This window comes from Tauraco erythrolophus, chromosome 12, assembly GCF_009769465.1.
Source record: "Tauraco erythrolophus isolate bTauEry1 chromosome 12, bTauEry1.pri, whole genome shotgun sequence".
In the NCBI taxonomy this organism is placed as follows: Eukaryota; Metazoa; Chordata; class Aves; order Musophagiformes; family Musophagidae; genus Tauraco; species Tauraco erythrolophus.
In genome coordinates this window covers 21,972,690-22,549,405 of record NC_141476.1, presented here as the reverse complement: position 1 = coordinate 22,549,405, position 576,716 = coordinate 21,972,690, and the positions used below count along the sequence as shown (strand labels likewise).

General features: G+C 41.2%; 5 protein-coding genes across 8 annotated transcripts; 3 read left to right on the top strand and 2 right to left on the bottom strand.

Moving 5' to 3' along the window:
* Window positions 1-6,740: 6,740 nt before the first annotated feature.
* HDAC11 (histone deacetylase 11) lies at window positions 6,741-37,956 on the bottom strand. 2 transcript variants are annotated; one of them, XM_086618947.1, is made up of 10 exons: window positions 37,903-37,956; window positions 35,507-35,655; window positions 32,342-32,442; window positions 25,903-26,019; window positions 20,710-20,752; window positions 19,143-19,219; window positions 17,339-17,401; window positions 15,162-15,258; window positions 11,912-12,090; window positions 6,741-8,693 (listed from the first exon to the last, which is right to left on the bottom strand). In XM_086618947.1, exons 2-10 carry the CDS (start codon window positions 35,571-35,573, stop codon window positions 8,451-8,453), a joined length of 987 nt encoding a protein of 328 aa, XP_086475073.1. In that variant the 5' UTR covers window positions 35,574-35,655; window positions 37,903-37,956; the 3' UTR covers window positions 6,741-8,450. The 2 variants fall into 2 exon arrangements, with proteins under 2 accessions (XP_086475073.1, XP_086475072.1); XM_086618946.1 differs by lacking the exon at window positions 37,903-37,956 and adding an exon at window positions 37,399-37,430.
* A 22,226-nt stretch (window positions 37,957-60,182) lies between these two features.
* On the top strand, window positions 60,183-124,438 carry LOC104379893 (nuclear pore membrane glycoprotein 210). Its single transcript, XM_086618819.1, is given in 41 exon segments — window positions 60,183-60,352; window positions 70,044-70,180; window positions 71,171-71,302; window positions 75,242-75,338; window positions 77,599-77,749; window positions 79,584-79,716; window positions 80,566-80,724; window positions 81,195-81,263; window positions 81,576-81,682; window positions 82,801-82,941; window positions 84,202-84,339; window positions 88,229-88,384; window positions 91,420-91,618; window positions 92,903-93,048; window positions 93,765-93,986; window positions 95,241-95,414; window positions 96,581-96,773; window positions 97,076-97,182; window positions 99,473-99,577; window positions 99,712-99,742; window positions 99,745-99,812; window positions 102,559-102,687; window positions 103,393-103,520; window positions 104,425-104,560; window positions 104,887-104,949; window positions 105,543-105,722; window positions 107,089-107,169; window positions 108,036-108,167; window positions 108,369-108,527; window positions 109,221-109,312; window positions 110,793-110,967; window positions 114,341-114,516; window positions 115,852-116,069; window positions 116,593-116,729; window positions 117,509-117,632; window positions 118,381-118,527; window positions 120,393-120,643; window positions 121,206-121,425; window positions 122,011-122,106; window positions 122,361-122,444; window positions 123,531-124,438. Coding segments are annotated over 41 exon segments (5,664 nt in total). The 3' UTR covers window positions 123,632-124,438.
* A 64,032-nt stretch (window positions 124,439-188,470) lies between these two features.
* IQSEC1 (IQ motif and Sec7 domain ArfGEF 1) lies at window positions 188,471-534,874 on the top strand. 3 transcript variants are annotated; one of them, XM_086618777.1, is made up of 18 exons: window positions 188,471-188,736; window positions 262,548-262,577; window positions 353,169-353,255; window positions 378,285-378,329; window positions 484,473-484,755; window positions 488,416-489,680; window positions 506,023-506,184; window positions 510,375-510,497; window positions 511,316-511,482; window positions 514,699-514,838; window positions 516,468-516,497; window positions 518,827-518,952; window positions 520,623-520,722; window positions 523,988-524,161; window positions 524,826-525,002; window positions 532,460-532,509; window positions 533,851-534,039; window positions 534,103-534,874. In XM_086618777.1, exons 1-18 carry the CDS (start codon window positions 188,471-188,473, stop codon window positions 534,454-534,456), a joined length of 3,768 nt encoding a protein of 1,255 aa, XP_086474903.1. In that variant the 3' UTR covers window positions 534,457-534,874. The 3 variants fall into 3 exon arrangements, with proteins under 3 accessions (XP_086474903.1, XP_086474902.1, XP_086474904.1); XM_086618776.1 differs by having other exon boundaries at window positions 533,851-534,874; XM_086618778.1 differs by lacking the exons at window positions 188,471-188,736; window positions 262,548-262,577; window positions 353,169-353,255; window positions 378,285-378,329 and adding an exon at window positions 386,277-386,353 and having other exon boundaries at window positions 533,851-534,874.
* On the bottom strand, window positions 294,618-296,435 carry LOC147528016 (uncharacterized). The gene is made up of 2 exons (XM_086619237.1): window positions 295,914-296,435; window positions 294,618-295,127 (listed from the first exon to the last, which is right to left on the bottom strand). The coding sequence occupies exons 1-2, from the start codon at window positions 296,433-296,435 to the stop codon at window positions 294,618-294,620; spliced, it is 1,032 nt and encodes a 343-aa protein (XP_086475363.1).
* An 11,552-nt stretch (window positions 534,875-546,426) lies between the features above and the next one.
* Window positions 546,427-570,336, top strand: ACAD9 (acyl-CoA dehydrogenase family member 9). The gene is made up of 18 exons (XM_086618831.1): window positions 546,427-546,476; window positions 547,974-548,067; window positions 550,464-550,565; window positions 553,907-554,013; window positions 555,400-555,500; window positions 557,340-557,418; window positions 558,372-558,546; window positions 559,167-559,240; window positions 560,682-560,757; window positions 561,196-561,266; window positions 561,605-561,724; window positions 562,382-562,510; window positions 565,127-565,206; window positions 565,791-565,917; window positions 567,803-567,880; window positions 568,626-568,754; window positions 569,591-569,663; window positions 570,129-570,336. Exons 3-18 carry the CDS (start codon window positions 550,544-550,546, stop codon window positions 570,227-570,229), a joined length of 1,542 nt encoding a protein of 513 aa, XP_086474957.1. The 5' UTR covers window positions 546,427-546,476; window positions 547,974-548,067; window positions 550,464-550,543; the 3' UTR covers window positions 570,230-570,336.
* The last annotated feature ends 6,380 nt before the right edge of the window (window positions 570,337-576,716 follow it).

The window sequence follows — 576,716 nt, the reverse complement described above, 5'->3', positions numbered from 1 at the left end:
GCTGGCGTGGAAGGCTACACATTTATATGCAACTCTCACCTTTCACATTCCTGCTTTGCATATGCTGTTGGTCTGTGCAAACAACATTTTCATGAGCAGCCAGAACAAACAATTTGCACATATTAAACAAGCAGCACTGAAATGAAAAGGCTAACGATGATTATTTGTGGTACCTCTTCCTCTATAAATGAAGAATTTCTACAAAATGAGACTATCTAGCCTTTCTTTTTGCAAAGCCAATAAAACGTCTTAATTGCCAGTTCAGACAGTTCACTGTTTCTGAAAGTACTGCTACTGTTTGAACAGTTGTTAATAACCAGCATTATTTTCATACTGCAGTGTACTCAATTTTCAATTTACACTGACACGTGAGATTACAACCTTCAAGCACATTCACTACACTCAGCATTATTCAACGAGCTGTAGCACTCCGAGCGACTGCTACACCGCAGCAGCATGTACACTGTGCAAAACCAGATTAATTCACAAAATAACTGGTGAGGTGGTTGCTGTATCAGTACAGTAAAAGACTCATCTTTACGGCTGCTGTTCCATTCTGACCATTATTTAAGAAATGGCAGAAATCCAATGCCACAGGTGGCATAACACGTGCACAACAGATACAGGAAAAACAGATCTATACAAAACAGCCTGGTTTTGTGACTAAGTCACACAGATTCTTTGCATGCAGAGCGGAGAAGTGGCCTTACACTCTGCTCGCCATGTAAAATTTAGCAGAAGTTCTCCCGCTGTAGCACTTTAGGAAATTTACTGTAACTTCATTAATAATCAAGTCCTTTTTGTATAGCCACGCACAGATCCTCAACACCTACATCCAGCATGCTATAATTGCTACTGACACACAGCTTCTCTGGGAAAGCAAGAATTCTGGAAGGAGTTTTTAAATAGCAGTAAATCACGCTTCGCTTTTCATCCATGTCTTATGGCTTAGCAAACGATGCATTCAGAAAAATGCCATCTTTCTTTAGACTGCTTTTTTTCCCCACAGCACATCTTTCTTTGAACTAGTTTTACTAGTTAAACAGCATAGAAATGCAGTTCTTATTTTTATTAACTAAATGAAACCAGACTATAGAGCATTTAGTAACTTTCTGGATTTTTATGACAATATAGGGAAAACTATCCCTAGCAGCAGATATAGCTGATGAAGCATTAGGAGTTATATGGAGCTATGTTCATAGCCACAGTTAGACACAGTTTTCAGATTAATTTATCAGCATATGGTCTTACACCTCATCACAACAAACAGTATGAAATCTACAGCTCTATCACTCACTGGTTTTGTTTCAATATCCTACTCCCTAAAGAGGAAACGAATGCAGGCTAGAGAAAACACAGAAGACTTCTCTTGCCTTTTAATGTAGTCACGGCACACCGTATTTATTTTTCTGTCTTCATACAGTTTTTACTGTGTTATTTGTAAAACTTGTGCTTAATTAAGGATTGAGTAAAACATGCATCTATTCTACAGATCAGTGAAAGAGCCAAGTCTGAAACACTCCAGGTGTTTCCAACCTGATAACAGCATTAAAAACGCAACTAGGAACTCTTAAAACTTTCTAACACTATCAGTGGTAAATAGAAGAAATTACAAGGGAAGTGGGCTTGATATACATTGGTTGGTTTGTCTATTATTTATTTGAGTTACAGTGAAAAGTGTACGACAGAGTGAAGAGTTCCTTCACTGTCATACAACTTGATGTGTTTGTAAGTCAGTATACGTAAGGCAAGGATGAATTAGAGGGAATCACCTGGGAAGCAAATCTGCGGTGAATTTCCCTTCAGAAATCAAAACACGGCTCTTTTACTATGGTTTCCACTCCAAAACTGCATCTTTGTGACACCATGTTCACACCTAAAAATAGTAACAGAAGAGACAAAGGATTAGCATCATTTACTGAGCTGATGATACCACATACTAGAAAGAATGAAAGCCCAAGTTTCTCCTCCTCAGACTTCTTTGTTTTTATACAGTCTTATCTATTTCTACCATCTAAAAATTATTCTTTGATTTTCAGTACTTACTGGTTGCCCATTCTGTTCAATAGTATGGTATCAAGCTCTAGTCTGGCTTTATAATCTCATCACAGGATTATTTCTTTGAGCTGTTGAGTACATCTAATTTCTGTTTGTAGAGATTTGTTCTCTGATCTTAACATGGTATCAATAGCTGTGAGTGTATTATTTAATCGCACGTCTAAGTAAAAATCCTTAAAGCATTTTCTCACAGTTCCTGTGATGCACTCAGCACCGCTAATGCAAAGTTGCCCGGAAGTGTGGGGTTTGGGTTTTTTTTAATTAACAAAAGGCAACTTTGAGAAACAATGGCCAAGATAAAGACAGTTAACCTCACAATCCATTTCGGAGACGGCACATCATGAAGTTGAAACAATTCATCCAGAAAAGGCTAATTTCATCAATGTTTCTGTTTGCAACTTCCAATAGTCCAGAGGTGTTACCAAGCAGTCTTTCAGACAGAGTGCACCCGGAGCTGCCTCTGGCAGCCAGGCACAGTTCGCAATACCCCTTGGCACACCTGAGCTACAGCCCGTTCTCAAGCTCTCCCTTGGACTGCAGCTGAGCTGTGGCCATTGCTTCTGATGCCTTTTGAAAAACTCTTCTTGCAGAATCTGTATGAATCAACACTTTTTTCTTTTTTTTACAGAGCACTTGAATCTCACAATGCTCAAATAATTACGTTTTAACTGTTCTGCAGAAAGTAAATAAATAGGAAATAGAATACTTAGAACCACTGACCTACCTCAGAACTTCACTCTCTTGCTTACATCCACAGAGCAACAAGCAGGGCTGCATCTTACTACACCATTACTTCCTCCGCTAAGCCAAAGCAATGCTATCATGAAACCGATTACAGCAGTTGCATCACATCCCCTGCAGCTATGCCTTCTCCCCTCTGCTTTCCATTAATCTGCACTTCTATGATTATCACGGCATGTAGACTTGGCAAAGACTAACTCATCTAATTTACAATAATACTCAAGACAATCTAGTATCTCAGAATTAAGAACCATCAGCAACACTAGTTTTTGGACATCCCACAAAAAAGCAAACTACCATCTACTTCTGGTATTTGTAAACTTGCTTTGATTTGTGAAGGAACCAAATTAAAATCTGATTCTGTGAACAAGCTGTTATGAATTACTTCTACTCAGGCAGCAATCAAACATCTCTTTCTGATCTGGGACCCTATTGAGCTGCTTATCCTAAAACACAAACAACTGTCAATAGAAGTTGCTCTGTATACCTGCCACTTACTCAGATCCTCAGGTGCGCACGCAGAGCCTGCCTTGATACATCCTTTCCCGAAAATCTCATACGCTAAACAAGTTCCAAACTCTACTGTAGCCACGGAGTAAAACAAGTAAGCCCAAATGCCACGAAGCCCTTATGCTGAGGATTTCTAAGCAGCTGGAGGCCTCTACAAAGTGAAAAATTGGTCAGCGGGAAGCTGTACCGCAGCTGGAGAACAGTGTCCACGCAGAGAAAGTCCTGGTCACCTGCACGAAAAAGCAGAACGTTCCTTGGTGACACTTTTGGTGGACGGTTGTCACAGGAAAGATTAGCAAAGAATGAAGAGAGAGAGAAGCTAGCATACAATTAGAGTCTTTTTGATTCACACAGAAAGCAAAGAGGCTCTTGCTGGCTGCAGCTGCAACGTCACAGGCAAGGAAAGCAGAGAGCAGGCTGCAGCTTTTTGTTTATTTTTATGTTTCCTTCTCTCATCTCTGCTACAGACCTAAACAGACCTTGAGTCTATTTTGCCCTCTCCTGTACCTGTAGCAAATACACAGGCAAAAAAAACCAACCACAGAACAAATGACAAGCTTTTGGCTAATAGGATTAATTACAATCTTTCTTAGGTATCAAAAGCGAAAGAAAGGAGACACCTCTGCTCTTGCAAAGCATTGCAATCTGTTGTAACTCTACTAAGGGCTAAATTTAAGATGCTATAAAGACAAGATGAGTTATTTTAGGCTGGCCTTGAATACATTTTTTTTCTTCTCTCTTTTTTTTTTTTTATTAAATGCAAATCGAACATGCATTTCCAGAATAAAGATAATCAGTTCCAGTCAAACTCAAAGGATGTCTACTCTCAAGTGCAAAATAAAACAAGAGTTTGGATCATATTAGTGAAATACATAACTACCCTTACATCTGACAACAAATAGTTGAACTAATTACCCGTAATGTTACTTTTGAAGGAAGAAATGATTTATGGAAGTGTGCCATGGCTCCACAGATCACTGCACTGGCAAAAATGTAATACTGCAGGACTGGTAACACAAGATGTGCCTAACACTACTGGCAGTCTTTTCATAATTAGGTACTAACTAATTCATCTCCAACGAGAAGTGTAATCTCAGGTAAGCTGTAGGGACAGAGGTCAGAACCACAGCCCCACCACAATAGTTTCCTGTGCATATTCAATCTTTTCAACCAAAACAGCAGTTTTGTCTTACCACAATATTCTGAATTCAATTTCAGGAAGTCAGTCAGTGCTACGTGCAGCACATCGCATTCTTGCGCATCTAAAAGGCAGTAGGAGAGCAGGGCTGGAGTTACTTGCTTTGTCCTAAGGATCATCTGCTACAGGTTGGTACTGGACTTGCCTTGAGTCAGGCACTGAGCAAAACAAACCTCCTGTTCTCACTGCGATGGTACGCCCAGGAGAGAATCAGGCCTAGTAACAGGAACTAGTTCTTCATTCAGCTTACCAAAACACGATCTCTTCTTAGAAGAAATTAATTCTACTGACCTGTGGTAAAAAGTGACTGGCTGCAGCAAAACGGCCTGCACAAAGGGTAAGACAAAGAAGGGAATATTAAACAAGCACTGAATGGGAAATCTAAGAGATTACCGAAAGCATTAGGATTAAGACAAGGCTAAATACCTGAAATTCACACCTATGTAAAGTCTAAGCTAGAGGCTGGCACATACTGAAAAATTTGCAAGCTTTCCTCTGGAATGGGTGGGGAATACACAATCCATGCTAAATTCAAGGCAAGTTCAGGACACAGCATCTCTTGGGATTAGGCCCTTTATTATTGCCTCTCATATGCTCTGCATTTTCAGGGAGTATAAGGAAGATCATCCTCCACTGGGCAAAGACAGCAGGTGAATTTTCTTCTTCATCAAGGGATTGCAGTTTTCTTGGAAGAATGTTTTCAATTATTCAAAAACTGGCATAGCACACAGCACCAGGATCCTAGACCCTGCAGCTTTCTGAACTCAGCAAGCTCCTTCAACTCCTGGCAGCACAGAGTGAGCAAAGTCTAGATCCAAGATTACTAACTTCATAACTTCTGGATTTGTCAGCGTGTCCTCCCCAAAGCGCCTATGCTGCATGTAGGACACAATCGTCTAGTACAATTTGTAAAGTACAAGAAATTCCTAATTGTCACTTCACAGACCACAAAAAACATACGCAGCCAGCCCAGAAAAGAACTGCGTGCCTTGTCGTATGTGCAAGGGGAGGCAGAAACACTGCTGAACAACTGACTCTGGTAGCAGGACCAGAAGGTTTCAGGGTCATCAGGTTCCTCAAGCTGTGAAAAGCAGCAAGGAGTAGGGAATCTAAGAGCATGGACACTTACTACCCACCAAACATAAGCACTACCTGTCCTGCACACAACAGGCTGTCTACCAATTAATATTTGTAGTGTCTTCCCCCCATTCCCAATCACAGCTGTGTGACTACAGCACTTCTTCGATTTTATTCTAATTTTTCTTAAATCCAAGTCTGGGAATTCACAACACAGGGTGTTTAAAAAAGAAAAAAAGTCAAACAAACAAGTCATACCTTCAGTGTGAAGGAGGACGGCATTACCATCTAAAGCTAAAATTTAGTCAGTGCAAGACTACGACCACAACATCCAGTGCTTTTAATGCCAAGTTCTACACTGCGTGCCGGCTGTCAGATCGACACAGCTCCCAGCTTGGTGTCATCCGCAAACTTACTGAGGGTACATTCAATCCCCTCATCCAGGTCATTGATAAAGATGTTAAACAGAACTGGACCCAGCACTGAGCCCTGGGGAACCCCCTGGTGACCGGCCTCCAGCCGGATTTAGCCCCATTTACCACCACTCATATTACACTAAGTTAAGATTTTTGGAAAATACGAAGGACTCATCTGTTTCACATTTCTAACTTTCTAATGAGCACTGAAAATGCAGTCAACAGGACTATTGCTTAACAATCATAAACTTTACAGATGAGTCTGAGAGCTAGATGGCTTTTCTGCAAACATTTAGTTCTCTCTGAAAAGATACTGATTTATAAATGACCTCTACCAAACTACTGCAGCCTTAGCAGAAGCTTAGTTTCCAGTTTAATACCTGTAAAAATAAAATACTTAAAAAAGGAGTTACAATACAGGTAATGGAACATAACTTGGAATCAGAAAGTGATTTTAACCTCTTATAACGACATCTTAAAAAGTACATGGATTCAAAACTTCCAAGCTCACTTTAAGAGCTCAACACATTAACTCTCGGGGAAGTCATCTGCTGTTGACAAACCTTGTACTATTCACCCTTAAGACTCGCTGCAGTTTCAGTTACATTTTAAATGTAAAAAACCATCTTCTTGTCTTTCAATAAATTGTTCCATTCGAAGTTTTTGACAGCCAAGATACATGTGAAGTGAAAAGAAAAAGTCAGTCAGTATTGTTCAACATCATTTTAATCTCCACCAAGGGAAAATAATATAAACATGTTAACACAAACAGAAAATGTTTTGGAAAAGACTATATGGTACTATGACAGTTTTAGTTTATAGAAATGTATTTTATAATTTTATAAAAATCATAGGAAAGAATAACATCTTTCAGTAACATCAGACAGTATAGAAAAAATAAATCTCAACATTAGTCGTACTCTGATGGTCCTTCTAGTAAGAAATTTAAAAGTGCTTTTAACAACAGTGTTGCAACTCAAGATTAGTGCAATATGTCAAATCTCTTAAAGCAGATATTTATAGCAATTGTGCAAGTTCTTACAATTAACGAACCCCATCAATCTAAAAATTAACACTAGGTGAGGTAAGTATTCTAATTAGAATTAAACATCCCTTAAATAGCTTACACACCAATTCTACTACAAGGAAAACGTTGGTGTTCCTTCATAGAAAGGCTCAAACCTAAACATGACAGGAAACTTCACTACAAACCAGTGAGTATTTGGAAGTTAAAAAACTCTTGCAAAACATACAGTTGAGTATGTTTACAACCCAATGCTACAAACTGTACCTAATGCAAACTACACCAACTTCAATAAAGCCAAACTTCATAGTTAGTGTACTGAGTTGCTTCTGAATACACTCTTTTGTTCCCAAGTCCTCCTAGAAGCTCCCATATAAAGTCAGCACATTAACTTAATGTAGAAATTTCACTGTATTTTTATCTGTAAATATGAGCAACCTGGTTACCAACTACGACTGCAACTCTAAGTACCGCTACTCTTTCAGCAAGTGAAAGACACAGCACTAGCTGGGGATGGGGGGAATCGAACCCAAAACTTCCTCTTCACTGTTTTACACACGACAAGCTGGCAATAATAAAAGACACCCTATATTTCTATATATTTTCTGCAAGAATTCTCAGAACTCTACAATTAATTTTCGTTTTATCGTAGTTTCTTTACTCTGTGATTTACAACGCATAGTAACTACTGCCTTTTATATGCAGGCCTCATTTTACGAGAGGCAAAAACCAGACTGTTAATTCTGAGCCCTTATGGCTCATTTGCATATGGTGTCAAAGGCATTTCATAATTTATTTCTCAACGTGTTTTTGAGTACGATTTACATCACTATGAACAACAGGAATAAAACATAAATTACTGAACTGTTGTTCTAATAGGATATGGCTTAAAAGCCTACCAACTGAACTGGTTTTTATAGTATTGCACTTAGCTTTAGTATTAAACTGACAGTTGAAGCCTGCACAGAACTCTTTTTATAACAATATTTCAATAAAAAAGCAATAAATAAAATGCAGTATCTAAAAAAAACGCCAATAGGTTTAGTCCATATTTCTCGCACCGCAGTCCAAACCACATCACCTGAAATAGGTCTGGGACAGTCTTTGGGTAACAACTGCATAGTTGCTTCAACACAGAAGACTACCCATAACAATAAGAGCAGCAATTAAAGCTTTCTACAGTAATATTATAAACTGAAAGACAGTACCCTGGAGTATATGTCTCAATTAGCTTAAAAGGATTTGTTGCCTCTGCTCAAGATAGCTTCAGAAGTTAGACACAGTTACTCTGTGACTGCAGATTCTCTCTACTGTGTTATTTTACTGGCAAGTTGAGTCTTTTTTAAATATGCTGTATTAACCCTGACAATGATGAAGGCTTCCGGCTCCTAAACCAGGAAGCAGTTTCCTAAAATTTAGTAACTTGTCATTGCAGTGACAAGTTGGTTAAGTCTTTAGCAGAGTCTCTAATCATCTGTTCTACCTTGGGATTTCCAGCTCCACTGGTTGCTAGCTCCTTGTCAATAAGCCCCAGGTTGTGCAAATTGAGGATGGAATCGGCAATAATCCGCGCTGTCCTCTTCTGGTAGCCTCCAGATGTCACCATCAGGATTGGGATTCTGCGGCTTCTGGCAGCCTTGAACACGACTTCATCTCTCTTCACAATTCCCTGAAAGTTTATAAGTTACAAAAAAAAAGGTGATATATTAGTTCTAGCCTATGGTTTATGGATTTATAGTAGTGGATGCTTGGTAAGTGATTAAGCCCTACATTTTACAATGAGAATAAAAGATTCATTTAGAAGCCCTGTTAGCAGGTTTACCTGCATAATCATTAAAAAAAAAAGGAAGACTTCAGAGATGTTCACCCTATTTTACAGGTGAGCAATCAAGACTAAGAAAGATTGCCTGAATTCAAAGTGCTTTAGTTTGTGCTCGACTTGCACAGCACCCTCTGACAAAAGTTCGGCAACTTGATCAAGATTACGCAAACCTACAGAAGAATCAAAAATTCAAATCAGATTTTACACATTCGCAAGCACTAGCTGAATCATAAGCCTCCAATTTCTTTAATAAAAACTAATACTCAAAGAGTCTATGGCTGAAGGGGGAGCTGCAGAATGCAAGTAATGGTAAATCCATAGAAAGGGAAATAAATTCTAAATAACATTTGCTAATAGAGAAGGGTATGGAACTGAAAAATAACAAAGACTGCTGACCAAGAACCTGTACAACACAAGACTTCAAGTCTCCTGGGTTTCAAATAAGTACATGTTGGGAAAAAGAATTCAGAAACAGGCAAGAACAGAATTAAAATCTACTTTTGTGGAAAAACTATACGTAGCGAGTTCCACAGATATATAGGAGGCATAAATAACCCATTACAACTCCTCAAAAAAAGATGACTAACAACATAATAGACAACAGCTTACAACAGACAGCTCAAAACTTAAATACCTGCAAAAGCTGGAGAAGGGGAAAGGGATTAAAATGCAGTCAAATACAAAAAATTATGGAAGCAGCAGAAGAGTTACAACAAAATGAATATGCACCACTCAGACTGGTTAGAGGAAGATTGTAAATACATCAAGAAATATTATCCTGCCATTAAAAAAAAAAATCAAACCACAAACAAATGGTAAAGGGAATGAAAAAATTTAAATGTAGCTGAAAACATATTTTGTAAAACCATACAACAGTAATGGATTTTGTATAGTTTGACACAGCCCTGTAAAAGAACAATGGGAGTAAGGAATAACAACTGAAAAACAAGACAAAGGAAACTGAAAAACTATATTAGGAACAGATCCTTAAAGGAAGCAACAGAATTACAGAACGAGCTGTGCGTTCCTTGGGAATCATCCCTGGACGCACCAAACATCACACCACACAAGAACTGGAAGCAGTCACACTATTCCCAGGAGCCTGACCGCCTCATCCCTGCTCCAGCATCTCTAGTGGCTGAGCCTGGAAGAACTGAGGGGCAAACACATGGGCTTATTCCAGCCTTTGTGTTACCAAGGAAGAAAATACAGCAAATGAAAGGGACAGCCTGATACAGTTCCCGCTTCCAAAGAGGAACTTACCTGCTACACCTCAAGCTTGCTGGCTATAGCCTCAAGCACCACGAAACTATGACTCACAGCACTCTGAGGAGGCATCATTTAGAGCTGAATTAACACTGCAGCAAGATTTTAAAACATGAATGACATCTACAACTGCAGGACTGAAAACTGGACTAGGGAACCCTGAAGAGATGAATTATCCAGGTTCAACGCCTTCCGTTTCGGCATTTCGAGCCTGGTGGAATATGCTATTCACATCTAAGTCAGTAAGATCAGACAGACAAGAAACTCTGCCCTCAATTCGGAAAACAAAGGCTTGAGCTACAGAAACCTTTTCTCCATCAGGCACCTGAGCCACTGCCTGAGCACAGAAACAGCACTCTGCCTCTCATCTCTACTTGTGACCAGAAGGATAATTTCACTTTTTTTTTCCCCCCCATCTCTACATTTTGTCTCTTTCCCTACACAGCACCCTACAAGCTCCAGCAACTCTTTCTTCTTGGCAATTAACACTGCTCCTTCTCAAATGGCAGAAAAAATTTTGAAAAGGCAACTCTTCAAGTATTCTCCATCTAACACTAGCTTCCACTTCTCTTGGTGGCCGCTGCTTTCCAAAATGCTGTGCTCCACCAAATGAGATCTTACACCTCTGCAAGGCCAAAACCCAACAAGTCCAAGCCCCTCAGCTCCTCCTTTCTCCTTAGAGACTTTTACAGAGCTGTGGAAACAAAACCTGGAGATTCAGAGTGGCTCCCAACTCATTCCACCTTGAGTGCATCGAGGACTTTGCAGGCAGTCAGAAAGCAATGAAGTGGCTGCTCAGTGACAGAAACACTAAGAATGAGGAAAAGCATATGGAAGCCAGGAAAACCCAGCAAGGAATCAGAGCTCTGTGCAAAAGGAAGTGTTTGAGAACTAAAGTACTGCAAAACAGAATGAAAACTGAACAGACCGAGTCATGGCTCAATTAGAAGGGAATCTGAGAGCTCACAAATCAAGAAAGCACTTTTCTATATTAAACTGGTAGACATTAAAAAAGAAACAGATGTGAAAACAGGAGACAGACAGAACCAAGGAGCTGTCAGAGAAGGATTCATAAATAAAAAAGGAGGAACTATGAGATCTATAGATTTTTGTTAATTTTGAGTAAAGCAGACTTGTTATATCTGGAAGGTGAAGGCTTCTACGAAACTATACAGAGTAAATCAAAATTTAAATTTGGTGCCAAACTGAGGAGAGAGAAGGTAAACTGAACTGAAACAGGGTAATGATAGAAAAGAATGAGGAAGAGGAAAAAAAAAAATCCGTTCGTTCGCTAAGAATACATAGACAGGCTGCACAAAATTGCTGGAACTGGAAGATACCAGCAGAGCAGTTTAAAACAGCTGGGAGTGCCACAGAGGAAATTAAGCGTAAGATACATACTGGGGGCAGGAGATAAAGGAAATACATTGCAAAATGGGTTATGTGAGGGTAGAAGAAACAAAGAAAGAAAGAACCAAACAGGAAAAATTGGAGTCAGGTGAAGTGTGAAAATATATGCCTTTCTGGATACTGCCTGGATGTTCACAATCAGTGCATTTTAGAAAGAAGACAAATGATACTGGAACAGGAGCCTGAAGAACAATGGTATTTAGTCAGGAAGAGACAACAAAAAACATACAGTGAAAGAGCAATTTACGTACCTGTAACAAGAAAATGGTTTGGTTTAGTGTAAAGTATGCACCTTCCCTTCACCTGAGTGACAAGTTACCCACTCTCAGGACTGCCTCCGGTATCTAGTGAGGAGTGAAAGTCTGTTGGGGTTTTAATATTATACAAACCTGAGGTGAAATAGCCAGTCCTCCCAACGGATCGCCATCCAGAATATCAGTCCCAGCATTATAAACAATGATGTCAGGTTTTAATTCATTTAATGCTCCTTCCACGTGAGTGTGTACCTTCTGAAGATATTCTGCGTCCTCTGTACCCCACTCTAATTCCACCTTGCGTTTTATGGCACCTAAAAAAAAAAAAATGTCTCTGTTACTCAATGAGCAAAGCAGGGTTTGAAAGAAAACACAAGATTTAGGTAAGCAAGAGAAAAAGATAACATTTCTGGAAATATTGTAAATACGTTGCATTTTCACAGAACCTTGAATTAAAGAAATTCATTCAACTACTTGTTTTCCTAGCAAATGTAAGCACAATGACCTTGAAAAAATTCCATTGAAGAGAGAAAATTAGATGCAGGGGGAAAAAAAAAAATACTCTGAGACACAAGTGGAAAATGTTATTGAAAAGTAGCTTATCTCCATGTCCATTTAACAATCAGCAAAGAAATCATAGAGAAAATTATTAACTTAAAAGCAACCTAAATAAAGCATAAGGGAAAGAAAACACTGAACTGATATTGCAGAGGAAACAGTTGGGGGAAAACACAAGATAAATATCACTGAGAAATTATGAAGATGTTTTATTTTTATCACAACACTCAAAACTTAGCAGCAAGGGATCATGAATTTCTGTGAACTGCTTTATGAATGTATAACAAGCTTCAGCTTTGCCCCAAGCATTTTCAATTTAGTGTTCTTACTCTGTAATCCCACCAGAAGAGCAAATATCTAGTCTTAATTTAAATCAAATTATTTCTAATGCTTCTAATAAAGCATTACAAGTAGAAGAGGAGGGTTGAGAAGCTAGAGGAAAGATACCCAAGGTTACACAGCCTAACTTTGGGTGCTTTTATGGAGTTATGTGCAACTCTAAACCTGAATTAATCAAACCTATGTCAGAGGTGTTTCAAGGTATGACTTCCATCTCATCCTACCCTATGCTTTCCATTAAATGACTTGAAGTCTTAAATCTTAAGCGTGGATTCAGCACCCAAGTATGCATGAATGCATTCAACACAAAAATACTTATTTATTCTCATGATTGCTGTTTTTTTTTTTCTGCTTTCCATCTTTGTTCAACATCAATGAAGTATTCTTTTTCTTTCCTTTAGTTTATTGCATCAACATTAGTTTCCAAGATTTTTGTTTCTTTACGATATTTTTCCTGAATTCTTTTCTTATTGTAATATAAATGTTCAGATAAGTCTGCACAGCTGTGCTTTTCTGAACAGCACTTAGAGCCTCTTCAGGGTGAAGAATCTGCTAGCTGGATAGAGGTTTAGAGGAGGAGGGAAACACATTAGCATAAGGAACAAGTAATTATTGTTCTGATGAATCCATTAAGAAGTTGAGAGGATTGTGCATAAGATTCCATGCCTCTGCAGGGCTCTTGTCCTTATCTCCACCACAAAATACAGAATTACAGTGACTAGTTATTTCCCAGCTCAGGGACTACTGACGGACGCAGTGATGGATCTGTAGGTTAGAACGAACACACCTTTTGTCCATCTCTTGCTAGTTAGTGAATCTACTTCTGCAGCTTTGAAAACTGTAAAATAACACTCAATCCAACAGCAGCAACACTTTTTTTAAAGCCCGAACTCTGAGTTTCAGCTGTCAACTTTTTATGATCGCCCTTCAGTGAACTAGTCCTTTGCCCCATCTATCTTCTCCTTTCTCTTCCTAAACTTCTCTAATTCCAAACTACTTCCTCTTAGGGACTCAATACGCTTATGCTGAGCGTTAGGCAATGCTAGCTAGTCCTTTTTTTTTTTCCTAATGAAGTGCCTGAGGAAAAAAAGAAACACAAACACAAATAGACAGAAGAGACTCCTGTAATAAAATATGGAGAAAATGAGGAAGTCCAGGGAGACAGTGATCAGTTTACCCTGAGGATTCAAACTCTCAGGTTCAAGCCTCTACCTCCTTTCAAAAAGATGCCCTCTCTGATCTCATCTTCGACTGGTCATCTAGCAGGAGAGAGTTTAAAGGATTGAGCTACCCAACTCCTATCTGGACACCCTTTTGCAAACGACAAGGAACTACATATTCGTGTGCCTTTGGCCACAGCCTTCTGCGCCTCGTGCTTCGTCTGTAGAAAGGGAATGCCAGTATTCCCAGCTTCACAGGAGAGGGGTGAGGTCAGGATTTCAGATCTGCTAACAAGGGCTCACTCTGTTCTGGTCTTAATCCATCTGTTCGAAATGTTGCCATTTGATACAGGAATAAAAGGATGCTTTTCTCAGGGGAAAAAATACTCATCTTCATTTGCTTGCAGTTTGTCTGCTTACAGACAAGATGTGCTTTAAACGGTCTTTTTTTAGTTTAATGCTTTGAAATACATACACCACAATTCTCAAAATCTTTACTAGTTAAAAGCCAGAAGTACAATGCACTGCAGCTAATCCTTGCCAAGAATCCAAATTAAGCAGGCTTTTCCGAATGACAGCGTCACTGAAGAAAAGAAACAGCAGAAGAACATCTCCCCCAGTAAGCTATGATTCACTTAACAAATTAGGCCTGTAATAAATGACAGCGTAACAGAATCAAAGTTCAGACAAACTTTGGGCTTTTGCATTCTGATTTAACCATTATGAAACCCCTGTTAATTAACTGTGACAGGTCACCAGACACAACAGGCACACCACAGTAAGGATAAACAAACAACAAACTTCCTTTTGCTTCCCAACTTGTTTCACATTCAGATGCATCTTGTTTTCTAGATGCTTAAAAACAAGTTCTCCTGGAAAGATGACACCTAAATATGTTGTAATTTATAGCTTGCAAAAGAACATGAAACCTTTTACATTAGTATTAACTAATCCTTAGTGAATTCTTTTATAGGTTTAGTGTGAGGGAAAGACTAAGTTTGAACAGTTATCTTCAAATCAAAAGGATTGCTTAACTCGCTGTTCTAAGCGTACCATGAGCTTTTGAATGGGCTGCCAATAAAGTCCACGTAATACTCACACCTTGCATTCCAGAAATTCATTCCAGAAGTTAGGGAAAACACTACAGTGTTAACACTATTGGGATATATCACAGTGATCACTGAAAATCGTATGTTCAATGTGAAATTAAGAAAAATCCCAAAAACTAGTTAACGCTGTTGCAAGGAAGCTTATTAATAAATGAAAAAAGTTATTTAACAACTCAGTACGTCATCTGCATTTTGGAACATGAATTCCAATATACTTACGCTTAGCAAATCCATCCCCTGGATAAATATATCTATTGTAGGCATCCATGATATATACTCGATGATCATCCATGAAGTCCCTCTCATGGCCATTTCCCTGAAGGAAATTCACAGTTAGCTATTCCTAGCACACTAACACAGAACTAAATAATCTGCAAATTCTAGAGTAATTAAGCCTACAAAGATCTAACACTCAAAACTCCTGTGTCATTCTCTTACTTATAGTCTTGAAGGTTATTTTGAGGTGCAGAGTTTTGGAGACTTTGATAGGATCAATCTGAAGACTGCAGGTTATCAAAATCAACATCCTTATATCTCTGTGAAGGTAATTATCATACATCTCATTGCATGTATAATGAAAAATAAAAGAAAATTAGAAGCTAACTGTCTTCATCAGCATCACAAAAGCAACTGTGACCACCAAATAGATCTCTCATTCTCCAATTGTGCAAAAAAATAAAAAGTCACTTTCAACTGCTACAGGGATACTCATATTCTTATATAAAGATTAATAAATAAATAAAGCAGGCTACAGCTCTTCCGGTAATTCAAGCCTTGGCGAGATAAGTAATCCCTGGAAAAATTACAAACATTAGAGACCCAACAGTTCAACATATTAACACCAAGAATTCCCTACAAAAAGATTGTATTGGGTGTAAAGACAGACGGCTGCTCAAGAGAAAACTCAGATTCTGAGTATTTCCCCCTCCCATTTCTGAATTTAAACAGTATTCTTTTGGCTCTCATTTAGACGTTTTTCCACTAGTATAAAAATCATCTTTTCACAGCAATCACTAAGATAATTCTGTTGAAATTAGCGTATCACACAGGACTCCAGCCCCTACCCGCAACAGAATTTCATTTAAACTATAGAAACAGACATTTTCAGAGATGTATCTTCTGTAATTCAGTTATATAATTTATGTCCTTGGACAGTTAAGCTATATCTCTGCTACAACTTCCCCTCCTGGAAACAAACAAAGCAAGCAAACAAAAAAGAACCCACCCTAGAGCTAAAGCTAGTAAATGTGTGTGAAAAAGAGGGAATGGGAAGCATGAGAATTGCATTTCTTCATGCTAAAAAAATGGCAACTCCTACTTATTTCTTCCACACCCACCTTTGGTCCACAAATAAACAGCTCATGAACAGAAATCCAGGCATATGAGAGCCTCGAGGTGAACCATTTTCTTACGAAAGGTGAAGCTTGCCAATGCACCAAGAATTGGAACACTTGCAAGATGAGAATATCTGCATATTTAAAAAGGATCTGCTGAGCTACTACTTCACACATCTCTCATTCCCCACAGAAAGGAAACAAAGGGGTGATTTACTGTGCACGCTGAGATTACCAGCATGACACCTGAAAATCAAAATACATTCCAAGAAGTTCTTAAAAAAAAATAAAACACATCTCAAAAAAGCACAAAAAAATCCACACCCTGACACAGAAGAGAATCATGAATGAATCACCCTGACATGGCTGAAGAGAATCATGAACACAAAACATCTTTCCATTGCACAATCTACGTCCTTATTTCATAGTAATTTTAGGATGCCTTAACTTGCAGATAAGAGAAACGACAGAAGATGGAAAACTTGCAGCCATCAGGCTACCTCACTGCCATGGAGCTACTTAAAAATAGTTTATTTACACATAATAATTATCTTCAATGCTTCAGACTGGACACAGTTTCGGTGCATTAACTGCTTTTCTAAAAATACTATTTCCCTCCTTTCAGGATTGATTTTGAAAATCCTATTCTTTACTTCATTAGCCTGAAGCCAGACTTTCCATTAAAACACTGAAGGTCAAATTCATCCCCCGCACTGATCACGCGTGCTGAACTAACTGTCATTCTGGTTTCAGAGATTCTTGTTTTTTCTGGAACACTGAGCTACTCTGGACACTGTCATGCCTCAGATCAGGACTGCAACTCAAAAATATTTTTACATCTAGCCACATGATGGAGCTACAACTCAGTTCAATTTCATTAACTAGCTTAACAGCCTTTGGACCATAAAATAATTAAACAAGTTCACACCTTGCACCATCTATGATTCACGTTGTATTCTGTGAGTGGACAGTTTACACCATTAATAGGAAAAAATGGGTTTTATCACACACTTGTATTTCGAGCAAAACATCTGCAGCACTGAATACAGGTAAGCTACTCACCTGATGAGCATCCAGGTCAATAATTGTGGCTTTAGACACTCCTTGTACTCTTTCAAATAAGAACTGGATACATAAGCAAAGAAAAAGATAAAGTTATGAAGTCAGGTGACAGATTAAATTGGAGGCTTGAAGCTTGCACTGTACATTACTGTTCTGATTTGAGTGTAGTACGTGTCTATTCATTTCATTCACCAAATAAACGGCTAAATGAATCTAATACTCTTAATTACAAAAGCTCCAGTTATTTCACATAAAAAGATAATTCTTGTGGTTATACAATTAAAAACCCTATATATTTCCACCGGATGAAATGCATGAAATAGGCATTTCCCAGTCATCTGTGTGGGCATCTGCCAACCTGTAGAGAAAGCGGCGAAGGGAAGGAAGAAATATTTCCACTCCTCTCCTCTTTCTCCCACAAAGCAGCAGACACACCACAGGATCAAGGACACGTCCTTCTACACGAACTTGTAAAGCGGACTGTGCCAAGGAGGAACATGCCCCATGGCACCGCATAACGGCACAGACCCCAGAGGAACAAAGCCTGCTGCAGTAATACTGGCTCTACGCAGGTGCAGCTGGTGCATCTCTGCATCCCACCCCAGCCAGACAGAAAAGGATGGGTCCAACGAGGGATTATAAAGCTGGTGGTGGCACTGGTGCTGTCAGAGGCTGGACTGGAACCAGCAACAGCAACAACTGTGGGTTGGGACAGGGTGCAGCAAGAGCTGCACGGGCCCCAAAACATCGAGGAGTTAACTTCATGAGACACAAACGATGGCACGAGTGAGGCTTATCAGCAGGAAGGGAGAAGCAGCACACTGGGATGGCATCCGACTGTGTAAGCATAAAATTCAGCACTTAGAAAAACCTGCTGTAGGGACTGTAAGCATTAAAGGCATTAAAGTCACTTTTAGTAACAGAATTAATTTCTTATTCTATGTCTGTGAAGAAAAAGAGTATTTCTTAATTATTTGAGTCTGAACTTCGAGAAGTTACTGTCTTTAATACAGACATGGTAAAACCCGAAGATTTTGTACAAATTGTCCCCGCTATAATTTCTCAATCTGTATTTTAATGACAGGAAAAACAGAACACTGTGGATTACTTTTCTGCAAATTACCACATACAGAAATTAGGATGTTATGTCACACAGTGTTCTGCAATCATTAGAGCTTTTTTATGTTTGGTTATTACTGATACTTTATAAATATTCTAGTATACAAATATACCATAGTACATTTGATAAAAATAAGCCCTAATTGCGGAAGGCTCTTGCTTCAGCCTTTCAACAGCTGAATACCAAATGTATTCATTCACACTCAGTGATTATTTTAGAGATATTCACATTTTTATTCATGAATTTGAACCACTGTAGAGTGCAGCTTGATTCACAGAGAGGACTTCTGTCTCTGCATTCGTCTTGATTGTAACCACTGAAACTAAGGAGGAGTTTTCAGGTTCAACTGCAAGGCCAGGATAATTATCACTGAGGATATTAACAGTCAATTTGGTTTGATTTTGAGTGGGTTTTTTTTTCAAGAAGACATTATTAATGCACTTGTAGTGGCTCATATTTACATTCATAATTCTGATCCCTGCAAACCTTTCCTTCTACTTCATAATACTGCATATGTGATATGTTCTGCAGCATCAAGTACCACACCATTTTCCTATTCCTACCCATCTCTAGATGGGTTCATTTTCTCCTATTACAATGTAAATTAGTTCTTACGAATCTGTGTGGATTTTTTGTCCCATTTGCACAAACAGTAGAAAATACTGGTTTAAGAGTACTGCTTACCCTTACAGCCAGCGTGATATCAGCGTATGCACAAAATCCTCCTCCTTTGTCACTTGAACAGTGATGAAAACCACCCCCTAAACGTAAAAACATTGAAGAGGTAAAAAGGCAGATACTGAGGAACACAGATGGTCTTTGCAAAGAGACAGAGATCATGTACATGTCCGGCACTTGTCTCTCTTTAGCACATACCGTGCCTAGAGCTGTTACACCCTTACCTAGCCACACAAAACATCTCACGGGGTTTCTGTCCATATCTTACGTGTGGCCTACCAGACAGTCAGACAAAGGATCTGCAGATGCCCAGGTGAAGGGGAACTGTCCCTTTCATCTAGCAACCAGCCTAAGAACTGAGAAGTGCACCCACGTACCACACGGTGCCTCCGTGGCAAAGCACACTCCTTTGGAAGCTCAGCTCCCCCAGGCATCTTGCAGTTGCATAACTAACATTATGGGGCCAGTGGAAAGGACATGTGGGAAGTTCTTTTCTATGCTGAAGACTGGGTCAAAACAAAATACCAGAACAAAGAACTCTGGTGTTACCATTATTTGCAGATGCCATCGTTTTTTGCAAACACTCAGACCGGAAGAAACAAATAACTCCTCTCTAAAACACACACACACACTCTTCACATGAGAAAAGTACTTAGATCTCCCCTGCCCAAAACATATTTTTTTTATATAATAAACTAGAACTTTATACTGAGAAACCCACCACAAATACCTGAGCAAGATACTTAATAAGCTTATATAATATGACATAAATTGTATGTCGTAACATAACAAGTTAAGTTATTACAAGCATATGTAATACTACAGTAAATATGACAGGCTTTTGGGTTTGTTTTTAATGTCCATTTAATTTTTAATATTGGATATTCACTTTGTAAAAGAAGTGTATAAGGAAATAATGGAAAAATCCCAGAATGGATGAAGTGTATGAAAACGACAAGCTGTCTTACATGACACAAAATACTGACTCAATAGTTTGCACTGCTATTTGCTATGAGCAGGAGAGCAGATTTATATTCACTATATTCTTCACAATTCGTTCATTCAAGTCTTTCAGGAAAAACTGTGCAGCCAAAAATAGACATTAACTAGTACAGTCCTGCTCTCCAGCAGATCAACCAATCCCTTGATCTGGTATAATCTATAAATTAGCTGATGATAACACCTGTGAAAATTATTTTATGATTTAATGAAAACAAAGATTTTTTTGAAATAGTTACATTTACATTTACATTTTTCCTTAATGTTTTTCATACTACTTCAATCCAAACACTTTTCCTCATATATGATATCATATCTTTATCCAGTTATCTTTATTTTCCTTCCCCAAAAATATTTTATTTAATTATAAAATGGCAATACAGGTGGATAGTGGATGAGAAAACAAAACCAGTACTTTTTCTGGTTTTTTTTTTCCTTTAGAGTTGATTTTAGTTAAACCCAATCCAGTCACTTTCTGTTACTATAAACAGAATACACATCATGCTAAATGAAAATACTATGATTTTAAACACACTATTTCGAGTACCATTTAATGCACTACATTTGTACTTACCCACATTGATCGCCCAGCCTCTATCCAGAGCAAGTTTTCCTGCCTTAAAAAAAAAAATCACATGAGAAAGTCAGGAATGAACAAAGCAACCATTTAACACTGTCTGCTTCCACCCCAAATGCAACTCTTGGCATTCGGACATGCCCACTGAATTTTAGGATGACTGCAGGTCATTCTCAATCAGATCTCTGAATATGAACCATACAGAACTATCCTCAGCATAATTAGTTGATGAAATATTTGGTATCTCATCTGTATTTCATTCTCTGGCAGTTGAACAGATCTAAAACTGACTGCGCTTTGCAGAGAGCAACACCAACCCCCAGCAGACAAGTGAAAAAAGGAAAGTACAAGGGTTGGCAAGAGTGAAAATGAGCAAGAATCTTCCTGTTCATGTAAAAATAGGAGGAATGTAAGCTCAAAATCCTGAAAATACAGATGAACATAGTTTCATCTGGGGGTAGGGACAGGAAAACGTGACAGTATTAATTGTCCTGTGCCTTCTTTCTGAAGTTATAGAATATTACCAATCTTTTTCCCTCCAGTACAGAAAAACTGTGCCTGTATTTCCCCTTTGAACTCAAATGACATTCAGGGAAGCAAAACTATTGATTGAGAAGAGATACAAAAGGATTAAACGATGAAATTTTAATCAAAAAACCTGACTTATTTTGGCCAGGAAGAGACAAGTAAGTGTTTAACTGCAGTACTGCTTAAGTGTCATGTTAAAAAAAAAAAAACAGTTATTACTAGCTATAATGAAAAAAAAAGAACAAGAGAAAAAGGTAAAAACAGATTGTTCTTTTCCATAATCATGGAAAGAACATAATACACGTGGTATTTGAACAGTTCTAATTTAGTATTAAGAAAACTACTGAGAGGGTAAACATCATCCTGTTACGAACGTGCGAACTTACACAAATTAGATCTTGAGAAAAGATTGCAGTTTCTGAACCATAAACCCCATTAAGTCCCAGAGAAAGCACGTTATCTGTGATTTAGCATACTTCCTAGGGATTCCTCATCAAAAACCAATCTTCCCATATTGCTAAAAAAAAAAAATAATCACTAGAAAGTACAGAAACTCAATAGGAATTTTCATGATAAACAGGACTAGCAGAATACTGTACTTCTGACTTGTACCGTACCTATTTTATTATCTGATGAATCAAAACTGCTTTTAAAGTACAGACCTATTTCCCCATAATGAAACATAAAAAAGGTAAAAATAACAGCATAGGGCATCAAGATCAATCTAAAAGTGACCAGTGATGTCATCTGTATTTCAGGAGGCATGAACTACTGGCTATCTTTTCTACATGACCACATTTATAACCAGCGAGCACACATTTAGGAATTAAAGATAACACAAGCACAATGAAAAACATCACAAAACTACGTAAGGTATTGACTAGTTAGGACCAAGTTGAAATAGATTTCACACACATGTACAGTCAAGACCCTCCAGAAATATCAAAGGTAGAATATTAGGAAACTCTAGACTCTGCCCAATTATTTTTCTCTTCTACCACTTCCTTCACTCCTTTTAACTACTGTACAGAAGGAGAGTGTGACTGTAGTAAGAGAAGTTTCTGCATGTTCCTACTCAGCCAGGGCTGTGCAGACTGGAAACCCTCATCTCGATAACCACTGCTGACTGCAGCCAGAAACACAGCACAGAAGAGAACTGACCAGGAGTCTGAAGTGATGCTGAAGGCCTAAACGGAGACAGAACACAACCAAAAATTTTTAAGCACCTTGAACTACATGAATGACATGAAACCAGAATTCTTCCTCTCTACTACTACCCAGTCTAGAACATCATTTTTAAAAAAAAAAAAAAAAAGAAAAAGTCAAGCTACCCCCAAACTTCCTAGCAGCCCACTGAAAGCAAGATGGCTACACAGCACCAAAGTGGTTTTGCTGGTATCTATCTCCAGCTCCTGCTGGTAAACTTCCAGGAGAAAACGTTCCAGGTGTTTATGCAGGTTTGCATTAGGCAGATGCACTGTGTTCCACTTCTACCAGCTCCGCTTTTGCCAGTTAACACCCACTACAGGACGTGATGGTTTTTGTTGTCTAGCCTATTACCATAATCCAGTAAGTCTATAGATTTATCCAGAACCCATCATATACTTCAATTGTCTTTAGAGGCTGGTTTAACATTTTCAGTAGTTTATCTGGTTTTCTCCTGCTTATGCAGACTTTTAGGCTTCAAAAACAAAGCCTCAGCCATCGCTACACCGTAAAAACTCTTTCACATATTTCCTTACCTCACTCACTACTCTTTGAGTTGAAACAACACGTACATCCAAGAAGACAGAGCAACACAAGAGAATTAAAGTAAAATTAGGAAATAGGATTTAAGAGGTGAGAACAATAGTTGGAGAAACAGAGTCCAAGGTGGGTGAGATACACACAACTTTTCTAAAACAACAAAAGAAAGCCAGTTCCACTCACAAGCCTGAGTGGAAACCAGACTCAGCAACCTGCAAGGACACTTGAACATGGTAAATGGCACAGGACTCACTATTGTCCTAATGATTTAGGAAGAAACCACTGGTCATTTCTATTTAACAGCTCAGAGCAATAAGCAGCAGTTAACTCACTTCACACTGACAATTCCAGCACCAAGAAGGGGACTTTTTGATCTTTCTCTCTACTATTCCCATGTTCAAAAGCTTACTGGAAATCTTCATAAAATCACAGAATGGTTTGGGTTGGAAGGGACCTCAAAGATCGTCCAGTTCCAACCCCCCCTGCCATGGGCAGGGACACCCTCCACTACACCAGGTTGCCCAAAGCCCCATCCCAACCTGGCCTTGAACACTGCCAGGGATGGGGCAGCCACAGCTTCTCTGGGCAGCCTGTTCCAGTGCCTCACCATCCTCAATGTAAAAAATTTCTTCCATATATCTAATCTAAATCTCCCCTCTTTCAGTTTAAAGCCGTTGCCCCTTGTCCTACACCACATGCCCTTGTAAAAAGGGCATCTTCTAATATCCCTTCGCTACTTCTCTGCTATGATTACAACTCCCAACTTTTCCTCCAATCATAAACAAGATTCTTCTGAACGCATGCATACATACGTCGATATACTTCCCAGCTACTCTGAGTACTTCACAGTATCATGAAAAGCTATGTTATGCAAACACTACAGTCCCCATTATAAACAATAAAATGCACCAGTTGGCAACACAGCTCAAACATGATGATATACTCAAACTTTCTGAAGAGCTCGAGACTGTTAAATATCTGTGACCAGTGCTCTGAAGCAAAAAGGGAGTTCATGACATACTTAAGAAAATTAAATTGCACTGTTAGAAGATGTTTCTGAATATTAACAGTAGATATTTAAGCCCAGTCACAAGCTGTCCAGTCCATTCTATTTCTTTCTCTACCACCTTTTGGTAACAAAAAAAACCCTCACAGTTACTTTTACATACACACTTGCAAATCCAGCAGCTGGATGGGACACAGTTTTAATGTCAGAGTACTAAAATACTGAAAAATTGCCTTTTTTTTTTTTTCCAGTAAGTAATTGGGCATTGGGTAGTTCTATCATTAAAAAAGTAAATACAACAGAAAAGCAGGATACTTCATCTTGCCTTAAAATCTGGTAACAACTGTCTCTCTGCATTGTAAAATCCAAGAGGGCAGAAACTTAAAGAGTGCCCAGATCCACTTGTACACACAAATGATAGTAGCAACAGTCAATTTCACGTCGGCCCCACAAAATTACTCCAAAAACCTTGGAGAACTGCTTCAGCAAACCTTTGGGCTCACTCACATCATTCTCATAGGTCAGACTCTCAAACAGATTTGACCTTTTTCATTGTTTCTGAAAATCGTGCTGCACTGCCTTTTATGCACTTGTCATAGAAGAGCTCTTTGTGTTACATCTTCAATGAATTCTTGATACACTTGCGAAGGTGAGCGTTTAAAAGTAAGAAACTTTGACGCCAATGCAGATTACTAAGTACCTACATTTCTGTTGACAGAAATGGGAAGCTACTATTAGCTATTTCTGAAAACAATGCCACTATTTTATCATTCATTCACGGCTTCCCAGTCTCTCTCACCTTTAATATCTAGTAGTTGCAATAAATCGTATTCTCCTGTCTGGCACAGACATACCCTGAAATGTTTGCCAACCCACAGAACAGTGTGCTTCAGTAACTGGCTTCAAACAGACATAGAGAAATCAGTATGGGATTCTATCGTTTTCCATGTACCCACTGTAACAGCTATCTTCAGGAAGAGCAGCTAAAATGCAGCAAAGATCTATTTGTACCATAATATTAATGAGGTCAGATAGGATTATTTATCTTCCATTTACCTAACTGTTGGAGCTCAATGCCTGTGAAGAGAGACCAGGACTGTCACTCTTCTCCCAGCACCACGCTGTACAGCTTCTGAACTCTGGCTCTCATATGACATGGAATGACGAAAAAGGGCAGAAAAGACTCCACCAGTTACAGGTTTACAATTTTGAAGGCATCTTTCCCTCAATACATGGTTTAAATAACTCATTCTTGGCTCCAGCTATTAACTACTCTCTTTCCTCTGACCTCCTCAACATCTCTAATTGTAATTCTCAGGAAAAATTAGATGTCTCACAACACTTACACAGCTCTTCTGACCCGAGCACTCATTTAACTAGAAAACAATTCTGCTAAGGTGAAACAGGCTACATCTCACTTGAGTTCAGTTGAGCAGCATACACAGTATTTACAACAGAAAAAGTAGAAAAACTAACTTTAATCATTAAAATGAGGAAAGTGACATGATTTTTAAATTTAAACACTTACCTAGTCTCAAGAGCAATCAAACCATGCATCTCTTCCCATACAGTAACGAAGGCCATTTGGTAATTATGTGCTTTAAAAATAGCTTCTCTATTATCAATTTTGAAACCTCTCACTCCTAGAATTTGTCTGTATTTGAACACTGTTTGAAGCCAGTTCAGTTTCTGTATTTGCCACAAGTCCTGCCACATCTATCATAGCTTGCCCAGGCTGCCCGTTCGCTTCTGCAAATTACGGACCATGAAATCAGGGATGTCCTTCACCTTGGTAGTTGCTAACAAGCAGCAAACATTGCTTATGTTTCGGACTGTACACTAACTCACAGGTTTATAGTGTTTTGATCAGCAAGGTTAAATACAATAAAAGTGAATCAAGAGCACCTTACCATTATTGTTCCTCCTGTCTGGGTTCGTAGAGGTTTCAAAACTTTTCTCTGAACAACGAAATTCGGAAGAAAGGCAACTGGTGGAATTTCTGTGATTGTAGCCACAACAAACGACCACTACAAAGGGGGAAAAAAAGAGTTCCAATTAATGTAGCCTGTCTTAATTATGACATTTAGATCTCTCAGCAGTTGTTATTTACTGAAAAGGAAGTCACAGGTCCTTAGCAAGATTTTTAATATTTTTGATAGGGGTGATCACAACAGCCCTTATTAGTAACCTCCAACTAGGTTCACCCTCACGTTGTTAACTATGAGAATCATCACTTTCAATCACCATCACTAGATTTTTCAGATTTTAGTATCAAATTATAATAAATCAGCAACTTTTCAGCAAGCTAGTATTTCAGAAAATCTAATATCCCTGGGAGTAGGAGAAAGAATTGTAAAACATTCTTCTGTAATATTAATAGCAAGCTCTGCTTGGTATATTGTTCAAACCTAAAATATCTTTTCCTGGGTAAAGTCAAAAGGATATACCAAGGAGAAAGGAAAAACAAACAAACAACTCAACTGAGAACTTCAAATACTTAAGTGAACACACAGTGCAAATTTTCGCATGGCGAACTGATTAAAATTTATTTAGCATATTAAACACTTCTGGAAAACGTTTCAAGGAAACATTTTGTTAAGAAGTCATATCATTGAGAATGTGACGTGAAGGTTTAGAACCTAAAATATTTGCAATACGTAAATGCTTTTTTTGCAAACACATACAGATAAGTTACTTCAAAGAAATTCTGCTAACATGGCTACCAGCGGTAACACTGCTAAACATGTTTCAAAGCCCAAGTCACAAGCAGGAGTATACCTCTTCATCCCAAACTGAAACACTCAGGTACCGAGAATTACGAATTTGACACCCTGTACAAAGATTCTGGATAGATTCTATTTCCTTCAACATTAGCAAATGTAACTAGATGCAGTACATCTGTCACCTGATCACCGTTAGCTGTCTATGTACAAATGACAGGATGTACAAGTGGTTGATTTTAACCAAAGACGATCACATGCCAATTTCAGGGTCCTCTGGTACTCAAAAAACCTGAAGCTACTTTGGCTTCCCAGTTATGAACGTTTCAACTACAAAGTACTACTGGGTGGGGTGGAGGGGTAGCATTATTCATAAAGTTCTTAAGTACTATCTTCTGTCAAAAGTTCATTTTAAGCTCTCACTACTTTTATATTTGTAAGACATTATTCTGTTACCATACTATCAGCTCTCCATCATCAACAAAGTGCTTTGGTTATCTTGTGATATAGCCAATCCTGAAAAAGTCTCTTTGAAAGATATTTTAGCATAATGTAAAAAACTAGATTCAATCCTGTTCTAAAACGCAATTGCAAAGGTCACATTTGGATAAAACAAATTTTGATCTCAAACGTGAACGGTGATCACAAAATTTCAGAAAGTTTTAACACAGATTAAAAAAAAATTAACCTCAACAGAAAGAAGTGGGAGCAATAAAGACTCAAATCAATAGGTGCACTGCTGCAGGTGTTTAAGTGAATGCAAGAAACCCATATGTGGTACGAGTAAAGAGTAAGCAAAACTTTATTTGCAGCTGAGGACATCCAGAGGACAGTGCCAAGCCCAAAGACATGCACTGCTTCAGACTTAGTCCTCTACTGTGTTTATGTGAGTCCTAACATAAGGGGGAAAAGTCATTTTGCTGTGAGGAAAGTCTTGGGGCTCAAGAATGCAGCTGTAGACTAATGAAAATGCTTCTCAAAATCAAAAGTAATTGGTTTTATACAGCTGTATACTTTTCATGTTGTAAAATAAAAAATTATTTTGAATAGATGAGGACTACACTAATTAAGTTTTCCAGGCTATCAGCTGGCTTCCATAACACAAGTCTTCACACATCTTAGTTTTTCTTTGATAGAGAACAAAGCGTTCAAATTTTTGATTTTTTAAAACATTTTTTAATTTTATTCAAATCAGAATATCGATTACTATTTCTTTTGGTAGATACTTGCTCTCAACTCAGACATCAAAGTGCTGATTCTCTAGTAGTTTTGTAAACATGCAATTATGTAACTTAACAGAAGTTAAAACTTGGTCTGGATTCAAGGAAGAGTAAGAACCATATAAAAAACACTATTCAATAACATGCTTTCACTTATTCTTTTTAGCTATCAACTCCATTGGACTCTTTATTTCTATTGCTTATATAAAAAAATTTAAGAAAAATATTTACTTTCCTGTGTTTTGGATGAATAATTCACGTATGATTTAAGCTTCCATTTTTAAACAATTTCACTCCATTTTCTTAAAAGGAGTTATGAAGTGAGGTTAACCCTTAACCAGGTATATTCTCCTTTAACACACATCTCCTATCAAAATGACTAGACAGTATCATTAAATGCGGCAAAGTGTAACGCTATACCAAGACGTTACACCTAAAAAATCCCCCCCAAAAAACCGAAACAAAACCAACCAACAGATCCTTCAAGAGTTCTTGGTTTTCCTTACTTAAGCCCAAACTCTACAAAAACATATACATTTAATGAGGATATTCTTGCAGGACTTTACTTATGGAGTATTATTACTATTAACTTTAATTCCTTAACTATAAAAACTCTTCTTAGTGAGGTTAAATGACCTTACAAATGATTTCAAATTATTAGTGTTCAAGGACTAAAAGTTAAACTGAAAAACTAATATTAGGAAGACAAAGCTAAAGGAGTTGCTTTTATGCTGATACATCCTGGACTAATCAAACACCACATTAACGATCAAAACCAACCTCTGATGTACTGCGCCTTTTATGTTATGCATTCATTGCATTCCAAGATTTTAAATAGCCAACAACACGTAAGGGTTTTTTAAAAGTATGCATTTTTGTTCTTTAATATCTAAATTTAAACTGTATTTAAATCTTTTGTAAGTTCCTGGAGCTAGTCCCAGCTTCAAGGGAATATTCATGGACCTAAAAATCCAACACCAAGCAACCGACGTGATTTTATATTTAGAAGCTTGCCTGGGACAAAACTACTTGGGTCCATCTTCAATAGATAAAGGATGTTTTTAGCTTGAATTAACATAAGATAAAATCATAAAGGAGAGCAGGAAGCTTGTAATTCTCACAAAAGTTTCCAGGTCAAGGTATGAATGCACTATTACCATTAGGACTAAGATACTGCACTGGTAGAAACCAATGAGGGGTGACACACCCAAGAGAACCAACCAGCCAAAAAACAATTGTGGTGTCTCCCAGCCCCTGAGTTGTAAATATTAAAAGGAAATAAAGATAACCAAACGCTAGCCTATCCTTAAGAGGTTTACTAGTTGCTTTAGCCGCAAAGAATGCCCTACAGCCTTTACACAGTGGTGTAAATACTGAAATCTGTCAGACCTAGTTCCCTGTGACTACGCAATCTTCTTCAGTGTTTTCTTCAAACATACTCAAACACCAATACCTTCCAAATAACATTTTTAGTATATTCCTACAGACTTTTACCTGACACTTTAACATTTACATGAAAATCTGCGTAAAAGGGATCAGATTCATTTATCTGCTCTCATGACCATTCAAGTTAACATTTTACAGCAAACCACCACACGCCTTTATACGTTTTTCACCAATGAAGTCTCAAAAAAGTGAGCAAGGCAAAGGCAGGATGTAGAGAGCAAACAGAGACAACAGATGCCAGCACAAGAACTGCACGACCTGAGGAACCAGACAGGGGAATTTTAAGCACTTCTGAAGGTGCCCATTTGAGCCAAACCAGAATCACACGTTCTCAGCTACCAAGTCACCTATGGTCACCAACGCAACGCGCACAGCCCACGAGACATTCTGTGCTGGTTTATCTGAACCCCTACACCAGCCTGAAGCATCACAGGCTGAACAAATTATCTGACGAGCCTGCTCCTACTGCCTTCCTTCCCAGAGTCCTACCACCCTCCCTGGGCACGCTGCCAGTACCACCATGCGACAACAGGAGGCACCTCTGGTCTCTTGGCAGATGAACCCACATGACCAGGCAAGAGTCAAAGCACAGAAGCACTTGAACACCAGGCAACACTCCCTGTAATGACATCAATCCATTTTTCACTAAGCAGAGAAACTTACATTTCTAATAAAGTCATGAAATTTTTATTTTTAAACCTACATAATTTGCAAATATATAAAACCAATTAAAATTTCTAAGTTCAATTGACTGATCACCTGTTTCAGATCACTTTCAGAATAGCACATCTTGCATTCCACTGATGCACAAGCATTATCCTCCTCATTTGCATTTCAGTATTCAGTCATACATGTTATCATTGAGCTTCTCGTATATCAAAACAGTTCAAGTGAAAGACTTCTATTTTCTAAAACTAGCTTTAACCTCACTGCCTATCTCCTTCCAAAATTTCAGAATGCTGATACGCAGGAAATTCATTATTTTACATAACACTAGAAAAAGGCAGTAAGTGGAAAAGTACTGCAAGCAAATGATCAAAGTCCAGTCATTAGCTTAGAGAACTAAATTCTTCAAAGGAGTAACTGAGGGGGAATCATCTCAATTCAAAAGGCCAAATTTTGTGTTAAGGACTAGTTATGTTACCTAAAGTAAGGAAACAGGGAGACCCTTCCTTCCAACGCAGAACTAGTTCCTACTACTGTCTGATCTACTTTGTGCATACCATTTTGTTTCTCTTCAACCAACCCTCGGCCAGCTCCTTCAGCTGCTGCTAAGATACCAACCACCATCTCTTCTGGCAAGTGTATGGAATTCCCTAACAAATTCATGCTCAAATTTTAAATGAAGAACACTCCAGCGATCCACTATTTTAAGAGACCTAGGCATTCCCAGAAATGCAAGCACCTTCGTAGATCTAACATAAAACTATGCCATTTATTGGTAGATCTGTACTTATCTGGATTAAAAAAAATAGCACAGCGGACTTTGGATAAAGCAATACAGAGGATATTCCGGGCCTTCTCATGTCTAACCATGTTGTTTTTCACTTGCAACTAGTCACTTTTATCTTCATTGCTTGGCAGGAATTTGCTGGCATGACCAATACAACATCTTTCAGTTTTTACAGTCGCAGGAAATATTCTCTCAAAAAAAGGGGAATGACTGATACACAGTTTAGCACATCTGAATGCACACGACAGTACTGGTTTTGAACACCGAGACACAAGTTATGCAGACGATTCCCTGTGAAGCCATCCTGTAGGTACTAAAAACATTATTATGGTATTCCAAACTGAGCTATGCACATTAAACCCTGCTTTAAAGAAGTGATTCAGTAAAAAGAGGTGGGTGGTTCTATAGAATTAAAAGCTCAATATCAAGAATAGCTGCAATAAGATCAAATCTAATGATGTATGAAATTGCATGTAACTTTGTAGCACAGAATGAAGAAGCATAAGACAACTCAGAAAAGGAGTAAGAGTGAGCAAAGTTCACACAAATAAGAGATCCCTTACACAGAAAAACAAAGCATTCCAGAAATAGCAATACAAGGACTCTCTCACTGTAGAAGGGCAAAGATGACTCAAAGTAACTTCTTTTGAATTACGAAATGGAAGATTATTTCTCATACAAATCCCTCTCTGCCCTCCAAGTAAAGAGTTGCAAAATAAGGGCAATGTCACCTGTGCTTATCTACTATCCAATTCCACCTACGGATGACTGAATATATTCAGAACCAGAGATCTGTTTCAAAGTTACGCTGAAGTTCAACAAATGGATGTTCATTTAGAAATACCCCAAGAATGTTCTTTATCCCCCAGGAACATGTAATCCTGTATGAGTTGGTACAGGACACCTTCACACACAGGTAACACGCAAGGTTATGCCCCTACATTGATCTTTCAGCTCTCTCCACATTCTACCGAAACAGGCAGTGTCTGAGCATGAAGCCAGTGCTTCCCCCCAACAACAGACTGACACGGATGCTCTTTTGAGATTCCATAAACCTCAAACCCAGAAAGCAATGCTTACACTAAAAAACATTCAATAAAAGTGCTTCATTTCAGTGCTCTCCAGTGTATTTTCAGTTTCAGAACAGTATTTTATTAGAGTAAATGAAAATTTACACTTCTGAAGACTAAAACCCTAGTACTAAGGAGAATATTATTTACATCTCAAACATTAAATTTTTCCTTAGGTTTAACTTTCCTGAAAAATCATTTCGGGTCACCTGTATCATATGCTAAACCCTCTTCCCCCTCCGCCCCTCTATAGTGCGAATTGCTTACTGTTTCTACCTTTTTCTTTCAGTATTCTCAATGACAATGTTACCCATGCTATCAAAATATACCATTCTACAATCTGTTAAAGCTGATTTTGTAACAAATCTAGTCGGACATCTGTGGCCTTCGACACTAATTGTAGACAGTTTGCTTGAAAAACACATTAATAAGTACAGCACCTTTAATTTATTAAGGTAGCGCCTTGTGTGAACAACCAAGAGATCTTCATCAGTAGCTTCCCGTGCCTGTACAATCAAGTCATCTGCAATTAGTTTTTCTTCTGAAACAGAAGAGAAGTAACAATTGGCATTGTTTACCATCGCTTAACTTCCATATTCCACCCTGCCAAAGCAGCTACTTTAGGCTTGATGTAATAACTTCATCGGTACCGTCAATCACTGAAACCACTTTTGTTTACTCGGTGCTCACAAGTTTTCCAAATACAGACCACCCTCTATATATGTAAGTCATTAAGGTAGTGTGTATATGATAAATATTGTTCACAGAAAGTTTTCAGAGTGTAATCATGGCAACTTCTTGTTTAAACCAAAAGAAAAGACAGGCAATGACAGGATGGACACAAAATAATCACAGGACTCCTTACAGTCTAGTCCCCCTACAGACTGGGGAAGTCTTAGTGCTCGTACCATCAAACATTTACCATTTTTTAACATGCTTTAAGAAATTCCACTGTTGATACTAGTATTTAATTACCTAAATTAGAGGAAAATTTAAAAAAAAAATTAAAATTCAAAACAAAAGAATTGCTTGGATGTTCATGGAAAGATTGTCTATGCTTAATTGGGATAGTTCTGTCACATCCTTACCTCCATTTAATTTCAACAAAAAACAATGACCAGCTATTAATTCCTCCTCTGAGAGACCATTGCATAGCTTACTGAAAAACCTAGCTTTATAAGAGTAAGTTACAAAATACCACTCCAGGATTTCAGAATGTGACCAAAGATAACACGTTTGAATGCATACATCTGGATATACTTGCCAGAAAGTTAAAGTTAGGGTCAACCAAAAAAGCCAAGCCGTGCAGAAAAAAAACGCTGCTTTGCATATGATCACTACAAATGACAAATATAAGGCATCATGCCCATCTTCCCAGAAAAACTATTATATTTAATTGCTGCATGGCTGCAGCCTTCTAAGACTGTACCTCTTCTCCAATTTTATACTTGGAGGAGGAAGAAAACAACTCACAAATGTGAGAGATTTTGTTCTGAAGTGTTATACAAGAGCAGCACCTGCAACAACATTTGTTTTGGCAAGCGTACATTTCTCCTGACCGAGGCTTGAGAAGCATTTCATTCATTCACTGGTGTCAGACAGAAAGCCAAACTGTCAACGGTTTCATTCTGAGGAAGGAGAGGTAAGTGTAGAAAGATTTTCACTGGTGATTTTCTAGAAGATGACAGGGAACAGAGCAGGTCAGCTGTTGCCAGGAGTTACTTCAGAGCCAGAGAAAACCAAAAGCACCCTGGGGTATCCTGTGGCTTCTTTTTCCTTTACAAAGCAAGGAGAGTAAAATGATTGGGAAAACTAATTTTCTGTGAAAGACTAAGAGCACAGAGTGGACACTTCACACAGAAAAGAGCTAGAGGAAAGGAGTTTACACAAGCAGCAGAAAGGCAAATGTTTTGATTAATTAAGAAAACGGTCATGGAATCCAAGACTTAATTATTTAAGGTTGTTAGAGGAAAGATCCAAAACTCAGCTACTAAATGGAGTGTTAGAATTCGTTTAATCTCAGTTAAATGAATACCAGGCAGCTCAAAGTCAGAAGGGCAATACTTGACTGCAAAAGTTCACCAGTTGAAGGAGTCATTAGGACCACATAAATGGAAGAGGCCTGGCTCCCAGACAACTTTTGTCTCGGCAAGAGAAAAAGTCTTTTTTTTTTTTTTTAAAACTTGATGAGCAATCTTAAACTTTAGATGAAGAGATGCCAAGATTTTACAGCCCCTGATCCTAACTTTGGTTCTTACATTTGTATTTCCTTAATGTATTTCTGCCTGTATCTTCCAATTTGTTTAAACAGCAATAGCGAGCACCATCACAAAAGGTTCTTTATAAGAACAGATTTATAGAAGCTGCACTTATCTTTCAGCCTGAAAAGCACCATTTCCAAGTAGATTCTCTGCAGTCTATGTTGAATAACTAAGTTACACCCCGCAGCAGGCCGGTCATTAACACCTGTAGTTTCACAAGCCCCAAGGAATGCCCCAGTTCTTGCTACACCAGGTGTAAAGCAATAGAAGTACAAGGCTATAGGAAGCTATCCACAGTACTCCCAAACTGCAATTCAGGTCCTGCAAGCCAAACCATTTGTAAGCTTGCAGCTAATATAGGAAGGATTTTCCATTCGTTGCTATGAAACTGAAGTCTTTGTTCTGTTTTACATCCAGGCTTGGTCCTCAAAGGAAAGGGCAAACCGGAACTGCGAGGAAACTTAAAGGAAATATTGTTCTTGTACACTCATCCAGAACTGGAAGTGTTTGAATCATTAAAAATCTATTGAGTATCAAAACACAGCATGTTGAGCTACGTCCACGAGGCTCTAGCATTCTGCATCTAACTCTGGCTACGCTGAGAGTCGAGATTCTGGTGCTCACTTCAGAGATGGAAAGAGTTCTCAAATAGCCGAGACGAACATTTCTCATAAAGGCCAAGCAATGGTATCCTGCTCACTTCATGCTTTCACAAAAATCAGAAATATTGTAAGATGGTCTAAGACATTGCTATGCTCATATTTCTCCTTCCTCCTTCTTACTCAGAGTCTTGTAAAGCTCTGGGCCAGATTGAAACGAGCCAAACTAGTTACTCTGACCAGTACTATTCACACCTCTGGGGAGAGCAAATCATTTAATAAGCTTCAATTTTCAATCACATTTCATGAGTTTCACTCTGCACAGACACCTTGATTGAGCTGAAACCAAAGCTGTGGGTTTATTTAGTGGAGCAGGCTAGAAAATACATTTTTAAAGGACTACGAAACAAACCTCTATTAAAAAGGCTGGGTGTAGGATGTTTGCTCTAACCTTACAATTTTCATCTTTTAAATGCTTCATAGATAACATCTTCAACAATGTGACATCCAACCCTCAGAAATCCTACAACCAATTTAACTCACTAAGATTTAAGTCTGCAAATATATAAGAATACTAAAACATTCCAAATACGATTAAAGAGCGTAGCTTAAATCTACACAATGAGCAATGAAGATGTACAGTCACTATTATACTGCCATTTTTAACATAAGTCTGCACTAACTACATGATTTCTACCAGTTTTTGTGCAAATGTTGGTCTACGAGGTACCTTCTGTTATTTTACCTTTCAAGAAATTGATTACTTTTCCCCATTTCCCTGCATCGAATGGATGCAGCTTCTCAAGTCCCATGAACGTAATGTTGTAGTCTGGAGAATATACGATAGGCCAACATGCTGATGGAGGATCTTCGTACAACTCAGTTCTGTGAGGCCTTGAAAAGCAAAAAACAAACTAGTCACCATTTTCAGCAACGATTTACACAGTCAAATGCTTTTCACTAAAATCCCAGATTAGAGTCCTTATTAATACTAACTTTACCCTGGGAATGATTCCTGAAGATGCTATTTGCAACGGCTACTAAAGGAAACACTTGGTTGTTTAGCTGTTCTTCAGCAGCAGAGTCAGGGAGAGAAACACTCTCACTTCAACTAGTACAGTTACACTCCTGAACTAAGCAGAAGTGGTGAAAAAAAGAATAACTGAAGGCTGAAGAAAGTACATTAATGAACCATGCATAAGGAGTTCATTTCAGACATTAATTAACGAAAACGTTTGCTTCTCTCCCCTCATCCTTCCAAGTTCATCAAGCAGCAGCACCTCTACCTTAGAAGGTCCATGCAGCTTTACGGACAACGTGACCTTCAACAAATACATTACCAGACTCACATTTTAAAGACTGTATCAAAATACAACTGAAAAGAGCAAACCACACTGCTCTTACACACGATGCTTCTAACAACACAGGACTGGAAAACCTTACAGGATCCTTTCCTAAGAGTAACAGATGGTTTTGTGACCAGCTCAGCAGAAGTAAAGAGGCTTGGTTTTGTATCTGCGTGGCATACGACCCCAGGACATACCCTCAACTCTGCATCTCATGCCCGTAACCCTTAACCACTACTTCCCTTTACCTATTCCCCCTCCAAACTCTTATGTTCTCCAAATATGAGGAGCGACAGCAGAGCGAGCTCAGAGCCTCCTTCACAACCCTTTCTCAGAAGTGGCAAGCAATGCCGTGCTCTGCATTTACAAACACACACACTGAGTATTCGGTGGCCGCCGGTGTGCACACACGGGTCAACAGGCAGGCCAAAGCCCAGAGGTGTTCTGTGGTCACACTCAGCTATCCCACCAGCTGTGCCCTCCCTTCTCTGCCCCAAGCCCCACGTTACCAAGTTATGCTGAGACCTCTCTTGCTCCCCAAAATTTAGCCAAAGTTTACAAAAGGCCTGGCAAATTACTGAGCAAGACAGAGCAGTCTTTTGTCAGGTGAACAACACAAACAGCATGTCCAGCCTAAGTATGCTCAAAAATGCCCTTTTAAAATCCAGCTAAAAGCAAAACAAAAAAAAACACACAGGAAAACAATGGAGGTTTTTCACCAGGGACTGCAGTCCTGCTCCCCACACACGACCCACGAACAGAGCCAGGGCTCCCTGGAGCCTCCCCGCGCCCCACCCCACGACAAAAGGCAGCTTCTGCAAAACGGGATGTGCCGCCCCCGCTCCCGTTCCCCTCCCTGCCTGCCAGCAGGGCCTCGGTACCGCGGGGGCCGACGGCAGGGAACGTTTCCCCGGCGCCCCCCCGTGCCCTGCTGGCAGCCGGGCAGCTCACGCCGCAGGCCGGACGGGGAGGCGGCGGACCCCGCCGGGAGCGGAGCAGGGGCCACCAGCGCCCACCTGGCACTGGCTCTGACCCCGAAACCGGGCACCTGCGGCGGGCGGGGCCGGGGCGGGCAGGGGGCGGCCGGGCCCGGGCAGGCTGAGCGGCGCCGCCGCAGCCGCAGCCCGCCCGCCCCGCGCGGCTCCCCGGGCGCACCGTGCGGCCCTGCCCCCGAAGCCGGGCAGGCCTCCGCCGGGCCCGGGCGCCGGCAGCGCCCTCCCGCCGCCCCGAGAGCCGCCTGCCGCCGGCAGAGCCGCCGCCCGTCCCCGTGCCGGCGCGGCGCGGTACTCACATCCCCCCGCGCTCCGCGGGCGCGCTGGCCAGGCCGCGCAGGCTCCGCGGCGCCCCACGGCCCCGCACCGACAGCCCCAGCGGCGCCGCCCCGCCGCGGGGCGGAGACACGGAGCGGCCGCCCCCGGGAGCGCCGGCCGGGGCGGGCGGAGGTGAAGCGGTGCCCCCGCGGGCGCGGGGCGCTCGGGCGATGCGGCGGGCGGGCCGTGGTGCTCCGGGGCAGGGCACACGGAGGGGCCGCTTGCAGAGAGGCGGTGGGAGGACGTGGAAGAATCGGGGCAGCACACAGAAGATCAAATGGAGAAGGCATGGGATAAAGGGAACTGAGGACAAACAGCTGGTCTAATGTTGGGGGAGCTGGAAAAACTCAACCCCAATATTCAGATTTTTACATCAGCTGCTGCTGTGATTTTATATCTTTGAGGGCCTCAAAGCAATTCCAGACAAACAGTTTCTTTTGATAGGAAAATATTATCCTCGTTATAAAATAAAATTAACAAGGTACCAGTAGGTGAAGAGGCATAGCAGGTCAGCAGCAGAATGAAGGCAGCAAAGGTGAAATGGTATTATCTATGTGAGCTGCAGAACTCCACTGATTTTGTCAGGCCAGGATTCATCCCAGGAACATCATCCCTATGTTCAGGCACACAAGAAAAATAACCTAGTTTCAAGTCAAAAGCCAATTTCTAAGTGTACTTTACTAATCCTGCTTGAATATAGACAAAAAGCATTTCTTATGGAGTTGTACAGCTAAATCAATAACACCGTCATGAAAAATGGTCCCCCAATATCAGCAATATCTATCAAACCAAGGATAAATGTACAGAAGCACTCTTTTCTCATGAGGAGTCATGTCTCTTTATGAGAGTTCCAGATAAATGTCTGTCTTCTTAAAATACGCTGGCTTTGGCTTGGCATTCAGTTCTGATGGATGCCTGGACTTCACCTTGGTGTTTATTTAGCAGCAGGAGACTGTTATCCCAATAAAACGTTCATTCCCTTTGACATTATCTTTTAATTAACATTTCTTTTTGTTCTGGCCCTTTGTGCACTTGCCTCAGTATTAGTTCAGCGTATCTACCTTTTATTCCTTGTTTCTGTCTACTTAATGCTTGGTGCTTAATTAGAGTTTGAGTCTTGTTCAGTTAACTAGATGCAAATGGAATGTGTTGTTATTTCATTTCCATTTAAATGTTAAAAGTTTTAATGTTAAGTTAAAAATAAACTTGCAGACTAGTTTCCATATTTGTTGGATGTCGTTTTTCATATGTGCTTTCCCATTAATCATCCAGATCTAAACTATGACACCCACACTTCTCCAAATGGAACGTTTGCTTAGTGGTTCATTTATTTACCACCAAAAATCAAATGAAATATCTACTCCTCTGTTCTGTCTAGCTGTGATGTTTGTTGGTCTCGTTTTCCTCCTCTCATGCCACAGTAAGTTGGCTTCCTCCCTGCAGGCTGATTGCCACCAGGCCCCAACGATACTGTTTCCTTGCTGCACCAGCAGCAGAAACGTGCTCTCTGGAGGCACCCCAAGGAAGCACTGCGCATCTTCAGACTAATGCCTGTTTGCGCGTGCTGGGGTACAATCCTTTCTGTCTCCAGCAGAAAAAGGAATATGACCAAAACATGTACCTGTTTCAGTGCAGGACACACTAAGAAACTACAGATTAGAAAATGTTGTTTAGAGTATGTATTTACCATTTGGGCATTCTGTGATTGTTATTCTTCATGTTCCAAGGAACTGCAGTTGCGGAGGCCGAACACTCGACGAGCCGTCTGCACGTGGGCAGTCCTCACCGCGGAGGAGGCTGCAGTGGAGACATTTACAGTTAGTTTCATCACTGACACAAGTTTCTAGTGGTTTTAAACAAACTGTATAGGGCATAACATTGTTCATTCTGATCTTTTTGTATAGGGAAGTAATTACTTCCTCATGAATTAGGCCCAAGATACACAAGAGAACGACCCCTGCTGGATTTTGGACATTTCTCTGACCTTCAGTTTTCTGCCAGCAGACTTTTCAGGGTGAATGGATTAGAAAACCTTACAGCGTGCTAGAAGAAACAGAGCTGAGCAGTTTTTGGTTTAACAACAAAATTTGGGTCACTAGTCACTCCTTTTCAGGAAAATTTGGGCTTCACACTATATTTTACAACATTGCAATATTTCAAGAAAAGTGACGTTTAAAAAAATCGGTCTGTCCTGAAACTGTATTTTGAATACATATAAGTGAAATATTTTGATTTAAAAAAATAAAAATCTGGCTCAAATACTACACTTTTAAATTCATACACATTATAAAATATACTGGAATAGCTGAATCCCTACTTTTAGCTGAAACATATTTCCTTTAAAAGTTCTGGCGAGTTCTAATCTTTACAAATTTGAAATGCAGAGCAACAAGCATAAGTCAGCAGCAAATATGAGAAGATGACCTGAGTCTCTTAGAATAAAAGCACATACTCATAACAAGCAGAAAATTGTTATAGACCATACAGAACCCAGCCTTCTCTAGATTTCTTGGAATCTTCCAAAATTACCCCCAAATGCACCACAAAAGTGAGAAAATAGATGAAGCACAACTCAGCTCGTGCAGGGTACTGATGTTATTTCTCAACTGATAGCTCTATTTTCCCAAGACAAAGGAAATGTTTTCTCCTTATACTGTTTTGCTTCTGTTGAGACAAAGTGCAACTTGAATGGTTTTGACAATATTATGGATAATGCTGAGGTCTTGTGGTAAGGGAGTTTAATTAATTGCTACATACTTGAAAGCACAGGCACATCATTGTTATAATAAATAACAGCAACCTATTAACTCTCAAGGTTTGGTCTGTTTAACGTGCTCTTTGTCATCCAGAAGATCACTCATCTCATGTTGAAAATCGTAAAAAGCACCTCTGGGAGGACAGCCTGCCTTCCAAAGAGAAATACTTTTTTATGATGGGGCTCCGGTTTGAAATCGATTCAGAAAATGGCCCCGTCCTTCCAGGGAACTCTTTTCCGGCTGTTCGTGTGATTGATCTCTCTGAAGTTCAGGGATCCACTTGAGTGGATCCGCTTGAAGCCGGGTCCCACAGCCTGAGTTGCTAGCAAAAGCAACTTTCAGAAAACACAAACCCAAGTTTGACTAATGTCCCATTTGAAAGAGACTGGCTGGTCAGGCCTGCCAGTAATTGTGCCAGATTATTAAATCTATTCAGGTAATTTGTTGCACATTCATTCTTTAGTAGAATGAGGGAATTTGGCAAAAGCCCTTCATCAGCTTCTCAACCTCCCATACAATAGAAAATGACTTCTTAGTTCTGATGTTCTTATGATGGTGAAATTACTTAAACATGATGAATGGTAAAACATGATGAAGGTTTTTCCATATCAAGAAACAGTGAAGTTAGAGACAAGTCAGTGGTAGGAAATTCAAGATCCTGTGAAAATTGAGAGTATGGATCCATACTCTCAGTAGTCATCCATAATCTGTATCAGTGATGTAACCTTCGGGTCACGTGTCTCACAGGTGAAGCAGTATGATGCCAAAATTAAGAGTTGATGCAACTTACAGTATTATTTTAACTTCCTAGAAGCTTTCCAGTTACTGCCTGGAGCTGGAATAATGCAAGGGTTGGAATAATCCCAGTAGGTTTGCTCAGGCCTGACATGCAGCTATCCTCCTGCTCTATAGGGGCTCGACTGCCTCCGAAGTCTCACTCCATCTCTTGTGACAACAGCCTGTCCTCTGCAGGAAAAACGAGCAGTATGCAAATCAGCTCATTTTGCTTCAGTTGTGAGATGCAAAATATCCTTCCTTAAGGGGTGAGGCACCGTCAGGACTTAAATAAGAGCCACGTCACAAAAAAGCTTGCTTTCAAACTACTTTGAGTTGAGGCTTTTGAAACAGGTACCATGAAGAAATGTGCTACAGATGAAATCAGGGGTGAAACACTTTTAAAGGAACACATAGAAAATGGCTTTTTTATTTACATTGGGAGTGACTTTTCCTGTGAAAAATTTTAGTAGTAACTCATTACATGCATTTCTACAGAAATTTTAGTGTTTTTCAATCAGAAAATAATATTTTGAGAGCCTGTGCTACTTTAATCTCTTTGATCCTGAGGGCTTTGATCTGCCATGCAGTGACATGACTGAGATCAGGCATTTACTTCCACGGTGAGCAGAAAACATGAAATTATTTATTCCTGTAATCCAGCAGAGCAGAAAAAGGTCTGCGCTTTTTATAGCTCAGAAACTGAAACAGTTTTCTTTCCTTGCTGCTGCTCAGAGCAGCTGGAAATGCAAGGCCTGAGTATTCCTTAAAGATATCATTATTCTCGTCACAGTCTTATCTTCACTCTGATTAGCCTGAGTCTTCCTCCCTCGCTGAATTACATCTGACTGAAATCCTCCGGTTTTAAAACAATAGAGCACAATAGCACTAACCACCACTCTGTGCCTTCAGTGTCATGGGATTTTTGAAATGAGAGATACAGGCTGTTGCAAAAGAATTCAGATTGTACAAATCCCAGGAAGAGTTTATCCAAAATATCGACTTCAAATAGCCTTTTCAGATTCACTAGAGGGACTCGGCTTAGCACCTTGCGCCGACAACCAGTGAGGGAAGCCATAAGCTTGATTTACTCTCGTACACTCTAAACATCTGCAAGTCAATATTAAAATGGAGAGTATTGTATTGAGTACAATGAGGTGCTTTCTGAAGCAAGAAAAGTTTTCAAACAAGTGATTCATTTGCAGGTCCCTTCAGAGATGCAGCTAGCTACTTAACTGGGTGAACATGAGCAGAGGAGAGAAACACGAATTAATTAATAACACATTCTCTATTACCTCAGATTTGTCTCCAAATTGATTTGTATCTGTTCTCCCAGAGCATATTTATAAATGTATGTATAGTATATAATTTTGTAATTTCATTACCAATTACAGAGACAACCTGAAGTCTAGCACTCTGTTATTTATCAAAATAGACGGGGTTCTGTGTAACATGTACAGTTGTCATAATATCCAGTCCTAAGAATAATCAGGAGAACTATTCACAAGAACTATTTTCATCTAAGAATTAGCATGTTCAGCCGAGCACATTTAGCTGGTACTTGCTCTGTTCTGATTTTTCGGTGCTTTGATAAAATGAGTGATTTTAATCTGTTTATAATACGCAAGAAAGCGGTGAAGTAAACCACCGATTTCGGTCCTGCATTTTCCAAGTATGTTCGATAGAAATGCATTGGAACATCCGGTTCTCAGCTGGTGGTGAAAGTGTAATGAACCCTGGCAAAATGTTTAAAAGGATACTATTCCGTATGCTACCAAGAAAAGATTACATCTCAGATTTCACGACAACTTTTTGTTTCTGATGGCCTCATGCACCTTTCCCATTAACAAGGTAACAATTGCTACAATTTTCAGTGTAATAATTGTAACGATTTCCTAGTGATTACTATTGGTACTTAATCAAATTGAGGGCGGAGGGACGGGGAAGGAAATGCAGTTTCACAGAATATTTCTGAAGTTATCAATAAGTAGAAAGGAGAATTCCCACTGGAATAAAGTCTAGGGAGGGATTAAAACATCCAGTCCAACAGTCCCACGAGAAAAGATTACTCAGAATCACTGATACGTCCTTTATATACACATTAGACATTTCTTGGCTTTATAACATTGTTCAGAAAAGGTACTGTACAGTAAGTAAGGACAATCAAGCTTATACTGGAAAACAAATACATGTGAAAGTTCAAGTTCCCTTGAAAGAATCTTCTCTAAAAAGATCAGTTAGTATAGACATCTGGTTTAAATATACAGGAGAATTCCGTTTGACTATGACTTTGTTACATGTTGAAGCCAAGCACATAAAGCACAACCAGGAGCATGAATTTTCTGCTACCAGCAGCACAATTAGCATTTGCAACGACTGGGAGCACTTCTGCTGTCTCAAGCGAAGTCAGGGGTTCAGTGAAGGAAGTGAGGTGCGGCTTGGGGGAAACATCATCACGACGCAAAACGTACTTGAAACATTTCCAGAGCCATTATCCATTTTCGATACTTTCATATTTAAATACTAGTTTTAGATTCATAAATTGCAAGGTAACAATGCCTCCAGAGATATCCTGAAGGAATTTCAATATCAATATTGCCTGGGCACAGTCAAGAAAAGCAAAGGAACTACCACAATATGAACCATTAATAAACGACGAGGCTTTATGCCAGGCTTTGTAAGTTTGATAAGCTGAAAACTATTCAGAAACTCTCCTTCAGCGTCAAAGGCCTTCAGATTAAATTCCTCACTGGCACCATGAGATGTTTACACGTTTAGATAGGGATGTGGTATGACAACTAGATTGGACATTTTCTTTGTTCTCAAATCTCACAGCACAACTTAGAGGTGAGTTATCAGGTGTTTGGCACTGAAACTAGATCATCATGAATGAATACCAACTTTTTGCATCACAAACAGGCAGCTAGTGCAATCCAGCTCCTATGTGTGGTGTTACTGAACAGCTGTCTCAGTTGCTGAATGCCTATGATGTCATGATCACAAGAAGACAGACATGGTAAAATATAGCTGAATAATGCCCTGCAGCTTCCGAGATGATCACCCTACATCACTGCATCCAGCCAAACTGTAGCTACTGAAGGAAAGAACTAAACTATTACATGAAGCATTTCAAAAGAAAAGTGGCATACACGGGGGATGCTAGGGACATTCAGTGGTTTTTTTTTTAAAGGGTGAAGAACACTCTTTTGGCTTTAAACTGAAAGAGGGGAGATTTAGATTAGATATATGGAATAAATTTTTCTCTCTGAGGGTGGTGATGCACTGAAACAGGTTGCCCAGAGAAGCTGTGGCTGCCCCATCCCTGGAAGTGTTCAAGGCCAGGCTGGATGGGGCTTTGGGCAACCAGGTGTAGTGGAAGGTGTCCCTGCCCATGGCAGGGGGGTTGGAACTGGATGATCTTTGAGGTCCCTTCCAACCCAAACCATTCTGTGATTCTATGATTCCATGGTGATCAAATTCCGTAAGGAACTTCCCAATGGTATATTTAAATCCATTTTTCAGTCTCTTTAAGCAACATTACTTAAAAATGGACTTAATTACTATTGATAGAGAATTGAATATACTGCTCACAGAAATTAGAAGGAGTTGACAGGACTCTGCAACAGTGCTTGCTCTGCTCTGTACCCAGGAACTCTTAAGGAAGCCAGAAATCTATGAAGCGAAGATAAACCCTACCAGCAAGAAAATAAAGTGCCAAAGGAACCTGCATTGGCTCTGTGTAGCTACTGCATGACTCTGGGGTGCTCTGGTGGGTGGCCAGAGGAGCCGTCAGCCAGAATCTACCCAAAATCTAGTTGTGACAAATATTGCTTTGTCACACTGCCACGTCTGGGATGTGATCTGTGTTTATTTTTACTTAGAACAAAATAACATTTCTTAGTTGTATTGCAATAAAAATTCCTACTGGTAAAGAACCATGATGGATATATATGCATATATTTAGATATAAAAAGATAGTAGAAGTAATATGGGAACAAAGATACACTCAGTGCACCATGATGCAATCCCATTTTAAGGAATACTTGCTTTCTAGAAAGTATCAAAGCCAGAGATTGTTCCTCACGTCCACACAGAAGAAGAGAATTTCAGAAAAAGATGACCCCTTCTGTTTTCCTCACTGCCTTCCATAGAACTAAGACTTGCAATAAGAGCAAAACCAAACCATGGTTTTCAGCCATCTCAGCAAAACTTCTCTTCATATGTAAGGAGCAGCTCATTTCTTATTTTTATTCCACAGGAAGTTATTTTGACAAAGACGTGCTGATCACACAACATGGTAATAATAAACCTTCCTCATTTCTAAGACTAATGGGCTGCTCATCAGTTGAAGTATGTCAATGACCAGCAATTAGCATCCTTCTCATTTAGCTACTGTGATTACACCAATTCTTGTATTAGTGCTGCATTAATTGCAGCTTATATCATCTTGATTCAGGGTGTGTGGTGATTTAAAGCAGCAGCATGGGGTCAAAACTTTTCCTCCTTCCCTCGGTGCCAGAAAAACTGGAAAAAGTCACCAAAGCAATGGGTAAGGCAATTCATCTCCCTGCCCGCTGACCTGCTGCACGTCACAGGCTTCCATTTCTGCTTCCCACTCAGTCCTTCTCTGTAATTGGTGAAACTCATGAGAGTATTTGCTGCTCTCTCAAATTTAGCTATTCTTTTTTTCTTATGAAATAAGGGATTAACTTCAAGGTGAGTAAGTTCCACTGAGTCAGCCTGTTTTTTTCTAGTGCTTCAGTTAAAATTATTTACCTTTGTAAAATCCATACATACTTGGGTTATATGGCTACTATAAGGGAGACTAAAATCTCCTATTTGGGACGTGGCAGAGCCCCCAGGAGTTTGCAACTTCACATCTATGTAAAAACCTGTTATGGCTGAGTATGGTGAACCAAAATACGTAATGGAGTTTATTCTTTCTGGGCTCTCCCTATTTGAGAGCAGTATAAACCTTGCCTCTGAAAATGAGTTCTTAATAATTAGGACCAAAGCTTTTCATCAAATGCTCACTCTTTAGGGGTGCTTGTGGTTGGCATTATAGAATTGTTTCTACATTAAATTAATGAAAGTCAAATCTAAATGTATCAGTGTCAGAAATCCTTGAGTATTCCTCTAAACTAGGGCATTTTGAATGAGTAGTTGTGAACTGTGCATCTGTGGCTCAGTTGCCCACCAGTGTATTCAGTATGATTAATACCACTACTCCTGTAATTGTGACTAACACGACTTCTCTGGCTTGCAGAGATGTTGAGGAGATCTGTTCACTAGTGATGGCTCTTGGATGGGTGGATATGTCAGAAAAAGAAAGTACTTATTCTTCTCCAGAGCCTGGTTTGAATCATGTGCAGTAGATCAGGCTTCAGGGCACATGCTTGAATAATGAGGAGAAAACAAAATAGCAAAATATCATCCTTTCTGTGCCCTTGAGCAGAGCAGTGATTCTTCCAAAAGGTCTCTGTCCATATACCAGCACTGTTTGAACAGGTAATTAAAGATTACAGAATCTTACATGTGAAAAAGAGGCATATTAAGCTTGCCCAAGTAATCTTCTTCCGATATTTCCTAACTTTTCAGTGTTCTTTTTCTTTCAAAAAACATAATTTTTAGCATATTTTTATCTGAACTTGTCTGTATGTTTTGTAACAGCCTGTCTTCTGGCAAGCTATTATCGGTTTATTTGAATATTTGCATGACTAAACAGTGGCATTTGGTGAAAAAGAAAACAAACTCAATAGTGCATTTTTCTCCCTGACAGGATTACCCTCCTTATAAATCCAATAGTCCCCTCTCCATAGTGCAAAACTACCCCAAATTGGAAGCCACCTTCCATACAAGCCCAGCTGAACAGTTCCAGTACATTTCATTCATTTAAATTGTTGAGACATCTAAGCCTTGGGGAGGCACTTTCTTCATACTTCCAAATGTGTTTAAGCTGAAGGCCAGAGGCAGGAGATCAATCATCACAAATTACTTTTATTCCACTCTAAATTCTCCATTCATTTGGTATGGTGGCCGCGTCCTACTGAGAAGACCGCAAAACCTCATAGCATATTTGGACTCGAGGTGAGCTGACAGATAATGTTGAATTACAGATCTTAGAATCACAGAACGGTTTGGGTTGGAAGCGACCTCAAAAATCATCTAGTTCCAACCCCCCTGCCATGGGCAGGGACACCCTCCACTACACCAGGTTGCCCAAGGCCTCATCCAACCTGAATAATTTATAAACAAACTCCCTAGTAAATATCTAGCTCCAGAAACAGAAGAGTGTGAGTTATTCTGGATGAGTTTGAAATAAGCTACACACAGTGTTTACACAGATGGGTGCTGTCTCCTGGCAATGCAGTATGCTTTGGGTTTCACTAGGCTTCAGCTTTCCCTCTTCCTGGAGTCCTTGTTCAGAGCTGATTGACTAGCAGTGATGTCGTCGAGGATAGGTACTGTCTAGAACTGTCTAGTTTTAGCAACGTACACACTAATTTGACCTCTCTAGAGAATGTTCCTCCTTCCTGGAGTCTGCCTTGGAACACTGAGCAGTTTACCCATTTTGTTAATTATTAGACAATCACATTTGTTTGCGCTTTCTGTAAATCAGGACACAAGGAATACCTGGGAGAAAGGGAAGGAAGAAAAGGAGTGAAAGACAGTTCCATGTAAACACGAAACCTTGGGCACTTTCTGTTTTTCAGTATCAGATAAATAAGCTGTTGGTTTAGTAATCAAAAAGCAAATCCTTATACTTTACAAAAAGCTCTATTTCAGCAGTTTGCAAAGTGTATCTGTTTATTTCACGTGCATTACTAAGCCAAGTATGTAATACCTGTTTGTAATTAACGTTATTTGTTCATTACCAATGTAGCCCAGCCTGCTGGGGATTTGCTCTATTGTCAGGCAAAAAGGCAACGCAGATGAAGAATACATGATGAACTGCAGCAAAACGCAAAACCATAATGTATGTAAGTACATAATTAGATATAATCAATAGCCAGCTGTAAATTCAGGCCACCAGCCTGAACTAGAAGTCCTGGCTTGCAGGGCAGATAGGCTCTGTTTTCGGAATCATGTGTTGTCTCTGATTGTCTCTAATATGTTAAAACACAGACTTTTTTTTTTATTTTTCATTTAAGTAAATGTTAAAAAACATCTATTTCCTGCTTGGCAATTCATTACAGTCGCCTCTGAAAGAAAAGTAGATTTATCAGGTTCAAAAGATATCTTGCTCAGTCTTCTAAGGCATGGAAGTTTAACTTTGGTCTCTACCCACACCAACCCAGTGCCACTGGAAAGGAACGTCGAGCCTATAGCAGGATTCAGGACAATATTTCCCAAATGCCAACATTTTGCTGTTGCAAAATGCAAGCAAATGAACTCCAGGCCATAAATCCACTTCAGATACACTCATCTCACAAATCTGGATCAATTTATAGCAAAAGATGCGATTTAGATATAACAATTCAAAGGGCATGCAGTGTATAAGGATAAGCACATGCATAAATCTGCTAAGGGGCAGAGCATTTGTAATTGTAATGACACATTTTTAAAAGAATTTAGAAACTCAGTAAAATATTTAGATCCTTTACAAATAATTTTTGCACTGAAGGAGTATCCTGTGCTCTGCTAAATTGTTTGTAATTAAATTATGTCCTTTACAAAAAGCTTTAGGATTAAGAAAAGACCAAAGTGAAGTGACTGAGATATGGCTTAATATTTGAATTCTGGAGCGAATATTGGTTTTTGCAAACACAGTACTTGCACACACATGTAGTCCTGCAATGTTATTCATCTGTTTAGTTCACTGCAAGACAAAAATCAAGTTGGAAGGAAAAAATCTTTATGGAGCTTTCAGTATCTTTTTTTTTTAGTGGAACAGAATTACAGTCCCTAAAGCTAAGCAAATGTAAGATCAGATCTGAAAAAAAACCTCCATGAAAGACAAACAGAATGTGTTCCAAACTCACAAAAACTAAGTACATCTTATTACAAAGCTACAGAATAGATAGTGTAGGGTATCTTTTTTTTAAAAAAAAAAAAAAAAGTGTTTTAAAGTTAAAAATTAGGGCTATTCATTATTTATACAGAAAAATCTCATTTGTCTTCTGCTTTTCACCAAGTGCTTTTCAATTTGCAAGGGTCATTTGATTGTAATTAAGCCAAATGTGTGTGAATAATTCCCTACCTTTTTCCTTCATCCTATCCTATTAATTAGTTAGAGCCAAAAGGCTCAAACTTTCAAATAATAGCAAATCTTTATTCAAATAATTGGTAATAATCAAAGACTCAAAGCTGTTCCAGCAGTCAGTTACGAACAAAGAAGATTCTGTTTGTGATATCAGAACTAATAAGTGAAAAATTAATTTTTCATCAACGTAAACATTTCCAAAAATGTAGGCCTTCACACAACGTACTACTGGGAATCTCTGTGTAACTTCATTTGATAAACACAGAGCTAAAATTGGCATCCTGGTAACTAATTTACACTATTGCATAAAAATATGGGGAGAAGAATTCACAAAGAGAAACTACATGCTGCAGAGTCGCTTTACATCTTTTTTCCTCTTTCCATGAATTATGTCAGTTACCTAGTTATATAAAAGTGTGGCACTTTTGAGGGCTCTTATAATCTGAAACGCTTAAAGAATTTTACAAATTGTAAGTAGAACTCTATGACTGTAAAATACGCCAATATTGGGCTATATGGAGTGTCTTCTAAATCTATTCATGTGTTTCACACAACTTGTTGCAAACCTCTTACATAAGAAAAGGAATAAAAAATAGTGGTCAGCTGTAACTAAACTAAGAGAAAATTTAAAAATTGCAGGAAAATCTGTTGACAAACACCCTTCTGTGGTTTCAGTTCTGGGTTACCACGACTACAAAGGACTGTTTGGCAATTCCACTGGAGAAAAAGTTAAAAATTGCCATTTCGCACTGGATCAGAGTTTATCTGAGAAAGATATTTAGTCTTGTAGGATTACTGTTGCTTACAATGTAACTAAGCTTGGCTCTAACCTCAGCATGTGTAATGCTAATGAACTTATAAGCTGATCTTCCTGTCTCTTCATCCTGCCATTAGTATGCTTGTTGTGCAGAGAGCTGATCTGAGACAGTGAGAACTTACTCAAAAGGAACCAAAACCAATAAGAAAAGCAAATGAGAAAAAAGGAGAATACAAATTTGCCTCCGGGATCCCAAGAGGAAACATTCATAAAGTACATAAAAAATGGTGTCACCAAGATGCCAGCTAGTTAGGAGAAATAAAACGGAAGATTGATGTTGATGTGCTCAGGGCGATCATAAAAGAATAAAAGTAGACTGATGACATCTTGTAGAGAGCAGATCTTCTCTTGATAAATCGACAGAAGTACATTCAGAAGAGTATCACCAACTGGCACGGAGCTTGGCAATGAAAGGCAAAGGGAGGGAAACTATCTCCGCAGATTCCTAAACAACCCAGCATGTGTTATAACAACAGACTTCCAGCTTCTTGCATCAGAAACAAAACAGATTTGAAATAGATTCAGGAATTATTAGAGACATGGCCCTCTCCTATTGTATCTCGTGGGAGATGGAATGACTTATTGTAAAGTTTAAAGTTTCAAATAAAACCGGAACTAATATTTTTCCACTGTCTTGTGGTCTTTTCTGTGCTGTTTTTTGAATTACACCATCTTATTTAGATTTGGACTGCTGCTGGGCGTTGAGAAGTTTTTAACTGTGCTGAGTGCTCTTTTTCCCTTAGCAGTCAGTGATGAGTTAGAACAGGGCCATGCAGCTCAGGTTTTTCATTCTAACGTGCTCTACCCTGCGTTTGTCAATGTCGGAATTTCATCAACCGTTACGCTGCCAATTTGTCTGGTTCTGTTTCCATGAAGTTCATCACAGCCTTCTCTTACAAAGACTTACACTAAATAATTTTGTCATCTGCAAATCCTGCTGACCTCATTTTTTTGTTCTACCCCTCATTTCTGCCTTTCTGGATAATTAATGAATGTATTAAACACTGACTACAGGACAGATCCTTGGGACATACTAATATTAACCTCCTACTGAATTGAAAAGTGACAGCCTAATGAATTCAATTCTCTACACGCAGAACAACAGTGTTGACAGTGAAAATCAGGATGACTTGGGATTCATCCTTAGTCTGAAGAAAAAAACCCACAACTAACCACTCAAAACTCTGCCAGTACAAGCACCTGCAATTTCCACTGACTTTTATGGGACTTGTGAAAAAACAAGGTACTTAAGGAAAAATGAAAATCAATTAAAAAAAAGAGGAAATACCACCTCTCTGTACCTGTTTCACTTGCTGTTCACAGAATCATTGAGCTATGAAACGGTACGTAAAGTATTTTTTCCCCTATGAAACCATTAAAAGTGCCTTGGCTAGAATATCCTTGGAATGTCAAAACTTGTTTAGGTATTTGATCCAGAGAGGACAAGATACAGAATTTATAACTAATCAAGCCTGAAGTAAAAGATGAACAAAATGAATTAAACTGATGACTATTATAGTTAAACCATGTTGGCAGGACATGCTTCCTTGTCAAGGTCATTTACTTTTTTCTAGATATCAGAAAATTTCTCACATTTCTCTGACATTTTGATACAATATCTGTAGCAGATATTTCTGTAAGCAAAAAATATATTTGGAACAAACATCACTAAGCGACAGGAAAAAGGGCAGTTTGTTAGTGTTCTGCCACTGTTACAAAAAGTAATGTATTAAAACTCAGATGTGTTATAAACATCAGCAGAACGTCTAGAGTTATTTCAGAAACTATTATACTTCAGCATGTAAAAAAGTGTGTAATTTACACAGCAGCTTTAAAATACTCTAATTAGTGTCTTCCAAGTACAAATCCTGTTGTTGGAACTTTGTACCAAAGAAGAGCTAGAAGAACAATACAAAAATGCTAATGAATATTCACATGCTCTTGAAATGAACTTCCTTCATTTATGAACATTTTGAGACATCAAATTTTATTAGCACAAATGCTCACAAAAAGTATACAAGTGTAACAATGCATTTAAATTATCAACATTTTAATAACCTGTATTACTGAGCTAATAGGTCTTTTCATAGGAGGCCATAAAGTTCTTTGGGAAATGTGCCTTGTCTTACTAAAGTTTCAAATGTAGGTTCTAGTCAAAGCAGATTCCTTTCCTGAGGTTAGAAGAAGACTTTACAAAATGCCTGAAGGCAGATACAGGTTCTTAATGTGTGATGCTGAGAAAATTATGCTGAAGTTTTAAAAAAAATAGAGCATTTTGCCTTTTAAGCCTTATTAGATGCTATCTGCATCATGAGGTACACATATTTAATCACCTGGGCTGCTGACCTTAGAAAGTAAGACCCAGACCAAAGATAAATTAGGGGCCTAAACCTAAATGAAGGTCATTGTAACAGGACTAGACCATACTTTCAGTGGTCATGCCAGAGTAGGGCAGCATTCAGTGTGTCCTAATTATTCTCCATATAGCCACCATGGCAATCTAGACGTTTGTTGTTCAGTGGGACTTTGGGCCAGAAGGTACAGTCAGATTTACTGTACTCAGATCTCTACAGGAGATTTTAGCACGCCCAGTGTCTGTGTGCAAGACTTTCAGGTGCCCAGCAAGAGCTCATGCTACTGTCCTGTCTGAGGAAAGTCCTAGTCAGCCTCCAAATTACACCCAAATCACATTTCCAGCCATGATACAGGCCACCTGGGAAACCCATCGAGTAGACTGGAAAGGTGCTTCGTATGTTAGACAGAGATACTGAATGTGTAGAATGGAAATTCCAGCATAATCTCAGATTTCTTTCATGGCTGGCACAATGGGGATGATGGGCAGCTGTGAAAGCACATGCATTAAGTACCTGTGGAGCACTCTGTACCAGCAGCAAAGTGGCAGTGTAAGATGCAGGACGGAAAGGGTAAAAGTGAAAAGGTAAAACTGAAAATGAGGCTTGCGTGTAAATAGGATGAGTCAGAGTCAACATAGAAACAAAAATCAAAAAAGGAAAAAGATGCATGCATGTTGAGATGGCCACAAGCAGCAAAATTCAGACCTCAGTTTTGAAGGCCATGGAGTTTAGCTTACTGTGCCGTGCTTTGCTAGCCTGGGTACCGTTTTACTTATGCAAGCTGTGTCTGTGTTGCTGGGACTAGACCTTGATTTGCCAAGATTCTAAAAATATTTTTAAAAAACAAGAGACCTTTAAAATCTCTGTCCAGTGCCTCAGTATCTGCAATGAATTTGTCTCAGTGACACTGTATTTAACTTGTTTTGTTATATTTTGCAGGTTTGTTACAAATTTGCAGTTGCAAATGCATATTGACGATAACTTTTTTGCTTCATGAATGATCTCTTTTTTCAGTGTTGAATATTCCATTGCTCGAGGTAACTTGATTGGTAGGTGGCCCACCTGGAAAAGTGACCCTGAAAGGAATTACGGAGTCAAAACGGAAATCAGTTCACTTCAGTGCCATATGTACATGATACGTTATACTCTGTTGTATAGTGCAGCACCTCCTGCTTTTCTCCTATCTGCAGTGAAGTGAAATCTCCTTTGGAAGGACTCATCATACACATACCAGAATTTGTGGTGTTAGGGCTCTTCAAGGCCAGCAGGAGGTGCTGAATTTGGTGTACTTATGTATATGTTAAAATGGAAAAAGTAGAATTCATTTTGAATAAAAATTTGTGATTTTACAGTTGAAATGCACACTATACACTGCCAGTATATATGGAGAAAGACAGAGGAAGTCTGGCAGTCTAGCTGCGTAGATAGGGAAGGTCTCTAGATCATTGTCAGTGCTGAGATAAGTGAGGTCAAAAGAGTACTGCAGGAAGAGAATATGAAAAATAGAAAAGATGATGGAATTTTATAAATTGTCCCATGTTGGTGTTTCAAGTATAGAAAATAAACCAATTCATAACAGTGTTAACATCTAAAAAGACTCAGAATTATAGTACTTGATTGCCCACTTAAAATTTCTGAGGTGTACATACCACAATTTGAAACCAAGTAACCTTGAAAAGATCATAATTCACTTTCCTTAGTACTATTAACTGAGTCATTAAACACATTCACATGCCTATTTATAAATCGTGTTAATTATTTTCAAGATTTAAAACTCCTGTGTGTTCCTAAATATCCCTGATGTATTTAAAGCAGAAACAAACGTTGGGATTTTTGTTTGTTACTTGTCTCCTCCTTGTGAATTCTCATCACTCCTGCATTCATTCAGTTGTTCAGTGAATAGCTCGTTAATACGATTTCTATCTGTGGATTGGGGCACACGGCAAGAGCACTATTATGTAACAGTTTGAAAAGACAGCTATAAATAACCTACTTTAATAACCATACATTTACATTAGAAAGGTAGATAAACTCTGAAGTGAAAAACATTTATTTTTATCTGATGTTACTGTTTCATAATCTCAGTGTTATCAGACTCATCCTGAATAATTTAGAAAGGTCTTGGGGTTTTATACCATCCGGGAAAGCCTTGCGTATCGAATGGATTTATATGATAGGAACGGAGATTTGCAAAGAGCTACGTTTATCTTTTGAGACTCAGCCTTACTCACCTGGCACACATTCAAAAACTGCCAGCGACATCCCTGGCAGATCAGACTAGGCAAAGAATGGTGGATTTGGCCCTTACGTGACTGATTTTCTGAACACAAGTGCTCCTTTCTGAATAATTTGAAGGAAATCAACCTTGATGGACTTTCATATTTTTCTTCTTTATTACCATTAACTGGCTGCCTTAATTTTAGAAATTTAGTGAATTTATGCCTGCCTTCGGCCAAACATCTTCTCTTGGAAGGAAAATACTGGCAGGCATAACCAAAGCGTTCAGTTTTATGGATGCTATCAATCTATCATTATCTCTGTAGAGGACGGCTGTAAGGCTGAGAGGATGTTCTCATAAAACCTTCAATAGGCGTATGAAAATACAGAAAGTCTAATACAGTAAATGGAACATGGTAACTCCACTAGTAGAGAAAGCAATAAAGAAATAATTGAAAAAGGAAAGTTGTTTTATGTACTCTGTGAGTCTATGATGTCTATTTGAAGTAATGAAGTGTAACACCCACACTCACAATCCGATCTCTGCAGGTAGACGGGGCAGCCGAACGGATATAATGCAGAGGCAGGAACCCATCCCACGTCCTTCTGGCGGCAGGATCAACGGCTAATTAATGAGTTTTGACAGTAAAGCTGAACAGTTGTGTCCACTGGTATGTACGCAAGATCTTCCATTTGTTTTTTAAATAATGGATAAATAACCACATGCTTGAATACAATGATCTGTGAACTAGTAATTCCCATGAGCCTTTTGCTCATACTAAGGGATACCAGTTGTAATCTTGTTCCTCTGTTGACTCTTTTTAAGTATCTTTTCATATCTTGGACTACTTTAAATACTTCTTTGACTGCTGTTGCCTTGGTGGAGATATTTTGCAAGACTCTGCAGCTAAGAGGACGGAACCAGACAGCAAACTAAGCAGGAAAAAAAGCACAAAAATGAAAGCCATAGAGCTGGTTCAGCCAGAAAATACAGGTACTTTGAGATCAGCGACGGGTCAGACAGACAGAAAGTGGGCAGCTGAAGTGTTGTAAGATGCAGGCTGATGAGAAGGACAAAAACTGACCATCCTTCCCAGTGATTTTTGCAGGATACTGTTTCATTCTTCAGCTTAAACATAGTCACTATCAGACAAAAAAAGGCTCATCACTGTTATTCCCACTTTAAGTTAGTATTCCCAGAGCACTTTCTTTCTCTATTAACCTGCCCTTTTCAACCCCTACTCAGCCTGGTGTAGGCAACTCCCCATCTCTTCTCAACCAGACCTTCATCCCTAGAGGAAGAGTCTTTTCATTAAATATGTTATACTCTTATTTGCCAGTCACTCTTTAGCCTTTAAATCAAATATTATTTTATTTGAGAGGTTCACGAGTGTGATAGTGCAGAATATTATTCATCTTTCTACTGTGTGAGCCCTGATTCTTCCAGTTTAATGAAACTGTTCTTACAATTAAATTGCACACAATGCATTTAGCTGCTGACACTACACAGAGCCGGCCCTATACTGTTGACACATGAGTACGGACACACCTGCAAGGGTTATGGTTGGAACTGTGTGGAGTTAGCTTGACCCAGTACACCTTAAAATAATTTCCACACCTCATTGCCTTATCATTTTGCTGGAATTTCACCTTCTGAGTTACAATTATTCAGAGTTGGGTATTTTGGGAGGTTTAGTTTGGTTTGTGGTTTGTTGCTGAGTTTGTGGGTTTTTCTGGAGGAGGGTTTTTAAACATTTTAAAATATGAAATGCCTGAAAATAAAGTCAGGTGTTCCTTGGTCAGATGGCAACCTTTTTTCTCCTGAATGAACTCTAGAACCTGAGGTTTTCTTCATTCAAAATGCGTCAGAGACTCAGGCCTCAGTCCAGGAAAGCACATGTGCGTAACCCTAACAGTAGCTACATGCTTAGTGCTGGTATCAAGTTGGTTTAGCCTTCCTGAACACAACGAGCCCCGCAAGTCCTGTACTGCCGAAAGACGAGACACACATATTGTGTACCCTTGAGATCTGAGCACTGGGGAAGCACTGAGGCAATTCAAAGGAAGGCAGGCAAACAGGCACCATCACCATTATGCCATTCAAATACTTTCCTTTTCTGAATGTGGAATTAAAATTCTTTCATTGTGAACAGAAGATCACCTCATGATATGCTGATATAGGTGTTTTCTAGCTTTATGAAAAAGTAGTTTCCACCAGAAATGGATTCATTTAAAAGATTTAATCCAACTATACATCTCCTTGCTTCCTTGGGAGTGTTTTCAGATCTTCAGACCAACCAAGTGAGTTTGTAAAATCTTTCGATACTTCTCCCCCTTTTCTATTCGTATTTCATCAGCACCTGGTGTTTTGTTATTTACTGTGTGTATTTTGATTGCCTCTTAAATCTCTTTAAAACATAATTCTTCCACAAACTGCTCAGCTGCTTGGAGAATAACCATTTGTTGTTTGCCTTTATCCCTCTCACAATTAAGTAGCTCATTAAAGTACTCACTCTATGGTTCTATAATTGCATTCTTTGTGACTAAGAAATTTCCATTTTTGTTCTTTATCAGACTTACTCAGGTGTACATTGATATGCATGTAAAATTATCTTGTATTCGTAATACATCCCTCCTGTTCCAGTTCTCTACCATGCCAGTTAACCACCCCACCACGTTCCTTTCAATGTCATTTTAGTCTGAGAGGGATGCACTGACTCCGTACTGGTCCCATCACTGCAATATGGAAAAAGAAAGTAGAGCACTGCAGCAACTATGCTAAGTCAACTCATGATTTTATGAACTTCTCACAGAGCATGCAGCTACGCTATCTGCCTCCTAGGCTACTGTTCTCGATCCAAAATAGTCTCTAGTGCTAACGCAGTGCTGCAATGCATGATTTTCAATTTAATTAAGCAGAAAATTCGCTTCATCATTTTACTGTGTAACAGAAACTGCAGAGCTGCTCATCAATGTTTCCTGCCTTATTCTACTCTTACAATTCCTTAGCATGCTTTTGAGCATGCACTGAAAGATATGTCAGACATTTAATTGCTGTACTTAACTGTCATGTTTCATCAAAAAGCTTTAAGGTCCTAAGTGCGCTTTGCTGTTCCTTATGAACATCGCTCAAGTCCAAGAAGAATTTGAGAACAGTAATTTTCCAGTAACACATTGAACACTCACTGCTGATGAAAGAAAGTAAGGACATACTGTGAGAGCAAAACCTACTTTTAAAAGCTAGGAAGTACTGAGATACAGGCGTTTTCTTGCCTCATTCGCAGCAAGGTACTCACTATCTACGTCTTATCTACTCAGTTGTTCTAATTATATGAACTGTAAACACATTGTATTTATTTAAACATGGGCTATTTTATCACATCGCTCCCTAATATCTGAGACTTTACTGAACTTATCTTCATAACATGCCTATGAAGGAAGGTTATAGATTGACTGACAGAAAGAGTAAAGAAAAAAAACACCACCTTTTGTATTTTGAGGAGCAATTTAAGGTGTAGTGGCTTGATTTGTCAGAGATTTTAATACTATACATCTTTCTGGGCCCAACTCCCAGTGACTTAAATTGCAGCTGAAAAGTTCAGCTCTTTGCTGAATCAGACCACATGATTTCAAGATGTGCATTCAGAAAATGAGTAATACACAAACAGAAGCTGCAGTGAGACGTGAACTGTCCAGCAGCATGCAGTCCTCTGGGATAGAAAATGGAATAGCCTTGCTGAGATACTGGTAAATAAAACACTAGGTGAATAAATATTGAAAAAAAATACTCCTAGGTAAATAAGTCCTGTATAAGTTTACTTACTTAGAATAGATGAGGATCTGTTAACTTCTGTACTACCTAAATTAGAACTCGTTAAACTCCCAGGTGGTGTCTCTGGACAGCATTTGAGCTTCCTGGGCAGAATTCAAATAGCTTAATTCAAAGACGATTCTCCCCTTCTTAAAATCCCTTCTCTCACTGAGTCTGTATCATCCTTCTGTTATAGGTAATGACAGACAGCTCCTCCACACAACTTCATTCCCTAAACAGCTTTGATAATTCCAGGAGCATGACCTTCCCCATGCACCACGAATGGTGAAGAGATCCTGCCATTAAATGTATGTTGAAATGATGATACATATGAATGCATACTGACAACAAGGACAAATTAAGATTTCAATACCAGCCTGACTTTTGACTTACAAATTATAATGGTCTTTCAGCGTACTTTCAGGTGTGTTCAAAGTTTCTAAAAAAGCAATTATTAAATTATTAAATACACAGAAATTCCATCATACAGAATCATGTTTATCCTCACATAAATCACCAGTTCATTTAAGTCTTCAGCAAAAACATCTGTAAGAAAGTGAACTGAGTAGTATAATGTCATCCACTACAAAGTCCAGTCACCACCAGGAGGTAAAATATACATTTTGCAATATGTTTACAAAATATAAAGTAAAAAAAAAAAAAGAAATTGAGACTTGTGATTCCTGAAGTCCATTCCAGGCTTTGAACACACTTGAATGATTACAGATCTGTCAGTGTGCTGTTTAAAACTTCCCTCGTTTTTCTTCTTCCTCCTACATTGTCTTACTTCCCATGCTGTTCCACCACACTTTTGAGTGATACGCAGGAAAAGGTCAAGCTCGTGTCAGGCTGCCTGATGAAATCTAGCTACTTACTGTACTCCCTGGAGGAGCTCCAAGCGGCTCAGACCACGACTGCTTGTGGTATTCACCTGGTTTGCAGAGTTCACGTGCCTCCAAGTTCCTTATCGCGACTTCTTCCCCTTTTCCTGCACTTTGGTCTGCGAACCATTTTTTTTTGCCTAGGACACAAAGAGTATGGGAAAATAAGTCTGTTTACTAGAAGGATATATAGAGAATTGGTATTTTTATAACAAGAGAACTGTTGTTTAGCTGTTAGCATCACTAGAAGTACTGTAACACACACACTGAAAGAGTATAGTGTGCAATGTAATACCCATATCCTCCATGGATTTTTTTTTTTTTTTAGGGTTTTCTAATCCATAGTATTTAGCATTTAATCCATTTAGGTTTGAGGGTTTTTTTTTTAGCCCATGGGTCCTATTTTTAAAAAACATGGCCTCACCCCACTCTGCCTTCAGCAGGGCTGGCGGAAGGTGCTGTCCGGGGCACGCCAAAGTTCCCAGCGGGGTGAAACCACCACATGCCCCTCTTGTAAATGCCTCGAGGTGCCATTTTCTGAGGTGAAACGCCTCTGGTCTGTGACAACCACCATCGAGGCCGCCACCATCGAGTTTATTATCCCTTCAGCGGGCGCCAGCCTGAGGAAAACCCACCTCCCTCCGCAGCTGCTCACGCCTTTTCAGCCGCCAAAACCTGAGGGAGTTTCACTTGGCGGGCGACCCGCTGCGATCGCTCCGCGCTCTTGGCGCCATTAGAAATCACCTCAGGGAAGTCGGCGCCGTGTCGCGGGCCCGGGGGGCGGAGGGGGCGAGGAGAGGGGCCGGGCCTGCCCCGTTCGGGGCAGGCCCGGCCCCTCTCCTCGCCCCCTCCGCCCCCCGGGGCTGCCCTGCCCCGCCGCTGACGTCCCTCCGCCCGCGGCGCACGGCCGCCCTTTCCCGCCCCCACCGGCGGCGGTTGCCCGGCGCGGAGCATGGCTCCCCCCGCGCCTCAGGCGCTGTCTCTCCTCCTCCTCCTCTTCTCCCCCCTCTCCCTCCACCTCGCCGCCTCCTCCAAGCTCAACATCCCCAAGGTGCTGCTCCCCTTCACCCGCGCCACCCGCGTCAACTTCACGCTGGAGGCCAGCGAGGGTTGCTACCGATGGTGAGTGCAGGTGCCGCCGCCCTTTGTCCGCCGCTTCTTCTCTTCCCCTCCCCACCCCCCCCACTCCACCATCTCCTTCCCGCCCTTCGCTGCCAGGATGCACCTGCGGCGTTTCCTCAGCCCCGCGGCGGGAAAAGGCGGCCCGGCGGGGCCTGATGGCTCCCCCTGGGCGCCGTTCCCCCTCAGCGCCAGGCCTCCCCTCGCCGGTTTCACGGTGCTTCGCGTGGTTTTTTGGGGTGGCTCAGCAGCGCGGCGGCTGAAGCGGAGATAATCCCTCAGGGGAAAGTTTGGGCTTTACAAACCGCCGCCCCACGCACCCTCAGGGTCGCCCCACGCGTGTGGGGACAGCGTCTAGGGCTCACGCTTGTGCTGCTGGTGTAAAAATGCCCCTTCCCTGGCTGCGATCAGTAATGAAGGACTGACGGCTTTGAGTTTGGGGTATGGGCGTCGAGAAGGAGTTGAATCACAGCACCTTCTGAGGTGAGAGCCTTCGGTGCTGCTGTAAGCATAGGGAACACGCTGAGCGTGTCGCCCGGGGAAGACAAAAGTCAAGTTTTAAAAGATTAGATCTTTCCTGGGTTTCTTTTAGAGGCCTTGGGCTGAGCACGTGGGATGCGCTTCCATCTGAGATCCCCCGTCGTGCCTGGCACAGAGGGAGGCCCGTGGGCCCGGCTTGGAGCAGGCAGGTTGGGGTTGTGTTGAGCACCGGGGGCTAAAATCAACACAACAGTGTGTGCAGATTCAGAAACTGTGTCACAGTCTTCGTGTTCCCAAATCCTCATCCTTCCTTTAGCATGCCAGAATGGTAATCTGGATCACTAATGAGCAGGAGGTACCCACCTGAAAAAAATATATTTAGGGTGGTAGCTCCATGTGCCACATGGATGTGTTCAGTTGTTATGTTGTGTGTTATATATTCAGTTACTGAAATACATCTTGTAGGGCTGTGTTTTCGCACTATATTGGTTTAGTTACCTGGTGGTCCTACACTTCTCATCCCTGGACTGGTGACAAGCCTTTGATCTGCGACAGCTTACGCATTTGAGGGTGTTGGCCCACAAGAGCAGTAATCAGAGTTTCTCTAAAAGTTGACTGAAAGAAAGTTACTAGATGAGCTGCGTGTGGTTGTGTAATTTAATTTTTATATGGACCTTTTTAATGAAAATCTCTCAAGTATGGTTTTTTCTTTTTCCTTACTCTAATCTCTAAAGGCAGCGTAGTCTTCAAAAGGGTTTGGTTTATGTCACAGAGTACATTATATGAAGGTAAAAAACCAAACTCATCAAAGCACTAGTAAAATCTAGGAGGTGTAGACTGTCTTTCCTGTTTTGCCAGTGAACTGCTAGGTGATGCTGGGCTGGCTACAGCCATTGCTGCATGTGCCAGGTGCTATCCAACTGTCAGAAGTACTTCGACCTTTGTAAATCTCCCTCAGATCAACAGATTAAAATATGTAAGATTGTACTCTAAGGAAATACCAAATATGGTTCACATATGTATCTCTGATGGGGGTTGTTTGTTGGCACTTCAGAGCATGTTATATTGGTGCCAGTTGCCAGCGATGGGCCGTATCCCTCGTGCGGATAGGCTTCAACATGCTTTTCCATCCTCTCTCTCTGTCAATTGACCTCTTCAGAGGTCAATTTTAGTTGAGAATTAAGGAAACTATACCAACTTCATACAGAGTGTGTCGTCATTTTCTGTATTGGGGTTGTAAATATGTATTTATTCACTTCTGCTTTGCAGGGACTGGCAGGATGTGGGTGGTGAAACTCAACGTGTGTTCACGAAGCCATCAGAAGGAAGCAGTAGCTGTGTGTGTGTGTGTGACTGAGCAGAAGTAGTAACGTTTACTGGATTGCATCTGCGTCTCTCTTTCCATCGACATCCTTGCCCCTGTAGGCCTTGAGCTGCAGGGGATTAGAAAGAAGTGTACTTTGGAGGGGCAGGCAGCTCCACAGCAGTTTGCTGACAAGTTTCCTCTACTTTTCTGCTAAAGCTGTCAGTAACAGCTGTTACTGGAAGGAGGCCGTTACACTGAAGAAGTTAGGAAGTACCAGATGTAATGACTTCAGAGGTAATGACTATTCCTCACCCAGGATTTGTGAAGTGATGGGTGGGTTTGCATGCACGAAAGCAGGGGTTTGGAATGGAAATGATAAGATTCAGGCCCTTGTGTCAGGAAAGGGGACTGAGGTTGTGTGATATGGGCAGTTGCGAGGTTAGAGGTAGCATATGAAAGCTGTTCTTGTCCTTTGAGTATTTGAAGGACTGCCTTACTCTTCTCAGACATTCAGAATTCATACTTGAGTGTCCAATTTTGTGCAAAATCAGTCTATGGCACATTATGCCCTTCTTTCTTTCCAGTTTCCCTTTGGAGCTTCAAGTTTACCTCTGAAAGCAGGGGGTTTTCCAAGTGATTGTTGTGGTGTTTGAGAATTCCAGTGATTCAAAAGGAAAAGGTCAAATTTTATCGTCATCCCAACAGATCAGGAGCAATGCTAGTTACAAGCATGGCTTTAAAGTATTTTCTGATTTTTCAAGATGCTCTGGAGTTTGGGTTGCCTTTCTGTTAAAATTATTTTTTGGTGAAAGCTTTGTTTCCAAAGCATACGATGTTCCCATCTGTAAGTATTGTACATCGTGCTGTCTTCAGGGATAAAACACAGTTGTGCGGATATATTTAGCATATAAATTACATCTGTATTTACCTTTTAATTACCTTAATCCGGAAATTACACCTGGAAGAAATAAAGCATTCAGAAGCAGAATTCTCTCCTTGAAATCTGCCTTACCGTAAAACGTTTTGTGGGATGGGAGGGAACATACAAACGAAAAAACATTTTCCCCCACAATATACGGCATGATGCAGTGTATTTACAGCAGAAATTATCTGTAGTGCATAAATATGCTTACATGTCTTTAACATTATTTCCTGTCTTGTAGAATTGAGATACATGGTGAGAACGGGCGGAAAGCTTTAAGCTTCAAGAGTTAGCTTTGAGAAATACAACTGGTTTAATTCAAACCATTCACCAGTGAAGTCAGAGGTTTTCCTATGGAGAGGTTACAGCTACAGGAAACTGTTCAAAGGTGATAATGGCTCTGGACAACGTTGTTTGTTGCAAATATCATGAAGTTTATTGCCAGCTTAAATAAAAGGGTTTGTGTGGGCTACTGAAGCCCTCTCTGACGAGGTTGCATGAAGCTAATTGGCATTGTGAGAGGAGCAGGAGGCAGTGCTGGAGTGAGAGATCCAGTGGCGGAGTGGTGTTTGAGCTGTGTACTGCATAGGTGCTTGCAGAGAACCCAGAACTGATAGCAGCACTGCTGTTGCAGTAATTGACTGGCAAAACTCATTTTCTGGCTTCTTATGTCACGTTTCTGATACTGGGTTGTAAATTGGTCTTAGCACTTCACGGTATGTATGTGGTAGCTTATGTGGTTTAAAAATGTATGTTAAATAGGGTGTTGCTGATTGAGATCTGTTACTTTGCTGTAAGACTGATAATATCATCTCTGATAATCATAGAATCACTGAATCACAGAATGGTTTGGGTTGGAAGGGACCTCAAAGATCATCCAGTTCCAACTCACCTGCCGTGGGCAGGGACACCCTCCACTACACCAGGTTGCCCAAAGCCTCATGCAACCTGGCCTTGAACGCTTCCAGGTATGGGGCAGCCACAACTTCTCTGGGCAACCTGTTCTGGTGCCTCACCACCCTCAGAGGGAAGAATTTCTTCCTTATATCTAATCTAAATCTCCCCTCTTTCAGTTTAAATCCATTGCCCCTTGTCCTATCACTACATGCCCTTATAAAAAGTCCCTCTCCAGATTTCCTGTAGGCCCCCTTTAGGTACTGGAAAGCTGCAATAAGATCACCCTGGAGCCTTCTCTTCTCCAGGCTGAACAGCCCCAACTCTTTCAGCCTGTCTTCATAGCAGAGGTGCTCCAGCCCTAGGATCATCAATCTGGGGGGTTTGTTGTTTCGTGGCTTACCTGTTTTACCATGGGTCTTAAAAAAACCGCCTTTGATTCTCACTGAGAAATGTTTTGTGTGAGATGCTGTTGCTGTGAAATGACATCTTAAATAACCATTGTTATCTGCTGCTGTCCTTACTCCTTTTTTGGTTCTCAGCTGCTCCGCGTTTCCCCCTCACAAGGCCATTATAGCAGCAGCAGAATGTTCTCCCTCTCTCTGGGAGGTGCCTGTGCTGCTGGTGGCAGGTGGGCTGGGTGTGCTGCAGCGTGTGCTTTCCCAGCGTGGCTTCAAGCTCTTATAGATACGGGAATCAGCTTGACTTGATATATCCTTGTTGGTGAAGTGAGATGGGCTGTGCTGCTGTGGCTCAGGTCTGTGTTACTCGAGTACGTTGGCTCAAAACCAGAGCAGTAGCCTGAGTCTGCAGAACAGATGTTCTGCCAGAGTTGAAGATGCAGAAGAAATAATCGTGTTTTTTCTCTTAGCCGATGTGTTGACCTTCAGTGCAGTTTACTGTTGAAAAAACTTTTTCGAAATCTGAGCGCAGCTTACCTGGGAAGGAAGTCAGAAAGAGCAGGGACTGTTGTTGATTTTGGACAGCTTTCATTTCTGAAGACCCATGGAATGTTCTAAGACTTTTGCTCTCTTTGAGTGTGGGTCTTGCCTTAGTAATTGAGGCTTTAAGGGTGTCTACATGTGAGAAGATTTAACGGAGTGGATAATTTGAAAAAATGCAAAATATGACATTTGTGTTTTGGAAATAAACAGCCATTTTTAAGTTTTATTTTCTAATTTGAAATCTGGCGGAGCTAGGTTTCAGAACAAATTTCAGAACAACCTTTATTTATTGCGTTCTCTTAGCTGGAAGATGCTATCACTAGTGTGACATGCCATTTTCCTTCATGCAGCTAGAAAAGGTGCAAAGATAAGCACTGATGCTGTTGCCATCAGTTGATTTGACAAAATATCCAAGTTACAGTTGGACATCTGGGTTGAATTTTGAGAACAATCATCACTGGCTTAACTCTGCTTTCTTTGAAGTTAACGGCCATGCCAGCTGATCGCTACTATAAAACCCCACGAGCAAAAGCTTCATCCCTGGCTCTTTCTGTGGTGTGGGATGTGTCCATTTGCTTTTAAAGCAGAACTGAATGGAGGAGTTTTTTGTTGCTTTTTGTTTTCCCAGTACAACAAGAAACATCCTAGGAGAAGATTGAGTGAACAATAGAAAGATAATCTGCCACTGTGTTAAAAATCCTTAAGAGTTGAGGGAACTCTGCCAGGCTCCCTCTGTGTTTTCTTTGGCATGGGTTCAGTTCGCATATCCTTGGTTCTCCGGGAATCTACTTTTTATCATACAACTACAGTCGCCTGGATGCTGTTCTGGCTCTTGTGTCTCTTTTCATTTTTGTGTGTCAACAGTGTTAGTCCCAAGAGCGACTGGAAATAAGGTACCTAATGTATTGGTCAATCCAATCTTGCTAAACTCTTCAAGACCTTTACTATCCAGTTTCCCTCTGGCAATGTATGTGCCCATGTGCCTCATACAAATTCCAAAAGCTTAGGCCAGCTGACAGTCATGGTGCATCTCAGCAAAGGTGGAGTTTTGTTAATTTAGTCAGTTGAGTTTAGTCTGAAGAGCTGACAAAATATTAAATGCTAAAGCAAAAAAAATCCGCAGAGTATTGCTGCTGTGAGGGAAAGAGTAATATTTACCTGATCTTTAAACCAGCTGATAAATAAATTCAGTATAATCCTTGAAGTATTCACATGTGATATTACAGAAGAATTGATGGAAAGAAATGCAGGTGTAGGTTTGGGTGGATCTGTAGATACAACCTTGGTGCATGGTTCTGTGTACGAGGCGGGAAGCAGGGCAAAAATCACGACTGACATGGAAATCAGCAAGAGAGTTAGTGGTCTTTATTGGGAAGTGTCATCAATTCCTCAGCAAGTAGGATTTTGTTCTGAAGGAAACAACTATTGGGACTTTTGTTAGCTGCTTTTTTTTTCTCCTCACCTCCTGACTCTTCTTTCTAGTGCTTGCTCTTCCAGGCACTGGTGTGGGATTGGGAGGTAGTGCCAGAAATGCTTCCCGTCGCCTCTTGTCAGGATCTAATTTTGCCCTCTGACAAGCCTGGCTGAGTAGCGCACACTGACGTGCTGCCCAAGACCTGCTGCAATTGGCAGATGATATCAATTGCAGTCTTGGGTGTCATTTTAAAGCAAAAGTTTCTTGTCCATCTAGGATGCAGCAGTGATCCCTGTGTGTGCTACGGCAATATGCAGCCTGTTTGATTATTAGTGCCTTATCCTTTCTGTACTTGACTCTGGATGGGCTGTAGCTGTAAACAGAACGTGCTTTTGATATTGCTGAATGAGATTGAGGGGTCATCAAATATTTCATTTGTGGTGGTCTAAAAAACAATAGCCATGCAGGTTGTTTTTCAATGTAAATTGACAGTGAACCAAGCCTCAGAAAGGCCCTGCTCCACCTGCCCGGTTCAGGTAATCGCCTAAAATAGCAGGTATCGTATTGGTAATAAAACTAAAAATGTATTTGTATTAAAAAAAGTAAGAAATTCAGCTGACAGTCTACCTCTTAAATTAAACTGCTGTTAGAGGCCAAATAGTATCTAATCTCAGGTTCTCTACTCCAGTGACAAGTAAGAATTAACTGACATTCAGCTGGAAAAGCTTAAAAGTTCCTTTGTAATTGCAGCGTGTATGTAAGTTTACAGCTGAAATTTAATGCAAACTTTTAGTTTACCTTTGTTCCTTCCTTTTTCTAGTCTGAGAAATAGCCTGTAATTAGATTTAGTTTTACAACACTGCTATTTAGTGCAAACTGTAGTGGTTATGTATTAGGATACACAGCGATATATATTGAAAGAACAAATACAAACCACAGTCAAACCCCTGTTGTGTTGTAAACACAATCAATTTCAGGCTGTAAGAAAGCAAAACCTTCAAATTAATTAAAAAACCCACCTAATGGCAGAGGATATTAAGCAATGTAAAGAACTAAATAATAAAGGTGAAAGTCAATTCTGTACGTATAATGCTGATGTAAAAATGCCTGCATGCATATTAAGTCAGATGCACATGCTCAGCTCAAAAAGCCTGCAAGCCAAGGACTGAAAAAGCCTCACTGGTTGTGAATGCTAATGTTGTCTAAAGAAACTTGCTAAATGTTGGAAAACTGTTTCATGGTTGCCTAAGAAGCTACAGAATAACAAGAAAATAACTAATTGTTCACTCTTAAATTAATCACTGTATAGTGAAATTAAATGTACTACTAATATAGAAAATAAATCATATTATTTTCGAAACAGTGTAAACCCTAGTATAAAAAATATGCTCACATTTGTGTACATTGCTTAGGCATCTGGAATATAACGAACAATTTTCAGGTTTAAGCTTTGAATTGGTGTTTAAATTGTCCATTGCATACTGCCATGGGTTTCCTTAATCAGATAAAATACTTTGAAATTTCTGGGTTAGCAGTTGCAACTATTCTTTCAAGATCCTTTAGAACTAGTCTTTGTGTAAGCAAAATATTGCTGAGAGCACACCAATATTATCAATTAATAATTCCTTGAATTAATGAATTTCACCCAAGACAAAAATATCATACTGCTAATGCAGTGCCTAATGAACCTGCACACCATTAGCTTGCACCATTAAAAACGTTCTGACTGGGGTTTTGTTCCCAGGGACTGTGAGCTTCTGGGGCCATGTCGTGTAGACAGTACAGTACGATAAAATCCAGACCCCTGTGCAGGGAACCAGAGAGCTGACACAAATAGATTTTATTTTTTTCTTTAATGTGAAGTTTCTGTGAGAAATGCAGTGTTTGCTGTCTTACCGACTGCTTTGAACCACGAGGATCTTGGTGTCCTGATTGTATTTGTCTTCAGAATTGTGCTTTTCATTGCTTAAGGTTGAAAACGGTTTGGAATTTTATTCCAGTGACTACAGCCATATTGGTCCATGTTCGCCTGGGCTGCAACTATCAACTATAGTTAAGATGACTGAACGTATTGTGATATGTTATTTTTGGAAATGGATAGAATTTTAGTTCACATAAAGTTTTGTTCCTCACTGTTTTGGATTGGCCGTTTCTGCCAGTAATAAAAGTAGGTACAACTTGAGTCTGGAGAGAAGGGCATGTACGATATTGCTGTTTCTTTGAAACTCCCCTCCAGCTCCTTGCTGAGCGAGCAGATTTTTCCCGTAGATCACAGGTAGGCATTTCTGATCATTCTCCAGAAGAAAAGTCTGAATCAATCCAGCTTCCCCATCCTTACCAGGTGGGGATGTAGTGCCTGCTTTAGAATGCATTTACCAGATAATGCAAGGCTTTCATCAGAACTGCTGTCGTCATCTGAGAGAAGCAATTCCTGAGCAGCTTTGTCGTCAGTGCTTCCTTTCGTGGTTGTAATCGCTCCAAGGACCCTTGTGAAGGAGCTTTGCCTCAGGATCCCTGAGCAAAGAGTGGTGGCTGTTTCAGTCGCTGAATTCCTGAGTGGCTTAGGCAGGGTGCTGGGCGCTGGGCTGGCCCAGGCAGAGTGCCTGTCTGCTTCCTCTGCCATACCTGCTGCAGGGGTGGCAGGAGTGAGGAGCTGTGCAGAGCAGCTGCAGCCCAGTTCTCCAAAACGGTTAGTGAGCAGCTCACCCTAGTTCGGAGGGGTGACATTCGTCAATTATTTGCAAGAGGTATGGCCTGCTTGAATGCTTTGAGCACTCTACATTCAGGCCTCAGACAAGGCCTTGTTACTATCTTGTGGACTTGATGGTCTTCAAGGTATCTTCCAACCTAAATAATTCTATGATTCTATCTCAAATTTAATTTCAAGAGGCTTATTTTTTAATAACTTTTAAACTTTTTTCTCACCTTGATGTTTTTGGCACACAGGAAGTGACAACTGGGCTCCATGTCCATGGTGGGCATCCCACAAGCTCACTTCTGGAAATGTTGTCTTTAGGAAAGCCATACAGGTCGCAGCAGGAAGTAACAGATGCATCAATTTTAGGTTAAAACTCCATGTCAACTTACATTTCACCAAAGATCATTATACAACTGTGCATGTTTTACATAGTGGTACTTACTTCAGCTAAATAGACTAATTATTTTTTTTTTTTTAATTTCTTGATTAAAAAGGTGTTGTTTCTTACTTGTTCAAAGCCTCTGCCGTAGCAAACATAAATAATTATGTTCTATCATCAGGGAAAACTTCCGATTTTTTCAGAAATTTGTTTCAAACTTGTTTTGAAAATGCAATTACAGGTGGCAAATGGAGCTTTGGCTAAAATTATTTTACCTCCTACTTCAGCATTCTGTACACATTTTTTGCTTGTTCCATGCCTCTAAGCTATTAAATAGTCAGGCCAAAGACTTTGTAGCTTTGTTAAGTAGCTGGGTATAGCTCTGAACTGACTGAACTGCGTTCAGCAGGGAACATGCCGTGGTAGGGAGAGTGCTGCGTGTCTGCCTGGGCTCTGGAGGGTTTCTGGGCTCTGCTGTCCCCCTTCTTGCTTTGGCTGAAGTCCTTGAGTAGCTGTCGCAATCCAACTCTTAGGAAAGTTGGGTCCTGACCGTGTAGCATGTCCCATGTAAATTGTTTTGGTAGCTTTTAAACCAGACCTTTGATTTCTGTCTAGCAGTAACTTAAATCCTGCTAACACAACCAAATCAACTTGCAGGTCCTCCAGCAGGCCGGAGGTTGCAAGCATAGAGCCGGCAGATCAGGATGAGCGGCAGTGCTCGCAGAAGGCTGTTGTCCAGGCACGGTCCTCGCAGCCCACACGTCTAACAAGTATCATCTTTGCCGAAGATATAAGTAAGTTTTAACTTTCGTAAACACACTACTTGTTTATGGACATCCTGACATCCTCCAGGAACGAAGTAGAGATTTAAAAATGTACAAAAAAAGAAATTTCCATTCACATGCATAGTCGTTTTAGAGTTTCCGTGGGCATGTTTTTTAAGTTCTATTTGTTAAAGGCCTCAAATAGCGTTAATGGTATTAATGATACATCCAGGAAAACAGGTAATTCTTTAAAAAAAGAAAAGGAGGGGGATGTGGCTGAAAATAATTTTCAGTACATAGAATGGTTAGGGTTGGAAGAGACCTTAAAGATCCTCTAGTTCCAACCCCCCTGCCATGGGCAGGGACACCCTCCACTACACCAGGTTGCCCAAAGCCTCATGCAGCCTGGCCTTGAACACTTCCAGGGATGGGCAGACACAACTTCTCTAGGCAACCTGTTCTGGTGCCTCACCACCTTCAGAGGGAAGAATTTCTTCCTTATTTTACATAATGCAAATTCAGATGTTTTCCATTGCTGGAAATTGCCTTTGTCTGTCATAAAATTTACCTGGTTAGTTTTTATAACAACAAATAGACAAAAACAGATGGTCAATTAAATGTCTTGCGGTCACTAAACGAAGAAGTATGTAGGGGTTTATCGTCTGTGAGTAAAAGTCATTAAATTTTTGAGGACATGAGCCTTGTCTGACAGTTGCGCTGTAGAAACTCTTAATATATACTCAAGCATCTGTAACTGTTAGTGTAGATGGAAATCACTTTTTTTTTATTGTTATTTATTCTAAAGTTTGGTGAGGAAGGGAACTGCTTTTCTTGCTTGCTTAGCCACAATCACCATTTGACCAAGATATCATAGTCAAGGTCAAGACCTAGTTTCAGCTCCCTCAGTGTCAGTGTCTTGTGTCATTGTCTAAATTTGAAGTGCATTTTGTCTTATTGGTGCTCTTGATGAGCACATCCAGTGTTGCTGATGTCATGTGCTCTGTTTGATGTTTCTTCAAGTGACTGGACAAGTGCTTCGTTGTGATGCTATAGTTGATATAATTCATGACATCCAAATCGTGTCTACAACAAGAGAACTTTATCTTGAAGATTCACCACTGGAGCTAAAAATTCAGGCTTTGGATTCTGAAGGTAAGAGATTTACTAGTAGGAGGTAAAATACGTGTTTAAACTCTTAATTGTCTGATACTTGCACTGGTTTTGGTTTTGACACAATGTTAGAAGCCAAGGTCAGTAATTTAAAGGGAGTTCTCTGGATAATGCATTCAGAAACCTATTGGTTTTGTTTAAGTGTAAAATCTACACACTGCCTGAATAGGAAAATCAAACACTGCTTGATTTCCAGCAGCTTTTGCTTGCTTTTTTGCCTTGTTTTCTCAGGAAACTTAACTCTAGCACTAAGCGTATTTTTAAAAATTAGAATTTAAAACAATTAAAATAAAGATGTCAGCTCTTAGCAATTCTACCTTCAGGTAGGAGTACCAATGTAATGGAAAAAATCCCAACACTTGCCCTGTTGAAGTGTCCCATCAGGATTTAATGAGACTGAGGAAGGCTGCACAGGAATGTGAAGGGGTCTGTTCTTACTCTTTTTTTTTTTCCTTTCTCTTTATCTTTTGAGCTGATGTAGTCTAAAGAATTTTGCAAAAGGACGTTTTATCTGAGTCCAGTCAGCATACAAAAGGATGTTGAGAGATGCTGTCGAGGACCACCCACTTATTGCTTGGATTAATCTCCCTTAATTATTAAAGAAACACTTACTTGTGGGAGGTACTGTTTAGGCTCATAAAAGTCAGTGGATTTGGACCCAATGCATGATTATTTAATAGTAGCAGAAATCTGCTTTTCATACTGGCTATAGCATCGGAAAAAGAACCATGATGCTGGTAAGAATTTCATGCTTTGGTTTCAACAGTCGATTTTTATGCACACATCAACACTCACACCAATCAAATGACTTGTAGGACAACTGCTGCGCGGGAAGGAAATGATTTGTGCAGCAGCTCTAAAAGGTTGAGTTGTTTGTTTTGGATAGTTAGTGAGGCCATCCCATGTTTGTTTGTTTGTTTGTACACCATGAATGCCAGTTAGGTATGGCAATATGTTAATAATGAAAAGCAATTTCATTTTCTTATACTATGCCTAATACCAGATTCTTGGCTTGGTGTTTCCGCAAACTCTCAAGCGTGCTCAATGGACAAATTTGCCTTGGAAGCCACCCAAGTTAGAGTCTAAACAGGAGCAGTGGTTCAAAACCCACAAAGAATGTTTAATCATGACTGAAACAAGATGTTGCTTAGATGCCGTAGGACTGTAGTTCCCAATTTAAGTTTAGGGCATTGGAACGCACTCAAAAGCATTGAAAATCAGTTCTTTTGACCCAAATAACCTTGGAATCCATCCTTGGGAGACCTTTGGACATACTGGACTCTCAGTGGTCTTTTTAAAAAAAAAAAGAAAGGAAATTAAAGACCAGCATCAAATTTAAAAGTCAGAAAATTGAGTAAGGGACTTCTGAATGCTTTGGGTTTTTTTCTTAATATTCAGAAGTTGAAAAATCAATATAAAATAATTATCCAGTTCAATCAATATTGGGAAAAATCTGCTTAGGTTTGCTGAAAACGTGAAATTTGTGCCAAAAATGGGTGTCAAGCCTGTCGCAGCAGCCAGCATGAGAGGGAGAAAGAGTAGATGCTTTGTATCAGCCGTTGAATGTATACAATGTTGCAGTGACGTAGCTTTTTCCCCCTATGTAATGATGTTAGTTAGGCCCTAGGGATGTACCCAGTGTGATTTGGTTTGGGGGATTATTGCATTTTATGTTGCCAGATTATTGCATCTTCTATGGGTCAGCTCATTCATTAGTGTTGATATATCTGTAGGAATAGTTTATTTCCTTATTCTCTTCCATATATATTGTCCAGTTATTTTTTTCTAAGCTGTATTTCTTAATTGGTTGTGCTAACGCAGATTCCGTTTTGTACGTGTTTTTAATAAGCCACGCCAAATCTAAACTTGATCCCCAAATACTACTTTTCAAAGATTACTAGTGCAAGAGAGGAAGATGGTCATGGAGGTCTTTGGCCAAATTAAGTACAGAATGTAGTGGGGAAAAAAGTTGTACTATAAATTGTTTTCTTTTATCTGCTGAACTTTGCTGAAGTTATTTTATTATCATTTTATCATAATAAAATGATAAAATAACTTAACTAGACACAAGTTAAATAAGAGAAAGTCTTTAAGATGTGAGTTCACATTTCTTTGGCTATGAGTGTGCAAGGAACACTGGCTTCCTGCTCCAGTGATGAAGCAGAGCACATCGAGATGGCTGTCCTTACTTACTGGGGTTTGCTCCAGCCTTGCCAGTGAGAGCCACTTCTCTGCTGAAGCATCGCAGAGGAGCAGATCCGGGCTGGGTTACGGCTGTGGAGCAGGAGCACAAGTCACTGCTGACAGCGACATCCGAGGAGCCTGGGAGGGTAATGTTACAGCTGGGCAGGGCTCTGCAGCTCCTGTGACAGCTGTGTGATCCGGCAGGGCAGGACAGAGACATAATATAGTGCATGAGAAGCGCTGTGGTACCTGTCTGCCTCCCTGGGTGCTGCTTCTGGGAGCCTTAACACGGAGACAGCTGCTGTCCTCTGCTCTGGAGACAGCTGGTCATGTCTGCAATGAGTGAGACCCTGCATCATCTGGGGAATGCTCGTCATAGTTTGTCTGTGATAACCTGCCTTTGCCGTCGTAGTGAGGGGCTCCAGTGGGAGCCCGGCCATCCGGGTCCGATGGTGGTTCGGAGGCTGGAAGGATGGTTTCGTGCTTTTCTGCCCGTTTGCTGCAGCACTGGCTATGTCCAGGCTTGGCCTCTCCATAGTGCCATGATGGGCGTTTCTTCACTGGCCCTGTTACTTTCAGTCGGAGCAAGACAAGAGTATAATACAGCTTTGCAAAGCTAAAGCATGCATTGTTAAAGAAAGTTAAACTTGCATGCATGTTAAATAACCCAGTCTCGATCAATTTTAATTATATTGCCTTGTGTGTTTAGAGTTTTGTGCTTCAAATCCTATTTATTTGGGATTTTAGAGCTAACTGCAGTGAGTTATATAGAAATGGGAGAAACAATGTAGACTGAGTTGCATTATCTTGTCTTAAAATATTTTTGTGGCTAAAAGTGTCATAAACCTTTAAGGTTAAGAATTTGAGAATAAATTTGCTTTGATTCTTACTGTATTAATATAGATATGAATGTCAAAGGGAAAAAACAAAATGTATTTTAAAGTATAGTAAATACTGGGATTTCAGTTCCATATTTATTTGCCCCAGTGGACACTGCAATTCAGAGTAAAACTCATCTTGAAGGTTATAAAATATTTCAGATTAGCAGACCACTACACTTAAATTTAATAATGATAAATCTTGGCTTTCTGTATGTTTATTCCATTTTGCTCCTCTTTAACATTTACAGTTTCTTCTGTTTTAGTGGTTCACAGTTTTGTACAAAAAAGGTGCTCAGTTTGAGTTCCTTGAGTGAAAACTTATTCCTGTTATGGGTAAATGATGGTTATATGTCACAATATATGTGACACGTGCAGTTCATCAGTGCTGTGAAATCAAGTTACCCAAAGGGTATCTCAGATCCACATGTTTCAAAGTGAAAGATTGGTTAGCAGGGTTTTTTTCGGTGTCCTACTAATATCCAAGAAATAATGAGGTTTTTGTGGTCAAAGGGGGCAGAAGGTGGTCGGTGCCAAGGATCTCTAGGCGCTGACAAGTGGAGGATATGTGATGGCACCTGCACCTATCAGTGGACTTTGTTAAAAACATAAAGTGACGTATGGTGTTGCAAAATGTCAACAGAAAAGCCAGTTAGCAAAGATGTCTTGAATTTGCTGAAGTCAGTAAGGCAAGATAGGTTGTGATTTTAAACTGAATTCTGATAGGTATTTAGTTAAAACTCCCTCTTTTAGGAATAAAATAGATACATTTCCTAGGGAAAAAAGTCACAGTTTGTGTTCCAGGCAGACTCTATGCTTGTTATTTATTTTCATTTTCATCTGATTGTCTGGTTTACAGGAAATACTTTCAGCACATTGGCAGGGTTAGTCTTTGACTGGACGGTAGTAAAAGACACAGAGGCTGATGGCATCTCAGATTCCCACAACGCGTTACGGTAGGTTCGTTTACTTTGTTCTCAATAGTCTCACGTCCATTATGTTTGATGTGTTTAAATATTTTCCCAATCTAGGCAATTTACCGAGCTGATGCCTGAAATAGTGCTTATGGGTCAATTGTTTCAGGGATTTTTGTTTTTAAATCCCCATAGCCTGGGCACTCTCATCCCTGTTTAAATAGCCCCACCTCGCTAGCCCCACCTCACACTTGCTCAATAAATAAGCCCTAGTGCTTGTTTCATCATCTGTACTGACTCAAAAAATAAGTTAACTGGAATGTAGAAGTGCCGTATTTTGTGGAAACTTCTATCCAAAGGTCTTGAAAGTGATTTTGAGTCACTAATGAGAAGTGGTTTTCAGTGTTCCTGTATGATAGGGAAATACTCCCTGCGTTTAATGGAGGTGGAGTTCTTGCCCAAAAGTCAGAAAGTTCATCTGTGGCAGGGATAGGAATAGAATCCAGGCTGTGCAATTATGGTTTTTATTTTTTTTTCTCCTGTATCTGTCACCAGACCATCTTTGGCCTCTGTTTTGGTGTTACTGGTTTTGTATTTTATTAAGCACGTGCACCGTGTAGTTTTACAGTGGTGGCTTCATTTTTTGGTTCTTTAGTGGCTTCAAACAGAAATTTGAGTTTCCATCCTGATCAAACTCACCAGAATTGAAGAGTGCTTAGCAGTTCCTTGTGTGGGATATTTTTCAAGTTGAACTCCAAGAGTTTTATCTTTGCTCTGACACTGAACAGTGTCCACATACCAGGATGCAGTTCTCCAGCAGTATTATGCTGGTGTTCATCGCATTAAATGCCACAGTCAGTCTTGACTTTGCTCAGTGTGAATGTTGGTAGTAAAAATGCCTCCCTGGTGTACTTGAATTTGACCAGACTGCAAACACGTGAGTTTCTTTCACAAAGCAGTTTACAGTCACTTCTCGAGTACAGCTTTAGTCAAAACTTTTCTAACATATACATATATTCTAACATATACATATGACATATATATCTTACATAGCTTGTAAGATCAAATAGGTTCAAACTCATACACCAGAGGCTTCAGTTACAGAAAACATTTTCCAGAAAGATGTAGGTAGATCTTGGGACATAAACTAATGTAGGAAACTATCTGCCTTTAAAGAACCTGGCTTTACTCATATGAGGATTCTGTAACTGGAATGTGGGAAAACAAGTTCTCTTGGAGAGCAGAACGGTTAAGAGTTAACTTCCATCCTCAAACCTATGTTCCAAATACATTGGAAATGGCGTAGGAGTAGCAAAAGAGCCTCTCTGCTACGGGGTAAACACAGCCCTTGGTGAAAAAAACATGCAGGGTTGCCTGAGGAAAGCCTGTCAAGCCCATAATATGTTGGAAGCTGCAGGTGTGAGTGTGTGGCCTCGGCCAAGTGAGAGCCAGACAGCATGCTAATTTTTCAGTGGGACTTAGGATACAAGTCCTAGTCCATACGGAGCTTTTCGTTTCAGTGTAAGTATTTGCTGGAATGGGATTTCAACCAAACTGATATTGATATATCCTCTACTGTTAGCACATACTGTAAAAATGTTCTAATGGTGTTACAGCTTTGCAAAACAAATGATAAACTGTCAGAAATACGTTAATATTCATAACTCTTCTCAATATGGCTTTACTGATACTGTGGTGAAAGTGCACACAAAGCCGAACAGATCACGTGCGTGCAGAAGCTGGCAACCTTTAAAACGTGGGCCTCTTTCAATTTCTGTCCCGTTTACCCATTCATGGCAAATTCCTTTCCTCTCTGCTGTCACATCTCATTGAAACTTCCAACAGTTACTGCAAGTGTTCTGCTTGTGGGTTTTTTTTCGTAGTCGTCTATTAAATGAACCCCAGATTCTTCATATAGGTCAAAGTTATGTTCTGGTTTATTAAGCTGATGCTTTTATAAACATAAGCTTTGAGTCTTTCACATCAGTTGTTCCACAGTAATCTAGAGTTTTTGCAGTCTACACCTACTGTAAAAACTGGAGGGATCATTATAGACAACATGTGCAGTCTTCTGATATCTCTTTAAAGCCCACAAACAAGCTTCAAACAAACTTCTCTCAGACACAGACATTAGCTGCAGATATCTTGAAGAATGAGTAAAATTTGGCCATCTGGTCCCAGGCAGACATGTTAAATTTGCTTAAAAATGGAAATAGCTGGGAATAGATGGTGGTAGTGTTTCTCTGTGGGTTTACAAAGATGGGTTAACGATTTTCTATTCACTTTTCGGTTCACCTTTCAGTATACTTAAGTTCTTAGAATCCACTTACATTCCACCTTCCTATATATCGGAGATGGAAAAAGTTGCCAAGCAAGGAGATACCATTTTGGTATCTGGAATGAAAACAGGGAGTTCTAAATTAAAAGCAAGAATACAGGAAAGCGTCTATAAGGTAAGAAACTTGCATTTTTTAATTTATTTTTTTATTATTTAGTCTTACAGCCCAATGTTACGGGAGTACTGTAACTGTAACCTGCCTTATTGTTCCCATTGTGGATATCAGTGCTGCATCTCTCTCTTACTGGCTTGACAAAAGATGTTTGTGTCACAAAAGATGACAGTGCTGCTCCTGATCACCTCAAAAGGGTTGGAGCGGTTCCCTCACCCAGCACGGCGCACGTGAGGGAACCAGAGATCGCTTCAGAACCTCACACTCTGACAAAGGCCCTGCGGTGGGAGAATACCCTTCAAATACTTCTGTACAATTTCATTATTCCTGATAGTCATTTATATTTTTTATTTATATATAGAACTAGAATCATGCTGGATAGGGCATTGGCCCTTGAGGTCTTTTTAAAAATAACCAACTCGAACACTTTAGCTTTTTTTTTTTTGCAATAAATAAATAGCTAGAACAAGGATTGCTGTATTGGTTATCCCTTTATTTCCTGTTGTGCTTGAAATAGGCGTCATACGAATACTTTGTTAGTATCTGATTCTACCTCACTAGATTCTGGTCTCCAAGGAAGGGCTTTGGGATCAGCATGTCAGTGCCACAAGGGTGTTAAACAGTAGTGCTGGCGCTCTTCCCAGCTGTGATGTCAATCCATGTTGTTTCCTTCTTTGTCACTTGCAGTGACTGAGTTTTTCATTTAACCTATGTTCCAAATACATTGGAAATGGCGTAGGAGTAGCAAAAGAGACTCTCTGCTAGACAACTCTAGTAAGAGTTGTTTTTCTCTTAATAGAATTTACAAACACCTGAGAGAGTTTTTGTGGGTTATCACTTAGAGGAATACTTGGCATTGTGCTAGTTTCAACTTGATAGTGCACCTTAAAAAACCCCTTGTATAAAATGGTGGGCTGTGCTGAAGTTCATCTCATATCTTCAGTCTGGTTTTGCAGATTTATGTTACTACATGTTGTACTTCATGTTTTTGCATAAAGCAGAATTGCCCTGGACTATCTAACCCATACCTGTAAAAATGCTCTATGAAAATATTATCTAAATATATTTAGTACTGGTAACGTAGCACAAACAATAGTGCATGTGAAGAGTTGTATTTTTCTTACCATTCTGCCTTGGATAATTGTGCTGAATGTAGTTACTCTACACGATATCAGTCTGACTTTTTTTTTCTTGAATGCTTGTAGCTTGATTCGTTTTATGGTTTAATATTTATTTTTCTGAATTAGTTTTGAGCTGATACTGTAAGTGAAATTGGAATCTCATTGTTCCATTTGCAATTTTTTATGGCTTGCTGGTTAGTAGTTCCTTTAAATCTTTCTCTGCTGCCAGACTGCACGTTTTCAGTTAACATCCCTCAAACAACTGTAATAGAATTTATACAATTATCTATTGTATTCCTAATTTAATAGACCAATGAGTTTGATACAGATTCCTCAGTCAAGTTCTAATGGGTGAGTTATATGGAGGCACCATGTTTTACAGTAGGGAAAATAAATTTCTAAATGTCTGAATAGTCACTGTGCATCTATCTCGAGTTTTTCTGTATACTTCAGAGAACTGAACTGAAACAATGTCCATACAGATTTGATTTTTCTTTCTTCTGCCTTGCACAGTATGCACAGAGCAGATCTCTGTACCATTCGTTGTCCCTTGCATTTCCCTGTTGTGACAAAATGTCAGATGATAATAAAGAGCCAATTACAGCAAGTAATATTTTTCACTTGCAGATTGTAAGGTATTGCTTCATGGTCTATTTCAAACAAATGAACTGCTTTAAATGTGGCTGCTTTTTCTTTCTTCCCCCCTCAATCAACAGCATGTACATCCTGCAGAAGTCAGATTGCTTATTTTGGAAAACATCCTTTTAAATCCAGCATATGACGTTTATCTTCTGGTAGGAACATCAGTTCAGTACAAAGTTCAGAAAATAAGGCAAGGGAAGATTACAGGTTTGTCCTTTTTTCTTTTTTTTTTTTTTGTTTCGTTTTTAATGTCTTGTATGAATTTTTAACTGCTGAGAAATTTTTAATTGTGTTTAAACTACTTTGTTAATATTTAATACTGTTTTCCTAAACCACATGATGATGCAGCTGTATAGTTTTTCCGTAAAAAAAAATATTTTGTCTGTAAAGGATATAGTCTAGCAGGTTTGTCAAGGACATGAAGGTAAGCAGTTAACACTCATTTTACACGTTGACTAAGAAACTGTGTCTGACTTAGTTAAGTCAAATTTAGACTAGTAACTTTTCTAACAGAAAAAGTTTTCTTGACAAATGGATTTGCTCTGCTCCTACAAGGGTGGGTTGGCTGGCTTTAGGTCCGTTTAAAAGTGTGGAAGGTTGTAACTCCATCTGTTGCTTATAAGGAGCTGGTGCTAGTAATGACTTTTTTTTTTTTCTCTTTACTTTAAGAAACTAGATAAGAACTGTTTTACTAGGCTAGTAAACGAGGTTCACTACATCAGCTAGTAGTGCAGAATGCAGTGGCAGAAATCGTCAGTAACTCGTAGAAAGTAGTTTGACCAATCTTGAAGCTGGGAATGAATTGGATGTTAGATCTAAACAGTGGGATTACATTAGTTGGAAACTGCAGCTTCAAAGAAATCAAAGTTAGGTGAGAAGTTTGTTTGGTGTGTGTGTTGATATAATCACAGAAAGACTGTTTCTACAAGACATTAAAAATACTGATTTAATGTGTGCACTAGGCATCAATAAAAATTAATCAGCAATAATTAGCAGCATCCAAACACTGCCACACTTGCGTTTATTGTTTCCTATGTTGCCTTGTTTTCTGTGCAGAATTAACGATGCCGTCTGATCAGTATGAACTGCAGCTGCAGAACAACGTACTCAGTCCCGAGGGAGATCCAGCTTGGCAGGTTGCCAAGCTGGACCAGGCAACCTCGGTTGTAACTGCATTGCAGCAGGGACAGACTAACCTCGTACTTGGGCACAAGAGTATCCTTCCTAGCTGGTGCTTTTCCATCCAGATCTTCGTGGCAGGAGACACTTTCCACCCCGTGCAGCACAAAAAGATAAAATTACCCACGTTTGTACCAGTAGTCTTGAAAATTGGGAGCACCTGGTGGAGGCATAGAAAGCAGCACGGCTGTGAATTCTGTCTTAACAGAGTCTCCTGATGCCTTGAAATGTTCTAGAAATTAGGTTGGCAAAAGATCAGTTAAATCATGTCTGTGCCCTTCAGTCGGTGTGGAAATGTGGTGGGGTTTTATTTAATTTGTACGTTTAGAGCATTATATTCTCTAGTAGAATCTCTCCAAAATGCTCACTGTCTTTCAGAGTAGCGGGATAACATTTATTTTCAGTGTACAATCAGCTTTAAATATCCAAAGAGGCACAAGGAGCCCCAGGAACAAGCTGATCTTTACTTTTGCCAAAACTTTTCTGTTCCTTTACTGAGACTTCAGGTATTCGAATGCAAGGGGTTTCCAGACTGCCAAACAGCACTATCTACGTTGTGAATCCTGGGTATTTAGGTTGGTTCTGGCTGCAATTTTCCTAATTGCTTAATTTCTTGTCTTGTTTTTGTGTTGGTGTTTTACCGTGTGTATATACACAATTCCATTTCTCATGTTACTTTTCATAGAAAAGTAATTTTATTCATAAAAGTAGCTCAATGCAAAATAAGTTTAGTAGTAATTATTTGTTTCTTTTCTTTCATCTCTATATTCAGCAGCTTAAAACAATGCACGTGTATCTTCAAAGTGTGGGATTCAGAAGCAAAATGCTTATATCCAGTTGGTAAAGAGGCTGTTGGTTTGTGCTCTTCAACATTTCCTGTTTTGTAGGATTTACAGTTCATCCAGGTGACAGATGGGTCCTAGAAACAGGCAGACTTTATGAAATTACCATTGAAGTGTATGATAAATCAAGCAATAAAGTATATTTATCTGATGTAAGTTGAAATGTTGATATACTTCTGAATGTCTGTCTCCTAAATCCTGGCTTGCTTTGAAATTAGTTGAGCAGTTTATTTACATTGCGTTAGGCCATTTCAAAGTGTGTTGTTTTCTTTCCTTTTTTCCCTTTGTTTTGTTGTTGTTGTTGGTTTCTGGGGTTTGTTGTTTTTGTTTTTTTGTTGTGTTTTTTTTTTTTAAATAAGGCACTCTGAGTTCATTCATGTGGAAGTGCCCATTGGACTCTAAGTGCTGTAGAAAAAACTGGAAGAAGTTGGACAATGTACTTCAAACGTACCATAGGCATTGCACTGGGAATTGCAAACCAGTGTAACTACTGGAGAGCAGTACTCATACGGCGCTTCATCTCATCAGTGCCCCCTAAATAGAACGTTATCATGGCTAAAGGCAACCTTTCTTGGTAAAGAATGAGATGGAAGGTGGGCGAAACACTCCTGAGGAGCTACCTGCTCCCTTTCAGTTGATTATAGGAAAAGCTGAGATGATTAGCCAGCATTAAAACACTTTGCTGTTTGGTAGTTAAATAAGAGAAATTCTAGGTACTAGGTACCAAATATACATTGCTTTTAAAAAAAGTAAAGTAAAAAAAAATAAATAGTTCATTTGCAAGCAGAAAAATGTCATTAAATTATTGCTTTTCAGAATATTGAGTTTATGTGAATGGTATTTTATTCACACTTATCCGCTTCCTGAGGTGTAGATCTGAGTTTGAGCTAGATCTCAGAACTGTGCTGTTGGGGCAGTATATTTGCATGTTCTTCCTCTTTTGTGTTTAAGAGTAACAAAATCGAGAAATTATTGTAAAATATGAATTATTTAGTGGTGTAAATATTGGTACTTTTCATGTTAAATGACATGTTGCTGATAATTTAAAAAAGCAAATATTTTCTGTGGAGTTAATGCTGTGTCTAAAAGATACAATGTTGTTGAAAGGCTGAAAGTTTCATAGAGAAAAATTCTTGTTCAGTTTCAGATAAGTTTCTTTGAACTATGTTATTAAACAATTATTTTCTTATTGATTTGTTGCTAATATGTTCATGACTGTCTGTACAGTATTAACGTCAGTTACCTGTGGCAATATATATTCTGGTTTTAGAATATCAGAATTAATACAAAGCTGTCAAAAGAATATTTTGAGGTGCTGAAGTCATCTCTGAATGGATCATATCATCATGTGAAAGCAATAAAGAAGGGTCAGACCGTTATTGATGCTGCACTGACATCAGTAGTAGATCAGGTATGTTTTTATAAAAACCTTTCTGCTTTACTGGTAGACCTAAAAGTAATTTACTTGTGCAGTAGTGACTTAGTAGTGGTATAGTAAAAGGAAACCTAAGAATTATATGAATCTAAGCTGTCTTTGTTTAAACAGATTAAGAACCAAATTCTAAAATCCTTACTTCAGGAAAACTGTCAATTAAGTCAACAGAGGATTTGCTTAAATAAAGACACTGGGGTTTTGCTACCGAGCATGTGGCAAACACCTGTTGAACTGGTGGTGCACAGCACTGATGATTTTTTTTCATGGCAGATACTTAGTGGGCACACATTGTTTCCTTGTGCTGGTGCAAAGGTCCCCTCATGTTCTCTGAGTGGATTTTACAATTTATTGTGGTAGGATCATCAGTGTCATACCCTGGCCTGGTTCTGCATTCAGTTACATTTGGAAAGTTTTCTGTTCTTTGGTAAGTGATGTTAAATGCTGGAATGAAAATCTGCCAAATGTATCAGCCTGCAAATTTCTTCAAATTAATATTCATTAACTTTCTGCTAGTTGGGCAGGCTGCTGAATGTACGGCTAACTAGGGCACATGGTGTGAAAGTGATTTGCTTTTGCTTGAAACTTGGAAAAATTCAACACTTCAACCCATATGCTGTGAAATCGTTTTAGTGATTCCTTGAGTAGGATTGAGCAGATCCTTGTATATGATAAGCTGTGCTGATTCTCTGTGTTAGAGAAGTGTTCTTGAGTAAAATGAGGTCTACCGAAAGCTGTTCCAGTGTTCCTGCAGAACCCCAGTAAGAAACAGTATGTTGTGCCAGAGGGTTCTGGCGTTGCAGTTACAGCAAAGCTGTAAAGGCTGGTATTTTGGGATGGGTTTAGGAATGAGTCTTTTAGGCTGGGTTTCATCTTCAGCTGCTGCAGAGTTGAATGAGCAAAGAGTAAATGCAGGTGTGGAGTTGCCAAATAAGTTCTCCAGACCAAGTCTTAAAAACTAGGAGTGTTGAAAGAGAGTATTTCTCGTTGCTGTTTGCCTTTTAAATTAACATGAGCACCTGTATCTCCGTAGTAATGCTACTCATTTAATAGTAGCACACTTTGCTGCGATGAGCTGACTATTTGCTCACAAGTAACGCTGTCCTTAAGTGATCCTAAATACTTGCTTTCCTTTCTCTGGGATGTTTTCTACAACTTGTCATATATATAAGGACTAAATATTAATTCTAGGAAGCACTGTGATCCCACTTATAATACTGTGCTGTTGCTTTTTTGTAGGACGGAGGTGTTCATACACTACCAGTTGCAGTGCGAAACCAGCAAGATGTTGAAATATATGTTCCCATAGTTCTTTCACCCAGCATTTTGACGTTTCCTTGGCAGCCAAAAGCAGGAGTCTACCAGTACACCATACAGGTATGCCAAAGAAGTATCTAAATGCAGGAAGTAGTGCTCAAGCAGGCACATTGAAGCCTGTAACCACTTATATAGAGTTGACTTCGGGTACTTCAGGCACAGCGATATCCAAAACTTTATTTGAAGGAGTTTCGTTAGCTGAGAGAGTTGGGGCTGTTCAGCCTGGAGAAGAGAAGGCTCCGGGGAGATCTTATAGCAGCTTTCCAGTACCTAAAGGGGGCCTACAGGAAAGCTGGAGAGGGACATTTTACAAGGGCATGTAGTGATAGGACAAGGGGCAATGGATTTAAACTGAAAGAGGGGAGATTTCGATTAGATAGAAGGAAGACATTTTTTACATTGAGGGTGGTGAGGCAGTGGAACAGGTTGCCTGGAGAAGTTGTGTCTGCCCCATCCCTGGAAGTGTTCAAGGCCAGGTTGGATGAGGCTTTGGGCAACCTGGTGTAGTGGAGGATTTCTCTGCCCATGGCAGGGGGGTTGGAACTAGATGATCTTTAAGGTCCCTTCCAACTCTAACCATTCTGTGATTCTATGTTAGTTGCACTAATTAATGTGTAGTTCAAAAAAATGACACAGGAAACCAACAAACATAAAAACTCCACTGACTTTCACCTCTTGTCTTTCATTCACTTCCTCTCTCCCTCACACCGCGCCACACAAGTACGCACGGAGTGGTTTGAAATTACAGAAAAGATCCTGGGTCCAAACCTTCATAGTAATGGTTAGAGACTGCCCCTTACTGTAAAGGGCTGGAAGTGTGGGAGCGTGAATGGGAGTGTGACGTGACTGCGGGAAGGGCATGGCGAGATCAGTGAGCAGCACCCTCTCAGACCTGGACACCAGCATCCTTCGCTTGCCACACATCTCATGCTCCTGACAAAGACTTATAGGGAGGGACGAAGGCCTCAGTCTCATGTACAGAGTGTCCTTTTAAAGGGACTTTTTTCTTAATATTTCTAATGTGTGTCTTTGCACCCATCCTGCCAATCCTTCCATACATTTCATGAAGCAAACGGCTCGTCTTCCAGTGTCCAAAGTATAGTCTGACTGGAGAAAACGTTGTGCTTTCTGACCCCAGACTCTTCTCCCAGTGCAATGATACCCAGATCTTGCACTCAAGTGTTTCATGCACAGTTCCTACATGTCTCTTTTAGCATGAAGGAGTACTGAGTTTTGGGTCTGTCTTTGAGTTAAACAGTACAGAAAAGAGGCAGCAGGACACATGGTGCCTGAAGTAAACAAATCAATCTGCTAGGGATGGAATGGCATTCTCTTGTCTAGAAGTTAACACCATTGAGTTTAGTGGTGCCATCTGTACTTTTAATTTCTGTGGGATTAGAGTTTGGTTAAGGTCATGCCATACCACAGTTGCATGTATCATCAAATATCTCACTAGAGAACATTCTTTCGTGTTACTCCAATAACATCATCAGTATTCTTACTTTTCTGTGATTTTTTTTTTTCATTAACAACATAAAAAGTTTTTTTCTTTCAACATTTAAATTCGTGTGCATTTACCGAAACTGAGAAGGTTTTTGCAATCTGCCCATTCACCAGTCCTAGTGGTTGTTTACAATAGCCAGCACACAGCTTGACTGTTGTTCCTGTCTGTAGATTAGTGTTTGCCTCCTACTCGGTTTTGGAGTCAGGCTATTTTAAATAGTGAATAGACTTTTTCTGAAAATAAGTTGAAAGGGATTTTTGGATCTAGCTAAATTTTGTTTATAGCTAAAATAACTCCTTCCAGATGGTATCAGAATGACTTTTAGGTTTTACTTTGTCAGCTGTCTGTGTTTTTGTTGATTGCTTTGTTCATATTTGTGCTAATAAGATGACTTCTATGGCAAGTGAAAAAGGAAAAAAAAAAAAGATATTTCCTTCCTTCCTTCCATGCATTAGAGAAGTGAAGTGCCATCTTTGTGAAGTTAAGTACATGGAGGTTATTTTTTTTTTTTCTAGTGGGGGCATTGCTGTCACTGGTAACAGTTTGTGGAGTGGAGTTCAGCTAACAGGCTGTGGATAATGATGAGACTGAAATAGAAACTGGTTTATCCTTTCTCTGCTCAGTGCAAACTGATTGCTAGAGAGAAAAAACGTAGTAATGCCTCTGGTTTGTATGGCAGGGAGATGTGACTCTATAGGGTATTTCTGGTTTATATTTTCTGCTCATTTCCCTGTTTTAATTGAACATATCTTCAGAAAGCGTTCTGAGCTTTTACATTTTTTATATGTTTCTCGCCACATCCCATGTGTCTCATTCTGTCACACAGTTACCTGTTATCCATTTGTCTTTGTCCAGTGCTCTTTCTGTTACCAGGTTATGTACCTCCTTATGGGAAGGAAAAAGGGAAATGACTGTCCTTTTGGGTTTGGGGTGGGTTTTTTTTGTTTAGTTTTTTTGGTAAAAGTTATTAGCTAAGCTCCTGCATAATTTAGATTTGTTTATTTTTCCACACTGTCCTTCTAGACAAGATTTATCATCTTGTCCATTTTTAGTTTAATTATGAAATGGGTTAGAGCAAATGCTGTTCACCCTTGGTTTACTGTGATGGAACTTTGAAATTTATTTTGGAGTGTGCAAGTCTTTTTTTTTTATAGCTCGCTTTAAAAATGCAGAATTCTCAGCATACCTTTCTGCACAGTATTTGTCTCAACAGACGCTTCCTATAGCTCACAATAATGATGTTTAAAACCTATACATTTGACAGTATTGTAAGTGTTACGTTTCTTCAGAAACTAGTATTACATATCCAGGAGGTCAGTGTTCTACTTGTGCTGGCAAAATGCTTTTTGGCCCTTCACTTGACAAAATATGAACCTGCAGCAGATACAACTCTGTCCTGGCTGCCAGGTGTTCATACTGTGGGTGTAATAGTTGGTCTCTTGATGTGGACAATAATACCAAGTAACTAGTTCCCACCCTTCTGTAGAATATAGAAATAGAATTCCACTCAAGTTCTAATCATGAACTATGCCTTCAAGAAGTGGCAGCTCTAGGAAAAGGGTGGCAGTTTTGTGGGGTTTTTTTGTTTTTTGTTGGTTTGGGTTTTTTTTTAATGGGAATCTGCATGATAAACCTGAGCTTATAGGTTTGGCAGCTACTGACTCCTTCCTTGGAAAGCCATTTTGGGAGCGTAGCCCGTATGGTTTGCAGACCCTCGCAGTACTTGTGGCAAGAGTGCACACGTTCCATACGTGCCTACCGCTCGTTTCTTGACTGCTGAGTTGCTGAAGCAGCATATTTGTTGAATGGCTGCAGGTAGACTTGCTGATTTTCAGCATAAAAATTAAGTAGTAATGCCAAGAAGTAAGTGACTTTTTTTGCTTTTTTCCCCTCTTGCCTCGTTCCCTCCCTGTCTCCCACTTTCTTTTTTCTTCCCTTTAGATCCCTTAACAATTCCCATTGAAAGAAGCTAGTCGGTTCAGAGTGTCAGGTTAGCAGCTCTGAGACCCAAAATCAGCACTTGGGCTGTCAGCAACAGAGAAACAGTAGGAGTTTTCGAAAGTACAGTAATCCCACGTGCCAGGGCTCTGGTGTGCCCGTTTGTGAAACGCTCTGCTGACTGTAAGCACTATCAGTCGCTGGGAGTTGTGAGCAGCTGAGAGAGAGATATTTGGGTTAGCAGCACTGGTGAGCACATAGGATATGTGTGTGAAGAAAGCTGAAATTAAAATGAATTAAGGGTGATAATCTTCTCGTCTCTTACTTGGCCTTGCCTATTTGAAAGTTATGAGGAGTTATTTTATTTGTATTTCCTGAATAATAGCATTGTTGTTGCTCAGTGTGTCCCTGGTTTTCATGCAAGATATTCAAAGACTTGACAGCTAGGAAATGTCAGAACCATATACTTCATAAAACATTTGAAAGATTTTTCTCTCTGTATTCTAGGCTCATGGAGGAAGTGGAAATTTCAGCTGGTCCTATTCTAACCAGGCAGTTGCTACAGTGACAGTCAAAGGGGTGATGACAACTGGAAGTGATATTGGCGTCTGTGTTATTCAGGCCATTGATGTTCAGAATCCATTGCATTATGGAGAAATGAAGGTAAAACTCTTATTTTCCCTGATCGCTCTTGAATATAGCTTCTGGAAACAGTGAAGAAGCTGAGAAGGCCGTAGACATTCCCCTTTCCAAAATGTTCCCAAGAGATTTCCCTGCCTGCCCTGTGGCAGGTTAAGTGATCAGTTTCAGAATTTTTGCTTTTGAGGATTCAAGCTCTGCCACTGCACTAACTGTAGTCCCATTTTGCCCCTTGCTTGTTTCCTTGGCAAGTCTGTTTCCTTGTTGAAAGCTTTGAGTGCAAGAAGGAACTTGCCATTTGCTACTGGCCTAGCCATCTAAGCAGACCAGCCAAACTAAAAATGCCTTCTGCAGGGTAAGAGGTGGGTCTTGTCCCTCGATATAAAATGATGACAGATATCATCTGGATATGTAAGGAAATTCCTGCCTGGAGAAGTGGCTGAAATGCTGTACAGTGCTGCATAAGGATACCAAAACTGGCCAAGAAGAATTATCGTTTAGGAAAACTAGGAGATAATGGGAATGAAAAATGCACCTCTCAAAAGGGATTTTGTGGTCCCCCACGTAAATCATATACATAGGATTTGCTCAGGGTGATGTGTGTGTGACATGGAGTGAAGAAAATACAGGAACAGTGTGTGTAACGGCCCCGCAGGAAAGAGCGTGTCAAGACAGGTGAAGAAGCTGCTCTGATTAACACTGTAAATCTACAGTTTTTATTATTTTTCTCTAAAATGTTACTGGTTTGGAACTATCTCCTTCTGCCCTTCAGACACAAATGATTTTCCTTAAGGAAACTGAGTCAGTGCTTACTCTCTCTGTCATACTGTGAAGAACTGCCAGACCTGTAACATGATAGAATAGGAACTACCAGTATGTACTACTGTGGTGTCTATACACTGCTGTGAAGTAGTGCTACTCTGCTACTTCCTCGAATTCAGGCGTTTTGAAATATGCTCTGGCTCTTTTGCCTTTTGCAAAGAGCTAAGCATTGGAATGGAAACCTGACAGAGAAGAGGAAACTTGCTCCTGACATCAGAAAAACTACGAGATAGTGTACTGAGCACGTGTGACTACTCTGGGATCCGGAGGCTCTTTGACTGACTGCATGGTCGTAAATGAAATAGGTTTGTTTATGCCAAGCGGGTACTACTGAGGCTGGCAAACAACCTCCATCTGGCGAAGGCTTTATGAAGGTGATGGTCTTTGTTTCTGAGGGAGCATGGAAGCTGATTTAGGAAGCATGTCTTGCAAGCCCTGGGGCAGCACACCTTCCTTCCACGATACATGCCTGTAATTTAGCAGCTGGTGGGGAGCAAGCTGATTGCATCAAATATACATACATTAGCTATACAAAATACCTCATAATTTTTAAGTATTCCCATGTGCAGCACTGCTGTAATTGTTGTACTGCACTTCTGTTGCACTGAAGTCCCTTTTGACAAAAGTGTTAAAAAAATGTGTTTGGTCAAGACTGCCAAGTCTCTCCCATAACGAAGAAAGAGCCATGTAAGCAGATATCTCTCCGTTTTTTTTTTTTTTTTTTCAGTATGTGTGTTTTGGGAAGCATCTCTCTACCCAAGTTTTACTTGGAACAGCTGCATCTAATAATGCTGGGGTTTTTGAGGGGCAAATTAGCCTGGGTGTTATGCTCAGATTATTTATGTCATTTCTACTAAATGGATTTGAGAGAGGTACTAAACTTCATGCTAAAAATAACAACTTAAATGCTTAAAATAATGACACAAATTAAAATTTGTGCAGATTTTAGTTTATAGACTTGATCTGAAATTGTTCTCTGAACAACCCAGGATGCTGCTTTTTAGCAATGTGATATTTTCCAGCAGGAGATACAGGGATGAAGATTTTCAGTTAAAACTTCGTATCCTCAAACATAAGTCAGAGCCTGAAGACAGAAAAAATACTTCTCTCGATGTGAGCTTTCAGAGCAGTGTACTGCACAATCTGAATAGGTTATTTTTGAATGCCTTTGTTGCTTTGGAATTGCATTCTTCATAGAATAACTCCAAAGAGTTCTATTCACTGACCTCGTGAGCAAGTTTTAGGAATAGTTAACTGTGTTGCACAAGGATTACAGTGTTTTAACTCTGTCCCATATGGTTCAATATTCTATCCTGAAGCTGTTTGCAGATGGTTAGCAGGTTAAGACATTGCAAATGGAAAGCTTTGATCATAGTCATTGTCACGAAACACACAGTCGGTCTGTGGTGAATTCTTTAACATGAATGGAAAAAGTAGCAAATGAGAATAACAAACAATACAATTAAGGCTTGTTAATCAACGTACCAGCTATGATAGCATGGAAGATCTGTTTTAGCCAGTCTTATTTTTGAGTGTAATCTTTTTGATTTCAAAAGTGTCTCTCACATAAAGATTACTTGCTGAAACAGAAGGTTGTTAGATTAGACAGTAGATATTTGTTCACTTATTTTAGATTTCTGACGTATTACTGTGGGGAAGTGTTGAGCCCTGGACACCTTTAAAAGTGTTTTTCCAACAGAAATGCAAGAAAGAAAAAAAGCCATAGGAGAAATGTCTGGGCCATTAGTTCCCTTATTTTCTGAGCGATGGAGGCTGGGAAGCCATGCTAACTACAGCAGGTCTATGTCAAATATTTGTGAAAGTCAAGGCTGGATACTAAATCTGTCCCAGTTGGTGGTACTACCTTCTGGAGATTGCGCACAACTTAGTCCTTACTTGAAAATGAACAAAGCAGAAGAGAAAATTATAGGAGTAGCAATAAAAGGATCACCAAGCTGATGTGAACTTGGACTGTTCTAGGAAAAGAGCACTAAAATAGTAGCAAGCTTTTCCTGGCCCTTTCTGATACCTTTCTGCAACAAAACACAAAAGCAGTGTTGAATCTGAGAAGGATTGTTTCCAGCCATCAGGGGGAAGTCAGCAGTTGGGAGAAGTATATGAGAGGGCTAATTAAAATAAAGAGCGTGTACTGAAGTCTGCTGTTTGTTTTTTTTTCTGGTACCTTTTAGAGGAGTTGTGTTCATCCATCTCTGTCCTGTATTTCTTTCCTCCTTCAGGTGTATGTAACTGAACCCAGTGGGATGGAGTTCATGCCATGTCAAGTTGAAGCACGTGTTGGCCAAATATTGGAGCTGCCCCTGAGGATTAATGGCCTGACAAATGTTGAAACAGGCGAGACAGTCCCACTGAGTGACTGCTCGCACTTTGATTTAGTTGTGGAAGTAGAAAACCGTGGTGTGTTCAGGCCTCTTCAAGGTGATTTGATCCCCACCCTGTTTTGAAATTTAAATTAAGATGTTACTAAGACGTAAGTCTCCTTTAAAGCACTGTTTCAATTGCCGTGTACAGTATTCCCAGAGAGGTGCTTAGCTTCAGAGGTGAGGATCAGAGTAGTTTTAGTTTGAGAATGTGTGTCCTTTTTTATGCAGAACTTCTTGATGTTTTTGATGTTTTACGGGACTTTGAAAGCATTTTCGCAACTATTTTATTGGATAATGTGTAGTTTCCTGTGTGTCTTTCTACTGATTTAGTATTTTTAAGATACTTCTGTAATGAAGCTGATGGATTTTGTCATGGAGGGGTCTACATATATTGTGTTTTGAGGTAGCATTGGAAGACTTACAAGGACAGTAAGATAAATAACTGCTTCCCCTGCATTTTCCAGCAGTACTTTCAATTGTATAAGGACACTTTGTTGTTTGCTTACAAGGAATTATGACAATTGGCTGCTTAAATATTGCCAAAACTCTGTCATTGTTAAGCTCATTGTTTTAAGAAATGCCTCTTGTCAGATTTATTAAGAGTATGGAGCGTGCATGTTATTTTCAAATATTGCCATTGAGCGAGTGGACACTGAGTAACCTGTTTGTTCTTATGTCTGCTGAGTTCAATATGTTATTCAGATGAACCATTTGATTTTTTCCTCATGTCTCTTGTATGGAAGCTCTCTCCTGAGCCAGTAAAACCAGTCTGTGTTGTACCATGTGTTTGCTTGAGAGGCAGCTATTTTAAATGTCACTGTGTAGTATGCTGTTGCACTGTTTGTTTCAAAAAAAAACAAACAACCAAAACCGAAAAGTAGACCTCTCCCAAACCCCAAAATGTCCTCTGAGTAAGCAGAGAAATTTCATGAAAATGCCTTACCTTCAGCTAGAGAAATGAGGCATTGCCTACACTTCAAGTTGTTCTGTGCAGGAAGGCTTGTCTCGGCCATGTGACTGACTTGCGCTTAATTACAAGCCAGATGACAATGTTCAGTAAGTGATAGAAATTGTATCAATTTGTGCCAGAGTAAAGACTCATGTCCTGGTTAGGACAGTGTGAAAATAAAGATGTTTGTGAGACATGGATACTTTGGTGAGTGTTGGGTTTGAGAGGAAGAACAGTAGTGAACATTTTTACCCGTTTGGTTGGAGATCACATCTCTACTTACTTCTAGTGGAAATGCTTTTGTCAAGAAAAGCCATGTTGAATTTGCATTAAAATGCCTGGGCATTTTTCTCTAAGTATGTCTTTATATATTTTTAATTTATCTGACAGGAAGGCTTAAGCCAACTGCTGATTTTTGTAGTGGAGTCAGAGTGAAAGCTGAAACTCAAGGATACACAACACTTGTTGTTAGTTACACCCATGGTCATGTCCACCTCAGTGCTAGAATAACCATTGCTGCTTATCTACCACTAAAAGTAAGTCTGGTTTTGCTGTTCCTAAAGCCATCCATTGCTTAAAATGCCTTTAAATTACAAATAGCAAGTTGAAATAATGAATGAGTACGTTTAAACAAAATAACAAAACAACAAATAGGTGGGTGGTTGATTCACAGGAAAGATTTAATGGGCTGTTTTGGGGAATTATGTTTTTACTCTTTGTGGAACATGTATATAGTAGAGTTTGGCTACCAGGACACTGCAAGCCACCTATAGAGCGAGCAGTGCGATAGCAAACTAACAGATCGTGCAACTTCTGAAGTGGAAAGTGAATTTGATATCTTTGCCCATTTTTCAGACTCAGCAAGAGAGTCATAGTTGCTGTCATCTGAAGGAATACGCAGTACAGTAATAGGATGAAATATTTTTCTGTCAGATACCTATTTAAAAAATAAATGTAATGTCAGGGTCTTTATCTTGCTGTAACTCTTCACGAGACATAATTAGAATGCAGTTAAAACTTTTCTTTGGATCCGCGGGTTCCATTGAATATAATCAGATGAGACAGAATTCTTGCAGGTGATGCTATTTGGTTTTGGTACAACTCTGTTCTTAAATAACCATACCTGTGGAGAAAACCATAGCCTAATCAAAGTGACAAAGAGAGCTCTTCCATTAAGAAGGAAGTTTCTTTTGCAAAGTACAAATGAACTGTGTGTAAATAGAATCATTAATTTGTAATTCATTTATTACAGACTATTGATCCTCCATCTGTTGCTTTAGTGACTTTGGGTTCCTCGAAAGATATATTATTTGAAGGAGGACCTAGACCATGGGTACAAGAACCTTCGAAGTTCTTCAGGAACATCACTGCTGAGAATGCAGAAAGCATTGGTCTGTCTTTATTTGCCTCTCCTACCTCTCGAAATAACATCCAGCATTGGGTTAGAGTGTCTTGCAAAAGCCTGGGAGAGCAAGTAAGTGCCAGAAGGTATTTGTGTCGCCCTCCGTCAAACACTGAGCAAAGGCAGTTGAGAACAGGCTTCAGACAGATTTACAATACCGTATACCTTTTATATAACAAGTAGGTTTTATGAGAAGCCAGTGAAGAACTTGAGCAAGTACATTGTTTATGCATTGTAGTGCTGGCAGAGATTTTAGAGTGAGTGTTTTGTAACGTTACATTATAAAGTGGTTTATGATGGGTTTATTGTGGTATGAAGCCAAGTCACGGAAACCTTATGTTGTAGAATGAGTTAAACAGATCCTCATAAGTGCAGCTTCAGTTTGCGTAAATAGGATCACAGCAGAAGGTTACTGACTCTTCTGTCTGACCTGCTCCTCTTAAGCAAGTTACCTTCCAGTGTAATTCTGTTTAGTCAGACAAACAGCAGCCATATGAATTTACTGCTCTGATATTTATGCAGTTTTTGTGGTGGTGGCTGTAGTCATTTTCCACCTGGTCTTGCGTCCAACATGCAGGAGTGATTTATCCTGCTTTGCTCATGCTGGCCAGTTTATAAAGCATTTAGCTTTGATTTAATGTTTTCCTCCTGTAATTCTGCAAGACCTAAGCATTTTGGTGTGGCTGCCAACTTGTTTAACTCGTTTCCTCAGCAGACACTCTACAAAGTGTATTTCTGTAAGTGCAAATCCAGAAAGGAACAAACATTTTTTTGTTGTCGACTGTGACTGTGCATGCACTGGCTGTCTGTCCTCACTGTTGTTCTGAACAGACTACATCTGCATGGGTGGCTAAGGCAGGTAACCAAAGCTACCTCAGCCTGCTGGGACAGCCTCCTCTGTGTTTACATCCACCTCGTTCTGTTGAGGGCTGAAAAAGGAATGTAAAATGAAACATAAGACGTTTCTAAACACACTGAAGCGACTGCAAATACTGTTCTTTTCTCAATCTGCAAGAAAAACACCTGCCTGTTAGTTTTCTATGTTACAAAAGATTTGTTGCTTAATTCAATTTTGATAGTAATAAGTGTCAATACCTAGGAAAAGTTCTCAGGAATAGTTACTTGGTAATGGTATAGAACTGTTCCTGAAATGTGCACATCCTTTTACATCTTCCTGTGTCTTAATGGTGCTGTAAATCCCCAGGAATCCTATTTTTGCTTATTCACTCTGACATCAGAGTGTAACTGAGATGTATGAAATAGAATGTGCCTGAACTCAGTAGTCCTTTTCTCTCACCTCACTTGCCTGTTTTCATAATTTTACAGATTCTTGCCTTATCAGTTGGCAACAACCCCACAATCACCAACCCTTTTCCAGCGGTTGAGCCTGCTGTTGTGAAGTTCATCTGTGCTGTCCCTTCACGACTCACTTTGACTCCTGTTTATGGAAATCCTCAGTTTGATCTCTCCTGCCCTTTGCTGCAACAAAACAAGCAAGTGGTAAGCCTGAGGAGTGACAGGAAAACAATGTGTTCTTATAACTTAAAAAAATCAGTGTTTGGCCTTAGACATATGAAATAAAGCATCTGACTCGCTGCAAGAGTAGCAGTAACTGGTGTTGTGGGCTGCACTGATGTCATTGTCTGCTTCTGTAGAGAGCGGAAGGAACATGAGTTTCCTACAGTGATCAGTTGAACAGGTTTATCAAGGAACCTGCCAGAAAATAGGAGTTTGGATTGTGGCTGCTCACAAAAGCATCACTGTGAGGAAGCCTTTGTGACTTGCCTTGAGAGAAACTTTTCTGTTTCTAAAGAAAATGCTTCTCCCCTATACCAATTCATTCTAATCTAACCATTCCACTGAGTATATAGAGACATATTTCACCATGCATGCATTATTACATGAGCGCACGTTTGTATGTGTCTTGTTAGTAAAGGCACAAACTCCGCTGATGCGAAGATTCCTGCGCAGGCATATACAGTGAGCGTTGTTCAGTGACAGCAGATGTATTCAGCTGTCGTTCTGAGTCACAGTAAATGGACAATGCACATGTGTGGGTTATCAAGCATAAAGAACTCTTTCTTCTATGTCCTGCTGAGTGGCATCACATGTTGTCTGCTGAGTAAACTGTGTGTTTTGTGGTGTTAATATTACCAGGCAAATATAAAAGTCATCCTGCTTTCATAAAACTGCAATGTGTATTGAGTAGTGGATTCATTTTAAGTAACTTCTATGTAATAACAAGGTGAGAAGATTTTTGTATTTTATAAGTCACTTAAAAGTTCACCTATTTTTCTAGCTCCAGTATGTGTCAGTTACACTACATCAGTACACTGCTATCACTAGTGCATTTCACAAGATGAATTTTGACCTATGTCTTCTGACAAATAGCAGTATTCAAAAGATAATGTATTTGAACTGCAGTTTGATTTTTGTTTTACGGTAATTCACTGTCTAAAAAACCCCCCACCCTCCCACCCCCTCAAAAAGACCCTTGCAGTTGAAGTTCAGCTTAATAACTTTGCCTTGATGACTCATTTTAATGAACATTACTCATGTAATGAGTGTTATAATAAATCTCGTGGAACTCAGCATACGGTTTTTTCTTTCAATGATTAAAAAACTCTCTTCCATCTGTTCAGCTCAAAGTATTCATTCTTTTTCAGGTTCCTGTTTCAAATTATCGCAATCCAATATTGGATTTGGCTGCGTATGACCAACAGGGCAGTAAATTTGATAACTTCAGTTCTCTTAGTGTTATCTGGGAATCAACAAAAACGTCCTTAGCTAATATTGAGCCTGATATGCCAATGGAGCTGACTCTGAAAGAAGATGGAAGCGGTCAAAAGAAAATGCACGGTACAAATTAGTTTAAATGAGCGTTTCGTTATTTGAAGAAGGCCAGGATTAAATCTATTTGGTAATGTCTGAGCTTGATCAAAGAAAGTACTGCGATCTGCAGTCATATTTCATCTTAGCCTCAACATGCATTTTAGGGGTGCACTATTTAAAAAAAAAGAAAATAAACCATATCTGATCTGTAGAATCTGTCTTGAGAGAGAAAATCCTTGCCTGTTTAGAATGATAATGGACGAGATTAGCAGCGTACGTTTCATCTTTTCCTTCCCCATAGTTAGATTTACTTGACTTTTTGATTCTAGGCTTACAAACTGTTCTGGTTCATCATGAGTCTGGAACAACTGCCATCTCTGCAACTGCAACAGGATACCATCAGTCCCATCTGAAGGCAGCTAAAGTGAAAATACCGGTACGCAGAACACTGGGGTTTTTTGTTGCCATTTTCCTATGATACTTAATGTTCAGTGTTCCATGTCTATTTAATTCCTCAGTGCACAGTCATGTGAAAATAAGGCAGCTCCATAGCTAATTCCGAAGACAGATTCATACCACGATGTTTTTTTTTCTGCTTTCCTCTGCACTACGTGCTGCTATCCATATCAAATGTTTCCAGTTCCTTTTTTTTTTAACTACCTGGGCAAGGGAGTTACAAAGAATTTTCAGTTGCTTTTGTTTCGATTTAGATTATTTTAATGAATTGGTGAATCTCTGCTTGTCCTTCACTGAAGCAACCATGTGCTTAGTGCAGCTGTCACTGGGGAAAGCCAATTATTATTTCCACTGCAAAACTGGGTAGAAAGGTTCTGCACGAGCAAAGCGAAAGCTGGCTGACGGCCTCATATGGACCATATGTAAAATCTGGGCTCTGACTGAGACTCTTTTTTTTTGCCTTTGGTCTCACATTGATCTTACAGAAGGGAGGCTACTCATGCGTACAGTGCCAGCCATAAGCCTAGGCTCTAATTTTACAAGTCATTAGCCACTCCCTGAAATACTTCAGATTGTAGATGCTCAGCATAGGGAGGAACAACAGCGAAAAGTAGAGATGATGAACAAAGAAGGCAGGTGTAAACAGATGGCAATTTTGTGTTTGTGTCACTTTTTTTCAAACTAAATGTAAAGGCAGGTTTCAGCCTATAGAACAACCTGACGTGCACAGTAGTTAATCTTAAAATATCCTGCTTCTCTAAATTGAAATTCCATTTAATTTTGTTAAGCAAGATTTAAGTGATTTTTGACTATATGTGGTTCTGAATCATGTACCAGGAAAATAAAGTTGAGACAAAGAGTGAAATGTGGAGCTAGAGGTTGCTGTTTTTTCAGTTCAAAGCAGGTAACAGATGGGCACTGGTGATGTGAAATATCAGATGGCCGAGATTTCTGTCAGTATGTGCAGCGTTTGGCGTCTGGATGGTCAATTTGTTTGGAGGATGATCTGTATTGCCGGTTCATTCTTGTCTTTTCAGTGAAGTTTCCAGTCTGCTCTTGTTGGGCAGCATGGTGTAGGTGCATTTCCACTGAAGAATTTGACTATAACTTAGTCAAGTAGACTAAGATTAGAGACACGGTTACTTTGCCACCTAAGATATTTGGTTCTGTGTCTTTTTCTCTCGAGAAAATTGAGTTGTAGTAAGAACACTTGGTGTTCCACAATCGTTTTGCAATTCGCTGTGCTCAACTTTATTAAACCAATCTTCAACATTCTTTCTTACATTTTGAGATAGTTAGAAAAGTGAATTCTCTAAACTTTGCCTTGAATTCAGAGAAGATTTTTGTATATCCATGTGGGATACAAACATGTAAAATGGCACCAGATTTCTCTGAAGTTCTAGTCTCTGTGTTAAAGTTTGGGAGGAATCTTTTTGATAGTTGAGTAGCTGTAGATACCACTTCTACTGCAGTTACACTGGGTCATGTGTTGTTTCTTTAAATGAGATCATTTGTCTGCTTTTTTTCAAACACATTAAAAATGGACTGCAATGTTCTGCTTTCCAACTTGTCCATACAAATACTTCTTTCTTACAGAAAAAATACAAATAAAAATCTAATAGATGGTATATTAAGATGTCTTGATTATTGTTCTATGCTTGAGTGTCCTATTATGTCATTAGGGAAAGATGACATCCTTTCTACATCAAGGAAATAATTCTACTAATTGGGTGAAATGAGTACATGACACTAACTTCCTCTAAAAACCATTTTCCCTTTCTAAGCTAATGTTGTTATGAGTGAATGATTAAACTTGCAGCTGGTCCGCTGTTTAGGTACTTACATTTACAGAAGAATTTCTTTTGGTGATCTGCTAGGAAAAATCCTAAAAAGATGAGCTTTAAGTAGAAGGAAACATTCTGTCTCTATGCTTTATCATTTTGTATGCACTTATGTCTCTGAGTTAATATCCTATCTGCGTATGTCAGACTTGGCTAACTGATCCTGCTGCATCTTTCATGCGTTGGTCTTTGTTCTTTTCCTTGGTCAGAGATGCAGAGCACAACAGCATGTCCCATGTATGATCTTACCTGTAGAAAAGAGCTAGCAGCTCAGCCGGTTACTAGATCTTGTGGGCATTCTCTTAAGCTAGACTTCTCCAGCTCTGGCTCTTTGTTCATCTGCTTTAAGCATCCTTCCCAGATACACAAGAGACTTGCACTGCTTTCTGACTCAGTGTTTGCTCTAACAGCCAGAATTGTTTCTTTCAGTATGAAACTCTTCTACCAGTGTCTGCCACTATTGAACTGATACTAGTGGAAGATGTTAAAGTGAACCCTACCGATGTCTCCATTTACAATCATCCTGACATACAGGTAAGGAGTTACTCTGCTACTTTCTAGCTGCAGGAAGAAAAACATTGACAATTATATGATACGTATAAGATAGCAGTTTTAGCAGTGTACTAGAAAGATACAATCTGATTTGGGGTGCTTTTCTGGTTTTGCAGGCAGAACTTTTCATCAAAGAAGGTTCTGGATATTTTTCATTAACACCAGTGTTGCAAATGTTGTAAGAGTGACTCATGAGGAAACTCAAGGTATTGCTTTGGTGAGTAAAGTATTTTGTTATTTTATGTCTTTTTAGCAGTCCAAATATCGTTCTGCGGTTTCATCACTATTAGTCGTTTCCCTGTGCATGTGGATAGAGAGGCAATAGCTGAATCTTGGATGTGTTTGCCTGTCACTGTCGAGCTTCAGGCAGGGGATCTTTGCACTAGTGACTTCAGGTGTAGTTTCAGGTGTAGGAAATTTTTTCACTACGTTTGTGGTGCATATGTGTGCTCTGCACAAGATAAAAGCTAGTACCAAGTTGTTCTTTACCTGTTACAATTTTGCAGTACAATGTTCCTGATTTCAAAGCCACAAGATGAAAAGTAATATGACAGAATTATTCAGAAGTGTTATACAACAGATTAATTGGTTTCTAGAGTAATATTGGAATATTTGTTATAGGCCAGTACTTCTGAAGCCTTCAAATTATTCTTCCAGTGCTATTTCAGGATATCCTGCTATCACAGTATTTCATCCTGATTTTTGTGACTAAATATCTATTAAAGACTCGATTTCTGATCTCCATATGAAGTTTTTAATGCACTTTTTCACTAGAAGATGCAACTAAACTACAGTTATGCTTGACTTCATCCAGGCCCAGGATATGAGATGCATTCTACAGTGAATGGCAATAAAACTATGTATTGGCATTGTAGCTTTCATTAGACAAGAATTGGAAGTGACACAAATTGTTTTAAAAATTTATATTTGCAATAAATAACACTGATAAAACTGTGAAATAATGATAAAGGTGGATTATTTTTTTTAATTTTTGAGAATATGAAAAGCATTGGTAAAATATTTTGATTGTCTCTAACTCCAATGCGTAAGGTGGGAATATTTTTCCAACTGAATCAGCAAGACAGAGGTGGGGAAAAAATAGAAGAGATGAGCTTACACTGTACACTTACACTTACATTGTACACTGTTTCAACTCTTACCAGTGTTTCAGTCAGATCTCCCTCATGGGTTTATCAGTGCTTTAACTGATGTCTGCAAGAAAATTTCAGAACAGAGCAGTGAACTGAAGTAGAGGAACTGTGCCAGCAAGATAGGCTTTGCGAAGTGCAAAAATACATTTATTATAAGTAGCCATTAGATTTAAGGAGAGAAAACACCACTTTTAACACATGTAAAAAAGCATTATCGAAAAAAAACCACAAGCCCCCACACTGTAAACGTTTCTAGTCCCGCATGCTATTTGTGAGTTAAATCCCAGTATTGCCTATGGATTTTTCTTTCTGCGGAAGCCAGCAGAATGGTCTGTGTGGAAAATTAGCAAGTTTCAGTCTGATTTGCCAGGCTGGTGCCATGGCAGGTAACAGTGCAGCCAGGTTTTGATACAGGATGGTTTGGCAGTAAACTATTCTGAGCAACTAAATTCAAGTCGCCTAGAGCAGCGATTCTTAGGCTCTTTACTGGGGCTGCCAAAGATGAATTCTATATCTTTTAGTCTCGTTTTGACCCAGCAGTTTTTCTGGACATGGATGGTAGCAGGGGGGAAGAATGAATAGTGGGCTCCAGTGAAATATGCTGTGTGCTAGGGAGCCACTGGACACCTAATAGGAGATGAGACCAGAAGAGGTAGCTGGGACAGGAGCAGTTGTTGTAAGGTGTAGTAGCCCTGCTTTCCCTTTTGGTCCCCCACTCTGGTAGCTTCTTTTCTCTGCTCTCCCAGCACAAACTGAGGTCTGTTACATCTTCCTCCCCGTGGTTGTGCTGGCAGCTTTTTCCTGGCCACGTCCCCTTCTCTGCTTTCCATGGCTGCGTGTTAGCAGCTGTATGAGCCACCCTCTTTGGGAACTACTGCTCTCTGAAAGCTGACACTTATCAAAACTTTGTGTAGAATTATATTAAATTCTTCGAACTGGGGGGCCTGGCTGTCCATCCCCCCTTGTTTCAGAGTTCATCAGCCAGATGAGTGCATAGAATGGGACACCAAACATCTGCACTGTACCTGTGCAGGTGAATAGTTGGGATAGTCCTCGAGGTGTGTGGCAAGGTCAGGCAAATTGCCAGAGAACTGCAAAGATGGTGTGAGCAAGGTGTGGATGCGTGGCCTTGAGAAAGTGTGTGTAGACAGCTCCGGGACTGGTGCCTAGTTCTGAGGGCTTGTGTTTGTGAGCAGAGTTGTTTCTTCATTGTTTGATTCTCACTGTCTTCTGAGAAGTATAACGTGCATTCTTTGTATAAAAAATTAATAAAATAACAATAGTAGTTGTGTCAAAGAAATGCCTGATTTGTCAGTCTTCCTCTTACTTGGGAAGATCTACCACCAGGTTTCGACTATTCATTCAGGTGAAAAGCAGTAACAGTAAAGTTTGAATCTTTTAGGAAGCAATACCAATGCTTTATAAGCATAGACTCTGTCTTTGATTTTTTTTTCCTTATCATTTTTTCACTCCACTAAGAAAAGTTTCATTGCTCTGAATGGTTTGCTGAGGGTTTTTTTGTCCTTCTGATGGCAGAAGGAGAATAACAGGATGCCAGACTGCTTCTAGATTAAGATATGTTCATTCCGTTGCCGCCCAGAGGCCATTTGCACTAGCTCAGTAGTGTGATACTTTTTACATATATTTTACAGCTTTACTTTTACTTTGGTGGAAGAATTATCTGTGTCTAAGGCTTGGGGACTTCCAGATCCAGATGCATCTGTCCTGAAAGTGATGTAAATTTTGTCTTATGGATGACAGAAAAATGAAAACAAGGAAGTGCTATAATAGAGTTTTCCTTTGGCATTGCAGGTGCATCCTCTGCTTCCAGGATCCGTGACTGTAATGATTCACGACTTGTGTTTGGCTTTCCCTGCACCGGCTAAAGCTGAAATTTATGTATCTAATATACAGGAAGTGTACGTCCGAGTTGTTGACAAGGTTAGTGGCTTTGAAACCAGTGTTAGTAGCTGATCCACGTTGTCCTGATCCCTTGTGCTGATCGTGCACATAAGGGCGAGACGTGTACAAGACGATACGATGTAGTAGCTGGGGCCCTCTGCAGCTGTGTGACCTTAGAGAAACAGTTTGATCTCCCTGTGTTTCTCTTTCTCCCTCCCAAATGTATCTTTTCAGGTTATAAGTCTTTCAGAATCTCAGGCATCTCTTACTTCATGTTCTGTGTGGCAGCAATCTCAACTTTACATTTACACAGCAATGTTAATTCATAATTTACACAAACACACTAATTTACATTTCCTGTTGTTTAAAGTGCCTGAGAGCAATTCTTTTAGGAGACTTTGCCTCAAGGTCATTTTCCATATGTCATGTTTTAAAAACAAACAAACAAAAAAAAGTCCCAACTCATTTTACTTGCCAGCTTGGGTGCGTCTTATACAAAATAAGTGTTGATGTTTCTGGATGTTTTAATTATGCCTTTGCCAGCTGAAAGACCTGAATTCATTTATTTAATTTGATGCTAACCGTAGCTGGCAGGGATTATTCTTTAAAATCAGTGCTAATCTAACCTTGGGGCTTTATCTCTAGTACCCTGCTAAAAGCGTAATACAAAATAAAATGAAAACGTTTATGCTGATAAATAAGAATAGTTTAATTGAAAAATGACTGGATGTGACTGCGTTTCAGGTGGAGATTGGAAAAACAGTTAAAGCTTATGTCAGAGTTCTGGATGACTCCAAGAAACCTTTTCTGGTGAAATACTTTGCTGTCATGGATCTAAAACTAAGGGCAGCATCTCAGATTGTTTCACTTGTGTAAGTTAATGGATTTTTTTTTTTGTTAATCTGCAAAATATAGTCAGAATAAGAAAAAAATGAGTAAAGGTGTTAGCTTGGAGGCATGGTAGTATACAATGACTAAGTTTTTATATGTTTTATTTTTGTAAAGTTTTTATTACCTATTAAATGGTAAAAAAATGGTTATTTGTCAAGAAAATGGCCTAAGCTAACAGTCTAAATCTTGTTGACTGATGAACGAGACTATATTCATGTGCTGTAATATTTCATGAAGCCTTATGCATCGTGGAAACAGTGACTTGGCAAATAATGTCAGGTGAAGAACTCTGAAGACATGTCTGGTGTTATCAAACTCATTCTGTCTCTTACTTAACCTCTTAGAAACAGGTAGATTAAATCATCCTATTGCCTCGAAGCTTCTTATTTTCCAAGCTCTAAACACAGTGATTAAAATCACAGAAAAAAGTTTTTTTGACTATTGATGTTGAGGTAATTAGTAAAAATCGTTCTGCTCTGTATGGGAAAGCACGTGTGTGTATTTGCATACACCGTGCAGTACTGCTTGGCTGTATCTGTCCCACTCCATTAAATAGTGTCAAGGTATGTCATTAGGGCTTTTGCCACTGTTGTCCATACTGGTCAAATTGTCAGTGGGCTCCCTGGCAAAGTTTTGGTCTGTACCAGCTAACACTCCTGTTTCATTTTCATTTCAGGTATTTCATGTCGAGATAAAACACAGGCTCCAAAGAGCCATTTCATGATGTTACGTGTAGAAATGTGATGATTACCTTAATTTTGCTTAAGACATAGTCTTTATCATCCTTATGATAAAACTGCTATGCACTAAATAAGTCTTTTGCATTTGTTATTCATGTAATTCATTGAGTGAACTTCTCTATTTTAATGTGTTTCTTTGCTACAGCCCACTCAGTGAAGCTCTTGATGACCATACTGCTGCTTTTCTAGTGCATGGGATGGCCATTGGTCAGACTAGTCTTATGGCAACTGTTGCTGACAGAAGAGGACAAAGAATCAACTCTGCTCCACAGCAGATTGAAGTAAATAGTTTCACATAGAGTATATGCATAAAGAAAATCTATGTTATGATAGAATAGGAACAGTAGGTTACAGTTAATTTATAGTGTAGTAATTAATTTGCCAGGAAAAGTAAACAGATCATTCTGTCCAGAAGTTATCCAAATGCTAGTCTGTTTCTGATCTCATAGTGCTTTTCTACTGCAAGCGATGACTTAAGTTTCTGCATGCTCAATTTACTGTAATTAAGCAAGTGAAGACCCAGTTTTACACTTGTGTGTGCTGTTTTGTGACGTAATTTATCTGATTGAAATAGCGTGAATACAAGTGTTCATATTTCTGTTTTTAGGTCTTTCCCCCATTTAGACTACTCCCAAGGAAAGTGACCCTAATTATTGGGGCTATGATTCAGGTAAGGCATTTTCTTACATATTTTCTTTCTTTTGCAATTTTTATTTTAAAATAAATATAAATATAATATATTTTTCAGGCATAGATGTTCAACTTGGCAATTTAGCTGCATTCACACTGAATGCTCCTCCTAACAAGAATAGTTCATTCCTGAGCCACCTTCCATTTTCAAAGGTTTTGTATTTATTTGTGCCAAGGGAGTGTCAGCTTTTCCAGTGTTAAATACTAGTACAGCTTTAATAATGTCGCCTCCCTGAAATTAAGCATAGTGGACTAGTTCTACAAACTGAAACACAGAGCAGAGCTATACTGTGTGTGGTGAAAAGAAAGTGAGGTATGTTTTTCTGAAACTTTCTGGGCTGGATGTAGCATCAGCCTCCTACATTCTATGAAGCACATATTTCCCAGTTTGACGTCGTGCAAGGGCCAGTGTGCAGGAGAAATAAGCCCTGAGATGCCCTGGGAAGGTTCAGACAGCCTTTTCTTAGGGAAGACATTGTGGTGCTGAGCACAGAAGGGGTGTACCCTGTAACGTTAACCAGAACAAGTATGTGATGGGTTAAATTTAGTTGTTCTGTGTGCTGTTAATTACAGATCACTTCAGAAGGAGGCCCTCAACCTCAATCCAACATCATTTTCTCCATCAGTGATGAAAAGATTGCATCAGTGAACAGCACCGGGCTTGTGAGGGGAGTGACAGTTGGGAATGGAACGGTAACAGGAGTGGTGCAAGCTGTTGACGCGGAGACCGGGAAGCTTGTCGTGGTCTCTCAGGTAGTGTTTTGTCACACTGTTTGGGGCTGAAAAAGGCTCTAACTCATGGGTTTGACTCAAAAGGGACGAATTGTCTGTTTGCATTAGTAATATTATCTTGTGCACTTGATTCTTAGTTTCCTTAAGGAGATGAAAAGTCAGTGTTTCTTACTCCCTGACCTGTGAACTTGTGCATGTGCTGATACATAGCTAAATCTTGCTGTACCTTAAAACAGAGTCCTACTGATAACCCAGGGACACTTTATGAACAATCTGCTATCTTTAGAATTGATTGGTAAATCTAGAAAAGCCCATCTAAAGAAGCCTTTCTAAAACAGAAGGTTGTCCTTGCCTGCATCACCTTACAGTTTAGCAGTGTCTTATGTCAGTAGAAGTCAGAAGGTAGCTGTTGCCTAAGAAACAACGTTGTCTCTTAAGCTATAGGCAGACTGTATAGAAAGCTGTCGTTCCATGCTGTGGTCTGAATCCATCTACAAAGTTCAAGCAGTGAATTCCTGGTACTCCATCAGAATCTCTGTCTGTATAATTTCCCACTAGCTGAACGTAAGGGAGCTGTTGAGCAGGACTGTAAGGGAGCACAGGTCCCTGGGACTTGCATGAGCCTAAGAACAGTAGAACTTGGGGCAAATCTTAAGGCTCTTCATTTGAGAGCAAGACAGCACAGCTACTGGACATCACAAAGCTGTGCTGCTCGAAAGATGTCACCACCTGCCAAGAGAAGACAAAGGAATTAAAAAAAAATTATATATATATATCTCTGTGCTTTGTAATGCAGGGGCAGCAGTCTGCCCCGATGCTGCGGCAGGAGGCAGAATGAACTTGAAAGTTAAATCTACTGCCCAGTGAGGTCCAGGTCTGATCTTTCCTCCCCAGTATACAGTAGGAATAAAATCTATCGGGAGTGTCAGGATATGTGAAGAGGAGACGTCAGGGTATCATGTATATGATTTATTATGTATTGTCCCTTTTGCTGCTTACCGTTCTCATTTCCTTCTAATTATCTCAATGTCTTCCTCTACTTGCTGGGATTATTCATCCCTCTTCTCCTAGGGGCCCCTATGATCTAGTCCCTTGCAGTCTGTCACCTCTCACCTCCAGCATTCATGTTGTCAGTAATTTTGAGGAGAGCTTTTTTTAAAAAATGTTGGGTGGCATTTTCAAATGCCTATCAATTTACAAAGTTAATGCTTTTGTAGTTTTTTACAGTCCTACTGAATTATGTCAGTCTGTTTTTTCTGTGATAAATCACATTCTTAAGAACTATTGCCATGTGATTTGCAATGGCAAAATAGCAAATAGATCCTGAAAGTGAAATGTAGTTCACATTTCATGATTATTTACAATGTCTTCCCTTCTTGCTTTTTAGGACAAAGTGGAAGTTGAAGTAGTACAGCTGACAGCTGTTAGAATTCGTGCACCGATTACACGAATGAAAACTGGTACACAGGTTAGTTGATTCTTGATGAGCTTTTATTGCCTTAAAATTTTGACCTGCAAGCTGTGACCATTCTGATTAGGTCACCTGATAATGCCACTCCAGCTCTTAGAGTGGTTGCCTGCTCTGAGGGGTACCACGGTGCTGTCAGTGGAGCAACTCCAGAGCTGAACGTGTTCAAACAGAAATCAGGACAAGTTTACCTTGTACACCAGAATGGTTCTCAGAAATTCAGGTCCTGCTAATGAGGCGTCATTTAGTATGGAGAAGGGTTCTCTCATCTTCATTCTATTTGCAGTGGAGACTTTCTTCCTTTTCATGTTAAAAACCTGCAGGATGTCTGCAATATCCAGAACAACAGATACTGTTCAAATTACCTTCTAATAAGTCTATTCTTTAACAGTCTATATTTCCCCCTATTAGTTACTCATTCCATACTGGCTAGTGACTCTAGCTTATTGGTCCCAGGTGCAGGAATTGCTTTGAAGATTGAAAATAAGAAGTTGAAAATCCCTGTTTTGTGTTTATATGTTATGTTGTCTTTATTCAGAGAGTCGAAAGGGAATAGTTGATGTGCAGAGCAGAGTTAATCAGGGAAATCATCTAGACAAAGATGTAGAAAACATGAGTGTATTACTTTTTACAAGTTGGTGGTTATTTGAGTTTTCTACATGATGCATCATTGCAACATACACAGAAGACAAACCATTTTCTTCACAAGAAAGACCATCTCATAGATTTCATAGATTTCTAGGTTGGAAAAGACCTTAGAGATCATTGATCTCTTGATCAATGAATTTTAAGTTTAATGACGTTTGCTCTGTGCAGGTTTGGTTAGCATCCTAAAATTACCTAAACATTGGTTTCTCTTTTTCTAGATGCCAGTTTATGTAATGGGCATCACCAGTAGTCAGACTCCTTTTTCATTTGGCAATGCCGTCCCGGGGTTAACGTTCCACTGGTCTGTCACAAAGAGGGATACTCTGGATATCAAGACAAGACACAGTGAGGTAAATTGTGTGTGTATGTGACCTCGCATGTTTGTGTATCTTGGGGAAAAGGAAGCTGCCAGGTAATGGCAACTGAGAAAGTACTGTTCCTCTGCTTACTCAAAATCAAAGAGTGGTTGTCAGCATTGGGTGTTGTCTTTCCTCTGTATCAATGTCAGCTCTTTCCGCAAGTAAAATTTTAATCATTTTCTCCTGTCCAAGGCTTCTTTTCAGCTTCCTGCAAAATATAACTTTGCAATGGATGTTTATGGCAGAGTAAAGGGAAGAACAGGCCTGAAAGTTGTTGTGAAGGTCCTTGATCCTGCAGCCAATCAGTTTTACAACATGGCAAGAGAGCTGTCTGATGAAATCCAAATTCAGGTATGATGATGTTCCTCACAGTTCATGTTTTAGTATCTATTTCAGAGCTGAGTTTGAAGTCAGGAATTTGAAATGCAAAGGAGTAGTTCTGGGTTTGGTTTATCTTTGAGCCCTTACTCTTGCTTGTATAATGTTCTGCTATTTGGAAACCTCCAAGTTCCCCAAGTGTTGATAAGGTTTACACTGACCAGTCACACACTGCTGTGATTCCTGAAGGAAATTCAGGAGTTAATTTTTGTTGTAAACCACCTGAAACTGAGGTGACTTGTGTCTTGTGGATAAGCAGTGTTAGAGCTGTAAAAGAACCTTGGTGCTCTGCTTCCCTTCTGCACAATAATACTTCTTGCTTTTACTGCTTATCTTACATGTCTATGCAAGCATATCAGTTTGGATCAGGAATTAGCTTCTGAAATTAATTTCCTAGTCATTCCCACTTACAATGCTTGGGGGAGCAGTTTCAAAGTATGCAAACTGGCTTCCTTTAAATGGAACAAAGCTGGAAAATGTGCTTGAGGAGTTCATTTTGTGAGAATTCAGTTCATGGGCTCAGACTTAGTCTAAAGTAACTTGGGTGACTATGGGGTGTTGGTTTTATTTGGGTTTTTTTTGTTGTTTGTTTTGAAGATGAAATAAATGGAAATAAACGACTTGCTGTACTCGGCAGTGTAGGCTAAAATACCTTTTATTTTCCAGGTGTTTGAAAAACTCCATCTAGTCACTCCAGAAGTAGAAGTGGAGCAGATCCTAATGTCACCAAATTCCTTTATTAAACTTCAGACCAACAGGTTAGCGATCAGTTTTCATACTGTGATTTGTGTCAACAGTTTATCAAAACCATAAAGCAATTCTGTTTTCAAGTAAGCTGTTTCAGTCTTTTAAAAAGAACATCACAGTACATCCCTATAATACACTACTTATCTAGTGATTCGTAGTATCTTATCTGTACTCTTGGGCTCTGTCAAATCTTGTATTAGTTACATTGTAGCTTGAAAATTCATTCAGTATTTGAAACTTTTAGATCTTTGCTTCAAAAGATGCTGAGCCAGTTAAAGCAGTAGCCTACTTCCAGTAGAGTTTTTTGTAGATGTTCAAGGCTTTATGGAATATGCTTCTTGTTATTTCTTACACAGAGGCTATGACTAGATTTTGAGACTAAAATGTCCTTTCCAAATGAGAAATCCTGTTTAGATAATCTGTTTTCAAAGGCTGGTATTTCAGTTTTGTTTCAAGCTTGATGTTTGGTTTTCCTAGCATCAGAATGCGCAGATACAGACAACAGGGCGCATGCTGAGGGCGAGGCTTTAGGGGCATTTACTTTTTAAGGGAAGGGAACTCAGTTTCACTGGAGAGCTCCAGTGACCATGGTCATTCAGCATCTGCTTTTGAAGTTAATAGGAGCCCTGTCACTTGTCGTCACTTACTGACGTTGTTTTGCTATCTCTTCTGAGCAGTTTTTCTGATTAATTAGTCATTAGATACCAGTTTGTACGTTTCTTTGTCCCGTTATCTTCACTATCCAATGTCGGAGCGCCTATATCTGAACTCTGCCACCAAAAACAATTACACTATTGTCAAGGAAAGGGCAACTAAAATCCAGCTTTAATTTTTTTTCCTAGGATGGAATATTTTTATCCAAATGGAGGAGCTTGGGAGGAAAAAAAAAAATCATTTACACATCTTTTAGAAGATGTGATAAGTGATACTTAATAGTAACTGATGTCTCAGAATGCCCACTAATTTCAGTTCATATATTTGCTCACTTTATTAATATCCAAACCCCATGGTAGAAGTTACTCCAAGAATTAATTTGTCTATAACATCATTTCCAGGAAACTGATCAGATCCACCTAATCACATCCCTGACTTTATCTCCAATACCAGTATTGGCCCTGGCAGATTAATCTCCCTCTAAGTATTGTGTACAGAAAATGACAGCAGAAGCTGCATATTGTACCTTTAGCCATTATCGTTGGGAATCCAGTTTACACCAGTGAATGATGGTGCTGCAGGGCAGTGGGTGGAAGCTCGATGTCAATACACACCTAAACCCAGATAAGACTTCTTCCAAGTAAGCTTGAATGAGAACTTAAACCTTTTCTTCTTAGACTAGAACACAGTCTTTTCAGCTTTTATTGCAGAAACATGGGAAAAAACGTACCAAGTAGCAATCTTTTAGATTTGCATAATATATTGGTGTCATTATAGCTTTACTCAATTAACGGGGTCCCCTATTTTGGGGGGTTTGTTTTGTTTGTTTTTCTTAAGGGACCGAGTGGCTACACTGAGTTACCGTGTCCTGGATGGACCAGATAAAGTTCCTGTTGTAAAAATCGATGAGAGGGGTTTCCTTAACTCTGGGTCTTTGATAGGATCATCAACAATTGAAGTGATCTCACAAGAATCATTTGGGATCAACCAGACCATTGTAGCTGCTGTTAAGGTAGTACTGTCTTTCTTTGTAGTTTTCTGTTAGAAGTATATCTTTACTACTGCCACAGGGATGGTTAACTGTGCATTTTGGACTTCATTTCTGAAAAATATGCAGTGAAAATCTCTGCATGAGAAAAGCTGTCTTGTCAGATAATAATTGAGCTGCTGTTGCCCGTGTTTGGTGAGCTGGCAAGGAGCATGTCCGAGGCTGCCCGGTGTGCCTGAGCTGCACTGAAACGTGGGTGCTTCAGGGAAGGGCACATCTGTAGCAAAACTCAGCAGGTTGTTTCCAGGCTCATGAAACATCTTTCTTTCTCAAAACTTCATCTGTCGATTCAGTGCTGTTACGTGAAGTCTAATGGATCCTACTGGTTTGGCACTTGGGACATAAGGGGATGTATGTCCTTCATTGGTGTTCGGAAGTCCTTGTGCCAGGATTTTTCTACGTCTGGCAATATGAGCCGTGAGATACCCACTGCTCCACTTCCTCTTACCCTTTTTACTCTGTCAGCATCTTTCCTGTGTACCAGCTAAAGGAGGAAGAGGTATAATTGAGTGCTGACTTTAAATTATTTGTAAGTTTAATTATTCTAATCACTGCGAAGTGGCTTGATGTTTTTTTATTTGAATTTTGTTTTTTACCATAACGTTCAGCTTTGTCTGTAGGGTAGCATGTAGGTCCATCCTCCTGGGTGGAGAACGAAAAAAGAATCGGTGGCTTAGCTTCACTAATGCCACTGCTGCTGCTTGGTGGTGGCAGTGGATTTCTACAGCTCTGTTAGAGATGACCTTGTTTCTTCCCTTCACTGCTGGATCTGGCGAGTGAAAGACATCTAATGAGTTTGGGGTTGGCTCAAATGACATTTAGTCAGCATAAAAGGGTACTGAAGGTAAACTCTCCCTTTGTGCCTTCTTTCTGTACGCAGCGAGGCTATCGCAGAATTGAGGAGTCGGTGCACCACGGTATGAAGCTTGTGAGCTCTTTGTAGTAGGAACCATCTCAGTTCAGCATCTGGTACAACTGATTTGTTTTCCTGTACTTACTAGAACTAGACTACTTTTATGGAAATAACATTTTTAACCTCACAGTAACCCCGTGATGTAATACAGTGCTGCTGCCTTTGCTTTGTGGATGAAGAACTGAGAGAAAGTTTGAGTGGTTTTGCTGAAGGTCATGTAGAGAAGCTTGTGACAGAGCAGGAGATGAGCTTGAATCTGTTGTGTCATTGTAAGGCAGAGTTCTCTCCTTCACGCCGTCCTTCCTTTCATAACTTCTCCTTTTGTCTATTTACAACTGTACACAATTAAGAACCAAACTGCTGCAGCAGCAGCATTTAACACTCAACTTTGCTCAAAAAAAGACTACAAGCCAAGGAGGACAGTGGAAGTAAGGAGTGACAGTTTGCTTAGCGTGGAAGCAAGCTAAGCACTTGCCTGTACCAGCTGTACTCAGCTGAATTTATTTTTTTTTTTTTATAAAAAATACTTTAAAAATCTCAGATGCTTTAACAGTAAATAGCTGTTTTCATCAATATTCAATTAGGCAGTTGTCCCTTGTGGAGGAGTTTCTGGGATTTTAAAGTAAGCCAAGCTCGAAAATCTGTTAGGGAGATGGCATTTTTGTCAGCTTATAACCTCAGCTAGTTAAGCAGATGACTATTTGCACTGATATTTTAACTGATTATGTCAGCCTGTGGAGTAAACAGTTGCATATACTGATGCTCTAGCCACTTTTTTTTTTTCTCAGACTCACCAAAGATGCTATTTGCTTGAGGCCAAATTTGTCCTTTCCTTTTTAAATTTTGACGTGTACGTTTTCAGATTGCAGAGTTCTACATTTTAGCTGAGTCTCTTAGGTCAGAAAAAAGGGATTTCCTACAAGATAAGCTTGAGGGCTTCTTTTCAAATAGCTTTCTCTATATATTTAGGGGTGTTTGCTTTCTCTGTCCTTCCGTTACGTGTTTTCCAACAGCTGTAACGGAAAGAACAGATACACTTCTTTTTGTTGGGTAATTTTGCTAGTTAACCTAGGTAAGTTAATCAAGAATAGTAATGTTATTTAAAAAAAAATAAATAAAATGATTGTGAGGTCTTCGTCTTCAGACAAACTTCCTTCTTTGGAGTGTTACTGCAGGAACGTGGGGGTGTGCGCACATGGATAATCTAGCAGCCTTCGCTAAAGAATTCGGAGCAGAAGTCCCTAACTTCTGTCTTGGCTGAGGAGAGGCATCGAGGCAACACAAGGCAGCCTGCTGACCAGCTGGGGTGTGCCAGATGCCAGTTCCGGCGGCACCTCACTTCTGTCAGCCCCCACCTCGGAGGGGGCCTGGCTGCAGCAGTGCCAGGGCAAGCATGTGCCCAGTGATGGGCCACAGAAAGCACCCCAGCACACAACTCGAGAGGAAAGATGGGTGTAGCTCCTTCCCACCTCTGAGAGCCCCGATGCCAGGCCTGCGTGAGCGGCAGCGGTTTGTGGTGTCTGGGATTGTTGTTTGACAAGGATCACTAGGGAACAGCGTTGCAGCTGTTGCTCATGTTTTCTCCACTGGGCAAACCTTTGCTCAGAGCCAAGGCTGTTAGGAACTGCCTGAGTTGTCTTGACTTTCTCACCTGGAGAGAGGGAACTGGGCAAACAGTGACTGTTTCATCCCCTTACTCTCACGTACATTGCAGTTTACTCCAGTTCTAGTAACTGGGGAAGGAATCACACTTGTTTCAAGAATTACTGGGGGAGAAGTCTAGGGGCAACTTGTTCTCTTAGGTATCCAGGGAGTCCTTGCAGTTTTGATTGATTGGATCATAATGTATTCTCTGAAGTCTGTGATGTGTGTTTCTATGTCATTATTGCTTGCTTCAATTCCCAGTGCTATTAGAGGAAAACACTAAGAAATGCCTGATGGGAGGATGTAAAGAAGACAGAGCCAGACTTTTCTCAGCAGTGCTCAATGACAGGGCAAGAGGGAACATACATGAACTGAAACAAATGAAATTCTGTCTGAACATAGGACAGTGGTTTTTTTACTGTGGGGGCTCTTGAACACTGGCACAGATTGCCCAGAGAGATTGTGGAGTGTCCATCCTAAGAGGTGCTTTAGACCTGACTGCACATGATCCTGGGCAACTGGCTCTGGGTAACCCAGCTGGAGCAGGGGGGGCTGGACTAGACAATCTCCAGAGGCCCTCAGCTGTTCTGTGATTCTGTGAAATATATGTACTGCTAATAAAAGCTCCATGTCTCAGTACTGTCATATGGCTAAACTTATAGCAAATGGTTCATAAAGGAAGCTTCGTGTATTTGCAGAATAAGAACCCTTTTATGTGACTTGATAGAGGCATCAAAAAAAGAAATAAAACCTTGGTTTTCACTGCTGCTGTTTTTACAGGTCTATCCCATCTCATACCTAAGAATCTCCATGAGTCCTATTCTGCACACACCAAACAAAGAGGCATTATTGGCTCTCCCCCTGGGGGTGACACTGACATTTACGGTCCATTTTCACGATAACTCTGGAGATACTTTCCATTCACATAATTCTGTGCTCAACTTTGCAACAAACAGGTCAGTACCTCTCATGAGTTTTAATTACAGTGAACAAAAAAGGTCAAATACACATAGCCCAGCCACAGTGAGGAACAAGGATTGTTCCAAAGGCATCGAGGATATAGCTTGGACTGGGATTACCAAAGAAAGGATTTTGTCTCTGGTTTTCAGGGGCACCGTGGCAGAAAGCAGAGTTCCAGTTAGCAATTGATATTCCCTAGAGAAGGGGAAGTTGCCCAGATGAGCGTGATCCCCAGCAGGGCCTGCCGGGGTACGCTTCTGCTTTAAGTGACCCCGAACCATCGGGTCGCATAGGTGCTCTACGTAAACAATTGATTTTACTAACATTTGCCTCATCTTGCCTCTTGTCTCCTGGCACTCTGTTATGCTGCTTCACTGAAGTCTTATGTAAGGTGGGAACGCCGAAGATCAGGGGCTGTCTCTTCAGATACGCTCGTACAGCCTGTGCGCGGCAGAGCCCAGCCTCAGAAGGCGTTCGGTCTCCGCCTCAAAGAATAGGACATGTTATAAAACAGCCAGCTTTTGGTCAACAATCACTAATTCCATTCCTATAACATAGTTTTTCTGCAGAGCACCTTGCAGTAATCATGATTAAAAGGAAAAAAAAGAAAGGGAGGGTGGTTAAATGCCAGATTTTCTCCTATCTAAATGATCTGCAGAGATTTCTGTAGCGTAGAGATCCCTGAGGTAGCACTGCCCTGGCTTCCAAAAGAGCCGTGACAGAGCTCCCTCAGCACGGGGATAATTATTAGCCCCAGAGAGAGGCTCTGCTCGTTAACCCCAGGTGCAGCACCGTGGTGCCCCAGCTCTGCTGCTGGCTGGACCTTTGCTGTCCCTGCACAGTGCTGCCAGGGTGGCAGGCTCTGTGCTGGCTGCACTGAAACGTGCTGAGTGTGTCAGGGCATTTGGGAATGATCCATTTTGGTAAATACCCGAACTCGGAAGTAGATGTGATTTAGCTTTGTAAAGTTATGGCTGGAAAGCTGTGTGTTGGTGTTAAAATTTCTTTGCTGCTTAACTCCCTGAGAAAAGAGAAAGAGACTGATTACCTCATTCTCAAGTTCTACAATTCTTAAAATTAGGAAGTAGTTCTCGTACCTAATTATGACCTTGGTATTTCCTCAGTATAGCGATGCGAGAACTGAAATTTGCCTCAATAGCACCTAAATAATTTTTGAATTTTCCTGATTTTGTCAGACTTCATTAGAAGATAACCATCACTGAAAACAAGAAGTCAACCCTCTACAAAGACTTCAATACCTACTATTTGTTGTAGAGATAATGGCATTAGCAAACTCGCCTTAATATAAAAGCATTTCTTTTTGTCTGTAGAGATGACTTTGTGCAGATTGGGAAAGGAGCCACAAACAACACGTTTGTAATCCGGACTGTAAATGTAGGTTTGACCTTGCTTGAAGTGTGGGATGCAGAACACAGCGGACTTGCGGACTACGTCCCGCTTCCTGTGCAACATGCCATCTTTCCTGAACTCGTAGACGTGGTGGTAGGTGACGTCCTCTGTTTGAGTACTTCACTGACAAACCAAGAAGGTAAGCGGCACTTCCGTTGCTGTGTTTTTGCAGCCATGTAATTTGACTTCAGTGTGACTCTTTCTCATTCTCAGGAAAACTAAATGCATAATTTATGATGTTTGTTCGGAATCAAATGTCACTGTTCTTGTTAATGATAAAAATAGGTTTGATCAACTCCTCTAATTTTTATTGTACCATGCAACATGTTGCTTGTATTAACTTCACGGGTATCAGACTTCAGACATTTCCATTCCGTTACCTTGAAAGGCTTTTTTTTTTAATGGGAATCATGCAGAGTGAGGACAGTCTAACTTCACTCACTGTATTTGGTTCTCAGTGTCAACGGGCTTTTCCCAGAGTAACTGCCAGTCGGTTTGGTGCTGGGCTGCCAGCCTTCCACCCCATGAGACCCTCCAATCCAGTTTCTGTGAATTAGGAAGTGTGCGTGCCCATGCTGCTCGTGCAGTGGGTACATACATACAGGAAATGCTTCAGTTGGCATAAACTTGTTGAACGGTGTCCAAATGGTGTGTCTCGTCAGGCCTGCCGGGCGTCTGGAGCTCCTCGTTAAGTAGTGTTCTCCAAGTCGACTCCAAGAGCGGCGTGGCAGTGGCGAGGGGTTCTGGTGCTGTCACCATCTACTATGAGATTCCTGGATTGCTTAAAACATACAGAGAGGTGAGGCACTGTGAAATCCTGCCAGAACTGCTGAAATTTGTGAGCTTCGGGAGGATCCTCACCCAAAATGTATTCTATGATTTACTTTTTTTGTTGTAAATATTTAAGACGTTCTTTTAAAGGAAAAAGTATTAGAAATGCAGATGGCTGGAAAGTATTTGGTATGTGTCCAGTCACGTTGTGGGTTTTTTAATCACCTATGGTCAGGAGGATAATTTAGCCTAATAGTTTCTATTTTTGGCCTACACTCTTCTGATATTGTACGTTTTGATTCCTTTGCTTGGGTAAGTTGTTTCCAGATGCTAAACTGTTTTTGAGTATGACTGCTATGAACGAAGCTTCACTGCAGGATGAGATTCCAAGAAGAACTTTCTAAAGTGTTGCACCATGTTGCTGTGCATCACTGATCAGAACTCCTCGATGAAATTTCCTTGCTTATCTACAGTGCAGTTGTACTGGTGACACAATTCGCTGTATCAGCTAACGTAAGCACTAGACATTCTTTTTAAAATAAATTTAGACATAGAGCTTTAGGCCTGTTAACTTAGGAGGGTTGGGTAGAAGGAAAAAAGTGTTTTTACTTGCTTAAATTGCCTCAAAAGGCAGTTTCTAAAATTAGAGAAATGTAGGATTTCTTGGGAAGAGAAACACGACCTCCTGGAGCCTTCTGTTATACATATAAGGATGTGTGCGTTTCACAATCAATCCAGTCTGGTTTTGCCTTAATATTTATTGTTAAAACAGGTTTTGGTAGCAATGTGCTTCATCTTTTTTTTCAGATATTGATAAATACACCTCAGAGGACTAGAGCAATGCATGTAAGTGGAGTGAAAACAAGCTTACAAGGAGTTGCAGCCTCAAAAGTGATAGTTTCAATTGGGGAAAGAAACAAAAATTTGAAAGGTATGATGAAAAAAAATCTTTATGCTTATTGTTTATTGCATGTTTTTATATTCATGGTAGGTGGTTTTGATTTGTGTTTTGAGTTAATAGGCAATCAGCTGGTTGTTTGCTTATATGTTTAATTCCAATTGCCTTCTTGAAGTTACTAGTTTTATTACTGGGCGTGTTTAGTTGCCATCCTCAAATCTTTTACAGAAATTTTCAGCAATTGGAACCAATGCAAAGATTAAGCATCATATTGTGTCCTCGATTTAATAAGCTGTGTTCTGTTTGATTATGGTGTCTTTTAGTTTTTAACTTGACACTTGGCACTTGTTCCAATAGTATTTTATTGTGCCTTATGTAAATTATTAGCCTACCAAAAAAACATCTTACCAGATACTAAAATATAAATCGAGACTCCCAGAATCATATAAGTTATTCAGCAGACACATCCAAGCTGAAAATTCTCTCTAGTTTGTTCTTTCCTGTAAATAAATTATTCCTGTCAAAAAAAAAAAAAACCCCACAACATATAAAATTTTCATTTGCTGTCTCTTTGGGATTAGAGCTGAGATAGGACAGCTGTCTATGATTTCCAGCTATTTTAAGATCATCATAACCTTGTGAAACTATTTCAGAAGGTGGCAGAATAACCTGATATTTCAAGGCATGGTTTTGCTTTTAATTAATTAAAAAATAATTAGTTACAATTGTCTCTTCTAATTAATTCATTTGAGATGAATCAATTTTATTTTTTTGCCCTTAGGGGAGTGCTTGCCTGCTCAGATTGAAGCCATTGCTGAATTACAACCACAGTCCATTATCAGTTGCCATCTAGATTTTAGCAGTGATGCGTTTGACTTCCCAGCACGTGATGTTTTTGTAGCAGAACCCGGATTTGATGCAGTTTCAGGTAAGATGAGACAAGATGCTGCGCTCCAGGCAGACACTTTGAATTCTGCTGCAGTTGAGTCCAATGGCAGGTTTCCTTCTGAAGCCTCTGAGCTTTGCTGTGTAGGATCTCAGGCTTCATTGAGTTGCTAACGTGTACTCTGCATGTTTAGGGTTTTCTGCCTGTGACACAGACACTTATTTGTTCCCAGAGAAAGCCAGAAATCAGTGCCAGCCCATTTCATACGTTTTTCAGAGCTGCGGTAGTAAGTCAGGAAGAAACTCGGACGCATTATTTTTAGGGATGGGGAACAAACTTTGATACAATTTTTGACCACAAATTTAGGTCTTATTTTGCAAATTACTACTCATCTGTTTTTCGGTATGTAGACACTCCAATGGTACTGTGAGACAGAAGTGATGGAATTGCAGGACGTAGACACAGTACACTGGAGTCACACACTTTATAGAGCTGGCAGCTGCCATCTTGTACTCCAGCTGAACTGTGCAAAAAATGGATTGCCTTGTGTATAACTTAATTTAGAAAAGAATATCAGAATATTGTATTTGTGAAACCATAGAAGCAAAACACTTCCTTCTTCAGGTGCTACAAACGGGCACTCAGGTGATAAATATTCCAAAACTGGGTACCTCTGCAGCTCTAAACATCCGGTGACTTTTAGGTGTTTTCTTGCCATACATCGGTGCCTTTGCTGTGTGCTTAAATGCAGTGGAAGTTAAGACTGGGGATAAGAGAAGCAATCACGAGTTTTAATGTCTGTGTACCAAGGATCTTTAGATTTCACCAAATTACGCTCTACAGAGCATTTCTACAAAAATGCTCTGCTTGATGCTGGCCTTTAAAAGCCCTGTCACTGAGGAAATGAGGGAAATAGCAATATATTTTGAATTCTTTGTTTTCTGCAATTCAAACATTTCTGGAATTTATCATGCTTTCAAATTTTCCTCTGCAACCTGAGTGCTGTAATTTCTTATGAAACGCAGAATCCTTATGTATCCTCAAAACAACATGAACTGGGACTTCAAACAAGGGGAAGTTACTAGATACTGTGGAAATGGAAATAAAATTGTGAAAGTCTACAACGTGTGTTAGTGTTTCATAACTATATCATGACTTTTAAAAAGAACTAAACCACCTTGGACTGTATGAGAATAACATGAGTTATCTGTGAGGTTAGTCCCTGTACCCATTGTGTAAACCACTACTACCCCTTGCATAACACAGGTTGCCTCTGTTACTTCCCTAGGGAAAGTAAATAAGGGGGAAACATCCACCTAGCAAGTTCTTGTTACTTGTGCTTTGTATCTTCCACGCTGGGGGAACTTTTTACTCTCTTTTATTGCTAATAGTAGACAAATAGGTCCCATAAGAGACTAGGAATATGGTGAATATCTAACCCTAAAGAAGCTTTTATAAATAATAAACCATGTCTCCACAGAATTGATGATGGTGAGGGTAACCAACTAAAATTTTAACATTAGGTGAAGAGAATGTGAAATAGGATGTTAAGTTTTTAGTAAAGCCTGTCTATCAATATCAGCATAAATGTTATATTCAAAGTGGAATTGAGTCTTGCTGGCATACTATAATAAAATGTGACTGGAAATTGCCATTTTATGGTTTTTATCATGATGCTTAGTTTGGGATAAGATATATATTCTGTTGTTTTAGTATAGGATTGTGATACTTGGACCAGTAGACACACTGCCCTGTTCACTTACGCACTCCTGATCTTGCTGTCTGTCGAATTTTACAACCTTTTTTAGCTCTTCTCTAAAGACGTCACAGAAATCTCACTTTGCATGAAGAGAAAAAAAAAACATAAAGATGAGCAATTAACAGTCAAACTGCTTTTCTTTTTATAGGACATTACACCTGTTCCATCACAATGCACAGGCTCACTGACAAGCAGCTGAAGCATCTCAGCATGAGTAAAACTGCACTTAGAGTTACAGCTTCAATCCAAAGCAGCCACTTCTCTGGGGAGCAGATCAGCACTGAGGTGCCTTTCAATCCTGGGTTTTATGCTGACCAGACAGAAATACTTTTAAGTAACCATTACACAAGCTCTGACGTGAAAATATTTGGTGCCACTGAAATTCTTGATACCCTGGAGGTGAGTCTATTGCTGTAATTAGACAACACAGTTGAAAGCATTTTGGACTGTTACCTGCAACATTGTAACCAAAGGCACTCTGTGCCCCCTTTACCATGTCACGATTGTTCCCGAGATGATTTGGAAGTACTCATGTTGGAACGTATTCCTCCTTGGGTTTCACTTTTGGTTTGGGGTAGTAGAAATGTGTCAGGCTCACCTGTGTGCTAGCTGGGATGTGTTAACCACCTCACTGGTGGGGAAGCAGAAAACCTGCCTGATCTCTAGCAGCAGGGGTAGGTTCTTGCCTGCTTATTTGTTTGGCTGCCCATGGTTCATACAGCCCAGTCAGGGGTGCTTTGGTTCTTGCCTGTACGGGGTTAGTCCAGCCCCCAAAACAGCAGTGAATCGGGGTGAGGTGCTGCCGGCGTCACTGTAAAGTTACAACCGAGTCTGACTCCTGCTGAGGGGGGAGTTGCTCTGTGTGTCTGTGCAATAACATTTCGGAAGCGTGACCTGGAAGATGGCTATGTGCGGTGCTTTCTCAAGCAGTCTGTTCCAGGTTGGTTTTTTCCCTTGGCAGGTGAAATGTGGCTCACCAGCAGTGAAGGCGTTTGAGAAGACGAAATCCTACGGGCTGCCTAGTTACGTAGTCTACACCATTAGCCTATCTGATCCAAGAGTTTCAAGCCAGGGATCTTTATCAACCACTCTGACTGTCTCTAGTCCTGTGACTGACCAGTCTATCACTATCCCAGTGACAGTGATTTATGGGACTGACAGAACCAGTGCACCAGCAAGACGTAAGTTTACCTTGAGACTTCACATACCAGAATAAACCCTCTAACTTGTGTTAATGTTCATGAGGTTTAAAAATTGGTGTGTGTAAAATCTGAGCTGGCAGCTAAAGTTATCATTGACGTGTAAGCTGCTCACTGTGACCAGAAGACTCGAATGCAATTGCTCGTTATGACTGAAGCTGAACGTATTTTCCTTTTGGGTCAGCCCAAAATACTCTGTTGAGGTTGGCATAGATATCCCAGTGCTCAAGTCTCTGAAAGTAATTTTGTTTTGCTCTGCTTTTGTTTGCTCTCCAGCATACCTTGTTATTTTGAAAACATGTTAGCGTTTTTGGGCTGAGAAAGTAAAGAACACGCTGAAGACATTGTAATCAACGTCTTAAGCCGTTACTGGCAAATTTTGAAGACTGCATTAGAAATAGTCTCTAGAACCAAAGTCTTGTTATCGAAGTTGATCACACTTACTCACTATAAATAAAAACCTGCTTTTGGCTATTTCAGTTTGAGTTAAGAACTATTAACTCTTAAAGCAGGTTGGAGAAGATGCTCCTTGAACTCAGTGTTGTCTCCTCTTATTCGATTCTACAGATGGAGCCAGTCTGTTCCAGCACTTTCTTGATTCTTATCAAGTGATGTTCTTCACGCTTTTTGCACTATTAGCAGGGACAGCTGTTACAATTATAGGTAAGAGAATGAAAGATTGCAGAAGTATTTTTTTTTTCCATCATGACTTTTTACAATGCATTAGCTGTAAGAAATAAAGGAATAATTTCCATGTGGAATGATTTGGTTGTTTTGGTGGTGGCGGTTTGGTTTTTGGTTTTTATTTTTTATTTGGTTGTTTTGTTGGTGGTTTGGTTTTTAGTTTTTATTTGGTTGTTTTGGTGGTGGTGGTTTGGTTTTTGTTTTTTATTTTTCATTTTTACAATGTCTTGCAGCCTATCATGCAGTCTTCTCACCGAAAGAACAGCACAGTTATCCAGCGTTTACCCCACGGACAATTCCTCAGCACAGCCATAACAGTAAGCAGCTGTTTCCCAGTTTTAAGTGCATTAATTGATTAGTCTAGCTACTGTGTTTGAACTGAATGTAGGGAGGCATGCGAGAAAGCCTGCATACTGAATTGTATTGCAACAAGCACTGTGCCAGTTTCTAGGAAACTTGCTCCCACTGCCCAGCTCCCCAGCCTCCCCTTCACCCATAGTTAATGCTTTTGAAACTCTTGGCCAGCTTCAGCCACATTACAAACAGGGAGTGGGTTGAAGGTATGAGAATTCATGTGGATCTCCAGGTGGGTAGAGGAGAGAGATCCACAATTATGCTCCTGCTGAAGAAAAGTAAAGCAGAGCCCAGCTGCTGATACGGTGTGCATGGCAGCAGCTGGCTGGTTAGGCAGGTCCTGCAACATCAGATTAGCTGCAGGACGTGCGGCATCGCTTGTGCTGCCCGCGTGCTCTGAGGTACCGCCAGCTGGGCTACGGCGAGGCAGGGAAGGGCAAATGTTAGGAGACAAAGGACACAAGTCTATGGAAGGCTTAGTTGTGTTGCTTAGGGAACAGTTTGTTCCTTCACTGCTTTTGCCCCTGCAGTCATGTTTGCCCCTGTATTTTTTGACATCATATTTATTCCCTATTTTACCTATTTGCAGTGTTGAAGGATCAAATTTTCAGAAACATGCAAAAAATGCCCATTCACTTGGACAGTCTGTAATCCGCAGTGGCTATTAAAATAAAATTCAATTATTATAGATGTCTTTAAGTTGTGGTGAGCTGCACTACTGTTTGTAAGAACACATGCCTGACACTTCAGACGACTTTCGGTTTGCATCTGTCTTATTTGCTGAGGTGAAACGTGTTGTGCCCCCTCAGAAGACTTAATCAATTCTTTAACTAAAGTCCTTAATAGGAAGATCTACAAAATTTTGATACTTGTAAGACGTAATTCAACAGACAATAAGCTAAAAGGGGTTATTTCACTTAGAATGGATCATTAGACTCACTTGCCAGGTGTTCCAGCAGATGATCACCAGCAGTTGTGTTTCTTACTTCTTTCTTCCGCTGTTCCTGAATATGACTGGTGTTTTTTCCTTCTTTTCCCCTGTGTTTTAGGTTTCTCTGTGTCACCTGTGCTTTCCTCCAGTCCTCAGTCCTCAAGCAGGAAAACGAGCCCATCATCCACACTCTGGAGCACTGGTTATGGTTCACGTTAGAGACAGCAGGACTCCATGCACTAGGGCTGGAAAACTAAAAAAAAAAAAAAATCTGTGCCTTTAACAATAGCAAATTTAAGAACTTTCACAGTTTTGATATAATTCAAGTCATGTCTTGAATGTCACTAGCTTCATTTTTTTTTTTTATATTTAGAGCTCTTTGAATTTTTTTTTATGACAGCGCTTCAGTTCTCTAAAACTTATTTTATCTGCTGTTTTCTGCTCAGTTGACAAGGATGGCTGAACAAAATGCTGTGTTTGTGCTAATTTAGCTTTCTTGCACTCTAACTAGAAGTAATGTCTAAGTCAGTGATAAAAGTTTTTTATTTACTTTTTGTAAAAATTAACTTTCTTTTCAATGAACTTTTTTTAAAAAGGGAACTAGAAAAACAGGTCAAATGTGAGCCAAAAATATGAAGGATTGTATATTTCAAAGAACTAGTTTTTTATTTTGAGTTCTAAAGACTCAGGAATGTACTGCACTGATAAGTGTTCTTACATTTAGCCTTACAATGTGATTCATCACCATAATTTGCTGTTTTAACATTAGGAATGCTGGAACAACTGTGGATAATTCAGAGGGTTTTTTACAACAGCAACAAAAAGAGAAACGGAACTATCTTAGTGTGGCTTCCTTTGGGTACAACTGCAGTATTCCTTTCTTGTTACTGTAAGCACTTTTTTTGGACTGGGAATGTGAAAGCATGTGCCTTCTAAGAGGACCTTTCCTCTGGTAGTAAATATTTTTAATTGAAGGCAGTTTTCCTACCTGTGTTCTGATATAAATATAATATGTTTATATTAGTCGTTTCACGTGTAGAAGTACCTCAATAGAAACTGAGCCTCCTTTTATTCCTGCTAGCCACCTGGTGCACTGGAAAGGTAGTGGCTTATTCCACACTTAAAATTGTGAGTGACACTTTCAACTGGTTCAATCTGCTTGTCCCTGCTGTATTTGTGTACCAACTGGTACAGCCATACCAAGAATCTTGATTTAAACTATACAGTAAGATCTTAGTGGTATGACCAGCCTTTGGAATATTTGTACTACAATATCCAGCTCATAAGTGTTCATTTATAAGTCTGTAAAATACAACGTGGCATTTAATTGCATAAGTACTGATGGTGGAGGCTTTTTGGTTGACTTTTTGGTTTTCTTCTTGACCGGCGAAGACGCACAGGTATAAAATGCACCATTCCGAGTGCATCGGAAAGCACTCGGCTAAACCAGGCAGTTGATCCCTGTGTGCTCACATTTGTTTTGCTTTCTAAACAAGCTGGCAGTGAGGTGTGCTGACTTGAACGTTTTTCCAAACTAATTTTAAACAGACGAGAAGAAAAACTTAGTTCCAATTCTTAGTCCTAAAGTACTTCCCTGGGAACACAAAAAAAAGGTATCTCGGTTGGAATCCTTTATTTTGAGGATTACAATCATTATCACAGTAACTTTTAATCCATGAGCACTATTTTGCAGCTATCAGGTAAGGGCTTTGTTTACATATAACAACTATCACAGTTTTAATTGTGAATCATATTCTGGCTGTCTGAACCCTCCTAAAGGACCATAATGACAGTGATCGCAATTTCCAGGAACAATGTATTTTCCAAAGTGTGTTGTGTGCAGAGCTACGCAGGCCAATACTCAGAGGAACGGAGTGCAGACACGGTTCATGGCAAACAGTTTTGGTTTCATGCAGTAATACCAAAAAGCAACGTTGTTACACGTTACTGTGGTGAGTCTTGTGTACCTTATTGGCTAGTTTTGGAGAAGTTGTGCCTTACGTGCTAGTACTACTTAAAATTGACAAGTTGGGTGTAAATAATAATCATTTGTATCTGGATTATTTAATAAAGCTTTGTAAGATTTCTTGTTGATGAACTTCGTTGTGTCTTGGCTGTTCCGAGTTTAGCAGTAGACTCTGTTATTTGTGCTTCACCTCCTGCAGCCTCTCAGCATTTGCGGTCATGATTTTCACATGCAGAATTTTCACTTTTGTTGACAATGTAATGTTTTCAAATACCGTGGCAATTTTTCATCTAGTATTTGTTGTCAGGGGCTATTCCCGGTTTTCACTAAGCATCTTCAATTCCATTTGAAGTCGGTGGTGGCTAGAAGAAGCAGCTCTTTATTTTCCAGGTTTGTTCAAACTTCCCACCTTGTTCTTTTGGGTTTTTAAGGAAAGACATCATCTTTCTCCACTTCCTTTCAGAGAGAAACAAAAGGGCTACGAGTATCTCAGTGCTACTGTGATAAACGTTTCAGAAATGGTTACAGGAAAGGTTTTACTCTCCTATTCCTTCTCTTTCCTGTTCAGCCTACCAGTCTGGCACTCAAATGTCCTGAAAAATGAACTGCTCCAAGTGATGGAAGTACTTTGGCGAGTAGTTGCAGTCTGCTGGCGTGCATCTTCATGAACTGTAATTTGCCACAAGCTAGAACTAGAGGGGAGTTAAAGGAAAAAAAAAAAAAAAGTATGGAATAGGGAGCTGGTACAGTTTGGGAACCAACCTGCTGCAAGCAGCAGGGAGGCTTTTGCCTTTAGGAGCTTGAGTGGTCTGTTGGTGGCTGCCGTGTGGGTGAGATTTTGGGATATACATTTTTCTGAGCATGTTGCTGCCAAGGTAAAGATCAATTTTAATATATTTTTTTAGAAAATTGACTAAAATGAGGTTTGGGATTTTTGCATTTAATGCTGATTTTTTTCTCTATTCGCTTACTGTGTGTTCCTGAGCGTTTGCTCCGCTGAGCGGGAGAAGGGCTGCCGGGACCGTGTATGCTGTAAGTTAGATGCCTGATGCGAGCTGTCTTTTTGAGTTTACCGGGTAAGAAAATAACCGGTGCTGGCTCAGCCCCACCGCTCGGTCTCTTCACGTTCCGCAGGAGCTTTGTCTTTGCTCCTCGGCAGAAGCAGGATGGAGCGCGCGGCAGCGGTGCCAAGTTCACCCCATCCTGTTGGTCCTTGCATTGAAACTTCTTCGTGTTTAACGGGCTGAAAACGCGAACCGGCCGAGCGAACGGAGCCCCCGGGCCCGCTCGGCAGCGCGCCGCCGCCAGCCGCCGTTACCGGCTCACCGGGGCGCTGCCGGGGGCGCGCCCGCCCGCCCCTTCCCGCCGCGCCGCGGCTCCGCCCCCCTCGCGGCCGCGCGCGCCGCCCGGGGCGTCCCCCGCGCTGAGGAGAGGCGGCCGCGGGGTTCGGGAAGGAGGGGGGAATGTTACCGGTAAAATAGACTTTTATTGAAACCGCAGTCAAGTTGTGGCGTCTGCGCGGGGGACGCTGATCCCTGAAGGGGAAGGAGCTGTCACGCCGGCGGGACGGGCAGTGGTGGCCGGGTTGTGGCTGGCAGAGCTCAGGTACTTGCAAGGAGGGAAGAGTTAGGGAAAAGTTTAATAATATTGTTGTTGTTATACTGAATAATAGTGGTATCATCCCGAAAGGTAACGGAAAAAATAAGAGTACTCGTTAGAATTACAGCGTGCTATCGCCGTTTCCAAAATATCTTTCTCTGATCATTAAACTCAGCCTCGGGGCTCCCGGGCCTCTCCGAGGGAAAAATCCGTGCCAGTCTCATGCTTTTTGGTTAAATGGCTTAGACTGCTGTCCCGGCGCTGCCAGCAGGTCACTGCTGATGGGAACGTGCTCGTTTGTGGGGGCGGACACAAAGCCCTGATGAAAACGGGGTTGGTTATAACGGGCACAGTTCCCCCTTGGCAGGGAAAGCGCCGTCTGCCAGGAGCGTGGGCAGAAGTTGTGTTGGAACAGCCTCCGGGAACGGCGGGCGGGCACCCGCACCCAACTGCAACAGCTCGGGGCGCAGGTGGTGCCTCCGCTGGGCGAGGGGTAAGGAGCCAGTTTTCTGCTCCAGGTTGTCTTGCTGTGTCCAGAACATTCCAGCCTGTCAGCAGTTGTTTAACAAACGTGTTGCAAGGAATTACTTAATTAGATTAGCCAGACTGGATTAATATTAGTCGTCAAGCCAATCTGCTCTCTAATATAACATTCCCCAACACAGCATAATCATTATGTCCCCATCTTCCCTCTTAAAAAGCAGAGCAGATAATGAATGAAACATTGAGCCAGCCTTTTCAGTTGAGAGTTCTTCTTGATTAGGAGTCAGGATTTTTGTGTGGTGCTTAAGGAGAAGGTTTTCCTTTTGTTCTTTATATGAAGAATTTAAGTTTTATAGGTGTTAATCTAGCGTCTTCCCCAGTCACTGCATTTACTTTCAGATAATGACACGATTCTCTTCCCTATATGGCTGCTGATATATGCTTTCATGAGGCACCTACATGTCAGTCACTCATAAACATCCTCTGAGGATCTCTTAGTACAGGACTCTCCAAGGCCTCCACCTTCCAGTTTCCCCAGTTAGAGATAGAGCTGGAGGAGAGCAAGGTCCAGGCAAGATCCAGTCATGGGCATGTTGCTCTAGTTGTCGTCTCAGGCAGAGGGTCTCCTACGAGCAAGTAGCCAGGTAGTATCTGTTGAAATCACTTTTAGTGCTGTAGGCAGAATTGAGGTGTACAGATAAGTTTTGCCAATTTCCTTGGCCAGTTTTATTTATATATAAATAAAATAAATTTTTTTTTTAATATATATATATGTGCACGTTTCTCAGAAATATCTGGCCTGCCGTTGGGTTTGTAGCAAGCTGAGCACAAATGAGATTGATGAACGAGTGCCAGGGGAAGAGGTTATTAGGGACAAAATAATCTTAAAAAAGTAAATCTTGAAGGTAAAGTCTTGCTTGTGTTGTTCTGAGGAAGCAGTACCAGCACAGGAGCGCAGGGTGCTTTCTGCTGTACCAGTACAACAACCAGGTATTCGTAGCTACCCATAGGTACTTGCAACCCTAGAAGCTTAATTGCTAGCTGTAACAGTAAGTACACACGTTGGACAAATAAACATTGATCTAGTGCATGGAGAATAGTGTCTCTGAGTGAATAAGTTATTGCTAATGTACTTGCTTGTAAACCACTGCCCCCCGGGTGCAGGCTGCTGGCTTGCATCTGCTTGACACTGGTACACAGTGCTGCCAGAGGGCACCAGACAGTTCACTTCTGCAGAAGCAGCAAGGGGTGTGTAGCAGAGCATGTCTACCTCTGTTTTTCCTAAGCATCCTGGCCTTCCTTTGCAGGACGTCTGCAGAGATCCTCTGCCAGCAGTGTACCTTCTGCGTAGAGCTACCTGTTCAAGAGAGACTTTGCAACTTTGCTGTTCAACAGCATCTTTCCTGGCTGTTTCTGTGACATGCTGCTTGCTCCTACGTTGTGCTGTGTCACAACATTTGCCTGTAATTGTAATAAAACTCCCTGATGTAGCAACTCTACTTGGAGAATTCCTGGAGATGGTGTTTGGTTGACAGGTGAGTTATGTGCTCTTAAATTAATTCCTCTTTAAATGTCTTTCCTGGTAAGGCAACTAGATTTTTTATTCATATATTTAGCTCTATGTACCTACCTTAGTCTGTATAGTATTGGTGATAGGATTAAAACCATTCCTTTTCAGCCCTTCCCTCGTTGTCCCAGTTACAAGTTTAAGGTCCTAGCTGACCTTGAAATCCAGTCTGATCTCCATGACAGAGGCCCTCTACTTTCCTCTCATAAGAAATGCATCAACTTTTAAAGCTGGAAAAAAAAAAAGCTTAATAAGTAATGGTTATCTGACTTAAGGTCTTCAGGTGACATTAAATCTTGCATATGTTATTTTATTGGCAATAATTCAAAAACTTACGCCTTATTTTTAGTTTGAATGAATCTGGGTTCACTTTTCAGCTGTTAATTTCAATGAGAGGACTTCTCTCTGTAACTTAGGTGCAAGATTTGGTGATGCAGTTTCCCAGGTTCTTCTCTTGAAGCTTCCAAGATTAAAATAAGAATGGGAAACTAATTTTTCTCCTTGGTTCATGTTTATCACAATTGTATCTGAGCTGTGAATTTACCAGCAGTAAGCCTGGTACCATTTTCCATCTTTTCCCTCATACCACTGTCCTTTCTCTCTTCAGAGCTATTTTTATCGCAGGAACTGTGTTTACCACTGCAGGTGGCCTGCTCTGGAGCTTTTTGTATTAATAAACTATTTCCTGCAATTTATAATGCCTTCACCATTCAGCAGAGCATCTTCTTTCTCTGTGTAGTGTGCTAACTGTCTCCGTTTCAGTGCTTTGGGGTCTGGTTTGCCATAATTGCTAAATGGATTGCAAGATGCAGTTGCTGTTTTCCATTTAGCAGATGTTGTGTGCACGTTTGTAACTCACCCAATCATTCATTTTTTCTGAGTTCTCTCTTCTTATTTGCCATGTTATGTTTTAAAGTGCTGTTTCCATTCTGCTTAGCCCAAAGGACTATCTTACGCCTCTTATTTTTGTACTCAGCATAAATAAGTTTATTTTGAAGCTGTTGTGCTCATGGTTATGTCAGTGTTGCTGTTGTGACTGTTTATTCAGGTCTGTTTTTTGTCTGGTTGGGGTTTTTTTTTCCATTTTCCCCAAGGGAGTGATTTCTTACTGAGCAAATATGTGGCAATGTGAAGCTGTAGTCCCAAACGTTCACCTTTTGTGTTAGAACTCTGGTACTTCCAGGAGTTATTCTCGTTGCTGACAACCATCTTCCAGTGCAGACAGTGGGGAAAAAAAAATTTAAGCATCTTAATGTTGTTACATAGCTCGATTTCTCAATACAGACTGCACCAATCCAGATGTTCCAGTGGGTACAGTAGTTGCATGGTACTTGTAGGTATCTCTGCGTTCCGAACACTTTAATGGCAAACTTGGATATGGAATGAGAGGCTGATTTACATTTGCTGGTTGTCTTCTCCTGACAAGTCTCCTAGTAAGTGGCTGCTTCGGGTACACTTGGTGTCATCCCAAAGAAAGGCCTGTGATTTTAAGAGGCACTTCTTCTGCACCGTCCTTCACAAAGGAAAAGAGAGAGAACTCAACTGAGTCAGTGTGAATTTTTTTTCATTTGCACTGGGGAGCTCACCTAACCCTTGTAGTTCAGCTTCTGCCACTGTGTCTGTTTTGAAACCTGAACTGGAATGTCCAGGTTATGGGCAGCACTGTGACTTTTACTGGCACTGATACTGTACAGTGCTTTGGATTTTCTAGGGAAAGCAGCAGAAGGAATAAAGAAAATACCAAAGGGGTTGAAAGTAGCAGAAACAGAATGTAGACCAGAAATCTGTAAGCTGCTTGAACACTGAGTTACTTCTGTTTCCATTAAGGCTGAGTTTTGACCTGTGAAGGGGAGGAAGTGGGGAGCTAAGAAACATTAAAACACATTAAGAGGAAATGCAGTGATCAATCAAACGCAGGAATTGACTGTTTTCTATGAACGTAAGAATAGATCAGAGGTGGTAAGTTTGATGGATTTAACGGAGAAAAGGCTGTAAAGCAAGGATTATGGTGGGTATGGCAGGAAGGATCTGAATGTTGTTTTTGGCAGAGTCCATGTCAGAAAAGGCAGCATGTGGCCTAGACCTGGAGTCCAGTGATCAGATCTGAACTGCAGCAGTTTCCAAAGAAATATCCTGATGTGAAAGAAGTTGGAGCCAAGGAGCGGTTCGTTTGCTTTCTGAAGCCCCTGATCAGTGTCTGGGGGGCAATGTAGGGTCAACTGACAATGCCTAGGAAACACATGGCAGAGAGTCCATCTTTCCCCTTTACCCAGGAAAGATGAGGATCACTCCCTCTGCAGTTCTGAAGATCAGAGAATAAAGATGATGCGGACTTGTGTCTTCTCCTCCCTCAGAAGAGATGTGCCTCCCCTAGGGAATGATGGCTGTTCGTTTGGAAGAGGTATGGACAGAGTCAGAATCTTCTAGGAACAGGAAATATTAACCTGAGTTGCAAACACTCTTCTCGAGTATTAGGGAGCCTGTGTGTAGGCATCTTCTGGATCTTGTCATCATGGATGTCCTTATAGATAAGGACAAGGGTGCATAAGAAATAGCTTCCAGACAGGCGGTTTTTGGTTTTTTGGGTTTTTTGGGGGGCAACTTTAACCAATCGTAACAGCAGGTAATTAGTGAGGATGTCCTCCAGAGTGATCCATTAAGGGGCAGGAGGCAAAAGGGAGATGGGCAGGGGGAAATACCATCTAATAAAAGGATGCTCCAGTGGTTATTGCAACACTGAAGTTAAATGGGCAGCAGCCAGACAACACTGGGCCTCCTCTGGGATAGTAATCAGAGGAGATCATCAGGATGCAAGAGCTTCCTCACACGAAAGCAAGTCAGCTGGGCTTTCGGGACCTGGCCACGCAGGACCTCTAGAATCACTAGGCATATCTGCAATAACAAAATAATGAGACAGTACAGTACGTACAGTAGTACAGAAATTATGTAGGGCTTTTTCTGTGTGGCATGTTCTGCTTTCATCATGGAAAAAAATGAGGGCCGGAGAGGGTGGGCGTGGAAAGAAGGTGGGCAAGGGACTGTCTAAGCTATCAGGAGACAAAAAGTTTCACTGTGTTCTCTGAGCCAAGAAATATTCCATTCCCAGTTGTGCAAGCTAATTCCCATCTAGGGACATCCCTTTCACCTTTTGTGTGTGAAAGCACCAGTAACCCCGCTGGAGAGGCAGACCAGAAATCTCTGCAGCAGAAGACTCGAGTCTTTGGCTAGAACAACGATATCCCTGGCAATTCATTTTAGGTCAACACGTGTTAATAGCTTAAAGTGACAACCTTTAAAACAAAAACTAAGCAGAACTGCCTAGATAAAATCTGATGACTGAAACACAATTTACTGATAAACAACCTCTGAAGGTCTGGAACTAGTTTTAAGTAATTGTTCTGTATCAAATGTATTCATCTGTGAAAGAGACAGGAGGTGGGAGATGCTTTTGTCTTTGTGGCATATGCTTTACTCAGAAAATAGAATTCTGAGAATCTGTTAAGTAGTAAGAAACGGCCCTTAGTAACAAAATAGTGAGAATTGTCATATTTTACCCAAAAGGAAGGGAAAAAACTCATTTTCTAAAGTAATAACTTGTAATTTGACAGCATGAGTCACTTGTGTTATTATGAGTGAGTCATAAATAGAAGAGGCACTAAAAAGAGTTATTTTTCAAAATGTATTAAGGTAACAAAGAAACTACCTCTCCCAAAGTGTTGCTAATAAGACAACAATCCATTGGACAGTCTGAGGCAAAGCTTATTTGAAATATTTAACAAATTTTCTCATTAAAAGTGCTATTTTTATGAACTTTTACTCTTTTAAAAAGAAAGGTAAAGGCTATTTTCATTTTTTTTTTCTGTAAAAGCCAATTAGCCTGCCTTTTAACAGAACCTGAATCAAACCTATAATTAGAAAAATACTGCGAAGCCTTGAGTTTCAGTGTTAAATCCAGCTTCTACCAACAGAGATCCACACTCGAACTCTTGTGCCACACGGAGTGTGATGGGAGTCAGCAGGAGCACAAACATAGCTATTGGAGATAATTCGGTCTCGTTACTTGGCGATTGTTCCTGCACAAATTTGATCTTTACCCTGACGTGGGGACGTATTGAATCAGGAGGGGACTTCAGAAGAGTAGCAGTGATATTTCTAGCCTGGTTCTCTGAAGAAAGGAGGCGTTTTCAGCCACACTGTCCCCAAGTCTGTTTGCTTCCACTTACTGTTTTAATTTTGTGCCCGATTCCAACCAATTTAGATAATAGAATGGGAATCTAAAGGATAATTAAGTCGACACGAGTGTTGCAAAACTTAATCCCTGTGTAAAGAAAACTTTGTAATTCTGTTTTTAGTGTTGTGCAAGCTCATCCTGTGTTAGCTTCCAGATAACCACAAAGACACAGGCCTTTTCCAACGCCCAGTTTGTAGGAAAATCTTTTGTGAGAGTTGGCAGTCCTCCACGAGGATCAATCTGTAGGAAAGCAGGCTCCAAGAGAGTTTCTCTTCATCCCAAATGGAGAAGATAGGATTTGATTATAATGTGGTTCGTGAACAGAAAAAGGCAGTGGAATGAAGTGGCAATATCCAGTGCAACAGCGATGATGAAACATATGAATAGAATGAGTTGTGGAGAACTGGAAATTGAATGAGATAAAGCTTCATGAATGGTAGAAGTTAAACCAGTAAAGAATGAAGTCAGTAATTTACATCTCATGATTGTTCTGCATCACCGAATGGATTTCATTGTTACTTGGAGTGTTTACTCATTATTGACAATAAAATCTGCAACAATAGCAGGCACAAAACCAATATGAAGTGGAAAAGAATGAACTTGAACAAAAGAAGTAGGCGAACAAAAGGAATTAAGTAAATTGGAAGCAAGTTTGAGCTAGAGGTAAAAAGAGTAATTCTTTGTGGAAGCAAACATCATGTAACACAGAAAAAAAAATCATTTTAATTGCTCTTGCTACTTAGCAATGAATAATGCAAGATAGCACTTATCCTGCGTTTCTGAACTTGTGAACTTCTAGCTCCACAGACTCTTCTGTATTCTCTCTCTCACACACATTTATTAAATGAAAATTCCTTGGGTTTCTGTGACTAACACAGTAAACCAGTGCACTCCCCTCGTGCCGCGCTTGGAGAACGGTCATTTGTGAGCTTCTCTTTTCCAGGGATCTGGCATGGAGAAGCAGCATGGCTGTAACTGGTGAGCTTGTTAAGGAATTGGGATTGGAGTACTGTATTGACCTTTTACTACAGGTTTCCAGGCTGAAGCATGTGCCACCACTCACTCCCTTCCATTCTTTAATGGGGCCACCACTTGCCTGATGTGTTTCCCTCTTCTGTGTTTGCACACTACGTAGCAATGCGGAAGGGAGGAGGTCCCTGACAAGGTCTATGTATGCTCTCCTGATACTGGTAGCCTTGTGATGTCAGTGGTTGCTTCTGATATTCCCAGTGTCCTTCAAAACTTACATGCAGGCTCATCTAACTTTCATTGGGTTGTAAACATTGGGTTTGTGTTCTCTTCTGAAGAAAGTTTTGAAATCACTAAGTTGGATTATATTTTGGTTCTTTATTCAGTGGCTCTTTGTATTGCATGTATATAGAAAAATTATTTGTCAAAGACATCAGGAAAATGGTGCAGTTCTGTGAGTTTTCTTTTGTTGTTATACGCTGTGCAGCAACAACAGGTTGACCTTAATGTGTAAAATGCTTATAGAATCATAGACTCATGGAATGGTTTGGGTTGGAAGGGACCTCAAAGATCATCCAGTTCCAACCCCCCTGCCATGGGCAGGGACACCCTCCACTACACCAGGTTGCCCAATGCCCCATCCAACCTGGCCTTGAACACTTCCAGGGATGGGGCAGCCACAGCTTCTCTGGGCAACCTGTTCCAGTGCCTCACCACCCACAGAGGGAAGAATTTCTTCCTTAGATCTAATCTAAATCTGCCCTCTTTCAGTTTAAATCCATTGCCCCTTGTCCTGTCACTACACACCCTTGTCAAAAGCCCCTCTCCAGCTTTCCTGCAGGCCCCCTTTAAGCGCTGGAAGGCTGTGTGACTGAAGACGTGTTCTGAAGAGCTTTAGATCTAGCTGTTTGGGCTGAACCAGGGGAATTGTCACAGGCAAGACAATTTTCTGTTCTTGCCATGCTGGAGGACAGCAGAAAACTTGGAAACTGCTATCAGCCCCCATAAACAGAGGAGCCAGGCTGTGAATCTGACCACAGGGAGGTGAAAGTCAGCAGCTTAAGCTGTAACTGCCTAGGAAGTTCCCTAACAAATACTCACGGTTGTAATTGCACAGGAGTGTGTACGCAAACCTTCTCACCTTTCAGCCCCAAAACAGACTGCAATCTACGTATAGTACCAGAATTCAAAATGTAACGTGAGCTACTGTATGTTTTCCCCTCCACGAAATTTTCTCCTCACAACTGTCTTTCGTTGTGACTCACTAGTCATCCTTGGACTTGAAGCTCATGAGCAGGTCCTGGTGGTAATTTGGGGTTTCATTCATTTGCTAGTTTAAGATTTTATTTTGCGCTGGTTTAAAATTGCCCAGCAGAAATAAATAGCCTTCAATTCTAGCACAGTTAAGTATTTCTTAAGGAGAAAAAAGAAATCTGTTGTCCTGAGCATCTGACCCCAGCTGGTTCATTCTCACAGCCAACTCTTTCTTGCATGAGAGGAAAAGGAATAAAACTACCAAACAAAGAAATATTCAGCAAGTACCTAAACATTTAAGGCTAAACATCCTCCTTGGAATGCTGGGATCTGATTCCAAATAAGCAGCTGAATTGAAGGATTATTTTGATAGCATTGTAGAAATATTGGTCTACTGGAGATGTTTAAAGGTCAACTGGAGTGTTTTGTGGGGTGTTTTTTGGTGGCTAACTGCGCAGTTCTGGGCACTCTGCCTTCCCAGAACACGCACTAGAACATGCTGCTACTCGTAATCTCTACGTTGTGCAGGTTATTACCATTGCTGTAGTTTCCATATTCCTCCCCTACTACAAAAATGTGAATATTTGTAATCTTTTTTTGCTTCTCTGATATGAGATTCCACCTCCTCCTTTAGCAGGAAGAGATCGATTAATTGAGATATTGAAGAAGTAGACAGTAGTTGCTACCAGCCTAAAATTATTTAATAAAATTATTAACAATTTACCTAGAGCTGTTTCAGGGGCGAGGGGGCAGAATGTAGTTTAGGCATAAAACATGATTCAGCAATTTCGTTTTTCTTCCAGCTTTGCTGAGTGTGCTTTTAAAAGCAGCCAGGCATAGATCACTCTTGTTTGATTTTTAAATGTGGGATTGCAGTAGCGTAGTACGAGGTGAAGGCAGCATCATGCATGGTGCTGAGTTTTAAGGTCCCACAATACTGTCCTGCACACTCCAGATTAAACCAGAGTCTTTGTGACCTCGACTGTGCAAAACTATGCCCTGGATATCAAACTTTTTCCTCGTGTTCTGCAGTGGGAAATGTGGCAGTTACAGACACTATTCAAAGGGGAAGACAGTCATGCAAAACCTAGGATTTTTTCTGCTAGGTTCATATATTCCCCTCTGTATCACAAACCACAAAGACCTAGATGTGAATGCAGATTTTTTTTAATTATTTTATTTTTTATCCAAGAACGTAGTGTAGTTCTGTGGACATAAAGCTTTATTTTTTCCTTAGTAACTCAGTTCCTGCTGAGTGCAGGAACCCCATCACATAAGCCACTGGTTTGCTCGTGCCTCTGCAAATGCTGCAGCGTTTGGCTTGGTCAACCACCTGCAGAATTGATGGCTTTCATAAAATGTTGACAGTTGAAAAGTGTTTAAATTTATTTCCATTTTCAAAAAGAAATTTTCCGAAGTCTGAACTTGAATTTATTGATTTATTTGTTTATTAGTTTGTCTATTTCTGGACAACTTAATGTGGAGAGAATCCCCTCAGGAGCAAATTAGTAATCTATGTGGAGGTGTCAATCCAGTATCCATTCGTGGGAGCGCTGGCAAGGGACTAACTCGGCCTGTGCGATCACGCAGCTCACATGTACACCTTCAAATCTCCGTAAGTGCAAAACTATATAAAAATCAAGCTCTTCCCCTGCCTTTTCAGCTTGGTTTGAAGAATGGTGATAAATAAATGTGGTACAGGAATCTCAGCGCTTGGAGTCCATAAAAAGCCTATGTTCTCCTTGTGCTGGTTCTGTCGAGTATGACATTGCTTCTCGGGCAGAGAAATGACTGTTTACTGATAGTTCTTTTCACAGAATCCCAGAATGTCAGGGATTGGAAGGGACCTCAAAGGACCATCTAGTCCAATCCCCCTGCTGGAGCAGGACCACCTAGATCAGATCACACAAGAACGTGTCCGGGTGGGTTTGGAACATCTCCAGAGAAGGAGACTCCACAACCTCTCTGGGCAGCCTGTTCCAGTGTTCTGTTACCCTTACTGGGAAGAAGTTCTTCGTCATGTTCTTCCTCTAGCTTTTGTTCAACAGACAAGTATTTTAATTAGCTTTTGGTAGAGCATCAGCCCTTCCCCATTACCGTTACACCTCGTTCAACCTGACTGAGCAATTTGTGCTGAATGGATCGAACGTCGTTGAGTTACTGACAGTGTGCACAGAACTTTTGATTGCTTCCCGTTCCGAAGTGCCATTCATTGCACATATGCAGCATATTCTGCATTAGAAATTATTGCATTCAGGTGTAGCACAGTGCTGGTGCTGCCCTGATCTAATTCCATCATTTCCCACCAAAAGAAGTTGTTCTGAGTGGTGAGTTTTGAAGGCTTTTTGTGGGAGTAACACTTGGCCATCCAGCTTAGATCACAAAAGCAGGGAAACTGGCCTGTGCAACTTGCTTCATCATCTTGGGGCTTTTTTGTCATGTGTAGATGGAACTATAAATTAAATGTTTGTCAAAAGAAGAAAACAAAACCAGCTTCCCTCAACTCTTCCCAAGGTGGGTTCCCTACAGGATGTATATATCTTGATTAAGGATAAAGACTAGAGAATGATACAACATCAGAAAAGGGTAATTCAGCCATTCTGTCTTCCTTAAGCTTAATGTGCCAAATGTACCAGAATGTGTGTAAATAAAAAAAAAATAAAAATTAAAAAACCCAAACTCAAACAAAACCAAACCAAGAACGACATACTGGAAATGCAGCTGAAAGATTAGTGAGGTTTCTGCTTAAGAGGTTTGAATTTGCTTTTTTAGAAAGTAACACTGGTAATAATCTTAAATCCTCCTGTGCCATCAACACTATAGCAAATGTGGAAGTTTATTTAAGAAAATATGTATCTTAGATGTTACCTGGAGTCTACCAGTCAAACCCTGCTCTTTCCAGCTGGTGGGTTCTTTTTCCCAACTTTAATGTGTAATTGTATTTTTAGTGTGCGTATTTCGTAGTCCATCTCTTTTTAAAGGACCTGTGGTTACTTCATGGTAAAGTATTGTGTAATTCAAACGTAGTTAACAATCTGGTGATGATGTGGGAAGTGGAATCTAACACCACGCGCTTTATCTGTGCAGGCTCCAGCAGTTAGTAGTGATGGTAATAATAATAATAATAGACATTAAATTACAATAATCTCGATATTAAAATGAACAGAAATGCCAGTTCAGTATGAAAATTATTGACTTTTGTTTTAGCAGTCGCTAAATGCATGTTATCTGCTTGAAATTGTGTGGTTTTCAGTTTTTTTAAATTCAGATTTTTTTGTAGTTTTAGGAAAATTATCTCCATCTTAAGATTTTTGCTTCCAGTATTGGCTGTCTGGAATTCTTTTCAGCACTCTCTTTTTTTTTTGGTCAGACATATGCTTGCAAGTAATTTTCCTGTGAAAAGGACACAGCTCTTTCAGTCCTTGGCACAATCTATTCTGCACTTAGGAAGAAGGTCTAATAAGCAGCCAGGCATTTCATTTCTTCTGCCTGCTGAGGTAATTAAGCACAACTAAACCCTGTTAAGAGTGAGAGCCATTTTGAGATGGGAAAGGGCAATGGAAGGCTTGGAGATATAGCACCCAAGGCAGGAATGTTGTTTAATAGTTATATGGCCGAGGTGCATGATGAAAGCACAGGAAGATGCTTACATAGTGAAAGAAACAACAGAAAGATTGTTGGCACTGGAACAGGTTGTCCAGAGTTCTGGCTGCCCCATCCCTGGAAGTGTTCAAGGCCAGGTTGGATGAGGCTTTGGGCAACCTGGTGTAGTGGAGGGTGTCCCTGCCCATGGCAGGGGGTTTGGAGCTAGGTGGTCTTTGAGGTCCCTTCCAACCCCAACCATTCTATGATGCTATGATTCTAAGATATTTGTGAAAACACATGGACTGCTCCTTCGGAGTAGCAGTCTTGCCTCTCAGCAGCTTGGCACATCTTCTGCCTGTTCTCATTGCAGGTCCTGTTTCCCGTGTTCTGTGTCAGTCAGTCTGGTTTGAAACATAATATTAAATAAGTAATTCATTTTTTTTTTCGGGCCCTTACTTGGAATTAAAAGTGTTTCTTTGCAATTTGCCTTTCCTCTTGCCATTCCACCGTTAGCCTCCCTGAAGGAACTGTTCTCTCTCGTGCTGACAGTGATGGGCACTGAGCTTTGCTGCTGGGGTTTTATTTTTTAATATCGAATCATTTATAGTGTATGTCATTAGTAATAGATGTTTGATTCCTCCCTGCAGAGCAGTCCTTCAATTCTAGGGTGAAAGTTGTGTGTTGTAAAACAGAAAGCTCAGGCTCTTCAAAGACAGAAAGCTGTCTCTTTTTTTGTTCTTTTTTTTCTTTTTTCTTTTAAGGTAGTTTAAAGCGGAATGTTTCTTGGAACAATTGTTAGTAATAAATGTACTTAAAGCTAATGCAGAGGTTCATGGCTTATATGTAATTATAGCTCATATGAGCCATAATTAGGTACCTGATAGATGAGATGAGGTTATAGCCCATAATTTGAAGTACAACGTTTTCCTTAATTTTTTGAATTTGATTTACAACATTGTTAAAATAACAATCCCGGACAATAAAAGGAATTTCATGTTCTGTGTCATCTAATCTTATTTCATGCATCAGGCAAGAGAAGACCCTCCCACAACATTGCCATAAATGTATTTTACTTCTTCAGAACATTATCTAAGCCTGTCATAATTTTGAGGTGGTTATTACTGTGCAGTGATGTCTGTGATAATGTTTCCGTCCTGGGTTCAAGGGAAAGACCATGTGCCAAGAAGGAATTTATTCTCCCTTAATAAGGTCAGATGAGATTAAACAAGCTACTTCCTGTTACTAAAATAAGTTTACACCTTAATTTTGGATTTAGTTAATGTCTGTATTCTCGTTTACGCTGTTGGATACATCTTGTCTATTACATTGCTCTTATCTAAAATATTATTTCAAACTACTTACTACTTATACCTGTCAGTTACATAGAACAGAATCCTGTGTGTTGTTTTCAGTCCCTCTCCATGTAATATTAATAGCATTTTTGTCTGTACAAGTCAGTCTTTATCCCCCTGGCATGACGCTGATTAGTTCTCCGTCAGCCTCAGGTCTATACTCTCACTCAGCTGGTGCTGCTGTCATCACCATTCCAGACTGGATCTGCTCCGCGTGATGGGCACCGTCAATCACGGTGCAAGTATCCTGTAGCTGTTCCTTGGTTTTATTTATTCATCTGAAAGAAATATATCTGCAATGCAATGACTTACCAAGTAATAGGGTTGATGTAAGAGAAACTATTCTTCTTCAAGACACATTAGAAGTAGGGTGAAAATACATCAGGTGTTTTGCAAGTAGTATTTCCAAGTAGGCATTAGAGGTATCCCAGTTCCAGCAGTGAGTCACAGAAGTAGCTGAGTGTAGAAAACACTGGACAGAGAAGCTTTCCTCCTAACTGGGGGAGTGGGGAGTGGAAGGGCAGGGAGAGGCAGTGTGTTTGAGTATTTGGAAAATACACTGAGCCATAGTTTTGAATGTAACTTTGGAGTATCAGATATTTGGAATCTGTGAACTTGATATATAACTTACACAAAAATTGTGCTGTTTCAGGAAATCTTTGAAGTGAACTATTTTCCTTCAAAACTAAACTATGCAGGTTTTTTTGTATCTGTTATACCTATGTCTGGCCTCCTACCTGTAGTCAGCTTCCTCATATTTGCATATATGCATCTTTTTGTGCATTACTCTTAATATGCCTGTCAGCAGCGCTCTTGCCTCTGCCTTAGCATGCGAGCTGGTCTAATGATATATGAGAACCTGATTCCCAGCCCTGTAAGTTCAGGGCTTCCTGGCAAATCACCTTTAATTCGGGTAATAATACCCTTACAGACCAAGAACCGTGGCTTCACGTGCTTCAGATGTATTCAAGTATCTCTGCAACCTTGTTCAACAGCTACATCTTGTCATTTAGGCACCAATAAACGAGCTGAACATTTTGCCAAAGGAAGCTTTCTGTAGCATTCGACTGTTGTCGTTCTGCCGATTCACCCGGCGTGTGTAAGTGTAGTTATTCTGATGTGGTTGGACTGGGTGCTGTGATGTACACGTTTTCATGAAATCTGTCAAATGTCATTGTAAAGTCGTTCAACGTGCCGTGCAACAAGCAGGCAGAATTACGGAGCGCTGTGCCCTTTGAGAGCACTGTTGTAAACGTGTCGGAACTCATTCTGCCTTCGCGTGGAGGCTTATCTTTGAGCACCATCCTGCTGTTATGATTAGTGATTGCTATCGTGAATAAAACCCCTTTGGTTTCAGCAATAAAATAAACCAGTTTATATATAGAACCCACCGCTGAATAGGACCTTAAATATTTATTTCCCCCTCTTCTTGCCAAATAATCTTCAAGGTGAAACCTTTCTTTTAATGAAACAATTCCAGCAGTAAAAGCCAGGCCTTCAGGCAGTCATGGGTTTACAAATGAAAGTCAACAGCAGAAAGCAAGCTATTAATGCTGCTCATCCAAATAAAACGGTGTTGCTGTACTGTGAGCTTGAAACTGTGTAATTATATCTTAGTATGATGAGCTTTCTGGTGATCCCAGTAGCAACTGGCATTAACCACTGTTTCAGGTTACTTGGAAACCTCATGGTAAGTAGCTCGACTTCATGTATTACAAATATACCACCTGCTGTATTTTCAGCCCTGGCATTTTGAAGAACAGTCGTCTCGACTTTTAAGTTTTGGTATTGGGAAACTCGCAAAAAGCAGTTTCTTGGTAGGATTTTGTAAACCATTCTATAAAACATGAATGTCTAGCTGTACAGTTCACATTTTTAAAAATGATATTCAGCAAGAGAAAGCAAAGCTTTTTGCATCTTAGGCTTACTGTATGAAGACTTTTAGGCTTCTGGAGGATTGGAATAGTTCCAGTTAAAGACTAACAGGCCCAAATTTAAATAGTCAGAATTTATATTCGATGAGAGGGGGAAGACACATTCTCTTAAAGAGGGTTCTTAAGGAATTGTTTAGGTAAAATCAGTATATAAGAAATCAAAAACCTCTGTAAGTAAAACAAATTCACAGCTGCTCAGCAGTAGCCTTGTAAGCCCAGTCGCGAAGGTGTTGGGCAATGCCTTGCAATGGGATGGAGCGAAGCACGAGGTAGCTTTCACTTCAGAAGCACGTTCGCATGATACAGTGAGACGAGCAAAGGAAATAACGTTAAGTCTTCATCTCCCATTTTTATGACAGCCTAGATGTGAGGAAAAAAAATCTGAGAGGAGACGACTAGGAGGGAGAGGAAGGTTTCCTCTAGGTCGTTTAATGTAAACATTGGAAGTTGCCTTAAATTCTGGTTCATCTTCCTTCCAGGTTAATGTGGTGTGTCTTTGTGTGAGCCAGGAAGGTTTGTTTTGCTGCTGGAATTTGGCTATAAAGTTTCTTTGACACCGAGTCTGATGTATTGCACTGTTCAGTTGTGCTTCAGGAGTTCTCTTAAGTTATCGTTATAAATTTCTCTCGTTCCATCTGCATGAATAGATAGGACTGCACTAAGTCTGCTATTAATTTTTTAGGTTGTTTCATTCCAGATAAATAAAATATTTAAAGTGCATGTTTTCCCAGCACCTGCAGCTGCTCAGAAGCACAGCACAGTATATGCAGCTGAATTCAGGCAATAAGAACAACTGCTCACTTAAAATATTTTCAGTGCCAATGAGCTTTAGGAGTTTTGTTGTTCTCTGAGAACAGGTTATTTCTAAGTCACTGTTCTTTGAATACTTCAGCTTCTGTAGATATTGTAAAGGTGTAGCTGTACCTCTTGTGAGTGACTGAGGATTCACCTATTTGTGTGCATTCCTTAGTTGCCTTGGTTAGCCTGTTGCTCCAGCTTCTAATTCAGCGTACCTTCCAGGTGCCTTAACGTCTGTGCTTTCAGGTAAGCTCTTAGCATCTGTTGCTCAGTCACTACTTGCTGTTGGAAACTTCTAGCAGCCATTTTCCAGTGTTTCCAGGTAGTGCATTTCTTTTGCATTGTGGAGTTCAGATGTTACAGTCTAGAACTAACAAAGCACATCTAGAAATCTGTGCTTAGTAAGTGAGGGAAATATGGCAAGTGCCATAGCTAGAGTAGCTGATGAACTTGTGGTTCCAACAGAAGGAGTCTGCGCCTCCACGGAGACTGGATCCTGCAGTGTTGTGACCCTACAACTGCTCATATACAAATGCTTGTGAATAATAGTTTTAGTCGTTTTTATCGGCGTGTCTTGATTAGTATGACTATGCAAATCTGTGGGTACATTCAGAGACTAAGTTTCATTGTAGGGATTTATGTGTGCAAAAAGAGAGGCTTGTTCCTGGCGTAGTGGTGCTGTGATTGCCTGCAGCTGCTGAATTTGCATGTGCCGTGTATCATGGTCATTTGTAAAACTGCAGAAGCATTTATCCAAAGTTCATAAATAGCTTCTAATTTTCCATTTAATGGAAGACGATTAGAATATGAAACCATAAGAACTCATTTAACAAGTGTCTAAAGTAACCTGAGACCCTTGTCTTAGGCATTAAAGCATGTTTGATTTGCCTCTGTTGCAATGTGGCTCGACACCCCTTCACTTGGCTTACCAAGCTTGTAAGACGGTGTGGGATGCAGTACTGCCTTTGACTAAGTTTGCAGAAAGGTGTTCCCAAGAAGGAGAACAACTGGATTTAACTCATGATCCATCTTGGAACTGGTTCTTTCTCCCTCCCTTACCGCTGTATTACCCTTTACAGACCATCATTTTACTACTATTCTATATTATTATTTGCTCTCCTCATAATGTAAATTTTAACATTTTTATATTCTGTAAATTGCATTGGATAAAACATTTAAACCTGTAAACCTTTCCAACCGAGGACTATTTGTATAGGGTTTTTTTTTTTATGGATAAGAAAGTAGAAGAGAAAGAAGGGAAAGAATGGTTGTTTCTGGAGGCCACAGCACTATTTTAGTGCTTAATATAAAACTGTAAAATATTTTGAACTCTACTGTTGAGAATCCATGTGTGACGTAAATCAGAACTGTTATCTCATCATTGGGAAGGTTGAAATACACTAAGAAATTATTTGCCCACAGACCTTCTCAGACCGGTGGCAGAGCTGAAAATAAAACCTGTGTTTGAGCCAAGTTAATTGCTCGGTCTGTGACACTGTCACACCGAAGAGAAAGCGTGCAAACGGAGAACACTAGCACAGAGTTAGTAGTCGTACAGCGATGTATAACACGACTATGTACTAACTACAGTTAGTAGCCACACAGCTCTCTGCGCCTCCCAGACATAGCCAGCTTTCCAGAGAAAATAATTTGCCTCCAATGTTAACAGACCAGAGCTGTCAAGGAAACTTGTTACAAGCCAGTTGTCAATAATTTGACATCAGCAGGAATTTTAAACTTTAAAAAAAGACTACAACTTTCTAGCACGCCTGAACATTTGAGTACACTCAGGAATTATTTCCTGCAGCTCAGCCAGGCCCCACTGAGTAAGGCCATGCCAGAAGTCCAGTGCTGGCGTTTCCAAAGCTGACTTTTTGGAGTTCAGTGTGGAAGTTGGTGTTTTATACAAAAGACATGTTCTTTGCATCACATTTACAAGTATGTTACTGTTAACACAATATAGTTCATTAACCACATAAATGGGAATCTGATTCCGCGGGGTACGTTGCAGCAGCAGCGTAATGTATTTCAAATGAAAATATGTTTCTTAATCTGATGTGTGACAGTCTTGCCCAATGATATTTAAGTATTGAGCTATTTAAATATCAAAACTTGTTATCTGGGATAAACTCCTGGTACATGCGTTTTACTTTCTGCTTTCTTCTTCCCCATTTATTTAGATTTTTCCAGTGGGGAAAAAAAAAAGAAACAGAAAATGTTGTGCCTGATTCATCAAAGAACTCAAATATATATCTAAAATGATGCCGAGTTAATTAGTTCCATTTAAAGTTGTTCTACTCAAATGCATAAACTTTTTAGCATACTGCTGTTATATACTAGATCAGGGCTTTGAGAAGAGAAAGAGGTCCATATGGAAATTATTTAACTGCATAAAATTTCAGTCTGTAATTCAAAGCCTCCTGCTATGTTCAAAGCCCAAACAACAAAGCCTTTTTTTCAAATAATTAGTTGGTATGTACATATTCCTGAAGGATTTTGAGATGTTTAATCCAGCAGAAAATTGCTGTCTGGTGGACAACAGGGAAAAAGCATGACAAAATTTTACTATTATTATTTTTAAAAATGTAGGCAATTATAACTTGACAGGAATAAAGCAATGCAGTGAAGTGATGAGAGGAACAGAGCTACCCAAAGCTTAGTGTGCAGCTACTACTGATGTCATTATCAAAACCACAGTATTTCTCCCGTTAGATTTAGGCAGTAATTTCTTTAACTGGCTGTCCTTTTATCATTTTGTTCATGCTGTAAGTAATCAACTAGGTGGCATTGCTTGGTTACGAGGTGGTGGGCACCTCCTTAAAGTTGGCAGTCATCTGCAGAGTGGGCCTGTAGCCGTTCCTTGGGCTCAAACAGCGTATGCAGGAGTTTGCTGCTGTGCCGTTTCTCTCATGGGCCTGGCAGGTGCCATCCAGAACGTAAAGACTCTAGTGCAGGCTTTTTGCCAGAGTATTCCCTCCCCATTCCGTATTATTGTTGGTACATAATGCATTCAGGGGGTGTGTGTGTCTGCGTACACATGCATCAGGAGAGTAGGAAGCAATCCAGATGGAGATTACTTCAGGCCACTGTATGGCCCAGAAAATCAAAACAAGCACTACAGTTACATAACAGTTCCCCAACCTAACATCATTGCAGTGTTGCAGTCATCTAGAAAGGATGAGGTGTGTGGATTTCTTTTGTCTGTGGGGTTTTTCTCTCTTGTTTGGATGAAAGGACAAGATTTCAGCAGCATTATCTGCAGAATAAAGTGCCTACCTAGGAGGCAGAAAAAGAATTAAAATGAATCCGGAGTGTCTGGTGGGCTGGGTTTAATGCTAATAATAGCTCTAATGAGGATGTAATTGGAGCGTTTTGCCCAATTTTGTTTATTAAGAAAAGGAGATGTAGGTAAACTATTCACAGCTATTTAAAATTTAGTGCTCGGATGACTACGTACAGGCTGTTTCACGGGTTAAGTGCCGAGGCTGATGCTGGCAATGCACACCTTGCCCATCAGAATGAAGGGGACAGTGGGAAGGAGCAGGAGGAAGGGTTACAGAAGTTTGGCTCTGGATTTACTGCTGAGAAAGATGGTGTTTACTATCCAATAACAATCTCATCTTAGCCATCCTTCAGTGAAGTTCTTGTGGAGGTTAGTCTGAATGCAGATCCAAAATTCTTCCTGGAATAGGGGAAACACGTGTAGCATTATTCAGGATTGGTTGTTGACATTCCACCTGAACTATCTGCCAAAAGATATGTAAGAGCTGCTTGATCAGATGTCCCTCTCACAAAGGGCAGTGTTCCCTCCACATACTGCTTTCATGGATGTGACATGGAAAGGTGTATCCGTATTGTGCTACACTGCCCCACGTGAATTTATCAGCTCGGATGCTACAATTATGTTCCAATGACAGGTACATATGTGTCTGTGGGACACCTGGATCTGATCCAATATGACATAAAACTATATCCTTGGAACTCTTGTAATTCTCACTGACGTATCCCTAACAGAAGTCTGGATGTCTGGTTGTGCAGCACACATGCATCGCGTGTGACACAGTAGACTTCTTATTATCCTCCTCACACATAATTCTGTGTCTCGTAAAGCAATTTGCAGGCAGCAGAGGACATTGTGGAAACATATGAGCAGAGCTGCGAGCGTTAAAGTAGGACTTTCCCCTGCAGACACTGTGAACAGTTCTAACCTGGAATCCTTATCAGTGTTAACCTTGAAAATGACTCCAGCAGTGGGGAGAGCTGCTGAAAAAGACCCTGACAGAAATTATTTGCTTCCCACATGGACACTGTAAATACGTGTGCACAGATAAAGTAACCTTAACTGAAGGGTAAAATTCTGGCTCGTTGTAAGTCAGTGATAAAACGTTCAGGTTGGAATTTCACAACATAAGCCTTTAGAGCATTGAATAGAAATGATAATATGAAGAAAATGTTAAAACAGCATTTTTAAAGTTCTGGAGCAGTTGATGAAAAGTGTTGCAAAATAAATGCTGTGACCTCGAGATATGAAATAGTTAAACATCCCATTTCAAGGATCATAGAATCATAGAATGGTTAGAGTTGGAAGGGACCTCAAAGATCATCTTGTTCCAACCCCCCTGCCATGGGTGGGGAAACCCTCCACTACACCAGGTTGCTCAAAGCCTCATCCAACCTGGCTTTAGAAGTACATCTTAGACTGCAGGAATACAGGCCATGTCCTCTATTCTAGAAGGCACGGCACTGTGGTACGTTGGGTTTGGCAAATTGGTGAGATGTCAGATGACATCAAGTAAAGAACTGAATCCAGGTACGTGGCAATGTGCACAGTAATGCAGAGATGTCCGATGAGTCTATGCCGTTCGTCCGTACGGGGATAGGGCAGCTGGAGTCCTCACGGAAAGAGGGAAGCACTGTTGTTAACCTGCTTTATTCACAGGCAGAATTTGAATAATGGCTAGAGAGAACTTTTCTTTAGGTGGCACAACCTTTTGGCAATCTACAAGAAGACATTTCCCCCTCTAAAGTTAGACAGCAAGCAAACTAATAGTTTGTAAACGCTACCTGCCAAGTTGTTGAACTCTAACTTTGTGCTTTTTTGCTCTGCTGGCAAATGTACAAGCCCTCTGGGAATAACTTATTTTAGCTTTTTGGTAAGTTATTTGTAACGAGGACGTTTCCCTGTGCACCATTCAGACACACGATGACAATCACCAGTGTAAGGAACCATTCCTTGTTGCTGTGGTATGGCCCATGCCAATGAAACCTGGTGCTTGTGTTAATCAGCCTCGTGTATTACGCACAAAGTATCCCATTTCTTCCTGATTAGTGTTGGGATCAGCTGCATAAGCATGCCAGAAACAAATCATCCTAATTACAAGGTATTTAGAAAGCCAGTAGAATGGATTGGTATTTGTTGATCTTTGAACTTCAGAATTATTCTGATAATGAGTATGTTGTGTCTTTTTTAAGGTTAAAGAAAGTTCAGACTCCGCAGATGCACCTGGAGTGCAGTACCTGGCCCACGTAGTGCCAGCACCCTCAGTGAGACGTGATGTGCTCTACTAATGCTTTGCAACCTGGTGAAGAGCACTATAAAAGCACCAGGTGGTGTTTGTGGCGTGAGGACTCTGTTTTATGATATCTTTTCAATACATTTGATGAAGGATTTGTGTCCTCTTCAGGATGTTAAAGCCAAAGTATGTGTCAGCAGTCCCCGATCCCCACAGTGCTGCTACATCAAGTTCTTATTTGGAATGGCCTTTCCTCTGCTTACTTAGAATTAATGTAATATAACCTTCATTATTTTTCCTTGTATACTTCCTTGCGTTTTATCTTCCTTTTCATGAACCATGGATTTCTGCTAGGGGTTCCAGAATCATAATTTTAGATAATCTAGGTTAGACTATATATGAATACTGGGACTATAGGGACCATGAATGATGATTTAGTCCACCTTACCATGCAAATGAGGATAAGGTAAACCTACACTGTTCTTGATAGACATTTTATTTAAACTCATTCCTAAAACCTCCAGAGAAGGAGTGCCTGCAGTGTCCTCTGCTTGCCTGTTCATGGGAGAACTCCAAAGGCAGGCTGTCTGGATGCTGCAGTTACCAACAGCTTAAATCGGAGCCTTTGGTTCGAAGGGTCACTCCCAGCTGCTGTTGGGAGCACAAACGATGTCCCAGATTTCCTTGAGTCTTAAAGCATCCCTAGCTCTGCTTATGTCATGGTTAGGCAGGTGGGGAAGAGTAGGGGGGGGTTTCTGATTTTAGGGGAGGAGTGTGTTTTGCCTAGTATTCAACTTGCATGGTCTCTTCTGATAGGACAAGGGGAAATGGGTTTAAGTTGAAGGAGAACAGATTTAGATTAGTTTAGATTAGATTTTAGGAAGAAATTCTTCAGTACGAGGGTGGTGAGACTTTGGAATAAATTGCCCAGAGAAGCTGTGGATGCCCCCTCCCTGGAGGTGTTTAAGGCCAGGTTGGACGGAGCCTTGAGTGGCCTGATCTAGTTGAGAGGCGTCCCTGGCCATGACAGGGAGGTTGGATTAGATGATCTCTGAGGTCCCTTCCAGCCTGTGCCATTCTGTGATTCTACAATTTAAAGCTGACTTCTTGTATTCTTCTCAGTTGTCATGTAGAACAATCAATATTGTCTTTACTACAATGCTTGGAAGACTGACTTTCTTGTTTTTTTCTCTTCTAGCATAAACCTATTTTCTTTGGTTAAAATTCTAAGCAGTACATGTTTTCTACCACATTTATCACTCCCTCTCTAATCTTTACTTACTTTCAAAGCATGCAGCCGAAAACTACATTTAGCGCTCCAAATGGTGTCTCACCTCCAAAAAATAAACATGGAATAATTACTTCCTATTCCTTGTGTACCAATCTTTTCTTAACATAACCTAACATCAGATGCTGTACTTCGGGCTGCCAGAAACTCCAGATATATTTTCCCCCACAGTATTCTGTGAACGCTTACTCATCATTTGGTATTTCCCGTTTGCAATATCTTTTATTCTTCTGTGGAGAGTTTTATTAACATTAAAACATCTATAATAGATGAAACAAAGTGTAGTTAGCTCATTACCCATTCATATCTCAGTAAAGGGCTAGAAAGGAAAGTGGTGCGGGTAGCTGACTAGAAATCAAGGGATGTCTCAGGAAGAATGGGTTTATTTCAGGCATCGGTGAGGAAATTCCTCAGCAATGTGGAACTGCTAATCCATGACCTTTGTTCCTCTGCTCTTGTTCTACCATTCTGGCCACACAGCTCAGGCAGAGGCTTAAAATTGATGATTTTTCTTTCTGTGTAGCACTCTCATTCTTTGCTCTCAATGTGTTCATTAAATGGCAGTACGTTTATGAACCCGGAACTCGTACCTGCTTTGATTAGAAAACACAACTGTGGTTTTGTGTCAGTGAATTTCTTCTGTCCCCACAGACTGCAGTTCGAAGTGCTACAACGACGATAAACCTTCCACGCGTTCTCATCCTTGCAGAATGGGTCCCCTGCCATCTTAGTGAAAAGAGCGAAGAAAATAAATGTATTTAGCGGAGAGTCAGTCTTGCTAACAGTTTGTTCTTATCTGTCCCTGTAGTTTCCCTTTTGTTGGGAACATTTAAAACAGCCACAGGTTGGAAACCAAGCTAAGGAGTAGAGGCGAGAGCCTTAGTTCACAACACTGCTGCTGTTCCAGCAGCACATTTCTCCAGTGCCACCTGGAGCAATGCTGGAGTGCTTCCTTTATAGCACTGTGACTCCGGAGTACAGCTCCGAGGTGCAAGGCCTGAACTCAGGAATTCTTTTCTGCTTTGGATTTGGAAACATAATAAACCAACCAATCAAACAAATAAACCCTTAATTGCACACAGAAATTGATAAAGGCCACTTTAGAAAAGCTGCAGGAAGAGGGGGGACAAAGGGAAGAACAATTGCAAACCTGCCCAAAACAGAGACACCAGTTTTCCACGTCTCTTTTGTAGCATTAATAGACAATATATTTGTAGTATCTGAGTGACACACATTTATATGTATAAACTTATATATGTTTGTCACATCTTTTGTGGCCTAGGAGTAAAAGGTACCGCTGGGGTCTCTGCTCCAACAATATTTCATATAATTCCTTTTCGAAAGGGAACATTGAAGCAAACATAAGGACTATAAGAAAGGAATTGCCAGTTGCCATAACAAATATGTATTATTCCAGTAACTTCATTAATTACAAAATACTATAATTTAGGATTTGGGTATTTCATTATATCAAAGCAATCAAAAGTCATGATTATCAGTAATCATTTTTACTGCACGTATATACATATTTTTCTTCCTTTAAGTTTCTCTAATAATGTAAGTCATGAAATTACAGCAAGTCTAGAAACAAAAGTGTTAATGCTAAGGGATCTTTTGGGGATAGAAAACCTCTAGAAGATAATACAGGGCTACAGATACTGTTTATTTCTTGTGATATAAAAAATAACAAGAGCTAAGTGAGATTGCTTGGGTGCTTACAGACATCAGCAGTCTCTTGGATGACTTTTGTTTTCACAGGCTTAAACAACAACATGTTCTATAATATCTAATCTCTGAGGTATTTGAGGAGAAAAATTAAATTCATGGGAGGATGTAGAAGACGACATGTTTACATGTTAAATATGGAGCTGAGAGACAGATCCTCGTTCTGCTCCTTTTTTCCATGGACTTCCAGAATGATATGTGGACAGCTGTAAAACGGTTAAGATTTTTGCCAGTATTTAGAATAGGAATTAAAGTTTCCAGTTGTGTTCCTTGCCTCCTTCCCTCCTGTTGTAAAAGGAGTCTTCTTAACAGTAACAAAAGCAAGGACAACTGAGTCCTGAATTGCTTCTTTTAATATCCCATTAGTAATGTTGTTGCCTTCTCAGAATTTCCATTGTGTTGGATTTTTTTTTCCCCTCTCACTGTGCATCCCACTGTTTTCAGTTGCCACTGAAGCGTTTTGTTCACGGTTCTAACTTCCATCCTTCAGAAAACTCCCTTCATGTTACAATTTTGTGGTTAATAACAGCCCATCACTGACATTTCCTTAACAGCCATGTCTTCACTTGGCACGTAAAAACCCACAGTGACCTGGTGAAAATCCGGGATGCCTCCTTCTTTCAGGTACAATAAGCACAAACCCTGGGCATACACTGAGACATTTCATATACATTATTAAACTTTCTTGGCTCTCACCTTTCTTTTTTAGAGCACAGCGTTTTGTCAGCTTTGGAACCAAGGGCCTGGAATTTGGTTTTACCGTTGAGGTTTAGAAAATGAAAGGGCCACACTTCGTTGCTCACCGTGCCCTCTAGAAGTAGAACAAAACAGTTCTGAGCTAGCAGTGGGTTTCATGTTCTGATATGCCCTCTGATTATTTAATTATATATAATAATATATATTTCATATACATATAATAGTAATATTTTTGTAATACATAATTCTATATGCTTCAGCACACAACACTAACCAATTGGCCTGAATTAGCTGTAGTCCTGTCCAAAGTTGCTGGAGTTCTGATTTAATTCTCACTGAAATGAATGGAAATGTTTTCCTTGATTCAGATTTCGTTATTTTAAATGGAAGTGTAATCCTGTCCACGCTCGTTTGCAGATGTTTACCCAGACATTTCCTTGACATAGTTTTGTGAGGTCTTATATTTCCTATGTTTTGATTTTGGATGTAAATGTTGTGTTCTTTGGTTTTGATTAATTTTTGTGTGTGTGTCAGAATTGGGGGAGTTTCTTGCTAATCTCACCTTCCTTATGATAAACACCGGAAGGAGATCAAAACGCACCATATCTTTTGCAATGTATGGCTTGCCTTGATAGCAGCATCTCGGAGAACGCCAAGAATATAAAAAATTACAACACTGTTCTTTCGCACGTCAAACAACTTGCTGTGAAATAAATCGCCGAGAGGAATTTAAATAAAATTCTTCAATGCAGCAGTTAAGACAGAAAGTACTGAGAGGATGGGAAATCCATTCTGACTGGTAGAATCCTCCTTAATGGAAATTGCTGATTCACATTCAGTGAGCCGGCAGCTGCGAAGATTTAAGACATTAAATCTCACCAGCTGTTAATCACTCCTCAGCTGGCGCTCGGATAGAGCTGGCAAAATGTACTATGTGCCCAGGCTTCAGAGATTCCCAGGCTGACTTCTTCAGGCGAATCCACCGCTGTCAGTGGCTGGAATGAATATTCCGTGCGTAGAGGAGTATACCTTCTGTATCTTAGGAGAAATCAGCACTAGCAAAAGAGCAGGGCAGGTAAGCAGGGCTCAGTAGGGCCTTAAAGTGCTGCAGCAACAGCAGTTAAAACTCGTTTCTGGATCGGCGCTTGTTTTAAATGAAAATGACTGCCTCCAAACCGGGGAGCCTGGGGCTGCAGTCCCAAGACTGGCGGTGTTCTCCTGCCATCCCCGCTCCCATGTTGGGGATGCCACCAAGTACACATTATTTTTCACTTCCACTCTTCCTATAAATAGATAGAAAACCAATGCTGGATGCCAGAAAGGAACTTCTGTGTTCTTTGGCTATTTATTTTGGGCTTAAAATTCAACACAAACGCTCCATTGAGACTTTTACTTACTACTTTTTTATTTGATTACATAACTCTTGGTTTTCCTTAGAAGCAGAAGTAAAGAGATAGGAAAACTCCCTCAAAAAAGAGGGTCATTTTGAGTATTGGATCTCAAGTGAGTCAGTCATACACTGAAGAAAAGGCAAGAAGATGGTTAACACTATTTCAAAAGCAAGGGCCAAAATCCACAGCTGTTGCAAACTTGTAGTTCATTCAAACTCTTTCAATGAAGCCGTGCCTCTTGCTAGCTGGCAATCTCTTTCCTTTCACAGCAAACTGACTTCATTTACAGAGTGAGCTTAATGTCCACACTAATTAACAAACTCTGCTAGGAAATGTCCATAATATTTGTTTTGCATCCTTCCTAAAGTCAGTGAGGCTTTTGATATAGCCCTATAGCACAGGCGAATAGAAGAGACAGGCTTTCCAAAAGCACCAAACAGGATCTTGAGCCAAAGGGCATTTTTTTTCAAATTACTTATTAGCATCAGAAAAATCCAGTCCCAGAAAGTGAGCATCAGTGAGTGCAGGGTCATGACAGTGAAATCAAGGTGGCAAACAGGATTCTTTCCAACTAGCGTAAGCAGAAAAAGAATAACTAAGAAAGGTGTTAAATTATTCTGCTTTCAAATGGGAGTTTTGGTAGAAGTTTTAATAAAACAAGTTTACCATGAGACACTCAAGTTCTTATTTAAGTGTTGAGTCTTCAAGAGCAAATTGAAGAAAAGATTCTTGTTACAAAGGAGAATATACAGAGAAGGCTGTATCACAGGGCGCTAGAGCATATAGCCTTTCTGACCTGCTCTGCAGTCCTGCTAACATCAGAAGGTCCAAGGGTACTTGAAAATGATGGTGTAAGCTATAAATAGCCTGCCTGCCTCACGGAGTATTCCAAAACCATAGTTCTTGTCTTGAGATGCTTCAGAAAATAGGAGTCAGTAGCAAACACCAGTCACTTGCCAAAAATCATTTTGAATGGGGTAGGAAAAAAATTGTTAAAGTGAGGACAAAATAGGGACCTAAATTTTAACAACTATATTCTCTCTTTTTTTTTTTGTCTCGGTGACTCTGACGCCTGATTTGCAGTTTGAAAACTTCTCTGTGATGAAAAAGATCTGCCCGTAATGAGGAAGAGTTCAGAGTTTTTCGTGTCGTTCTCCGCTGCGAGAACTGGCAGCTGGCCACGCTGCGCTCCTGCTTTAAAGGGCCAAGGTAGAAAGCTGAAATTGTGCCAGTTGCTGGTTTGATTTTGTGGGATTTTTCCCCTGTAAGTGCTGTGCTAAGCTCATTTTAAGATATCTTTTGTATTGTATTAAAAATATGCTGGGGTTATGGAGATTATTCTAAACACCTGCTTCTGAGCACCAGATTTCAGTAGAGTCATGTTTTATGCAAAAAAGATGCAAAGCATTTTACAAACTGGGAAGCTGGCCCCGAATCCTCAATCACTTGAGCGTTCAGCGTGGAACTTGTTCTTCTCTGTTCCCTGAGACTTCCTCAAAGGAATCCCTTCCCTCAGGCCCAACAAAAACTAGGTACAGAGCAGAGCAAAGCCAGCTGCACAGCAGCCTCTAGGCATGACAGGGAAACCAGATCAAGTGGGGCTGAGGTTTCTGTTTGTCCTGAGTGAGAACAAGCATTATGTTCACGCAGGACGCGCTGGTACCCTATGAGAAAATGAATTTGTATTTAAAATGTGCCATCTTTATGCTCCGTGGCACGCTTCAGAGTGAGATTTTCAACCACAGGATGATTCAGTACCTTCCCATTGTTGTGGGCCAAGCAGAAAACTCTCCGTTTCAGAGGGTTTGCCCCTGTTTTGTTATGCTGCTTCTCTGAAAATAACACTGGTCTGCTTTCAAACAGCTGCATATGCTGATAGTAGCTCACATTTGAGGTCTGTATTGAAGAGGAAAATATACATTCTATACATATGCTGTATCTTGGTCCTTTGTGGATGTTGTGGCAAGGTAGACAGAGACTTAGTATTTTGGGGTCAAATTGTAGGGATAGTTTTTCAGAGCTTTATTGCAAATTCCTTCTCCAACTACTACTGCCTTAAGAATTTCTTAGAAGTGTTCATACTTTTGATATAGCACTCTATCAAGGGATTGTAGAAGTGGAAGGTGTGAAACAGGAATTTCAAACATGTCATGGTTTAACCCCGGCCGACAACTAAGCCCCACACAGCTGCTCCCCCACTCCCCCACAGTGGGATGGGGGAGAGAATCAGAAGAGTAAAAGTGAGAAAACTCGTGGGCTGAGATAAAGACAGTTTAACAGGGAAGGCAAAAGCCGCACATATCAGCAAAGCAGAACAATTAAATCGCTGCTGCCCATGGGCAGGCAGGTGTTCAGCCATCTCCAGGAAGGCAGGGCTCCATCACATGGAGCGGTGACTTGGGAAGACAAAACGCCATCGCTCCGGACATCCTCTCCTTGCTTCTTCCTCCCCCAGCTTTACATGCTGAGCATGACGTCGTATGGTGTGGAATATCCCTTTGGTCAGCTGGGTCAGCTGTCCCGGCCGTGCCCCCTCCCAGCTCCTTGCACACCCCCAGCCCACCCGCTGGTGAGGAGCAGAAAAGCCTTGGCTGTGTGTGAGCACTGCTCAGCAGGAACTAAACCATCCCTGTGTTATCAACTCTGTTTTCAGCACAAATCCAAAACACAGCCCTCTGCTAGCTACTACAAAGAAAATTATCTCAGCCAAAACCAGCACAAAACAATGTTGCTTCATCTTTCAAATCTGTTTTTTTGTAGAGGTTACAACGCCTGTAACCAGTCTGCATTGCACTGATGGGATTGCTAGCTTTGAGAGAGCAGTGTCAGGGAAGAATTGTGTTTTTTTTAAAAAAAGACTGTAAATAACAACTGGAGCTACAAGTAGACCCAGGCATTGTGACACTCAGTGTTGCACTGTCAAATTCTTATTTGGCTCCACAAACCAAAATGCTAGCAGATCTGTGTCTGGTATGGGGACAGATGTGCCTCACAGAAAATAGTGTGGTGGGTGGGAGATGTCTCAGCTGAACAACAGGACTCGGTAACGATGTCAAATCCTGCCTATCACTAGGATTTAGTGTCAAAATTTTCTGTGTCCATCCAGGTTTCACAGGCCTTCCCCTCTCAAGGAGAAAGAGGCATGATTGTAACACAGCAGGCAGTAGACAGCTAAGAAACAAGAAAGTTCAGGCTGAAAGGGGCCTCAGCAGGCCATCTAGTTGAAGATAGAGAAAACATAACCTTTCTGGACAACCTCATCTAGACCTTGACTGTCCTTATGGTGAGAAAGCTTTTTCTTATGTCCAGTCTGAGCCTCTCTTACTTTATGTCCTGAGTTAACCTGGCCGGCAACTAAACGCCACGCAGCCGCTCGCTCACCTTCCTCCAACCCCTGGGGAATGAGGAAGAGAATTAAAGGGGAAAAGGGATGGAGACTCGTGCATTAAGAACAGTTTAATAATTACAAGAATATAAAATAAAATATAATAATAATATATGAATAGACATATATAAAATATAATAATATATACAAACAAGTGATGCACAGTATAATTGCTCACCACCGGGTGACAAACCCTGTCACCCTTCCTGTCCTGGCAAGCGATCCCCAAACAGATAAGTCCCAACATCGCAACCCTGGACGAGTGTGAGGCCCAAAAAGAGACAGAGAGAACGAGAGGCCATGAGTCCAAGAGAGCCTCAGAAGAGAATCCCCCAAACTTCCTGGTCAGCCCTCATCTATGTACTGGGCATGACGTTGCATGATATGGAGCATTCCTTTGGCCAGTTTGGCCTCAATCCTAAGTCTAAGTTCAAATCATAAGGGCAGTTGTGGGCCCTTTGTGCCAGCTGTGCCCCCCCCAGCCTGCTGTGCTCCTGCACACCGGCAAAACACGGGAAGCTGAAAGGTCCTGGATGTCTCAGCACTGACTCTAAACATCAGTGTGCTATCAGCGTTTTTCTCATAACAAATTCCAGACTAAATCCAAAACACAGAGCTCTTCTAGCTGCTAAAATGAAAAACTACCTCTGTCCCAGCTGAAGCCGGGACACTTTAGCTTATCACCATTGCCTCTTGTCTGCCCACCGAGCACTGCTGTGGAGAGTCTGGCTCCATCTTCTTGATAACCTCCTCTCGGGTATTGGAAAGCTGCTCTGGAGTTCCCCAAATCCCACCTCCTTTAGGCTGACCAGGTCCAATTCCCTCAGCCTCTCATTGGAGGCGGAAGTGCTTCAGGTCCCAACCATCTTAGTTGGCCCCCTGCTTAACTCGTTCCCATTTTGAATGTCCTTCCTGTATTGTGAAGCCCCAAACTGGAGGCATTATTCTGGATGTGATGTGATGTGATCTGATGAATGGTGAGTAGAGGTGAATAATCACTCCCTTCAATCGACTGGCTTTGCTCCTGTCAGTACAGCCCAGATGCTGTTCTCTGCTGCCATGCCCCCGTTCAGCCTGCTGTTCAACTGAACATTCAGGGCCTTTTCTGCACAGCTGCTCCCCAACCAGTTGGTCTCCACCCTGTATGTGTCAGGGAGTTCTTCCTTCCCTGATGCAGGACTTCACTTTTTGAATTAACTAATTTTGTAAAGTTCCTAAAGCTCGTTCTTTCAGCCTATCTAGATTCCTAGGAATGATAATCCTGCCTTTGAGCCTATCAGAAGGTTTTCCTCTATTTGGTGTCCTCTGCAAACCTCACAAGAGTCCACCTGATCGCTTCTCTCACATAGAATCATAGAATCATAGAATGGTTAGGGCTGGAAGGGACCTTCAAAGGTCATCTAGTCCAACCGCCCTGCAAGGAACAGGGATATCTCCAACTAGATCAGGTTGCTCAGGGCCTTGTCCAACCTGGCCTTGAACGTCTCCAGGGATGGAGCATCCACCACCTCTCTGGGCAACCTGTTCCAGTGTTCTACCACTCTCATAGTAAAAAATTTTTTCCTAATATCCAACCTGAACCTACCTCCCTCTATTTTAAAACCATTACCCCTTGTCCTATCATAACTGGCCCTCCTGAACAGCCTCTCCCCATCTTTCCTGTAGGCCCCCTTGAGGTACTGGAAGACCGCTATAAGGTCACCCCGGAGCCTCCTCTTCTCCAGGCTGAACAGCCCCAACTCTTTCAGCCTGTCCTCATAGGAAAGGTGCTCCAGCCCTCTTATCATCTTCGTGGCCCTCCTCTGGACCCTCTCCAACTGGTCCATGTCCTTCTTATGTTGGGGACTCCAGAACTGGACGCAGTACTCCAAGTGAGGTCTCACGAGGGCAGAGTAGAGGGGGAGAATCACCTCCCTCGACCTGCTGGCCACGCTCCTCTTGATGCAGCCCAGGACGCGGTTGGCCTTCTGGGCCGCAAGAGCACATTGCCGGCTCATATCGAGCTTCTCGTCCACCGTCTTGATAAAGATGTTAAACAGGACAGGTGTTAACCCAGACTCCTGAGGAATTCCGCTTGTAATAGGCCTCCAGGTAGAATGTGACGTGCTGACCACTCTCTTAGCCTCATCATCTGAACAGTTTTTCACTCACCTACATGTCCACCCATCCAATCTTATTTTCCCAACTAGGAAACAAGACTATTGTGGGTGACAGTGTTGAAAACCTTGCTAAAGCCAAGGTAAAGGACATCTACTACTCTTCTCTTGTCCGTTACATACTTATTAAGTAAACAAAATGGTAATGATTTTACAGAATAAGAACTTTATTGCATCACTGACAGCTCCTGACACACAAGTTTTGGCTGTGTTTATCAGTGGGCACGACCAGAGGAAAGGGAAAAAGTGGTCAATTAAAAAAAAAAAGTCGTTTCATAGATGATAGTTTAGAGTATTATGAACCATAGCATGAGTAATACTGGCGTAAAGCTCACACTTAGGACTCCATTTGAGACAGTCTGAGAGGCAGGAAGGGCAATTTTGAGAAAAACTTGGGTTCTTTCTCTATCATCTGTTCATGGAAATACTACTCTTCCACAAAGGACTTCAAGTTCAATGAGGTGAAGAAGAGGATGATGTTGAATCACTGGTGTAAGGATCAGACCAGTGACGTGGATTCTGGCCTTTGCTTCAAGGGCTGATTTAAACATCTGTTGAATATAATGCAACGCTCAGTTTCTGTGAGTTGTGCAATAGACAGCCGAGTTGTAAAGTACCGTCAAATTATAGCTGTTGCAATTCCATAGCAAAATACCCTCAGTGTCTTTATTTTCATAAGAATATAGGAATTAGTTGGTGTTCAGGATGTATAACCATAAATTTCTTTAGTATCAGTGATTATATAGGAAATGGACAACAGCTTAACTATTTTAAAAGTCAGGATGTTGTTAAATAGAGGAAAAGGAAAGTTGCCTCCTCTCTTTGGAGTCCTTATTTCATGATGTGGGAGGTCAACAGTGTAAACACAGATTTGATTTGACATAGACTTTCTAGTCAGGTGCTTTGTGTTAAACTGAATTGCATTTCATAACATCGGGTGTACAAAGGAATTTAAAATTTAGATGAGAAATTAATTTAACAGGCTTTTGCCACCAGAGACCATAAAAAGTGCAAAGGTTAGCGGCATGAGAAACAAAGATCTTCACATCCTGATTAAACCAAATCCTCTCCCAGTCTGTTTCCTGTTCTCCATGGGGCATCATCACTTTTACTGCCATCTGCCAAGGTTACTTTCTTTGTTCTTTATTGCCCTTTGTGATAAAAATATTACACTGCTCTTGCATAGGCAAAGCTTCTGATAGATGCGCTGCGACTGTTTGGTGCACAAGGAGTGGAGAATGAAGGTTTCAGCCCTAAAAGCTGCAGATAGTGACCCTTGGCATTTTCCCAAAGGAAATTGGCTGATGTGCTACTGTTACCTTTAGTATGGATCATGCATGCTAATGTCATGATCCATTATAAAAACCATTAGAAAGAGAGGTGTGTCGAATCATTTTACCACTGTAAATCTCAAAATATGAAAACTCGCTCTGCGCTTCCTGATCCCTGTTTGAGTGGGATGATTTTTTTGCTCTGCATCCAGTTTAATGAAAAACTGTGACCAGTGGATAATAATGGCAGGTTTTACACCATACTCTCCTCATCCCATTGCAATACATTGATAATACGATCTACTTCTTCTCCCACTATTGCTTATTTTCAATTCCTAGTTTAGTTGTCCACTGTGCTCTTTTAGAGAGGAATTAAAATCCATAATATCTGAAGCAAACTATAGTGGCTCGTACCACAAGTGGTCAGGAATCATGAATAAAAAACCATAGTAGAATTGGTAACAACAGGCTAAGCACACTGGAAAATTCAAATTTTTTTTTAAAAAAATCAACGTGTTCTTGAGGAGGTTCTACTCGACTGCAAAAGCAGGAATATTAGCCTATGTGCTAAGAGCAGGGCTTACTTGGCTACGTGAATTTCTTTATTGGCCTCCTACATAAATGAAGACTGGATAACATAAGTAACTGGTGGTAAAAATGTATTCTGAGCCCACTGCTTCTTGCTTTTCTGCTGTAACTCATTACATAATGTAATAAATAAATGTGAAAATCTGAAGGCATCTGCTTTATGTTTCAAGAATGAAAAGTTTCCAAACTCTATTCAGAAAGTGGTGGAAACTAAGGGTACTTTTATGAAGTAATAGTTACCTTTTGTAGAGCACTTTGTCAAAAAATTTACAATTTCCCAGAGGAAATTGAGTCAGGGAAATGAAGCATGTCAGAGTTTTCAATCATTGAGTGACAAATTTAAAGCATCTATTAGCATGTGATAGATGAGAGTAGGACTGCAGATGATTATAAATACATAGTGTTAAAATGATTTTTTAACTACTACACTTGACTCTTCAAGCATATTTTATTAATCCTTTATAAACCAGGAATGAAATGGTTCCTTCTTTACCACTTGTTTAAGATATTCCAGCTCTTTAAAGTACCCTTGGATTTCTGAAGTTCCTTTCACCGCTCTTGGTAGTCCTTTCATCTGCCTGGAGAAGGTCTGACTGCTGACAAGTGTCCGTGTGTTAGAGAGCCACACGTATTGGGAACAGCTCAAACCCCAGGGTTCCAGGTTGGGACTTTCGAAAGCCTTTCCGTATTAGTTTCTGGTTAGTGATGAACGAACACATTTACGGTGTTTTCCTATATCAAAAAAATCCGTTGTCGGTTTTTCGTGATCTTACAGATGGAGCACATAGAGACACGTACGAAACACAGCATCTTGAGCATGGCCACGAGGTGACAGGGAGAGAAACGGAAAGAGGAGTACTTTTCTTGTTGGAGCAAAGCGGTCTCAGTGTCTGCAGCTACTTGACCCGAAAGAAAGGATTTGAGATTACTTTCCTACCCACCCTCCCCTCCAAGGTTTGCATACTCTTGAACTGTGGCTTTTTGATGTTGCAGTGATGTTCTCTGCCACATTTCTTTCTAGAGGGCATTGCTCTGTCTCTTTGTTTTGTTTTTTTTTTTTTTTTTCACTTATTGCAGGGGTATTGCTTCTGTATTCAGTATAAATATTCCACAGTGCTTGTCAATACATCATTTTATGTCATTAGCACTATGTTTTCTTTGCATATAATGAAGAGCAATGGATACCAGATAAAACGTGGGAAGAAAGGTTATGAAATGAGAAGAGCAAAATGTATTTTTCAGTAAGAAATCCATCCCTAAAGAGCATACTTAACTCAGGGGATGGGAATGGCTAACTGCAGGGAAACGTCTCTGTCGATAGTGTGTTGTTTAGACAAAAAACTTTATTTCATAAAACACTTGCTCATGAATGTGAAGTACAGCTTCTGTAAGAGCCCCAGGAAAACTGCACCAGGATTAAGGCAGCACATGCGGAATCTAGCATCAATAATAAAAATGTAAATGTATAAAGATGTTGAATATGTATTGTGCTTCACAGAGAAGAGGCACTGAATGCTATTTGTTGTTCCCAGGTGCAAATTCTCTTTTTGTTATAACTGTTCCAGAACAGTTACGACTGGAACAGAGAGTTCTGGGAAATGTAGGTCATGACCATAAGGGATACCTCATCAAACATGAAAGAGTGGACCCAAGCTTAGAGGGTGTGGGTGTAAAGTAGTAAACGTGTCACAGTGAAGGAATTCGAGAAGAACGTGTTGGGAACATTGGCCTCTGTTTCTGTTTGTCCTGCTGGTCCTCCCTCCAGGTGGTAGGACCCTAACCTGCCTTGACCTAGTGCCATCTAACCCACCAGCCTGCAGCCTGTAATTTTTGTTTCAGTGTGCAAGTATTTGCACGTATTGTTATTCTTGACAGTTGTTGCTACTGACTGTGATTACACTGCATTTTAGTAAAATGTTAGTAATGGGGTGCCTCCAATTGCTTGGTGCAGAAGGAGCCTCTGACACAGAGGAAGAGAAATAATGCGTGTGCTGGGATGAAAAGCTGAAGCAGCATCACTTTTGGGTGCTTTGCTCAGTAATTAAAGTCCTAGGAAGAAACTTCTTAAACCTGAAGTCCAGCATTGGCAAGGGTGCCACTGTGAAGAAGAGTTATCTGATTATTGGTGTTTAAAATCCAGCATTGATACCAGAATGTAGACGCTGCATCAGACTAATGTATAGTGAGTCGCTAGACAGTTCTTGAGGTTGGGAAGAACTTGGAATTAATACTTTGGCTTTATCCAGAAGTGTAATGTATTGCATTCTTTCCCAGTACCAGACCAGGCAGTCAGTAATTACACTAATAGTGTTATCTCCATTATTAAAGAATGTCTTATCTAACTAATATTAGTAATTTAAATGCATCTGGTATAATTTGTGCTTTCAGGAGTTTTTATGATCATATATATGGTTTTGTCTTTCCTTTGATTTTTCGTGACTCCTCAGACATAATGTCTCTCTTGGTAGGCAAAATGCCACTTTTATCTCTAGGCTTAAATTGTTTCACTGTATTTTATCAACAACGACGAGTTATAATTCTAACCAACAACGTGAGTCTGTCCAGCCCCAACCCTCCCCTGCCCTCTGCTAGCGAGAGTGTAGTCTAAGTTAATTCCAGTTGTGAAACACCGCAGTGCCTTACGGGGTACTCCCGGTAGTCCGCTTCAGGCACACGAGGAAACAGTCGTTTTCCTGTAAGCTATTCCAAGCTTTCTTGGAATCTTCATATTTTTGAGATTTTTTTTTTAATAAAGGAACTGTTACGATAGACAGCTTGTTATTAAACTACTGTTAAACTATCAAACTCGTTACAAAAAGCTATTTCCCTTTCAGTTGAGCTTTCATGGATTTTCTTGTCTTGCCAATTTGTGGTGCATCTGGCTTTAGTGATGATACTTATCATGAACCTGTCACCTTTTGTCCAAGTGTTTTTCCTTTGTAGCTATCCAAGGTTTTTGAGAGCATTTGCTGAAACATGAGATTGAAATTCAAATTACTTTAATGCCTTTTGTAGCCCCTGTAAGTATTAATTAGGTTTCTTAATTGTCTTCGTCAGTACTTAGGCGTTTTCATAGATTGGGAAATAGATATTTCAAAAAGTATGTCTTGTTTATACCATACAGTTTGTTGAGAGATGGAAAAGTTTCTTTCTTCATAGGAATGTAATTTTTATCGAAATAATTAAAACTGTTAATTTTTGATTGAAAAAGCTACACCTAGACATTTCAGTTCTGAAATGCTATCACCATGGCTCATGGGAATTATAGATAACACCTTTTATTTGCCCGTTCTGCCATAAGGGCCGGTTACCTTTTGGGTACCAGGGGACACTGTCGCACTGTCATCCTAATGCCCTGTCTTTTCAGTTGATTACTGTAAAGAACGCTCATATCCATTAAAAATTCCTCTTATTCCAGCCTGTCCCTCCACATGAGTGAAGCTATGCAGTCAAAATGCTCTGATATATCTCCATTTCCATGGGAGCCAGCATGCTCTCCGACTTCATTATTATTTACATCTTACTTTTTTCACAGTGTGTTACAGCTGAGCAAATACGTTCCAAGTTCAACGTCTACAATCAGACTAGTAACATTTTCTTCTTGCAGACTGCAGTTTGAATGCATTCAACATCGTTCTACAAAATGACTGTGTTTATTCCAAGTAGGAATTGTTTCTTCTAGTAAATCGCATGGTTTTCCACTGAAAGAATGCACAAACATTTTGGTCTCAACAGTGAAATTCTCTTCCTTTCTGGGCTTTCATTTCTGTTAAGAGTTGTTCTGGTAAATAAGACTGGTCATTCAGATTCAACTAGTCCTTTTCAGAGATCTCAGTGGAAGATGGACTTAAGGGCCAGCAGTGACTCCTCAAAGTCTGCTACCCTTCCACGATGCTGCGGGAGCAAGGACCAAGGAATTAGGGTTATGCTTCCCAGAGGCCAAAGAGCTAGATCAGGATTTTACTGAATGCAATTATCTAACTCAGTCTTCAGCAGAGCAGGGATCTTCTCAAATATCACCCAGAAAGGAAGCAAAGACAAAAATCAGGAAAAACGAAATAGCAAAATATGGATCACTAAAAAAGACAGGGAAGGGGAAGAATCACTAAAAACAATAGGGAAGGGGAGGAATGCAAGGTCTTATGAAAGTTTCTGATTCTGAATGGAACAATTTTAGAACTATATACCTAATTGTTGCACAACGAGTAGGGTTTGGGTGATACGCACATTTATTTATTGCACGCACATTGCATGCATATCAAGGCTCCTTGACTTAAGCAATATATGTAGATATTGCTGCTTCGTTCGGTGCAAGTGTTGGTCTTGTGAATATTCAAGTTTCCTAGCCCATTCCTGGCAAAGAAGTTTATGCATCTGGCAACAAATAACATTTATATAGTGAGAATGGCTGAGTATATAACACTTCCTACCCTCAATATTCTGCTAGATTTAGATCCATGAAAATGAACTAACGTACTTCTAATTAAAAGCTTTAATGGATGAGCACAACTTTTCATACTGCTGTATGAAAGAAATATAGTTTTCATATCTTTTCATATGCCTGCTTGTCATCTTTTCTGTCCTCTTGAATGGACCTACAGGACCAAATCACAAATCTTGGAGCATGTACCAATGTTGATCTGAGAATAGTGTGTTACACCTGTTCTGATATTTTCTTATTATTTTTTTACGTTAGTAGCATGATTTCAAAGATCCTGCTGTTATTTGGGTGTTCTATATGATAAAGTAGCAAATCTAATTTTTATTGAAAATAAATGAAAGCAAGGGATTGAAAATATCACTAGCAGGAAGTTTTGGATGTATTTGTTCCAAAACTAAGTATGTTGAATGAAATCTGCTGGACTGTGAAGAACCAGTTAGAACTTCAAATTCAGTATTTCAGAAACTCCTGGTAGTAGGAAACCTGTAGCACTACTATTAATCTAACAATGTTGTTCAGTGTGTATTCACTCAGAGGGTGGTGAGGCACTGGCACAGGTTGCCCAGAGAAGCTGTGGCTGCCCCATCCCTGGCAGTGTTCAAGGCCAGGTTGGATGGGGCTTTGGGCAACCTGGTGTAGTGGAGGGTGTCCCTGCCCATGGCAGGGGGGTTGGAACTGGATGATCTTTGAGGTCCCTTCCAACCCAAACTGTTCTGTGATTCTATGATTCTATTTAAATTCACAGCTAAAGGAAAGTCAGACTTTAAAATAGTAGTTCTATAATTATTCCTTTTTGTCACCCTTTGTGTTCCCCATCCTTCTTCAGTTCTGATATCTCTCACTGGCTACTTTCTCTTTAAGCTATAGCTGAAAAATGGTGGTAGATACTGTTTGAGGCATTTCAGAATATTGGTTCTCAAAGGCTTTGAAAATACTCTGTCCTGAATTCAGAAGGGCTGAGCACCAGCACCTTCATTTATACTTCTTGAGAGAAGCAAGTGTTTAGAAAAAAAATTGGTACTGTATGAGAACTCATCAGATAAATTCCTGGCCAACATGAAGAGACAGAAAAGTGAGATGTCATTAAGAATCAGAATACGGAGACTTTCTTCTGCGATGATTTGTGATAGAAAAGACAACCCATATCTGTGAATTCACACCAGAGACTTAAACACAATGTGTTCACATCCGATCCAAGCATTCCAGCACCATACATGCAGGTCTCAAGGGAATATCTGTCTTTCACTGTAAGAATTTAGATAAATATTCATTATGTAGTGAAGTACCCACAATTTTCACTGGAGCAGAGGGACTACTTTTAGACACGAATACGCTATACTTAGTGCAAGACCCTCATTCAGCTCGGAGTGTAAAAGTTGAATCTTTTTTCTTAAAAAGGATGGCCCACATTACTTGGGAATGCCCATTTTCCCTCCCACCTCATTCACCATGAAAAATATTGAAGTCTCAGCTTCATCCTGCTACAAAGAAGGAAGATTTTTAGGATCAGAGGAAGAGTAATGGATTTGGAGCCAGGGTAAGGGGGGACGTTTGCCAGCAGCTCAATGTGACATTCAGATAGAAATTGGTTAAGTAAAAAGTTTAAGCGACCTTTGGGGAAAGCCAAGACCAGCAATCAGTGAACAGAGCAGCAAGTACAGTACCATACATCTGGAATGCGTTCGGAATTTCTATCCATGTCTTTGTCCAAACAGTTTTTATGAAAAACTTTGACGTGGAGTCCCCCAGAGACAGCTATCCAGGGACTTCATTCTTGTGCGTCAGGGAGCATGACACAGTTTGGCATTAAAGCAGCCATGGAGACATCATGAAGACTTGACCCTGCCTGATGATCTCGATTTAGCTATACCTTCCATGTCTCCAAGTGCCTCACTCCAGAAAGGAAATAACAGTTTTATTCATTTGCTGATCATTCAGGAAGCTGTGGGGACTTGAACCCGGGCACCCCAAGTCTCAGAACATCCTTCCTCTCCAGATACTGTAGTTCAAATGTGGTGCCAAAGACAGGCAAGAAAGCAAAATTCCATCTTCTTCTTTAAAAAACAGGAAAAGTGGGCTTCCCTATGTCACACCGTGTGTTTCTTGTCTGGCTGGAGAGTGAATTAGCTTTTCGGTGTTGGTTTTACTTTGTCTCTTCATATTACAACTGGAAATCTGGGAAAGGCTGACCTAAATCTATAAAGAACTGATAAACACGTGGTTTTACTTTGAACAGTTATGAGTAGTTTCACTGTTTCATGGGATGCTGAGAGTCTGTCAGTGGAAAATGTATGCTTTGACAGTCCGGATATAATTTATCTTCATATGAAACCTGGCATGAATTTCCCAAACACTTTCAGTTTATGATAACATATTTTTTATTTTACTTCCTTCCATTGTTATGTAGAAAACATCACCTGATGAGTGGCTACAAAAAACAGCATTAAAAGTTCTCAAAAATATCTTTTACTACACACAAGTGAAAAAAAAGTTTAATGAGTTGCCACATGTTGGAAATACTCATTTTACATATGTTCATCAAATAAACTGCAGTGAAACCACAAACTATGCATCGTTTCTTTCAGCCATGAAATGTACCTTTATTAGTGGTGTTTAGGATCAGAAATCACCAACTGTTCTTTCAGTTGCTTGCTTTGATAGCTGAAGATATATAAACAAGAGGATAATACAAGTTGAAGAATTAATTAGTTCAGTTTTAATTAATTAAGAGAACACTACTATATTTTAAAAAAACCCTAAACAACAAAGTATCTGAATTCTCAGCATTTTAATTGCCGCAGGGATGATTACAATGACCCAGAAGCTTTAAACTTCGGAGGAGAGAGCAGTAGGGTATTCTTAAAAAACACTTCCCATTTGCTGTGCGGTGGTAGTTGCTACAGAACTGCAGAAAAAAGTCCTCAGAAAACAAATAACAAAAAAAAGTATAAATGAATGTGTATAAATGAATGTATATAAATGGCTTTCTAATGAAAAGAAATTAAGTAATGCCTCATCCATCCCAAGTTCTTGGGTGTAACGGAAAACATTTCCCCCATTTGCAGAACCCAAAACTTTTTAAATTTCTCTTACTTTTTTTAGGCAAGCACGAAAGTTGAGATGACACAAGAAAATGAAGTGTACAAGCAGGCTGGAAGCCAGGCCTTCTCTGTGCTAACAGTTCTGCCATTTTGCCTCAACTGGACTGCAGAACCAGTATATGTCACTGTCTCAGCAAAGGAAGTTGGTTCTGGCAGCAGCCCTTTAGCTGTATGGAGGCTGAATTTGAGCTTCTGTTCTTGGATAGGAAAAAACATACAGAATGGGTGGGTCAAATTGCCACGTTTCTGTGAAAAGGAAGGTTATAGAAATATTCCTGTTACAGCACTTCCACTGGACACCTCTGTAATAAGGAAACAAAGATAGATAAAAAGAGATAAAAGATAATAGATAAAAAGAGCTGAGAAAACAAAAGCAGCTCTAACATCTGACTGTGATAAATTAAAAGAAATATAAAGGCCAATCACCGAGTCCTATCTCATGCAAAATTCTTTTTGAAGCCATGGGCATTGGTCTTTGGTAAAAACGGGTAATTGTAATGCCAGGTCCAATAGTGCTTGTTAGATTATCTGCTACATTAAATCCCTGACAAATATTTAATGGGATTAAATCTGTCTTCTGCTCTCGATTTATATAGCACTGTGAGGGCATAAACTTTATTAGAGCTCCATGTAATGGATATTTGAATCCCGACTAGAAAATCTCATTTTAAAACATCGCATCAGTTTTACATTCTCTATTTTGTTCCTACTCGATCATCACTTCCCAAAACACGTTCCCATTAATTTAATATTTTTATTCGCTTCCCTCAGCTTCAGGAACCTCTAAGGTTTCAGCAACTCCACACTCCACTCAAATCACATGCTCTGTACAGATTTTTACAGAAATTATTCTGTGCCTAGCGAGGAGCTGTACTTCCTCAATAACTGCTAAAATCAATGAGACCTGACACATTGAGTGCAAAAGGGGGACTCTCTTTCTTACGGGCTTGTATTCATCTAACAGCTCCTCTCTGGGTGTGAGGTTATGTCTGGGCAAGTATGCGTACAGATTTTCGTCAAAATCTACTTATTTTCTGCTTTAGTCAGCAAAATACAGTCTTCATTTATGAAAAGACACGTATTTCCCTTCTCTTTATTTCATTCCACAAAATTACTAGATGCATCTATTTTGATTCTTGTCTAATTGCAACCAGGCAAGGCATCTTCTCTCCCTTAGGCCCCTCTGTAGCCAAATGTACTTTAGAATCACAGAATCACAGAATGGTTCGGGTTGGAAGGGACCTCAAAGATCATCTAGTTCCAACCCCCCTGCCATGGGCAGGGACACCCTCCACTACACCAGGTTGCCCAAAGCCTCATCCAGCCTGGCCTTGAACACTGCCAGGGATGGGGCAGCCACAACTTCTCTGAAGTTTGCAGTTTGTACCTTGCAGGGTACGATACGATTGCTGCCCTTTTGCAGACAGATGTGAACCTCTCTGCCCAAAAGACCCAAATGTGCTTGTATGCAGAAGCTGGATGTAAATATTCAACAGATGCTTGAGAACTTGAGGGCCAAATTCACAGGTGTTTACAACTGGAGCAAACATGCACGGTAAAATCAATGCATAATTAATTGATGTGCTGACTCAAAACATAAGTGCTGGTTTGAACAGCCCCCAGTTATGTAGATTTTTTTTGCTACCAGCTGTGGCCATAAATGCAATTCATTTGGCATATATGAATATATGTTATTTACAATCAGGTGGAGTGTTGCACTGTGCACTCACTTTCTGTAAGCCATTGCTAACATTTGCACTGCTCTCACTTCTGAACTAAAATAGAGGATAAGGTTTCCTTTCTTTCACGCAGTCCTCTCCCAGCTCCTTTTCAGTATCTTCCCATTGTCGTGCCTACCTGTAGATCGATTCTCGCTGGTACTTTCAGTGGATGGAACTTACACCATCCCTGCAGATGGTATGAGCAGAGTAGAAACTTCAATGATTACACTGAAATACGGCCATATAGGAAACCACAATGTAAGTACTATGTAATTGCTGTAACTACATATACCAACAGATTAATATGACATTGGCATCTTCTTCCGCGGTTCACAGCATCATTTTTTTAATTTAAATGCAGAGCATAAGCTTCAAACGCACCAGGCTAGACAACATTTGTAATAATGCTGTCAAACCACCCTCTAAACTGTTTTATGAACCACAGGAACATTTTAATCTGTTGGCATCTCCTTAACTAAGGCAGTATTACTGCCGCCTGAAATGGAGGTGTTACATTAGCCGAGTATCTTTGCGATGTATAAATTATGGCATCTGTCTTGTGAACAGAAGTTTGCATAATGCATTGATGAATGAACTTGTGTGCATCTAATTTAAATGGATGATCAGAATTTTGGGAAAATTAATATCTGCCTTTCTAGGAAATTTCCATTACGTTAAATTACATTTTAAAAAGCTATTACACGAGTAATGTTAGTGTGTATTGATTACTAAAATGAGCATTTCCTGTCACAATGGAGCCCTTGAAGACATCAGCTGAAAAAAAACAGAGCTTTTTTAAGATTCACTGCTTTGTTGAAATTCTAAGAAAGGCTGTTTAGGTGAAAATATTTTTCACCTTACTGTATCAAACTGCACAATGCAACAAATTCTTTTGCTATGATTGTATATGCCAGTGCTGAGATAGAGCCAATTACTCATCCGTATCATACATAGAAAATGTAATGACTTTCCGAATCTTGCCTTTTCTCCCTGCTAACACACACAAACAGAACCTATTCCCACCCTACGACATTTACTGCTTACAGCAGGTAGAGGAACTATTCTACAGAAAGTCAAGGTTTCATGTTTCTAAAAAGGTTTAAGAGCTCTTACATAGATGATATTCAAATAAGAATTAAGAGCTAATTTAAAATACACTTGCAATCGCTATGGACAGAGCAATCCATCCATACAGGGCATGGTGAGGGTGGAGGGTGAGGTCACCGTTTAAACCAGTTATAGCAGAACTGGGAAATACTTTGGCCCGTTAGTTGAAAGGCAGTGGCTGCAGAGCAGCAATTGCAGCCTGAAGTCAAGTGAAGGGACAGTGTATTATTTTAATACTGATAGAAGCGTATGTATGTCTTGAAGCAACTCCTGCATGACAAGATCACTGACTCCTTTGGGGATCAACAGCTTCGGGGTCTGAAGTTACAAAACCACAATGTTGTATTAAAAACGAGCTGTGTTTCATTACAGTAAAGATAAGTGTCGTTTTGTGAGGGCTTGAAGATTTTAAGATACTGAAGATAAACAGAGGCAGCAGAAGGGAAAGTAACTTAGATCCTTAGACTTTAATCAGTCTTAAATGTGCTCTGGAGGTAACTAAACAGATGTGGCTGTTAAGCTCTCTGTATCAACAGTTCTGCTCAGTAGTTAAAATACTCCCAGGGAACTACTTCGGAGTTAATTGATGCGGTGTCCCCCTCCTGATAGCAGATGAGAGCTGGCAAACAATAGGAAACGTGAGTTCTTTACTTAGGTGCTGGAAGCAGACAGCTCCTTAATTCCCTGCTCTCAGGCATCAGGAATGGGTCTCCGTGCCAGGTTTGCCAAGTTCTGAGCCAGGCTCTGTGGCACACGTAGCCTTGGGCTCTTGGTGTGCTCTCCAAAGACCTTCCCCAGTGCTTCAGTGGTTACTGCTACAGGAACACAATTATTTGTCTATAAGAAGCCCCAGAGCACAGCGTATAGACACAGGAATGCTAATTGTGTGCTGGAGTCTGAATGGGAAACGAACAAAGTGGGTGCAGCCAGTGAACCGTCTTTCCAGAAGGACATGTCCGTGCCTCGGCCATCTGGTAGCATTTCAGATCTGAGGCTCCCGACTCTTACCTGGGGAAAACTTTCAAAAATTTCAAGTTTCTGGAGAAAACCTCAGTGGACTATGCTGGAACTGCCTGGTGTTGTCCCAGTACTCGGATCTTAATCTTCTCTCTGGCATGAGGATTTCAGCCTTCCTGCTCTCTATCCCTCAATGCTACTGCTGTTGCTCACTGCTCGTAGGTGTTGTCATTAGTGCAGTGCAAATACTCTGTTCCCTGTTTGCACTGCAGCTTTTTCACTTTCTTAGCTTAGAAAATCACTACAATATTGCAAATGAACCACTGCTTTTCCTCATCATTACTAAACTAGAAAACCAAAACGTTGGAGAAATGGGAGAAGTAGATTAATTAATTGTTCCCTTCGTTTCCCACCCCCTTTTTATTTTTTTTAATTTTCATTTAATTTTTGAATCTAAACTTGGGCGTGTTTTGTAAAGCATTTTGCTAAATGCTACTGACTGTAGTTTCATTTGATGGGTATCCTGCATGGAAAACATGTTTGTTGCTCTGACTGCCAGGGAGACGTTTCTGCAGCTATGCCACTGAACGCTCTGTCAGCTTCCTGCTCCATCCTACTGTTTTCCTCTCTCAGCACAACAGACCTTTCTGCTCAGACCCATATCATAGAAATACAGATAAATGGGAGTCTTTGTGGATGTTTCCTCATCCCACCAAAGTCATTAGTGCAACAGTGCTTCTCCACCTTTTTAATGCTTCTCTTTCAAATCCTTGCCACTCCTCTCTTGAATCGTTGTAGGAAAGTGCCCGTGTGCCACTGGTGGCTCCTGGACCACGGTTTCAGAACTATGGTTGCATGCAGTGAGTTTTACCTTGCCCAAACCTGCTTCTGTGCCATTCCTCAGCCTCAGCCCCCACAGGAGTGATTCCACATGGTAAAGTTACATGGCTACGGAATGATGGCATTAGGATTTGAGCCAGCAAAGCTGTAGCCAGGCACCAAGACTGTTAAAGCTTCATAGGTGCAGCAGTTGGAGTGTGATGGATTACAGTGCCACATGTCACCTCTCCACTCCCTCTCTGACTCCAGCTGCATTTTTAGCAGTTAGACGGTGCCCTTCGAGCAGACCGTGTGCCAGCCTGGCTGCCCTCTGCCAGTTTGCCCTGTTTGACTAAATCAGTGGTGCCAAATGACGCTGAGCTGAGCTGGGAAGGCTGGTGGATGTTTTTGGTGTGGAGTATTCCACAAGAAGACCCTCCCAAAACCAGTGCTGCTCTATGGTTGACTCATGTTCTGTTCGCCCGACAGTACCTGTTGACACTCAGGTATGTGCATGATTCAGCTGGATGTGCTCTCCTCCCTCTCACTTACCGCCGCGTGGAAATTGGCCGTTCTGCATATGAAAATTACAGGTTCCTGTGAGCGGTGTTCAAAAGGGTGATTCACGGAACAGCGTAACAGGCAATTGTGGCTGGCATCTAGTGCTGACTTCATCCCTCACTGTTGTTTCGGCAACAGAGAGCAGCTTTATGTAGGATGGGTTTCTGACCCTTCACATGGATTTATTTTTTTATCCTTTACTTTATACTTGTCCACGGTCAATGCTTTTTTGGTTGGTTTGAATCCTCAAAAGGATGAGAGTAAGAAATAGTTTGCACCCTCCGTTTTGCACCAAATACTGGAGGTCACTTCTCTTTGCTGTTCTTTGGCCAGACATCATTGTACTTAGCCACTTTTGCAGAGAGCATTGTATCACGCTGTGGAAAGTCAGGAGAGAATCTCACCTAGGAGCAGGGTCAGCCACACAGCTGAAAGACAGCGTACACAAGCTGCACATTGTCTTAGGCAGTCAGCAACCAGAGAGTGGTGAAGAGCAGTGACAAATGGACGAGGTGGGATGATTCTCTCTGTCGTGCACAAGAGCAGAAAAAGTGGCACACGTTTAGTCAGCACTAGAAACATAGATGGCTTAGGAGGACCAGCCACTCGGCTTTCACCCATACTCAGTGCAGGGATAGAGGCACGGTAGATACACAGAGTTAGGTGTGACCAGCAGCAGCCACTTCTGAAAAAATTTGATGAAATATGCTTAATGGTGATTCTTAAAACTGAAGTGTTTCCAGCTGGAATAGGACTTTTTCAATTCCAAGTCAAGTTATCTTCTCAGAGAGGTATGAATTAGTGACCTGAAGTTACAGACTTTGCAGGGATTATTTGTATGAGTGTTTATGTCTCAGCCGAGTTTTTCATAGGCATTCCAGCAGCTCCTTTTGAAATCTGTAACCCAACACCAAACACTGTTTCTTAGTCAGCAACTCTGCTTCAAGAACTGACATCTAGAGACAAGGATAGAAAGCAAATCCACCTCATTATTCAGTTCTCTCTTCTCAAAAGGATTTCGTAACAGATGTAACGCTGCCACACAGCATATGTCTTCCCAAGTCTGAGCATTTCCTTGCATACTAAGAAAAGAACATGGAACCTGGGTTTAAGATCCATATGGGTGATACTGGCCAAAATACACATCATGGTAGAAAACTGCATTTCCAGATATGCATATACTCATAACAGAGGCCAAAATACCCAGGAAAACCTTCCCACAGAAAGAAGTCCCTAAATTTACCTTGAGAGGATGAATCTCAAATAGATCTTCCAAAGGATTTTTCACATCTTCCTAAATGTCACAGTAATAGTAGTTCAAGGATGAAATCTCTAAAGTCTTGGCTACAAAACCTAAAGGTTTGGGGCATCTGAAATAAGTCATGTACACCAAAATAGACCGTATACGGAAGTGAACAGTTGCAATGTAGTACTGTGTATTTTCCCTTCAGGAAGGAAAACGTGTTTTTCCCGAAAAGAAGGCACTGAGTAGTCCCTTAGCAAAAATTCCTGAATGGGGCTGGCTTAGGTTCATGGACAGGAAGTGAAGCAAGTTTAGTCTTTTCTCTTTTTTTGAGATGAAATTATTACGCTCTAATATCTGTACAAAGATGAGGCTTACCTTGGTACGACAATCAGGCATGGACCAAGCTGTATTTTCACTCCAAGTTGTCCTGTCTTTGTGGGAATTTTTCAAACCTAGAGTGATCCATGTGTTACAGCACAGACTCAGCAGCACATATCTCCTCATGAGAACTGCATGGTGAAATCCCTTTGCATTCTGCTGGAAATTTACCACTTAATAATGCCATAAAACATTTTGTGCAGATTTAATTTACTTCTGCCACCAGATGGCACTTGTAGTGGGTTTATGTTGGGAAAATAAGTGTAGAAGCTCTCTAAAGCAAAGCATTAAAATCAATTTAAAGGCAGAACACTGTTTACAAACAAGGATTTTGCATAAAGAGGGGCTGCTTTCCTTGCCAGTTGGATTCTGTAAAAGAGTGTTTCATCAAGCAGCATATTTACTTTCTCCTTTTTAGAAGGAATGATAGGTACGTGCAGATCTTGTCAAGAATTCTTCATAATTTTGCACTGAAACAGTGCAAGAGGAAGAGCAGTGAGTCTGAATTATAGTTTTGCTGACCTTGAGTTCACAACGTGATGCTATAGCTGCTCTGAAGTGGAATCTGGTTGATGAATGATGTGATCAGCACCTTTCTGGTGAAAAAATAAAAAAGGAAAATGAGAAATGGACAAAAGAGGAAGGGAAAGAGGAAGGGAAGAGGGAAGGGGAGGGGGAGAGGAAAGGGGAAGAGGGGAAAAAAGGAAGGAAAAAGGAAAAAAAAAAAGGAAAAAGTCCCTTGCCAGATTACAGCTGTGGTTGCAGCAAACAGAACAAGGGCTTTGTCTACTTCACTTTCTGAATTTGAATATTACAGAGATAAATCCCTTTTTGTCAGGTGTTCTCGGAACTGGTAACGCACGGCAAAGCAAAGGCCTGCACGATTGCATAAGCTGTGCTTCTGCTTTGGGTGGCACCTAGCTTCAAGGAGAATGTTCCCAGCAGGAAAATGCTCCACGCTTGCCCTGCGAGCATATATGGCAGATGTAGTGGCAGAGACTCTGGGACTTTAAAGAGAAAAAAACTGACAATAACGGAACAGAAGCCAAAAAGCAATGGCTTGACACCTGCCTGCAGTTGTAGCTACACCTTTTTGAAAGCTCTTTTTGTTCCCAAGGACTGAATTTATTTCATTTTACATCAGAAATTCCTGGAGATCTATTTAAAATGTCGATTTATAGCTAGCATTGAACAAAGAAATGACACAACAATGACTTTTTGACATGGAGTTTTTGAAAAACCTTAGCTGGCAAGTGAATTTTTTTCAATGTGAAAGAGAAAGGCAGAATCTTCGCAGGCCTTACATTGAAGTAATGGAAGAACTATGTTCCTCAACAGATCTGAGTACTACAAATACAACTAGAAGGTATTTTCTTTATATTGCTTTTTGGAAATGTCTTTTTCAGGTGGATCGTAGACCCAAACATGTATCTTTTTCCTGTAGTAATTCAGCAAGTAAATGCAGTAAGAGACTTAAACGCCTGGATCACCAACGGGCAAAACAAAAGCTCACAGTAAGTCCTGTCATAGTATTCCTCAAAGCCAGGTTTTGAGATCACTCGCCCCAGAGTATTTGATTAGTGCCACTTTTGCACTTCAGTAAAGAGCTACTCGCATTAATTCAAGATACAGAGGATAGTTCTTGATTACTTGGAGTTATGAAATATAAAACTCAGTACCTTTAAAAGCTTTATGTGGAGATTGGGATTAGTTTTTCCATGTGGGAAATGGATCAGGTTTATCACATAATTTAAATTGCACCTTCTCTGAGAAGGTAGCAGCCTTTCCAAAGGTAGAAATTCATTTTGTTGTCAATAGAGAGCAAATAAAGTCTCCCAAACAGGTTAAGGATCAAACACTTACGAAGGAAATTGAATTCATTCCTATGCTCATTCCAGAAGAGCGGGGGAAGAGGTTTAAAAAGTCCAAGTTCTTTCTTTGTGATTGAATCCCGAAGCGTGCACAAACAGTGAGGCCCCAAAGATGAAGGGAAGAATCTACCCCATGTCAGATCCTACAGACTTTGCTGGGCTTTGGAGCTGGCTTTTGGCCAGCCACATGCATAGATGAGATACCTTTTTCTTCTTTCCTCTTATTTGGGTCTTTATAAACCTTCGCAACGATGGCAACTGTCTTGGATTTTGTAAACAAACATTTCCATTTCTTCATTGCTTTTGCCTGGCTTGAATGAAGGACAATTCCAAGGAGACTCACTAACACCCAGGCACCGCGTTTCTATGTATTCTTCTCACTGTGGGTGGCACGTCAGTACATCTCTCCAAAGCTGCCGACGAGCAAAAAGGGGGCACATGCCCTGTCCACACAAGCCTCACAGAATACAGTAGTTGAGGAGCCTGAGCACAGCAATTTGTCCTTGGGTGATTGCTGTTCCTTAGGAAATCTCATGAGGCAAGAGAGTTCAGAGAGTTCCTGAGTTCAGAAGAACCCACAGCAGTTTGTCACAACCTCCCAGTTAGTCCATTCCATGTTTTTAAAAGTCTAAGATCTCAACTCCTGTTGAGGGACTGGGAATAAACTAAATTTGTCAGTGGTACTAAGGACTTATTTTGATATGGTGTTTCTCCTTATGTTCTAAGAACTTAGCCAAGGGGAAACCTCTAAACATCCAATTAACACTTTGTTGGAGATCTCAAAGACTATTCATGTCATTATTCTCCTCTGGATAAATGACCCAGTTTAATTTTGACAAAGTAATATGCACAAAGCAGACTTACGAAAAAAACGTAGCTAGTTCTTTTTGCATTGCATTTCCAGAATTTACATCTCCATCTCTGCTTTGTACAAGCAGCACATTCCTTTTTTACTTTTCTTTTTGAGTAGAATTCCAATTCATCGTGAGAGTGAATCAAGTTACTTCTGCCTTCAGATAGTCATTGACAGGGTCAGTCCTGGAAGTTCCTTTGCCTTAGAAAAACTGTTCCCTCTGCCGGTCTGTAATCCCCCACGTAAGTGTTCACTGAACGTCTTGCTGCCACAATATTTTGTCATTCCATATGACAGATATTCAGTCTGTGATAGAGCCTCCTCTTGAGAGATGGTTCAGTTATGAAAAAAAAAAAATTAAAAATCCCTTCCAAAAGCAACTACATCTCTTTTTTTGTAAATTTTAACTGGAAAATCTTCCAGAGAGCACTGCATTTTTCTTAGATCTCTGAAAAGAGAGCAAGATCAATGCTTTTTAGGAGTACCAATCCAAGGGACACCTTTACTCTGGTGGTTCATACTCACCAGTCCGTCAAGGGCCCTGTTTGTACGACCAACTGCTAAGAGACTGGGGATGTACTGTGTTCATGTGAAGCATTTTAATTGTGAGTTTTTAACAGTAAAGAGAAGCGTGTGCCAAAAGCCACGTACTCCGTAAGGACAACATCCCCTTGAGACTAGAGAGCCCCAAGTATCCACAGTGTTTCGTGGCCCTTGCTTATGCAAGACTAGGTTCCGATTGCAAGAGGAGAAAAAAGGGAAATAATGTTTAAAAATGCTTTTTTTTGGCCACTATTTGGCAATTATGAAGGATCAAATACATTTTTTCATGTTAGCTTTGACAGAAATAACTCCCTATCTTGAAACCTCCACAGAGTTCAACAGAGCTTAACTACATTGCTGTAGGGCTTCTCGATGCAGTTGCAGTACAAATGCTCATAAAATGGAGAGAGGCTGCCAAGTTACAAATACCAGTTTGAAGATCAAGTGATAAAGCACTTCCCAAGGCTTCTAGGCTGAAATTGTAAATAACAGACTGTTACTAATGATACAGTCCAGCATCAACACATTTCATCTCCTCCTGAGTCCTTCTCCACAGCATGAAAGAGACGGGATAAGAAAAGGTTGATCCTGTCTGACCCTCGGATTTTATTGTTCAGTTTTTCATTTCCTGATTTTGAATCTTTACTTAAGACATCTTGAGGTTTAGCACTGTTTATTTGGACAAGAAGCAATTGAAATTGATTTGTCCACACTATGATGTATTTTCTTTTTTAGTAAAGAAGGGTTTCCAGTCTGAATTTGCAAATCTGTTTTTAAGTATTGTCGCAAATAAAATGAAAGAACTTGCATTTCCCTCAGCTGTTGTCAGTGATAAAGCTGGGGTATGATTTTAGTCCTTGTTTACAAATGAAAGGTTATTTCTCCTTCTCTTCTCATATATATATACACACACACACAGAGGGTCTTGGACAGCGATATATTACTAGATTTTCCCTGGAAAAAAGTAAATAGTACAAAAATCTGAACACCATCAGACCAGTAAGAGTCAAAATATGGTGAGTCAGAGCAAACACAGACTCTTCTAAATGCATTAGTACAAACGTGTCTTAGTGACCACGTGTATCTTAATGACCACAGGATCAAAAACGTACTAATTTTCTCACAGCATGAAAAGAACTGACAGGCAGACAGAGTTTCTCATTTTCACCTTTTTACGTGTTTCTTTACCAATCTCTAGGCCCCCTTTTCATTCAGGGTGGGGACGAAGACTAACATACCCTGTAAATAAACACACTGCAGCCAAGGTAAGTAATACACCTCCACCCTTCCGCTCAAATTGCCACTTCTCTTGCCCCTATTTATATTTAATGATGAAAAGCTATTCTGTGTTTGCTGTAAGCCTGGATTTGAGAGAGACCCTTTTTCCCCTAGCATGTACACAGCTCATTTTCGTCATGGAAGATCATGTTAACTCTCACCGTACCGGACAGCGCTGACATCTGTGAACTACCTGCGTCTTAGGTTGCTCCTGAGTTCCAAGCACTGCCCCTGCACCTGAGCAGGCAGCAGCACCGACCGCTGGGCTCTAGCCTGAGCGGGGAACTTCACTGACACCCCACTGCTGGGGCTGGAGCCAGTTCTCCACAGAACATTCCACCACGTACATGTCATGGTGCTCCTTGGGATCATTGCCTTGTGTCATTTGTTAGTGGAAAAGCATCCGTAGCCTCAAGGTCCGGCTCAGAGCCGTATGGGTTACAGCATCCATTCTGCAGACACAGAGATGGAAAGTTGTCACTTGTTATGGCAGAGTTTGGGAGAACTCTGAAAAGAGTCAATAGGTTTTTTCCCTCCAAGTTTTGTTGCTGATCACTAAACCACCCAAACACAAACAAAAACCCATTACAGATGGCAATGACAGATTAAGCCTCTGCGATAATCTTCGTTTTCAGTCACATAAGTACTTCTTGACTGATCTGTAGATCTTTGAATACTAGCTGGTTTAAACCACTTACAGGGATATAAAATTTCAAATGAGAACACATAACGGTTAGAAGGAACGGAGATGAATACTACCTAAAAGGACAGGCAAGGCTGAATTTCTGGGCATTCAGAAGTTATTAAATGCTGTAATTAGGATTACCCATGCAACAAATTCTTCTCTTTGATCATGTACGTATACATTATGGTATGCTCTGCTTTCAAATTATTCACAATTTTCTCCATTGAGTTCAGACAGAACAGGCAGAATACATATTGGAAATACCATTTGATACCGATTTTTCAGAATGTTTCCCCATTTTTAATTTTTTTCACTATTTCAACTGCTCTTCAAAGCAGAATTATTTTCCCAATGTAAAAAATATTACTATGCCCTCCCAAGTGAGTTTCTGTTCATAGCATCCTAGTAAGCAACATGCTAATTCCAGATGTGAAATGAGAACAAGAAATTAATGACAAAAATCATTAGCTTTCATCCATTTAGCTGTCCAATTTAAAATGCCTGTGGCAAAAGAAATATATGTTTCTGAGGACTTCATATTTTATTACAGTTGCTTCTTCTGACTTTTCCCTAACTTCTGTTTCCATGGATGTTTAAAAAAATTGTTTTCTCATAATCTTATTCTGAAAAGCAATGCTTGTTGAAATTCACCAAGTTAATTCAGTCTGAAGAATACAGTAAGCACAGAAAAACTGACTCCAACCAATTACAGTACAGAAAAATACTACAATGGATATGTATGAAACGAAAATGGAATATAGCATCTTAAAATAGTGGATGAATTTAACTCTGGCAGCATAGGCAATTATTCCTTTAAATAATAAAAAAAAAAAACCCACACAAAAACCTTCAACACTTTTATATAAGCAAATTTGCTTATTAAGTTTTTATACAGAACAGACTTCGAGAAAACTCTGGTTTGAGGTTTTTTATATTGAAAGACTGGTACATTGTGTTGTATATGATATTTTATTGCTTTCTAAGCTTGAAAAAGCAGCATATTGCAATGAAATAATGTACAGGAAATGGTGACGAAACATTGAAATGGATGTTTTAGCGTTTGATATTTCTCCTGGCTTTCAGTGAACTCATGAAGCTGTAATTTTGGGAGAGTTTTAATTGTTTCCTTTCCTCTTTTAGCATTCAGCTTCCTAATCTCACATCTAAGGCTTTTTGTCCCGGCCAATAGCCCGTGTTGTTCATCTTTATCTAAGGTGAAGTGTTTTCTTCTAGCCCTCATCTGCTCTTGACACCAGGTGCTTGACATTGTAGCATACATTTTTCTCCTTCAGTCACAGTTTATCCTACAACTTACAATATTATGTTTTAATGAAAGATGTCCTTCTTTCTCTTCTTTCCTTTTTTTTCTTTCTGTCCTTTCTTTGGCTTGAATCTCAGCTTAAGTACCAAGAAATTATTTTCTGCACCATTTATAAAATAACTTGTTTAATTAACAGAGGAACAATTACAGCTGTACTCAAAATTTCATTATATTTATTGCTAAATTAGAGTTATAAGTTCAATTTAGTCCCTTTTTCAAAATTACTTACCACTTTCACAGCAAAATTCTTTCTGGATTGAAATTGTCTTGTTTGGTTTCACTCTGAAGGATTAATTTGAGTAGAAAAAAAGAGTCCAAAACTATTCCAAAGCTGTTCCTAAGCCCCATTCTCCATAGGAACTATCACAAACTGAATTTTAAACAATGTTCTTTTGAGCTTGATTGTTCTTCTAACTGCTCATGAAAACCCCTGTGATCACCATAACCAGGAAGCTTAATTAGCTCAAGGAAAATCTGTTAGTCCATATACCCTCAGCAAATTTCACACGATTAGAAATGGTGTTTGTCTGACCACCTGTCAGAGGTAAATCTATACGTGTAAGTTCTTACCTCTCAGCTGAACTGACAAGCACTTGTCTATTGCCACAGCAATAGAAGACACTGACAGACACTTTCACAGACGTTTGGCAGAAGCACACGTGCTTTTTTTCTTGTTTTTCTTCTTTTTTTTTTTTTCTTTTTTCCTTCTGCCCTCGTGAGACCTCACTTGGAGTATTGCATCCAGTTCTGGAGTCCCCAACATAAGAAGGACATGGACCAGTTGGAGAGGGTCCAGAGGAGGGCCACAAAGATGATAAGAGGGCTGGAGCACCTTTCCTATGAGGACAGGCTGAAAGAGTTGGGGCTGTTCAGCCTGGAGAAGAGAAGGCTCCGGGGTGACCTTATAGTGGTCTTCCAGTACCTCAAGGGGGCCTACAAGAAAGATGGGGAGAGGCTGTTCAGGAGGGCCAGTTGTGATAGGGCAAGGGGTAATGGTTTTAAAATAGAGGGAGGTAGATTCAGGTTGGAAATTAGGAAAAACTTTTTTACCATGAGAGTTGTAGAACACTGGAACAGGTTGCCCAGAGAGGTGGTGGATGCTCCATCCCTGGAGACATTCAAGGCCAGGTTGGATGAGGCCCTGAGCAACCTGATCTAGTTGGAGATATCCCTGTTCCTTGCAGGGGGGTTGGACTAGATGACCTTTGAAGGTCCCTTCCAGCCCTAACCATTCTATGATTCTATGATTCTCCGCTCCATATTTCCCCAGGCCCTTGCACTGCTTTATCTCCAAGGCCTCATGACGTGGTTTGCAGCTCCTCTACAGATCACCCCGGGTGCTGCACTGGCGAGTGCTCCACACGGTTTTGTTCCCCTTCCTCCCACGGCGCTGGAAGGCAGCATCTGTCCTGCAAACCAGAGCATGGGCACGCGTCCCCCAGCACTCAGTGAGCCTCGCGGTCAGTGCCACTGCCACATCATACTCCCCAGGAAAAACCATCTCTTTAAACAGCATACTCCCTCCTTTATAAGCCCACCACTGATTTTGCCTCTTTCCCCAAAGCACCAAAATATTCCTTGCTGATTTGTCCCACACTTTTATACTAGACTTGCTTGATACCTCACGTTAATGGTGCTTTTTTATTTTAGAGGACACAAAGACAGAGGTGGTCCTTTCCCAAGGAGTCTGCACAAGAGGACACAATTTTTTTTTTTTTGCCTACTGACATTCCCTGATAGTGCTTATCAAAACAAGATATATAGAGAGAGTTCACAGAAACTAACAAAAATACCAAAGAAATACTTTCCTGAAAGGCTCATTAGAGTTAAAGACTTGGTTAAAGTTAGGTACTCAGACGGATTAGCTCTGGACCAAACTCTGCAGACAAACCTCCAGATTAAGCTGCATAACCTGGAAGAGCCAATTTATCATTTCTTTCATAAATCAAAAGGCAATTCACAGAAGCAGTAATGATTGGTACACTCAAAATCAGAACTCAGAAAATTAAAATTGAATTTCCTACTGCCTTGTGCATATGCCTTAAAATATGGTCTGTAATTTTGTCATGCTTAGCTTGTGATACTTCAAATAGTTTATAAGCTGGTCAGGGTAAAATCAGCCTAATTGTTCAAGTGCCACAAAAGCTATACAGGTAGCACGTGGTGATGCAAGCAGTACTCTAGAATAACGTGCAGAAAACTCCAAGGTTGACTTTATAACTGGTCAAGTATTCTCCCTTTTTAGAAGAGGGATTGAGGTTCACAGAGTGAGTCTCAATGCATTCCATTTATCTACGAAAAAGTTAAATGGTATTATGATCATATTTTACAGGAAATTATGGGGAAAAAGATCGGAGGTGGGAAAAGACATAAGGAAGTTTTGTGCTTCTAAGTAGAAATCAGATAGACTAGTAGGAGAAATAAGATATCAGGTTTTAAAAGTGGGTTACATATAACCAAGAGAGGGTAAAGAACACGCCAGAAACACCAGAGTTTCTAAAAAACTTCAGGTCTTCAAGGTGGTGCTGCCTTCTTTTTTTAATACCTTAAAGCCATGTATCAGTCTCATGGGTGGTATATGGTGCAGGTCAGCAGCGTGATTTCTGTTGCCTTCTTTCTCCAGGGAATCTCAAAACTGTGCAGCAAACAGGCTACAAAGAATGTTGGTTCTTCTACTCAGCTGATTCCCCCACCATCAGCCCACTGGAGATGACCACGGACTTCTGGGTGTACGGTGAGTACACAGTTCTGTGATAAGCAAGCAGGAAAGAAGTGCCTTCCAATAGAATTCTTGTTTTGAGGGAGAGGGCAGAGTTAAGATTGAGCACAAATCACTGCATGACTTCTGGGGCCTTGTTTTTTTTATATTACACTGACCTAATTAATTTTACATGGAAAACATGTATCTGAGGCTCTTCCCCAGACTTATCTCTACTTTGAAAAAATTGCTTCAGCTGTTTGCTAACGCATGGCATCATTAGCCACACCAAACCGCTTCTGAAATAGTAACATCTTATGCTCAGCTTTTCTGCAGCACAATAAACTTAAAACTGGTAAAACAACCAAATTAGGCATGCAGCATGTGTAAGGGCCACGTTTTGAGAAGTGGGCAGGCAAAGATGCCTGACAGAGATCAGGCACACAGGGTCCCACACACACCCCAGAGATGTCTCTTCGATCTGCCATCCGAATTGGGAGCAGACCTCGGAACTAACACCCCTACGCTCACAAATGGCACTCTGCAGGGTATGGATTCACCAGGAAATACCAAGACTTGAGATAGCCTAAAATTAAGGCTCTCCTAAGGATTTTCCAAAGTGTGATGGGATATTTATTTATTGCTAATAATAAATTAGTAAGAAAGTCCTACTTACTGAATGAGCAACATTTCCTTTCATATTTAAATCTTCCCTGGCACTTTCCCTGGCAAGAACTAACCATGTGCTGCTTAGCTTATAAAAATGGACAGTCTGAGGTAAGGCGTTAGCAAGTAATAAGAATGCTATTTTGGTAATTTTCATATTTCAAAAGGTTAGGCTTGATGTCACTTAATTTTCTAACTGAGCAAATCTGAACAAGCTGGATCTGCTTTTACAATCTGTCTTATACACAGATCGAGATGGAATATATCATTGATTTCATGAATATGCTTATCTTCTAAGTTTACCTCTTCTGGCTAATTTACGGAGCGTGATGAAGCATACCGGCCTTTTGAGGCTCACAGAAACAACCCCCTCAGACACAATACTCTCTCCTGTTGCTAAATGCTGAGTGCCAGCAACAAACCACGCCAGTAACCTGGTCCAGGAAGCCAGGTGCCAACCCGAGGGCGTTTCTGAGGGTTTACTGTACTTTTCACTCTAATTTATGGTTTCCTGGGAAGAGCGTTTCCAGTAGGTTTGATTTTCTCCGTGTTATCTCTGGGAAAGCACAAGCAGCCAGACTTCTGACTGGCAGGTCAAGTTCATTATCTCGTTACTGGTATCCTCTCAAAAAACCCCTCCAAAATCAACCAGACAAAAAAGACCAAAAAGGAGAAGCCAGCCCCTTGAAAAGCTGGTTTTCCTCACTGAGCTTATCTAACAAGACTGTGAGCCAGTGAACAAGACACAGCTTGGCCATTTGGGAACTGAGGGTTTGTTTGTAATCTGTAAAAGAAAGAAGGAAAGTATTCACATTTAAAGCAGCTCGTGCCTCTTTGGCAGTGTCACACAGGCCCCGTGAACTCCGGCATTTCCACCTAAAAAGATGCCTTTCAAACAGGTACTAGTTGTACTACCTGCTGCTGCTCCACTTCAGCTGGCCTTTCCCTGAAACGCTTGGTAAGCTTTTATTGTCTGCAGATACACTACTGAGTTCTCAGTGTCTTTGCATTTTATTTTGCATATAAGAAGCAAGTTCACTTGCTCTATTTATCAATTCAACCCCGGGCAAGTATTCTGGCTGCCTCAGTGAGAGATTGCGAGCAGCATCTTTCCGCCAAGCGCAGAGTAAACTGCCCTTCAGCAAACAGATTCTGAACCAATAACAGTTAACAAAGAAATATTTTCAACAATTCTAAGGAAAAATACTCATCAAGTTACTGAAAAAGAAGCTTGGACTCTTCAAAGGGCAGCTAAAACTTTTCTGTGAATTCACGATCCCCACTAGGACTGGAAATTAGTCTTTCATGGTTCAGCCACTTCAGCGGTCACAACAGCCTCTTGTTGCACGTGTGTCCAGAGCAAAAGTAACAGTTTAAATATAACATATTTCTACTTAAAATTGGAATGCCTACGAAAATTTCCAGATGTAGCTCTGCATTCCCAGGCTCAATTTATCCTCCCCTCGTGCCCCTCTTCTCCACACTGACAAGCAAGCACTCAGAGGCAAGAGGGGCAGAAGTTGCAACATCCACCCTCCGCTTTGGAGCTCCATTCCCAAAGCTTCGGCCCCTCTTGCCAAGGGCAGATGGGGAGAGCCCAGAGATCCCACCCCTCCGGTAGCCGCGGCTGCTCTCAGCTCCCCACATCCTCGCTCTGCTGAATCAGCCGTACTCCAAAAGCAAGGCATCCTGGCAAACGCCGACAGAGCTGACTCCGCAAGAAAGGGTTTGTGCTTTAGTGGCAGCAGAAACAACTGCTGTAGGAAAATTCTAATTGAAAACTTGCAAAGTGTAAAGGTGGAGAGACGTAGAAAAACGAGGGAAAAAAATAAGGAGACTTTGAGAGGAAGGGAGGAGAAAAGCATGTCTTCACCTTCCTATCTTCTTCCTGCAGTATCTCCCTCGGTTTCCCTTTCCTATTCCCGGTTTTCACACGCATTCCAAGCGCGCGTTCATTTGGGATGATACAGGACCCACATCCCAGCAACTTTTCTTGGCTCGATGCAACCGTAACGGGCAGCAGCGCTTCACCGACCGAGGTGTTAAACGTGGAGGCTGCTGCCGGGGAAAGCAGAGCTGCGTGCTCCAGCGGCGAGCACGGCTCTGCCCGCGGGCACGCTGCTGGCGAGCGCCCACCTCCCCGGTGCGACCCGAACAATAAACGATCGCTCGCCAGATGTGCCAGGGAACAGCTCTGCCCCCCTACCAGGTCTCGCAGCCCGGGCTCCCGGCATGGCTGCCCTACCCCGCCGGCCTCCGCGCACAGCGCGCTTCTCCCCGGGCCGGGGCCGCCCTGCGCCGCCGGACAGAAGCGCCGCGGGGCCGCGGCCCTCCCCGGGCCCCGGGCCCCGCACCCCTCCCGGGGCTCTGCCCCGCCGGGCGCCCCCCAGCGCGGGGACGGGCCGGCGGCGCCCACCGCGCCCGCGGAAGGGGCTACGGACCCGCGGCGGGATGCGGCGCGGCGGCGGCCGCTCCGCCGAGCCCCCTCGGCCGCCAGCCCCCCGGAGCGGGCGGCCGCGGCCACTTCAGGCGCATCCCCCGCGGCGGCAGCCCCCCGCGGGCGGGCGGCGGGCAGCAGGAGCGGCCAGGGCCGGCCAGGAGCCGCAGCCCGCCCGGCGCTGCGGGCGCCCATGCCCGGCCGCGAGCTCGGCGGGGGCGCGGGCGCTGCCAGGCGACGGGCTAACCCGGCTGCGGCTCTGGCAGGGCGGGACAGCGCCCGTGCGCCAGCGGCGGCGCGGCGGCGGCGGCGGGGCTCCGAGCAGCACCGGCGGCGGCTCCGGCCGGCGGCTCGGCGCCCGCAGTCCCCGCCGGCTCTGCCCTCGCTCGGCAGCGGGAAGCCGAGCGCCAGCAATGGCGGCGCGGAGTAGGAGCCGCTGCGCGCCGCTCCTACGCTCGCCTGGGCAGCCGCTGCTCTAGGAGGGGAAGAGCAGAGCTCGCAGGGGGGCTGGTTTCCGGCGGGTTATTTATTTCTTCCCTCTCGCTTAAGTTCCCAGCGGAGCGGGGCCGGCCGGCACCTGCGCCCCCCACCTGCTTCTCGGAGGGTGAAAGGTGCGGGGAGGCCATGGAGAGCCCGGCGGAGAACCCCAGCAAGGCGGCGGAGTACCTGAAGGAGCTGAACAAGATTATTGAGACGCAGCAGGAGCTGCTAGAGAAACAGAAGCGGAGGATAGACGAGCTAGAGCAGCAAGTGGCCAAGTTGTACCACGAAAACGCCTGCCTCCAGGACGAGCATCACCGGCACCTGGCCACATGCAGGCTCCAGCAGGGCGTCCCCCCCGCGTACCCGGGGGTGCTGAGCGCCATCCAGGAAAACGCAAAGCACGAAAAGTAAGCGCTGCCTGGGTTCGTTTGTCCCTTTTTCGAGGGGGGTGTTTCTGTAGCGGGGCTTTCCTTCCCTTTCCTCTCCTGCCTTCGGTTTCCTAAAGCCGTCCCGCGTGCGAGCCCTGCGGAGCAGTGGAAGTCTCTGTAGCGTGCGCCTGGGAGCGAGCTCCGGTCTGCCCGGTGGGCAGCTCGCTGCCAAGGAGGGGGCCCTCGCTAAGCAGCGGTGCAGGGTGGAGCGGGTGGCCGCAGCCTCTACACCCCTCGCCCATCTGGGTGCCGGTGCCTCACCGTTTCTCTAGCCCGGATCCCGCGGAGAGCGGGCCCGGGGTGTCCGAGCCGCGGCAGTACGGCCAGGGGCTTCCCTGGGCACGCATCTCTACCTGCCGCGCCCGCGGCTTTCTCCGCGGCTACCTCTGCTCCCTCCGGGCCCCTGGCAGCCCTCTGCGCTCGCTCGGGGGGATGCCCCGGGCACGCCGCCCTCCTGGCAGAGCGACAGTAACGGAGCGGGCTGTGCCCTCCTCCCCGTGGCCTGTTCCCTGCCGGTCTTATTGTGGCTACCCCGGGAAGCCGCCCGCCCCGCGGGGGTCGCGGGGGTGAGGTCCCGCGGGAGATGCCCCGCGCTCCCCGCCGGCCGTGCCCGGAGAGCCGCGGCGCTTCGGGCGACCCTCGGCAGCGCGGGCAGCCCGCGTTCTCGCCGCTAACGAAAGTGACCCGGAGAGGGGTCGGTAAACATTGGCAGCTCGCCACGCCGGGGCTGACTCGTGCCAGGGTGAGCTTGCCCATTTCGGAGATGCGTTCGCTCCCCGCCTTTGCATCTATTCCCAGCCTCTATAATCTGTAATTAATCGTGCACTTCTTTACAGCGTACGGAAAGCTGCTTAATTGCGCGCGGTTCTTAAGTAACAGGAATTCAAGAATAGCAATAACTAAAGTCGCAGCGCTTACCCGGCGTGATTTTACTTATGGAAAAGTATTTAAGACTTTTGTACTTGACCGGAGTGGGAAAAGCATGCATCGCATTACGAGCCCACTTCGCCGCTCTAATACAACACAATGGGCTGTCTGTAGTCCGGCGCGCTCCGTTTCCCTGTATCCCTAAAAAAGCGCACGGCTCCAGTCGGCGGTTTTCTTCCGCCGCCGAGCCCGGAGCCGCCCGCCCCGCCGGACAGCCCTGCGCGCCCGCTTGCATAAGGGGCCGCCCGACGTCAGCACCGCCTCTCGCCCCTCGGGGGCACGGGGGGACCGAGAGCTCCTCGCCAGCCTGGGGCGAGGGCTGCGAGCGACACCCCCCTCCCCGCCGAGCGGCGGGCCCGCGGCCGCCTGCCCCGTCCCCGGGCGTGCGGGGTGCACGGGCGGTGGGCGGGAGCGCCCCCCGGTTCGGGGTCGTCCGCCTGGTTTCCGCCACGGCGCGGGGCACCGCGGGGGCGCAGGGCCGGGGCTCCGGCTGTCTGCCGGCTCGGCCGCGTCTTGCTTCTCCGGGCCCTGATGGCAGCGGGGGCGAGCAGCGGCGGGAGGGGGGTGCCTCCGAGTGAACCCCTCGGATCTCCTGCCGGCTACGCGCGTGCCGTCGGCGGGACGAGAATGGGAGGGCGGGAGGTCCTACCGATTGTAGGAGCAGGTGTGGTGCTCGGAAACAGTGTTTTCCTAGCGACCGTTGTGGGGTTTGAAGGAGATGTGGGAAGGGTCGTTAGGCACTCGGTGCCCCCTGTGCCTGCTCCTGGTTCCGAATGCCTTGCACGTGTCCGGTGCAGCAGGGTGGAAAGGGAAGCAACTCTTCCCCCCGGCTCCCTTGGTGCTGTCAGTGTTAACGCTCGGGGGGGGATTTTTGGTGATGCTGGGGTAGTCGTTTTAGGCTTCTCTTGTAAACAGAGATGTCTCTATGAAAACTAAGCAAATAGCTCCTTAAACAGACTGGAGAGCATATGCTGTCATTTAACAATCAATCCCATAAGGAGAAAGAGCTGTTTCCAGAGAGTATGGAGCATTTACACAAACCCTACCCTGTGCACCCATGTCCAGTACCCGAGGATTTTTTGTGGCTGTGCTTCTAGTACGAGATGTCAACTCAGCTATCTGGTCCCATTTGTCTCTTGCAAACGACGTTACTAAGAATTGTACAAATGGCTTGCCTCGTTGGATAATATTCCTCTTCTCCAGCCCGAGACTCATTTGCAGAGCCCTCTTCGGGCAGGCAGCTCTGGGGACTCGGAGGCTTTTAAGTCTCTTAAGTGGATTTGATGCTGGGATCAGAATTAATCTGGGATATTTATGGCAGAGTTGTATCGCTTTGAGGCATAGCCTGCAGGGTTTAGTGGGGACGCTGGGAGACAGCCCTCTCTGCCAGTCTGGGCCTGGCCTGGGCCCTTTGCCCACGTGCATGTCTGTGGGGAGTTGGGTTTTCAGGGCCACCTTGGTCTGAGGAATACTGCCCCCCTGAATCATCCCATATCCATCTGTGCCATCCCCTTCCCTTTGAAGGGAGCAAGCCTGTTATCCAGGAGACCCTGCCTCGCTGGGTGGGTGGCTCCCTGGCTGCACGGGGTGGGGGCTGTGGCAGAGGCTGCTGAGGCTCAGCTGCCAGGGAGCTGGGGCAACAAGCCACTCTCAGGATCAGTCTACTCTGGCTGGATAGGAAAGATGGAGGAAGTCTCCAACATGGAAAATAGAAAATACCCTTGTTTTAAATTCTTCTCCCAGTCTTGCAGTTATCTTGACTTTCTGAAAACCGAACCTGCAGATTCTGCTTATCTGGAGCTTCGCATTCAGAAGCTCCGTCTTGGTTTCCCCAGAATTAGATGTCACGTGCACCTTGTGTATGTTTGGGTGGGGAGTAAGGATCCCTTGTCTGCTGAAGTTCCTTCTCAGAGTCAGTGATGCTGTGGGAATTGCTGGTGTCAGGGAAGAGGCAGCGTGTGAGGTGGCATGTCCAGCTTGTTCCCTCCTGCCCCTGGTGTGAAGACTTCGCCCTGGTCTTCCTCCTTCCAGAGGCAGCAGAACTGCTTTGTGCCCAAGTACTGGCAGTGGTCGCTGCTCTTCCTTCCCCTTCAGTACTTCAAAGCTAAAATGTCTGCAACCCTTTTTAAGGGAAACTGGGCTTCTCTTGGTCAGATACTTAGACTCCTGTCTCAGCAGCGGTTGCACCTGTGTAAAGTGGTTGCGGATCACTGACTCAGTAGTGTGAAGGCAGCTGTTTTGTATTACCAGGTGGTGGTTACCTTGTGTGATACAAAAGGAAGCATGGAAATGTTATACAAGATAATATGCTTATGATTAGTTCTCATACTTAAGAAAAGATATTAAAAAAAAACCCCTAAAACCAACAAAGCCCCTGTAAGTCTGGAAACTTTCCATTTCTTAAAATGGGAAGAATACACAGCTGGACTGCTTAAATAATTTGGAAAAGCTGGTGTGTTTGTAGAAATTCTTTAGCTTGATCTCTGGTGGGCTGGAGAACTGTTAATGAGCCCTGTATCAGTCTTCTGGAAGAAAAAACCCACTAGTCCAGTAAGGTGAAAATATCCTGGTTTGTGTCCTTCCAGACAAGGACCAGAGTGGAAAGAGTTTCCTTTGTGTTGGTTGCTGAGGGAGGGAAGAGCAGAGGGACAGGTTAGCAGGGCAGATGTGCTCGTCATCCTGCAAGGAGGATATAGCAAAAAAGGTCTGAGTGCTGTTTCACCTAACTTGGGAGTAATTTGCTGAGTGTAAATCAGCCTTAAATTCCACAAGTGGAATTGAGGATAATTAGTTGATTACAAGGCTTTGCTAGATGTAATGAATCAGCATGTTAAAGATAACAATAGGTATTTAACTCATTAAGTTGCATAAGACTAATTTTCAGTTAATCCGTTTCATTTAACGTTTGAGAAAACAGCAACTGCTAAAACTCAGATCCTCAGTGTAAGCAAGATGTGTTCAATACGTCCATTTTGGAAATGCACTTTAGAGTAAGTATGTGAAAACAAACATACTGGATCTTCTCGAATCTGTACAAGTACAATTTTTCCAGCTCTGAAAATTCCGCTGGTGTGTTACCAGCTTAGGGAGTGATATTTGTACTTAACCTAATCGCGTTTAAAACTGGGCTGCTTTTCCACTGAGAAGGTGCCTGATAAGAGTTTGAGCAGGAGGTGGAGAACAATTGTCTGCTAAGATAGAACAATCTTAGAGGGCTGTTATTTGCAACTCAGTCTAAGTTGTGCCACCTGGCCTGACTAATTTATTTTTAAATGAGTCTGGGACTGGCTTTGTTCCCTGGGGAAAAACAGCCACAGTTCAGAGCTTTAAGAAATCCTCACTGTGTTCAGAAGATACTCTCAGTCTCAGCCGAGGCATGCTTAGTGGAATCTAGGAAGGGGAAGTTGTTGCTCTGGTGATAGTCACATGTGAAGGCTGCTTTATGGCCTACATAAGATGAGCTCGTGGCTTCGCATGTCGCTGTTGGCACTGGATGCTGCCCTTGCACACAGTCTCAGCAGGAAGCCAAAGATTGCATTAGTGTGGAGACCAGCCTGATTTTTTTTTTTTTTTCCCCCTCTAGAGATGTCCTTTGCTGAGACAGACTGTTCATATGACATAAATCGCATTTCATTGCCTGTGCTGCACTTGAACAGCAGCTTATTTTTGTTTGCTTTGGTGAAGTAGAGGTACCCAGCATCTGTTAAAGCATGCTCATGTTTGGGCAAGGTTTCGCTTTCCCTGCCTTCTTGTCAGCAAGGATGTAGATGAAGTGCTTTTGTTCGGTCTCTGTTCTCAATCAGCCGTGTAGGAAAGTGGGATTTGGGAGTGATAGCCTTGCCTGAAGTCTGCAGTTAGTACTAAAAGATGCACCTCTGCCTGTTTAGCTTATTTTGCTCACAAAGAATATATTTACGTGGAAAGCACAGTTTGTGTCCAAAAGGAACGTTTTAATACCACAGCATACTGTATATTGTCAGTCCCATGGCAGACAGGGATGGTATAGTTCTGAAGTTGGGCAGAATGTAAGCTTGCAGCTTCAAATAACTTAAAAAAAATTTACCTGTTTTATTTTCAGTACGTAAGTGGCACAGTATGACTACTGAGCTATGAGAATGAGGATTTGACACCGAAGGGAGTGCTTTTGCTTTTGAAGCACTCATTTCAGCATCGTTAGTGTGATTTGTACAGCAGCAGATGAGCGAGCATCTCTTAGAGCAGGCATTTGTTGTTCTGGCAGGCTGTAGGAAATCAATAGTGGGAAGATGTGTAATAAGACATGAACTTGCTAACTAAACTAAATTATTTTGCATTTCTGTTGAAACATTGGCAAATTCCTGTACTTAGTATCTGCTGTGTGTTAAGCTAAATGATAACCTGTAATGACAAATTAATTGGAAAACTGATATGTGCAGTATACCTAAATAAAACAAGAATGGGGGGGTTTGGCAAAAACTGCAGCGATGACGAAATGGTATGCTGGTATCGAGAAAGCTCCTGAGAAATCAGAGGAGGGAGACAAAATATGGTCTGTAAAGAAGATAGCAAAAATACATGCTATTTTGGGAGAGGAAAAGCAATGCAGCAGAAAATAACCCATTCTATAACATAGTAAGTTTAAAGATTATTTCAAAACTTGAAATGAAGTAAATCTTTTTATTTATTTTATTTTATTTAAAGCAGACCAGACTTAAAGAATTGTAAGAACTCAGTGGATCTGAAATCCTTCTCTAATGAAGCTTTTTTCTTCTGCTGGCACACCACACAACTTTAGAGCTTCCTAACTTTGGAGTTTCTGAGTTCTGGACTTTAAGAACAAAGTACATTTTCATGCTAGTTAATGCTTTGTTCTTCCTGATGAATTCACTGTCAAGGAAATTGAAATGCACTTCCCAAGATCTGCTTCTGGAAAATGCTTGGCAGTGTTCATGGATCTGCGGTCCTCAGCAAGCAATGAGAGCTGCTGTAATTACTGTGAGTTGAGTGTAAGTGTGTCGATGCCCTTCCCTCTCCTCCAGAAACCTCACTCCAAGCCAAGCCTGGCTCTGGTTCTGCATGCATGGAGCTCCCAGCAGCGTGCTGATGGCTCCCGGTTTCTCATGCGAGGCATGTCACCGCAGACCTGAGCCTTGGTCTGCTGGTGACCACCAGAAGCCGTAGCTGTGAGTTCAGTGCGATGGCCTGTGTGAAACTCCAGCAGCTCTGTCCTTGATACCTCCTGACAAGTCAGTAAGTTTGGAACAGTATCTTATTGTCAGAATAAGGCAATGGCTCATGGGTCAGTCCTAAATATTAGTGTAATCTCCAATGTAGGAATTTCCCCTTGTCAGCAAAGTATCTTTTTACATTTCTGTATTATATTAGGGGGATGGCGCTGAACAGGTACCTAGAAACATGGAGGTGGGCAGCAGGAGCAGACCTGTTCCTCACCAATGTGCCAAGCACAGTGCTTCTGAAGAACTTGGCTTCCTGTTGGGTGAGGGATGCTGAGCTTTGCCCTTACCCAATTACAGTAACGAACTTTGGGAGAATGTGAAGAATGGACATAGGTGCTTCTGCCTCTGATTTGCACTCCTCTTGGCCCAGTTGTTTGCGTAGGAGGACAAATCTCCATCAGTCCTTACGGAAGGTGTCTTCTGGCAAAAAACAAGTCACAGCTTTTTTTGAAAACCTAAAGCAAAATGTATCATACTCCAAGAAGGATCTGTAGGAAGAGCTTATTCAATGGCAGATTGCAGAAGCTATGAGGAAAAAAGAACAAGGTATTTCAAGGTGTTTTCTTACAGCATACTGATAGGAGGAGTAAATTATTAAAATAGTAAATTATTAAATGCTTCTTGCAAGTAGCATCTCAAAAAGCTTAATTTCGTTTTACACCCAGTAAAACCAGGTGGCTTTTAGTCATGTGCTGGTCAGTGACGCTGAACTGAACCGCTGTGCTGGATTCAGTGTTGCATGCCAGACCACCGCCTTTAGGTGCTGAGTTTCTGCATAGAGCAGTTGCCCAAGTACAGGGCTTCTTCCAGGAATTCAAGGGTGCGAAGCTGGTTAGGAACAGCCACAGTTGCTTCCTTGGCACTTCCAGTTTTGACACTTTTTAATTTTGTGGGCGCTTGTATGGTACAGCTGTGCAAAGCATTGCAGTACGCTGAATTTCCCTGGAATTTATGGCTTATTGGGATTCCAATCCCTACATGGGAAGAGTTGCCTCTAAAGCAGGCAGCCTATGCCCAGGTGAGTGAAGTGTTTGTTATTCAGAGCTTTGTTCTGTCTGAGGGCTCCTGCGTGCAGGTGGCAAGGAGATCATCTCATGCTATTCACCGAGAGGGTGTGTGGGAAGCTTAAGTGGATTTTGCAGGCCAGAAGTACTTCCTGATGCACAGCCCACACTTGCATTATTCTAATTTGATCCTATCGTTCCTCTCTGTTATGTTAATTCCACCTTTTTTGCGTTTTTCAGCCCGCAGATACTTTTAGGCTTTCCTTGCCAGTGCTCCAGTCTCTCATCTTAGCACAGGGAGCCTGTGATGGGGTTGTCATCATTTCCCTCTGCCTGTATCTTTGCCCAGCTGTACTATTTTTCTCAGCAGAATTGTTACATTAGAGATTTGGACAATCTGAGCAGGCTTTGGTACAGTAGAGCAGCGTGATTTGAAGAGAGATGGTTGTACCTTCTGCTGGATTTTAGGTCTAGGGGCTGCTTTCTTCCCACCCCCTTTGCTGGGAGCCTTCTCTGCAGATTCCCCGTCATATGGCCAGGTTGGATGAGGCTTTGGGCAAGCTGCTGTAGTGGAGGGTGTCCCTGCCCATGGCAGGGGGGCTGGAACTCGGTGAACTTTGAGGTCCCTTCCAACCCAAACCATTCTGTGATTTCTTTGAAACACAAGAATTCGTAGCTTCCTGTGTTGTGGTGGAAGAAACGCTGGTTCATGCTACCTGGAAACCTGGATGTGAGGATTTGTTACCCGTTGGTCGTTACCGTGGTGGCATGGTGAAGGGCGGAGGGCGGAGCGAGAGGTTTTGGCCCCAGCCCGTGACCTGCTGTCTGCCCTCGGCAACACTCCGCGCCGACAGCTGTTTTACAGACGGGCAGCCAAGGTCAAAGCCAGCCGCCGCCTCTCGATGGCCGCGTTCAGTGTCACCCGTGCGACAGACGCGCTTTGCTGAGCCCCGGGCTCCTCCGCGGCCGTGTCCCGCCGGGGCGGGGTCTGAGGGCGTCGTTGGCTCCGTCAGGGGAACGAATCGCGCCGGAGGGGGGCGGGAGGCGGCGAACGGAGCCGCGTGCCCGGGCAGCGCGCGGAGCGGCGCGCGCGGGCTGGCCCCGCCCCGCCCGGCCGCGCGCCGCCGGCTCTCTGGCGCCCTCTGCTGGCTGCTCCGGCCCGAGCGCGCGCCCCGGCTTCCAGCTGCTCACGGCGGGAAGCGGCTCTTCAGCGGCGGCGTCCGCGCCTCCTCTTCCTCTGGAGACACGGCTGCGAGCGTGGCTGAAGGCTTCTCCGGAATTAAGTGGTTCTTTATTCTAGTGGCCTGCAGCGCAGAGGTAAACTCGCCTTTCAAATAGTGTAGTTGTGGAATCATGGAACGGTTTGGGTTGGAAGGGACCTCAAAGACCATCCAGTTCCAACCCCCCTGCCATGGGCAGGGACACCCTCCACTACACCAGGTTGCCCAAAGCCTCATCCAACCTGGCCTGGAAGAGTTCCAAGGATGAGGCAGCCACAGCTTCTCTGGCCAACCTGTGCCAGTGCCTCACCACCCTCAGAAGGAAGAATTTCTTCCTTATATCCCATCAAAATCTGCCCTCTTTCAGTTTAAATCCATTGCCCCTTGTCCTGTCACTACACGCCCTTGTAAAAAGTCCCTCTCCAGCTTTCCTGTAGGCCCCCGTTAAGTACTGGCAGGCTGCAATAAGATCACCCCGGAGCCTTCTCTTCTCCAGGCTGAACAGCCCCAACTCTCTCAGCCTGTCTCCAGAGCAGAGGTGCTCCAGCCCTCGGATCATCTCCATGGCCTCCTCTGGACCCGCTCCAGCAGCTCCATGTCCTTCTTGTGTTGGGGACCCCAGAGCTGAACGCAGCGCTGCAGGGGGGGTCTCATCTAAAAATACACACAGGAAAGAAACGGCTCTGCTGTAAGGCGTCTGTGTAGATGGAATGAGTCTTACTGCTGTGCCAGATAAGGAAAATGTGGCTGCTGAGCAGCTCTCTATAGCGATTGATTGAGACATAATACATGCTATTTGCATATTAATAAGATCTCTAGTAAGACTTCCCTGACAAAAATGAGGAGAGACAAAGACATACATGTATTACATCTTTTACTGCACCACAGTAATTCAGATTTAGTGTAAATAGCACTTTATTCTGAATAATTGGACAAATTAAGCGGAGGAAGGAAGGTGGGGAAACAATCCTCCTGTCCTTTTTCAAAATTTAAGATGCAGCTGGGAGTTAATGTTTGTCAGAGTTTCTCCATCTTTGCTGGGTTTCTACCAGCTGACAATAACTGTGGGTGGTGTGGACCACTCATACTTAGGAACTTTTAATTATTGCTCCTTTTGAGCAATAGCTCATGTAGCTGTAGGGTGAACAGACTGAAGTTTTGTGAAAGCCAGGCTTGCCAAACAGTGAGCGCTTTTCCCAGGATGTGAGACCCGGTTGTGCCCATCTCTGCAAACCGATTTCTGCTGTAAGAGTTCGAGTGACGAGTTGGACTGTCAGCTGGTACTTGATAATCATGCTAGAAGGAATAGACTCGGCGTTGTGGGGGGTCTTGGCCTGGAAGACCTATGTAAAACTTTAGGCTAATGGAGTCCCTTCTGTTCCCTACAGAATGTGAACGATTGTCTTGTGGATATAGTTTCCCAAGTGTTTTCAAGGAAGAGAACTTGACCATTTAATGTGTATTTTGTTTTTTCTAGCCACCTCTACCAGTTTTCTGTCCACTTGAACAACACTTTACTGTGAAGATTGCTCATTAGTTCTGCAACTTAGTTTCTACAGCTGTGCCTCTTTTTGCATTCTTTTTATTGGGTATGCCTAAAATTTAGGTGTGAACTTGTGTGGCATAAGGTCCATGTGTGTTGAAATGACGATTATCAAGGTGAGATAATGACCCAGTTTTTGAACTTTGTACTAATGTGCATATGCACTAGGACTTAATCCTTTCAGGATCATGTTCGGAGTCTATAAAATATCATATCTTGATGTTGGCAGCCTCTGTTTGGAATCTGCTGAACTATTTTTGCTGAGTGGATGGAGTTGTGTAGGACTTCTGACCATAATCAACCAGTTCTCCTAAAGTAATGCTGCCACAGTAAAGAAATTCCTACCAGATTTCCTGGCTGCCAGTGTTGAACCAGCATGCACCAAGCTGTGTATTTGAAGAAGTTTGAATTACTGGCAAACTGAGCTGGTTTTTATGTGTTTTCTGTTTGTTGAGAATGATGCTAAAACTACCATTTGTGCCACCTTCTGTTAATTTCTCCCACCTCTAATTTTCAAGCAGTTTGAGTTCTGTGAAATAGTTCTTTCACTTTGCTGCATTCAGGCTTCTTACCTTATGATCAAATTCCAACTCCTGGGAGGATTTTAGTTTTCTCCTGTACTTTTCCATTGTGGAGTGCCATGGGGATCATTGTAGGGTCCAGGGTGTGGGAAAGCTGATGGGTGGTTAACTACAGATGACACTTTTGTAGTTGCTCGATGGGTTCAAAGTTGAATTAGAGAACTGAACAGTGTCTACTGCTTTTGCTTAATCAGCTGGTGACCTGAGGGGGCCAACATGCTGCCTTTCCTCAAAGGCTTCAGTGGCTCCTGTGTGCTCTCTAAAACTTGGGCAGGCAGGAGAGGGAATCCAGCTTGGGTCTCCTATGTAGTACAGAAGACTCTGTAGTCCTTAAGATTGCCTCAGTCAGCTTACTCAAATAGTCTTTGAAACTCTTAGCAAGCAAATTTCATCAGCCTTAAGCGAACAGTGTCGGGATCCCTGTGTACCAGCGGTGAGTTGTTTTGGAGCTTGGCGTCTGCTACAGTGAAAATGGAGTGTCTCCAGGATAGGGCTACTTGGAGATGATTATTTGTCATGCCTAGGAGACACTCTTGTAACCAAAGAAGAATCTCTTTGAAGTTCCAACTGCATTTAAATTAGGAGAGCGGTGATTGATTATTACTGAAATAATGAGACAAGGCATACTGGAATGGTAACTTCTTTGTAAAGAAGGTGTAAATGGAGAGTATCAGCCTGTATGTCTGCAATTCTTCTGTCACAGTGGTCCCCAGCAGTCACAGGGAGAAGCTGATGGGAAATCCTTGCCCACTGTCAGATGTGACCTGCTGCTTCGGAACAGTACTGGAGCATGACAGTTTTTAGCAGTGGACGACACACTCTGGGCTCAGTAGACCTTAATATCCAGTTGGGACTGGTTACAGACAAGAAATGTGATGTTTTACTAACATGAGGTGCACATGACCTCTGTTCACTTGACTAGTCTAAGTTGCCTCCACTTCAGCGATTCTCTGCAGCAACGTTTTGGTTTTTGTTGTCTTTCTACAGATTTAATGTTCCTCTGCTCGTGCTTGGGGAATGTAAAATCTTCTGTTTGGTTGTCTTCTGCGCACTACTAATGATCCTGGAAATACAGCAAAATGTCGAGAGTGTATGTGAAAGATTATGGACAAATGGCTTTCTTCCAATTTAGGTTCAAGCATGTCACATCATTCTGCAATTTTGATCTCTTAGTGAGGCTTTTCTGAAACTAGAAAGCTGTATTTCTAAGAATGAAGAATTTTTGACAAACCAAAAGTGAGTAAAATCACTTCTAACGTGTTGTATGTTATAGCAGTATTCTTTGACCATGATTTCTAGGTAGGATAGACACCCGTAGCATTGAACCTTAAGGGCTTCTAGGAGTTTCGTGTGCACTCAGGCCTGTTGCAGAGATAGCTGGTATGTTTATTCTGCAGGCACGCTCCTTGATACCATGTTAGCAGCTAAACTGTGTAGGTGCCACTTGTGCTCCGTGCATATAGTTGATGTAAAACTCTTTGCTGGTGACTCCAGGTCGCGTGCAGTTGCCATGCGCTGTGTGTCCAGGGAGGGTTGCAAACAGGCATTAATCTCCCACCCTGCAATGCAGCTGGGCTGTTGTAATTGTGCTAAATTCAGAGGGACGACTTAGTGATTCTGGGCACGACGGCTGCAGTGGAGGGATTGCAGAGAGCCAAGCTATCATTCTTCTTCATTCTTGCTGCTTACCTTGCTACATCCACTTCATCTTCCTTTCACCAGTGATTTCCAAGTGGAAACTGGGTTCAGACTGCATTCAGCTTGATAGTCGTTTGTTCCCTTAATAGTTTCCTTGGCAAGGCAGACCTGTATTCCTCCCGAAATGCGATTTAAGCATTGTTATTCAAATCCAAAACAACTTGATATGTATTAACTTCAAATTTTTGGCTTGAGCGTCAGGATCCACTGGCACCATGGACCCCAAGGCGTACTGTATGTATGCATTGCATTTTAGACTGACTTGCTTTAGATTATGCAGTGGTGTCCTTTGTTCTTGGGTAGATATAGGGCTATTTTTGTTAAAGGTCCTCACGGTGACAGTAAAACAAGAATTCATGGTTGTAGAAATATCCTTTTGGGTTTTACTCGCTAGTAGGAGTTATGATTAATAGTTCCTTGTTGTGGAGAATAGGTGTATTTTGACTTTTTTTCTTGTATTCCATCTTTAAATATAGACCCATGGCAGAAGCATTTGATTAATCTTGTTTTCAAGCTGGCGAAAGTGTGTACGCTTCAAAGAACATCTGCTTTAATCCGTTGTTCTTTCTACTTAGCTTTCTGCCTGACCTAGGCAGGACTGTGGGTGGTGATTCTTAAACCACAAGTGGAACTTTGTTAGTAAAATTTACTGCTAAAACCGAACATTTTTTTATATTTGTTGTCTTGTTTAAGATGACAAAAATGGCCTATATCATCTTATGTCTTAATTCATGCATGTAACTTAGATAACTGTGTAGTGCCATAGAAATTAGCAGGCTCTGGTTACAGAAAAGTAACCTGGTTATGTCTAACCCTTCCTGTCACTGGCATATTTACTCTTATGAAGTAAACAGTTGGGAAAATGTCCCTCTTCATATAGTGTAGTCTATTCCTGTGTGGATCTCCCTGATTTAGAGACCTGAAGAGTGAGGTATTTATATACAGGGGGTAGGGCTGTGATCTAATGCAAATGAACTAGATTTGAATAAGGTAAGATCTATAGTCAGCTTTCAGGCTTGGTTCTATCTTAAGCTTTTAATGGAGCCCACTATTTCTTGAGTGCTTGAAGTTCTCGTGTGTTGAGAGAATGACTTTGTTCTGCAGAGAAGGGAAAGCTATTTTCTGGTTTGACTAAGAAATTCTAACACTGCCTCGGAAAGCTCACGCTGCCTCGTGCGCTTGTATTTGCAGAATTAGTGGCTGTGCTAATCGAGTGTTTGGAGATGTAAGTACCAATGGTGGAAGGGAGGAGAGTTACTACCACAGAAAGATAATTCAAGTGCAAGAACTTGTTATCTATGAACTTTTTCCCAAACAGCCTGGGAAGAAAACTTTCAAGGCAGTGGTGTGAGACTCTTCCGAGACTGCAGGGGTGGTTCAATAGCTGCTCCTGGTTCACATTTCAAAGAAAACTCTAGAAGTAGAAGCTACCTCACGTTAGGTAGGTGAGACTTGTTAAAGATGAGCAGTAACAAGTGACCTTTGATTTAGCTCTAGTGATGTGAGACTCGCTGGGCTAGTGCTAGGCTCCTGTGCAAAATCTTGTCTGCTGTATCATAGAATCACAGAATGGTTTGGGTTGGAAGGGACCTCAAAGATCATCTAGTTCCAACCCCCCTGCCATGGGCAGGGACACCCTCCACTACACCAGGTTGCTCAAAGTGTCAGCCAGCTTGGCCTTGAACACTTCCAGGGATGGAAGCCCCAGTTCTCTCAGCCTGCCAAATGGAGATGGAGCCTGTAGATGGAGCACACCTCAGGGTGCTCGCTCAGTGTTCCATCAGAGGGTTATGCGCAGGCAACTGCAAACTCTCATACCTGAAGAAGGGGAGGAGGGAAGTTAGTTGCTGCTCCTGCATTCCCCAGTTGCTGATGTTATTCCCTGTAAGTTTCTTGATCTTTGCTGCTTAAAAAAAAAAAAAAAAGGAATAATTGGACTGAATCTGGATTCTCTGTTAAGCAGCACAGGTTGCTTTTAGTCCTAAAAGGTGATTTCCAGGCTGAAATCTCTCCACAGCAATGTGATTAAGGGGGGATTTGGTTGTGCACAAGTGTTCAAGCAGTACAGTCTTCTGCCTGGTGATAACTTGGGTAATGGATGAAATCTCATGCTGACATGAAACAACTCCTAATTATACGCTGTAGTCTACAGGGAAGCTCCCCAGTACCCTGCGTTTTCCCCTTCGACCTGTACACATGCCTAGGGCAGGAATATTGTCCTCCGAGAGCTGCGGCAGACTGTGATGCAGGAAGAAGTTGGATAGCAGTCCAAATGTGTGAGAACACCTCATTTCCTTAGCTGGGGGGGTTGTGTTGAAATGTGATCCAGGCAGGGCACTGTCTATGAGACTAAGTGACAGGTAAGTATCTTCAGTGCTCCAGTTGGACCTTGCACCTTAAAAGAAACCAAGAATCCTTACGAAAGTGGAAAAAAATGTCATGTCTTTTTTCCACCCTCTCTGTTCTCTTTCTCAATATAGTGACAACTTTAAGATGACATAAATTTTCCTGTCTCAGAACTTGGAGAAGCTGGTGCTGACATTAGTGCTCAAAAATAGATATCAGGCTTTCATCTCATAGGTTTTATGTGCTGGGTGGTGACTTTCTCTACCTGGGTTTTTTCAACCATCTTGTGACTTCCTGCAGCAGTCTTACCTCTGATGAGAGCAGCTCCAGACCAGGAGACTGAGGGATGTGTGTCCTCTTGCCTGCTCCTTCTGAAAGCAAGAAAGTAGAATTATTTTTTTTTTTAAACCACATTGCAGAGTTATGTAACTTTTCTTCAGGGAATTACTTTCTAGCGCTGAGCTTTGCGTATTATGTAACGTGATACATCACCAGAACTTGCTGACATAAGCCGTGATCTTCACCTCTAGTTGTTCCTGAAAAACACATTATTTCCTTCACCTTACTTAACTCCAAGGGCAATGTGCAGTATTAGAAACCTGTTTGAGTATTTTACTCTAGAGTAAGGAAAACTGCTAGTAAATCAGGTACCAGTCTGGTTTGTCTACAGAGCAAGTAGTGCATAGTCTGAGTCTTGTATCTTTACTCCTGTGAGACTGTCATTGTTTTAAGCAACTTTTTCCTATGTGAACATCTTTTTTTAAGAGATTCTTCCCAGATTTTCAAGAAATGATCAGAAGTGATTTTTTGTAAGTGTGGTATGGCATGGCATGACCCTCTTAAGCTGTTTCATGATTCATCTTGCTGTGAGTGAAGGAAATCATAAACTTCTTTCAACTAGATGAAGAGTCCCTTTTAGATAATATTATTTAATTGAGAATATACTTTGCTTATGATAAACTATGCAGTGGACCTTGATATTACCAAAACATTTAACTAGCTTTACAAAGGTAACTGACAAAGGTCACTGGAGCTTTGTTTAATGCAGCTTGTCCAGGTTTGTGTCAGTCTTCATGTGTTGTGTTAATGTGTGCTCTTGTATTCTGGCTCCACGAATCCATTGTATAGAAGTGACTGTTTAGCAGCCTGCTTTTGTAATAACAAATCCAAAGTAAAACTGGTGTGATATGCTTTGTAATTTTGGGGGTGGATCCAGTCTGTAGGAGACTGGCCAGTAATCACAACGGAAGGGGAGGTTCTCTTGTCTCATTCCTCTGAGGAGCAGTTATGAACTGTAACCTGCTCAATACTGAATACGCTTTGAACCAAGCCCTTGCAGTGTACTTCTGGATTGTTGGGTTCCTCATTTAATTTAGAACCCAGACAACTTTATGAAACACTTCACCCCTGTTTTGATAGATCTGGTTGCCATGCTGAATGCAAAATGTGCAAGTTAGTGGCTTTCCTTTTGAAACTGTTTTATGAAAGGAACTAAAAAGACCATTTGGAGACAAATAGCCAATTTGTAAGTCTTCATGCTCCTTGGTAGCTGAAATGCCAACAAAATATCTCAAATCCGTGTCACTTGCTCAACTAAGCACAGGAGTTTCACTTTACTCCTTGTGCTCAGCTGAATAGATGTTTCTATTGGTGGAGAGTTAACAGGGCCAAATTCTCATTCAGGCAGAAATGATTGCTAGTAGTGACTGCTTAACTATTATAGATCTGCTCCTTTTCCAAATAATGGAATTTTTTTCAAGAAGTCTGTCTTAATAATAGATGTCCAATATATCATGTTATCTTCCCCAATTAAAATCCTTTCTTTATTTTGAGAAAGAGAAAGTAACAGAAAAGACTCAAGTGTGCTGCCTGTGGCTTTCTGCCAACTTATCAGATAGTGATTTTAGTTAAATTTTCATTCTTTGTCAGCAGCAAAGAGTTATTTTTTCTTTAACTTAAACAGGTTGCTTCTGTTTTCAGAGTAATGACAATGTAGGGCAGCTTGATCTCCTCATATTAGGTAGATTCCTGAGAGATGGAAAAACTTAAATCTCTAATTAGAAGTTTAACTTATTTGAAAGAGGAAACTAAGTTGTAATAAGTAGTAATGCCTGGGATGCTGTGATAATAGCCCAAATAAACTGCAATGCCTTGAGGACTGTGAAGCTTGTGATGCTGTCAAAGCAGATAAGTTGTTCTCTTCTCTCTTGGCTAATTTTGTATTTAATAGAAAGCACGGAGGTACTATCGCTCTCCCCAACACACTTGAGAAGGTGCAGTGGATGAAGAACAGCTGAACACATTAGCTTTGAGACCTCCTGTATGATAATTGTTCGTTGAATTGAAAAATCTTCTCAAGTTGATAAATTCCATTGTTATTTTCCAGACACAGATGAGTGAATCGGGCTTAAGTATCTTTGCCAGGACATGTTTCATGTCAGAGGCCCTGGCTAGACTACTTGTATCTGAAGAACAGTGTCCTTTTCCCACTGGGAAACATGGCAGCAGGATGAGCTGTCAGTGTGGGCTGAGATCCCGGTTAGTGTACAGCAGGTGGGCAGGGAGGCTTCAGGGAGTGGGTCTGAAACCAATAAAAGAGAAGCAGGTGAAATACAAGAGGATTAAAACTGAAGAATTACTCAGATGTACCTTTGATAGGAAGTCTCATCCCAGTACAGGATTATCCAGGTAGATGCAGCATTGAAGAGTTTCACTGACTCTGCCATCCTAAATAGCTCTTGTTGGCTTACTCAGGCATGCAGACCAAGGGGTAGCATCTCCAAGGTCGCTCCAAACGCATGCATGTCATGTTCTTGTGCTACTGGCATGCTAGCAAAGGGGAGCTAAGTGGAGAGCAGGGCTTCTGCTAGAGGTAGTTGTGTTTGATCACATCATCTAGCACTGTCTTTACCGAACATCCCGGTATGGATTCAGTCCGTATGAAGCATGTGAATACCCTTGCACACCAGATGAGATGTCTTGAGTGCTAGCTTTTTGTCTTGGAGACTGTGAAAAGGAAGAAGAATGTCCCCATTTCCAGGTCAGCATGTGCTCAGTTTTGGAGTTTACTGCTTGATCTTCCATAGATCTCCTACTGAGGCTATTCTTAATATGCCAGTGAAGAGGATGTTCTGTGTGTTTGATGTGTTTGACTGCTAATCAAGTCTTATAATTTTGTTTGTGTTATTGTAGGAATGGGATGGAGTGGGCAGGCAAGCTGGCTTTCGTGGTGCTGCCCCCCTACCACGTGGATCTGTATTTTCACAAGAGGGAGGGTTTAGGTACTTATCTAGTAATTGATCATCTTTGGCATGTGTATGCATAGCACAAGTATGTTGTTCTGACATTCCTCAGTGTGTATTAAAAATAAAGCTGTCTCAAAATATTATGTCCCCAAACAGTTCAGGTAGAAGACTAAATTATTTATCCCCTTAATTTACAATCTCTCCTGTGACTGCTATATTTAGATAGCAAGTGACTTTATTCTTGTTTTGCATTTTTCTTTCTACTGGTCAATCTCTTTCTCTGTTTGAAAGTGAAGGCTTTTGCTGTAAATCCAGGTGCTTTTAGGGCATGTTTCCTCATTCAAGAGGAGAGCTCATTTTTCATGTTCTGTTGTAGTTGGGAAGCAGTGCTTTCAGGAAGCTTGTGTGCTTCTGTGCTTACTCTGCTTAGCTCTTCTAAAAGCACTACAGATAGACCTCCCAGATTTAACTTCCTGCATTTGCTTAGCTCCCAGGAGTTTATATTCGGGGTCCATCTGTTATCTTGGCCTCACATGACAATTTTATATGGGCTTGTTTCTTTTCACTTCCTTCACGTGCATATGAGTTGTTTAGATTCATTTTCAAACTTAACAATATCTCGTTCTTTGATGTTGTACTGCCTGCAGAGCTGCAGGTATTTTTATTTGGATGTGACCAGTAATCCACTGCTAAGCACCAGTGTCAGTGTTGAAGCCTTCCTGTTGGTAAAACAGGATTATGAGCATCAAAAGCTAGTTACCCAGCACAAACTTATTAATTGTGTTATTTCTGTGTACAGTAGTTGCTTTTGGATTTGCTCCTTTAGTAGCTCTGGGAAAAGGGCTGTCACCGATGGCTGGGTCATCTTCTGCACTTTGGGCAATGTGATTCTGCATGATGCAGACTTTGAGCTGAATTAATACATCGCTGCAGCAGGAAGGCAGACTGAAGAACCTGGCCCTGCTCACTGACTTGCTTTGATAGCAAGAAAAAAAAAATCATGTCTGCCTCCATAAAGGCAATGTGGACAATAACTGATACTTTAGAAAACTCCCCTTCTGTTTACCTGCTGGTTTTTATTTGTAAAAACAAAACAAAAAAAGGACCAAACAAATCTTTTCCTGATTCTAGTGGATTTTCCAACTTGTGCTTTATTTTACTTTAGTAAACCAAACGTGGCTTGCTGAGGAAGCAGCTCATTCAAGAAAGCTGTTGGGTGGCTGAGATGTTGAGTAATTAGTCTTTAAACTGCCTCTTAGAATGAGCCTAGGATGCATCGGTATTCTAATTCTTGATGTTTCTCACTATGCAGAAGGAAAAATCTGGCGTTTCTGTCGTGCCTTCATGCGCTCTGACGTGCAGCCTGGCTTGACAAGCAGCGATCGCGGAGCTGGTGCCGAGTATAGCAGCCATGGGGGTGCAGGGAGACTGGCTTTCCAGTCTGCTCTTTGGAATGGCAGTCATTTTCCCTCCGTGGTAATAGATTTTTAGAGCTTTACAAGTAAGAGTGACAGGGCAGAAGTTATAACTAGAGGCAGTGAAAATGAGGCACAGTGAGATTTTTATGCTGAGATCTGTATTTGTATTTGAAAAAAAATCTTTTAATGTAATGTCTACAGTGTATTTGGGTAAGCAGTCCATTGGACCTTGTTTTTTTCGGTGGTTATGTTACTAACGCACGAAGCACGCTAATACAGTTTCACCTGAGAAGCCTTTAGATAGTCCTCTTGTATAGTAGCCAGATCCGGTTTATAAATTGGATTTTTCTGGTTTTGGACTTTAAATACTTTAAAGCTTTTTTCAGTGCTTTCTTGGAGAACGCTTTTCTACAACTGGTATTTATAATGATTTCAGGCATTCTAGTTTCTTGCTTTTTTTTTTTTAAAGTTTAAATCTGGTAAGAAATAATAAGTGGGCAGACCTTCTTGAGTTAAAGGTACTTACAGTTGTGGATAACCATGAAACAATGTCCTAGTTCAGAAGTGGTTTGCTACTCTACACCACTTTAAGCACATGATGAACTTAATGAAAATTCGCAGCTACGTTATGCTAAAGGAAGAATCCTAGCACTGCAGTAGAAGAGGGCATAGTAAAAAATTTACCGTTACTTGGACTTAATAATTTAAAAAAAAACCCAAAACACAACAGAACACCCCCCCCCACACACACCCCCAAAAATCAAACTGAAGCTAAATGAATTGCTGTCTGATCTCTTGTTTATAATTAAGTAAATGGATCAGCCAGAAGAGCTAGTAAGTGTGACAGTTTTATCATAGGACTCTCAGTAGCTTGTACTGCTGACAAAGCAACAGTATATTTATTAAAATTGTTGACTCTGTATTTTGTTTGTTGCTCGAGCTGCCAATAGAAGTGGATTATTAAGTAGCCAAGAATGGCATCCAGCGTCCAACAACAGGCTTGTTTGACTTGCTGCTGCGCACTCTTTAGCACCGTTTTTGTGTGTATTGGAGATCCAAGCATCAAGTAATAAGGAGTTAAATCATGAATGCACGTAGATGGAGCTAGGAGGGTCTTCAACATGGTTTCAGATAGAGTTTTGCTGTGCACATGTCAAGAGTGTTGGCAAAACTCAAGTATCGTGAACGTAGGTGTAGAAAACCTAATTATAGTGCTGGTGCTTTTTACTGAAACCATCTGGTGTTGGATCTTTGGCATTAATGAAAACCTTGTTCTTTATGTAAGAAAGGAAAGAAAATCCTTCCAGAACAGTCAGCCTAGAAAACATAAGACTTCCCCCTTTCCAATCTAAATGTCTCATCTTGCTTAGAAAACATTGACTGATATTTTTAATCCAAGGTCAGAAATTACTACTGTGTTCCTGCCGTCAATACTGAAAAGTGTGTTTCAGGAAGAGGATCTGAAGATCAGATGGTCTATCTACAGTTATTTAAGGAGTAGGTGCTCAGCCTTCACAGCTTTCTGAGGGCTGTAGATCTTTCTTGTTTTGTATCCACCTCAGTAAAAGCTGGAGGTGTCAAAATTGCTGAATTTCAGGAGGGATGAGGTCAGCTTGTCTAAAAATGCTTTTACTTTCTGACCAACTGGTATATAGCAAGCTTACCCTTAGTGGTAAACTTGATAAGTTTAGCACTTATAAATTAAGAAGGTAGGCTTGGTGAGTCAGAGAATTTAAGACTTCTTTCCCAAATGAATTAAAAGATCATGTGTTAAGGACTGGAGGAGGCGAAGTTCAGGCCAGAGCACATGATGAAACAACAAGAGACAGGCAGTGTTGAAGAGCAAGGAGCAGCCTGTGCAAGAATGCATCTGTATCTCTGTTATTGTGGAATCCTTTGGTGATGGAAAATGGGTGCCGAAGAATTGATGGAAAATGGGTGCCGAAGAATTGATGGAAAATGGGTGCCGAAGAAGAATTGAGTGAACAAAACTGTGTCTCAGAACTTCGAAGTACGTGTAGTTCTTGTCCCTTACTGGCTTGTTTTGCTTGGGGTGTTGTTTCAGTCAGTACTGGGTGCTCAGTTTCAGCTGTAGGATACCTGGAGCTCCAGTCTCCCGAAGAAGTGAGTGAGAATTTAACCCCGATGCAGATGGTGTAGCTTCTCACCTAAAAGATTCTGTAACAGGAGGCTGAATGCACCTGCTCGGGTAGCACCACCTTCTCTTGGTGGAAGCAGAAGGTGACATTCCAGCTGAAAGATAAAGGAGTAACTTGCAATTCAGTCAGCTTGAATGGCTTTTCAAATGGGATTGCTTTATTTTGATACTTCCATGCTGAGTTTGGAGCTAGGTGGTAGTTATCTGAAGCGTGTCAGAATCCTTAAGTTTACTTTTTTCTGTTGGTTTGTTTTTTGTTTTTTTTTTTTTCCATCCTGCTCACACGAGGGCTGGCAAACTGAACATTCTCTAAAACAAGTAGTGTGAGTACTAGAGCAGTTGTCTGGTGCGTTGATCCATGCTTTACAACTTCTAGAGCTCTCTCTGTTTTCTAAGGATGGGTCATGTGGAAGTGTCCGCCTGCTGAGCACATTGCTTGGTGTTTTTATCATGTGTTTATCGTGATTTTTCTTCTCTAAGGGGTAATCTTTTTCCCAACACTTCCAGTTTACCTGTCTCTAAACAATGTCTCTGCTCATTTGATTACTAAATTCTGTTAATTTGATTGCAAAGTATGGTTTTGGACAAAAAGGAAATTATGTATATACACACACCTATAAATAAGAATTAAATGGTTATTAACAGTGACAAGCTGGCAAGCATAAACTTAAATTTCTTTGCCCGAGTGGATAGAGCAAGTGCAACTTGCATCTTCCTGCCCCTTACCCTCTTGCATTTGTTTTCATTTTGCATTAAGAGCAAATGAAATAAGCTACTTCTCTAAATGCTTTTGATATAACGAGGGCTGAAGCTGTGAAGGTATTGGGCAACTCTGTCTTCAGCTCACTGATGGCTTTAAAGGCCAGTGATTACAGTGTTCTTCCGCTTTTGTTTCCTTTGATATGCCTTCACTCGGTGCTTAGGACATGCAGGCAGGCATGCTTGTTATTCCTAGCTGTTACAAAGGGATAACCTTTCCATATTGAAGTTTTGGGCTTGTTTTATAGTCCCAGTTACTCTAATACAGAGTACTGGGCCAAATAACACCTCTTTGTCAAACCAAAAAAAAAAAAAATAGAGAATGCTTTGGTCCAATATTTTATTTCTTCTGATGATGTTAGATGTGAACAGATGACTTGGTTTTGAAAGATTACTGTCACATTCTTCGTATAATCTTTAGTTAATCTTTTTGAGATTATCATACATGGGTGCAGTCTGTCAGGTCTGGCTGTACCGTTTTGTGAAAGCCGGGTGTAGCAGCTTAGCACTGTGTGGAAACTGGATATAGTGGAGCAGCTGTAGTGTCCTTGTTAATATTTTCACTCATCCCTTTAGTTATCCATTGTATGGGTGACTTAGTCTGATATTTTGCAGTCATTTTGATGCATGTATTAGCACAATTTTGCTGGACTTTTACAATTATTAATAAAAATGATAAATCGAATACTTCTACCAGTAATTGCAGAATAAATGTAGTAGCTTGTTTTTGTGTAGATGTTAACTTTAGTTTTATTTGGAAGAGATTACTGTGAGTTTACCCCAGTAAACTTGAAATACAATTTTGATATTGAACTAATGATTCTTTTGTCACCTTCTATGTGTTCCAGTAGATTATGAGCTCGTGCTTTTATGTGCCTTTTGGTAGATAAGTGTCCTGTTTCCAGATCATGTGTTGCAGGGCCATGCGGTGTAACCTGTCTTGGTAAATCAGCTTAAGTGTAGTCTAGCTTGCACAACACAGAATGATAATAGATTTCAAATTTAATAATACTAAATGACATAAAATCCTGGCAGGCTTCTAACCATCACCCCTTGCAAATGGTTTTATTAGACTTGTAATTGCTGTTTGAGGTAATTAGTGCATACTGTAGGGTAGGGCATTATTTGAATTTTCTGGATAGATCAACAGGCTGAATGTCAGCAGCGTAAAAGTCGTTATTTGAGGGTTGAGAAGCACCATAAGGCCATCGTGGAGCTCGGCAGTGATGTGGTGTTAATACAAACCAGCAACGCGTATTTTTGCTTGGAGGGGAATTCTAGGAGCAGTGTTGTGATTTACTTTTTTGTCACTTACAGCGAGAACTGCAGATGGGGAAGTGGAGAGCTGTTTGTTAATAGTACAGCAGGTGTTTATCTTTGATGTAAAAGTACATGTAGCTGTGCTGGAATCTCACAAGAGATGTTTAAGAATAATCCAGAATTAACACTTGCATATGAAATGTGTTTAGGAACCCACTTGGTCTTTGAAATTGGGATGATGTTTGAATAATTTAATACACACTGAAATGGATAACTGAGGGCTGTTCTAACCTACTGGAGATGGCTTCCTGTGGAGTAAAATGCTCAAAAAGTGGGGATGACCTTACAACTCCTCTGTATTTATTTTAAAACTGTGATTATAATTGGCTTTAAAGGAGTGGAGACTTAGGAATTACAGGCTCTAAGTTCAAGTGTGGGTTGTTAGGAATAAATGCTTCTGTGCAGGTGCTTCAGCAGTTTGATTCTTAGTGTTCAGTTTGTCTCTTATCGAGTTCAGTTGAAGCTTAGCATCAAGCAGGGCTAAGCTTTGCTAATCCTTGGAAAATGTGTTAACTTCAAGCACACAAGTAGTTAATGAAGTTGGTGGGAGTACTGGTAGCAAGGCACTTAAGGGTTCTGCTGAATTAGGACATGCATTTTCTGGGGATAACCAAGAAATGCCAGTACTGTCATCGTTCATCCATGTCCCCGAAGGTTTGTATGAAGACTCCTGTGCACCATTATCTCCCTCCCTATGTAGAGCATTCAGGATACGTGACGCATGCTGGTGTCACCAAAAAGCATGCTGTCCAGGACTGGAGGGGAAAAAAATAATAGTAAAGAGCTTCAAATATCTTCATTCTGTTCCAAAAGAACTTCTTTCCAGCCTCTGGCTGAGACTGCGTGGCTGTGGAGGGAAGCCAGTCTGTGGCCAGGAGGGAAGCCAAAGCCAGCTGTCAAGGGGAGAAGCTGGCAGCTGGGAGTGTTTTAAAATAATTGTGTGGGGAGCATTCAGTAAAATCTCTCACAGATTTTCCTAGCCATACTTGTCACTTCAGTACATCATTGGTTTAAGGAAAGGAGGAAGGAAAATAAATCTGCAATGTAGTCATATAGGGAGCTGGGGAATTCAGTCACCTTCCAAAGTACAGGTTAAGGACCGAGGCTGAGTATGGTGTGAGAAGAGGATAAAGTGCTGTTGTGTGGAGGGAGTAGTCTTTGTCAAATCTCACAATATTTAGAATTTGAACTCCCACCTTCTACAGTCATGTTTTGGAGTTCTATTTTTTATTTAGAGGCGGTATTTTTCAGCTGTCTTTTTTTGATATATTTTGCTGTGGCACATACTCACTTTTAATGCTCTGTGGAGAAAATGTTTGGCTTGCAGTGAAGTGCCAGAAGTGATAGACTGGCCCGTATTTTTATTTGCAAAGGAGAATATTTTGCTGAAGTCTTTGCCAAAAACCTGACACTTTAAGGGCAGGAGTGTGAGAAAAGGGGCTCATTATAATCAATTTGTAGTGAAGCTACTGATTCCTCACTCCAAATTTCAAGTTTAAATAGACAGTGCTTTTTAAATTTAGGCACAGTAGATACAGGGGAGGTTTAGATTGAATATTAAGAAAAATTTCTTCCCCGAAAGGGTTGTGGAGCGTTGGAACAGGCTGCCCAGGTTGAGTGGTTGAGTCACCACCCCTGGAGGGTATTTAAAAGATGTAGATGTGGTGCTGGGGGCTTGGCAGTCCTGGGTTAACGGTTGGACTTGATGATCTTAAAGATCTTTTCCAACCTAAACGATTCTGATTTTATGATTCTGTATGTCCCGTGGAAGCCTTGTGGTTAGTGCAGTTTTTAAAAAAATCAGTAAATCTTTACCAGCAGTACAAGCAACAACAACAGCATTTACAACTGAAATATAAGTCCTTAGTGTTATAGCATTGATTTTTCATTTTTATTTGCTGTGATGGAATTTTATTAAACAATCAGCTACTGTTCTTTATCAGATGCAAATGTTTAGTTTGTAGCCTCTTTTCCTCCTGTCTCTTTCCTCAACTCCCCTTTCCCCCGGGATACAAAGCACATGTTAAAACTTATAAGCTTTGGAGCAGACCTGGAGTGCCCCGGTGTTCAAGGATCTCCAAGCAGTTTATAAACTGAGCATTATCCAGGTGACATCAGTCACTGGTTCTCAGCACCCGCGGATGCAATGTAGTGATGAGCTGCTTCTGTTATGTCACCAGTGTGACCCGTTTCTCATGTTCTCCGTTTAGCTTACCAGCAAGGCACAGGGCACCAAATGTGAAGTTATTGAAAATTGTTTCATTAAAACTTGTGCAAAACTCTGAGTAAATGCTTCTCATCAGGCGAGAACAATTAATTTGGTATCACTTCGAGTCAAGTAAAACCAAGACAATTTAAATTGATGTGATCGTTGTTAATAGTGAACTTCATGTGCCGCTTTGGGCATTGATATTGTAATTACACTCTGAAATGCACGTGCGTGTGCGGATACCTGTATTCCTTACTTTGTCACAGAGTTAAGCCTAAATGAAGTGTGACTGATCTCCTTTGTTCAAGATCAGGCTCCGTGTCTGAAGGCTGCTGCCCGCGCTCCACCAAACAGCTCACCGTGTGCGTTCCCGGGTGAGCAGTGTGAGGGTTAAGCCAGTAGAGCCCGGCACACGGCCCAGTTCGGACAGCGAGCGCTAACGGAGCCCTGAAACCATGGGACAGTTAGGAGCCCTCCCAGCAGCTCATCTACTAGATGCTATATTTACCCTCTTTTTCTGAGAACTTATGGGGTGGTTTTTGTTTTGTTTTTGTGGGAGCGAAAGGATAGGGAAACCGGAGAGAGGGAAAACTAACAGCAACATTGGCAAACTTTCAGAAGCAATTGCTTTGCTGCTTTCAACTGGATTCTCATCTCTAAGCTTGCAGATGAGCTCTGCCAGCTTTTCAGTTGTGCTCATGAAAAAGTGGCTTTGGATGTGTTTTGTGATCTTAGTCTGTCCAAAGTCTAGGGAATATTAAGAAGAGCCTTCTGAGTTAAATGAGCCGTGGCCCTTGGGCTCTTGCAGTACTATGGGATGCTTGGCCTTGCCTCTGGAATGGAGCTATGTTTCAGTTGTGTGCTACGTTTTATTCTCCTCACCCCCCTTACTAAAATAAAAAAAAAAACAAACTCAGAACAGTCTCAATGTAAAGTTCTGTTTCATCTTTGAACACGTACCTAAATTGTTTTTATTTGTAGGCAATCTTGTTAATACCAAATTAGCAGTGCTGTCTTCTTGTGTAGTTTATTCAACTGTTTCGTAGTAAATACCAGTATTTCCATCAGTTAAATGGAACTGTTAAACCAGGCAGAATTCACTTTGCATTATGGATTCTTAAACTGATATAGGGGAGGGGAAGAAGAAATTATTTTTTGTGCTTTAAATTACTATTATTTTTCTGTATTCCTTCTATAATTATAGCCCAACTTATTGTATGAACTAGGATTTGATTTTTAAACTTAAAATTGTCAGCATTGGAAGCAATTTAAATTTTCTTCATGTAATCCAATTCTGCTACTACAGGTATAGTTTAAATGGCTAGTGGAGACAAAATGGCACTTGAAATAACCGTAGGTGCTGTAACTCCTTTAGACCTTCATAATAGGAAAAAATATCCGCACTGAGGCATCATGTAGGAACAAATGGAAAATCTCTGGGTCCAGAATGTGCTTGTATCCCTTTCAGTCCTGATCCTGTGTGGTGTTCTCTTAGGCAGTGGTTTTCCTCCTCTAGGTAGGACCCCATCGCCACAGGAACAGAGTGCTTTTGGAATATTTTTCTGAAAGGAAGAGACATTTTACCAGATTTTCTTTTCTGCGTTAGTGTGTGGGAGAAATACCTCAACTTGTTTGTGTTTCATTGTACATGAATAAATGTCTGTGGCAGGAGGCGTGGAAAAAATCAGAAGACAGCTAAAATGAGAGTTTAGTGTTAGTTTCTAAAAGCCACTGGTTCTGCGGCTCTTTCTTTTTCTTCTCAAGTGAATTTTGTGCCTCAGTTCAGTTGGTTTGAGAAGTGCTGTGTTCACTGGGGGCGGTTCTTTGGATGCAGCTCAGCGGCTGCGACGCGGCTGTTGCGTGTGAGCACGTTTCCTGCGGAGTGGGGTGAGGTTTGATGTGCCCGTCGTGGTGGCAGGATTCTTATCATAGAATCACAGAATGGTTTGGGTTGGAAGGGACCTCAAAGATCATCTAGTTCCAACCCCCCTGCCATGGGTGGGGACACCCTCCACTACACCAGGTTGCCCAAAGCCCCATCCAACCTGGCCTTGAACACTTCCAGGGATGGGGCATCTACAACTTCTCTGGGCAACCTGTTCCAGTGCCTCACCACCCTCTGAGTGAAAAATTTCTTTTTTATATCTAATTGAAATCTCCCCTCTTTCAATTTAAAGCCATTACCTCTTGTCCTGTCACTATACACCCTTGCAAAAAGTCCCTCTCCAGCTTTCCTGTAGGCCCCCTCTAAGTACTGGCAGGCTGCAATAAGATCACCCTGGAGCCTTCTCCAGGCTGAACAGCCCCAACTCTCTCAGCCTGTCTCCATAGCAGAGGTGCTCCAGCCCTCGGATCATCTTGGTGGCCTCCTCCGGACCCACTCCAGCAGCTCCATGTCCTTCTTGTGTTGGGGACTCCAGAGCTGAACGCAGTATTCCAGGTGAGGTCTCAGGAGAGCAGAGTATTTTCTACCTCTGGCTAACTCCTGTTCTCTGCAGTAAACTAAACACCACAAAACTCCTGGGCTTGAGTCTGGGAGGAACAAGCCTGCTTATGCACAGCAGCCTGTGTGTTTTGGGTGAAACTAAGCATTTTGTCCACTTTTATCAATAACAAAGCAGGTGTGTCACCTCTCCCCCGTTCGCGGGTGCTGGGTGGCTGGAGAAACCCCAGTCTGCAATATGACTTTAGTGCTTGCACAGGACTTCTAAGAATACAACCTGTCTGGAACAATCCCTACTAGTTCTTCATTCAGGTGCTGTTTCTGCCCAAGCTGTGGGAACAGGTGGGAGCGTCGCTGCCTTTTCAGCACACGGATCTAAGACTGCAGCTTCACGTCGGTCTTGACTAATCCGTTGGATTTGTAAGCAAGAGCTCTGATCGTGGGTGAATTTTCAGGTTTGATGTCATAGATAGGTAAGGACAACTGTACCTAATGATGATGTTTGTGTCTTGAATGATGTGCAAAGTTAGATCCATTCTTTTTCAGCAGTATTTCCAAAAGTTCTGTATTCTTCTGAAGCAGGAATGAAATGTGTGTGGGATTATGGTTAATGAAACTCATGGAAAAATCACATGTATATACTTGTACAGCACCAAAAAGTGGATGTTACCATCCTGTTTTTACTTAAGTTTACGCAGCATTCACCTTCCTCTCCCTCATGCCTTTCCTCTTGTGCTCGTGGGATGAACAGAGCATAAGATGCCAGCAAACTAGCTGTCTCGGAATAGGCTTTTACTTAAAAATGCAATTCTAGAAATCCTGCCTTTTTGTGTGGTACTTGAGGCTATCTGTATCCTTAGCAGCCTGCACTGTCTTTGTGCCTTTAGCTAACCCCTTCCACCACTTGTCCAGATAGCTTTGTTTGGTGCGTGAGCATCGGTGTCAAACTGAAGGATACGTGGCTCTGATCCAGCGCTCTTCATTGAGAGTGGAATTTAGGTGAGAAAAACTGCAAGACTTGTAATACCTAAGGTGTCCACCTTGAATTGAACTCTTTCCTGGAGGGAGTAGTATACTCCTGGTGAGCAGGCACTTGTCCACATCAATACCTGGGTAGGAACATAAACAATTAAGCAGTCTTATTTGATAAAAATGTTAGTTTGATTTTTTTTTTTAATACCTAGATAGAATTTTTGCTGCAGCAGACTGGCCAGAATGCCTGTGCTGAGCCGAGAGAAGGATATATCACTGCTAGAGCAGCTCAGAGCTGGATTAACTTCAAGCCTCTAAAAATAGCTTGCAAGCCATCAAAAGCAAAAATGCTCTTTCCTCTAGTGAATCATGTATTCTGGAGGGAGGGCACATGAAAATTAATCTGTACTGCCTTCTCTGTGGAGTCTCGCAGGGAACCGACGAAACAATAGAGCACAGTGCAGCTGTACACTTGGAATAGGTGGGATTTCTGCAGCAGCCTTACAGCATAATACCCAGCAAATGAGGTTTTAAATCTGGTTATACTGGAATGAAATACTACAAGAAATTCTTCTGCTTCTGAATACTTTTTTCCCCAGGTTTCTAAGGTTGCATTTGAAAAACAGTTATGTCCTAATATTTCATTGTTTAGATGGCTATGAATAGCTTGAATTAATATATATTTTTTCTGCAACCTTTCTATTACACTTCAGCATTTTTAATAACAGGTGGCCATTAGTGATCTCTGGTATTGATTAGGTGAAGTTTGAGAGCTTCTGGAGCTGAGCAGGCTCTTCCAGGTCTGGTCTTACTGACCTGTGGGAAGGACTATTAACTTTCTCAAATGCAGCTTGTTGACTCTTTCTCCTTTTATTCTGAAGTGGTAAAGAAAGAATAACTTGGCTTTTCTTGCCACTGTGACAGCTTTTCAGCAGTACTTCTGTTGGTGATTATCTGTGGAAATGCAAACTTGAGCTCTTTTTAAGCAGTGTTACACTTTGTGCTTTCGCCAGTAGAGTAGTAAGGGCGTGTAAGTAGTTTGCATAGGTAGTTACTTTTTATCCAAATGTTGTTTACAGTTTCTTGATAGGTTGTACTATAACCTGTGAATGGGATTAACTAGCAATGTGCACTGTAGAGTTCTGGCTTTTGCTTACAAAAACTATAGAGAAATAAACTATATAAATAGATTGAGAGTTAGCGGTGCTATCAGAAATACAAATGTGCAACTGAGGTCTGACCAGTGCTGCTTTGCTGGCTTTTTGGAGGACTGATTCTTACTTGTCAGGCTAGAAGTGGAATCGCTATCTGGGACTGCTTTTAGGAACATGACGAACAGCAGAGGAGTTCAAGAGCATGGAAAGCACGTGTAGCATTTACAGGAAGTGTAGTTAATTGTACGGGCAGAATTAAACTGGATATTCCCATCTGTAGGTGATGTATAGGATCCTGATCTGTAGGAGTGCAGTTTGTAACAGTTCAGCCACTGTCCTTCTCAGCAATGGTGTGAAAGTACACATTTAAAAATAAAACAAATGTTACTGGTAGTGGGTTGGAAAGTCCTTGTTCTTTCTGTGCTGGTGGAGAACCTGATTACTCTGGAGCAGATCCTTTCACAGCGGCTAGCAGTGAGCAAGCAGGAGTACCATAATGAAGGAGGAACTATGCTCAGACATATATTTTCAGTTAATGGAGCTTGGAGTAGGTAGTGACTTGAGACAAGCGCTATTAAAACACCCTGATGTCTACTGGAAGAAATAGTTGCTGTAAGTCACTGCAAACTTGAGCTGCTCTTTCAATTATGTATTTGATGGATGGAGTGACTATGGAAAAAAAATCAAAGGCTTCTGTTACAGAACGTGTCTGTTGTGGAACATCTTTTAGACGTGGACAGTGTTTTGCTATGCTCAGTTTTGACTTTTTATGTGTAAGAGGAAGCAAAAATTCTCATACTAAAAATGAATTTTTAAGGATTGTTACTGCAAAACTTCTTTAAGCGTTGGTTGGAGTAACTGTGTGTGGTGTCACCTCAGTGTTACCTTAAAGCACTTCCTGTACTTGCCTGTCTCATCTTTAGCACCGAGTTTGGCTGTCAGCACTAAGTGAATTGAATCTCTGCGCTGTCAAAAGTGATGGGAATGGAAGAGGAATTCTCTTCTGTCTTAATGTAAATGGATAGTTATGTTAAGCCAGCAATCTTATTTTCACATTGAATTTAATCCAATAAAACCTTCTGTTCTAGTCATGGAGTTTTTCTGGTTGGTTTCTCTAAGGGCTTACATTTCTGTCTTCCTTATGCATTGTTCTCTGCTTCCTTGAAGTTTGAATTTCCTTACTTCAGAGACCTTGCAAACAGAAGTGGTTGCCATTACAGTTTCTACCTGTCTGAGGTTGGTAAGATTCATGACTTAAAACAAAGCAAGGTTAGAGGATACTGACTTTTGAGCCCCACTTGGTGGTTGGAATTCATTGTATCTGCTTTTAAAAAAAGGCTAGTACACTTCATGCGCTGATGCTACTGTGAACAGACTTACACTGTGCTTCCCAGCCTGTCCAAGAGGGTATTTAACTTGTAGCAACTGGTCAAGCGCCGTAGGTGGCTGCATGAATAAAGGCATATGTAGCATGTGGAGAGATGGACCACTGATCTTGAGTGAAATGCGAGCAATTGTAAAACTAACCATATGGATTTGTGCATCTGTGCCTCTTAAACCTTCCGTTGAGAAGCTTTGGAAGGACCACTTGGTGCTGTGTCTCCCTTCGGAGGATGCTGGTCAGTTTGCTGTGGATTTTTTAGTCTTCCTCCTATAAGCTTTCAAAGCTTGAGTGTTGACTATTTAAAAATAGATTTCTCTCCTTTGACTTTCAACATGTCAGTTTCTTTCTAGAACGTAGTTTAAAAGTCTGTTGGTTTTTTTTAAGCCATAAAGACATCGATGATCTGATCAAGCTGTATTTTATGTACTAGTCTTTTGCTGAAGACCAGCAGATATTGTTCACTCTTTCAGTTCCAAGCTTTATTTTCAGAATAGCTGTTTTTTAGCAAGTGCTGCTGCTTGTCAGTGTGAGAACATTTGGTTTCTGTAAGGGAAACTTACTGCCTTAGAGTTATTCTCATACCACTTATCCGTTGACCCTTTTTTCCCTGACTCTTCAGCCAACCTTGTCCATCTTAAGAAATGTGTCAAGAGAAGTGACATTGGTACCTGAAACTCAGTGTCACTGTCATGTGAGAAGCAAGATAACGTGAATTCGTTGTTAATATTGAACTAACTGTTGGCTCCTGACCTGGTTTTTAACTTCTCAGTGTACAGACTGTTTTATACAAGTTACAATGAGAACTTCTGGTCTTTGGAACGGTTTATTCAGTTACACCTTCGTTGCAATTGCACTGTATCTTAAACGGAGAACAGAATAAATTTGTTCAGATGAGGCTGAGCTCTCAGATATTACAAATACCACTTTTTACCAGTTTGAATGTATAAGGCTAGGGAAAAGTAAACAATTTCTGCAGTTTATCTGGATCCTACAGGATCCTGCGCACATCTTCGACCTTTGGATTCTCAACTGAGTGGTTATTCCTGGTTCTTAATCTACCCTTTTCTTACTAAACTAAGGGAGCTCTCAAAGAGGCATCCTTAAGGTATCTGGCATGGTTCATCGGTCAGTTGAAACAGAGCAACTGCAGACACTTCCAAGATTGGCACCACGTTTGGAGCTGTGCTGTCCTCACGAGGAGGATAGATGGTACAGACTAAGTAAGCGGAGGGTGTGTAGTTGAGGGCTTGCCATTCGGTTTGACTGGATAAGTTTGCATTTCGTGTTTTTGGAGTGTCTGCTGAGCCACTGCCAAATGTTCCCAGAGTGCTCTTCTGTGGAGTGGCTGCTTCTGATGGCGTGTGTTGCTTCTGTGTGTATGTGTTCAGTTAATAAGAAAACATCTTCCATTCATCGATCTTTATTGGCAGAACAACAGCAACTTTGGAGGAAGGGAGCAGGATGGGACCTTACGTGCTGAGCTACTAATAGGACTATTGAAGAGCATGTAAAAACTGCCAGATGTAGGAGGAAAACAGGTCTGTGTTTTAACCATAATTGCTAACTTGTGAGACTTAATTTAACCATTGGTAAAACCGAAATAGCAAATCTTAATTCCTGAATCATCCGTCTGGGGGCAGCACCCTGATAGCGATGGCATATGGAGATAAATACTACTTTATACACTTGGTACTAATTTATACTGCAGTAGTAAATGATATTATGTAATTTATATAATAATTTGTATAATTAGTAACAATTCATGTCATTAATTCATGTCAAAAATTTAGAGGGTTAAAAATTAGATGCTTAATAACATGCTGATAATAAACACTGTAAATATAATTACACAGAATGGTCCTTTAGGATTTGATAGAAGTCTGACTATGTAAACACACTACAGACATGTGAGAATTTGGGATTTCTGGCTTTTTTGGAAAGTTTTTTCCTTTAGCCTCACTTATTTACCTACCTGAACATCAATTGAAACAATGAAACAACAGTCTTCCCAAGGTATTTTAAGGACTTTAAAAATCGGGCAGAGTTGAATGCTATATGTAACTCTTAGTTGGCACCGTAAAAATTAAGGAATGAATCCAGAATATCTTATTTGTTTGTACCTTTTAAAGATACCTCAATAAAACAGGCTGAAGTAAGAGTTCTCACCAGTAAGGACAGCCGTGATGTTCCTTGAATCCTGAATAAATTGAGAGGGGAAGAGTCAAACAAATGGACTGGGGAATTAAATCTTTAAAAACTACGCATCATGATATTGATTAGCAGAACTATATTTTAGTCTTGAACTGGTTTGAGTCCCAGAGCTAGCAGATTAAGTCCAATTGCCATGCATAAACATGAACAGCATTGTTCCTTTAAAATGTGGGATTATTTTTTCGGTAGGAATGCTAGGAATCTCTCTTACCTCAAGGTAATGAAGTCCTACAGAAGAGTGTTCCAGCAAGCAAAGTACCCTTCTAGAGTGCCAGTAAGTGAAAATATTTCCCAAAGAAATCTCCTTCCTTCAGAGAATCTCAAAGAGTGTTCCTCACGACCTCAAGGGAGTTGTTAGGAACAAGTCAGTCGCTGTAAGCTTTGATTACAGAGATGAGTTGGGATGTAGGAAGCTGTGGCAGCTTGCCCAAGAGAGCAGTATGCCAGTGAACATTGGGAAATATGTTTGGTTCCATCCTGTGCCTTCTCCAGTTTGCAGTTAGTCCTGTGCCATCCTGGTGCAGAGGTGAGTTCCCTTGGCAAGTGAGGGCACTGGAATGGCTTTTAAAATGTTTCCTTTGATTCAGTGTTGAGTTGACCAGTATCTTGCCATATAACAGGAGCTCTGTCATCTGTGCTTTCTGTACGTAAAGTAGATGAGATATTCGAAGTCTGACTTGAGAAATCTGTTCCTTTTTAGGCTTTTAGGGAGCGTAGTGCTTCACAGGTAACAGCAAAATCTCTCTCTTGGTATTTTGTAGTATGAGTACGTCCTCAGTTTTGAAATCAGGCAGTTGGTGTCAGCCACTCAAAATTCTGCCAAGCCGTATCTAGAATATGCTTTAGACACCCAAACTCTAGGTTTTCGTAACATGAAAATTGGACTGTTAGGGCTTTCTGTAGCTAGGGGTCCTTAAGGGAATTTACCAAATGCTGTTTGTTCCTAGAAGTAAAGGATGTGATGTGGGTTTTTTTTTTTTTACAGTATTTTAGTACTTAAAGTAGATTATTGGGGCTCGGTGATGGACTTCACTAATGCCTTATGGTTAACTAAATCTCTTTTTAACTATGGTCTGCTGGGGATTCTCTTGTAGGACAGATACCTGAGTATTGATAGGGATTGTGCTGGCTGTGGTCAGGATTTATTCATTGCAAATTCTATCTGAAAACATCCATTGGGTGTTACAGAACTGATACTTTCATGTACGAATATCACGTAACTATTGCCAGAAAGGTGAAAAGAAGGGGAGAGAAAATGGTCTTAGCAGTGGACACTGGAAGGCTTTTCTGAGAAGCCTTTTGGTAGCTATTCAGTGCCTGTGGCATTGGTCTGTCACTGCTGGGAAATACTAATCTCTTTTTCAGTGCGGTGCCTTGTGTGCTGCCTGTGTAGGGTCTGAGGAATCCCAGTGCTGATAGTCTTTTCTAACTTGAATTAAGCTCGGTCGACCTGTTAATAATACATGTCACTTGAAAACATGATGGTGTTATCTGGGAGAGAAATAGGCTTCCTGGTCCCGTGGCTGATACCCGTCATGTTCAATATTGGGTGGAAAACTTTTCTTAATCTGTTCTATAACTTTTTAGCAATAAAAAGTCCATGTGCCATATCTTCTGAAAATAATTTTGTAACTGGAACAGATTTCTGTTAAATCGTTCCTGAAATACATTTCTCCTGAGTTTTTACTGGGAGGAGTTGGCATGTTTGGAATAGGCAGATGTTAATTCAGTATTCTTATTTTTGTATCTTACGCATGACTATTTGTTGCGTGTCGGTCTTGGATGGAACAATTTATGGGCACACGTACTGGATGGCTATCTAAATGACAAAAAGGCCATTCAGTGGCACTTCTGATGTGGCAGGGGAACAGTTTTAGGTCTTGTTCTTGATGTCGAGTTACCTCATTGACTCTACAAATTACTGTCATTCGTAGGGCTGCGTCCTTGGCAAAGGACTGGGGCATATGGTGATCATTCTTCTCACCAGATCAGAGACTACGTTCTCTCTAGAAATACCTATTTAGCTCTTGTGCCCTGATCCGTTTTCTCACAGGTCTACTTTTTTCCTTGGTTTTAAAAAGTAGATGAAAGCGTGGATCATGGAATTTGAAATTAAATATCGTAGTATTAATTGTCTACTTGGAAAATTAATTTACTGCTCATTTAAAATAAATCTCTATCAGGTTAATTAAGTGTATTGATGGGGAAATAATAAGAGAATGGTTTTTTCCACCTCTCTCAGCAGAGAGAAAGGCATCTGCTTTGTACAATTTTCCAAGCAAAACAGGTTCCTGATGAAATAACAGAATAACTCCTTTGAAATTCTGCTTTTGACTGTAGAGGAATATTTGGCCTTTTCACTTAGTCCTGTTTTAAAATGGACAATGGAGACTTGGAAGAGTTAAAATAGATTTTTGAAAAAATCTGGGAATTCAAAAGAGAATTTTTTTAATTTCTTTGTTTTGCTGGGAAATCAAAACACACACTATATACAGAAACTCAAACCCTGCTCCATCTTTCTTTCACCTCTGAGACACAGATTTGTCCCCTCCTGCTGTGCCAAGCAGTCCAGTGTTATCCAGGAGCCAAGGGCTCCGGAGAGGGTTGAACTGAAGGACTGGGAGCTGGATCAGGCCCTGTTGTGCATGTTTCTAAAAGCTTCAGTTCAGCTTCCATCTCCCCATCATGTCGGTGGTTGTTGCCTTCCCGCTGGTAAACCATTGCTGCGGTGACTGAGGTGTGGGAAGCTGCTTACTATTTATAGCTGTTCTTGTTTAATCCGGTGTTTTCACAGCACACAGGCTGGTGACTCCAGGTTTTCTGCTTGTGTTGTGATCGATATTGCTCCTCATTAACTTTGCCATCTCATTCCCTGCTTCTCCAGAGTGCCTGCCAGCTGCGGGTATCCATCTGGGTTGGGCACCTGCTCGTGTTTTTCCTTCTAGTGCTACTCCAGGAAGACTTAGCAACTTAGTGGCTCTGCAAGACTTGCCAGAAATACGTAGCTTCAAGTATTGAAAATCTGTTTAGGGAAAAAAAACATGTTGATGCAATTTGACAATTTTCAGAAGAAAACTGCTGTCTTTTTGCTTATGTTTTTGGGATTGTTTATTCTGTTTCTGAGGGATACTGGGTGGGAGCTAATGGATTTTTTGTAACCCAATACAGGATAATAAACCATATGGACTCCGTGAGAGGCATGAACAGAATCTCTTTAGCAAACGACTGAGATAAGCACTTGTGGGGTGGGTGCCATCTTTGCATCTCATTGACAGTATACCAGACAGTGGCCTGGCTGAGGAGGGAAAATTTGGATTCCCAGTTGCTTCCTTGCATGGAAAGAATTCATAATGCTGAGAGGCAGGGAGAGCTGCCACCAAAATCTCCATTTGAAGAGCCAGGCAGAGCAAGGTGACCCTTTTAAATAGGTGCTGCTCCCGCAGCGCCGGGATCGTTGGCTTTCTGGGGCTGGTTAGGCTTTGATGCTCTTGTATCCACTTCAGACCTATGTTTAGCTGCAAAGTAGCTTGGATGCTAAACAGGGAGATCATAATATTTATTTATTTGTGCCTCCTGAAAATATATCACACAGTCAGCGTCTTATTCCAAACGCTCTGAGGTTATCTGCTTGTTGTTGGTGTAAGTCACTGTTAATTTGAAGTTATGCTGCAGCCAGTGTATGTCTTGAAGAAAGGCTTGGTCTTTCTTTTTTGCTCTATGATATGTTAGAAAAATGGGTAATGAGTATGAGAACTTGAGTGTCCACTGTTGCTGTATAAAGATATGAGGTATAACTTTTAGTGTTTCGTAGAAAATATTCCATAGGAAAAAAGTGTTTAGTGATAACCCAATCAGACTGCATAAGTAGGATGCAAATCAGAATTTATAGTAATAAGCACTAATTATGTAGATAAGCAATACAAGGCCTGTTTACTTGTCCATATTGTGTTAAATCTGCTTGATAGAAAGCTAATCTCTTTTTAACTGATCGGGATGATGAACACTTGATCAAAGTGCTGCTTTTGTTATCTGAAATGTTTGGAAAACAAGATGAGAAGTCTTCATGGGGTCAATGGTTGCCGTAATCCTGTGCCTTATGTGTAATAATAATTTTCTGTGATAGTGGTTAATGAACTGTTCAAGTTGTGGAGGACATTCATATTACTGATGCTGATATATGTATGAGCTGAGTTTTTAATTGAGTAGATGTGCTGACCATGGTAATACTGTTGGATAAATCAGTTTTATGCATTCAGTTTATATTTGGAACTATATAGGTATTTTTAGAAACATAAGATGGTTTACGTACTCATTTTAAAATGTCCATTTTAATACTAACCGGTGGTGTTTGTGTACCCATATTGCACTGAGCAGCTTCCCCTTTCACTACAGGCACACAGACACTGTCTTTCCAGCAAATGTTTGGAGCATCGTAGGGAGGGGGAAAGGCAAAAAGGTAGCCAGAGGCTGGGGATGCGGTGCTGAGAAGTACCTTGGCAGGAGGCAATGAAACGCCCTTGCAGCTTGCTTTGATGTTGTGGTCCAGTACAGATCCTCTGTCAGGTGAGCGGAGTGTGCAGCATGTTTTGGCTATTGGCCAGTCTCTGTTACTTGCCATCTAAAGATTCCCTCTTTCTCTGGCGTGCTCTGAGAAAACTTTTTATAGTTCTCTGCTGCTGGAGAAACATGAAAAAATAATAAAACCGAATTATCTCTCTAAAAAAAACCAAACCAACAACAACAACAAACCACCCTTTTGGCATTTCAGATGAAAATTGTTTAAACTTTGAGCATAAATCTAAACTGATGTCTTATTTGAAGTGTTCTGTGCTGTGATAAATCATTTCTGTACTACTTCTGTATTGCTGGGTTTAGTTATGATATTGAGATAAACCAGAAAATTGGTCTGCTGTAGAAGTTGAGAGAACATTACTCATAGTTGTAGCAAAACTCTGAAGTACTTACCTGAAACAGCCACCAACCTTGAGTGATGCTGAATCTAGACCTCTGGAAGTGCTGGGTGAGTTGTGTAGACAGGACACCCAGGTTACAGGTGAAAAATCCTGTGCAAAGATACTAATGCCTTGGAAATAATGATCGTGTGTGCAGTCTGCTTCGATAAGAAATGAGTCAGCCTGAAGGTGCTGTATTTTATTTCTTAATCGCATCAAATAATAGAGGATTAAAAGATAAAATGGCCAGTTAAAGACTTTTTTTTTTCTCTCCAACAAATGGATTTGGTTTACTATGGTGCTACATAGCAACTTTATTCTAAGGGCTTTTTCACGGTTAATATAGGTGAATGGTGAAATTAGGTGTTTGAGCATTCAGATGTGGAAACATTTTGCTTACAACTTCAGGTAGAAGTTTACTGCTTGACTTGTTCTGATTTTGTGTCCAGATATGAGAAATTGCTCTCTGGGTGTGTATGCATATGCACACCATATATGATATTATGGAATTGATCCTCTTTGTATGGAGTAATAGCACATGCCTTGTCAGATGGTACGTTTTAATGCACAGGAAATTTTTAAAGTTTTGGGTGTGAGTGGTGAAATTTGTGATTAAAGTTAAATTTGTGATTCATCTGGACCTCATACTAAATATGTACAGAAGTGTTCAGCCATTCAAGCAGGAGCAAGACAATATCTCTGTTACAGGTTAATGGAAAATTGGTAGCTAAGACCCTACTATGAACAGAACAATTTCCCTGAAGATTTGGTAATGGGCTTGCTCTGCGAAATACACTTTTGAAATGTAGAATAGAAAGGAGTAGAACGTAAAATAAAAGTGGAGAGAAGTCAGTAAGAAGGTTCATCTCATCAGTGTAACTCTCTGGTTCCAAATACCCTGGTCTAGAACTTAACACTGAAATTTATACTAAGAGTTCCTTTGTCCATTGCATCTGGTATTCTTTCAGTGAATCAAACGTGCTTGAAGGTTGCGTTGGATGACACCAGCAAGTAAATCTGGGAGTTCACACTTGAGATGTGAATTTCTGTAGCTTAAACTAAATCTGACTTTGTAACTGAGTGTTCTAACAGCCTCCTGCTGTTTGTGGGTCAAGTGAGAAGTTAACCTGTTCTCATCAATAACTTCATCTGAAAGGGGCAGCTTAGCATTTGTACCAGTTTGAGAGTCATCTTTCAGTTGACTGATACAGCCCAATCTTGAGAAAACTGGAAGTTACCTTCTGCTCAGCTCCTCCACAGAAGGTGTTAGGTGCATCCCCTCCGTATTTCCTTTGTAGAACGGCCTCTGGTCTGTCTTGAGCTACATGACCAGAACTGGAGAGGGAGAAAAGACCAACAAACCAAACCATTATTTCCATAACAGCCTCTTTGGGCTTATGTTAGTTGATGCCGTTGACTTGAGATTAAAACCAAAATGGCCTGACATGCTTCGGTCTGTGCCAGTTCGACTAGAATGCACCAAACAGCTGTGCTGAACCGTGTGAGTGTAGAGCTTTTCTCTTTGTGCATGAGGCCTGTTACTGGGTCAGATGGACCTCATAAGATATTTGGAACATTAATGTCAATCATTTCTAATGAAAGAGATCCTGAAGGAGTAAAAATGTTGTTGTAGCATATGTGGAACACTACTCTTGCTTCCCGTTTGGAGAGGGAAACAGTGCTTCTATTTTTTAACTTCGCATGGAACTGGGAAGGCTGCTTGTTTGCATTCAGTATCTTGACTGAACTCCAGTATCAATAAAAATAACTGTTCTTGTTCATGCTTTGAAAATGCACAAGTCTTATAGTGGCAGACGTACATGGTGGTTTGAAAAGAGTTTATTTTTAACGATGTTAGTGTTGCTCCTGCGACCTAACTGGAAGGTTTCTCCTGTGTTTTGCCAGTCAAACTAAGACTTTACTTTGATCAAAACTGACACTTTTTTGTGGGTGTGAGGGAAGCTCTTGTAACTCAATATTTTATCAGTTACTTTTGGCTGGTGAGCCAGATAGGGGCATGGTAGTGCCATCTTCCTACCACTCACCTTCTAGGACTGTCAAATGAAACAGACCTGGAGTATTTAACATTTAGAGATAACTTCTTGAATTTTATACTACCCAGAACGTGTTGTGCATGGTCCTTTTACACCGTTTTGGAGAGAAACACTTCATTCGTATGTGTTTTTCTCAGCAGAAAACGTTTTACAATAGTTCTGGAGAATGAGTCTAAAGGGGACGTCTGGCTTGGTTTGACTTATAAGACATCAAGATCAACTGTGTGGGTTGACTTCTCTTCCTTTTCTGTCCATCTAAGTAAGCATCCTTGATGTATTTTATAATAAACGCTTTTTTTTTTAAAAAAAAAGCCCAACTCCAAACCTTTTCTGTGTGTAGAATAAGAATATGAAAGATTGATGAAACTTTTTCAGACTTGACATCTTCCTATGGCTCAGTTGCCATTCTGACTAAAGGGATGCGATGAAAGACATGACTTTTTTCTTGGTGCTGCCTTACTATCTGTCTCTGGACAACATCCTGCCACCTCCTTTCCCTGAGAAACCCAGCTGCAAAAGGGCAATAATTCTATTTACTGTAGGAGGTGGGAAGCACTTCGATTTGTTGATGATGAATTGTTGATCACATAACTGACTAATGACCTCCATCAACAATATCACTACTGACAGTGGTTTAAGTATCAATGTGAAGTGAAGGAGGATTTTAGGCTGCACAGAACATGTATTTCAGTGCTGACTATACTAAGAGGACGATTCCTTCTCACTTAATGCCCTTGGGATATATGTAGGCTGTGAACCCTAGGTTTTACATTGATTCTGAAATTATTAACAAATACACAGAATGCTTGAGCTCTTATTAATCTTTCTTAGTTGTCCCTATCTGATATATTTTAAATTGAATTGTTTTTGCCACGTAAATAAAATCACTAAGCATTAACCATTATGGAAGGATACATTGTATGTAATTCTGTTACCACATTGGTAAAGTATTGGTTAGTGTCTTAGAATTAACTGAATAGACCAATTGCAATGAGGTACCCAAAGTGATACATGCCACTGTTCTAGGAACAGAGGCCTACAAAGGTGTGTTCCTTGTGTAAAGTTCACTACTCTCTACTAGAGCTTCTTAGTTCTGTTTGGAATTTGAGTGAAGAACTTAGAAAAGAGCTGTCCCCAGAGCTGCGTCACTGGAGGAGCTGGGCAGCAGGCAATGTGCAGCCATCCCACCCTTCCCTGAACCTTTGTCACAAGGCTGAAAATCTTCTCTTTTTGGTTTGTCTCTTCACCTGTGTCGGTTCCCAGTACAAGAGTGCACCTTTCTGCTGTTGAGCAGCTGCAATGCCACCTTCATTTAGTACAGAAGGCAGTTGTGGGCATACTGCTGCTGGAGCAGGTGCTACACCTGCTGAAGAGCCATTTTCAAATACAAATACACACGCTTTGTTTTCAAGTATCACGAGGTTTTAGCCCATTATGAAGACTAGTTAGTTCTAAAAACACCAATGCAATGGTGTTTTGCGTGAAACCTGTCATAAATGTCCAAAAATAAGGCAATTTTCCTGATGTATAACTTACACAATGCAAATGGAAAATTCAGCTATTGTGTTTCAGCCTGTGACTCATCTTGGGAAATGTTAAGACCTGTAATAAATCCTACTGGAATAAATTGTTCTCATTAGCTTTCTTTGTGATGGAATTCCCTTAGACTTTGCTAGTAGGTAAATTTCCTTTGCCGATGGGAGAGAAACGTGTAGGATCTGCTTCAGCGAGGTACTTGAGCATCTTTGTTCAACTTCAATCACGTAAGACATTCAGCTGGAAGGAATGCCACTCCAGCTAGATCTGTGCAGCCCTGAGTCTTCGCTCCACACAGTGGCCCAGAGGGTAAACCGCTCTTCAAACCAGAAAGACTGCAGGGGGAATAATGCTGTGCTTTGCTGCGCTGGAAAATCAGCTTGGATTAAGGTAGAATTACTGTGGGCAGTGAGTTTTGTGTTTGTTTTCTTCTCTGCGAGTTGGCAAAATCTTTAATTTCTTTCACTTAAGTGCAAGTTTGTTATGAAATAGAGAAATACTTGTGTATTTGACATAAACTGATGAAGTTCTGGCAGTGCTGTCATTTAAATTATTGCTTAAACTTTTATATACCATTTTTTCATCCTATAGACCTAAACAAACATCTCAGTAAGCCATGTGTGTGGGGAAGGCAGTTTCTGATGTTCAGAACTATGGGAACCCCTCCTTGTAGGAGCAGACCACTTGTAACAACGTGAACTTCAGTTCTTCCCTCTTTACCTCTCCTCTTTCCCTACCGGTGAGCCGAGCTGTACTAACCTTTGGTAAGAATCCTTCTCAGTAACTTGAAATGAAGCATGACAAGTGTTTCTACAAATACTCAAGGGAAAATAATCTATGGTTCTAGGTAGCCTTGGTTGCAGTTAAAATCCTTGTATTCAGCAGCAGCCTTGGCCTTCTCTAATGGCTCTAATGTGTATTATGGTCTGTAGCTGTGGTAACTAGCATCACTTTTCAAAATATCCGCAGATAATTGCTTCTTACTTTCCTGTTCTTCTGTGCTCTTGGCTGATTACAGCAGTGTTTAGTCACCTGAACCATGAATTTTCAGCTCAGCCACCACTTACTGTACAGAAAAATCGACAATCTCGTTCTTGCTGTTAACAACCAGCTAAAGCAACGCTGGATCCTGTGGTCACCATTACCCTAACAGGAATGGTTTTGGTTGTAACGGTTTTCTTTCTCCATCAACACACTACTTTGACATAGGTCCTCTGCTTAACGCAACTGTAGTTAAGGAAACCCATTTGAACGTGTTTCATTGGATTAAAAACCCAACCCAAAAGCTGAGCACATGCAGCCTGCTTGTCTCCATGGCTTCAAAGCACTTGTTGCTGTAGGTGAGGCACCAAGGTAAGGACACGCTGCTGTGATGAACGCGATACCTTGGCTGACCAACTGGCCTTGCAACGTGTTTGGCCAGTTTTGCATTCTTGATAAGCAAAGACTTACCGCAGAAGGTGCAGGTACTCCGTGTTATCAACTGTCAGAAATCGATCCTGTTCCTGCTGAGACAAAAATGTTTCTGGCAGCTTGAATGAGGAGGAGTGCGAGGAGGAAAGCTGTCAAGGGCTGGTCTGCGCTTTTGGGGGAAACATAATGACAGGAGCACAAAGAAGGAGAAGATAAAACTGCATGATGGGAAACTTCTATAGTGGTCTGTCTTTCTCTTTCAGCAGGGGAATTTTTAATAACTTACTTTCTGGCAAGGATTGTGGCTGGCTGCTTTAGGAAACCTGTTCATGCGGAACGTTCTTATCAGGCATGCGTTTTACTGGGGTCAATTGACTTCCTTAAATTCCTTAATGTGGAAAACCAACACACACCATAGTACTAAACCAGTGTTTTGTCCGTTTGTGTTAGCTGAAGGTCAGAGCACAAGAAAGTATTCTTAAATGTCTTAATGTTTGGGGCAATAGCTGTTAAGTTAAAGGCCTGGAGGGTTCTTTCCCTGGGAGGAGGAGCCTTTTTCTTTTGAAGATCTTGTTTGGTGGCTCTGCTCAGGCTTCCTGAGCTGTCTTTGGTGTTGTGTTTTGGTATTTTGGGTATGAGGTGGGCAGGCGGGTTGTTGTTGTGTTGTCGAGGAACAGCATGTTTCAGGATTCAGCAACTCTAGCAGTCCACCTTCCCGTTGGAGAGATGTATTCACTCCTACATAATCTCGCGTTGTGGAATGGACTGTCTGTAAGTCGGTCAGAGACAAGCTATGAGGTGCTTGCTGCTGAACAGTATTTCATTGCCTTTAATAATTCGGGGTTTTAGAAACAAGTTTCCAAAAAAGAAAATTACGAATATACTCTTTGGTAAGATACTGCTTTTTCTGACCACAAAGCTGTATGCAGAAGAAGGCTGGTGTTCTCGTTTTGGTTTGGATCCCCTGCTCTGATTCTGAGCCTGTGCTAAGAGGTGAGTGTTGCAGTTATGTAGCTACGGAGAACAGACTGAGAGATGGGCAAGTGGGCCACTGGAACAGGCTGAAGAGGTTGCAGATTGATTGAACAGTAGGAGAGGGACTCACAGTTTTCCAAGGAGAGCTGCTGCAAACGGAAGATGCTCTTTATTCAGCGGAAGTGGCAGTAGAAGTATGGGGTTTTGGCTGAAGCAGAGGAACCTTGTTTGGACATCTCGGAGTGTGCTGTGTAAGCCCTGGAGTGGCGTTACTCCCTTCTTAGAGACCTCGTTCAGTAGTGCATGGGGTGTTTTTAACCTATTCTAATAAAATACAAAATTAGCACCCCTGATTCTAAGAGTGTTTATATATCCTATGTCTTACTCTTGTCCTGAACTAAATTGTCTGGAAGAGTCATAGAATATCCTAAACACAAATACTAAATTTTACTTCTCCAGAGTGCAGCCTGTTCAGATTGGTTTGCCTGTAACAGTTCTACAGCATTCCAATCGACAGCTATCTTACTCGATATGAAGTGTATACACTGTGCATCACTCAGCTGATAGATTAATTTTGCTAATCTTTAAGGGCTTCATCCTTTCAAAGCTTCGATATTCTCACCAAAAAAAAAGGCAGTGTCTCCAGTTGGCATGCCTGCAGAAGCGTCGAGTATTAATGTTCTTTTTTAATCCTGTGTAATCAAACGGAGTCAACTGATGCAATGCAATGAATGAGTTAGGTAAGACAGCTTCTTTTCGGCAACTGGAAACCTCCCAGTGCTTCTCACCTTCTCTAGACCCGACCTTCTTCCTTCACTCGGAAAATAGGCCACTGAGAGGCCCCTGTGAAACAGATGCCTGTTTAAGTCATGGCAAGACTTTTTCTAACGCACCCTTTACTGTACTAGACGTATGGAAATGTCTTAAGTCTCCTTTCCTGATCAGTTCCTTACTCTGATCTAGGTCTGTTACATCTCCTCCTTTAATCAGGCGCTGAGCAGGCAGGGAACACTCTATGTATTTCAGGTGTTGACTATTCCAGCAACTCCTCTGTAAACTACATGACTCAATTTTTCTGATGTTAGAACTAGTCGTTATTTGACATCAGCAGGTAACAGAAAATGAGGCTTTACATAGGAATGTGATAGGAATACTCTTGAAAAACGCAACGAGCTCTGCCTTTTGCACCCCAACGGCCACAACAGTTATTGTTGTAGTTGTAGCAGTGCCTCCTTCCAGGTGTTGGAGGCTGTAGAATATCTCGTCGCTGGGAACATTTGCCGTTGAAGTGATGCATGAAACTATTAGACTGAAGTTTACAAAAGCTGCCTTGTCACAGACAAGATTTAAAGTTATGTGTCCCAGTGTGGTTGTTGAAAGATATAGGTTTAGATATCTATTAAAAATTTACAGTGTGTTGGAAATACTTTTTTCCAACACACTGTAAATTCTTTTGGAAAAGTGCACTAAGGAAAAATTTATCATGCAACCCAAATTGTCTGAAGGTTTGCTACGTAAAAATTTGTCCTAGATTAGGGTAATTTTCTTTACATGCCTAGCTTTCTGTAAGTTAATTCTCTTAAAGGAACTGTCTTCTGAATATTGAGTATATTTTGAGTTTTACTTGTATTAAATGAGTCCAGGTTATGAAGACGTAGTATGCATTGAGCCTAGCTGTTAAGAATTTTAAAGTACTCTGAGGGGAAAAAAAACCAATAAACTTACATGTATGCAGTATTTGGACAGAATTGAGATGTCCAAGAGTTGATTTTCCTTGTGGAAATGGTGGGACCAATACAGTCTATTGAATATCGGCACAAAGTATAGAAAATTCTATTTGCATACCTCTCTGGAGGCTCTTGTGTGTTTGCAAATAAAAATAAAGATTTTAAGGAGTTGCTGCAGGGCCAGAAATGAAACAGTTTCCTCCTGATTTTTATTTAATTTAAGTAGTAGATAGTGATGGGGGAAACCATGGATTGTTTTAGAAAATAATAATTGAAGGATAGCTTGTGACTGATGTAAAGCTAGCTGTTAAATTCTTCTGGATTCTGCGAAACAGAATCATAGAATCACAGAATGGTTTGGGTTGGAAGGGACCTCAAAGATCATCCAGTTCCAACCCCCCTGCCATGGGCAGGGACACCCTCCACTACACCAGGTTGCTCAAAGCCTCATCCAGCCTGGCCTTGAACACTGCCAGGGATGGGGCAGCCACAGCTTCTCTGGGCAACCTGTTCCAGTGCCTCACCACCCTCAGAGTGAAAAATTTCTTCCTTGAATCTAAATCTGCCCTCTGTCAGTACTTCTAACTACTTTCGTTAAATCATATTTGTGACAGGGAATGTACTTTCTTGGCCATGAAGCAAAGCTGTGGTGTTAGGATACAAACCTGGTAGATGGGCAATTCCAGTCATCTGGAAAAGTTCCCTATAGTTTAAGAAGCTGTTTCGCAGTTAGTGCTCATGTACGAATGACAGATTAGTTTTTGTTGAAATGTTAGGGCTGCAAAGGAACTGAGGAATTAAATCTCATACTTGCTCCCTCTCTCCATAATTCACTGTTTCAGTGGTGATGATTTTGTTAGCAACTTTTCTATCATCTGTCCTCAATACTGAATGTTGCACTGGTACAAATGTAACCTTAGTAAATGTATGTTTAAGCAAAAAGTTATTCTTCCTGCCTGCTAGGATCACTGCTGTGTAGGTGTTCAGGCTTATTAAATTGTCTTGACTTCTTAATTTCAGTTGCATTTGGCCAACTTTGCCCAGGGAGCCTGTGGATTCAGTGGACTTAGGTGCCATGTAAAATGTCATTAACATTTGGGAACTGAGATCATAATATTTTCCTTAACTTGGCATCAGTATAGTGCACTGGATCTTTAATGGTGTTTCTGTATATTCACGTCTGTTATCGAGATCCCTGTTGTCACTTAGTTCCTACTCCCTTCAATTTACAATTAAATATTTTAAAATAAGTATATTTGAATATTAAGAGCTGGTAGAATAAACCAAGATTTAGACTACTTTATTTTTACTGCTTCTGCTGCATACTAGCCTTTATCTGTCTCTGCTCTCTTGGCACTTGCTTAGGAAATAAGCTGTGGAACAGAGAGCACTTCTTGTCACAAAGTGGCAAGGCTGCCACACTGAAATACGAAAGCTTTATATAAACTGCCCATATGTTGGTGAATTGAAAAAGCAAAACTAATGTCTGTTCTTAAGAGAAAGGACTCCTCTGAGACTCAGGGGCTGACAACTGGTAACTTCCAATTCATGAAGTTAGCCCAACTCTGAAGTTGATGGTTGGAAATGGTCAGTTGATGGCTGATGTTGTCACCCATCCCAGGAGGCTGTAGTAGCGCACAGCCCTTGCTGGAACAACGCTCGGTGAGCGCTCCACGAGCTTGTGAGCACACAACAAGCTGTAGTAGGAGAGCATGCTAGAGAAGTGCTGTGTGAAGCCAAGACCTTTGAATTCCCCATAGCTCTTACGCACAGCTGCAGCTGTTAATTCTGATTGTACCTGTCTGTGCCTCCGTGGTGGTGGTGGTAACATAGTGAAAGACCTTTGTTGTTTCCACCCTGGTGTTGCTTAATTATAGCAACGTATTTTAGGTCAGCGCAAAAAAAGTGGAGTGAGAAGCATTTTGTATACTTGGCACTGTTCTGAGTCAACTTTGTCAGAGGTACTGAGCCCCAGGGCTGCTGGCCCTGTATAATTAAGGCTGTTTTGCATATGTGAAATCAGACTTAGTTACACTTCTGAAAATGCAGGCGTTGGATGGTTTCCAAAAACCCTCACCCTCAGTCTTCCCTTGGCGTGCTGCAGGGAGTTGGGTGTGCTATTTCAGGGAAGGCGATCCCGGAGTGACCTAAGTGGCAGTTTTACTAGGGGTAGTCTAAATCTTTTCAACTAAGTTTGAAGCTAGAGGTGAACTTGGAACCCAGGCTGACCTTTCCTGAACTTAAAAATTTGAGTTGAAATGTTGGTGGTTTTCATGTGCTTTTGGCTCGTACACAAGAACGATGGTTACGTGCAAGTATTGGTTACTTTCAGTGATAAAGAATATTGAAATATTAGGAAACTTGTCAAAAGCTGTCAAAAATAAGGTTATCATCTGAGATATCCTCTGTAGAATAAGTTTCCTTGAGGAGGCTGGTGGCAATATATTCAAATATATGCTGAGTTCTTTTTCAAATGGTGATTTTAGCTATAAGTACCCAAAAAAATAGGTTTCCTTTCCCCATGAAGGCTTTCATTAACTCTGTGCTGGCAGAAGTGATAGTCCTGTTACACAGAAATTCCTTAACTTCTTGTTTTAGTTCAACTGGACACATTTTGCTCTGTAGAATAATACTTGATTAAAATCTAAAATTATTGAACTGCCACCTTATTTTACTGAGCATGATCATTTGAGTAAATAACTCTCTCTATAAAAAGAGTAATGTCAATCCAGTTTAAACCTGCATTTTTGGCAGAGATGAGCAGTATCTAATGTCTCAGAGCACAAATGAAGCATACATGTATCATGATGATGTCCAACACACCTCAGTGGCATAAGATGGATTTTATTTTTGTGTTAACTGTTTTCAGAACACAGTTATTCACAGAATCCACACAAAACTTGTGTAAGAGTTGATAGATGTGATGCCGTGTTAGCCTTTAGGCAATTGGCTCAGGGCATATGTTGAGCAGGACATCTTTTGGAGTGTTTCTCAAGCCTTTTGTGTCAGACTTCTAGTGAACAGTTTGTAGAATTTTTCTCTGGTTTACTGCCCTGGTCCGCTGCCATTGGAACAGGTGCGGGAGCACAAATACATATGATGAGATTGTTGTGATGGTTTGTCAACAGTGCAGGGATTAGTTCCAAATTAGCATTTAAAGAATGAAATTTAACTGACTGGCTTCCAAACGTGTTTCAGAATTGCTCAGTAGATCGTGTGTCTGCGATTCCCGTGAGTGGAAAAAGTAAACCCGGTGAGAAAGGAGTGGAAATGAGTTTACCAGGTAGTATTTGCTATAGTGTTTGAGGATGCCATCTCTGTAGCATACAGGATAAGAAGAATGAACATGTTTTTGCTGTCCTTCGCCCTGCATTGCTCTTATACAAGAGATCAGCTGCTTTGTAAGTCAGTGTGTTGCATGAGAGTAAGCTTCTGGCATCAGGGAAGGAGAACGTGCAAAGCGGTGCTTCGGTGTAACTTCCGTAGCTCGTGCAATCACTGCTGCAGCGTGAGAAGCTCAAAAGTAGTTTTGTTGTAGCATCTGCAAATAAATAGTCTACATACAAACATGGAAAAGCACCATGAACGTAGTGCAGCCAAACATGAGTGGCTGACTGGTTCCCAGGTAGGGGAGTGGTTTGCAAGAGTGGATGAACTGGAGGGGCTCATGTAAAGAAAAATAGTTCCAGTAAGATTTTCTGCATGGCAGACATGCAAGTATTAAAAATAAGCAACAGCTTTAGAAACTAACCTGCTGTGGCTTCACCATGCCTATGTGTGGGTTAAAATGCTCTTTATGTTTCACACACTTTCTAGCCATTATTAATAACAGTTTACAGTTGAAAAGACTAATAATTTGATTTTTAGGTATCTCTGCCTGTCCATAGAGAAGTCACAGCAGTGCTGTGACACAGAAACACATACGGAACACCTGCTTCAGGGAACAGTTCTCAAAACTAATTTTTTTGTGAGAAAAAGATTTTTCTCCCAAACGACATCTAGATTTGTTCAGATTTTTTGTCGTGCCAGTTACAAAATACATGGCCTGTGGAAATCATGACTGATGCATTAAGTAGCCAAATTAAACGTGAACCTGAAGAACTGAGGAATATTAAAGTTTCCTTCTAGTTCCCTTTCGGAAAAGACGACTGGATGTATAAATTTCTATTTGCACATTTTAAAAGCACTGCTCTTATCCTCCCAGCAGTCAGTACTGCTTTCACGCAGTGTAATTCTGAGCATGAGAATGTATTTCTGAGCAGATACGTGCCAGAGTTTGGGGTTGTCCGGAATACTTCCGTAACGAGGTACTATGGAAGTGGAACCTGTAATTGTGGATTTTAATGCTCAGCTTATTTTTTTATCTGTCTATAACTACTCTTAATTGGTATTTATGCAATATTATGAATTCATCCACGGGTTGACATATCACAAATGAGAAAATGTAAATCAGTCTGCCACAGAAATACACAATTTATCCTTCTCTGTAAAATTAGGACTCTTTTGCTCTTTGTACACTTTTTTGGGGCACAAGATGGACAAAATCTTATCCTAAGCCACTGACAGCTTGTTAGGGTAGAAAAGCATCCAGGCTGAAGTTTGGGGGTGTTTTTTTTGCAGAGCTATAAATGATGATTTCCTATTGTGGCAATGTATTCACTTGCTAATTTTTCTGCAAACACTGTGGTAGCATGCCTCACAGCATCTCTCTATGGAGAAGCTCTTTTAGAACTGAGATTTTTTTTTATGCATCCTTCTGAGTTTATGCATTTGCACTTGTGATAACGGTGTTAAAAAAGCAAAGTAAATGCTTTAAAACTTCTAACACTAGTCAGAAAATACCTTTTCTGGAAATTGTTGAGCCATGCAGAACATGTAATGTTTGGAATAAAGACTCAGTGGCCAAACCAAAAAATCTGAGAGTGAGAATAGCTTTGGGATTTTAACTTCCTCTCTAAAAATAACCCCTTACTCGCCAAAAGCCAGTCTTGATCAAGTTAACTTTGCTCCTGTATGAAATCTTGAATGCACTGACCTCAAAAGGCATCACAGTTTTACCTGGCATACACTATAACTCTGAAGCAGTTCAGGTCTTTCATTTAGTCTTCCAAACAAGAATTCAGGATCAGCTAAGTGTGACTGGAACTGGAAGTCTGCTGTAGAGGCATACGGATGGGACCTCCTGTATGGAAGCCTGACTTGTGGGCTTTACCGACAGCAGGGATGGCCGCATGCTTGAGATGTGTTTTCACTGACCCCAGTGGTGGTTTTTCTTCTGACTCCTAGAGTTATGAATGTACCATGTTTAGAGAAACTGTTTGCATCTTTCCATGAGTATAAACAGCAGTGTCAATTGGGTGAAAAAATCAGAATTGGAAATATTTTCAAAATTTTCAAACTCCTTTACTAAGTGATGGATTTTTATGCAAGTGTCTTTGCTAATGCCATCATTTACCTAATGCCATAATATGAGTTATCCTCAGCGTGTCTTCTTGCATCTTTTAACTTCTGTAGCTGTATCTGTGTAAAAGCACTATTGACTGAGTTATCTCTGGAAACATCTTGAGCAACAGTCTTGTTTTTGATATCTCTTGGAAGCATTTTAGCTGAAAAAGTACAATTGAATCTTTGTGTTGCCTGTGCAGACTGATGGGATCCTGAGGTGGGATCCAGATCCTGCCAGCTTGTGCTGCCGCTGTCTTGACAACATTCTCCTTATGCTAATTTTCACAGAGAAAATACATTCAAGCTCAGTCAGATGCTTTTAGAGTAAAAGTAGCATTTGTGACTTTTTGTTTAGAAGTTGGAGATGAGAAAGGCAGAAATATGATTTAACTCCTTCCACACTCACTCCTTGAAGTCCTACCTGGTTTTGGACTTCTAGCCACAGTGAAATCTGCAGTTGCCTCTGTCTCTTGGACATTGTTTTTGTGCCTTGCTTTCCGTCTGAGCAATCTGTGGGTTTTTTGATACAGCAACTGAACAGCAAATAGAAGATGAATACAAGAAGGTGTGTGAGAGGGATGTAAGCCACGGGGAGGTATTCATTTGTTCATATTACTGCTCGCGTGAATGCAAAAATGAACCTTGAAATACCGTGAACTTGAGATCAACACTTAAAACAATACAATATCTTGTTGCTTTTTAAAAAATGAATTCTATAGTGTTATGACTACATGGCAAATGATGATGAATGCAGTCCTCTTACTGCTTTCTCTTTAGGGTAAAAGCAATTAAGCGCTATGATAAATATTAGAATTTAACAGGCCATCGGTATATGTTGAGATTCATTTATGCACATTTAATTGAAAGCAGAAATGATCAGCAAACATCAATGTAATGACCTGTACTAACCTTGACATGGTTGACTAACGAAATTATGCCTTGTCACTAGTGGTATGTGTTAATTTCATGGAGTTATTTGCCTATGAATAATCTTATTCATGAGATCTGAAAGCAGTACCGAGCAGTCCTCTTCTCCTGCAGCCTGAGCCGTTGCGTGCAACTCTGAATTAACTGTCTACAAACAAACAAAAGCACTTCTCGTCTTTGTAAGCAGGAAGTTTAAATGTCAGGATTGAAATCATCCAACTTAATAATGCTGTAGGTGTGGATCACAAGACTATCTTTCATAAAGAGTACAGAAAATAAGCACTCAAACTATTACATTCACATTCCGTGGAAGTGACAAAAAGTTTACATGGTGTTTTTTCATCTGCTTACAGGAACCTACCTCATCCTTTCCTTTCCTGTTTGCTGTAAATACTTGTAACAGATGTGGAAGCAGATGAAAAAAATCATGCTGTAGATTCTTGGAATTGAATTGGACTTGGAATGGCTTGGAATTGCTTTCTAAGTATAAGTATATGGTAAAACTTTGTAAAAGAGGGGAAATTAAGATTGGTATATATATATTGAAGTCATTGAGACATACTTGACAACTAGACACTGTCTTTTCACAAGCATCTATTTAAATGTTCTCATCTCTCTGTATGAATCTGGATTAGCTTCAGTAAACATAACCCAGACCCGGTAACCGCTTTCCGGAGGCTCTACCAGTCCAGTTTGAAAACTCACTTTTAATAAATGCTCCTGGTGACTGCATTGGGTAGCTGCATATGCTGGGCTGCTCAGCCTCACGTGGAGAATGGTGCAGACCTGTCTTTTTTTTTCTTTTTTCTGTAGTGAGATCTTACCTGAGTATTTGCTCAAGTGAAAGCAGCAACAACAAAAGAACAAGGCTCCCTTAGGTGATTTATCTCAGAAGTGCAAATGGCCAATTTAAACAAAATAAAATACACAATAGTAATACAGCTTTCAGCTGTGGTTATTGACACTGCTTCTTTTCAGTGCAATAGCTGCTGCTTCTGTAGCCTTTGGTAGGTGATACAGAGCAAGAGAAGGTCAGTTGCTTGTTTGCTTGTTTTATTTTTCTTGGCTTTTTGAGTTGCTGTCATCATTTGAGAAACAGGATCAAAATATTATAGTGCTTTGGTGCTTGTGTAATTTTCTCAAGCAGTTAATAGTATTGTTTGTGTAATTTTCCCAGTTTATAGTTACATTTAGTAAAATACAAACCCAACATTAGAATGTTTGTTTGTGAGCATGCTTACATTTTCTGCCATTGTCTTCTGCATTATATACACTCTTTCTCAAAGGCTCTTACCGCAGAGCTGAGCAGTGCTTAGAGAGGGTCTCACACCTTCCAGAAGTCGGTGGTGATCTGCTGAGTAAGCACACTGTGTGAGCTGTGTTGTGTAGGCATTGTTCTTTTCTTTAGGTATCTCCTGTGTAGGACACGACTGATACGTTACGAAGCAAAGATTTGCCATGTAGGAAAATGCACGTGACTGTTCAACTCTTCCGCTGCGTACTTTTCTGTACCTGTGTTGGCTGGCTTGAGAATCTTACTTGCCATACTGTCCCGTACATTCACTTCGTTTTTCAAAATATATTTAGGATAGAACAAGATAAAATTCTGCATTGTTATTTCAGTTCATCTACAAGCAAAAGTCGTTGCCTGCCTGCTGGTGCAGACAACTGGTCGAACTGCTCTGATCTCTAGTGGAGAGATCGTTCTTCGTGTTAATTACGCCTTACTTGAGAACACTGGATGCTTTCGAGTGACTCGGAGACAAAGCTTCTCACTCAGTCTATGGACTGTTGATATTTTTATACCATATTTCTTTTTCAGGCATAAAATTCTTACTGAAGTCTCCTTTTTGTATCTTGATCTGCATTATCTAAAACTGTGTATGATTTGAGAAATGGAATTTATCATGGTGTCTAATATATTGCAGTTTAAAGATCCTCTGTAAATTGAGTATCTTCTTAGAGCCTGGAACTGAGACTAATTACATCCAGTAATTGCCCTTTAACCTTCCACTAATTACTAAGAGATAAGGTTCAACACTTCCGCATGGAAATTTCCATGAATAATACTCCAGAAAGTAAACAATGCCCCGTAAGTGATACAACAAGTAGTATGGGGTACCACATGAAAAATTTTTGGGATTAGCTTGTTTTAACTGAACCAGTTAATTGTTGGGTTTTTGATGGGACCATTCTTACTCTTTGTGCTTCTAATACATCTGTCCTGTTGCATGGAGGGAAAATGTGTGCAGGCATGAAAATTGTTCTCTATCCTAAGCATGGCAAATCTGCAGTCCTCTCTGTGAAAGGAGAGAGACCAGTTAGAGCTGGTCTATGGACCGAAAAAAAACCCACTAAACTGAGCTACTGAAGATAGATAAATATAAGCTATGTCTGACAGTGGAAAAAATGGTTTGGGTCAAAAATATCTAAGTAGGAAGACTTCCATCTTTCTGGAAAAAGACCTAAGTTTACTGTGGCCTCTCCACATCAAAAAGAAAGAAGTCTGAAATACATGTTGTGTTGCAGCTGAGATGTGGAAAATGAATTGGTTAGGACCGACAGGCAGCATGCATTTTGAGGTACTAAAATTAGGCTTTTTATAGGAATTTACCTTTAGAGTTAACTTTTTTAATCTCACTTAAAATTTTAGGGTTAATTAGATTTCTCCCAGGAGTCCCTTTGAGTGGTGTGGTTAACATAAGCAGGACAGTGTTTAGGGACTGTTCTGTTCTGATTTTACATTCTGAAAACTTGTGTAGTATTGTAAACAAGTAGAGAAATGAGTATTTCTTGCTCTAAGAGTGGCTGAGCTAAACTTGTCTTACAAACCAAACAATGGTTTGGTTCACAGAATCTAATAACAAAGCTCCTGTCAAGCTTTCATAACGAAGTTTGCTTAAGAGAAGGGCTCCTAAACCTTAATGCTTTAGCGATGATCAGAGCAATAGTAGTCAGAAGATTCTGTTCCTTCAGTAATAACTACACATTTTGGGGGTTTTCTTGGAGAATTCAAAGAATAACAAGTTTTGGTGCCACCAGTGTGGGGTAGGAGGGTTTGTAGTTGTGTTGCATTAGTATTGTCTTTGGGCAATTTTTGCTGAATTCGCAAGCGTATTGTTACATTAACTCTCCAGTTGATCCTGAGGATATTGAAACCAAAATTGTGGACTGGATACAAGTACCATGTGGCTAACAGGGGGGAAAAAAAATAAAATCAATGTCACTTAACAGTCAAATGAGCATAGGACGCTCAGCCCTGGGAAGCTTGGTGCAAATAGCTGAAACAAAAATAGCCCGGTGACAAATGGTATGGATTGCTTATTTTTTCTCCGGCAGGATGACTGGACTGCTGGCTCACAGCTGCAGCCCGGCTCCTGCTGCAGAGGAATTGCTGCGTGGAGGAACAAGGCTGCAGTGAAGATCTCTCTGTCCCTTTTGCCTTCCCAGGGAGCGTGTTCCGACAAATGCTGAAGGGATGTTTGCAGAAAGGGAAAACTGTCTCTGCGTTTCAGGGCAGGTTCACAGAACATATTGGCTTGTGGACTCGCTGCAGCGTATGCAGCCAGCTCTGTGTCAAACGCAACCAACTGCTGCGTTTGAACTGGGGTAGGAACATGATTTCCCTGTCTCCAGCCTTCTCACCAGAAGTAAACAGTGTTAGCAAGATGAAAGATGGTCCTAATAAGGTGTAAATCTGTAAAGTGTGCACGTTTCTGTACAAGCATAACAAGGGTCAGATGTCCTCTAAATCCTATGTTATGGGATTTATCATTCTATGAAGCTTAATTGTATTGGGATATTTGTAATTCTTTTGCAGAAACTTACATACTTCTCTGTTTCAGGTTAAAAAAAATCCACCACTAATGAGCATGCCTCCTAACTTTCTTCTCATTATAACTCAAATAATTGTAAAAATGAAGGTGCAACAGAAAAGGTTTCAGTTGCCCAAGGAAAGACTAAGTGTTTTAGTAGAACTGGCACATTTTGTGCTGATGTTGCCATGGGAATCACCATGTCCTTGCTGCTATTGTCTCTTACACTAGTTAGATTAAAGTTTAATAGTGCTGTAGTTGTGTAGGAATTACACCTTTTGATAGTGGCCTAACTTTCATATCTATATAATGAGCAGGACAGGCTTGAGATACACAAAAATATCCTGTTTCCTGCCACCTCCCCACTTCTCTGCTTCTATGGACGAATTTGCTGCCATACAAATGCATGGAAGCCTGATCTTTGCTAAAACCTGAAAAGCTGGTGCTTAGCTAAAAAAGGAATTGTACTGGAAATATTTTAGTTGCCTGACACTTGAGTTGTTCTGGAATTGCAAACGTCTCTCTGAACAACCGTTTGTGGAGCGGAAGCTTTGTACAGCTTGCAAAGGTACGGAGATGTTTTCGAGCAGAATGTACTTACCCTATTGTATCTCTGCTGTCCTTGGCCTCTGTTCAGCAGAGATTGAATACCCCGTCTGCAATAACCATGAATGGAGACTAGGCTAGGGCTCTGGCATCGTTATCCAGAAGAGCTGCACGCTATGAGGTGAGATTAGTTTGGGAACTCGTCGTGCCAGGTAGCAGTGATCTGTCAAAATCATTCCATAAACTAAAGTGACTATTCAAATGCGGATAGTTGATTCATTGTAAAAGAAAAGGGATCTTAAATTTCAATATGTGTGTAAAGAAGCCTCTGGAGTATCATCAGTGTTTGATCTTTGAGCTTAGCTATTTCCAGGAGTGGAATGTTATTGCTTTTGTAATGTCAGAGTACTATAAAAACGGGCTGCTGATGAATGAGCGTCTGAAAGGATGCTCTTGCCCCAGTTCTACACCTATTACGTATAAACCTGCATTGGTTTACAAATTTGAAGATATTAAATTTCTTACACGTTTTGTGTTGACCCCCTAGAAGGCAAACCCTGCTTAAGCAATTAATGTATCGAGCGCCAGACAAATATTGTCGTAAGTTTATTTGCTTGTGCCAGTACCACTCATTGGGCATTATTTAAATTTTGCTAGCAGCTCAAGCACTGCTAAAAATAAATTCGTGTATTTATAGACTTCTTTGACAGCAGCCAAATAAAAGCACATTATCATATTTTGAACAGAAAGCACAAAGCCGAGTGAGCTTGTGCTCACGTCTTTGAACTTGGCTCAAACTTGCTCTTATATGGCTGAGTTGGGTTATACACCTGCTCTTTTTCCCCTCCTACCCCCATTTTGTTTCCTTTGAAAACTTTTTCATACTGTTGTGCTCTTACCTAAATATAGTATGTTAATTTGAGTAAACAGCAGGTCCTGTTTTGCATTCATGGTGCACCTTACAGGGCAAGAAGAGACTAAAAAGTGACAGCAAAGGAACCGCTAAAGACAATATTCAGGATGGGAAAGACAATATTCAGGATGGGAAACAGAGGGCAGAGGCCCTGGGTGTGTGTCCGTAATCAAACGAGATGAGATTGAGCTGCTGGAATGCAGGCACGGGCTGGCTTTGTGGCAGTGAACTTTGGAAAGTTTAGTCATGGTCCAGAGGTCACCTGGACTTTGTGGCAGTAGGGGAGCAGTGAGAATCGTCACGTTATTTCGATGCAGCAAGCAAGGGCAGAAGGAGGTGGAGAAGGACAGCGAGGAGGACGAATGACATCTGTTGTGATATCTTCCGTTGTGTAATACTGGGGTTTAAACATCCTGGAGCTGCAGAGCTGTGGAGTGAATGCTGCTTTTAAGAAGTGAAAATGCTGAGATGAAATGTATTGGCAGTAAAAATAATACTGAGAATGTCACTGTGGGAATTGTCTTACGTGCTGTATAGACTGGGCTTCTGTGTCTCTCTATATAAGGAACATGTAGAAAAGTTGCAAAGTTCTTGCAGAAGCTAGCAGCCAACTCTTTACTCCTCAACCCTGCCATCTGCTCGCTGTGCCAAAGGAACAAGCAGGAATGCAAGTCACGGTCCTAGTAGGAGCTAGGGCCTGGATCCTTTGAGTAAAGTGTTGTAGCTGTAGTGGGGTAGATAGACCCATATCCATGTGCACCAACTTGATAACATAATGCTCAGTGAAGCCCCAGTGCCCCCTTGTTCCTTAAAGGGCTTTTTTTTTTTTTTTCCCTTTTCCTTCCTTTTTTTTTTTTGTGGGGTCAAAGGTTACAAAGTGGTTTTTAGCAGCAAGAGCTAATGTCAAAGGTACAGAACCATGATGGTGCTCTTACTACAGGCAAATGGATGTATACATGACCTGCTTTTGCTTAAGGTAGTGTGCTGCCAAAAATCAGGATTGAAGTATATTGCTGTGAACAGCGACACAAAATGTGATTTAGTTTTGTGACGTTGTAGGAATTTAAAAATAAGAACAACCAAAAAAAGCCCCCAAACTCCTAACAACAACAAAACCTCTAAAGAGTGATTGGTTTGTGTCTAGGTCAGTATGAGCTGGTGGGGAGTGCTTTGATCTAAAGGGAAAAACTACAGCGTATCGGAAAATGCCGGACAGTGAACCGCGGGAAAACCAGGTAACGTTGATAGTACAGGGGCCTCTCAGGGAGGGTTTGAGTAACACTTGCAGAGGATAAAGGATGTATTTGAAGAAATGCTTCTAAGGTGTAAAACTTGTAAGGTGTTTTTCAGAAGACAAGAACTAGGCTGTGTTGCTCCATCCAGTGCCAAAATCATGTCAAGAAATCGTAACCTCGAGATTATCTAGGGAAGGGCATTTTATTTTGGGGATGGCTCAGTCAATAGCCACGGCAGGTTTTAGGACAGATGGAATCTGACTAATAGCAAGAAAACCATTAGCTGTAAGTACAGCCGTTATAATTGAAACTGAGGCCTCCAGGCATCTAAAAAGAAGCCAAGAATCCTGTCTGTGGATTTTTCTCTTATAGTAGCACATTTAATTTCTGCATGCAAAGACTTAATAGTTACAAATTACAGTGCTTCTAAAGATTTAACTGAGTAGATGAGATCAAACAAGTTAAGACTTAAATTCCATTCTTTATGCCTTCTGTCTAATGATTAGTACAGTACTAGAATGTGCACTCGTTTTTGTCTTCATCTTTTCAGGTTTTCTAATGTGGTCTTGAATGGAGAAAAAGGTTATATTGATGGCAACAAAACTCAGGTTGCAATTGGTATGGCCATGTGGCACTGAAATCAGGTTGACTTCAGGGGCAGACTGACATGGTTAGTTGCAAAGAACATATACCAAAACTGATCTGGAAAGTCAAACGACTCCTGTCTCGAGTGGTGACATGTCCCTTCCCGGTGACAGCCATACCAAGTCCACTGGGAGCAATTTTAATGTCTCCAAATGTTTCAGGTTGTCTTTATAATTGGCATCATCCCAAACACTGCCAGGGTAGGCTGTGAGGTTAATCCAGAGGTTAAGTATGCTGAGGGTTTAATACTTTCCTTGCGTCTTAGTGTGAAATCTAGTTTGTGCTCGAAAAGCACCATATTATTTTTCTAAAAGATAACTTTGCCATTTTAATGACAAGTCACTCAGACTTCTAATAATCTGTGAGTGGAATTTAACATGCAGATGCCTCTCTTGAAATAAGACTTGAGTGTAATTCACACTACAAATTTTATCCATAAAGTACTTTGGTTTAAATTGCACAGGGAAGTTTCAGATGCCGGATTTTGATTTGTAATTATTGTTGGATCAATGGCTGAATGAATTCCTGGGATTGGAAGGTTGACACCAACTATGTCCCCCTAAGTTTTATTGCTTTGTCTTTCTCTATGGAGTAAACACAGTGAGATCTTGTCTTACGTGACAGATAAGTGTAGAGATACAATGGCTCCCAGACCTGAGGATTAAAGACCTAAACTCCCCGTGCAGAAAATGGCTCAATCTTGTTGAAGGCTTATTGGCTGCTCACTCTAACTCTAATTAATCCACACGTATATCTAAAATACATTTCAACAACTACCCTCTACAGACAGATAATTTTATGAAGGAAAATACAAATACTTGATACAAAAGAAAGATGAAGCTTGATTTGATAATTTTCCAGGTGTTTATGGCTGATGTTTGCATGTTCAGAGGCTAAATTGATGATAAGATGTTCTGCTGGAAATATGTTCATATTCTGAAAAGCCTTTAGTTGCCATTAGAGGCAGAGACCTCTGTAAGGGAGTATTTTAATTGAAGCCATGAGTATTGGAAAGCCATAATTGCACCTTAACTGTTATTTTAAATGTATGATAAAAGGATGCACTCCTTAGTTAAACTTCAATTTTGAAGAGATTTTTCTTTCTTCGTAAAGCCTTCCCTGTAAACGGAAAGGCCATCAGAAATAATCCTGTTCTAGTGGCTTTCCATTTATGATCACTCTTAACTTAAACTGGAATAATGCCTTCTGTAGATATATTCAATCCAGAGGAACACTGTGTGCTACTGCTTCTTGATACTTCTTCGTACTTCTGCAAAAAAGTTTGTCTTCCGCTTGCTCATAAAGCAAAGGTCGTCACGATATCCTTGAACTTGTTTAGGGATTTCTGATGTGCAGTTATATATTAGAAATGCACTATGGAGTTCTTCATTATTCCTGGAGTTAAGGTGCGTTCCTCAGCTACTAAAACCCCCAACAATCTAACACAGTTAACTGAGCTGTAAAGAAACATCCGAGTGAGTTTTGGTTGTGATGTTACTGGTTCCTGAGCTGTGGTAGGGATAGACAAATCTGCAGTTCAGAGGTGAAATAATAAGTGGTTTGAAATGTTTCTGCTGCGGGGTGGTGGGGGGAAAGAATTGGCTCATTTGTAAAACGACGAATGTAATAAGAGTGAGGTGTTTTTCAAACAGAATTGAAGCAGATGCACATTTCAATTTTTGAAATATTGTTTTCTTAGAAACAATTACGAATTACAAACAATTGAACAGTAAGGGGGAAGGGAATGAAAACAGGTAAAACGGTTTTGAGATATCATAAACCCAAGATATTTGAATCAGTTATCTTTTCAGACTCAAGTCTTTATTCTGATGCTGACTTTAAGAGCACCCCCTGCTTATCAAAGCAAAATATTTACTTCCCTTCCATATGGCTCTTTGGCAATATTCTTTCTTAGATCATAAATTGGCTTCACTGTGGATTCTAATTGCTTAGTCTCGTGGGACAGGTATTGGTGCTGGACTTAATGTAAAGCAAATGAAAACCATGGAGTGTTTTTAGCTCAGTGACATGTTGCTGGGGAGGCATTAGTTCCACCGAACCCTTACGGCCACCTGCTGCAGGGGGGGATAACAGGAAACTTTTGTAAACAAAGCTTCCCCCCCCGCCATGTTCTGCTTGGCTGTGTTTTCTATTCCACGGCTCATTTTCTGTCCTGCTCTGTAGTACACAAAGGAGTTGCATTCTGGATGAGCCTGTCTGTGCGGAGCGTGGCTGCTGGGAATGGTGGTGCTCTTGTGACATATGCCAGCCTTCCCGGGGGGTATGGACGAGGGCTTCTTAATTTCTCCTCCAGCTTAATTGCTTCCCCTTCCAGAGATGGACAGCAAACACTTTGGGCAGAAACGTCAAAGTATTTCTCAGTTGCTCTGTGTTTAGATGGCTGCTCCTTCAGCCTGCACACAGCTGTGTTAATGTGTTCCCTGTAGAGAAGAAATTGCACCTCCCTTTCCTTCCCCCGGGTTGCGTGGACAACTGTGTGCGGATGGTAACAGTACTGCTCCCGGTAGGTAGGAGTACCCGGAGGCAGCTGCAGCTGGATGCTGAGTTTTATGCATATTTAACTGTTGTTAAATATTCAGGTATGGAAGGCTCTTCCAGGCTGTCCAGGTGGTGGTATGATGCAGCATCTGCCCCATGTGGGTCTGGATTTGCATGCTGGAGGAAGCACGTTGCGCTGCCTCTCGCAGAGCGGACAGATGGTATCCGTAACCTTGATGGAAAGCACACAGCACAGGCTGAGGAGGGGGCTGCTTTCTTTGAAAACATGGGGCTTTGTATGGTGTCCACTGCTTCAAACTGTTTTCGGACACGGGGGGGGAAAGAGAAGCTAAGTTACTAAAAAACTGCGTCCTCGATGAGCCAGGTGAGCGTGGAGAGCACACGTTCAGCCCAACAGCTCGCTGGCCTGCAGCTCAGCAGTACGTGTGACAGTGATGGCTGGGCAGTGAAATCAAGCTCATCTTTTTACAAATCTCTGCAGAGATTGCTGAGAGTTTGGAATAGATGTTTCTTGGACAGGAGGGGCTGTAGACAGTCCAGGAATAGATACAACAAGCTCTTTATGGACACCGTATGCCAGTAGCTGCACTTCCATGCTGTTGTAGAATACAGTAAGTTATCTATGGGAGATAAACACTTGCTGCTTCTCATGGATTGAGAGATGTGTCTGCTTGGATTTAACAGGTTAGCTTTAAAAGACAAAACTGGCATCTACTGTCTAAGGAAGCAGCTGGTTTTGATGTTCCTCACACTTCAAATTGAGTTTCTTAAGGTGGTTACTAGAGATGTCTCTGTGTGTGTTATACTTTTGTAAGGACTAAAGAGGTTTTGGTAATCACTACCGCATGCGTAATGCATTCCGAGAGCAGGAATGGAAGGATGCTCCTTAGGATGGAGATCTCCACAAACATGAGTGCATGCAGGCAGATGCTTGAAAACTCTGCATAGTGGATCTGTATTAAAAAAAAAAAAGCACATCTGCACTATCATACTCTCACTTAAGATGGCTTAAACCAGAGTCACTTTCTTTAATAGGAGTTGGAGAAAATATAGGACAAAAAAGCGATTAGCTATGTTCTTTGTGAAATAGTGGGCTGTTTCAGTGAATGTTGTTAATTGGCAGTTGTAGGTCTAATACCCAGCCAGTTCGATAAACTTACCAAGTGGGTCCTTTCCAAGCAGTCAGTGCATGTTGTGCTTTCATCCTGAACTCTCTCTGGTTACACCACCTGCCTCCCTGGCACAGCAGAATTCAGTTGAGTACCTGATTTCAGTGTGCTTGGGGAGAACTGCCGTAACGGGTAATTCTCTGTTTGCAGGGACGTACCCTGGGCTGCTCACAGAGGAGCGGTTCCAGCAGCATCACTGATCATTTTCTACTTTGTTGCTATGGCACACACTGGGAACTGGGCACCTGCTGTCTTTTTCTTTTCTTTTTTTTCTTTCAAAATGGTGCCTGAAAAGGCTTCTTATATAACTTACACTGGATCTTGCAGCCAGTGATTCATCTGTTTACCCTTGTGTTAACTTATCTCCATGATTCCATTTCACGCGGCAGACGGTGTACTTCCATGTGTGATTTGCACCGAGATCCATCCGTTAGACCAAGTACCAACCCCAGTTCAGTTTGTATATAGTTGGATTCGAGTTTTAAGCTTTATACCGTTCGGGACTTCAGGTGAAACTTCTTTTTCACTTTTGGTGATGGGAAATCACATCTAAACTCTTTCTGCTTTTCTGCAGTCAAAATGTATTTATTTATTTTTTTTTTAAGGATGCGAACACACAGCACGTGTGTGTAGGGTAATGGTGACCAGTGAACTGAAGTGTATGGAGCATTAAGAATAGTGAAACAGAAAGCTTTCTATACATTCATCATAATACAAAACCAGTATTTAAAAACATGGAATGCTATCAAAGAGTACTTTTTTTCCTATGTCTTGGAGTGACAAAGAGTCCTGAGGCTTTAGCATGAGGTTGGTACCATGTGGAATTTCTTGGAAGGCTGTGCATCCTGTGATGGGTTTGGTTTATGTTGATGAAAAGGTATCTATCTCCTCACTTTGACAGTAGAAGCACTGTAATAATGTAAAATAATCTAAAACTGATGCACCGTATTGGAAAAGAGCTGCTCACTTGCTAGAGATAATACAAAGCTGTACATCTAGTACAAATACAATGAGTAAAATATAAACTAACACTACTGAAAGTGCCAGTATAAATGCATTTATGAACTTCTGAGCTGCAGCTCCATCAAGTAATGTGGAGATGTCAGCTTTCACTGCTACTTCTGTTTTGTTTCTCTTCTGTAACAGAATAAACTGTCCAGCTGTAAGTACAGGACCGGTATAACTATAAGCCAGTACAACTGGTGTTTACTAATTAGATGTCCAGTTCTGCATTATTCACCTACTGCTGCTAGCACAGAGGAGTTAAAGATTCCTATCTGACGTGGGATAAGAGAATTCATCCTTACTAGAAACTGTATAATATAGGTGATATGGTGCACAATAAAGAGTTATGGTACTAGAAATTGAAGAGGGCATTTTGGAAAATTGCTTCTACTGAGTATTGAGTTTTGGTTAAGAGCAAGAATAGAAAAGTGAAATAGCTAATGTGATTTTAATTTGTAGTGTTGCTGCAGAATGTAAGTGCACTCATTTTTATTTTTGATTATATACAATAAAACTTGCGGGTTAAAAACGCTTCAGGATTGCACATACCTCTGGAGCACTCACTCATTTTTTAGGTAAGAGCATCCTCTGGCTTCAGGGCAAAGGATTTTCCTGAGCCTTTCACTGAGCCTAGCCCTGAGGTGTGCCTTTTCTGGGAGTTCCATGATGAAGTTCTTCACTACCTGCTCTGGGAAGACACACAATCACAGATTTTAACTTTCCAGTGGAAAAACTGGAGGTGGACCTAAGCGACTGCTGGTGCTAGTACAGCGTACAGGGAGTGTGTCCTGCCTTGTTGCTGTGTGATCCCCCTCAGAAAAAGTGGAGGGAGCTGGATTCCAAACCTACCCACGAGGTGAGTGACTTGCGTTTTGCCGTAGTGCCGTTTCATTCCATCACCCGTTTTATTTTCCGTTAAAAGGATTTCTCAGACGTGCTTGCTAATAGGGTAGCAGTCTCAGTCTGAAGGATTTCAGACAGCAGTTGTAAAGACTATCTAAAATGCTTGAGGGGAAGTGTTCCAGCTCTGAGTCCTCCTATAATTGAAAAAAGCAAAGTATCTCGTAAATGTTGACCCTGTGCTATCTTTCAGGCTGACTTGGCGGTCTGGGCTGCGGGAGTCTCTTAATTACATACCCCATCCAAATTGATGAAGGTAATGGTTTCCCTGCCAGGCAGCATGATGCAGGCTGGTTAGTGCTCAGCCTCCCTAGAACTTGCAGAGAGCACAGGCTGCCTGGGAGCTGGTGTGGCTGGGGGCTGGTAGCCTCTTGTCAACAGGATGTGCATCCAAAATATTGTCTCCTTTCACACAGGCTGCAGGGCAGAGATGAACAAGTGTTGATCCCTGGCATTACAGTCCGTGTCAGCTTTGAATTGGTGACTTCAGCTGCTGCTTTGGCATGACCAGTTTGGGTTCATGGCCTTGGGGACGTTGGAGCGTGCAAGAATTGCTGGGTTATCTTTCTGTATTTCCCTGTCTGAACTCCCCAATGGACATGGTCCTCTTTGTCAGAGGTGTAACTCTCCCCTTCCTCTAAGCTCTCTATGTGCTTCAAGGAGTTGCTGTAATAGCCAGAGACTTCTGAAACAAGGGACGCTGCAGGCTGGGAATCTACTGCTGTTGAGACAGTGGTGGTGTTTCCAAATGTATGCGATAAAAACATGGCAAGGATTACTGGGCCCGTGATTTCTGTGGGATTGCAGCAGCTGTGGTGTTAGTTAGCACCGTGTTTTGCTGTCTTCTCACGTGTGTGGTGGGTTAGTGTTCCGTGTGCACTCCAGCTGATCGCTCCGCAGTTTCCTGCTGGGTAAAACTGGGATGATGCGTGTACAGAGGGAGAGAGGTGAGGTGAGCAGTGCCTAGCCTCACGATGAACTGCACCTTCTCTGGGATGGAGCCTTTGAGCCAGGTGCTGACTTTCTGATCAGGTGAGACCAGTGTGAGAAAGCGGAGAGGAAAGACTGACCAGAAGCCGCTGGAGTCCTGCCAGTGCGTTCAGTGGTTTCAGAGCATTGCACTTCAACTTCCAGTGCTGGTTTTTGGATGGTACTAATTACTGCTATCCATCTCCTGTTCGATTCCTATAGGCTTTAGGGCAGAAGAGATGGATGTGGAGATGCTATAACAGCTTCTGTCGTCTTGGATTAAGAGATTCCCCTGGCCATATGTTTAGTCATTATTTGGGAGCGAAGTAATGATGGCAGACAAAGATGTGGTGCCAGGTTTGAAGGCTGTTTGTTATATGCCAGTCCTTAAGCTTGCTGAATATCACTAGGTCAAATGTTTTAAGTTCACTAAAATCAAACTTCGTATCTTTCTGTTAAACAAGGTAAATACTTGTTCTGGTTTGTGACATTGGAACACTTCTAGCAGTTTAAGTTGGTTTTTTTTTTTTTTAAAAGTAAAAAATCACATCAGTGACGTGTGAGTCTTTCTGTTATTCTTCTTTTCAAGGAAAAACTTCTGTATGCTTTTTCCTGTTTTAGATACACAGGTGACAATGTAATAAGCATCTTTCTGAAAAGTGAAGTAGTGACAAATCCTTGAGCAGCACTGCAGTAGGGAAGCTCAGTTTGCACTGTTTTTTCTTTTGACGTGTTTGAGCTCACCTTTAGTCTGACTTCACACATCTCCTTCCAAAGATTGCTTCTTACTAGCTGCATCTTATCTGTTCCTAACCCTGATGTGCATCATGTGTGACGTGTCAGATGTAACCTTCTGAAAAAAACTTTTTGTTCTGTAGGAAGCTTTTAGAGATCCTGTCTGGTAGGGTGCTGAATCAAATGGAAGTGCTAGATTCAAGGTGGCCGTTAGACTTTCTCATGTTATTTGGAAAAGAACAAAAAGATTATTAGGCTCTTACTGTTCTCAAATAATCCCTGAAAATAGCGGCTTTCCTACTGTGCAAGATAGTTTTTTTTAATCTCAGTATTAAATCAAAATGCAATGCAGTAATTGTGTTTCTGTAATTGATTTATTCTTTCTATTAGTACTTTGATGGGCAGGCCCAAGAGCATGTTTTTCCACTGAGTTCTCATTCCTTTGTTCCATTATGCATAATAACTGAGTCCTGCTGAAAGGGCTATAATTAGTGGTGAAATGAATAATTTTTCTCATTCTGAAACTTACCTTGTTTAAATGCCTCTGACTGGACAGGTCTTACTATACTTGATATTTTATTATGTCTTTTAAGAGTCTTTGGCTCGGTAGAATCTTTCTGACCCTGTCTGATGTACAAAGTCTAGCAAACTAACCCATTTTTTGGAAAAGAAAATCCCCATCCCATATGCCTGTGTTGCTGGACATATTGTTTTGTACGATGCTGGCAACGCACTGATGCTGATCTAGGCTTACTTAGCAGGAGGGCGAGGGCATGACAGCAAACTTGCTTTCCTCTGAGCTCAGCGAGGTTTGAGATGCTTCCTGCACGTATAGTCGACTCAGGACTATATGTATCAGGACTCTATACTTATCCAGGTATAAGGACTCCTGGAATAAGAGCATTTCTTTACTTAACAGAGTATCGCACATCTGTTGTGATCCATAGGGGCACGTAACATCATTTAGACACAGTAAACTAAAATAAAAATCCTGGCAAGCTCCAATATTGCCTTTAGATGGGGCTGGAATTTCCCCAGCAATACTTACCTTATTTTGAATTGCTGCTCAGAAGATAGACCTGTGGAAACTCTATGCTGAAGCATGCTAATGCCCACTTGTGATATAAGTAGTATCATTGATATAGCCATTAATGAAGTCCCCCTGGAGCTTTTTTCTTGGAAGGTAATCTGTTCATCTGCGTTGCAAAAGCTGAAAAACTTCATATACTATGAAAGGACAACCTGTAACAGGTGTAGCTTTCTGGAGGCAAGTTCTGTGCTCAAAACAAGGCTTAACCAAATGCATTGATTCGGGAATTGCTCTGTAAAGATTTGCTCCAATCTTTTCCTCGTGTGAAAAATGAAATTAGAATGCTCTTCAATATGTGGTTAATGTATACTCATACCTGTAGCAGGTCTCCTAAAATCTGGTTTTTTAAAAAATAATACATCTTCTTGCAAGCTACAAGAGTTAATTTATTTCAGCTGGAGTAATTATTTAGTGCAGAAGCTTGACATGGTGTTGTAAACCTTGGCTTTTACCCAGGTCTTTGTATTCTGATGGGAGTGACCCCTCTGAATAGGTGAGGAGATATGACTTGGCCCGTTACCACATGGGTGGGTGTGGGGCTGTGTTTTTCTGTCCTGCCATGTAAAGCAAAATTTTGCATCCTGCACATGGATCTTAGGCAAGTAGAGTTTTAAAACTGTTGTTTCTACATTCCATATAATCTGTTTTTATGGAACATTGCCATAACTGTACTCATTACCCAAATAAAGTATCTGCTAAGCTCGAAATTGTTGCAGGGTTAGTTGTGCACATCAGTCTATATAATATGCCTTAATGGTTATGAACGATATTTTATTTTGGAAATGATTACTTTCGTGAGTCAGACTCAAAGCCAGTCTTGAAGCTGCTTTTGGAAGCAGCTTTACATTGTGCTGTTTCACTTCCAAGTATAGCTTTTAGCATAAACAACAAATCAGATAACATAGGACTTTCAGCTTTTTTATTATTGCTTTAAGAGGGAGGGATAATGGAGAGAATTGAACATTTCCTGCTGGGGTGAGCCAAAGACTTGCTAAAATCTTTTGAGTGAGGAAGAGCCATTGAATGAGCTCTGCTTCTGAAGCTGTGCTGCTTCTGGGATTTAAGACCCTCCTGTCACCTAAATCAACAAGAGACTTGCTGGTTGGGAATGGGAACCTCTCACATTCCCAATTTGAGTGGCTTTTCTCTCTCGTGCTTTTCTCAAAGATTTCTTCAAAATCGTGATATTCCTGTAAATGACTGAGTTGTTACGAGCTGAAGGCATCCCACCAAGAACGTCTTGTGGAAAAATTGCCAACAAACTCGGCAACTGTAAGCCAGGATACTTCGTTTGTCATTTTCCTGCTTGGTGTATTTGTAGGAGGATAGTGGTGACTGTCTCTTGGGTATGCAAAGCAAAAGGTGATGGGTCATTTTGGTAAGTGAGTGGAGATGTTTTCTGAAATACCTGGTTTTCACAGATGTGGACTGACAGATGGAGGGTGATGGCAGTGCTTCATTTACACTTAAATAAAAATCATTCAAGATTTTAATAGTCACTTCGGTGCTGTCCTTTTTGCACTGACTTTTTTGTTTGCCTTTGCCTTTGGTTTTTGGTTCAAGGTTTGTTATGATGGTACCTGTTCCTTCTGGCCTCTGCTTGCAATGGAATTACAGTAAATACTGCTGTTAGCAAAGTAGCTTCTGCTTCTTTTGACTATAACAATCTTAGAGAGGATGTGTTTTGCCAAATTTCCTACTGAGAATGCAGTTCCTGAGGTCAGGAAGAAGACAAACTTGTACTTCAGTGGGGTGTGCAGGTTAATATTTAGCTCTACTCAAAATGAAATATTGGAAACCAGCCAGAGATAAGAGGAGAAATCTTGGAGAAAGCTGCGTGGCATTTATCACATCACTGATGGAACCTAGATATAGATACGGAGTATATTGTGTTTAAAGTGAAGTACTCTAGCACAACAGATATGATGTATATCGTAACACTCTCTTTCTTTAAGGTTTACCTTAAAAGAAATAATGCAATATATTGCCAGAAACTTCTTCACCTTTCTCCTTGTTTCAGCAGTGATGGTACCGTTTCTTTTGCCTGGATCAAAAGGAAAAAAAAATAATACAGAGCCCAGCGCATGGTTACAGCATGGGCAGAAACATTCAATATTGATCCCAAATCCTGGCTTTTAAAGAATGTTTAAAGAAAATCTAATGCTTTATTTCAAACTACAAGTAGTAGGGCTTTTTTCCAGCGATGTGTTCATTCAGCTCTGCAAACTAATTACTTATTCCCTGAGTAAAATTGACCATCCCTGAATAACTCTTCGGAATTTACTCAAGTAAATCTTAGCCTTGAAAACGCAAATTTAACACTTGCAAAATTTAGTAGCTTTTTTATGGTTAGGGATCCTAAAAATAAAGAAGGGATGATGGTCCATCTTCCCCCATGGGTAGGTGCACTGAACTGAGAGGCGTTCAGCCCTGGGCTGCAGGCTCGGTGCAGCCGGGTGGCACCCAGCAAAGAGCACCCTGCAGAGCCCCAGCCTTTACCCTGCCCCTTTTCCTTGTCTTATTTAAAGTACTTCTTGAGTTGTAGCAAGAGGAGTAGTGAGATGATGGAAAGGAGGTCTAGGATGGCTGGATGTTGCTTCTAGGGACCTCAGAACGCTTTGGGCTCTGAGACATTTTCCCTTTCACATGGTTCAGCAGGTTTTGTTATTCCAGTCAAGAGGAAAGACAGAAAATTAAGACATTAAAAATCTGGTCGTCTCAGCTATATTTGAAAACTTGATAGTACAAGCAATTACATATAACATCTTTTTCAATTGTGAGGCTTCTGTTCTGCAAGATGTCATTTGCTGAAAATTGAGTGTGGGAAGGTGTCTGTTAAACACTGTGTTCATTAATTTTTTCATTACTTATGGGGATGCATAGGTGAGTTCATTTCTCTTCCTTCCCTTGTGTGCATGTAACCTTCAGGGATAAGGTAACATGTAGAAAAAGCTGCTTTCAGGTTACCTTTTGTCTATCAGAATATGTGTATCTAAACACCTAACAACTCCAAGTGACCAGACAGGCTTTAAAAAACGAGAAGGGATGTAGGACTCGTGAATTGACAGTGTGTCAGCTTTGAATCATGAAGCTGCAACCCCATGCTGGACGTTAGCCCTGTGCCAGTCCTTTCCTCACCTCTCTTCTGGTCCATCTGGTACGTGTTCAGGTCTGTTTGCAGATGGGTGGCAGACCGCTTGTGGTGTTCGGGCGGGTGCCAGGGCGGGTACCACTTCTCAAATCTTGCGCATGTTTACGTGTTAAAATGTTTTGGATAAAATATACAGCTGGAAGTAGAGCCATTGGATATCAAATCCTGTCTTCATTAATAAGAACTGACAAAGTGTTATCTTAAGTATTTATTGAAGAGCTCTTCCGGGTGTGGATTTGTGAGATTGTTTTTCCATTCTGTGTTGTTTTATAAAATCTTTTTGATACTCAGCGAAATAAATCTTTGGATTACAGATAATGATGCCACTAGCACCCAAATTCTCAGCGCTCTTACAAAGGACAAGAGTGTTCTTTGTATGGGCAGATACTGCGTTGGGTCCACCAGATGCTACAGGAAGTGTTGATAGCGGTGAGAGATCCTGTTACATGAAAATCAGCATTCTTCCTTAAATGAAGGGCAGTGATGATTCTTCATCACCTCAACTAAAAAGACAGTTGTAACAATTTCAGAAAAGTGGGGTTTTTTGATCCACAATTAAGCTCCACAGCAAACCTCGTGAGTTCTCACGTTGGCCGGGTGTTCTGGATCGAGAGGGAGACTGTGCAGGACAGCTGCTTACGGCATTCTTCTTTCCAGGCAGAAGTTGATTCATTTTACTTTGGGCAACAGAATTTCCCACTGTGCTAATTTCTCTTCTGCTTTGAAGTATTCGATGATGTTAACTGTCAGGAACATCAACTGATACTCCTGCTTGTAGGCACACCTGGCCACCCTTCTGTAACCTACACTCAGTCTGCTGAATTACAGCTCACTTCCCACTCTCTGGCTAAATTCATTTTACCCTCTTTCCTCTTGCTTGTGCTTTTAAAATCACCCAGACTTCTTTGAGCTTGAAGAAAATAATGTTAGAGCATGTAATGAGGGGGGCAGAAAAAAAGGTCAATTTTTTGTACCTATTTCTACAATAGATTCTGAAAATTAGATATTAATAGTGTTTGCTTTCTGGCATTAGGCTTATGAAACTTTTACTAGGTGTAACTTTTTCTACTGCCCCTAGCGTAATGTGCAAGTTGTCACTGGAGATGGAAGTCATTCTAATAAGAAATTGGCCTTTTTTTTTTTTTTTTCCCTGCTCCAGTCAGCTGGGGAAGATGCTTTAGTTCCTAAAGAAATACCCTTCCCTTTGATTTTCAAGGAGGCAGCTTTGGTGCGAGCTTATTGTCCCTTTGGTGCCAGAGTTGGCAAGTTCCTATTTGTCACCTTTTTGTTCGGGTCCCTGGTAAGATTATGACATGGAAAAAGGGTGTTTTGAGGCTCTGTTTTGCTCTGGAATCTCCTGCTTTGCTTTGTATGTTTGATTCCTGCTTTTGCAGAGCCTACTAATGTGTTTAAGGTTTCTGTAGCATCGAGGCTGGATTGTTTTGGAGTGAGGAAGGAAAAGAATTGGACAAATGGTTGTGTTTTCTTCTGGGTTTTGTGTTTATTCATGAAATGCTTGGAAAACTGTTTCTGTTTCTCTTTGGAGGAGGAAACCTTGTTAGCGTGAATGACATTAATGAAACTTCCTTACTAAAAGATGCTGAGGGGAGGGGAAGAGGCTTTGTTCCAGTTTTGATTGATAAAATTATCTCACCTTGAGAAAACTATGCCCTTTAAGAGCTTCTGTAACTTAGTATAACTTATCTCTCTTTCTTGAAAATTCAGAAAGTGTGGGTTTTAAAATCTTTTTAGTTACTTTTATTTGCATACCTTAGCCCTTTGAGTAGTGCCTAATAAGCCTGGGGATTTTATTTGCCTATGACCTTTTCAACTAAAGAGAGAAGAAAGGCTTTAAAAAAAAAAAAAAATAGGTACAAGCTAATCTACTTCTGGAATAATGTCAGAGGCTGGTGCTTTTCACTTGCAAATATGGCACATAAATCTTCGTTATTGCATGTTTACAGAAGGCCTCTACTGAGGGTTCAGAGTGTGTCAGCATGGATTTTAATATTGCAGTTACTGACTTCAACTGCTCACTGTTTTTTAACTTCTAATAGATTTATTCTAAACCTAAGTAGACTGGTTTCTTTTTCAAATGTCTCATTAGTAGGGAAATTACAACAAGCCTTAGAAAAACTAACTGAAATAGGAAGGGAGAGAATGCATGAGAAAGTCTTACCATTTTTAGACTCTCTGGCTTATAAATGCTGACAGTAATTATGTTTGTGTATTAATTAACTGTTTGTGTATTACTTCACAGGTCTGAAGGTGAAAGTTCAAGAAGCATCAGGTATGTGTACATTCTACTTTTTTCATCTTGATGTCTTTGTTCTAACAAAATAGCTTTATTTAAAAGGCACAACTTTATTTAAAAGCATTAAACAGATTTTTAAACACGTGGTTTTTATCGATTCTACTTAGCATGCCATTTGTATTTCACATAAAGGATCTTGGACCTTGGATAAGTTCAGTAATAGGTAACATGACCATTCTTGAAGGCTTCCATCTCCAATATGGTTTAAGACTCACATCTTAGTTTTGAGAATTGCAAAAAAAAATACATAGTTTCCTGTGTTTTCAGTCAACTTGCTGTGAACCAGCTGCCTGCTGGTTTTGGGGGGCAACATCTGTGTTGGGGAGAAGCCCGTGTGCTTGTTCAGACTTTCTTAATAGTCTTCTCTTCTTTACTTGACAGTGAGACCCTTCATTGACTCATTACTAGAATACCCATTATGCACTTGGAATATTCATATAATTTAGAGAATTTAATGTAATTATCAGATACTTTAGTTTTAACTTATTCATTTAGTATTTTATACATGTTATCTCAAAGATTTTTTTGTAGACCTACCTCTAAAAATGTGGCTGTGTGAGTCAAACCTGTAGAACTTGTAACAGTGCTCTAAGCAGGACTGAAGCTTTAAAATGACATACTTGAATCTGAAAGTGTTCCATGTTTATTAGACCATTACAGTTAAGCAGATGCCTTGATTCTCAAGGAATTTGACCATTGATCAATGATAACAAGGTTCAAAATATTGCCTGTGGGTTCATGGTAATACCCTGCAGCTTGTTTGGGGAGTTATCAGGACTTTATCTAGAGGTATCGTACTTTATTTCTTAAAAAAAAAAAAAAAAAAAACCACAACAAAAAACCCCACCAAACAAAAAGCCCACAACAACAAAAAGCCAGGACTTTCACTTGCAGAATTAAAAAGCTGATTCTTACCCACAGGTATGCAGACTATCTACAAACACAGGTGAATTACAAAATAATCAATCTGGTAGCAGAAAACCAGAAATCTGTAGGAAGTGATCAAAGATCCTCTGAAATACTTTTTTTTTTTTTTTAACAACAGAAATCAAAATCAGTATGGTATGACCTGAGCTGAAGGCTGTGCAGGGGCAGTTGGTAGCATGTTTTTAATATACAGCATTGGCACTGGACAGAACCCTAAGCTGCTGGAGTTAAGGTGGAAGATGCCTGTGCTTTATGCCCCTGTTGGTGTTTTTAACTCCCAGTAGGGTTGCCAGTAGCCTGGTGAGCTGTGGAAGGACTGGTGTGGATCAGCTATTGCAAACTAAAATAAGCCCACTGGCATGTGAATGTACAGCACTAAAATTGGGGTCACCTTTCAACCTGTAACAGTCGTTCTTGGTCTGACCTGCGGAGTCTCCTGTGGGATTTGGTTGCCCAGATAGGGAAGGGGGTGTGTGGCATCACTGGTCAGAGTGGAGTTCATCTATCAGAGACCATATTTAGAGGCATTTGAGTAGTGTGAATGCCACATACTTCAGATCTGGTTTGGGTGCTGCCTAGAAACTAAACGTGAATAGAACTCCAGCCCTTGCTCCTAGCGTGCCTCTCAATGAACTGGGATTGTTTCATGGAGGGGGGGTGTATGTGTTATTTGGCTAATAGGCTAAGGGACTGGGCTGCAAGGCTGATGGAATAATGTTAGTATGTCTTGCCAGATAAATTCCACACCTTAAAGGAAGGAATTTAGTCTATTGCTCAGACTGGGTGTGTTTACAGAAACTGGTGATACTGCAAAGGCATATTTCTCCTGTGTACAGGCTGCAGGGCTGGGGTGGTGAAAATCAACACCATGTGTTCTCGAAGGAAACCTGCAGGCAATCAGCAGGAGTCTTGGAGCGCTGATATAATCTTCTGTTTTGAGGCTGTTCAGTGAATTAATTCTGTTATTCAGCATGAACTTGAGTTACTCCAAGACAGTTCCAGGCTTCTGTGATGGCCTAAAATCAGGCTAACAGATGACTGCAGTAGCAGGCAGCTCAAGCAGAAGGCAGAGCCACACTCCTCCTGAAACACTCGTTCAGTCCAACTCTTCCATCCTCCCTCTCAAACCGTGTTTCTTCAGAGGTGACATGTCACTGAGGGTGTGCTTTTTTATGTTTCTGCCTGCATAAAATCCTGGTCAGCCTTTGTCTTGTCATGAGCAAAAGCTCACTTAGCTCTTTATCTATATCTAGGTAGCTTCTTTACATTGTGGTTGATATGCTTCATACAGTTTTCCTTTTTTTGGCAAATGAAGATGAAATGTAATCATCTCAAATGAAATTATAAGGTCATTCGAGGGGATAGTACTTAAACTCTGAAGAGAAGAATTGTCATTCCTGCTCACAAAAACATCAGCAAAATACCAGCGAATCAGCATGCTGACCATTCTGTGCCAGTGTCTTCTGCCAAAACCATTCAGTTGAAGTCATGAAAAAAAGTATAGCAAGAAGCTGCAAGCAGGTGAGAAGCCAGGAGTAAAGTGTCCTGTCTCTGCATTAACTGGACAGATACCATACTGAGTGGAATTAGTTAAGGGCTTAGGTTTGTGGTCAATAAGCAAAAGTATCGGTTGGGATTGTGGTGTTAGACTCCCAGTGGCATGAGCGCTTAAGATGAAAGGCTTGCTCTAAATAAATTCTGAGATGCAACCATTTATTTTTACCTCCTTTCTGCCGGAAGGTTGTTTGGAGATCAGAGGGGTGATAGTTTGACCTGGATTTCTCTGTCCCTAGAAGCCTGTACCTATGACAGTTCAGAGGCTTGTTGCCTAGAAGCAACATCTTTCTCCTGTTTGGTGCTACATGGGTAGGAGATGAACCAGGGCAGTAATTGACTTCTGTCTTTGATCTGTTTCTCCCTCAGCACCTGCTAGAAACAGTCTCTTGAACTCAGTGTGGGTCACAGCTGATGCTTTGGAGTGATATGGGCATTGATTGTAGAGTCTGAACTAGATCCATCCTTCTCATGTCCCTCCTTACATCATCCTCAGACCTCTGCACCGTTCTCATCCTCATTAACCTTCTAATTCTTCTAGGAGGGTCTTTTTAGAAGTTTTCTCTGAGAGTAAATGGAAGGATTAAGATTCAAAAGGGCAGGCAAATACATGTATCTTGTGGGGATTTTTTTGCTTGTTTTGTCTCGCGCCACACATGCCTATATGCATGGGATTGGGAAACTTTGGGATCAGTTTGGATGTCTCTTGGATTTGAGTGAGTGTAATCAGACTCTTGACTGAGACGCTTGTTTTGGAATAGCTGGGGGTTTTTAATTGTACAATGGAAGATCCAATACAAGTGATGCTTTAGAATGTTATACTGTTGCTCAGTTGCAAAACTTATTGCTTTGGTGGATTTGTTTTCAGTAGCTTGTCTTAAGGATGAAAATTTATCCAAAGGATGTTTTAAGTGCTCTGAAATGCATTAAACACTGCATCTGACTATGCAGATACCAGCTTGATGTAGAAAAGCAATATGATTCTAGATAATACACTGAAACAATTAAAACTAATCTTTATTTTTTCCTTTGGCTTTCTCATTGTGACAAAAAAAATAAATTATCTCATTATTAGTACAAGCCTTTAAAATTATTCCTGCTTATAATATTGTTGTCCTGTTATAAACTTGCATTGGTTTCCTTTTGGTGAATGCCATGTAATTTTCAAGCCTAGCTATTTGTTAAATCTATTACAATTGATAAATTGCTTTGAACGTTTTGCCTTCTCAGACATAATGAACACATAACACAGTGTGAGCTACGAAATTGTCAGTGTGATGGTCCGTTTTAATTAGCTGCCTTTGTTCACGTGTTTTCAGTAGAAAATGCAATTTGTTTTACAAGCAATTTTAATATTTAGTAGTATGACCTGACAGTTACAGAGAAGAAGGTACGTATGTGGTATAATCTATAGTATCAAAGTTTGCAAAAACTGTGGGTCTCAAGGTTTAGTGGCTAGAAGATGTTCCTCTTCCTTCTACTACGGACCTTGTGTGTTTAATGAACACAAGGCAACAGGATGGAGGATTCAAGCAGTGTACCAGGTGCAGAGGGACTCAGACGATCAGTGGCTTTGACTAGCAAACCTCTAAAGCCTGCCTAGAAACAATACCTCTATTCTGCCTTTTCTCCTTTCCCCATTTTCGTTCTTGTAAGAGGTTAATAGTAGGATGAATGGCTTAAAGAGATGAGATTTGTGAGAAGAGATGAGAAGTTGTGGATGCCCCCTCCCTGGAGGTGTTCAAGGCCAGGTTGGACAGAGCCTTGAATAGCCTGATCTAGTTGAGAGGTGTCCCTGCCCATGACAGGGAGGTTGGATTAGGTGATCTCTGAGGTCCCTTCCAGCCTGTACCATTCTATGATTTAATTAACCGTTTCCCTAGGCCTCCCTTTGTTCCTTTGCTGCCAGTAAAATAGGTGACATGTAGCTGCAGTCAACTCAGAATTATTTCTCCTCACAACTGGTGTTCCTGGTGTAATACTTCCACTGCAGTTGGCCCTTCGGTCAGCCGTCAGCAGCACAGAGCACCTCTCGGACCGTGCCCCAGCAGCCATCCTCTGCAGAACGCGTCTTCAATCGGGCCACTGGTGCTGACCTGTCCTCTTTAGGATTTTTTGTTCCTTCCCAGTTGAGTGCTTTTGAAAGGAGAAATGAAGCACAAAATGGGGTAAACTCTTAAGTAAATCATAAAAGCAGGAGGTTCTCGTGGCTCCTGAACTGAGAGGTGCTGAGACAATTGCCAAAAAAGCGTGGTGTTCTTGTGAATACCCACATAATTTAAGAAATGTGCAAAGAAAGAGGGGAGAGCCTGGAGGATAGTTTAAAAAAAAAAAAGAAAAAATGAAAAAGAGGGCAGGTGAAGTACTAGCTATGGAGAAGATGTCAGCTAAATAATTCAGCTGAACCAAAAGAGAAGTCTCAGTCTGTAATTCTCAGCATGTAAATAGATGGAGGACATGGAAAGCTGTGCGTCTGTTGAGAATCATGCGAAAAGGCTAATTTCTTGTAAAGATGTACATTAGATTAAGTGGAAAAGTAATTGTCTAATTTACTTTAGAGCAGGAAAGGATGGTAGGACATCAGCCTCACTCTGTGCTGCTGCCATGCCGAGTGGGAGGAAAGGCTGTTAAACAGAGCTTGGCAAACTCCAGGGACCCAGCCAGGGAGAAAGTCTAGCAGGAAACAACGTTTCGCTGGGTTTTGTGTTTTGTTTTACCCCAGTAAGATCTTCGTTAACTGTGTGACTCAGCCTCCTCTCTGGTGACCTGCAAAGTACAGGTTTGGGGAAACTACACAGATTTGTACAACTAATTTTCGAGTTCAAATGCCTTACTGTGCAATCTGGATGACTCAGGGACTACACGTAAAGAGGGCCTTTGCTGGCTGCTTTTCATCGTCCCATAAAGATTTTTCTACAGTTTAATAATCAGTCCTTAAAATGTGTAAAATTGCCATTTGTTACTAATTTAGAAAACAAAAAATTTCCCCCTATAGATTTCTGCATAAATGTCAGGCTGATCCTCTACAGTGGAGTGGAATACGATTAATTTCTTGATGTTAATTTAAATCAGTTTTATTACTGCTAACAGAAATAAAATATATGGAAACAGCTTCTAGTAGCTGAGATGGCTGAGCAGTTGCCAATGGCTTTAAAATTATGAAGCTTTAATCTGAATTTCAGAGTGAAAGGACTGCAATACATTCCTTAATTTGTCAGGCCTGTTTCTGTGTCATCTTTAGTAGTTAGCTCCACACTTGTGATGTCAAAAAATATGTGTGTTTTTCCTAAAAACAGTATGAAACATTTATGGAATAAATGAGTGAAAACTATATATAAAGAAAAAAGTGAATTAAGATTGGGAGTACATATTTCTTCATAAAAATCTATCATGCTGTGCAATTTAGAATCCCATGAAAGGTGTGCTGTAATACAGATGCTTTTCCAGGAGCAGGAGGTGGTATTGATGTAAAAGTCTTAGTATAGAGTGCTCAGATCTGCACTCCGTTTGTAGTATCACAGAATGGTCTGGGTTGGAAGGGACCTCAAAGATCATCCAGTTCCAACCCCCCTGCCACGGGCAGGGACACCCTCCACTACACCAGGTTGCCCAAAGCCTCATCCAACCTGGCCTTGAACACTGCCAGGGATGGGGCAGCCACAGCTTCTCTGGGCAACCTGTTCTGGTGCCTCACCACCCTCAGAGGGAAAAATTTCTTCCTTCTATTTAATCTAAATCTCCCTTCTTTCAGTTTAAAGCCATTGCCCCTTGTCCTATCACAACATGCCCTTGTAAAAAGTCCCTCTCCAGCTTTCCTGTAGGCCCCCATTAAGTACTGGAAGATGCTGTTTCAGTTGTTGGTCATCTCCCCGAGCAAAATTCATTTTTACCACACACCATATGCTCTCTGTGTCTATACACTTAACAGATATTTTGGAATTGAGTGACTTCATTGGGATAACTACTTGCATTCATCCCTTTGTGCTGCAGTTTTGGACTGTGAGTGATTAGACTAAGTACAGCAGGTCCGTGGAATCTGAGGCTGCGAAGGAAGGACACTGCCCCAGCAGCCTTGCAGAAGAGAAGGCTGTGAATGGAGTAACGCAGCGCTGCCGGCTCGATTCCGTGATCAGGGCCCAAGTCCCGGGAATACTGTGCAGGCAGAAGAGCTTCACATGGAGATGATAACTAAGAGAAGGATAACGGTGAGGTGGGGTACCTGAGCCACAGGGTCAGCGACACAGCAGTGAGCAGGTTTTCTGATTTGGGTCTCAATGACTTGCTCAGGAGACTTCAGCTGCATCCCTGCTTTTAGTTCTGCACTTTGATGATATTTAAATACAACAGAATATTAAATTCCAGCTTTAGATAAAATTATAAAAGTAGTGAAGGCTAGAGATGGAGGCACTAGTTAATGAACAATTGTAAAAGGAGAGTAATATTTTCTGAGTAGATCTTCTCTTTAGTAACACACATCCCTTATTAACATCTCAAAGTCAGATTAAGCCACTATTAATAAACTGTAATTTTTTTTTCTCCAGATATTCTTGGAACTGATGAAAACAAATTAGCCCTGTATTATCTGTGTCTGAAATCTTGTGCCAGCATTCCTGTTTATACACAACTAGAATGGCTTTTCTGCCCTTTTGACTGCCAGAGGAATACACACTTATCTATAAGAATTAATACCAGACTGGTTTTATTTTTCCCCCAGACTTTGTATTAGGGTTATACCTTAGAAATTGTTTTATGAAACGATATGTGTGGGATTAGCAAGGCTTAGTAAAATCAATTATTTGGGAGAAGCCAGAGTGCTCAGCAAGTTTCTCGTAACTTGTTTCTGCTGAGCTCTAGTGTTGCTTTGAACTTGTCTGTAAAAAGCTCTTCAAGCTTGTTAATTGTTTAACTTTTTGACTACTTAAAAATCCAGTGGTTAATTGAAAGACCTTGGATGCGTAGCAACGTCAGTGTTGTCTTGTACTGTTACCTCTTTGGCCACTCAGAACTTAATTTGTAATTGGGAGAAGAACTGGAAGGGGGGGAAAAAAACCCAAAAGCTGGTGAAAACAATGTGGTGTGCTGTCAAAGACTGTGGTAGATGTTTGGATGACAGTAAAACCGGATAAACTCTCCAAATTATGCATACTAACCACTATTCACCATTTCACCACTGGTGAAAGCTCTGTTGAAATGAATTACTAGTAAAATGAGATGTGTGGTGGAGAGCTATGTGACTTGCAGGGGCTGGGAATGCCTTTGCATTGCAAAGTGAATGTGAATTGTGTTAATGGTGAAAGGGTTCGTGGTTAAACAGGAATATTCACACTCTTCCCTGTTACTTCAGTAAGGCTCGTCTCTAAGATATGGTAAGAAGGCAACAACTTGTGTGTCAAGCAGAATAATTTTCTTAGATGTTGCTCCTTCTCTGGACAACCACTTTATCTTCAGTGATGTGGGATGATGGTTGATGACAGTCTTTCCCCATCAGCCTCTGAAGAAAGTCACAAGTTTCTTTGTCAAGGGAAACGGCCAAATGGAGGTTTGGATGGTGTTTCCAAGACGCTTGCCAAGCTGGGAGAGAAGGTGATACTGCTTCATGCAGCCAGGTTAGCTGGAGTTTTGCATCTCTGCTTTTAGTGCTCTGATACATCTGAAACTGCCACGTAGCCTACGCTCCCCACCCTGCTCTCCTTGGTATGCTGAGAGCTGATTTTTGAGAGCAGAACATGGCCATGTGTGAGCTCTAGTTGACAGGGAGTCATTATTTGAGCTCTGTAATATAGTTTTCGCAAATTTTTCACTTCATGTTCTTTTTACTTTTAAGTGGAATAACTCACGGCAGCAAAGCTTTTTCCTCGGAGGTAATTGCGCTCACTGTAACAAAATAACTTGGCAGTGTCACTAGTGGCATTTTAAGTACTTGATTTTCAGGAAAGGGCTTATGGAAATTGATTGTAAAATGCAACTAGACCTGTGAGACTTCCTGGTGATACCGAGTGCCTTAATTTTTTTAAGTACCCAATTCAAGGTGTTTTAAAACTTTCTGATTTTGAAAAAAGGTTGAGTGTATACCTCAACAATTGGCCCGTTTCAAATTACATATCTGACTTGTCAAGCAAAATTACTGATAAAAAAATTACTGATTTCACAAAACCTTGCCAGTCCAGTATTGGTAGCTAATCAGTGTGACATTTTAGCCTTGACTGGCTAAAACAGTAGATGTTTTGCCTAGTAAAATTTCAGAAAGTTAACAATGTTAATGTAAGGAAAAAGCACACACCTTATTTCATAACCTTATACTGTTTTTCCACATCCTCTGTTGGAAGGAGAAAAACAAGAGGGTAATACTGTGCTTTTTTGAGGCAGTTTAGTCAAGAAGCACATTAGCTGAGTTCTATTTCTCAGGCAATACAGCCAAAGTGATATTATTGCCTCAAAGTACAACGTGTAACTGCATGATAGCACTAGCTAGTGGGAGGAAGATGGCTAAGGGGACCTCTTTAGCCTGGCAGTCTTCAAAAGAAGTCCATGATTTTGTACTTCATGTAGTAAGCTTTTTATTTTTCTGGATTGCTTTTCAACATATTGAAGAATCTTTAGGCAAATCATAATGTTTCATGACTCAAAAGGTTCAGGGTACTGCAAATGATTCTAAGCACCATAGCCGTGACGCACCTATGTTTTGTAGACCGAATGTTCTGCATGGATTAAGATAACTGTGGGTTTTTTTTTTTTTCCCTTTAATACTGTTTCCTTGGACTCAATTGGCAACGAAATATGTTAACATTGTACTGATAGGTGAATTTTTATTTATTTATTTTTTCAGTAGTTGTGTAGGTAGACGTGTGTTTGCAACTTAATGAAACGTTTCCTTCAGGTAATGTATTATACTAATATTTTGACTTCTGAATTACTGAGATTCCAATTTTTCTACTGAAAAGTAGCATCAAGTCTTGCTAAAAATCAGATACCATCCAGGTGGATAAACTTGCATATGCAAGCATTTTGTCTAAAATTATTACCACTGGAAATAGGCAGCTGTAATTTATGTAAGTTTCTAAGTGCTGACTGTGCTCGATGGAATTCTCTTGACAGGCTGGCAGTTGTTGAATTTGCAATCTTAAAAAGACAAAGCTTTAAGTGGCCTCACATTAATTCAATGCAACTAATTTTATACTCAATTCTTGAAGGAGTTGTTCTCGTTCACAACTAGTCCTGTTGGTTCCTGTGTAAGATAAGGCTTGCTTAATGAGCAACATGTGTGCACAACTTCATTCAGGGAGTTGAGTGCTTGTAGTGCCACAGGATTTTTCTTTTGTGTAGATAAAGTAGTTGAAAGTTCCTTCATGGCTTTGCCAGTCCATCGTAAATTCTAAGTTGCTTTTGTTCTTTTCTATTAGAATTCGCATGAAAGGCTGGCTAAATCTGGGGGGCAGGATGTAAGTATAATAAAGGAAAAAATGCAGAATATCTTACGATTCCTGTGTGCTTCATAAAGTTCTTCAAGGGCTTTAGTTAAAGTTGATTCTGTAGCATCTGTTGAACAGCTTGTCATTACCCAGTTGAGTTCTTGTTTCTCTGCTCTCACTCTACTCAAGACAAGCAGCAGTGGCATGTGTTTTGAGCAGAATTTAGCGCATCGATGAGCTCTTTGGGACAATGAGAATCAGCTCGACATGAACTAGCGTTTTAGCTACAAGAGGTCCTGCTATGCAGGTTATATCAAACGAAGTTGCTTTCTGGCTTCTCTTTATATCTGCTCTTTGGAAGAAGGTAGTGTGATGCACCCTTGCGACACAAAGCTTTCCCTGATCCGCACTGCGGGCTGACGTGCACGTATAGCTGGCCGAGGGATTTCATTTTTAGAGTTGTGGCACAGTGAGGCCAAAGAAGCTCACGCCTGCTACAGCTGTTGCAGGAGCTCCAGAGGAGGACAGAGTACCATCTGAAGTTGGCTTATCTTACCAATTTTATGAATATAAACTAGCAAGTCTCTCTTTTTTTTCCTTTTTTTTTTTTAATGGAGGTGTGATTATATTCAGATATCCCTGTGAGGACAGGAATAAAATCTGATTTTAGGAACAGAATTAACTGGCACACTTTTCAGTCCAGAACACTGAAAACAGTCTACACTGACAATTGGAAGTCCATGTGTGTGTGCAAACTGATAGGATCATGAGTAGGAGACTGAGTTCTGTCAATGATTTGCCTCTATGCAGTAGTGAAAAAAATACATCTGCTTCCTTGCACGTAATCTGTTTCTTTCAAAAGAATTCATACATTGAACGCTAATAGATAGGATTTTAACCCAAAGGTATCTTTGCTTCAGATAAATGGAGCGAATTTTATGTAGTAGGCTGCACATTGACAACTTAAAATCAAGAGAGAACTTTCCTAGTTTTTCTTTCTGATCTTATTGCTTTATGCAAATAGTGATGGTTAGAGTAATTCTATCCCACAGGAACATATCCAGCAAAAAATTGCTGTGTGAAAAAAATCTATTGAAACTTTAAAGGCTCTTTTTTCCTTTTTGCCTTTTTAAATCTGTATTCTAGGTAGTTTTATGCCTCAGTGCCATTCAAGAACGATCCTTGGGTCAGGACTTAACCATGACTTAGATTCCTGGTTGCTCACACGAGCTGTTTTAACTATGCTTTTGGAAGTATTCCAGTAAGCACGATTGTAAGTAAATGGAAGATGCAGTAAGTGAATGATTTATTGGGGAAACTGAAAACAGAATAATAGATTAATAAAAACAGAAAGAACACTTTAGGTTATCACAGCAAAGATGAAAAACAAATATCCTAAAATATGCATTAGAAATCACTTGAATAAAGATTAAAGCCTCACTTGTGACGTAGTTGCTTCCCAGGAGCTAGTGTAAGTAAGTTGGAGTGGTTGACAATGCGTGTTTATGGCTGAGGTGGTGTTTGTTGGTTGTTTTTTCCTGCAGTTCTTGCTCTGCTTTCTGGAGAAAAAGTCAATTTTTGTCATGATTTCACCATCGCTTTCTCCTTACTCAGAGTTCTCGGAGGCTCCTAACTTGTGGGGGCAGTGCACTCCCCTTTAGAGGCATGGGAAGTACCACTAACGGTGTCTTTCCTGGCAAAAATCTAATGTGCATGTCATTGCACTGATACTGCTCACAAAACTTAAATAGGACACAAATTTCTATGAAGTATTTGTTTGTGTTACATAGGTGGAGGAGTGGAAGGAGAACAGGAGGAGCAGACACCAGTGGAAATCAGGAAGTGCTGTTTGTGTTTTACCATCCTTACAGCCATGTACAAGTCCTTAACCCCCCGACAGGGACTCCTGCTTACTTTTGAAAGCAAAAAACCATTTCTCACAGTTTCCTAAAAGCTGCTCAGAACTACGGGACAAAAGATTTGGGCTCTGCAAGTGATACCTTCGGATTAGTTACAGTTGAGACTACTTGAATGACTGGTTACTAACATCAGGGACTTCATTCCTACTTTACTGAAATGTAACCACCTTTGCATTATGGAGTCTGCTTTCCCTGTTGTAGGAAAAGTGTCAGTAGTTCTAACCTGTGTGTTGTGTGTACTAAAAACTACCACATCAGCATATTGGCTGTCTTCCGAAAGTACTTTGGAGTTGATATATGTAATACACAAGTTGAATCGAAGCTATTTTGTCTGTTGTCTGACATGGACAATAATGGGAAAGGATTAGGTGTCTAGTTCGTTGTGTGCCAATACAGTCCTAACGAAAACTGTGTGGGAATTTGGCAGTGCCACCTTCACGTCGCTTGAGTAACAAATGAAAAACAAATTTTTTTCAAGTTTAGAATGTAGTGAACGTACGCATCAGTGGAGAACTCCTTCCCTGTCGCAACTAGAGACGGGATGTGAAATGATATCCTAGCTCCAAATTAAGAGTTTCCTACAGGAAAGAGAAGAGCAGAAAAGGACAAAGGGCCTTGGCAGAGATGTGCCCACTCTGTTGGTTGTAATCTGTTGCACACGTGGTGTGCGCTTGAAGGCAGCCTTGGGAACTGATGAACAGAAGCTTTAAGGAAAGCTTAACTACGCTGAGCTTGGATGAATGGTGGAGTGTAAGTGTAGACATCCTCGTGTTCTACAGTATGGAAGTAGAGGCCAAGATGCTCTTTGAGTTTTGTGGGTTGTCCTTGTTTTTTTAGTGCCTTGTCCTAACGTTTATCTTCAGGTTGCTGCAGCCACCAGCATCGTAGAGGCAGGAGCATGAGAACAAGCCACATGGCTAGGTTTGGTAATCGTAGCAACCAAACGTGGTATCACACGGATTGTAAAGTAAGAAATGCACCAAGGGAGCCTTTCAGGCGTACTTTGTGCTGCTGAAGCTTAGTGAAGGCTGTGCAAAGGTTTCTGTGACTTCCTTGGTAAAAATTACTAACTGAAAGCTTGAACCTTTTGTGCCTCTCTGCTTTGCTGTCTTCTCTTGGGGTTAAGAGGAGAAAGTAAAACATTTCAACTTATCTCCATAACAGATGCCCCCACTTGCTGAAATCTCATATTGATTCCTCAGTTTTATCTGCTGAATGTATCTGTAAATACTTGTCAGCTAGTCTTGCCCAATTTCTGCCATCAATTTGGCCTCATTAAATTCTCGTTGATTAAATCAAGCGCATTACTTGGGATACCCCTGTAATTTATTTGTAATAGTTTACTTTATCAGGGAATAAGATTCCTCCTCTGAATTTTAATACAAGAAAGAGTATCTGTATACAAAAATACAGCCTGGAGCCAAAATTAGTAGAGCTGCACTATACACTACATACACTTACCATATGATAAATAGAAAAAGTCTTTTGGAGATCAGTATTAACTGACTTGCTCCTGGTTTTAGTCAAGCTATATTCTAACGTGTGTGGTACGAAAGTGATGAGTCCTACACCCAAGAACTGTGTTTTTAAGTGTTACAAGAGTACAGTTAGAGAGTGTTCTCTGGATATCTTCAGTCTCTCGGTTTCTTCATTGTTTATTATAAAGTCAAACTTAATTTGATCTCCAAAACTTTAGAAGTGGTAAATACTGGAGCATATTGCTCGTGTTAGAATGAACCTGGAACTCAAGTCAGTCAAATCCTTCCTTTCTACTGTAAACCCATCACATGCATGAATTAAGATGACTTGCCATTATTCAGTTTTGGGAAAAAAGTGTCCCTTTGTGCTCAAGCAAATATCGAAGATGTGGTAAGAAGTCATTTAGGTCACCAGCTTTCTAATAACCCTCTCAGCTCTGATGCATAAATTGAGGAGAGTTTCTACTCTGCAATGAAGACGACGCTTTCAGCTCACACATTGTCATTTAATATGTGCTCAGAACACACAGAGATAAGCTTGGCTTGCCCGAGATGTCACAGCTCTTTATTTTTTTCTTAATCTTTTTCTGCTGCCGCTGGTTTTGCAATGAGCTGCTTTGAAAAGCAGTGCTGTAAGCAACCTCCTGACCAACGTGTGTCTCTGCGAAAGCGACAATAGACTTTTCAGAAGCCCAGCTCTGGAGGACTGAATGCTGCCGAGGTGATATTAGCAAGATGGTTGAGCATCGCTTTGATTGTGCACTTTATCTATTGTAAATGAGTATTTGACTTTCACGAACCGTGTCTACCGTGACCATTAACTACTCTGTTATTTGCAATCCTTTGGCACTGAAACGTGCTGCGCTTCCTGAAGTAGCTGTGAATTAATTGGCGTTGCTGCTCTGCGTACGGCAGATGTAATTGGGTTCCTTAGAGAATGCTTTCCACAGCATCCTTCAGAATTTAGGGATCCAGATCATTTAACGATCTTGCAGAAAGGCTGAAGAATATCTGGAAAAGGTGCCATCATTCAGTACTGTGCATGCTGTAGGGGAGAGAAATACAGTGTGTGATGCTTTGGGAGGCTGCAGGGAAACTGGTCAATCAGTGCTCAGTTACTTAAAAACGATAGCATAAACAGGCCTACCTTTAAACTCTAAACCAATCTATTCCTGCTTTTTGAGATTCATCAGTCTTTGAAACTGAAAGCAAAAGTCACTTTTCCAAATCTGGGTTCTTAAGAAATAGTTGACTTCTGTTCTGGTAGTTTTTCAGGACCCCCTTAGGCAGAAGGAGTATCACTGTCCTCCAAGGCTCAACTTAGTCAGCAGCACGTAAGAAAACTTTTTCAGACCGAGAGCAGAGCTGCTAAATGGTTAAGAGTTGGGAGCTACTTGATCTTCTGTTGGAGCTACCTAATTTTTAAGAAAACTCTGAGGAAGGTGAACAAACAAACCAAGGGTGTTCCTTGTATATATAGTCCATTTGATGGACTTTATAAATATGACTGAGGGGTCCATGAACCGGTTGCCAGCTTTTTTTAATTATTCTTTCATTCTGTTTGGGGAGAAAAAAAAAAAAAGGGTCATCTGTCTGAGTATTTTGGCTGAATCCAAAGAGGACCCTTAAATTTCAAGGCTAAGTGGTGGAACATTTCAGTAACTGCTGGCTTCACTTCTTGGCTAAATTGCTTTATAATCCTTGTTCCATGGAGCTGGAGGAATTTTTTTGGACATGCTCATGAACTGATTAAAATGGAGGAGGTCTGAAGGGGTTATGCTGATGCCATTAATTTCAGAGTACAGCACTTCTGCCAGATTGCATTGTAAAAGAAAAAAGTAGAGAGATCATTTAAGGGAGACCAAAGGTAATAACCTGCTTCGTGATTCGCCATTGCATTTCTCCTGACACCTCTGGTGTCTGCCACTATGCCCAGGTTCTGATGCGAAGGTTTTATCAGAGCAAGACAGATTCTCTGAAGTTGCTCTGTCCACAGAAGCATCTGCTGTTCGTGTGCTGTATGATGGTGACAAAGCAGTCTACAGGGAGGGAGTTGCTCTTTGCTCAGTCCGTTGTTTCAACAGCTGAGTCTGTCTTGGATGTAGCTCCACCCCTAACATGAGCAGAATTGCTTCTGTCTCTTGCCCTTGCTGTCTAAGACCCTTATTTTCTGGCAATCCATTCTCTTTCTCTAAAGCCTGAGCACGTGGGAGATGGTTCTTGCAGGTCTTTGCTTCAGCAGATGGGTCGTTTCTCAACGCTTCAGGGTAGCGGATGTGCCTGCTTTCTTGTGCTATAATCCTTGCAGTGCCTAAACGTTGTTAATGTAACACACGTGCCTTTTAAATCTGTTTCTCTAACTGCAGTCTTGTTGAGAAGAAATGATAGACAAGATTTTGGAAGTCTGGTTTTTGTAAGAAGAAAGTGGTGCTGTTTTGATAGCATAAACCAGAAAGGCTACATGTTCTCAGGATCTGCACTCTGCCTCTTTAGTGCTGCTTCATTATTTGAAGGGGTTTGAATAATCATGGTTTATGTCCTTGTTATCTCCTAGGATATGCTTGATAATAACCACAATTTTTCCTTAAAAATCCTAAAGTAAATAGCAATTACATTAGATTTTCCTCTATAGAATATATGATTTCTACTTCTTGAAGATCAAACCTTCCTTTGGCCTTGTGGAACTACATTCTAATAACGTAGATGTTCTGAGGCAACATAATATACTATGTTGGTCTGAGTGTTAAATATTCAGGATTTAAGCTGAATTGAAGAAAGTAATTGAATTTGTGTATGTATGTGTATATGAATGTAGATTCAAAATAACCTGTGAGAAGCAGTCCTGTTCTATAACAATATTAAATATATGTAATGACTTAAGTATTTAAAGGACTCCAAGAAGACTTTGAGAATGCTTAAGAAATTTAAATACATATTACTTCACGTATCTTAATCACACTGAAAAGAATAATCTTTTAATTTCCTGTTTCAGCTTCATAGTAGTTGCTAACATGTCTATGTGCTTGTTGGTGGAATTGTGTAGGCAAAAAGAGCAGGGGCTTAAAATATTTTCCTTTCTTTTTTATTTGAATTAATTTTGTAGTAAAAGCAGTGTGAACACATGCTAAGCAAGGAAAGCTGAAGTCAGAAGTAAACTTCAAGGATAACTCCTCACTTCAACTCACTGTATCTACATTTTAGGGAGACCTGGTAGGTTACTGAACAGACTGACTTACAGACTTAGTGTAAGAGGTGCAGTACTGTCCTCCTGACCTTCATCCTGTTGTATGTCAGTTCTTGGTGCATATATTTTCCATATAAGTGTTTACATGTAAGTGCTAATGAGTCTTGAACACTGTTCTGGGACCATGCTCAGTGAGTAGGTGTGTGTCTTACGCCTTGCTAAGAGTGACGTCACTTCTAAATTACATTAGACCATTGAAACTATAGTATAGGAAAACCAAAGCCAAAACCCAAAAATAAACCCCCACCCTGTTGTGTAATGTTGAGTGGTATGAAATTCCTCATTTAAAAAAGTAAATGGAGAAATGCTTCCACACCTGCTCTACAGATATGAATAGCAGCTGGGCTTTCATTCCTCTGCAGATGTTGTACATCTTTCACCCTTCATGCCTAACCTGAGTCATTACCAGTCTGAGGCTTTTATGGATGTCTTTTAATCTGGTTCAGTAATGAGAATTTTAATTATCACTTCGAGGACAAAGATCCTGCTGCTGTTCTGTACCCAAAATAGGTTTAGGATTAGAAGAGAATAAATAAAAGCTGGTTTTTAAATTATTTTTTGTGCGTGTGTGTGATTAGCTAGTGGCAAAATTGATATCTATTCCCTGAAAGGATGTAAGGAGTTATTAGGCAATGGATAATTAACAATAGAGGAAGGATGGAAAGGTATAGTCAGACTTTAATGTAAACAAATGAATTACTAGTTCTTTATTCAAGAAGGATGATGTGATTCTTAAAGCTTGTATGTTCTCAGTTCCAGTTACAAGTGAAAAGTATTAGCTAATAAAATGATGCAAGTAGAAAGACTGAATTCCTTTAACCTGACCTGCAATAGAGGAGTTTTAATTTCTGTTCTGACTTCACGAGTTAAAACCTGGGCTATTGTTTTGTCATCCTTTCTCCTAACAGTAGTGAGAAGTAACACACGATGAGCAGGGAGTTTCCTCTTAAATCGAAGAGCTAAGCAAATGGGCAATGATCTCCGTGGGCTATTTCTAAGTAAACTCATTCTTCCTTCTATAAATTTTCCAAGTGGATGTCTGACTTGAGCATCTTCCTTTTTTCTGTATTGTCGAAGTAGCAAGTGAACTATCTTGCCTGTATGATGGAGGATACAGACAAGCATCTGTCAAAGCTGTAAATAATTTTCATTAGAAAACATAAGCTTGTCATGCTCGTTTTGAGGGGAATTTAAGATATTAGTTTCTAAAATTTAAAAAACTTGAGTTGTAGCTATTTTCTTTCAGTAGCTTTGCAGCAGATGGAGCTGACACACAATGCCTTTCTACATTAAAACTTAATGTGCGCCTAACTGATTCTTAAATGAACTCTTGGTAAAAACCCACATTAAAATTGGTATTTTGAAAGATGGTGTAGTGTGAATTTGCGTTTTGGAAAACAAAGAAATGAAAGCAGGAGTGTTTGAATGGTTAAGCTTTTTTATGGGGGGAAGAGATATGTAGGTTTCCAGATTTTAGACTGTTTCTTTAAAGTGATGTTGTACCACTTTATTCATTACTTTCTATTTTTCTTGGACTTTGTTCACTTTGTTCTCTTGCATGCAAACCCTCCTAAATGTGCTTATTGTGAGTTAGAGGAAAAAGAACTGACAGCAAAAAATAAGCCAAACATTCAAAAATAGTCTATTACAGTAAAACAACTTATATGCAGGTATAGCTGAATACTTAGGATGCTTTTAACAGCTATGTTTTCCTTGAGAGAAAATGTTTATCCTAAGTTGTAGAAATGGAAAGAAAAAAAATAAATTAATATCCTATGTCCGTATTATTGCAAAAAGCTTAGAGAAGAACTTGGAATATCAGTAATGGAGTTGGAATGATCTGCTTGGTGTAACTGGGATTGTAGGGCTGGTTCCTGTAGCTAGGTCTTTGATTTAAACTGGCTTGCACCACCTTGAGGTAAGACAAGAAGGAAAAAAAAAATAAAAATGGGGAGAAGTATTATCTTGCATGTCAGGGAAGTGTGCACTTCTCAAGTTCAGAATATCGAATCAGGCATGGACTGGAAGTTTGCAAAGGTGAAAAAGCAGTGCTATTACCCAGCGAGCGCTTAATAGGTTTCCAAACTGGACATACCAGTTACTAGGTTTTCTTTGGGCTTGTAGCTCCCTGGAGCTAAGAGCACTGTGTCAGAGGAAGACTCTGTCCCTGGAGGTGTCTGCGTGGCTACGTATTAGGGCACAGCTGTGCTTTGTGTTTGCTGTTGAGTTTTTTTTTTAAATAATAACAATAAAAAAACTCCAGCAATGTAGTTGGGATAATCCCTTGCTATCAAAACTGAAGCATCTTGATGCTTAACTTGCTTTTGGCAATCAGAGATGAACTGACTGTGTGCGAAGGTTGGAGGGGATTTTTAAGACAGTGATTTTGACACAATAAGTGTTTGCAGCCCCCTCTCCCTCCCTCCATGCCCCCCTCCTCCTCCCAATGTAATTACTTCAAAGCAACCAACTGCATATAATCCGAAAACGTCCTTCCATACCCGCTGGGATTTGGTAGGTAGGACTGTGTGGTGCTGCAAATCTAGGGCAAAAAAGAGGTGGCAAAGCAGCGTTAAGGACAGGGATACAAGCTGTTCCACGCCTCCACTAGCACAGGAGTCGGAGCAAGAATTCCAATATTCTTTCCGCTTTATTTCTTTTTTGTCTCTGAACTCGTAGGTGAATCCAAAGAGGAAGCTATTAATAAATTACTTCCAGATTTGTTCTGCCGTGGAGTGCTAGGACTATCCTGTTCCTGGGGTCCTGTGCTGCAGAATGTCTGATTCAGCTGAGATTTGATTGATCACTTGATTAAATTAAGTGATTAAATTAAAGCCATAGTAAGCAGAAAAACTGATTGGACAAAACAGAAAATGCTATGAATTATGAAGAAAAGGTGAACACTGATTTTTGTGTGCGCGCACACCAAATGAATACAAATTTAGAACTATGTGTCCAGATCAGGTATTTTACTGTACTAATGTTTGCAAAGAAGATAACACAGGATATTAATATTCTCTTAGCTTGCTATCTATAATAATGAAAGATACATATACTTCAGGAGTAAGTAGAGCATGAAATAGTAAAAAGTGTCCGTGGTGAGAAATTAGAAAAGCGTTTAGAAAAAAGCAAACTTACAGAAAATCATGAACTTGGCATTGTGAGATCTTGGCCAACCAGATGACGTCAAATAACTTCCACATAAACTTGATCACGCTGAATACCACAGAATAAATTTTGATAAGCTGGTTTTAACTAAGCTTGCCAAATTTAAACTGGGAGATCTTTACTAGGATTCCTGAAAACTTCCCCCCGTGACCTAGCGAAGCAGTGGCTCAGCTACAGTCTCTTGTGTGATTTTTCTCCCGCAGAACTTGACTGGGAGCCAATCGATTGCCAACAGTGATTAAAACGAAGTGGCAGTGACTTCAAATAGCTTCCGAAGTGCCGTTTTCTGTACAAAACAATGACAAATACCTGGAGATAAGAGAAGGCTTAGTGCGTTTTAATACCTTTATAATGAATAAATCATCTCCTTTGTAAGGTTAATGAAAGCAGATATGATGTGAAAGATGAAAACGTGGTTGCTATTCAGGAATTCCTGTCTGAAGGAAAAGGAATTTCCCTCTCTGGTTTTGACCAAATAGTCTCAGAGGAGCTGTGGTGTGGATTTAGGATGCTGAGTGCATCTAGCAGTCTCACTACCTAAGAAAGCAGCCTGTCTCCAAATATTTACGGAACTGCGTCTTAAGCCACGCTCACGTATCTGGCCTTTTGTCTCATTGCATAACCTGTGGTCTGCAGTATCATAAATACTGAAAAATACCATGTAATTAAGAATCCTTTCTATTAGTAAGACTTGTCATTGAAATAAGGGCAAGTATTCCAAACAGATCAAAATTCTGCTTTTGTAGACACTTTTGTCCGTTATGCTGACACTAAGTGGGTATTTTGATATGTCAAGTGACAAGATAAACACAGCACCATTTGCTATTGCTGCTTTTTATAGCTTCGTAATGGATGTTCTTCACTCTTAAAAAGGCACTATGCAGCAAAAATTCATTCATTGCCACTTCTTCATTTAGTTTAAACTGGCATATGAACAACTTCAAAAATTGTCTAGCCCGTTTAGAGGTTAAAAAAACAAGCTGGAATTTATTTCATTGAAGTACCTTCTTTCTTTCTGTGCTTCCTTTTCCTGATTGCTCGTTAGATATAGACAGAAGGAAAAGCTAAGCATCTTCAGATGCTCGGGTGGCCATTGCTGCACTGATACCCGAAAAGTCCACAGGCAGCGCTGGGTGACCGCATTCGCGTTACCACCATGGTATCAACCTGCGGAACAGAGGGAACAGCGGTGACTTTCTTAGGGACCCTGAAAAAACAAACCCTAGGGGATCGTGTAAATACCTAGAAGTCTACAGTTTTGGCTGGGAAAAAGTTTAAATATACCTAATGGCTCTTCTCAGTGGCATCCAATGATAGGACAAGGGGAAATGGGTATAAGCTGGAACATAGGAGGTTCCACTTAAACATGAGGAAGAACTTCTTCCCAGTAAGGGTAACGGAACACTGGAACAGGCTGCCCAGAGAGGTTGTGGAGTCTCCTTCTCTGGAGATGTTCCAAACCCGCCTGGACGTGTTCTTGTGCGATCTTATCTAGGTGGTCCTGCTCCAGCAGGGGGATTGGACTAGATGGTCCTTTGAGGTCCCTTCCAATCCCTGACATTCTGTGATTCTGTGTATATGTTGTTGTCTTACAGAATTGTAACAGCTTTCTGTAACACTTCTCATCCAAGCCCCTCTCGGCTGGAAGCTTATTGTCCCTGTTCAGCTGGAGCAGGCTGCTGTTCCAGTGATTAGTTGCAAGATATCATCTGGGTGTAAAGGCTGAAAATCTATCTTGACTGGTTCTCTCTGCATCTGAAATGGTCTCTGATTTTTTTGATGGTTTGTTATTAAAAAAAACCCACCCCACCACCTGGGTCGTGTCAAAAGTCCGGCTCGTTCTTGGGAGAGCACTTTGTTCATTGGGTTCTGTTGTGTTTCACTCTTTCAGACTCTTCACTAAAAATGCTTTTGGCTGCTTACTCGGAATTCTCCTTGAGTGTACGTGGTCCTCTTTCCCTTGGATTGTTTGTTACGAAACACAGCACTGCTTTTGGGGGGTAGCAGAATGATTTATCAGGAGTATTCTAAGCATTTTTTTTGAGAAATAAGCTGGAGTAGCATGTAAGCCCACTGTCTTCTGGGACTTGGCGTCAGTTAATGTGTAAGTATTGCTTTGAGGATTTTGGAAACCTGTCTCAGAGGTCCGTTAGTTGGGTGCTACTGACAGACAAAAGATCTTTCCCGTCCACCACCTGATTTATGTCTGTTCCTAACGCTGGAGACGCTGCTTCTCTCCCTCTCCCCTGCCTCCAGTGTCACCTTTAAGGGGAATGATTGATCTTGTGTGCCTTCAGTGCCCGGTCACTGCTTGGCGGTTGTGTGCTGCCATAATGCAACGGCAACGCGGATCGGCTCTCCTAATTCCTGCAGCTATTTCAATATAGTGAACGCCGTCCCTTTCGGTGTGCCAACGCACGTCGTCAAAACGCCACTCGCAGAGGTTCATCCCAGGTTGCAACGGGCTGTACTAAGCTGTTGAGAGGTAATCATGGCTTTGGGAGTTTATTCTGGTTTTGAGCTCATGTCCTATGTCGGTTACCTCCTTTCGCCATGGATCAGCCTTCCAGGGCATGATGCACCACGCCAAGGGAGAACTGCAGCAAGTTCGTGATGGGCAGACAGGGAATGTCGCTTCATTCTTTTTCTAGGAAGTATGTTTGAATGAAGGGTTTTTTTCCCTATTTAAGGTTGTGGGATTTCTGCAACTTAGATGAATGAAATACGATTGCTCTAAGCTTTTTATTATTTGTTGGCATATTTATGACACTGGCTGATTGCTTGTGTTGCAGCTTGCCATGAAATTGGTTTATGCAAAGGAAAAAATAGAAACAAGTTCCCAATAAATAGAACTGAAAACATTTTTAGAAACCCTACTGCTCGCAGACCCTGATCAAAAAACACGCACCGTGTTCTGTCAACACCTTCTGATGAATAATAAAACAACGCTGGCTCTCCGTGTTGTGGGAAGAGGGGGCTTATCCAAACACTTGCATCTGCCTGTTTCTGCGTACTTTGTTTTATGTAATAGTTACTAATTAGTAATAACAAATTACGAAGCTGGCAGTCATGAGATACTGGAGATTTAGAACAAATATTAACCACTTAATCTTCAGAAATCGTAGAATATACATTGCTTGCTGATGGACTGTTTCCTGAAGCACAGAGCTGCATTTAAGGTGTTTGTAAATCATTTTTTTACCAAAGAGAGCTTGTCTGTTCTGATTTTTCAATGACTGAGAAATCCTTGTTGTGGAAGGGCTTTTGCAGACCTCTGTGGGGTCTGTTCTGGAAAACCTGCATAACTATGTATTCTGCCAGGAACTGGAGCTTTTTTTTTTTGAGCAACATTTATTTTATTTTTCTGCTCAAGAAGCCACGTTCACGATGCTGGACTGGCTGGTCCTGGGAGCAGTGGGCTCTAGGAGTTGAGGTGTCCTGGAGTAAATTTCCATTCATACTGTTTATGCTGCTTATTAAATCGCAGTTGTCTAGTGTCAGTGTGTAGCAATGGTTTTAGTTAATGAGGACTCGTTTGTGAATAGTTTTTCCTCGTCTCAAAATCCCAAAGATCTCTGTATGACATGGGCAAGAGTGCAGCCAGTTGGTGTCGTGTGGCATAACTGGCTTTGGGAGGGGACCATATATTTGTCCCTGCCTTGATGAAACACCAAGTTAAACATAGAACATGTGCAAGCTACTGCTTGTGAAAATAGTGTTCTGTTGCTTCAAAAAATGCATTCTAAAATTGTCAAAAGGGAATGTTTCCCACTTTGAAATTCTGAATAGACGGTAGAAGGCCCCAATACCTGAGTTGAAACATGTTAAATGGATTTTCAGTGTCATTTCGTAGCGGTGCCGTACAAGGGGTGACCCATGACTTTGTGCCATTTTTGGAAAAGTAGAGTGAAGGCTCCTGCAGCCGTGAGCGATGGGCTGGAGCGCGATGCCACGTAGCTGATGCACCGGTGACAGCCTTTAGAAATGACCTTGGGGTTCTGTCCTGAACGAGTTGGAGGGTCAGACAGTTTTGGTGCTTTAGGTACCTGCTGAATGTACTAAGTTACTTATAGAACCGTGATGTAGAATATGAGGGTTTTATGTCAACTCATGTAAGTTACCTGATCTACCTCGAGTTCTTTTTTCTTTAAGATTCAACTGATGGAATATTGGTGATTTTTTTTTTTTGAGCAACTTTTATTTTGTATTTCTTCCTAAGAAATCGTGTTCATGATACTGAAGCTGAGTAATGTGTATGCAATGCACAGAAGTTAGTGCTTTATGTAGAAAAAAACAATAGAAAGCTAATAATAATGTGGAACAGCTAGTAAATAGTAAAATGAAAATTTAACATCTTAATCTTATCAATTTCATTATGAATAACTTAATACTGTTAATGATGTTTTAAATTATGTTTGGAGATCCTATTTTTGAAATGAAGGAACAGCTGTAATTCCATAGGAAAAGCTGGATTTACTGTAGTTTTAATAAATTAGGCTAAGAAAATGCAAGTATGCCAGAAATTATGCAAGAAAACTAATACGTGACAGCTAAATGTCTTCAATGACCTTTCAATTTTGTTTAGCTTTTGCTTAAATAGTATTTTTAAGCAACAGAAGCTGATCTCCAGTGTAAACACTTCTGACATTGTTTGCATGAATCTTTCCACAGTCTATAACAGTAGAAAATGTGGCCAACATCTGAATCTTCAATATATTTAAGAAATAACCTTAGAAGTCATTTTCTTCATAACGTGGATGCAGTTTCCAGTTGTCCTCCATGGAGCTATTGTCACAGGTTGCCATCAGTTGAAATTTCCTTCCAGGAAATTCAAGAAAACAGTCTTGCCTTAGTGAGGAGTTCTTTCTTTTCTTTTCTTTTTTTTTAAATTCTATTTAAATGAGTTCAAGTGATCTTTAGATGGCAGCTACCTGACTTTTGTGGAACGGATTGCATTTCCAGTGAAACAGTAAATGCATTTGGAGGACAAAGTGTCAACTGTGAAAAAGGTAGGCATGGGCACCCTGGAGAGCTGAGCTTTTAGGAGGGTGTATGGGGATCCAGAAAAAGGTAAATGCGATGGAGATGAGCCAGGAGAAGTAGTGGAAAGAGTACAAAACAAAGAAGGAAGGGGAAGATAGCTTTTAGTAATGATAATCATGTTTAGTTTTGTTTAGACTCAGCTGTGAAAGTGACTGACTACATGTAAACTTAAGATGGCCCTTGTCCCTTGAAGCTCCAAACCAACAAATGCTGAGAAATTATATTGTTCAGGTTCTTTATCTCAATCTTACATCAGTCAGATTATACCTGAGGTTTCGAGTTCGTTCTTGCTGAAGGCTTGGCCAGAAGTACTGCTTTTGCTTTTGTGTTGGTTTCCATTGCAAAAGTCATTCCTTGATAAATCTTGAGATGTTAAAAAACCAAACACAAACTCACCAAAAAACTAAACTAACAAAACCAAACAACCACAAAAAAAAAAAAAAAACAGCAAAAACAAATAAACCACACAGAGAGCACTTACTTGGACAACCCTTTACACATGACAGCCCTGAGAGACCTGTTGAGCCAGCTGTGGAGTTTGATCTTTCATGGTTGCTTTAGGAAGATTTGGTTTTTCCAAGACAAGCCATCAAGTGTTTGTTTGGTTCTGGATCACACTGAGCTGTGCTCCTGGTGTTGGGGAGTGTGTGTGGGGTGAATGCTTACACTTGCTGATTTGCTAGGTAGGGCTTAAATTAGCCAAGCAACAAATTAGTAGGGTCTTTACAAACATAGTGACCTGACATCATCTGAAGACAGGTGCAGGCAGCGTCTTAAAATGAGGATGGGATCCTACCACTGCAAAACGCCTGCAGCCTTGAAATGAAACCACTGAACCTCAACTACAGTCTCTTACACTGCACCTAGAATATATATATCATTAGTGGCCCGTAACTGCAGTGCAGTGACTTGGAATTTATCATAGGTCTTAGCTGGCTGGCCAGGAAGCCTGTTCAAGTCTCACCCCCATTGCCTCATTGCCCGCTTCTGAATTGATTTTCCTCGGAAGAAGAGATGCTATGAAGGTGGAAGAACCAGAAGCTACTGCAGTGGCTGTGCTCAAGCCCAGAGGAGGGTGGTAGGGAGTAAGAGGAGTGTTGTCCAGGGAACTTACCTGGTGCTTACAGAGAAACTGGTGGAACTTGCTGCCGTCTTCAAACAAGGGAGGAACAAGGCAGGAAATGAAAATATTGGTTAATCCTTTGAGGTCCCTTCCAACTCAAACCATTCTATGGCAGGAGAACATTGGTACGGGTTTCTTTTCGGTACGGAGAAGCTCATACAGCTTCAAAGAGCTGACTTCAGCTGTTTTAAAATGTTAGGCATCTAACAGTCCTGGCTGTGATAAGGAGTCTCCTGCACACTTGAGCACTCTTTCCAGAGTGCAGCGATACGAGGCTGATGCGTGGTTCAAGTTTTTTAATGCAGCGTGAAGGAGCCTCGTAACACTGATGTACTTGCAATGTGTTTATCTTCAAAAACACTGGATCATCATAAAAGTGAGCTAGATGTGATCTCTGTGCCCGTAGTCGGATTTGTGAGGCTGAAATACTTTATGCAAATGCTGAGAGAGGGTGGGAAAGACTTGTTGCTCGTTTTGGAAACAAGCATATATTAATTGACAGGATAGCATAAGCCTTTATACGCTTCCAGTGAAGGCCTGTAAATGCCACGAGGCAAAAAGGAGTTTAGTCTTCCACTTTAATGCATGAATTAGTACGTGAAATTCCGCATATCTTTATCGATGGAATTTTTAAAGCACTGCTGAGAACTTGCACAAATTATGCAAGTTCTCAGCACAATGAACACAAAGATGTTCGATAGGAAGATATAAAAAGTGGAATTAGGCCAAGCATCTCCTCCTGCTTCACAAGATGTACGCTGAAGGAGGGCAGAGCTGAAGTGTTAGTGCAGGATTTGATTTCCTTGGTCTTCTGAGAAATCCAAATCCAAGAATGTATTGAAATATCTGAGGAACCTTGGGGCAGATTTGCTCAAACGAGTGTGGATTCACACTGAGATGACTCCACAGGCAGATCTGAGATGGCCCTTTTTATAGAAGTCCCAACATGACAGTTGTTCTTAAAAGCAAGTATCTGAAGACTCTCTGCGAGAGACACGGGGCTGCTGTACCCCAGCAAGAATAAGGAAAAGCAGCCTCAGTTTTTCTTCTTTTCGACCTTTAAAAAACGTGTTATGAAAGCCGTCAGCTCTGCAGGAAGCCTGGTCTGTAAAGTTGGCTGAACCCTGGCAGATGTTAGAGTTCAGGCTGCAGATGTGGAAGTCGAGCGGCAGCGCTGAGTGCCTGGGCAGGGCAGTGGGGAACAGAGTACCCCTTGGCAGAAAACGCCCGCTTTAAAGCGTTCCTGCACCAGCTTGAAACAAAAGGGAGAGCTAAAACATTGAAAAAGCGTTATTTGCTTTTGTAACGTATCTGTGTAATAGCAGGAGGGAGCGCTGAGGTGAAAACATGAAGGAATTTATGATTAAGATTCCCGGAACAGAAAGCAGAAGAACTGTTAGCCCCACCTGAACTAGGAAGCTTCATGCCCCAAGTGGCTGGGTTTTGGAAAATTCCTTATTTATATCAAGTCCCACACACTGTGCTATTAGTAGCTGATAGCCCCAAAACTGGAAACTTTCAGATATAGGAGCTTCATGCTGATTTACAGGATCAGAATGTACCTTTTCATGCGAAACACCGCGCTTAGCTGCTGGTAACCGGAGATGTAATACCATAGTTTGTGCCTTGCTCCCAGTGTTCTAATCTTTGGAGTTGTTTAGACCTTGACTGTTCGGGCTCTTGGCATCTCACAGAAGGGTCCATGGCCCTGGCTGCACAGTGCAGCAGGTGCCCCGACTATGCCCCCAAAATGGCTCTGCTCCCTTCTTCCTCCTCCTAGAAATTAGTACTGTAACTATAGCAAAAAAGCTTCTGACGTTGGTTCTCCTTTTGCTGGTGAGTTTTTTTATTATTATTTTTTATTTTAATTAGGAAAAGCAACCAAAAACCTGATGGCTAAGTCTGTGTTTGGTGTGATCTGGATGGCATAAACATCTTTGCCATTTGGCAGATTCCCTGGAGAAGCTCAGTCCTGTGCCGAGCGGCATCCCTGCGCTGAGCATCTCTTCCCAGCCCCACCAAACTTCCTGCCTCCTCCAGAAGTCACAATAGTCCTTTGAAGTGATTTTTCTGTTTACTCTGTAGGACGCTTGGATTTACTCTTGTGCTACTTTTGCCTTAAATTCATGTTTTCGTTTATTTGAAGGAAAAGCCAAAATGGAGGAAAAGCAAGTAGCTCAGCTTCCTTTGCAGAGTTCGTGTTGCACGAAGCGCTGGCGTAAGAGCTGGGAATTGTGCGGTTCAGTCCCTGTGGCGCAGTTCGGGTGACATTAAGGTTTGCAGGAGATTTTTCATTGACTTGGTGGAAACTAGATGAGGCTCTTAAATTATGCATAAGCAGTCTGCTCGCTGCCTTGGTATGAGTGATTTTTCACCTAGTGAAGATAGAAGGAATGTTTTTAAGACTTTTATTGCAGTTTGCAGCTAGGCACAAATTGCTCTTGCTTTTGTTAGACTCCGCACGCTCTCTTCAGTACATTAAAGTTTGATATGCATGAAGTGCAGCACTGATCTGAGATTTACACAAGGCTGGGGGTCGGGCAGTCAGTACCCTGGCCGTGGGAGGAATGCCTGTTTCTGAGGATGCCAATCCCTCATAATAGATCTTCTTACACGTTTTGAGTTTCCCTGGGATTTGTCCATTGAGGATGCTCGCTGACTGCTGTGGTAGCACCGAAGGAAATATTCCCCAGGTGAAAGCCATAGGGGTGGTGACTGCTACGCAGCTCCAGGATTGCAGTAGTGTTTTCTTGCAGTAGGGTATGTCTCTGGGAAGAAGGAGCAGTGGGGAGGTAAGAGTTTTCTGGCGCTGCACTGAGATCTAGGAGTAAAAGTAACCATTAACGTGGCTCGTCTCAGATGTGGGCTGTGCCAAACCCAGCGATTCCCATGGATGCAGGTACTCAGAGCTGAATAGCAGCGTTGCATACATGGCTGGGGATGCAGCAGCAGAGGTCGTAATAAAATTATGTATTTTTTCAAAGAGGCAGGATGATTTAAAAAATTGTCGGCTATGTGAAGCTACGGAATCTCTGCAAAGAAACAGAAGTTGATTGCAGCAACTGTCGGGTTTGTATCCCCGCTGCTTGTAGCGCTGTTCCCTGCCCTGCTCCAAATGATGATTATAAAGTACGGCTCTTGAAATTACGCCGTTTTGTTCTGTTAGTCATCGTTTGTCGTACCGAATACCATTCAAATATTTGCTCTCTTCAGCTGATACTTTTCGTCTGAAAAATTCAATTGTCTAGAAAACAGCCAAAGTACATATTTAAGGAAAACAGCCTGTATTTATGCGTTAACATCTAAGCTGCTGCAGCACTATATATTACATTTAGCCATGTTAGGAGGAAAACAGTTCTGTGTATTTAAACCAGGAAGAAAAAAATTCCGCTGGAAGTTAACATAGTAATGTTGAATGGTGGTATCAGTGCAGTTTTTTTCTTAAATGAACCTCTGTATAGTGAGGCCTTTCCATGTACAATTTGTGCGGTGGACACTTGAAAAGCTGTTTCAAACATGCTGTTCTTGTTATCGTAGGGCTAAGTGGTTGTTAAGTGTATTATGGGATCTGCTGGGTATGGAACAGAGCGCGGACCTTACCGTGTTCTTATGGCATTACAATGAGGCTTCACCTTTATTATAATGCAGATATTAATAGTATAACGTTGAATCTAAGTTTCAAGTAGTTACTTCCTGAGATGCTGCTTTAATATGCTTCGGAGGTCCAGGAAGAGAAAGACTTTGCAACCAAAGCATTTTCCTGTATCCGGTTGGGCACAACAGCACGTGGAGGAGCCTTGTGCTGCCTTTAAAGTTGTTGCGAGGTGAAGAACAACCCTGGAAGGTGCTGTTGTACAGCTAAGAATGTAAAAGGTGTTACTGAAATAAGTTGTTTGCAAAAGCAGCTATGCACCAGATTAAAACCAAGTTGAGGCTTTAGTCGGGTGGTTTTTATACGTGGACAGGGCAAAGGCACATTTAGGGTTCAATAAGACACAATTTTTGTTGGTTCTCCTGTGCGAAAGTAGACTTTATTTCCAGGTACCTGAATTCTGATGCATAACTACATAACATGGGTGACACTTGAGATTGTAACTATGAAAAAACACCTTTTTGTCTCCTACATTAAATATTACAATAAAATCTCTAGTCTTTGAAAATGCCATGTTGTCCTCACAGAAAGTGAGATGCCAGATTCACTATTGGTCTCTTGCAGTTGTGCCTTCTCAACTGCCTGGATAGTTCTTTAATTAAATATAGAAATTGTCTTTAATTCTCTTAAATTGTTCTGTGCTGCTACTGTCAGGTGTTAAATAGCTCCTAAATTTCTTATTATGGTGAAAAAATGGCCTTGATACCCAGGAGCTAAGCATTATAAATCCCACTGTCATAAATCTTCCGGCTTAACAGCATAGGAGCTGCAGTGATCAACGCTGTTAAGAGTTGAGCTCAGTGATTCTGAAGTATTTTGGGTAGCTCTGGCACTGGGAGTGCATCGTTTTCAGATTACATGGGTTTGGAGCTAGGTAGCCCTTTTGTATCACTAGCTTCCTGTAGTCCTCTGTGCACTGGTGCCCGAAATTAATGCACTGAAATACTCGTTTTGAAGCTGAAGAATAGGGCAACAAAAAACAACCCCAACAAAACCTCAACTCTGACTCTTAGCTCACACTTTGCAATAACCCTTTACATTGGGTAAGATGATTTTTGGATGGAGGAAAACATTTGGATATCAACCTCCTGCAAGACAGGAGAAGCATTTCTGACTGAGTTGTTGGCTGGATACAAATGCATCAGAAATGCTTCATTTCTAGATGGGTTTTTCTGCAGAGTGACTATAGGGATGTCTAGTTCTTGTCCAGCAACACGTAGGCTTATCTGCCTACTTCTTACAATAGGGATTAGCTTGCAGGAGACTGAAATGTTGCTGGGAGAACTCCCCCTCTTCCCCATCCCTCCCCAAAGGCAAAACAAGAGATCTTCTGGTTGGACTTGACTGGCCTCTATAGAAGCGAAGTTCTGTGGACGCGCTGGCTGTAGTTTTTCTCCCTTGAACAGAAATTTTTGAAGGCTGAAGATATGGGTGAAAGCTGTCACTTACAGGAAGACTTCAAGGTCTTCCTCTGTCCCCACACACCCCCCCGTCCCTCACTGTAGGAGAGAACAGCAACTTTTCTGTACAACATGCAGGTGGTTCTTTTAAAATCACATACAGACTTAGAGGTGAGCTACTGAGACCGAGTTACGTGCCTGTTAGAATATTTCATGAAGAGCAGCTGGTCAGTGTGACAGACTAACTTGGGTTTGGAGGCATCAGGGTATGTGGTCAGTGACAGCAGGGACTCACAGGTCAGGGAAGGGAATGATGAACTTGAGTTCATTTTCCAGGAGGATATTGTTCTTGAGGGAGTGGAACAAAACATCAGGGAAAGAGGTCCCTTGTGATATCTCAAATCAAACACCCAGAATAAATGCATTTCGAGTCCAAGGCTTATATTGTGCCTATGCACAGGAGATGACCTTTTCTATCCCACAACCACTTTGTGGAGACTCGGTTCCACATCAAGAGAAAAATGAGCTTTTTATATTTTTGGTAAGCTTGCCTTACGTGCCGTTATCAAATATATACGCATACAAATGAAGCATTCATCTGTTTACATGACTTACAGTTGATACCCAAAGTAGTGTGAGTAGCTGTGTCCCTTCAGAACGGGCTACAGCAGAGAAAGCAAGACTGGGAGAGTTGGGTGATGTTGGGCCAAGCCTGCTAAGAAGCCAGTATGTTTGTGACTGCACAAATAAGGTCCTGCACTTAAACGGCACTTCGTAGTCAAAGTGGTCACTGAAGAACGTACATGCACACAAGCTGTATCTCTCTTGAAACGGTGTTCTTAAAGTTAGGGCTATAACAGAGCATAAAAGCTAAAAAATCTGAACATCTAAGCTGATTGTAAGGCAAAATGATTAAAGTGCTCGTGGACCTGTTGCTTCTACATTGGTGGGTGGAAATCTGGTGAGTCTGTAAACTCAGTCTGGGCTTCTGCTGTGCAAACAGGACAGGACAACTAGAAAAGGCTTATTGTTCAAACGGTTTATTAACAACTCTACTAATTAGATGCTCTTGGCTTGCTGCCAACTCTCTGTGCCCTCTCTAGGATGTGCTCTGGGGTCCGGTGGCATTGCCTGCACCTGTGGTGTGGACTCTGCAGGTGCAGGTGTGGCAGTGGGGTGGCCCTGGCCTCAGATGAGCTGCGACTTCTGCCAGCAGGTACAGCCCAAACCACGGAGAAGTATCAGCAGCCTGGTGGAGGCCATCTGGGGTTTGGCTGCTGGGTGGTGGTAGAAGGAGGTCTTGAAGGGTGGTGGATGTCTCGCTGCCTGCTGGTCCGGCAGCCTCTGGAAGTGCAGAAGCAGCTGCTGGTGGTGGTAAGTGGGTGCTGCCGAGGCCGGAAGGTGCTTCAGCCCATCTCTTGGGTGAGGTCGTGATGGGTGGAGAGGCCTGTGTGTCCCCTACAGGCTGAGTGTCTGGGCTTCTGGAGGGGGGCCGTTCACCCAGCACTGGTGCACCTGAGGCTGCGCGTTTGACGCCGACTCTCCTCTTGCACGTTCGCAGCAGGTGGGGATGCTCTCTGTTAAAGCTGGGGTTGTAGTAGTAGAGTATCTAAAAAAAAGCAAAGGAGAAGAGTTAGTTGACACCATTTCAAGAGCAGAAGACCCCAAGCTATGAGAACTAAGAGACTGAGTTGCAAAAGACCGGCACCAAGATATTGAAAAGGACTCTTGGGGTGTTTGAAACCTGAAGCTCAGGCTAAAACATGACGTGACGGTTCTGTTCAGCCATCGCCACCTGGGGTTTTTGCTGTCTGGGAGCAGTGTAGGATTTCCAAATGCATAATGCCAAATATCACGGCCTTGCAGCAACTTGGGTGTGGATGTGAGCACGCAGGCAGTACTGCTGTGGCCCTTAGATGTATCTTCTCGGCGTTCAGCACATGGCTCAGGAAGGTTTCAAATTTGGTACAGTGAGAGACGTAGCAAAGACGTCACAAGAAATGAGGCTACGCTGAGTCTCTTCTTCTGCTGTTAAAATGATTCAAATGCAGTGGATGTGACCAAGCTGTGTTATATCCCTGGAGGTGTTCATGGCCAGGTTGGATGAGGCTTTGGGCAACCTGGTGTAGTGGAGGATTTCCCTGCCCATGGCAGGGGGGTTGGAACTGGATGATCTTTGAGGTCCCTTCCAACCCTAACCATTCTATGATTCTACCAGTCAGAAGGACTAACTCAAACCTTCCTGAAAACAACCTGAGAAGGAAAGGCAAAGCAGACCACTCACGACCATCCCCATCTCCCATATTCTAAGGATGCCTTATTTGGCGTAAAGACCCGTCTCTCCCCCCCCAAGACTCTCGTGGATGTTAGATGATGTGCAGAGCAACTGCTGTACCTGGCTGTGAGCGGAAGCTGCTGCTTCTTCAGCCAGGAATTCAGGCAGGGAGGCAGATCTTCGGAAATCCTGGGGCATTTTGGTGAATCCGTAGATGTTCAGCTGTCTGATGAAACTCTTCATGCTCTGCATGGCAAAGACCCGCAGAGGCCCTCTGCTGCCCAGCACCTCCATTTTGAACAGTTCTTCATTGATGGCCACGCATTTTCCACCCTTGCCCCACCAAATGGACAGAAACTGGTCGCTTTCCACCATTTTCCAAAGCTTCTGTGGAAAAGTGAGGTAAGAGAATTCATTCACTTCGCTGCTCTTGGAAGCAGGAGGGACTGGTTCCACCTCGTGCTCATCACCACTGGCTTGAACATCCCCCTCCTCCTTGTTTGCTGGTCTGGCAACAGCACAGGGTGTTCTTTCCCCCTGTTCCAGAGGGCCAGAAGAAGTCGTGGCTGCTGACTGCCCGAGCACATTCAGAGCAGAAAATAATGGTACCAGTTGTTCTACTGGTGGCAGCTCGCTTTGCATTTCTTTGGTTCTGGTGAGACCAAAGTCTCCCTTACTGGCCGCTGCCCTGGAGAGCCAGGCCACGTCTTGCCGGTCAGCAAGCAAAGGCCAACTGGCGCTGGCTGCCTCCAGCAGGCAAGGAGATGTTCTGAGAATTCCCTGGGATGCCTCTGCGGTGTAGTGGTGACATCACAATGTGCGTGCATTGCTCGTGTTCGGCCTCACGGACAGTCTTGTCTGCCTTCCTCTTCAGTCAACTCTTTGATATTTTTCCCCAAGCCCCACTCTCAGACCAGTTCAACTGGGAATTTTGAGAATCCTGTTGGCAACGCTTGCCAAATTCGCCAGTTTAGAACATTCAAACTTCTGTGCTTACAATTCTGAACAAGGTTCAGCGTTTAAAAAATGTAGTTCCGCATTTTAAAAATAAATAGAATCCATGTGCAAAGCTGTATTTCATCCCATTATTATTACATTTTATTTAAGTATTAAGGAGTTTTTTCTCAAAGCACAGCCTTCTGTGGAAATATCTTCAAGATTCCACTACATTTAAGTCTTCACTAAGCAATTTCAGAATTAGGTTTTTCATATTTAAGACAAAACGTTCTTTTTGGAGGGTCAAAAAAAAAATCAGTATATTCTGTAAAGCTGTCTTCAAAGGATTTTACAAAAAAGTTAGGAACCACTTGAATAGGTAAGAAATAGCGAAATCCTTGAAGGAAGTTTTCCTTCCCTCTTTCCACCACAGGCAGAGGCAGAAATGAGGAGGAAGAGAAGGAATGAAGAGAACCTAGCTTGTGATACGGTTTGATTGCAGCTAATAACCACTTCTTGCTTTGAAAGCTCCAGGATAGCGTTTCTCTATTATTACGCTGCTGCTGGATTCAATTTTTTCTAACAAAGTACTATGTTACAGAAGAGATTTCTTCCGTTTCACGGTAAGTTATTTCTTGTGTTCTACCTGTTCCTCGGTCAAAAGCCTGGTGTGCATCAGGGACCGTTTCTGTTAGTCAGCCACGACATTGTTAGAAGCTTAATAGAATCATAGAATCACAGAATGGTTTGGGTTGGAAGGGACCTCAAAGATCATCCAGTTCCAACCCCCTGCCACGGGCAGGGACACCCTCCACTACACCAGGTTGCCCAAAGCCTCATCCAACCTGGCCTTGAACACTTCCAGGGATGGGGCAGCCACAGCATAATGTGAACCACAAGTATGTACGTAGTTTTCCTCCAGAGTTATTTTGCAGGTAGGGAGAGGAAATACTAAATTTAGGTAGACATTTGCAAATTTATCAAATGGTTGTAAAGTTATTTAATTTTAAATAACCTAACTCTGAGGATTTGGTAAATTTTACCTATTTTTATCCCAAAGTTGAGCTTATGAAACTGGATTATGACTTGGTTTGAAATTTTACAGTGCTTTTTCTTTATGGCTCTAAAATCTTGGAAAAGCATACATTACAAATCTTTTTTTTATTTTTGGTTTTCATGATGTGAAAAATATCAAGAGTTAAAAATTTCACCAATTCTTGGCATTGATTTCCATAGAGGACCAGCCAATACGATGTGTTAAACCTCTTGAATCCTCTGCGGGCCTGAGCCGCGGCTGTCACTGTCAACCAGCACCCATGGGCTTGCTCTGGGCCACTTTAGGAATGGTCTGTGTTCCTTCCTTACTGAACGCTGTGTGCAACCAAAATTTGAAATAATGTAGAGAATGACCCTACTCTGCTTGCTGCGTGGAATAGTGGGATGAAGGAGTTTGGTTTATAGGTGTTAACAGCTGTTCCTTCGGGGAAGTGCCAACAGAAGCAGGCACGCTCGTTATCAGCCTGAGAAAGGGTTGGGGAGAAGGGGCACAGCAGGCACTGTAACCTGTATTTGCTCCTTTAAAGGAGGAATTCATGGTGTCTTATGAGTAAAAGATAAGTTGGTCAGATTTAGTGCCTGGAATAGCTTCCAGTACTTACAGGCGGAATGAGTACTGGTGCAGAGATTCTTACTATATGATGTTTTGAAGCCTTTGTTTAAAAATGAAGGGTGCGTACAGACGGCAAAACTTGGATTCAGTCTTCAAACATACCAAAGCATTTTTAACTCTCTTCATACTCCTGAGTGTTTAAATCCCAAGAAGCTACTTGAAAGTGTAGCTAGTAGGCTAAACGGGCAGCCAACTGGGCAGGGGTGTTTCTCCTGCTGATGCACAGCCCCCAAATCAGTGTTGTGTTTCCTTCACTGAAGCTAAAAGCCCTCAAGTCCACTTTGCTTTTAGTACAGTAAACAAGTGTGTGGGTTTAAACACTGGAGATGAGATCAAGGATTGAGCTTTGTCATCAGCTTGTCTTTGCCGAATGGAAAAGGGAGACGCTTGCTCCCTGTCTGCCTTGGATGTAGTTGATAGGAGTTTGATGTGGCTTTCTGCTTTACAGCTATTGCTACTGCTGCTCCTGAAAAATGAACCAGCCAGTTGCAACAGCCTGACTACTGTGTATTGATTGTTCCCCACACACACACCTTGTTTGGTTTAAGAAAGAAAAAAATAATTAGTTAAAGAAATTCAATGGTGGTAGCACCTCCTTGTGTAATTCTTGATTATGGAAACGTTTCTGCTGCACTTTGTACAAAGGATTAAATAAATCACCTGATCTTAAAGCTTCCAGGCCACAGACTTCCTAAAAAGATGGGCAGGTGTTTCAGAGGAATGTTGCTCCATGACATCTGCAGTAGGAGGCCCTGCCATGGCAGATTTTCCTCGTTACGTGCTGCATGTTCCTCGAGAAGTGTTGTCATCTTTTGGGGTGGCTTTTTAAATGGCTGAAGCTAAAACAGCATTCTGAATTCATAAGTGGAGATGGTGGGGAAAGCAATGCCCCATCAACCCAGCCCGTTACCGCAGAGGGTGATGGTGGACCTCCAGAGGAGAGGGAGGGCTCTGTAAGCTGTGGGAGATGCCAGGCAGGTAGAACCTGCTGTGTCCTGATACCACATTGCTTGTCAGGCTTCTGTCCACAGACACACCTCACCGTCTTTCTCCATAGCTTCTATCCAGGTAATTTTGTTTCTTTAAATAGAAAATATCAATCAGTAAGTGTTGTTCAGATGGTTTCGTTAACTCTTGTCAAGCTGCAGCTTTTACACGAGCTGCTCGTGAATTAAGTCTGCACTGATACAAGTAAACCTCTAGCCAGGAAGTGCTGCTGGTCTGTTCTGAAAGAACAAAATTCAAGAACAGCTTTGCAGCAAATAGCATTTACTCTTTATTTCCATGGGGTTGTGAAATAGCTCTTTACTCATCAGACTATGGGCCAGGCTGCAATTGCTTTGTTGAATTCATGAACCTGCTGCAGAAAGGAGGGCTCCTGCGGAAGGGAAGAGGAAGGAGGTGTTACAGGTAATCATCCTGCACTTTAGTAAAGGTTCAATAGTTTTTCATAATGGTGATTATTTCCCACCTTTTTCTGTGTTGACATGTATGTCAGATTCTCCCTAAAATAATCATTTTCCTTCATGAAAGCAAAAAAAACCAGCTGCCAACTCTGGCACGTAGGATGATGGAGTGTTGGATGTGTGTTTTACTGCTCTCTGGAACACCTGAAGAGAGTGCCATGTACAATTTATAGCTTTCCTGAATTCGTGAACGCTTTATTTTTTCAGATTGGACTAAAATCTAAGTCTGGGATTTTTGTGAACTGGTTTAATTTATAGTGTGTGTTTACCACTTTTTATCAGTGTTTCCTCCCATGGTCTAAACCACCCCAACCTTCCTACCGTTTGTGAGTGCTCGTGTCAGACCATGAAACGTGCACCCAAGAGGGGAGACTGAGTCACAAACCCTTTGATCTGTTTCCCAATCCGTAAAACAAGGTGATACTTACCTGCAAGGTGCTTCTCTACCTCACAGCAAAAATTAATTCACTGATGTTTGAAAGTGCTTTGAAAAGTAATTTGAAGTACTAGGTGGTATTGGTCTAACTGAAACACCAGCAACTGTGTTTTTTGTAGGGAGGAATGATTAACACCATCTTGTGTGTATCCTATGGACTGTCAAGTGAAAGCTTATAGAATGTTTGTCCTTCCATACAGCCTGTTATAAAATACTCGGAAAAATCCAGAATGCCCCTCAAATTCTATGCTTTAACATAGATTTGATCAAAATACTAAAATTGGAATAAAATCTATTTTATGTAAACTTTTACTTTACTTTGCCACCACCTAAACGTGAAGGTACAAAGAGGGAAAGCCGAGAAAAATTCAACAGCAGATTTGGTGTCAAGAAATTGGCCTTTTTTCAACTGTTAACGAGCGCTTTTTAGTCCTGAAGAAGCTACTACTGCTCTTGGTGCTGGTGCTGGCTGGGTAGCTCGTTTGTGGGAGCAGCGTTCCTATTGCACTGGTGCTTCCTTCCTCCCTGCCTGCCAGGAAAGCTCAGCCGCAGCAGCAAGGCACTGAGGTGTGTTGGAGAAGTCTCCTCTCTGTCGCTTTTCCGAATAAGCCGCTGGGGGTGCGTGTGCCTGGGATGTGCTCCTACACACGGAGTGCGCTGCAGCGGTGGCAGAGGTTTCTGTTCGTTGACTTCCAGCTTTAGTAACGAAAGAGACAAGATCAAAAAGAGTCGTTAGACTCCAAGCACGTGCTCACAGGATGCTTAGTGGATTAAGCGCCCACGGAAAGAGGAGCTCAGCAAACTGCCTACCGAAAGGAGATAGAACAGCCCTGTGGGGCTTGGGCCCCGTGGTGCCTCTCGCTTCTCTCTTCAGCTCAGTTCTCTGCTGGTCCCAGGGTTTAAGAGCACTGGGAGCCTGGGCTGGTTGGTAGTCTGGGGCAGTAGCGGCCTCTTACTGGTGATCATGCCTTTCTGATCATAGAATCACAGAACGGTTTGGGTTGGAAGGGACCTCAAAGACAATCCAGTTCCAACCCCCCTGCCATGGGCAAGGACACCCTCCACTACACCAGGTTGCTCAAAGCCTCATCCCACCTGGCATTCAACACTTCCAGGGATGGGACATCCACAACTTCTCTGGGCAACCTGTTCCAGTGCCTCACCACCCTCAGTGTAAAAACTTTCTTCCTTCTATCTAATCTAAATCTCCTCGCTTTCAGTTTAAAGCCATTGCCCCTTGTCCTATCACTACACGCCCTTGTAAAAAGTCCCTCTCCAGCTTTCCTGTAGCCCCTTTAGGTACTGGAAGGCTGCAATAAGATCACCCCGGAGCCTTCTCTTCTCCAGGCTGAACAGCCCCAACTCTCTCAGCCTGTCTCCATAGCAGAGGTGCTCCAGCCCTTGGATCATCTTCGTGGCCTCCTCTGGACCTGCTCCAGCAGCTCCATGTCCTTCTTGTGTTGGGGACTCCAGAGCTGAACACAGTATTCCGGGTGAGGTCTCAGGAGAGCAGAGCAGAGGAGCAGAATCCCCTCCCTCGCCCTGCTGCCCACGCTGCTTTGGATGTAGCCCAGGACACGGTTGGCTTTCTGGGCTGCCAGCGCACAGTGCTGGCTCATGGTGAGCTTCTCATCCACCAACACCCCCAAATCCTTTTCCTAAGGGCTGCTCTCCATCCATTCTCTGCCCAGCCTGTACTTGTGCTTGGGATTGCCCCAACCCACGTGCAGGACCTTGCACTTGGCCCTACTGATGTGCTGAGTCCTAGTGTCACCTTGATGTCAAACTACAGCGGACATTTTAATGAAGCTTGCTCAAATTCTGTGCTGTTGATAACTCTTCACTGGACATCATACATACAATACGTGCCTTTGCTGATAACATTCCATCTAGATGCTGATAGCTGTGCTTTCTCCTGCAGCTTTTGCCCAGTTACACTGAGTCCCTTAATGCCGTGTGCTGTGAGGTTAATCACGTTGTGGACTATTCTGGGCTCTGCAGTGGCCTGTGGTGGGGGTACTGGGCTCGCTGATCCCTTGGAAGCCTGTCTTCTAATACCTGCTTTACCTCTGCCAGTGCACGACTGGCCACTCGTTACTCTGCCATCGGTGGCATCTTTCAGCCCGTGCTCTCTCCTGTCTTTTGAATATTTTTTTAACGGGGTCACTGTTTCTTTGCTGCAGGATATGCCTGCACATGTTTTTGTCTCTTTGCCAAGCGGTTTTAGCTTTAAAGGTCTGAAAATGGGTCAGCTCACAGTTGTGATAAGAAGTATGTAAAGCCTGTGGAATTACTTACAATATGGTCACAGTGTTTACTTTTCAGCAATGCTGGCAAAAATACTAATATTTTCTTCAAAATTAGGTGCATAAAGACTTCTTGCAAAAACATGATATCTGTGTGTGTTCAAATAGCTCGGGGAGCCAGGACCCTCACCCTGGGGGAGCTGGGACCCTCACCCAGCTTCCTTCTGCCAGCTGGGTGGTCTTGGCTGCTGGGACCATCCGCTGCGCCGGGGGGGGCTCCACAGTCCAAAATGCTGCAGCTGTTTTCAAGACTAGGACAGATTTAGTGCATTAGAATAAGACATTCCTTGTCCATATGCTCTACGGCATAAACCAAGCCTCGGAGAAGTTCCAAGTAAGGCTTAGATCCACTGGACCAAAGTCTTGAGAGTTTCCATCCATAGAACAGTGAATGTAAAAAAACCTGCCTGCCATGATCACTCTGCTGTCAAGTTCTTTGATAATAGCACTGTGGGACCTCTTTATGGGTGTTGTACATGACGTTGAAAACACTGCTTGTCTTAACAGGGAAGAGAACTCCCTCAGGGACAGCCTCCATGGCCTCTGCATGGCATACAGCGAAGCAGACGTTGGTGTCTGTTCAGGATGCCCGAGATACAACTTAGGAAAAACGTGCTTGGCATTTTCTTCTTCTGTAAACTCTCTTGCTCCATCAGTCTTCCTGACTAGTTTTCTTTCCCAAAACCATATTTGATCTCAAAATCACAGCAATTTTTTCATTTCCTCCCCCAAGAACCGTGGCAGATTGACAGAAAGGATCCTTCTCCGGGTAAGGATTAGGAGTGTGGGATATACTACGTATTTATTGCAGTTTATGCTAGATGTTGCATTTTTATCTAAAAAGCAGCATAAATGGAAATTAGACTTCTGAAATTGTGGCCTAGCATCATCTTCTCTCCCTTTTAACTTGCAAAAGTAATATTGGAAAGAAGGAGAATTTGAGAGTTGCTGGAGAAGTTTTGTCTGAAACAGACTACTTCAGATAAAGCTGTTGTCCCTGTTCAGAAGGATCCGAGCTCTTTTGATAGAGACAAAAACCTGCCCCTGATTTATTTTATTCCCTCATCCATGTCTTTAACCTCCATCTCTCGTGGCAAGAAATGCTCTTAGTTCTCAGAAGACTTATGAAGGGTTAAATTCTCTTCCTTTTACAAGGAGAAGCTGCAAGTTCAAAGCAAATGCATTGCCTGGTGTTGCAAGAGGAGGGGTTTTATCCAATAAATAGCTAAATCAGAGAGAGGGTGTTTCAGGGGTGGCAGTTTGGAGATGAAGGTTCAATTTCCACTTTAATGAGGCCTGGCTGGGTAACCTGGGCAACCTTAAATGGAAAGCTTCCCCTATCTCTGCATACAGCCATTTAAATGCATATTAATTAGAGCATTTATTAATTTAAAGATGTCGGGATTATCCTTTTGAAACAAAAAAAAAAAAGCAGAATTTCCTTTAAAATGCTAAAGGCAGTGTGCTGATACAGCAATACAGCATGTTGGAATTTGCCCATGTATCTGCCTGTATAAAAAAGAAAGTTAATCACCTTTTTCTAGGTAGAATTCAGCAAGTTTATATGTTTGAGTCTTACAAATCATACATTAAAGCATAAACACTCGAGTCAAAGAATATTATAGTGGCTCTCAGGTGGCTGAGAAACAGAAGTATGTAAACAGCAACCTGATGTTGAAAGTAGAAGCAAGCAGCACAAATCTGAGCTTTAAAGTGGAAGTGACAGAGTAAAAACACATATATTGTTGTTTTTTTTTTTCTAAAACCTTTTTGTAGGCTATAAAAGGCAGAAGAGTCTTTTAGGAATATTTCTGTAGCAGTCCTAGTGTTTGAGTATCAATGCTAGAAGTTAAATATCTTTCTTAAGCTGTTTCTGTTTATATATCCAGTAAGTAGCTTTGCTCTTAGAGGCTTATTCTTATTTCTTACATATTCTTAAATTGCATTGTGAGAATGAACTAAGTATTAAAATTTTATGTGTCATTCTTTCTTAAAAAATGTGTAAGAACTTTGCAGGGGCAGGCTAGCATGCTCTCTAGTGAAATATAGACTCTGTGGGAGTGCTTCGTTGCATTTTGGTAAATATTTCAGCAGGTTTTCTGTGGCAGCCTTTTTTTTTTTTTTTAAAAAAAAGGGCCAAATAAATTAGCCTCTGAAAAATATGTGGATATTTTGACCTCTGCTGGCTTATATTAAACAAATACCTTGCTCTTTAGAGTGAGTTTTCTTTAGAAGCTGCATGAAATAGTTTCCTATCTGAAAATCGTTGATCGTATGCACCTGTAGACACTTCAAGATAGTTCCAGTTGAAATTGCAGCCAGATAAACTGGTGGCCTGTCGCAACGTGATGGCTCAGCCTCAGAAGTTTCTGCAATGTGGTGGAACTGCAGCCCCTGTGGAACCTGAGCAGGGCTCAGGTAATCGCACAGGTTAACAGCAACACAAAACGATGCTTTTGGGGAGTTGAAATTTGTTTTCAGTTATCAAAAATCTGACTCTTCTGCCTGTTCAAATCCAAATTGGAACACAAACAATGGTCAGAACACTAGGATTTCCAGTGGAATCCAGTATTTTCCAGTAATCCAGTATTAGTTCTCTTAATAATAACATATTTCTGAGATTACTGAGCTCTAAAATCATCTCTTCTGGGCAGAGTGGAAGATGTGACACTTCAGGAACACCCACCCTAAGTCCTGCTGGTATGGAAAAGTGAAGATATTCCTTGAAATTGTATCTATACTGTATCTTTTCTGAGTGAGGCTGTAAATGCTTTTTGTAGTAGTGGTTGTAAAAGCAAAACCAAAACAAACCTCATCTCCCAATAGAAGATTTACTAATAGAGCTATTGATGATGAAGGGAAATGGGAACAAACTGGTTAAAAATAGGGCATTAATATTCCAATACATTGGGTGGAAGTAGAGAAATATTGTTGTGTTTCCATATAGCAGCGTGGATGTGTTGATTATAATGCTAAAGTCAATTTAAAGTGTAAGCTGCCTCAGAACCTGCTGTGCTCCCACATCTAACTCTTTCCCTTCCACTGTTCGGATAGGTTACTCGCCTTTAAAGGATTTTCTTTGCCTTTTTTTTTCCTTTCTGCAGCTCTTTAACTATTCTAGTCTACAGGAGAATCAACTTCTAGTTTGAATGATGAATTAAAACTTAGAAGTAGTTTATGTTTTACCCAAAATAGCCTGTAAGTTTTTTGTTTGGTTTGTTTTAGTGGTTTTGTTTTGTTTTAGTTTTTTGTTTTTTAAGTTTCTATCATCCTACGTGACCATTTGTTTGCTTGAATCAACACATAAGGCAGTGGACAAAGATATGCTGATAGTTTATTTTTCGTAGGTGGTTCCTTGGCATGTTTGGAAGACTGAGCTGTGAGGGTATTCCTCCCTCGGTTGGACGGTTGTCAGGTTTTGCTGATTTCATTTCTACTTGAGAAGTAACTCCCCAAGATTGTATTTCACCGGCTTTAGATGAATACCCGTTCCGTAAACAATGCCGTGGCTGATCGCACGCTCATATCCCCATGTATGTGGATTGAAACGAGTGATGGAAGGACGGGCAGGGAATGTCCCCAGCTCTGCATTTTGGTTCGATTTGGAAGTAGGATTTAATCGGGGGCCATCGCTGAATGGCCAAAGTTGGTGAAAATGGGCTGCTGCACGGAGGGCTGGTAGCAGCCCCTGTGCCAAATGACTTCACGTTTTACGTCAGAAAGACACTGGCAGTTCTCGCTGAAGACATGGTCTGCTTCTAGTTTTGCCATGATGCCATGAATCGAAGTCTAACAGCGCAGGACTAGATAGTAGCTTTCCTTTCTTAAATTCGTTCCCCTTGCCCTGGCAAAGAGTAATATCTCTTTCACCTCGCCAGGAAGATGCTGGCAACCACTCAAAGTTGTAACTGAGTGTGTGAATGTGTTAACACTGGCTACTTGATTCCAGGAGTTCCTGTCGTCTCCTCAGGACAGCTTGGAGTAATAAACTGGGTTAGAATATTTCCATGTCTAATATCTTATTGAAAATCCTCTACCAGTTATCAGCAGTGTTTTTCATTCCTCTTCATTGGCACATGCTGGCTTACTGTTACTTTCAGGACAAGAAGAGACAAACTGGAGAAAGATGTGCATGTTCATCATTATGGATAGTCAGGTATGAGCTAGCAAGTTTTAAAAGTTGCTCTGGAATTTGCATCTCAAAAAAAGAGGTTTTTGTAGTGTCAAATATTTTGGGTTTTCAGTTACTATTACAGACAGATGAGGCTGAACACATTGAAGTAAGCTTTTCTCCAAATATAATACCTCTGAGTATTTGTCCCTGGTTTGGAATATCATCTTAAGCTACAGAACATGCATTGAGGAGAGAGAGAATCCTCAGCGGGATTAATCAAAACTCTGTTTACAGTGTGGTGACTGTTAGTTTGTTGGGAAATGTTTGTAAGTGGGACAAGTATCACGCCCTAAAGACTGTCTTAAGTGTTTAATACAATTATACTTCTACTGTGCCCCGTATTATTGATCAGGCTCTTTTGCTTCTAAGAAGCCAAGTCCCATCCTTCCCCTGTGCTCGAGAAATCCAGTGGAACCAGAGGAGTAGGTTCAGACTGGGATCCTCCTGCTGCCCCTGAGCTGTGCAGCCCTCAGACCCGTTAAGTGTAGCAACTGCTCTGTGTTGTAAGCAGACTGCTCTCCCTGTTGCCCCAATCGGTTAGACCCCAGTTATTTATTGTCTTCTATTTCAAATTAGTGGAAGTCTTCTCTGCTTGACTGTAGCGTGAAGGTGCCCGAGGGTACGAAACTTAGCGCAGTGCTGAAACCGTGTCGTGTTGGTCTGACACCAGCTGTAACACTTAATTTCCTCAGTAATAAACCCCAGTAAAAGCACTGCCTACCATGAAAGCAGCAGATAACAGCCGTCATCACAGAGGGATTCGGAGAAAGACATAGTTCTAAGTACTTAGATCTGTTACTTGAATTAAATAAAATTCATGGTTTTGGCAGCTCCTTGAAATACATTTGGTTTATAAAATATCCGAGGAATAGTTGGACAACAGCCTTGAGACTAATAAAAACATCTTTCTGTAACTACTTGTGTTTAAAAGGCTCTCTAAAGGTACAAAGAAAGGGTATTTTTTGTTTGCTGATTTTTTGTTTGTTTGTTTTCTTTTAGAATTAAAATTTTGTCTTGATATAAAAGCTACATAAGGGGAAAGTAAAGGATTTTCAGAGAATGTGATTTTGATCCAGAATTGCTGTTTCTAGTAGCTGATCCTTTGGAAGAACTTCAGCATGTTTTAATGACAAACAGATCGTGTTCTTTCTGCAAAGCGAGCCATTTCCATACCAAATGGCATCACTGCGCTATATTGCCTGCAGTTCCAGACAGATATTGCTGTTGGAATTACAATCCCATAGGCTTTACTTGACCCTAAAGCAGATACGTATATCTTTTCATATGCCAAACATATTGAGGTTACTGACAAATGAGGTAGCTACAGAAACGGTTTTAAAATGCCAAATTCTGTAATGCTGGAACGTATCCCGGTTCTGGATTACAAAACAACATGGATTTATTGGTGGTCAAAAAGAGGTGGAACTAAAATTAGAATTAATTAACATGGATGCTGTTCAATACTGCGCTTTGGCGTCAGAGCGCTGCAGAAGCTTCTAGGAGAGAAGTGGTGGTGATGATCACTGGACACGCACCTCTTCAGGCTCTGAAACATATTTGAAGTCCAGTCATATGTTGATTGCCAAGGGAAGAAAGTCACCTGTCGCATGCATTTACAGAACCAATTTCATAGAAGTGAGGAGGGAAATAAGTAAGAGAAAATAACATGTCAAAAATAAATAAAATAGAGAATAAAAACCACTCTTCAAGTTATGTGATAGAGCTGCTCTGAAAAAAATGAGCCATCTCAAGCAGTCTGAATTTAGACTTTAAAATCCAGACTGCTTCAGTCCATCTTCTTCCCTAGCAACATTTCTCTAATGAAACCAATCTGGTTTCCTACCATTAGACTAGTTTTCAGTTTCTGGTTAGCCCGTGCTTCATCCCCTTCAGAGAATAACGGGCTCCTATTATTTGAATTCCAGCATGAAGGTTTAGATCTGTCCTGTCCAAGACAAATCTGGTTTGGGAACCTACTCACTGTTACTTTCCAGTAGTGAGATGAACTTTTGAGGAGTAGGAGGCATGAATTTGTTGCATCTCATATTTCTAACAGAAAAGCCATACTCGGACAGAAGCCTCAAACTGATCTGTGTGTGTCTATAGTGTGTGTGTGTATGGTCATCTGTGCTGTAAGGTCTCTCTTACGAAGAACATTACCCTGTGTTGACATGGTCTCAGTGTACATCAGCAAAGTGGTAGTGCGCTCAGTGCATCTCAGAAAAACATAGACCTGTATTTCATTTTGCCACACGTCTGCTAAAATATGTCTATTAGTATCTAAGAAGTTATTTTTCTCACAGGCTTTGTAGCTCGATGATCCTGTGCTTTGAGTTTTCTCCTGATGGGAGGAGAGACCGCAGCCTGCACACGTAGCAGGCATTGTGATAACCCGACGTTCCCGCTTGCCAAGACCCACAAGGCAGTGAACAGAGCTGTATCCGAAACTATAACGTGAAATGTGGTAGAGGAAATTTCAGTTTAGATCTTTGTGTTCCTTCTCGTTCCCCGCACGGGTCGGCAGTCGCTGCGGAGTTCCTTTCTCAGTGCTTCAGCCTTTAAGGCGACTGCAGCAGTGGCACGTGGCAACGAGGCAGCAGGCCGTCTCACTTGCTGCACCCTAAGAACACAGCCAAGTGTAAAAGCTGCTCAGCTAGAGCAACGTCGGTGTGTCTGTGACTCTCCAGTCTTGGTCAGCAGCGCTCTGGCCAATACAGACCTGACCGTGTTCTGGATCTGAAGCACTTCTCTGAGTTTTAGACTTGAGCCTCGGCCCTTTCTGCTGTTATGTTTTGATGGATTACTCTCACTTTCACTGAGGTTTCATTGAATTGAATTCTGCTCTTTTGTGATGAGTCATCAGTACTTCCCCTTCCTAATATCTCAGCTTGAGAAGGGGGTGCTTCACCTTAAAAGATCATCCTTATCTCTTTTGTCTCTTGTACCAACTGTTCCTCACGCTGCCCACGCCTGGGGCTTGTACCAGCACTGCTGCCTAACGTCCAGTGATGCTGCCCAGCAGGCACGTCAGATCTTTGCCCTGCAAAACCAAGGGACCAAAGCCATTTGTGTTTTTCCTTCATTTTTTGAATATCTGACAAGGAATTCTTAGTGCAGTCTGGTTTTCACATAGTGGCAGTGTTGGTGAAAGTGGACTGAAAAGGTCGGATGTTGCAGAGAGGAAAAGGTGTGTGCTATTAAGAAAGAAAACCCAAAGAGCTGTTGTGGAGATTTGGAGACACCCTGAAGGTTATTCCAGAGATGGGATTGTGATCATTTGTAGCTGTGAACGGTGAGAAACACCTTTCTATTTACCAGCAAAGCACAACATCAATGAGAGTCTGCAGCAGGAGTGGTAGAGCTTGCTCGTTGACTGCATGGCTGCGGGCGCTACAACATGTACGCGTTCCGATGTCGCGGCCAAACGATTAATGGAGCTGGCGTCGATTTAGGTGTTGGGACAAATTGCTTCAATACAGCATTGGGAACGGACATCCCAAAGATCTGAGATACCTCTGGGGAGGAATTCTGCTCGGAAGAGCATGCCCGAGCTGGGCTGCCTGTGGCTGAGGGTTCGTCTTGGTGGGATTCTCAAGAGCGTCCAAGGGCTCGTAATTGTGTGGGAATGGCGTCCGGCTGTGCCGCGTCCCGCGGGGCCTCACTGCCGCCTCCGGGCAGGCGAAGCGGGGGCGAGCCGCGCGCGGCGTTCCGTGCGGCCGGGTCCGCTGGAGTTCAGCGCTGGAGATGTCGGTGCCAACAGGTCACTGACGCTTGGTCAGAATAACCGCTGACTGCAGCCCAGATCCAGTCCCTGCCGCCTGCAGCAGCCGTGGGTTTTACCAGGCTGGTGTTGTGGGGAGCAGTGCCTGCTGCTGAAGCTGGCTGCCTTCCGTAAGACGAGGGGACTCGCTCGCGGGGACTGTTCCTGGCTTTCCTGAGGACACTGAAGCTCGTCTGTCCTGCTATGGATGTGTTCCTAGAAAGGCCCCATTTGCAGTAATCTGCTACAGTGACACATAACATAACTGAACGTTTCCTTTGGGCACAAAATTACTTCCTCCTCGTTCGTAGAAGCTTATTTTCCAGAGAATTTTTTTATTGATCTTTTTTCTCTTCCTCTTCTTAAAGTTGCTGTAGTCAGTGACTTGATGCTAAATTTTAGATTACTTCTGAGAGCAGCTCAGTAGCATAGTGTGATTCATCATATTAGAATACAGAAAGGCCAGAAGCCTCTGCTGCTGTGTGTAACGTGACAAATACAGGCTTTAGAAACAAAAAAAGTCTGGCAAACTATGCATTTTGCTTTAATGTTGTGAGTTTAATGATGTAAACGTGCAGTATTTTTGGTGTTCCTGTTCATGTTATGGTGGATGTACAGCTGCCAAAGTCAGTGGGCTGTTTATAGCTATAGAGGAGCAACAGATCAACAAAATGCTGATCACAATCTGCGTTACTGGTAGATAGTCTGAAGCTGCCTACCAGACAGACTGGTTTCAGTTTGTAGCCTACTGGAGGGCAGCATGGAGACCTCATTTGTCTCAATAGTGGTGTAAGAATAAGATAGCAACGTAGAAGTGACCTAACTTTCTTCTCTGACCTGCCTTGCCTGCCCTAGATTTGGCAAAATGGATGAACCAAAGGTTCCAGATCAGCTGGATAATCCCTTTCTGGCACCAGGGAGGTATCAGTTGCAGCTTGTGGCTGTAACTCGGTGTGACAAAACAGTGATGGCAGCTGATATCCGTCCCACATGTCAACTATCCCAAGCAAGTCTCTGCTTTCTCTAAGCGCTTTCTTGCAACACTTCATCAGAGCAAACACTGAGTTATGCTGGTTTTTGGAGGAGACGCAGGTCTTGACCACTTCATCCTCCTAAAGATGCAAGGGCACTACCTGAAAAGTAAATGACCAGTTTTGGTACTGTATTAAGATATGGATGGTGATGGAGGAAAAGAGGAATTACAGGAAAAACTTACTTTATAAGAACTGGTGTGGTTTTGTCTCTCAAATATTTGAACAGAAGAGCAGACTTTGTTTTCTTGGAATACTCTAAAATACATTTGTATATGTGGAAAATAATATTTTTTAACTTTATAAAGAGACAGAAAAAACTCAATCCAGCTTGACCTGTACCATCTCTTTAAAATTCTCGTGAATATTTCCAGACTTCTGCAAGTGTCTATTAATCTCTGAAGCCTTCCAGTGACTCTCACTCCTGCTTTCTTCTTTCTTCCTCGTTATGTGTTAGACTAAGACGATAGGCTTCTAATTTCTGTCTGGTATTATACCAAGCACCTCTGACTTTTTTTTTTTTCCCCTCTCCTTAGAAACATGTGGTTCTGTTTTTCCTCCCTCTATTACATGTACAGACACACATACAGTATTTTTATCTTGCCAGGTTGTTCTCACCATGGCTTTCCCCTGTGTGGGATCTTCTCTTCTCTTTTATCTCCAGGCGACATCCTTGTCTGTTCTGAAGGTAGTCGAAGCACGAGGTATTGCTCACCACTTTACTCTTTTCCTGCCCTTTTCTTTCCTGACTGACATCTCACTATTTCACTGACTCTGCATAAAGTTTAGGCAAAGATGACTTCAGTTAAACTTGTCTTGCACCTGGAGATCAGTGTGACCTTATGATGTGGATGTTGGAGGGCGAATGAGTGAATAAGTAACATCAGACCACTGCTATTCATGGGTTTTTTTTGCTGTTTTCCTTAAGAAGGCAGCTTTTTGAGCCGTGTTAGTAGTTTGTGCAAATCGTGCATCTATTCAATAAATAAGGCTGCAATCAAAAGTATCTAAAACTTGTCAGTGATTTTAAGATTGCCATTTTCTGAGGAGCACTCTGCGTTAAAAATTATTCTAAACTGGAAATAGCTACTGGAGGAGAGAGAATGTTGGGATGTCTTTATCATTAACTGTTCTAAGACTCTTCAGCAGTGGGGCATATGTTTTGGAAAACACCATCTTGGTCGTGTTCACTTGGCTTCATTTATCAGTATCAACAAGAGATAGCTGACAACAAAAGATTGAACTTCTAGTGGCTTTCCATAGATGGTCTCCTATTTCAGGTCTTCCTGCTGCATGCTCTTCAGTCAATGTTCAGTGTAACTCCAAGATAAACACTAACATGGCTGTTTCACCTGTGCATGTGAAAATGGAAAGAATCATTACACTGTTTCCAGGAATTTATAAGGCCATTGGAATATGAATTTATGGAAGAAAAAAAAATTGACTAGAGGAAGCTATAGATCCCTTAACGGAGAGCTGGTAACACTGATGAAAAGCAGACAGCTCAGGGGGTGTTAGGGAGAAAGGAAAGAGTTACGGTCACTTTTCACAGAGATGATAGGGGCACTGAGATTTGTGTTCAGAAAAGGTACTTTGTACACTTCAGGGACAGTTTATTAAAATTAAATTAGTCTGTTACAACAGAGGTGGTTGAATAAACTACTTTTTAAAGTGCAAATAACATCTTTGTTTTACATGGAGTATTAAATCAATAGCATTAATATTTTCAGTGACTCTTAGTCTGAACGAAGCTGGTTTAAAGTACCACTGGTTGACTTTTTCAAAATTAAGAACCACCAACTGACCAGCACACTTAGAGGAGAAGAAAAAAATATTTTTATCTGTGCAAATAAAGGAACCTAGGGCCGATGCTCTACAGTTGGAAGCAGTTTGTGGTTGTGACGGTGGCCAGGCAGTACTGTTCCTTAAACTGATGGAAAGGCTTGTTCTGGACACTGGTCAGTTCAGTAACAGGATGTTGTAGCTGAGCATAGGGACCAGTTTTTATCATGAATTATTGGAGTGGGACCATTTAGAGTGAACACATAATAAGAACGGGGAAGTCTCAATGTCCAGCAAGTCACAAAGAAGGAGTGGGGTTTTCTTGTTTTGATTGCAAGACATATTTGGAAATTAGGAATCTTGGTAGAAGTCGAGTTACCTTTGCTTGGTTTTCAGTTGGGTTTGTATTTATAACAGGAATTTTAATCTATATGTGACAATTGCCTTTATCTGTCATGAATTAATTAACCTCAAAGGTATTTAGCCCAAAGTTCTTTCTGAACAGAATGTACGGTGCTCAAGGTGCTGACTCAGTGATGTCAGCTTTAACATGTCTGTATTGTCACGGTGTGGAGAACTCGAGAGAAGTTCAAGCATTTCAAGCTTGTCACCAAGGAATTGTTCTTTGTCCCACCACAGCCGACCTCTTAATCCAGGTTTCCAACCGCCCTGGCAAACCTGGTTTGTTTGTTACCAGTTCTGAGTTTCCTTCACTTCTGAGAGCCTGACTGCTTTCTCTGGAAGAACAAAGAAAACTGCCTTCCAGTCCTGCGTGGCTGCTTTAGGTTTTTTAGAATTGCCTTTTTCTTTTAAAATATCGTGTTGTCTTTTTTACAGCACCTAGGATTTTTGCCTAGCCATTTTGTTTTCAGTTTTGACATGTGAGCTTCCAGCCTATTCACATCCAGAGTGGAAAATTTCGAGAGCAGTTTTGGTTGGCTCTAGGCAGATGCAAAGCTGACACAGTTTTATGAGGTTTTGAAAACCTCAAAGTTTTGGAGCAGTTGCAAAGCAAGGAAGATACGAGCAACTTCATAGTGCTGGAGATAAAGATAAACCAAACCAGCCCCTTCCAGGACCTCAGTCCTTAGTGCAAAGGCATTTACAAAATACTAGATTTGCATTCCACTTAAAATTGACCAGTGAAAAGGAATGTCCATTTCTAGGCATGGGTCTCCAGTACTGACAGCACAAGGGCCCAAGCATTTCCTTCAAGCTCAGCATCTGCTAAGTTTGCTTAGCTAATATGTGGTCACTGTTATGTTTAGTTTCCTGCAGAGCTACCTGTTCCAACGGCTGCTGCGTCTTTCCCATGGATGCTTCCCTCTGCTATAGATCAGGGTAGGATTAAGGGCTAAAGAAACATGCTAATTGCTTAGTGGGATCAGCATCTGCTAATGAGATGGGGTACTACAGTCAAACACTGGTCTGTAACAAATCTGCCTTTAGATAATTTGCTCAGAGCAGATTTTTGTCACAGCGAACTAGATATGTGTCACTTGAAACAGTCACGTTATTAATAGCATTAACAAGGAGGCGAAACCCCTCAGGTGTGTGCTCCTATTCCAGTGCGAACTGGCAATGAACTGCACCCTGGCTTGTACAAGTCTTTCAAGGGTGTTTATGTAATTTGAGAGAGAAGCAGATAAACAGGTTGTGATGTGAAGGTCATTGTACATACGTTTTTGTTCCTACCTTGTCTTACTGACTTCAAATAGAGTCTGGGTCAACAAATTATGGTTCCAGACCTTGATCATGCTAATACTCATCAAAGAATGAATCTGGAAAAATGTCTATCTGAGGTTGATTTTGAAAAATGTTTTTTAACTTTGAAGCATGAGTATAAGTTTCTCTATGATATGACAAGAGACAGACGGGAGGTGCATGTCTTCCACGCTTAGAGACATAGATTTGTTGGAGCGTGTTCAGAGGAGGGCCACAAAGAGGATCCAGGGGCTGGAGCACGTCTGCTACGAGGACAGGTTGCAGGAGCTGGGATTGTTCAGCCTTGAAAAGAGAAGACTTCGGGGGGACCTAATAGCTGCCTTCCAATACCTGAAGGGAACCTACAGGAAGGCTGGGGAGGGACTTTTTACAAGAGTGTCCATTGATAGGACAAGGGGAAATGGGTTTAAGTTGAAGGAGAACAGATTTAGATTGGATCTTAGGAAGAAATTCTTTAGTACAAGGGTGGTAAGACTTTGGAATAAATTACCCAGGGAGGTTGTGGATGCCCCCTCCCTGGAGGTGTTCAAGGCCAGGTTGGACGGAGCCTTGAGTAGCCTGGTCTAGTTGAGAGGCGTCCCTGCCCATGACAGGGAGGTTGGATTAGATGATCTCTGAGGTCCCTTCCAGCCTGTGCCATTCTATGATTCCAAAAGGTAGATTACCAGTATACTTGGATTATGGAAGCTGGGTTAAAGAAAAGTAGGAGGTCCACATAATATCAAAGTATTACAAGAGTTGTTACCTAACTAGCTTATTAACATCCAATTCCAGAGAGAAGGCAGAAAAAAAATCCTGTTTATAAGCAATATCCTGTAGAAAAACGTAATTTGTAACGCCACATGAGATAATTAGTCATTGAAAATCCCAATGATATGGGAACACTTTGCTTAAGAAAAGAAGCATTAAGTAGCCTGACCCTTCCAAGCTGTCCAGAGGATGGTGGTGCCCTAGGCTTGTGGGAGGTAAGCACAGAAGGCAGACTGTTTGAATGTGGTACCCAGGGGTGGTGACTCATATACCACAGAACGGTGCTGCGTTAGCTATCTGCAAATAAGGTGGTTTTCTGTCCCATGGAGAGATACATAGATAATAAAGGAATATGCCAGTAAACTCGTGGCTCTTTTGTGAGTCTGAAATTACAATTTCAATGCTTTCTTAAACGTGTGTGTGTGTGTGTGTAACTGGTGTTATCTCAAGATTATAGGCCTGGTGGCTGATAATGCCTTTGGGTTTCATGCTTTGGAGTGCAGAGATGCTGCCATGGCAGGGGACAGTGGAAGTCTCAGTGTGAAACAGATATGAGAGTTGTCAATGTTTATGTGTCTGCTTAGAAATTTTAGTATAAAAAACAATTACAGCAGAAGTTTCCTTTCCAAACACCTGCCTTTTCAGGATTGATACCATACATCTACATGTGGAAGCGTTAAAGAAACGTACAGAACATACGCTTTGCTTTTAGAGCTTCCCTCCAGCTCTATGATAGCTGTAGGGCTTTACATTTTGCAGTGTTTTGTTCTCAGCTACCCAATGATTTATTTTTGTGGCAAAGATCAACGTTCTCAGCAAAGGAATGGGTAACATCGGCTAATTTAAGAAAACAGTAGTATTTTTGAGTAGGATGGTCTCCCACAGGAATCCCTGTGTCCTTGTGTGGTGTTGATAAGTCGGAAGAGAAGACAGTCCAGACAAAACAGTGGCTTCTCCTTTACTGCACAGAGATGAGCAAACATGAGTGTTGAGGACACGAGCTGTACCGAGAGAGCAGAAACACCAACTTCTGGAGCAGTAACAGGAGTAGGGAGCAAAACGAGCAGAGAATGTGATTGAGCAACACAATGTGAATTAAGCCCGTTGAACCTACCTGTTAGCCTGGACTGTCCAGCTACTGAGATTCAGGAATGCTTTATATTTATCCATTACTTAAAATTTTGTGTGGCTGATGCAAATCCTCAATGTTGGAAAGTCATAGTATGTACGTGCATACATACTGTGAGTGGTGTTGGGTTTTTTGTAGGCTCCACAAGGAGCACCCTTCTGTACTTACATCTGTGTGCATAAATAGGTGTTTACATAACAGAATTGTGGTGTATTTTTTCATATAGAACTGCATGCTCTGGTCTGAACAGCAGGGAACCCTAAAAGTAAATTTACTCGAGCCCTGTACCTGCTCCAGTGATAGTTGTGGTCTCCTGATGACTTTTGCACCTTGGCAGAAAACGGGAGCTGAATGTGTTGATGATTTGGGTATGAGAGAGTCTGATGTTATACCTGGAAATCTTTTCCTTGGTTTGTGTTTATGAATCAGCCCAAACATGCTTGTAAAACACCCAGTGCAGGCTGGCTGGCGTAGTGATGGCACGGAGCTAAGCGGCCTGATGCTGCTCAGAACGGTTTCCGCTTCCTTTTGTTCTTCCAGAAGTCCAGTCCTATGTCAAGGCAGCCCTGTTCTGCCGTGTCTTCTCCTCTCTCTTTCCTGAAATGCATACCTTGATCAAAGTAGGAGCTCTGCATTTATTGCAATAGACTCTTTAAATTTCTTGTACATACTGGAGCTTAAAAGAGAGCAGGTTAATTGTGCGCAAGATAACGTGTCATACCGGCATTATATGACAGTTTCCTTGAACTTTAAAAATGCACGTTTATAGGTACAGATTAATTATGGATGTTTATCATAATCACTCATAGAATATGTGAGTGTATTTCTGCAAGTATGTGTCTGGATTTCATGTACAAACTCTTCATGAAGATGATCTCTTTGTTTTTAAAGTTTGTGCACTTGAGATGTAAATCTTCTAAGTGTCTGATAACTGGGAATGTGGAACTTTCGCATATTAGAAAAAAAAATGCAGCTCCGTGGTTGTTCTTTGAGGCTCTGCCCTTCGTTCTCAGCATCAGGGCACCTTTTTTGAAATTGGCACAGCCCAGGGTTTGATACTTTGGCTTTGGTCTTCTAGTAACAGCTTTCTAGTTATTTTCCATATTCAAGGATGTAATAAGCAATCAGAATGTCAAGAGATTTATAAAACAATTGTATTTATCTTCATAAAAATAATTCTGATGGATTTGTGGGTACATTTGTATGACTTAGATTAAATCTGTTCGTAAGAATTTAGCTCCTGCCTTGCCAGATGTGAAGAATGGTTCCTGGGTGATAGAAAAATAAGAGGAGGTGGGAAAGGGAATTCAATTCAAAAGCAATTCAGTTTGCCTTTTTTTTTTGCCTCCCCTTTCCTTCCCTGGGTCAGCTGGTAGGTTTGGCTATTTCCAAATGTAAAGTGTCAGTCTCATCAAGTGTTTTTCCCTGAGTAAAGATGATTGCCTGCGGAAAAGTCACTTTGTCTCTGTTTCCACACCTGTTTTTTAGAGGTGGTGGGTTTACTTTCAGGAGGGATAAAACCAGCAATGTTTTTTGGCTGGTCGTGCATTCTGCCCGACGCAGTGCGATACCACGGCTGCCCGTTTTTCTTAGCTTTGCCTGGATGTGTACGTGCCAAGCTGGAGGGGTGCCCGGGACGGGGCACGCTCCTTCTAACTGATCTCCTCTGAACTGCAGCTGTGATCCCAAGCTTAGTTGGGTTTAAAACCTTTCGGATTTCCGTGGCACTGTCATTTGTGTCTTGTCTTTAACCACTAGACAGGGACTAAATGACAAGAGCTGTCTTTTGACAGGCAAAAATACTGCTCTAGCGCTATCCGACTTGGTCTGATTTTACACAGACATGAAGTGCTCACGTTTCCAGAGATTTTTGTTTTCATAATATCCTTAAGGAGGAAAAAGCCTAACGTTTTCTCTTCCCTCTGTATGTGTATTTTCTCCATTTCCCGCTGTACACCTATGTCGTGCCCCCCCCTCTCCTTTTGCTCTTGGTGGATTTATTTCAGTTTTCTTCATTTGCCTACTTTCAAGTCATAAAGCCACATGGATTTTCCTTGGCTCCTGATGCTTCTTTTATCCTTCTTCAGCATGGTGCTATGGCAAATGCAATGGGTGATTGCACGTTTTCCACATCTGTAACTTTTATGCCAATTGCCTACATAGACTGTCATCCAGCCTTCATAAAGATAAAAGTTGAATTGAAAAGATATTTGGATCTTAAAAGCTGGATTGCTATAACAAACGTAGAACCTGATGCAAACGCTTGTGACGCTAGCAAAAATGAGCACACATGAAAAGAATGTAATGTAAATAATTATAACATAAATGAAACATCCCTGATGCTTTTTTGATTTTGTGTCTAGTTAGGGTGAGCTTGTCATAATCTCTAAGGCAGTTTTCTAGTACTGTGGTGTTGCTTGCCAAGTATTTGTGCAACCATTCAATCTAATATGGTGGCATTTATGCGTAGCAGGGTTCGTCGTTATATCAACTAGTGTAACAAATTCAAAGTGCAAGAGGTGAGTAGCCAAAAGCTGAGGTCTATACTTTTCTTACTTATGGAAGTTTATGCTAGAGGCAGTGTTAGTATTTCAAGTCGATCACCGGTCCCAGTAACACATATGGAGAGCTGAGAATGCACCAAGTTGTGCTCTTTGTTTCTTCTTACAGGGAGGTGGCCATAATCTAAAGGAATTGGCAGCAAAGAAGCAGAATAAAAGAGCTTTTGCCTACATTTTTTTCTTTTTTTTTTTTTCTGAGTGGGTCGTATCCAGCATGGTTTGGAAAAAAACTTAAAGTTGGAGAAAAACGTTGCAGTATCAGCCATACTTTTCACACTGTGATGCGAAAACATGAAGGTCAGCACTCATGTACCTCTAAAATATTTTCCAAGCAATTTGTAATCACATGGATAAAGCATATCTATTTATAGGCAGAAAAACATCTTATTGGAGGCTTCATGCTCCTTTGAAAGTCTGTAGAAACAATGGTGGTATCTTGCTTGCACCCTGGTATTTCTTTTTTCCCTTGTGTACTGGCCTGTAAGATGAAACTCTTGAGTTTACTAGAGATGAGTAAAAACACTGCACACAGTGGACTACTAGTAGGGTTGTAAGTGGCTTTGAGGCTCTGTAATGCAGCTTTGGTGCTTTTGTTAAAAGGTGACATCGAATATGTTTCTTTTTGAGGTTAGTATGTTCTTGTCTTTTGGTGTCTAGTTATGATGGATGTTGAGCTAGGCTTATGATGGATGTTGAGCTAGGCTTATGATGGATGTTGAGCTAGGCTTATGATGGATGTTGAGCTAGGCCTAAAGTCCAAACTTCCAACAACCGTACTCAGCAGAGTGGTGAAGATATCTGTTAAGTGAAACTCCTTCATTTTTACCTTTCTTTATTACTCTTGTAAATGGCGTTCCAGGGAGCTCTACATATTTGAGGCATGTCCAAAGCACCTCAGATGTGTTTGCACTCACACATGTGCACCATAGGTCAGTTCTTGTTCAGTTTGCTCTCCATCTTCTGTCTTCATGCACAGCAAGCCTGCTAAGGAATATTCACATCGCCCAACTTTGCATTGAAGTGGACACTTTGGCTTCATTCCTTTCATTCAGTTGATTTAAATACTGATAGATTCTAAATTGCTTACGTTCAGTTGTATGGAAGCTTTACTGAAATTTTATAGAAATTTTAAGATGATGGCACTAGCTGAAGTGAGTTGTTGTTAAAGAAGTGATGTCTTATGCAAAACATTAAATGTAACAAGGAACTGATATCTTTTAGATGGCACTGAGGTGCTGTGCATATACTAAAAAGATTATTTATATTTTTTAGATGACTCTCTAGGTCGTGAGCATGAGCAGGACAGAGGCGATGCAGGACTTTGTGTGCCGGGCAGTGATGCCTTCGGGATACTTGGCAATCCATCAATGTTCAGGGTCTCAAACCCAGACATAAAGACATCTTGTAGAGGCTCACAAGCTTTGAGAAATACATGATTTAGTTGCCCTTTTTGTTGGATTTCGTGTTTTCAGTTAATCTCCTCAGATGTGCAAATATTAGCTGAAGTGAGCGATGCTGCTGTCTGATTTCCTGCCTGCGAGGGCTGTGGCAGTTCTGGTCAGTGGTCCTACCCACGCTCTGCCGGTGTCCTACGTGAGCCCCACGGATGAATGTGGTGCTGGCAGGCAGCCTCCTTTCCCCTGCGCCCACCTCGCCTCGGAAAATCCTGTTCTTTGATCCAGATGTGTCTGGCTGATCATGTAGTGTTGGGAGGATGAGGAGTTGCTGCAAAGGTTTGATTGAAGTGTGATTAGTTTCTGTCTTCAATCACGTAGTAGCTTGTTCCACGTGTTGAACTGTAGACCTTTACATCCTGCTATCCGTTAGTAACGCGAAATACCGCACCGCGTATACGCAATAATCCTGTTGAAGCTGGACATCTCAAACCAATCAGGTGCATCAATCTGCATAAGTCAACTGCAAAAACCCCAACCCCCAAATCCAGAGGTGTGACCTCGATAGTCTCACTTAGCTGAGCGGTGGGGAGACAGCACCTTCAGCGCTGTTGTCGTGACGAGCTGGGGTAGAACACCCCGGGTGCTGCCGACAGGGCTTTCTCCGCTGCGCGGGTGAGGAAGGCTCTTGGGCCACAGCTCTGCTGTTGCTGCCTGAGCTTTCACCTGGCCCGGGGTGGGATCCAGACATGGGATCCAGAGCTATCGGTCTGTGATCTCTGGTGGCCTCTCAAAACACCTGCACAGGGGTTTGCGCACACTTACATTTGGAGATGCCAAATCCAATTGTGGTGTTTCTGTTCTGGTTTGGCTTTTAAAAAGTTGTAGGGAGTTAGGAAAATACTAGCTTTGTGAAGCTTTAAGTTACGTGAACGTCTATGAAAGGAAAGCCATCTCCAGCAAGCTGCTGGTGTGGTTCTGGTGCAGCGTTGGATCTGTGTGTTAACCCTTCACGTGCTGTGATACTCGTAGCCTTGTGTGCGCTGGGTGGGAGAAGGTGGGTGCGAACTGCCGCCTGTCCGTCTGCCGGTGGGCAGTACCGTCGGCTCCGAGGTGTGCTCTTGGAATCTTTAACGGAATAGCTGTACGGGCGTCGCTGAAGCCAGCGTTTGAGATAGGCTCAGCTTTCCCCTAGGCTCAGTCTCCGCAGTCAGCAATTCCAAGCGGATATTTATGGCAGAGGAGCGCTGGCTCCCTGGCAGCGTTAGGAGGCAGTACGCGGGTTAACGGGGACTTCTCGCTGCGGGAAAACCAGCACTTTGTTTTCCTTTACATCAGGAGAAACCCTGATCCGTACAGGCACAGTGGAATGGTAAGAACCCAATAAAATACCAGTAGACTGCTAAAACCTGCTTTGTGGTACACGTATTACCGCGGCAGAAACCTGGGGGCTCCTACTACCTAAACTTCAGCAAATGCTCATCATAAATTTCAGGAATAAATGTTTGCTGCTGGTGTGTTGGAGACTGCTGCTTACCATAGCTGCCCCATGTCTTTAGGTGATTTTGAGATGGATAATGGATTGACGGTCCTTTTCCAAAGAAAGGAAGCAAGGAATGGCTCACTCGGATTGTTTTGTGTTCATTAAGTCAACCTAGGGATTGACTGTTAAGTTCATTTCCCTGTTCTGCTTAGAAGTTGTTGTGTAAACTCTTCTGTAAGCTTGGCTAGAGGTCTCACCAGGCATCTTGCATATGTCAAGGCTATCTGAGAACTTAATGCTTTCATGTTTCCATTCAGTCCTTATTCACCTTCGCCAATTCATACCTCTTTTTTCTGGCACTGATGATGCTTTTCAACCACAATAGCTCTTTTTTTTTGTCTTGGGAAACAAATTTTTAAGAGTAACAGTGAACTATTTTATACTCTTGCAAATAAATGAGCGATAATGAAGATGGATGTCATACATGTCTAATTTACACATTTGAAACACAAAGTTTTGCTACATTTCAGGATATCATAGCTGTATTCAACAAGTTATTACCTCAAGGAATTGAAGTTCATCACTCTTCACGACACTTTTTCAGCCTTTGAAACGCACCAGAGGCACCACTGGGGTGGTTTATTGCGCTGTGAAAAGTGATCGATTTTTATAATGCAGTTATAGCAATCGTGATGTCTCAAGGCAGCTTTCAGCACTCTATTGCAGTCATACATTTGAGAATTTTGGTTTCTGATGCTTTTCTTAAAAAAAAAAACAAAAAACAAAAAACAACAACAAAAAGAACCCACTCCAAAACAAAGAAAACCCCCAAACAAACCATCCTGGCTGACAAAATCAGATACTCTGAATGTCTAAATTCTCCTGGCCATAAGGCAAATGTTGATTTTTAAATGTTGATTTGCAGAACTTAATCATGAATTGAAACGATACTACGACTGTTGTCAGCCGTCAGTTGCTTCAGGTCAAAACTGGGTTTGCTCCACGAATTTCTTTATGGAAAAGTTTAGACAGTTTCCTTTGGGTCTCACACTGATGGTTCTGATTTATAGTTTTTTCATCGTTTTTTGTTTTTCTTCATTTCAATCTGAAGCTTAGATTTACTGATGGAATTCTGTACTTGTATGAATTTTGAAAATAATTTCTTCTTGAAACCTCAAAAAACCACTAAACTTCTAAATGTCTTCATAAAATACTTGAATAGTTTTTCTTAATTGCCTCAGTGTTTTTCTCTTAGCATTTTCCAGTGGAAGTTTCCAAATTGACTTAAAAATTTCCCAAAGTTAATAAAAAAGCATCAATCAAATCTTCCTGTTTCTAGAAAAAGCGTTTTCACTTACCCACTTCTACCACACTACAAATGTTCCTGCATCTCTGAGAAGCCCCAAACTGGTCCTGAAAAATGGAGAGGGATAAATGAATGGGCTTAATTCAACTGCTACTTCTGTGTTGACTTCCCGGGCCCATTCCACCTGACCACGAAAAGCTTGTAGGACTTTTTGCTCTGCTTTAAAAAGATTTATGTTTTAAAGCAGCTACCATTGATCATTCCCTTTCAGTCCCTAATGAAAAGGAAGAACGATTTCCTTGTGCTTCTCTGTGCGTTAGCGAGAGCCGCAAACCGTGGGAAGGGCATGGTGGAGTGCTGGGATAGTCCTGGTCCTGCCCCGGGATAACAGCACTTCCAAAATGTTTTGAGTCAAGTTAGCTAGTATTTGGATTTGGAAACTCTTGGTAGATGGACTTCTGGTCACCTGATCAGAAGAAACAATGAAGTGCTTCCTTGCTGGGTGAATTTTGTCAGTTTATCTCTTGTAGTGGGAAGTTAAAACGTCATTATTCTGGACAGCTCTAATACTGGCTGGAAATGAGCAAAATTCAACTGAATCCTGCTCTTTTAGCTTTCTTTCAGAATATTTGCTCGTGATTTTCCTCATAGCACCATTTATTCCTGCTCGCATACAGTTTCTTTTTCTGTGCATCTGAGCAAAGGGAACGGGGCATGGAATCCCTTCCGAAGGAAGGCATTGCCCTCTTCTGGATGCTGCGTGAATAATACGCTGTCAGAAGCCCCGAGCCCACCTTGCAGTAGAAACGCAATTCCCCGGCACGTTGTCAGGCTCTGGAAATCTAATTCCGTTACCCCAGGTGACTTAGGCACTTTTAAGATTTGATGAAATACAAAAACGTAATGGAACATGTATGGTAAGAGAATTACGTTTTGGGTGACAAAATCATTTCGTTCAAAGTGGTGTCTTACCAAAAGTTCTGCAAACAAGGGACTCATCTGCTGACTCATCAAAAGGGTTATTTATAATGTAGTAGTGCTTCAAGTAACATTGTTTTTAGCAAAAACTGATCTGTTCATCTGCCTCCTTTCAGCAGATGCCTCATGTAAGAGAACAGTCAACTTATAAAAAGCTTGATAGGATGTTTTGGATCGTGAAACATGCGTACATTATAAATTACCTTCAGTTAATCAGACTGGCTTTTAAATCTTCATATTTGAATGTTTTGCTGAATATTTAGTTTTCCTTTTTACAATGACCTTTAGTGGACTAAAATATTTGACATAGACAGTGTTAAGATCTATTTCTGTAGGAAAAAAAAAGAAAGTTGCTTTACTTAATACTAGTGCTTAAAAGATGACAAATATTTCTTTGAAACATCTATTATTAAAACCTGCCAGGTGGTTTAACTTCTGAAGAACATGAACTTGATTGAATAGCCTTCAATAATCAACTGAAAGAAATAACTGCTTCAACAGCATCTTTTTATACTGAAAAGAGAAAAAAAGAACACTTGAGCAGTTCGCTGCCTCTCCTGAGAAGCTGCATCTGTTTTATTCCGTATCTGTGGTACCAGTTATAGAAGTTTCTTCTGATATAATGTGATTTCACTGGTTTGCTTCATTTGGATTTGAAACTATCTGGCATTTTCCTACTTCCTGTTAAGTAGTGAAAAGTAAGTACTTGTAAAAACCTCCGAAGGCACTTTGCTACGTGAATCGGTTCTGGTAGGAAAAAAATGCTTCTGCATCTGATCCTATTCAAAGCAGGAGGAGGAAGGAGAGTGGGAGTCAAGTGGAAGAAACAAACAAACAAAACTCAACCCTTCATAAGCATATTTCTAAATCTGTGACCACCAAGAATAACCACATTTCTTCTTTTCTACTGGAAGCAGGCAGCGCTGAAGATATTGCAAGACAGTCTTTGTACTGGGCAGCTCTTAAGCATATACAAAAAAAAACCAAACCCAAACCTTCTCGTGCTGTGAGCAGTAACACTTGGTACATGGTTTTCTTTCCGCAGATTAACAGGAAAAATTGTGCTTAAGTTAATAATTAATATTAAGTAATACAGTAGGAAAGTTTTTGTATCTTTTATTTGTTGCAAAATCTCTCTCACAACATGCATCTGCAGAGACTGCATTATCTAAATGTGATATTTTTGGAACTGGCCAACCAGTTGTGGTATTTATCATACTGAATTTCTCTATCTTGACAATTCATTCACCTCTTATTCTACGTTGTTTCACAGTATTCTTTTATTTATGGCAACTCTTTCTACAAATGCAATCATAGGCTTTCATGAACCTCTTCTACTGAGGATCACATCATAAATGAATGCCTCCTTCGTTTCATTAGTTGAGTAAGTTATAGCCACTGAAAACTTGGAAACCTTGACCTTCAGTCTTGTCTCCTGCCTGATATGTTAGAATTATCTAATAAATTAGATCAGCACTTAAGATGTAGACTCCCATGTTAAGTGAATAATTCTGATTTAGAAGTGATTTTTTAAACTGCATTTCATGTTTTGCAATTTACAGGTGTTATTTTAATCTAAAAGTGATCTTAAACGAATATCACAGATTCTACTTTTGTTTGTTTGTTTAGCAAAATGCTTTGTAACACCATGCAGGGAAATATTGTGTTACCATCAGTTTTATCAATCAGTCTGGGCTGGGATATTGCAGGGTAGAAAGTGCTGAAGAAAGTATGAGCTCATGTCTAAGGTTCATTTCTCATTCTTTTATCTCTGTTTATAAATTCAGATTTTGTTTTTACCTGTGCACCTTTCCTGCCTCTGAGAAGTTAGGATAGAGGTTGATCCTGAAACAGGGATGGTGCTAATAGATTATATTCCCACATAAAAGCTTCTGTGCAATAGCTGAGTGTTCCTGTGTAGTTGAAGGGTAATGAAAAATAGTGAAAACTCTGAAGTTTTATCTAAACTTACACATCTAAAGTCTTCTAAATACACATCAAGGGATGTGGCCTTGAAGAAGGAAAACTACGTACTCCTTTTATTCATAAGAAGTGCTGAATGAGTTTTATGTTGTGAGTGTGGGTTCAGATGCAACTAGTGAAATCCTCATAGTATCTCTGGTGTACGTCTGAGCTAGAATTTTGTGCTCCGACTTCTTAACGAATGCTTCATTTCAAAAAGGCAGCTTTCATTAGTCGGTGACTCAAGCTTCTATAAATACGCCTTAAATAAGGCAGACTGGTGCCATATTGTATTAGTGTCTGAATAACAGGAGCAAGTGAGAACTGAGTCATTGTAGTGACTCATCTCGTGTTAGCGAGACCTGGCGTTACGCTCCGCAGTACAAAACCCACTTACAATTGTGTTTCGGAAGCCGACTGGTTCGAGGTGCATGGCACTCATCAGAGAAGCAAAAGCTACTTGGCTTGTATGTGGCAGAGGTGATGTCCAAGGTGATTCTTATTGGTGGTCAGTAGCCAGTATTTCATGGCCATCTGGCCCTCCCTGAGGCGGCGAGCTTATTCCCTTCACCTGCTAAGGGAAAAATTAACATTGCAATTGATCTTCGTAAGAGGTGAAACTTTTGCTTCATTTGGCCTCTGCAGTGCCTACAACGCCACAACGTGTTGCCTGACATCCAGTGTGGCAAGAGCCAGTTCACACGAAGGAGCCACCAGCTGTTGTGGTTTTCCAGCTGGGCAGTTCACGTGGTTATGGCAACGAGGTAGTTCATACATGGCTTGTGCACGAAGCATGGCAACGAGGTAGTTCATACATGGCTTGTGCACGAAGCTGAGCTGCTTCACTTGGAATCGTGGCAGTTTTGTGCAGACCTGCTCACTCAACATGTATCAAATTGACCTCAATACTTATCGTACTGGACATGTCAGTCCTTGGAACGCCCGTTGCCCTGCATAAGAAAAGGAGCCTTCTGGGTTTTTTTTCACTTCATTGATGTGGAATAACAACAGCACTTCAGGGAGTTCTAAGATTTATTTTTTTACATGCACTAACCTTCAGTTGAAATTAAAGACTAAAGTCTGAACCACCTACGTTAATAACTTGTCTTCCTTTTTTTTTGTTAATTTTTCAAAGCCTCTCTTATATCCATGCCTCTAGCTAATTATACCTTCTAGAGAAGCTACACAGATTAGTAACAAAGCATTCACCATACATTGAGAAAGTGGAGATCAACTCAAGAGCTGCTGGCAAGTCTGTGTTGTGTTCTTCTTACTATGGATGAGTCACTCTTCGCATTAAGTTTCTTCATTTGCCGAAAGCATTCTTGTCTGAACTAGAGTAGGTAGCACACTTGCTAGCTGTAGTCAGGTTTGATACCTGCCACATTTATTTGTCCCTTTGCTTTTCTTCCTCCAGCTGATCAGGTTGCGCCATCTCCCAAATGAGGAATGGCTGTGCTTCACTACAACACTCAACTTGCCTTTTGGATCTCACAGAGGAAACTTGAAGTGACTTAGGGAGGAGAAATGGATGGATTTGAGGTGGGATGGGTGTAAATTTAGTCCCAACCCCAGAGAGACTTTTTCCATGAAAGATAGCAGTAAAGCAGTGTGTGTGCTATCCACACACACTAGATATCTATCCACTAGATAGCAGTGGGGGTAGAGCATTAAGACAATCCTTATACTAGAACAGGATTGGAGAAGTGAGGCGTTGGACTACGCCAAACATTCAGGAAAGCTTTTCTTGCCTGCAACAGAATACTGTTGGCTTGGTTTTAACTATGCAGGTATAGATATTCAGCTGTTTGCTTAAAAAATGAAAAATGCCCTTGTTACCCATGTCTATTAAACGTCAAACTGGGCTGAGCAGTTTTTCAGATTTCAAAGCATTTATCAAGCCTAAACGGACCCCGTTAGCCTTCTGCGATGAAACTTCCTTTCGACGTTTCCTTTTTACTTTTAGTTTGTGCTGCAGTTCATGCCGACACCTCAGAGGGAGAACATGCAGTGCTGATTTAAAAGAAAAAAAAACCCACTTCTCATTCTTCGCCATTCCCTCTCAAGGCATGACCTTCATTCCGCTCACCTTCTGCTGTAACACGCTAAACAAGGCTTTGTGTAGGATTTCTCAAGCTTGCTGAGCTACCTCCAGAGCCTCCTGGTTTGGTTCTTTCCATGGATTTCTTTCATCAGTCTTAGCAAGTGTTGGTTTTGTTCTCTATAAGCAATCCACATCTATCTTGGTAATAATCTTCCAGACTAAAAGATTGAGGCTGTCTTGCAGACGTTAAAGTTCTTTTAGTTGGACATTCACATGCTGAACTGTATCAGTTCTCAGCTGGTGCCCGTACGAAGGCAGAAGAATCTGCTTCTATGGAAAAACATGCAACATAATATGCCACAGCTCCACATTATTGTCTGAAATATAATCCTAAACATGAGGAATTTCTTCCCCTCCCAATTAATTTTTAGGGGGCATCAGATGTAGCATAAAGAAAAAATATTACTTAGATATTCTAGATATCGCTAGAAGGGCTGAGTGGTCAGATGTCTAGCACCTGTCTGCATAGTTTAACATAATAATATTAGCAATGTCAGAAAACGAGTGTTTTTCTGATGCATTTGTAGTTAGTTCTAGAGTTGAATTTTTTTTTCATTTTAAGTTAGCCTAAAATTAAGATTTTGCTGGAGTAAACATTACAAGAAATGCCCAGTCTACTGTTTAAGTAAAATGGAAGCCAATTAACTTTGCTTTCAGCAAGAAAAAATTTCTGATTTATTTATACTGGAAACATCTTTGAATATTTTTATGAAAAGAACAAAAATATCCTATAGTACTGAGGCTTGCAAGACCTGAATTAATGGGCATGCTTTTTTGAAATTCCTCTAGCAAATTTAGCAGCCTCCACAATTGTGAAAACAGAACAGATTCACCTACTGCAGCTTTGATCACTGCCTCCAGTACCATCTGTCTTCCTTTTGACTAGCGAAGGTGGCATGTTGCCCTAGTCCTCATCACTGCTCTGTGTGGCCAGAGGAGCAATGAGAACCTCCAGAGATGGTTACTTCTGCAAGTTGCAACCTAATAATCTGCTTGGTGATGTTCCTTCCATCATTTTTATTAATAGGCCTTCAATGATCCTGCTCCTATAAGGAAGGAAAAAGTTGAGCCTGCCATGAGAAACAATTTTTTTCTTTTTTTCTTTTTTTTTTTTTTCCAGAAGAGCAACTCTATAGGGCAAGACAGCTGCTCTTGCTATTTGCTGAAACTTTTCTTTGATTCATTTCTTACAAAAAAACCCCAATCTTGATCTGTAGATGTTGTACTGCACTGGAGTGGTAAAAGACAAGGATAAAGGAATTGGAAATGATCCAAGGAGTAGCTTCTGTACAAAGAATGATTAGCTACACTGTCCTTCAGGCTGCAGAGGGGTGACTGGTGGGATGGGGAAAGGGAATGCAAAAGGTCAATAGGATTGGGAGTTTTATAGAGTGAGTGAGAGTAATCATTCAACTTCTCCTGTAATCGTAGCTACTGAGCAGAAAATGAAGACTGATAAATGGAAGGTGTTTTTTTTCTGTAAAGCATAATAAAACTTTGCAATGCTCTGGCACAGAACATGCTCGATCTTAAGTTCATACAGATTCAAAAGACAGAGTCATAGAGGAAACATTTACCTGGGCTTATTAACCTCTAAGATGTTCCTGTGGTCAGGGAGTCACTGAACTCTAAGTTCTTGGAAACTGAGGAAGCATCAGAATACGATTGAATCAGAATTGTTCAAGTTTAGGTGACCTTGGAGGTCTTCTCCCCCAACCTCCTGCTCAAAGCAGGATTGACACTGAAATCAGACCAGTTTGCTCAGGGTTTGTCAGGTCTTGAAAACTTCCAATGTTGAAGACTTCCTAACAGCTCTGGGTCTCTAAGTGCTTAGTTATCCTCACAGGGGACAAAAAATTTGCCTTGTTTAGTCAGGACCTCCCCTGTTTCAGTCTGAGGGCTGTCTGGTTCCCCAGCTGTGCACCTCAGTGAAGAGCTTGGCTCCTTCATCCTCAGCAACCTCCTCTCAGGTCCTGGAAAGCTGGTGTTAGCTCCCCCAGGTGCTCTTGCCTCCAGGCTAAAACCCAATTCCCTTTCTTTTTGTACCCTTCTTGACACATCTGTGGGTGGACTGTGATAGCTGGGGTCCACTGGACAAAACGGGCCTTGCCAAGCATGGTGGTGGTAAACCACACTTGGGATCTCCTCAAGAATCGCTCTTTTGTCAAGACCTTTATTCTTACAGCCCAGGTCACAAACAAAGTTCAAGAATGTTGTATTTTGATTACCCATTTTTTTCATTTCTCAAGGTTTTTTTTTTTTAAAAAAAACCAAAACCAAAACAGGGAGGTTGGATTAGATGATCTCTAAGGTCCCTTCCAGCCTGTGCCATTCTATGATTTTTAGATAAACACTGTTATGGTATTTTATGCATGGATTTTCAAGACATCAAACTGGAATGTGTCTCAGTGGTGTGGCTGCTGTTAAGGGTGTTTGCTACCAATGCACAGCAGTTGCATGAATGTACGACAAACTTATTTCGTAACGTGCTGTTCTATTTTCAGACACTTGCATGGGAAAGAGACTAATTGCCTTTGACAAACTTCTGTTCAAGAGGCTTATGGTTAGAATTCATTATAATATTTCTGTGGTTTTTACTCCTATAGAAGTGCGTATTGTATATAAAAAATTGATTTGAAAGTCGTCTTATTTTGAATTTCAAGGAGAGTTGCATAAACATCTTCATAGTAATATATTCTAATTGTGTTATTCATGATGCCCTATAAACTGTGAAAAAAACTTAAGGAAAATATACAGTTATAATGTATATACTGAACTCAAAATGTGGTAAGGACTTTATATTTCTCTTCATAAGTCACTTAGTGTAAGATTGATACAGAAAACCTTTTTAAAATTGCTTTTATTTTCCTGTGGGATAAATACTGGTTACGTGTCTCTGGCTGGACTTCTGAAAGCACAAACTTTGACTTGGCATGAACGGGCAGAGTTCAGCCGGCGCGTCCGTACGGTGGGGCCGACTTTGGCTCAGGGATTAAGGGCAGGCACTGCTTCCGAGTGTTAAAGTCTCCCTCCTTTTGACTTTAAGGAACATACCATCTGTAAGTATGTATACTCCTAGCTCCCAGTATCTTTACCAACTGAAGACAAGTTGGGGTGGGCAGTTGTTGGGTTCTGTTCTGTTTTTTTTAATTCTTACTGCAATGAATATGGTTAGCGTTAAAGGTAAACCTGTTCTCCGATCATGCTGTTGGTGTCCATGCCAAGAGACCTATGTCACAGGGATGCTTCCCTCTCTATCAGACTGCTTTGTGAACTACATGGAAGGGTGAATTCATCTAGTCAGGGAGCACACCTTAATTCCCAGGCTAAAACATCAGCATAAGCACCTTCAGTTCATGTGGTCCTCAACAGACAAACCTCATTAGATAGATGCCGTGATGGCATTCTCTACAGAGTCTAACCAAAACTTTGCTTTTGAGATACTGACTCACTGCTGTGAAGACCTTTTTTGAAATATACTGAAATACAGAGGGGAACATTGGCTTCCTTAATGTAACTTAGCATGGCTAATATTTTACCTGTAATGAAAAAGAAAATAAAAATGGGGAGAAAAAAGTAGTTCTCTGAATATTTTCTATCTAGTCTAGCTGATTAGTAACTACAAGGAGTGCAGCATCTCATTCCTTGTTCTTATATTACTTGGACTATTCAAAACAAGTCATGGCTGCTGTATGTGGAGGAGAATCGAAATGGGACGAACATACAGGATTTCTTCTGTATTAATCATTCTGAATTGTAGTATCTGAATTTCTGAAGTTGTTTCAAACTCCTTCTGCATCTAAAATACAGATGACAAAATGTTCTGTGACTTGACCCTGTTCCTTCAGACTTTGAGATTCGTTGCACTGCTCAGTGTATCAAATTTCACCTTGAAACACCAAAGTCTGCTGAAGCTGTCCTGTGAAAATGACCCGTTTCTGCAGATTTGCAAGGCCCTTGCTAGGAGCTGTCTTATTTGTTTGTGTTGGTCTGAAAGGTCATTTAAATTACTTAAATACCTGCTTTTAATATTTATAACTGAAGAGAGCTATGCAGATGGCAGTACGAATAAAAAAGAAATGCACTAGATTGTCTTTAAAACAAAAAAAGAAATGTGTAGAGGCTTTTTGGATCCTTCTAGCAGAGCTCAACTTCAACGACACGTATTCCCAAGGTCATTAGCATCCAGTGTAGCTGCTCTCCAGCAGGCACGCTTAGATGGTGGCTGGCTTCCAACAGCCTCTCGGAGGAGAAGCTGGCCAGCTCCTCCGCTCGGGCTGCCCGCGAGAGCAGCTGTTTCACCAGCCCGATGCCTCTGCTGCATTGAGGAGCGCTGGCCAAGTCCACGGTGTCTGCTGCCAGAAAAAAGAACTGGCAAATGGTACTCAAGGGGGAATTTTGTGTCTACAAGTACGTATTCTGTAGTTCTTGTGAGCAAATGAATTTTCTGTGTGCAAACTTGAATACAGTTGTCTTTTATGCTCTGAACTCCACACATACAAGTATTTTATTTATTAAGGCTTTTGCAGAAAAGCCTCGAGAGGATGCAGACTTGATTTTTCATTTACTCTTAATGCACCAAAGAAAATACTGTGTCTAATCTCTGCCTGTAGACATATTAGAAGCACTAAGAACCGGCGCACACGTCTGCATGCTCTTTTTAGAACTCAGCTTATAAACTGGAGAGTTGTGGTGGGAAAATGAGTTGTGTTTCAAGGTAGTGCTGGGAGTTGTGGTTTACCTAGTTACTTTGTCCAAATTATAATTTGCATTACAAAAATGAACAAAAGTTGGGGAAGACCGAGAAGGATTGCGAAAGAATTGTATACCAGAGTTTTGTTATAGTGAGGAAAAAACAAAATATTGAAACAGTTACCACTGTCCACAGTTTTATATAATTTGACCTGACTTGCAGCCAAAAAGGTAGGTGTGAATTTAAAACCAAACGAACCAAACAAACAAACCCCAAACAAACCTACTGTATTTAGTGTGTTCTAGTGAAATGCTTGTGGAAATAAACTCCTGAGAGCTGATGGCTTTTTGATTTGAGCTCCTGTGCTAAGTATTAGCTTTAATTGTCTCTCTGCTCCCTTTAGAAGTACTAATTTTAGTTTTCTGCTGTGCAAAGTTTAGGCATATGTTAAACAGAAAAGCAAATGCTGAGTGGGAAGGAAAAGGAGGAAGTGTCGCTTGTTGGATGTTGCTGGGATGTGGGATTGCCTCTTGGGTGAAGGGTGTTTGATGTTTCAAACCGGAGTAGTGTGGGTTTGTTATTCGAGCCTCTGAACAGAGCACACTGTGACGCGTGTTACTTGGGTCCTGGTGTTAGTCGTGACTCCTCAAATCATCCAGGCTTCAGGAGAACATAAGGAATAATAACATACTCTGAATATTGGTGCTTTTGAATATTTAGGGCAAAACGTGGATTTTTTTAAACTTCCATTGTCTTGAAACTTTCACAAAGCTCCTGTCCTGAACGTGCTGTAGTTCTGCAGATGCAGCTGTGAAGCTGCACGCACCTGAACGATCGGACCCCTCGCTTTTTCTGCAGATAGCAGATGAGAAGGACCTTGTGGATGCTTTGTCATGCACAGTTGCTCTAGAGGTTTTATTGCCTGTTGCATTGGTGCTGTGTGCATGCTGTGTATTGATTAATGGGGCTTTTTCTCCCAAGAAATCCCCTTTGGATAATGCATTGCTCTCCTTCTTTAACTTGTAACTTCAAGTGTAGGCTTGCCCTGAGCTGTCCTCTTCCTCCAGTTCTTCAGCCTCTGTCACTTCACTGAAACATTCTTGTCTGAAGTTGAGTTGATGGACCCTACGTCACTGAACAGCATCAAACTGGTGTTCACTTTCACATTCTCAAAACTACTGAATGTTTAAAAAAATCCGTTTGACTTTCCTCTGAGTTGAAAATACGGTTTAAAACCTAATAAATAGAATGCATGACTTAAAGATGTCAAGGATAACATGTCACTTCTGGCACAGGAACCCAGACGTCAGAGTTTGACACAAACTGCTTTATAGCATCAGAAGATGGACGTTCACCCTTGACCCCAGACCAGAGCAGGGCTCCTCTGCAGTTCCCATATTTTTAGCCATGGGCTGTCATCTCCTCCTGCAGTCCATCAGGAGTGCCACGAGCTGCCGCAGCCCACCGGCACGCACACACGGACAACTGGCGGGCAGGGTGGCAATCTTTCTTGCCCCTGAATAGGCTGATGGGATCTGTGACTCATGGACATACAGGCTGTTCGATACAGCCAGCTCCTCCTGTTCAGGACACTCGGGGTGCTCTGTGCCGCCTTGTCCTGCCTGGTCGCTTTGGGATGATCCATGTAGCAGTAGCATGGTAGTGTTAAAGTTGATTAAAAAGGGGAGGGTAAAAACCCAACCAAACCCCACCAGACCTCATGGTACAGCTCTGTATGTTCTTGCTTTGCAAATCCCACTGGCTGTTGTTTCCCAAATGCAGCTAGATTGCAATGGTTTTGCAGGCAGGTGCTCCCTAACATTTCCAGGGAGAGGGATTGCCGCAGCCATAAACACCCATGGCTCAGGAGCTCAGCTCTGGATTCTTTACTGTCTCCTCAGGTTCTCCTGTAAGCTTGTAGTGAATGTAAATCCTGTTCTTGCTGTTGTAACTGTGAGAACTTCTTGCTTCAATCAGCAATGCATCCATGAAACATCCAACTAGATTTTTGTTTATGTTTACCCTGGGGAGAGGTGGCATTTGTGTCTTTGTTAACGTATTGATGTATTTATTAACATCAGTTGTCTTCAGTCTTGTCTGTTTAATTAATATAATTGATCCACTGGACATCTAGCTAATAATTCTGGGGCAAATATTCTAACTTGTCTCGTTACTGAAATTGAGTCTCAGCCCCTTATTGTGAGATCTGCCATGAGTCTAGTTGCCAGAATAATTAAACGACCGTTAATTTGCAGTTTTTCCTTTATCTAAAATACTTATTGATCTGGGTTTCCATTGAAATAATAAAGGACGAAATATTTAAGATGCCTTCACAGTAAATGAATGCTAGGAAACAATAACGAAATGCCAGCTTATTTTTATGTAGAAAAGATGAAACAAATAATGGTAATGTCAGTGTGTTATATAAGATCCATTGAGTAGCAGCTGCAGTCAACAGAGTTAAAAGCGAGGAATAAAATACATGATTAACATGAACAAAGGATGTAGGAAATACTTTTGAACTTTCTTTTTTATTTATTACGTAGCCTGACTGAATGCTTTTCTGAGAAGATGCCCTGGGTTAGTGAATCGTTTGGGTAAATGACTTCATAATTCTGGGTTAGGTCAGATATATGTGTTGAAGAATAAAAACATCTGCAGTATCTAGTGAATCGTGATATCCTGAGCTGTAGGCAGGCACTGCTTTCTTTTATCTCTCCTCAAACGATGTATTCCATTGCCCATTAGTTTGCTGATGGTTGTAAAACATCTTACGGTGACAGATAGGGCTTTACTCAGAGACCAGAAGATGTGCAGGCATTAATTACGTTCTGCTCGTTAGCATTCATTCTTCTGCTGGGACTTATTTGCTATTGTGTGTGCATCACCTCACCTCCTAAAAGGTGCATGCAGCAGAATTTGTCCTGGCTTTTGTATTTTCAGATCCATTGTCTAAAGGATGAAGGGATGAATCTGAACAAATATTTTGTACTTGTATTATGTAATTAATAAGGGAAGGAATATATGCCAAATTAAAACCAGCAATTAAAAATGCATCTGAATCTTGAAGCAACATAATTGCTTTCCAAATACCTATTATAGTGTGATTCATTAACAGTTTATTATTTTATTAAAGAGGACAGCAGCTGTGACCTGATACCAGGAAGCCCAGAAGAGTGACTCAGGCCAAAACACTGTGCTTAGTCCTTGTCTGCCACTGTTCCTAGGCTGTGTTCCAGGTCTTCCTGCTGCTGCTTCGATTTTGTGGGTCTGAAATAGTTCAGTCTTGGATTTTTCCTGTGTGCTTTGATCTGTTGTTCAGTCATGCTCAAGCCTGTAACTTTATAGCCTTTCTTCTGTATTTGTTCTTCATTCATGGCCAGTTTGAGGTCTTTAAGTTTAGGACACTTGTCCACTGAAGTGTCTGGGGTAAATACTCCAATGGTTATAGAGGACTATTCCAAGCATTTTGCAGGCTCTGAAGTTTTCTTCTTAATGATGAGGAGAAGAAACAAAATCAGAAATTTGATCTCAAGTAAAATCTTGAAGTTTGCAATTTTACCAAAAAAAACCCCTCGAGAATGCTTTGTTTCATTTTTAAAGCAATAATTTTAGCTGGGATGCACAGCAGTGAAAGGACTGGGAATGTCTAGTGTGTCTTGAAGTTGTTTCTTGTCCTGAGAATTCTCACTCGGGGTAATAATTCTAATTATGGGCAATCAAGTGGAGTTTGGTATTTGGAAGAGAATCTGTTCTTGCTGAAAAATCAGACAAGCCCTCAGTTGACTGGTACTTCTTGCTGTGTTTCAAGAATGTGTATAACAAAAAGATGGATGGGGGAAGCAGAAGAGAACTAGTGACGTGTGGCTGAAGTTGTGGGATTATACAATCAGGTTTTAACAAAAATTTCACCAAGCCATTCAAATTCTTCAAAATGTATTTTCAGCACTGAAAAGGTTAGCCATCTATGTTCTCTGAGTTCTGTTCTGCTCATGTGGTCCAAAAGCTGTGGAGTAGTTTTGAGCTGTTCAAATAATTTTGCATATAAAGTTACGTAAACCTAACATTACTCTGACATTCTATGTTCTGGGAGTAATTAAGTCTGTAGGATGGTACAAAATGCTACATATTGAAATATTAGTGGCTTAATTTTGCAGAATAATTTTTCTTCACTATTTTGTCACATAAATACTTACTATGGGGTGGCTATTAAAAATTATTACTCTAAAATTTTGATGTTTCTGCCAGAGACGATGGAGTTTCTGGTAATTAAATGACTAATGATGTTGAAAGATGTGTTAAGATACCAAAACCAGCCAAACAAAAAAAAACACACCACAAAACCAGCAGTGCTACTTAGTGGCTTAGAGAGCTGTGCTGAGATGGTAAGTCCTGGTTGTGAATTTGTATTTCATGGTACTGTGGATATTTGGAAACAGTTGTCTTCAGCTGTTAGAAGAGGGTAACTGATAATTATTCAAACTAGCAACGTTACCTGAATAAGCTGGCTTCAGGATCTCTCATGAAGACGAAGGAGGTTTGTACCTTGTGTTCGGAGTACATACATCTCTTAGTTGGATATAAAAGCAATAGCTGGTGACACATTTGAGCACAGCATATCATCTATGAATTTCTTCATCACAAATTTTCACCAGTGCAGTTGGATTAGGTGAAAACTTGGAAGCCAATTTTCAATTTGATTGGATCTGTTGTTAACAGCACCATAGTAATATTTCTATAGATTTCACTTCTGAAATGAAATGTTCTAATGAAAAATATGTAGACAAAGAGTTATTTTAGTGGGGTGGGTAGTCATGGAGGTTCTTGAAGCTTTTGTAGTTTTTAATACATCTTTTGCTTTGTAGTTCAAGCATCACTGTGTTTGTTACAGGCAGCACAGATGCTGTTGACTGCAGGTCTTCTGAAATATTTCTGGCTAAGTAGTATTTTGCAGATCCTGTGCCTCCTCTTGCTCTTTAGCAGATATCATTTGATGTCACGAACAACCTTGAGCTGGAAATACATGTGCTAGACTGCAGCTTATGGAGTGAATAAAGCTAAGCTTTCTTACCTCGTTAAGGATGGTGCCTTGCCCTAGGTATTTCAGGGAAGATAGTTACTGCAACAAGCCGTACACGCATCCTGATGGCTAAAGCGACCGTACTGATGGGGTCTGCTGAGCCTTCTGGCAAGTTTGTGCTTTCAGTGGAGGCTTAAGCAGACACAAAAGTGTATCACCCACTCTGTGTGCTGGTGTGCACTGGTGACAAGGCACACGTGATCCTGTCACCTGCACAGGGGCACGTACCCACTTAACCTGAAAACTGTGTTGCTGCCAACCTGTAGCTGCTGTCCTTGGCATGGTCAAGCGTCATCAGAAAAAAAAAAAACACGTTTCTGCTGTGTTTTCTGCAAAGAAAAGTTCTATTCTGCCAATGTTGTATCTGAGGGGAGGATGCTACTTATTCACCAGGCTTTTTCTGTGGTATGCTAGTTCTCTCACACTTGATTGTATTTGTGACAGTGAAAGAAGTGGAATCACATAATAGAAATTAAAATGTAACAAATGTGTGCATGTGCACAGGAAAAGTCAGGTATTGAGCATATTTGCAAAGTCTGCTTTTCTTTACAAGCAAGCAAGCAACATCCTTGCAAAGCTAAGTGAGGAAAAAAAAATGCAGTGAGTGACAGATGCAATGTTTGTAATCCTTTGTGGGCACACTAAGTGCCTAGAGGACTTGACGTTTTAATACTTAAAACATGCCAATTTGTTAACCGCGTGTTTGGATTACTTCAAAGAGAAGGTGGTGCTTTTTCTGAAGTCACGTGCAGTGTAAGGGAGTTTGAGTAGTTTGCACGTCAAGGCAAAGGGCAAAACTGGCACAAAAAGAGAGATTCCCAAAAGGGACCGGAGAATAAGGGTGTTGAGAGCTACTTACCCTGTGTATGTGTGTCTGTAGTCAAATTTGATGGAAAGTGATCAATTTAATACAAAGCATTTCGACTGAAAGTGTGTGTTAGGACTGACTGAAGGCTTGCAATATTATTTTTTTTTTTTTTGGTAGGCTTCCTTTTAAAAGAAAGGTCTCAGATTACCAGTTGCTTATATAAACAGAACAGCTGTCAGCTTTAGCCCCCTCACCCCATGCATGGGATAACCCTGTCGTCACGTCACTGAGAGCTTTTTCTTCTGGGGTTCATCGAAATAAACTTAGAGCATGTGGCACATGACAGGACATGGAGTAGGTTGAACTTTCTTTTCAATACCAACGCAGCAGGAGTAGGACAGGAAGAGAGGAGCAGTTCATATCTTGCAGTCAGCGACCAGCTGGTAGGTGATGCTGTTAACCCTTCCTAGGTGCGCAGAGAACTGTAGCACTTGCTCCAGTAGTTAACAGAGTGAGAGTAAAGTGGTCAATTGATGTACCAGTGCTGACACTCGGCACGTCATACGGAGCAGAGTGATTTGGCACACAGATAAATTGCGACTGTGGAGCCTTCGTGCTGCTGGGGAGTTCCATCACACCCCCCTATTTTAGCATTTCCAAGGATGTTGATGCTTTAATGGAATAAGGGCACTGAACTTTGTCCAGATCAGGCCATGTTTAGTCTGAAAGTATTCTGAAGTCGTAGAAATATTTCTATATATTTCAGTGATATTTAGAGAATGTCCTGGATGTCCAAAAATACTAATTAGTCTTAAAATTATAGACTCACTCTTTGGGCAGTGATGATAAGGCAAGTAGAAAAACGTCCCAAACAGTTTCATGCATTGGAAGAAAATTTTTGGAAAAAATTGGGAGATCTTTGAAACAAAGAGTCAGAGTTGGATATTAAATACAATTGTAAATCAAACAAAGCCAATGATGATAATAACACGCAACACAGCTGTTCCTAATCACACCAGTGAGATCAAAATGAGGTTTTAAAGGCTTTGTTCCCATAGTTATTCTTTCCATGTTTGGAGTACACTTGGTTATGTATTTGAGTAGATAAGTTGAGACGTCATGGGGGCAGGGTGAAGGATGTGTGCTTCATCCCTTGTGACTTCACTTGTAACTTCAAGCACAAGCCTGGTTTGCTCTGATTTTCTAGAATGACTAAATAGCTAAGCATCTTAATCATGCTGAGACCAATATGTTAATAGTAAGCATGAGAAAACAAGAAATGGTGACAACTGGCTTTGCCGGGTAGTATATCCCAAAACATTCAAGATAAATTCAGGCCTTCATTTAAAACAAACAAGCCAGCACGCAGGAGAGAGTAATTTTGGTTTGTAAATGTCATCAGGTGCATGAATTGCAGCGCGCGTGGTATGTAAGATGATTTGGGCATCTTATGTCCAGGACTTTTCACGCAGTGCCATCAAGTAACGTACTGTACAAGTATCTTGCTGAGTAGACTTTGTAATGGTAGGGAAAAGTGCCACCCTGGCGTTCCCAATCCTGCCCTACTTACTATATTTTTCTTATAAAGGAAAGCCTTGCCTCGAAGTTAAAAGCTAAGGCTAAATAGCCTGTGCACTTACTAACTTTTCACTTTGTAGTATTCAATCAGCTGTAAGACACACTTTAATTCATTCTGCTAAAATACAAACGTGGGCAGGCTCTATCCTGTGCTTACTCATCAGGCCAACTTCGTGTTGTTTTAGGGGAGAACTGAGGAAGACAATTGTCATTATATCTGGACATATCAAAACAAAACTAGAACCAGACTGGAAACTTGTGCCAAACACACGAAAACATGCTGTGTACTGTAAAAGCTTCATGGCTATTATCCTGTCTAAAATTAAAGCTTAAATGGCATTCATTACAGAATAGGGAAGAATAACTTTTCAATTACTAATGCATCTTTCATATGTGAAGAAGCTACTGCAGGCTGAGTTACTGGAAACCTGCGTGAACAAGCACTGGGCACCAGCTGGGAACCTCTGTTGCTGGAATCCAGATAATGTGTCTTGTGCAATTTGCTTTTGCTTATTGACTGGACTTTCCAGTCTTGTTTTCGTAGCCCTCAAAACTGGGCTTTTGAAAAAAAAATAGCTTAAATGATTAACTGTTTCATAGATTTAATAAATCTAATAGACCTAATAGATTAAGTTACCCGACCAGAGTGTTTTCTCCTTCATCTGGAGTGCTGAAGAAAGTCCAGAGAGGACCTTTCTGAATGCCTGCATAACTTAGTCTTCCCTTTTCATTCAACCTGTGCACTGCTCTGGCAGACATCAGCAGAAACTGGATTTAAGACCAGAAGAAGCTGACCAGACTGACTGTATTCTCTGCCTCATACACCAGCTGCTTGACTTCACAGCAGGTTAGGAAGCTGGTTTGTGGGGCTCTCTGTGGAACGGGTTTGTTTTCTTAGCAGATGTTTGTCTGTGTGATGTATCGATGGCTGTTAGAGGGTTTTGGCTGTGATGGGCAATTTCAAAATATGCAAGCACCTTTAAAAATCGTACTATTTCTTCAGTGCTTTGTATTTGGTATCTGCTGAAAATGAGGCAGTATTTGATCATGAAAAAGCTTCTCTAGAACAAGGGAAGATACCTTTAGGCTGTCTTCAGTGCAATAGAACCACCCCTTCTCTTGAGTCTGTATTTCTCTGAATTACCTTAATTTGTGGAAAAGACATTGAACTTGCAAACCTAGCAGATGCCAAGTAATCATGTTAATGCCTGGCAGGGTTGTGTATGTGTGCTCCAAGCTGTGGGCACTTCAAATCAGGCGTTCGTTGTGGAATGGGGTCGTTTTGCTCAGGTGCCTGAGCCCACGTGAGTTGGAGTTACAGGATCACGCTGGCAGCGAAGGTTTTGTGGACAATACAAACAAAACTATCTAGGAATTGCCACGTTAGGCATCGTTCTGTGTCGCTCACTTTTTTCTGCTGTGTGGGGCAGCGCCACATCAAGTGTATATTTAGACAGATGCAGCTCTCTTGAAACGAGCACTGGTTAAGTACCTGTTGATGCAGTTTCCAAGCGTTACTGGCCAATTATGTGGGAGAATGAAGAATTTTGGAGCTTTTCTCTCCCCAGTAGTTATGGTTTCCTATTGCACTGCTATAGCACTAACATATGTGATGCGACTCCCTGACAATTCTACAAATTATCATTAGTTTCACTTTTGTCAGGATGGAAGGTTAAGCTGAATACGTGAACCCAAGTGCATGTCTGCTAGATAAAATTCTTATATTGGTTTCTAGTGTAGCAGGAATTTGTGTGGCAGATCGTGGGCGTGAGCAGGAGGTTGTGAAGTTAAATGTTCAGCTTTAGGCAGGTGACTGACCAAAGGGGAGCACCTTGGGCTATTCTAACACAAAAGATCGTCATTTGCAAATCAGTTTGGACCAAAGATCATCAGAATAACTCCTGCCTTACCATCTTTTTTTATTTTGCCAAGATATATAATTCAGCAGCATCTTTGACAGTTCATGCATCTCCTTAGCCTGGGGAACTTCATAGGTAATGCTGTGATAAAGTGGCATTTGGCTGACCACCTGCTCTCTCTTATTCTGGAAATATTACAACTGGCCATGAAACAGCTATGAACTGATCACTTGACCATGGCAGATGAGCTGCCCTCATCAGTGTGTTCTGGTATATATTTAACTTAATAATGTGAGCAGATGGTCATTATGTTGATTCATGAAGCAAGGGAGAAAGCTTGGCTGTCTTGATAACCTAAGGCTTGGGTGCTGAGCATTGGAATGGGGCGAGAAACAGGGAAGGGGAGGCAAAAAAGGAAATTTCTGAGGTGAGTTTTTTGGCTTTAGTTTTTGTTTGTGTGTTGTTTTGGTTTGGTTGTGTTTTTTTTTTTTTTACAAAGGACCACTGTGGACAAGAATAAAACAAAAGCAAGTTTAGGTGACTCATCAAGCCTGTATGTGGCGATTTCCCTGGAGACAGAGACTGTTAGTGCACAAGCATCATGCTGCTGAAATATTTGCACCACTGATGGTGCTGAAAAAGGGGGAGAGAGGAGGCGAGTAGTTTGTAGAGTTGTGAAACTTCTCAGTCTGCTATTAATGATAAGTCTTTTGAGGAAACTTCAAGGTGAAAGGTAATATCTAAGTAATGGTTCTTCAGTAATTTTGTTGCAAAACCAACTTTGTTTAGTTGTATCCCCATTTAATAGGGTATAACTGGAGATTTAAACAAGCAGCTAATTCCAGAAAGTATTCAGCAACTATCCTTGTTAGCTAAACTGAGAAGTTGACAAATTCCCAACCTGCGTCAGCTCAAGGAAACAGCTTGATTTGGTTATTCGTTTAGTAACTGTCACATGAGGAATGTACAGAAGAAGATTCTCTTGAGCAAGAGCTTAATCTCGTACTTTGGTTCCTGTTTCTCCTAGCTGCTGATTAGCTTTGCTGTCTTATCAGTTTATGTCATAGTGTGTGACTATAAATTGACTTTGCACTGAAGAGGGAATACGGTTCGTCTTCACAGATGCTGCTGTTACCATGGAGATAAAAGGACCAATGGCCTTTTCTTGGTTTGGACTGTACTACAGTGTTCGTACAGAGATGGTGCATTCGAAAATGCAACATTTGGTGCTTTTATATTTCAGTCTAAATATCAAATGAGAAAGCATATTGTTTTTTCTTGGTGATGAAGTTTAATAATAAATACAGATTTGGGACTTTTTCTGGAAGCAGAAAGCAAACCCGCCAGGAATGTGAAAACAGTGTGGCTGGTTTGTGCTGGCTAAACCTCCTCTCTGGGAAAAACCTTTTGGCTTTGCAAAATATAACCCTGTAGAGCCTTTGGGTTTATCTGATGCGGTGTTTGATGCTGGTTACATCACCAGCTTACTTATCTGTGATGTTCCACCGTGGCTGATCTTGAATGAGCATGCAAAAGCTGTGAATGTGATTTTTTTTTTTTATTTTTTTTTTTTTTTTCTTAAGAAAGAGCTTTTCTACCTCAGGTTGCGTGAAAGAAAATATAAATACCAAATCCACAACACATTCAAGGATGGCTTGCAGAAGGTGTTATTTGTGAGTACCTTTTCCTTCTTCATCTGTCATCACGTCTCTGATATCTGTGTTGAGGATTCCAGAAGTGGGAGTAGTGATCAGTTTATTGTTTGGTAGGTTTCTTTCCACGAACCATTTTTAGGGTGTTACCTTTTGGGCAGATGAATGATCTGTATATTAGAAATGCATAGATGATGATTGTTTTTATGTGTATGGGTATTTAAAAATTTAACCTGATAAAGTGGATAAGCTAATGTTTAGCAGTGATAAAAATAACCAACACCCCCTACTTTGCATGCAAGAAGCAACGAAGGATGGTAGGAGTTCTGTCTATGATGAGTCAAGAATCTCTCTTCCATTTTGTTTGAATGCTTTGTCATATTAATTTGTAATCTGTCTTTTAAATACATAAACACTAGTGCAAGGCTGTGGACTGCAACCTTAAGCAATAGAGGATCAAAAAGGAAAAATGTTGCCGTGATTTTGTTGCTGTTGTACATACGTTTGATCAAAACCGAAAGATGCATTAATTGCTGATTGTTGACTTGAACAGTTCCTCAAACATTACGGTCGGCGCAGCAGGAGTTTCATGTTTCTCTCGTTGAAGGCAGTGCAGCAGCTCTCGCGAGTTGGCACATTCGGCAGAGGAGACGAGTGCTTGTCCACTTGTAGAAGGACAACGCTGAAGTTTGCGTCTGTCTGTGGTGTCAGCGTCGGGGTGTACACGGGGACAACGCCGGGAGGTTTTATTCAGCTGGATTCTAGTGCTTCCACACGACCCTTCCTTAGGAGCTGTCTCCTACCCACTGCTGCAGTGGTGTTGCACTTCAGGGAGAAAGGAGAACACAATAGACACGAGTGTGCAGTTGAGTTGTGCTCCACCACCCACCCTCGCTGCCATCAGTGGGTCACTTCTAAGCCAGTGTTGGGAGATGGCTGTACCTGCTGTTTGCATTTCCGAGCTCTGGAGGAAGATCCTCTCCCGTTAGGGTTAAGTTTCGGTTTGCCAGAGGGTGGCACACACCAGGCAGCTGCAACTGTCATCTGTAGCCTTTTTCATTTATTTTAATAGTGCCTATGAGGGTCCTAATTTGCATAAATCTGCTTTGTGCTCAGTGGCACTGTCCCCACGCAGGCATAGTAAGTTCAACCATTCAAGAAAAAAACACTCGAATATCGACAGAGCGTTGAAATCTGTTCTTAAGTTTTCTTCAGCCTTTCGTTTTACAGAGATGGCATGAATGGTCAAGTCAAAATGTTCTAAAATCAAAATAAAGGAAGTTGAAATATGAAAAGTGAACCTGGAAAACAGGCTGTAGTCTTGCAGGTAGAAGTGGATCAGCCTTAACTAAAATTCTGTATGTTTATACAAGGGAGAAGTAGCAATGTTTGGGTTAGACTCCATTTTAATTCGAGTTCTGGGATTTGGGGATTTTGGAACTCTCAGCAGGGGACAGAATTTCTTACAGTGCTATCATGTGGTGTTAAAGAATGTTTAATCTCTGTAGGTTACTTTCTTTAGCAGTGATGTTGCAATCTTATTTATAGAACCGTCTTATACCGTGTTTTCCTCTGTTGCTGCTAACACTCACCTCAGCACATTGCTGGAGAAAACGAGATGTGAACTGTGACTCCTCCTATAATTCTGTATTTTACCTTCTATTTAAGAAAGTTGATGCTGACAGTTGAAAAGAAGGAAAATGTAAGCCTAGGGGCTTTTTTAGAATTAACTCTAGAACGTTATATATACAAAATCTTCATGTCTTTTAAAACTGCTCCGTTCTGAATACTGAAAACAAACGTTAAACAGTTAAATACATCAGCTCTTTAATGCATGAGTAAGTTTTGAGATGAAGATTTAAATCCTATAAATCTGTCAATGTTCTGATAATATATACGCAAAGGATTTTCGCCTTTTAAAAAATAAAATATATCTTTTCTTACAGCTTAAAAATAAAATGTGAAAAGCTAGATTGCTGTTCTAAAAAAAGCTAAACAACAATGTCAAACTACTAGGATTAGCAAAAGCATTTTTTCAGATGCTGCACTGAATAGAACATATGCTGTTGTGCCATTGTTTTCAGTAATAGGATTTGCCTTGCCGTAGATCTCTTATGCTATATCTGTGTAATTCCAGTTTTGTACCTTACTGGTTTTTCTCTGTCATGAGCTTCAAATCCAACATGCTTAGATGTTGCTATTTAGATTTGATTTTGCTGTGACTATTGCTTTGTGAAATTATAAATGTGGCTGTATTTTGTAATGCAAGTTGTAGTTTCTTGAGAAATTCTGTGACCTAATTTAATGGCATGGGAAATACAGAAAAGATGCAGTGAATATATCAATTTTCTGATTTAATCTGAAAGATTTTTTTTTTTTTCTTCTATCATACGCAACTTCATGTCCCTTTTCTCTTCTTCATTTCTGGTTCTGGACTGTGTGGGTTTTTTTCCTACAGATTTTAAAAGTGACTAGTAAGCACAAACCATACAAGTGCTTTTTATGTGCGCTGTAAATTATTGTATGTCACCCTTCAGAATAGATGGGTTTGTATTAAGACTTAATTAAAAGGGAAATAAATGTTCCTAATTAAAGTGCCTACATATTAACAATCTTAATTAAATTCACCCTAGTTACAGCTAACCTGGCCTTAGAGCCTGCCCACAATCTGTGCATTGACTGGGATGCAAAAGAATTAACTTCTTCCCTATGGTATATGCTACTACTTCATTTTCATGAAACTGAAAAAGTTCATAATAATTATTTTTAAAATACTTATCTGTAACGTTAGTAAGTGTTATGTCCTAGGGTGGGACAAAACCCCCTGATGTTTCTGGTTTAGTATGCTGTGACGGTACTGGTTTTATTCTCCCAAGAGATGGTAATTATTTTAAGGCCCTTTTGATGGAGGAGAGGTCAGCGAAAGCGTATCTAACCGTTCTTTTGAAAAATCCAGCTGTGGACACTTGAGTTAGAAATACAGAAAGGGTAGTAGCATTCAGAGCAAGAACCTATCAGTTTGCATTTATATTGCAACGTGTACAAATGCTGATATTTAGTCACTTTGATGCCAAACAAATTTTATGTACTCTTGAGCAACATTCAGTGGTCTGTAGTCTAGTCTATGTGTGCCAGTCTCTCAGAACTGCAGATTTAATTGAGCATCCTTGTTATCTAGTGAAATTGCTTCTAGTTTTTATTAAGAAAAAATCCCATCTTACCATGCTTTTAACTAGGTTATATGACTACTACCTGGGAGGGGGGACAGAGGTGGAAGGAGGGAGATGCCAACAGAGCAGGTTGTGACAGAACACATGGTTGTGCTGCTTTCCGATACCTGGGTGTTTTTTTTGGCTCTCACACTATGGTGTGGCATGGTTTAGGCAATTATATTGGTGTTTACTTGCCATGAGTTGTCTTGGTACCTTCCTGTGATTTGGTGTCCAAGGAGCTGTGTATGGAAAGTTGTCTCATTGAAAGAAAAGGATAGGAGTAAAGGTATTAGTTGTGGTCTTCTATAGCGTGTGGCAGTCTCTGCCTAGGACATGTGGACTGTGAGGGTTTTTACATATGCAACCATAAAAATAATAACAGCATTTCATTTTGTATAGTTGCTGTTCAAAAAAGTGTGTACAGGAAAGGCTGTAATTAATAAGAAGACTGTGAAAAAAGATGGCATTTGCTATATGCTGCCACAGCCTCTCCTTGACATACTTGGTACATACTGCTGAACACAGTGGGATGAATAGAATAAGAAAAAATAAATAAAAGTTTTTTCAGTGCTACTTCAAAAGCCAAAATCACTGTCCTGTGTATCTTGAGTGAGGATCTGAGTAGTGGAAGGAATATCTTTGATGTCAGAATGGTAGGAATTGGTTCTTGCAAGCGTGAACGGATCATCTGCTAAAGGACCTCTTGGTGGGCTTGTTCGCAGACAACTGCAATCAAACTGGGCTTATGAGGAGATTATTTGAGTTGCCACATAAAGCTATCTGCTGTTTTCTCTGCCGGGCTGAGTTTCCAAAAAGCAAGTTTCCAAAAAGCGTGTTGATTCTGAAAGCCTTTCTGGCATGTTAACGAGCATTTTAATAAGCAAACTGTTAGCTGGAGTCGATGTGAGTCTGTGTTATTGTGACTTTTACTGTTCATCACCTATTTTGGGGATCAGTTTGATTGTATTTCAGATTTGTTTCTCATTACAGAACTGGTTAGACTTATTAAAGGAGAACAGGACAGACTTGACTAGTTTTTAACTGTAGTCTTTTCTAATCTCAGCTGGAGGGAAGCTCTGGATTGAAGTAAAAAAGAAACTTTTCAACTTGTAAAATAATGTTATTCTTCATCAGGACAAAATACTGAGAAATGGAAGTATTCCTTTTATTAGCTTGTAGGCATGAATCCAGTCAAACCAATTGTCCTTAGCTACCTCAGATGACATTGGAGTGAGCGGGTTTATATAGGGGGTGAACTTGTCTACCACTTCTGCCATTTACAAGCTAATTTGAAAAAGGGTATGTGTTGATGTGCACGGGGTGTACAAAGTGCCCGAGGCAGTCTAGGAGGCTGTGCTGGTATAAATTTTTGATAGTGCTTGACAATAGTCATTGTAACAGAGAACCTCATGGAAAAATGTACCATAAGAAAAGGAAGAACACTGGCAGATGGAGGTGGACAGATTGGTATTTCATGCAAAGAAGAGGAATAATGTATGAAGAAAAATGCAGCAGTTAAGATGCACAAAGGTACCTAGTTGCATCCTGTCATCAGCCACATCATTAACTTTATAAAAAGACAACGTTTCTTGCAGCTGTGGTGCTGTACTGATACACTTTTTGCTAAGTACCCATGAGAGTAGTCTCTCAGTATCTTCTGTTCAAAAGCTTTTAATCTTGCTAGGAAGAAGTTCTAAGACAGTGATGATTTAATAATGCTGTCAACCTACTCACAGGTTTACACACGCTTAAAATTGAAGAGTAGCAAAATAAAAAGAGTTGGATATCCTATCCTGTACTAAATACCGTGTGCTGTTCCGAGTGAGGAGGACAAGCCTTCTCCAGGCTCTCAACATTTCGCTGGATGGATGTGGTTCTTGCTGCAGCCAGTAGCACAGCAGCACTGCCCTGTTGCCGGGAGCAGCAGGATTGAAACCAGTAAGAGGACAGCCTGTTAAAGCAAAATAATTCCAAGTTAATAGCCTGGTATTCTGTTCTCCTAGGTCGTTTTAAAACCAATATTGAGAAAATTGTCTGTTGAGTTCGGGAGGCTCGTTGGTGATTGTAAAAGAAAATGAGAAAAAAATATATAGTTGCAGCTTTATGTGATGATCAGTAATCTGTTTCTTTTTACTGGTGCGTCTAAGCGAGACTCTAGGACTGAAAGAATGAAGAGAATGGTCATTTCTGTTTGCTGATGGGTATGAAGGTGGTGTTAAAGTGAGTGGTTTCTAAAAGCAGACATGATGGAATTTATTCAGAAGTGACAGGAACAGTTAAACCTGCTTTGGGTCTGCGTACTTCATAGCTGGATGTTTCTCATTATGTTGGTATCCTGAGAGATAATTTCAAGATGTTGTTAGATTTGGTGCTGTTTTCGCTGTTTGACTAGTCTGTTCTGAATAGAACTTTATTTCAAAATTGACAAGTGGTCATCTGTCGATGAGTACTTAGGGAGAGCTGGAAGAAACTTGGCCTGGAAGCAGGAAATTGCAAAGCTTCCATGTCCACTGGGATGCTATGGTAGTGTTTCGGAAAGTGAAATTACTGGAAGAAGCATTCATCAGTTTAGTCATTTGTCTTGTGACAGTGCTGAAGTAGCTGAGCTCTATTTATAATCTTAAATCATCTTTTGAAGACCACAGATTAGAGATGTAGAAACTAAACGTGATAGGGCCAAGTATCTATGGTACTGTGTACGGGGGAAGTGATTACTTCTCCTCCAAATTATTTAAATTTATTTCTTCTGACGTCTTTAGCTGTTATAACTTAGCAAATCAATTCTATTTTGAATGCAAACTTGTGTTGAAGGCTGATTGAAAAATCTAGCTCTATCGTTTAAAAAAAAAAAAAAAGCATTTGAATCTTGAACTTTTTCTGATATGTTCCAGAGGAGTAGATGAATGGTAGGTGATTGAAGGCACAAAATGCCACATACGTGTCTGAGATTGTGCCAGCAGAAGGTGGATTTGCTTTGGGTAAAATTAGTACGCGATGGCAGAGGCTGTAAAGCCTGAGCCTCGTCTTCTCTCAGACTGATTGGCCATCAGTCAGTGGGATCCAGAGGAACCAAAACACCGAGTCAAGATATCCCTGAATTTTAAAATTTGGAGCAGAGTCCAGTCCTCATGTTTGCTTCTGTAGCTAGTTGGACGAAGGGCCTATCTTTGAACACTCCAAGACATGTCTGAAATGTAACCTTGTGTACTGAACATACATCTTTGACATCTGAGACGTGCTCGTTGGAGCTCATCAATGATACGTGGTAACTTAACTACCAGCCTGCAGTTGAACATTGCCATCTGTTTTATCTACTCCATACCTGACCTCTGACACAGGGAGTGCCACCGTAGTTGCTACTTGACAAACCTTTGGCATTTCTTACTTGGTATCAAACCACTGGCCTTTCACATTTCTGCTGCACCTTGGAAAAGAAACTCTAAGCAGTTGAGCTCGAAACCAGTCTTGTGTGATAGGTGAGTATCGGTCTTAACTGCAGATGAGCAAGCTGAGATTGTAAGAACAACTTTCTTCTTTATTATTTAGATATTTTTTTTTGGAACCTAGGAAAGCTGGAGTAGGACAGATTTCTGGAGCCCTGTGGAAAGATTCTTTTTGGAATTGCCAGGAGCAAGCTCTGTTCAAAATGCTTTGTTGAGCAGAACTGAATCCAGACAGATTCTTTCCTGTGTTTACTGGTTTATTCTCTGAAGAAAGAGGTGCCTTTGATGAGAATAGAGAAATTTGTATGGAAGAAAACAGTGGTGGGAAGTGGATCTGGGACACCCTCATACTAATTTCCTCCTTTTTGCTTCTACTGAAAAAAAAATAGGTGTACACAAAGTGGAGAGCGGCGATTTCAGCAGTGTGCTCAGTTTCCCCACCCAATGTGAGACTCTGGTGCAACGCACACTTCCAGTGTCCTCCTTGGGTCTGTGAATGGTGTGGAGCACCGTGTGTGCCCGTCGTACGCTTCGCTTGTCAGAAACGCAGCTTTTGCCTGTTCTAACCGCTTGTATCGTGGGCCATCGATGTTTCGGGAAACATTGTCCGTCTTCCTTTAGACTCGTTCTGGTCGTCTTTCCAAGTGGTTTGAAGGTGTCACTGATTAGCAATTGTGTGCTACGAGGCGTTAGCAGGGTATGTCCCATCATGGCAACCTGCCTTCTGATCAAATTGTGTTGCAGTTCCAAAAGCATAAGTACTTCCTAGGAGTTACCATCAGTTGCTCTCTTCAAACAGAAAGTCCTGCTCATCTTGGCCGTGCAGTTGCTGACACACTGTTGGCAACAGAAATCAGAACAGGCTGACCTGTTTGGTTTTGTTTTTTTTTTTTTTTAAAAAAAGGCTCAGTAACTGACTCCTTTCTGAACAAAGACTGACTTTTTTTGCTTAACCACTCTGTTTGATCTTATAAGAAAGTAACCTCACAGGATGCACTTTAAGCCCCAGGGATGCAGAAGAATCAAAATCCATCTTGTGAAACAGTCATCAAGATGCCAAGCAAAAGATGAAGGGGGGCGAAAGGATACATATATGTTCACATAGGCACATTCTCTATTTAATAGTCAGCTGGGTGCTTTAAAGTTAAATGAGGATTTTCAATTTAATGGCTCCTTCATCCACGTGTGCACGCTGTAAGAGCTAGGAAATATTGATTATTTTTTTTATGATTTCCTAGAAGAATGCTGTGTCTTGAGAAATTTGATTAGCTGGTTTTATCATGGAGGACTTACTGCGCTAAACCTTGTTTAATGTTTCCTGGCACAAACATCAGAAATGCTGAGAAGTGGACTGTGTGTTGCGTAAAGCTTTTTCTAAGCTTTACTTCAGATGCAGTACCTTGTCTTGTTTTGCAACTCTTTGCTGGTTTTAGTTAAACAATACAAACAGAATGATCCGGGGTGCAGATTATCTTTTTGTGTTGTAAAGCCTTTTTTGTTTTTCCGTGCTTTGAACAAATGACAGCAATTAAATGAGTATTGCACGTTTCAGAATATAGTTTAAAAGTTGGGTGAAATTTAGATTTTTTTTTCGAATTTAGGAGCGGCATATTGCAATATGTTTATAATTGCTGGGCCTGAAGAAAGCTTATGTCCATATTCATCGCATTATTCCTCTTCATGTTTAAGCACTGTGTTTGTGATGCCATTAACAAAGAAACAGCTTGACTGGTGCAGAGTAACGTGCAAGTCTGAAGCTTCATTTCCACAGGAATTTTAACCCTCAGTGTTTAGCTTTTGCCTCTGTTCTGCATGGCAAGGCAAAACCAAAGTCTTAAATTGGCATTTTATCTTAATCTTGCAACAAAACTTTGATTCTTCATTGCAACAGTTCATCACTGTCATTCTTGATGTGTATATTTAAACCATTGGACTGTTTCCCTCTTTATTCGCTGGGATTCGGAATTGACAGCTGTATGTCAAATTTCATTCAAAGTTATCATGAGTTTCAAATATACCTATTAGCACCTGCTTTTCCCTAAAAAGCCCCTTTCTAAACACTTGGTGTTTTGACTTTGTGTTTTTCCTTGTGTCGTAGGTCTTTAAATACTCTGCACCAGTTTTGCTGTCCAGCTCCATTGTACCATACCCAGCTAGCTGTCCCTGCCACACACTCAGAGTACAGGTAAGCGTAGATATGGTCCACCCACCTTTTCTTTTTGAAGGGAGATCCAATGTTACAATCTGACATAAGAAAAGGAAGAAAAGAAAAACATACCAAACATTTTTAACGTCTCGTAGGAAAGTTCTCATCACTTCTCTCAGGTACTCTTGAATTCTATAGTAAAATGAGTTTCATGTGCTTTAAGAGGCACATCCCCTTCGAGTCCTTGGGAGGTAGGAAGAAACTAGTTGTAGGTTTAGTTCTCACTGCCTTTTGATTTGTGTGGAAGTAAGGGGTTTTTAAACAGCTACAGGCCCTTGGTGCCAAGCAGAGTCTGCCCTGAATATATCAGATATGTTTTCCAGCTCATAAAGTATCATTTAACATAGATGTCTTTACTACGAGTTTACTAAGTTCTCTTTGATCAGTAATTACACATCCCAGTACAATTCATTGTCAGTGCCAGTATGTATTTTAACAGTCATCTTATAGAAGCATCAAAGGACAGCTAATTTAAGTAATTAGGAATGTGAAACCTGTTAAGAAATTGTGCATGTCATGAAAAAATTGTCTTTCATTTTTACTTTTACTATTAGTGATTAACTTAGTGATAATTGCCAGCTCATGAATAATATTAATATCAAAATATTGGAAGCCTGGTGCTGAAAAATCAAATCGCTTTTGCAGTGGTAATAAGGAAAGACAAAAACAAACAATGAATCCTAAATCTGTAAATGCATACACATATTTCTGATTTGAATCTTTCATCTCTTGGTTGTCTCTTACCATGCATGTTTGGATTCATCTTGTTGTTTTACATTGCAGCCTCTGTTTGTATGTTTGGGGTTGTTTTTTCCTCCCATCAGAGCTCTCTGTTTTATTTGGTGGTAGTGAATCCATCGAGTTGTAAGACAACTTAGTATTGCTTCAGTGAGAAGCAGGGCCTGAAGACTTATTAGATTCCCCACTTGCTTTTTAATGAGGCTTTTATTTTTCCTTTGTCCTTAGTTTATAATGCTTTAATCTTAAGGACTTGTTAGAGATCTTCCTGTGGGGATGTTCATGAGAAAACCAGTTGTTTCTTGAATGTTTCAATAGCTTGCTCCACATAGATTATTTTTTTTATCGCTAGTATTTCTTCTGGAATTAAAACTTACAGCAGCATAACATCATGCTTAAAAAATCCTAAACTTCTCAAGCTTTTTTTGTCTTTCTGTCATTGTGCAGTAAAAACCCCAGTGCCCGAAGTGTGGCCAGATCTATAAAACAGGTACAATTTTGAGTGCTAACATGTAAAACAAGACATAGATTTGGATAATGGCCAAACACTTCGTAAGACCTTCAGCTATTTTTTAAAGATTGGGGTGCGCGAAGGAATTCGTCGTTGACCTCTTTGCTCCCAGGGAAGTTTAGGTCTCAAACTCTCCAGCTGTGTGTACGTATATTGCCATAACTCAACTGGCATCGGTGGAAATATGGGAACTTTCAACAATTCATAATATGGTGGGGATGCCCCTGCTCACCTAACGGTAACGGAGCAATCCGTGGGTTGGGCACTGGCTGCCAGGCAGCCTAACATGCTCTACATCTCACTCGCTCCCTTTCCAGGCCAACCAGCCTACATCTACCAGCAGCACGTGGTCTGTGCTGACCTCCTTTTTTTTTTTTTTTTTTTTGGTTGAGTGATTAGGTAGGGGAGCTCAGGGATTAGATACGGCCTTGTTCTCCTCTTACCTCTTTCCCCCAGCCCAACACACCAGTTACCTGGGTCTAAGACGAGCTTTTGCAGAAGGTGTTAATGAGCCAGCAGTGATCTGTGGCCAAGGCGGCTGTGTACAGGGCTGTGTGAGCAAGAGTGGCCAGCAGGCTGAGGGAGGTGTTTCCTCCCTTCTGCCAGCACTTGCAAAACCTCCTCTGGAGCGTGTCTAGCTTCTTGAAAGACATTGGGAGACTGGAGCAAGTCCGGCAAAGGGCCACCAAGGCATCCAGGGGCCAGAGCACTGCTAAGCGTGGAGAGGTTGACAGAAAGGGGGCTGCTCAGCCTGCAGAAGAGAAGTCTCAGGACTGGTGCTGTCTTCATCTCCTTCATAGGAGAGTAGGGAACAGGGGCAACCACCCTCTTCTAGGAGAGGATAGGACAAGAGGCAACAAAGCCAGATTGCAGTAAGGAAAATTCCAATTAGATACAAGGCGGAGGAGAGAGGGGAATCTCACCATGAGCATGGCTGAGCACTGGAACAGAGGCCAGGAAAGGAGGTGGCATCTCTGCCTTCAGCAATACTCACTTCAACTGGACACAGCCCTGAGCCACTTGAGATAGTTAGCCCTGCTCTGAGCAGGCAACTGGACTGCAGATACCTCCAGAAGTCATTTCTAACCCACATGACCCTGTGATCCTGAAGCACTCTGTTCTTGGGAAGGAAAAAAGAGCTGCAAGTTTGTTCTGTAGAATTTAGTTTCAAAGTATACAGTGATGTTCGTGCCATCCTAAGCAGCATTCTACACACAGATGTGGGGTGTTGGAGCCAGACTGTTAGAGTCTTCCTTATGTCGGGAGTTTGTTCAGTTTAGCCACGAGTTAAATTTCTGAAGCCGTTATATCCAAACTGGTGGTTACAGCTTGACATCACGGTATCTGTAATCTCTTAGTCAAGTACAAATCATGCACCCATTTTTCTAAACAACCTGTATATGGGAATCCTATTGCTGTGAATGAAAATCAGCTACTAGAACACTAACAAGATTGAGCTTTAGATTTCCACATACATTTAATAGTATTAAATTTAGCTTTTAGTCTTCCCATTTATCAGTTTATAAATAGAAGTCATTAGAAACAAAACTAACAGAAATGGATGCTTCATTCTAGCTTCAGTTTTGAGGCTTTATTTAGAAAATACGCAAAGGGATTAATTTTGTAGCGCAGAATTAAAAATTAAATTTGCTCTGAAAGAAGCAATTAATGAATGCATTACAGTGAAATCTGGAGCATCTCTGATTTGCTGTTAGCTAATTGCTGGATGTTTTATTCACTCCAGCAGCTTTATTTCTAGTCGAGACGATCTTTGGCATCTGTTTTGAATTGTTAATAGCGAAATAATGCATTTTTAATAACTGCAGCTATTGCAGTAATCCCTTGCTTGCTCATTTTACAATGTTCAAAATAGCCAGGAATAATACAAGTTATATTGCAGTCTCCTGTTATAAGAAAAAACCTTAGGAAGCCTAAGCATATCATGTACTTGCAGCTAGTTATTTGTCTGTTTGTGTTCCAATTGGCCCATATGCCTCCCGTGTTTGCTCTTTTTGATTTATTTTTGTTTGGCAATCAAAATAAATAAATAATAAAGATACCAGTAATGCCTGTAGCTTGGCTTCTTCGCCTGCCTTGCCCTTCCTGCCTCCCAAAGTAGAGCCTTAAAACCCCCGTACTCTAGTCTGAAGCTGCAAACTCCATGGGGTGCTCTGTGTTTGCGAGTGACCGTTTCAGTACGGGCTTGTGTCTGATGTGCAGGGCAACGTAAAGGAGATGGTGGTAGCCCTGGAGCAGCTTCTGAAAGGGCCTGGATCCCCGTAGCCTTGTGCTGTGGCTGCTGAGCCCCTTGCCTGACGTGGCCTCAGGTAGAATGTGTGCGGAGCCAAGCCCAGGGGTATGGGTGGCGTTCAGAGAAAGTCAACTTGACCATCTCTGTTTCTCGTTTGAGGAACTGCCTGTTCCCAGCATTTTCTAAACACATCTTCTGTGTAAATAAACATCAGTTAGTACATCAGCCCACGTGTGCAGGCACTAGACACTTAGCACATACACTTACTTCTGTGCACCTGATCGTTGTCACCTTGGAGGATGCCACTTGAACCTTCGAGTTACTCAGGTGTTTACACCACTCCTGAGTTCATCTACAGGCTGAGGATAGTTCACCAGCCAGCCCTTGGAGAGGGCTTCCTCCTCTGCTGAAATTAGTTTTTTTTTTTTCAATTGGATTTTTTATTTTATTTTGGTTTTAATGCCCGTAGCCCTAATGCTGCTGTAGCTGTCAGCTGTTCAGGTTTTTGTGTGATGAGTATCACAGCAGAAGGGGCTGTAGGAATGGCTCCACACAGGGAGATACAATGCAGAAGAATGCCCGTGCTTGGGAATATACAGTCTTATTCATATCTGTATTCTTCGTATGGATATGTAATAGGCTGATGTATGCAGCTGCAACTGTGGACAGATTTGCTTACCACTAATATCTCAGCATCTTTTCATCCGATGTGTTTATTCATAGTTACGATTTCCTTGTTCTGATGTGCATGAAATGTTGGCTGTCAGTCATTGCTGTCTCCATCTGCTTTACCTTCCATCCTTCTAATATTAAATTAGATGCCCTTATCATGTCCCAAGACCATTGTCAAAATCTTGAAGCTAGACATTTTTCTTTTCTTTTTTTTTTTTCCCCAGTGATACCTGTGAAAACAAAAAGATAATGCAAAGGATGTTATAGTACCAAAGAAATCCCATCATTTTCTTGCAGTCTCTACCTGCTTAATGTTTAATCAGCACCTCTGGGAGGTAAAAACATTATTCTGAAAATACTGTACTTATGTGAAATTTTGATGTGGAATCTTTGTTTCACCAGGTAATGTTGGCTTACATGCAACAAACCACCGTATGGAAGGTGATAGAAGGATTGATTGTGCTATTGCTTTTTGTCTGAGCCACTGGTAGGCATTGTAGCTATTTCGTTACCTTAACTGGTTAACACAGAAGTTTAACATACAGTGATTTCTAGCTGACAGATGCTTCTAGGTTGTATTAGAGTGGTTTGGTTTTTCCTAAGTTTTTTCAAGAGCACAGTGGGAATTCTTGCACACTAGGCACAGTCAGGGAAAACTGGGAACTTTTTGCTTAGGTTCCTGAAAGTGAAAACCACCTATTTACAGTTAAATTTGGCTCTTTACAACTCTGGGTTTACTTTCTCCACTGATGAACACTATGCTGCTACCCAACCTTAGACACATAGCACATACATCACGTCCTTCATACGAGCATCTGCGAAGACATCCCGCACTACACAGCGGGCTCCTCAGCCCTGTGATAGTTTCCCAGTCAAAGATGAGTCGCAGGTGAAGCTGTAGCTGCAGGAGTTGTACTTCAGGATACTTGGTACTATTGATGTGACTGTTTATGGAAATGTTCTACTAAAAAAAAAAATTTGAATAGGACTCTTAATTCTGTCTGAATCGCAGTTGCCTAGCTGTACAGCTTCGCACGTCGAAGCACCGTAGCCTCTCTTGGTAACCCGCAGAGATGTAAAAGCTTGACAGTGTTTTTTCAAATTGAGCAAAGGGAGCGAAAGCAACACAGCTCAGAGCAGCCAGCGTGTTGCATCAAAAATATGCCACGTGCAGATGAACAAAGCAAACCAGATCCAAATTCCGACCAAATCGTATACTCTGTGCTAAGTCAGTATGAGGTTCAGATGATTATATAAGGCATCTGTGTTCAAACCCTATGGCAAAGGAAAGCTGGCGTAATTATAGGAATACTTGTAATTTTCCACTCCATGCCTACGTGATCTAGCGATGTAAAAAATGGTGAATTGTGTTCATGCACAGAAAGCTGTTTGAAAACAATCAGGAGCTGGCAGAATATCATGAAATTTACTATTTGTTTTTGGATTTTCTTGTTTTTCTTCCTTCATTGTGTTCCTTTCCATCCCCCTCCTTTAGCTTGTTATTTAGTTTAAAGGAAACGACCACTCGTGGTTGGGTTACTGGTAAAGAAGTGACCTCGTACAAGCTTCCTGCTAAGCCGGCATCCCTTCCTCCACCCGCCATAAAGCACATTATAGCATTACAGATGTAGGTATTCCAAACTGCTTCTTTAATAGCCTTTGTGCCTTCTGGTTTGTAGCACCATTCATGATGCTGGCAACTCTGCATGGAAACAGAGCTCTTCCTTCTACCCGAAAAGAAGGTGCGGGGCGGGGGGGGTGAAGTGCAGATCTGTTCGTCATCAGTATCTCTGTATGTAAATCACCAGCAGAAGGGCAATGCATCTGTTCTGCATTTTCAGGGGAATATGGGCAGTGAAAATACCTGGGGAAAGTTTCTTTTAAGCATGTTAAAAAATAAGAGCCATGGCCACGGTAGGCTGGGTATGTATAGGACTACTTAATGTAATTTTTCTTACGGGAAAAACAGTAATTACCCTTTCACAACAGCTTTTTGCCTCAGAGTTTAACTCTAGGTGTTGGCCTAGGCTCATTTAGTTGTTCATTGTGTTTAAAGTCCTGTCTCGGAGGTTGAAATGGGTTAATCAGATGATACTTACTTATTTGTGGATTTAAAAACAAAACAAAATCTCAAGCTTAATTTTCCTAATGCTGTTCCCTATGATTCTGTTCCTCTGTCTTTTTTCTTTCTTGCCCCCCTCTTCCTTGGCAGGGAAGATAATGTTCTGCACCAGTTCTGCTGTCCACCTTCGGGGTCTAGTAGTCCATCTTCAAGATAACAGAGAAGCTCGGGGTCGCTAAGCGTGCAGTCAGTGCTACATCTGTATAGTCCATCTCTCCTCTCCTCTCTTACTGGTGTGTATGGGACTGACACTTGCATGGATGCCATAGGATTCTGATTCATGTCAAGTTTGAGTTATTCAGAATGGTACAGCGGTAAATTTTTGCCATCAATGCTTGGTAATCTCCTCTCCATGCTTTTCTACAGCTCTCCTCCTCGTGTCCAGTATTTAAAACACACACAAACTGTAAACAAATACGTAAAATGCACAGTTTATTTACAAGTAAAATAAACAGTACCATCAGTCTTCAAGTGTACTGTGAGTTTTGTTCCTGTATGTACATGGTCATGTGGTGTGAAGGGTACAAACTGATGTGATTCCACCTCCCTCCAATGTTGAGGACAATGGGGTGGGAAGGAGACTGCTTCTTATAATCTGTCTTAGGCTGTTTTTACTGCTAACAGAAATTTGTTTCAAGATTGGACAAACACCAACATTTTATGAATGATGCTATATGGAGATTAACCATTCTTTCTTTGCTTATTGATTATTCCGAGGAACCAGCCACGTTTATGTTGTTACAGCAGATACTCTAGCTATGGATGATTGCATTTCTAAGCCTCTTTGCAGTCTGTCTTCTGATTTTGTTTGCCTGTGTTTGTGAAAGTCTTGTATTAAGCCTTAGCAAAAGTACCAAGATCATTACTCATGCACTTGTTACCTAATTGATGAAAACATTTTTCTCTAAGCTGTGCACAAGATTGATGTTAAAGGAATGAACTTGTGATTGGATGGCCCTGTAACTGCAACCGGATAAATGTGAACGTGTCCATGGGTGTCTAAGAATAGAGGCCAGGTTACCAGTGCCCAAAAGGCACTTCGTTGTTTACGTCTTTCCAGGCACATCTTGTAGCTCGAAAATAACTGGAGGATTTCTGCTGGTTGGATCTTCCAAACTTAAAACAGCCATACCAGGAAACAGAAATTCTGTGAAGTGGCGTTTACTACCCTGAAGGTAGTAAGAAAGAAAACTGAACTGGGAGGAAAAAAAAGGCTCTCAAGTCTGGTGGTGCTATCATAAGCTAAAATATTACTCCAAACTGTCTGGAGCTCACGTAAAGGCAGAGGTGGTTGGGTCTAGGATGGAAAGCTGATGTTTATTTGTAGTTATATGTGGCTTTGAGGATGGGATAAAAGGAGAATCATCAGGATCAAGAAAGGAAGAACTGTGAAGGTAGCGTTAGGCTCGTTCTCGTCCTGTATAATGTGCATTTTTTACAACCCTGAAGTAATCCATATGAAAACCAGAACACTGGTTATTTGCTTTGCAGTTAGATTTGATCTACTGTTTCTTAGCATTTTACCTATATTATCTTTCCTATTAAATGTTTTCTCGTGCTTGCCTCAGGTGTGATTGTGAAGTATCCAAGGTCTAAGGAAGAACTTGCTTGCAGAAGGCTGTTCTGCCTTCATGATTTTGTAACAGCTTGTCTTCATCTTTTATTCTGACTGCAGACTGTAAGCAATATGTGGTTGCTTCTAATATTTGGTATTGAATGTTCCTTAGTTTCATGTGTTTCTTAATCACTTGGCATTATAATATATGTGAAGTACTGTCATTCCCACTGTAAAATGTAAAATTATGTATGTAAAAATTGTGTAGTGGATCACTGCCGTTTAATGTATCCCTGGAAGTGCTCTGATATTTACTGGGCAGGGTAGAACGTTGAAATGTTTGAATATTGCTGACAGTTTTGGTCTTCTACTGCTGTAATTAAGAGTTCCTCAGAGTTGCTTCCCAAAGATAGAAACAGTAGGGGTTTCTGCTATTTTGACTTGCTTTTCTCCCTCCCAAATATAAACAGTAATTAACTCTCTCTACTCAGTGTACTAAACTGAAGCACTGTAATTAGTCTCTTCCATAGGGTAGCATTTGTCCCATCTTTCAATAAGTATCTTTTAAATATTTGTGTAAAGGAAAAAAAAAGAAGACAGACTACTGGTTAAACATGAAAATGAAAGGTACCACCTCTAGGTGCCAGCCCTTTAGCCTTGAAGAGACGATGGTTGATTATCCTGGATGTGGTGACAGTTAATGACGTGTCTCAGGAGAAAATGAAGTCACAGCCTGCTCAGTGTTATTAGCTGTAACAGGATGCTGTCATTGCTCGTTTTCTATCCGGTAGTTTTCCAATTAAGGGAAAATAGTGTCGTTATAAGTTGCTGGCATTTGAAACAATTTGAATTGGTACCCACAGTACCACCAAATCGTGGCATTTACATGGAGCAAACAGAGAAGCTGACCTTCTCTCGTGGTGTGAAAGTCAGAAATGCAGAAGTAAACGTTTCCCTCTTTAAATAAATCATGGCTGGCTAAATAAAACATGCTGTGAATCTCAGGATTCAGCACTGGAGTCTAGTAGGGGTTCTCTTTTAGCTAACTGGAGTTTATAAGTAGATGACCTAAATGCTGCACATTATTACAAAACAGAGAAAGGTACCAGCAGAAAAATATTCTTCTTCTCCTGATTCCTAGATGAATTTGCACTGGTTTTGTGACGAGTGAAGACTGTCTTGTTGTGCCTTCCGGTATGGAATGTGGAGTAGAAATGGCATTTTTCATATTTGTATAGAGTGATTTTGTTTATTCAGAAACTCAAAGGTTTTGAAGAAAAGTTGCTGCTTTGGGGGAATTCAGTTAGGGAATTTCTCCTTTGGCACCTTTAGGCACTTGCACCTTTTAGGATCAGGTTGTTTTGTTTTTCTTCTGCAATGTGGAGTTTCTCCTTCGCAAACATACTCAGCTCTTATATTCTCTTGGGGGGTTTTGCCTAAAAATAGGTGGGAGACTTCAGTTTTGCAGAGCTGCTACTGACTCGCTGTTGTTTTCTGCACGTGTATTATTTCCTCTCTGGAATTGATTGTGGGAAGTCATTAAACCAGCTCAGAGCAGCGTGCGGACCCGTGGTGCCTCAACGGTGTCAGGTTTTATGCATTGTTAGATGGGGCAAAAAATTGTTCAACTGTGATAAATTAGAGACTCGTCTCCCAAAGTAGACTTCAAAATAACTCTAACTAGCAGAAGAAAAATATTGTCTAACATGAGGAGAAGAAATAATCCCCTGGAAAATGTAGTAGGGTGTAGATCTTAAGCATGACTGAAATCAAGCTTTTAAAATTTGCCCTTAGCTGTTCCACCAGCTCTGTAATTGAAGATGGGTTGCCACAATTGTGAGCAACTCGGGATTCATAATTAATTTGAATTATGTGTATGGTTGATGGCCAAGGAAGCTGCTTTCTTGAGCAGGTGCCTGGGGATGGCAGAATGCAACCTGCTGGGCAGGAGGAAGCGGCATTAAAGTAGCGTTTGAGGTGACTCGTAGAGGTCGTTGTCAAAAAGCGGGGCACACGTTCAGCAGACACTGCTGGCCCAAAAGGCTTAGTCCCCTCCGAAACCTCCGGCCTCACGGCTGGGAAAGGGTGGCATCCGTGTTACGTGATGTCAATTTGTCGAACCGCAAAACTTGCCGCGCTAAGCCCTTTCTCGCCTCGAATTCTGAACTGGAGCAGGAAGCTCTCAGAAAATGTAAACCCAAAAATATCTACGCAAGCTTATGTGGAAGTGCTCAACTGTCTTTGCGTTGTTGCCAGGATTTTGAGTGTCAGCAGAATTTTTCGAGTTTTTTACAGTAATTGAGAAGTTCCCGGAATGGTGGCTAGAGGGAGCTCCAAGGCAGGCTGTGTCCAGGCTTTCCAGTAAGTCAATCCTTACAAATATGGCCTGTTTTATCCCGTGAAGCTGTGGATGAAAACAAAGGAGGAAGCCATCTATATTTACTTTTGAATGCTATTAACACTGAAGATGGAGAAATATTTGATCATGTGGAATGACAATATGGATATTTATACCAGCATGCCCTACAGTCGTTTATCTATTTTATAATTAATTATCATAAATGCATTGTTTGCTGGTGTAGTTTGGTCTGCCTCTACCTTTCCGAGGTTGTAATGCAGAATATTTTCCCGGGAAGCTGCATGTAGTTAACAATATGTGAATAGCAATATGGGGTATTCTGCATCTTACTGTCAGATGGCCGGTGGTTAAGGAGAAAGGAGTACAAGAACAAGACAAACAGGCAGTGATACTTCTCCTAGGCTTCAGCAGATTTTGGCAAGAAACTAATCCGTAGGTGATGTCTAGTAGATTTGCAAATAAAGAAACTGATAATTGCTATTTAAAAAAAAAAAAAAAAGCAAGCAGCAATTTCAAAACTACTAGATAGACGTTTCTGCTGTCAAAGCAGCAGAAATTTTAATTTTACTGAATTAATTATAATAATTCGGCCGAAGGTGCCACACCTGTATTTACAGGGCATTTGGCTTTATGGACTTTTTCTCTCATGTGCAGGTATGTTTCACATTTTCTTTTAACTTCACAAAGGTGCCCAGCAGTGGCTCGGTACCGGGTGGGGAATCTGTAAGCAAGCACAGCTGCGCAGGAAGCTTGAATCATCTGCAACAGTAATAGCCTGATGTGACTCAGCTGAACAGAAGCTGGGTTTTTTGCTTCCCCTTTTTCCCCTCCTCTGCCGCTCGGTGAAGGACACTTTGCCTTCCTTTCTCGAAAGGAGGCCGTGGTACCGGGCAGGATTGCTGAATGTGCCAGGTAACGAACTCGGTGCTTGCAGGGGCCGGGTCCGAGCTGTGGTGAGGGGATGGCTGGTTCTGATGATGGAGTTGGCCAAAATGAATAGATAAAGAGGAGATGGAACCTAACTGAGTCAGTCCACAAGGAGAAACAGCTAATGGGTTCAGTGAGACTTTTTCCTGGCCTTGTCTGGATGAAATTCAGCCTCCTGCTCTCTGCTACTAGTTGACCTTTTATGACTCAGCCCTGCAGCCATTCAGTTCCCACCCTGTAGCACAGATGTTCATTTGCTGATCCTCAAGAGAGACTTTGGAGAGCTTCTTGGGGATGAGAGGGACTCCGAGTGAGTTATTTTTGGTTTTCATAACAGAATGCTACAGGGAAAAGGAAAGAGTAGCTATACAGCCGACGTTTTGGTTTGCATAGTGAGTGCATGGCAGACATTTGGGTGCTCATTAAAGATGCTAATAGGGGCGGGAGGTTGCAAAGATCCTGGTTAGTATGGCTTCCTTCTTTGTGCTCAGCTAATATCTTTATCTGTGATTTTACCTTGGTCATTTCTGTAAAATATGGGTGTTGCTGTTTTCCCTTTAGGGTTGGGAATGAGATTTTAGAAAATTTGAAAATAACTATCTGTCTTTACTAAACAAACCGAGATGCTGACGTTTCAAATAACCAAACACCGTTTCTTCCTACAGCTATGGTTAATTTCTGTATTCAAGTGCAAATTTGTACACAATATATTTTTCATGAAAAATACGTCCCTTTCTAATTTCTAGTGTTTCAAGCAAGTGCTGTTGTTTCCACACCCATGAAGAGTTCTTTGGGTTTATTTTCCCGATGTTATTTGTATGCACTTTAGCCTTTAATGATTTCTGGCTGATGCATTCATAGAACAAATGCATAAAATCAACCCGATTTTTGACCTGTTAGTGTGAGCATTGTTTCCTAAAGAAATTATGTCACGTTTCATTCACCTCTGATTTTTTTTTTTTTCCCCTATCCAATCACTGGAGCATTGCACACCTGAAAAGGAGGTAGTATTGAAATCTATCTTGCTCTCTTCCTCAATTAAATTCATCTTTACAGAGAATTCAATTAGTTGTAATTGGTATTTTATGACAAGATTTTGCCAGAGGCTGGTGTAGTACAGATAATTAATCTCAGTCAGGAAATGTTATTTAAATAATTTTATTTTGTAATCCTACAAGCAGTATTTTCAATCAGGTGGCATGTATTCTGACACCGGAGAGAAGGGGCAGCTAGCCCACTGCTCGGTCTCCTCGATGCAGCAGATGTTTCTGACAAACAAGTTTGTTTGCTTGTTGGTCACGAGGTGTCTGATTAAAGCAATTTCACTCCCCTTTGTGCTTTGTTAGTGGGTGAGCTCTCAGCTGTGCCCGCTGCTATCAGCTGGCCGGGGAAGCCACGAGATTGCAATTGGTGCCTCTAGGATTCAGCATGAAATTGAGGTGCTCTCCGCATGTGTCTAGCTCTTCCAAAGCCCACAAAGACACGTCTTCTGCTTTATAAGCAGACTTTATTGAAGGCTCTTTAAAAATTTTTTTCTGTTTTATTTTGGGGAGCTCAATGGAAATATATTTATTTTAGTGCTGCCACTACATACCGGATTCCGAGTCAGACATGAGCAGTAGTAGTTCTTCCCCCAAATTGCTCGATTAGATTACTTCAGTGCTTCAAGACAAGAAAATAGCCAGTTCTTTTTAAAATAAAACTATGAAAATGACTGAGTAATAGGCATTGCCAACTCATTTAACGTTTTCATCAAAGACTTAAGGATGATCAAAGAGCCAACAAGGGAGGCAGAGGTTTAGGTGTGTCAGTGGAGCAGCAGGAAGCCTGTCACTTTATTACAGATGAGGCTAAACAAATCCTGAGCTTTGCTTTCATGTTTCGTTAGGTGCTTGTCTCAGCCACAAAACTTAACCCAACTTGAGAAAGTCCACAGTTAGCTTGGCTGTGAACAGGAAAACTTGGGAGGCAATTTTTGTTAGTCTCCATGGAAGATGCTTTATCTGTCAAAACTTGGAGTGGTAAAATATGCAGCTGTGCAGGCTAGAACTGAAGATGAAGTGGTGCCTCTTCTAGCCAGATGTGCAAATTTCTGCCAGTTGTTTGTTTCATCTAATTCCCTGGTTCTGAAAAGTTAAGTGGTGTAATAGTCTTTGGGTAATAAGTGTCCAGTTGGAGAATGGAGAAGATTCATTTAAAGCTCTTTAGGTACTTTGACGTTTTCTTTCCGGGTTCTTTGTGTTCCGAGGGCTTGTCCAAAACAATTTCACGGTATTGTGTGTGTATATACACACTTATATAGCAGTTTGCCAAGTGTGCCTGTTCTCCAAACATGTACAGCTGCATCCAGATGGCAGTCAGAACCTTTGGCCCTCTCAGATGCATCTGGCACTGAGTAGTCTGATTTCTTGGTTTCCATTGAAGCTGTTCTGGTTCCCATGGGTACAAAAGCACCCTGAACTGTTCCACTGTAAATAACGTTTGGAACTCAGAATGAGTATGGCAATCGCTTTTGAGCTCTGAAATTATATAAAGCGTGTAGTCATTCTGGTGTGGTTTCAGCTGGCTCCTTCGATTATGAAAAGTCAGAGTAGTGAGAATTAGTATTACTGTAATCCGATTTTTATATATGCTGTACTATGTAAATGTGTATGTGCGTATATATCCACACAAATATATAAAAATATATATGTATTTTAAAAGTTTGGTACTTGTACTTTCTGGTATTTGCAAAAATTCCTAGAGCTGGAGTTCCTGAGTGCTGGACAGGAGCCATTGGAAGTGGGCCTCTGCAGAACCCCTGGCCCGTGCTCCTGCGGCTGCCCCCGGTGCAGCCCAGCACCAGTGAAGCCCAGCACCAGTGAAGCCCAGCACTGGTGCAGAGCACTCTGCAGCCTGCAGGATCCGTGTGGTGCTGCCGGGGAAGTGCCCGTCCCAACTCCTGGGGCACGGTTAGCAGCCAGGGTGCCTCTGTGCATTTGCTCAGCGCGCTTGGTAGATGTAAACTGCCAGTTAGCTGAAAAATCGTGTTCCGTGTTCCCTTTCCATGGACGAGGCTGCCCTGTAGCTTCCCCATCCTGCTTCCAGCATGCACACTGCTAACCCCTCTCTTTATTGTTTCGCCACGGACATGCTGACGTAGCTCCAGTTGTGCTTGGTTTCTGATTCTGTAGCTGTTGGCTAGTTGGATGTTATTTGATTTACGTTTGTAAGCCTTTTCTTCCAGAAAACAATGATGCTTTTGAAAAACATCTAGCCCCATTTTCAATTCCATGGGTCTGTAGCCTACAGAAGGAGCAGAATTACTAAAAAATTTACTGTGCGTGTGTAGCGATGAAGAGGTTGTTTTCTTTGAGGCCCTGAGCAACCTGATCTAGTTGGAGATATCCCTGTTCCTTGCAGGGGGGTTGGACTAGATGACCTTTGAAGGTCCCTTCCAGCCCTAACCATTCTATGATTCTATGATTCTGTGTTTAAAAAAATCATCACAACCTCTGACAGTCTGATTCCATACACTGCAATTTAAATCTTTGACTCTGCTTATGTGGACATAGATCTCTGTCGATTTTCTTTTTCGGAAATGTTAATATCATAGGTGCAGCTTTACTGAGTAATAGGGAGACAGCACATTGATGGAGGGTCTTCCCTTCGCTTAACAGCTAGTGTAATTCTGACATTTCCTGGGAAACAAAAGGGTCATCATGCACATGGATCTGTAGTATCTTGTAATCTGCTTCTTGTTAAATGCTGGATAATCAAAGAAATGCATCACTGCCGTGCAGAGAAATAATCATTGATTGCAAGTGAATGTTTAGAAATAGGTTGAAAGTCGGATGAATTCTTAAACTGTAATACTGATGTGTCTGGACAGCTACAGGAGCAAACAGCTTTGTGGTGGTACGTGGTAGGTTACAGTGTGGCTCATGCTGCCCGCAGATCCGTGCCAGGCAGCACCTGGGAAATACTTGAGCTGCAGACTTCCCTCCGAGCACTCCTGAACTGGGATGTAAAATCTGGTGTGAGGGTGGGAAACAAATCATTAGTCTGTAAACCAACACGAAAAGTGGAGTCGAGTCTGTCACTGAGGCACTCCTGGGGTGCAGCCAGGCACTGCCCCGTGCCAACAGATCTTTTAGGCTTTGGACTGTCTGCAATCATAATGTTCTTAAGTACACCTAGAGGGGATATACCCAACAGAAACAGCCTCCATGTTAAGGGGTGAAGCTGTAGTCTCTGCTCTTAGGATGGAGTGTAACGGGGCCAATTTGGTGTGTTTGTTTTCATGTTCCATTTCTTGTGTTTTGTTTTTTGTTTTTTCACTCCGCTGCATCACTCTTGCACGGAGCTGCTGCAGGCTGGTTGAGGAGGACAGTAGTAACACTACAGCTTGCAAAAGGACCCATGATTTTCCAACAGATGTTTTAGATTACACATCTATTTTAGGTTCACTCAACAGCCTTTGTTTGCTGTTATTTTTCAGTCAAGTGATCTCAAATGCCATACAAGGATACTTGTAGGATTTAGATCTTTGTGATACCTGAGTGGATACAGGTATGGGACTTGTGCAGAGAGTGCCCTTCTGTCTACACTGAAGCTTCGCTGCTTTCTCCCTTTCAGTGACGTGATTTCGCTCACGCTGGGGGAAAGCAGTGACATAAAGGATAGCAGTTAGCCTCACCTGGTTACTCTAAGTGCTTCATTCACAGTAATCAAGAAACCTCACACATAATGTTAAAAGTGTTTTCAGATTTATGACTGTCATAAACAGTGCTTTCTTTGCAGATGATATGCAAAAGAAAAAAAAAGGAAAGATAGCTGCCTCTGGCCACAGTAAACACAAATGAGGACTTTTAATGGAGAGTAAGTTTGTCCAGCTATATTGTTGAACAAGACATTTTCTAACACTTCAGTTCTCAGATTACATTAGCGAGCTGGACTTTTGCCTCACAGAGGATTAAACATAGATCTGGCAACTTTAATGTCTTCGAAGTGAATTATATACAATTGGCTGCTGCTATCAGCAGCGCACTTTCTCTTCCTTCTTTGGAAAACCTCAATTCTCATGTTGCTTGTGTGGACTGGTTTTGTTTTCATGGTTCTAAATTTGAGCTGCAAATAGTAGTGAAGGTTGTTAATAAACATCTGATCTTCATGTAACTCTGGGAATAAGTGTGATTTAAATAATGGGCTTTACTTCTAACAAACCCAAAACCACATCACTGCAATGTTTAATGTGAAATCTGTTCCTCTGGCAAGATATCACCTTGAAAAACAATGCTGATTAGATGTTCAGCAGATAATAAATTCTGAACTGTTTGTTGTCATGAGGGTGGTTTCCTTGATAAAGGTGTGGGGTTTTTTTTTTCCCCAGGGTTCAGGGCGGGGGGACTTGCAGCTCCTTTGGAAAATCTGGTGGAAGGCTGAGATGCCTAAATATGTGATCTGTGGGAACTCTGAAACCCTGCTGTAAGACAGTGGTGAAGAGTCTTAAATCACAGGGCCATTAACCTTTGGATGCAATTGCTGGGGCTAATCTAACTGGGGAGATTTTTTAAAATTAATTTGTCAAATAACATCTTTCGCTGTACAACATGTTATGAAACTGAAATTAGAGCGTGTCTTCTCGAAGTCCCCCCATTGTTGCTCTTGCAGATTGCTCTAGGAATGGAGGCGCCAACTTCATCAGCACAAACTGAGTTTTGTTCAGTGTAATTCTGTTGTCTCTGCACAGAAATTCTGTTCTGCTTTTGCACAGTCTTCTCAAATTAATAAAGCCAACCGAGCTTCCCAGTCTGGCTCTTTCCTCATGGCTTTTAGGTTCGTGATGGGATGGCTTTGTTTCCTAGATACTGCTTTTCTTCTAGATTTAAAAATCTCTTTGACATACTGTGATTATGTTTTGATATGCAAGCCATGTTCTAAAAATGGGTGTTTGGGTATGCTTCTGTGCTGAACGCACCCTGAATTACGACAGAACCCTGTGATGCAGAGGGGAGCATCCTGAAGGAGGAAAACTGAAAGAAGGAAAACTGCGTGTAGCCCACTCACAGCCCAAACCAAACTCAGTTACGTTTTTAGGATGTCAAATAGAAAACTGTGTTCAGAGTCTTCCTAAAGCTCTCTCTTCTTTTTTTTTTTTTTTTTTTCCCCCCCCCCGATCTGTTTCTGTCTTTGAAGCAAACCTTTTGCCATGTGGTATCTGGACAAGATCCAACAAAAAACTCTTTATCAATCAGTTGGTTTTCTGAACAGTCCATTGCCCACTCAGATTTGTAATCTTGCTGTAACTGTGAGGGACCTGGAAAACGAGCTGCGCTCTTGAGGACAGGTGATAGAGGTTCTTCTTCAGCCTGGAGAAGAGAAGGCTCCAGAGTGATCTTATTGCAGCCTGCCAGTACCTAAAGGGCCTACAGGAAAGCTGGAGAGGGGCTTTTTACAAGGGTGTGTAGTGACAGGACAAGGGGCAATGGCTTTAAACTGAAAGAGGGGAGATTTAGGTTAGATATAAGAAAGAAATTCTTTACATTGAGGGGGTGGTGAGGCACTGGCACAGGTTGCCCAGAGAAGTTCGAGGAAGTGTTCAAGGCCAGGTTGGTTGAGGCTTTGAGCAACCTGGTGTAGTGGAGAGTGTCCCTGCCCATGGCAGGGGGGTTGGAACTAGATGATCTTTGAGGTCCCTTCCAACCCTAACCGGTCTATGATTCTGTGATATGGGGTCCCCAGCAGATGACTTCTCAGGAATCCAAGTCATTCAAGCCCCGAGTCAGGAAAGCTTTTTATTTCTAAGGGCAGCATTAAACATGTATTTAAGTACTTTCTTGTCTAAATGGTTCATTAAACTATTTAGAGCACAACGTATAAGAAGAGAAAATTAGAAGCAAGAATTTCAGTGACATTCCTTAAAGTTCCTGGTCTTTGCTTCTGAGTGCTGCCTTTCCATAGGTGAACAGTGCCAGGTTTATGTCAGGAAAACTATTAAATTGTATTTCCAAAAGAAAGGTTGAATGTGAACTGTATTTTCAGGTTGTGTAAGTTTTTATTCCAGTGACTAACATCAATTGAGTGATGTTTAGTTCTGGCCTACTTACCCACGCAGTTCTGCGGAAATCTCTGGATTTCTGTTCCACTTTTAGCTCTGAGACAGGTTTTCTGAATTGAATCCACGTGTGCATGTGGCTGCCAGAAGCATTACAGGTTTCTGAGAGCTCCTGCCTTTGTCACACCCCTGGTTTGAGGTCGCAGTGTGTCCCCCACGGAACTGGACGACAACACGGCGATGACTCGGTGGGAGCAGTGGGTCAGGGTAGCCGTGCCACGTCAGGGCACTGTCCATGTGGGCCAGTGCTCTGCCTCTGACTGTGGTCCACAGCAGTGCCAAGGCAGACGTACAGGAGTAAGATAAGCATGCTGTTACACTGTTTGCCTTGGGTTCTTGGAGATCCCTTCATTCACTTGTGTTGCACTAATTAAAGCAGGACACAGCTGCATGCCTGATAAATGATGCTCCAGCCAGAAAAGACATTATGGTAGAGCTTCTAGCTATATATCCATCAGATTCCTCCTAATTTCTGGGAGGAGACCAATCTCTTCATTAATTTCTGGTCCATGATATTCAAATTAGAATTTCCCACAGCTTGTTCCTTCAGGGCCATCAAGCAAAGGGCCATGTAACAGAAGCCAATGCTGAACTGCCAGCCACTGGATCCCTTTGGCTCAGCGTGCTTCTGAGTTTCTTCAGGAATGTGTCCTCGCTGAGGGCTTGGCAGATCTCTGGGCAAAGCCAGGCTCCACTGATGAGGGGCAACTGGAGCTGAGTTTGGAGGTGGGAGGCTAAAATCAACACCAATGTTACCTTGTTACTTTTTTCTGTTAGTTCTGCCTTAAGTATCTTCAGGGTGTTGTGGGTACTTTGGGGACTTGGTCACTGAGCAGCTAATTAAAGGGAAGCAGACTGAAGATGCTGCTTTCTGCATGTTTTTGAGCTACAGAAGGCATGATGCTGGGCAGGGCTTGATACTTTGGTGATTCTGACTTTGACTCCTGGCTGCAGCGTGCTAGGTGTCAAGCTGGACATCTGGAATCGTGTCAGTGCTCAAAGAAGTGATGTACAGCGAGTTCACACAGAATAGGAAGGGGTGATTTTGTTTGATGACCAATGTAATGGCTGGAATATCATTTCCAGTTTTGTTTCTGTGGGAGAGTGTTGTTCTGGCTGAGTGTGATCCTTCTGTCACCGTATCTTTGCCTGTAAAGCTTAGATGCTTTGGCCTTAACCTAGCAAATGGAGTGCTAAGGCTGGGATCCAAGTGCTCAGCAGTGCTAGGTTTCACACCGTCCTCCAGGAAGGGTAAATGTTTGCATTTAATGAAGCTGCACTTCAGAATATAAAGAAATAATTTGGTCCTTGCTTGTAGCTGAATGTGTGGAGTATCCCAGCGTCAGCCTGTGATGAACAGGATTCCGTTTGTTCTGTGTGCTGCTAGTTCATACGAAGAAACCACGACAACAGCAGTTATTCACTGAGCAATATCTAGCACAGAGTCTTAAATATTTAATATATCATCCTGCGTTCCTTTCCTCAGCACTGAAAAGATGCAATACCATAGTGCTCCCGACACCAAAGGTTTGACGGAGCTCAGAACTGCCTTTTCCTGTCATTTGCCGACGGCGTATCTTTGAACTGTGATGCTCCAAGTGAATTTCACTTCTTAGCCAAAAGGTGATCTGTTTAAACAGTCTTTATTTGGGACCAAGCTGTGGGTTTGCTTCAACTACAATTATTTCATCTGCCACCGTTGTGGGTTTTCATGCCAGAAGAACATCTTGGCTTTTCTCAAATTGGAAGTTTTTCTTGCTGCTTGCGCAATGTCTGCTTATGATGTGTAGTTACTTGTAGCCTCTGTCAGCAATAAGATAGGTAGTGCTGGGGTCCCATTTGTCCTCTGGTTAACAGATAATGAAGCAGTTGCAGCCATCTGCGCTGATGGCAGTGGGCTGCTCCTATCCCAGCTTAGCATCATTCAGTAGAACCGAGCCTGTAGGGCAGGAAGTTGCCCACGGGACCATGAGAAGGGGACGCAGCCCTACGGAGCTGTCTCGCTCTGGGGACTCACAAGATTATCCACTCAGTGTGGTAAGAACCTCCGTAGAACTTTGCACTCTGTCAAGAGGTTTAACCAACGCTCCGTAAAAGGCTTATTGCAGCGCAGACACGGCGCTGGGCTGCTGGAGTTACTGTGCTCTGTGTATGCAGTGGGCAAGAGCATGGCTCCCGTGTGGTTCTGTTACACTGGTGCTTACCACAGTCACATCCACGTCTGTCTTGGAAACGTCTTAATGATTTCCATTGTCACTGTTCCATACTGGGAGGCAGAATAGTTTAAATTGAGGTCTCTGTAGTGCTGTCTCCCAGATCAATAACACTCCATCTGTTGTCACAGCTGAGGAAAGCAAGATTTAATATTGCCCGTTCGTCAGAGGATTCATTCTCTACCTTCTCTATGGCCATGTAGTATAAAGAACTCCACCATAGGCAGTTTGAGAAGTAATCTTCAATAAGACTCTTTTTTTATATTTTTGAAAAACAGTTTCACCCCAAAAAAAGCAAAATAAAACAGAACTTGTATTGTTGCTCAAGGTACCAAGAAGCTAATTGTGTGTCTCACATCTGCTAAAAACATTTTGGAGTTTGATCTTTTAAATACCCAGTTGCTAGGAGTCCTGTACGCTCAGGTTTGCTCATTACACAACTTTCACGAGCAACACGTGTGTGCAGTGTGAATAACAGGTGTTATAGCCCGTGGCCTCATCTTTGTGCTTCAAGACAGAACTCTCAGCGAGAATTGTATTTATTCTTTTTGTCTGTGGATACCTAAAAACTGCTGAATAAGTTAGCAACTGTCTGAATGTTAGACCCATGATTTCTTGGTGATGTTTTTATTTTCTTTCGCATAATACCCCGTGGAATCATAGAATGGTTAGGGCTGGAAGGGACCTTCAAAGGTCATCTAGTCCAACCCCCCTGCAAGGAACAGGGATATCTCCAACTAGATCAGGTTGCTCAGGGCCTCGTCCAACCTGGCCTTGAACGTCTCCAGGGATGGAGCATCCACCACCTCTCTGTGGAAGTGGGCTATTTATGGTTTCTGTGCTAGCTGATGGAAATAGATGCAAGCTCTAAGCAAGTTTGTAATTCAGGAGTTGTGTGTCTCTGTATTGTTTGTAATTCTTTTTAGCCTTGAAAGAGGTTGTTATTACCAACAATTACACCCATTCTTCAAGTTTCATGCTGCCTATGTTGGTGCCCAATAACCCAAGCGTGTACAGCCCCGTGTGCCAGGTTGAGTTACAGTTCATGCAATGATTCCTCTGCGCCTCCTCTGCAATGCCAAGAATTGCATGGAGAAGAGATGTCATTCAACTGACTCATCTGTGAAATTGGTGCAGATTTCCTCAACTCCCTACCTAGAAGGACCTTGTGGACTCCATGGAAACAAACTCACGCAGCCTGCAGGCTTGTTTAGAGCATTTCCCTGATAATTTAGGATTGTTCTGCAGTTTGTTTTCTTCTGTTTAATATCTTTGCTCAATTTTCAGCCAATTCCCTGGGCATAGTTCTACAGTTAACAGTAGTTATTCTTTCCATTTCTTGTGTATGTACAAAATGGAAATTGTACATATATAGACAAGACTAGTACTTTTTTTAATAGCTTTAGCATTAGACAGTGTATGGATTTTTTGCTGGACTACAGATGTACTGAGTCAGTGCCCATTAGAAATAAACAAATAGAATTGTTAGACCTTCCTGCTTGTTTTCTTTAGAGCAGTGCAATATTTTTTTCCTGTCCAGTTAACTTTATTAAAAACCAAACCAAACAAACCTTGTTTTGAAGTAGCCTAAAATAGATGTATTTTTATTTTTCCTGAAACAGACGTTCCCGAAATTACTTTGTGTAGAATGAGATGTTTTGTTTGCTGTAGCTTAATGATACTGTGTTGAGAGTTTGGATTGGTTTTATGTTTTAAATTAACTTTCCATCTTTCAGCAGTGCTTGGAAAGAAATCAAAAGATTTAATGGGATTTTAAATGTAAAGACAGAAGGGCCATGATTATGTGATTGTACTAAAATTATACTGTAAATTCAATAAGAATTAACTAACTTTCTGTACCTCAAATCCACATCTTTTGGTAGGTTTTAAACTTGATTTTTCTTGTCTCTGCTGGCTTTTTTCTTGGCCACTAGACTTGGTTTTTCATGTTGTCAGTCTACTCCTAGTGTTTTTCCACAATGGCAAGTTGAGTCTGTGGGTGGGTGACCAGGTTAAAAAGCTGGACTTTAGCTTTTCCTGGGTGAATAACACTCCTCAGTGTATGTCTTGGTTTCCTCCTTGCTCCCCAGTAGTGGTCTGTCCGTGGCTGTCATCCAGGGAGGTGTCTTCAGCTCAGCTCACATAGCTTTTCGTGCGTTTGACACTGTTTTCATATCTGATCTTCACAGAAGAAAACCACTAATAAGCTTTTCTCCATAGGGCTGCTTTGATTCTGTATTTGATTGGAGAAATTAGTTGTACAAGCACAGGAGCTTTCTAACATAGAGGCTTTACCATGAGAGACTCCATGGTGTGCCCGGGTTCCGCGGGGAGCCGAAGCCACCGCGGGGTCTCTCCGGGACGCAGCCTGCCCTCCACACACACAGCTGCTCTAAAGCAGATAAACTTGTGAAGCCCTTCCACCACCACCACGGTGCCGGTGGGTGTTGGTGGGCACTGGGCACCTTGGCAGCTATTGCGGGTCCATGGTGCTGGCTACCAAATTGATTAGGTCTGGGGCTTTTTGTGTTTTGGGCTTTTTAACTGCAGTTGCCAAGTACGTAAGCACTGTTACTAACAGCACTCCGAACTGCTGTTAGCAGTAGCAGGGAAATTTCTGGAAAACTATCTCAGTAAAAACAGCACCTTTCCGCCACGTTTCCAGACAGCCCAAAATGGGAGTTTTTGCTGTAGGAGCTGTGCTTTCTTCTATCTGTTTGAAAATACTGCATCTCCTGACTGAAGCTGTTGGTGGTTGAGGAGCCTACCGTAGGTGTCTGCCTTCAGAAAGAAGATGAGGCATCTTTAATGAAGCTGTAATCCTGCTGGTGGTGATTGTGTAAGGAGTCCCTGAGGTCACAACGTGCTCGGTATCCTTCGGCACCACAATCAAGGCAGCGCTGGGGCTGGAGGCTAATCAGTGCTGCCTCGTGCCTCATTACCATCTCCTCTTTATGCACAACGTACTGTCGCTGCACAAAGGCAGAGTCTGTTAAGTATTTATTTATAGGAAGAAGGGCCAAAACTGTTAGGAGAAGATTCGTTAAAAATCCGTTAAAAGCAAGGCAAAAAGTCCCGCGTAGCGAACAGGTCGGCACTCCCACGGCACGCTGTTAAGCAGTAAACTTAATTATAAGTAAATTAAGTTCACCCTTTTCAGTTGTTAAACTAACAAGGAGCCACAGAGCCAACATATGTAAGCCACCCCCTCAATATTCGCCACTATTCACAAGTCTTGAACTCTGAAAGCAAACAAATTACAGGGTGGAATAAGCTCCTAAAAGCTATTTTAAAGCTTTAGTGCTTTAGTTAAAAGCTATTTGGGCAATAGGGTTTGTTTCCATTCCTGTACAGCTAATTATTGTATATGCTGCGTTTGTGGTCTCCTTGCTTCACACAGCCCTGTTTATTTTTGTGAACATGCCGGTAATCTTGGGATTAAAAGTAAAGATTTGCAATTAATTTACAAATACTCGCTGTAAATATAATTCTAATGCTAATTTTAAGAACCTCCTTAGACCATCCATGTTTATGACTCTATGAGCAAAGATTGAGCTGTGGCAGTTTGTGTAAGAGATATAAATGGATAAGTACAAATAACCATTTAATAATTTCTAACATGATGGAGCGTTCCTTACAAGGCTTCGGCTAACGATTTGTTACAGCTTGTGGAAAAACTGTTTTCACCCTAAAAATTTAATTCTGTATCATATGTGTGTTTATATTAAACCTAAAGCTATTCACAATGGGAGCAAGTCTAATTGGTAATACCACACTACGCTTTAAAATATTGTTATTTGAGCATAAGCATGGTTGTAATCACCTCTGTGCTTGCAGTATCTTCACTAAAGTTTCTGCTTCAATAGTTCTTCTGTAGTTGCCTTTTTGGGTGGAGAACACAAAGCTCCAGGACGTAAGGATGGCTGTTCTGTTAGTGGGTAAAGTAATCGATGCCCGGTGTGAGAAAAGCCAGCAAGAACATATAAGAGCAGAGCTGAAGGAGGCTCTGGCAGAATTTTGCCCAGCTCCCTGTTGCATGCAGCCGTGCTGGTTTTGCTTAGTGGACATACCGAGGATGGACAATTTGGTTGGGAATACGTAGTGATACACTGCACAGTGCTGCTGTTCCGTGTTGGTGGTTTGGTTTATGTGCGCTGCCCCGTTCTGGCGCTGCCCTTTGCCAGTAAGCCTGCAGGTGAGGACACTTTGCACTGTGAAATCACAGACACTCACACCTAAACTAAGCGTCAACTTCAGCTGCGCGGTTTGCTGGAAGGTGGTTTATGCTGGGGGACAGATTGCAGCGAACGTGGTCAGAGAGCAGTGCAGCTGTGTCTGCTGCCGAGCAAACCAGCACCTCCGAGAAGGGTGGCTGCGCTGCCGGAAGCTTTCAAGCATCTATAGCATAAAAGTTTTAGATCCATGTTTAATGGCATGCTAAGTACTATAAAATGTCAATAAAAAGGAAGAAAATGTAAAGTCATTAAGCGTTTGACGTTTAAGGATGTAGCATTTTTTACTAGTTGTAATACTTCATAATTTTATTCTTTTGCTATTATCTCAGGACCTCATTGGAAACACGAAGCAGCATCTCAACTGATCCGCTCAGGTACTGTAGTAATACAGATGTTAATTTTAGGTTTGAAATAATAGAAATTACCTCTATTCTGTATCAGCTGTACTTTGCATAACTTTATCTTACAATGTGTAGCCCGAAAAGGCGTTGACCAAACAGCTGGATTTTTCTGTTTGAGAGGGGATAGTTTGCTGTCTTCCAGGATTTTTTTCCAACTTGAAATTCAGTTCTAGCTCCAAACACTTCGCATTTGTTCTCAGAGGAGCATGAAGGGGAGGGAGGGAGGGCAGGTGTGTTTGTGCACACACACAGGCAAACCATCTCCCTCTGACTTTTATAACCTTATGTTGTGCTGAAAACATCTGACCTCCCTGGCAGTTTTATGCTGCTTTGAGTGAACAATACTGATTGTGTCGAAATGTCATTCATGTTTTCCATGGCTCAGCGTTTTGATAAAAGCGCGTGTGCAAACTTCAGAGGGTACTGTCAAATGAGTCACCGCAGTGACTGAGGTTTTGCTTTGATCACTCCATTTGGAAAAAAAAACGCTTAGCACTGTTAACATTGCGTATCAAATGGGCACCTTGCATCTTTTATTCTCATAGCTGCGCATTAAAGAGTGCATCAAAGTCACAGGCTTCCTTTGATTAAGTTGGGGCACAGTCCCTTCCTCGCAAATTGACAGTTGTTTTGGTTAAAACTCTTCCTTTGGAGATGTTATGGGTTGAGGATGTGGCTTTTTCCCACATTGTGCAGTTTTAACCTTACTTGAACAAAACATTAGTGGGAACTGTTCTGTTTAACCTTATCCAAATTATCTTCCATTATTTTCCAGTGTATGGTCTTCTGAAAGTAAAGCATATGCCTTATTATAATTTCCTGAAAACGCACACCCCGTATGTTTTATTATTATCTTTGTCTTCAGCTCAGCATAGCAACACTGGGCCATGTTCAGTCCTGGCTGTAGTTTTGTTCCCGTCTCCCAGTTTGACTGGAACGCTGTTTCTTTGTGTGGTAGGACAATGCAGGAAACAATGTCAACTTCCCCTGCCCTGCTTTTCTGCAGACTTGTTGTAGCAAGAATACCACGTAGCTGGTTTGTGATTTACTGTTCTCTAGGATGAGGTTCCCAGAACCAGGTGTTGCTGCCATCTCTATTCCAGGCTGGATAAATCGTTGTGAAAATTGCAGATTGTATTACAATGTTTTTCCTTCCAGTGGAATTTTTTTTTCATGGGGCAATATCAGTGAGAAAGATGAGGAAGAATTAGATTTAATTCTAATAATTAGAATTATAGATGTAATTCAACAGATGTAGACAGATGTACGAAGTGGCTGAATTTTAATATTTGGTGGGAAAAGGAATAGGGAATATTCTTTGAGTAGGTTTAGTTACACTGAACAGATGTTTTCTAGAAACTGCGGTGGTTGAATCATTTGGAGTTGCTATGGGATCATAAAAACATATGAATATTTCCTGGGTTCAAACTATTGTCAATAAAATGAGGCCGTGTGATTTAACATCCACCAGTATGGCCACTGCCATTGCTGCATGGCAAACCCAAAAGTGTGATGCCCACGGTGTGTTACGTTCTAAGGCACTGGCTCTCATTAGTATGCGTTCAGTGGGTACCACTTTCTTAATCCCACAACAGAGAGATGCAGCCTGGGATGGAATCCTCGATTGCACTTCTTTGTTTCAAACAATAGTTTTATAATAGCTTATATTCTACTTTCTTTTACAAAAAAAAAAAAGAGCCATAATATACCAGAGATTTTGAGACTTTCTTCTTTTATCCCATTTACTCTTATAAAACCTCTGTGCTCAGATATTTCCTAAACTAATTCACGCAGGTAATCTTGACAATACTTGTGAATTTTTTGAGAGAAGTGTCTTTGTAAAAAGGTATTTGGAAGTAAAGGCACTTGCATGGAGTATGTGCTTTTGAATTTTGAGAATTGGGGTGAAATAATATCTGTGAGTTGCCAGAGGAGAATGTAAAAATGCTGCTCTTTAACTTCAAGTGGAATAATTCTATGATGTTTAAAAACTCTGGAGTAAAACAATCATAAAGGAGATATTAAAGAAATTTCCAGATTATATCAGCTAAACCAGTGAATTTTTCCTGGGGTTAAATAATTATCGAAGCAGCATCATGTAAAATCTAGTCGACTTCAGTGGGTCAAGTAAGCCTGTTCTGGAGCTGTAATTCAACAGAATTAGGGCTATTATTTTGAAGTAGAATGAAAGCTAGCAGAAGACTTTGTGTTACTGAATGTGTTCTCATGAACCTGTTGAGCATATTTGCCTTTGAATGGCCCATAAAATGGGAAGTATCAGTTAATATGGAACCATCCAGTGTCCTGTCAAGCATTTAGGATTTTCTAGTCAGGCTACTTTTCTTGTATTTTGCTCGCTAAGTTCCTGTCCCCATCCACAAGGTAAGTTTGCTGTCAAAGAACCAATCTTCTAGTTCTCGTCTGCTCTGGACCGCTGTAATCCAGACTTCTCATTTTGTTAAATTTCCGTTGTATGTGGATTCCCCACCAGACAGATCCACTTCTTTCCCTTGGATTTATTTAGACTGTATGTTGATTCTGTAGGTTCCATTTGAAAGTTACACAGTTGTGAGATCAGAGAAAAGCCCAGTGCTGTAAAGAGTAAGGGCTAATGCGAAAAATCTGCTTCTGTCCATCACAAAGACAAAAATATCTGCAAATTGGCATGCTCTCTATATATGTGTGTATGTTTTGGTTTGTACAATTTCTTTCACAGCCTGCACAGTATCTGTTCTGGATATTTTGAGTTGGATTCTGTCAGCTCTCAGCTGATACCTGAAAATATTTTGTTTCCTAATATCTAAATTTTAATGTGGGTCTTCTGGAGTGTTGTATCACCAGACCTGTTTCAAATGATCCAGAAATTTAAATATTTAAGCTTTGCAGATATTCATGGCATATTCGTTGTCTTCTATAACAAATTGATGGACTAGTATGTGTATGAGTTCAGAGAACAGAACATGCAGAGAAGATATTCAACATTAAGAGAACAGCAAATTTCTTACTCTTCTACTTCGTGAAGTTTTGGCAGCTTAGAAACTTAATGACCAAAAATGAAGGATAGTATCAAATGACGATTTTTATTAATCTGTGGGAGCAAAACAGCTTTGTTGTGAGTTACCAGAGTGGTTTTAGGCAGCAGAGCTTCCCTTTGAGTAAAGAGGAGGGGAAACGAGAGCTTGATTTTACGTCCTTGATTCTCTGGGCATCTCTGTAGAGCATGTCACCAACACGCACGGGTGTCGCAGCGGTGCCGCAGAGCCCGGGAGCTCTGCGTGAAGACAGCTCTCCCGTTTTCCCTGACGGGGAAGGGATGCTTGTTGAAGTGGGGCCCAGGAATGTATGAGGGGGCCAGGAAGAGAGATCTGGTTTGCCAGAGCCTTTAACATGAAAGTCCTATTCCACGTATGAGCAGCCCAGGAAATTTTCCCACCGACGTGCACGTAGAGACTATTTGATTTCCAGTACTAAGAAGGGGACCCAGTGTACAGGAGCTGGATGTGCTGATGTATTCTGTGAGCAATGAGGCCTTTAAGCCTCCCAGGAACTCGTTCAGCACCTATTCAGATGCACAAAGCCTTGTTTTATACACCTTCTATGTATTCCTCGTATGATCCCCACTTTTTAACGTGGTGTGCAAAGGGAGCGTCACGGAGTTAGTATGGGAACCACACCGTCTTGTTCTCACGGCGTTCCTGAGCTCCACGGTGCACAAATGGCCAGCACGAAGGGGTTTTGGGTGGCTGTTGAAGTGTTTCACTCTGGAATCATGAAAGACTCCTGGAAAACAGTTGTCTTACTGCAGGCTTGCAATTGCTGTACTCCGGGTAAGTAAGTGGATACTCTGGTTTTCTGGGCAGGTGCAATACTTGTCAGGAATGTTGCTGGCGTATCACTACGATGGTGTAAGTAAGTAAATAGTAGCAGTTCAGTCTATGTATTTGACAAAGGGTTAAAGGTTATGTAGCTAGACAAGTTGGCTTTCCTCATTTCCCAACCCCAACATCTGAGATCAGCATACCAGTGACGCCAGCGGGCACGCACTTCACACTGGGCTTATCTGATACAACACTCTCTCTCATCCGTGGGTTGGTTTACTTCAGCCTCAGAGCTTCCCGGATTGACAAGACAACCATCCCTAAAAAAGGAGGTGTTGTACTATATTATTTTCCGTTTGCCCTTTTTCCAGTGGCTGTTTCCGAAGGCTTGTCAGAGCCTTCAGTCCGCTGCTGCCAGAGCTGTCTCTGCGTAGCAAAGCTCGAAATGGCTGTAGAAATGTTCAGCGACCTGCTCGCTTACGGCACCAGTGCTGGAACGGCAGCGCGGCCAAAAATCGCTGCGCTTGTTAGGCCTGGGAGCTGTGCCTCAAGGGTTTCGGTAAACGCCCTTCTGAAAGAACTGGCCTTATATCCAGGGTGAGCGTGAGATGGAGCTTAATTCTCTTTGTTGTTTTCCTCTGGAAGACAAGTAAAAATGAAGAACATGTTGAGAGCGTGGTGCTTTTCATTTGCAAAAGTCCTAATTAGCATTTTCTCTGCATGCAGTGCAGTATAATCAGTGTTGGTTGCTGTCAGAAAATTCATGGGTACGTAGCTTCTAGTCACTGAAAGTCCAGTATTTAGGAGTAAGTAATTAAGGTGACAAATAGCTTTTTTTTTTTTCCCCCTGGAAAGGGTATGATGGAGAGAAAGAAATTGCTTTGCAATTTGAACAGTCAAAGGATAAGTTTTGAGAAAAGTCTTATTTCAGGATCAAATCTTTGGATGGTGTCTCTTGAGCTTAATTGTCTCACTGTGGCTTCCTCCTGCTTCCTTGATCCTGAGAATAGCTGTTCTTGGCTATGGGGTGAGGCATTCCTTGCTGCTGCTGCTTCTTTTTCCTTTTTTTTCTTTTTTTTTTTTAAAGGATTCTCAAGAAAATCAGACAGAGGAATGTTCTAATAGAGAAAACTCAAGCTTAATTATTTTTTTTTTCTATCTATTTTTTTCATGGAAATAAAGGCAAAAAGAGTTCCGTATCATCCTCTCAGCAGAATACCGTAGCCTTTGTAAGGGATCAGCCCAAGGCAGGAGGCAGCAGCAGGGAGACTGGGGAAGACTGGAGCTCACCAGGACACACTGGATCTCAAGGGCCTTTCATTCAGTTCCTCTTTATCTAAAGCTATCCCTGGAAAATCGAGCTGATGTTAGGGATGGAAAGCTGGGATGGAGGATTTTGATATGAAAAATCTAAGTATCCCTAGCGTGACGGCATCACTGTCTTGAAAATTACCCAGCTAATGAAGCCCAAGAGAATAGGAATTCAGGGAGAAAAATAGGCTTGAACTTCCACAGTATGGAATTGTTATTAATTTCACAGTATTTGTTGGGGGACTTGCTTCTCAAAACTAAGCGGTAGCGTTTTCTGAGGAAACACTTCAATGTACCAGCTCTGATGCTGGTCTGAAAGTGATCACAGTGAGTGAGTGCAGGCGTCACGGGCAGCTGATGATTTTAAAGAGAATCTTTCAAGGAAATTATTTTTGAAAGGGCCCCAATCAAATGCACACCACGTTTCTGCTTTTTCATGCAAGTTGCTTTTCTCACGATCCGTTCGTTTCCACCACTCACCCTACACTGTACGGTGTATTTTTAGGGAAATACCAGGCAAAGTGTGATGTGAACATTTTTGAATGCTGTCTAGGCATGATTTACCAATTTCTTACTCAAATATATTTATCATTTCAAGTAAACTTACACAAACAGCTTTCTAAGAAGTTGCAAGGCACTTATGTAACGGAACGGTGACAATGAGTAAAACCAGAAGCCAAAAGGATCCCTAAATATAGCTGATGACCCAGGCCCTGGGGGACCTAGGTATGTCTGCAGGGGAAAGGGCCTCGAGTCAAGCTTTAGGGGCTGGGTTTTCTTTTCAGACTTTAAACACTAGTAAAAATGGGTGGTTTGGTATGTTTTGTTGTTTTTTTTTTAAAAAAAACCCCACAAGTGCCCAAATCTTTACTTTAGTATTTCTTCAGATCGTGATTCTGGTTTTGGTTGTTTCTGTTGAACTTTTCAGTTCCTATACCTCTTTGATAACTATTGCAAGCTATGTTATATATCTATATATAGCAATAGATATATATTGCAAGCGGAACATTCACTATTAGTGATTTTCAAAAACTCAACGGAATGAGAAATACCCACGTCGTAGTTTCTGGAAAAGTCAACTTAGCAGCTAATGGGACATAGGGATTGGTCAGGCCCCACTAGGACACTTGTTACTATTTAACAACAAAAACTTCTCTTGTGCCAGTAGCGTTTCCTGCAAAATGGTTCTGCACTGTCAAGTCTTGCCCAGGGCATCCTGCGAGACTGTGGGAGCTCCTTAAGAGTGAAGGACATGAAGATGTTGAAATGAGTCCACAGGAGGCCACGGAGATGATCTGAGGGCTGGAGCACCTCTGCTATGGAGACAGGCTGAGAGAGTTGGGGCTGTTCAGCCTGGAGAAGAGAAGGCTCCAGGGTGATCTTATTGCAGCTTTCCAGTACCTAAAGGGGCTACAAGAAAGCTGGAGAGGGGCTTTTTACAAGGGTGTGTAGTGACAGGACACGGGGAAATGGATTTAAACTGAAAGAGGGGAGATTTCAATTAGATATAAAGAAGAAATTCTTCCCTCTGAGGGTGGTGAGGCACTGGCACAGGTTGCCCAGAGAAGTTGCGGCTGCCCCATCCCTGGCAGTGTTCAAGGCCAGGTTGGATGAGGCTTTGAGCAACCTGGTGTAGTGGAGGGTGTCCCTGCCCGTGGCAGGGGGGTTGGAACTGGGTGATCTCCGAGGTCCCTTCCCACCCAGACCATTCCGTGATTCCGTGGATGCGCTCCGTGGTGCGGAGCGGGGAGAACTGGGCCGGTGTCTCATTTCAAAGCTCCAGCTGAGCTTCGGGCTCCCGTCTTCGGCGAGGCAAAGCGATGGGCTCCCCCCGCGGTGTCCGCCGGCTCGCCCCGTGCCCCCCCCGCGGCACCGGCCCCCAGCGGCGGGGGGCGGCGGTACCGGCGTGTCCCGCTGCCCGGCAACGGCGGCGGCTGCCCGGGGCTGCGGCCCCGCTCCGCCCCGCTCCGCCCGGCGGCTTTTCTTCGCGCGGAGCCGAGGGGCGAAGTGCGGTGGGAATAAGATAAGCGTGAGCTGGGCGGGGAGCGGGGAGGGTCCGCGCTTCTGCCTGCCCGTCCTTTTTTTTTTTTTTTTGTCCCTTTTTTTTTTTTTTCCCCTGTCATAAGGAGCGCACAGTTTCCATAGGTGCCGGCAGACAATGGGGCTGATGTGATTTACACAGGAGGAGCTGATTAACAGAGTTGTGCGCTGCTCTGTTGTGTGTGTGGGGTTTTTTTAACAAAAAAAAAAAGCCCGCAGTTGCCATGTGATGGGATCGTAGCGCTGCTGTGATTACAGGGCCGTTGTTGTCAGATCTGATAGAGATAATTGCTCTGTTTGCCGAAGTTGGGCGAGCTTTGAGGATGCTTTCCAAAGGTCCGTCAGAAACCTTAACTGGAGTAGATGCCCCGTGTTTGACCAGAGAGCTTTTAGAATGGCCTAAAATAGCCAAAAGGAGAAGTGGGATTTCTGCGTAACAGCAGTTATCCCGGGGGTGCTGGGGACTTTTGGAGAGACAAACTGCAATCAGGATCCAAGAGGGATACAAAGAATTGGTGCCCTTTGTGCGAGTGCCTCTTTGTATGAAGTCGGCTCCTGTAGGCGTGCAGGTGCTGTGCCATGTGCAGGGCGCGCTGCCTGCCTTGGGAGCAACTAGAAGCACCGGTGCTGCTGCAGTAAGGAGAGGAGTGTGTTGGACTGGATTTGGCTCATTCAAATCATAACAAAAAGAAGTCTTGCGGTGTTAAAACCGAGCTGCAGACTACAGTCGCCGCAGTAGAAGTGTCGGAAAATGCTGAAGTTAAAGGCCTTCTGCTTGGATTACTGGCAGTTCTTATGTCTCCAGCCTCTTCACGGTTTCTATAAAAGGTAAGGAAACATTAACTCTGAAACGCTTTTCAGAACTGGGTGGCTGCACATGATGCCACCAGCGCTTTTACTCGCTCTTCTACTCCGTTGCTGAAAGGCAAACGTGCAGGGGAAAAGGGAGTGGTAGAGAATTAATGAGAACTTGTGACAAAGATCGTAAAGCTGCTTTTTTTATTACATTAATTATCAGCCACTTTTGTCTCTGTGCATGCAGATGTGAAAGGTGATGATGCCGTTTGGTTTTAACGTTTACTTTAAGTCACATCATCTCAGCTAAGACTCAATTAGCACTTTCTCTTCTCTGGTATTTTATCCTTAGGCACGGTAGCTTGTGTTGTGTAGTGCATGGGCTGTAAATAGCACTGGGAGATTAATTGAAATGTCATGGAAATTTATGTAATGCGGAGAAGATCCTTTTTTCCCAGAGATATTTAGTAATATAATAGTTCATCTTCCATCTCCCTCCCAGCACAAAGTGCACATCACAGTCATTCAGAGCAACGGGCACTTCACTTCGGCAGGTCTGACGTACAGCCTGGATGATGGATGGTGAATGGTGATCGTAAAGAATAGGGCTGGGTGTCAGATGCATTGAGCTTGCCTATTTAATGGAACAGCAAAATAAGCAATTCCATTTAACGTGTCCCTGAACTTACCCTGCTGCTTTTTAATCTAAACTTCTCTTTTCTTGCCCTTGATTTACGCTCCTAAGCAGAGGGAATTATATGTATTTGATTTTTCTGGGAGGAGAAAAGTGGGGATCACTTCCTTGCTAACAAAACCCATGCAATTCTTTAAAATAGGATTCCGTTCTTGTTATGTACACTTTCTGCTCTGACTACCTATTGTCAGCCTACAGAAAGTGCTTTGTACTAAATGCTAATTGCAGTTGAATTTTTCATGCGGTGACTGAAGGCTGGAAAAGGGAACGGTTCCAATCTTTTTCAAGGTTTAAGGGGTGCCTCGCACTTTCTGGCATTGAGTAATATAGGACCCTCATCTGTGACCATTGGCTTGTGAAGTTTGAAAAGATAGCTTTATTCTCCTCCTCATGCAGCTTTTCACAGATTTCATTTTGAAGCCAAAAAATTTCCAACCTATTCCCAGCCCATTGTGATGTCTTCCTTGCTGAGAAACCGTGTAAAATGATAGAAATGTTGCCAGACTGTTTTGACACAAGTAAATACAACTAAACTAAAACTTTGTCTTGGATTCCTGGCCAAATCCCAGCTTTGTTGCAAACGAATTACTGTAGCGTTATTCTGCATCTCCTGATGGAAACCTCTGCAATAGCTAAGGACTGTCCATTTATTTCCTTCCATGTAGTTCATTTATTTGTCATCAGAACCTGGAGGTACTTGAGCCCTCCTACTGGAGCGTGTTTGCCTGAAGAGAAGAGAAAAGAGGACTTGAGCACTTAAATATCAACTAGAAGCACTTTGCTCTCATCGTTTGAGAAAAGGAAAATTGCAGGAAAGCTGCAACTTTCTCAGGTTCTAAACAAAATAATTTCTTGTTTAAAGCATGGTGACAAACAAGCGTGAAAAGCAAATGGTCCAGAATAACAAACCTAAATGCAAGGAAGTTGGTATGAAAAAGAAAAAAAAAACACCACCAAACCTCACCACTTTCTTGAGACTTAGTTTCAATTATTTTTTATTAGTAATTGTAGATTGTTTAAAATGCTCTTGGAAAAGAGCCAAGGGTCTGCAGGGAAGAGTTTTGTGTGTGCCCTGGGTGTTGATTTTCCCTGTTTTTATGTATAAAATGAGATTGCCAAAACAGGGCTGGAGTAACGTTTCCATTACGTGGGTCTTACTACGCGCACTTTTAGTACTGGCATCCGGGTCATTGCCTGCCCTCCGTGACACCCTGACGGTGTGGGGGAAGATGTGTTGGAATGTGGGCAGGAGAAAACTTCAGCCATCCCATGTGATGTTCCCTCGTGCCTCCGCTATCACCTGGGCACCAGCCGGGGCTTCAGGCGAAGAGGTGCCCGTGGGGGAAGCAGTGCCAAACCGCTCAGCCTTCCCTGGGTACAGGTAGCACTGTGACAGCGGTGGCTTTTCAGGGTGCTGTGGAACAGTGTCCACCTCCCACTCCAGCCGTGTGCTCCTCATCCTCTGGGGTGACTCAGACTTGCTGCTTGGCCATGAGATCTCTGCTCATCCCTCCTCCTGCCCTCACCCTCCCTGGCAGCGCTTAGCAAGCCGTACGTGACAAGCGATGTGACCATGCTCTTTCCTCTCATGGGCTGAGCAGAGCATGACTCTTATTTTCAGTTGCAGTCAGTGCTCCGAACTGGTAAATGTGTCTTGTTGCCTCAGAAGCCCAGTGGCTTGCTGCTCTGCGCTCAGAAATCAAGCTGTGCTTTGCAGCTTTTGTTACTCGGAGAAGTCTTGTGGCATCGTTTCTGTTGCCCGACCTGGACAATTCTGATTTATGGTGTAATTTTGTCTTGCACTGGGAGCTGCTGGCATGGAACTGTGCATCTGTGTTGAAATCCGTGGACCGAGTGGCAGGATAGGTCTGGCATGCCATGTCACTGATTGGGAAGTGTGCTGCTTCCTCAAACCCTTGAGAAGAAGATTACACCGAGAGGCTCAGGCAGACTGTGGTGGTGGCCTGCCCCTCCTGCCCAGAGCTGTGGGGCCAGGAGCAGGACTGGGGGAGAGGACAGACGAGGCAGTCCCCCTCCCTGCCTGTAGCTGTAGTGCCAGTTGGGGCACTGCAAGGAAAGAGTGGTTCTGGGTCATGGGCCAGAGTAAAACTAGGACAATTTTTGCTTTCTGAGGTGCTGGTTTTCACAAAACAAAGTTACTGCGAGGTGATGAAGCTGGTGCCCCCAGTAATGTGCGTATAAACCAAGCCCCTGCTTTATCTCAGTCGCAGCAGATTTTGTACAGCCAACTGGGGGGACTGGGGTAGAAACCTGGTCCGCAAAGTGTTTGGTAATTCACAAATCTGTGACAATGAAATTTCAACTCTCTGTTGCCGTTAACACTAAGTGCGTTTTGGTCAGCGCTTTGTAACCCCTGCCTTACGTGCTGGTTTTTGGAATCCTTCGAATACAAATACTGAAAGTAGAGGGATGTATTTCTGTGACAGATTAAGTGTAAAATGGGCAAATCGCTGTAGGGTTTCTGTGGGATTTTGAGGATGAATGTCTCATGCTTTACCCAATGGATTATTATGAAATCATGTGACTTCAGGTTTAGCATGTGAAAGTGATGATTTTCTTTAGCCGGTGGGTGCATCGTGCTGTGCTTTTGCCAGCTGGTGTGTAATAGCCCAAGCGAGAAATTGTTACCATTAGCATCGCATTAAAGATGAAGCATAAGGTGAGAAAATCTGTGACTGGCAGCGAGGGCGACTATATAATCTGTAGTTTGGGGGGGATTTTTCCTCCCGGGATGCCTTCTCTCTTCTTGCTAAGACAAGTGTATTTTAAAAAACGTAAAGTGCTGAGTTTGCAAAGGCTACGTTACTGGAATTCAGTTGCTTGACAAACAAAACAATTTTTAAATTATTTTTTCTCACTTTTCATTTTCCTTTCATCAGTTTGGTGTCTCTAAAGGAGGCACGAGTCTCTTACAGAACAAGTAGGGCTATTTCTAACAAGCATCTGATTCCAGCCACCCCGATGAAATAAGATAAGTGAGAGATGACTGTTTTTTTTGAAGCAGAGATTAATTGAAATGGTTTCTGCTAGTCTTCAGTTGGGACCAGCAATTTCAACCTTGTGATTCAGGATAGGTTGAATCATGTGCTTAAGCCCATCTTTGGGCAAGAACAGGTTTATGTTTCGGTCTATGATTCAGTCCCCTTAAGATGTTTCAGTGATGGTTGTAAATGAAAATGCTTCCATGAATTTGCTTGGCAGGAGCATCCTACTGCTGCCTTACCAGAATGTCACAAAGTAACTGAGTGTCAGAAGCTACTTAAAGCCACTCTAAGGTTGCACTCTGCAGGACACCTGCAGCTCTGTGCTCGTCCTCTTTCCCACTCTGTTATCCAAGACAAATCTGTAGCATTTGAAGCCATTAAAGGAATTGCCAGCCTTAATTTGGATGCGGTTTCAAAGACAGCACATGTGCTTTAAATGATTTATGTCCTCTAGGTTAACTCTTTGTTAAAAAGAACGTGCTTTGATAGTCTTTGTTCCTCATTTCTGGTGTTAACAGCGTGGACTCTGCTTCTAGGATTATGTGAGGTGGGTTCGGATGTGCCAGACAACGTGCTGGCCAACAGTCACAGAGCAGTGCTGCTCTTCCCTGTAAGTAAACGCAGCATAAAAAAAGATGCAAACAACTCAATGGTCACCTGTGCTACATAGTTAAAGGGAACACTGTTGTTAAATTCATTATTTAAAAACAGATTCAATGAAGGAAGAAGAAGTTATAGGTAGTGCGTTGTGTACAACGCTGTAATGCTGTGTTCCTGGAAACAACAGCTATGTTCTAGGTGCAAATTCCAGTGAGCTGGGGGGAATCCTGAGGTTCTGCTTCGCGAGAGCAGGGACCTTCTTTTGCGCACTTACAGGCAGTGATGTCAGTTTGTTTGCTTTCCTTCTTGCTGTCACTTAAATGATGAGCTCCTTTGCAACATCTTGAACGAAACGATAGCAAAGTGGGTGGGAAAAATTACTGAAGCTTTGTCTTGAACTTGTGTTTAGAGTTCACCATATATGTTGTTAGAAACAAGTAGTTTGCTTTCACTTGACAGTGACTTCATCCAGAGCAGGGCTGAGTCATAAGCCTATAGTACAGCTCTGTCTCCAGAGGTTCATGTTGGCAACGTTTATACAATAGCAGAGCAGCTGAGAGCATACAATCCTCTCCTCCTCCTTGTTCCCCAAAATCCACCATCCTCTCGCATTATGGCCTGCAAACAGCACGGATTGCAGTATTCCCATATTCAGCATAAAAATGATGAGGGGGAGCCCTCAAATAAATATACGAAGTAGCGAAATACCTTAAAAGCAACTAAAGGACTTGTCTGCACTCAGGAAAGTAAAGTGATTTCAAGTTGAGAAATTTAAATTAAAATACCAAAAATACTTGTTGATCTGGTTGAAGGCTTCATTGTAGTGTAATTAATGCCACTTTGTATCTAAAAGAGAGTCTTTGTTCAAAATGCGTTGCTCTTATCCCTTGAATTCACACTTCTGGTTTGTCTTAACTTCCCTGGGCGCTCCCCCTTCCTACCTGGGGGCCCCACATAGAATCATAGAATGGGTTGGGTTGGAAGGGACCTCAAAGATCATCCAGTTCCAACCCCCCTGCCATCTTACAGGATCCCTTAACTTTCCGTGCCCTGATTTCAGCGAGGTGTGCTGTGGAACTTAGGTGTTGCTGAGCAAAAACCCTGCACAAATCTGCGTGATGTCCCTCCCCTCACCACTGCTGTAACTGAGAAGCTGGGTTTCAGACCGGAGACAGTTCTTTGCCCATATGCCTTTCTTTTTTCTGCCTCTCTGCAGTCTCCAGTCGATCAAGTCTCGGGGCTTTCCGAAACCTTCCTTTTCTTCACCCCCTTCCCTCTCAGCCAGGAACCGCCGATGAGTCCTCAGCTTCTCCACTCTTCACACTTGCAGAGATTTTAACCTTCCACAAAGAGAGCTGCAGAGATTCCCGTTGGGACTCCGAAGAGCTGTGGTGTCTGTGCGGGGGCTCCCGCAGCTGTGTGGCTGGTGGTGGCTGCCCTTTAGCTGCCCCCCCAGAGAGCCCACTGTTTGCCAGGCTTTTCCTGCCCTGCCTGGTCTCTGCTGTGTTTAGATGCAACTGATGGGCAGACTCTAGAGCAGTCACATTTTAATTGTGCCTTTGGCTCCGTGCCCCGCGGAGGGGGTTTGGAAGCTTTCTGAGTTCCCTTTGATAGTCTTCCAAGATTAAGTCCCAGAAGAGGGAGGCTGGGAGCACCGTGGAGGCCCGGAGACATACGAGGAGTCGGTCAGAAGCTGCAGCTGGAGGGGTGCTGGAGGGGCCTCTTCGAAGCGACACGAACTTGCCAGCTTGTCGGGGATGAGAGGGGATGCCCTTTAGCGAAATGCCAAAATTGTGCTGACTTTGTTCCGCAGAAGGACTGGTATGACTGATGTCACTGCTATCAACTCCCAGGAAATGCTGTGTTTTGCATACTCGTAGGAATGTTTGTGAAAAATCAGAAAAGGAAGTTTAACAGGGAAGGAAAGAAAATACAGTGAAGGCTAAGGACAGACCGTGTGGTGAAAATATTTAATATAATACCCCTTCTCCTACCCACTAAAAACACTGACTTGTCACGAGTTGAAGATTTAAAGGTAGCCTAAGTTGTCTAAAAAGCCAGAATGCTTTTTTCAATCTAAAAATTTAAACCCCATCTATTTGTAAGACTCCTTTCAATCCTTAATTGACAATAGCTGATTTATAAAGGGAATGCTACCTAAGTTAAAAATAGATCTGGAACTATCCTGACAGCCAAAAACTTGCTAGTTTAACATCCACATTTTCCTTTTGTCAAATGACCTGTAAGTGTGATCTACAAAATAATAGAAATGTTGTTTAATTCTCGTTTGCAGTCATTTTGTCCTGGTAGAACCCTCAGGAAAATAAGCAAATTTCCACCTTTGCTCTTGAAGGCTGCGGAACGCTCGTTCCCCCCTTCCCAGGAATGTTATAGCTGCCTCGTTTAGGATGAGCCTGTGCACAGTTCAAGTAGATTATCTTAGCTGCAAAAATGCCACGTGTAAAGTGATGGATGCATCCGAAGCACATGGCTTTATCAAAAAGCAAATCAGAGAAGATTTCTCCGAGCCACTTCATAGGAAGTTCCGTGACAGGGGCTTGACACGCTCAGCCCCTCTCCCTGCCGCGCCAGCCGGGCACTCTGCTTATCGGGCAGGCTTTCCTGCAAAATAGGGATGAATCTCAGGAGCAGGGGAGAATAATAGAGTGTGAGACTCCAAATTAAATGCTGCCTTTCTATTAATATCATTTAAAAGTAATATACCACCTGCAACTTGTAAAGGAACCTTAGCTTGAGTGTTTTTTAATACTTAGAATGATTTATGTCCCCTGTAATACCTTCGCTTGCAGCAGCTTTGTTTCCAGTGTAAAAATAGAAAATAGATTAAAATTCACCAGTTCTTCTCTGTGCATTATGTCCATATCCTCCCCCCAACGTTTTTTTTTTTTTTAAATAATGAAGTATTCTTCATCAAATAGCGGGGTAGTAGTTGCTCTGGGTTCTCCTAGCAATCCAAAACATTGAGAGAATCCTGTTATTATTACTAAAACATGTGGTACGTGCTTGGAAGTGGCCGAGTTGAGGGCTCTGACCAACAGCTTCTGGTCAACTTTGTTCCAGCGTTTTTGAGATATCGATTCTTCCACTTGCTTTGACTCTCCTGCTGCAGCTCAGCGCTTCTGTGTGCAGCCAGCAAAACACAAACCGTGTGTCTGCCTCAGCTCTTCCAGGTGGCCTCGGGGCACGCTCACCTGCATCAGCGCTTTCGGGCAGTGCTCCGGGCTGCGGAGCCCAGCAGCAGGCCCTGCTTTTTGCTGACTTTGCCATAGGCAGCAGTCACCTGTCGGCGGGGCACGGGTGGCTCAGGATGGATGTGCCTTCACTCGCCTCAACTACGTGCTCCCTTCTCTTAAGCCACCTGAGAGTGTCGGTATCATAGCGTTGTCGATCTCTGAGTTAGGGATTGTGTCTCTCCGAGTCAAAGATTTCTTGCTAAAAATGTTGCAAAACGTTTTACAAAGCTGAGAATTGCTCTCCCTGCTTTACAGGCGGTGATGCACTGCTCCAAGAGAACTGGTCTGTCCACTCCGTGTAGAAATGTGGAAGTAAACTGGGGGAAAACCTAAGAACAACGTGACCTTCTGATGCAGGGGATTGTGCCTATTAACACATCTGCTGAAGATGAAACAGTCATTCGGTGTCCTAGGGAAACGTAGTGATGCTGGGTTTGGAAAAGCCCTTGTGTTGAAGTGGGAAGAAATTTTGGAAGGAGGCAGAACTTCTGCTTACACCTTCCTGTTGCATGTCAGCAGGACAAAGACATCTTACAGTCCATGAACCATTAGCAGGACGCTGTTGTGGGTCCAGACTCAGGGGTGTTGACATGGCCACTGAGAATGAGAGTTGTGCTGTAGATGTTTGCAATAAAATAAAGGTTTCTAGGGAGTATAATGGGGGGGAAACAATCAGCAAACTGGTCTCCCGCGCAGTGCGACTGGGTGGATGCAATGATGTCCTGTGAATGGAATCTGTTGTTTTATTTCAAGGGGAAGAGATAACTGGAGTTTTCATGGCCACACCCAAAGAGGAATAATAAACCAGCCAGGCAGCAACTGTCTCCCAACAGCCCTCGTTACCAACCCACAGTCTGGGGCTGCCTGGGATTGCTTGGCCAGACGCGTGAGTGTGGGAGAAGGTTGTCACTGGAGTCGTTACAATAGATTGTGATTGATGTACAAAATGGAAAATCCATGTCAAAGACGGACACGATGCCAAAGGGCCCCTGCAGTGCTGGGGCTCATCTTGATTTGTCATACAGTGAAAGCAAACAAGGCTTCAGAAAAGTGAAATCATTTGATATGCTAATCTGTGCCTTGTTTCAGGCATAGTAATGCCACTGTGAACAAAGGAAAAGAAAGTAAACAGCTAAGACAAAAGGGACTTTGCTGTCTTACTGCTCCTGGAAAAGTTCCTCTATTCCTGAATCAGATTTTTCTGTATAGTAAGAAATAGTTGATCAGTCAGTTTCCTCTTTGATATCCGTTCTGTTACCGCCTCGGTAATCGTATTACGAAGGAGCTGTTTTTAGAAAAGGCAGCCCGTCATGAGAGACAGAATTAGCCGTAGGTTTTGATTAATCACCATCCCTCACATCTGGGGATGTTCAGAAATCGCCCGCTATTAGCTGATGCTGTTGGCACCCGTGCTTGGTCAGATCTGGCGCTGTTCTCCCAGCCCCCCGGAAGCTTCACGGGGTGCGCTTAGGTGTGAGCATCCCTCTCCAGTATCGTTTCACGGGGCGTTTCACAGCAATCTGTTCTTTGTATTTGCACCAGAATAAAGAGCATTTAAGTACCTTTGCATAATACTCAGCGTTTTCTGGAGGTATATTATTTTCTCTTCGCAGGTTGTCTGTCAGTCCTGTGTTACAGATTAGGGCCTGCCATTCCCTACAAAATTAATGCTTGCTTAGTGGAGGGCTAACTTGATTTGCCCGGATCTCATTGGGAATTAGTGGACAAACTCAGCTCATCAGATCAGGAGCTGAAATACTCTGTACGCTGTTTCATAAATGGTCTCCTTTCCGTGGGAAATGCTGCAGCAATGGTTTAAAGCACAAACCAAAACCCAACAACCCACGCACAAACCACCCCACACCATCTCAGCTGGGTCCTATGATGCTGTTGCATGTCATTTTAATCCATTTCATCACTGGTTGTGCACAAATTTTAGAAACGTGGATGCAGAAGGTGTTAAAAGTACTGTTTTCTTGTAGATCTCATCTACATTAATCTATCTTTAGAGGCAGATGAAAATAATATTCCTGCAGATGCTGGTAATATCAAAATATTGCAACTGGAGGTGAGTCAAGGAATGTCTAATTTAAATCCATGATTACATTGAAGCCTCAATTACGTGCTCAGAGAGATGTAGTTGGCACAACTGAGCATGCTGTTTGATACCGTTGTGCTGCGCAGAAAATAAACTGCTAGTGTTGCACTCTGTATGTAATGGGCTTATTTGTGCTGAAAGAAAAATTTCAAGTGTACACCATACAAAAATCAGAAAATCTATCTTGTAGGCACTTGGTCTCTCAAATGTGCGAGTGAAGGTAACAGGCTCAGCTGGTCTACCTGAACTTACGTAGCTTTTTCCATCATTGAAAGGTGTTTCAGGGATTGTGTTAAGAGCAGATGTGTAAGTTTTCAGATGTAATTTTTCTTCGTTAAGCCTACGGATTTAAAATGTATGATATGCTGTGGAGCTTGTTCTGAGCTTTTTTTTTTATGAGCCATCAATAGCTTGCTCCAGAAACACTTGTCAGAAAACCCCCAAAACAGAATATATTTCAGAGCGCTAGTAACAGTCATGAGATCCTAAATAAAACGGTCTTACACAAAATGGAGTTGTGCAACAGAAAACAGACATTTAGTCATAGAAGCGTACTGTTCTATGAAGTAACACAAACTTAGTTTCTTGCTTGATTAAGTTTTATAATATAAACATGTATCTAATGTCTTTGATCCAGAAGAAGCTCTGATAATGGTGCTGTTGACCTCTTTGTAGCGAAGAGTGTGGTCGTGTGGTCTAGTGGACTGAGCAGAGGCTTAGGAAGTTTTAATCTGTTGTAGCAACAACACTAACTTTCAGGGTGGTCTTGGAGAAGCCAAGGGAGAATTTAAAGGGCTTATCCTTCAGTTAAAAAGATTAACAATAATTAAAACAACAATAATAATATTTTTCTCCAAGGTTGATTCCATGTAAGTGTGTGTTGAGACTTAAATTCTGTTCAAACTTTTGAGAATAAATGCTGTGTGTTTATACTACTCCTAGAAAAGCTATGGGCAAAGTTCTTCGGCTTCATATAAAAAAAAAAATCACTGTAAATGTTTGTTTTCTCATAAATCCTCCTCATCGTGGAGAAATTGTATGCTACATCATGTATGGGGTTTGGGTTTTTTGAGGGGTATGCACTGTCACAAAGACAAAACCCCGTTATCATTTACCTGTCCACAAGGTTTCAGCAAAGTACGAGAATTCCATATGTGTAATTCATAGATTGGGATTTGTTTGTTTTTGTTTTTTTTTTTTAAATCAGATCTTGCTGGTTTGTTTTTGATGGAGTTTATAGGCTCAGTGTCATAGCTGATATTCAGTATCGAAAGACATGACTTTGTATGCGTTCAAACACAGCTTTGGAAAGTGACTCATTACTTCTTTTGGCACTGAAAAGTTTATTACAGCACACAAGAAATTTGGCAAACAATTGAGACTTTATTCAGCTTAAACCATTTGATTTAGTGGGTATTTGGTAAGCATCTACAGTTCTCATAAGTGATTTTCTAGGGCTGTGTTACTGGACCGTTTTTTTTTTTGAAGTGAAATAAATTAGAATAACTTTTCGTAGGTGCTGCATGGGTTGGTTTTTCTTACTTGATGACTTGGAGCAATATTGCATGTAGCTTTCTGAACAGCCTCTAATCGTCTCTTCTGGCTTGCAAATAATGTAAACAACGAGTCTTGTAAATCATGAAGAAAGAAGTAACCCGAGACTTGAGATGAGAAAGCTGACTTCTCTCTGGGTTCAGTTGAGTGGAGGTCAGAGGAATCTCTTGGAAATCGTGAATCAGTGCTTGGCTGCTGCGTGAACCTTGGACTGACTGTCGTGTGCTGCTAAACTTGCTTGTTCCTGGAGTTACTTGGACTCTTTTTCACTTTGCAAACGCTTCAGAGGAGGTCATGAAGGGAGATGGCAGTGCAATGTGGAATCTGATGTGGAAATACTGCATTTCTGTCAGGACAATCAGGTACGGTAAGAATATATAAACTTTTATTTTGTAGTAACTCTGAAAACTGCGTGTGTTAAAGATCGTCTGTCCTACTGCTTGTGTTCCTTCACCCTGCACTGTTAACTCTGAGTAGTCTGGGAGGGTTGTTAGGCTAGGTTCTTACTTATCCTTATACTAAAGCTGTCAAAAGAAAAATACAGGGTTATTGCAAAAACTCTTCATGGAAAGCGGAGTTTTCATGATTTCGGAGTCTTGGATGAATACCTCTGTCTCATTTACACGCAGGCAAAAGTTGGAATCTGAAAGAAACCTTATTTTCATGAATGCTTGCCTACCATAACCTTTCGTTTATCCTATCTCCCAAATCCAGAGATACAGCATGTGTTCTTAGCGTGCCACAAGCATCGTTTGCTTCAGACAAAGGGGAGGGGGGCAGAAAAGAAGGTGGCTTTTCTGGCAGAATAAAACTCTGACACTTCAAAGGTCTCTGAGCTGGCGCAGTGCTGCAGTCGTACCCGCGTGCGTTCCGCGGAAACGCAGCCGGCTTCGGTCCGCGGCCAGGCTGCGGCTGCCGCGCGTCGCCGGGCACATTCTCCGAGTGGTTGGTGCTTGACATGCTGCGTGCTCCCTGCCAAGCCCAGTTGCTGTGGATTCCAGTAGAGTTTATTCCAGGAATGGAGCTATTCAGCGAGCCGCTGGGTGATTGTGCGTTCCCACAGCGATTCGATGTGTTTAGAAATAGCTGGCCGTGTTCGCGCTGTAGTTTCTCGGTGCTGGATGGTGAGATGATTTGAACGGTACGTTTTGTCATGCGAGCTTCCCTTGAGAAATCACGCAATCTAAGTAATTACTGCATTTCACACTGCATAATTATCTGTGCTGAGGAAATAGTTTAGAGAGCCCGAATTCCTGCATGAACTTTCATTACCGACAGAATGAGACTGTGGAGAGCTTTTTATCATCAGGATCCTGAAATAAAGCTAAAAAGTCCCTTAGTTCCCAGCAGACAGTAAGTCAATATAACAGAAACTGGAAATAATCCCTGAGAGAGGATTTGGTTAAGATAAAAGTCATTTTATTTATGATCTGGGTTTAGAACCAGAAGCAGAGGGAAAGCCTGAAACAAACCGGATCAATGTTTAAATCCAGAGAAACAGTCTTTATAGCACAGATGTTCATCCTGATCTCGGTACTGCTGGAAATGTCTGAGAAAAGACCTTTTCAAAACTTCCTAACTTGAAAAGATGTGTGTTCCTACTAAGACTGAGCTTCAAGTGTTCCTCGGAGCACTTGGGTGTGGCTATTTTTCTAAAGTTTAATGTGTGCAAGTTGTGCTCACCTGTAAACAGCTGCTTCTTTCTTTTATCAGTGACCTCACAATGTTCAGAATATGTAGGTCGAATATTAGCTTAATTGCTTACAGCAGGGCTTATTTCTAGAGCAGCTTGCTGGCTCCCACAGCTAGCGTAATGCAAAGTAACATTCCTCTTTGTTACAGCACCGTGAGTATTTTCAATTAATGTAGTTGGTTGTTTTAACAGATCGTATTTTCTTTGGCAGCGACACCAATGAGTTTGGGAGCATAAAGAAAAGAATTTTTGCTTTGTGGAAAAAGATCTCTACCCACCTTCATGTGCTTTTCTGATATCCTTCAGAAATCCTGAAACTCTCCCTGCGTTTTGGAAGGGTTCAGTGACTGTTCTGGCTCACGTTCTTACCCATGCAGTATGAGGCTATGCTAGTCTTTCTCCCTCTCCACCTCTTCCCATTTCTAGAAAACCATGGAGCCACGCAGCCTGGCTGGAGACTTCAGTCAGCCCAACGTGTTTCATACCAGTAGAGTGAGTTTGGTTTTTCCCTCTGTGCTGCTGCCCCAGTAACAGCATTTCTAGGCACCCAGAGTGCCGCCGCGCTGAACAGCAGCGCGTGGCGTTGACTACACTGGAGCAGTTGTACTGCAGCTCCTTATGTATGTGCAGGGCCTGAATGAGGGGTTTTATGCTGCACTGAGAAAACAGTTCCACTCCAAAAGGAAAATTATTATTAACTGGGTTTTAGGGTTGGTCTTGTTTCCGTTGGGCTCCAACAGCTTTAAAAAAAAAATGTTTGACTGAGTCTCTGTTGTCTGTTTTATTTAGACTGTGTGGCTTGGGGGCAGAGAGATGGTCTACATCCATGTATATGTGTTTGGGATTACATGACTAGACCTTAAAATTATAGGGTCATGGCTGTCAGCAAGGTGAAATACATGTGCAGTACTAGAAGAAAATGCAGTGGTTTGCTTTCTGCATTGGGAAGCTTTAGGTAATGCTGGACTAAGCTGAGGAGAGAGCAGGACGGTGTAACGTGGAAATATACTGCACTGTCTTAATGATGTCTCCTTTTTCTTCTGTGGGACTTGGCCTACTCCTAGAGCACAATTGCAAAACTCGTAAAGATGAAGGGATTTCTTCACCAACAGATCAAAGCTGAGCTGGTGGCACTTGACGTGAAACATCTGTCCTTTCACAGAGCGCAGTTCTCCGAGCCCACGCGAAGCCTACGGTGTCACCAGGTGATTGTCTCCCAAGGCGCGCTAGGAGAGGCAGGGTCTGGCCGCCCCCTCAGAACATAGAACAAGCAGTGGGGTGATCCCCCAGCCCACCTGGAGCTGGTGTTCCCTGGTATCGAGGGGGAGAGCTGTCATTCCTGTCTGATTTGCCCTGCGTTGCCACCTTACGGGGTCGTTATCCTCTTCCCTTGGCCAGGCCAATGTCCTCAAGGCCAGCAGTGGCTCGTGTCACACCGTGGTATTTTTGACTCTTCCTCACCAGAGGTGTTGAGCGTTCCTGCCCAGAGCACTGCAAGTTGTCTCCGATATTTCTGAAAGGGGAACGATGTTGTTTGTCACCGGCACTGTTCCGAAGCCCTCGCTGTCCCGGGGCGTGCGCGGGGGGCAAACAGTGCCCTTCCCGCTCCGCTGGAGTCCACTGCGCGGGAATATTGCGCTAAATAACAGTGCTTTCCTCTGCTGGTGGGTCTCCACTTGTGATGATATTTGCAGGTGGAAAACTCTTCCAAAATCAGAGCGCTGGCAAAGCACGAAAGCAGAACTGGGGTTAAAGCATCAGCAGTCCTTTGCTTCTGTTAAAGTTACGTTTTAGAAACCCACTGTAGATGGGGGGTAGGCAAATATATATAGTTAGGAAATTGTTTGTCAACATATTCAGATTAGCTGTTGTATTTATAGGGTCATGTCAGCACTAAAACAGAGGAACGCGCGTTACATAAAGAGGGGGAGCAGATCAGCTGCATGCAGAATTACTCATTCCCTCGGTGATGTGCTCTGTGCCAGCCAGCCCGTAAGGATGAGGTTAGTGGTTAGAGGAGCAGACTGGAGCCATCTGAATCAGCAGATCCACAGCCCACGGAGAATAAATTAAAGGGTTTGTAATAATGTAACGCATAGTTTTGGGCTTGCATCTTAAAGTTCCATTCGCAAGTAATGGAGGAAAACAGTCAATAGTTAGTTCTTAGTGCTCTACACATCTGGAAAAAAGTAAGAATTAGTCCTCAGTATGAGTTGTCATGGAGGTTTTTTTCACTTATTTTCCTTCTGCTACAAACATTTTCCATCTTGGTTCAGTCATACTTTATTTTTAGTTGTCTGCTTTGGAATTTTTTCTGAAGGCTGACAGAACAGTGCTGCGTTTTCATCAAGGAAGAATAACACCCTGACAAGTGAAAGGGTCTCGGTTGGGCTTTAATTGCATTTTGGGCAGCATGAGCTACTGTAGCTGAGTAGGGGAGAGGCAGTTGTGGAAGTCTGGAGCGCGTAAAGGCAGTCTGGGGTATCTTCTGTATGGGCTTATTCGTAGATGTTGTGCAATTAGTAAAAGTTCTGCATCCACACTGCATCATGAGAACTCAAACTACTCTACGTTGACCCCTTTTTAATGCATTATTATTTAAAGGAATAAAGCAATGAATATGTTAGTCCACAGTTGGTGTTCAGTGATGGTATTGCCTCACCTGCAGCTCTTTGCTCCCGCTTCCAGACTGCCCACGCAAGTGCTCTACAGCCATGCAGGAAAGCCAGCTGGAGAGAAGGGGAGGCTTTCCATCCAGGTGGTCACAGTGGTGGGGTTCATCACAAGGCCGCATGAAGAAGCTTGTGGTGGCCTCAGGCAGGGGAGTACAACAAGCAGTGGTGGGGCAGCGGGGGGACCCAGTGCTCACACAGCTGGAGCATGGCTTTAGCTCAGAGGGGATAGTATGGGCCGAAGAAACAGGACTAAGAGACAAGTTAGAGAATATTTGCCCTCTGGTTCCTTGGCAAACATCAGCAGCATTCTCTTCTTATGGCTATTCAGCTGTCACATGTAAGCAACGATAGTGGGGTATATAATCAGATATTTAGTTTATGCATTTCAGTTTTCATCTGAAATGGAAACTAGAATACCCACCCCAGATATTCCTCCTGACACCTACAGGGTTAATGTTTGTGAAACTTATCTCAGAAAAGGAGAATATGGAGAATATGTGACGTGTTGTTACAGTAGCGGCGATACAGTTGGCACCTTTCCTTGAGATCAGATATTAACAAAGTGATTTTCCTGTTGTTATTTTATGGCTTAAGCACTCTCAAGAATTGCCAAAAATTTACTTCTAAGATGTCAAAAAAGAACCCAACAAACCTTCCATGTTGACTCCTGTACCTCCAGCGTGTTTATTTTTGTATTCAGTTTCTGTGTGGGTTGCTTTGTCATCTGCAAAGTGCTGCGTTTGAGAAGCTGCAAGACAAAACTGAATGCAAGTCATCAGCAGCAGTTTGGGTGCTCTGATCTTCATCTAGTGCCTGGCTTTCTATAGCCATGTGTCTTGTGTTTTAAAATAACTGCAATTATCCCGGTGCAAGCCTTCCGATGGGTTAAAAGATCTCTTCAGCATGACAGTGCCAATAGCCACACAGCACTTAATGAATTTTTTAATGAGCTCTCCACGCCACTATAACAAATCATTGGGAGGTGAGGATGAAGTTGGTGCCTTCAGAATTCTGTGTTAGGAGTGTGTAATGTGTCCTGTGCATTTTGCATACTAAAATACGTGGTTTGGATAAAGTACACCGTGTTTCTCCTGTTGTCTCTGGTCTATGCATAGGAACCTGGAGAGGAAATCCTTGTGGCATTAATTCCCCTGAGCTCAGTTTCACTACCTAAAGCAGACTTGTTCAAGGGGTGAATTGCACATTGCTTTGGGATTGACGTTTTTTTCAACTTATTGAACTGTCTTTAGATGCTGCTTCTGTTAAACTAGGGTGTATCTGTGTTTACACGGCTGGATTATTTCAATCTGATTGTTAATGTGAATTAGCAGATTGTGATTTTAGTTCAGGAAGGGCACAGTGAACTTAAACAGGTTACGGGTTACAGATCTGAGGACCAGAACCTCGTCAGCTCCTTTTGCTTTTTTTTTTTTTTGCTACGATTACTCATTAAAATGCTCCTATGCGGTATTTCAGCGTGCTCTTTTTTGTCTTGTGCTGTGCTCTCGTTGCCTTTGTGCACCACTTGCTATATTACTGCTAAAAGCTAAAAATGTATAGACAGGGGCTGTTAGAGACAGTAGGTGGTTTTGGTTTAATCCGTGCTTGAGTTTTAGTGTAAAAACTAGCACAGAAGATGCAATATTTGCACATAATTAAACCTTTCTTCCCATGGGAAACTTGCAGGTGAGGGTCAGCTGCCTTGCAGGGGTGCAGAAACTGGCAGTGCTGCAGCAGTGCTGCTTGTTTGTGTGTTTTCCTGCACAAAAAGTCAAGGTACCTTATGAACTTAAAGACTGTGTGTTTTTTAAGAAAGGCCAAATAATGGCAAAATATGGAAGTGATGCACCAGTGTGAGGTCTGAAGGCTGTTTTAGTCACTGCCTACTTCTTCTCAAAGTTTTAATCGTTTATTTTAAGGCTGAGTCTACTGGGCTGTTCTGTTGTAAAAGGACCTGGAGCCATCTTAGCTAAGTAGCTAAAAATAGAATTGACTTCTAGCCCTCTTCTGAGTTTTTGTGTCTTTGCATTAAAATAGTTGCACCAATGTTTAGCTCAAACCTTTGGTTTGGGCTTAGAGCAGCCCTGGGTTTTAGCTGTGCTGAAGGTCCGTCCGGTCACGACGCGGGGTACGATGACACGCGTTGAAACCCTAGACGTCAGAAACCCAATCCAAGGCAGTCTAGAGAAGTTAACGGACTGTTTTATTATTTATTTACACAGACCTTTCAAAAGAGCCTGTTGATGCAGAACCACAGGTTACTGAGCTGGTAAAATTGTTTGTCTAGTGAAGGAGGAGCTCCATTATATTTAAGGTAGCTTTTTTGTGTTTTAATGCTTACAGTAGATGGTGCATATGGTAAAAATGTGTGTGGCAATTTTTAGAACAGAGCTACTGGCTTATGCTACATCCACTGCTAGTCCTATTGCTTGACGTCTTCTCGGACCTACCAAAAAGTTGGCATTTAGGATTTGTTTTGAAAGGATACTGCTTCTGTTGTTGCTCTTAGATGACTCACTTGTTTGGTTTATATTTTTTATATTTTAAGAACTCCTGAAGCAGCCTTTCGGCTTGTGTCTTTCTGCTCTGAATATATAGACAAGAAACAAATTATATGGAAGTGTTACCAGCTCTTCTGTTTGAACAGAACTATCTTCTAGTGGACTGTAAAGCGAATTAGGTAGAGAGAAGATAAAGCTCTGAGTTTATCTGGTTTTAACAAGATCATGCGTTTTCCAGAAGGAGTCAGATGACGTTTTAGTAATTGGTGAGTACTGATCAATTTAGTGCTTGTGAATCATGTGATTAGACCAGTGGATACTGTGAATTGGTCATAGTAGGAAAAGCATGGTATGTGAAATGATTTTAATGAAAAAGACTTCTGCTTAAATACCTGGTAAAGGTTTCATTCCTTTCCTAATAGGAATTCATTTTGTTACACAAATGTAATTTCCGATTTCTGATTCTTGGTATGTTTTTGCTGTTCTCCGTGCAGTATCTGTCTATGAATCATTTTCTTTGACAATAATCATAAAACCAGCAAGAATTTATGCAGTAAGCCAAGTGTCCTGCGTTCAGTCATCTTTGAGCAGGAGACAATAAATTCATTCGTGTAATTAACTGCCTGACAGGTATCAAGTGACTGAAGTGTTATTAGATTGTTGGGATTTTGCCTGTACTGGCCCCTGGTCGGGGGGATGGCAGAACTGCTTCATTAGGAGAGCCTAGGGTCTCGTGACAACTGCAGTAACAGACAAATAAAAAAAATCAAAGCTCATCACGTACGTATTTACTTCAGACCCTCTGACTGGTTCGTGAAACTTAAGCAAGACTTGGGGTAGGCACGGCACGGTTCCCCGGCCCGCTGCACTCGCCGAGCGTTGCCGTGCTGGGCGTACGAGGTGTAAGCCTGCGTGCTGCAAACTGAGCACTTCAAAGTTCAATATGCTCTTGAGTTAGTCAGACCTGCGCTGATCTTCTGGAAAAGTCTCGGCAACGTGCATGACGTTCTGCATTTAGCGAGTTCTCGTTAGTTTGTGGTGTCGGAGTAACGAACAGCATTCTCTCCTATCATCAGGGGGCCACTTCCGTGGTCTAATGGGGCCTGTTTTGGACAGGGAGCAGCGCCGTGATGGTAAATTACACAGGGGGAATTGCCACCCTGGCACTGAGCACTCTGGTGCAGCTCTCCTGAAAGTTATTTATTTTCACAGGAATTGTTTTTCTAATATGGAAGTCGTCTTGGCCACGATTGTTTACTGTGTCATCTTGAGGACTGGATTCTGTTCACAGCCACAGTTCTGTCACCACTTGCTTTCCTGAGTATAACTGGATGTTATTCGGGTCTCAAGAAACGTGATCTTTCAGAGGAGATCCTCGATAAAAGCATCGGAACGCTTACGCTGCTGAGTTAAGGTGCCATGAGCTCCTGTGCCCATGCAGTACCTGCGAGAGCTGCTCCGTGTCGTCTGCCAGTTGGCTGACTGTGGTACATAAAGCAGAACCAGTATGACAGCTCAGCTGCTGGAGGAGCCGCGCGGCCGTCTGCGCTCCGTTAGGCAGTTAGCGTCGGCGGCGTGCCCTGCCGCTTCCTCGCGGGAACGGCTCGCTGTGACCTTTGGCAGGGGCTGAGAGTGCTGTTTCACCTGCAGCAGGCACACTTTCCTGTGTTAAAGCAAGAGAGGTTTCCAAAATTCGGGGCGGGTTGTGATAGCTCTGTCAAAAAGGCGGAATGCAAAGCCAGTGCAGGCTGCTGCAAAGGGAAATATGACCCTTCTGTTGCTCGGGAGCTTTCAGAACGTATCATGAGCCTTATGGGTAACATATTTTTCTATTCATAGAATCACAGAATGGCACAGGCTGGAAGGGACCTCAGAGATCATCTAATCCAACCTCCCTGTCATGGGCAGGGACGCCTCTCAACTAGATCAGGCTACTCAAGGCTCTGTCCAACTTGGCCTTGAACACCTCCAGGGAGGGGGCATCCCTACTTCTCTGGGCAATTTATTAAAAGGACAGTGGGGTTGCAGTCTCATCTGTAGCCCACAAGCCTTGGGAGAGGATCCTTTTGGCTCAAGTTTTTGTTCCACCTCTGACTTTTAAATGACTCTTTGGGTATTCCTCCTCTCTCAGTAGCTGGCAGGGGGACACGTGTCTGTGCTCAGTCCTTCCTCAGCAAGAAGGTGTTTCTTGCCCACCTTTCCGCAGTCTGGCCGGGACGCACACCCCGTCCCGTGGGTGCCACAGCTCTGGGTGGAGCATCTAGGCAAGGAGATGCTGAGCTTCTAATGCCTTCTGCAAGATAAAAAGCACATTTGTACTTTTGCCTTGGATCCTCTTTTCTAAGAGCGAGTCTTGCTTGCCTTTGGAAGAAGTGGATAGAAGTAATAGCTATTATTGGCAAACATAGTTATAAAAAAAGCTTTATAAAAGCCATAACAACAGCTTCAACACTGTTATTGTTGGGTTTTATTATGTTCCTAAGGAAATGGAAGCTGATTTAACAGAAGTTTGAGAACCAAATTAGCAGTTACCATTTGTTAAATTGCAGATTTTTAATCTTAGCCATTCAGCTTACATTTAAAGCTCAGTTGCAGTTTACTTAGAATTGTTGGATGTCCACAAAGTGCCTGCGGGCCTGTGTGCTGCTAGATATCAGTTCTGCGCAGGTAGATGCACTTGTGTCACCAATGTTTCTATGGCCTAAATCCCTGTGATGTTTAAACCAGGAGGAATGAACTGTTCCACCAAATTGATGAAATAGGGAGAGATTGATCTTTTCTGTACCTTATTCTCTATCTGAAATTATCTTTTGGTATTTCAAAATAAGTGAAAAATAGCATTATGAACAGCATACTTCTTAATCTGACTATTTAGAAGAGCTTGATCTGAACTGCTGTGGGCACGCAGCTCTGAATTTTAGCACTTTTCCACAAATAGCAATACTCCAGACTTCTGTCCTCAGATGTGCTCAGCTGTGTGATTCTTCTAGACGTGTATACAAAGACCTGATGATAGACTTTCACTGTCTGTATGTTCTCAAGGTAATGTAACAAGCACTTGGGGAGGAAAGGGGCCAGTGAGATGGAGATGAATACTTGAATTCTTTCCAAATGGCCAGTGTTAATTCTTTAAAAACAAACACATGGAAGAGAAGCGATAAAGGCTTATGAACCTGAAAGGCAACCTCTTGAAAAACTTGGGACAAGTTGTTTATCCTCTTTCAGGCCCTGAAGCCACTGCATTTCACTGGTTATTCCACCTGCATACTGTAAGTACTCGAGCAGATTTGTTCCTCAGATTGAGCCTTGTCCAGTAGCTCGTATCCACCCCTTGTGAGACTATTCCACTTAACGCCTGTCTGGCAGGGGTGGGCATAGCTTGGGTGTTTCTTGGAATAAGAATGGGGTGGAGAGTGAGAAATTGTGCTGAAAGGGGTGTAAATGATAGTTCATAAGTACTTTTTGTGCCTCTGCTGTGCTAGCCTGCTTCCTCTCATCCGATTGTCCAGACACATTGGTGTTGTCGGAATAACAATCCGTCATGCGACGTGGTGGTAGATAAGGAAAAGAATCCCTGGTAAAAATAGGCTGCCAAAGAAATGGGTCAGGGCTAACGGGTAGGTATGATCAGGGCTGCTTATGCCATTGTCAGTCCTGGAGGAAATGCTCAGCAAACAAAAGCACAGCCACACTGGCAGGGCCGTTTTCTCCAGAATGGTGAAACAACAAAACTCTTAAAGAAATTGGGAATGAGCTCCCTTAAAGTGTATGTGCCATTTCAAAGCAAAGAGGGAGATGGGTGTTTGTGCAAAAATATCCAAAATGAAAATCGTACAGTTGCTGAAAGAAGCAGAGATCCCTTGTATGAATGCAAGTCCCAGTACTGTTAAGAGAGGACTCAAGCATTAAACAGCAGTAGTAGCAGATGCTGGCAATTCAGCTGCTGCTTTAAACCAAAAAATAAACCCAAGCAAACAAAAGCATGCACATAAAAAACCCTTGTGCAAGTTATTTCTGTATCTGATACTCTATATTTCATAGTATGTATTCAACTGTTAAATGAACCTACTGGCTTGGTAATGTTTTGTATCAATATTTGATCATTTCTTCAGACTTGACAAAAAGACAGTGTATTTGAGGCACTTAGGAGCCTTCTGGGAAAGCTCTGAGTGCGCCAGGAAAACTACACGAGTGGTCAATACTGTAAAGCTGTTTTGAGGAGGGGGAGGACGCTTGGTTTGTACTTGTAAATGTACTGGAGGGTTGCTGGGTTGGTGGTGGGTTTTGTTAATTGAGTAGTTTAGATAGTCATGTTAGGAAACCCTAACCCTCAGGCTAAGAAAGCTCTTGGAACAGAGAGTCTTGAAGCCTTAACACAGCTCAGTATTTTCTAGAAAATTTCAGCTGATTGTTGATGACTGTAAATGATCTGAATTCTCAGAGTCTGACGGTAGGCAGTATCCTGGACTATTTAGTTTTCTGAAGTAGTAATCCTCGGGTAGCATAAAGCTGAATTTTCTGAAATGAAAATAAATCAGGAGGGGAGAAGAAAACTTTTCAGGACTTTCTTATACTTTTAGGGAATGAAAAAGGACTGCTAACGCACTTCCCTCCCTTATGACTAACCTTTCAAGAGACCTTTTTTGGCGAGGTGATGACCTGCTGTCTATTGGTGCCTGCTCCAGAACCATTAGCTCACTGGGGCCATCCTGTGTTTCGTTTTCAAAGTGGTGAGGTCAGGTACGTGGTCTTTGCCTCCTCCATACCGGTGGCTAATGATGCTATTGGTAAGAGGAGCTCTGTAGCTGATTTTCCATCAAAGAAATAGAAAAAATACATCTATGTCCTTAGGGTTCCAATATCCGTATGTGTCTGAAACAGATGAGACCAGTAAGAAAACAAGAGACCTATGATGGTGGTCTCAGCCTTTTCCATATCTGTCTCTAATTTTTCATGTCTATCAAAGCACAAAAGATGAGTTTCACTATGTCTAAATCTGCTGAGAGGCAAGGGAGAGAAACATTTTGTCCAAGTAGTCGGTGTTCATTAAAAAGGGAGATGAATTTTGCACAATGCTTTAAAAAATTGCTTTAAAATCTGGCCCCGATGTGTGCTATTCATTCATTCTTCATAACTTTCCTTTCAAAAAGCTTTTAAAACTTCTAGGCACAGGGCTAGGATGCACTTTGGGTTGGGAAATTATCTTTGCAGACCTTGACATTTTTTTCCAATGGTAATTTCAGAGCTCATATGTCAACAAATCAGTGTACGGTATTATCATTTCCCTCTAGACTTTTAAAACCTATACCTCCAGGGGGGAAATCTAGGGACCATATGATGTCAGCTGTGAATACATTAATAAGAGTGAAAAGTAACATTTTTTAAAGATAAAATCCTTCCATCAGAGAAACATCCCATTTTTTTAAGTAGCGTGTCAATGTTACATCCCATTGACTCGAAGTTTCTGGATATCAACTAGACTGACAAGCTCCAACCAGTTTTAAAAATACCTGGAATCCTCCTCTTGGCATTAAAATACAGAAACATTTGCTAAAGTAATTACTTTTGTTGAACGAATCAGTGACGTGTCTTGGGAATTTGCTACTGCTGAAGACTTCCCCCCCCCTCCCCCTTCAACTGATGTGTCACAAATTCCTTGCAAAGGCTGCAAAAGGCTTGTTATAACCAATCCACACGCAAATAAACGTAACTACATTAGTTCTTGAATAGAAGGAAGACACTGGAAAAATCTCAAACTCAGGCATATTGTTCTTTGGCAAATATTTTTCAAGTGTTTCCTCCTCTTCAAGCTGGAGATCCTTCTAATTAAACAGCTATGACAACAAATGCTGTCCAGCTGAGGGTCAGGTATAAAGTTCAAATCCCAGATGGTTGATATCCGTACATGACTTATCTACCAGATGGGTTCAAATGTTCCACTTGATTTTTTTATTCTTTTCTCTCATCTGTCCGGTATTAAGGCAATTTGTTATATTCCTATCAAATATTTATATTGTTTTTCTATTGACTTTTGCTAAGGATTATTTAGCCAGGAGGAAAAGTTTCCCCAGAACGATGTTCTACTGCTTGAGAGGGACTTTGTTCACATTCCCTTCCTATCAATTTCTACGGTCAGAGTTTCCAAGGGTGCCCTAAAAGGACAAGAATAAAAGGCACACGATTATGGGAGTGAGAAGAAAGAGGAGTAACATTGTTAGCAATTATTTTTACCGTTTCTGTGGATAGTTAAGGTCTATATGCTTTTATAGGATAATCAATACAAATTTAAAACATTCCTGATGATTACTGCTGATGATGCACAGGCTGGCTGTAAAGCTCATCATCACTGGTAGCTATATAAAGATATAGCAATGTAGTGTCTGTCTTTAGTGTTTTTTGGTTTTTTTTATTAAACAGCCTAGGTAATGCAAAGGGTGACATGTTGATGTAATTATGCATTTTTAAAATAGATCTTAAATACAGAGCAAGCTTTCTCATGGAGATGAGGACTTAGATTTCTAATTCCTCGTGTTTATAGCCTTTTTGAGTTTTGGAAGGCTACATGGTAGGAGGTTACAGTTTCTTTTGGTTCAAATTCCAAAACCAGAGAGGTTCAGGAGTTCACATATAACCAAAAGCAAGACAGAAACAGATTCTGACTTCTAGAAAATACGGCAAGAAGGTTTTAGCAGAACAGAAGCTGAGTATGGCATTCATTGCTTTTCTGTCATCTATTTTACATGGTGTTAACTACCAAGGTCAAACTGGTGGTATTCCCAAACTGTGCTTAGTATTCAAAATACCTTCTACACTTCAGATTCAAAATCTAAGTTAGATTAGAAACTGAATTAAATCTTTTAGAGAAACGCTGCTTTAGATCTTTTGTGGTTTTGTGTCTGAAAGGTGCAGTGTTCTTGCTCTTTTCACTAGAAAAAACGTATCAAACGTGAAAAGAAAACAAAACCCACCCAGAACCAAAAAACCCCAACCAACTCACCTCCACCCCCCTTTTAAAGTTTAAGCTTCCATAAACCTGGAAGTCAGATTTGCCTGAATTTACTCAGCTTGAATGTTTATCCCAAGCTTGGTGGGGTTTGCCCGCGCGTTTGCAGATGCTCTGCGATAGCCCGTCCGCGCTCTTCGCGTGCTGCGCTTGGAATTGGGAGTAAGGATGAACTTTCCTTCTGAGAGGTATTGTGATCACTCTGTTGTTGAATCCATCTCTAAATAAATCTGGTGTTTAAATGTGGTTGAAGTGAATGATAAACGCAATGCGTAAGGGACTGGTTTGGTGCCATTGAAATTCAGCGGGGAAACTCCTGATGACTTCAACGAGGATTTTGCTTTTGCCCTCAGGAGGGAACCATTGGAAAACGGTACGAAGTGTGCCTGATCTTGGTGTCCTTAAACTGATGGCTTTTGAAGGAATTCTGCTGTTTTACGGTTTTCAGTTATCTTTATCCTTCTGTTGGTTTTAAAAATAAAGCAAACTTTGGAACTCTTGCAACAATAACAATAGAATCTCTCTTACATGAACTAATCTGTGAGCTGGTCTGTTCTGCCTGTGCAGAACTGGAAAGCTGCCATTAGAAATAAACTGCTGTTCGAAGTTGAAGGAATTGATTCGTTAACAGAATGTGTAGGAGACCCTTTATTCCCTGCAGTTAACAATTTCTACTCATCTGGCTGATTTTTTTGGCGTCTCTTTTCTGCTAATTTTACCGTGTTTCTTTTAGCTTTAGATTTTATAGGTGTATTTTCAATTAAGTGTGTACAACATGATACTAACCCAGAGAAACATTCCTTTCAGTGATCTTTACAAGGGAAGACCTTTTCCTCTTTTCTTCTGTGCCCTCTCCTTGTGTCTTTATTGCTCAGGGGTAGAAATACAGCGATTGCAGGAGACGGGTTCTCACAGAAAGCTGCTTAAGCAGTTGGCTTTGGGATGTGCCGAATGCCACAGCAAGCCTCAAAGCTGAACACTGTAATAAAGAGACAAACCTTGTTTTGTGCAATATTGCTTAGTTTCTTTAAGTAAATTTAGGAACTTGAAGCAGATCATGTCAGTCACTGAAACCATCCTGCTCTAGAGCTTTCAACAAACCATCATCTGGGCTTATAGTATAAATATATTTCTTAGTAAATATATTAGTGTGTCATAGAAAGAATGTGTTTAAAGACATAATAAATCCAAGGTTGGGTAACAAAATACGATATAAGCTAAGCCATAAATAGATGTCTTTTTCTATCTATAGGTGTTCAGCAGGAAAGCTGTATGGTACATGTATAGGTAACGCACACCATTGCGGCGTTCTTCCTTCGGGGTACGTACACGATGTCCGCAATGTCAGCGTCCTCGGTAGCATCAGCTCCGCTGTGCGTTGCCAAATCCTTCTGGTTGAGTTTCCTCTCCACCCGCAAGCGTTCCGGGGCTGTGGGCTGGCTCCGGTATCTGTTCTGATGTAACTAGTGCCTTGGCCAAGCACCTTGCTAAAGCCATAAGCACAGGTGGCTGATAATCTGCTTTAATTATAGTTAACATGCTTAATTTCAAAAGTGATGTGTAAAGCTGACAGGCAGTTCCAAAGAGCTTGCCATCCCGGCTTCCGAGCTGTTCTGTAATCATACAGCCTCCAGCTCACAAGCTTTTAGATTATTTACCCCAAATTGGCTTTGAAGGAAGAATTTATTTTTTTTTTTAATAAATAAATAAATTGAAGCCTGGATGTATTAAGACTTGATAGAGGAACGGAACGTAAATAAGAACCGTCATAGGAACACTTTGGCTTCTGCTGATCTGCAGGGAAATCTTAACGGGTGAGCTTGGGAAGTCTTGCTGGTTTTTTGTTTGGCCTCCCCCTCTACCCCCCATTTCTCTCCGTCCCTCCATCCCTGTTTTCCCTTTTTTAAAACTAAACAATTCCATTTATTTTACATTTTTAGTAGCTTTTACAGTCAACCCTGTTATCAGGTGAACAGCTCTATGTGCTTCGTTAATTCCCTTTCCAAATGGCCGATACTGCATGGGATCAGCTGGCTGTTCTATGGGTGATGCCTTCTGGTTTTTTGGGATATATTTGTTGTGTTGTTTTGTTGTGTTTTTTTTTTTTTTTCACTTGGCTGTATAAACAAAAGCCATGCATGTGTTTAGCTTCCTGATTGCTCGTAGTACCAGAGGGGACTGACAAGCTGCCTGGGCAGCTGGTAGGGCCACTTCGTCATTTTAATGGGAGCTAAACCCTGCGCCCGCTCAGCGGTGCGCGTTCAGCAATCTGTCTGCACGGGCGAAATTAAAAGCAGTTTTAGCATATGATTAGCTGTATAATAAGGCAGCGCAAGGAGCGCGGAGAACAAAAGAGTGTAGGAAGGCAGACGGACATGCATCCTATCATTTTGTGTTCTGTGATTCCGAAAGGAACAATTGTTTTCTAAAAATTACACTCGTTCAATAGAAAGTGTTCTACACCAAGAGTGGTTTTGAGCAACAAAAGATGCTGAACAGTAGCCTTTAGCTGGAGTGTTGCATAGGATTTAAGCTCACGCTGAGGCTCCTTCATCCGCTGCCTCATGTGGCTGCACTGACTCCGTGAGTGCCGTGGGATAATGCTGCAAGAGAAGTTTTTCTTGGTTTTGTTTTAATTTTTCTGCTATTTAATAGCATTACTTTTTAACCTACACCATGCCTAAATATACTTGCGCCCTGAAAAAAGACTTCTGGTACTTTGGAACTGAGACAGTGAGATAATTATTTTTTCCAGCACTTGCCATGAACTTGCATAGCTTTTATATCTGTTTCCCTCTTCAAAGTGTCCCTCCTTCCTCCTTCAGTATTCCCAAGGACATCTTGAGTGTCCAAATAATTGTTTGGAAATTCTATCAAGGCAATATTTAAATGTCAGATACTGTAACCATGTGGCATAGAAGTTCCTTAGTCCCCACGGCTACAGATGTTATAAGAATACAGCGTGTGCTGCAAATGATCATCTTATTGCACAAACTTCACGTGGAGACTGTAGAATCGGTAAATTCATGTTTGTAGTTTAACAATAAAGCAATAATTGTATATCTTATGTGATTTCTATGGCTATTAAATTATTTACATTATGGTGAGCAAGCTTTCAAAATCTTCATTGTATGAAGTTGCAGATGTTTTGTCAGCAACGGAAAGAAACTTGGGATTCTGATACTTCCTTATCAGCTACTGATCTCTGTTGGTTTGAAGGTTTTGTGTGGTTTTTAGCAGTTTTGGGCTGAAATAAAACTAAGGTTGTATTTGATAGAGCAATACGCTAGAGCAGTTGCACGGTGGGGCAGGGAAGGAAAGTTCTGGTGCTGAGCAGGTGGGTGGGAAATGAAACTTTTGCCTTTCTACAAGCATTTAGGAACAGCTACAGGTGCTATCAGTCCTCCTAGGAGTAGGTACAGTAAACTTGGAGTTGCTGTGTGTTGTGCCAAGTTTCATTTGAGAGGCTCATGGAAGTTTTGTATGATACCAAAGGGCATAAAACACAGCGTAATATGGTCAGGCTGGGGTTCTGCCACAGCCTTCCCCCACATCCACCCAGGTGTATTCCTGAGCGGAGTTCAGGGTAGGATGTGTTAGATCCATCTTGCACACGTTGAGGAGCACAGAGTAATACAGCCATTTCTTTACTCCGTGTCTCTCCTCTTTCTCTAAACAGATTATCTAAAAGCATGAGAACATTTTCAGGTGGAACTAAACCAAACCAAGAGGCTAACGGTAAATTTGGGCAATCAGATTGTTTTCAGCCATGTAATTCAGGCTGTTATTCCTCCACTATGATGTAATACCGAATGGAAAGGGCGAAAAAGAAAACAAAACCAAGTCCTGGCATCTGGGAGAGGTAATGCAGGCTCGGAGCAAGGCTCTGGAAGAAATGGGAAATGGAGAGCTAGAGCTGGAATGAAAGAGATGTTTGAGGAGATCTCAAATCTCTTGAGGAATTGAAGTGAATTATATATGTCCTCACCTTTCCTAAGAGGACAGGCTGAAAGAGTTGGGGCTGTTCAGCCTGGAGAAGAGGAGGCTCCGGGGTGACCTTATAGCGGTCTTCCAGTACCTCAAGGGGGCCTACAGGAAAGATGGGGAGAGGCTGTTCAGGAGGGCCTGTTGTGATAGGACAAGGGGTAATGGTTTTAAAACAGGAGGCGGTAGATTCAGATTGGATATTAGGAAAAAGTTTTTTACCCTGAGAGTTGTAGAACACTGGCACCGGTTGCCCAGAGAGGTGGTGGATGCTCCATCCCTGGAGACGATCAAGGCCAGGTTGGACGAGGCTTTGAGCAACCTGATCTAGTTGGAGATATCCCTGTTCCTTGCAGGGGGGTTGGACTAGATGACCTTTGAAGGTCCCTTCCAGCCCTAACGATTCTATGACATTAAGTGCTCAGTCTTTGTTATCTGGTCCAAATGCCTCCCCTTGCCATCCACTGCTTTGCAAAATGTGATCTTTCCACGGTGCTACATTGCAGTGAAACGTAATATGGATATTTTGGTGGTTGGAAGTTAAATAGTATGTTTTCAGATGGCAAATAGTTGCATCTGTGCAAGAGAAGCCACAAGCAATTATTCTGCTTGACAGAGGTAAAAATTATTAATTATAGGCATTTAGTCAATTACATATCTGCCTAGTGGAATTTATTCTGGAAATAAAAAAAATTGTATGAAGATCTGAAAGATGTTTGCAGTTGAAATATTGCATACAGCCTCTAGTATAACAATTCAGCTGCTCCAGATGCGGGAGAACAGTCTCTGTGTTTATATGTGCACGTGTCTGTGTGTTTATATGTATGTATGTCCGTATTTACATATAAAACAATGTATAAAAGATCCCAGAAGAAAGTCTTGCTGCTTCAAGGTCGGATCAAATTCATTCAGTTCAACACCTCTGTTACCTCCACAGCTAATGAAGTGCAAGGTCTGTGTATCGTGCCTGCTCTCCAAGCTGGATATTTGGCGTTTACCCTCCTATCTGGAATTCTTGAGATAAAGCAGTATCTTTGGCAGCCTTTCTAGATGAGCTCCAGGATCACAACTGGCGCCCATATGGGAACTTTGATGGGTTTGAGGAGCCTGAGTTTCAGTTCAGGCCTGTTTCTACTTAAAAATGTAACGAGTGGAGCTGTAAAATCAAAGGAAGATGCTGTAGCATCTAAAGAGAGAATTTTTTATTTAGCAGGAATATTAAGTGTGAAATGCCACAGCTCAACAGATAATTTAAAGAGACAGTCAGCACTACAGCTGACAGTAGGGTATCCGGAGTGCCCCTGGCTGTGGGAATTACTCATGCTTTTAAACTACCATTTAAGTACTCTGCCAGCTTGATGTAAAATCCTCCATTATTCCATGCTCGCCCCCACTCAGGAGATATTGACAACTTGAAGATTTAGTCCTATAGAACAGTTTTAATTCTTGAAATAGGTTTTATTTTAATGCAGCTATATATGTAAAATGAGAAAAATTAAAATTGTACTGCTCTGTCATGCATTCAGGAGGTCACATGCAAGACAAATACACCTTTTCAAGAACATATGTGCAAAAAAATTGAAGATAAGTTGAATGGTAAAACATCTGTCATTATATGAACAGTGCGTATGATCCTTGTTTGCTAGTGAAAAAGTGAATTTGTATGCCAGTGATAGTAAATGCAGTCAAATTATGCTTACAGAAGGGCTGTTTGTGGTAACAGCAACTACTTTCATCAACCCCCTCAGACCCAGCTGGGCACAGCAGGCTGGAGGTGGTGCCGTTTCCCCAGGAAACCCCTCCGCAGTGCCCAGGCAGCAAATATGCCCAGGGTTTTCTCAGCTCTTAGCAAGTGAGGAAGGTGACGATGAATGCGTGTCGTTGATCTTGAACAACAACAGGCTTTGCCAGTTTTATTTTTTAAATTTGCTTAAAATTTAAAAGTAGACACTTGATTCTTGTTTCATTTCATCTGAACGTGTCTCGATTTGTCAGGGGTAAGGAGCATGTAGTTTCCTCTGACAAAAATGAATAAAAGCTGCACTTTTATTCATTTAGACTTTATACTGTCTAAAAATCAGTCCTGCGGTCTTGATTCATCTGAACAGCAATGTGTTAAGATGCTTGAAGTTATAGTCACGTGGCTTATAAACTGTTTTACTTTGTTTAGGAATATAAACTGGGGGGTGGGAATGATAATTATTAATTTTTGAACAGCATATTTTCATTACCTGAGTAACTCTGATGCGAGTACCTATAAAAATCTTAAGTACATACAAATGGAAAAGAGGAAAGTGACTCTGAATATATTACACAAGAATGAACCTGTTGTGAATGATAAGTGAAGCAAAGGAGTGATGCCAACACAGTTAGGGGCAACGTTTTAAATATGAAGGCAAAAAGAATTCTAATGGTATTAATTAAAGCTGGTAAATTGATCAATAAGGGCAAAAAAAGTGAATTCGACTTAATTTATTGTGGTTTGAAAAAGAAATTAGGAAATGGTTTCACATCTTACAAAGTAATATTTTCTGGTCTTTGTTTCCAGAAGATAAAGAGCACCTGTCAAAACAGCACATCTGGATAAATTGTATCCAAATGCTTTTAGAAGAGTTGGCCAACAAATTCTCTCCAGCATGTAATGTTTAATTATTTCATGAGGATGGGGAAAACAGAAGCCAAAACAGTGCAAGTTAATGTAATATCCATGTTTGAGAAGAAAGGAATGATTTGCTGATGTGTCTGAGCCTGCTGCTGATTTTTGACAGAATTTTAGAACAGCCAGGATGCAACTTAATTATGTTATCCTGTGTCTTTAATTGATGTGGCATTTATTGACGTAAATTGAAACAGAATTGACTTCTGTTTCCAACAGACATTGTTTGTGTATGCAAGGCAGTATTGCTTACTGGGGATTTGTACAGCGTGGGAGTTGTCCAAGCCAGTGATCTCCAAACTTTTTGATTGAGTACTAGGGTTGATGCCCACACTTAGAAGAATGGAAACTCTGTCCCAAGGAATTGGTCCAGGGAGTCATCTTGGGAAATCAGCAAGCTGACAGGAGGCAAGCTGAGCCTTGGTAGCGGCAAGCAGCAGTGTGAACTGGTTTGCTCTGAGTGTTTTCAGCGTTTAGGAAGGCTGAAATAATTTTGGTAGCTTCTAACTTTGGAAACTTCTAGGTCTAGGATGTGTTTTCAGATATCAGGACAAATCGCTGACGAGAGTCCCACTTTCTGTTCTCTCTAGACAGTTTCATTAATGACTCGCTGCACATACGGTGTAGTTTTTTAGAGGCAATTACAGATATGATGTACCCTACACATGGTTTTAGAGCGCCACGTCACCCGTTGCTACTTGAAACAAGTGACTTCATGGCCTGGTGGCACTCCTAGAGCTGAAATCTTAAACTGTACAATAAGTCCTGGTTGGGGGTTTGAGGACAATTTTTCTTTTAAATCGTTTCCTCTAGAGACAAATCAAAGTATCCCTTATTACTCCTTAAGACCAGCTTTAACTAGCTGCCAAGCTAAAATAAATCTGTCTAATTAGAATAAATAAAGCATTTCTAGCTGTGATGAAGATGTGCAAACACCTCAAGAATTCTCACTTAACTCTTCATGAGGAGCCACGTGGTGTACCAGGGCCGTGATCCCCTGTGCAACGTTAAGTTTTTACGTTTGACCAGGACTGTGTTGCTTTAGTCTGTCTGAGCATAAACCTGCAGATCTCACTTCTGCTTTGGAAGGATGATGTACTGGACAGATGCTGCAAAGATTTGATCTCTGTGTGTTCTAGGTATTTGCGTGAATTAGTGTTACGCTCCATCAAGTGCCAGATTTGAGTGTTGCCTCATATACGAAAGCACAAAGCACTTGGTGGAAGCAGGTGGCATGTGCAAGCTCCTTATTTCCTCTTTGTTAATTTTTAAAATTTGCTTTTTTAAACTGTGCTCATTAGGCACCCGAGATGCAAACTGCTGGTTGTACTACAGGTACCTGTTTCTGACGACTCACTGTCTCCGCTGTAGCTTTTGTGGTATCTTTATGTGCATAGCTGTGATTTGTGCAGAGTTGGCACCTGCTATGCAGAAGGCCAAACTAATCCTATTTTCTGATAAAGTAAGAAGAGTCTGTGGCCAGAGTGCTGATTTAGAGCCTTCCCTTTCGTTGCTGTGCTCCACAATGGGCTTTCGCTGTGGTTATGTGAGCTTTCAGTGCCCTAGGTCTCCATTGCTAAGATGGAGGGGTAATATCTTTCTCATAATTAATTCCAAACACCCTAACCCAGATTGTTTAACACCAAGCATACATCAGTATGTCATTATAAAAAAAAGAACAACATCCATCTTGAAGGCCCTGAGAAGTTTGGCATCTCCACGAAGATGCTAACACTGAAAGTGTTAGGCACTGGTATCAGTGGTCATGGCACCAGATGTTAAATTACACATCTGTATGTGATATGTCCTTTGTTGTAAATTCGATTTGCTCCTAACATCACAAAGAAGTCAAAGCTCTTTGCCTTTCCGGATACATACAGCCGAATGGGTTTTGTGTTGTGAAAACTTTGGCAAGTCGCTGGTTTTGCTGATTCATACACCAGTGAAAAAGCTTTTTGAAGAGCACGAAGGAAAGATTAATGCTGGTCATTTGCTAAAGGTAGGGAGAGGCTGCAGATTTTGCAAACTCATCGCTGAACCATTTTCAATAATATTTTTTTAGTGCGGCCATTTCACTGTTCTCTATATGATATTCTGTTTTCTACGGGCACACTTTATATCTTCTGTGAGAAAATGGAGTTATAGGTCATGTGGAGTTAATTTGGAACTGAGTTATTTCCATAGGCTACATAAAGATCACCGTTTGGAAACAAAAATAGAAAAGCTGCCCTCCCTACTGTTCGTTTCAGTCCTGCACTTTTTGAACAGCTTTGACTTCTGTCCTTTGGAGGCTACGTGGGGCTGAAGGATGGATGGCTGAAGTGATCCCTTGTGGGATTTTGAAAATATGTCTATGGCAGAGTGTAGTGAGCTGACGTAATGAGATGACACCAGACCAATCTTACTTCCATCTTGTTAACATAAATACCCTTTTTGAAATATATATATTTTTAGGAACTGGGAATTAGCATCATTCTTCCTCCATTTCTATCCTTCAGCTGTTTGACATGTTCATAGGAGGGTTTTTTACAGCTGACCTGATTCCGAAACAAAGAATAATTTCCTATTTGCCGTGTATCTCAAGTGTTTGTCATGATCTAGCTCTTTTATTTTATTCAGCAAAGCTCTAAGCAGATGCATACAACCAAATATACGTACGTGAGTAGTACAGCCAAAGGAAAGTTAGGTACTTTCTTTAGTAGCTTACTGAATTTATGTATAACACCAGGTTGCTTGAAAGCAACTTTAGGAAGAAAGGACTGGTAAAACAATAAAACATTTTTTCTAACAGATCAATCTAAAGAATTGATCTTTTTAATCAGTATAACAACTGGAAAGAGCTGTGTGTGTGCTGGATTGATGCATTATAAAGCGGACTCATCAAGAGGGAAATGGAAAAGATGATGTTCTTCCTGTCCCATTTGTCATACTGGTATTTATTTCCAGAGAGCATTTATTCCTTTGGAAAGAGTGCAACAGCTTGAAAGTCATCAATGTCTACATTTTCTTTTCAAAGTACATTGAATATTTTTTAGGAACAGCTCCATCTCTTTCTGCTGTCAAAGTTCATGCTGGGTCTTTCCTGGTGCACAGATATACCTCGTGACCACCCTTCATGTAGGCAAAGCATGATGCTATGATATAGCATTTATGGGAAACCAGGTGTATGGGTGGTGCAGGAAGGGGGACCCATACACATGAGTGTATGCTAAACTCAGGAAGACCTTGGAGTTTTAATAGAACCAGCGTCTGGTGTCCAGCCCCTCCATCTGTTGGTAGGAGAAGACTGAAAGGATCATGCTTGCTGAGGCCAAACCTACTCCTGACACTTGTAAGAAGTAAACTGTGGTGAAAGATACTACTGGGTGATTAATAAATATTAGAAGCAGCAGCAATTGCAGGAAGGCAAGACTGAAATGGAAGTTTCTGGGCTATCAACACGAGTCCTGTCTACTTCAGGCAAGCATGTTGTATGTTTTCTTCTCATCTTCCAGTCATTTCCTACAGTTTGGCTGCTCACAGAGCTAGAAGTCTTTTTATTTCTATCTTAATTCAGCTCCAACTTGTGCATATTTCTTCTTGTGCCAGTACGAATTTTTCATTTGTAGCCCATATGCTCACCCCACCAGCGTGCATTGAAAAAGCAATTCTTACCCTTTCTCAGGGCTCTGCCAGCCGCAGGGAGCCAAGCTTTTGCAGTCCATAGTTGCCAGAGCAGCTTTCCATTTCTTCAGTCATCCAAAGAGGCCTCCTCTACACCCAGGGCAAAGTTCGATTTACTTTTCCTTTACATTTGGAAGACCAGTGCAGTTATTCCAGCTGAGGACTCCGTTTGTTTTAAAAGCGTGTCGCTGCAGAACAGGTATGGCGATGGAGTCTGAGTAAGCAGCGAGAGCAGCCAGCATTCCCACAGGGAAGCAACTTGGTGCGAGTATCTTGCCGGAGAACTGGAGGCAGCTGACAAATGGGATGACTGCCTACGCTGTTTTTTGTGGCTTCCAGTAGCATGGTTTTTCGCCAGCCTGCCTTTTGGCAGCGTGACATGAATATCTTTAGGTTTTTCAACGCCTATCTCGCAGGCTTTGCCTTGCGTCCCTGTGTCTTGGGCTGACAGCTGCACTGAGGAAAGAAACAAGCTCTTCCCCGTGGCACATAATTTTTATAACTGCTGGTTTGATGCGTCCAGTAAAGGTACCAAGTAATACACCTTAAAATCCCTGTAGTAATATTATCCTGCCTTATCTATTTCTCTCAGATTTTTAGTGCGGTGGGATATCTGCCAGGGGAGTACAGTAAGCCCATAATAAACTGTAGGAACTGTATATATGTACATGTGCATACGCACTTATTTAGAAATGCAATCTTTCCATTCCTTCACTCCAAATAAATTTTAAGAAGCGAAGTCGTGAAGAACTTTGGGAATAAATCTGATCTTTTGCTCCAAAACATCTCCTTTTATCTAAAGAGATGGTGCATAGCATTAGCACAGAAGATACACGACAGCTGTGTTGCTGCAGTCTGTTCTTGAAAGAGTTTCTGCTGATGTACTCGACCCTCACGACGTTTTTCTAAGGGAGAGGGACACTTTCAAGAGATGCTGACGCTACCATTAGCAAGCAAGGGAAAGGGAAAACCATGGTTAGAAAATAGAGGCTGCTGATTAACTTTTCTGTAGCATAGGCAGGTGGTGGAGTAATGCCAGGGCTGGTTTTGGTAACTTCTAATGACAAAAAGTCAAACCCCAGTTGCGTTTGAACGACAAACCCATCATACCTGTGGAATTAGCCGTTGGATCAAGTTGATAAAGATATGACTGCCTGGACCGCAAGGCTGCCTGGCTGTGGGGGGACGAAAGGAACCCGGGGGCTGGTTCACCAGGTGTGCTGGTAAATAATGTCAGTGGCATAAAATGCCGTTTTGATGGTTCAATAAGAACGTGAAGCACCTCTGTTGATTTGCAGAGCCCGTGTTTAACGTGCAGGTGTGTACAAGTAATTTCATTGAACTTGGAAATGCCTTTAGGTACCGTCTGGGGCTGCTGGAGGTTCTGTAAGAATTCATAGAACTGCTGTGTGTTCGTAGAGGTCTAAGATGCTATTTTTGCTTTCTTACACTTAAATGGATGAAAACAGAAAGGCTAATGGACAAATGATCTGCAGTCTAGAAGTGAACTCGTTGCTTAATTTGTCTACCAGCCCCCCCATATAGTCAGTGGCAAAATACAGTGCTTTTTGGGTACTCTTCTCTACGTGGTGCAACTGATCTGATTTCAGAAGGAAATGGCTCTTTTTTATACATTACTGTCATCTCTGCGTTTGTAAACAGAGGTTCCGTTGCCAGACCCGTGGGGTTTCATTTGCTGTGTGATCTCTGGTTTCACAGATCAAGTCTAACATGCTATCGTGTTGCGTGCGATATAACCATCCCAAAATGAATCCAGTGGTTGGATTAAGCTTTTGGGAGGGAGAGGAAGAGGAGGCTATAGTTAAAAGCCCAGCAGCAGAAAACACAGCGGGTTCTGGTGAAATAAGGAGCACTTTAACTACCTGGTTCATCTGTCCTTTAGGCAAGTTTGGTATTGATGGAATTTACTTCTCTTTTTTTGGCGATTTTTTTTTCTAATAGTTCTTAATTCTAATGCACTGAAACTCCCAGATTTCTAAAAGTAACTTATACATCATAACTTCTACATGTTATTAGACATGTGAAGGTCTGTTCCTGAAAGGAGGCAGAAGACAGCTTAGCGAGCAGTCTGTATGCAATTTTGAGAGATAGGAAGTAGAATTCTGAATACTTTCCAAATATTGATACTTTTAATGGATTTCTTTAGCTCTATTTCCCTAGCTTTTCCTTTTTGTAAAGATGGAAAGAGACCATCTCTTCTTTACTTAGTAGGAGAAAAAGGGTTGTTTAGAGTTATTTAAAGTGAATAAGAATTAATTAGTATACCAAGGATTGAAAGTCAAGAGACATGCGTTCTATTTCTAGCTTTGCGACTGGTTCATAATTGCTCCTTGGCAAGCGGTCATGGTGTGACGCACGTTTAGATGGGCTCTGCCTCCTAAAACAAGCAGCCCTTGATCCTCTGCTGTGCTGCACCAGCTGTAGTGCTAGTGTGCGAGGCAGGGCCACAAACCAGACAGGGAACTGATCCAGCTGGAAACCCACCCACCCCCCAAAAAAACTCAAAAAGCATAAAGGTGGTGGTGGAGAAGGAGGAGGATATTCCTTCAGCCAGAACAGCTGCCTGATCCATGCCATTGTGCAACAGTTCAAACATGCCAGCAAGAGAGATGTCAAAATGTTAACCTTACTGCAGCTCATATGCCTTATCTGGAAAAAGGGGAAGAAAATATTTGAAAATATTTTCTTAAAAATATTTATCTTTGTGTGGCTTCCTTGAACTACACAAGACTCTGGTCAAGTCAAACAATCCAAGTAATTGTCCAGCAAAGCAAAAGCTGTCTACAAAGTTTTGACCTTGAGTAGACATAAGGACCGCACTTCTCCATCAGTCACTTGGTGCCACAAAAATGATGTTGCTTTAAAGCTGCCCTGTAGTAGAGCAGACAAAGATGTCCTGCTTTTAACAGACACATAATAAAAAGACACCCAAGATACAGGCATTATCACACAACATTTAGTTCCTCCTAGGTGGCTAGACTATTGTCTTCCAAATTGTAATGAGGTATAACTAACTGTGTTGCAATCTATTGAACTTTGGCAGTCTTCTGACTGCTGGGCCTTCTGTCGAAATAAGTCGAGCCCAGAAAACACCCCAGTGCTCCCAGTGTTTACAGAGGTAATGCTGTTTTTAAGAAAACAGAAGAATTTCTGTTGAACTTTACTTTTTTTTTTTTTATTGCAGGGCAGTATTTTCCTTGCATTTTTTTTCTTTGAGCTACCTTCCTCGGAGCCTCCTTTTTCTGAACAAATTAGTTTAAAAAAAAAAAAAATACTATCACAACAACAAAAACAACTCTGAATGATTCAGATTCAAAACCTTTTTTTCAAGTCAGAGCGATGTTCCTTGTGTGAAAGGGATGAGCTGTTTTGTTGCAAATTGGACCTTGGATAATGAGTTTTATTATGAATCTGTTCTTGTAATATGCTTATCTCGTTTAGTCACAGTTGAATATTAAAATTTTATATCAATCATGACTGTGTATTCATGGGATATGGGTTCTACAGGTGATTTTCTGTAATTTGGATTTTGGACCAGTTCTGAGGAGATACAAATGAGCAGTCTGTGCTGGGAAACCTTAACAAGCTATAGTTATGTATGTAGGCATCTTGAAAATTAAATCTACATTTTGCTGTTTTGTTGCCATAGATGTAGAAGGAAAAAAAAATAGAAAAGATGAAATAACTGGAAACTGGGGGAAAGGGTCAAATTCACCTTGTTTTCTTGAGTGAATAGTCATATTGAAGTGGCATATTTCTGTAAGGAAGACAGAAGGGGGTTAGCCTGACATTGTCTTGTATTGGAAGCCCCTCACAACGCAGCTAAAATCGAGCCCCTCCTTCACTTAGCCAATAAAGCAAAACAATAACCAAGCTGTTCTGAACGTAGTTACCAAGATGGTTAATTTGAGTGAAAGGAAAAAGTAAAAAGAAATAAGTAGCAGCAGCAGTAACTTTAATTCTCGGGGAGCATTTAGGGTGCGATAGCTGTGAGAAAGGTGGGTTAGACTCTTCCAAAAGCCCTGGGGAGAAGGGACGAGAAGCCAGGAGCAAATGAAACGTGGCAGGGAGGTGCCCTGTGAGAAGTCAGGAGTGGCAAGAGTGGAAAAGGCACCAGGTGACAGATCCCTTGGGGTTTTAGTGTAAATGAGCTCCGTAGCACAATAAGGTGAAGGATGGGGAGCTAAGATCTGTGAGCCAAGCGTTGGGCCAGGGGCTGTAAAATATACACTGCTCCCCGAGGCGGAAAGAGAATTCCTGGAACTACCCTTCTTTGGGAAGATACTGGAGCGTGGCTAAGTGAGGAAGGAAGAATGGTTTGCTGAGGATGATCAGGCTCAGTAAGAAAGAACTACGTAGAAATCCACCAAATAACAGAGGTTAAACCCTTGCAGAAGACTTAGATGTTTAGAAATGTGGTCTGCTTGCGTTAAGTCAGATGTGAGTGCCTAATTGTTAGATCCCAATTTAGATTATATTGCATTGGAAATGTTATCAGAGAGCTATTTGATGCATTTCTTTAAATGTGTTTGTATCTGCATCTAAATCTACTTTATCTTTCAAATTATATTTTTTTTCTACAGTTATGACAGTTTTTGTATTAATCTCAGGCGGGTTCGTTTTATTTATGATTACTCTGATCATAGCATGTAATGACTGCAGTCAGGCTTGTCTTCATTGTCCTTATCCTCTCCGAAATGTATACCCTGCCAGCAATTAAGCTTCCAATTGGGAAATAAGGAGAACGTGGTGGAGACTGTATCACTGAAGAAATGGGCGTATATCAAATAAACTATAGCAAAATGACAAAAAGCGTCTCTCCAAAGCCAGCGATGATGATGTTACAAGTGACTGTGACAGTCTCTGACTAAAAGAAGCCAATGGCTTTATCCATAAAGGGACAAATTGATCTCCCTCCCTGGAAAGGGCACGTCGTTCCCAGCAGTGGGGGTGAGGATCATTCTCATACGTGAGAAATGCCCCGCATCGCCCTCTCCATGCGCTGCAGGGAGCGAAGCGTCCTTAAAAACGTGGTTATTAACGTGCGTAAGGAGAGCAGCGAGCAAACTGCAACCGGCATCAGGGTTGTTCTGCTGTCAGATCGCTCAGGCTGTTCAGCATTTGAATATGTTCTCCTTGTTTGTGGTTTCTTTTTAATGAAGGAACAGAGTGTGCAGCAATTCTCCATTTTTAACCAAAATTCTTACCTGCGACTTTTTTTCCCCTCAGTTTCCCTACCTTTGAAATATAGACAAGGATACAAGCTGTTGCCTCCTTCAGACGGCTCCTGCGATGGTCAGCAGCGTGTTCTTCGAAGTGTGAAATGGTTTAGACCGTTTGGGCTGTAAGAGTCCCACAAGAGTCCTTGTCTGCAGACCAGGTTTTGCTGAAGTGCAACCTCAGCCCTCGGGAGGGGAATGGGACGTACAGAGGTACCTTCAGCAGCGCGGTGGCCTTTGCAGCTTCCGTGGAGCTCACTGCTACCCCGTCCCAGCACGTGGTTGGGGTCTGGTCTCTAGTCGTGTCCTTTTCTTCTGCAACTAAAATGGCCAGTAGGGGAAAAAAAAAAACCAACAAGGAAAAATGTACATTTGTCTCTGTTTCCCAAAGAGATTAGTTTCCATGTAAACAGCACTGTTTGAGTTTTGTTTCATTTCTGAAACAGTTTATCAGGGAGTTGATTCAGTGACTGACTGTATTCCGACAGAGAAGCTGTGGCTGCCCCATCCCTGGAAGTGTTCAAGGCCAGGCTGGATGAGGCTTTGGGCAACCTGGTGTAGTGGAGGTTGTCCCTGCCCGTGGCAGGGGGGTTGGAACTGGATGATCTTTGAGGTCCCTTCCATCCCAAACCATTCCATGATTCCCAACAGTCTTTCCTCTTTATGCACTAGCTGGGAAGGTGTCAGTGTGCAGGGCTCATTACTGTTTTCACAGAAAGCAGCAATGAAATCATCTTATTTGATGTTCTTTTATATTTCCATTGCTACTGCTCAATTATTCCCAACAATATGGCTGTTATGTCTGTCCTGTAATTTCAAACCTTCTATGAAGTTTTTTCTTACCACTAGACTGGGCATTATTCTAAATTAATCAAAATCACACTGTGTGTGACAGCATATACAGGTTACATTTAGCTCTGGTTTGGCAGTCAGTAATCCAGAACAGAAAAAATTCGGTTTGAATTTCTCTAAAAATTAGATCATGTGAGATTCTGATGAAAAAATAGTAATGAAAAGAAATTACTCTTTGAGAGTCAATTAGTTTCCCTCCTTTAACTATTTGTTGCACCCAGCGGGTAACATTTGCCCAGAGTTTATCTGCTTTTATTAATATACTTATGCAATATTTAGGAAAGATTCTGTGAATTCATGAAGGTGCCCAGACCTTTTGCAGTTGCACCTATGAGCTAGAGGTTCTTGTCAGGTGCTGGAGCCAGGAAGCCTTGCACTTTACCTCCCACCTACTAAATCCATCCCACTCGTAGTAACTTTTACGCCAGACACTTCAGTGCTCAACCAGATAGACTGAGCTGGTGGTGTGTGTTGGCTCTGGAATGCAATCCCGTGTACTGGAGGACCGAGGCGATGTTTGGCTTGGATCCAACGTTCAAGACTAAGTTTTCCCAAGAAAATGAGTGTGCTTAATGGGTGTTGGAATTGGTTGGTCTCTTTTTGCCTTTGCGTAGATCGCAGCAGCGGTCACTGACGGCGCAGCTCACCTGATGGCAAGACTGCTCGTAGACAACGTGTTCTTGTTGGGAAAGAACTTGGGATTGTTTCCTTAGCATGTGCTAAAATATAGAATAAGACGCTCTGTGTGTTTTGTATATGCGTGTGCATGCCCGAGGCAGTGTCAAGAGGGCTTGAATGTGGATTTTGTTCTGTGGCTAAACAGAACTGAGATTGTCCGTCTGGCACCTTTCACAGGCCTGGAGGTGGCAGGCACACAAAATGGAAACTCTGCAGATGGATTTTGTACAAGTCTAAGCGGAGAAAGGAAGCATAATGCATTGAAGATGAATGTCCTTTGAGCTGCAAACTGCAATCTGCATCTATTCAGGGCAAAACTTCCGGGTGCTTTATCTTGTCGAAGGGCCTGGTTCAGGACAAGGATAATTCTGGTCAATGCAAATGAGTTTTTCCCTGACTTTACAGAGGTAAATGAAAGTAGGATCAGAATTACGTGATCTGGAGCTTTTTCTGCTTTGACTTTCAGGGAGACTTACCAGAGAAGGTGCCTGACATTTAGCTCATATAAGAGGAGCAGGTGATGCTGAGTAAAAGCAAACTGGTCACTTCAGTGTCAGTCACGCAATTTTTATTAGTATTTATGCCAACGCTCCTTTTCCTGTGACCACAGAGCCGTTTTTGGCTTCCTCATGCCCTGACTGCTTTTCTCATGCATCTGTGCCTGATCCCAGGTGTCTGAGCTCCGCAGTACGATGTTTTCTGCCTCCGAAGGTCAAAATCCTCCTAGTGACATCACAGCTGATTTGCTTTAAAACAGGCTGAGGTCACTGAACTATTAGGAGGTTTCAAGTTGAAAACATCAGGAAAAATCAGCCCTTATGAAATTATGACCTTCTCCATCTCCCAGAACAACTTCAGCAGTGCAGTAAAAACAACACAAAGGAACTAAACTGTTCCCAGAGCGTAGAACCGCTCAGACTCATGGGGTCTAACAGCGCAGAAGGATGGATGCCTTCCCCCGGTCAACCTCCAGCCAGCTAATTAGTCAGCCTCATACCAGAAGATTTCTTCCCAGCTCCAGCTGGTGTTGAAGCACGCAGGCTTGACAGACAGTCTTGGTGATTTTATCATTGTGGGAGTAATATAAACCATTCTTACCAATATGTATTTCAATAATATTTTGCATTTACTCAGCATCTTTGCATTGAAAATCTCAGAACTTGCTTAACAGAAGGGAGTGAAAATGATTTCCAGTTGTTCCACAGGGAAAGCTAAAGCAAGCTTTGAAGGACTTCTGGCGTGGGTTTTGGAGAGGCGGCATACTTGGATTTTAGAGTTTAGGCTTTTTTTTTTCCCTCTGTTCTTTTTCACCTCTCTACTGGAGAGCCATTCCCGCGGCAGTGAGGCAAGGCTGTGGATGCAGGAGGCTGCTCACTTGCATGACCCTCTGTTTGCGGGGAAGCTCTGCATAAGCTTTTGTTTTGTGTGTGTCTCGACCTTGAACTCCCTGAAGAGAGCACGTTCTGTTGTTTGATGACAAATTACATGACAAAGATGATGAAGGAATCGTACAGCAGGGGACCCTCACAGGTCACTTTGATGCAGAAACGTGCTGAGGAGTGTCTCTCTGGACACACCATCTTCTAACAGGAAGATCTCATGTAGGGAGGCAGTAAAGAGAGATTCTGGTTGCACTAGAGATCTTGGATTTATGCCAAAGGAATGCTTGGGAATGATGGAGAAAGCGAGACAGGAGCCCCGCAAACAGACGTGCTCGTGTATCGTTTTAGTCCCTTTGTAGTGCCCATCCTGGTTGACTTATCTCCCTAATGTTTTTGTGTGGCCATGCTTCCATGTTGGGAACGTTGTGGCGGCTCTCAGCCGTCGCTCTACAGTGAGCTCGCTTGGCCGCGTAAGGAATCGCTCTGGAGATGTGTGTCAGCACTCTGCCCTCGGAACGCGCTGTGTCTGTCTCAGAGAAAGCATCCGCTGCGTGCGGCCCTGCGGAGGTGAGCTGGAGGCTTGGAATGATACGAGGGAGGAGCAAGCCCGTGGGATGGAAAACCAGAAAGATGTCCCTTTGGTGAGGAGGTACCAAGGGGCGAGTGAGTGCCCAAAGTAGGGGAAGGAGGGGGAGCAGCCTGCAGACGTGCATGGTTTGATATAGAGGGTTTGAAACCTGGTTTTCAGGTGCCTTGCAGTTTGCTGTGTGGTGCTGCAGTGTGTCAAAAGGGGAAAACCGTGTCTGTCTGCCCTGAATTACGCTTAACTTCTGCTGTACTTCCCGCTTCTTGAAGGAACTTCAGTCCTCCTCTGTTGACAGACTCTTTGGGAGTAACCATTAGTAATACTATGCCAGAAAACTGCTAGAGCTGCATGAAATAAAGTAGTTTGATGATCAGAGGAGTCTGATAGGTAAGAAGTGAAGCAGCACACAGTAACTCTTTCTCAGATTTGGGAAAAGGATTGTAAAAACCCTTGGGCTCCAAGTTCAGTCCCACTGAACTCAAGGTATTTTCGTCCCAATCAGGGACAGGGACGCTTCCTTATCTCAGGCTAAATACAGTCAGTAGCATTATGTCGTCAGACACTATCGGAACACGTGCGATGCACGTAGCTGACAGGTAGAAAAAGCTGTATGTCACACTTCATACATTATTTCTATTTATTATACTGCTAATGCAAAGCTCCTAATTCTACCACTACATCTGTACGCAAAACTCCGGAAAAGTAGTTGAGAAATTTCCATTCAAAAATTTACCTTTTCAAGGGATATCAAAGCCTTTGGCAAAATAGGGAAAAGATCCAGCGTTTGGTTGAGCAGATCCTGGTTTACTTTCTTTCATTACGTGCCTGTGATTTGCTGCTCTTTGAGTCATAGCAACTAGTGAGTTGGGTCATCTTGGCAGTGTTAGTCTGTACTGAGACCATTCCAAAGAGCGCACAAACGTGAGTAAAGCTTAGCTCAAGTCTCAGGAGTTAGGTGGAAACCGTGTAAACAGCGTTGCTTTTTAATGTAATTTATGATTTTAAAACCTAAACTGCTCTGGACTGCTCCACACAAAGAAGTATCAGCAAACCAGGGTTTATTTCAAGATGTATTCAAAATGCCACAGTAACAGCAAACGCAGAATACGCGTTTCAGTGTTACAGGGGATACTTCTGCAGAAAAAAAAGAGATAGGGGAAAATTTGTTTCCTCTGAAGGCTGGAGAAGCCTGAGCAATAAATTTTTCAGTGAAAGGTGCTGAGCACCCATCCATGTTGATACAGTCGGGAAGAGCTGCACTTCCAGTGACATGGAAAAGTCTGAGAGAGGCAGTGGGCAGAGTGCAAGAAATACCAAATACCATGGGGGCTCGGAGAGGCTGGTGCGTATTCTGTCTGGTTCGGTGGTGTTTGGGAGGATAATCCAGGGGAAAAAGAAAAATCATGAATAAAAATTATGGTTACGAGATAAAATCATAGAATCATGGAATGGTTTGGGTTGGAAGGGACCTCAAAGGTCATCCAGTTCCAACCCCCCTGCCATGGGCAGGGACACCCTCCACTACACCAGGTTGCTCAAAGCCCCATCCAACCTGGCCTTGAACACTTCCAGGGATGGGGCAGCCACAACTTCTCTGGGCAACCTGTGCCAGTGCCTCACCACCCTCAGAGGGAAATTTTTTTGCTTATATCCAATCTAAATCTCCCCTCTTTCAGTTTAAAGCCATTGCCCCTTGTCCTGTCACCACATGCCCTTGTAAATGTTCCTCTCCAGCTTTCCTGTAGGCCCCCTTTAAGTACTGCAAGGCTGCAATACTTTCTGCTTAGGCAGAAAAGTTATGCTACAGCATTTGGATGCTTATGCATCTCTGATCTTGTTCCAAATTTGGAGCTGTAAGTCGGTAATACACCCCATTTTGGGCTGAGCAGTACCGGAGTTGAATATTACCTGAGAATTAGCATCACATTTAGAAAGCGATTTAGCTCTGGGAAAGCACACGTAGCATCATCATCATTTTTAGACAGCCTGGCATCTGCTGCTTAAGCTGCCGGAGACACCCTGCAAGGCTGGAAAAAGGGCACTGACCTTGCAGGGAGATGGCTCGCTCGCCAGAACGGCCGTAGAGCCGTGGCACGTCTCAGGGCGCGCTCGGCTACGAGAGCTGCTGAGCAGAAGCTACGAGGTCCGGCCCATCCGCGCGCCCGTAGGTAAATTTGCTGATCAGCAGAGTCCATCAGCCGGCGGAGAGCCCTGCGCTTCCCCGCTCCGTAGCGAGGCGCTGACCCAGCTCCGTCCTGCCGTAGGACCGGCGAGCTCGCCTGTGTCACTGCTGCACATCCACCGCAACGGGAAGCCGTCGCGGCCCCACCTGGCTCGTTGGTTTTATTTCTTCGTGGCCCGCGGAACAATGAAGTCAGAGGTAGGTGAATGATGCAGTGCAGGAAGTTGCTGCAGCAGGAGCTTCGCTACGGAGACGATGATTTAATGAATCGGGCGAACCGGGGAGGGAAATATTAATAAATTCTGTTCGTGCGGGTATTGGGCAGGGGGTGAGGGAAAACAAGGCTCTCTAGGTGCAGCAGATGTCATTTTCTATTTATATAGCTTTCTGTTACGCCTGAAGTAGTCGTGTACAAAGGGTTTGCTTTGCTTAAAACGATAGAAAACCGGGCTTTTCCCGGCAAAGCTCTCCATTTAACTCGCTGGAATTAACGGAATGTCGCGTTTCGTTCTTAGGGATGCATATCAAGTTCTCAGCAAAAAAATAAGCATGTTAATCATCGTAGCTGCTGTACTGTGTTATGTAGATCGCTACCGCTGATTCTAGACCGGAGGTTCAGGTTTCTTATTTGCATTTAGTCAATCAAGCCTGTGCCCACCCTGACTCCCCTCTGGGGAATTTCTGCTGATTTTGTTGCTATTTATTCTTCTTTGTGTATCTGCTCTTAAATAAATCATCAGGACGATAAACAATCCTACAGCAGAGGGAGCAGAACGGGTGAGGAAGCGTAATCCTGCTGTTGATCGATGCAGTCGTTAGAGGAGGGGTTTTCGTGTAAACCAGGAGCATGTTTCGGGTTTTTTTTTAAAAAACCAGTCTCGTGTGTGTCTCGCACCCAGGAGCGTGTGGATGCACAGGACACACATGTAAAGAGGTTCCTGAGGGAGTTCCCAGAGCCCAGCTCTGGCACTGGCCTGTGTGGGAGGGGGGTTTTGGAATTATATAATGGGTCGCTGGAGCAGGGGGTGAAGTGGGGGAGAGTTGGGGGGGTTCGTGTATTTTTGCATATCTGTTAGTGTACGTGATACGTTTCTTGTGCTTAATAATTTTTTACAACAAATGCGTTAATTCCTGTCAGCGTCATTGGATTTAAAAGGTACTGATTAATGATGGTGGATTAGAATCCTTTTATTTTAATAGGGTATTAAGTGTTCCAATTTTTTCCAAGTCCCAGTTACTTTTGACTGCTTTGGATTTGGTTTGACTGGTGTTCTGTCAAAGCTGATGAATGGTTGGAACAAGCGACGCAGAAGTCGGAGCTGCCACCGGCACCCGGGGCAGGAAGTTGTGAGATTCCCGTTTAAAAACCAAAGCTCTCATATGTGCCACCCTGCAAGAAGTCAGGATTTACACGCTGGTTTGATATGGAGATGGTGGTCTTATGGATCTTTTAATGTCTATGTGCAGTTGGGAGTAAAGGAATGAAAAATACCCTGAAGTCATAAGCCTCGTTAGAGTTAAAATTCATGGCCAGATTGCTGTTTTACGGGAATCTTTACAAACAGAATGAAAAAACCCCTGACTTATCGTGTGCTCAGTGACACAAACATCAGCAATGTTTCCCTGCTGTAGAGTAGCCGGGGATGATGCAAGGCCAGTCAGTTTGGACCTAAGTTTTGGATGCTGTGGAGGTCCGGATCTGGGCATCAGATTCGGGGCCATTGGGTGAGGGCGACATCTAAACATGGCATTTCCTTAGGCAGACTGAGAGGTGCCAGCAGCGTCGCAGCAGCGGATTGAAGGGTGTGTGGGGAGGAGAGCCTTCGTCACTTTGCGAAGGTCACAGGCAGAAAATGCAGCTTGGCTTCCCGCGAGCCCAAACTTTCCTGTTCCTCCGGAGCTTTGCGGGGCTGGGGTAGGGCCCAGCACGGCTGGGGGGGACCGTGGGGCACTTCGCTCCTCGCCAGGCGGTTCAGGGCTTCGGAAAGCATCCGTCAGTGTCGGTGCTGGGCTCCTGGATAACGTGGCACTCGGCTCAGGGCAGGCCGGTGTGCAACATCCGTGGGTCCAGCCACCAAATGGGAAACTCCATTTCATGTGGTGTTGGTTTTTAAGTGCTTGAGGAAGAGAAAAACACTACTAAATATTGCTAAAAATTACTTTTTTCGTTCACTAAATTATCATTTAGTTTTAAACATGGTACCATTTAAAAGCATTAACCCAGGGTTTTTTTTTCTTAATTCTTTTTTTCTGAAATAACTAACTTACAACATTTTTTTCCAAATTTGATGAGAATAAAATACACCGTTTTGCAGCTTAAGAAAAAAAAACATGGGTCTTGAATTTTTAAGTGCATAGCTTCCTTAGAATTGAAATATATATTCTTGTAGTTATGTACATGATTAAGTGTTTGATGATCTGGAGCCTTTCACATGCATGTGTTTGGTTTTCCTGAAATCTGGATAGTGGGGATTGTGCACATTGGATGGACGAGTTTCTTATTCAGTACACAATTGAGGGGGGGACCTTGGGGGGACTGAAGTCCTTCTTGATGAAATCATTATTTTTATAGAGGATAGAGAGACAAGGCATGTCTCATTACTAGTCAAGTCATGCTCCTTATGCCAGAGGAACTCCAGGAAAAAGTGAATGGCCCCCACACTGAACAGCAGCAGAGCCATAAACCCCTTCATTTACATAGACACAGTTGCCAGTTTGGAACAGTGCTCGTGAAGGGCAAACAGTGCATCAGCAACTGCACGAAGTTGGAGCCTTTTTTTATTACTCTATCAACAAATTTAGATTTTTTTTTGTTTTTTTCAATGTAAATAATATTAGTTTTGCTTTACCGTGCAGGCAGGGCACTGCTCGTTTGCTGCGGTACGGCGGGGAGCGTTAGGCTGATGTTCTCCTCCGCTCTCGTGCTGCTGGGGAACAAAGGAGGCTCGTGCTGGGACTGAGGCTGTTGCAACAAAGCAAGGGAAAGGGTATTTTTTAGCATATACCAGGGGTTAGCTGGGGGGTGTCCTATGGACGGCCATAATTTTTTTTAAGACTCTTACCTCTAAATGGCAACGCTGTCACAGTAAGAAATGCATCCAAAGTGAGGAGAACCAGGAGTTGCAGCGTACATAGAGGGAGCTGGAAGTTTAAATGGTAAATTATGCAATTGTAATGTTGACCTCCCAATACTTTGATGTTACTGCTTCCCCAGTCTTTGGAGCACTTAAAAGCTTCCAAAGGAAATTCACATTTTCCAGGAGAGAATTTTTGTTAAGGAAAACACCGATTGCAGGCAAGTTGGATCTTGTTTTGAGACTTCTCGCAGGCAGAAGCCACTGTGTTTGTTAGAGGGGACTCCTTCAGAAGCAGAAACTTAAGATTTGTCAAAGAGTAGAAGGTTATCAGACTGCTGTGGTGTGCCTGTTGGAAAACTAAATCACCTCTTGAAGCATGAGAAGCGATATGGAAGAAAAAAAAAAATAACACACCTTTTTAAAACAATGCTTGCTTTTCAGCAAGACCAAACTGTACGTCTGTGCCTCCTACAAGAAACAGCATAGCTGGCTGCTTTCTCAAACAGCTCCATTTGCCAAAGTGAAAAATCCTGCTGAAATTCAGTTTAATCCAGGCTCCTCGTTCTTTTAGGTCTCTGAAAAAAAAAATCACAGGCCTTATACATGTGAAGACTCAACAGCCTGGAGTTCAGCAAACGTTTTAGCCACTTTGTTAGAAAGCTTAGTTTTCTAATGAGAACAGATGAGCTGATGCTGTCCAAGGATTTTTCAAAGGCAGTATGTGGTGGCATTCTGTAATAGGAAGTGCTGATCTGGGCACTGGTGGTCGTTACACAGTGTAGTAGCTTTCAGAGGTGTGTGGCTGGGATATGGTTTGGAGAAGGAGAGCTGAGCCTACTGCTTTTCACTATCGTTTTTTCTACTGTGATAGCTGGTAGATGTTCATCTTGAGTTGCAGTGAGAACTCCTTCATGTTTAATATCAGGCATGAGGTGCCTGTGCCCATGACCTCAAGGAAATGGAATTCCATGGACTCTGGATCAGATCCTTAACAAAGCTAGGTGTGCGGGATTTGTTGGGTTCTGGTTTATTCCACAAAAATATAAATAAATGCATTCAATCAGAAATACATAACTTTTGCATCTTCAGTTCATTTTTATAAACATGTACTGATTTATATGCACAGCACGGGCACCCACAGTACAGATGCAAATGGCTTCGTTTTTCCAGATGGAAAGTCTGAGGGAGAGGAAGGGAGAGAACGGTTTGTTCAGCTGCAGAGGAAAGTTGATATCAGAGGCAGAGTTAGATTCTAGAAATCTTCGTTGTCAGTGCTGTGCTCTCACAGCTGCTGAGGAGCATCAGACAGTATCTATTTCATACGCTTGAACGATGAGATAGAGAAGTTTTTTAAAAGTATGATTGTGTACATCTGCAGAATACAGTGTTTGGCAAACAGTTTTAGCTCTTTCAAGTGAAACCAGATCTCCAAGTGAGTTACACTGAACATCTTGCAGGCCATGCTGAATTGACAGTATTATTTAAATGGGTGTAATCGCATGTTACACATTACAGCATAACTTACTGCATCCCGGTATTATTTTTATTATTTATTAAAATGCAGAGGAAGCATAGCTGGACTGTCTTGAACTTTCAATAATAAGCACAGCAATCAAAATAGTGGAGGCTACTAATATTTGCAGACAAACAAAAGAAAAAGGAAACTTGTGTATTTTCCAGTCTTTCCATTTTTCCCAAGCATTAGCGCAGTGCTGGAGTCCACTTTGCAGATACAAAAAGCATCAGCTGAGCAACAGCTGAGCAGCACAATTATCAGGCAATTGTATTGCAGGACAAAGGCGAGAAAGCCCAACTCCTTGGGAGGCAAGGGGTTGATTATGATGATCTGTTCAGGCTTGAGGCAGATAGTTTAATATTGATGTTGTGCACTCCGACAGTATTTTCCTAAGATTTGAGCCAAGAATAGAATCAATTGAGACAGTCTTCAAGGCAGCAACCAGCAGAGGAGAACCTGGGGATCAAAGAACGTAGCTCGAGAAAATGGCCAGTCGTGCCGCCGCGCGTTTGTTATGTTACTCAGAGTGTGCAATAAAGGGTGTTGGTTCAGCTGTGTGCCCCTTCCACAGGGCTTCGTCCAGAGAATATTCTTGGATTCGGTTCCAAAAGGAGGAGGAAAAAAAATATATGGCCTTTTAGACACTGCTCTCTTTTTCCATGTTTGATAACTGCTGCCAAAGTGGGCTGGCCTCAGATGTGTTTCTTTCCAGTGAAGGGCCACAGGAAAATATTTCCTGGTAATAAGACCTTACTAGTTGGATCCTATCTGGAGGACATGTTAGTATAACCGTGATGTTTTATATCTCTTGATTAACATGATGAATGGAGTGATGGAAAAATAAAACACCATTGTGTTATCAGTAACACAACTGATGAGATGGGAAGTGGGCAGGGGAGAGCGACTCTGTTTTAAATGTCCTTCCATAAGGCATTTGTATCCCATAGAAACCATATCTGTGCTCTTAAATCAGTGGTATGCATGAATTTCTAAAGCATTGCTTGGGGATGGGAATGCTGCTAACATTAGCCTGCTAATAGGAGTGTGGAAGGCTGGGTGGAAAGGAAATAAGCCAAAGAAAACAATTGCACGGTTAAATTTCACTCGGCTATCCTTTCCTCCTTCCTCCCCTTCCTGTTTGTGTGTTACTTTGAGTCCTGTTGTCATGGGACTCCTCTGCAATGCCATTTGTTTTGTCACTTCATCCCACCCCAGCGCTTGCCCTGGACTTTATGGCTTACCAGTACCGCTCGCCTGGCTGCTCCGCTCATCTCTTCACGCTACAGCGATCCTTAATCTCCTCGCTCAGCGAAACACCCAGCTGCACTCCAGTACCTGAGTTCCCCCTGTCTAAAACGGCCCAGCTGCTTATTTCGACCCGGTTACCAGCACAGCCTTGCACCACGGGGCAGCCTCAGCCAAGGGACCCCAAGAAAATGCCGCGCGAGGAATGGCTCACCTTTCGCCATTTCCACCTCCAGGACAAGGAGGCCTCTGTGTAGTAGGGAAGGGAACCCTGGAGCAGATATGTGCTGCAGGCTCCCGGTCCGAGCCAGCTTTTCATCGGGGTCAGCTGCTGCCAAGTGTGGAGCTGCAGACAGCAGAGCTCACCAGGGTGACTTCTCATGCCATCGACGTCGCCACGTTCCACTGTCAGCCCAACCACCAGCACAGAACTCACGTTCCAAGCATTTCTGAAGGAGAAAGCAGGACAGGAAAGGAACAGAAATGCAGAGGACTTTGTTTCTTCTCAAATGCTTGCTCATGCATTCCGCAGACCGAGTGAGGGCAGGAGCTGGTGTGTTCTCCCAGCTCCTGCAGCAGACGGGTGCGCTCAAGCAAGGCAGTTACACTAGAGTTCCAACCAGAAGCGAGCCCCGGCCAGATGCCTACACCCCAGTGCCTCAAGCCTTTCCAGAAGCTAGAGCTTTGATTTTGATCTTGTCCTCATTTCTGCCGGTGACTGAACAAAAGCCCAATTCTAGCTTTCCAGTTTAGCCTTCTCACCCACTTTTTTTTTTTTTAAAGATAAGGAAACCCGCAGAGGAGATTTATGTGCAGCTTCTGCCTTGGTCCAGAGCTCAGACATGAGCAGAAGTGAATGAAGGAGCTGTCAGCTGTAAGCAAAGTATTAGTATGCAAAACCCAAGCAATTCACATTGCTGCTGAGGTTTCTGCATCCCAGTACAAGCTGTTTGCTGCAGCAGTGTGGGCTCTGGGAAGTCTGAAATAAAGCGAGGTGCCTGCTGTGCGTGTTTGCGTGCCAATACCAGAAGTGTTTTCCAGCTTGTGCCTGACACACAGCATAACTGGTGCTTGAGGTCAGGAGCAATACTGGAGTTTGAAACCCTTGTGCCTGCAGTTAGTCCTTACGTTTGCTTTGCAAGCTTTCTTCTCTTGCAAACTCCTGGTATTTGTCTGGATGCTCTATGTTCTGTACCATCTTCTCAGTGCTGTTACGTGATCCTTTGGCATATTCTTCTGCTCAGAATATCTGATCTGAGTAGCTTTGCCAACTGCAAAAAATTTCAGCACCTACCAAAGTTTCCCAGCAGTTTCTACCTAGGTGAAACATGTTCCTGGAGCCAGGCAGGACTTCGTGAAGAAATCCAGTTTGTGAAACAAACCAGCAAATGAGTAGAACTTTTTTGTTGATGTAGCCTTTGCTTTTAATTAGATCATGAACAACCAAGTTTGTCTCTTTATCCCGTCTCCCTAGTGCACTTATGTTCATGTTCTCAAGAGTGTCATTATTAACTATTTTAGAAGCTTGGGCAAAGAGTTGGTCTCATCACTCCTGAGAGTGTAAACTGGAGAGTACAGTGGAAGTATGACAGTGGAGATATGTAGCAAGTTGGGTTTTATTTGTTTATTTGTTTCTGTTTGAAAACTATTTGTCTATAAAAGGGAAAGCGGCATTCAAAACCAAGATTAACACGATATTTATATATATATATTTTTGAAGTATATCCTTTAGTGAATATCTTAAGATCCTTAAGGTCTCAACTTTGGTATTTGAGTAGGACAAACTACGATGAAAAGAGTTGCGTTCACTGAATGAAGGCTGGAGAACTGTGTACCTTGATTTATCGTTATAGTGCTGCTCTGTCTCCCTTATCTGTTGCTCAGACTTCAGTAGGTAAAACTGTATATAATGTTTGCTGCTTGGACTGAGTAATGTCTTGGCTGAGCCATAGCAGATTGGCTCTCTGGTCAAAACAGGGCTAAATCACACTTTCAGCTGACTGATGTGGAGAGCACGAAGCAGTCAGTGGGTGCTACACATGCCGTGGTGAGAACGTGATCGTAGGAGAAGAAAACCAAACACTGATGAAAAGGAACAGTATCTGCTGGTAGCCCAATGTGATCTGACCAAATTGCATCTTGGGCAGAGGCTGTGTTCTTTTGTTTCCTTGTGGTTGCAGTAGAATTGTGCCATTGAATAGATTTTATTTTCGGTTGGTTTTCTTATGGAAAAAAAAAAAGTGGGTATTTGAACAATCTAGGAAAAGTGAGCCACCCTCGTAGGGTATGTTTACCCAATCTTATAAAACGTTCACTTCCTCTGACATTTTTATTTATCTTGGCATATAAATACTAAGTCAAGCTGTTTCCCCTTTCCTGAGCTCAGTGTTTTTAAAGGAAGCCAATGTTCAGTCTTGCTCAGGAATGTCAGACCACTTGATAGAAGGACTGTGGATAAGAAGAGCGATGCCATCTTGCAAGAACGTCCTCCCAGATTTTCTGTGTTTCATAAGAAACTGAAAAAAAAAAAAATCTCAGCTCAGAAAGACCTTGTGATACCAATGCTGCGAGTCTCATCCAATTCTGGATAATATGATTACAGAAATAGTTTAAAGGTTAGCCTGTGTGCTGTAAATATAAGATCTTATTATATGAATTTTCTTATCCTATAACCCGTCTAGAATGGATGAAACAGCATTTCTAAGCGCTTCACAAGGCCTGTCATTTCAGTGGAGGTTTCTCAGCAGCCTTTAAAGCGTTTGAATTACTGTATAATGTTATTCTGTCATCTCTTAGCAAGGCTCACACTCTAAACACTTTTATACACAATAGAGATTAAAATGGAATTGAGTAAATTCTGTCTCTCAAATTCACGGACTGTCTAGTGATTGTCTGCGTGCTTTATATTAAGTGTAAGCTCGTAACTAGTAGAGCTTGGTTACCTGGAGCAGCAAATTGTAAAACGTAAAATAGTAGGTCAGATGGGGTAAATTAAATGTTAACTCTTTCCATACACTTTTTTTTTTTTCAAGTATATGCATCTAACATTAAAGGCACAGTTTTGGGTTTATTCTTTTTCCATACTTTAGGATATTGAAAAAGTAAGCTTTTTTTTTTTTCTGTAAACACATAGTTTATTGGGTGAAAAAATATTTGGCATGCAACAAATTTTTTCTAAAAACTTATGAATATAGTAGATATGATGATTTTGGGGTCATCTGCACGTGCCATTTCTGTTGTCTCTGAAGATCCTTTGTTGGTCTCAGATCCCCAGCAGTGCATTAGCTTTCTAGAGGACTGTGTGGTCTGCTCTCTCCATCATTGTGCCTGAGTAAAATTTGTTGTGATCATACCAGCAAATGCAAGGAAAAACAATCACAGGTAGTCGCCCTTTTTTAGGGGGCAATGATGATGTTACTGAGGGACATCAGGGAAAAAAAATATATTCTAATACGTAGCTCATATGTAGGACCAGTTTTCTATGTAGTTGCCTACATGGAGACCCCAGTGAGATGGTCTCAAGCTTATGTCTGTCAATTCCTGGGCTGAAAGATGTTTTCTCCTGCCCAGGTTTGAGCTGTTACTTCCTACCGCTTCGTGCCTCTCACCTTAGACTCTTAGAACCAAGTTCAGTGTGCCAGATTCTTCCCTCGAACATGTTGCCTGTCCTTTTTTTTGGTATCAAGGATAGGCTTAAGCAACCACAGATGACAATGCGAGGGAAAAGCAAAAAGTTGAGAAAAATGCTAAGTCATTCATCACTAGCACCGGTTTGAACTTCATCCCTCCTGCTGTGTTAAGGGGGTTGCAGAGAAGTAGCTCCTTCCACATCCGAGTGCAGGCATCGCTGGTTCCTGGGTACACCCCGAGGTAGCTACAGCACCCACGTAGGTGGGTGGAAGTTTCCGCTGTCCTCTCTGTTTAGATGAGAACAACAGCCGAGTGAACGCTTGCTTCTCACACAACCCGTATTGGATTTGAGGTGCAGGAGATGAGAAATGAGGCTGCTGCATGAACTTTACAGCTCAGAGCAGCACAGAAACCAAGGAAGTGTTACCAGAGTGGAGAAATGTTCATGCTTTTAAAGCATATGAAGATACAGTGGGGTTTTCTTTTGTAATCTCTCTTAGCCAGCCAGCCCGCCCATGACCTTGAATCATCGCTTTGTGTGAGCAGCTCATCGGCAGAGTACGATCTTCAGGCTGGCAGTGGTGGTGGTTACCAAAACGTGCTGCAAAAAGTACTGCATACCATGCGTGAGCTAACTGTGGTGTCTGAAAAAAGTTCCTGCCTGCGTACGACAGACAGAGAGCTCTACTAATGGGCACGCTTGGGGCACCACGTTGGCAGGAGTTGGGGAGTTGGGCTGTTGGAAAGAGGAGGAGAAACTGTGGATGTGCTCGATCTAGAGCAGTGGGTAATGTTAAAACCAGAAGTCTGCAGAGGTCAGTTGGTGAAATAGTAAGCTACTCTGATGTCCCAAAGCCGTCAGATACGATCTATCAGGAAACGCAAAAGCTGCCATTCCTGCAGGGAGGGGAATTCCCACTGGCTGTGTGATGTTCTGGGAGTGTATTTAGCGAGGGGTCTGAATATTGACACCACTAGTGACCTCCTGAGGTGCTGTTGTGGCCATCTCCTCCTGCGCTTGTCTAGATCTCTTAAACGTGTGCACGTGATCTTTCACAACTAAAATTCGGCGCGGTGTTAATTCCCTCGGTTCCGAGGGAAGAGGTGCCTGCCGTTTCCACGCACCTGCAGCACTTGATGAGAGGGCTCGTCTTGCCTGATTGTACCTGTCAAAGCACTGTTTCACTAACGACAGAGACACTAATTTGTGACTCTGTCCTGATAGCTCAGAGCAGAGACTGCCTCTTATTAGTGATGGAAAATAAAAGCTTGTGAGCATGAAGCAAAATTAAAATATTCGAGAGACTTAATACGAAACTATTCGGCGCTTGCTGAGCACCGTGCTGCCTTTGGTTTGGTTCTGACAGGAGCTCTATCTGGAAGTGATCTAGAGAATCAGAAGTGATGGAAATGAATATTTTAATTGACTATTCAGTTATGCAGAAATAACTAGATGGTCTCTGTTCCCTAAATAAGAATAGAAAAATGTGTGACCAAAGCCAGTCCCACAGCAGCCCTGTTCTAAATGATTGAATCGCTGCGAAGAGCCTTCTGCCTTTAAATAGCCATCCTATTAGCTGCAGAATGGCAGAGCAGCTCTGGAAGGCATTTCGATGACATTAGATTACGTCCGCGAGTATCTGACTCTCTTCTTTGATTTTGACCTTCCTCTGCCAAAATCTGACGGTCCCAACTTGAGAAGCCCTCACCTAACCCTGCGTGAGATCGAGTCTGGCCAGCTGAGATCCTTCATGTAAGATTTTCTGGGACCAGGCCTTTCTGATGTAGAAAGAGAGAGCCGGTCTCTGCCCGGAGAGCTGGTAGGACTGCGCGTAAGTGCCTGGTGCCGCGGTTGTAGCTACAGCAGGGCAGCTTTTAAAGAGTGGTTTATCCACGCTGCTCCTACGGCTGGGTGGCCAGAGAGGTGGGTGAAGTCCTTGTGGCCCAGGAACCACAACGGCTGCGTCCTGTTGAACAGACGCTGTGATTGTGCCGATGGGTTTGTCTTTCCAGACTTGAGTGACGTTCTTGCGAAGCGCAGCAGCTGTCTACGCTGAGCCACACCAGCTCTGCGGCAACCTCGGAGAGAGCGTGGTCAGCCAGAGGTGCACAGACCTCGCCAAGGGAGACGGAACTGCTCCTTGTCAAGCAGAGGCTTGATATCATGTTGTACAGGAGGGCAAATCATCCGGCTTCATTTGCAGAGCTGACTCCTACACTAAACAATTAATTTTAAAGCAGAGTTTGCCTTCCGCCCCCAGATGACATAGTTGCACTGTCAGCACGGAGGAGCCACCAGTCAGGTTCTCTCAAGTGCAATATAAATTTTAGCTCCTGATGTATGCTTTGCTATAGATGCTTGCCAAGCCTCTTTCCGTAACAATTAAGAAGGGTTTCTTAGAGTAAAAATATCCGTGTTGTTTGGCTGCCAGAGCACGGCACATTTCTGGACCTTTAAATTAAGAGGAAGGAAATTTTGTTTAAAATAACATGTGTGTATCTTGATATGGAGTTCTTCTGAAGCAAGACTTGACAAAAGCAGGTTTGATCCCTCTTGGTAAGGCTTCAGAAACTGTCCCTAAATACTGTAATATCCTTAGAGGGCCTGGAATGCATTTTTCTAATAACTGAAGGTCTTTTCATTTTTACCAGAAAAAAAGAGAACTATTTAACTGGAGTATGAGGAAATATATTTTCAGTATTTATAAAATGCTCCAAACAAGTGCTTATTTTTATTTGCCAGAACAGGGTGGAGTAGTGAGTTTTGTGGTTGAGATCACCACCAGCAAGAGATTGGACCTCTTGGCTGTGGGTTCACTGGTGATGTAATCCTAATTTAATGTTCATCATTTTTTGAATTCTGTAAATTTAGAACAGAATTCTCGGAGTATTTTTTGCTTGCAGTCTCAGCATACAGATTCCTTACTAGCTTGTGCAAAACTTCCACTATTAAACCTCCCTCATGAGTGTGAACAATTGTGTCCTGGCCTGGTTGCATCTGAACCAAGCTTCTGAACCTCTCCCAGCCATTCTGATGCTAAATACAAATTATTTCATGCTTTTATTTTTCAGCGCATTAAAGGGCAGAAGCAAGAGAGGGAGTTTAAATTGGAATATACTTGGTTCTTTTGTGGGTCTACAATAATTAAATGTGTGAGTATGGACAGGCAGTCAGGACAGCACCGTTCTTACTCACTTGAAGGCTTGTCCACTGCTTCACTGTAGAGAAACTGAAGGTGGAGTTGCCCGATGTATTTAGTGTGAGGAGTCACCGAGAATAGACATTGTGAGTGTCTGAGGAAGCGCTGCGTGCTGAAGGCTTGCGTGTTTGCTTGACTTCTGGCAGCAGATTCTTCCTGCCAGCAAATCTGAGGAGTGCCTTTACCACACTCTGTTGCTTGGCGAGGATTAAGCCAAGACAAAGTGTCCAGCTGAGCAAGACTAACCCTCAGGACCGCGCTGAATGAGTTGCTTGTGGGCCTGTTGCATGAGAAGTTCAGGAGGACCGCCTGGCTCGGAGGAGACCTTCCAAAATACCTTTGAAAAGCCGCTCTAACAGCCCGGCGTCGTAGGCAGCCCCTTGAGCCAGGATGAATAAAGCGATTCATAAGCGCTCGTGTGTTGGACTCGGAGGGTGCCGCGGTGGATGTAGGATGTGTTCGGGTTTGCTTTGGGCACCCGGGCACCAGAGCTCTACATCTTCCAGTTCGTATGACTCTGCTTGCTTGGGTTATTACTTCAAGGCGGAAGGCGTGCAAGTTTTTGTTCCAGATTCCTAGAATTTCGGCAGGCTCCATTGGGTGGAGGGAGACTTCTGCAGCTGCTTTGCCCATGGAGGAGCCTGAATTCCTGCCGCTGTGCGAACGCGGAGCAGCTGTCCCGCGTGTCGGAGGCACTGGCACTGCTGTTGAGAGGGAAGTACTGCATCAGTGGGGGAATGAAATGTCTGCTGCCTTTCACAGCCCGGTACCTGAGCTCATGACAGGTGGCTGGGTTCTCCCTCCTCCTCCTCTCTTGGCATGGTAAAATACAGAGTATAGAGAGGAAAGGAGGCCCCAGGAAAACTTTCGAAGCACAGATATAACTTTTCTTCCCCTACATCATCAGTTGACTCCCGCAAAGTTTATTTCAGGGAGGAGGGATGGAGGGTAAGAGCAAACAACAAAAGAGATTTCAGTTTTACTTGGATTGGCTCTTTTCTGAATGGGTTGGTATGTGGCAATGCCCATATCCTAAACCATCTAGTCCTTACTATGCTGGACTGTAAAAACAGGAGTACGTCCTAGCAAGAATATCACAAAAATATAGGTAGAATCATGCAGGGGACTGGGCAGTTTATTGTTCCTTCTGGAGAGCAAGCGACAAGAGAACTTGCCCAGTTTTTATTCCAGTCTATATATCCATTCTGTGTAAATAAATTTGAAGTGAGGTCTTTTAAGTGCATTTTTACAGCTTGTTTTGGAGGTAACGGAAGCAGATTGCCAATATAAAACTGCTACGGAAAGTAGGGTGTACTTGTTACCCTAGGAAACTTGACCTGAAAATAAACATGACCTGAAGTCATGACAGCCTTATAACCTATGGAAGAAGAACAATTGATTCAGGTGAAGAGCTGGAAGATAATTCTGTATATACACATGGGGTAAATAGAATGTGTTAGCATAAGTGCATTTCTAAAAATAGCTGCACAGTCCCTGCAGTGTATGGCCTGAAAGAGGAAGATACACAACATAAATGGTGAAGCTTGGTTATCTATTATCTAATAGATATCTAATAGAATATTATCTGATTTAAATAATTTCTGTCTATTATCGTGGGTAGGATGTAACTGTTTACAGCGTGCACAGCAGCACTTTGGGCACCTGCTTACGTGAAAATTCAGAAGTAATTGATTTTCCTTTGGAATTTATTAGACCTTTCAGCTGTTGTAAAGGCACTAGTTCTCATGCTGCTTTCAAGTTAATTGCAGCATAATTTAAAAATACTATTGCATCCCCCCCTGCACTGCTGTCTCATTTGCCTCACCCTCGGGGTCTGAGAGCAAGAGGAAAAAAGACCCAAGCATATTATGCAGGTCTGCAAAATTATGTGTACACACACAAAATCGAGAGACTAAAATACTATTTTTAAAAGGATTTAATCAATAAAGGGTTATTTACTCTTGAAAGATTTAAGCTTGACGCCAGGGGCAATTCAGGGCCAAGAAGACTCCGCGTGCTCCAGCAGTCTCCAGACCCCAGAGTAAACTCGACGGCGTTTTGTGTTGCGATGAAACGATGAGAGCAAAACGAGCAGCTGGATTCTGGGGCATGGATGGTGCATCATCTCATAAATACAGACTTCATACTCTGCAACGAATGTATTTGTTAAAACACCGTGGCCACCTATTTCAATTCTTCCCTTTGTGCAATAAGAAGTCTAAGCCGCCTTTTGGAGATGAAAAAGGCCATGCAGGCCTCTCTGATGTTACTGTGGAATTACGGCGGCACACCAACGTTTGATGAGAAGCAGAAGACGTAAGGCTTTCGCTGCCTGTAACTCTTGGCCTGCAGCAAAGCAAAATACTAAAACTGAACGCTTCTGCTGAGCTGCCGTTGTTGAATGTGATACTTGAGATTCTCGTTAGCCTCCGATCCCAGTTTGAGGCAGCAATTAAAGCTGGGGGAAGCTAGCGTGGAGCTGGTTGTGGTGGATTTTTTTTTTTCCACAGAGAAAGGCAATTAACTGTAAATTGTCCTTAGGGTTTAATGGCACAATATGCAGTTCATCTTCCACTTGCCTGTGTGTTTATACCTCAGAATTAGGTTGTTGTGGTGTTGTTTATTTACTGGTTTGGAAGATACCTGAAGAGAGTTTGTTGATGAAGGTGATGTGACAGTGTGATTATCTGTCAAATCAGCAGGTATTTACTGCTGATGATGCAGGAGTTGGCCTAGGCAGAGAATGGCACTTTGATTACATGGAAGAATTTTCTTTAGTCCCATTTCATCTTGAATTCTTCGCTTTTTATGAGGCTTGCTTTGTGTCACAGCCTGCATTGGCTCTTTCTTTTTATGCTGCGTTCTTCCTTTCATGCTGTTGTTTCTTAACTTGCATGTTAAGTGACAGATGCAAGGGAAAAAAAACAAAGCATACCTCATGCTAGTTAGAATGAGGAAATAAATAGTCCTTGTAAGGTGATTATAAATTATTTCAGTTATCCCTGCAGTGCTGGAAGGATTTTTCTTAAGGAATTATATTTTGAGTCCTTTGCATACCTTTACATTCAGCCATTTAAAATGTTGACTTTGAGTGACCGCTGGCCTGACGACGTGCCTCCCCTGTACCTGTTCATCACTAAAGGCGTGTTTCTCCCAGTCCATCGTTCCTCCACTGATGCCACTCTGCATCAGCCTGTGGCAGGAGAGTGCAGAATTATGTTTGGTGCGACGTACGGACAGGGAAATGCTGTTTCTAACTGACAGATTCTTTATTCCTGTTAAGTTAGTGTCTTTGGCTGGATCTGAGAAGTGAAAATGAGACTAATAATGTATCACTGTGAGTTAGTTTTCTCGGTTTATTCCGTGTGGGACGGCCCTTCGATGGTTAGTGTTATTTGAGCTGCAGCGAGCACGAAGGCAAAGTTGTTACGGCTCATTCGGAATGTTCACGGTCCTATTTCTCTGTGCGTGCATCCGGTAGTGTGTGTGTGTAGTTTGGGGACTCGAGTGCTGCATATGTCAGTAAAGTAACCAAGCACAGAAACATGTGTACGTTTCTCAAATTTGAGTGCGTAGTTACAGTACCTGTGTGCAGGAGGAAGAGCGCTCCGGGTGAGTTTGTGAGCTATTTGGAAATCTCATCCTTGGGAGTTCTCTCAGTTTCCATTCGCCTTGTTCCCAAATGTTTTGATGATCCTAGAAGTGAGAAATTAAACAAGGCGGGTTATTTCCAGATGGCCACCTCTCAAGAGAGTTGTAGCCTTGGCCTTCATTGGCCTTGAAGGAATAGGAGAGCTAAGGTTCCTAGTTCAGGGATGGAAAAATGCAGGCACCACTATAACGCTTTTGTTTCACCTGCGACTCCAACCAGGGAGTCTCTAGAGTGGAAAGGTTTTAAGAATGACAATGTTTTTGTTATGTCGATTGAAAAGGTTCAACTATAGCAACTATTCATTTAAAAAAAAAAATCATCTATACTTAGGTACCGTGGCTGAGATTTTCAAAAGGAAAGCCCTGTATTGTCAGCATTAGACATGTATTTTCAAGAGCACAAATAGAAGCTGGGCTTTCAGTGCCCCTTGGTATCCCATGAGAAGCAGGAACTACATGCCAAAAGGCTTACCTTTGAAATCCCCACCTTCAGTCCTGGAACCAAATGTCAGTCTTCTTCCAGAAGCTCAGAACCCTGATTTGGTTCCTAAAGTGACTGCTTGATTTTTTTAAACTGCTTTTTGAAGATTTTTGGTCCATTGCTCATGTACAAAACAATGAGGACCGTGAGCCTTCAGCCAGACTGGCTGTTGAAGAAGGACCTTGATATACTTTGTCTTTCACTGTCCATTAGTGAAAGGTGTTTCATAAAGCCCAGCACTTAGTGTTCTTGGTAATATTGACAAACTCTGCTGGGGAAGGGTGTATTGAATTAATAAAACTAATGTTGTCATTTGGGCTTCCACTTTCTAAATTCCTACCAATACCAAACAGATATTTTGGACCTAAAAGTCATATATTGAACTGAGAGTAGAAAGGATAGCAGGAAAGCCTTTGAGCCACCTCAGATCAATACTGGTTTGTCCTGTTATTTTAACACTTCATACATAAGGGTTCTTTTAATACAGCTTAAGACTTGCATGAATATGAAAATGTTATTCCCGTTCCCTCTGGAATTAAGCATTTATAGCTGCATTTGTAAATTTTATCTTGTTAATGTTTATAAGTTCTTCTACAAAATGCACTTGCATTTAAGGCATTAATGTAGATTTTATATTTTCTTACAGTGTATCTTAATACGACGAGTGTAAAATCTGAGTTAGAACATGCAGTAAAAAAATATGTTAGCTTTTACTACATGTAGAAGAAACAAAACAAAACGTGATGTGTTTACTGACCTTCTTAAATTTACTCTTTTCTTTCTGTGGTCTAGAAAACATGAACAAAATAGCACCGCTCTTGTGTATCTCATCACTTGGGATCTTCAGCTGGTGTTTGATAACAGCCATTTCAGTTTCAGTAGAACTATGAAGTTTATGCAAGTGTTGGACATCGCCGAATGCATTTTCTGTATTTTTTTGTCTCATTCTTCAATATTTCTCCCTTCATTTCATATGCTTTCGCTTCAGTAAGATGCACACCTGTTTCATTATTCATCTGCAAATCCAGAGCAACTCTGAAACAAAGCATATTGGAAAAAGACAGATAAAAAAATACTGCTAATCATAACCTTCATGGTATTTCATGCCCTAAACAGCCCCTGTCTTGGTTATGCATATGTCTGTTTGTACATCCAGAATGCCTTATCCTAAGATGAAGAGAGTAAAGTACCTAAAGATGCTCAAACCTTTTGTTCGGGGAAAGCTTTATGCAAAGCTGCTGTGCTGTCTCCCCACTGCAGCAGAATGATTTCGATGCAAATTTGGCTGTGAAAGGAAGGCACCTTACCTCCTCATCCTGACAGTGATTACACACCGCTTTCTTGCCAGCCAGGAGGAAGTTCTAGCAAGCTGTATCTGAGAGATTTGTGGAAAAACGTTTTCCAGAGTAAATATTGATAGGCTTTTAGTTTTTTACGAGGATACAACTTAAGCAAAAGGCACACAGTATGTCGCCTGATCTGAAATTCTCTCGTATGGGAAAATGACAACTTAATCAGAGAGTAGCAGGAGAAACGGGTCAGAGGCAGACAGAGTGCCAAAAAGCTGACATCAGGAAAGCTCTGACTCCTTATGCAGACTGACCTGAATGCTCTTTAGCAGTGTCAGGTAAAATAATACCTCGTCTACTTGGCTGTAGAATTTTAATCTAAAATGCCAGATTTACATGAACAGAAAGAAGCAAGGATAGACGTGTTTCTAAAGCTGAATTTATTCCTGCTTTCATCTAGCAAAGGTAGTTAAGTTTTATCTCTCAGAGTATTCTTGTAGGAGCTGGGTATAAATACGGAGCTATTTCAGTAGAGGCTTTGTTCCAGGTTTTTTCAGCACCTGTCTCAAGCCTCCAAGGTTATTCTGCTTACTGCCAACTGCGTGGCGTTATTATCCTGCTTGAGGAGTTACGACGTGGTGCTGCTTGGTTCAGCCTGAAAGGCTGCTTGGATTATTTGTGCGCCAGCCTTTTCACACCACAAAACAAGAATGGACATCCATATTGAGCCTTTGTCAGAAATCATAATTAATTGGAAAATCCAATTATTTTTACCATTCAGATAGAATCAGAAGACTAAGTGAAGAGGGTGTTTCCCCCAGCAAACTTCCACTTGTTTTTGCAATTGCTTGCTACTTATGGAGCTTTAAGATTTGCAGCTTTTTTAGGAACAGTCACTGAGAGCTGTATATGGACTTGGGGGTTTATACCAAATGTATATTACCCTTTTGATGTCAGTGTAGCAATAATGGTAAACATGAGCATCTTCACTCCTTGGAGCTGAGCTGCTTGTCAGTAACTGTGTAGATATCTGGGTGAATAGCTCAGTACGGACTTTGCTGCTTAGGTGGGTGTCGTAGTCCTGTCCTGGAGGGGATTCTGCCCCTCTACTCCGCTCTCGTGAGACCCCACCTGGAATACTGCATTCAGCTCTGGAGTCACCAGCACAAGAGGGACACAGAGCTGCTGGAGCGGGTCCAGATGAGGGCACGAAGAGGTACTGGAGCATCTCTGCTATGGAGACAGGCTGGGAGAGTTGGGGTTGTTCAGCCTGGAGAAGAGAAGGCTCCGGGGTGATCTTATTGCAGCCTTCCAGTACCTAAAGGGGCTACAGGAAAGCTGGAGAGGGGCTTTTTACAAAGGCATGTAGTGACAGGACAAGGGGTAATGGCTTTAAACTGAAAGAGGGAAGATTTCGATTAGATAATAAGGAAGAAATTTTTCCCTCTGAGGGTGGTGAGGCACTGGCACAGGTTGCCCAGAGAAGCTGTGGCTGCCCCATCCCTGGAAGTGTTCAAGGCCAGGTTGGATGAGGCTTTGGGCAACCTGGTGTAGTGGAGGGTGTCCCTGCCCATGGCAGGGAGGTTGAAACTAGATGGTCTTTGAGGTCCCTTCCAACCCAAACCATTCCATGATTCTATGATTTCTCTGCTGTGGAGGCAGCCACGGAGCCTGGGCCAGGTGGTGTGAGCTGCAGTGACTGTTGAGCCCGTCGTGCCCATGAACCCCGTGCTTTCGCTGCTGCTGAGGAGCTTGCGTCTGGTTATGAACGGCAACGCTGATGTGCCTGGTGGTTGAGCCTGTGGAATATTAATATTCTTTGAAAACTGCCTGCAGTAACAAGATCAGCTAACAGCCTCCTGGTTTTTGAACACAACAAATAAAATGTAAGCAGGTTTATGTAACTGCTGTATTGACAGCATGGATGACTTAATTCTAATAAGCCCACAGAGGTCTGAAAAGAGAGAACAGTGCAGAGAAAGCTCTCGAAACATGACTACATGTACAAACTAATAGTGTATACATAAAATAAAAATTGCATCTTGAATTCTCTTACTAGAGCAGCAAGGAAAACTTAATTTCAGCATCATGCTCCTTTTTGTCTGGCCTCTTGATTAGCATATGTCTGGCCACAGTTTATAGAAATGAGCCAAGATAGGATGCCTTTTTGTGCCTTTGCGTTTCACCCAGAGGGGAACGTTCTAATGGCTTTGGTAAATTGATTAAATTATGTTTTGAATGATACAGACTTCGAACATTCAGTGTATTTCCGGACGCTTCCTGTAGCAGAAGCTGACTTGCTTCAGGCGTTTGTGCCCGGTCTGGGCTGTCGCCAAACTCCTCTCTGCTAGCAGAGCTAGTCAAAGCACCAACTGTGGGTGCCAGACAGGCAGAAAGCCTTGTTAGCTAGCGTTTGCATCTGAATTCTGCAGCTTTTGCTTTCATGTGAAGTCAGGTCCTCTCCACTGCCTTCACCAACACAGAGGGACTCGCCGCATGTAAAGAAGATGCTGTTCTGCCGACCGCAGCCGTACACGTGAGTCAGCATGTTCCGAAAAGCATAAACGCAGAAATACAGTCTCCAAAATAAAACTGTCTCTTCACGTTGATGTCTCATACTTGTAGATGCACTCATGTCATTGCTTTGTGCAGAATTAATGTGTGTGAGGGCATGGGCACGCAGAGCCCTCTAAATACGGAGCTGAGTATTCTAAGGAAAAATGTATTTGGGATAGAGAAAATCTGACACGCAGTTGGAATTAGTCTGAGTAGAGAAGGAATCCCCGAGATTTTTATATGGTGATTTACTTGGTGTAATAAAATCCGTAAGGCTAAAAGTTATTTTTATTTGAAAACTTTACAGAAGTGTCTGGATTTCTTTATTAACAGGTTTAAAATAATTAATCCTTCATTTTCAGAAATGAATTAACTGAAGAATGTATGTGCCCTTATAATTCCCTGCAGGACCACTGTAGCATTATGTAAAGCCAGGCACAGCATATGCAGTTCTTACCAGATGTCTGCTCAAGAGTGTATCTTTCACTTACAAGGAGATTGTCATTTGTGACAGACTGTTCGACGTGTGTTTGGGTGGTGGAGGAAAAGGAGGAGGGAGTGAACTTGAATGGTTACTGCACAGTCAAATAACATTTGAAAATGTGGAAGAAATGATGAATGATGTATTTCTTATTAGGCTGTATGTTCTGTGGCCTGTCTGTGAGCAGGAGTGAAAGTTGTAACATCATTACCATTTGAAAGAGAAGTCTTATTTCTCAGCATCCAGACAGAAGCAGCAGTTGCACTAAATACCAGTTTCTGCCTGAAATGCTGTTGCAGTGAGTGCTTGTGCTAGAACTCAGCACCTTTTATTTTAAACATTTGGGGTTTTTTTTTGCTTTACATGTATTTACATTGCAGGGAGGGTAAATCTAAGTCTGTGAAATGGACAGCTTTTTGTCAGAGCTCTTATGGTTATCTTGTAGGCGAGTTGTTGGTGATTTGCCTGGTGTGCCTGGTGGTTGAGCTTGTGGAATATTATGGCCAGCCTGAAGGGGTCACGGTGAATATTCTGTCACAGTGTGGAAGGCTCCACCTTTCTTCAGTGTTAACGTTGCTTCTTCCTTTCTGCTTTTTCTAAGCTGCAACCTCCTTTCAACAATCTGGATGCTACAAATTACGGGGAGTAACATACACAAATACTAGCAGTGTATGTCACCATTGGAATGCTTTCTTCAGGCTTAACAAGCAAACCAACCAACCCGACTTCTCAACTCTGTATCATTGAAAGATAACGGCAGAAGCTTTGAAAAATGGATGCCCATGAACCGTTTATGTTTCCTGTCAGTTTTCATGTAGATGTTGTTGGGGAGTCTTGTCTGTCTGTGGTTTCATCCCATGGCTCAACATAGTACTAACCAGGTGTTTGTGCAGAAATGAGCAATTGTCGTCTTCTCAGGTTACTCCATCTGTCTTGGGAGAGACTTGAGAGGTACCATTGGGCACTTCCACAATATCCATTTTAGCGGGAAAAAAGAAAGAATTTTGGATTGTCCATCATACTTGAATGATCTTTCCTTCATCCTTTTTTCCTGTGAATTTCAAAAAGAAACCATGTGAAATAACCCCAGCTTGGATTGTTTGATTGTTTCATTCCTTCTGGCTCATGGGAGAAGTTTCAGGATAGTACAAAAAGGAATGCTTTGAGTATTTCATCATTAGTGAAAGCTAATTTCATCAATAAAACCCCCAAACCGTAGCAAACACCTTCCTGCTAGCAATGCTGAAAGTAACTTTCGTCCTTAATAGCTAGAGTATGCTTGTAAGTAGACATTTAATATAAAATAAATGTAGGGAAACATCACCAGCTAAAGAATATCAGGATAAGCTCTGCTGGCTTTATAAGCAAGGTCAAAGCAAAATGAATGATCCCATTTATATTTAGCCCAGGTAAATACTTTGTCTAAATCATGCAGAAAGAGTACCATGTAAATAAGGTGCATCTTTGCTGCCATAAGTTAAAGATCTGTCGTGCATCTGAAAATAGTTACTTGTTAAAAGTCATTGTGATGGGTGACAAAGGACTGTGGGATGATAGAGGAGAAAAATTACTGAAATGATTGTAAAGCAAGAAACTGATACAGTTTGGACACATTAAACTGTTTTGCAATTATTTCTGTAAAGTTTGTTGTACTCATCTACCTACAAAAAACTAGAGGATTTTTTTTGTCAGTTGAGAGTATCTGAAAGTTATTCTGAAAACAATACAGAGTAGCAAGATGAAAAATTCTTAATTTCTCTGGTTTTTTATTTCGTAGGAAGAAAAATAACATTACTTTAAATCAAGTATGACTGAATTTCTTGAGATTAAAATTTAAACTGAGTAATACTTTACATTTCAATTAGTTTGCAGTTCATAATTTAAACGAGAGATGGCATAATATCCAAGCTGGTGATCCAATCAAGTAAATGTAAAAGGTTTGTAGTGCTTCTTTTTGAGCTAGTTATCTTCATTTTTCTTCTGTCTCTAGGAAGACAAGTCTTTTCCTAGACTTAAATACCATCTTTTGTACTTGGTGACTAAACACGTAAGTGCTTGTCCTGCACTTTTTTCCTTCTTTTCAGTGGGGTTGCCAACAGGAATAACCGTTGCATTATGCATATACAGGAAAATCATGGGGTTAAGTGCACACTTGTGTTGTAGTACACTTGGGTGCTCCTCGGGTTACATAGCGAGTATGTCAGCAGTCCAACTGTTAGCTCAATACATTAATTTTTGTGTTACAGACTTGAGGCCCAAAGCAATAGTCTTGCTCATGGGGTGTTTTGATAGTATAAGGTATTATAAATGTCTCTGTGTGGTAATAGACATGGATTACGGAGGCCTAGTCCCTGTGCATCCCTGCTAGGTGATGTTCTCAAGCACTGCTGGAGAATTGGGAAGGGTTAGGCTCCTCTGCAAACAGGCCACAGTAGCTGACGTTTCACTTAGTCTCAGGTTTCCACCAAGAGTAAAATTTATCCTTGTGTTTGTTTAAGAGTGAAGTATCTGCAATATCTGACAACAGATTTGCCAGCAAAGCGTTAGATTGTGCCACCTCCTTGGTTTCACCCATTTTGGTTCCCCTGACAGTGTTGCTGTGGTCTCCTGTGAATATGCATAGTGGTTTTTTGAATATGCATAGTGGGTTTTTTGCATCTTAAGCTTAGCTTTAAATTTGATTTAGGATAGGAGTTAGATCTGCAGTGTGTAAAATATCGTTCATGCTGGAAACCTTTCGAGGTCTCTGGGTGACTCCCAGTCTACGAAATAGCCTGTTTCATCTCTCTACTTTCAGTACCTCTCAAGCTCCTTAGATGGGAAAGCCATCTAAGTCCGGTGTCCGTGGGATAACACTGTCTGGAACTGCATCGCATCCACCTTCCCTTACCCCACTATGACTATTGCAGGTGGTACCAGCTGCCTGTAACTGGACGTGCCCTGCCCTCAGTTCCCACTGTGCCATCCCATCAGCAAAATGAAATGTTTCTTGTCATTTATTTTTTTGCATGTTCGACAACCAGAGCTTTGAGCACACCAAGATAAATTCTACCCTAGAGAAGCAGGAAATCTCTCTAGTCAGTTAACATGAAAGGAGACAAAATGATTAAATTGCCCGTGCTCTTGCAGTCCTATGTGTGTTGAGCTGAGGAGGAGGAGGAGAAATTGGAGTCCCTTTGAGTCCGGAGTATATTTCCTCCATATTAATGAAGATAAGTAACGTTGATATAAACGAGTTCACTGAATAATCTTATGGTGGGTGCCAAAGATCACCCATTTCCACTGCATTTTTCCTCTCTTTTATTGCCTCAGGGTAATTTTGGTTTGCTAAGCCACTGCAATTCGTAGCACGGGCACCTGGATTGGGGAGGAGAAGGAGATTTTATGGTGGTGAAGAAAATGAACTTGCATTTGAAATTACTTCGTGTTTCTAACCTCCAGACTGGTTAGCAGCTTTTCCTAAAACACCTGGGGGTGATTCTTACTGTAAATTAACTGTTTGCATTTGAAAGGGTACCTACCCGTAACTATACGCTAATTAATTACATAGCAATGGATTTTCATTTTCTTTTTGTCCAAGATTTAGATGAGACTTAATTTATTAACCGTTTTCTGTGGCAGGGTAAGAAGTCAATCAAAAGTTAAAAGTGCCTTCAGTGATGCAGGTTATTGTGAAGTAATCTTTCGGTTATGGATGACACAAACGTGGTTCCTTTTGCCCTTTTTGCCTTTCAAAGGCAGTGATTAATACGCTTTGGTTTGTGGTGTAGGTGCCTTATTACTCACCTGGGGGGGCAGGTGGTGGTTGGTGTTCCATGAATGTCCCTTTGGAGAGGTGGAGGCTGCTGGAAGAAGCCGGGCTGTGGGCAGGCTGCCCTGCCTGGCACGCAGCGGTGTGTGCCGTGCCATGGAACGGCACTGGTCTCCCCTTAGCAGCTACAGGCTTATTTCTTGCAAAGTGAGGGGGGGCCATCATTGGTTTGTCTTTTTCGTCTAGATTCAAACTAAGGACTGTAGGAAGTAATAATTTTAAAAGATGAAAACTTAGCGCCTTAATATCTTCCCATTATCCTGTTTATCTGTGAACAAATATGTTCTGTGCAAAGTCATATGCAAATTGTTTTTTCTGTTGGTGTTTTATGGATACCACCACCTCTGTGGTGGTGCCTTACAGAGGTTCCAGGCAAATCTCAGAAGCTTTTTACGTCAAGGCCTGTGTCACCGGAGCTGCTTTCCTGCGGACCTCGCAGCAGGGTCACACATTTCTTCTTTCACTTAACATAGTAGTGATTAGTTTTCTGCCCTGCAGAGGTTCAAAGAGGAATTTTCCTGGTCCTTTTTTACCTGAACATGCCTGTATAGGTCAGTAGTATAACGAAGATAACTGGAAGGTGTGCTTTCACCCATATGCTGGTAGCTACATGTCTGTGTTCTATACTGGCACAGCGTGACAGGCAAAGGGATGGTATTAGGGAGAAATTTGTGAATGAACATGATGGAACAAATATTCAGATCTCCTTATGCTTGAATTTATCACTCTGTAGTAATATATAACCTGCCTCCAAATCCCCGACGCGTGTAAAATCCAGTACTGTCATTTAAATTTGGTGTTTATTGATCATTTCTTCCCTCTCATTTAGTAATGCCTAGAAAGGCGATGTAGTCTTGTCCCACTCTTTGATGTGTTGCCTCCTTGTTTTCAAGTCAAGAGAGAGGTGTAAGGTAGCTGTATTTTCAGGGATAAGAATTGGGAGCTGGCTGGGAGCTGCCCGGCGGCAGCGGGCAGGACAGCGAGCGCAGGCTGCCCTGCGGGTCTCGGCTCCCCTTGCTCCTTGGGCAGGGCTGGCACGTTTGCCCGCAGAGCACAGGGGCACGTTTGCAGGCAGGGCCAGCGTTGCCCAGCCTTTCTTCTGAGAGTTCATCATATTCCATAGAGAGGACACTGCTGTTGTGCTGCTCTCCGGGCTCCGGTGCAGGAAACTGCAGAACAAAAACATTCCTTTTTTAATGCTCTTCATTCCGTGTTGGCATGGAGTGTTCCTCTGCTGAGGTGTGTGTTTATTGGTTCCGTGCCTATTTTTCTTCACTTTATATCTGGCTCAAAGCACCATTCAAAGTTTCTATTAGCGTAAAGGTTACCATGGAAAAAGTCAATATTTGTTTGCGTACTTTAGGCTAGGATTGAGTTTTTATGGTTACATTATGGTCCGTGAATGTAGTTCATGGACTCATGTCAGTTAGTGGAGGCTCAGGCTTTGTTACCACGCACTGGTGTTGTCAGTGCCACAGCTGTTTCCTATGTTATCTATATATATAGGGTGGCCTTAGTGCAGTAAATTGTTTTGCCGTGTGATCATCGCTGGGGAATGTGGTTTTGTTGGTTTGTTTTTCCTTAGTGATCACCCTTCGCATTCCACATAAAACTGTAAGCAGGAGGCCTCCGCTGAATTTTGTGGAGAGGAACTCTACAGTGCTGGCACAGTCACTTGTGGTATCAGCCTAAGGATGTGCAATTGCCAAAAAGAAGTGCCACATCTGTAAATATTTCTGCATTTGAATTAAGTCCTCCATCCAAGTGATACAGTGCATCTCCGTGCTGACGCATTTGACAAAATGTGAATGTAGATGCGTATCTTTCCTGAATTAAAAACAATCATATTGCACAGTCATGCACTGCTATAGAAGCCATGAAAATATTTTCATAAAATGCTGTTAAATCAAACTTCATTAGATCAATAATAAGACCTTCCTTATAACCACCTCGTTTAAATATGCAGTCAGTAAAAAAGTGATTTCTTTACCTTAAAATTGGTTTTCGGTCAATTGTTTTTCTTTGCATATGGGACATTTCAATGATGCTTGTCGTTATGAACAACTGTAACACAATCTGAGCTTCAAGTAGAAAAATTTCTGGATTTAGAACGGTGCTTGCAGAAAGACAAGTCATGGAAAGTATGTATTCTACATGGTGTGTACTGCACACGTGATTTCTCAATATAGCATGTTACACTGAGCCAGATGTCACAAATGCTGGTGGAAAGAGAGTTCTATACAGAACACAAATTAGCAACGTTCGGATATTTGCTTTAATACTTGCTAGTAATTATTTTCACAAGCTTTCAGTCATTGTTTGTGGGATTTGTAATTCTTTCACAGTTTTTTTCAAAGAAACACAATTCTTTATTTTCCAGAATTAGAAAATGTTAGTAAAGCTCTGTTAAATTCAGTCGATGTTTTTGTGCTTGACTTCAGTGTGTGCACAAAACCCAACGTGCACACACAAGCTCACTCATCTTACTGAATTTGTGAATCGTTCAAATAGGGGAAAACCCCATTAAATACCAAGCAAACAAAACGATGCTCTTCTTGGGGACTGAGACCTTCTGAGATGTTGATGACATGAAGCATAACTAAGCATAGTTAATCTCTGCTGACTGTTAATCCCAAAGCAAAGGACATTACTGCTGCCATAAAACGAAACCAGAAAAGAGAGGAGGCTGTGGGGAATCTTGTGGAGTAGCATATTTTTAAAGGCTGGTTCAGTTTCAGTTGGTTTACACAGGGTATTTCAAGAGCGTTACGATATGGTGTATTAGCTGCCTGCATTATGAGTCATCTCAATGTTCGCGTTCTGTTCAACTTCATCTGAAGATACTTCACCCAGTGACAGCTTTGCCAACTGCTCATGGGCCCTGTGCAGAGCTTTGTGTCGTCCAGGGCCAGTGGATTTTGCTTACGACTTTTTAGCACAGGTACTTTGTAATATTAAAAAGTCCCAAATCATAATAAATCTTTCCATTCTAGTCCTGTTTGGAGACAACACCTAGAGGTAAACAACAAAAGGGAACCTTTCCATTGCTTTTCTCGTGTGCCTGAAGTAAGACTCAGTGGGTCTTATTGCTACTGAGCGCTACTCAGTGTGCAACTCTGACAAATGTCTCTGCCCTCTAAAAGGTGAAATATCCCAACTGACTTGCCCAAGCCCACTGTGTTTTACATCTATTCATGCCCATTGCATGGACATGAACCTGCAAGGGTGTGGTGAAGGTAAAGCCGCTTTTTTCTGTGGCAGTACTAGCTTGATCTGACCACAAATCTGCACTGTTCCTCTAGAAAAGGAGAATTACTTTACTTTTTCGGTCCTTCAGTATGACTAAGTAGAAGTCTGGGAGGGGGAGCTCATGGCTTCAGCATTTCTCTCTGAGGCCTGCTGTTTTAGAGCACCAGGATATATCCTGTGGTCCTCAGACTTGCACCACGTGGACTCGGTGCCCACCACCCTTGCTAGTAGCAGCACTGAACACGCAGGAACCCAGTGACTTGGTGTTGCAGATGCTTAGGTGTGCATGAAGCTGCGGGAACTCTGGATTCATCAAACAACGTGACGCTCAAGTGTGGGAAATGAAGGAGCTGCCCTTGTACATATTTTATCCTTAAAAGACAAAGGACTATTATATGTATAATGCTATCAGCAAACTTGTAATACTTGTAATTGCAGGCACTTTGTATTCATGGTACAGAGTCCTGCCTTTATTGCCCCTGAGAATGCACATTGAAGCTTTCCCTTTCCCTTTTACTCTATTTCAATCTACAATTTCTGGCAATAACAGAGTGGCCACCTTGGCTTACAGATGAACTTCTTTCTAAAGGGGCTCTCTGACTTCTTGTCAGTCTCTGTACTTTCTTTGGGGGATTTCCAAGCATCTACCATCCTTCTGTCCATGGATTTGTGAGAAGAAAGTGCTTTCTCTTGAAGAACCATCACTCAGTGCTGATTGATCTAGATTGCAGCTTCTGCTTCTCAGCTATAGTTTCACTGCTGAAGGTGAGTCAGGGCAATGTTGATGGCTGCTGAAAGCCCTCTGCTAAATTTTTTTTTAGAGGGAGATTGGCTTGGGTTTTGCACAAAAAAATTGTTCTATGTGCCTATGAATCTGTCAAGAGAAATTTTAAATATCTTGGCAGTATTATAATGAAATGTAGCTTACTAGTGACTGGCAAATTTTGTGGAAAACCGAAACTGCCTTGGTGTGAGCGGCACTATGGGGAGCAGAGGCACAACCAGAGAGGATGGAAACATCAGAAGCAGTGTGACCAGTGTTACAGCGTTCTCGGAGAGAAATACCTAAATACTGCACCAAACAAAAGCTCTGCCTCATGTTATTTTTGTCCGTGTTCCTGTGGGTGTGAATAGTCAGGCAGTGTCGCGCACCTAACCATACAGTTTACAATAGCTCTTCGCACAAGCGAGGCTTTGTAGGATCAACTGCTGGCTTTGGGGGACAAAACCAGGTCAGAGTATTGACAGCAGAGAATTTTGAGTCAGGAACCCTGGCTTTGGTCTAATGGTTTGACTGCAATTTAGTCCTCTTCATGCCTTTTTCTTCTCGTTGCTGAGATCTTGTATATGTGCTTTACAACTTGCTGTAGTTTACAGGGCTGTCTGGTCGTGCTTCCACACTGGATGAATCAGTGACTCTTAGCATTTAGAAACATTGTTGTCATTGTGGAATTTCCTTTTTTCCTTCCAAAATTGTGTCCCTTATGCAAATCTCCTAGCCGGGGCTAAGGAGCGAGTTTGCTGCAGAGCGCAGCCTTTCACCGGTGGGGTGTCTCTTGAGGGGCTAATGACAGACCCTTTTCTTTCCTTGCTCTGTAGAGCTCAGTGTCTTGTTTTATGGGCAGGGATAAAGAAGCAGACGTGTAGATCTGTTTAATTTTTAGTTCTCCCACTGGTCTGCAAGATTACTGTGAAAAGTTATTCTAATTTTTCTCTGCCATGGTTTGCAGTTTTTGTGCTGCGATATTCCCATCCTTCACAGAGGGATAATGCTATTTTATATTTTGTAAAAGTCTGGGTTTTGAGATAGGTAGTTGAAAAGTACAGTGTTGAGTCTACAAACCCTTGAAGCCAGTGAAGATTTCCTTTGCCTTAAATAGGCTTTGGATCTGTTCTTAGGAGAGCAAAACGATTACAAAGATTCATTGTTTAGCCTACTCCATAGCAACCGACAACATAAAACCTTTTCCCAGATGTGTTGATTTAAAGGCTTTATAAGTTCAGTTTAAAAAATGAACTGAAGTTGTAGCTATTGTTTTAATGCTGACTTTTGTGTATCGGCATTAAAAAAATAAAGTGGACTAGTACGCAGCCACAGGAAATAAAGAAATGTATATGAGAGAAGAAACCCATTTTTGGGGGACACTAAACTGGGATAAGTACAGTAACGTGTTAGCTTTTCAAGAATTACCTGGCACATTTGAGAATTCCTGTGTAACTCCAGGTCATGTGGGAAAATTATCACAATATACTGTGTTTCATACAGTTAGAGATTCAGTTACTGTTTATTGATAATTCTTATCGTGCACCAAAAGGGAATATTGTGAAAGAGCTGTATGGTGCTGTACATCCCTGAAACTGATATATCTCAATATTTTTTTAAAGAACACTTAGTTTTCGTTAGGTGTACAGGTAAGCATGGGTGGAGGGAGAGCACAAAAAGCAGAGAATTCATCATGGGAGGAGGAGGTGGAGGATCCATATGGGTTAGCATATTTTTTTCAAGGGATGAATTGGATTAATATCCCCCAAAACGCACTGTGAGAGGAATAACATGTATTTTGACCTGTGTATGCGTTTCATTGTACAGTGCTGCACGGCTGTATTTATACTCCGCAGGAAGAAAACTACTCCCTAGTAGTTTCTTCCTTTTTTTTTTCTGGGTAACCCTTTGCTTTTGTTCAAGCAAAATGCAAGATAAATGCCCGTTTCAGCCTTTTAGATCTTAGAAATAATGGTGTATTAAATGTGATTAAGTTGGGAATTACCCTTAAGCAGGGTCATAATTACTGTAGATTTAGATGGCATGTTGTACAAATTGCTGCGTGCTCATAATTACAAATTGAGTTTGTTGCACTCTGGGGGTTTATAAACTTTATCTTAGCTATTAACACATTAAATAACAGTGATCTAAGTAAATTACTGGATAAACCAAAATTTGAGTGTTGTGCTTCATCTAAGGTTTAATTACATTTCTGTATTAGAAATAAAATACCATTAGCTTTCGCAAGGAAGATTGAATAGTATAATGTTCACTACTGAGATACTGTTAAACATGATAATGGCAGCAAAATTGGAGCTGTCTTGCTAAATTTGTCAGTAGTATTTACTGGTCACACCGACTGAATGAACTGCAATGACAGTGAATGAGCCAGTCGCCAACAGTAAGCTCTTGCCGTGGTCAGCCAGCCTGCTTGCTGCACAATGATTTCCCTCCAACTTCTGGCCTGTTGCAGTGAGCCTAAGTTCATAGTTTGAAATCTTTGTTTACTTCCTCTTGCACAGAGCTTTCCTACTTTCTTAACTTTTTCTTAAATCGAGTTGATCTTTTTTTTTAATGGGGCAAAGATAATTTGTTGTGTCAAAATAGAAGTGTATAGACTATAGCCTCTCTGTGTCCTGTTGGTTCTGCCAAAGCTTCCTATACAAGGTGCAGACAGATGAAGTGGAATAGAAGCCCACATTGGCTCTGCGTTGTTAGAAGAGCCTCCCCTGCCCCTGTCTGCTAAGGCCTGAAGCGTCACCTCTGTACGTTTGGCACAGAGCAGAAGTGCTGCACCTCCGTACTCAGGATAGCAAAAATACCCAGCTACGGGCCACCAAAAAATTGTCCTGAAAAGTCAAGCCTAGATGTCTATGAAAAACAGACATCCCCACCTATTAGCTGAGGGAGAACAGATGATGCAGTACCGATTATGGCTACTGTTACCTGAGGGAGACTGGATTGTGCACTGTGGGTTATGGTTCAAGGAAGATGGTTTTGGAACGTTGAAACATAAACAAAAAATCCCTCTAAAAATAGTTGTATCAGGCTGCCTTGACATGGAAACCACAATGCCATCTGCGTAGTGCAGCAAGAATTTGTTTTTCTGTGTTTAATTTCCCGTGTTGGAGTACATGTGAGATCTTAAATATGTAGATGATTCTGGCATTTAATCTCTACTTTAGGTTTTAAAGGACTTACTAAACCAAGAAGTGATTTAACAAAAATTTTCTAGCAGAATGGTTGAGCGAAAATTGAGAATTCAAGGTTGTTGAGGTGCAGGGAAGCTGTAACAATTATCCATGCAGTATTTGAAATGGGGCGTGTTAGTGTTGCTTGGTGGTTTGCTTATCTAGCACATCCGTTTATATCTGTCGAAGGAAGATTCTGTTTGAAATGGGTTCAGGAAAGCACATTCTTCAGAAAATTCTGTGTGCTTTTGAGGTCAGAGTTCTCAGCTGCCCTTTCCAGTCCATATCCTCCTTCACAGCCCACGCTAAAACTCTCTGTGCTTGGCTTCTCCTTTGGAAACCAGTTTCCATTTAGCAGTTGACTTTTGTGGGCTGCTTGTGTCTGCTTTGGATTTGCCTCTGTTTACAAGTAGAGCTGAAGCTCGACGTGGGAGGGCATTGAGTCAGGACCAGAAAAATGTGGGATTATTGTCCCGTCTGCCTATCCCGTAATGTCGAAGACTTCTGCAGGGAAGAGGCTGTCTGGATAACCATTAGATGGTGAAAGCAGGCACTGCAGTGCACGTAGTCTCTGGTTATAGACTTGGGGTGACGTTGCTATCAAAGCAGTCGGTGCAGGTGTGTCCTTCCTTGACGTGTTTGAGTTTCACTGACAGCTCGTTAAACCCGTGCGTACTGGAATCCGTGCCCGATGCTTCCTGAGGAAACTATGCAAAACGCACGCTCGATCGGAATGTTTAACTGGGTCGAGGTAAAGTTGCATGGATTCTTTTTATCACCCAGGAAGGTGTGATCAGCTCTCATGGTATGTGTTGTAAATAAGAGGCGTGTTGTATATACAGCACAAGGGCACAGCCGGGCCTTTTCTTGTGCTCTCTCTGGTACCTGATTTGTTTGAGCAACATTTTTAGGTTCTGACTAAACTTCTGAGTTTCCCTGAACTGCAGAGATCAGCCAGTGCTGCTGGAGTATTTCCATGCCTAAAGAGTATAGTGCGAATCTCTCTGTCCCTACACAAAACTGCAATAAATGGTGTGCAAATGCTTATGAATGAAGCCTTCAGTGGTAAACTTCCCAACTGCCCTCCCCCTGCCAACCCACCCTCTGAGAATGGTTCTTGTTTTCTTAATGAGCTTCCTTGGCTTCCCCTTCTCCGGTGCCCTGGCATCTAAATGAAGACAAGGAGTGTCTGTGGTTAGACGGTTTGCCCAGCTTACATAGACATGATGCTTGTTTTGATGAAGGGAAGCTTGATTTGGAAAGCAAGTTGTTTTGACAGGTTTCCATGAAACAGGAAACCCGAAAGTTAAAACTTGTCTTGCATTCTTGCGTTGTTACAGGATATTAATCATACGGGCCTTTCTATTTTTTGAAACATTAATTTCTTTGTGCCTATAGGTAGCACTATTTGTCTGCTGGTTTAATGCTGCAGTTTCAGCTGTTCTTTTGACCTGTAAAGCTAAAACTGCTGGAGGAATAGTCTACCAAAGAAGCTCTTTGGTAGCAAGTACTCTTCAAAATTATTTGTGTTTCAGATCAGCAGAGGAACCCGGGCTGCATTTTGAACTAAAAAGGAGCAGGCAGTTGATAAGGTGGTGTTCCCTGGGGACAACAAATTCTGCAACTGGCTGACTCCGTCGTTCTTTGGCACTTGGATTAACTTCCAGATACGCTGCAAACCCTTCTCTTTACCAAGCTTTGGGAGAGGAAGGGTAGAAAAGCATCATGAAGCATAAGCATTTTTGTTAAAATAGGCGTGTAAAATGTTATTGTGAGAAAATGATGCAATTTCAATGTTCTCATTTGCAGGTGTGTAGTTTCTACATAAGAGGCGTATATATAAATTAAAGCACCTTTTACGGTATTCTAGGAGATGAGACGCTTTTCATTCGTGAATTACTAAGTTACAATTAACTGTGTTTAGACTTGATTTCTTGCAATACTTTAATCAGTGCACGGCGAATCTGCTTGAAAAAAAAAAAATAGCAAGGATTGTTATTCATGTGTCAAATACTGCGATGATGAAATTAGTTGGTGTGGTTTTGGGTTTTGTGGTTGGTTTTTTTTTTTTTTAAATTCTAGTGAGGAATTCTTGCTTGCCAGAACTAGCTTTACTAGTGAGCTACGGCGTGTTTGGAGGAGGTAGAGAGGTTTCCTTCCATTGCCACTTACAAATGCTGAAAACACTGAGGACATGATACAGCAAAATCCAGTGGAGCAACGAAGGGTAATAATTAAAATCTTTTTGCCGGGGGCTCCTTGGGCCGGCTCCGGCGGGCACCGTTCGGTGCCCGCCGGAGCCGGCCCAAGGAGCCCCCGGCCCTGTGAGAGCCGTGAGGCGGCCGCTGTGAGGAAGAGCGAACGGCGCCGTTGGCGCCTCGCGTTCCCCGGGAAACCGCGCTCTGCGCATGCGCGCTGGTGCGCGGGCGAGCGGGTGCGCGCGCGCTCCCCCCCCCCCCCCCCACCTCCCCTCGATCCTCCCGCCGCCGCTGAGGGGGACGGGCTGAGGGGCGGCTATGGTGGCGGCGCGGAGCTCTCCGCCTGCGACTTCGGCCCGGCCATGTGGTGCTTACACTGCAGCTCGGAGAGGACCCAGTCGTTGCTGGAGCTGGAGCTTGACAGCTGGTAAGCCCGACTCCCCCCCCCCTTGGGGGGGAGTTCGAGGGGATCGCCCTCCTCGGCGGGGAGCCCCCGTCCTGTCACACAAAGAGCCGGCCTCGCCGCTCCGGGAAGCTGTGAATTAGGGAAAGCCGGGGGGAGCGGTAACCCGGAGCCGCTCCCCAGCTGCGAGGGGGCCCGGCTCGCCGCTGGGGTCAGCCGCTTTGTCCGGGGGGTGCTGCCGAGTTCGCGGCGCGCACGGCGGTCGCGGTGTGCAGGAGCTCAGGGTCGGGGAATTACAGAGCCGCCTGTCTTCCAGCGACGTCGGTTTGAAATCGTAACGACTTAAATGTGGTGCGGAAAGCAGACCCGGTCATCTATTGTTGCCCCTCGTTGGCAGACCAAGTAGACAACGCCAGAAGCTCTTGGAGAGGGTGCTGTTAGGATGGGGTCTGGCGGAGCGTGTGCGCTGCCACCGAGGTCTCGGTGTGGGTGTAGACAAGCGTGAAAGCTCTTCTTTTCGTTGAGTGTGATATAGTGCAAGGAATCACATGACTGATGTCAAACAAGCGGTGAGTTCTACTTCAGAACTCTGGTACATACTGTTCCCAGTGTCCAAAAGCGACCGGGGAGACCGGGAGTGTAGCTGTCGGCATAGGAGCGTGCGTTAAATTCAGGGATACTTCTTAGGGTAAGTTGTCATTTGCGACTCCTGCCCTTAGCCAAAAAAAGAAAAAAAAAAAAAAAAAAAGAAAAGAAACTTTATTTCAAAGGCATTTTAAGTAAGGATACTGAATAACTGATGCAGGAAAAACAGAAAGTGGGATTTCTCCTGTTCATACGTACAGTCTCTATTGTCACAATGTTGTTAACTACTAAAATAATGTGCGTCAAAATTACAAAAACACAGTACTGTTACACGAGGCACTTGAAAACTAGATGTACAAACTCGTTTTTCTTGTGTAATATTGTGTGCGGATTATGATAGACTGAAATAGTTATGCTGGCAAGTGCACTTGCAAAATAAATTTGTTTCTGATGCATCAGGAAGGTTTATTCCACCAGATGATTCGATGACATTCTGAGCTGATTGAGTTTTACAGAAACACTCAATTTAAACAAAGATAGCAACATCTTAAATTGGGTGTGTGCATGTGTGGAAAAATATAAAGGGAGGAAGTGTGACTAGATTCAGTGTAACTACATGTGAATGCAACAGTGTCTTTTCTGGAAAAGAAAGGAAAAATGTTTTTTGATAAAGAAAAATGTTTCATAGTACGGTTTAGTCACACACTTAATGATCCTTAAGCCCATTTTTTTCCCTTAAGGAAAATAATAAAGTTGAGCTTGCAAGTTTCCTGTGTGGAGTTGGTAATGTTTGTGTAAGCGATAGGACGTTTGCATGGCTTGCTATAAAACATAATTCATAAATGTGGCGTCAGTGACAGATTTGCCCGTATTCACACAGTTACATTCTGCTGTTCAGTCATTGTTTCGGACTTTTTACCTCCATTTGCACATTGCTATGCACTTCCTTTCAGTTAAACTTGATTATTCTGCCTGATGTGTTAAAAGAGGAATTGCTGAGTCCTTAGTTTGGACGGTTGTATTTAACTGTGTCTATTCTTGTGGCAGATATCCTTCATATAAACACAGAATTCATTACATCTCTCTAGTGCTTTAGGAGAACTGGAGCCGTGGTGGGTAGAATGACCCATTTCCCATTTTACTTCTACTTTTGTACCGGATTTGTTTTGTTGCTGTGATGTCCTGTTCTAGTTCCTGAAATTGCAGATATTGAGAGTACTGTTATATAGTAGTCAGCTGATTTTTTTTTTTCTCTTAGATAAATAGGTGATCAGTGTTGGAGTTTCATGTGTGAAGTCAGCTATCATTCATTTTTTTCCTATTTCTACTAATCTGAAATAATTATCATCAAAGATACTAACTGTAGTACAAGGCCTGGAGCTAACTTGTGAAAATTATAGTGCTCAGTGTATCAACAGTGTTTAGTTGTTTCTTTGCCTCTGGGAATCCTGATGCAGTTAATAAACAATTTGCAATTCAATTTCATTGAATAGTTTGCAACTTTCAGGTAAGGAAACCCAAAGGATTCTGGTTTTCACCCAAAAACTACAAATACCAAGTTGAACAGTAACTCTGATTTGTTGTTCTTAAAAATCTTGGAGTTTTGTAAGAATATTGGAAGGTTGCTAGGAGTTGACACAGTGTGTTCCTGCTGGGCAAGCAGACCTCTGCTGGAGCAGGTATCTTTACTAGCAGTTGCCAGGATGTTCTTGAGAACTGGGAAGTGATTTCTTAGGATAGACAACCTGCTGGCCTTACATGGTTTTTCTCACCCCGTGACCATTTCATATTTGCAAAATGAAAATTCTCTGAAGAGAATTGTGTTTCTGTTCATGTGGCTGTAGAAAGTATTCCTCCAAACATTGAGTCTTCGCGAGAGCACTCTTCCATCGCTGGGATTGTTGCATGCCTTTGAGGATCTAGAGGTTAGGTGCTTGGACTGCAGGTGGAACAAGTACTTTGAAACAACAGTTTATATTTATACTGGTCATGTTTTATGAAGTATAAAGATGGCAATTCAAGGATCAAACTTTCTGAAGAGGAAGATCTCGTAATTGTGTAGCTGATCAGCACACTTACGTGGTTACTCTAATTATACTTGCAAACTGTATTTGCCCTGAACGCCAATAAGGAGTAGCTGTGAATTGTAAAAGCTGGCCTAAAAGTAGCCACTCTTCTGTTGGTGGGTGCGAGGTGTCATCCTGAACTGAAACCAACATGTGTGGAGTTGCTACCTGTAGGTGTTTAACATATCCTCCTGTATTTCAGTTGTGCTTCTTGCTGTTTAACACCACTGCTACTCAGACTTCAGGCGTCTCTAGCAGAACATTGGGCAACAAGAGTGCTAGAAGGGAGATACTGCTTTCCTAGTAAAACGTGTCCTTTTGCCTGCTGTGTGGTGTTCCAGTTGAAATCCGAGGCACTGCATTGCCTTAACTTTATAGGCTCAGCTGTGTGTCTCTCAATGAGTAAAATTGGATTTAGCCTGCTGTCAGGGCAGCTTTCTTCTGGAAATATTAATACCATAAAGATGTCCTAGAAATTATCCACTAGGCCTTCACAGAATCTCAAGATCCAGACTGACATACCCTCTTCGTTGTAAACCCATGTGGCTTCCAATTTCTGCCTGATTCTAACAGGTGGAAAGGAATGGTTCAAGTTATTGTGTTTTTTAATATTGTAATTTTTTTAAAGAAAACAGTGAAGGACCACAATTTGAGGAGAAAACACCCCACTTTGTTCCTTTGAACATTATGATACATGGGTGTAGATTATCTGGGTTGTTTTGTCCGTTGTGCCCCTTCATTGCAAGGATTTACCGTAATTTGTGAAGGACATTAAAGATGCAATTTTCATGCTCTTTCAGCATTTACATAGTTGTTTTTATGTTAGAATCGATGGCAAGTTTGTCATTAATTTCAGAGCCAGGCATATTTTAATCGCAGTAGCTGTCAATCAATTATTGCTTTTTATGTTTATTTAATAACAGAACTGCAGGAGACCTCAGAAACTGTAATCAAGATGGATCCCTGATTGCTCTATTTGTTACATTAAATATATGAGGATATGCCCTTAACCCAGACACTGCCTGATCAACAGAACAACTGGAATTATGGCGAGATGAATCGTGGGTTTGGGGTGAAAGTGTGTTGGCGCATTGTTTTTGTTAAGCATGCATTGTTTAGATTTCATTTATGTTTAAACAGAGTATGGGCCACAGGCCAAATTCATATTCCCAATTTCGCTTCTTTATTTCTGTTGTCTAACAAAACTGTGTAGTTTTAAGAGCAGAAGCAGGCCCTGGATTTGGAAGTTCATTTTTAGCATCCTGTATATTGTCCTTTTATCTCAAAACTCATGTAAATACAGATTTTGTTTAATTCATACGTCTTTGTTATGCAAAAATAGTAACTGATTGTGGGCTTTTAGCAAGACTTACTAACCAAAAATACTTTGGTTACATGGCCGTTCTTGTGTCTTTCAGGAATTCATCTGAATTTTTATTTGGAGGAAGGACGATTCTAGTTAGGGTACAGAGATGGCAAGTTTACTGCTCTGCTGTGATTCGATTCCAGGTTTCCAGAGAACAGATGCTGCTTTAATCCACTGTAGCACAAAGCCCTAGTATTACGTTAAAGGGGACTGCAAATTTAGCTAAATAAATCTTCTTTTGCTTCCTTACAATAGACAAAAGACTAGAAACGTTTTCGTAAAATTATTGTAAAGATGTGTTTAATAAAAATACAGTAAAAGAGCCAAGCTTTAGTACGATGAAAAATCAAACCCTTTTGTCCCTGTGGGAGAAGCAGAAAATTAGAATGATGGCTTTGATAGCCTTTAATACAGGAAATTGATGTAGTATATCTGTTAATCAGATTCTTTCAGTAGTTCAGCGTCATCCGAGTTAAACTTGTGCTTAAAAACAAAGGACCCAATTCCCTGTTGCCTTGTGTTGTGCAAGCAAAAAAGGCAACAGTGATGATTTGGCTTCCTTTTGTGTGAATGGCTACACACAGGGCAGGGCAATATAAAAAGAACCCTAAGCTTCTTTTAAGGGATACTTGCGTTGTTTAGTCTAAAAAATTTTGGTTGCTCCTAAAATTCACCAGATTGAAGATCCAAGGGTGGATGTGTCATGAGTTTAAATGTTTTGTTAAGAACAGAGAAAAAGAAAACTAACTTCCTTCTGTTTGTTGATATATGTGTGACCTTTCAGGTCATCTTTGTGCAGTGTAAAGGAAGCAAAGATGCAAACCTGACGGATTTGCTGTTGCAGGGTATGTTTACAGCCAGTCCTAAAACTGCATTATAGGCAAGTTCACAATTTGACTTAAATTTTCACTCCCCACCTGTAGAGTAGTGTGGACCAAACTCAATCTCAGTTCACATGGAGAGTTAAATACTCTGGCATTGTAGCCTAGACTGCTGTACGTTGGACTGTGTTTAACTTCAGTTTAGTGTACTCTTTTTAGTGTAGCCTACAGCCATAGTGATTGTAGTCGTGATGCTTTCAGTTTTCATGAATCAAGTTGGAGTAGGCCATGACAGTACTTGCACGGAACTCCAAGGAAAAATCTTCGGGAAGGAATGGATGATTTAGTTGGAAGCACTCCTGCCGTTAAAGGTAATACCAAAGACAGGGTTTCCCTAATTGTCTGGGGAGATTGTGCTGAGGAAGTTGGCACTCAAATGAGATAGCAGTGTTCCTGATGCAGCTGTAGTTCCTCGGGGTCTCATAGTACGTAGAACAGAACAGACCCATATAAACCCCTGACTCTCTGCTCATATTTCAGCTCAATAATAGCTTTTCTCTCAGTCTGACTCCCCTCTGCGCTCTCAGTTGGGAATAAAACCTTTCTTTTTCTTTCGTATGTGGTTCTGCTGTATTGTAATGTGCTGTGGAACAGCTGTTGTATTTCCATTCGAGAGGTGTCTGGGGTTATTCTCATGCTTTCAAGTTAACACTTCACGGGGAGAATGTTAGATAATATTTTCAGCTGTTCTTACATTCTTTAAAGAAAGTTCGTTATTGTTGTTTATAGATTCTTTCCTTATATTTTATTCTGTGAACCTTGTTTAGAAGATACCAGTGATGTGGAGCACTTGGTGGAAACTGGTTTCAAGAAGGAGGTGATTCTAATCCTTCAAGTTTTGGGAGAGTGAGGCTTTATAGCTAATAGTTTCCTACTAATACTAGTGGTTAATGCTTTATGAAATTGGGAGAGAACAGAGGATTGCCCAGCATGTATTGAAAATCGTCCCAAATGGTGACAACCTGTTGCAATCTTGGATTCTTTTGTCTTAATAAAACATGATTAAGATGTTTCTGATTAGGTTAGCCTAGAAGAAAAGAAGTATTCCATGTTTTCTGGTGCTGCCACAGTGCAGCATGTTACACAGATCATTTCTGGCTGTCTTTGGTTGACATTTTCAAAATTTGTCTTTGCACAATATTTCATTTTCAGTTCACAAAACGGTGACTTGTTTTCAGGAATTGCACTTCTCTTGTCCTAAAAGACCATTTTACATTACAGAAAGATCTATGAATTAAGTCATGCTGAAGAGCCTGTAAATTCTAAGAATGGTCTGACTTTTGTATTTTAGCCCAGTGTTCTTCTGTGGTCGATCAGGCTCACATGCAGCCCCCCAGCTAAGGCAAGCTGTATCAGCAGGAGTCCGTGCGCATTATTGATGCTTCTGGGAGCAAGAGTTGCAGAGCTGAACTGGGCATCTGTGTGCTGCATCGAAATGAAGCTGCTACACGCTGCAGTGCAACCTAACCATTACTCTTGTTCTGTGTATGTGTGGTAAATCCTGTATTTTTATGTAGTGATTGGAAGTAGCTAATAAAAGTATGTAGAACATAGAGCAGGTCTTAAAAGTTGATAATAGATAAGCTTTGTAAGGAGAAAGTTCTTGGCTTATAGTATGCTTTGAAATAGCATTTATAGATTTCCAAGACAGGAGTTGCTGCCTGTGTTCCTTTTTTTATTGTGATCAGTGAGGTGGTTCAGAATTCCTACTGAAAGCGGACATTTAATTCCTCACTAACAGAGAAGGAACTATAAAATATATAGACTCAGCATAATGGAGAGGAAATGTAAAAGGAAGGAAGTTTGTGAATGAGAAAAAGCATCTGTCAGCTCTTTAACTGATTTAGAGGTTGTAAGCAATCTTCTGAGGCCTCGTTTGTCCTAAGAGTGAAGATCTCCACATAGTAAGACACAGAATGTCTTTCTCGGTATGTCTGCAAATGTCTTCTGTATCTGAACGCATTGCCTTGAATCTAAATAACGTCTAAATAATTTTCTTTCTCACCAAACTCCATACTTCCAACAAAAGATCCCTGACCGTTTCATTTCCTTATATATTATGTTCTGTACGCTTTGATATAAACCTTGGGTGTGTTGCAGAGGATAAAAATCTCACTTTTATGAGGATGCCTGTGATTAAAGACTGGTTAGCAATGGTTCTGTTCCAGTAAGTTACAACACAGATCTCTCTCGATGCCTGCTCAAGGCCAGTTCCCGTTCTCACTGACTTGGTGACAACACTCTGAACTTCACTGCAAGCAGGAACAAGGGTTCTATGTTCTCATCCGTTTTCTTTCCTACCTGGTGAGAGTTTCCCATGCCTGTTTGCAATTACGCATATCGAAATTACATTGTTCTTCCATCGAGAAGACTGATAGGATTTTCTTTGTCTTTTGGGTTTTTGGGGGTTTTTTTAGACTTGGCACAACATAGTTGGCAGTCAAAATGCAGGGTTTGTGCAGTGTTTAAAACTGAGTGATGCTTTTGTATTACATATACTTCTAGACTCACTTAGATCAGTAAAACGTCTTTCTCTGATGGGACTTTTAACTGGCCGTCCTCCCTTTGGGTTGTCTTTTTTGAATACATTGCTCTATAACCTCATGAGCTTTATCTGTAACTTCAGAGAGAAGTCAACCACTAAAAGTTGAACAATCTCTTTCTTTTTTAAAAGTGGAAGACTTTAGCCAGCTATTTCTTAAATTCAAGTGAGAGAACAAAGTATCTCATGTTTATCAGTGACATTGTTTTAAAGCACACCTCATTAGATAATAACAATATATTTTTAGTTAATTAAAATGGAATCCCTTGGTTGTTTTAAATAGCTCTTTTTATATAACGTTCATTTGCTACTTAAGTGAAAATATGTCCTAAATGAATACAGTTGTGATATGAATTGTGACTTTGCCTGATATGGCATCCAATACAGAGAGATGGTTTTGTTGTCATTTGTGCTGCGTGGACCCTCTGCATGCTCTTTGGTTTATGATAATTCTTAATTTCCCTCTGCCCAGGCACACAGACATACTGGAAGGGAAAGGCTGGCCTGCTCAGAAATTGTTCCTAGTGCTCTATACTGCATCTTATTTGTACCCATTTCCAATAGTAAACAGGCGAAACCTTAAAATGAACCAAATGATAGGCTGTATCAAGTATTTTTGATCTAAGATGAGAATACAGTTTTGTTCTAGGTGTGAAATTTCAATGCCTGAAACATTTTATTTACTCAGTAAACAGGATTTTGTTAAGGATCTTTAAACGAATCCATGTTTCTGTGATACACGGTCTGTAAGAAGGGAAAGAAGAGTATTATCCACCAAGGCCTGAATAAGGAGAGGAAACTGGTATTTAGTCTCTTACCGAACGTAATTGCCAGCAAGCTGAGTTCTCAGCAGTGCCATGCTGTATCACCTCTTCCTCTGGTGGGCTTGACACAACAGCTGAAGCCACAACCGAGGTGAAACACAAGGATGGCTGGTGTAGGACACCAAGGATTTTTGCATAATATCAAATAGTGCCTCAGCTGTGCATGCAAATCAGTTTTTTCTCAGCTGCAGAAACTAAATCTTCCTTTTTAAAATTAGCATTGTATGAAGGTCATGCCATGATATAAGCAGTAGAATGTGTATTAATATCTTACTATCTTAAATACATGTCATATGTCACATAGATGTGCTAAATAAGAGGATTCCAGTTGCTGAAGGATTTATTATAAATAATAAATAGTTGAGGTCAAATTCTACCACAGCTGCGTTGAGAAACTCCACAGATTTCTGAAGCTTATCCTATTGTGTAAGAGTTTACCTAGGAGGAACAGGACAAAGTCTGCAGAGCTGGGTAGACCTTCACAGATTCTGTTAAATGGTCAGATATCACAGCTACACTTAAAAATTTTTTTTAGCTTTAGTCCCTATAAGAAGGTGAGCATTCTTTTGAAGCATATATGACATTTTCTGATGTTAGTATGTTCTATGCTGACCCATGAAGAGGAGGAAATGACCATAAAAAGCCCTCTAAAAATTGAGCTGATAAATTTGAGAACTATTTATCCAGCCACGAGCCTCAAATTTTTACCATAGTGATCTTTTAATTATATTTTATCAATTTTTAAAAGAGTTTGAAGTATGGAATACAGTCATTGCTGAATAAACATACGGTGGGTGATGATTAACACAGATTAGCAGAGGATGACATTGTCTGTCTTTACTTGAGATAGAAGCTAACGTTTGTAGACTATATTCAAGTTCTGTTGATGCTGTCACTCTCCTTTGTTACTTTCCAGCTCTTAAATAATGAAAATAAAATACAGCTTTGCCTTTAGCAGATAGGCTTCACAAGGCATTAAACAGGTACTGGGTGAGGGTGGGTTGACCCTTCTGTAGTAAATACTTGTGTCTGCTAGCCAATGTGCTGCCACTGTTTGACTGAGATAAAGGTGATGCGTGAGGTGTTTAACCTTCCTGCTCCTCCTTGGAAGCTGAAGATAATCTCAAGTAAGCTCTTTTCAAATGCATATTCTTAGTTCTTAAATCTGTTATAAAGGTTGTTCATTAAAATGCAGAAGTTGAGTAGATTTTCATTTAGCTCTCTTTTCATCTTGCTGTTGTGCATCTCCATTTGAGAAGAGACAGTGCATTAATTCCTATGCTGTTTTGGCATGGAGACATGGAGAAAATAATCTCTTTTCTTCCCCTACTCTCCACTACTACTGATGGCATATAAGATGGTGGGTCAAAATGCCCTTTTAAAAAAAAAAAAAAATTTGTTAATGCCTTTTATGTGATTATTTAGTGAGAATTAAAACTTGGTAGTGTCCAAGTCAGTAGATGTTGGGGTTTTTCTGTAAATTTGAATCCAGGACTTGGATTGCAATTGAACATTTGTGGTGCACGCAGTGGTAGTTGTGGAACTCTGATCGCTCTGTCAATGGTCATCAGCCTGTGTTTGAACTTCAGCTGTCTGTTATTGGCAGTCTTATTACACAGAACATTACAGGCTGAAGCGGTAGCTTTGTTAGTGTTCGCTTCTGAGACACATGCAAATTTTGTCTGGATTTTTCTTGCAATGATATTTAACTTCAGTGAGGTGAATTACCTGGGACAGTACTTTGATGTGCATTCAAAGGTTTCATTTGTTTTTAACAGGAACAGCTGAATTGAGAGTGCACTCTAAGTAAAACAAGTTGGTCAATATTTCTGTCCTGGATCAAAGCTTTTGTCACTGCCTGTGAATACCGTTGTCCATCATAATGGCTTTGAACTTTTGGCAGTGTATGTTTGAAGGTAGATTGTTTTGATAATGTTATTGCATTTATTGAATTCAGGGATTTGTTTAAGTTCTTGATATAATTGACTGCTGTTTACTAGACAGCGCAAAACAGGCGTAGCAGTACAAACTAGATTCTAATCTGTTACAAACTGTACTAATAATGTACTTCTGCTCAAATGGTCTCACTCCATTGGGGAATAATGTAATGTGGAGTGGGGGGAAAGAAAAATGCTAAAAAACTAGCTTGTATGAACTACGTGTGCCTAGTTTTGCATTTAAAGAAGTTACATTAAACTTCTTGTGGAGAGTAATTTGAGATAATACAATGCATACATCAGAGCTTTAATTAAATACACCTCCTCATTTATAGCAGAAAGCACCACAGGTACGGAAATGTCAGCCAACATTGAAGCAGTGGGGTGTACCCTTGTGTCAAATGAATGCTTATATTCAGATTAAGTTGTGTACGGGGAGTCATAGTTGTAGTAACAGTGTTATGTTTCTAATTGTCGTTAAAAATTTCACATTCAAATTAGGACTTCGTTGCATCTGGAAGGACAAAGTTATATGCAAGAAATTAACTTTTGTAGAGGTTTGTTCCTATGTGGAATGCCTAGATTTGACCTAAAAATTTTTTGCTGTTTAAATGTCTTTTTTTCAGGCTTCGTGTTGGAAGCATCTGACCATACCAGCTGCTCTAGCAGCTGCCATCGTGCTTCTCTCTGTTACTCGGAGTTTGTTCCATGGGTGACTTCTGGTCTGCGTTCTTTGAGCTAGGTAGAGAATTGGGATCCATTTCAAGTGGGTATCTATAATTAGGAGTTATGATCGGAGTTTGACTTTTTTAACCTCTGAATTTTAAAAGGAGTTAGTTGGTGTAAAATAGATGTGTAGCACTTCTTCCTTCCTAGGCATTTAGAACTATTTATATTGGATATTTATTTTTGAGTGAGGCAGAAGTTTTACTGGGAATCATGTTTATGAAATGAGTTTTTAATACAAAAAGCTTTGCTCTTTGGTTTGCATTTAAATCCATCTCATAAATCATATGGCAGAGTCCCTAGGTATCTAGGTACTTCAACTGGATATCATATTAGCACTTATGGTCAGAAAAGTTTCTGGGACAAAGGAAGAAAATAAGCTTGCCGAATTGTTCTGTCGGTAGATGTGACTTAAAGGGAACCAGGTTTACGTGCATTTTTCCTGAAGAAGAGAAAAAATTACATGGATTCAGGGAAAAGTAGGCAAGTTAGAGAAGGGGTGGATTTTGACTGAGGGATTCATGAAGAACTACTCATGCAAATGCTTCACTGTAGCAACAAATAAAATAAATGTATAAATCCTTCATTAAGTTCAATTTGAATTCAAGTTATGTGGACTGCCTGGAGTTTTGACTGGTGTCTCTGGCAAGTGATACTCTACCATAGTCATGCTTTAAAAACCATCTGCTTCCTAAAGAACAGAGCAGTTGTAGTGTTACGGCGAGGCTGAGTGCTTTTATTATCTCGTGCTGACTAGAATTTTAAGTTGGCTGTATTTTTCTTACTGTATTCATATTGTGCATACTTTTCACAATTTAGAAGAAAAGGAACTTACTCTGTATACCTTTGTACTTGTGTTCATACTTTTAAGGATATAAAACGCTATGGCAAAATCTTTGAGATGTAGCAGTGCAAACTTATTGTATTGTCATACTTCTCTGTATGTCCAAACCAGATTTTTTCACAGGATGGATATAATGTGGATTGGTTCTCATGCGTGTAGCATCCAGTTGTTAGGGCCTGTTTTCAATTTCATGTCTTTATATGACACTGTTGAAAATCCATTCTAAATGAATGATGAAAATAACTAGTGATTTCAGAGAATGTTCATTGGTAAAAGAATTTCTCGAGTATTTACTCTGTTTTGCTGGGAGGGTCTCTTGGTTCTATTTTAAAATGTTCCATGCAGTTTTGGCTTGGCATTTACATTATTTAGAAGCATGTTGAATTTCTTTGTTGCTTTTACTTCCAAACTAAATCTGCAACATACTGGCTTGAACATTTGGATGGTTTCTGTACGCATATGTTCTTGTTATGTTTGTATTTTAGTCCTACAAATGCACTGGGACACTTCACTACTTGGAAACTGTGAGGTTTCTGGAGTGAGTGGGAATACAGAATAATTCCTTGCATTGGATGTTATTGTTATATACTTCCTCTTTACATGCACATGGTTTTAAAGATAAGGTACTGGGCCTCCGTGAAAAGGGAATTTCTGCTTTTCTCATTGTCATCTCTCTTTCATAGTGTAGTCTCTTTGAGAGGTAAATGCTTGTGCGTATGGATCCAAACCTGCAGCTTCTCTGATCATTTTGCCATTACTGTCAGTGGAATGAGTAAGTTTATACTCATGGAAAACCTTGGGGTTTGCTCCTTACTGAAATTTAGGTCTCGAGGACTCTTTGCAGTTTCCATTTTAAGCTTAAAAGTTAAAGTTTTCTTGTTTTTCAAAATTTTGTCTTCATTGTGCTTATTTTTGGTTTTACTGAGATAATAGTTTGGCAAGATTTGAAAGAAAAGGAAGGTGTAAATATAAAAATGAAAAATAAATTGAAGAATGACAGTAGATAGTCAAACATACTGAATAATATGTTATTTTAAAATACGAAAGTGTTTAGGGTACTGGTTACTAATTAGAACCTTTGTGATCGGTAGTAATGACTGAAGGTGTAAAATGAGAGATGGGCAAGAAAAGACGTGCCAGGTTTCTGCTGCTAAAATGCCCAGAGAGGAAATGTTTTGTTTCGGTCGCAGCTAACCACGTAACTACATTTGGCCATTAGGCAAAGGGAAGAAGGAGACAAGTTTATTTCAAGAATTACCTAATGAGAAAAAGCTCTGTCACCTGAATAGTGGGAAATAACTGTGAAACCCACAACCTGTTTCTAGCCTAGCAACAACATCTACTTCACATTTTGTCAGCTTAGATCTATCGTGTGCAACCGTAGTGCACAGGTACGGCCCTGCACCTTGTGACCCAGCTTTGACACCCAGGCAAACAAGTCAGATAGCAGCTTTTGGCAGCCACCGCGTGCGCGTTGGTGTATTAGTCTTTGATTCTGCCAGAGCAGTGAGCTCTGGTTCTGTCGCCGTTCGAGTTCAGTGTGCATCACGGGTCAAGAGGGTGTTAGCGGCGCTGTGGGCATTACCCTTGTCTGACTGCCTTGCCGGTGAAGCCAGCAGATCCTGCTTGCCCGCACATATGTCCCTTCAGCAGATGTATTTTAATGGAAAAGTGTTTGCAGTGTGTGGCTTAGCTCTTGCAGGAAGTCTGGGGCCATACACACACAAAGGACAAAAAAGCCTGAATCCATCTATGTTTAGTATTTAATGCTGGTTTATATTCATTAGAAAAAGTAAAATTAATCTGAGTTTCACCAATAGATTTACATATCCATTTAGGTGTGTTAAAAATACTGCACTCGATCTGTTTCTATTTTTCTTTTAAGCCTTTCTTCTTCCCTGTTGTTCCTTGATACAGTGGTGTTTGGGGTTATTTTTTAACAGTATTACAAGTTGAGGTTTATGCAGGAAGAAACTTCCAGTGTCAATTTTGATAAAATACTGATTCAGTCAGTGCTGGCCACTCTTTCAAAAAAGCAGTGGAGATGTACAAAGAAGCAAAGTTTTTCCATGGCTCTATTTTAAAGTTTTGTTCATGCAAAGTCATATTAACAGTACTAATTATTTTACAATATTTAATTTCCATTTTCACTGTTTAGCAGCTCCATTCTCTGCTTTGTAAAATACTGGCAAGCAACCTCTCTTCTTCTGGCTTGGCAGATAACGAATGTCTGTTTTCTGCTGAAACAGGAGTGTGATAAAACAATTGGAGTTCTAAACATGAAAGGTTAATTTCAACTGTTTGGCATTATCCTAATGCTACACAATTGAAATACTTAGCATCTTGCCGGTCTCCCTAGTAATATGCCACTGCACATTGCAGGGAGATCAACTAAAGTCATCCACTAGCTTTTTTGTTTCTAAAACACTGAAATTATCAGTAATACAGTGGACATGCATAGTAGGTGGTAGATGCCTCAAATCGGAGACCTTTATTAAGAAGTTCTTTCTAATTCCAGTTGGGACTGAGTCAAGTGTTACGTTGTCTGTTTTTGCAGTGTACTTAATTTCTCATCCATCTGAGAAAGATGGTGTGTCCAAGGTGGATACTGGGAGTGAAGCAGTGCTAAAGAAGTATCTAACCTCTCCCCTAGTCGTAGGGGACTCACTCCAATTCTTGCTGCCAGCCTGGAGCAGAGTCTCTGACATTTTTGTGTGCTGACATTTTTAACAAGTGCATGGATAAAACCCACCCTTCTAACCCTGCAGTGGCTGGCTCATGTCCTGAAGTTTTTGAAGCAAAGGTCCCCTTTTTAACATACCCTCTCAAAACAGACACGGGCAGGATGATTCTCAGTTCCACACTCAAGGTTCTACATGCACTTCCTCCATAGTGGAGCAGTACATCTTTTTATCCTGAAAGCCTCACACAAGTCGTATTCGTTGAAATAGTTTTCTTTTCCAAACATATGTAAAGTAGTAAGAAGTGGAAAGCAAGCTGCTTTTCCTTGTCAGCAAAAGGCGTGTTTCTTTTTTATGAAATAACTCGTATCCAGCTTCAGCTGCTCTTAACGGACAAGGAAGGGCGGAATGGCAGAAAGCTTTCAAATCCACAGTGCTGACCGTGCACGCTTGTTTGCTTTAGAGGCTGTCGTGCTGCTGTGCAGGAGGCCGCCTGTTGTAAGAGATAATTACTTCCCTGCTTCAAAGGTCAGCTGTGACAGCACGGAATGGGCCTGTGAGCACAGCGAGATCACGCGTTACAGTCAGTCAAGGATCACAGCTAGGTCTGCAAACAGTACAAAAGGCAAACTGAAAATAAAGAAGAAACCCCTAAGTTTAATCAGAGCCTTGGGCAGACCCCCTTCCAGTTTGTTCTGATTAAAGCAGTATCCTTTTTGTTGATGAAAACGTTAAGTGATCTGTTGAAGGTATCATTAGTAAGATGTCAACATGAGATTATAATCAGTGTGGAAGGGTTATTAAAGTTCACAATTTAAGGGTGAGGTAGGCAAAAAATGTCCTAAAACCTAGGAAGGGGGAAATAGTGATAATTCCTGACTTCCTGTTACAAACACATTTACCATACTTGTATGAAAAGCTCTTCCAAATAGGCTTGCAATTAGGAACCGGTGATGTACAAAATAGTGTGGCCTCACGATTAGCAGAACAGAAACATATTTTAGTATTTCAGGAGAGAATGTGAAGCTCTTCAGTATCGGACTGCTTTCTTTAATGGCTACTTCAGAGAGCAGCATTTGTTTGTTTTTAATGGGTGGTTACACAGTTTCAATGTCACTCACAAAGCTCTGCTAAGTTGAAAGCCAGCTGTATCACGGAGGGAAAGGGATTAGCTTCCTGTCAACTTCCTTTTTGGAAAAAGTGAAGTGTGCGCACTGAAAATATTTCCAGCTTGGGTAAAGTATGTTTGAAAATACCTTTTGGGTAGAGTCATATTTTGATGGGCAAAGAAAGAGGACTTGCTTTCGGTTTTACATGTTTATAGAGACATTTTGAGAAATCTAAGGGGCTTTTTTCTCCTTCATTTTGGAAAGTACACACTGTTCAAGCTGGGAGAGTTTTGCCAGCGTTAACCTTGATCTCTTCTGGCACTGTGGTCCGACGGAGAGCGTTCTTTCAGAAATCTCTCTGTACTTTGAACTGTTGAAGGGACTGCTGTGGTATGTGTGTGCAGCAAGGGTCACAGCACTTTCGTTCCTAAGAGACAGCAGGAGCACTTTATTTTTTGTGTTTGTATGCATGTGAATGAAAGCAAAATACGAAATACAGGGTGTGGTGGGAATACGGAATTTTACTGCTTGAGAGTTTGGATGTACCTGTTCCTAAACTAAAAGGTAAGGGAAGTGCTGCAAATGCTTATATTCGTACATGTGTGGAGTGGTTACTAAATCTTTTGAGTGATTAAAAAAAAAAAAAAAAAATAAAATTTTGGTTTTCTATCAATGCTCTGTGTACACAGGATGAGATAGAGTAAATATTTATGTGAAACATATGAAAAAGATGGAAGAGTGAAAGTGCATACTCTATTGCAATGTGATTACTATTGTGTAATTACTATTAGTCATCAGTACTTCAGCATAAACCTTAATAGGAGTCAGTTTTAAAATGTTTACGCTTGTGTACAGCGCTTTTAATATAAAGGTTGTTTTCCTTTATTCCTTAGCAATAACAGCATTCATGTGAAAACAGAGTGTTTTGCTTGCCATATAGCTCCTGTTTTGTTTTCCCTAACTGAACCTTATTTTGCTTTCATTAGCTAGAAGCACCATCCCTTGGGATGCTTTACTACAAAGCATGCCAAAAGTATCCCATGGGAGCAGACTTCCACTAACAGAGAAATAAATGAGATTTCTCCTGTAGGTACTTTTTCCCGACTTCAGTTTCTAGAAGCATAGTAGCTCACAAGATCCATTAAATCCCAAATCTCCGTTGAGTAACACAAAAGGAATCCTTTTATGTCAAACTGCAATCTAACAGTAAGAAAGTATTGTTTTTATTTGTCAAAGCAAGGAAAGAAATAAGTATTTGTCATTTTGAAATAGAACAACTTGGAAATGAGCAGTCTGATAAGAAATTAGAAGTTTACTCCTGCTCTAAATATGACCTCTGCACCAGAAATAGAGACTTGCTTAGGCTGCAGTGAAAATGATGGTGTTTCACATGAAAGCCATGTTACCCTGTATTAACTGCATCTGAATTGGAACAAAACGTGCTGGATGTCTGCGTAAAATGATCCTAAGCAAAACTATGCTATTTGTTGCTGAGAATTTTGGTATACAACACTCACCTGAGGATTTTCCTGTCTCTTCATTCTGTCTAGTGTTGAGGGTGAAGCTCCAAGCAGTGAAACTGGCACATCCTTGGATAGCCCATCAACTTACCATCAAGGACCTATAACACACAGTTCAGCCATAAGTCCAGACCATTACGATCATTCTGCTTACGGGCTGTACTCTGTCTCCCCTGGACAACAAAGATCTCGGAGGCCGAAACTTCAGCACTCAACATCCATACTGCGAAAACAAGCAGAGGAAGAAGCTATTAAAAGGTCAAGATCACTTTCTGAGAGCTATGAACTCTCTTCAGACCTACAAGATAAGCAGGTATTTGAGCTTTGTTACTTCATTTACGACAGTGGCAACATGTCTGTAAGCTGGGAAAAATCTTTTTTACCATCCCTTCAGTTGTGATGCTGCAAATGCCCTTTTTTTCCTGCAACCACCTTAGTTCAAAATAGTCATATGCCAGCATTTCTGAGGTTTTGACACTTCTCCTGTGTCGTCCCTGTGTCTCTCACCCCGTCCGCCCTTCCTGAAGAAACACTTAAAAGATATGTTAGCAGTGTTAATAGTAAAAATAGTTCTACTAGGAATTGTGATTTCATGCTTGGGACAAGTATTAGAATGTAATAATGCAAAATATTTTTCTAAGAAAATGAGTCCTTTTGAAACCTGGATAGTTTTGTTGTTGCAGACAGAAAGGAAGAACTGTTTGCAACTGATATTCTCTCAAATCCGTGAGGTGAATTCGAGGTCTTAATTGGTTTTGCTCAACTAGGCAGAACTCCCATGTGCTTTCCGAAGTGGTGGATGGAGTCTATGTAGATATTCAAAGCCTTTATCCCTAAAAAGACATTCTGTAAGACAGTCAGCCTCAGCCATTCCTTCTAAGCTTTATTCTGAAGGAAGTCCTACCTGAGATATGTTTGTTGTCATATAAGTTCATATTTACCATTTGAAAATGACACTGTAATAGCTGAAGGTAAGCAAACATGCAGGTCGCACTGGATTTCACTGAGAGATGAGCAGTAGCCAATACATCCATATTTTTCGTTTGTTTGGGTTTTTTTGGTCCTTAGGCATCACACTTGTCACAGAATATTTTGTTTCCTGTGAATCACTGCAGTGTATTGCATAGTCACTCCAACTTGTATGTTACCATGGCAAAAGTGGAAGCAGGAAGAATTCCTCAGGCAGGAAGCAAACTACACCTGATTATGGATCACACATTGGTAGTCAGGTGACATTTATAGGGGCTAAGTCTCATTTGTCATATGTATTGTTCTAAAATTTCAGGTTGGAGAATTCCATAATGTTGTTCCAAAGAGACTGGGAAGGACAGAGCTCAAGCTCTGACTTAAAGTTGAAGCCAATATTTGGGATACCAAATATGAGTTTAGTTTAGCCTTTATGCTCATCAAATTCTATATTGGAGTGTGGACATATCAAGTTTGTGATTCTTGATCTAAATTATGCCAGCTCTGCTATTAAATTGGACCTCCTTGTGAGACCTAAAAGATTACTTGCTTCTTCACCTTTGGCAGTCTGTTTTGCTAGATGTCTCGTAAGGGATTGATATAGCATTAGGCTTACTAAAGAGGTCTCCTGCACTGCAGATACTCCACAGAGCCTCGTTCCATCTGTCCTTATGTGCCAGTTTGATAGAGAATGAGGACTGCAGCTGTTATTTTTTATTTGTTCAGGGAGTTCTACACAATAAAAAGTGACAGCGCTACATAAAGGCAGCTTGATACTGAAGAGTTGCTTACTGCTCTTGAAAAGCTCTCACTGAAATCTCAGAAGATACTTAAAAACAATTTAGGAAACTGTCCAAAGCTTTACCTACAGGCAACGTGCTTTAAACATGCATTAAAAAGGTGCATTAAATATGCATTAAAATTTATTAGAAATATTAGTCACAAGTCTAGTAAATCATCTAGGCAAATTCTAAAATACCCATAATTAAAATTCCCACCAAAGCTTCTTAATTTATGATAATCAATTATGATGTCATTTTCTGTGTAAACCTGAAGGACAACAGCCTGTTTGCAAGAATAAAATCCAGATCATTTATTTTATAGAATATTAGGTTTTGTTTTATTCTTTCACACCAGCTATGCCAGTTCTCTTTTATTTAGATTTGACATTTAATTTTGAGAGAATAACTAAATTAACAATTCATCATTTGTTTTGAGATTAGTCCAGCAAAATAATAGCTTACAATTTATTTAAACTCATGTGACCTAATGTGTACTGTGGATAGAAAGAGTAGCAAATGTGTGGCAGCAGTGGCAGGGTTGTGACAGAAGTTCTTAATCATTTTTTTTAATCTTCAGAATGCCTGACAAGTAACCTCATAGCCTCTTTGACATGCAGATGTGGGGATAATATAACCCTCCTTTGGCAGTGAAAGGCTAAACAATTTTTTTGAAGAAAAACTGTAGAAAATTATGCAGAGGTTTACAGATTCCCAGCTTGGAGATCAGTCACAGCTTTTTGAGCTTAGTAAAAAGAAGTTTCAAGATACGGCCAGAAGGACAATTCCTTAGGAGTAATCCTGATCTGAGCCCATTGGAGAACTCAACCTCTTCAGTTATGCCAGTAACTGTACCTAGAATTAAAAAAAAATAGTAAAAATTAGTGATTCACATTTAAAAACATTGAACCAGATGTTCATCTTGAATGTGGAAGGGGAATAGGAGCTGAAAGACATACATCAGCTACTCCCAAATAGTAGACATAATGGACTAGAAAATATTTTTTAATACCATTTAGTTCCTTCCATAGAAGGGGGATGAAGCCCATCTGCACATCAATATCTGAACTTAACAGTTACTTGGAGAGATCTCCAGAGTATGAGGAAGAGGGGTAGTGTGTGCACCTGCATGTACTACAAATAATTAAAACATGGTGTCAGTCAGAAAAGGTACCTGGATTTGCAAGCGAGGTCAAATAACTTGAATCATTGGAGTATTACAAAAATTACATGGACTGATACAAAAATGCTTCCAGAAGAATGGTGGTTTTAATTGTAGTATATTGATTTGTGATGGATGTTTTGTGTTTGTGTATAATATGGATCCAGCAAAGACTAATCAGAACAGTAATTAAATATTAGAAAAAAAAAATTAGTTATTAATCTTGGTCAGTGTTTTTTAAGTAAGTGATGCTTTTCATGTTTTTGAAGGAAAGATTTGAAAATATCTAATGAGTATTCCAAAAATATTATACGTCATTTTCACTAGGTTAAATTGATAACATTTATTATGTATGTATTTTGCATATTCGCTCTGTTAATTGGAAAACCGGCATTGTTGAGTGTAATTACAAGAATGAAAATACATTTGAATTTGTATTTAGAAAATCTAAAATATGTTGTTGTTTGAGGAAGACAACAAGTGTCTGGATATTCTATCAGAGCAACCTCTCTGGAAGCGTGTGGTGTGGGAAGCTCAGTTTTGCTTTGATACCAGGCCTGGGGGGAAGGATGCTACCTGGTTTTATTCATGTAGAAAGCGACGCGTGCCTGGGAGGGTGATGGTTACTTTCAGAATTTACTCCCAAGATACAGCAATTTGCATTGTACTTGGATTTCACGTCTCTACAGTTGTCCCTACGGAGAAAGAATGGCTGCATTACCCTGCATTAGAGTGCTGCTTGTCTGCTTTGACACGGGCACACCAATGCCTAGTGTGTGAAAACCAAAATCTAAACACACAGATTGCCAACACCTTGGTTTTAGATGACAGTGTTCACGTAGTTGTGTTTTTGTCTGTATTTTTATGGTGACACATGCAATTCACTATTCGGTTCTCTGTTGTGCAGTTGTTAGTCTGGAGCTTTGAGTTTTTACTTTCAAAACCAGCATAAACTTTGAAAAATTTTTGAATGTGAAAGGTGTTAAAAGAAAATTTGTTTTGTTCTACTTTCATTTCGTTCTAACCCGCATCGAGTTACACAGTAATTGTGTTCACCCCTTCACAGGTGGAAATGCTAGAACGGAAATATGGAGGCCGTCTCATAACTAGACATGCTGCTCGTACCATACAAACAGCTTTTCGCCAGTATCAGATGAACAAAAACTTCGAGCGTCTTAGAAGTTCTATGTCTGAAAATCGTATGTCAAGACGCATTGTACTGTCCAATATGAGAATGCAGTTTTCCTTTGAAGGACCTGAGAAAGTCCACAGCTCTTACTTTGAAGGAAAACAAGTTTCTGTTACAAATGATGGGTCAAAGCTGGGATCCCTGGTACCGTCTGAATGTGGTGACCTTGGAGAGTCGGCTACAATGAAGTCTCCAGCAGCATCTACTGATTTTGCTGATGCTATAACAGAACTGGAGGATGCTTTTTCCAGGCAAGTGAAATCCCTTGCAGAGTCAATTGATGATGCACTGAATTGCCGTAGTTTACACTCTGATGAAGTCCAGACTCCGGATCAAGTCAGAAGTCGTGAAATGGAAAGGGATAGTTGTGCTCAAACTAAACCAGCAATTCACAATGTGGATCACAGGAAGCTTGACGAGATGACAGCATCATACAGTGATGTTACGTTATATATTGATGAGGAAGAGTTATCTCCGCCCCTTCCCCTTTCCCAGTCAGTAGACAGACCGTCCAGCACAGAATCCGATTTGAGGCTCCGGTCTGTGAACTCTTCTCAAGAGTACTGGTCCATGACCCACAAAGACGATAAGCTAGACACTGATACGAGCTGCAGGAGCACCCCATCACTGGAATGTCAGGAACAGAGGATAAGAATGGACCATCTACCATTGCTAACCATAGAGCCGCCCAGTGACAGTTCAGTGGACTTGAGCGATCGCTCAGAGAGGGGTTCATTAAAGAGACAAAATGCGTATGACCGGGGGATCACTAGTCAACAAGGAAGCCCCAAACACATCCCTCACAGTATTCCCGCCAAGATTATATCCCGAGAGGAACAGGAGGCAAGACACAGGGCTAGGCCTATAGATAGTCATTTAGCTATCAATGGCACGGCCAACAGGCAAAGCAAATCAGAGTCTGATTATTCTGATGGGGACAATGACAGCATCAACAGCACTTCTAACTCTAATGATACCATAAATTGCAGCTCAGAATCTTCTTCTAGAGACAGCCTAAGGGAGCAAACCTTGAGCAAGCAAACGTACCACAAGGAAACTCGCAACAGCTGGGATTCCCCCGCCTTCAGTAACGATGTTATCAGGAAACGCCATTACAGGATTGGACTGAATCTTTTTAACAAGTAAGTACAGCGTTTCCTCCTTTTCTCCCTGTGTTTGGTAGGAGCATGGCCACTGAACCGGGAATATTTTTCTTGTACCAGATAAGTAAGACTGGTGTCTGATATTGACTTTTCAGTGAAAAAATAAGCTGCTCATGATGACTGTTCGTGTTAGAGTACTTACAAGTTGATGTCTTCGTAGTTAAGCAGCTTCAGGGGAAAAGAAATAATAGAATTATGTGTGTGTATATATATGGTAGTAAACTATTGAAGAAGATGCATCAGATGTCTGTCTTTTTGAAAAATACGGTGGCTTAATCCTGACCCATTTTTGGTGTTATAACAAATTCAAATTTCTTCTTGCCCTGATCGTGTAGGTATCGTAAAACTTGCCATATGGGAATACATGAGCCATGTAAGATGAGTTTCCTGTTTAACACAGCCAAGGCCTGAAATTTGTTCAGTAGATTTCGTCAAAGCTTTGATACTAAAAACCAATGTGCTGAATATTTTTATGCTACATAAATATTTATTATTTATCATACATTTGTATTTCTGCCTATGACTTAATTTTCCCGTGTATGAAAATAACTTTCTCAAGTTTCTCTGTTTTACTGAAACACTTTCTTATTTGGACACTCCCATGTGGCTGTAGAAAACCATTAATGTTATGATAGAGAATAACAAATAATACACTACTCTAAGCTCTGTATTCACATTACTGGAGTTGCACAGAGCTCATTATCTTCAGATTATGATAGTTCTAAGAACAGCTAGGTGGTTGGCATTGTAGTTCCTGGTTTTTCTTCACTGCTTAGTTGATGCCTAGTGTGTCGATTTCCCTGCCCTCGAGTGGGTATCGTTTACTCAAACCTTTTCTGGTAACGATGCTTATAAAGCCCCTCAGAATGCTTAGCTGGAAGATGCTAGGTGTCAGAATTTGTTTCTATTTTTCTTTAAAATACTGTTGGCAGCTCACATGTCTAAGTTCTTGAAATTTTCTATGGAGTACTTCAGGATTTCTCTATGAAAATTTTGTGGCTTCTAAAGAGCTAATAGGTATTTCAGTGTGCTGCCAGACCTTACTTCACAGTCTCCTTCTGCTTAAAAGATTTCAGCCCTCCCTTTTCAGGTAGCAGTGAAATCTTTGTAGAAAGTTAATAGGCTTTTACAGAAGCTTTTCACCAATTGGGAGTATGTAAGTCATAGTATCTCTGCAGCTTTTATTGCTCATGAAGTAGACTGAGTAGGAAGATATGTCAATTTGGGTTTTGTAGAAGAGTTGAAAACATTAACATCCTTGGTGTGGGGAGGAAGGTGCTGGTACCGTTGGGCTGACATTTAAATCGCTTAGTGTTTGCTCCATTTTTTTGCATGGTAGTTAAGCCTTCAGCAGTCAATGGTCAGTGGACTTCAGGCTTGATAATACAGTCTTTTGAGTCAGTTGCAGAAAGGTGTAAGAAAGAAGGTGAATGGAAAAGGTGCTCAAGCAGTGTGCAGTGATGAGTGAGAGCACTGGAAATTGTTAGATGCTTCTAGTCACATGGCATATCAGTAGGAGGCTGAGAGTGAAAAATAAACATCAGCAATAGGGAAGAATAGAGGCTGTTATTTGAAAGACATCTAAGTGGTCTTGCTGTATGGACTTGAAGAGAGAGTAGAGCAACCTTTTTTATATATTGGCTGGTTGTAAGTTGACTTGCAGTTTCTTAACAGTGAGTTCTAAAAGATAGCTCTGCGCAGAACTCCGGGCAGCACCTCTGCGTGTGATCTTTTGCTGTGTGTGATTGTTTCATTCCCCCGCTGTGTTTTATCTCCAGTATTGATATAGAACTGAAGATTCTCATTACCTTCTGCTGAGTCACTCTGACTCTATTGATAGCTCAGACAGTCCCCAAGTATCCCATGTATCTTGGTTTTGATTATGGCTCTTCAAGTCCATGGATTGTGACATTTCATTAATAGCCTTATTTCCCCTGTGCAACGTCAGGTATTGAACCGTCACAGAATGTGATGGTGCATGAATCTGTAAAGTCTTTTAAAGAGAGAGCTGGGAAACTTGCAAAGCTTTATTCTTTAAAAAGTTCAGAGGGCGACTCTTAAGAGTGAATCAGTAGGATTGCAAATTGCATATTGTAAGATAAGCGAAGGGATAGAGATTGTGTTCAGGCACTTGCCAGGATTTACAGGTGATGATTTCTTCAAGATGAAGAATCATTTTCCTTGTAAATATGTGTTGTACGGGTGCATTAGTTTAAATTAACTCTGAGCATTATGCTCATGGCTCTCAGCACATGAAGTATGTCATAGCATCTTGGGTGTCCAAACGTTTTTTGAGAAGAAAACCACGTCCTAGATGTCGGTTTCCTTGGCCAAGGCTGCTATTGCACATGCAGAACAGTGTAGAGGAGGCTTGCCCAACTTGGTTTGACATAGGCTAGGAAGGGGTCTGCAGGTGAGATGGACTTTCTGCAAATCAGTCCCATCTTCACAGTCTCTTTCTCATGACATGGCAAAAACACAACTGCCCAGCATCTCGTACGAGAAGGGTCCGCCTGTGCGTCCAGTCCGGTATTGCAAATTGCTGGTGCTTCCTGTCCTGTGACCAGATGTACATCTGTGACGTGATGGGGTACATGTTTTAGTCTGCTCTCCAGTGTACGTTAATGCAGCAGAATCATTTAGATGCCTTTTGACCATGTGATCTCTCATGACACGTTTATGATCATGAAATAAAGGAGTAGCACCAGTCTTGGCAGCGAGCTCCTGAGAGGATGTGTGCTCCACCCGTGTGGAAGGACTGTGTGCAGAACTGAAAGAAGTGGCTTTGAAGTTACCTATTACAAAAAGTCAAGTTTTTTCCAAATGTCTGCATCTACCAGAGGAAGTGTTAAGGATATCTTTTGCAAGGATTTTGTTTAACTTCATTGCATCTTTGAAATCTTTCTCGCAAATTAAGATTCCAAACTTGAATTAAAAAATAATCATGTTATTTCTTTCTGGTACATGAAGCTTGGCTGAAACACAAAGAGTTTAGAACGTTAAAGAAGTGCATGAATGGTAGTAGAGTAAATACTTCTGCTTTGTTCACTAGGATTGTTGAAAGCATGAAGTTTTAAAAAGCATGGAAAAGCATAATCCTCACAATTTAAATTTCAACAAATGCTTTGTAATTTTTCTGGCTTTCCTATTACAGTAATAATTTTCAGAATCCGAAGCGCAGTTTTCTTAACAGAAGCCCTTTATTAGAATAGCAGGTTATGGGCGGAGTAAAAATTGAGCACAGCTGGTGGTCTAGTTCACTTAATCCCCACTATATGCAAAACATTAGTAGCACAAAGGTCCTTGGAGAATGGAGAACACAGGACAGTGGAGAAAAAACTGTAGATAATTGAAAACCATTTTTCTAGCAGTTTTATTACTTGACCATAGGATTTGTTTCAAACTATAAGTCGGCAATCAGTTTGGAGCCTTAGTGTTGATTGCAGAAGTCTTCTTTTAACCAAAATATTTTGTGGTATCCACTGTACTAGAACACACGATATCACCTAAATAGAATGATTTCTGCCAAAGAAATTACGACTGAGTTACAGCTTCTGTATGTTCTCCTGGTTTTGAATGGCAGTAGTGACTTTGCGCTGTCAAGAGGCTGTCAGACTGTGCGGAACCATTCATTGCTTTCCCAAAGAGAGGATTGCAGGTGCATGCCCAGAGTGCAGGGGCTCCCCGGGAGGCTTGGGGAGGCCAGCTGTGCTGAATTAGGCATTTTCTTCAGTGGAGTTTGAAAGGGATGTAGTCTGGGAGAAATTACACTGGAAACCATTCCTCTCTCATAGACAGAAGGAAAACACTACCTAGAAAGGTTTATTTTGCAAGCTCCAAACTCTGCCAATGCAAATCCAGCCTTTGAGACTGGTTTGCTTATAAACAGGGCTTCAAGAGGGCTTTTGACTGCTGCTGTTAAAAAAAAAAAAAAAAAGAGAGAGAAATAAAAAGGGCTGTGATTTTATTCTCATGTTTGTTTTGACTGCAGACTGGAAATACCAGGTTTACCAGTTATTGTAGCCCAATCTGGTATGTTTTTCGGGTTCCATTCTGCTGCCCATGCACTGATGGTTCTAACAGATTACACAGGACCGGATGGTTTTTAACCTGAGCAGTCTGAGGAGACATATCCTGCCCTTGGGTCCACTCTGCAGCCTGTAGTAGCAGATGGTAATTCTGTGCAGAGCTGCGCGTGCGTAGCAAGAAGTATATTGCCCTGTTCCCTCCTCTCGTGCCACCGTGAGGGTGGCAGTAACCCTGGCTCCTTGCCAAGTGTTCGTGGCTGCCAGGTATGGTTGTTGATAGCACTGCCCTCAGTTACTGTCTCCTCCGACTGCCGTGTTACACCCGAGTGGGCCGTGTGGAATAGAGTACGGCGTGGTGATTATTCAGCATTCTCTTGGGCAGGGGGTACACGCGCTTTCTGTATTAATCATAATCGTAGAATGGCACAGGCTGGAAGGGACCTCAGAGATTATCTAATCCAACCTCCCTGTCATGGGCAGGGACGCCTCTCAACAAGACCAGGCTACTCAAGGCTCCATCCAACCTGGCCTTGAACACCTCCAGGGAGAGGGCATCCACAACCTCTCTGGGCAGTTTATTCCAAAGTCTTACCACCCTCGTACTGAAGAATTTCTTCCTAAGATCTGATCTAAATCTGTTCTCCTTCAACTTAAACCCATTTCCCCTTGTCCTATCAGTGGACACTCTTGTAAAAAGTCCCTCCCCAGCCTTCCTGTAGGTTCCCTCCAGGTATTGGAAGGCAGCTATTAGGTCCCCCCGCAGTCTTCTCTTTTCAAGGCTGAACAATCCCAGCTCCCGCAACCTGCCCTCGTAGCAGAGGCGCTCCAGCCTGTGGATCGTCTTTGTGACCCTCCTCTGAACACGTTCCAACAGATCTGTGTCTCTCTTATGGTGGGGTATAAGAACTGGACACAGTATTCGAGGTGGGGTCTCACAAGAGCAGAGTATTCATAAAATAGTTTCAATAAAACTTGAAAATTTGATGCGACTGCGCCTGGTGTTACAAAATATGAGCGATAAAAGTGCATTTCTCAGATTCATTTGTTAATTCAGCAGAGACTAGAGTTATATTTAGTATCATTTTTGTGATACCAGGTACTGGAAGACACTTCTAAATGTCATCTCATCTGGCAGTGCTTCTGTGGCATTGTGAGTTCTTGCCACGGGAGCCAGTCTTGCTGGTGCTGGTGAGGAGAGACTGGGAAGTGCAGCTTATGGGCTGTTTCCACCATGCTGCTCTGCTTTTTATACTGTGGCATAATTTTGTTGAAGGTCTTAGGGCCTAGTCTTGCCCATACATCTTGGAGGTAAATGAATGTGACACCACTTTACATCGCTAGAACAGAGCCAAGGCTATAAATATTTTCACAATGTTTTCCCAGATGCCTTTCACCCCTCACCCCCCTTTTTTGTCCTCTTTTGCTTTCTGGAAACGTTAGTGACAGATGGAAAACTGTTCCCCGTGTGTCCTCAGTCCGTTACAGCATACTGTTCTGAAGAGTTTTCTGTATCTTCCTTCATAACAGGCTATTATCAATGTTCCCACTCTTCCAAAGTTCTCTCAAAGGATTTATTGATTGAGCTACAGAGGCATGAGTATCTGTTTGCCTTATGCAGTGATGTATCATCTTTTGACCTGTAAACCTTGAAAGCCCTACGGGCTTCATTTATTGCATGATGGGGATGATTATATTTCAAATTTAAAAATCTCTATTGTTATGATTTGGATACTAATTCCAGGAACAGACTTTCAAAAACATATCTAGATTCCTTGGAATACTAATTTAAGTATTGATTTATTTTACTAAGCAGAGGAATTTGCTGAGTGCTGGTGGGATTATACCAAATACAAAAATGCAAATTACAATTTCTGGAGAAATTCTTGTTGGAAATCTGAGGCACACAATAATAATATTTGTGAGGAGGCACATTTTTCATTTTCTGTGAAAGCAGCTTTAACTGTTCAATAGAGGTATACAGTTTCTATCATTTATGTATAGGTAGAGATTGAAGGTAATTTGGGTTCCCAAGTACTGTTACATTCAGAAAGTACTGCAAACATTTTCTCTATTTGAAATCTTTAAAAATTGCTAAATGTTATTAATTTTTTTAAAGAAAATTTGCAAGTAGGCATTAGTTTAAATATTGTAATAAGTGTACTAATCTGATGTTCCTCCGTTTACACCGATCGCATGCCTAATGAATTTCACTTAAGATACTGGGCATACTTTCCATATTGCTTTTAGCCAGGTCTCATGGCATCCGTTCAGCATTCTGATATCTGGTCTGAAAACATGTATTTTTAGACTGTCCCCTGTAGAATTTTAAGTTGAAAGCTTATTGGAAACATTTCTAATGATATTAGACTTTGTAAGTGCAGATTGAGTAGGAGGGAGAAGATGTAAATCAAACTAAGTTGGTTCTCCTTACCTTTAAACTAATTATTTTATTTTGTCAGCTGATCTCTAGTATCTTTGCAAATTGTATATCTTCTGTGATTTTTTTGAATGATTCAATAGGAAAGGGAAGGGGAGACAGGAGGCTTTTTCAGGTTTTCGGAACAGAGCCATTTGCTATCCTTCTGGATATGCTGGGAGGGACTTTACAGCTTTTACAACATCTGGACTGCAGATTATTCAGCCGCAGACAGTTCCAACAAAAATTAAAATCAAAGCACTCCATGTAGCTTATCCTCTAACATGCCGAGGAGTTAGTAAAAAGAGAAGAATGTTCTTAGTATGACTCATTATTTCTAAAAACGTTTAGCCCTAAGTGAGAACACGCAAAGAAAAAAAAAAAAAGCTCTGTGTGTTTTGCTTTGTTCTGTACGTGTTTTATCTTTTCTCCCTGAGGACCCATTTTTCCTTCTTTTTTTTTTTTCTAAAATGGGTGCTTTGATTAGCATACATTATATTCTGCTCATAACAACCAGCTTGAACGTATAACTGTGCGAATTCAGCCAATAGTATGTTTATGTGCTGGTTTCAAATATGGGCACTAGGATTCCCTTTATTGCCATTAAAAAGGAGTATAAACTTTACCAAATGTTGAAAGCAAATCTAGCTTTTGAAAGGCTGCACTCTGACCAGCAGTAACTGTGTGCAAGCGTCCCTGGGACTGGGGAAGAACCATTACCTCATCCTCTGCCGCCAGCTCCGCCTGCCCTTAACCATTCTGGGCACACATCTCCCTGCTGCTGCTGCGTGCCAGGAATCAGGAACTGGTTTGCTCTAACAACGCCTGGGTGCGTGCTCAGGGTACACAGTTGGTTAGTGGAAAATGGCCCCTTGAATGGAGGAATTTGGCTGGGTGAGCAGCTCCCAGGCCAGCATCTGATATGACTCTGGATGCCAGAATTTTAATTCCTTCCCCCCCCTGCCCCCAAACCTCAAGTGACCAAATTTCAAGGGTGGAAATTGTGCCCAGCTGCCTTTGCAGGCAGACAGAGGGCAGTTTGAACAGGGAGTTGGGAAGGCAGCATAGGAACCCTTGGAGGAAGAGTTAAGGAAAGGAGAAGGGAGCACCAACTCTTTCTTCTTGTTTAACAGTTCACACCTGTCTGCTGAGTTGGGGTTTGGTGGATCTGTAAATGAAAAATCTGGAGATGTTTGAAGAGTATTTTTGCCTTGCTAATCCAAAAGGTATCTGTTTTCAAGTGAGTGAGTTTGTTTTCCATTTGCAGTCAGCAGAGCTGCAGAAATTGAAGCTGAAGTGCTTCTCGTATGTGTAACTAGGGTGAGGCTGTGGAGAGAGAATTTAGGGCAGGGATGCTAGAAAATGTGAAGACAGGGACTGTTCCTCAATTCAAGGACGCAGTCATCTTAATGTCTCATTCCTGCCTACAGTTGCATAAACATGAAAGCACCACTCAGCCCTGGCAAAGAGTTCTGAGAGCGCCAGCAGGTTTTTCATGAATCTTGTCTGAGTGGAGGGTATCTGGCTCTGCTGGCAGCTACAAACTCTTTTCCTACTCTTTGAGAAATGCAGAGATGCAAAGAGGGTCAGAGGTGAGAAAATCCTCACGGAGTGTTTTGGTCCGTTTATTTAGCTAAAATATAAGGAAGGAAGGAGCAGGGTGGGGGGCACGCAGGCTGTGCAGGGCCAAGAGAGGGAATAATGAGGAGCTCCAAGCTCTGCTCTAGCGCCACGACTCAGGATCGCTTTTGCTAGCCAGGACATGTCCAGCTACTGCACTGCAACTGCTCGGGGTGTGCCTTACTGTTCTTTTCACTGTGCTGACTGCTTTGTTCCTCAAGGCTGATGCTTCTCATGTAGAAAAATCCTATTTCTGAAATAGCATTAAACTCTATTTTTCCTCCTTTGTTAGAATAACCTGACCTTTATGCTCAGACCCTTTAGCTGCCTTTTATACACTTTTTAGGGTTTCGTAATCAGCTCTGATTCAGGAGATAGTTTTCAGACAAGTCTAAACGTTCGGTAGCAGTAATAATGTTTAATGTATAATTTTCTAGCACTTTGCTAGGAAGTGGTGCCATAAAAACTGATTGATCAGACAGAAATTAATGTTAGAACTGTTTAGGTCAGTTACCCAATTTTATGAATACAGATGTCTACAGAGTTTGATATGGTATGAGTATAAATTAACTTTCACTGAATGGAGATTCCTCCAGGTAATTTGGTATAATTGCAAGTAAGCTCTGACCTTCACATCTGTGGTGGTGGTTTTTTGGTTTGATCTTGAATGAACCTGAGAAGATGAATGTATCATAATATAGTGGGTTGAAGTCATCCCCGCTGTGGGAGGGAAACTGTAGGAATCCTGCCCAAATAATGTGAATAACTATATCCCTGTTTCCACAAGATGCAGAGAAGTAGGCTGTGAGAAACATGCTGTTTCTTGGCTTATTTTCCTGACCTAGAGACTCTTCTTTGTAATTACCAGAAAATGTAATTTACACCTAGTTCTTCTTTCTCTTCATTAACTGTTGTGTAACACCAGGAAGACACAGATCAGGCTTTCCTGTCAGTTTCTCTTAATTTTTTTCCTTTCAGTCCCTTTCTTGCCTTGCTGCATAGCTGAGTGAACTCTGGTAAGTTGTTTTGGCACTAGTTTTGGTAGTGGTTTAAGGATACTGGGTTTTTCTTCTTTCCCAGAAGGCTTAAAATAAGCATAGTGATTCTCTTAGCTTCATTGCAGCAGCAGTAGGATGTTCAGTAAAAGCGAACAAAGAAGTACAACCGTAGAAACACAACTTAGTGTCTACCAAACTAAGGAGAATGTTCAACTAGGTTGTTTTTGCCAACTTGGCTATTTAAAAATATTTAACTTCTTAAATGATTCTAAGGCTTAGATAGTTGCTATTAAGAAAGCCATCCCTGGATTTTAATCCTAAACTAATACTTAGTTTTGTGACAACTGTAAATATTTTCAAAATGGGATCTCTGATATCAAAGGTAAGGAAGATTATTTTAACAGAGGGCTGACATCATAGCTGCATTAAATTCTCCACCCCCAACATGAAAAGATTTCCTTGGCAGCAGCACACTGGTGAACTGTTTCTGTTTGCAGTGTTGACAGCCTCTAAGAAATGTTTGTAGTTCTGCTTTGTTTGTTTTCTAGATTCTCTCAGCTTAGGGTCCTTTCAGCGTAGGGCGTGCACGCATGTGTGCCTAAATGTAGACAAGAAACCAAAAAGCATAGATGTGCCTTGAGAAATATGAAGTTCTTTCTAGATGTTTCACCAAGCTTCTCATTTTCAGTCAGGCTGGCTCTGTCCTCCAGACTGGAATGGCTGTAAGAACAGTGTGTTTGTGGTTATTTACATTCTGTAAATAAGCCCTTAGTTTACCTCAGAAGATACTTTTGGCATTGCTGGGTATTGGAAGTCTAGACTTGGGCAAGCTGCTTTCTGTGCTCATTTGTTTAGTAATGCTTCCATTTTACAGCTCTGTTATTGTCTGAGCATCTAAAAGGAAATGCGAAGATTTAATGTGGGTTTGGATCCTTTACATGTTTAGCAAGTCAAAAACAGAGAAGGCTTTAATACACCTTTGCGCTGTGGTTTTGTTGTATGGTTCTTTTTGAGGAAGCGCTTGCTGTTCTCTCCTGCTGGCCAGCATGGACCTCGGCACTTTACCCCACTGGCTTGGTGTGTACAACTGATTGTGCAGGGATGGGGGGAGCTTCACTGGATTTAGAAAAATACAAAACAAGCAAAACAATCCACCACAAAAGGACCCCACAAACACAAAACAACAGAAAACCTTTTTTATGTAGTTCAGTGTGTCAGGAAGTCCTAAACCAGCTGTAGGAAAGAGAGAAGAGACTGGTGCCAGTGCTGGCACTGCCGCTGAAGTGCTTACCTAACTACAGCACTGAGTTTCAACGTGTTTGTTTTGCAGTAGGACTGGCTGTACCAGTAAGTCTAGTAGATACCAGTAAACGCTATGGTAGTGCTGATCTCTTTCTTACCATGTAGAATCTGACAAAAAACTTTACCAAATTCGCTTTTCAAATTCACTGCAGGTTTTTTTGAAAAAAATACTATTTCCTATAATTGTAACGATAACATTTTGAATATCCAGGTAATACAAAGCCATGTTTCCCAAGTACCGCTGGCCTTTGGAATCTGGTGTTACTTTATGTTCAACACCAGCATAAGGTGGTGCATTTCTAACCGTGTTTCCTTTTGTGGCTTTAGCAGCAATCTGTGTGTCTGTCCTGCTCCTGCACTGGCTGCTGGGTTGTGTGAGCCCAGCTGTGGACAGCTGTGCTGTGAGCTGCCTTGGGAAGTCCGTCAGCAGATGCTGTTACCCTTCCCCTCTTCAGAGGGGGAGCTCTCTCTGACCCTGGCTTTCCTGCTGTCTCTAAATCTTTTAATGACCTGCTGTACATGAGTAATTCTCCAGCTCTGGCAGGTCTTGAGCACCTCTGAAAACAATTTAAGCAGAAAAAATGTCAGCCAAGGGACTGGAATTGTGTGATTTTGATAGTCCGTATTTAGTAATTCGTGGAGCTTTAGGGCTGTCTTCTGCCACTGGCGATCCAGATTTTCTGCAGCAGCTCGTTGGTGATTGTCATTGCAGGCTGATGATGCTCTCACGTGGTGGAAACAATAGCAATAACGTGTCCTAAAGTTGTCTGTCAGTGGCTTCTCTGATCACATGAAAGTTAGTTGAGACAAATAATGACACATTCAGATTCTCTGGATCACTGCTGTCAAGAACTAATTTGTTCATGACAATGGAAGTATTAGGAATGCAGTATTTTGCTGAAGATATTTGTGCTTCTTTATATACACGTAGGTTTTAGTCTAATGAAAAAAACACTCTTTTTTTTTTTTTTTCTTTATTTCTGTATATTCCTAACTTGGATAAGGGAGACTTCTCTCAGCAGCATACCAGTGTTGATATTATTGCCCTATTTATTGTTCCTCTTTTCTCCTCTACCCCATACTCCAAAGGCGAGCTCATTCTTTGGAGAGCCTTGTACATCACTTAGATTTGAGCAAAACTCTCAAACATACAGACCTTTTTGTGACTTTTCCAGATTCAACTGCATGGCTGTTAAAGGGAAAAAAAAAAAAACAACTCCTGAGCTTCACAGCTATAAACCCCAACAAACCACCGCTCTACAGAGATGCGCACAAATGACAGCAAGTTATATGAAATTCCGCTGAATTTACGGTTTCAGTACTGCATATAGAACCTGTTGAGTAAATAAGGCATCTCCTCCTAGTTAGTATTCCACCCAGGAAGGAAAGGTGCAGTGCTGACTAGAGGAAACGGCAGGGATGTGCAGGGATTTTAGTATTGTCTTGGCTTTTGAGGGAATCGGTTTTTAGGGTGGTTTGGGTTTTTTTGCTCTTTGTTATTTTAACTGTTGTCTGTGCATAGTTTTGCACTCTTCATTCCTGGAATTTGCTTCCTCTTAATGATGGCATTTTCCAAAAACTGTTGCAGGATTCAGCCTGTCTTCAGAAACATAGGAAGGCAACATTTGTACTGAATATGACCAGTACTCTCTAAGAAGTGTGCTTTCTGATTTGAGTTGGAAGGGACCTTAAAGATCATCTAGTATTATTAAAACACACTGTTTTGATCTGTTTGCATTACTGTTTCCATCAATGTTTTTCCCCTAAAAGTCACTTTAAACTATCCTAAAGGTCTTGTTATTTATTGGTTTCTGCAAATTCCTTAGCCCTTCAGGCAACATCTGGGAATCTTATGTGAATATGTTTTTGCATATCTTTTTGTGTTGATTTTTTTTTCCTTCCTTTCAGTAGGTTCCTTTTGATTTATTTTCATTGGTTTTGGTTATTGTTTTTTTTTTTTTTTGAGATAGAAGATGCTTTTAAGCTTTATTTTGGAAGCACTGTTTTAAGTATCAAAAGTTCTTTAAATATGTATATCATCAGCTATGTAAGGTGCTAGCTTTAGATGATGTTTTTTGATGTTAGTTAATGTATTCAAATCTGAAAATAAATGCTCTCCTTATGCAGCTTCCACAGTTGCTATTTATAGAGTTCTCATCTTCCCTTTTGTTGGTAGGTGTAATTAACAAGTCATCACTGGGAATTTTCCTAATCACAAAAGACTCTTAGTTGTAAGTACAAAATGGTCTAAATTCACTTCTGAGTAGGCAGAAATGGGGATAACTTCTGTTGGATGTCCTATCCATGGCCCTTTCATGTCCCACTCCCTTCTGCATCCAGTCATACACTTGAGGAAAATTAGGGTTTGGTGAAAAAGAAAGTTTGTCCAATTTAAAACAGCTGGTTTTGCCAGCAGCAGAAGCCCTGTTTGCTTCTGTTGTCTTTCAAAATCTGCCCTTCCAGAAACCCTGTCAGCTACCTGGCATTTTTTGCCTTTCATTGGGAAAGGAGCAAGTGAGTTTCTAGATATTTGCTGATAGTCAATACCACAACCTACATGTCCTCATGGGGCATTTAAGAGGCAATTCCTTCATACTTAGAGTAATATTTGAAATTTGTGACGTTGAGCAGGACTTAACCTTCCATCAGCCTGTTTAGTTCTTCCATTTCTCTGAATTTGAAAAGAGGGAAAATATTGCCCGTGTTTAAAGACAGAGAGGGGAGGTACCATTGTGTACATTTTTCTCTTAACCTATTGTTACCTTCAATTTTTAAGTAAAATTTCATTGGAAATACAGCACTTCATGACGCTCTTACAAAGCCATCATTTCCTATTAAGTAATTTTCCCATTGAATAGGTAATGTAACGCCTGGTGTGGAGGTGGGAAAGAGCCTACAAGAGCAATAAAACTCCCTGAACCTTCCTAGCTTGCAAGGTGATTTTAAAAAAAAGGGAGATTGTTCTTCTAATAAGCTGTTTGATAAAATTTAGTTCATATTGAATTCAGTTTCTTGGTCAGGAGTATTGAATGAATTCAAGGTTTCAGATAATAAAAAAATAGAAATATGAAGAAAATTTTGTTGACATACTAGACTTCCAGAACAGAAGCCAAAATTAGCGTTTACGAGCTGAATGGGAAACTAGGGAGATACCTGTTGGATAAGAAAATTTTTCTTCCTCTGATAACTTGAGACCCACGTTTCGCCACAGAACTTTATTTGTGCACATTCCCGTATAACTCTTAATATTCGGAGTTCTCATGTGAGCCAAATAGTATTTATTTTGGTAACAGGAAAACTGAAAACGTTGTAGGCTGCCTTGCTCAACGAGTGATACCCGAACAACTGCAGAGTGGTACCAGCTGCCTCTGGCCACGTTGTAGTGGTGACTGTAGGAACCTTCAAAGAAAGATCAAAGGAAAGTTAACAGTTCTCATCTCAACAGGTAGGAGAAGTTCTCTAGAGAAGCTCTTGAATTCTTGAGTTCTTGATTTTAGCAGCAGCTCTTCACTGGCTTAGTCTGGGTGCTTGGCTGTTGGCTGGGGTCAAGTAGCTCTGCAGTTGAGGTCAGTCCCGTTCTCTAGGTGTACAGTTGTTTCTCTGGAACAGAAAGTTAATGGGTTTCAGAGAATGGATTTCAAAATAACGTGACACAATTTTATTGATCTCTAGTTGGCCAATTCAGAGTGTAGGACGGTGAATTAAAAGAAATAAAGTTTCTTCACTGTGGAAATGACTTGCAGGTTTGTTATTCTGAAGTTTATTCCATTGCTGCTGCGGTTTGATTTATCAGATAGAAAAGATCAGTCTTCATTCTTACAGTTCAGAGTTTTCAGGTACTATTTTTAATGTTATTACAGTTCAGAGTTTGCATTGCTTCCATGTTACAACTTTTGTAAGAAATTGGACTACTTTCAAATGATCCTATAATGCAAAAGTTGCTGATGTTTCACTTCAGCATGAAGAAAGTATCAATGGGAAAGGAGCTTTTGGCTTCCAATGTGTTGCTAAATGGATTTTTAAGTCTGTTTTGGAGGCTTACCTAGCCTTGTTTGAAGTGTATTTGAATGAAGTGATTTCATATTGCTGAACTTTCATATTGCAGAGCTTCTTATGTGAAAAGGCAGACCCTGACTTACGTAAAACTATACAGCTACGTAGGAACTGATACAAAACAAATCATGCATCACCTTTGTGGTGGTTTCAAATGTTCAGACTTACGGGGTGGTAAGAATTCAAGTGGTGGTTTAGTACAATGAGCGCCGGTCCAGCATTTTCTATGTCTCAAGTAAAGGTGGCTTTGGATCAAGTTGTACTTTTTGATAGTTTCTATCTTTGTTTTCTATTTTGACAATTGCTGGGGAGGAACTCCCCTGAGTTTTTATGACGCTGAATTTTCTGGGTAAATGTAGCTAACAAGGAGGATGGAGAAAACTGTTCCTGTTTTTGTTGGATGCTGTGAATTTAAATTCAGGAAGATGAAGAATTCTGAAATACAACTCAAAAGCATATGAGTGTAGCAGTTACGTTACTAACAAGAAAAAGGGTACTTTTCGGGTATGAAGGAGATATATTTTACAAGATTGTATTTAGAAGATGGCCATACGTGTAATTGTACATTTTCAGATGAAAAGAGCCACAAAACCTGATGCAAGAAATGGAGACTTGAGAACTACCTTTGGATTTAGTTATATATATTCCTCTGATCTGTCTAACTCTTAATAGGGTATTAATCGTATGGTAGTGTCATGTAAAAGAGTAGGAGAAGTGAATGGTGATGTATTTAGTAATGTTATTTGCAATTAAAAAGCCAGAGGAACGGTTGTGGTTGTATGATCAACCTTGAATCAGAATAGTATGGTCGCCTTGTGCTTTCAAATTGATTTTGCTCGCCTTAAAGAAAAGATCTTTCAGGTCATCCAGCATGCTGCAAATCATTCCCTCGTACAGGTGGACATTATATTAGCCTTTGATACAAAATAAAGATGATGATGAAATTACTGGTTCTGTAAAGATATCCCTTTAATATCTTTGAAAGAAACGATGGTTGTCTGTTGTGTCGTGCTGCTGGGAAACACAGTGCACAATATATGCCGGGAGGGGAATTTCCCCTCACTATAAAATATAAGCAGCATTTGCCTTTATAAGCAGTAGATTTTACTGCCAGAAATCGATTCTATCCCCAGCCCTCCTCCCCAACACATGCTTCTTAACATATTAAACTGAGCAACTTTGGCTTGCTTTCTTTTGAGATCTGAAAATGGTTGCAGCTAAATCTGGAGGCGATGTATAGAGAGATGTAAAATACTCCAGAAACTATGGAGGTGCTTGTCTGGGGGAGGAGATCTGGGGCAACAGGTGTGTTAAAGGTCAAGGGGGAAAAAAAAATCTACATTAGATGGGAGCTTCACTATTTTTAATTGCTTCTTTTTGCATGACTGACTATTTTTTTTCCCCCTCCTGATTTTTTGTATTCTCAGTAACACCTCTTCTGATGTTTCTGTTCACTAAGTTTAACTTTTGACAGCAAGGGGGCTGGAGGTCAGGGGTGTTCTTTGTTTCTCGTTTCTCATCAGCAGCTTTTTAGTTCAGTTTCTGGAAAGTACATTTCTCCCGGCAACAGGAGCATTTAGTAGCTGATGTTGGGCTTGCCTTTTGCTTTGACAAGTGTTTTGGCTTTCGTGCCTGAAGCTGCTTGCATGTGAAGCTGCTCTTTGGAGGGGTTATGGAGCAGGGAAATGTGTAATAACATGCAAAGATGTGTTTCAAAGCTAGGAAGCTGTTAACAGTGAACAGTATGTTCTACAGGATGGTTACATTTATCCTGAAACTGTACTAGCCTGTACTAGTGGTATGGTAGTCAAAAGTGATTGGCAACATTGTTGTAAAAGTTTAATCAAATATCTCCAGGTCCAATGGAAGAAAATTAATAGTTTTGCATTTTCTTTTCTCCTCAGAAAACCTGAAAAAGGAGTCCAGTACCTAATTGAGCGAGGTTTTGTGCCAGACACTCCGGTTGGTGTCGCCCACTTTCTCCTACAAAGAAAAGGTCTCAGCAGACAGATGATCGGAGAATTTTTGGGAAATCGGCAAAAACAGTTCAACCGGGATGTCTTAGAGTGAGTATTGTGTGTGTGGAGGAAGTAAGCATATTTTAATGCTCAAGTAGGATGTTTCATCAAGCTAGAGGTAGTAATGGTCTCTGAATGTTTCCTGCTTGTCTCTGGATCTTGTTCTGAAGGAGGGAGAAACCGGACTCTTAAGGGTTAAGAAAGAAAACATGCACATGAGCAAATATTTATTTCTTTGCTTTCCAGCTAAGTTACTGTTTCTGTTCTTGACCCAGCAAGATACTTACAAGGATTTATGTTCCCTGTAGTCATGTGCATTTACTCTATTTATGTTTTAATTTTATTGGCATTAGAGTGTATTATTTCCAAGTCTTTTTCCTTCTTCAATCTCTCTAATAATTTACTGAATGAAACAAAATAATATTATACGCAACATAAGGCTTCATCAGTAACAGAACATGAAAATAATTATTACAGCCAAATGGCTCAGACGTTAGATAAACAGGGATTTCAGCCTGTACAGGCATATGCTGACAAGGTCTATACAAACTGTTCTTTTCCGAAAGATTAGATAAACAGAAACCGTTTTAAAAACCAAAGAAATTCAAAGCAGAAAATTAGACTTTTAGCAGCTTGGTCATAAATTTCTAAACCTGATATACAGAGTAGACCAAAAAAAAGTTGCTTTATTTTAAGAGAGTGTTCATTTAAAACACGTTTTTTGGGGGGGCTTTGTTTTTTTTGTAGCCAATATACTGACCTGTAGACATGAATACATCTTAGTCCAGCTTTGTCCAAGGAGTTGTATAAAAAATTTAGTTGTTTAACAAAACTGCAGAGAATGAAAGCAAAAAAACCTCATGTCTTGCCCACTAAGGAAGACTAGGAAAAATTCTGACCACAGGTTTTAACCACAGATTAATAAAAGCAGTGCTGAAATTTGTGCTGGTCTGTAGATACAGTCTTTCTTGAGGACTGAATCTTGATACGTAATATTGATAAATCACAAAAAAAAATACAGTATCATGATACAAAGTGTCTGCCAACACCTTATATTTTCTTTGCACGTTTCTTATAGACTGCTCTCACTGGCTTCGTGCCGCAGAGATGTTGGTCACATTCCCTGTAGTCATCCTGATCTCACTGTGATGCTGCCAGAATTTACATATCTCAAATTGCAAACTTGAGCACTGTATTCCTACAGCTAATGTCGTGTGTACACATGCCATAGACTTCTTTAGAGGTCTTCTCCTTCTTTCCTGCGCCGTGCATAGTGCGATACCCAGCAGAAAGCAGTGGGAGAGGCTGTGTACCAAAGCACGCAGTGGGGCGCGGTAGCCAGTGTTACCACACAGAGTAACAGAATGTGGCTTGGTTTTGATGCCATCCCTATTCAGCATGAGTCATTAGTAACTCCTGGTAATGATGGTCTGGATTTTGCAATTATGAGTCAGACTAGGATGAAGACTTTCCAAAGAGTGTGTATTTTCTAATTTTTTTAAAGAAAACTGCACAAGTCCAGGAGGAGATGATGTATTTATAATCTTAGATGATGCATTTTGTGGTCTCGAAGAAATAGTTTGCCTCACTGTCTCAGGCAGACTAGCAGAATATGGGTAAGTAGACGTGTATCTCTGCTAGTCAGATGCTGTATCTGTGATGAGGTGAACTGCTGAAAGTAAGGTCATAATCACCTACCTACGACCCTACAACAATCCTTTTATTGAAATTAATCTGTTCTTAAAAAGCTGTTTCATGCGTTGGGGTGAGGAATACCCTGTAAGCGGCGCAGTTCTCTTGATAGTGCTCTGAACCTTGCCTGCAAATAGGAGCAAGGTACTTTTCTTAAAAAAGAGAGAATAGTATTTCATCTTGAATATCACATTTACAGATTGGAGGTAGATTTTATTGAACTGATAATAACTCCACGTTGTTACATAGAAAAGATATTTTAACAGATGATCCTTTTTCTGTTACACAATTTAATTTCAAGTGACATGCTTTGCTTTGTGTTCAAGTTTCCCAGATCCTGTAAATCAGATGTTTGAAATCTTTTCACTGGACCTTAGAAAATATTCAAGAAAGTAGCCTAAATTTTTGTCCAAGAGCCGCATTCTGGGCCTGCTGTAGTTGCTACCTGGTGACAGCTCAATTGTAAAGGCATTGTTTGGGTGGCATGGGGCTGGCATTGATGTTGTGCCCTGTCCAACGCTTGAGGCACATCAGACACGCTTCCCAAAGCACTGCTGTTCTGCAGCGAGCCTCAGCTTTCTCTCTCTGTCTAACCAAGGAGTGCTTGATGTAGCAGAGATGTAGCTGAGGAACTCAAAGAAAGAATTAAATAAAACCATCATACAGAACACTGTTAAAAGTGAGAGAGACAGTGTGACATTGTGTCGCTCTGTCTAGGACTGTGTCATTTCAGTCCATCACACTACACAGTTGCGTGCAAGAGTACAGACAAAAGGTACAGTAGAGAGCCAAGGCAGCTGTAGCTGCCCTGACCCCGCAAAGGGTGTGTGCCACTTCTCTTGCCTAAATTTTGTAGGGAGGTGGTAAGCGGGGGATAGTTCCCAGGAAGAAGTTTCAATTATTTGCCTACCTAGAAGCAGCAAAGTGTAACTGCTGCTGGCTTTTACCTGCCTGGGAGGTGGAGCTGTAAAGTGAAGATGCGGTCGTTCAGCACAGGCTTATTCACCTGGAGTATGTATGTGCTGGAGTTGTCCTGCAGTGACTAAAGTCCATTTTATCCTGTTCTCTTTATCGTTGTGATCATGATGATGTCATCAAGGGTTATAATTTTGTTAACCATTGTTTAAAAAAAAAAACTAAACAAGTACGTGATCTTACTTTCATGATTGCATTTGCTGTACAGACCTAGTAAAAGTCACTTGTTCCCTTTTTGGTCGTTACACAGCCACTAGAAAAGTTTTGTTTATTGTTTTGAAATATGTGCGGAAAAGTACTGGTTCCAGTTAAGAACATTGAGCACGGTGGTGTATCTGCTGTCTCCATAGCTGATACAAAAGATTTTTTAAGACCCTTCCCCATTACGTTGCTGGCCAGCATGTTTCTGGAGGTCCTTAATAGCTCTAGTTATTTCAGTTTGACTCCAGCTTGTCTGCACGTGTACTTTACACCTTTGAAGGAGAAAAGAGCTTTTGAAAGTGTTACAGAACTTACAATAGGTGGCAAGACTGTGAACTTTATTGCAGAACTGATAACAGATTTTTAGGTGTGGATTGGAAAGGGAGTGAGAAATGCCAAGCTTGTTTGTTTCTTTCCTTGCGCTTCTGCATAAAAGGAAAAATATTCGGGCAAAGTGAATAAATTGCTTTGGTCTTAATCTATGTTAGCTACAATGTTACTAGAAGAAAAATGTGAGCTACTCTAATTTATGCTTGCATAGCTATATGTTTAAGAAAAGGCCTTTAAGACTGGATTGTGCTTGCTTTCTGTGATTTCTGCACTTGCAGTGCTGTTACTTGCTGTGATTCATGTCTGGTTATTTAAAAACTAAAAGCTAAGTTTAAAGAAAGGAAATTTATAAGCTTCTGATTTTAAAGTAGTCCTTAAAAAAAGTATTAGAATGACATAGTTCACATTGATTATCTTAAACTGGTTCCTTTTTTATTTTTTGTCAGCACTGTATTTTCAGAGCAAGAAAGCAATTATTTCTCCGTAAATGTTAACTGAAAGACATGGCAAACGATGAGGAGATGAGAATTACAGTAATAGGAAGAGAGTATCCAAATAAGATAAATTTTTTTTCTCTCTGTATGTAAGAACATTTATAGATGCAGAGCTATTTGGTGCAGATTATTGTGCTTGCTGCAGGCTGTTTGAGATTTGCTATGTTGAGCAGTATAAACTATTTATTATTATTATTATAGGCATCGTAATAATTGATTGGCCTGGAAGCACAAAGCCAATAATTGTTCTTGGCTATGGTATGTCACTTACCTTGGTCAGACATTTGTCATTCCAGCAGCTCTTCTGTTAAGAAACAGAAAAAAAAAGGGCCTGCTTACATGCATGCATTCTCACTGATCTATTATTTGCAGTCCTTCCTTCACAGCTTACCTGCAATTATTGCAATTGCTGCTGAGTGTTTCAGAAAACTCCATGAATCTCTACAAGAGATGGAAAATAGAGAGGTTCTTTTGGTCTCAAAATCTTACCTTTGGGTACCATATTGTTAGAAATTAAAAGACAATGGCAATGTGTTTTTATTCTAGCTGCGTTGTGGATGAAATGGACTTCTCAACAATGGAACTGGATGAAGCACTCAGGAAATTTCAGGCTCATATCCGTGTTCAAGGAGAAGCCCAGAAAGTAGAACGGCTCATTGAAGCTTTTAGGTACGATGCTGAAATAAATTATTCAGTGCCCAGAAACGTACTGTTGTCTGATGGTCAGACTGGAGAACTGGGGAAGTTGAGTGTGTCTAAGTTATTTCCCTGCTTATCTGCACGGCCCTTGTGAGCTGTGTACAGTTTCACATACAGCATGGCATTTGTGGTGGTTTTGCTGAGTATGAAATAGGAAGTTTTATTTGCTGGTGCTGCTCATGTGTGTAATTTCTATTAACGTGGCAAGGTTTATCTATTAAAAGTTCTTTCTGGCATCAGTGGAAAAGAAATTTGAGGATTTTTGAACATCTCTAACAATTTGCATATAAAAGTTTGTATCAGTGGAATTAGAAGACCATTTATGGTTTAGAGTACATATGCTCTGAGCCTTTCAGTAAGCATCTCAACAACAGTGGAATAAAGAGCATTAACTTATTAATACTAACACAAGCATGCTTTATCTGGGGCAGGACGAGATTTAAATCATCATGTGGCAGTAAGCTAAAATCAATGCTGTATTCTTACCTGGCATCAATAGGTATTACTCGGTGAAAAAAAAACAAAAACAAAAACAAAACAAAAAAACCTGAAGTTACTGTAGGTCAGAATCTGTACTAAGAAGTGAAGTTACAGTGGTAGTAAAAAACAAAAGCCTTCCACGTTCTAGGATTGGCTTATGAAAATATGCGGGTGGACAACTAAATACATGTTTGGAACACAAATAATAGCTTGCTCAGCCTCTGAAATGTAGCAGCAGTTGGTTTATTTGGTGGAATTAGAACAGTAATTCATAGCTCTGACAGCTTCCCCTCTTTGCTTTTTTCCAGCCAACGATACTGTATCTGCAATCCAGGTGTGGTGAGACAGTTTAGAAATCCTGATACCATCTTCATTCTAGCTTTTGCCATCATACTGTTAAACACAGACATGTACAGCCCAAATGTGAAACCAGAACGCAAAATGAAGCTAGAAGATTTTGTCAAGAATCTACGGGGTAAGCAAACTCTAACCATGATGGTCATGAAAGCTTTTCCCTGTAACTGTCATTGGAGGGACACCGGGTATCTGCTGGGAAAAAAAAAAAAACAAAACAAAATACAGGACACCTGATTCTGATTTCACCTGACTTTTAAAACGACTGTTATTTTTACAGGCTTTAGTTATTTCTGGAATAGTGAAAGCAGAACTAAGCAGATAATTTTTTGTCATTTTTAGCTTGTCTGTCTTGAGCGGATGTGTTGTCAGGTCTTTTTATTCCCAGTTCTTTCAATGTAGCTGAAAAGTGACCATTTCCTTGTACTCAGAATTCTTCAGTACCTCATTTTTTTAGATATAATTGGAATTTACCACACTTACACTCTTCACAAAGTCAAAGGGCAGCTCATAAAGACAACTTCTATGCACATGAATGAAGGTAAATAAATTCCATGGCAAAGACTGCGTGTGTGTGTGTTTATAGATAAATAAATCTTCATACAGTGTCACTGCATGTTGTGGACTATTCCTGAGAGGAGGAAAGCGATTTCCATAAGCTTACTAATGAATTCTTATAGAGATGCTGCCTTCATAGTTTGTAGCTTGTGATTTCTCCGTAGTAACCATGTATTACAAGGAATATCAGATCTCTGTTCCAAAAAAATTAAGCAAGTAGTCTCTTACATATTTTAGAGTTTTATTCTAAAAGGAGATTTCTTTTCCTCAGTAGTTTCAAAAGCATAAACTGCATATTCTTGTTAAGTAGACATGCAGAGGAGACAGAGCCATTGTCTCTGTGTTTTCTTTAGAGAGGTACAAACCTGGGACCCAAAGCAACAAAGCAACTTGCCTTGTTTTAAGAGATGCAGATTAATGACTTTGCTAGAAACTTATATGCTAGGTATTGCCATAGAAAACTTGGATTTTGTGTATATGTATTAAGGAACACAAATCACTGTACCATGGTGAGGACTTTTGGAAATAAACTAAAGGTTTAAATTCACAGTGGGGAAAAAAATTCCAACTCCAAAACCTTCCTGAAAGGTACACAGTAAATAGCACAGAACTTTCATTTTGGTGTCTCCATTTGTATATATCTTGATAAAGAAACTGTTTGTCAGGCTATGGCACATCTAAGCCTGCAATGAGATTGCCAAAAATAACACAGGGATTTTTTTAAATCTGTATCTCAGATCTTTCTATCCTGGTTCTTTTGGTGAAAAAGAAGAGGTTTTTATGAAGTATCTGCTCAGCTCTGCCTGACAGGAGGTGGGCACTGTAGGGCTGAGGAGGTAGATGGTGTACGGGGAGATGATACCTCCTGTTGTCCCTGGGCACTCAAGGAAGAACAGATCAGACAGCATCTTCCTTTTATCACAGCGGAGCACTCAGATGCTAGAGAAATAAAATGAGGCTGAAGTCCCCATCCCTTTTTTTTGCTTTAAGAGAGTTTGTGCCCATAGGGAAAAAGCTTTTACTGTAGTTCCATTACTGTGTGTTTGTGCAAAAGCCAGGAAAATTGCCTGCTCAGTCATTGCAACCCTCTCCTCCTCCTCCTCCCCCTGCTTCCCCTGCTTTTAAGCACAGGATAAGCACGACCTAGTGCAGAGTCTCTCTTCTTTTGGCAACAATGGATGTAGCAGCGCGGTAGCGGAACAGGCCCGCTATCGCAGGCACCAGCAGGTGCTGAGTTAACAGCCGTTTTCTCAGTGATACGTAGAACTGGGCCGAATGGCAGAAAGGCACAACCAAGTTGCTTAATGTATAAAAATATATTGATGCATCTCAGATGCACGGCAGTTTGTGTTCTTGTGTGCATGTGGTACGTTCGTTTTAGTGCTAGTGAAAACAAAATACTTGCGGTGTTCTGGAATTTCAGATCTTGAAAATGAAAGTCCTGTTTGGAGATTTTATTCCTTTAGATTTATATAAGACATTAATGAACGATCTGTGCTAAGCAGATGTTTTAGCTTAGCGAAGTTTATCTGTGTTGAGACTTTATTGTAAAGGCCACAAAGATTAAAAAAGGCCTGATATTCATCTCTTAGCATAACAATACAGTGATATTTGTTGTATTAAATACAGTACATTCTTACAGAGCTCCAGCCCGAATTTCTTATTATTGTAGGCATTTTTGTAACAGGCTACCTTGCCTATAACTTTAAATGACTGGATTGCAAAGGGTGATCTGTGGAAGACTTGCTGATGTGGAACAGAACAGAGGCTCTTTTGCTTCCTTCTAGTTGCAAAGAAACTGTATTTATCACAGAATTTTTTATGTGAGCAGTTGTTCCTCTGGGTGACAAAATACTGTATTTTAGCTTCTGAACGGAGATAAGAGGTTATTGCTTTAAAACCTGTTTAAAAATAGACATGCATCTCCCTGTCCCCTGGAAATCCAGCTTTGAGTCACTTATTGATACTGGACTCCTTCCACTGCCATTAAAAATTCAGGATAGAGCATTCAAGACACTGTGGCATTTGTTAGAATACTGACATGCCAATGATAATCACACACTGCTAAACAGTAGTACTGTAACTAGGCTATTTTGTTGATTTGTTTTTCCAGAGTAAATTAATTGGTTTTGAAATGATACAGGAAATATTGGTTAAATTAATTTTTACTGGGTTGTCATAAGGTTTTCGTGTTTTGTGTAGGAAATTATTTTATGAACAGAGCGTTGAGTAGTATTGGGACAGAGGCAAAATGGAATGGTGGTTCTGTTTCCTCCCAGTGGTATACTCCTAGGAGGAATTCCTACAGAGATTTCAGTGTCTAAAGTGTTATTTAACTCATGTGGCCTTTGATACCAAACAGAGGAGACTTAAAAAAAAAAAGTAAATGCATAGGAAATCAGCCTGTTTACAGCTTACTTTTGGATTAGAGTTTTAAAACAAAAAAAAATAAACCTGTGTAATTTCCATCAATGTCTTGGCATACCAGGGACAGCAAGCTTTTGGACAAAAATCAGTGCTTCAGTAACGAGAAAGGTAACTTCTGCTGCGTTGGTCAGGTAGGCACAAGGAGAGCACAGGAGCCGTTAGCTGACAGAGTCCTGGCAGCTATAAAAAACAGCACTGGCAAGTACGTCAGCAGTCTGAGGCAACATTGGCATTGCTGTTGCAGAGGAAACCAAGCTTGCCCATGTTTTTATCCTCTCCTTGCTGAGAAGTAGCAGTTGTTAGTCAGAGCATTCCAAGCCAGACTGATAATGGAAACCGTTGGCTTCTGCAGGTGTGGATGACGGCGAGGATATCCCACGAGAAATGCTGATTGGGATTTACGAGCGGATCCGCAAACGGGAGCTGAAGACGAATGAGGATCATGTATCCCAAGTCCAGAAGGTTGAAAAACTTATAGTAGGAAAGAAACCAGTAAGTTCACTTTGCACTGCCTGTCAGTTACTACGGACATGTAGGGCAACATACAGTATAGAAGAGTACAGAGGTGTGCTGCTTAGAGGTAGAAATTGGTTGATAAATGCCAAAAGGCAGAAATTGTCAAAATAATAATTTGTTATAAGTTTGGTTTTAATTTTGGAGCATTCACAGTGCAAATGAATTTTGTTGTTGCAGTCCAATATTCATGAGTGATGATGTTATGAGCCTTAAATTTTTTCTCTATATGAAGCTTTACAATTATGAAACTACACTGAAATATCTGCGTTTTGGGTAGTTCTCGTGTTTGTTTCAAGAGAACTGAAGTGTGGTGTTAGTGATGTTGTAGAGAATCTTATTTCACCATTTATGCTATCAGTTGTGGCTCCATAATTTACAAGAGCAGTAGAGAACTTATGTTCACATCAGCATCTTTCTCAGCTTTGCAGCTGGCTCTATGAACTGGTGTATGTAAGGGGAGATGGTGTCATTTTGTCTCAGAACTGATCTGGAAATCAGGTCCCAGGGAGTCTAGTGCTGCGTTTGAGCATCCAAAGATACCTCTTTCTTTGCTGTGGGAAAAATCCTGAAATACTTTGCTATATGAATTAATCTTCAAAGTGTCTGTTGGAAAAGGAGAAAGAAAAGGAAGACCACAGCATTTTTCCCTTTGTTTTAGGAGCTGAGTGAACACTGACATATTAAGACCAATATTTTACATGCTAACAATTGTATCTAATGTGGAGAGGGACAATGGATACTCAGCATTCCTGAATTCAAGTCCCAAAGTCATCTTTTGAAAACCTTCATGTTAACAGTCACAAAGGCAGCCCAGAACAAGACCAGAAACAGACTAGACTTGCGTGTTTTTGAAGTGCTGCATCAGGGGGTTTTTATCAGCTCTGGGGCACTTTACTGAAGCAGGGACTGATGGGTTGGGGGATTTTTTATTAAGAAAAAGAGCGTGGATCTCGAGATTCTCTCTATTACTTTTAAAGAGCTTTGAATTGTAATCTCTTCTCAGACAAGCCTCGATGCAGGGAGTGGGCAGAGGGGAGTGAGGGGCCACCAGAAAAAGAAAATCCAATTTGCTTCTGTGTCTCAGTAAGGAAACATTTAGGAGATCTCTTGGAAGAAGCAGAGGAGAGAGAATGCAAAATTTTCTTACTAAAAGCTTTTACATATTTCTGAGCAGAAGGGAAAGAAATATTCTAAAGTCAGTATTTGACAGTCACTTATGCTTTCATACAAAACTTATTTTCCATAATTGTTTAGGGATTTAGGTTTATATATAGGCTTCTGTGGGAGGTGTTTTTTTTCCTGGTTCTTTTTTTATTCAGGCATGTGGCAACTCAAATCCTAAAACTAATCCTGACCTTGTAAATTAAATGGGATTAAGAAAACAATGCTCCCAGTAGCGTCCTGTGTTCAAGGATTCTTCTGTTGAGAGACTTTTTAACTGTGTGAAAGAAAATAGGAAATAGCCAACAGTCTGTATTGATAGAAATATTTGTTTTTACTTTATAGGCATTTAGTCATAGTAAGACCGTGACGTATTTACTTGCTATGATACAGTACTGTGTTTCTCTGAAGTTTAATGAACTTGTATATGTCTTTCTACTGTAGATTGGATCTCTGCACCATGGACTTGGTTGTGTACGTATTTCTCTCATACTCCTTCAAAGTTTACAGTCATTTTAACTGGCAGCTTTTTCTTAATTTGGCAATAACGTGTTCTATTATGTTTTAACTTTTTTTAAAAATGGGCTTCTTTCAAGCAAAATTTTCCTGTCGTTGTGGTAATAACTCTCCAAAGTATAAAAGTTTTCTTAAAAATATATTTCCCAGAATGACTGCTTAAGTTATTGAAAAAAGTTTTCTAGACCTTTTTTTAGTACACTTGTTATGCATTTCAAATGCTGTTACCACTATAGAAATTAGACAGCCAGTAAAGAATAAATGACCCTGTAAAATTACAGTTGCTCCTCCCCTTTCTACCTGGGTCCTGGTGTGTTTCTTCTTCCTGGTTCACTTCAGAATTGAACGATACTCTACAAATATATTACCAGTTCATTTAACAGTTCTCTTCGGAAAGGTAGATGAACACAGAGAATAATGATTCCAGATTTAAGTTATAGGCATATTCCATATTAATCCTAAAACTATTCTTCTGATGCAGTGTTCCACTCACTTTGGTTTCACGATAACATTAGCACTAGTAGTTTAGAACAAAGAAGCCACCTCATAGCAGAGGAGTGCACGTAGTGCTCTGAAATCTGGTTACTTTACACAAATTCGATCGTAATGATTTTTTTTTTCCTCAATTACGACTGCACTGTGCGTTAGCATCTTCACTCAGGACAATCCAGAGAAATAACTTTAGACTTTCATTTGCTTCTCAGTCTTGCATTTCTTACTTTTTCTGCATAAACAAGTAAAATTATGCAAACCTAGCTTCATATTCCTAAATGAAGTACCTGTCATTGTTTCGTGGGTGCATGTCTAGCAGTACCACTGGACTGTAAAAACAAACTGAAGGATATGACCTTTATAAAAGATGGTGGAAGGGAATCTTACCAGATCATCTATTGCTATGAGTGAAAGTATTGCCTATAGTTAAATTTCAATACCAGAGCTCACTGTAGTTGTTTGCAGGTTCATAGGCTCAGTGACTACCCTTGGGTTTTGTTATCTCACTGTAGCAAATCTCAGACTGCCATGTGCTGGGGAAACTGAGTCTGGAGGTAGGAGAGAAGGAGAACATGCAAGATTTGTTCCTGTCAGTTTTCACTGAGAACCCATGTAAGCTCTTCAGTTAGCTGAATAGCCTGAAAATAGAAACCATTGATTTCTCCAGCATTCTTCACCACACTGGCTTCTTTAGAACATGTCAGATGTTACCTTAAATGCCTTCTCCTTGCAAGATCAGAGAGGGTAATTAAGCTAATGCCATAGATAAATTAAATGCTGTTAGCATTTTATTTTTTATTAGTGTAGTTATCACTGGATTTTGGGGAAAAATTGAAATCTCACCAAATGACTTGATAACCAACCAGGAACAAGGGCAGATAGTGAATCTTAAATTTTTTTCCCCCTCTCTTCCCCTCTCCTTCCCTCCCACCATGCACTAGAAGAAGCAGCATTAACAGTCTTTGACTGTTTTTCTTTGCCTAGTGAATCTCGTAATTCTCGCGCAGAATCAGGAATTATAAAGAAATATAATACATAAATGAAATATATGTCTAGTTACCAAGAGTATTCTCTACTTCAAATTTTTTAAGTTTAAAGGATTTCTTTTAATATTGTCGACAAGATATCATCATTTGCATTTGAAAGAAATTAGTTCTTAGCAGATTGAAAACAGGAGCTTCGAACATAGCTTCAGCAGACTTTTTAAATAAGAAAATGGAAAATTATTCTTGGTTTTCTTGCTGGCATGAGAAAATAAGCCACACTGAAAATGCATTTACATTTTCCTGATGTCACCATTTCCTTGGTATTGAGGAGTGAACAAATCGAATTAACTCAGTGGCCGACAAAAAGTAATCTACAACATCAGCGTATTCATCTCATAAAAGCTAAAGTTGTGTTGCATCCTTTTTTCTAATAAAGATATGTAAAAATGCTCAGCAAAGCAAACATGCTTTGCTTTGACCTCCCACTTGCTTCATCTTCAGTTCTTTCAAGGTTTTATTGTTTCACAAATAAAACTTTCATGTCCAGTAAAACTTCCATTGGCATCCATATATAGAAATGCAAGCTGTTAGACAATGTTTTATATAAGAATTTTGATGAAGTTTGAATGTTGTGCAAGTTTGTGGCATATAAATCTTTTCTTTTTCCGTTGTTGGTGCTTTGATGAAAAAGTCTAATGGGCTTAGAGGTAAAAATATCTGAAGTATTCAAAAAAAGACTCCAGGTAGAAAAGATGCTCTTTTTTGGCTAAATGCTGCTCTATTAACCATGAACTTTTCTATTATCATAGGTCCTCTCTCTACCCCACCGGAGGCTTGTTTGCTACTGTAGGCTGTTTGAAGTTCCAGATCCAAATAAACCTCAGAAGCTTGGATTGCACCAGCGAGAAATATTTCTATTTAATGATCTTCTTGTGGTACGTACTTTCAGGTGGATAGACTTCTAGTGAGGTATTCAGAAATGCCCATCTCTGCGAAATCACTTGCATGAGCATTCCTAAAAATAAATATTTATCTATTACCTGTTACTCTGTACTCTAACAATCTTTGGATTGTTAAGATTTAAATTTTCTTAATTTTCTTCTTTATATATAATTTGCTTTTAAACTGAAGCCTTTTATTGATTACTACACTGTTATAAGCAAGTACTTTGATGCAATAGCTTTTACTGTAAAGAACAAAAATTACCTCCAGTTTACCCATTTCCCTAATGCGTAAACGGAAACGTTTTTTATTCCGTGAATAATGAATTCAAGTTTCTTGTGGAAAAACAAAATTACATACTACTTTATATTCCCCAGATGTTCTATGAACCAGGCGCATTTATTCATTGAAATAGCAATAGGATATGTTGAAATACATTTTACAGTTGACTTTCCTTTTTAGCGTGCATGTAACTTGACTCAGTCTTTTGAAAAACAGACATACAAAGCTAGTTACAGCTTGGAATTATTTGGTTGATTTACTCTTAAAAATAGGAAAATTTGCACTCTATTTGGAACGTATTCGACTGTTACCTGAGAAGTAAGAACTAAACTAAATAGTTCATGTTTTGTTACGAAGAAGGCATGATTCAGATGCACAATTTTATTGTAATTTTTACATACCTTCAGACCTTAAAACCAGAAAGTAAATGAAAGAGAAAAGTAATACTTTTGATTGTGAGTATAACCTCTTGTTGCAAATTTGAGTTTTGGTGCAAAATGATGGAACGTTGTCGTCTTCAGCTTGCAAGTTTTCTGTCTTTTTTTATTATTTAGTGAGATGTCAGTAGTTTTATCAAACTATTTTAGGACTAATATAGGCCAAATTTGTCAGTTCTAGCGAAATGCCATCACCAAAAGTTAGAATTAGAAAGACCTAGGAAAACTAAACCTCTTAGTTTTAAAGAGAAAGAATGATTTGCCTTCATTTGGTTAGTAGTAGTGTGTTACTTCCATTGTAGCAAAAAGTAAAGGTTTCCACAGACTCGGAGCTTTTCTTGAGATAGGTGCTGTACAAATCATAGGGAAACAGGGCATCCCTGGATGAGGTAGCGTAAGACACTGTTTGGAAGCACACCGAAGTGAAGCAGGCTTGGAAGGTCGCACAGCACGTGAGAATAAGGGCTGAGAACTAAACTTGTGTGGAGAGGTCCATAGGTGAGTCCTGCCTGTAGTCAGACTAAGAAGAAAACGTGAAGGGAAGTGTGGAAGCAGCTAAGTGTTTGCAAAAGCATCGTTTAAACGTATTTACATTTTTGCAAGCATGTACTGTGCACAATAAGGATGCAGGTTGTTTTTTCTTTCTCAAATTTCAAGAAGTAGAGTTCTGGAGAATAGAGAACACGTAGGCTTTGTATCTGGATAAAATATTAAACCTTCTGCTTAAGAGATACCAATGCTTCAAAGCTCACTTTGTTTCTGCAGTAGTAGTAGATTAAATACATCAGTTGCATTAAAAAAAAATTAAAAAATTACAAGTTCATCTTTTCTGGCAGATTATAGCATAAAATGTTTTCGCGTGTGCTAATTCTTAAGAACAGTAATTTTCCAGAAGCATATATGGTAAAAGAGATATTTCACTTTGTTTATTTGATAACTTTCAGGTGACAAAGATTTTTCAAAAGAAGAAGAACTCAGTTACATACAGTTTTCGACAGTCCTTTTCCCTCTATGGAATGCAAGTTCTTCTTTTTGAGAACCAGTGTAAGTCTTTTCTCTCTTTTTAGATGACCATTTTATTTATAATAAAATAAAATAAAAATCTGTGTGAGTGAAAGGGATGGACAGGACTTGATTCTGAATTTAGGAATAAAATTGCTTTGAATTTAACTTAGTCTTAAAGTTTAAAAGAAGATGGTGTCAGCATAAGAAATAGCAAGACCGCTCTTAGATATATTTTTTTTTGGTTGTAGTCAGAAGCCAAATGTAGCCAAATGTGTTGTTCATGAGTGCTTGAAAGAATAGAATGTTCACAAAGAAACAAGTATGTTAAATCTGTTGCTGAGTCGATGGTACAGTTAGCTAGAGCTGAATGTATGATAATAGATAGTGGCTATTCTAATGATATGTGTAATTCAAACCACTATTTAATATTTCTTCCTGATTTATATCTTAACGTTGTGCCTCAGTAATGTATACACATTCAAAAATAAATATAAAGCAGAGTCTGGATTAAAGTTTGTATTTTCTGACACCTTTTGTTTATGTCAATTGTAATCTGCATCAATCCAATATTCTTTTTATCTTTAATGCTTGTCAAGCTTAGTCTTAGTAGACAACAACCCAACAAAAAGCAAATAGTTGCTGATGCTCCTATGGATTTTAAAGCCCAGAGACAGCATCTGTAATAACATAGCAGAGCGTAGTTGTCTGTGTGGTACATAAGGAGACAGTCTATTTGACCTGACTTAATGGTTTGTCAACCAAACCTTGACATTCATAATAAATTGGGTACAGGTCAGTGTGACATTCAGTAGTTTCTGTATTTTCTGTTGTGGAAAGCTCTTCGTTTTTGCTTGTCCTTGAGAATGTGTTCCAATGGAGATTTCAAAAGGGAAGTAGAGCTTATAGAAGCGATGTAGCCTGCAGATTATTTATATGCCTACACATTCATTCTCTCTCATGTGCATGCTTTACATGATATAAAATTCATTTTTGGACAGGAAGACCAAATATATCTAGCCTGGATTCTACTGAAATTAGAAGAATATATAATTCCTCTGATGTCAATTTAAATTTTAAAAACTAAAAAAATCACATAAGCATGCTAAGTAGAAACACTTTATTGAAGTAAACTTAAAATTATCTATCGTGAGACTAGGAGTAAAGGGTTGGATTCCTCCCAGTGAGCTGGAGACGTTTTAACTGAGACACTTTAGTAAACATAGTTGGGCTCCTAAGGTAAATTCACTCTGGTGAATCAGTGAGCTGATTGTGCGTCTAATATCGGGGCCTGACAGGTGGAATGCAGTATCTTCCAGTTGGGAAAGAGAAGAAATATTGGTTTTGCTACTGGTGAGGTTGAACAACATGATTGGCATTGATGACAGAAGAATTGACTTCTAATGATAGAAGTCAGTTACATTGAGGGATGGATGAGCTCCAAAAGAGAAAATAAAGTCATGTATCTTTAGTAAATAAATAGGCCATAAGGGAAGTATATTTTATATTTTCAGTCAAAATCATTGATGAAATATAAAGGATGAGCAAATCACGTCAGAGAGAGTCTATCTGAAACCAGTAAATATTTACTTACGTCAGTGTTTCCTGATGCTTAATCAATACGATGTAGCGAACTATCTCTGGTGCTAAAATATTTTTGGTTTAGTAGCGTGTGGAAATTCATTCTTGGTTCATACGTGAAGGTGGCCCATGTGGTTTTGGGGTTACCAAGTTTTCTTGGTCAGTGTCATAAACATCTTTTTTATTCCTAGTGGTGCACTTTCTAGAGCTGTTGGCTGCATGTCCAGTTTCAGTGTTTGAAGCAGTACGTGGTGTTACATGACGCTCTCCTCCCGTTAGCTTGCCCAGCACCAGCCTCCTGCACCTGTGGCCATTTGGCCATGTTCTGAACAGCAGCAGCTGCACACAGCTCGAGGCAGCTGTCTTACTCCATTGAAGGTAGATGCACTTATCCTGTGGTCAGGAGCAGCAGAGCAGCTACACGTTGCTTCTGGGCAAGATGTTTGTATCAGTCCCTGGCAGAAGCCCCAAATTCTTGCTTCCTCCTTCCCCTCTGCAACCTTTGAAGCTTTTGGTAGTTGGCACCTTTTTTCACCTGAGAGTGGTAAACGGACTTGCTTCACTTTTAGTTGCAAATCTGATTTGGAAGTTAAGATATCCTTTTAAAAAAGATTGAAAAAGGATTCTTAAAAAGTGCATTTGTACTTCTTTCTCAATATTTTAACTCTGTATATTGTTGAAACCTAATAGCTTTGAGGAAAAGACTACCTTACATCATCTGCTGGTTCTTGAGGGAAGGAATTTTTAGTACATGGGAGCACTTGAACTTCTGGTCAAATACTTAAGTAAATATTTGCGAGCTTTAGCAAACCCAGAAGGTCAGGCAGTTGAGTAAAAGAAAACATTGTGAGTTAGAATGCACATTTTGAGTTTTTCTAATACTCCGTTTCTACAGATCTGTGCAATGTCTGATTCTGTTTTCTACAGCAGAACACATCTCTAAGCTATCTTTCTGTAAATGAACCTTTTATCTCAACCAGGAGGTATTTTTGACCAGCTGTTAAAATTTGCGTTCTCAGATGCGCAGCTGGAAAAGAGGCAGAGACAGTTTGCTGAAATATCTGTATTTTATTGTGAAGATATCCATAATATAGGCAGAGGAAAAACAAAAACAAAAACAAAAAAAAAAAAAACCCAGCCCTTTTACTTTCTCAGTATGTAATTTCACAGATAATTTTAACTTTTTATTTTTTAGAAAAAAAATGAAAGTAGGATATCCAGGGAACACAGCTTAATGGGAAATAGTGAAAGCTGTACATGCTAGTGTGTTTGTCTTCTGCAAACGTTAAGTTAAAAGTGTAAGACAGTTTCTAGTACTCAAGATGTGTTCAAGTAGTCTTTACTCCACAAAACTTCAGTCACGATTGACTAAGGTAGGTAATAGGATCTGTTTCATGAAGCAAAAATTACCCCCTTAACTTTTTTGGGGTTTTTTTTCTGGGATTTTTCTTTTATATTATACATTGTACCTTAAGGGTAACAGCTGCATGAAGACTATCTGTCAGTATTTATTCCGTATCTTAGCAGTTAAGCAGTTCCAATGTATCTTAGGGATTTTCTTTCTAATCCTGTGCCTTCGGACTTTTATTTCCCTACCTTTGTTCTCTATATGGTAATATTAGTAAAAAGCGTTTAGTTGTGAGGGGTTGGGTGGTTGGTTTGTTTTTTAATAAAAAGAAAAAAAGGGAATAATCAGAGCTTAGTTCGTCTTGACTTTTTCTTCTAGATTATCCCAATGGTATTCGGCTTACGTCAGCTGTTCCAGGAGCAGATATTAAAGTACTAATAAATTTCAATGCACCAAATCCTCAGGACAGAAAGAAGTTTACAGATGATTTGAGGGAGTCAATTGCAGAGGTTCAAGAAATGGAAAAGCACAGAATAGAGTGTAAGTACAAAGGTACATATAATGGAGCATTTTCAAGCTAATCGAAATAAGAAAATCTTGAATGTGTATATAACCAATTAGAACTCTTTAAAAAGTTCAAAATAATGTAGGTTTTTTCCATGACTTTGATTCTAGAAAGAGGAAAACCCCAATGATATCTTAAGCCCCAGCTGAGTTCATTGACTATTATTTGCTGCCGTGTAGCTGCAGTGGAAATTTAGCCTGGACAAACTGCAAACAGCAATGGACTGAGGAGAAATAGATTTGTAATTTGTAGTATAAATTGTGGTAAGAATTTTAGGGATAATTTACATCACTGAAATTCTCAATGATGGCCCTTCAAAAATAAGTTTCACTGATTTTTTTTCTTCATTTCCATGTTGATATTCCTGTATTCTCTCAATTAGGTAGCCATAGTACAAATTGATATATTTTTCTGGAAGTTACATGAGTGTCTAACAGTCAAATTTTATCTCCTTGTTTTCCAAAAGAGGACTTTTCACCCTGTTTGTTGTAACATGAAGCTGTTAGTATGGGGTTGAAGTTCCTCTCTGGCATGTAACAGAGTTATCTGTTCTTCACAGTAACACATGATCACATAGAGAAATTGTGACCTTACCACGTCCTGCGTTATAGGCAATAAATATGAATTGCAAAATTATCCTCTTTGTTTCAGCTGAGCTAGAAAAACAGAAGGGCGTGGTGCGTCCAAGCATGTCTCAGTGCTCCAGTCTGAAAAAAGATTCTGGCAATGGGACGCTGACCAGAGCTTGCCTGGACGACAGCTACGCGACTGGGGAGGGGCTGAAGAGAAGCGCGCTGAGCAGCTCCCTGAGAGACCTGTCCGAAGCAGGTAAGCACTGCCTCTGTTTCCCTGCCTCCACCAGTGCATGCACGGTGTGTGAATGATGCACATAAAGCCCAGCTCACGGTGGGCTTTCACAACCAGTAATGCTGAAACTTCAAACATTTCGAATAGCTCCTCTTTCATACTTCGTGTTTAATTTCTGTTTGTTTTTTGCCCTTGTTCTATTAAGCAACCACTATTTGAAAGCATTTAAATCGTTGTAGATTGCTATATATGCTTTTAAAGGAGAGCGAACACAGAGGAAAAATTGTAAGTGTTTTATAAAAAAAAACAAACGGTTGAGTCGTGCTAGGAGTAACCCACTTAGTTTTCCTTTCTTTTTTTCTTCCTCTTTGCTTCTTCCCCTTCATACAATTGGCCTAGAAAGAAAAGGAAAGAAACTGGTCTCTGTGTAACGACCGCTTTCTGTGTATTTTGTGCTCAAGTGTACCTGTGTTACCACATTGATGAATGAAATTGAGTGAAGCCCTACTAAATTCTGCCTAGAGCTATGTAATTCAGATACAGTGTGTCCCTGATGCTCTTTTATTGCTTTGTAACTCGAGATATAGTCCCCAGTTCTTGCAAAAGAAGTTGTTGTGAAATACTACTGCCAGTATAATAAAGGAAGCCCTAGTGGACAAGAATACTGATATCCCACTAAACCACTGATGGGCCTTAAAATTTATTAACTGATTAATATAGCTAAAGACTGGAAAGGAGTGGTGGTGGTGTGATTTTTTTTTTTTTAGCCAAAGAAAAGCCGGGGGAAGTTTGGCATGTTTTTATTTTATGATCTGCCTCGGTAATACGCAACTGGCATACCCGTGTACTACACGCTACCACGAGTAGTAACCTTGTCTTTCAGTGTTAAACATTTCTCCTGTCACTTGCAAGAAGTCCTATCTGAACACCATGCCCACTATTCAGAAAGTATTTCTGGGGATAGCAGCAACTTATATATATTTTTTTTAATTATTTTTTCGTAGTTACATACTCTGATTTGTTCTTTTAATGGCAGTGGTGGTTTACAATATAGTCATAAGTTCAATACTATGTCTGTCTTTGGCAGTAGATGCTGCTTATCTTTTTCCTTTTTTAACTAAAGAAGAGATTTTAGCTATGCTGCAATAAATAGAATTGTCGTAAACTGAAATTATAGCCTGTGTTTTCTGGGTATATGTATGTGCATACAAATATGTAGAGAGTGAGCTCTTTTATTTTGTTCTGTGTTTAGGCTTTCATACTCATATGTCCATTTGCTTCATTGAAAAGACCCAGGACCTTGATCCAAAATCAGGCTGAAGTTGAACATAGGTGCTTGATTGGCTTCAATGGATTTTAGATCAAGCCACTAGTCTTCACCACTGTCATATCTCAGATTTGAGGATACTTCCATCATCCTTTTCTGTTTTTTTGGTTTTATTTCATTAGAATAAGAACTACCATATTGCCAAATATGTGAGTTCAGTGGCTATCTGTACCCATAAACATGATTTCTGATTAATTTTTTCATCCCATAGGACTTTTTCATCCTTGTCTTTCAGACATTGCCATGTCTTTCAATTCATGTTGTGGGTTTTATGCAATAAACAAGTATTTGTAATCATGAAAGCATTTCACGTTTCAACATGCCTACAGTTGGCATGCTTATTACTGAAAATAATTTTTTTCCATTATAAAAAGTAGAAATCACTCACAGACTGCAGGGTTTACCAATGAGTTTGTTAAACCCGACTAAACTTAATTTTAACTTTTAACGAGTTGAGAATTATGGAGAGTTTCTGTTTGCTCTTGTGCAGTGCAACTCACTTGAGAAATTACACACCTGTTATTCGCTTTGTTATTTAGCGTAATTTTAATGAGATTATACATGTCTCTTCTGCCTTTTCTCAGTGAATAGCTTGCATGTGAGGCTGATTTTGTTTTAACATGGGACAGATGATCCATAGAAAACAAAAAAGTCTCTTTCAGTGAGCAAGATACTGCGTCCCAGAGATTATACCACACTAAATCGCTTCTGTAAAAGAGTACTGAGTTAGGTTGCCTCAATTCTTCTTTTTGTGGATAAACACAGGATCAAAAAGAGTAGTGGGACTGTGTGTGAATGTGTGTCTTTCTGTAGGAAAAGGTATGATGAAAGTGGATTTTTAGAGAGTTCCTTTCTACATTTAAACAAAAATAAATCTAATAAACATGAGAAAATTGCCTGGTTGCATATTTATCCGGTAAGGCAGGTAATTCTCCAATGTACATTGCAAAACCAGATCGAAAATCTTAAAATATTTACTCAAAGAAGGGGAAATTTGATTGAACAGCATTTTGGTTCATGGGTATAAGACAAAATTATTTAAGAAAGCAGTCCATTACTCTCTACCAGGTATCACAGTAGTAAATGGTGGCTGTGGAAAGTGACTTCAAATTTCTCTCTTGGGAAAGAGTGATGATTCATAAGCTTCTTAGGTCTAATGAATGTGGATACCTTGAACGATTCTGACTCCTAAGCTGTAAACTGTAAGGAAAGGGAAGATTTCTCTGCCAGGAAACAATGTCAGGAATCGTTTCCTGATGGTTGTTCTTCTGTGCATTTGCCATGATAGCTTAAATCCTAATTGCAAAAAGGATGTGAATGAAGGTCTCTTCATCTTAAAGATACTATTGTTCAATGTGGATCGACAGTCCTTTCCATGGAATAAAAAGCAGAATGTGGCAACCAACTATTCCAAGGTGTGAATATGTCAAAAGTATTTGGTAGTTTATTTTTCTCAAAAAAAAAAAATATCATTTTTATTACACATTCTTGAGCTATAGTCAAGGAAGAATTTATTTGTCCCAGACTTTGAAATTCTTAATCTACACAAAAATATTACAAGACAGACACATTTTAATGCAGTTCAAGCTGAGTTTTACAGGTTGCAATAGAATTTTGGACATTTCACCACTTGTTCTATATACAATGATGTGCTAGGTAGGTTTACAGAAAGATGTGAAGGGTGTGAAGTCCCATCGTGGCCATTAGTACGTGGGAAGAATGATTCGGTCACTAAAGCAGAGCATGGAGGGTTAGACTGGTTGTGTTTCTGTATCTCTCACAGGTTTCTTGGCTCAATTTAGTTTAGGCTAGTTGATCTGAATTCCCGTGACTCTGAGTTGCTGGAGGACCCAGTGCTTTCACCCTGAGTTTACAGTAGTGAGCGCCTGTGGATATCAAGCTTTATTCCCCCATCCCTAACTTGTAAGGCAGGAATAATATTCACATGCTGCATTGGTTTAAAAATTGTAATTGTGTGGCTTGCCTCAGTAATTACACGCATGGCTGTGTAATATTGCAACCTGCACAGAAATGCAGGGTGGTATAGTGGTTACTATTAAAATAAGTTGTGTTTGCCTCATAATCTCCTGAGCTATCTCAAAACAACCCACAGACCGGTGGAGACTACTGAAAAAAACCCCACCAACCAAAAAACCCAAACCATAAAGTGGTTCCAAAATTAAAATAATTCTATTTGTATATTGCATATAATCTTGGTTATCAACTTTTAACTTTTTAAATGTTTCTTTTTTCTTTTTTTTTTAACAATTCCATCATGTATTTTTTTAAATTTCCTATATCCCAAAACGTAGTGGAAAAGACTGTGGAACTTCTCAGCATTGTACTCCCCTTAAAAAGGCTCTGAGTTCATGCAGTTACGGAATCCCCTCATCCATTGGATCAGTCTGTGATGGGCTGGTGCAGTCCCTTGGCTCCCCCTCACTGATGGAGGCAGGGTTACTAGCTTATTTTCTCCTTTCTCTCCCACGGATTTTGCTGCACTCTGTAGGGAGGGTGCTAGCAGCCTTTATCTTCCTTATTAGAAGGGCTTTTCAAGTAGGGAGAAATTGTTCCTGTCTCTTCTCTTGTCACTGTTGTTAGATTTCCTGTTCTTCAGTGGAATAGCAACAGTAATGGGCATGATAGAATTTTCTGGGGTTTTTAAAAATAAAACAGTTGTATGAATCAAGTCTTTTGTGATACGTGTATGGTAATACCGTACCATTTCACAAGGTATGTTGTACAAAGATAGCCTGCACTGCACGTAAACACCTCGTATCAACAACTTTCCTGTCTTACGGAAGAGACGCTGTTTGCTTTTCCAGTGAAGGAAGAGTTCAGCAAGGCGAGGGGTGGTTATGTTCTCATCTCCTGGGGCTTAATCAGTGTTTTGAGAATAATCTCTTGGAAGATGCTGAGAAACTGTTTTCACAATTGATGTGTAATCTTAAGAGAATACTTGTATCACCCAGAAAACAAGATGAAAATATGAAGGTTAACAAAGAGTTTTTTCACCCTGGAGAGTGATGTCTCTAAATTAACGATTAGAGCAAATTGTTTAGATAATTTTGAGCAAGTCAGGTTGGGTAATATAACCATGTAGCTCAGTAGCTACATGGTTACACATTCTGCTGCTGCTGGGAATAGAAATTTCACAGCCTTTGGAGGCTGGTATAACAACTCATCATTGTAAGAGCTGCTGTATTAGTTTGCTTTACCAAAACCTTAATTGAGAACTTTTTTCCCAAACTTTATTTCCCAAGACTTACAAAGCCAGATGATAATGCGTTTTTTAGATATCAAAGTATCTCACTGGCGTAGAACAGATTTTCAAGAAATACAGGGTAGCAGTGAGAAATATTTACATTTACTGTAATGATATGCACGTCTTGGAGATCAATTTCTGCAAGGTAGAATGGATTCTTATTAATGAAACTCTGTATTTTATTTTGGAATGTTTAAGTTTGTAAAAATATTTTCATCACTTAATATTTCCACTAAAAGTTTGAAATATTCTTAGTCCCATATAATGCATGTACATATATGGGACATATTATGCTTATGTAAGTTAAAAATATTTCTTACAAAGAATATTCATATCTAACATCAATGAATTGGAAAAGATTAAATTAACTGAAATTTAATTTCATAGAAATTAAAACCAATTTAAATAACATCCTTAAAAATTGCAAGTAGATCAGAATATATTAAGCAAAACCGGTCTTCAGATTTGATAAATGCCACGTTGCTTTATATCAGAGCTGTTAATTATTCTGGGAGTACGGAGTTACCCTTACATACAACTCTAGTCAAGAGTCACCATTTTCTTGAAATGCATTTGAACGCTGCAGCTCCAGGGGAACGTTTTTGAGATGGGATGGCATCTCAAAGACCAGAGCATGGTCCTGCATCAACACACATTGGCAGGGGGAATGCTCTAGAGGATTTACGTAACAGCTTCCATATCACACCGTAGCTCAATGCAGAATTGGGTTCAATTTGGTTTTAAGGAAATAAACAAAACATTCTTTATCGTGATAGTGCCTATCTGAGGGAAATTACAGGCGTTTTAAGTAGGATTTTCTGTTTATTGTTGGCTTTGCTAGTACTACTCTGCCCTGAAGTTATTCGAAGCAAAAATCTATCTGTCTCTTTCTGTCCATATATACTGTGTATATATCATGTTCATGGTTATTTTATTGGAGACTTTGCTGTACGCAAAAGGCATTAGATTTTCTTGTTTTCCTTCATTTTTGGCCACATTTAATGACCTATGGCAGCTGTCAGTCTTATTTGCAATATTGACTGCTAAGACATGGCTATCTTCATCTGTGTTTTTGTTATCAGCAAGCAAGAGTGATTCGAGTGTTAATCAGTACTAATCCCGTTAGCAGAGCAGAAAAATATCAAAGCCTGACTAGAAGTAGAAATAAGGGATTATCAAAACCAGGTTTTCTTGAGGGGTTCATAACATAGCACAGTTATGGTTTTGATGAGGCCAAAACTGCAGCAAGAGGTGAACTGCCAAGCTTTTGACAAAGAGCCTGTCTAGGGGAATTGTTCAAAATTCCAACAAATTTAACAAGCCGGACAAAACACCTTGACCTCAAACGCCTTCTCCTCAGTTTAATATCAATGTAGAGAGGTTTGTACTGGGGAGTAACTCCTGGTTAGGTGAGAGAGGGGGAAATATTACAGGAGTCTAAAGAGAGCTGTAGCTCTTAAAAGAAACTTGTATTGCAGGGTGGCATGCCATGACCAGCCAGGTCAAAGTTATGCCCATGGATGCAACAGGTGGTTTTTTTAGATCATACTGATCTTACAAGACTTATGGGTAGTCTAAATTGGTCTGTGAGAGGGCAGGACAAGAAGTAAGGGTGAGCCTTCCAGGAATCACTGTGTGTCCCGCTTACAAAGCAGTCCCAAAATTCTTCTCTGTAGCTCTCATGCCATGTGCCTTTTGGGCTTCTAAAGATGAGGGCATGTGGCTTATAGGTTCAGTGACGCTGAAATCTTCACATTCCTCTCCAAAACTGCCTGTTGAAATCGAAGATTCTGAAGGCAGCAAGGTACCAATGCAGGGTGGAGACTGTCTTTGATATTTGGCCTTGCAGGAAAGCAAGGAGAAAGCACTGAAAAAATCCAGGTTTCTAAAAACATGCAGATGTTAGAGAAGCTTTGAGTACCTGACTGCTCTCCAAACGTTAGCTTTGTTTCTGCGCCCTGCCAGTAAATTGTTTTGAAGCTTTGCGAGCAACGCTTAACAATCTATCTTTTCAAAAATATCTGTTTCCACTGCAGCCATATGCTATTTTCTCACCTGTGAAACGAGAGAGAAAATCTGGGATCCTGTGTCCTATATATAGCCACCGAAGTGTTCCGGCTCTTTCGGCAAACAGTCTGGGGTTTCACGTGTAGTTTTAGGCAAATGTCGTTGGCAATTTGAGAATATTGGAGAACAAATCTGTCATACTTAAAGCACTGCACAGCTAAACAAACAAAATCTTGCCATAATGTCAAGACAGATTCCAGATTTATTAGTAAAAAAATTAAGTTTAGTTTTTTTAAAAACCTCATGAAAGAAGATTATATGAAATCCACTGAGGTTCAAAACTGAAAATGAAATGATGAAAGCAGTGCCCCTCACCAGTCCCCCACACTGAAGTTCAGAATATGCCAATATGAAATTTTGTATTTAAATTAATACCACCCCACAAATACATCTTTATATATATATGCTACCAGTCTTTAAAGAAAGAAACTTAATAGACAATTAGATTCCAGGAAATGGAACAACTTAAAATCGTTGCTGGTCAACATCATAACCATACTACTAAATACAGATGCTAAAATACGTGTATTTTAAGAGTTGTACAAATTAAAAAAATCACACCCTGCTAACCATAGTTGATTCACAACAACAATACGTCTTAAAAATCAGGCAGGTGCAGAAAGTTAATATAACTAGTGGCCTTAAAAGTCTGTTTCTGCCTAGTAGCTGCTGTACCAGTCCAGCACCATGTGCCCCCCCCCACCCCCGCAGCCCCTCTAGTTGCGTTTAGAGGCTCCTCTAGTGGTTGAGGGAAAGCAGCTGTTTTTCACCCGGGTCTTGTCTCAGTCTCTAATCTCTGGTGTTGCATGTCCTGGGCAGGCAAGCGTGGGCGACGCAGCAGTGCAGGATCGCTAGACAGCAATATGGAAGTAAGTAGGAAGTTCCTGATGTCTAGCTGGATGTGATGATGTGCATTTCAAACCTTTCTTTTATATACATATTTTTTTGCTCTTTTTTCTTCTAACATATAACCTGCCTGCCTCAAATAAAATGCATGCCTAGGCTACTCACTCCGTATTCTTCCAGCTTAAAAAGCACTGACAGCTTGTTTTAGACCAATGCCATTTTTGGTTTGAGCTAACCTTGTTCCCTTTGTTCCTGCAAGCATGGTTAAATGAATATGATGTGTCCTTTTGCCACCATTTCAGTCTGGTCCCAGCTTAAAAGCCCACTTGCTCTTTGTTACGAAGTACACTGTTCTTGCTGTTTGATATTTAGCTACAACTATTGACTTTCATGCTCAACCATTCCCATTGCTTATTTTCGAGTTAAATTGCTAAATGTATGCAGTCATGACACCATGGAATTGCACAGATAGGGCATGGGAGGAAAAAATTATTAAGATAGGTGAATTCAATGTGGATTTCATGAGATTTCATTCATCTTCAAACCATTTATATATACTGTTCATGTCTCTGAATTCAGCTTGCAGATTTTTTTCTTTTTTTTTTCTCTCTTTGTTTTTTTTCTTTTGTGTTTGCTTTTAGGTAGATTGCAGTTTAAATCTAGCACACTTTGCCTAAGTACTGTTGTGTCCCGTAACTCTTTTTAAAAAATACAAACCCAAAACTTCCAGAAACTAACTACACCATTCCAGGCTAAATAATAGAGAACGTTGGACCACAGGTCAGAAGGACACAATCACATAGAAATCTTAGTGACAAAAATGGTATGGTTCCATTTAACACATAATTCAGAGGTAGGCTTGAGAAGCAGCACTGTGGCATATAGTAGTGGAAAACTACTATTAAAAAAAAGTTTAAAATACTGTTTTGAAATCTGAATTGTAACTGTAATATTTGCTGCTGTGTGTTTAACTATTTAGGTTGAATTTAATGTAGTTTTATTTTTTGTTGTAAAAAAAAGCAAGTATGTGTTTTTTACAGAATTTTAAAATGTATTTTTCCTTCAAAAACACACGCCTAGGTCTTATGTCATGTTACTCCTCCGTGACATTTTTCCTACTTAAAGTCGAAACTTTCGATATTAAAGCACTGAGAGAAAAACATTTAATGCTTAAAATACCCCAAGAAGGGCACGAATTGCCTCATTGGTGACTTAGGGAAGGTGGAAATAAATTTTTTCCTAGAACTCTTTAACATAGTCCACCCATGTGAACACTGAAGGAGGAGTTTGTGGGTCAGTGTGAACTTTTTCTTTTAAGCATTTTAAGATTTTTTTAATTTTTATTTCTATTAATTTCTTTTTAGGGGTCCATCATTAGCAGTCCTCACATGCGCCGAAGAGCTACATCAACCCGAGAGTGTCCATCTCGCCCTCACCAGACTATGCCTAACTCCTCCTCACTCCTAGGTTCCTTATTTGGTAGTAAAAGGGGAAAGCCACCTTCCCAAGGCCATCCACCATCTGGCTCATCACAGCAACCTCCGCACCCTCCAGTAATCCCACATCAGCAGCACTCACAGCATCCTTCTGCCATGCATCACGCAGGGCCAGCTGAGGGGCAGACACAGGCACAAGTGCACTCTCACCATTCGCAGTACTGCCACATGCAGCAGAACCCGCCGCCCTACCACCACCACCACCACTACCACCCTCCCCAGCACATCCAGCACCCGCACCAGTACCACCAACACGTGCCCCATTCCCAGCACGCGGCGCACTCCCAGCACGCCCCGTACATGCAGCACCCCCACGCGCCGCATACCCACCCTCCTCATCCGCCGCTGCCCCCTCCGCACCCCGGGCACTCTTCTCATCCCCAGCACTCTCAGCATCACCACGGACCGCCACCACCTCCCTCCACTTCAGCCAGCACTAAGCCCAAACACAGTGGCATCAGCACAATAGTCTAGAACGTATCGACCCTCCTAATAACTAGAGTTTTAAACAAAGCTGCAAAGGCACTTACAGGAGGCAACAAGTAATATTGTCAGTTTTTACCTAGACAATTTAACCGAGTTGTATGAGCTTAAAGGCTTGCTGTTACTAAATAAAATAATTCAAGTTAGCGCAATCGATACTGGTTTTACTTATCTACGCCATAGACGTTTACCACCTGGTTAGTTCTTACTTCCAAACTGCCTTGAAAACATGCTGCTTGCTGAATATGAGTAAAGCTACCTTTTACACCAAATCCCTTGACAATTTTACATGAGTAATAAAAGCTTAGTCTATGAAAAAAAGGAAAAAAAGAGATACAGAACCAAGTGTTGCATTCTTGCTCTTTTATTGTCAATGGGCAAAAAAAATAAGTAGACCTGATATGGTTGATGAAAGTACGTAAGTAAACTTTATATAATATAAATATATACATATAAATATATATATACTGTATAGTTAACATTTGTGCTTGGAAAGAAATTTTTTCAGTCCACAAAACTAGCAATATAGACTTTACAAGAAATTCCACTTACTTGATAGGACAGTATAATAGATGAATAGCATCTGAAAGAGTAGACCAAAAACATTAAACGTTAGAAACAAATTTCAGACATGTCAGTATTTTCATTAAAAGTCCTCTGGACTTCCTAAGATTTCTAAGCAATCACAACTAAATGTGCCAAGTAACATAGCATTGAAATGTTGTAGTCAAATACTGCTTTGTATAGATCCTTATTTTATTAACACGATAATGTCATACGTAATCAGTATTAGAGCTGCTCTGCTATTTCAGGTAAGCAAACTCGTTAAGATGCAGTAATTATACCGTAGCAATGTAGGATGACCATTTCCAGTGGTCATCTTCAAGCGTTGGTCACACAAATTCTTAGACACTTTAAAGGCTGTGATAACTGTGAATTTACATGATCCACGTTTCTTTCGTAGGCGTATGATTTAGCGAACACACATGACGAGTTACGACAGGTGCATGTATACACTGCAAAAACATTCATCTCAAACATGAAAATGGCAAACTTCCATCTTTCCTGTTTACCATAATTTCTCATTTTTACCCCCGATGAAGCTGAATTCTAGTCAGAGCATTTCCATGTGGAAGTGCTCTGAAACTTGAAGGTTTGTTTTAGAATTTAGTATAGGGTTTTTATATATATATATATATATAAAATAAAAAAACCTATGTAATTCCATGTAGCCATGTGCTAGCAACAAAGTGGCTTCACCATTTTTACTCATCACGTTTGTTAGTTTGAAAGTACCCAGCACTCAGCAGGCTGAGTTTATGCTCAAACCCTCACGTTCATAGTCCAGTTAGTTGCAAGACCACATAAAAACAGGCTGTGCTGTTGTTGCTTATGTGTTGTAATCAAACCATTTGCAAATTTATATACAATTCTTATCCCAAAATCCTGTACAAAGTTATACATGGCGCCTACTTTGTAGTTTCAGCATTTTGAGCCACTGCAAGGACTTTACACCTAAACAGTAGAGACAAAGGAATCACAACTGCAAAACTGTACCAGCCTAAAAGCAAACCTTGAAGAGGATGAGCAAAAAGTTCCAGTATGAGATGGGTAAAAGTAATAATAATAATAACAATAACCACCATTCAATTTTCTATCTAACAGTACTAGAATTGTCAGAAATAATGAGGACATGAGACAAGAGAGTGACTTTCATATTGGCTTGCTCATGGCATCTCTACTATTTGGGGGGGAGGGGGGAGAGGTTGAGTAATTTTTTTCCCTTTCATGCCATTGATATCACAATACCAGCAAAACTGCAAACTGAGCACTTTGTTAACGTCCACAGAGAGCAAATACAGCAATCTAGAGTTTAGCCTTTTGTTTAAAGCTGTCCACGTTTGTTTCACGCTCGTGCAATACGTTTTCCCCTTCTGCTCCTTCTCTTCTAAATTATCTTCATGAAAAGAAAACGAGTAATTACATTATGATTTTTCAGTATCACTCATACTATTATAAATTCTGCGACTTACCTTAAGAGGGCTCATAAGGGTCCCCTGAGGCTCTGTTCCTTGCAGTTTAACAAAATATATACTGTTCTTATAAGGGAAAGTATAACTGTCTGCATGTCATCTAATGTTATTAGTGTGAGGCTCCACTCTACATATTGTATATTTGCAAAGTATATCAGTGTTACTGTTGATATTAGTTGAAGTAAAGTGACAACATATTTCAATATGTAGACTTTTCTTCATACATCTGTACCAATAGTAGAGTCTAACTGTAATTTATAGGTTGTTCCAGAAAAGATAAAGAACCATTCACGTACAAACATCTTTCAGAAACTGGGTCTTTTAATCAAAACAGAGGTAAGAATGCTCCTCTTCACTGAGTGACGGAGTCTGTACTCGTTTCAGATGCAGAGTTATGATGTAAGTAGAATTGCCTGTGTATGGAATAGATGCAGAACATGTGGTAGCAGTGGAGAGGAAAATCTGACTCCAGCGGTGTTAACAGTGAAGATGTTAAATCTCCCAGATCTGCATTTGCTTTATGTTTAAAAACCCCTTTCATTCATTGAAATTAGCACGTATAAATACTCTAAACTTACACAGTAAGCCACATTTTAGCGCTTGACCACTGATTTTCCATGCCCAAACAATTAAATATTCAGGAGATGTCACAAACATGCGTGTAAAAAGCCGTTTACACATGATCTCATGTACACGTGGGGAAAGAGTCTGTGCCTGCCCTCTAGGTTGCATGTGTAAAATCACAGATCATTTTCAGACTAGTTTAACAACCAAAACTGGTCATATAAGAGCACAGCGTTTGTACACTCTGTTATTCCAAGTCAATGAGGAGAAACACTGAACTTGATTTTTTATTTATTTTTTCCTTTTTTTTAGACTATATGTTTGTATGTACTTTAAACACACAGAAGTGTCTTAGTGTCAGCATAAGTCTTAAGACCTTTGCTGCTTGTTTAGGGTTGTATTATAACCTCTCTGACTCCGTCCTTGATTAACAATTGCTTAGAGCAGTGTGGATCATGCCTAGCATAGAAAAGTGGCAGTACTTTAACACTGCGTGAAGAAAATTAATTTTTTCAGCCTGCAGGCAGGAGTGGAATCGAGAGGGTTTTTTCTCAAGTGCCATTGCCAATTAAAAACTGGTACAGAACTGCATTGAGTGACCATGTTTCTATTTTCCCATAAATGATGTGGCAAAGTAATGCTGATTTGAGAAAATGAAAGAGAAAGGTAAAGAATGAAGGTGTGGCAACAAAAATCTTTTCTGGGACAACAATCATATATATTTGGGGGTTTTATTTTTTTAAGTTAAGAATGAAATGTACAACAATGTAAAAACAAAAAACAAAGTTCATCCTAATATGATGTGCGTCTTGTATTGCTTAAAAAAAACAAGTCTAACATACGGTGTAGAATGATTTTTCCCATCATGTACTGCATGCAGCAGAAGCCTCTTGTTTCTTGATAAAATGAGCTGAAAGACAGTCAGCAGATATTTAAACAATGAATCTCTAGATGTTGACTTGCTGTTCCACATGAAGCTGTGTGTTTTCTGCAGTTAAGCATGCATTTTGCTGTTCCGTTGTAAAATACCATCGCACTTCTTGCCTGCAAAATGGATTATTGTGTATATATTTAAAAGAAAAGTGGAACCAATAACAAGGTAAAATTTGGAAAAGAGAAAAGGGGGTGGTGAAAATGGGACCAGTAGGGGGAATAGATAATTCTCTAAATTGTACATAGTGTGTAAATTAGTATTACTATAAGTCTGCAGTCACTTGGAGGTTGCCTGCAGTACCTATCTCCTGCTAGGAACTTAAATCAGCTTTGAGTTGTATTAAACTGTTAGAATTAGGTCTTGAATGCAGACTGTAAAAGACTTCAAAAAACATTATGCTTACAAGAAGCTTCTGTTCTGGGGAGGCTTGAGACCCCTTTTGTAACTATGGGGAAGAAAGGAGTGCTTTCATTTTAATATGCATTCTGTTTGTAAGTAGTAACAGACCCTATTGATGTAAAACTATAACTGTGATCATGTGGAGAAATCAAATAAATCATTTAAAACTCTTTGTTTCTCATTTTGTGTAATCCGAGAACTTCAACCCTTCAGACTTGAAATGAAGGAAATTCTTTGCAAAGGCATCCTGCCCCCCTGAGTCAATGGGATTTCTGCTGCTCACTTCAAAAGGGCCAAGGTTTCAGCTTTCATCTTAAATTCAAGATAAGTTGGTGGAAATGATGGTCAGTACTGTGAAGAGTGTGATCACTTCTCAGTAGGTTTTAATTTGTTTGGTGGTGCTGTAAATATATTTAGTTCCAAAGTACGATAAAGAGCAATAAGTACAGCACCTAGACCTGCAAACAATGAGGGGTAACACTGAAGAGGCTTTTTGGTGTACTATTTATCAAAACATTCTGATGTTGAAAAACAGTAACCGGATTTTGAATCTTCTCAAACATGAGCTGTCCAGCATGTTCAACTGATCCCAGTCACCTTTTGGCTATCACGTTGCCTTAGGAGTGCGTGTTCAGATGACCGACTGTCCTTGACTCATAAGTGTTCTAAGCTTGTCCTTCCCAGGGATGCAGTCCTTCATTTCCTAAGGGAAACGTGCATTCTTTGGATCGAGCTGTGAGAGTGTTCGTCGCTCCCGTGCGCCCGTTGGCAGGGACCCATCAGCATGCTTCAGTAAGTGATGGAACAGAAGAAGTATTATCCTGTTACTACTTGTGCCCGTGTTTATTTGCCGTGTGTCTTAATTTCCATCACAAAAGGATCACTGCACACATGGCCTTCACAACATTTGAAGTTATTTTAGATAATAACCTGTGGTATGCTCACTTGTGTTCTTATTTTTGTTCATGTCCTAGATTTTTAAGGAGATTATAGTGTGTCTGTAAAGCCTCAAGTTAAAACTAATGCTTAGCTATCAATTTAAACTAAATACTGGGTTTTCTTGGGTTTTTTTATGAATTTTAGGAGATTCTTGAATTCTTTTATGGGAATAGTCGACTGTGACCTATTTCTGAATGGCTCTAATTTCAGGATGTACATCTTGATCAATGATTTTTTGGATAGGTACGTGCCCAGTTATCACTAGATACTTCCAGTATGTCATCCCTCTGAGCTGTGCGACGCATTAGAAGACAACCAATGCCTCATAGAAACATTCCGTTACTGGAAATAGAAGAACTTGCAGTGGTGTTCTTTACTGGTACTTCTATTCCTGTTTTAGAAGCTGTGATTTTAAGAATTTTAATACATCTGCATTTTGAGAAGGCAAAGAGTCTGTCTTCTCTCATTTAACTCTAAGAGCCTGAAATGTTGTTATAATTTGTTTTTTTTTCCTGATCCATTTTAAAAGTAGGACCTAAATAATATGTGTCAATGCTGCTGCTTCCTACCTAAACTAAAAGTAGATTGAAAGTCTTTATGACTTGGCATTACTGAAGAAAAATAAATAGCCAAAGGAACCTCAGCAGCAATTGCAGTTTGTGTGATAGATTTGCACCAGTGGCAGCAATGCCAAGTTGCTTAATTAAAAAAATTCAATGTAGGTTAAGTGTGCGATAGTCTAATAGCTCACAGCTGTTGACGCTTGGGGTTTTTTAAATGTTAATATCCTTATTTGTTTGAGATGCTCATCTCAACGGAGTTGCATTCCCCAAGTCCCTGATAAAGCTTGTATGTACAGATCTAGTGAAAAATGCCTTCATTTAAGAAGCTATATTGCCTTCTTACTGAGGGTAGGCAATCTAATATTAAGGAAAAGATCAAGGTTTTCTGTCATAAATTGTAATTGAAAATCACATATTGTGCAAGTCAGCAGTCTAATGTTTGAAAACTTTTCCTAAACTTTGTGCTGTGTTTGTGTGTTTTAGGTGTTCGTGTGCGTGTATCAGAACACACATTAACTGCACGAATGAATTTTCATGCAATAACAAGTTGCTTCAAGCTCTTCTGGATAGCATCTTTCTAGAGAGGGTTACTTCCCAGGTATTTTCAGTATTATTTTGGTTGAAATAAAGAAATGCAATATTGAAATGACAGGAAAACAAACTAAAGAACTTCATATGTGTTACTTCTGAAATATGTTTTGTCTGTATCTCTCTACAGGTTTTTGTTGACTTAACGATCTCACGAATTCTATTTAATTTTTTGTCTCACTTGGCCTTAATGATTGATTTTCATTCATGAGTTTCATAAAAAATGGTGTAGTAGCATTTTACCATGCATTTATTTGGAGTATACATAATAGTTGCATGCTGTGTTACTCATCAGCTACAACCTGTGCACAGGTGAAATTTGGGAGCCCCAATTATTTTTAAATTTCTTGCGCAGTATCTCAGGCCCTGATCACACAGAATCCAGAACATCTTCCCTACACTGTTGCTTATCCCTCGGTGGTTTAGATGGAGCTTGAAACATTAAGCCCACTTCTACGTTGTTTTTTTCCTGCAGTATTCACACAACTGTCACAAGACAGCAGAATTACGATGCTGTTGGGATTGTATGATAATCATATTTCAGCGTGCGTATGTACTGACAAACGTATTTGCATGAGATGAACAATGTACTTCCAGTCACATGCCGTAATAAATCTTTCCTGTGTTGCATACACCTTTTTCGAAAGGAAGCATACTGGATTTTTAGTGTACTTACTACCTCTCAGTGATTTTTGCTGCTATATTTTGTTGATATAAAATTCCTAGAGGAGAACATAGCACAGCTACCTTGATAGGAATATCTAAAATACACAAATTACGGGAAAATGCTTCATTTTAGGTGTATTTTTTAATAGACTTTCTTTCCTATTATTTGAAGTATTAAAGCCAAATCCTGTATTACTTGGCAAAACTAAATCAACTGCAGGATGAGGCTGATCATGAACGTTAGGAAATGCTTAAGTTAAGATCCCTGCTTGAAGTACTTCCTAAGCTAAATGAGTCTTAAATGAAAGTTGTGTGGGTGATGCTGATGTGAAATGATCACTTTTTTCAACTGGTTAGATTTACTGTTTTTACCATACGTATAAATGTGTATTTTTAGAGATAAAATGTTATGAACAAAATCCCCTTTATTTAGCATTGTTCCAATAACTGAGATGTGAAATTAACCTCGTGGTTCACAAGACACAGCCAGCTCAAACAAGTCACAGAAGCGTACAATTTATCAGCTCTGTTGTGAAATGGCATACACAACTTCAGCTTTCATTTGTTTCTTCATATTTAGACATAGCGATTTAAACAGGCATCTGTAACGAGCAAAGAAGAAATAATCTGTCTTTAATAAGATGAATAGAGTAAATTCATTCTAACTCAAATGAAATGTTATGCATGCATAGTGAAAAATGCTTTCTCTCTACAGCTTCTCATTTCTGCTAGAAAATAATACATTAACACGTGTTTCACAAAGAAATGGGCTTCATTATTTTTGTCTAGGGAAATGGAAAAAGCAAGGGCTGTGCAGGTGGTCTGGGTTAGGAGGCTGTTAAGCAGCAATGGTATGACAATAAACCAAAGCTGGAAATTAATTAATGTAATCAAGAAGAATGTTTTTATTTCATGATTCATCCCACATACTGTCTTTTCCATCTTTCTGGTAATCTCGTGTCTCTGCTTCTGCCTCAGCCCTTACCCCAGGCTCCAAAAATGCCTTTGCTATAATTAAAAATAAAATTTAAAAAAAAAAACCCAAACCCCACAAGGGCCGTAGTTTGAGACACTTCTGTTGTGCTTCAAATTTTGAGTTTTGAAGAGTGATGACAAGAAGTAATGTTTTCTAGCCCAATGAGAAATGTGTTCTGAGTATTCTAAGTAGGACTTTAAGCATCCTAGGTGTTGATAGCCCTGAATTTTCACAGCATTTCAGCAATTTTTAAAAATTCCTTTGATTATGTGCTAACTCTGCTACAGCGATCTGTAAATTTTCCGAATAGTTTGCATGTGTATTTAAAGGTGGAGGAATCTTTGTTTCTACTCTTTTTCATTTTTTTCTGCTACCGCAGTATCCAGATTTCTGGACTATTGGAATATTTCATGGCCCTGCATAAGATACTTGCAAACTACCAGCGTAGATTCGTGCAAAAAAGGTGTCTGTGTAGTAGCAATGAATCACAGGGGAAGTATCCTGAACAATTCCTCTGACTGTGTGGATTTGAAATAACTTGAAGAAAAAGCACTTGCATTTTGGGTCATCTGTTTCTCTTTCCATATATGAGAGGGGAGAAACAGATGCCTCATCTGGGATGACGCAAATTATTGGGCTAAAAAAAAAAGAAAAATATGTTCCTGAGGTCATGGAGCTCCGTCCTTGCTCTCCAACATTAGAGTATAATAAAATTTATTTTGGCAAAGAGGCTTTTGACCCATCTCCCTTCTGTATTCATCAATACTGCTAAGGTGTGCTTTATGCAGTTATTACCTGGGTTTTTTATAGCCATCCGTGTTCTCTCGCTTACCAGTGTCATTTTCGTGATACAAACCCGATGCTATCAAGGTTGGCTTTGTGCTCTTTACCCACAAATGTGCTCGTACAGAGTCCCACAGTAACAGCTTGATTCTGAGATGGAGAGTTTAGGTGATCTCCTTTGCAGAGCAAGAATTATCCTTGCTTTCAATATGATGTTTGGCCTGTTTTCTCTCTCTTGAAAAATCGATGCTTATTTGGCTGTAAAAATTATAATTTGAAAGAAAAGACTTTAGAAAACAAAATATTTAAAACCATAAGATAATTTAGTGCTTCCTTTTACTCCAACGTGACAGAGCTAATTGACAATTTGCCTGTAAGTGCCACCTTAGGTTGTGAGGAATCCCTGTCACTAACAATATGTATCTGTTTCTTTTTCAGGTGCTTCTTCCAATAGCCACAGTACAAAAATTCTGGATGCACACTAGCTTGGACAAATGCATTTATACAGTGACTGTGTTAACATCTGTGTTTCAAACGTGTTACATGACTTCCACAGCGTGTAATCGGGAGCAAAAGTGGAAATACCGGTTCCTGTTCTCACCTTTCCCAAGATTTAATTTGTAAGCCAACTTTTTTTAAAATATTCAGAGACAGGAGAGGTGATGCAATGAGCACATCATCACAGGCCCACGGGGAAGACAATTATGAATTTCAAGTGCAAAACTTTCCTACCATCTGTCTGATTGAAAAAGAGAAAACAATTGCATAAAGGGAGAAGAGGCTACTGAAGGAGTTGTATGTATTTTCCTGGAAGTGCGGCAAAGACTCGTGAATATTTTTATCAAGTAAAATGGTGGAAGTAAGTGTTACAGAGAGTCGCAGAGAACTGTAGCTGCCAGGAATGTGCTTTCAACTGTAGTTACATACAACACTAGGAAGAGTTGCATGTGTGGGACAAAATAAATGGTGTGATAGCATTCGTGTCAGCGCAGAAACAGAGGATTCCCTATGCACAAGTGATAGTCTGCTTGTAGTCTCGTGCTGTGGATCCGCTGTCATCCACTGTGATTTGTTCTGCAATTGGAAAAAAATTCAGGTATTTTTTTAGGATGTGCTCACAATAGCATTCTCATGCTTAGTGAATGAATGGACAGGGTGGAGTGTGCTGGCTGCTGTTTCAGTTCTTTTGAACTTCCTGATGAGGCATCTTTTTCCTGCTGTTTCCCAACTGCCTAGCCTTGTTCCCACTGTTTGGATCATTTTCTTCAAGCAGTCTTTTACTGTGCTCTTTGTTTATCCTTTCTTTAAAGTTGCCAGATCACCCGGCTTTGTACTGGGCAGAACCAGCCTGACTTGTCTCAGCAGAGCGTGGCCTCAGCCTTGGCACTTGTGTCCTTAGCACGTTTAGTCTGGGCAGGGTGTCACTGGACCCACACCTCTTCTCCTGATACCCTGCACAACGTCTTGGCTACCACCACCTCTACCCAGAATGGGGATGTGGCACTGGTGTGGCATCACCCTCTCCAACACTCCAGCATTTCACCGCAGTGCCAGACTGGTTCCCTCTCAGTGACATCACGTGGGAAGGCCTTCTGCTCAATTAACCCGATGTGTCACCAGGCTGAGCAGCAGAGCAGGCTTTTTACTCTTACTATCCATACCATCAACCAGCTGTAGATACAAGCACCCTATAGAGGCAGTAGCGTGTTATCACTCCACCCTGAGGATTGCAAAGTGCTGGAGCCATCTCAGTGTTGACCACCCTTTTTTTTTTTTTTTCCTGATAGGACTAGACATCACCTTGTGCTTTTCCACCTTTCAAAACTAAAAGAAATTGGACAGCTTTGACCAGAACTGGACATATGGAAATGAGAAGCTCAGGATCGGTTTTGGTAGTCGGTACTCCTGCATTCCTGTAACCATGAAGCTGTGAAAGTATTGCAATCTTATGGAGAAGCAGGGTGCTGCAGGTAGCCTTTCCTATCTTTTCCCTGTGTCAAAGGGCCAGCAAGGGGGCTGGATTTTCTCTCATAAATAAGGTATCCAGGTTTCATACAAAGATAAGTAGTTGGTACAGACCACCAAATTCAAGAGACTGTCAATTAATGAGCACTCAGCAGTTGCATCTTATCCCCAACTAATGGTTATAATTCACGGGATCAAGGAGGCCATGAAAAGCAAGACCTTTCTGGCCAAGACAGGTTTGTCTCCTCAGAGTTCCGCACGTGTTTGGACTCGGTGCTGCGGGGCTGACTCACCAACCAAGGAGTGAAATGTTTCTCACCTCCTCCCAGACGTACAGCATCCCATACTGACGTGATACCCATGGTCTCGGTCAGCCTGGGCAGCGTGCACAGGGCTCTGACGGGGACCTGTCTGCTTGCCAGTGCTTAGGGCTTGAGGATTCCCACATTGTGAATACATATGTACAAACACCAAAAAAACACCCAGTAAGCAACGCTGCTTGAGCTGGAAATCAGACACATTTTCTTACCTTTTCCCTTCCCCTCACCCTCAAGTCCTTTCCTATTCCCAGGTTGCAGTATGGTGCCAGAGAGGGAACCGAAATGGCAATTTATTTGGACTACAGGATTAAAGGATTTACATTTTACAAGCCATAAGTAAAGCGAGCAGATAAGCAAGCGAAGTAAATCAGTTCATTAGGCCGGTGTTTACCTTCAGCACTTGTTCTTTTGTTAAATCCCTGGCATTCTGAAAGCAGAACAAAACAAAACCAGGGCATCTAAGAAAGAATGGCAGGAGGACATGGTGATCCTTAAAAGGAGAGAATAAAGACAGCCTTTGAAGGACTTGAAAGAAGTACTTCAAACAAGTTAATTCTACCCTTGTGTAAATGAAGTTTAGGAGTCGTAAAGTACTGGTGTGTCGGTGAGGGCTCTCACCCCCCGGCAGAGAACGGCAGGTACTGGGTGTGATGCAACAAACCGGACTGGTGACCTCTGGTACAGGGATGGGGCTCGGTGTATTTCCTAACCGGAGGAGGCGTTTAGGGTAAGCAGCTCAGTGACCCGGCAGGGTTTTGCCGCTTGGCTTTTGAATACAAACACAAATGTGAGCATCCTCGGCGCGGGCAGGCTTTACCCGAGCTCACGCAGTGGTGGTCTGCCTTTGGCACGGGGTTACCTACGGGGATGGCAGCTTCTGCCGTAGCCCTCCTCTCGGTTCCGGAGTCACACGGGTCGGGAGGGAGGAGCTGGGTTTTGCCGGCGATTCCCATGGGCTCGGTGCGCAGTTCGGCACACCAACCCGCTCTGACGGGGGGGTGGCCCGGACCGCCCCGCGGCAGCGCGCCCCTCACCGCGGCCGCCGGGCGGGCGGGGCGGCTCCGCCCCCCGCGCGCTGACGGGGAGGGGCGCGGCGTCGCGCGGTCACGTGCCCCGGCGCTCCCGCCGCCGTCAGCGTGGCGCGCGGTGCCGGCCATGAGCGCCGTCCTGCTGCGCGCCGCTCCGCCGCTGCCCGCCGCCCTCGCCGCCGCCCGCCGCCTGCGCACCGCCGCCCCGCGCCCCGCCTTCGCCAAGGAGCTCTTCCTGGGCACCGTGCGCAAGGTGAGCGGCCGGGCGGGGAGGGGGGGCAGCGAGCGGGGTCCCGGGCCGCAGCGGCGGCCCGTTCGCTTCGCTCGGCCGAGCGGGGCTCCGAGCCTGCTCCGAGCCGCGCCGGCTGCAGCGAGCGCGGGAACGCGGTTCTGGCCGCAGCTGCCGCCCGCGTTGCAGCCCGGGCCCGTCCCGTGTCAGGTGTTCCGGCTGGCCTCTCCGCCGGAGCTCGGTGGGATAAATCGAGCTGTTCTCACCTGTGCGCGCTAACGCGTGACGTAATGGTGATGTAATGATGATGTAATGATCTCGAAATGCTCGAGAACAACCAGCGTCTGAAGGGCTGCTGAAACCGCAGCCGCCTGCTCGTGCCAGCCTGGCAGATCCCTGCGGAAACACGGGCCCGTGTTGGGCTGCGGGCATGAAGCTTCGGGCAGCTTGTGCTCTGCCGAGCTCAAGGAGCAAGGCAAAGCGTAGGCTGGAGTTCCTGTTGTGTCTTGAGATGCCACTGGACTGAGAAGTTACAAATTTGAGATGCAACACTGTATTAGAACAGTACTTGTTAATCCAAGGTTTGGAGTATTAATGTATCAAAGATTGCAAAGTTAAATCAAGCGATAGAAGGAATAACTCAAATCCCCTGAAATGTGTCGAACAATAAAGTCTTCCAAAATAGACCTTATCAAGTAAAGCATTATGACAATTAATAGTCAGACTCCATCTCATTAAACCCCTGTTCATATAAGCCTTTTCTTTTTTCTCTCAAATTTCAATACAACAGTTTTCTGAAAAACTGTCGCATTTACTAGATCCTGAATTTTTGGAGCTGTCATGGTTCTTCAGACTTATCATGACCAGTTTTGTTTGGACAGAGGTCCACTCTTCTATTTAGAAGGGGAAAGATGATAAAAATTATAAACACGCTCCTCATAGTCGTTCACTTCCTGTGTTAGTTGTTGGATTTCTGTATTTATTCAAGGCTGTCAGGTCATACTGCTTCCAGTTTATGACCAAAATACTGGGATGATGGTAAGGAGCAGTGTGGAACCCACTAAGCTTTGTACTCGTGACATTAAACAGGTTTAATGTGCTGTGTGTTTCCAAGGGACATGATTCCATGGGCTGAGTTTTGAAAACTTTATGACAGTAAACTGATTCTGATACAAATTAAAGTTAACATTTTTAATCCCAAAGTGGGATTATGTTGACAAAGTCGTGGTTGATGAAGGATTTTTGCATCCTCATAGTTCTTAAAAATCTCTTCGTTTCTCCCTAATGTTTCTGGTTTTCAGGTAATACCCTCTGGTTTGTTTTTGGTGTGTAATGAAGTTGAGTCCTGTGGATCTCGTCAGATAAGGCTGTTTCTGAACATTTCCCACAATTCTTAATTTTCACAGTTTTTTAGAGTCTAAGATTTGAAAGGCATATGTTCTTCAATTTTTATTTCAATTGCATGATTCATGCTTTAAAATAAATAAAATAAAATAAATAAAAGTTTGCCTCTTATTTTAGGAGGATGTTTTCCCGTATCCAGAAATTACCAATGAAGAACTAGAGGAGATCAACCACTTTGTAGGACCTGTAGAAAAATTCTTCAGAGAAGAAGGTATAGTTACTAGTTTCTTATTCATGCAAGGGATGTAGCGATTACAAAATGAGTAAGATTAGCAGTTGAATAAGATTATTATACTTAAAATGTTTAAGTTGTTTTGTGGATTTATTGCGAGTCATGTAGTGCTGCTGGTTCTATAGGCATGTTCATTTATGGTTTTTTTATACGGAGCATTTGGATGCTGATGAGAAGACATAAATCGTCCAAACAAACAAAAAAAAAAAAAGAAAAGGAAGTAAAAGAGTTCTGAGATAGAGGTAGGATTTGAAATTGGTTGTAGCTTGGTTGAATAATGCTGTTTACCACTTCATATACAATGTGAATTTTTTCTGAAACTTATTAACTTAACTTATCCTACTGTACTAAAACTGTTTTAAGCAAAGTTCAGCAGAGATATTAATAAATGGTGACTCATTGAGAAGCTGTGAAAAATTAAAAGCTTTTTTTTTTTTTTCAGCATTAGAGTAGTGATTCTATTTGGGAAAAGCCTAATTAGCCATATGCATTCCAGATAGGGCTGCGGGGTGTTCCTTCTGTTACTGGGGCAATAGACAAGCCAATTCTAGAACGATTGTAGAAAATTGGTTTTTACAGACAGCAGGTTTCTGAGACAGTTACGCAGTATCGTCTCAGATTTCCTGCTGACAAAGATACTAGGTCTGGATTGCCAAACACTGCAGGAATTTGAAGAGGCCTGTGATTGTCACAGATCACAATTTATGAGATCCAGGTAATTTTAACTATAGAATTGTAATGTTGCGCACTGACAACAAATCAAGAATTTATGTAGATCACATTTTTTACTTCTTTGCTATGTTGGGGACCATCATTTATTGAGTTAAAAAGCTGATATTTAAGGGAGGAATAAAAACGTCAAAGAGATTTAACCGAAGGTGGAAGTTGCTCATCTTTGTTTGAATTCAAAAGTATTTCTGTTTAGTTATTCAGAGTAGTTCACGGGTGTGGTAAAAGTAGGTTGGGAGAGCAGCCTTAAACAGTTGCAAACTTGATGTGATTGGCACTGGGTAAGGAAATTCATCTCAGCAGAGTCATTATGAAGCTTGACAGTGGCCAGACCCCACGGATAGGTCTGTATGGGCACGATGGAGGAAGAGGTAAAAAAACCACCACCTTTCTCTCCCTAGAACAGCCCATGTATCTCAAATATGTGTCTGATACTATGTAGCTAAAAAATTAGTATGGGGAGCAAAAAATCTTTTTTTTAAATGAGCTTTCTTTCTGAATAACTTCTCTTAGAAGTGCATCAGAATGTTTGGTTGCCTCCCCCTGTTACGTTCCCTGCAGAAGTTACAGCGCCGTTTAGCTGGGGTGCATGTGAGGTGTCTTTGGGCAAGCTCTGTTGCTTTTGCAGGGTTACCTCCTGTGTGCTTTTTGGAGCGGTGGCTTGTGTTCCTTGTGCTGCAGCTCCCAGCCTTCCTCAGCTCCTTAGTACGGTCCATGTTTATTTGCACTGTCACGGTACAGAGCAGCTCCTTTAATCCCCCAAGAATTTGAACAACTCACAAGAACACGATTCTTGCAATTAACTCATTTATGTACTTTTTTTTTTTTTTCTTCAGTCATGACCTAGACATAGTTCAGATAGAAAATCCTGGAAATACTTCACTTATTCCGGTCATGGAATCTGCTAACATGCACATGCACAACATGTACACATAGAAATGTTTGAGAAAATGAAATAAAACCGGATTTTTCCCACTTCCAAGTCCTTTTCCTGTATATGTTGTGACTTTACAGCCATAAGTCAGTATTTGTGGGACCTTCCAGTTGATTGAGTATTTTGACTTGGATGGTGTAATAAGGTGGGCCTCTGAAGCGGAGCCACTGTAGTGTTGAGCACTTGTCTGTGTGATTGTCATCCAGAGGCTAAAAGTCATCGTTTTTCACGTTGCAGGGAGGAGCACGGGGTGGCAGGCTGCGGCACACAGCCCCCAGCCACAACACACTGTACTGGTAGCCTGACAGATGCCAGTTTGGGGTTTGAAGGTTTTCCACCCCCAAGGGGAGGAGGGAAACAGGACAGTCTAACATCAGGCTGAAGCTAAAAAGAGTAATTCTTGTTAAGTCAGAGATGAGAAGCATGTCTGTATCAGGTGCAACAAGCACTAAGTCTTTTCTAAAGAGGCTTGAGAAGACTAGGGGAGAATTACAGCAGGGAGGGATGTGATGCTCCAGCAGCCTCTTTTTCCATAAGTTATTTCAGTTCTTCAGGGCTGGGCTCTCAGACTGATGGTTAGGTTCAAGATCATACTGCTGCTAACTCCTAGCACGCAGTGGCCTTGGCCTGGGTTTGAGAACATTGTAGTCTCAGAGACTTTTTCTGCACTGAGAAACACAGTTTTAAACTATAAAACCTTCTGTATTTGTAGTGGACTCTAGGAAGATTGATCGAGATGCAAAAATCCCACCTGAAACTTTAAAAGGACTGAAGGACTTGGGTCTCTTTGGCATGCAGATTCCAGAGGAATATGGTGAGTAAATGACCAGAAAAGTATAACCCAGTAGTCTATATAAATTAATGCATTTTTGGGTCTTTGTGTCCATACTATTCTGTGTGTAATCACTTGACTTGGATGTCTAAATTAGCAGGTGAGACTTCCTCCCTAGTTAATAGAGAGATTTGGGCACCAAGAGTGTCTGTTGGCTATGTGGGGAGCTCTGCCTACTCTTACCTTCGGCACCTGAGTTAGATAACTAATTTGATGGTGGAAATTCCTCTTGGCAAACCGTTTTCCTTTTTGTTCTGTTTTTGGGTGCAGTAGAGTAGCTTGACGTTCTGCAGGACTTGCTGTTCTTGCTGGTGGTTCCTAAAATTATACTGGGTCCAAACTACAGTGTCTCGTGGAACTGATGTGTCAAAGCTGTTACCTGTCATTGGCAGACTGAAATGTGTTTGACCATATAGAAGTGTGAAAATATAACATGTATTTGTTAAAAGTATAGCTTTTGTGTAAAATCTTTCCTGTGCAATACTGAACAAAAAGTTTATACCTTAAAGAACATTATAGTGCCAACTGAGATCAGAGGCATTAGCTCCTCAGTGGATTGACCCTTGAACTTGCAAAGGAATTTTCAAGAAAATGTTGATCTTATTCTTATGCATAAAATAAAAATTGGGATAGAAACTAATATTTTACATGAAATTTATAAAGGAATGAGATCATTGCATTCTCTATTTGCTCTTATAAAAGAAAGAGACTTTAAAGAGAACAGCTCTGAGGAAGACAAAACTGTTGTTTTGTCTGCAGAATATCATTTCAGTGGGGAAGAGAAGAATTTTTGAAGAGAATAGCGTGAAACAGTGTATTTTTTCAGTAATTACAATAATAGTGTATAAAGCTGGAGCCATGCCTCAGTATTTGCTTGGTGTTAAGGTAATAACCTATTTTTTGTAGCATTTTTTGTTTATTGTATTAGACAACATAACTAGTGTTGCTGTGCTGGACTGATTTCAATCCTTGTTTTTTTAAATAAAGTATTTATATACGAATTCTTTAAAGTATACTGGACAACTTTCCTGTGCTTTAACGTGATGTGATGTCTGATTAATTGTTAGTTAATGCTTTAGAAATGCATCAGAAGTGGTGTTAAATGTTTTTCATGGCTATTCAGAACGAAACAGGGTGATGTGAGAGTAAGATACAAAAGAGGTTTGCAAGCACTTTCAGGTTTTTTCTTTTTGGGATAATGTCTGGGAGGAGAAGGATCTGGACAGAGCGCGGTAACCCAGATGAGGGGAGAGAGAAGTATTTAGGAATTTAGAAATATATTGGAGGAAGACGGGTTAATGTCCACTGAAAGAAGGTGTCGGAAGCAGAGAACTAAGGACAGAACTCAGAGCAGAGTACCAGGAAGCATTATGACATTGGAAGTGTGACTTACTATTGATTAACTAGAAATAAGTTTTTCCTGCTCTTAATTTTTTTAAAGAGTCTGGAAGGCAATGTGTTTGACTAAGAAATCATACCTTAATAAAACGTTCTTCTTGGTTTGATCTTGTTTTGTTTTGAAGCAAGGCCAGGTTGGATGAGGCTTTGAGCAACCTGGTTTAGTGGCAGGTGTCCCTGCCCAGGGCAGCAGGGTTGGAACTGGATGGTCTTTGAGGTCCCTTCCAACCCAAACCATTCCATGATTTTATATTGCTACCTCAGCTTCCAGTTTGTAAAAGGCTGCAATCCATTCACCATAATTATAGGACATCATAGTGCTGCTGTTTTGTAAACACGTATGCTGGATAAAAAACAGAAGATGGAAAGGATTCACCTTACTATAAATAAGTTACTTTTTTATGCACCATGAAGAATATGCTTCTAATGAGGTTATTTCCCATTTTCTGTAGTTTAAAGCTGCTGTATTTTTGGTGGTGGTGCTTGTTACATTTTAGAACTCTTCAGTCACACATGGTCAGTGCTTCGCTGGTTGCGTGGTGTTTTTCATAATGGTTTGTCATAGTGGCATCTTTGCCACAAGCGTGAAAACATAGAACAGTAATGGGAGAAATGGAGCTCGTGTAAATCAGGAATAATGGCTCTCTTTAACGTGGGCATCACTGGAATTACTGTGCACGTCATCAGTAGTCTCCAACCTGAATCCTGAACCCAGCACCTCTTAGAGAGGGGAAAGAAGTAAGAGTATATAGGAGGAGTGAGAGTTTTAATTTATTTAACATACTCTGAAGGAAAAGGGTGTAAGAGGCAGTGGTATGAATTGCTGGTATTGGAGAGACTGGTTCTTGCATTTATTCAGTCTACATGAGATAGTGGGACTATTGAGACAACTGCTGAAATGAGGCATTCATGATCCTGACTTACACCACTGTCCCAAGTAGAAACTATTAACCTGGGCAAAAGATTAGCTTGATTAGATCAAGTTATTTAATCAGCAATAATAATAAAATACTCTTAAGTTATGGGGAGCAGGACTTCTAGTCTTGACGATGTAAAATTCTTGAACGTTAGACTCATACAGATGCGGCTTTGATTTATCCTACTTGTGTTCTTTCCAGACTCCTTGCAAGTAGTCTCCGTATTTGCATCAGCAGATCACAAAATTCCTCCAAAAAGGATCTGCTAGTGTCAAGTTTGTTTCTTGATACATGTATTTTTTTTATTAAATACATTTTTGAAGGGTTATATATTAACCTCCTTCAGTACCAGTTTGGAAGAAGGGATGGGAAGCTATTTTGTGGCAGCTGTGTTGTCTGGGTCATGTTCTGCCCAGTTTGCAGTGCAGCTGGGCCAGCCTGGCTGGCCCTACGTGTCCGTACCCCCGAGCCCTGTCCGTACCCCCAAGCCCTGTCCGCAGCCTCTGCTCCCGCTGCTGCTCCCTCTGCAGCTGGGAAGCTGTACACGGCTGAATTGTCTGGCTGCGTAAGGTGGCGTGGAAATGTCACCAAAATAATTCATTTTATCCTATTTTATCACAGGAACTCAGAGCAATTTTTGTACCGAATCTTTCACCGTTTTCACGTGCAGAGCGTTTTAAACAAGCTTGTTTTCTAGCAGCTGGTGGATCATGCGGAATTTGCTCTGGGCGCGTGCGTGTTGAACACAAGCACATCTGCTTTCTGAAGGGAACTCAAGGCAGCATGGCTCACACCTATTAAAAATGTTGCTCTGTTCAAAATGGGTTCTTCTGGCACAGCTGCAGCAACATGGTGCTCATTTGTGGACATGTTATACACAGTTATACACTCCTCAGTTCACGATGTTGTATTCTTGATGTTTCTGTACTTGAAAGGGATTTTTGGGGGGGAAGGAGCACGTTAAATTGTGAGGCACCTACTTAGACTGAAAGGTAGTGTTTGTTCCAGGTGGTCTTGGGCTGTCAAATACCATGTATGCACGGCTGGGAGAAATCACTTCCTTAGATGGATCCATCGCAGTTACCCTGGGAGCTCACCAAGCTATCGGGCTGAAGGTAACGCTCTTCCTTTGTGCCCAGTGGTTCCGCACAGCTTGCTTGGAAGGGGCGAGGTGAGGTGTGTCCGAATGTGGAGTGGGAGTGTGACAAACAAGAATTACCGGTGAAGCACGGATCAGGTGGAACGTTCTGATGTCAGGTTGGTTGGTGGTGTTTCCAGCACCTTCTGCCACTGGCTCAGTGTAAGACTTCCATGGAGCATAAAGACTGAATATGAAGTATGCAAGAAAATTACTAGTCCAGGAAATATTGAAATAATAATTCATGGAAAAAATACCTTAATCGATCTCAAGCTTTTTAAATTAAGCAAACTTGATAAAAGTAGCTGGAATAAATACTGACATAAATAAAATATCATAATAAAATAAAATATACTGACATAAATAAAATATTTTATAAATAAAATTATGGGGAGGTGAGACAGCCATGCAGAGAACTCAGAAGGGTCCAGCTTTTTCTAGCTGAATGGGGCTGCATATTGGGGAAGCTTAGAGAAGAAAACTTAGCTAAGATCAATGTGTGATAGCAAGCACGTGGATTTTAAACTCGTTTTCTGTTTAATATAGCCTGAAGTATCTACCTTTTAGTGCATTTTATGGTGATTGGATGGTAGTAGTCTGAAGCTTGAAACAGCAGTAAGTTCGTTATAATAAGAAAAAGTTCTTCATGGTATTGAGCAGACAATGCTAATTAGAAATATGTATTTATTGCTCACCTCACTTAAAATATCACCATCTGTAGAACAGAATTTGTAAAGCAGATTGATGAGAAGCGTAGTGTGTACTGTGACTCTCCTGCTGTGGCCAGTTTGGGTCAGTTAGGGTTAATCCTAGTTTTGTTGCGTAACTGTATCTTAGCTATTTAACCATTGATTATTGAGCTTTATCATGTATTTTTGTATTCTCTTTGTCCTCCATAAGAAACCTACTATTAAAAAGGTAAATACAACAGAGATAATTAAAATAAGTGCACTCTCACAAAAAGTTGTTGAGCGCTGTTTAGGAGCTTTGAAAATTGCTGCTTTTTGGTTATTAAAATAAAATTATAGTGGCTGTAATGAAGGTATGACAAATTATAAAGGAAGCGCTATCTCAGTGCCTTCAGAGCAACAATTCAGTGTTCACTTCAGCATAAATACAGTGAAACCTATGCCAGAAGGCAGTCTGAACACAGCCATTTCCTATGGGCTTTTGAACAACTGTGTGATGGTAACGGACATATTTTAATGTCTGATAAATAATAATGTCTATTGCTTATTAAACTGTCTCTTGTTATGCCGTCAAATTTGCAAATTAAGCTTCCTGAACTTGGCGAAGCTTCGTCAGCTTTATTTCTTTATACACGGGTTGATGCTGAAAAGTTTTCTACTGATTCTTTATTTAGGGAATCCTCATTGCTGGCACTGACGAACAGAAGGCAAAGTACCTGCCTAGACTGGCATCTGGGGAGCACATTGCAGCCTTTTGTCTCACTGAACCCGGAAGGTACTGGTTTTGTAATCGTAAAAGCTTCTGAAAGCACCAAAAAATGACTTTTTTATTATTCTCATCTTCATTACAGTGATTGTTTGGTTAATATGTTAAATCTTTACTATTTGGTGGCTCTGGCTTCATGATACAGGTTATTTTTATTTTTATTTCTGATTTTAAAAAGGTACACTTCAAATCATGTAATTCATCTTTCCCCAACATGTGCTGCTGATGGCAGTTTCCATGAAATCACGGACTGTTGTTGTTCACACCCCAGGAATTCATCCACTTAATTTCTGGCATTGCTGAATATGAATTGAAAGGATACTGTGTGCTGCGTTAGAAATAACGCACTGTGACTGTTCTAGATGCTTTCAGTTCTCTTGCAAAGTCATAAAAGCTTGTATTGAAGAAGCTACCAAAAATAATAGGAAGAAATTTTGGTCTTTCCTTAGAGTTTAGAAAAGGCACCTTTGTAGCAGCAACTTCATTTCAAATATAAAGTGGTATTTATTACAATTATTTGTTGACTACTGCTAATGCTGCAAATGTTGTTAATGCAGAAGAGGTACATTTTTCTTAAAAACGTACAGGCAGATCGTTTACTACGTGACTGTGAAGGAAACTGGTCGAAGGACTGAGACCAGTTGAATGTTTGACGTTGAATCTTGCTTGCCCGTACAAAACTATAGTTTCAAACTGCCTCTTCTGAGTTCTTGTCTGCTAGAATGACTTGCAATGAGCATTTGGTTTACTTGCTAATTTGCATGTTCCTCTGATGGAGATACCTCCCAGCCATCAGTGATGGTTTCTATTGGAGAGTCCTCAGCTGGGTTTTGACCCTCTCAAAGCTCTCCCGCTCACAGGTAAAATTTGAACTAGCACAAATATGTAACAACATGGAAGGGACTTGGAAGTAGCATACAGAGGAAAAAACAAGGGCTAACCGTGCTCTGAAATTCTTCTGACATCTTTATTTAGCCCGGTATTATTTAAAAAGATGCTAGTCTGAGTAACTTTTAACTTCGGTCTTCGTAGAGACCTTAGTCCTAGTGCACAGAAGCAGTCGTTTTTAGAAGTGAATTTTAGAAATCCAACCCTGCTAAAATGCCAGCTGAGATCTTGCTATTCCAAGAACAGAACCTCTGTCTTCAGCTGAAAGCCTGAAGTGAGCTGTTGTAACCTTGTAATTTGTGGAAGAGGAATCTTCTTTCAAGGCGGAGGTTATGTGCTTGTTGCCAAATTATGAAATAAGGTGGTGATTCAAGAGAGGGCGTGAACTTTTAATCACAGAACGTAAACTTTTGATTGCTTCGTTGTAATTCATCTGCTGATTTTGCTCCTGTAGTAAGTATTTGATGTGCCCAAGTGATAGAGACTCATTGATAGAGACTGTCACATATTTATTTTTCATTTCTGTTGAGCCTTTTTCCACTTAGGAGATAAAACCAGGGTACGAATTTTTGAGGAACAACTTAAACATTTTAAACTTGATTGTGTTGTAGGATGACATATTCGTTGTTTGTTCACGTAGCTCAGCACGTAGCTCAAAAATGTTGCTTACGTGGTATTCTGAACATTCTGGTCAGGTTAGAAGACCACGACAATAACATATATGTTAATCAGGAGAAATGTCCCCTCAGGTAACTTAAGTAGAAGTAGATTTCTGTAGCGCTGATGAATCTATTAGTTTCCTTGTTAGTTAAGAACTAAAATTCATATACTATTGTTTAATGCAACTGTAAACATTCCTTTTTAAACTATGGGAAGAGGGGAAAGATGTAGTTTTGTTTACTTTGTTACACTTTAAGTGTGTTTATTTCTTTAAACATTAATAACTTGTTTGGCTTTTAGCGGAAGCGATGCTGCGTCCATCCAGACAAGAGCAACCCTCAGCGAAGATGGGAAATACTTCTTGTTAAATGGCTCCAAGGTATCCACTCACAGACTGCAAACAGGTTTTCGTTACAGGTTTATAGAAAGCGTCTCTGTCTTCCACAGCATTGCAATGTTTTGCTAATAAGAAGCTGGCTTGGCAGCTGCATCAGAATTTTGAGGCTTCCAAGCTAATGAAGAATGACCATGTCAAAAAGAAAGCCTGTGTTGTTTCGGGCCACAGAGAATAGCAAAGCACACTGTCACTCAACTCTTGGTGAGAAAGACAGGAAAAGCCACTCCTAAGTTCCCTCTCTGTATCGCCAGCTCACGGTGTTCAGCTTCAGGGAGGGTTAGTTACTTCACCTCCTCGGTGACAGCGTAGGCAAAAAGAAACCTAAACCCATGTTTCTGCCTCTTTTTGTTCTTTATGCCAGATAATATGTCAGTATTTTTGAAAGAAAACTTGGCAGTGGATCAGAAGTAGGGCAGCTCGGAATGTTTCTGCTGAAAGAGACAATGACAGAATACAATCCAGCAGAAACGTAGAGATGTTCTGGATTCAACAATATGTGCCACATTGCAGACCTGATCTGTAATGTTGAAATATTTGTCTGTGATGTGAAGAGACAACCTCTGGGGGAGGCCGTCCGTACGTGGCCTGATTCGGAGGGTTTATTAGCGTTGAAATTATTTTGGGTAAAGTGGGTCTGTAGTCTGTTACCCGTGTACCCCTCACGTGCCGTAAGCGGCAGGATAGACAAGCTCTTGTGAAAACACACCACGGGTTTTCATTTAATTCAAATCAATATTACAGCTTATTTTCGTAGTTGCTCTAAACTTACCATTGTGTGGTCAACTTTCCTTGGAAGTGTGTTCACAAGAGGCAAAACCAGTAGCAGAACATTCATTAACATTTTAAGGGAAGAAGCAGCCCTTCTTTGCACAAGACAGTGCTCACAAAATGGAGAACAAATACATTTCTTACACATCTTTCTTCTCTCAAAACAGGTGTGGATATCAAACGGTGGCCTTGCTGATATTTTCACAGTGTTTGCCAGGACAGAGGTTGTTGATAAAGATGGACAAGTGAAAGACAAAATTACTGCTTTCATCGTAGAGCGGGATTTTGGTGGAGTCACCAATGGGAAACCTGAGGATAAGTTAGGCATTCGAGGATCCAATAGTAAGAATCACTTAAAATTGTGAACTGAAATTGTTTTACTGTTTTAATGTTTTGTTTAGATCATCTGAATTCAGAGGCAAGTCAGTATCTATTCCATATAGCAGTATAAGTTTCCTGTTTCTTTACCTAGCTTTTCTTATGAGTCCTTCCTAACACAGGGTCTGAAATAAGAAATCCATGTTGTACAATTCTTTTCTGCACATTTGAAGCTTCCCTAAGTATGCAGTGAAAGAACTTTCTCAGAAGGGTCAGTAACCAAGTAGCTTTAATTTAGAAGTAAGTTTTCATAGGCTCCTCTTAAGCTTACAGATGGTGATAGTTTTTCACCGTCTGTCATTTGGACTTGACTGCTGTATCCGTTCCTTAAAATAGAGGCAAGCTATAGTTCTCTGTTTACACAATATACATTAGCTATATTTTGAACATTTTACATCAGCAATTGATGTCCACTACAGTCTTTTCCCAAATTCTAACGTCTTTGGCAAAGCATATGTAATTCTGTCATAATAGGTGCATTAGGAAGGCTTGACTTCTTGTTACAAAGAGAGTCAATTATGTTCCTGAATGTCTTTTAAATATTTCTACATAATAATTCAGCAGCTATTAACTCTGTGTTTCAGCCTGTGAAGTGCATTTTGAAAACACAAAAGTGCCTATAGAGAACGTAATTGGAGAAGTAGGAGGGGGATTTAAGGTAAGCTGTCAAGAATAACTACTGATGATTTTTTAAAGCCTGAAGGAGACTTTTTTGGGGTTTTTTTTCCACTTCTACCGAAGTTTCCTTACTGGTAGCGTGCACATTGCCAGACTGAAGAATACTGGAGGACGGACTTCTCCATTTTCCTTACATGCTTTGTGTTAATTGTTTCACTGGCACGGTGCACGAGCCTGCCATAATCTCGGAGTTCTACGTGTTCTTCTCAATACGGTTATAGACTGGTCCCGCTGTTCGTTTGGCTCTTTAATGCTTTTCACGGCACACTGTTCTCTTCAGAAAAGGGAGCAATTTTTTCTGCAGAGCTTCTGCATTGAATCAGGGAAATGTCTTCTGCTGTTTTCTACAGCCAGAATTGCGCAGTGTGTTGAAAGGGAGAGAAAGCCATGAGTGTAACAGGAAAGTCCGGATCCTATCCAAGGTGCCATGGTTGTCAGATGGTTTTCCAGGCTTAGATTACAGCAGTGGACAGGCTGCCTCTGGCATCTCGTTGCGTCAGAGAAGTGTGGTGCCAGCAAAGATAATGCCGATCACTTTGCTGTAGTTACCTTTCTCTGAGAGTCTGACGTGTGGATTTGCAAAACTGCTCTTAAAGATCCTTCTCAGTTTTCTCAGTCCTTCCGTAGCAGGCAAGTCCAGACCTAAATGCCAAGTGAAACAATTTTCTTTAATGTAGTAAACATAACAAAAGATGATTTTTATGGTTTCTTCTTCAGATAATTATCACAAATTCAAATGTAGGAACAGTGACTTCTTGCTAAATTTCTTAACAGTCTTTGAACTGAGTCACACGTGTTTCTCTTGTTAAGAAACTGTAATACTAGACTTCAGAATCTATTTTTGTACATTGTTGATCTGTATTTCATTTCTACACCTTTCATTCCTACTCCCTTTTGCTCTATGTTGCTGAAAGGAATCTGAAGCAGGAAAGCATCCACCACAGGTCAGCTGCAGAAAAGGTTTTTGCATTTGGCTGTTGTGTACACACATTAAACAATATTCTGTTTTTCTTCTTCATCTGTTTGATAAACTTCACTTCAAACCAGTGCTGTCTAGTTTGACTGTTGTTTGTCTAGTTGCAGATAAATACATCCTTATCTACATTTCACCCTAACGTAGTTTCGATAGAGGATTACTTCCAGGTCACTGGATTGTCAGGATCTGAAAACTCTATCAAACATGAAATTGGATGTTGTAGGTCACCTTAAAAGCCTGGTTTTGAAGCGTTATTGTTGGGATGCTGAACGCTGTACTGACCGATCTGAGGGCAGGTGTCACAAGATAGGAGGTGTATCCCAGTGATGAAGGAAATCCGGAAAAGCACTGGAACGGGAAGCGAGATAGCAGTAACCGTCGTGGCCTGAGGAGAAGCTTTGTGGCAGCAACATCCATGCTTAAAACCTATTCATTCTCTTTGCAGATTGCCGTGAATATCCTAAACAGTGGAAGATTTAGCATGGGCAGTAGTTCTGCTGGAATGATTAAAAAATTGATAGGTGGGTGAATTGGTGTTCTGGATTGCTGGATGCCACGCGAAAAACCCTGATCTGCGTAAAATACGTAATGCAGTTAATGCAAAATAGTAATGCGAGCGTTGATCGTCACATCGCTGTATTGTCAGTCATTACACGCTTTGACTTCTTTAAAACACTAAAACAGTTTTTAAATGTTTTAATAAAAGCCTGTAAAACACTGATGATTTTCAGTTCGAATAGTGGAAAGTTATTGCCTCTGAATTTTTCTGAGGTAAAATATTCCTAATGAGAAAATAACCTATATGCTATTGCTTACACACAGTAATAGGTAATAAAATTGGTGTCTACTGGGGTTTACTGGGTATAGGTTGAAATGTCAGACTCGGATAATATCAGCAGGGATGGTCTGTCACAGTTCTGCTTTTTGAGATGGATGGTTTTGTTTTCTTTCTTTTAAAGAAATGACAGCAGAGTATGCTTGTACCAGGAAGCAATTCAATAAGAAACTGAGCGAGTTTGGATTAATTCAGGTAATAAAAAATGAAAAACCTAAATCTCTGCGCTTTGTGTTGACTAAGTGCAAGGGCATAGATTATGTTGGGGTTCTTTTGGCTGTACTCATTTAAAGAACTTGCTAGAGGTGTTAAATTTGTCTGAACTTGTGCAGATTTCTGTACACATTTTAAATGTTTACAATGATAAACCAAGATTTTTGTTTTCATGAATGTTTTGCACTAGTACTTTTATTCCTGAGTATTTGATAATATGTTAAAACATATGAAAACTGCAGTTGTGCTCTTAAGTTTCAGGCTTGACTGGGATTTTGCATCTGAATTACTGTGTGATTCCTCGCATTACTGTTTGACAGGAGAAATTTTGTTTTATGGCTGTGAAAGCATATGTAATGGAGAGTATGGCTTACCTCACTGCAGGAATGATGGACAGGCCGGGATTTCCAGACTGCTCCGTGGAGGCAGCCATGGTCAAGGTAATTCATTTCATTGCAAGACTTGCCTGTGGCTTTAAGCTAATACAGACTAACACCCCTCCTGTTTTTCAGTCTACATTGCTGATTGCTGAGAGGCTCAGGCGTTGCACTTAGATATACGATACAAAAACTTCAGCTTGACTGAAAAAATAGTCATTACTGTTTTCTTTTATTTCCCACGTGCTATTGATTGCCTCAGATTCAGGTGTTTGTCACCATACCAAATAAAAACTGCATACAGTAGGTTTGGTGCCACTGGCTGCCGATGGATGCTGATGGGTGCCACTGGGTGCCAGGCACCCTTGAGGAGAACTCGCAGATTTTCAGCCCTCGGTGGCAGTCCTTCATGGCGTGCTCGGTTCAAAAGAACTCGTGTTCCCGTGAACCTGGGCAGATGTGAAGTGCTGCAGCCAGCTGGCCACAGCTGTCCTTCCCGTTCGTGCCTCTGACTCTCCCAGGAACATTTCCTCATGGAGACGTTTTTGTGGGTTGCAAGGAAACTATTATGCACCCAGAGCCATATTTCAGGCGAGCGTTAAACAGGACTATTGTAACAGCAGGGCAAAATGTTACGGCAATGTCATGTAGATGTAATAATGGAGCAGTGTGTTCTGTATCAGTGCGTACCGTGGTGATGAAAATGCTCTTCACCGGCAGGTGTTCAGTTCTGAAGGTGCATGGGCTTGTGTAAGTGAAGCACTGCAGATTCTTGGGGGCCTTGGCTACATGAAAGATTACCCCTATGAACGCTATCTCAGAGATACCAGGATACTTCTGATTTTTGAGGCAAGTACGAATATCCTGTCCTTACTGTAAACTGAAATTCACACTTTTATGTTCTGTACACCTGAGCTGAAACCGATGTATTTCATTCTTTTAATTGCCGAGTCTGTAACAGAGTAAGACTGAAGAACTAATCTTGTTTACTTTGAAGATACGGGTAGTGCTGCGCTGTAGTAAGATAAGGTATGGTGATGGCTTTTATGCAAGGGTATAAAAGCGTGAGTTACAGCAGGAACTGGCACCAGCTTTGCCTCTGGAAAGAACAGACTGGTAATACATGGTAGTAAATATACTGCCATGTATTATATATACATGGTGTGTATATATACACACACACACTCTGGTAGTGTATGTACAGTTTCTTAAATATTTAGAAACTTTCTAGATGTTTTTAACAAAATATGCAGCTGTTTTAAATACAGTGTCATGAGAAACCACAGTGGAAGTTCATGGCTTGGGTTTGTTGTTGGTTTGAGCAGACTAAAGGATTCCACATTAGCATAAAAGCCTAAAACTATTTGAGTTGACAAAGCCACTCATCCGTTCCTGTTTGGTAAATAGTTGTGGTTGCACCTGCTGACTCATTTGAAGTCAGAGTGCTGTGCCTGAGCAAGAGCCTCCTGAGAATGAAGTTGACCATCGTGCTTTATATCAAGCATGTTTTGAAACCTTTTTGCTGTTTTTATTCTCATGTATCTGTACTAATATATGTGATAGGATTTTGTAAGATGTATGGGCAGAATTCTTATTTTTAAACAACAGATTTCTCTAATAGAATTTTCTAATTTTTTTGTGGCTAAGCTGCTCTGTTGGTGCCTAGACATGAGTAAACTTTCCTCCTGCATGCTTCTCACAAGCGAAGTAAGGAAACTCACAGAAGGTTAATTTAGAAATTTAATTAATTTATTGATGTGCATTTATTTAAAAAAAAAATGTTGGCTGTGAAATGTATTCTGTTTCCAAGCTGGATTATCAGTGACCATTCATTTGTACCTCTGAGTCCGGCTTCTAGACTTTATTTTTCTTGGTGGACCATTTAGAAATGGTCAGTGACCTGGTGTCAGGGCAGCAAAGACTTGCCTGCAAATTAAGGCAAGCAGGCTGTGGTGCGGTGCACAGCACTCACCAGCTGCTCCTGCAAATACGTGTGCTCGTCTCGTGTAAGTAGGAAGAGTCAATTCCAGTATTGGGTAAAGAGAAAAACCAGCCAACCCATGAGGGCATCCTCCTGCATCCGGTGGGGTGTGATGGTGGTGGATCTGACAGACATTCCGAATAGCAAAATCCAAACCAGACGTAAGGAGTACTTTCTAGACGGGTTGAAGCAGCGAAGACCTTTCACATTGGACAGGTTCTAGGAAGTCTTATTTAAAAAAAAAACAAAACACACCATTGGGATTCCTGTAATTCCGCTCATTTTTCCCACTGATCCCAACAGTTACATAAAGTTACTCTTCTGCTGAAACAAGGAGGTTGTGCTCCCCTCGTTGTTTGTCTTGACCTGTTCATTAGGGACCTGCAGGCAGATGAGATAAACGCTGTTTGCCGCAGCCAAGGACAAATGCTTGTCCGGGGTCTGCTGCTGTCTGGCAGCAACAGGTCGTGTGTGCGGGGGGTGTGTGCGGTGCGGGGTGTGTGCCCCTCCAGAACTTCCTGCTCAGTGCCAGTACCAGACCAGTACTTTTTCTTTGACCTGCAGCCTCTGTCACTTGGTCACTGGGCCAGCACAGCTCTGACACTGCTCCGGTACTGGGGCTGCTCCCCAGCGGCGAGCTCTGTTCTGCAGCCACCCGTATCGAACAGTCACGCAGTGGGTCCCTGACATCAGACCGTGCAGTGCCAGCATCATTCCTGGGTCCATGTTTGCTTCCCAGACAGGTGTCTTGAGCAGTTTTACAGCTAGTTGAATGTTCCTTTTCTGGAACAATCCAGAACTTACTTTTTGCTCCAAATGCCTTTAGTCTGCTTTCTTTTTCATTGTTATACATGTGTATGTTTAACGATGAGAGGCTCAACTTCTTCACAGCTAAATGAAATCAGAATTTATAATTAAGCAAACAGTAGCCAACCTTTCTGGATGGATGAAGAATAATCTTTTAATACAAGAACCACAGAAAGGGCAGACTGGCAAACAGGCCTGCTTGGGAAACGTTCATCACTTTTGTAAACTTTATGTAAGTAAATAGTTAACTAAAGAACCTGTCTTCAAAATTATACATCTACTTTTTTTTTTTTTTAAAAAAAAAAAGAGGGTTTAGTCTTTGTTTCGTGCTTCCATTATCCCTGACCCTCTGCAGCCATATGTCTTCTGTGTCCTCAGCTTCTGTCATCGCTCCAGGTAAACCCCCCTGGGAGTGCAGTTTGTGGCATAAATGTTTTCCTGACAAGTGATGGTCAACTTCTGTCCTACATGGAGCGCTCAAAAGAACTTACCTTACACGTGCAAATGCCTTTTGGAGCATTTCAAGGAAAAGCCCAGTGCCTCAGTTATTTAGTTATTAAAAGCAGTTCTAGAAAACATGTATGGAAAGTATTAGCACAGCATATCTGGATTTTTGAAATGCTAAAAATACTTTGTACTTGATGCTGACTTCACTTTGTGTTGTGGGTGTTTTACAGGGAACAAATGAAATACTGCGACTCTATATTGCCTTGACGGGGATGCAGCATGCAGGCAGGATCTTAACTGACAAAATTAAGTATGTTCTTATTTATTGCTAATAGTTTTTAGTAAACTAAACAGAACCTGAGAACTGTTTAACTGTAGATCAGAAGGAAAACTGTAGGAAAAAAACCCACAGTATTTTTCAATGTATTATCTGTCTAAAAGGCAGTTCAGTGTTATAGGCATGTCTTTTTTTGGTCTTTTTAATTGGATGTTTTATAGATTTAGGAATCTTGGCCTTATTATATTTTCTTATAATTCCAACTTGTGTAAAATTCTTTCTTACAAGACCAGTAATTAAAATTTTATAACTTAAAGATTTTATGACCAGGTTTTATTGGTAAGACAGCTGTATTGTGCATATTGAGTACATCTACTCATCTCTGGAATTTGTTGTGAGTATTTTGGAGAGGAACTGACGGGGAGCCATGTTGTGTACTTCTAAGGGCATATCATTGTTCTCCACACTTCATAGTAAAATGGCTCAAAAGATTCACAAGCAAACTGCAGGTGTTTTGGCAAAGCATTTAGAATTTCAGCTGGTTGTCTGAACCTCCTGGCACTTCCCTTGCAAACCAGGAACTGGCCTTTAACAGCTGTTTTAACCCCACCTTCTAGAGAAATCAAGAAAGGCAACATGGGAGTGGCGCTGGGGGAGTTTCTAAACAAACTGCGGGACACGATGGGCAGAAAAGTGGATTACGGGCTGGTTGGCGATCGCGGCGTGGTGCATCCCAGCCTCCAGGTAAGGGCAGGGGAGGACACGGCTCTCCGTCACATCCAGACCCCGGGCTTGCTTTCATGTTTGATTGCCTTCTCTGCTTGTCACAACTTTATATCCTGTTTATGCCAAACAGCGCAAATGCTTAGGAGCAGTGGGATTTCCAAATTCAAGCAGATGTTTATACCGTTTCAGGGACAGGGACTTACTTAGAGCTATAATATGGGTACACATCAAGGTAAAATGAAGACTGCTCTAAGCCTGTATTTATACCAAATCCAGGTTTATATCCATTTCAGTGATTTATATAAATTGAGCCTTCCCAGCATTAAAGTCTCTGTAATGGGCTGTTGCTGCCCTTCACAATAAGCTCTGTGACAAAACACAGTATTTTTTCCTGTTTAATAGCAACACAGTTTTAAGTGAGAATTTCTATGAACTATAGATACACACTTACTTAATCACTTAGTAAATAATTTTTATGACCAAAAATTAATGTTCTGTGAATAGGAAAAAGATACGGTCTGTTTTTCCTATGATGTTCTGTAAGCGATTTGAAAAACTGTAGCCAAATGACTGTTACTGTTCTGTCAATGTACCTGTCCTCCAGGTCAGCCATTTCAGGCACACAGGTACGAGGATTTGCTGGGATTGGGAACTGTTCTGTTCACAAATGGAAGCCCAGCAAGAGGGCACCTCGCTCGGGTCAATACGCTGTGTTCTGCAGTGCCACCAGAGCGGGCGCGTGGAGTGTTTAACTGCAGCAGTTCTCACCCAGCTGACATGCCAGATATTTCCTCTAAATAGCTTCAAACGTGCAGTCATGTTACAAGAAGCAGCATCATGAATTAGTTGCGTTTAGGAATTAATTAAAGCCAAATAATGACACTGGAAACGTTCTTCCTACTTAATACGAGAATTTGAGACTGTTGGTGAGTTACACAGCGGTACCGGATAACCGCCATTCTTCAGGGTTCTCATAACCTGCAGCACTTACAATAAGAATGAGGTTTGCTGTGCAGAACTAAACATTGCATAAGAATTTTTCAAACTATTGCTTGCCTATGCATAAAGCCTATACTGAAAAGTTACCAAAAGTAAAATTTAGACAATTTTAATGCGTATTTTATTGAGAAAGAGTAGTGCCTGTCTGGCCTTCAGCAGCAAACTGGATCAATGTTAAAAGAACAGTGCTTGCCAAGAGAAAATCGACTATTAGTTGGGCTTTAGGATACCAGAGCTGCATCTAAACAGTGGTAGGTTTTTTATTTCCTCAGAAAAGATCATTTTAGAATTCTTTTATATATAATTCCTTTTAGGTAACTAGGCAAACGTTCTCTCTTTTTTAGCTGGGAAGAAAAAGGTGTAAAATGGTGAAAGATCATCTTAAAAGGGTATTTAGCAGAAAATTAAACTGCCTGGTTTTTTAGAGAGGGGAAAGTTCATTGTTGTGGTGGGGCACGTGTCATGGGCTTACATCATTATTTTCCTCAATAACTTGCCTGGTGGTTGTTCAGCTTAGTGCATGTACATCATTCCTTCATTACAATCACTCAAAATTGATTCCAGACCAGTGTTGTGCTAAACTTCAGTCTTGGCTAATTAAAAAAAAAAAGAAAACAAATTTTATGCTCTAGTTGAGCATGCTAATTTGTGTCTTGGCTACTAAACCCACCAGAAATGGTGGCCACCTGCAGCCAGACCACAGAGGCCCAGGACTGCTTTCTCATGCAGGAGGTGGTGTCACCCGAGAGGTTGGGGTATGGGCTGAGCAGCTCCTGCTTCCCATCAGTGCTTCCCTAGAAGATAAGTGTTGTTTAGCTGGCATCCTCTTTTAAGGTGTGGAGGATGCTTGGGTTTTCCCTTAGATGACTACTCAAATTGTCGTATTTTCTGTTTTATTTTACAGGAAAGTGGCCAGAAACTTGAAGAAAACATTTATTATTTTGGAACTACAGTGAAAGGCCTGCTAAGTAGGTTTGGCAAGGTAACTATTGCTTTTTCTGTTGTCTTCGTTACTGAATAGTTTATCGACAACCAAATGCAAGAAGATAGACTGAAATTCTATACTTAATGCAGTGGACAACTTTTTAAAAAAATTTTTTTTAAATCAATCTTGGTGAATGAGTTGTTTTCCTCTACCTGTGTCAGCACAAGTCCCACCTGCTCGGTGACTATTAGGGATTTTGCTGTGGGCAGCCACTGGAACCCATTTTCCTGTTCCCAAATGAAGAGCTGCACCAGCAGTTTGAATTTATGCTGTTCTTTCATACTGTGCAGCAAGTGGAGCTGAACCTACGCCACGCAAAGTGGTGTAGTTAAAACAGGAGCAACTGCACTTAGAATGCCCTGGATTTTCAGTGTTGTGACAGTTAATCTGATGTGTCTGAAGCTGCTTATCAGACTAGACCCTGCTACATCCCACCTTAACTAATACATCTTTTCACCAGGCTTCAAATATTTGGTACTTTAATTTCAGTGATTTTGGCGTTTACTGAAGTGGTTTCCAGACACAGCAATTTTACTGTTGGCTGTTAAAAGGTGGAAGAGTTGCTTCAGACTGTTAAAATGCAGAGCGTAGTTAATCCAAAACTTTCTGACTTGGGATAGAAGTTCTGTGTAACAACTTGCCTCACTATGCTAAGTGTGAACCTAAATACACACGCGAAAAATGTTTGGTTACAGTTTTAAATTGACAACCTACAAGCCAATAATCATTTTTACTCTTCTAGACAATAGTGGATGAGCAGTTGGTTCTGAAGAGAGTGGCAGATATAGTTATTAATATATATGCAATGACAGCAGCTATTTCCAGAGCCAGCCGGTCCATCAGTATCGGCCTGAGGAACCACGACCATGAAGTAAGTGTGCTTCAGTGTGTCCTACCCATCACGTCGCTTAACGGGCAGTATTTGTTACCCTTCTGCCTCACGTTTGCTAAGAATTTGTATCTTACCACAGCAGGCTCTCCAGTAGAAAACTGACAGTGCACCAGAAGGTTTCTAAACTGGTTACTGCCCTCTTGCACCAACCACATGGATTGCCTCTCAAGGCTCTGAACACAGGAGCTGCACACTATCCAAGTGTGTGAAGTATTTGAACACACACATACACGTTTGTGAATGAATGGCAAATTGGCATGCCAATACCATGCAGTCCTTCCAAACTCCCTGTAGGTAGTAGTTACGTGATAGGAAATAGTTACCTGTTACCTGTTAGGTAATAGTAACGTAATAACTATGATACTTTGTCAATAAATTTATTGACAGTAAAGTGAGAGTTTGACATGCAGGTGGTTGTATAGCAGCTCATTTAAAGTTTCGTGGTAACAGTTACACTACAGGACAAGTAAATTTGTTACAATGAAGCCTTAGACAAATCCAAGCTGATTAACCTTTGGCTTCACTGGCCTTGAGACTTTTTACGTATTCGGTGTGTGCACACCCCTTCTGGATTTATTACCAAAAACGTCTTCTGGTCAGTCTTGAGTGAGGGGGTCATCCCAGCTCTGACACCCAGTAGCTGTGGGGAAAAAGTAACAAACTAAGTTTGCAGCATCCGTTTCTAGCTTGCAGGGCTCCATTCTCACGAGACAAAACTAGACTTTCAGAAGTTTAAATGGCTGTATTTTTACCACATTGTTTTGTTTGTGAAATTCATTTACTAGTTTTTAACTGAATTTTAACTGTTTTCTCAGGTGCTTCTTACAAATATTTTCTGCACAGAAGCATATTTCAAGAATAATTATGCCATGGCTCAATTGCAAAAATGTAAGTTCTATCAAATAAAAGAATGTTTATACTCTTATGACTTTCATAGTCTCCAAACAAAAGCAGACATTTTTGATGTAACCAACAGAATGGTTTTGTTCTGACTTTAATTAGGACGAGGAACAGAACTGGTACCAGTTGAATATAAAGAGTCTCTTCATTTAATACATAAACCAAACTGCAGTGATGCTTTCCCCCACCCCACCTGTGGGGGACACACATAAAATGTGCCAGTAGTCAACACTCCTGTAAAGACAGTTAGACAACGAAATAGGTCAAATAACACCACTTCTTGTTAAGTAGTGACCAATTAGGCGTTCGGTCTGTGAAACTCAGTCTGCAATAATCAATCTTTTTTAGAAGATAATGTTAAATTATATGCTCGTACTGAAGTGTAGATACTTGCATTTTTATTCTAAAGTCCTTTTTGAAAGATATTTAGAAAAGCTATCCGTTTTTCCACAGATGCAGATGAAAACCTGGATGACTATATTAAAAAAGCTGCAAAGCAGGTACTGGAAAAGAGAGCCTATATCTGTTCTCATCCACTGGACAGGACATTCTGATCACTTCCCTGACAGCAAATGATACTGAAGAATGTAAAACAGTGGCTCATTTTCTGCAGTTCAAGTATTTGACACCTTAAAAATAACTTTCTAGTTTACCAAATGCAATTAGCTCTAACTGTAAAACAAAACTTCTAAACACAACTTCATATGAAGAGGATAAATAAATTATATTTAAATCTCAGGTTACCTTGTTGGATGTATACATGTGTTTCCCTTGGAGCTAAATAAAGGCAGTTTCCATTCGGTCGGTGAGATATGTTTTCCCAGGGAAGGGGCTGGGTGTTTTTCTAAGTATCTTTAAGCTTAAGTCAGCTACTGCCTTACCTTTAGAGAAGCACGGAAAGACTTGCAGAATCAGAACAATGTAGTTTGGAAGGGACCTCTGAGGTCATCTTGTCCGGCACGCTGCAGAGAGCAGCACCAACTACAGTCATCGTGATCGCTGTGTCCCGGCGAGTTTTGAGTGTCTCTCTCCAAGGACGGGGGTTTCACTGTCTGTCTGAACTCCCCTTTGAAAGTTTTGCTTGTATTTAACCAGAACTTCTCTGTGTTCTGTTCCTGACCTCGGCCTTAGGCCTTACTCTGGCCCCTTTGCTTTGCTTTGGTTTTTAAAAGCGATAAATAGGGGTGGTTATTTAACTATAAGCTGTTGTCTCTGCTAAAAAAAAAAAAAAACACTCACGAGACAATAGCTTTTTATGAGCGTTTTTCAGACTTGATGACTGTTTTCACATTTTTCCCCCACCCTCTTGCCAACCCCCAGCTGTAATGTAGCTACTTCTCCACTATGCCTGCAAGGTCCCTTTTATCCAGTGACACGTTTCAGCAGTGTGCCGTGCTTGCCCTTGGGCAGTATGTGCTGGCCACATTTTATTAGGAAGGCGCCTGTTTTGGGTCACAGATACACAGTACCAGTTATCTGTTGTTCACCGTGTGCTCGCTGTTTCCCAGATTACCTGTATCCAGAATAACTTCGTGCTGGCATATCATTCTGGAGAGGGGCTCCCTGTTGTGCAAGGATGGTGGTGCATCCTCCTGTGCTTGCAGATTGTTCTGTCTTAACACCAAATGAATGTTCATAGCAAAGTAAGCTGGAATGAAAAAGGACTCGTAAAGATTAAGCTCTTACCTCTTTATCTACAAATTCCCAATAAACAAGAGTTGCAGTTTTTCAAAGATGTTTACTAAACACCACTGAATCAAATCAAATCAAAATAATTGACTGTGCTGGCCAAAGCGTCATAGTAACTGATAACAGGGGTGAGCTATGTTACTCCATTCTTGTTGCTCAACAACGCTTAGGAGAAGCGGGATTGGAACACGGAATTTTGATGATCAAGTGTGTACCATTTGGCTGGTGTGGGCTCTGGCAACACTCGCTAACAGCGTCGCAGGTCTGAATCAGCTGACACAGCAGTTTTGTGAGCTAACACCCTGTTTGCCTAGGGATGCAGCTCTGCTTTGCCTTCGGAAGCCAGAAGCCAGCTGTGAAATGACAAACGTGTGTGGCACCTAGTAAAATACCAGCTTCAGCACAGGAGCTGATGAATCATCATTTCACAACTTGACACTCAAAAGGCTAAAGGCTGACCTCCTTAAGCGTGATTTGTATCTAGTGTGGGATTCTGAAAGATGACAGTCCTGCCAAGAACTGAGTAATTAAATAAACCAAAGTGGTATCTTAGACTATGTGATGGCATGACAGCAAAATAAAGGCCAGAACTCGTCTACCACAATCAAGTACAAAATACCAATTAAATCACTTTACATTGCTCCACATGTAATTGAGACAGTAACTGCAAGTTTCCTGTTAATGTAAGATTTGCTATCCGATAGAGCTTAATTCAGAAACTTCAAATAACATGAAACTGCTTCAAATTTCTAGCAGTTAGTTAAACTGGAAAGGTAAAAACTGCTCTTCAGGAACTGACATTGGTGTTTCTTAGCTGAGAAGGGCTGCAGCCTGCATTCCCCAGCATAAGGCACAGGCACACGGCCGGCGTGTCAGCGTCTGACAGCTCTGAGGGGAGCTCAGGCTCTGACCACGTCCGTGACACAGAGTGACACCCAGGGCTGGGTACCAGTGGCAGCTCCTTAACTCTGGAGTTGACCTCCCGGGAAGGCCAAGTTGTCCTACATAATTGGTTTGTTTCTTTGGGCTACACCCTTAGAATTTAATTTATCACCCTAGTAGCTCAGTATATTAATGTCTGTATCCTGTAACTCTTTGGCACACACCATGCAAAATGATGCGGGCCCGCTTTTGCTATTGCTACCAATTGGGTTGTCTTACTTGAAAGCTGCGCCTCGGAGTTTTTCAAACGCTCTCCATTGTGCCAGGGGATGACATTCCTGCTCCACTTCGAGCTGTGCTGGTCCCCAGGACCTGGTACAAAGCCACCAGTGATGCTCTTCCTCCTTCCCGGGCGGGCAGCGAAGCCGGTGTCACTGGGCTGGTTGTCCAGCGCTGGCAGGGCTGGGGCAGGCTGGGACAAGAACAGAGCAGATGTTCAGGTGCTCAGCAGCTGGGCTTTATAAAGAGAAGAGGTGAGGAACATCTGCCCCCACAGACAGTCTTGGTTGCCTTTGAGCTCCATGCACAGATTCCCCAAAACATGGGCAAGAACAATGCAAGCTGTTTCACTCTCATATACCATCACATAAATGAGCCCCAGAGCATTTACCTTACAGGCAAACTACAACGTTGGAAATGTGCACAGCTAAAGCATGCACTGCTCAAACGCTCATGGTCTTACAAGCCTGTAGTTGAAATCACTGTTGGTTTTGTTTTTTTAAAAAAAAATTAATCCATTATGCATAACCTTTGTGCTTCAGAACCTGTAACACACAAATCACAAGCCGATTCCTAGTGTTAAGCCAAAAAAACCACTCACAAACAAAAACCACAACTGCCAAGTTAGTAAAGATAAAGCTCCAGCCTGGAAGTGTCCACAGAGATGTCCTAGAGCCATGGGATGGTTTCCTCGCCTAATAACTAGAAATATTTAGCAGAAATTGCCCCAGTAATCAAAGAGCTGCACCAGATCTGAGAGCCTAAATATACTCAGAAGCATCATTTGAACGTGAGCAGCGAGCACACCCGACAGCAGGTCAGAGCTCCCTCGCAGGTTAAACGAAGCACGTGGTTCCAGAGACAGTCCCGCGGTTGAAGCGGGTACAGGAAGCCTGCATGAGTAAAAGTTAATTAAAATAAGAGTCCGTGTTTGCTTCTGTAGCAAAAACTAAATCCCGTAACAGCTACAAAGCCTGTGCCCAGGAACTTGCCGTTTCCCACTCCGCACACACAGACTTGTGTCAGATCCCAGATGGAAGTTGTGGCTGCCCCATCCCTGGCAGTGTTCAAGGCCAGGCTGGATGGGGCTTTGGGCAACCTGGTGTAGTGGAGGGTGTCCCTGCCCATGGCAGGGGGGTTGGAACTAGATGATCTTTAAGGTCCCTTCCAACCCAAACCATTCTATGATTCTATGGGGGAGGGCGATGCGGAGATGGACCCGACCTTGGGAAGGGCAGTGGGAACACCCGCGGGGCAGCCCGAGCGATCCCTCTGCGCTCCAGCCGTGCCCAGACCTGTGCCAATGACAGGACCTTTCATCAGCGAGCCAGGAATCCTCGCCAGGAAGACGGAGAGGGGAATCACACTGCTCATACAGCACGGAGGATAATTCGCAGCACTTGGCAACCAGCTCTAAGCTGCTACAGCAAAGAAGATTTAAAAAAAAAAAATAAAAATCATGTGAAGGAGGAGGTAGTCAGAGAGAGAACTCAGACAAGAACACAATAGCATGAGAATGAGCAGATAATAGAAGGCAGAGGCACTAAACCGGCTAGTGGAGCTGAGACACTGTTCACCCTTCTGAAAAGATTTACATAAAAATAAGAAGAAAATAAATGATGCTGTAGTACTGTAACTCTGCATGTGCAGCTTTAGTACATCCATCTTGTTTAAATTCTACGTTCCTTCAGCCAAGCATGTCATCCAGCAGGAATGTTTCATTGCTTTTTCTGTCAGAGGAAAAACCACCGTACTAGAAAAGGAGGCTAGTTTGGAAATTATTAAAAACAAGAACAAAAAACCCCATCTTTTTTTTTAAATCTTTCTTCTAAAGTAGACTCTTGGAAGTTAATACAAATGACATCTCCTTTGTAAAGGGATATCTTTCCAAAGGAGTAGCCACTTTTGTAAGGCAAGGCAGAAATGTCACCCTAAGGGCTAGAGTTGGAAGGCTTGAAAAATACGTTCAAGATACTTGAGATACGAGAGTTAAGGCTGCCACAAGTAGAATGTCATCAAGTGCAAGCTGTAAGTTAGCTCATAAATACTAAGAGTATTTCTACGCAATCTAGCAAAGAAGGCTGTGTGTTGGAATTACAGGAAAGAGGCAAAGTGTCCGAGATGGACAAGTTTCACAGTGTGAACAGCCAAATCGGAACAGCAAGCCGAGCACAGAGCGCGCAGAGGGGTTCGCGGTCCGAAGCCGGCGCTGTGAGCAGGAGGTCAGGCAGCTCGCGGCCGAGCGCCCCTTTCACACAACGACACAATATTCACACCAGAATATTAAATAATAAAAAGGGGTGGGTGGCTCTGAGTTGGCCTCAAAGGTTTAGCTCTGCTTTTGTTACCAACGTTCTCCTAGTTCCTGTGTTTGTTTTTCGAGCATTTGTAGCCAAAAGCAGCTTCGGTCCCTTTGATCAAAATCAGCTTTAAAAGCAGCTCAGGGCTTGGGTCAGTCATTTCCCTGCGAGCACTGACTGGCTTCCGCCAACAAAAGAACAGTTAGGTGCAGGCCACCCATACAGCTTTTCATATTTATGAGCTCAAATCCTTTAGTCTGGCAAACCGGGGTGTCTGTGTGGGGTTTTTGCACCACCAGGCTGGAGTGCAGCGCTCAGGAAGTCTATAGAGCACTATGGAAATCAAGGGAACACATGGGGAGACATTTGGCATCCAATCTATAGAAGTGCCTCGACCTCTGCGTTTCATTAGGAGACAATACAATTTCTTTTAGAGCTGCTAAGCCAGCTGGCCAAAAATTGTTCTTTTCTCACCCACTGCACCCCGACAGGCGAGTTAGTTAATTGAACAGAAATTCTCCCCCTTCTTCCATTATCTCTGAGCATCAAAGCAAAGACTAGCAAAAAAAAAATAAAAAAAGAAAAAAAAAATTTTGTGCCCGAGTTGATATGTTTTTCTAAGAGCTTTGTAAGATTGATTCAACTAGTGCTATCAACACCAATTTTTAACAAATATTTTTACTTCCAAAAGTATTGTGCTAAATTAAGAGCGTCACACTTATCTGCCTTCCCCAAAGTGGAGGAGATCGGTTGCTGCGCAGAGGCAGGAGCCAGGGGTCAGTACCCAGGGGTCAGTACCCAAAGACAGTTGTACCCTTTACCTTCAAAATCGGTCCCGCCTTCCTGAGCGAGGATTCCGGAGGTTCATCTTTCAGAACTCCATGGAGCTTCTGTAGAGGAAACCTGGCTCTTGGCCCACGGTTGGTTAACTCAGCTGCTGTGGAGCGCCGGTGAGCTTCCAGCTTGGTGTCATCAGACGTAGGCTGCAGAATCCCAGTAGCATCTTCACAAGGCCAACAACGGACCGTAAAAGAAAAGCCAGGCAATAGAAACCAGTTAGATGGAAAAGACACATTTTGGCTGCTTGAATTAAAAAAAAAAAAAGTAGGCTAAAAGCCTCTATTGCCAAGAACAACATTTCTCACAAGGACCTCACTAGAAGGAATTATACAAGTGTTAGAACAACAGCTAGTGCCCACAGCAAAGACGATTCAGTGTCCTGTAGGCTCCATAAAACACACACGAATGTGGAATTCATCCTGACTGCTTCCAAAAGCAGTTCTCTGTAAGAAGCACTTGGGAAGAACTGCACTGAGCAAGAGTTTTGCAAGTTACAGTGTGCAGCAGAAAAGTTGTAAAAGATTAAAGATTCTAGCAACCACAATAAATCTGTTATTTTCTGCTTGTAAACATTCCAGCGAATCTCAGCTGGTTCCCAGCAAAAAGAAACACATGGCAAACTTCAAAATACCGCTCCATAATGTCCCAGTTTCAGCTGGGACAGAGGTAGTTTTTCATTTTAGCAGCTAGAAGAGCTCTGTGTTTTGGATTTAGTCTGGGATTTGTTACGAGAAAAATGCTGATAGCACACTGATGTTTAGAGTCAGTGCTGAGACATCCAGGACCTTTCAGCTTCCCGTGTTTTGCCGGTGTGCAGGAGCACAGCAGGCTGGGGGGGACACAGCTGGCACAAAGGGCCCACAACTGCCCTTATGATTTGAACTTAGACTTAGGATTGAGGCCAAACTGGCCAAAGGAATGCTCCATATCATGCAACGTCATGCCCAGTATATAGACGAGGGCTGACCAGGAAGTTTGGGGGATTCTCTTCTGAGGCTCTCTTGGACTCATGGCCTCTCGGAGTTCTCTCTCTCTCTCTCTCTTTTTGGGC

Excerpts from the sequence above, each read along its gene's own strand:
- HDAC11 (XM_086618946.1), bottom strand. Across the intron at positions 20,753-25,902 it reads AGACAGGAGGAACAATAATG|GCAGGAAAACTTGCTCTGGA; the intron begins GTAAGGTGCTCT and ends TTTTTTTTTAAG. Across the intron at positions 15,259-17,338 it reads TTGACCTGGATGCTCATCAG|GGAAATGGCCATGAGAGGGA; the intron begins GTGAGTAGCTTA and ends AATTTCCTTCAG.
- IQSEC1 (XM_086618776.1), top strand. The coding sequence starts at position 188,471 with ATGGAGAGCCCGGCGGAGAACCCCAGCAAGGCGGCGGAGTACCTGAAG. Across the intron at positions 378,330-484,472 it reads ATCTCAACTGATCCGCTCAG|TGTTGAGGGTGAAGCTCCAA; the intron begins GTACTGTAGTAA and ends CATTCTGTCTAG. Across the intron at positions 510,498-511,315 it reads CGGCTCATTGAAGCTTTTAG|CCAACGATACTGTATCTGCA; the intron begins GTACGATGCTGA and ends GCTTTTTTCCAG.
- ACAD9 (XM_086618831.1), top strand. The coding sequence starts at position 550,544 with ATGCAGATTCCAGAGGAATATG. Across the intron at positions 554,014-555,399 it reads ACCAAGCTATCGGGCTGAAG|GGAATCCTCATTGCTGGCAC; the intron begins GTAACGCTCTTC and ends TTCTTTATTTAG. Across the intron at positions 568,755-569,590 it reads TGAGGAACCACGACCATGAA|GTGCTTCTTACAAATATTTT; the intron begins GTAAGTGTGCTT and ends CTGTTTTCTCAG.
- LOC147528016 (XM_086619237.1), bottom strand. The coding sequence starts at position 296,435 with ATGCAAAGCGAGCTGCCACCAGTAGAACAACTGGTACCATTATTTTCT. Across the intron at positions 295,128-295,913 it reads CAGCTTCCGCTCACAGCCAG|ATACTCTACTACTACAACCC; the intron begins GTACAGCAGTTG and ends GCTTTTTTTTAG.